General features: G+C 40.4%; 3 protein-coding genes, 1 long non-coding RNA gene and 2 pseudogenes across 6 annotated transcripts; 4 read left to right on the top strand and 2 right to left on the bottom strand.

Annotated features, from left to right (window-relative positions):
- Positions 1-145,332: 145,332 nt before the first annotated feature.
- LOC124507804 (uncharacterized) lies at positions 145,333-170,055 on the bottom strand. 2 transcript variants are annotated; one of them, XR_006961135.1, is made up of 3 exons: positions 169,362-170,055; positions 167,672-167,768; positions 145,333-145,377 (listed from the first exon to the last, which is right to left on the bottom strand). It is a non-coding gene; the product is annotated as an uncharacterized LOC124507804 (long non-coding RNA). The 2 variants fall into 2 exon arrangements; XR_006961128.1 differs by lacking the exon at positions 145,333-145,377 and adding an exon at positions 159,172-159,744.
- LOC124507794 (60S ribosomal protein L36a-like) lies at positions 158,045-158,357 on the top strand (annotated as a pseudogene).
- Positions 170,056-170,478: 423 nt separating the features above from the next.
- TARS1 (threonyl-tRNA synthetase 1) lies at positions 170,479-196,475 on the top strand. Its single transcript, XM_047093680.1, has 19 exons — positions 170,479-170,616; positions 175,851-175,931; positions 177,734-177,924; positions 180,999-181,122; positions 182,899-183,020; positions 183,528-183,645; positions 183,912-183,976; positions 184,061-184,139; positions 185,105-185,251; positions 186,369-186,467; positions 187,452-187,618; positions 188,528-188,690; positions 188,786-188,923; positions 189,846-189,923; positions 190,133-190,233; positions 190,328-190,432; positions 191,913-191,985; positions 194,863-194,977; positions 196,011-196,475. Exons 1-19 carry the CDS (start codon positions 170,560-170,562, stop codon positions 196,157-196,159), a joined length of 2,172 nt encoding a protein of 723 aa, XP_046949636.1. The 5' UTR covers positions 170,479-170,559; the 3' UTR covers positions 196,160-196,475.
- A 10,342-nt stretch (positions 196,476-206,817) lies between these two features.
- On the top strand, positions 206,818-207,871 carry LOC124510294 (L-lactate dehydrogenase A chain-like; annotated as a pseudogene).
- Positions 207,872-231,801: 23,930 nt separating this feature from the next.
- On the bottom strand, positions 231,802-557,581 carry ADAMTS12 (ADAM metallopeptidase with thrombospondin type 1 motif 12). Of its 2 annotated transcripts, XM_047074156.1 has the most exons (24): positions 557,455-557,581; positions 549,687-550,048; positions 435,396-435,546; positions 368,617-368,813; positions 367,655-367,738; positions 352,965-353,089; positions 348,772-348,921; positions 340,220-340,363; positions 339,720-339,864; positions 334,710-334,802; positions 333,141-333,286; positions 328,370-328,539; positions 316,227-316,360; positions 308,063-308,183; positions 297,457-297,701; positions 295,659-295,797; positions 288,556-288,682; positions 280,038-280,248; positions 268,275-269,399; positions 262,080-262,232; positions 250,985-251,161; positions 246,704-246,847; positions 239,716-239,869; positions 231,802-231,980 (listed from the first exon to the last, which is right to left on the bottom strand). In XM_047074156.1, exons 1-24 carry the CDS (start codon positions 557,579-557,581, stop codon positions 231,802-231,804), a joined length of 4,803 nt encoding a protein of 1,600 aa, XP_046930112.1. The 2 variants fall into 2 exon arrangements, with proteins under 2 accessions (XP_046930112.1, XP_046930123.1); XM_047074167.1 differs by lacking the exons at positions 308,063-308,183; positions 316,227-316,360.
- Positions 557,582-573,734: 16,153 nt separating this feature from the next.
- RXFP3 (relaxin family peptide receptor 3) lies at positions 573,735-575,138 on the top strand. The gene has a single exon (XM_047074145.1). The coding sequence runs from the start codon at positions 573,762-573,764 to the stop codon at positions 575,136-575,138; it is 1,377 nt and encodes a 458-aa protein (XP_046930101.1). The 5' UTR covers positions 573,735-573,761.
- The last annotated feature ends 1,578 nt before the right edge of the window (positions 575,139-576,716 follow it).

The raw sequence follows: 576,716 nt of genomic DNA, 5'->3' as shown, positions 1-576,716 counted from the left end.
GTATAATTAAACAATGTTGTTGCATTTCATGCAACTATTGTTAATTTCATGTAAGTATATAATAATTCCTAATAAGGTCTTTAGATTTTGAGAAAAAATAGTATCATTTTATACACAAGACATGATGCTTGGGGTACACAAGAAAGTAAACCACATAGATCTTCCCTCCAGGAGATTACAATTATGAAGATAAGAAGCTTAAACTACTGTATTTAACCTTAAAATTAAATTCAGCAAAATTAATCATACTCTGATGATATAGAAACCATTTCAACATTTTACAGTGTCCCATAGTATCAGGAACAACTGTTTTAAATGCAAAACAGAGAAGTAACCATCAATAGAAATTATTGGCTTATGAAAAAGTCAGAAAATTAAGAGGGTATCATTTGTATTGGTGAATATCCTAACAGGGAAATCAAGTCAAAGGAATTTTAACCGACTAGATCCCTTAGGCTTTGTAAAACTTTTTTTTTCTGGTGGTTGTGGTGGGGTGGTGGGAGTATGAAAACTATCTCCAAAAAACTGTTTAATAAAAATGCAAAATATATAAGGTTGCAAACTGTTTCCACATAAGTAGCATGTGTCTTAATGTTTCCATATTTCCCCACAAAATTCAGCACACACATGGAAAAACAATAACTACACAATAAAAGGCTTAGTCAGTTAAGCATTGGACTCTTAATTTCAGCTCAGGTCATGATCTCACGGTTCAAGGGATGGAGCTTCGTATTGAGCTCTGTGCTGACAGAGTGGAGCCTGCTAGGGATTCTGTTTCTCCCTCTCTTTCTGCCCCTTCCCCACTGGTGCTTGCTCGCGTGCACTCTCTCCCTCTTCCTCTCTGTAAAATAAACTTAAAAAAATAAGTGGCCAAAAACCAGTAGCTGAAAAAGATGATTAAAAACAAAGTGCTAAACTGGTTTTAATCAGAATTTATTGATTACATGCCCAACAAATGAATTCTTATTTTTAGGGAAAAATACATTTTCCACAGTATGGATGAATCACTTTCTACACTTCTTCCAGAAATAGTTGCTTTTGAAAAATACGTCTGAGAAATATCTATAATTTGCCAATATTATTACATCTCTGCCTCTATAATCCGAACAAACATGACAGGGACTGAAAATATAAATGATCTGCTTGTTGTAAATTACTATCAGCATTAGCCTAAACATTTAATAATAGCACAATCTTAGATTCACACAATGTTTTAATTTTTAAAGAGTATAGGCTTTACTTCACTCTTATTTTCAATACTACCTTATAAAATAGGGAAGATAGCATTATGCCCATTGTATTTTTCCTACTTGACTAGAGCACAAAGAGACTAAATAAAATCTCAAGGTATCAAGGTAATTTGAAAAAGCCTGGATTTCAGTCCTATATTTACTTTTGATTCTTCAAAGTCAAAACTCATTCTAATGCCACAATAACAACAAAATTAATGCCTCCGTCTCCCAGAAGTATATCTGTGCTGTGCTCAATGAATTATATAGACTCAACATAAATATAGGTAAGGTACAGGGTTGGATTGCCTTACCTATAACTGATGTAACTATCAAATAAAAATGGTAACATTTAGTTTGTGCCTAGAAACTCTTATTTTTTACTGATTTTATAGTTACATCAAAAATAGGTACATGACTTACAACAAAGAGAAAGCAGTATTTTCTTTACCTCATCCAACTTTTGAATACTGAGTGCTATCATAACACAATAACAAACAGGCTAATTCCAGAATTAGTGGTTGATGAGTAGCTGTGACAACAAAGAACCAAAGGATTTCTTATTCCTGATTCCCAGAAATAAGTTTTTAAAAGACTACATTTACTTCTGAGCATATAATACAACAAAGAGGTCACAACAGTTCATAACTGGCTCTGGGTATTTCTTTTTTTTTTAAGTTTATTTAAGTAATCTCTACATTCCCACCTGGGGCTCAAACCCATGATCCCAAGATCAAGAGTTGCACACTCTTCTGACTGAGCAGTCAGGCACCCCATGGCTCTAAATATTTCTTAATGAAAAAAATTAACAAGTTATTGTGAGCACTTTCACCCTATTAGGGTTTATGTAGCAGTGGGATTTTTTTAAGCAACTTTAATCTCCTTCCCCATATTCATTCCCAGGTCCTTCTCTCTACAACCACCCAGATTTAAATCACCTCTTCCACTTACTTCTTCTTTAACAATATTTTTAAAAATTCAAATTTAAGAATTCACATAATCCCCCAATATAAACATATTAAAATCTATCCATGAAATACACTACCAATCCTCTTTTAATTTCTGATAAAGTAAAAAATGGCACCCAACCAGGTGTTTCTTCACTCAGTACATTTATTAAAATAGTAAACTAAAGTTGAAAACTGTTGTTAGAGCCTTTTATACAAGTTATAACTTGATTTTCTAAGTTGTTAAACTGTTCAGAAGACTAATGACCAAAATTAAACAGTTGAGGTTAATCTGTGAATTACAGCAGATCTAGGAGCGGATGAGTGAGTGTGTAAGTAGCATATTTTGTAGTATTTACTCATTTCATTTATTCATTCAACAATATTACTGTTATTATAACTGAGCATCAACTATGTACCAAGTACCATACTTGGTGCTGGAGATACAATAGTAAACTAAATAGTCCATGATAAATTTTAAAAGTCTACTTTTGAAGCTAAGTTTCTCTTAGAAAACACAGCCAAGAGTGGATGCAACTCTTAACCAATAATCTTTCCTCATTGAAAACCACTCCATATGGAATCACAGACTCTCAGAACAAAGAGTTTAAAGATTATGTAGTACAAGGATTAATAATAGGATTTAACACCTAAAGCTGAAAATCAAGAAGCAAAAAGATGTCTGGAGCATTTAGATGATGATAGTTAAAACTTATTGAGGAGCTACTGTATGTCTTTAGTACATTCCAAAGAATCACACTATGTAAAACAAGCAGGAATTTGAATTTAGTAAATTTGTGTTGGGACCCACAAAGAGGCATTTTTAACAACCCTGTGGGATTGTGATATGAAGAGAACACACTTTGAGAAAGGCTACCATACCTGAATATCTCAAGAATAAGAATAGGGACATGGAGGTTTTTCCCAGTTTTACAAAGCCCCTTTGAAAAATAAAGGTCTGCTATAAACATTGGGGTACAAGTGCCCCTATACATCAGCACTCCTGTATCTCTGGGGTAAATTCCTAGCAGTGCTATTGCTGGGTCATAGGGTAGATCTATTTTTAATTTTTTGAGGAACTTCCATACTGTTTTCCACAGCGGCTGCACCAGGAGGGCACCTTTTGGGATGAGCACTGGGTGTTGTATGGAAACCAATTTGACAATAAATTTCATATTTAAAAAAGAAAAGAAAAGAAAAACAAAGGTCTGGAGTTCATTTGCATTTGGCAAAGTCTAACTTTCTATTTCTAAGAACCAAATGCTAGTAGGAAAGGTCTTTTTGGAGACTAAGTAGTTCTTAGACTCCAGCTATGTGAGATGTCTAAATGAATATGAAACACATGGAGTAAAACATGTGGGCATTTTAAGTGAGGAAAAGAGCACTTTGCAAAACTGGATGGGAGGTTTTAATGGAATTCAGAGCACTACAAGAAGTTTGACAAACCAAACCATGAAAGTCTTCCCTGTTTTTTAAAGGGCAGGTTTTCCCTCAAACCATATGGGTGTTATACTAAGAGAAGCAAGCATAAGTCAAGAACCTTAATTTGATAAGCTGGGGTTGGCCTCTCAAAAATGTTTGGATAGGCATATTTTTGTTTAATATACCTAGTATTCTTTTTTTTTTTAATTTTTTTTTTCAACGTTTATTTATTTTTGGGACAGAGAGAGAGACAGAGCATGAACGGGGGAGGGCCAGAGAGAGAGGGAGACACAGAATGGGAAACAGGCTCCAGGCTCTGAGCCATCAGCCCAGAGCCCGACGCGGGGCTCGAACTCACGGACCGCGAGATCGTGACCTGGCTGAAGTCGGACGCTTAACCGACTGCGCCACCCAGGCGCCCCCCTAGTATTCTTTTTAAGGTTCTAAAGAACAATCATGAAACTCAAAGAAGAGAAAGGTGTATATGCCAATCAGATGTGAAACCCTAACTAGTGTGTTGAGTTGTTTCTAGATGGTTCAGTGCCAAATAAATTACATATGTTGACCACCTATCACTGCTTTGCCTCAGTGCCCTCTACAAGCTTTATGTCTTAAAGTTCAAGAATTAAATCTAATTGCTCTTACCCAAAAAGTTCCCTAATGAACACACATTCTTCTTGCAACAGTAGATTCTCTGTAAAAATTAGAAATTGACTTCTAAATGAGGGTGACATGTAGGGAATGCTAACAAATGAGAAGCCCTCTGTTTTGCCATTCAATGTTTTTCAATTCTATCCAGAAAAAAAAAGAACAAATACGAATAACTGAGGGAAAAAAGGAGGCAACAGATATTCTGTTGGTGTGAAGAGACTGTTTTATCATTAGATTGTAACCTTCTCAAAAATAGAGATTATGACTTTTTATATTCCATAAACATCCTTAACAGTCTTTTAAATGAACTTCATTTTATGTAACTTATTTTTCCTAATGAATTCAGTATAAAAATTTACTTTTCAAAATGCACAAAAGGAACTCGCTAAGAGGAAGTTTTCTCTGCTTTCTAAAGGGGGGGGGGACACCAAAAAGTACTATCAATACTTCTCCAATTTTTCTGATTTGTAAATTTGCCTTAATATAGATCAGATTTCCTTAAAGCAGGGCATCCCACTATTGTTAATTAATGCACATTAAACACCATTTATTAATGTTAATAAATGTACTTTTTGAGACACAGATCAATTTCATTATCTTTATGGGCTATAAATTATAAATTAGCATCCCTCTTTTATAAAATCAGAAACCATGATTTTGGTCACACTTGAGAATCAGATAAATCTAGGTGCTTGAATCACATGGAATTCATTGCTCCTAAAAAAGATTCTCACTAGGTCACCATGGAGCTTAAACTGTCGTCAGTGGTTTCCTCTCATCCACAATATTAAGTGCAAGCTACTTTATATGAAATGAGATCCCAGAAGGATCTCTGTGTCTCCCTACTCTGCAGCCTCATCTCCCCTAACTTCCCTGTTTAACTTTAGCTCCCACACCACTGTCTCTTGACCTTGTGCCACTGCAACCTTGTTCTGCTTCTAAGGTACCCACTTTCCCCTTCTAGTACCATGACTCATCCTTGCCTGGCTAGTTCCAATCCATTTATCACCTCATTTGGGATGCATTTCCTAATCCTAAACCCTATCTAGCCCTACCAGCATGTACCAATGTTTTTGATATTGATATACTTACCAACTTATTTCACAATTAGCATCCATTTTTTTTTTAATTTTTTTTTTCAACGTTTATTTATTTTTGGGACAGAGAGAGACAGAGCATGAACTTTTTTTTTTTTTAATTTTTTTTTTTTCAGCATCCATTTTTTTTTTAAAGTATCTGCCCTACTGGGCTAGACTCCTTGAGGACAAGGGCAGTTATTATTTAAGGACTGAACGCTAAGTATTGAGCACAGTGCCTGGCAATGAGTTCTCACTAAACTTGTGAAGGAAGAAATGAATGAAGGAAGGAAGGGTGGGAGGAAGAAAAGAAAGCATAAGGAGAAAATAAAGGAGTGGAGAAGAAAAGAGAGAGAGGAGGGAGAAAGGAAGGAAGGCAGAAAGAGGGTATGAGGAGAAAGGGAAGAGTGAGGAGAAAGAATGAGGAAAGAAAAGAGAGAGGGATACAGTTCATAGCTTGGATCCTAATGATGAGTCTGTCTATATTGTGTTTAAGGTGAAGTACATTGACAAATTTGATCAAGGTATTCAGATAATTCATATTAAAATCAATAATTAATCAATTCACACCAGTTCACCTAAATGGTCCCATAAGCAACACATTCAGAATACTGAACTTCTTGACAAAAACCAATCAGCAGGACTCAAACAACCAAGCGAAACTAATATCCATCTGATTTGTTAATCTGAAAGTAAATAGCCTTGGTTGGTATGGAAATAAACTAGTTCCCATTGTAATTAGTTCCCATTAGTTCTCTTCTAATAAAAAGCAATAATTTATAGTCATATTTTAGATGCCCATCTAATCTGACCTCTTTATATTGCAGATAAGGTAAATGAAGTCCAAAGAAATGTCAGGATATCATCTAAATGGCAATAAATTCATAGAACAATAATAATACAAAGCTGTAAAGTTAGTTAAATCAAAAGATCTAACTATGAATCAGGAAATAATCACCAAGCTTAGTCACACTAACATTTTAACAATAATCTATGTAAAGGCAAAGAACGAGGCTTGTTTCACACAAAACCATAGTGGAATCAAAGAACCATTAAACTTCATTGTTGGAAAGAGCAAAGTTCAGATTTGCCAATTCCCTGTGAGAAGCTTAAATGGATCTGCTGCATCCTTACTAAATGCGGGAATAGAGATATGTAAAACCAAAATACAAGCATCAACTATCCTTTAAGAATCAATAGTACTTTTGTTTAGGAATTTGGGGGATAAATAATCACTGAACAACTGTTATCTTCAAGGCACTAAACTAGCTATTGCATGGGACACAAATATGAATAAAAAATAGAATTCATTCTTAATGACTTCTAATCTGATAGGAAACAATGTACACAGATACACATATCTGTAGCATATGGTAGAGAAATACATTCACCTACCCATGAGTCCACAATGGTGAAAAGAAACTGGGCTTGCACTTTGAATTCCAGCTCTTCAACTTACTAACTAGATGACCTAGATAATTTCAGGTTTTAAATTACTTAACTTGCATCTACATTTTTAGAAAATCAATGAAATAATAATGATATAAGTTAAAATATATGAGTCTAGTACAGAATGTAGATACCTAGTAATGATGACAATAATAACATCCAATAGTTATTAAGCACTTACATGCCAGGCATCTACATATTTTAACTCAGTTAATCTTCAAAACAACTCGATAACATAGGTACTATTATTACCTGTATTTTATATATGGGGAAATTGAGACACACAGCAGTTAAGTAATTTTCCCAAGGACATGCAGCTATGTGTTAAAACTGGAATTCAGATCCAGGCAGACTGGCTTCAGAGCCTATTCTCAAAAAAATGTTTGTTGAATGCATTCAAGATCCCTGTAATAAAGGAGCCACCCAACCTTTCATAAGGAAACAACCGTTCTTAGTATTCTTTTCAATTTAACATTGAGAACAAAGTGGGAAGACATGACCATCATCCAACCTAAAACCAGGGGTATTTCAGATACATTTCAGTCCAGTGAGATAAAGATACAAGACAACAAAGAAATACTGTTTATTTTAAATCTTTAAGATATTGTTTATTTTAAAAACTATTTCATAATAAACAAGTATGTCAAAGATTTCACAATTAAAGAGATAAATTTATCTCTGCCTGCCATATTCCTTTGACTTTTAATAAAGACAAAGATATCTGCTTCTCTTGGAGCAGTCTTTCAAGAAAGTATTGACAGTATGTATCGACCACAACAGAATTTTACTAACTGAAAGATCCAGTAACTTTATCTTAAATTTACATAATATATTCTTAGCTTCTCTGTTTTTCCACAAATGTGGAATGATTTATCTTTAACAGAAACTTGTGTACTGTTGATCAACAAAATGGGAAAAAAAAGAACAGTTTTGGTTTTTCAATCCCACTTTGGTGTCACAATTCCTCAAACCAACTTAATTGAATAATATTCACCAAAGTTTGCAAACTCATGTCAAAAAAAAAAAAGCACAGAGGAAGTATGCTGTGGTTCTGTAGAATCAAGAGTCCAAGCAAATGCTTCTTGAGTTATCTGATCATGTCATAGAGTCCCATTATTTTAGAGCTGAAATGAATTCTAAATATGACTCTGTCTTATAGTCCCCTGGTTTGGTGGTATATTGGAATCATCAGGGAATTTCATTTTTTAAGCTTTTGAGTTCTTGAAAATAAAAAATTCAAACCTACAGAAAAATTGAGAATAGTATACTCTTCACCTAGTTTTACCAGTTATTTAGTATTTTGCCAATTTTAACTTTCCCTTTCCTGCTTTTCCACATTCCTTTTTAAAAATTAATTTATTTAAATTCAAGTTAGTTAAGATACAGTGTAGTATTAGTTTCAGGAGTAGAACCCAGTGATTCATCAGTTACATATAACACCAGTGCTCATCATAACAAGTGCCCTCCTTAATGCCCATCACCCATTTAGTCCATCCTCCTGCCTCCCCTCCAGCAACTCTATTTGTTCTCTGTATTTGTCTCATGGTTTGCCTCCCTCTCTGTTTTTACCTTATTTTTCCTTTCCTTCCCTCATATTCATCTGTTGTGTTTCTTAAATTCCACATATGAGTGAAACCATATGATATTTGTGTTTCTCTGACTGACTTATTTTGCTTAGCATAATATACTCTATTCTTGTTTTTATTTATATTTTTATAGAATATGTCATTTGCAGAGTCGTTTTAGAGTAAATTGCAAATACCATGACCAGAGTGGACACTGTGGTCTGACACGTATAAGAGTTTGGCAATGAATAGCTTGCAACTGAGTCCCCTTCTGAAACTATCCTTGGCTAAAGAGACCCACCTTGACAAAGGTCATACACTCTTCCCTGGTACATCTTATACCCAATGACTGGCCGAAGCAATGATATAAACGTCTTCCCTGCTGGCCTCAAATTCAGGACAGCCCAATAAGGCCATCTCAGCTTCAGAGCGACTTGTCTCATCAGCTGAATTCTCTGTTACGGCAGCATTGCAGTGCCAGTCTCAACCTAATTCTACTTTCTCACTCTACACAAGTGGTGGCCTCTCATAAACTTTCTGGGAACTCAATCTGTGACAACTCTTAAATAATTCAGCATAATTAGATGAATTACAATATTCAATAACATTATATAAATCTAGTAAGTATAATAGTAAAAAAATGGAAAATTTAACAGTGATACCATATTATTATCAAAAAGTCCACACCATGGGGCACCTGGGTGGCTCAGTTACAAGTGTCCAACTCATGATTTCGGCTCAGGTCAAGATCTCACAGTTTGTGAGTTTAAGCCCCGCATCGGGCTGTACGCTGACAGTGAGGAGCCTGCTTAGGATTCTCTCCCTCTCCCTGTCTCTCTACCATCCCCCATTCTATCTCTCTCTCTCTTAAAATAAATAAACATTAGAAAAAAAGTCCATACCAAGTTTTACCATTTAACCCAGTGCTATCCTTTACAGTAATTTTATTTTTTCTAATTCGAGATTCAATCCAGAAGGATACATTCAATTTAGTTGTCATGCCAGTTTAGCCTCCTTTAATCCTAAATACTTTCTCAACTTTCTTTGCTTTTCCTGAGACTGATATATTTTAAGAGCAGTTCTTTTGCAGAATGTCCTGCAGTTTGGGTTGACTATTTCCATAGGATTAGCTTTAGTGTTTGTTCTTTATTATTCCTGAACTGGTAATATAACTGTTACTAATTCTGAAAATTATACAATTAATTTCAAAAAAATCTGAAAACTTCTATTGTCTTTAATCGAATTATATGGCGTCTGATAGGTGATCTTCTACTCCACAATAACTATTGATGTCTAAGCTATGTCAAAGGATCATAACATAATCCTTCTGAAAACATTTGAAGCAATAATTAGACATCCAAATTTAAGCTTATGCTATTAGTACAAAGCATCAACTGGGTGAGTAGTTATATTCTCTGCATGAGTAAGTCCACACATATAGATACAAAGACTATGTTACACCCAATTTCCTGTCTGAAGGATGGCAAATTTTCTTTGGCACTAATTATATGGTACATGCTGAATTCAGAAATGTTAAAGTATGAATATAGTAATATGCATTTTATGATTGAATCACATATGCTGAACATTGTCCCAAATACTGCATGCATCCTATTTAATCTTCACAGTAATTTTATGAGCTAGCTGTTAATAATATCCCTATTTTACTGATGAGGAAGTGGTTCAGAGAGGATAAGTAACTTTTCTAAAATCACAAAGTGGGCAAACAGCAGAGTCAGTATTCAAACACAAATATTCTGTTCATTTTCCATCACATTATGCCATTTATCTCCCCCAGTTTAGCCTTTTCCTACTACAAGCTTCATAATTCAGATTCCACAGCTCTCATTTAAAAATCTGTAGTGTAGTGTAACTACACTACAGTGTGTCTGTAAACAAATTCCTCAAGTACCAACTGGGGACCTGAAATTATGCTAAATATTTTGAAGAACAGAGGAAAAAAAAAACACCAGAAGCATACCAGCTTTTGAGATATGCAAAATCTTAAAAAAAACATTTACAAATCTGCAATGAAGAAAAAAAAGTCCACGATTTTAAAAAAAAAGCTCATGATTAAAGTACTAAATTATACATGGCTGTCCTACAGAAAATCAGAGAAGAAAACATGACTGTAAGCTAAAATAATTAGTGAAGACTATAAGCAAATTATCCCCCCCAAAATTTTCAGTAATATGCAGCCAGATATTTAATGACCTTGCTAATGAGAAAAAGTGATGATAAGCAAGAAACCAGAAGTTCTTGTGAAAGGAGAGAGGTCACTTAAACGAAAATTGTCACCTTAGGGATACTGGAGATATGGAGAAAAAAGAAAAATATTTAGACTTTGCTATGAGCTGAATTGTGTCCTCTCCACTCCCCAAACTTTGTATGTTGAAACTCTAAACCCAAAACCTCAGAATGTGACCATATTTCGAGACAGGGTCATTAACAGAGGTAATCAAGTTACTTAACATAAGGTCATTTGAAGGAGCCCTAATCCAATATTACCGTCTCATTGCAAGAAGAAATTCAGACACACACAGGGAAGACCTATGAAGAAAAGGAAGAAGACAGTCATCTACAAGCCAAGAAGACAGGCTGGACTGATATTTTCCTCACTGCCCTCATAAGGAAACAACACCTCCTATACCTTGATCTTAGATGTCTATTTTCCAGAACCATGAGACAAAAAAAATCTGTTGTTTTAGCCACCCAGTCTGTGGCACTTTGTGCCGAAAGCCCTAGGAAAACTACTACAGATTCCTCATCAAGTTGAGTTTTTGCTAACTAAATTTTGTATGTGAGGGTAGTATAAGCAATGCTAATATATTTACGAAATTTTTTCCCCAGGCAAGTTCAAACTAGAAAAAAATGTCTAATACACTGTCTGGTGAATAAGAAAATCTCCTGAATGAAATCAGAGCCTCTAATACTCAAAAGGGATAAAGTGAGTCATCACTATTGCCTATGAAAGAAAAATAATTTCTCTCATAAAACACATGTAAAAAATGACACCATGTGGATTAAAAGAGGAAAAACAAGTGTAAATAGACAAACTGAGTGTTTCCCCTGCACAAATTATAATAATTTTATAATTATAAGATTATAAATCTTTATTCTTATCTTTCTCTTGATTTTAGCATCTCAGCTAGAATTTTCATCATCACATATTATTTACTTTTTTTTCTTATGACTCATAAAATGATCCAGTTCTACAATTAAAAATAATCTTGCAGGACGAGGAAGATGGCAGCATAGGAAGATGCTGGGCTCACCACGTCCTGCTGACCACTTAGATTACACCCATGTCTGACTAAATAACTCAGAAAACCACCAGAAGACTAGCAAACAGGCTCTTTGGAGCCAAGCATAGACGAGAGGCCCACGGAAGAGGGGCCTCTCCCAAAGCTGACCACCAAAGGCAAAGCGAGCTGAGTCTGCCCCTCCCGCCCCTATGCACCTTACAGATCCACCCCAGCTAATACACCAGAACCCATCGAAGTAGCACCACAAGCCTGGCAGTGTGCAAGTAGCCCAGACAGGGGCCACACCACTCCACGGTGAGGCCAGATTCTGGGAGAGGGGAAGATAGGTACATACCAGTCTGACTGTGACCCCAACGGTGGGCTGGGGGCAGACATCAGATCTGACTGTGGCCCCACCCACCAACACAAGTAACTCCAGACAGTACAAACGAAGAGCCCTGAAGTTCCATGCCACTCCAGGGAGTATCCAAAATGATGAAATGGAAGAATTATCCTCAAAAGACACTCCAGGAAGTAGCGACAGCTAACGAACTGATCAAAAACGATTTAAGCAATGTAACAGAAAATGAATTTAAAATAATAGTCATAAAATGAATCGCTGGGCTTGAAAAAAGTATAGAGGACAGCAAGAATCTATTACTACAGAGATCAAGGGACTAAGAAACAGTCAGGAGGAGCTAAAAAATGCTATAAATGAGATGCAAAATGAAATGGAGGTGACCACAGCTCAGATTGAAGAGGCAGAGGAGAGAATAGGTGAATTAGAAGATAAAATTATGGAAAAAGGGGAAGCTGAGAAAAAGAGAGATAAAAAAATCAAGGAGTATGAGGGGAGAATTAGAGAATTCAGTGAAACAATTAAACCCAATAATATACATATAATTGGAATTCCATAGGAGAAAGAGAGAGGGAAAGGTACTGAAGGTGTACTTGAAGAAATCATAGCTGAGAACTTCCCTGAACTGGGGAAGAAAAAAGGCATTGAAATCCAAGAGGCACAGAGAACTCCCTTCAGAGGTAACTTGAATCGATCTTCTGCACGACATACATAATGAAACTGGCAAAATACAAGATAAAGAGAAAATTCTGAAAGCAGCTAGGGATAAACAGGCACTAACTTACAAAGGGAGACTGATAAGACTCATGACGGATCTATCTACTGAAACTTGGCACTCCAGAAAGGAATGGCAGGAAATCTTCAATGTGATGAACAGAAAAAAAAATGCAGCCAACAATCCTTTATCCAGCAAGTCTGTCATTCAGAATAGAAGGAGAGATAAAGGTCTTCCCAAACAAACAAAAACTGAAGGAATTCATCGCCACTAAACCAGCCCTACAAGAGATCCTAAGGGGGATTCTGTGAGTGAAATGTTGCAAGGACCACAAAGTACCAGAGACATCACTACAAGCATGAAACCTACAGCCATCACAGTGACTCTAAACCCATATCTTTCTATAATAACACTGGATGTAAATGGACTAAATGCCCCAACCAAAAGACATAGGGTATCAGAATGGATAAAAAAACAAGACCCATCTATTTGCTGTCTACAAGAAACTCATTTTAGACCTGAGGATACCTTCATGATTGAAAGTAAGGGGATGGAGAACTATCTATCATGCTACTGGAAGTCAAAAGAAAGCTGGAGTAGCCATGCTTATATCAGACAAACTAGACTTTAAATTAAAGGCTGTAACAAGAGATGAAGAAGGGCATTATATAATAATCACAGGGTCTATCCATCAGGAAGAGCTAACAATTATAAATGTCTATGCGCCGAATACCAGAGCCCCCAAATAGATAAAACAATTACTCACAAACATAAGCAACCTTGTTGATAAGAATGTGGTAATTGCAGGGGACTTTAACACTCCACTTACAGAAATGCACAGATCATCTAGACACATGGACAATAAGGAAACAAGGGCCCTGAATGTTACATTGGATCAGATGGACTTGACAGATATATTTAGAACTCTGCATCCCAAAGCAACAGAATATACTTTCTTCTCGAGTGCACATGGAGCATTCTCCAAGATAGATCACATGCTGGGTCACAAAACAGCCCTTCATAAGTATACAAGAATTGAGATCATACCATGCATACTTTCAGACCACAATGCTATGAAGCTTGAAATCAACCACAGGAAAAAGTCTGGAAAACCTCCAAAAGCATGGAGGTTAAAGAACACCCTACTAAAGAATGAGTGGGTCAACCAGGCAATTAGAGAAAATATTAAGAAATGTATGGAAACAAATGAAAATGAAAATACAACAATCCAAACGCTTTGGGATGCAGCGAAGGCAGTCCTGAGAGGAAAATACATTGCAATCCAGGCCTATCTCAAGAGACAAGAAAAATCCCAAACACAAAATCTAACAGCACACCTAAAGGAAATAGAAGCAGAACAGCAGACACACCCCAAACCCAGCAGAAGAAGAGAAATAATAAAGATCAGAGCAGAAAAAAACAATATAGAATCTAAAAAAACTGTAGAGCAGATCAATGAAACTAAGAGTTGGTTTTTTGAAAAAATAAACAAAATTGATAAACCTCTAGCTAGGCTTCTCAAAAAGAAAAGGGAGATGACCCAAACTGATACAATCATGAATGAAAATGGAATTATTGCAACCAATCCCTCAGAAATACAAGCAATACAAGGAATACAGAGAATACTATGAAAAATTATATGCCAACAAACTGGACAACCTGGAAGAAATGGACAAATTCCTAAACACCCACACTCTTCCAAAACTCAAACAGGAAGAAATAGAAGATTGAACAGACCCATAACCAGCGAAGAAATTGAATCGGTTATCACAAATCTCCCAACAAATAAGAGTCCAGGACCAGATGCCTTCCCTGGGGAATTCTATGAGACATTTAAAGCAGAAATAATACCTATCCTTCTCAAGCTAGTCCAAAAAATAGAAAGGGAAGGAAAACTTCCAGACTCATTCTATGAAGCCAGCATTACTTTGATTCCTAAACCAGAGACCCAGTAAAAAAAGACAACTACAGGCCAATATCCCTGATGAATACGGATCCAAAAATTCTCAATAAGATACTAGCAAATCGAATTCAACAGCATATAAAAAGAATTATTCATCATGATCAAGTGGGATTCATTCCTGGGCTGCAGGACTCGTTCAACATTCACAAATCAATCAACGTGATACATCACACTAATAAAAGAAAAGATAAGAACCAGATGATCCTGTCAATCGATGCAGAAAAGGCATTTGACAAAATTCAGCATCCTTTCTTAAAAAAAAAAAAACCCTCGAGAAAGTTGGGATAGAAGGAACATACTTAAACATCATAAAAGCCATGTATGAAAAGCCCTCAGCCAATATCATCCTCAGTGGGGAAAAACTGAGAGCTTTCTCCCTGAGATCAGGAACACGACAGGGATGTCCACTCTCACCACTGTTGTTGAACATGGTGTTGGACGTTCTAGCATCAGCAATCAGACAACAAAAGGAAATCAAAGGCATCAAAATTGGCAAAGATGAAGTCAAGTTTTCACTTTTTGCAGATGACATGATACTATACATGGAAAATCCGACAGACTCCACCAAAAGTCTCCTAGAACTGATACCTGAATTCAGCAAAGTCGCAGGATACAAAATCAATGTACAGAAATCAGTTGCATTCTTATACACTCATAATGAAGCAACAGAAAGACAAATAAAGAAACTGATCCCATTCATAATTGCACCAAGAAGCATAAAATACCTAGGAATAAACCTAACCAAAGATGTAAAAGATCTGTATGCTGAAAACTCTAGAAAGCTTATGAAGGGAATTGAAGAAGATATAAAGAAATGGAAAAACATTCCGTGCTCATGGGTTGGAAGAATAAATTTGTCAAAATGTCAGTACTACCCAAAGCTATCTACACATTCAATGCAATCCCAATCAAAATTGCACCAGTATTCTTCTCGATGCTAGAACAAGCAATCCTAAAATTTGTATGGAACCACAAAAGGCCCCGAATAGCCAAAGTAATTTTGAAGAAGAAGACCAAAGCAGGAGGCATCACAGTCCCAGACTTTAGCCTCTACTACAAAGCTGTAATCATCAAGACAGCATGGCATTGGCACAAAAACAGACACATAGACCAATGGAATAGAATAGAAACCCCAGAACTAGACCCACAAACGTATGGCCAACTACTCTTTGACAAAGCAGGAAAGAATATCCAATGGAAAAAAGACAGTCTCTTTAACAAATGGTTCTGGGAGAACTGGACAGCAACATGCAGAAGAATGAAACTAGACCACTTTTTCACACCACTCACAAAAATAAACTCAAAATGGATAAAGGACCTGAATGTGAGACAGGAAACCATCAAAACCCTAGAGGAGAAAGCAGGAAAAAAGCTCTCTGACCTCAGCTGCAGCAATTTCTTACTTGACACATCCCCAAAGGCAAGGGAATTAAAACCGAAAATGAACTATTGGGACCTCATGAAGATAAAAAGCTTCTGCACAGCAAAGGAAACAACCAACAAAACTAAAAGGCAACCAACGGAATGGGAAAAGATATTTGCAAATGACCTATCAGACAAAGGGCTAGTATCCAAAATCTATAAAGAGCTCACCAAACTCCACACCAGAAAACAAATAATCCAGTGAAGAAATGGGCAGAAAACATGAATAGACACTTCTCTAAAGAAGACATCCAGATGGCCAACAGGCACATGAAAAGATGCTCAACGTCGCTCCTCATCAGGGAAATACAAATCAAAACCACACTCAGATATCACCTCACGCCAGTCAGAGTGGCCAAAATGAACAAATCAGGAGACTACAGATGCTGGAGAGGATGTGGAGAAACGGGAACCCTCCTGCACTGTTGGTGGGAATGCAAACTGGTGCAGCCACTCTGGAAAACAGTGTGGAGGTTCCTCAGAAAATTAAAAATAGACCTACCCTATGACCCAGCAATAGCACTGCTAGGAATTTACCCAAGGGATACAGGAGTACTGATGCATAGGGGCACTTGTACCCCAATGTTTATAGCAGCACTCTCAACAATAGCCCAATTATGGAAAGAGCCTAAATGTCCATCAACTGATGAATGGATAAAGAAATGGTGGTTTATATACACAATGGAATACTACGTGGCAATGAGAAAGAATGAAATATGGTCTTTTGTAGCAACGTGGATGGAATTGGAGAGTGTTATGCTAAGTGAAATAAGTCATACAGAGAAAGAGAGATACCATATGTTTTCACTCTTATGTGGATCCTGAGAAAATTAACAGAAGTCCACGAGGGAGGTAAAGAAAAAAAAAAAAAGAGGGTTGAGAGGGAGAGAGCCAAAGCATAAGAGACTCTTAAAAACTGAGAACAAACTGAGGGTAGATGGGGGTTGGAAGGTAGGGGAGGGTGGGTGATGGGTATTGAGGAGGGCATCTTTTGGGATGAGCACTGGGTGTTGTATGGAAACCAATTTGACAATAAATTTCATATTAAAAAAATGAAAAAAAATAATCTTGTAACCCCCCCTTCACCTCTGACACACACTTCATTTGGATGAAAAAAGGGTTTAGCCCAACTGACAGTCTGTTATTTCAAGTAATATTTGATCAGATATTTTGTTAAAACATCAGCTCACCCAATCTCATGCCCCCTTGTCCATCCTCCATTGAGCTTTTATTTTAGAATAGAAATCTAAGAGTTCCTTTTTGAGGTCTAAATACCTACCATCAGTTCCCCCCCACCCCCACATACTGGCTGAAGCTCAAAGTCCTTAATCTGGCAGAATCTTCAAAGCCTAGACTCAGTTCTATATTTTTAGCCTATCTCTACTCCTCTACCACCCAACCACCATAAACTTTATTCGCTAAAAATATCTGGCTTTGTTCCATTCTCCAAGCATTGTTTCCATAGCACTGTATGCATGGCACTATCTTCGTACATTAAGTATACGATATGTAATATGTCTGGACTATGCCTCAGATTATAACCATCTTATGGTGAAAACTAGGTCGTTCACATTTTCTTTCAGTATTTCTAGTGGCAGTGGCACCAGGGCAGTAACAATCACCCATTTCTCACCTTCTCGGAGAGGCTTTCACTGAATTCTCTAGCCAAGATTGCAGTTCTCTCCCCACCCTATACTCTATCCCCTTGCCTTCCTTTATTTTTCTTCTTAGTACTTATCAACATCAGACATATACATATTTAATTGTTTGTTATTATCTATCTCTTCCCACTTGAAAGTAAATTCCAAAAACCCAGGACATTGGCCTATTCAGTACGTTATCACCAGTGCCTAGATATTTGGCACATTATATACCCACAATAAACATTTTTTAATAAGTAAACTCATTCAGCAAATATTTATAGATAGCTTACTAAGTGCTAGGAATCTAGCAGTTGAAAAAAATGAAAAGTTCTGCTCTCATGAAACTCAATACTCCAGAAGGGGAGGTGATAAAAAAATAAAATAAAGATCTTGTTTTACATAATTTCAGACAGTGATAGTAGGTATTCAATTGCTATTTTGCAACTGAATCAAACTTACACTGATTTTAAGCTTCATAAATGTCTTGTAGGAATCTCAAATTTGTGCTAGTATAGCTATACTTCATTAAAATGTAATATATGAATTAGTTTATATTTGTAAATACTAAAGTCAATAAAAGAATGAACCATTAAAAGAAAGTCATAATGTAGTATCCCTATAGTAATGAAAACTTATGTTTTCAAAGACAAAATTTTCAAACATATTAGATAAAACAAGAGAAGAAAAATGCTTACTACAAGCATAACACAAGTAAGAGGTGCTTTTCTAAAGCATATCACATCATAAACACTTGCTAGAAAGCAGTTTTGACTAAAACTTTTAACAGGATATTTATATAAAGGGAAAAAAATGGGAAAGAACTTTCATAATATGTACTCATTACTTAATAAGAATAATTGGTTTATGACAACTTGGCAAACCATTAATGCAAGTGATATTAAGGATTTGCATACTTCTTCCTATCTTAGAAAATCCACGCTTTCCTGTGGCACTTATTTGATACATAATATGCCAACCCTTTTACTTGTTATTGAATTGAAAATCTGGTCTTTTATACAACCAAAGGAGATTTCATTATATGTTTAGATTTTTAAAAAAAAGTCATAACTATAGTTGAAAGAATTCTCTAAAAGGGCCTATTCACTTGAAGAATTCCACTTCTGGTCATCCTGGTTCAGAGGTAAAGGGTAATGAAGAGCCACCCGCAGGCATGGCTTCTGGGAATGTTGATTAGTGAACTCAGATCTGGACTTCATTAATAAGGGGCTAGGTTTCCTAGAGAGCAGGGAGGGACTGTTATCAGGGACTACTAGGGACTAGAAAGTCAGAGTGTATCTTTAATGAAATATGAAAGGTAAAGAAATTGAAGTAAATCCAAAATCAAACTGTAAGCAGAGTAGCATTAACACTGAATTTGGATCATGTATAACTGAAATTCAGAACATCTATAAATACCATATTCCCAAAATTTTTGATGTTTCATATAATAATGTTGAGTTGATGTTATTTTTAGCATTCTAAAATGCCAGGACTTTTAAATTTTAATTTTTATTCCTACAGAAAAGGGGAAAGAAGAGATCCACGAAAAAATTGTTTTTAATAGGTACCACTAAATAATTAAAATTTGGCAGAGGGATATTATTTATACTATTTCCCTCAAATTGTGTCATGAGAAAATCACAGAAGTGGGAAAATAATTTTTTTAAGCAATTCAAGGCAATTAATCATTTGAAAAACCAAAAATCTATCTTGGCTCATGAAAAAACAAATCCCTATTGTTTCCAAATGTCTTCCAAATCAAAGATCTACTATTTTTTTCTATATGTGTACAAATAAATCTTTTAAATGCAAATTGATAAATATTTTGAAAATTTGAATGTAGTGCTTAGGATAGCATTTTGATATACCCATCATTTATCTCTTTTTCACCTCTCCCTACTTCCTTTCTGACAAATCAAAACTTCTCAAATTTCACTAGTTTCACATGGAAGCTAAAAGACCAAATTCAGGACTATATGTACAAAGAAGAGTCACCTAGGATAAGAAAGTGAAACACATGATTACTCTGCTCATCTTCCACATCTGGTTGCCTTCCATTATTTATTAATGTTATCTCCAGCACAAAAGAATTCCGATCCAATGTGCCATACTGGCTCAGTTGATGGTTTCGACACTCCCCATCACCACCACGAGCACCACAGAGGTCCAAAGATTCTCACCCCTTCCAACCACCATAACCAAAAGAAAGATTCACAAACAGGAAATGACAAAAGTTTCATATCCTCTTTTTTTCTAGTCCTTTCCAATATCTCCCACTGCCTCCACACACACACCCACACACTCATACATCCTTAGCTAGAATTACAGTTGTTGCTATTTTGATGGGAAGAAATAATTCAGGGCAGGAAATGAGAATTCTGTTAGATGATAAGAGCAGTCATCTCATCCCAGTATTTTAGACATTCTTTTTTTCATTTTCCTATCAATCATACTTCTTTATTCCTGGCATCTGTGTGTGCATGGTGGTAGGGGCAGGAGGAACAACTCTGTGTTTAACAACAGCAGCAACAACAACAACAACAACAACAACAACAACAAAAAGCCTAATACAAAAAGCAATGGAAAATCTATGGGAAATTCAAGAAGGAAACAGGACTGATGATCCAGAAACCTAGAGTTAGTTCAAACTGACACTTGGTAACTGGGGGCTTTATAGACTCAGTTAACAGAATTCATGTTTGTATTTGAAAATGAAGGATCTAGGAAATTTAACTTAAACTTACTAAACAACACACTTCAAAAGTAAAGACAAATTGGACTATTTCTGGGCTAGTACTATGGAGAATGATGTCTTAACATGGGTTTGTAGTGGAAAAACAAGACCTAACTAGACTATAAAAATTTGCTGACCTGACAAGATACTCTAATGAATAGATCACAGATATGTATAACCATGGTGGAAAAAAATTTTTGACCAAAAAGAATACTTATAGCAGGAAGCAGTGGATGGAATTTAATTTTGGAAAAGGGGAATTTATGATTCGGAAATCATTAGTCATTCAAAAAAATAGTTAACAAGCCCCTACCGCGTATTAGATACCAACCATTACACAAACCCTCATAAAGTCAGAAATCTTGTTCTTTTCTCAACCCATACTACTCTTTTCTTCCTCTGGGCTTTAACTGGTAATGACCGCCTTCTTTATACAATACTAAATCCTGACCAAGTCTACCTCAAATTCTACTTTCTCCCCAAAACATTTCTTGATAATTAGAAAGTACATCACCCCTTCTTTTTACCTACATATACGTAGTGTAATCAATCAATCTTGGGTCAGTCATTTCTTCATCAAGAAACTTGGCATTTTATTGGTTGTAGAAGCAAGGGCTAAGCATTCAATCCTAGTATAAATCCATAGAAAGGAAGATCTATTAGCAAATTCATATAACTTCCTATAATTGCATGTCAGCATTTCTCTAAGTAGTGGTTTATGCTTGCATTCCATATGTTATCATAGAAATATATTCCCTCATCAAGTTTCCTGGAAAGAAAGTAGTGTTTGTGAAATTAAAACAGTTTCATTTATGGGGGCACCCGTGTGGCTCAGTCAATTAAGTGTCCAACTCTTGATTTGGGCTCAGGTCATGATCTCACAGTTGGTCAGTTTGAGCCCTGCACTGTCAGTGAGGAGCCTCCTTGGAATTCTCTCTCCCTCTCTCTGCCCCTCACCTGCTCTCTCTCACTCTCTCTCAAATTAAATAAACTTATAAAAGTTATAGAATTAAAAAACAGTCTCATTTATTAATAGTCATGATATACTCTTATTTAAGAAGAAATTTATAAGGCAGTTTTTATTTTAATAAAATGAACAATAAGTGTTATGAAGGAAATGCCATTCAATTAGAGTATGTAACAAAGGAATCTGACCTAAATTTTATGGTCCAGGAAAATATGTCAAAAGTGGTTATGTACAATTACTTTTAGCAACTTGGGTTCTCTGCTCAAATCTTCAGAAAACTAGCATGTGTTACTGATAACTAAATATTCATTTCTCAAAATATATGAAAAATAGACAAAAGAAATATCTACAAGTAAACATGAGATTATTCCATATTCCAAAGGGATAATCACAATTTTCATGGTGCCAGACTCAGATTTGTTTTAAGAAAGTCTAAGCAAATTCTTATTTTTGTTTAGTTTCGGATCTCTTCCAGAATTTTTCTGAACCATAGCAGACTAACTGGCTTTAAGAAACCAAGGATAGGCCCATTGTTCCCATCATTTCAAAAGTTTCCTTGTACAGAGTGCTGAAAAGTTAATACCTCTAGAGAAAACTAATCAGAAGCACAGCTGTTCAATAGGAATGAAAAGTTATGGAAAGCAGAGACACAAGAATGACAGCAGCCAGAAAATTATAGATGATTTTCCAATAGAGCACTGCTTAAAAATGAGGCCAAGAACATTTGGTATAATGATCAAGTGAATGTCTCATGTCACTTATGACACTAGATCCCCATGATGATGTAACCACAGTGGTGAGGACTTAGGGATGGGTCTTAGAGGTACCAGCTTGTCACTGTGGAACTAAGTGTTGATAAAAAGTAGAGCTAGATGCTACTATGTTTGATATCTGTCATTTGTAAGGAACAAATGACAGGGATCCTGGAGGCTTAACTAAGAATAAAAATGTAACACTAAAACATGAATCTTTAAGCTGACAATATTTTCCATTTTCTTCTCCCCAGTCCAAAACAGAGGTCTGCAGCCTGCACAAAATCAGACATGATGGGGATGAGTCTTGGAGAAAGACCCCCTGGGACCATCTGGCCAAACACAGCTGCAAAAAAACAAGTCTCTCTGTCTGGAAAAAAAGCTGTGATGGACACAAAATTGGAAGGGCTTCCAAGAGAAATGGTGGATTCCTCACTAGGAACATTTGATACGGGCAAAGCACACAGCAGGGGCCTCTCCAACACAGGGAAGGGTATAACAGGCTTTTCCAGTGATGACTGATGCAGCTTGTCCTTTAGGACTGCTCTCCCACAGTACAGTGAGGAAGGTGAGCCATCAGAGTCATATAATTATTTCCATAGATGTATCTCCGTACAATTTTTTGGAAATTAGGATTTTCTGACACAAAATTGGCCCCATATAGTTCTTGTGAATGTCAACACAATTCAAAGGCTGGAAATTGAGGAGTAATCAGTATAAACCAATTCTGCTGCTTAAATTCAGCCCTGTCCTCAGTTAACATCAGGTCACCATCAAATGATCTCTAATTTCCTTTCCAGACCAACCATATAGTTTCCTTTTTTGTCAACTTCAAATAGAAGTAAAAAATGAAGACCACTGAAAAAAATGTCATCATCTCCCTAGCCAAGAGCAAGTGTTAGAAACAGGATACAGTCACTCCAAAGTCTTCACAGGAAGACCCAAGTGTCTACTCTTTATATTGGTACATCAACAAATGAAACCTGATAACAAAGACCATTTGCCAAGACAATGCATAATTTTCTTTGTCTAGGTTTGTTGGAGTGGAGAATATGGAGAGAGGAAAAAAAAAGAACACATGTGTGGGATAAGTTCTACACAAATGTATTTGAAAAGGATCTCTCTACTACATGCAAGAGAGAATTTTATTAGAGAGTAGGAGAACTGAAGTTCTAAGTTTAGATTCTGAGAGTGAAATTCTAATGCACAGTAACACTTGTAAAGGTAATAATAGACTGGAATGAACTAAAATGAGGATTGCAAAAGCAGAAAGTCCTAGCTAAGACTTTCATTCAAGAGAAGTTTAGAATACCTATATATAAATTCAATTAAAATCAAAACAATGATTGGCCATCTCTTTTAAGTATAAAATTACACTAAGAACTGCTGACAGTACAAAGTTAAGGAATACATAGTACATCTAAAAAAAAGTATAATTCTCAGAAAGAAAAATTGAACAATTTATCAGTTAAGATGGTCCGAATTACTCTTCACTTTAGTACAGCCTTGGCCAAAATGGCATATTGAAAAGACAGAACTTGGAGTTACCAGACCTGGATTCAAATCTAACTATATAATTTTTAAGTATAAATAGAGATGATATTTTGCCTTGCCTACAGAATGGGTTGAATGAGGGTGCATGAGAACTGTAAAGCTTACACAAGCTGTTGTTGACAACTATGTCGCAATCTAACTACCTTATCATTCCAACTCTAATATGCCACTCCTCATAATTCCATGCAACCGCCCTATCTCCCTACCCTTCCCTTTGCCTCCTTACTCTTGACTTTTCAGAACTCATACCATAGGTTACCGCCACTCAATAGTTCTTTCTGACCCCCAAACCACTCTCATAAAAAAAAATCTATTTTTATGTACTCTATGCCTGGTACATACCTTATTATACCACTAATTGTAATTCTGTGTTTACTTGTTCTTCTCACTTACTAGATTATGAACTCTAAGAGGGTAGGAACTATGTCTAAGGTATCTTTGAATCCCAGTAGTAGAATTTCCCTTCTAGTGGTGATGGATTTATTTTTTGTTGTCTAGTCTTCTTTATAACTAGTAGTGCACAGCCAGGTTAGGAATAAAGTTTGTGGGCATAAAAGGATGAAAAACCATCCTTCACAAGATTGACTCTTGGCTCTCTCAAGTCATTAGCAATGTGTGCTAATCTCACTACAATCTAAGAGAATATAAAAGAATGAGGGTCATTATGAACTCATCAAAAAATGATAATTACCTAAGAGATTTTGCCTTACTAATTAAAAAATCTCTCTCTTGGTTTTCTTAATGCTTAAGCAAAAAAAATTTGAGTATAGTTGTTATGCAATGTCACATTAGTTTCAGGCATCAACTCTGTGATTCAACATCTCTCTAAACATATATATATGCTCACCACAAATGCAACTACCATCTGTCACCATACAATGCTATTATAATATCATTGACTATATTCCCTCTGCTATATCTTTTTTCATTCTACAACTGGAAGCATGTATCTCCTACTCCCCTTCACCCATTTTATTCTTCCCCCAAAAAGTATCCAGAAGGTAGAAGACCACACTTTATTAACCACACTCATTCCTCTAAGAGTGAAAGCAGGGAGAAGCTAGGTATGGATGGGAAGAGACAGATCTGGAGAGGTGAATGGAAGCTGTCTAGCACATTTTTGACCCCTTATAAGCAGCATGTTAAAACCATTCATGTTTTCATGGTAGTAAAAATGAAGAGAACAATCTCCTTTACCAAATATTGAGAAAAATTAATATGGAAGTTATGCTTTATCTGTGTGGAGGTATTCATAATATATTTGTAATCTCAGAGACTTGTGTAAGATAACCCCCAAGTAAAATTAATCTAAATAAAGCAAGTTAGTGAAGATATATCTAATTTTATAAATATTTATAAATATTTTATAAATATATAACTGATTGAAAAAACAAATGATTTTGAATTATCTTTTTAATTATCTAAGTCACTAAATTCTGACATTAACATGAAGAATTCTTACATTACTATGAATAATTTCCAGAATAGATCCTATTTTTTTAAAAAACCCATTCTCATGCATTATATCCTAAGACATCAGAAGATAGAGAATCAAGCAATTAATTAAAGGTCCAAAGATTGGATTCTAAATCATACACCATTCCTATAGGAATGAGGCATGCCAATTAATGCTGCTTTTTCCATTTGCAAACACAAACCAGCTTCACAGAAAAAAATTTGAGACGAAATAAGAATCATTTGCTTATTGGAGGTACCGGAGGAAGATGGCAGCATAGGAGGATGCTGGGCTCACCGAGTCCTGCTGATCACTTAGATTCCACCTACGCCTGCCTAAAATAACCCAGAAAACCGCCAGAAGACTAGCAGAATGGAGTCTCCGGAGCCAAGCGCAGGCAAGAGGCCCACGGAAGAGGGTAGGAAGGGCGGCGAGGCGGTGTGCACTCCACGGACTGGCGGGAGGGAGCCGGGGTGGAGGGGCAGCCCGCTGGCCAAGCAGAGCCCCCGAGTCTGGCTGGAGGAAGCGGAGGGGCTGGACGGAGTGTGTTCTGACAGCAAGCAGGACTTAATATCTGGAAGGTTCTAAGTTAACAGCTCTGCTCAGAGAGTGGGAAGGCTGGAGGACAACGGAAGGGAGAGTTGTTGAGCCCCGGACGACAGAGCTAAGCTTGGCGGGGAACAAAGGCGCTCGCCAGCAACATCTCCCTCGCCCATCCCCCAGCCAAAATACCAAAGGGAACCAGTTTCTCCCAGGGAACTTGCTGGCACCGCGCAAACACCCAACGCTGTGCTTCTGCGGAGCCACCCTTCCGGCAGTGGGTCTGACTCCCTCCCGCTGCCACAGGGCCCCTCCTGAAGTAGATCACCTAAGGAGAAGCGAGCTAAGCCTGCCCCTCCTGCCCCCAAGCACCTTGCCTACCCACCCCAGCTAATACGCCAGATCCCCAGCATCACAAGCCTGGCAGTGTGCAAGTAGCCCAGACGGGCCACGCCACCCCACAGTGAATCCCGCCCCTAGGAGAGGGGAAGAGAAGGCACACACCAGTCTGACTGTGGCCCCATCGGTGGGCTGGGGGCAGACATCAGGTCTGACAGCAGCTCGCCCACCAACTCCAGTTATACACCACAGCACAGGGGAAAGGCAGTGCAGGTCCGCACCACTCCAGGGACTATCCAAAATGACCAAACGGAAGAATTTCCCTGAAAAGAATCTCCAGGAAATAACAACAGCCAATGAACTGATCAAAAAGGATTTAAATAATATAACAGAAAGTGAGTTTAGAATAATAGTCATAAAATTAATCACTGGGCTTGAAAACAGTATAGAGGACAGCAGAGAATCTCTTGCTACAGAGATCAAGGGACTAAGGAACAGTCAGGAGGAGCTGAAAAATGCTTTAAACAAAATGCAAAACAAAATGGAAATGACGACGGCTCAGATTGAAGAGGCAGAGGAGAGAATAGGTGAACTAGAAGATAAAGTTATGGAAAAAGAGGAAGCTGAGAAAAAGAGAGACAAAAAAATCCAGGAGTATGAGGGGAAAATTACAGAACTAAGTGATACACTAGAAAGAAATAATATATGCATAATTGGTATCCCAGAGGAGGAAGAGAGAGGGAAAGGTGCTGAAGGTGTACTTGAAGAAATAATAGCTGAGAACTTCCCTGAACTGGGGAAGGAAAAAGGCACTGAAATCCAAGAGGCACAGAGAACTCCCTTCAGACGTAACTTGAATCGATCTTCTGCACGACATATCATAGTGAAACTGGCAAAATACAAGGATAAAGAGAAAATTCTGAAAGCAGCAAGGGATAAACGTGCCCTAACATATAAAGGGAGACCTATAAGACTCGTGACTGATCTCTCTTTTGAAACTTGGCAGGCCAGAAAGGATTGGCACGAGATCTTCAATGTGCTGAACAGAAAAAATATGCAGCCGAGAATACTTTATCCAGCAAATCTGTCATTTAGAATAGAAGGAGAGATAAAGGTCTTCCCAAACAAACAAAAACTGAAGGAATTTGTCACCACTAAACCAGCCCTACAAGAGATCCTAAGGGGGACCCTGTGAGACAAAGTACCAGAGACATCACTACAAGCATAAAACATACAGACATCACAATGACTCTAAACCCGTATCTTTCTATAATAACACTGAATGTAAATGGACTAAATGCCCCAACCAAAAGACATAGGGTATCAGAATGGATAAAAAAACAAGACCCATCTATTTGCTGTCTGCAAGAAACTCATTTTAGATCTGAGGACACCTTTAGATTGAGAGTGAGGGGATGGAGAACTATTTATCATGCTACTGGAAGCCAAAAGAAATCTGGAGTAGCCATACTTATATCAGACAAACTAGACTTTAAATTAAAGGCTGTAACAAGAGATGAAGAAGGGCATTATATAATAATTACAGGGTCTATCCATCAGGAAGAGCTAACAATTATAAATGTCTATGCGCCGAATACCAGAGCCCCCAAATATATAAAACAATTACTCATAAACATAAGCAACCTTATTGATAAGAATGTGGTAATTGCAGGGGACTTTAACACTCCACTTACAGAAGTGGATAGATCATCTAGACACACGGTCAATAAAGAAACAAGGGCCCTGAATGACACATTGGATCAGATGGACTTGACAGATATATTTAGAACTCTGCATCCCAAAGCAACAGAATATACTTTCTTCTCGAGTGCACATGGAACATTCTCCAAGACAGATCATATACTGGGTCACAAAACAGCCCTTCATAAGTATACAAGAATTGAGATCATACCATGCATACTTTCAGACCACAACGCTACGAAGCTTGAAATCAACCACAGGAAAAAGTCTGGAAAACCTCCAAAAGCATGGAGGTTAAAGAACACCCTACTAACGAATGAGTAGGTCAACCAGGCAATTAGAGAAGAAATTTAAAAATATATGGAAACAAACGAAAATGAAAATACAACAATCCAAACACTTTGGGATTCAGCGAATGCAGTCCTGAGAGGAACATACATTGCAATCCAGGCCTATCTCAAGAGACAAGAAAAATCCCAAACACAAAATCTAACAGCACACCTAAAGGAAATAGAGGCAGAACAGCAAAGGCAGCCTAAACCCAGCAGAAGAAGAGAGCAGAAATAAACAATATAGAATGTAAAAAAACTGTAGAGCAGATCAACGAAACCAAGAGTTGGTTTTTTGAAAAAATAAACAAAATTGACAAACCTCTAGCCAGGCTTCTCAAAAAGAAAAGGGAGATGACCCAAACTGATACAATCATGAATGAAAATGGAATTATTACAACCAATACCTCAGAGATACAAACAATATTCAGGGAATACTATGAGAAATTATATGCCAACAAACTGGACAACCTGAAAGAAATGGACAAATTCCTAAACACCCACACTCTTCCAAAACTCAATCAGGAGGAAATAGAAAGCTTGAACAGACACATAACCAGCAAAGAAATTGAATCGGTTATCAAAAATCTCCCAACAAATAAGAGTCCAGGACCAGATGGCTTCCCAGGGGAGTTCTACCAGACGTTTAAAGCAGAGATAATACCTATCCTTCTCAAGCTTTTCCAAGAAATAGAAAGGGAAGGAAAACTTCCAGACTCATTCTATGAAGCCAGTATTACTTTGATTCCTAAACCAGACAGAGACCCAGTAAAAAAAGGGAACTACAGGCCAATATCCCTGATGAATATGGATGCAAAAATTCTCAATAAGATACTAGCAAATCGAATTCAACAGCATATAAAAAGAATTATTCACCATGATCAAGTGGGATTCATTCCTGGGCTGCAGGGCTGGTTCAACATTCGCAAATCAATCAACGTGATACATCACGTTAATAAAAGAAAAGATAAGAACCATATGATCCTGTCAATCGATGCAGAAAAGGCCTTGGACAAAATCCAGCACCCTTTCTTAATAAAAACCTTTGAGAAAGTCGGGATAGAAGGAACATACTTAAACATCATAAAAGCCATTTATGAAAAGCCCACAGCTAACATCATCCTCAATGGGGAAAAACTGAGAGCTTTCTCCCTGAGATCAGGAACGCGACAGGGATGCCCACTCTTACCGCTGTTGTTTAACATAGTGCTGGAAGTTCTAGCATCAGCAATCAGACAACAAAAGGAAATCAAAGGCATCAAAATTGGCAAAGATGAAGTCAAGCTTTCGCTTTTTGCAGATGACATGATATTATACATGGAAAATCCGATAGACTCCACCAAAAGTCGGCTAGAACTGATACATGAATTCAGCAAAGTCGCAGGATACAAAATCAATGTACAGAAATCAGTTGCATTCTTATACACTAACAATGAAGCAACAGAAAGACAAATAAAGAAACTGATCCCATTCACAATTGCACCAAGAAGCATAAAATACCTAGGAATAAACCTAACCAAAGATGTAAAAGATCTGTATGCTGAAAACTCTAGAAAGCTTATGAAGGGAATTGAAGAAGATATAAAGAAATGGAAAGACATTCCATGCTCATGGATTGGAAGAATAAATATTGTCAAAGTGTCAATACTACCCAAAGCTATCTACACATTCAATACAATCCCAATCAAAATTTCACCAGTATTCTTCTCGATGCTAGAACAAGCAATCCTGAAATTCATATGGAACCACAAAAGGCCCTGAATACCCAAAGTAATTTTGAAGAAGAAGACCAAAGCAGGAGGCATCACAGTCCCAGACTTTAGCCTCTACTACAAAGCTGTAATCATCAAGACAGCATGGCATTGGCACAAAAACAGACACACAGACCAATGGAATAGAATAGAAACCCCAGAACTAGACCCACAAACGTATGGCCAACTAATCTTTGACAAAGCAGGAAAGAATATCCAATGGAAAAAAGACAGTCTCTTTAACAAATGGTGCTGGGTGAACTGGACAGCAACATGCAGAAGAATGAAACTAGACCACTTTCTCACACCTTTCACAAAAATAAACTCAAAATGGATAAAGGACCTGAATGTGAGACAGGAAACCATCAAAACCCTAGAGGAGAAAGCAGGAAAAAAGCTCTCTGACCTCAGCTGTAGCAATTTCTTACTCGACACATCCCCAAAGGCAAGGGAATTAAAAGCAAAAATGAACTACTGGGACCTCATGAAGATAAAAAGCTTCTGCACAGCAAAGGAAACAACCAACAAAACTAAAAGGCAAACAACGGAATGGGAAAAGATATTTGCAAATGACCTATCAGACAAAGGGCTAGTATCCAAAATCTATAAAGAGCTCATCAAACTCCACACACGAAAAACAAATAACCCAGTGAAGAAATGGGCAGAAAACATGAATAGACACTTCTCTAAAGAAGACATCCGGATGGCCAACAGGCACATGAAAAGATGCTCAGCGTCGCTCCTCATCAGGGAAATACAAATCAAAACCACACTCAGATATCACCTCACGCCAGTCAGAGTGGCCAAAATGAACAAATCAGGAGACTATAGATGCTGGAGAGGATGTGGAGAAACAGGAACCCTCCTGCACTGTTGGTGGGAATGCAAACTGGTGCAGCCACTCTGGAAAACAGTGTGGAGGTTCCTCAGAAAATTAAAAATAGACCTACCCTATGACCCAGCAATAGCACTGTTAGGAATTTACCCAAGGGATACAGGAGTACTGATGCATAGGGGCACTTGTACCCCAATGTTTATAGCAGCACTCTCAACAATAGCCCAATTGTGGAAAGAGCCTAAATGTCCATCAACTGATGAATGGATAAAGAAATGGTGGTTTATATACACAATGGAGTACTACGTGGCAATGAGAAAGAATGAAATATGGCCCTTTGTAGCAACGTGGATGGAACTGGAGAGTGTGATGCTAAGTGAAATAAGCCATACAGAGAAAGACAGATACCATATGTTTTCACTCTTATGTGGATCCTGAGAAACTTAACAGAAACCCATGGGGGAGGGGAAGGAAAAAAAAAAAAAGAGGTTAGAGAGGGAGAGAGCCAAAGCATAAGAGACTCTTAAAAACTGAGAACAAACTGAGGGTTGATGGGGGGTGGGAGGGAGGGGAGGGTGGGGGATGGGTATTGAGGAGGGCACATTTTTGGGATTAGCACTGGGTATTGTATGGAAACCAATTTGACAATAAATTTCATATATTGAAAAATAAATAAAAAAAATAAATCGATGCACAGGCTTTCACTTAAAATATAGCATGGAAGATTAATGAAAATACACAGATTTACTGATTCTTCTCAAGGGTAATGAACCCAAGCCAAATTATATAATCATAAATGAAGATCCTGCTTTGCTGTGTGCTTTAGCTTAGCCCTAAAGAAACCCTTCATCTATTTATATTCGGTCTCCTCCTACCATTTTGTTTATTCAGACTTAACATGCAACAGTCTTTAGCCTGCTTATCACTACTACTGCTCACAACTCCTTTTTAAAAGCCAAGGTGATGTCAGAAACCCAAATTTCATCCATTCATTAATCTTTTGGCACAACATTCTCGGCGGTCAGTATCTGCTCACGGTCTTCAGTTTTATATGATATACAATATTTGTATCACGTGAATCTGATCTAAATAACCCAGTCTTGGGTGTTATTATATGTAAGTGATGAATCACTGAATTCTACTCCTGAAACCAAGATTGCACTGTATGTCAACTAACTAAGATTTAAATTTAAAAAAAAATACGTAAAAACAAATAACCCAGTCTTGGAAATCAATCTATTTGGCTTACAAAAATACTACTTATACATAATATACATTGGCTCAGCACACAGAAACTAATATTGCCCCTTACTTATCTTCCTCAGTTGCACAGAGCTGCCCATGGAAGAAAGAAATAAGGAGCATTATCTATGAAATATGTTTGAGGTAGTGACATTTTAGTCCAAAAGAACTGTGTGTTACTATTCTCTATCTTGCATTCTTTGTTACTTGAAGGTTTTAGGCTCTCCAGGAATTTTCTCTTAAAATTCAGTTGCTTGGACATAGGGGTAGGGGTTGGGGGTGTGTGGGTCATTGTAGCAACTCAAGAGTTGAAGAACTGAAGAATCTGGGAAAAGAAAACATATGCTAAAACAGGATGTGAGAAATCCCCAAAATCAACATTGCCTATCTCATATTCTTGCCACCTCATATCATTTATCCCTGCAAAATAATGCAAACCTTTTTGCTTTCAGCAAACACTATAGATTTCTAGTTTCAAAAAATAAGAAAAACATCTCCAAATGATAAAAGTTGAAGACATGTCTTATTTTCTCCTACTGACTTAGCAATTTTCTGAGACATCAATGAAAAGCCATTCTATTTGGCCATTTTTGGAGCTTTCCTCTAAACTGGGACAAGTAACAATAATTATGACAATGTGAATCGTGGCAGCTTGTGATCACCCTCCTCCTGATCCTGTTTATCAGGATGTTTCATTCAACTCCCACAGTTGGTCCGTTAATCCAGCGGTGTTCAAATGGCTTTACAGATAATTATATTCCTAAATTTTCAGTTTCCATACATTCTGTTTACTGAAGCTGATCTGTCTGAGAATATATATGTCTGTGGTATTCTTTTACAATCTCCTCTCTCTTTACAAAGGACAGACATAAGTCTTTACCTACCCAGAATCGTACTATGTCATGGTTCATGACCCACAAATGTCAAAACTTCTGGGATACAAAGAAACCTTTTCAAATATCTGCAGCAGTACTGAGAAAATGAATTATTCTAATGTCAGTATAACAAAACCTTTTGTAAATCAGGTAGTTTCAGATGCTTTGCTTTTAGCAAAATTGGAGGACTAAAATCAACTTGTCAGCTGATAGATCATTAAAATTAATCTCAATAAAAGTTCACCATGTGAATTTTGGCATTTACTACAAAAAAAATCAAAGAACTGAGTGAATATTTCTATAACATCACACTGAGTAATACTGCTATAACAAACTTCTTCCATTCTCATATACTTACTTGTATGAAAAAGACTTATCAGCATTTATGCTTTAAAAATAAAATAAAATTCATGCCAATCCTGTTCCATCCAAGCAAGAAACAGTACCCATAGATACATGAATTGAGTGGGAAAAGACATGCCTTATGTATGTCATTAGTAAGGTTATTTCTAATAAAATTTTGCTTTCTTTGTTAATAATTATCAAAAATTTTAATGTACTTATTTTGTTCTTATTAATCATGCACTGAAAATAATTGTAGTGATAATGCAATCCAGAATAATGTCTTTAAATACTTTGTGCCTTGGGGCGCCCGGGTGGTTCAGTCAGTTAAGCATCTGACTTTTAGTTTCGGCTTAGGTCCTGATCTCACGGTTTTGTGAGTTTGAACCCCATGACAGGCTCTGCACTGGCAGCATGGAGCCTGCCTGGGATTCTGTCTCCCCCTCTCCCTCTACTCCTCCCCAACTTGCATGTCTCTGTCTCTCTCAAAATAAATAAATAAACTTAAAAAAATTTTTAAAAAACTTTGTGCCTTATGGTCACAGGAAATTAATTTTTAGAACTTTCATGATAATGAATACATATCTTTTTTTAAAAGATATATAATAAGTAGTCAATAAACAACACTAAGTATAAAGCTATTTACATTACTACTTCTGAGAGAAAAATGGAAGTCACAGTTCTAGGAGAAAGAGATAAAATTTCCAACTATTAAGAGGAGCTTATTCACATATTTTTAAAACAGAGTATTGTGTTTTAGTAGATAACTACATTTATATGCCCTTGGACACATTTTAAAAAGTGATACAATAGTTTTATTTTTATATTTCAATGTGTATAATCCAATGGCAATTGCATTACTTGTAACCATTTCCTTATAATAAGAATTTTGGATGTCAATATAAAATGTGCAAGGAGATTTATAGTTTTTCAAAATTCTGTTAGAAGTAGAAGAGCAAAGCTGTTTGTTTGATACCACTGCATTTGCCAATAGTGAAGTAACTTCATGGCACATTGAGCAGATTGTAAGCAAGTTTGGAAAGCACAATTGCCTTGAAGACCCACGAGGCCCAACGGAACCAGCTGCTCTCTGCCATCCAGAACGCCCAGATATACTCAGAGGTCTCACTGGTAACTGAAAAATTATATGTGATTTCTCTTTCAAGTACTTAATTCACAGTTTCCTCTGTTATCAAAGGATGGACAGTATTTCACTAAATCTTACCTGAAGTTGCTTACTCATTTTAATTTTTAAGCAATATCGTCATCACTAACAATGTGTCATTTGGAGATGTGAGCACTAACAATGTGTCATTTGGAGATGTGAGCCCTTAGAGGGAACAGGACACTCTCCCAGGAATCCCTAGTTCCTGTGTAGCCACTACCAGCTGACTCAATTTGGGCAATTCTGGTAAACTCTGCAATCTCAGTCTTACAATATGTAAAAGGAAGAAAATATTTTCTTTTCTACTTCACTGGGTTTTTATAAGAAAAGATGTGCTACTTCTTGTTAGAATGCTATGATCTACATAAAACTGAAGTTATTTTCATTATTATTTGACCAAAAAATGATTACTGAGTATTTACTATGCCTCTAGCACTATGCTCAAATAAAAATATATGATCCAATTTCCATCCTTAAGGAGCTTCCAAATTAGTTGGAGGACATGGGAGTGAGACAGATGTTGTTACAGTAAGAATAAAATGACAGAAGATAAAAAGCAATACTGCTGGTTTGACATTCAACTTGCTCATTTTGTTACTCAATAAAAGAGAACATTCCCTGGCTACCACTGACCAAGCCACTGGAGAACACATCCCATGAACTTAAGAAGATGTTTTCTGCCTTTAAGCACAAATATGAAATGTAAGAAAAAGAGATGGCACTAGCTATATGCTCTATTATCATCTCAAGTTTCCCCAAATTAAAAAGACAAATATAAGGTAAAAGTTTTTTTCAGTTTATGCAAATATTTATATATTATTTCAAAGCTTTAGGCTTTTATAAGGAGAAAGTTAAATGAAAAAGTGACACTATTTACAGAAGGTAGTCCCTTAAAATTAAAAAAAATAAACACCATAAAATTTGCTACATTTATTGATTTAACACATATTTAATGAACAGTGGCAAATACAACAGAGCAAGTCTCTACCCTCATGGAGCTAATATTCTAGTGGGATAACAGAAACAAAAACAAGTAAACAAAAAATAAGGTATTTCCATTTAGAGAGTGACGTAGGGTGAGTGAGATACAAGGGTCTAGTTAAAGAGTTAACAAGTAAAGAGCCCCAATATCAACTTCAAAAGGCTTCAACCAGGAATATACTCAGTATATCCAAATCATTGAGACATATGGCTGAAGCATAAGGAGAGAACAGTGAGAAATGAGGTCATAGAAAAAGCTTAGGCCAGAGCAAGAAGACTTTCATATACTGAGATACAGAGATGGACTTTTATTATAAATGTATTAGGAAGCACGGAATGTTTTAAGCAAGAAAGTGATATTATTTGGCTTATGTTTTTAAAAGATCATTCTGGCATATTTGTTGATATGGAAATGGTGAGAATATTCTGAATGGTATGTCCTAAAAACACAATGCCTCAGCAAAGAGGTCATGAGGAAAGATGGGAGAGAGGATGGAACAAGGAATGAGACACCAAGAGAAATGGCTGAGACAGAATACAATGTCAGTCCATGGTGCCATTACAAAAAGGAGTTTCTCTATAGATTTTAGATACTAGCCCTTTGTCCGATAGGTCATTTGCAAATATCTTTTCCCATTCCGTTGGTTGCCTTTTAGTTTTGTTGGTTGTTTCCTTTGCTGTGCAGAAGCTTTTTATCTTCATAAGGTCCCAGTAATTCACTTTTGCTTTTAATTCCCTTGCCTTTGGGGATGTGTCGAGTAAGAGATTGCTACGGCTGAGGTCAGAGAGGTCTTTTCCTGCTTTCTCCTCTAAGGTTCTGATGGTTTCCTGTCTCACATTTAGGTCCTTTATCCATTTTGAGTTTATTTTTGTGAAAGGTGTGAGAAAGTGGTCTAGTTTCATTCTTCTGCATGTTGCTGTCCAGTTCTCCCAGCACCATTTGTTAAAGAGACTGTCTTTTTTCCATTGGATATTCTTTCCTGCTTTGTCAAAGAGTAGTTGGCCATACGTTTGTGGGTCTAGTTCTGGGGTTTCTATTCTATTCCATTGGTCTATGTGTCTGTTTTTGTGCCAATGCCAAGCTGTCTTGATGATTACAGCTTTGTAGTAGAGGCTAAAGTCTGGGACTGTGATGCCTCCTGCTTTGGTCTTCTTCTTCAAAATTACTTTGGCTATTCGGGGCCTTTTGTGGTTCCATACAAATTTTAGGATTGCTTGTTCTAGCATCGAGAAGAATACTGGTGAAATTTTGATTGGGATTGCATTGAATGTGTAGATAGCTTTGGGTAGTACTGACATTTTGACAGTATTTATTCTTCCAACCCATGAGCACGGGATGTTTTTCCATTTCTTTATATCTTCTTCAATTCCCTTCATAAGCTTTCTAGAGTTTTCAGCATACAGATCTTTTACATCTTTGGTTAGGTTTATTCCTAGGTATTTTATGCTTCTTGGTGCAATTATGAATGGGATCAATTTCTTTATTTGTCTTTCTGTTGCTTCATTATGAGTGTATAAGAATGCAACTGATTTCTGTACATTGATTTTGTATCCTGCGACTTTGCTAAATTCAGGTATCAGTTCTAGGAGACTTCTGGTGGAGTCTATCGGATTTTCCATGTATAATATCATGCCATCTGCAAAAAGCGAAAGCTTGACTTCATCTTTGCCAATTTTGATGCCTTTGATTTCCTTTTGTTGTCTGATTGCTGATGCTAGAACGTCCAACACCATGTTCAACAACAGTGGTGAGAGTGGACATCCCTGTCGTGTTCCTGATCTCAGGGAGAAAGCTCTCAGTTTTTCCCCACTGAGGATGATATTGGCTGAGGGCTTTTCATACATGGCTTTTATGATGTTTAAGTATGTTCCTTCTATCCCAACTTTCTCGAGGGTTTTTTTTTTTTTAAGAAAGGATGCTGAATTTTGTCAAATGCCTTTTCTGCATCGATTGACAGGATCATCTGGTTCTTATCTTTTCTTTTATTAGTGTGATGTATCACGTTGATTGATTTGTGAATGTTGAACGAGTCCTGCAGCCCAGGAATGAATCCCACTTGATCATGATGAATAATTCTTTTTATATGCTGTTGAATTCGATTTGCTAGTATCTTATTGAGAATTTTTGGATCCGTATTCATCAGGGATATTGGCCTGTAGTTGTCTTTTTTTACTGGGTCTCTGGTTTAGGAATCAAAGTAATGCTGGCTTCATAGAATGAGTCTGGAAGTTTTCCTTCCCTTTCTATTTTTTGGACTAGCTTGAGAAGGATAGGTATTATTTCTGCTTTAAATGTCTCATAGAATTCCCCAGGGAAGGCATCTGGTCCTGGACTCTTATTTGTTGGGAGATTTGTGATAACCGATTCAATTTCTTCGCTGGTTATGGGTCTGTTCAATCTTCTATTTCTTCCTGTTTGAGTTTTGGAAGAGTGTGGGTGTTTAGGAATTTGTCCATTTCTTCCAGGTTGTCCAGTTTGTTGGCATATAATTTTTCATAGTATTCTCTGTATTCCTTGTATTGCTTGTATTTCTGAGGGATTGGTTGCAATAATTCCATTTTCATTCATGATTGTATCAGTTTGGGTCATCTCCCTTTTCTTTTTGAGAAGCCTAGCTAGAGGTTTATCAATTTTGTTTATTTTTTCAAAAAACCAACTCTTAGTTTCATTGATCTGCTCTACAGTTTTTTTAGATTCTATATTGTTTTTTTCTGCTCTGATCTTTATTATTTCTCTTCTTCTGCTGGGTTTGGGGTGTGTCTGCTGTTCTGCTTCTATTTCCTTTAGGTGTGCTGTTAGATTTTGTGTTTGGGATTTTTCTTGTCTCTTGAGATAGGCCTGGATTGCAATGTATTTTCCTCTCAGGACTGCCTTCGCTGCATCCCAAAGCGTTTGGATTGTTGTATTTTCATTTTCATTTGTTTCCATACATTTCTTAATATTTTCTCTAATTGCCTGGTTGACCCACTCATTCTTTAGTAGGGTGTTCTTTAACCTCCATGCTTTTGGAGGTTTTCCAGACTTTTTCCTGTGGTTGATTTCAAGCTTCATAGCATTGTGGTCTGAAAGTATGCATGGTATGATCTCAATTCTTGTATACTTATGAAGGGCTGTTTTGTGACCCAGCATGTGATCTATCTTGGAGAATGCTCCATGTGCACTCGAGAAGAAAGTATATTCTGTTGCTTTGGGATGCAGAGTTCTAAATATATCTGTCAAGTCCATCTGATCCAATGTAACATTCAGGGCCCTTGTTTCCTTATTGTCCATGTGTCTAGATGATCTGTGCATTTCTGTAAGTGGAGTGTTAAAGTCCCCTGTAATTACCACATTCTTATCAATAAGGTTGCTTATGTTTGTGAGTAATTGTTTTATATATTTGGGGGCTCCGGTATTCGGTGCATAGACATTTATAATTGTTAGCTCTTCCTGATGGATAGACCCTGTGATTATTATATAATGCCCTTCTTCATCTCTTGTTACAGCCTTTAATTTAAAGTCTAGTTTGTCTGATATATGTATGGCTACTCCAGCTTTCTTTTGACTTCCAGTAGCATGATAGATAGTTCTCCATCCCCTCACTTTCAATCATGAAGGTGTCCTCAGGTCTAAAATGAGTTTCTTGTAGACAGCAAATAGATGGCTCTTGTTTTTTTTGTTTTGTTTTGTTTTGTTTTTATTTTTTTTTCAACGTTTATTTATTTTTGGGACAGAGAGAGACAGAGCATGAATGGGGGAGGGGCAGAGAGAGAGGGAGACACAGAATCGGAAACAGGCTCCAGGCTCTGAGCCATCAGCCCAGAGCCTGACGCGGGGCTCGAACTCCCGGACTGCGAAATCGTGACCTGGCTGAAGTCGGACGCTTAACCGACTGCGCCACCCAGGCACCCCGGCTCTTGTTTTTTTATCCATTCTGATACCCTATGTCTTTTGGTAGGGGCATTTAGTCCATTTACATCCAGTGTTATTATAGAAAGATATGGGTTTAGAGTCACTGTGATGTCTGTAGGTTTCATGCTTGTAGTGATGTCTCTGGTACTTTGTGGTCCTTGCAACATTTCACTCACAGAGTCCCCCTTAGGATCTCTTGTAGGGCTGGTTTAGTGCTGATGAATTCCTTCAGTTTTTGTTTGTTTGGGAAGACCTTTATCTCTCCTTCTATTCTGAATGACAGACTTGCTGGATAAAGGAATCTTGGCTGCATTTTTTTTTTTCTGTTCATCACATGGAAGATTACCTGCCATTCCTTTCTGGCCTGCCAAGTTTCAGTAGATAGATCCATCACGAGTCTTATCAGTCTCCCTTTATATGTTAGAGCATGTTTATCCTTAGCTGGTTTCAGAATTTTCTCTTTATCCTTGTATTTTGCCAGTTTCACTATATGTCGTGCAGAAGATCGATTCAAGTTACCTCTGAAGGGAGTTCTCTGTGCCTCTTGGATTTCAATGTCTTTTTCCATCCCCAGGTCAGGGAAATTCTCAGCTATGATTTCTTCAAGTACACCTTCAGCACCTTTCCCTCTCTCTTCCTCCTCTGGAATCCCAATTATGTGTATATTATTGGGTTTAATTGTTTCACTGAGTTCTCTAATTCTCCCCTCATACTCCTGGATTTTTTTATCTCTCTTTTTCTCAGCTTCCCCTTTTTCCATAATTTTATCTTCTAATTCACCTATTCTCTCCTCTGCCTCTTCAATCTGAGCTGTGGTCATCTCCATTTCATTTTGCAGCTCATTTATAGCATTTTTTAGCTCCTCCTGACTGTTTCTTAGTCCCTTGATCTCTGTAGTAATAGATTCTTGCTGTCCTCTATACTTTTTTCAAGCCCAGCGATTAATTTTATGACTATTATTTTAAATTCATTTTCTGTTACATTGCTTAAATCGTTTTTGATCAGTTCGTTAGCTGTCGCTACTTCCTGGAGTGTCTTTTGAGGAGAATTCTTCCATTTCATCATTTTGGATACTCCCTGGAGTGGCTCGGAACTGCAGGGCTCTTCCTCTGTACTGTCTGGAGTAACTTGTGTTGGTGGGTGGGGCCGCAGTCAGATCTGATGTCTGCCCCCAGCCTACCGCTGGGGCCACAGTCAGACTGGTGTGTACCTTATCTTCCCCTCTCCCAGAAGCAGGCCTCACTGTGGAGTGGTGTGGCCCCTGTCTGGGCTACTTGCACACTGCCAGGCTTGTGGTGCTGCTTCTATGGGATCTGGCGTATTAGCCGGGGTGGATCCGCAAGGTGCACAGGGGTGGGAGGGGCACCCTCAGCTCTCTTTGCCTTTGGTGGTCTGCTTTGGGAGGGGCCCTGCGGCACGGGGTGGGAGGCTTACCCATCAGTGGGATGGATCCACAGAAGCACAGCATTGGGTGCTTGTGCAGTGCAAGCCTCATGTAGGTCATTTTTATAAAAGCAAGGTAGCTAGCATGTATTTTTACTTTATATTTATTTATATACCTTTTTCTTTAATAAAAGGTAGAATACTATAGACATCTGTCTTTTTTTTCTTTTTTAAATTAACTGTATATCCTGAAAATTATTCCACAGTAGTATATAAAACTATTTTTCATTTCTTCTTATATTAGTTTGTATTCTATTGTGCAGATGCATTAGAGTTTAATGTCCTACACATAAAAATTCAGCTACTCAATAATAAACTTAATTACCATGGAGAACTTTTGGAACAATAAAATGGTAAATACTAAAAAAACAACAGTCATGTCCAAATCCTAATGATTAAAAACACTAAATGTAAGTGATCACATGACCTAACCTTACAACATAAGTTGGTACCAGAAACATCACTACTGAACAAGTACAAGCAACATGTTTAACTTTTCTCTATTACTGTACATGGACCTCTTAGAATGTTTCTAACCACCAAATATGCATATAGTAATGAAACACTTATCAAATCACCACACAAATTTGTGAGATAGTAATATGTATCTTTTTCAATGCATTCAGTAACAAGATCTAGCAGCAATCTAATAACTACAAATTCAAAGTAATCATGAATATAAAGCATGCTTCAAACTTTCTGTAAATCTTATAATGTGACATGAAAATATTTGCCAATCCTATTGGTGACGAAGTTGCTGGTATTGCCAATATTGCTGTGTTTATAGCTTACGTTTTTTAATTTTTTTTTCAACGTTTTTATTTATTTTTGGGACAGAGAGAGACAGAGCATGAACGGGGGAGGGGCAGAGAGAGAGGGAGACACAGAATCGGAAACAGGCTCCAGGCTCCGAGCCATCAGCCCAGAGCCTGACGCGGGGCTCAAACTCACGGACCGCGAGATCGTGACCTGGCTGAAGTCGGACGCTTAACCGACTGCGCCACCCAGGCGCCCCAATAGCTTACATTTTTAATTGAAGGAAATGTAAAATTTCAGTTAAAGGTTTAGTGAAAATAAAGACATAATTGTTCATCATTCAAGTTCACAGAGCCCTAATGTCAGGAAAGAGCAGTGAAAGGAAATACTACCTAGGTATTTTACTAATTTGCTATTTTAAGACAAGCAGGAAATTAATGTTTATTAAAGAACATCAATTATTTGTCAGGATGTACATATATATATATGAGAATTTATAGATAGATAGATATGGGCATTAAGTTCTGTTATATATATGTATATACATATATGTATGTGTATATGTATGTGTGTATATATAATAAAACTCAATCTCCACAAAACCCAATGAGTCTAACAGAAGTTTAGTAACTGGCCCATTATTAAGGACAGAATCAGAAATCAAGGTTTATATGATTTCCACTATATCACAAAGCCTTATATAGCAACATACTAGGAATGTTTGCAGTTTAAAAGAGAAAGTCTATAGGAAACTATTAGAAAGAAATAGAAAATAGAAAGAATTGCTTTAGTGGTAAAATTTCAGATATCAGAAATGATCCAGAAAGGATATTCTTTTGGCCTTTCTGAAAATCCTTCAGATCACTTTACTATTCTATACAGGTGGAAGATCTGCCTCACACACTATCTTTGATTATCTTCCATGAGAGTGTCTTCTCTATTGCCAACACCCTCGAAATATTTTATTAAAGGAATGAAATACCAATAGAACAATAAGGTAGTTTTGGAAGATATCTCTTAGTAATCACTGCCATGTTTTAGTCACATTAGGTTGTTCCTCACTACTATGTTAGAGTGAGGTTGTGTATCTAGAGCTCAGAGATCCCAAATGGTGAAACTTGAAGAGTTGGCATTCTATAAGATAGGACTGGATACACAGTGATTTCTGGAATGCAGCCATGTAATTAATCTCTCCCAACTACAGCTGATTCAGCACACACTCATACTCACAGCTCATGTGCCAGAAGTGAATGCCTGATATGAACACCTCACCTGAGATATCCAACTCGTGTAGTACTGAATGATACAGCAACAGCCTTATCAAGAAATATCCACATATCCTCTTTAGAGCTAGTTTAGTAAACTAATGCTGGTAATTCATTAGGTTATAAGTACCAAATTTTTTGAAAATCCCCAGTCTTCAATTTTTTTTTTAGCCCCTCCTGACTGTTTCTTAGCTTACAACACTATTTTGGCAGCTAAAGTGTTTGCATAATAGGTGTTTTGCAGACAGCTTCATTTCATATTTTAATTTTCTAAGTCCATGAAATGCTTAGCTTGAGAAAAATTTTTTCATCCCAGGCTGATTACATATATATCTAAATTGAACTATGGCCTGTTGACTTCAGCCTTTGCTTACAAAAACGAGAAAACTCTAGGGTAAAAAGCCAAGTTTTGTCCACTGGCCAAGTCAAAAAGAGTAGTCCCCAGAGCTAAAGTCATCACAGAAAAGTCTGCCTGCCAAACGCTTCACACTCTTTTCTTTGGCTGCTGCTCACAGATTGAGTTTGTTCCAGAACACATGGCCTGGTGTCAGCAACTCACCCTACCACTCATTAACCTGATGCACAAATCACCTCCTCTACTTCATTAGCATTACACTTCCTTGCCCCCTGCAGCAGATTGTTTGCAGGAATGGCTACAATTCCTCACATCTCATATGCCCTTTTGTAGCGTGACTTTGCCCCTCTTCCCATTAAGAGATGGAATCTATTTCCCTTCTGCTTGAATCTGGGCTGCTGCTGTGACCTGCTTTGACCAGCAGAATGCAGACGTAATACCATGTGACTTCAAGGATTAGGTCTTCAGAGGACATATAGCTTTCATATTTGTCTCTCTTGGAAATCTGAGACTACCATGTATTAAAATAGTCCAATCTCACCAAATGGAGGATGAGAGGCCATGTGGAATAGAACCAAGGGGCCCCAAAGTTAGCCTTGACTGCTACCATCAATTGCCAGAAATACTAGGGAGGATATCTTGGGCCTCTGGCCCAAATAAAGTCATCATATAAATGCAATCATGTGATTCCATTCAAGACAAACAAAAGAACCATCCAGATTGCCAATCCAGAGAATTTGAGAAATAATTAATAGTTGTGGTTTCAGGCTAGTAAGTGTTGCAGTGGTTTGTTACACAGCAATAACTGAAAAACTCTCTTTAGCAATCTTTCCTCAGCAACGGTCATCCACATCAATCGTTTGTTCAACAAGGAAGAAAATCTCAGTATTTTTTTAAGTTTATTTATTTTGAGAGAGAGAGAGAGAGGGGGGAAGAGAGAATCCCAAGTAGGCTTTGACTGTCAGCACACAAACCATGAGATCATGACCTGAGCCAAACCAAGAGTTGGACACTCAACCAACTGAGCCACCCAGGTGCCCCTCAGTCTTTATCAATACTTTTTTTTTGCACATAACAGTTGCTTTTCATGCCAAGTTATGGCCAATCCAAAGATAAGGGTATGGCCTATGTGATTAGGGAATTCCCCAAAGAGATAGCTGCAAATAAATAAATGACAGAAAACACTGAGTGTTTAAGAAATATACTATAGGTATTAAAGTAAAGAAGGCCTAGATTAGAATGGTATCTCCACCACATTTAAGGACTGCATTAATTACAACTGACAGAAGTTTCTTCCTGTACATACAAGTCAACTGTCTACCTAGGCTAACAAAATGGAGTTTTGTAGAGCTTGGGTGTGAGGACTACCAGCCTGTCATAGAAAGAGTCCTGAGTCCTATATATCCTAACAATTTTTTTCCCTTCTCTATTCTTGGTGGTTTGTCAGCTTCACAGCTCATGTTAAGAAAGAGATTATTTACAAGGTGCTATAGGCTATCTGTGAATCTCATAAATGGTAAACAAAATTTGGGGGCAGAAAGTATATTGTTTTAATCAGATTCTCAAACAAGTCTTTTGATACCTCCCTAAATCCTTCCAAAAAATAAGAAACAGTGATTTAGAGAGTAAAATGCCACTAAAAAACAAAGTGTTTTAAAAATAGCATCTATTTAAATGCTTCACTTGAAAAGTAGTAACTCGTTTATTTAGGGAAAATTCATTAAGTTTTGAAGGGATAAACCAATATGAAAGGCCACCTTTCACACAAATAACAAGCATACAAATTATGCAATCAGAACATCTGGAATCCGGAAGTTCTAATGTTAAAAACAAATTCTTCTGAGGACTTCCCTTCCAGGAAGGTTGAGTAGATGCACTTTTCCATATTCCTCTTATTAAATAATACAAAACCCTTGATATTATGTATAAAACAGACATAAGAAGACTAAATGGTTAAGAGAAGAAGGAAGATGAGCTGGGGACCTCCAGACCCAAGTAACAACATGGTGGTGGGTTCCCTACATTTTCTGTTTGCCTCATATATCCCAGACTTGGAGCTGAACAAGTCAGCAATCCAGAAACATCAATAAATAAAACAGACAAAAAACAGCCTGCTTTCTTTAGCCAAAAGTCCAGGAAAGGAATAGTGTAACAAGACAAAAAATGTTTAGAAAATAAACACCACAGAAAATGAGTACCACAGAGGAAATTGACCCAATCCCCACCCTCACCCCCACTAGGAGAGGGCAATTGAGGACCCTAGACTTCCACCATAACCAGGCTATAATAAGGCATCATAATACTCACCACCCATTTACTTATCAGAGAAGTAAATAGGAAACTGGGACATCTATCCCTGTGGGCAGTAATGAGCCACCCTCTCTTGCATACACAGCCATGGTATCAGCAGAGACCACATGGGGAGCATGGACTTCTATCCCTACCCAGCAGTAACATGATAACCTTTTTTCTTCCTACTACAGTGGTGTTAGAGGAACCCTAGAGGAAAGTAAGGACTTAATGCTACTCTCCAGGAGAAATGAAGCTACTCCTCCTCTCTGTGTTGTCAGTGATGGTCAGATAGAAAGCAGTAAGGAGTCTTCCCAGCCAGGAAGGTATCAGTGAAGACCTAGTGGACAGCTGGAACTTCTATCCCTGCCCAGTAGTAACAAGGAGTATTCTCCCTTGAGTACCAAGGGAGCCAAAGAACCTGGATGGACTTCTACCCCAGCCTGGCATTAAGGAGGTGGCACCTCTCCTTTGCTTAGTGTCAGAAAAAAACACCTTAGAGATTTAAATAAGATATAGAATCTCTTAACATAGCAAAATACCCAGGTTTCAACTGACAGTTATCATACCAAGAACCATAAAAATCTAAAACTGAGTAAACAAGTGCAATCAACAGATGTCAATATGAAGATCATAGAAATCTTAGAATTATATAACAAAGATTCGAAAACAGCCATAATAAAAAATGTTTGAACGAGCAATCACAAATACACTCAAAACAAAATAGAAAATCTTAACCAAGAGAAAGTCTTAGCAAAGAATAGAAGATATAAATAAGAACCAAATGGGAACTTTAGAATTGAAAAATACAATAACTGAAATAAAAAACTCAGTGGATAAGCTCAACAGCAGAATGGGCCAAAAAAAAAAAAAAATCAGTGAGCCAAAAGATAAAACAATAGAAATTACCTAATCTGAAGAAAAAAGATACACTGTAAAAAACTAACAGAGTTAAGGGACCTAAGGAATTATAACAAAAAATCTAACATTTATGTTTTAGAATCCTGGAAAGAGTGAAGAAAAAGAGTAGGGCTGGAAAAGTACTTGAAAAAATAATAGTTGACTGACAACTACCTAAATTTGGCAAAATACATTCAAGAAGGTGAAAATATTCCCAAACAGGATAAACCCAAGGAAATGCACACCAATTATGCATCGTAGCCAAACACTGAACCAACGAAAGGTCTTAAAAGCAGCAAAAAAAGATGCACCTTACCTATAAGGGAAAAGCAATTCAAATGATAGTAGATTACTAATCAAAAACCATGCAGACCAGAAGGAAATAAGCATACCATTTTTAAAGAGCTGGAAGAAAAGAACTGTCAACCCAAAATTCTATATCTAATGAAAAAATCCTTCAAAAATAAAGTAGAAATCAAGACATTTTCAGATGAAGATAAACCAACAGAATTTATCACCAGTAGATCTACTCTAAAAGTTTTTTAAACAGAAAAGAAATGATAAAAGAAGGAAACTTGTAACATCAAGAAAGAAGAAAGAACCCAGTAAGCAAAAACATGAATAAATACAACAGACTTTCCTTTTCAGTTTTCTAAATTCTGTTTGCTAGTTGAAGCAAAAAATATAATACTATCTGATGTGACTCAAAATGTATGTACAGGAAATATTTAGGACAATCATATTGTAAATGAGGGAGGGTAGTTATATTGTAAATAAAGGAGGTAAGGTTTCTATACTTCACTCAAATTGGTAAAATGATGGCACCAGTAGACTGTGATGACCAATGTATAATAATACCTAAATTATTTAAAAAGCTAAATGAAATGATACACTCAAACCATTATAGACTACAATAAAAAGGAACAAACTATTGATACTGGCAACAACCTGGTCATATCTCCAGAGAACTATGCTAAGTGAAAAAAAAAAAGCTGATCCCTAAATGTTATATATTGTATTATTCCATTAATATAACATTAGATATATAGAACAGAATTATAAAAATGGGGAAAAGATTAGTGTTTGCCAGAGGTTAAGGAGGGGTAAAGGACAGGTGGATAAAAGGATAACATCAGAAATCTTTGTGGTGATGGTAATTTTTGTTAATGTTTATTTATTTTTGAGAGAGAGCAGGAGTTGGGGAGGTACAGAGGGGGGTGGGGAGAGGATCCAAAGCAGGTTCAACACTGACAGCAGAGGTGCACAGGATCTCCCTGTATTATTTGCAACTATCACATGTGGATCTACAAATATTTCAGAATAAAAAGTTTAATTTTAAAAATTAAAAATTCCACAAAAGTAAACAAAAATAAATAGATAAATTCTTCTTGAAGAGTTACAATGGTCTTTTAGTTCACTTCTCTTTCTAAGCCAAAATCAGTATCACTGATGGAAATTTTGTGGAAAATTCTTGAGGTCCATATAAAAACAGGCATACTTGGCTAAAGTGAGAACAACACAGTAGTGAGCAAATTTTAAAAACTCAGACTAAATTCCATCTCTTCAACCCTCACTGAAATTTAAGAATACTAACCTATTAAAAAACAGATACTTAAAGTTACACTATGGAAAGCAGTTTAGAGCACTGTTTTGAGATTGCTAAGCAGGATTCTCCTTGCTTATGTGTTATCATCGTTTATGTCTGAAAAGAATAATAGTGACAGAATTCTACCAGATAAGCTACACCTATCATTCTAACTCTTAATTGCAAACCAGTTCTACCTCCATAGGGTAGACCCAAAGTCATCAGGTGAATCCCCACCCTTAAACTCAGCCACTGGACTTGACTGAGACCACTTGGACAGACCACTAGAATGGTCTGTTCATTTGTCCCAAATTTCTGTCCACTTTCCTGCCTCCCTGTCTTTTTATCACAATACTTCTCCTACCTGGAAAGCTTCCCATTCCTCCTCTCTACTCCACTGAGTTCTATTCTTTTAAGACCTACCTCCATTCTGAAGCCTACCTTAGAGATGTCTCTAAAATCTCTTTTCTTTCTGCTGTAAGTCATTTTTCACATATGTTATTTTCCAACATATGTTATTTTTGTTATTTATGGTTTTGTTTTTGGGGTTTTTGTTTATTTGTTTGTTTGTTTGTTTGTTTTGCCAAAGTCCTATATCCCTATTCAGATTTCAAGACACTCAAATGGTCTTTTATCTCTATAGATCTCTGAAAAAAGAAATATATATGTTTATGTTGATGATGGCAAAGATTTTAATATTATATCTTGTGTGGAAATAACTTGCTCTCCTTCTGGACTTCAATTCTTCAAAAACAAAATGAGGAAGGTGAATTAGACCAGGAGTTCTTAATCAGGGATATACATTAAACTCATCTGGAACTATATTTGAAAATACACATGTCTAAGCCCACCTGCCTCCCAGAGATTTGGGTTTAGTATAGCTGTGGTAGAGTCTTGGATTCTGAATTTTAATACTCACCCAAGTAGCTTCCTACTCCACTTGAGAACCACCATATTGGATGATATATACATATATATCTTCTAGGTATATTATGTTGACTCTGTGTTTTAATTAAAATGTATTTTTGTCCCAGTAGCTTTAAATTGGTAGTCTATCTCAGTTTTCCTGATTGTGTGTTTGACATAGGCATGAGAATCAGAATTATCTATAGGTATAAAACATATTAAACTCTCAACTGAAAAACACTGTAATTCAGTGAAGGAAAAGGCAGTATTGTGGTTAGTGTCCAGTTCTAGAGTTTCTTAGACCAGGGCTCAGATCTCAGATCTGCCACTTATTAGCTATATGACTTTGAAAAGTGACTTAAACCCTCTAAGCTTCTCTCTACATTTATTTTTTTTTCTTGTTTATTTTTGAGAGAGAAAGAGACAGCACAAGCTGGGGAGGGGCAGAGAGAGAGGGAGACACAGAATCTGAAGCATCACCAGGTTCTGAGCTGTCAGCAAAGAGCTCAATGTGGGACTTGAACTCACAGACCTCGAGATCATGACCTGAGCTGAAGTCGGACGCTTAATCCACTGGGCCATCCAGGCACCCCTCTACATTTATATAAAATGGGGACAATGCTAGTACCTACCTTACAGGGCTACTATGAGGACTAAGTTAATTAATACATGTTAGGCAATTTTGTTTAATGCCTGGAACACATTAAGCTCCCAATGCACTTTAACTGCAGCTGAATATAAATCTTGACAAACCCATTCACTTGCAGACATCCTATAACAATGGTTCCCAACTTATAGTGTGGGGGAAGTTCCAGAGAAACTGCATCTAAATCCCTAAATGCATTCAGTACTATCTTTTAATTGAATACGTAATATATTTTGTTCATACAATTACTTCTATTTTTCAAATATAAGTGTATGTTTTATGACTAATAAAATACAAACTCAAGTAAACGCTGTTACTGAATTTAGAGGTGTTTCTTGTCATGTATTTTCATAGTCAACACGTTATAAATACAACTATTATCATGCAAATTTCCTTCAATTTATTTTCTTCATTTTAAAGGTTTCAAACAGACCAGGAAACACTACTCACAGAATATCAAATTACTATCAGCATCATTTCCTAAAACTATCCACCATTCTGTCTCACAGTTCTAGGTAAAGTGACTTGTAGTCACAACATGATACACAAGGGGAAAAAAAGGTTTGCCAATAAAAGAAAAAATATAAACTGCTAAATATTTAATTTTTATTTTGAATGAGACAGATTTGAAGAAAGGAAAGAAAAAAATATGACTAATGCATAATGTGCCCTCCAATAAAACTGTTACAGTCTTTCAAGCAGATTTCTACAATTTTAGTGACTCTTTAGAATTTACAATTTGGTAACTAAACACCTGAAGAAAGAAAATCCAAAGAAATTAGCATTATGTTGGCCTATCACTACTTCCATGATTTTTGTGCAGGCATATCAGGAAGTAGATGAGGCTACATGCACAACTCTTTCCTGTGTAAATGAACAAAGGGAAAGTTGAGGAGGCACACAGCTCCCTTTTAAGTATGTTCTTCTGGCAACTTGCAAGTGGAAAAAAATTATAAATAATACATAAACTTAAAAGAAGATAAATTAACTTCCTTGGAAAAAAATGGCAAAATAAGCTGGAGTTCTATAAAATTGTTTTAGAAAACCAGTTTTTCTCCATTTTCTACTTAATTTTCACATTTTTTTTCAGTGAAATATTGTAAGACAGGCAAACTATCACTTAAGTCCATTTTTAAGAAATGAGGAACTTTAATTACAGAGACTTTGATTACACATGACTGTACAGTTGCACAAATGGTGATAAGGGATTTGTGCTAGTTTAAATATTCCATCCTGCTTATGGAATCTTATTTTATTTGTTTGTTTGTTTGGTTGGTTGGTTGGTAAATGCAAAGTGATCCTGCAAACTCTCATTTAGTTTTGATATCTAACGTAGACCATGTAAGTTTATTAAAACAAAACAAAGGATAGAAAAACAAAGGATGGGAGTCTGAAGACTATTTTTAAAGTAAACTTGAACAAATCACTTAACTTCCCCAGGTCTTATGTACTAGATTCTAAAATGCAGAATTTGGCTTGCTCAGGGATCGCTAAAATCGATGACTCAACAATCAACAAAGCATAGCTTGTAACTCTGCAGGTCTCTTCCCCTGGATCTGGAGATGAGATAAAGACAGATTCTTCCTAAATAAATCCAACCCTCCTCACATAACTGCACTGTCTCAGGCTAGGCCTGTCAGCATGTCACCTGGGGTACAAAGAAAGAACTCGGATGAAACGAAGGCAACTAAGACCCAAGGAATGATTATAATACAATTGATTCTGTCCTCTACAAAAGGATGGCTTTTGGTTTTCTCAAAGACTTCGGGTTGATCTATGATGAATCTCCTATGAAGAGATATGTAGTGTCTCAAAACAACAAAGCTACATTCCCTTTAATTTGTAAGCCATACATTTTGACAAGAGCCATCATGGAAGGAAAGAAGTATAGCACTTTCAGCACCAGCTGCAATTAAATTCAAATTAAAACAAATGTTAGAGGTGATAGTGCCATCTAGCTGTTAAAATAGGAAGACGTGATTTATTTTTATAAACTCCTGTAAGAAAGCCAATATCATGATCATTTTATGTAATCAGTGAAAGACATAATCTTTCTTTCTTATGTTGTATGGTATACAGTAAGGAAACAGGCACAGAAAGGGCAAATGGTTTCACCTAAAGTCAGTCAGCTAATCACTAGCAGAACTAGAATCAGAGCATGGTTCTTTTGATTCCTAGACTTTAGCTCTTTCCACAGCCTCACTGCTAATGAAAGAGAGGTCCCTAGGCTTCAAAGCAAGTCCCCTTTTACCAGGCACCTCTCCAACATCAAATAACTCATTAGTTACAAAAGTATTCTCCCTTTATTACACATTTGGGAAAATTGCCCACTCATCAACTCTCTGAGAACCTAATTCTATGAAGATTCTACAGAAAACAGGTCAGAGCAACTAAAATGAGTGATCAGACAGATCTTGTTTTCCACTTTTTGTTAATTTTTTTTAATGTTTATTTATTTTTAAGAGAGACAGAGACAGAGTGTAAGCAGGGGAGGGGCAGAGAGAGAGAGAGGGAGACACAGAATCTGCAGGCTCCAGGCTCTGATGCAGGGCTCGAACCAATGAGCCGTGAGACCATGACCTGGGCCAAACTCAGATACTTAACCGACTGAGCTACCCAGGCACCCCTTGATCTTGAAAATCCCTAGAATCAGGTTCCAAAATCACCAAAAATCTTTGCCTTGCCAAATTAGTATTGTAGAGTTCCCCTCTTTTGTTTTTTAAGTTTATTTATTTATTCTGAGAGAGAGAGGGTGAGCGGAGGAGGGGCAGAGAGAGAATCTCAAGCAGGCTCCGTGCTGTCAGTGCAGAGCCTGACACAGGGCTCCGTCCCACAAACCATGAGATCATGACCTGAGCCCAAATCAAGAGTCAGATGTTTAACCAACTGAGCCGCCCAGGCACCCCTCTTCTAACACTCAAGAAGGTCATTTGCACTAATGTAGGAGCATTCCTTTCCCTTTTTTTGCTAGTCACCCCAGCATTGTTGCCATGAAAGCCATTGGCAGGAGAAATGGAAGAAAATCTTGTTCACTGTCACAGCTCCTGACATCCTCGGCCAGCCTCACATCCATGGAAAAGCCATTCTCTTGGAACAGAGCAATAGTTTTAACAAAGTTCCCTAACAAACACCTGCATTCATATACATGTATCACTACTATTTTCCCTGAGGCCCAAACATATATATTTTTTTAAATACTAGAGCAATATTTGTTTTTTGTAACTATTCAAACAATATAGAAGTGTTTAAAAAATAAAATATTTTCTAGCTACCTTATCCAATCCCATTCTCTTGACAAAATCAATGTTAATAGTTTGGTGTATAGATTCTTTATGCTTTTTATGCTTGTATGAGTATATATAAAATATATATATTTATAGTGTTTTCTTTTTTATGCCCATGAAATTATACTGACCATTTTACTCTAAACCTTGCTTTTTCACATTTATCAACACATTCTAGATATCTTTCCATGTTGATACATATAGTTTTAACTCATTTATAATAATTAATAGCAAAGTAAGTCCATAATAGAGTTTTAATTTTTTTTATCTCAGTAAAATACATATAAAATTTACCATCTTAACCATTTTTAAGTATACAGTTTAGCGGTAAGAAATACATGCATAATGTGCAACCATTATGTCACCATCATCCATCTCTGTGACTCTTCATCTTGTAAAACTGAAACTATACCCCTTAAACAATAACTCCCCATTCCCTTCCAGCCTCTGGCAACCACAATTCTCCTTTCTGTCTCTATTGTTTTCACTACACTAAGTACTGTATGTTATAGAAGTGGAATCATATAAAATGTCTTTTTGTGACTTATTTCATTTACTATAACATCCTCAAGTTTCATCCATATTATAGCCTGTGTCTGAATTTCTTTACTTTTTTAAGACTGAATAATATTCACTTGTATGTATACATGATATTTGGCTTATTCATTCATCTATTGATGGACACAGGTTGTTTCCATGTTTTAGCTCCTGTGAATAGTGTTGCTTGAACATGGGTGTACAAATATCTCTTTGAGATCCTGATTTCACTCTCCAGGGTATACATCCAGAAGTGTAAATGCTGGATCATATGGTTATTCTATTTTTAACTTTTTGATAAACCTCCATACTGTTTTCTGCAGCAGATATACCATTTTATACTCCCACCAACAGTGCACAGGGTTTCAATTTCTCCATATCCTCACCAACATTTATTGTTCTCTGGGTTTTTGTTTGTTTTTGTTTTGTTTGTTTGTTTGTTTGGGGATAATAGCCATCTGAAAGGATAGGCAGTAGTATCTCATTATAGTTTTCACTTGCACTTTCCTAATGATTAGTGATGCTGGGCATCTTTCCATGTGCTATTGGCCATTTGTACATATTATTTGGGGAAATGTCCATTCAAGTTTTTTGGCCATTTTTGAATTGAGTTGCTCGTTCTGTTGTTGTTGAGTTTTAGGAGTTTTCCATATACTATGGATATTAATCACTCATCAAATACATGATTTATATTTTCTCCCATTCTAAAGAATGCCTTCTTATTTTGTTGAGAGTGTTTTTTGGTGCACAAAATTCTTAAAATTTTCAGGAAGCCCAATTTGTCTATCTTGTTTTTCTTATATTGCTGTGCCTTTATTGTCATACTCAAGAAATCCCTGCCAAGTCCAATGTCATACATCTTTTGTCCCATGCTTTATTTTAGGAGATTTATAGTTTTAGGCCTTATATTTAAGTCTTTAATCCATTGCAGGTTAATTTTTGTATATGTTAGATAAGTGTCCAACTTCATTGTTTTACATGTGGATATCCAGTTTTCCCAGCACCATTTGTTGAAAAGATTGTCCTTTCCCCCAGTGAATAGTCATGGCACCTTATCAAAAATCATTCAACCATATACACAAGGATTAATTTCTGAGCTATCTATTCCATCCCACTGGTCTATATGTCTATCTTTATGCCAGTCCCCCACTATTTTACTTACTGTAAGGTTTATAGTAAGTTTATAAATCAGGAGTGCTCCAGCTATGTTTTTTTTCAAGAGTTTTTGGACTATCTGGGGTTCCTTGAAATCCCATATGAATTTTAGGATAGGTTTTTCTTGTATGGAAACCAATCTCACAATAAATTTCATATTAAAAAAAAGGATAGGTTTTTCTATTTCTGCAAAAAAATGTCATTGGGATTTCGATAGGGATTGCATTGAATGTGTAGATCACTTTGGGTAGAATTGACATTTGAACAACATAAGTCTTTCAACCCATGAACATATGTGTTTCCATTTATTATGTCTTTAATTTATTTTAGCAATGTTTTATAAATTTCATTATATAAGACTTCCCCCTCCTTGGTTAATTCCTAAGTATTTTATTCTTCTTGATACTATTGTTAATGGAATTGTTTTTGTAATTTCCTTTTCAGATTATTAGTGTATAAAAATGCAGTTGATTATTGTGTGTCATACAATAAAGCTGTTTTTAACCATAATGGATTGATGATCAGCATTCATTTTGTTTCTAGGTTATTTTCTTTCTTTCCTGCTTTTTTTTTTTGGAATATCATAAAGAAAATTGCTAGAAACATCCCTGTATTCATCTATTTTTATGTTCTGTTGTTCTTATTTCTATAAAATAGATTCCTAAAAAGTGGTGTTTCAGTTACCAATTTTTACATAATAAACCACCCCAAAACTACTCATGGATTTAAAATTTGAGCAGGGCTCAGCAGAACAATTCAGCAGCTTCAGCTGGGGTAGCTCAAATGGGGATAAAGGACTCATTTCAAACAGCTATTAGTTGGCAAGTTCTTGCTGGATGTTAGCTGGGGGCTCAGATGGGACTATTAATCAAAGACTTTGATTCCTTTCTACCTGGACTCTCTGTGGACTGCTCAGGCTTCCTCACAGCATGGTGACTGGTTCTAAGAGCAAGTTTCCCACAGACAGGAAACAGGAACTGCTAATCTCTTAAGGCTTGGTTCTGGAAACTGTCAGTGTCCCTTCAACCATATTCTGTTGGTCAGTCAGTCATAGAGTCTACATCTAGATTCAAGGGAAGGGAACATAAACCTCACCTCTCAATGCAAGGAGGAGCAAAATATATGCAACAAACATTAATTTACAAGTAAGACTGCTAAGAGAAACAATATGTGCATTTTTAGTATGAATAAATACTGCTAGATTCTTTTCCAAAGGAGTTCATTCATGCATTCAGCAAATATTTGAGAGATATTACTTGGCAGGAACTATACTTGATATGGAATAAATAAGTGATCAAAGCAGGAAAGAAAACTATCCTCATAGAGCTCAATTTTAGTGGTAGATAGAGAATCAACCAATCAGTCAATCAACAGTATATCAGGTGGTGATAAATGCCATGAAAAAAATAAAGCAGAGAAAGGAACTAGGAAGTAACTGGAAAGAGAGGGTAAAATTTTATTTATTTATTTTTTTAATGCTTTTATTTATTTTTGAGAGAGAGAGACAGAACACAAGCCAGGGAGAGGCAGAAAGAGAGGGAGACACAGAATCTGAGGCAGGCTCCAGGCTCCACACTGTCAACACAGAGCCTGATGCAGGGCTCAAACTCACAAACTATGAGATCATGACCTGAGCTGAAGTTAGATGCTTAACCAACTGAGCCACCCAGGTGGAGGGGTGGGTGGGTGATGGGTATTGAGGAGGGCACCTGTTGGGATGAGCACTGGGTGTTGTATGGAAATCAATTTGACAATAAATTTCATATTTAAATAAATAAATAAATAAATAAATAAATAATAAAAATAAAACCCAGAATGAATGAATCAAGAAATAAAGAAAGAAAGAAAGAAAGAAAGAAAGAAAGAAAGCAAGCAAGCAAGCAAGCCTGGAGTATGCTGTCCAAAATGCTAGTGATAGGGAGGTGGAAGATAGGAAGGCAGCCCTGGACATGGTACATAAGAGCAGTAGATATCCTGGAGTAAGACATAGCAGAAGGTAGACAGAGACATAGAACTGAATAGGGCTAACAGGCCCAGCAAAGACAAACTTCATCTGCTTCCAAAATTTTTATTAGGATCAACCTTAATGGAAACTTTAACCTTGAAAGTTGAAAGTGACTGTTTTAATTAGTTTCATAATTCTGCAATAATTATTTTCCAAAGGAAGTATTCAGAACTCCCAGATGCTTTCTTTACTCATGTAAAAATCCTTTTCATCATGCTATGTTTAAAAATGTCTTTGGGTTTTATACAGCAAATCCTTTTTTGCTAAAGTCTATAACAGAAAATATTTACTTTGGAAAAAAGTCTACAATTAAATGTCTTGGGTCAAAAGCTTTTGTCTAGTAGAGTTCTTCTATATGAAATCCAATGAAATTATATTAGTGAGTTTCACAGTTTATCTGTAGCTTTCCATCAGGTTTGAGGAAAATAGCATTCACATCCTTTAACTGGTTTAATGATACTTTGTTGTTTGGTAATATTTGAACTTCTGACATCCTCAGATCCCTGATGTTGAAGTCCAATGCTTTGAACAAAATATCATTAATTCAACTCATGAAGAGACTTAAATGGCCTTTTTATCCTAAAGGGATATTACTGGTCATTTCCCCACCTCTGTCCTTAGTATGTTGTAAATCACAGCTTGCAGAAGACCTGCTGGCTAAATATCTTTTTTTTGTTTGTTTAATTATTTATTGTGAGAGAAACAGAGATATAGAGCAAAAGCACAGAGGTACGTGGGGAAGGGGCAGAGAGAGAGGGGGAGAATCCAAAGCAGACTCTGCACTGTCAGCACAGAGCCCAACATGGGGCTTGCACTCATGAAGGGAACCTTGAGATCATGACTTCAGTTGAAATCAAGAGTCAGACGCTTAACCAACTGAGTCACCAAGGTGCCCCTTGGGTAAATATCTTTAAATGGACTTTTCTGTCAGGCCTTTTTCAGGAACTTCTTTGAAAAATTTTGTAAATTAAAAGCTTAAGAACTCTCACACTGTCTTTATTAGTCATAAAGAAGTAAAAAAATGCATCAGATTTTCCTGAAGAGAAGTCCACTTCCTAGGAATATTATAGGCACTCACATAAGCAGAATTCACTCAACTAGACCTCCCAGGATCTTTCAATAAGATATTTTTATTCCAACTGACCTCTAAATGTGAGCCTATAAGCTCTAAAGCTGGGAAAAATATGTATTTGTAACCCCCATTCCCCACCCTGCAAGCATGTGCACACACATGCATTCACATATTTTTCTAGCAGAGCACTCTATACTTTGTTGAAAACTCAGTGATCATTGTCTTTGTCCTATTTACTGTCTTTTGTCAATAATCTGATTAAAGACTTAGAAGGCATATTTATATCTATGGATGACAAAGCTAAAAGAGTTTGATTATAGGATTTATATAAAATTTGGTGAACCATGAGCCAAACCTAATAAGGTAACATTAAATATGGCTGAATATAAAACCTATATTTACATCTAGAAAATCAACTGCAACTTCCAGTTTCCAGTTCTGTTTGTAAGGAGCTTGGAAGTTGCCATTTCATCCTAATAATAAGTAATAAGATGAACTAGCTGAAAAATCAACAACTCTTCTTGGATCCGTAGGAGAGAGGAGGAAAAAGAGCAAACCATTGTCCCCAGTAGTGGAGAGACTAACAGGAAAATTACAGGAAGCCATGGCACTCTGACGTTCCTACAATGGAAAAACAGTACCAGGGTGGGAAAATCTGAACTGTGATGAATTTCTGGGAGCTCAATGAAGACAACTCAGTTCTTATGAAAGAGGCATGTAGGTTTTAGTTAATTATGGACTTGCTCTACGAAACGATATGATGTGATTCAAAATGGTAAATAAATTCTTAGGCTTCATTAATAAAGAAGAATAGTATCCTGATCCAAGGAAGTAATTTTCCCATTTTTCCCTGATCAGAGCACATTTATAGCATTTTGTCTATTTTTGGTACCATATAAACAAGATGTTTAAAACCTACTCAGTTACTGAAACATATAGATCGGTGGTTCTCAAACTTTGTTGCACAATTAGAATCCCTTGCTTAGTTTTTAAAAATCCTGATGCTCAGGCTGCATCCTGCACCAAGTAATCCATTTCAAGGGGTGGACTGAGGCAACAATGTTTTTTCTAAAACTCCCCAGGTGATTCTAATGTAAAGTTTGAAAACAAGGACACTAGATATCACTCTCTTTTATCCACCAACCATCTCCCTTTCTCTTTCTTTCTCGGTCTTCCCTTCTGTCTTTCCTTCTGTTTTTCTATCTTTCTTTTCTTTCCTTCTTTTTCTTTTTTCTTTCTCACTCCTCGCCCTCCCTCCTTTTTCTTTGTTAAGTTCAGACCGCCCAAAGTTCTTCCTGAATTACTTATTAATAGCCTAAATAGGTTCCTAGATTCTAGGTTTACTTTAGTTTAACCTATTCTCCCTTTACCCAATGCCAGGGTGATCTGACTAAAAACCAGATGTAATCAAGTTGCTTCCCTGCTTAAAATACTTCAATAACTACCCACGGTGCTCAGTATAAAATTCAAACTCCATTAAATACATGAGATTCTTTGTGGTCTGGACTTGGTCTATAATCTATAGATCCTTCTCTAGTCTTCTTCTCTCCCAACACTACACCACATGCTGTTTTCATTCCTGCCATATTTCACCAGAATGTGTCACATTGTTTTTATATCTCTATGCTTTTGCTATTGTTCAATCCAAATATCTCTCTCCCTTCAAGTCCTAATTTAGATGACACTTTGAGAAGACAAAATGTCTTTGATGCATCTACTATACATTCTATACCATGTAGTATATACTTTTATTTAGTGCTAATGATGCTAAAACATCTTTTCCATTAAAGTCTAAACTTTTTGAGTTTAGTGTTTAATTCTTATCTTCCTGGGAAACTTCAACATACAATACCCAACACGTAATACCTCAAAAAACTTACATGGATTGAATGAATGAATGAATAATGATAGTCCCCAAAACCACATTGTATAAATTGATTATGGATGTTTGCTCTGTAAGAAAAAAAGCTTTGTGGGACATAGTAACCAATTTTAAATGTGTAAGGGAAAAAGTTGTTCCATTTGTTTATAGAAGACTCTAGAATAAGTGAGTAGAAGTTACAGAAAGCATATTTCTGTTAAATGTATGGTTAGATATTTTACAAATGGGATGATTCACTTTCAATAAAATGTTCACTTTCAATAAAACTGTTCAAGCAGAGTATGAATATATTTTTCCCCAAATGAAAGACAGAGTTTCTAAGATTTCTTCAATTCTAAGATTTTTTTTTATTTTTAAAATGAGCATTTGGCAAACAAATCATTGAAGATCTTTTAGTCAGAGAAACTACTGTCCAAGATGAATGAAGGCTAAAGTAGAAAAAAGTTGGTCATTAAAAAAAGCATCCTTTATTATATATCTAGCATTAAGATAAGGGCACTAAACATACTTAGAAATAAGTTCCACTGCTACTCCAAGCTGTTACTTAAGTTCCATAAATCTGGTAAAATTCTGAGAGCAAGTGGGTCAGAGAAAACAAATAACCAATATTTATACCAACCTCCTACTCTAAACCCTAAAAGCATTATGCATTGACAATGGCTAATTATGAGAATTAAAATATAAAATCAAATCATCTACATTCTAACTCTTTTACTCTCCAAGAATAGCCATCTCTTCCAATAAAAAAAAAAAAAAAACCAATAAATTACATTTAGAAAGAGCAACTCAATCACCCAAGCAGCTCCTGGCTGCCACCAAAATGATCAGAGGAAGCTATTATTAGAAACTTGGGAAAGGCATATTAGAAACCACAGCAAAGACCTTGAATATTTAAAAACTCAAATAGTTTCCATCTGGGTTAAAGCCATAACCAAATCTTCCCAAACACTGAAGACATGGGGAAAAAAGATAAATCAGATACAAGATTAGCAAGTAAGAAATACAGAAAAGAAAACCCTTAGAAAATGTTGATGTAGATACTGAGAAACTGAAAGTAGGGAGTAGAGAGGGCAGTTTTGTTAGAGAAAACTGCAGTTCACTTTTTCTGACCTATAAAGTTCTACACTTCGCATAAAAATTAAAGAACTTTCCTAGCAAATAAAGCAAGAACAATGCTTTGCTTCACCATAAATATCTGTATGGTGAGACAGACAGATAACACAAGATTTTAAAACAGCCAGGCCCTAAAAGAAATTTGTGCTTAGTTCCTCCCTAAAACTCAAAAAGGACATTTCAAATAAGCAAATTGTGAAAACATCCCCAAAGTACCATGGGACATTTGTCAGAGGCTTCTAGATGAGCCTGTATCTCTCCACATGGTGGCTTTACTCGCCTTCACTTATTTGGGCTTGTTATCAAGCCCCAGAAGCTCTCTTCTAGGAAAGCTTGTCCTCCAAAGGTGAAAACTGCCACTGAAAAGTGTAGCATTCTTGCACATTCACCAAAAAGTGCCTAGCATATAATCTGTTTTCAATAAAAGCTTGAAGAATGAATGAATGAAAAAAATCAACTGAAGTAAATGGATGTAATCAGGCCCCAGTGCCCTCTCCTTTTATGCACATTTAAAACTTCTAGATACAATTATTTTAGAATTCAAATTAGTATCCTCTAGCACAGAACAACTATAATACAATCCCTAGAATATCTCCATTAGCACATTCTTGAAAATTACCTTCTGAAATCATTCAAAATAGAAATTATTCCAATACAGAAATTCTACTATACCTTTAAAATTATTCCCGAATTTTATTTCTCATCCTCCTATAACTTAAGACGATGCTAGTGAACCTGTAAAATCTGCATGTGCCTGTTTTTTCAAGTTATTTGTCCTCTTGTAGACGTGATGAATTTTCACTAACCCATCTGAACATTTTCTCCAATCTGGACTTCTCTTGGGATCAATGGCAGTACTTTTTAATTTATCTGGCCCTTAATTAAGGCTGTAGTCATGGCCATGAATGTACTTTTCCTCTAACCGATATAACTGACCTTTACAGAGTGTCTAGTATTTTTAGTAAATGGACAAATAGATTCCCAAACTCAGTCCCTCCTATAGTTGCAGCATACCATTAGATAGAATAATTCTCCTTACATATCCTGAGTTTCCCTCTCCTATCCCAATCACATGTACACCTTAATAAACTTCCATCAAAACCAAGGCTACAAAAGAAGATGAGCAAGACAGAACACAAGAAATTCTTTTTAGGCTTCTAAGGGTGTTTTCCATTATCTTCACAGAGATTTCTTTTACAGCCTGGCTGCTTTAAAATCTTTTGCTATGGGGCTTGGAGAGTGTCTTAAAATACAAATATTTGTGGTGAAGGAAAACAAAGTCATACAGTTTTACTGTCAAAACTCCTCTCTGGACATCATAAGCTTATTTATTGCAAACAGAGTTCTCCCCAAGGTGAGCAAAGAGGCAAGGGCATGAGGTATATATCACTAAAATACCAAAGGATAAATAGCCCAGCTCTATATTATATTCACAGTCACTAGCATTGCTGCTCAGGGACACTTAATTCTCCACCAGCAGTTTGCTAATAATCTTCCTATCTTACCTTTTTCAAAGCTCTATAAGCCCCTAAACTACACTAGGATCCCACATTAGTTGAGGATAAGATAGAAATTATGAACAACAAACTACAAGTGAACTCCAGGGCAACAGCCCCTTTACTCCCTCTCTCTTTAGGACATTCTTTAACCACTGCCTTTGGCCACTGCCAAAGCCATTAAGTTAAACTTACACCATCCAGACAACCTTGTTCCCCAAGCAACCAGTCTGGACAATTGTGTCCTGTTCTGCCTCAGCAACCTCAGCTCCCAGCATAACTTGCTAACCATTAAACTGTTCCTCTTAATACCTCTTCAGGGGCCAAGTCCAGGCTGCAAGCAATGTAAAGCCAGTCTACTGGAAAGACTTGAATACAACAGAAGGAAAACTGACTCAAGGTCAAAAAAAAAAAAAAAAAAAAAAAAGAACAGAAGACAAAGGCTACAAAAGACAGTGATTACATTCGTATGTCATTTTTGTAGTTCTTTTCCGTCCTTGCTCTCAAAATTGTAAAAAATCGTATTTTAAAATGACTCCATGTCTCCCTTTATTCTTTCATTTAGAACCCTAATTCCACACATTCAGAAACCACAATATGGTGATGAAATGCAAGGTATGTAGAGTATATATGTGTATATATATTCCAAACACATTTGAAGAGATTCCAGAGGCAAATGACATACTACCTTGCACCATGTTTGTTAAGACAGAGAAATCTCTATGATGGAGTATGTCAATTAAGTATATTATTGACTTATCCTCAGTCACAGCTAAACACAAGTTGTAATATGCTGGGAAATATTAGAGTGTTTTCCTCTTAATAGAAAGATATGGATACAATCTTAATCAGCAATGGAAACGACTCTCCAAATATATAACTATGCTTAAAGAATAGTGAGGACTAAAAACCCCAGATACCTGACAGAAATATCTAGATTATTACCTGAATTCCTCATCCTATTCTTTCCTTTCATTCATTACTTTTTGCCTATCACCATTAAACCCTCTTCTAGGAAGCAATTATCATATGGTTCCAAGTTTATGCTATAAAGTTTTGAGATGTTTTCTCTTAGAGAATTTTGTTTTGTGGACCATGTGTTTATTCAGCACCCCACATCTGAGTTAGAATTGATTTAAAATTTTTTATTTTAAAAGAACTTGAGTAAGATGTTAATAATGAGGGAAACTGGGCAAGCAGTATATGAGAACTCACTGTATTATCTTTGCAACTTCTATGTAAGTTTAAAACTATTCCAAAATAAAAAGGATATTTGAGAGAAGGAGACCTCAGGCAAGCAGACATGGAATCAAATGCTGGTCCAGCATTTTACCAGGCTGTGACAAGAGGTAGATTACTTTTATTTTAACTATTTTTATCTTGTTTTGACATCAAGGAATAGCAGTCTCATAAAAGGAATTATTAAACATTGCCTTTTCTTTGTTATGAAACAATTTGCAATAACATATTTATTACAAGCATGTATTAATTAATAGTTTTTGAAATCCAAGGAAATATTATTACATAATAATGTAAAGTATACACAGTACTAAAGTATGGTATGAGAGTATATTTAGTGGTCTTGACTAATCTGTCCAGACCCTCATCAAAACCAGAGCAACAAGTACTGACAAATAATTTTATTGAAAAAAAAATCTTTGTATCCTAATAAACACTAGAATTAATATTTCTACTACCAAACTACTTATATTCCATCTACACAGACACAGCTACCCAACCTGCAAGCATGAGAACCTGATAGAAGGTAGATGTCCCCCCTTCTAGTGTTTAGTTAATACCACACTAATTCCCCAGCTAATTCCCCAGACCACGGTGGTAGCTCTCTAGTCTCCTTCCCTATTAAATACAGGGGTTGCATCAGATTATCTCTAAGGTCCCTGGATGCAACAACAACCTATGGCAATGCCTGTGTACCCTGGGCTCTCTCTGTCAGAGTCCAAGGTTTCCAGGACTCTTGGCTTCACCTATCTCATGTTCTCAGAGCTAGAGGTCATCTTAAGCAATCTCCTTTCGGGCCAGGATAACTCATCTCAGTGAGTGAAGCAAAGCAATAAAATCAGGCCACTATATGGAACAAAATTTTCTTATGTTGGGAAATAAGCAGTTTTGTCCACTAACTTATCTTAGCTTCTATTTGGGAAGACTATACTTTATGCCTGCTTATCCTTCAAATCTTAACTGGAACATCATTTTTTAAAAGAAGTATCCTCAGTCCTCCATGAGGAGGTTAAATCGCTCTTACATTTAAGTTTTCATGGTTTGGTACCTCTTCTACATAGTATTTATCAATCACAGTCACAATTTTACAATTGCAGAACTCTTCAATCATTCTTCCTGTAAGCTCTAAATTCTATGAAAACACATATTGTGCCTACTTTTTTACATTTTTTTAATGTTCATTTATTTTTGAGAGAGAGAGTGCGCACACACATGCATGTGAGCGGGGGAAGGGCAGAGAGAGAGGGAGACACAGAATCCAAGCAGGCTCTAGGCTCTCAGCTATCACCACAGAGCCCAACACGGGGCTCAAACTCACAGACTGTACTGGGAGATCATGATCTGAGCCAAACTCGGACACTTAACTGACTGCGCCACCCAGGCGCCCCTGTGCCTATCTTTTTTTAACCATCTTATTATCAGTTATAATTAAGTTTAAAATCTTAAAATCTTCAATCTTTAAAATAACGTTTAACTCATTCCACATTAAGAAAAATTTTATTGTTTTTCTCTCAAAGCAACAAACAAAAAAACAGAGCTAACAATGATGGAGTGACACTCATATACATCTTTATTGGAGCTTTATTGGAGTTAGAGAGGGATTACAAACTTGGGTTCAGGTTGCAGTTCCACCATTAACTAGCTTTATGGGTAAGTGTTGAAAACTGTAAGGCTTTAGAGTCAGATAGAACTAGTTTTAAATCCTGACTCTGACAAATTAGTTGGGGAACTTTGAACAAATCCCTCAACCTCTTTGAGACTCAGATTTCTTCTCTATAAGTGGGGCAAGTAAAAAGGGAACAGTTACAGTCATAGCAAGAAAGGAAAGAACATCCAAATGGGGGAAATAAGGAGAACTTAATGAAGGGATTATTAACAAAGGTGTGGACAAGGTAAAGGACGTGCATAAGCATTGGTGGAGCATTCCAGATCTACCAAAGCAGAGAGTCAGAACTTCCTCTTCCCTCCTCCCTCCTGACCCCAAATCAGCTGGAAGAAGGAAAAAGTTAGACATATAAGTAATGCTGTAGCTGTAGCAGAGGGCCTTCCAAAGAGCAACACAGCCATGACCAACATGCAGCCTGGCAAGTAAGGAGCAAGGAGGATAAAGACCACTCCCTCTCTCACCTACCACTCTCTGATCTCTGGCCTATCTGTCCCATTGGCAAAGGAGTCTAGTTAATGAAATACACAGAGGGAAGCATCTTAGTACGCAGAAGGCAAAAAAGAGCTCTGAAGAGCAGACTTAAAGGGCAAACAGAGAAGACCTAGCACAAGCCCCTGCCAATATTTCACAGAATTGAGGAGCCAATGAAATAAGATACTATGTATGAAGGTGTCCAGCACAATGTCAGCCACACAGAAAGCACTCAGCTAATGTGAATTCCCATTCCACCATAATTGAGCAGGGCCTTTATGTCACCAAAAGTAAACTTTAGAAGTTGTAATCACAGAGAACTCCATGGCTCCTTCAAACTCTAATTGCTACAACTAAGCCCCCATGCCTCTTACTTTTGTAAAATAGAACCCTCATTTCAGGCAACTTCTTCCATGGGCTAAACAGAAGTCCCCACTTGGCTGTTTAACAGTACTTGAGACACCATCCTGCAAAGGAGCCTTCTATAACCAACAGAAAGCTTTCCATTAGAAACCAAGAGTAGAAAATGAAGATTGTGGTAGATAGAAAGACAATTTAGCAAAGTCATCTCAGCTAAAATAAATTACTCATAAAATATTTTTCTTATTTCATCAAAGTCTGCTTCTCCCTTAGCAATATGCTTTTTGACTCTAATGCCTCAACATAAGCTGAGTAACACAATGACTGAACCACAATGATGCATCCTAATTGCATGGACATGTATCTAGAATACCATGATTGGATTTATCCGATTCAAGTAATTTGAGACCAGAAAATTAAAAGGGAAAGCAAGTCCAAATGTTCTTGGGTAGAATGGAGAGCAGAAGACACAAAGAGAAGAGAAGTAGGTCTTATCCTGAGCTTTGATCAGGAGAGATTTTACCCCAGTATAAACCAGTTTTTCCCTCCTCTGTATATTTGTAATTAGTTCTGAATCTGAAACTGTTTTGCATTGTCTCTTGAGACAGGATATTTGTTCTCACAGTTTACTGTGTCAAGCAAGCATACCCCCTTTGCAATTGCTGTTCCCTCTAGGGAATGCTCTCTTCAACAGCCCACCCTGACACTCCCCAAAATATCCACAAGTCTAGCTTCCTCAATTTTTTACGTGTCTGCTCAAACATCACCTTATCGGATAGGTCTTTCCCAACCACCTTATCCAAATAGCAGCTCCACCCTATCACTTTCTCTCTGACCTTAATTTTTCTTCACATTACTTATTGCCACAAAATATATTTTATTTGTCTGTCTCTACTTACTTAACTTCTATAAAATCAGGGACTGTGTCTGTTTTTTCCCAGAGCCTATAACTATCCCAGTAAATAATGAGTAATCAAAAAGTATTTGTTCTTGGCTGTAGATAGGCAAAGTGTATCAATGAAAAAGGATTCTGTGCTTTTGGTTGCAGTATACAAGATATGACTACAAGAAATGTGATTTATTTTAAACACATACACACAGTCACACACACCTACATCAAAACCTACACATACAAATGTGTATTGTCCTATTTAAGGTCTTCCACTTTGGTAGCTATACACATATTCTCATTAAGTTGCCATTACTTAAAATTTGTCAGAGTTCCATTTTATTACAGACATCAGGTCTTTTGAATAGTGTCAGTTTTAGCAAAACTTCATCCTCTAAAAGTGAATTTTATTTTCTTACATAATCCAAAATGACTCAAAGTAAGAGATGGCAAGTAAAGTGCATCAGCAGGTTGCATGATACTGACTGTGGACATTAAGGATTACATTAAACATTAAGGATGATTATGAAGTAATAAGAGCTCAATTTTTCAGAAGTTGGATCTGAGGACAATTACCTCATAAAAGGAGCTACAAACATTTTTATACAGTGGTCATATCATCAGAATCAGTGCACTATCCTTCAGAGTAACAACTCTGAGGGAAAATTGCCACTTCAATGCAAATATTCTAACTGAAATTTCAAAAATGATCTCATTGTCCCCTCCCTCATAGATGAGTCTCAGATTTTCTTCCCTAAAGAGTTAAATGGGAGTTTAAAATGAACAGTTTCCATGAATTTCACTCCTCTAGAACTCTTAGAAGACAATTGTAAAGTGCACATCCTTACACTGCGTTTTCAACTTATGGGACATTATTTTCCTTCTCTCTAGAAATGTAAAGTTGTGTCAGGGGACTCATGATTAGGTTGTGCAATGAGAACTATCAGTGGAAAGTAACTCCAATAAAATGATCTCTTGCATTTATAGATATTCACAATTTACACCAGAACTTGTAAAATGAACACACACACACACACACACACACACACACAAACCCACAAAAACGGTTCCTGACCCTGTGAGGTTTCTGGGAAGTATTAGCACTTGATATGAACCAAGCAAAACCGGGACATCCCAGCTAGTCACAAACACACACCATGTTTATCACAAAGCCAAGACAAAGCCTTAGATAGCCCAAAACTTGAAAAGTCCATAAGCTAATGATATCCAAAATTCTTGGCTTGGTTATTAAATACAGCATGGATATCCAAAGTTTCCAGCTAGTAGACCCATGAGATTAAGTGATCATTTGGTCTTTTTTCCTAAATCCTACTATCAAATATAAACAATTTATGGTATGTGTGGCCCCTACAGACATCAGGAAATGTTTTTTAAAAACAGCCCTTTTAATGGGGCGCCTGGGTGGCTCAGTTGGTTAAGCGTCCAACTCTTGATTTCGGCTCAGGTCATGATCTCATGGTTCCATTTGTGAATTCGAGCCCCGCATCTGGCTCTGCACTGACAGCCCGGAGCTTGCTTGGGACTCTCTGTCTCTCTCTCTCTGCCCCTCCCTCGCTCACATGCACTCGTGTGCGCTCTCTCTCTCTCTCAAAAATAAACATTAAAAAATAAATAAAAATTAAGAAAAATAAAAATAGGCCTTTTGGATTTGTGGTAAATCAAATAATGCCCCCCCCCCCAGAGATATCAGCCTTTAATCTGTGGAACCTGTAAATGCTACCTTATAAGGAAAAAGGTTTTTTATAGATGTAGGATCTTGAGATGAGGAGTTGTTTTAAATTTATTTATTTACTTTGAGAGAGAGAGAGAGAGACAGAGAGACAGAGAGCGCGCCAGGGAGGGGCAGAGAGAGAAAGAGTGAAAGAGAGAATCCCAAAGAGATTCTGAGTTGTCAACGCAGATGCGGGGCTTGAGCCCACAAACCCTGAGGTCATGACCGGAGCTGAAATCAAGAGTTGGACACTTAACCAATTGAGCTACCCAGGCACCCTTTGAGACGTAGAGTTTATCTTGGATATTCTGGTAAGTCCTAAATGCAATCACATGTATCATTATAAGAAACATCAAATGCATACACACAGACACACAGAAGAGAAGCAATGTGACCACAGAAGCAGACATGGGAGTGATACAGCCACAAGCCAACGAATGTCAGCAGCCACCAAAAGGTGGATAGGACAAAAAAGGAATTTTCTCCCAGAGCCTCTGGAGGGAGAATAGCCTCTGCCAACACCTTAATTTCAGCCCAGTGAAACTAATTTTGTACTTCTGGCCTCCAAAACTGCAAGAGAATAAATCTCTGTGCTAATTTTTTATAGAAGACCTGGGAAATAGCTTTATTTAGATAGAACTCACAAAGCATACAATTCATCCATAAAGTATACAAGTCAGTGGTTTTTAGATATTCACAGAATTACACAACCATCACCACAATCAATTTTAGAACACTGTCATCACCTCAAAAGAAACATATCCACTAGTCACTCACTATTTCTCCACAACAAACTGGGAATCAACAACTTTTCTTAGATCTATCACCAAATCAAGATCACAAACAAACCACTGCCTCCAAATTCTGAGAGGAGACAGGAAGATAGAGAGAATCATAACTTACTAAACCAAAAACCCAGGAGCAAAAACCTCCGTGGAAACCAGTACCAGGGTAGAAAAATCTAGAATATACTTGATGAATTACTAGAAACTCAGTGTGAACAAATTTGAGAGCTAAAATTTCCAGGGAGGGACAGTCTTGGGGAAAGTGGGGGCTCTTTCACTTTTGTGGGTATTCCTCCATGAGGTTTTCCCAGAGATGATTAGAGAAAAAATCCTTTCATGTTTACATCAGGGGGAGAAGAAAAGTATTCATTTTGAAACAAGCCCAAGCATTGTGTTCTTCTTAACAAAATAAACTATTTCACTAGAATGTAAGAGACCTGTAGGAAGGGAAATACCCAGCTCCAATACTCTGTAGCATTTGATGCGGAGGAAGGGAAATATATAATTACAGCCTCTTTCTTTAACAGGAGGTAAACAGTAGTGATTGAGCATGATTAGTGATCAGAAAGCCTAGGTTTGAATTCTGGCTCTGCCACTTACTCAATGAGTGATATTTAGTGAGGAGCTTAACCACTCTGTGTCTGTTTACTCCTCTATAAGAGGGTATTATACAACTGTTCTGAAGATTAAATAAAGTATTGAATATAATAAAATAATAATAATAAATGCAGTCTCTTCTAGTCTTCCTGTCCCACCTGAGTGTGTGTGTGTGTGTGTGTGTGTGTGTAGAAGCAGGGGGAGAAACACTTTTGAAGGTCACAGCTCAGGCCACAGGCTCACTAAAAACCTAAGACATAATCACAGAGCATTCTATAGAATGCTTCCCCTCCCACAATACCTTACCACCACATCAATAAGACCTATATACTGAAGTTACTTTTATCCCATATATTACATCCCACTTTCAACCAACTTACATGGCATACTAAAAGGCAAAAAACACAGGGCAAGCATAAGAACCACACTCAGATATACCAGGGATGTTAGAATTATCATCAAAGACTGGGAATTTAAAATAGCTATGGTTGGGGCGCCTGGGTGGCTCAGTCGGTTGAGCATCCGACTTCAGCTCAGGTCACGATCTCGCGGTCCGTGAGTTCGAGCCCCGTGTCGGGTTCTGGGCTGATGGCTCAGAGCCTGGAGCCTGCTTCTGATTCTGTGTCTCCCTCTCTCTCTGCCCCTCCCCCGTTCATGCTCTGTCTCTCTCTGTCTCAAAAATAAATAAACGTTAAAAAAATTAAAAATAATAAAAATAAAAAAATAATAAAATAATAAAATAGCTATGGTTAATAAGCTGAGGGATCAAGAAAATGAGTAGAGAGACCACAGACCTGGAGAAAACATTTGCAGAATATATATATGACAAAGGACTGATATACAAATTGTATAAAGAACTGTTACAATATGACCAAGTGAGATTTATCCCTGGGATGCAAGGTTGGTTTACATATGCAAATCAATCAATGTGATACACCACATTAACAAACTGAAAAATAAAAACTACATGATCATCTCAATAGAAGCAAAATAAGCATTTAACAAAATTCAACATCCATTCATGATAAGAAAATTCTCAACAAAATGGGTATAAAAGGAAATTTCCTCAACACAATAAAGGCCATTTGTGAAAATCCCACAGCTAAAATTATAATCAGTAGGAAAACAAAAGAAAGCTTTTCCTCTAAGATCCAATATAAGACAAGGATGTCCACTCTCACTACTTTTTTAATGTTTATTTTTTATTTTTTGAAAGGGAGAGACAGCATATGGTAATGGGGGCAGAGAGAGAGAGGGAGAGAGAGACCCCCAAGCAGGTTCCACACTGTCAGCATACAGCCCACTGTGGGGCTGGATCTCACAAACCATGAGATCATGACCTGAGCCAAAATTTAGAGTCAGAACCTTAACTGACTGAACCACCCAGGTGTCCCCACTCTCACCACTTTCATTCCACATAGTAGTGGAAGTACTAGTAAGAGCAGTCAGACAAGACATAGAAATAAAAGGCAGCTAAATTAAAAAGGAAACAGAAAAATTATTTCTGTTTACAGATGACATAATTTTATATGTAAAATTGCCTTAAGACTCCACCAAAAAACCTGTTAGAATAAATGAATTAAGTAACTTATGAAAATATTTTAACATCAAAATGTATTTTTATGTGCATGTATGCACACACACCACACAGTATAAAGGAAAAGATTGTTAAATTTGATTTTATTGGAAATGGTATAAAAACAGCATAATGTGGGAGAAGATAATTGCAACAGAGGGTTTTAGACTGCCCAATAGCTTGAGTAGGAACATCATGAAAGAAAAAAAATCCAAGCAATCGATAAATATATGTTAATGTGTTCAACCTGATGCCTAATCAGACAAATACAAGTCAAAACCAAAATGAGATTCCACTGTACTCTGAACCAATTAAGAAAATTTTGAGTCTAAAACCAGCATATGTTAAGTGAGGAAATGGAGGCAAATGGAAACTCTCACACTATACTGCTGAGAATACAAATTGGTACAACTACCCTGGGAAAACAAATGTATATTATCTACTAAAATTGAATATATACATATCCTGTGACCCAGCAATTCTACCCCTGGGTACATTCCCTAGAAAAACTCTTGCATATTTGCATTAAAATACATATATAAGAACATTAGTAGCAGTCTTATCCTTAACAGTCCAAAACTGGAAACAAGGTATCCATCAACAGTAGAATGAATAAATTTTAATATGTATCAACAATGCAATACTACACACAGCAATAAAGATGAATAAAAACTATATATAATAAGATGGTTGGCTCTTAAAAACAAAATACTAAGCAAAAGAAGCAAAGATGACAATAAGATAAAATATGAATCTATTTTTATGAAGTTCAAAAATGTGCAACACTAAAATTATTATTATTTAGCAATGTATACCATTCCAATAAACTTTTCAGACTACTTAGTTATAAGAAGATATCAAAGTTGGGGGGGGGTTTGTTTTGTTTTGTTTTACATTTTGCACACAAGGGAAAAGATACCTAGAGACTTATTCAAATATTTATTCTTTGTAGGTATATTTTGTAGAAAAAGAAAATGATTAGGTAGTCATCCTAGTCTAGACATATAAAGATGAGAGTCTTGTTAAAGGTAGTCGATTTTTTTTAAATAGAAAATCCATTTTTTAAAGTTTATTTACTTTTGAGAGAGAGAGAGAGTGGGAGAGGTGTAGAGAGAGAGAGAGAATCTCAAGCAGGCTCTGCACTGCCAGCATGGAGCCTGATGCAGGACCCCAACCCATGAACCGTGAGATCATGACCTGAGCTGAAATCAAGTGTCCAGCACTTAACCGACTGACTCACCCAGGTGCCCCATAAAGGTAGTAGATTTTTGACTGATAGTCAAATGAGAACCAAACTAATGGGTAATTAATTTCTGAAACAAACCTTAATCTCATTAAAGTCCATTAGAAAAGTGTTCAGGGGCTCTCTCAGAAACACTAATCTTTACCAAAAAATTTGTTATAAATTACATCACACAGAAAGGTTCTATTCCAGACCAGAGTTGGGAAATTTTTCTTTTATAGCACACAACATACAAAATTAAAAGAAAAGTAAAGAAATCATTGCCACAAAATGCAGGACAGCAGTTACCTCAAGCCAAGAGCAAGGGAGTGGTGCTTGAGAAGAGACACAAGACATCTAGAACACTGTTCATGTTCTCTTGTGTAACTGCAATTATGTGTATGGCTATTTTATTTTATTTTATTTTATTTTATTTTATTTTATTTTATTTGTTCATTAAATTGTTTTTCATTGAACTGTTATTCATTAAACCATTTGGGGTACTTTTCTAAATATGTATTATATATCTCAATTTCAAAGAAGGTGATAAAGGGTAGATGAAAATCTGAGTCACAGAGTGATTAAGTGATTTGTATATTTCACACTCACATGAAATATGTTACATGAATACCAAACTTTATATGATAGAGACTTAGCATAAAGCTGCCTTCTCTAATCTTCTAAAAAGCCTTCACATTCCTCCCCATTCCATAGTGATTGTTTTCGTCATCTGTTCTCACAGAACTCATTGTTTAGACATCTCACTGGCAATTAACTATGAAATGTCTCACAACCATTCCTATACTGTTATTTAGCCTTTCACACTATACGCTGTCTTCTAGTTTATGACTTGGGGCATAGTATCCTCTTAACATACATTTATTTATAAGAAGCAATACAGAGTCTAAGTGTGAATCCCATATTAGAACATGTTAAAGCAGTGTTCCAGTATTTATCATCATCATTTCTAAAACATTTTTCTTGAATTCAACTCTGAGTGCTGGAAATGAAGGTACAACCCTTCTTCCATCAGTCAGAAAGCTCTCCTACTCCTACAACCCCAAAGACTGGTGGCCACATGAAAGCACTTGTTATCCAATTATGTGACAGCTCCTCTACAGACTCATTAAGGACTTTGAGGCTTAAATATTGATGACCAACTTCTATGCAGGGGAAAAAAAACACAATATTTTGGAGTCTGATGTAGAGTGAGCACACAATTACTTTATTTGCACTATCCTTATGAGGGGTGGACTTAATTCTGATCATGAACTGTTTTCCAAATATGAATTTACTTTTCAGTTTCCACTGAAAGCACGAAGCTCAATCATTCTTTCAACAAATATTTAAGTATCTACTACATGCATGTCACCATGCCAAGACATAATGATATGACATCCTGAATGTTCTTTTCTCCCCCTGCCAAACATATTCTTATTTATTGATAGTCATTACCAAGGCATAAGTTAGCAAATAATCCTTTTCTTTGTAACATGATATTGCAAGCAAGGCATCAAGATATAATAGCTATGACATTTCAGGGTGAAGTGCCAGACCAAGATGCAAATTTTAAAAGGTGGAATTTAAAAAAAATGTTTATAAAACTTTGGAGTCCCTCACTTGCATCTAAGGAATAAAAGATGAGGGAAGAATAGAGCTTGGGGAGAAAGATTTCCTCAAAGGATACCCTCCCTCTTTTCTTCCATGAAAGGTATGTGGGAGAAGTCCTAGCTCCTAAAACAAAGTCTAATGAGAGGGGCTTCAATGATATTTATTACTCAGGGAGGATTTCTTAAGAAGATTTCTGTAGAGAAAATTCTTGGCATTATATGAATCCATCCCTTTCTAAGGGTAAAATGAATTCTGCCTTCTTGACTCCAGTCAAGAGAGATAGAGGACAAAGAGAGGACTCAGAAAATTTATCATCAATCTCTTTCTGTTAGAGAGGAACCTAGTGAACTGGTGTCTGACTCCTACCCGAAAATTCTGAAGAACAAGAGATACATAGGCTTGCAGTTTCATCAAAGGAAAAAGTTGCTGATGCATTTACTGTTTACTGAGGCAAAGATGATGAAGGGATTCCCATGAACTAGATATGGGACATACACAAATTACGAATCAGAAATGTAGGTCTGATGGAAAGAACTACCTGGAAGAAACTGAAAACCAACCCTCAGATTCCCAAGTAGTTTGTTAGTTCATCCCCCTGATTCTGTCCTTGCCCTTGTCAGTGCATTTTACCACGGAAGTCAGATCATGTCACCTTCTGCTCAAAATCCTCCAATGATTTCCATGTCACATGAAGTAGAAGCCCAAGCCCTCATTAGATCTCCAAGGTTCTATATAATCAGACTCCGTGGCCCATGCCCTTATTTTCTCCCCTTTCCTCAGGTCTCTGCAAAATAGGCCTTCTGCCTGGAATGTCTCCATGCATTGGAGACCTTACCTTCTTCACAAATCTTCCCTAAGACCCCCCATTTAAAATTTCAATGCTTCCCCTTCCTAATACTATTTCCCTTTCCCCATTTTACCTCTCATCACTGCCTAATTTACTATGGGTATGTTTATATATCTTATGTATAGATGTATATTTTTATATATGTATACTATGTATGCATATTATATATATATATGTTATGTCATGCATATATTATGCATAGATGTGTACATATATACTATACATATATGAAATAATACCTATAGTATAATTATATTTATGTGTGTGTGTATGTGTGTATGTGTAAAATTATGTCCCCACAAGAACCACAATTTCCATAAAGGTGGGTATTTTTGTCTGTTTTGTTCATTGTTATATATCACTGTTATGTACCAGGGCTTGAAACAGTACCTGGCACAAAACAGCTGCTTACTAAATATATGTTGACTGAATGAATGCATTAATAATTTGGGGGAATGAAAATATTTCCTAGATTGTTGTTCCAAGAAGAGGCCAAAAGGGAAAAAAGCAAAGCAAAACAAAACAAAACAGAAAATCCCAGAGGAGGAAGTCACCAAATCCACATTCAATTTGCTGGAAGCAGTAGGCTTGAGCTTTTGTTCCTTCCTCTTTCACATGCCCAGTGCATAGATTTCAGTCAGCAGTGGTTATGATCTGTGATTTTCCCCTCTTGGGATGGATGAGAACTCAAACAAGCCAGGAAATGTTTGCACAGACATGAAAGCAAAGGGAAAAATCTAGGGCATGAATCATGGGGGACTGCAATTTTCCTAATGTTAAATATGATAACTATCATGATTTCTAAGTAGAGTTGAGAATACATATTTTTCTTTTACTCCAAAAATTTCTAAAAATGTGTTCCTATCTTTAAAAATCCTGAGTCCAGAGTTCAAGTGTTAAAGGAGGCAAAGTTAAGAGGCGGCAGAGGAGCGAAGAGCAGGGAGACTAGCAACATTAAAGTGGCCTTCTTACCTCTCCTTCAGCATGACTTTCCCCACAGTTTCTTTAAAATAACCAAGAAAACCCCCAAAGTGTTAAGGAAAAAGAAGCAAAGAATATTAAAATTAGCTAAATAATATCTCAGATCCAAATAAACTGCTTAAAATATAAACACTCATGACCACTCATGCCAAACATGAACACACATGTGCACATGCTCACAAGCACACACACAATTATATTCTGAGGGCCCTTCATGCCAACAGGTCACAAGGAACCACAGCCTTCAACCTCTCAGACTCTCCCAAATGTCAAGGCCTACTTTACACAGGAATTCATTCAATCTATTATGGACCCCCATTTCAACCCATTTCTGCACAAATAGGACAGTAGAAATCAAAGTTACAAATGAATATGCTGGAGGTTTACCCAAAGCCAGAGGAAGTCACAACTATCATACAACAATTGTAGTGACAGTAGTAGTAGCAGTAGTAATAGTAATAACAAACAATAGGAAGAGGAGAGATAATAGCAATAATTATCCCTCTTGAGCATTAAATACAGATAAGTGGTTCTAATTCATCGTGTCACTTGAATCCTCACATTCCCTTAACGTAGATTATGGGACTCAAAATATTTATCTCATAAGAAATCATTGTCCAGTGTAGTTTTAAATCATGTGTTCTAACAATTTAGCAAATTAGAGGAATAAAAAATATATATAAAAAGAAATATTTTAATGCAATTACAATTTTTTTATTATTTTAATGAAGTAATACACCTTCCTTGTATATCAGTGAGAATAAGCTGTAAGAATATACAAAGACCTCACTGCAAATTGTTAGCAGTGAATTAGGAAAAAGGCTACAATGTCCTCAGACACATTTACCTACACAGTGTAGTCATCAATCAGTTCCTGATGAATGAATAAATGAGTGAACAAAAAACAAGTGAGTGAACAAACAAACCAAGCAACCAGCACTCCTCTTTGAATTCTTAGTTCCCTAAAAAAAACATAAGAGTCTTTATTCCTCTTGAGTAATTTCTCTTGCTGGATCTGTCTCTCTCCATATCCAGCAAACTCTCCAGTGTTTTCTGGATAGAAACAGACACTCCAGATTCCTCTGATGTTCAGAAATAGCCAGTCATCCCTTCCATTCTGTTCCCATTGCCACCAACCTCATTCAAATTCAAGTCCATATCACAAAGTCATCCACTTTCAGCCTACACTCCAATCCATCTTCCACATTACCCCAGATTAAGCTGCCTTTTATATCACTTTGCTTACATTATAACTCCTCAAATTGCTTTCAAATAGAGAGGAAACCTCTCTGTTCTGACATGCAAAACTTTCAACAATCTGACACCTACTCACATTTCCTCTTTTATCTCCTTCCACTTCTCAGCATATACTTTAAATCCGGGCACTCCTGACAGTCACAATTTCCCAAAACCTACTACACTTTCCTTCTGCTCATGTCTTTATTCATGCCATTCCTTTTACTCATAAATATCTTCACTCGGCTTCAGCTATGAAAATTTGATCCATTTTTCAGATTCTAGTTCTGATTTTCCTCCTTCAACATGTATTCCATGATTGACTTAGTCACAGAGACCCTCCATCCTGTTATCCTTAAAGAAAGATTCTGAGATCAAAAAGTACATCAATTTTGCATAACTGCAGAGTCAAATATTATGCAGTTCAATGTTTCACTAACTGTGCTTCAAAGTGTTTCATAATTCATAATTTGAAACCATAATTTGGTTTCAAAACTAAAACAAAAAAAACACGTTTCTGGTCACATAGCTTTTTAATGCCCCATCACCCATTTAGCCCATCCCTCCACCCACCTCCTCTCCAGCAACCCTCAGTTTGCTCTCTGCATTTAAGAGTCTCCCATGGTTTGCCTCCCTCTGTTCTTATCCATTCTTCCTTCTCTTCCCCTATGTTATCTGTTGTTTCTCAAATTCCACATATGAGTGAAATAATATACCTGTCTTTCTCTGACTGACCTATTTCGCTTAGTATAATACCCTTTAATTCCATCCACGTTGTTGAAATAGCAAGATTTCATTCTTTGTCATCACCGAGTAGTAAGTACTCCATTGTATATATATACCACATCTTCTTTATCCATTCATCAGTCAGTGGACATTTTGGGCTCTTTCCATAATCTGGCTATTGTCAATAGTGCTGATAGAAATCAGCAGCCCCTTCAAATCAGCATTTTTGTATCCTTTGGATAAATAACCTAGTAGTGCAATTGCTAGGTCATAGGCTAGTCCTATTTTTAATTTTTTGAGGAACATCTATACTGTTTTCCAAAGTGGCTGCACCAGTTTGCATTCCCACCAACAGTGCAAAGGGATTCCTCTTTCTCAACATCCTTGCCAACATTTGTTGTTTCCTAAGTTGTTAATTTTAGCCATTCTGACAGGTGCGAGGTAGTCTCTCACTGTGGTTTTGATTTGTATTTTCCTGATGATGAGTGATTTGAACATCTTTTCATGTGTCTGTTAGCCATCTGGATGTCTTCTTTGGAAAAGTGTCTATTCATGTGTTCTGCCCATTTCCTCACTGGATTTTTGTTTTTTTTCTGTCTTAAGTTTCATTAAGTTCTTTACAGATTTTGGATACTAAGCCTTTATCCAATATGTCATTTGCAAATATCTTCTCCCATTCTGTTGGTTGCCTTTTAGTTTTGTTGATTGTTTCCTTAGCTGTGCAGAAGCTTTTTATCTTGATGCAATCCCAATAGTTCATTTTTGCTTTTATTTCCCTTGCCTCCGGAGACATGTCAATTAAGAAGTTGCTGCGGCCAAAGTCAAAAAGATTGCTGCCTATTTTCTCCTGTGGGATTTTGATGGTATCCTGTCTCACAGCTAGGTCTTTCATCCATTTTGAACTTATTTTTGTGTATGGTGTAAGAAAGTGATATGGTTCATTCTTCTGCATGTCACTGTCCAGTTTTCCCTGAACATTTGCGGAAGAGACTCTTTTTTCCATTGGATACTCTTTCCTACTTTGTCAAAGATTAGTTGGCCAAATATTTGTGGGTCCATTTCTGGGTTCTCTATGCTATTCCATTGATCTATGTGTCTGTTTTGGTGCCAATACCATACTGTCTTAATGATTACAGCTTTGTAATACAGCTTAAAGTCCAGAATTATGATGCCTCCAACTTTGGTTTTCTTTGCTATATGGGATCTTTTGTGGTTCCATAAAATTTTAGGATTATTTGTTCTAGCTCTGTGAAGAATTCTGGTGTTATTTTGATAGGTATTGCATTGAATATGTAGATTGCTTTCGGTAGTATTGACATTTTAACAATATTTGTTCTTCCAGTCCATGAGCATGGAATGTTTTTCCATTTCTTTTGGAGATTCGCAGTGAATATTAGCATATCAAAGGCTCTGAGAATCCTGCAGTGATGAAATGTGATTAACTTGGTTTAACCCAGTATTTCCCATGTATATGTGACCAGATTCTCCAGATTTCACATATATCAATAAAATTTTCTTAGAATGTTAGTTTTCCATGGAACATAGTCTAGGAAAACATTGATCTAATACAACTTTCTCAAGGCAAGAGATGATGAAATTAAGCTCCAGAGAAGTGAAGTAACTGAAAAGACCACAAGTGAGTTTGTAGAAGAGTCAGTAGCACATCCCCAAGTCTCATCTTCCAAACAAACCAATGCTCCCTCACTATATTACTAGTATTAAATCATATTATAGCATGAAATTGTATGCTTAGGATTTTTATTTTGTACCTACTAAATGTCTTAGACATTGAAATCATTTCAGCAGTAATTTGCTTTGGGAGGAATATATTATAGGCACAAAATAAAGCCACATTTTAATCCAATAAATAATCTCTATACTCATACAAAAAGAAATTAATCAGGAAGCTGTATAGTCTCTACGGATTAGAATTCATATTACCAAGTTGAATTTATAGAAATCTAAAGTTCTGGGATACCCTATGGACAAGGTGGTTAAGAAAAATAAATTTAGTATATTATACAAGTAGGGACAAACAGAAAATAAATAAATATGTAAATCTCTTCCAGGATCCACTATACAGTATTTGTTCCCATATCAGAACAAATACAAAAACAAAAACAAAACAAAAACAAAAGCAAAAGCATATTTTTGTCTAAAGAGATCTCAGCTGGACCTATCATTTGTAGCAGGTACTATTGATTGCCTATTCAGTACCTTCCCCTTTCATTTTTCCTTCCTGATTTGGTCAGAGTGCAAGCCATGTATTCAGGAAAGGTGAGTTCTTCCCCCATTTCCAAAAGATAATCCATGATTTGTCTATGCCAATACTGATCATTCTCACTGCATTTGTCAGTGGATGAATAGTGAGAATATAACCAATATTTAAAGAAAGTATACTGGGGTTTCTGGAGAAGACTTTTGCCCCTGGGGTGGGTTAGGACCACTTCTCATACCTTCCTATATTCCTGTAATGAGGAAGTGATGTCTGGAACCACTGAAACCATCTTGACACCATAATGAATAAGCCTAAGAATAAAAGCTAGTATGGTGAGGTTGGCAGAACAGGAGGTTCTCAGGAAAGGCAGGTGTTCTCCCTTCACACAGTGCTTCCTGTTTTTTCTTCTCTCTTCCTTACAATCCTCCAAACCATGCACCCTGAATCAATCTCTCCCTACCTTCTTTCTGTGTCTGCCTTCACTTCTAGAAACCAATAGTTTTCCAAACGTCTTCATTGTCACCTCAATGCAAATGTTTAAACACAAATTTGCTACATATACCAACATCCACCACTTCTCCAACCTCTTAGGCTGGAGTTCTTTCCCCTCTTCCCGCATATCAGCGCCTTTTGGAAAGAGTATTTTAATGAAAGCGACAATGACAGATCTACAGTTTTACTGAAGGCCACCCTACTTCCATGAGACTCTTAGATCTCTTTTTATCACTGAATTGCTTAGCAGTACATTTATTAGTGTTCAAAAACTATTTTTTATTAATTTACAAAAAAGTAGGCTCAATTAATTTATTCCAAAGGAGAAAAAAAGGTCAGGAAAAGACAATAGATTACCTGAAATGAAGTGCCTAAATAAAATGATAGAAATAAGTTCTATTGATGCAAGGGTATTTCAACAACGATTTCAGAACTGACATGTTGATAATACGAAGACCTTAGTTACAACATCTCATATTTGTTTAGTGCTTCGTGAGTTACAAACAGCCTATATCTATTACCTCATCTGAGCATTCTCTATGTGATATATCACTTTTAGGTATAACAAGTTCGTACAATGATATTGGTACACAATTTGAGAGACACCATATGATCAGAGTTCACTCACAAACACATATTTCAATTAAGTGGATTTGAAGCTTTGAAAACAAAAAAAGGAAAAAAAATGAAAATGAAAAATAAATTCTCCAGAATGGAGTCTAATATATTAGGCAGGCCAGATGTAGGACACTATACTTACTTCTGCATGTTGTATTTTAAAAGGGACATTGTCAAAATAATGTATCCAGACAAAGGCAACCAAGATGATGTCTGGAAATTATCTTAAATGAAAAATGTAAGAACTGGAAATGTTTAGCCTATAAAAGAAAAAATTTCAGAAAAGACATCATAGACATCTTTAAATTCAAGGGCTATCAAGAAAAAAGTGGCAAGTTTCTTCCCCTCATGGTTCTCACAGTAGAACTAGTGTCAATGAGAAGAGGTTAAAAAGGCAAAGTGATCAACATAAGAACATAGAGGATTTTCTAACATCCATCTCTTCCACTGTTCTCCAATCTTCCAGGCTATTCAACACAAAGATGAAATCTTCTAAAATCTAAATTTGTCTAGTAATAGACTGGACTACCTGCGAATTAGAAACACCTGAAGAGTTTCTGATACCCTTCCTCAGGAATTATGTAAGAGAGATTCTTATATTGGCAGGATGAGCCAAATAACTAACTTCCATAAACCCTTCCAACTTAAAGACTCAAGGATTGCATGTTCTGATAGCAGCCCCACTCAATTTATTTGTGTAACCAACTTATCTTTCAAAGTAGTGAGGTAACGAAATATATAATTTGCAAAACATGTGGGTAAACAACTAAAATCTAACCTACAGGGATTGGCATTGATCAACCCTAGATGATCATCCCTAGAACCTAGAACAATACCAGGCACAGAGTAGGAGCTCAATAATACTTAAGATTTAATGAATAATGTAACTATATAAAAGTCAGGTAATTCTGACAGGTTTCCAAACATTTTCAACACAAGTTAGCTCTCTGAGCTTCAGCAACAACCTGATAAGGCAGGGTAGGCAGGTTAGTATGCCCATTTTATACATCTTATCTTATTGCCCTCCCCCAAGAATGCTCTTCAGTTAACATTATGTTTTTAGGTTTCATCAAAATTGTTAAAAGAAAAACCCATCACAAGAACATCTTGTGCAAAATCATGATTGAAACTATCACTGTCCATCATACCCGTCAAATAAGAAACAAAATTATAAATTCCTTCTGCAATTAATGACAAGAAAGTTTGCCTTGCCATACTGGTTTGTCTGTTCTGTCCTCCCTCCCTTCCTCCTTTCCTTTTTTTTTTTTTTTCCTTTTTTTCTTTTCTAAATAAGATAATGGGGACTCTATAAACAAACATGGTTCTTTTTCCTCAGAAGTTGCCAGAAAGTTCAGTCAACCTTGTGGCTCTAACTTTGACGTCCCAAATTCCTAACATAAATCTCTCCAACACTATAACAAATCAGGACATAGAAACTTTTTTGTTTTTAAAGCAATGGAATTTTTGGTTTGAAAATATTACTTGGAATTTTGATACATAAAACAGATAAAAGTACAGCTATTAAGAACAGAGCTTAGAGCCCTTCCAACTAAGCCTCCTTCAAAAACCCTCTACCTACAGGTGACCCTAGATCCCAATGGTCATCATTTGAAAACTACTGCTCTATAATATTTTAAATTATTTTAGCTGCCTTGTTTCATGCATTTTTATTATAAACCCCATGAAAATGTTTCAGTATTAGGCACATGAAAACTGTGTGTATTCCCATATATGCTTACACATGAGAAAATGGAAATGTTAGACATTAACAATAGGTAGCCAATGGGTGGAGCTGAGATTATAACCCAAAACTGACTTTAGACTTGAGCAATTCCTAGGTTTAAACCTCAGCTTTTCACTGTGTAAGGTTAAGAGTTATTTAATCCATCTTAGCTAAAATTTACACATATATAAAAATGGTTACAATAATATCTATCTTACAACCTTGTTTTGAGAATTAAATGAAATAAAGTGTGTAAATAACTCTACACAATACCTGACTACATAATAGGTACTTATTATTATCTTCATTATTTTTTGACTCCTATCCCTTTGGTCTGGTCAATATGTTATGCCAATAGGAATTTTTTTAAAAGGCTGGGGAGGGACAGGGTAGGAGATACTAAGTCTGGAACCTGGAAGCCACAGGGATAACATAGATTACTGGAAAGCAAGTGCAGGATAAGACTGACCAAGAGAAAGTTATTAGCCTAGTATTCATTAATAATGTTGAGGGAAAAGTGTAATTGTCAAATTTTGCTAACAAAAGAAACTAGGTCATCATAAAAGGCTGAAAATGAGGCAGACTTAGAGTAGTACTTAAAGATTTTGTCACCTACCCCATCACCATCAAACCCAATAGATAAGGGAAAGTTTTTACTTTCTTGAGCCTTGTTCTATCCCAGCCATTTTACTTTCAAGGAAACACATTAAATTGCTTGTATGTGAAGAATTAAAACTCAACAGAGCCATTGGGGAAAACATTGAAGAGCATTTGTTGGCCCAGCCCGGCAAAACTGTCCTCCAGATCCTCTATCAGACCCCTACAACAGGAAATCTTTTAAAGTAATGTTTTAGCTCTACCACTGACATATACCTATAAACTAATATGATGTTTGGCATGGAAGATTGTTTATTTGGATGTGCGAAAGTTCTGGCTGTTAACTTGGAGAGAAAAGTTATTACTCTACCTCCCTTCAGAGACCATCCAAACACTTGTCTGACAGGATGAATACCTATTACACACAAAAGTGGGGCTGAGCCAGACTTCCGCAAAACTAAATAGGTGAACTTCTAACACTTTCTTTCCACCTTTTTTGTCTGTGAGCCCCATCTACCCTCAGATGTCCCAGTACTAAATCCAGATATCTAGCTGAACTTTTTGCCAGGATTTTGCTATTATCTAATTGTCATCTGACACCCCTTTTCCCTTTCCTTTATCTTTTCAAGCAGGTTATAGCTGCTAAGTGTTCACAGGAACATTTAAATTTTAATTGGTATTTAAAGAATATTGTCGAAAGTCTTCAGAACTTAAAAGAATAAAACCCAACTGACAGAATTTGAGGTTCCATGGTGGGTCTGAGGGAAATGTTTATAAGGTCACACAAGTTAATCACCCCATTGGTGACCATCTACTACCCTTATATTCAAGGCTGACCTGGAAAGAAATAGCCATCCCCCTAGAGATACCTAGGAGAAGGAAATTATAATAGATAGATGACAGATAGATAGATAGATAGATAGACAGATGGATAGATACAGATATATAGATATATAGATATACATGTAATATATACTATATATTGATACTATAGATAGTAAATACTATGTGTGTTGTGTAAATACATAGTATATTTAGGGTGATGTATTTATTTACACATATACAGTATATATAGACATATATAGTACATACTATATATAATAGACAACATATATTGATAGCATATATAGTACACACACATAGAGTATATACCATATGTATACTATATACATATATATGATTGATAAATTAGAGTGTATATATATATATAAATTAATGCACCCCAAGCCTCCTAAGTTTTTTTTTCTTTTTTTCTTCAAAAAATATTTATGAAGCTTATTTTGCAGGTCACACAATCTTTTTTTTTTTTAATTTTTTTTCCAATGTTTATTTATTTTTGGGACAGAGAGAGACAGAGCATGAACGGGGGAGGGGCAGAGAGAGAGGGAGACACAGAATCGGAACCAGGCTCCAGGCTCTGAGCCATCAGCCCAGAGCCTGACGCGGGGCTCGAACTCACGGACCGCGAGATCGTGACCTGGCTGAAGTCGGACGCCCAACCGACTGCGCCACCCAGGCGCCCCTCACACAATCTTTACAAATGTTTCCATAATTGTATCTTGGCTGGCTGCAGAGTCACTCAGCATTATTAATTAAGAATGTTTTTGGACTAACAGCTCATTTCCAATAAGAATCTTCCACAGTAATGTAGTTAGGCAGCCAGGTGACCTCCAGAAAGCAGGTTCTTAAATTCCCATGAATATAGTTCATGAGGCTGAGCTGCCAGAAACAGCAAGTCACAGATTCCATGACCTCCATCCACCCTTTTCTTTATCCTGAAGAGTATAGGATACTTCACAAGGTACATACACAGGATAAATACCCAAGGGATGATTGCAACATTGACAAGTTCAAATCATTTAAATCCAGAAAAGGAGTTGCCTTGGTATAGAAAGATATGGGATCATACGGAGAATTGGGAAGAATTAAATTAAAAAAAACAGAATATGAAGAGGAAAGTAAACCAGGCATTTAGAAGACTGGGGGGGGGGGAGGTGGAATTCAAATACTTCATGTATAACTATTATAACAAGATGACAGAGGGTATTTTTTAAAAGCCTTAAAGTGGAGACACGCAGGCCAAAACATCTGTGGAATTGAAAAAAAAAAGAAAAAGAAAAGCCCTTATGATTGCCAACATCTCCATTCTGCTTCCCTCCCTGTTCAGCACCAGCAATGAGCAATACATTAAAAAGGTGTTTAGACTGTCAGTAAATGTGATTGATTTTTTTTCTATTCTGCTAAAAGCCTGCTACATGGTGGAACAAAAAGCAAATGCTTTCCTCATATCCAGGTCTGGGTGGAACTTTTACATTATTTTAACACCCATCAAGGGATAGCTTTGTCTCTCCATGGAGACAGGGAAAGCAATCCATGTCCACAAAAAGCTTTTTGGCCTTCCATTGTCCCCCTTTCCCTCCAGAACCCAATGGAATTTCACTCAAGACTAGAAAACCTCACAATGGAAAATTAATACAAATGGTCTATCTATTTACTGGACCAAAATGGGATGAAGAAACATGAAAGCCTGGATTATCTTAGAACTGAGCTCTGTAGGATGGGAACAAAGCTGGGTGGAACTAATCAGTTCAGAATAAATGGGGCTGTACTTAGTGTTCTATTTTTCCATCCATCAAACTGACAGTCAGAATCACCAAGATAGAAATGATCATTCATTACTGAACTAGGAAAAGAAAGGCAGACATTGGAGCCACATGCCAAAATTGAGGATCAGGTGTCTTTTAATTTAGTGTGGACTGCAGATGGTAAAGTGATTATTATTAACTAGTTATATAATTGCTTACTTAGGGTTAAAGGTCACACCTCCACCTGTAACTTTGCCAGGAACAGAATTGTCAGAAAATGCAATTTCTTATAGAAAAGACAAAAGAGCCAGATGTAATTATAAATAGTTTTATAATGTAAATTCTATACTCAGATTTTACACTATGCAACTCAGTATTATCCTGCAAATCCACTAAATAACTGATAAGTTTCTGAAGGACTTAAGTCCAATATAAAAGATCTGTAACTAAATCTAAGCAACATCTCTCAAGGGCTTTTAGAAACATCATAGTCATTATTTCCAGTTCACACGGTACAATTCATGGTTATGGTAATATTTTACTGTTTTTCTGAGTCCCTGTAAAGTCAAACTGCATGGGATAAAAAGTAAGGAAGGAGTTGTATTGGCTTGCTGTAATTCAATTTATTACTTTACTGTTAGAATGGAAATTGAATATAAGGAGGCTCTTACCTGGAGATTTTCTGGGGCAGGGAAAGTTTATGGTAGTGGTACCTTTTCTATGAATATTCTGTGTTTTTTGAGACTGAAGAACATCTGGAAAAAATGTGACTTATGGGAGGAAAAACTCTGCAAGGGATATGCATGCCCTATGATCTAAGTGATTATTACGATCTAGGTTTATTTCCAAGATGTATGACTAGAATTTGTTCTGTTAGAGGCTATTGTTGCTCTTCTCTATACTGTGTATTATATAGATAGAACTTGATCAAGACTCCTGCTACCTCAGTATTTTGGGGGGAGGAAGAAAAAAGAAAATTATTAACCATCAGGTCTGGAGCAGTTTAATAACTGAAGAAATAAAAAGTACCCAAAGGGTGAAGAAAAAAGTCTGTTCTATCTATTCTCCAATTAATAAGAAATAGATATTTTACTATCTATGTTGGCAAAAAAGGTAGAAGCCAAGATTATTACTGTTCATATTCTTGGAATAATTAAGTTTTTATTAATTTTAACCAGCCAACATAATAGTGTGTTCCCCATGCTGAACTTGGTAAGGCAGTACAACACTTTCTTCACCAAACCCAGGCCAAGGTAACTTTCTTCCTAACTTCTGTAATATCTACCATACTACAGCTGTCATTCGGCACATATCACCATCTCTGTCTGACTCACCTGTACAAAGAAAGCACAAGACACATCAGTGAGACTGCCACCTCCAAAGTTTCAGAAGGGAAAAGGAAAACACACGTTTCCTTTGCTCTTGAATGCCTGAAAATCTCAAGGGAAATGTTAAAAGCCTCACTCCCACTGGGATGCTGAGAGCAGAGCACAAGGCTACCGTGCTATGTCTAATTTTCCTCTTCCTGTCCAAATGCTCCTTCACCTCTGCCAATTCAATCGGTCTTTCATCCAGTCTGGAAATAGGCTGAGAATCCAGTTTATTCTGTTGGCATCTCCTGCTCAAATAGTCTCATTCTTGCTCCATATGGGACCTTTTTAAGTTGGAAGCTACAAATTTGGCATGTGCTGTTTATAACACTAAAGTAATAAATAACCAAGCTATAACTGCCAAATGGGGTACAACTGACCACTAAACGAGGAAGATGAAAACAGCTCATTAAGTAAACTTCACATTTTATCACACCACAGATAATTGTATATTGACTGTCAACTTCAATGCCTTGAACACGGTAAAAGCCCAAGAAAGGCCTGTGATTTATAATTAATGAAACTATTTTAGACATATTTTATTTTAAAGTTCATACTAGAGAGTTGTGATATCAATCTTTCCCAACAAAATACTGCTAACATCAGCAGTACATGGAAAGTTTCCACAGCAAGGGAAGCTGTCTTTTAAAGACTTGTATTTTATTTAAACAGTGTGTATATACCCCAGTTTGACTTTTATGATAACCAGAAATATCAGTAGCCCAAAGTAGATATTCTATTGAGCAACCTAGCTTAGTATATTCTGTTTCCAAGTGAATCTCCATGTATCCATCTCTGTATGCAGAAACAATCAAGCCTCCTAAGGTCTGAAGGGGAAATTCTCTCCCTCTATCAGTGCCGCATCAAGACAAGCAATCTTTTGGTACCTTTAGCATATCTGTTTCCAATGCTCTAACCCCACATTCTTATTCCCCATAATCTAACAGAGACAGTGCATAACTATTTGATCGGTTCTTCATATAGGCAGAAGAATACTCACTGGCCGCCAAAAGATACAAATCAGCTTGTCCTTTATAAATATAAAAATGATTGAAACCAACAGTGCTTTTATGGCTAGCCAAAGAAAAATACCTGTCAAAGAGAAATCTATTTCTATAGAACCTGGGTCAACTTTCTAAGTCTAAATGCATCTCAGTAATATAAAATTCTTTTCTACATCCATAGAAATTGATATTCATTACTCACCAAAAGCCAATAGATAACATGTGGTAAATGCATGAAAGAAACCAATGATTTCTTGCCAACCACATGGTAGACACTCATAAATACTTTTTTATTAGTGGATTGTTATACTTTAAGCATTTCCTCCATGAAGTGATATATGCTAAGGATTATTTTTTTTTCTTTTAAGTTATATAAGACCCATGAACCAGAAAATTTTGGTACACCCTAAAGATGTTTGCAGAGAGGAAAAATTTTTTTCTGTTATTTACAAACATTTTCTGATTTAATCATAAGCAGCATGGTTTGAGGCTCAGAACCAGTATGAAGCATCCAAATTTATTATGCTTTATCATCTTGGGTGATTATTTTGTTCTCACAGGCCCTTCTTGTAGCCTACAGACAAGAAGAACTAACAAACTAACTAACTAAATAAATAAATAAATGTGTACCAATCTTTGTTATTTTTATCTTTAATTAGACCCAAAAATATGCATAACAAATGAAGGATTTTTATGGGAAAAAAACCACCAATATTCTGAGTGACTTAGAATGATAAACAGAACACATTGCTTCATTTTCTAGACAGAAAACAATGTCTCTCACATATGCATAACTACTTGCCAGAGACGTATGAAGATGCTATTGTATTTAATAAAATAATAAAATAGTTGCTAAAGAGCTTTACTACAGTCATAATAACTGTTTTCCACTATGGATTTTTTTTAAATAACAAAGAGTAAAAGTGTATGTGTGTATGCATGTGTCCAGCGGGGAATTCAAAAAATGGTCCTCGCACTCAAAAAGATTCAAATCATTGCTATGTGATTTGTGGCATAACTTCTTTGGGCACAACTTCTGTTGTGTACAATGATACCATGTATGGTGTCAACTATCTGCATCATGATTAACAACTAGCACATGAATAAGACAGTCAACAGAATATGAAAAAGCTTCAACCTGAGCAAATATCAAAACATACATTTACATTCATAAGAGTGCTGCTCTCTTTTTAGTATTGCATGAATTGTAAGATGCTAGAATAGAATAGTAAAGGAGAGTGACACAATCTCTTCCACTCGACATTTTAAGAGATTTAATAAGAGAAGAAATGAGAGGCTAGGTTAGGCGGAGCACTGGACGGTCATGCCTGGTGATTTTAAATGTGCTAAAGGGTGTTTTAAAGTCACCAACAAAGGTCAATGAAAACACATTGATCATTCCTTATTCTTAATGGACTATTAGTTTCATACTGAATTCAGAAACTTTATTAAACTGTATCCGAATTTCAAGTAAGGATTTTAATGAGATTTCTGGGGGAAAAAAATGAAGTGTTATGTTCACTCGAGTAGTTCCAGAATGCAGAAAATATTGGCAAAGCAATTTTAAGGGCTTCTTGCCACTGAGTATTCAAAGGAAGAAGAGCCATCAGAGACGTTCTGAAGAGAGGGTTCAATTTTGATGAAGTAAAATTTATTTCAGGGACACCAAATTCTCATGGGGAAGAGTCTGTAGTAGTTAAAAAGCAGTAACAAAACAAAATGAAAAATGGATTCTCCTTATGCACTCCTTATACCTTGTGCACATAGAAAGATCTACAAATGCTGGCATGTGGAAAAGGTATTAGACCCAGAAGAAAATGCCCCAGGTTTTCCTATTTGAATCCATATCTTTCACTCCATCAATCCTTTCTCATTTACAAAGGCCCCAGAAAAGCCCATCATTCAGCATGTACTATAGTTAATACTACCCTCCAAACTCAGTCTCTTACTCTTATTATAGTGAGGTCTGAGCCCAGCCCTCTGTGGTTAGAGACAGAAGCCATCATGTTAAAAAAATAGATTAGTATCCACTGGTTAATTTTCATTCCTGTAGTAACTAGGAACTGTCTTTTGCTGTAAACTAGGCGTGTTATTATATACACATAAAAAGCATTCTTAGCCCCAACTTAATACTGTGATCAGTTTTAAGGGAACAGAACTTAAAATGCATATAGCTAAACAATATGTACAATAAGGCTGAGAAAAAAATTAAGTACATAATCAACAATCTTCCATTGGTCCATTTATCCCTACATGAAGATCAAAAAACACAAGTTTTATAGTTCTTTGCCATATGTCTTTTGTAGACAGACTCTTGCAGCTATAATCCTTGCCATTATTTTGACTTCATCACTTAACAGTGTCTGGCATGTTGAATGAGTGAATATTTTCATCCATCTGCTTGAACTGAATTCAAGCCCTGTCCTAAAGATAAACTTGAAAACTATATGAATGATATCCACTACTTATTACCATGTATTTTTAGTGAAAAGCCAGTCACCATCAAATCAACCTTTGCACCATATTGCTTCTTTCCTAGATTTCTCATCTAATATACATTATAACATGATAGTGTTTGCATCTTGAAACAGGAAGAATAATATCTTTTTCAACTACCCAGTCTCCATCATAAGCAAAATTGGGGAAAAACAAAAATGAGTTGCCTTTGTAACTTTTATTTTGACATTTCTTTGATGTGAAATTGGGAATGAATATCCTCAGCCACCCAGGAAGTGAATATCAAGTTTGTTATTGAACTAAGGAGTGTTCCATGGTTTTCTTATGTCTATGACAGGGCCCTGCTGCAGTTAAACTTCTGCTAATGTACATTAACCAATGGTTTAACTGTCTGGTTGCTTGCATCATAACCAAGGTTTATTATTTTTGGCCTTAGTTAAAAAGAAGGAAAAAGCCTTAGAACGTATAATCTGGGAAGGTTCATGTTATTTGAAGATTGGAGGCCAGGATACAAGAGTAACTTGATTATGAAAATAAAGTTTAAACAAATGAATTTATGCACATGTGAACCCAAAAAGTGGGAAAAAGTACAGAATAAACATGCACTCATTATAAAATGCCTGTGCATGTGACAGTGAGCAGCAGGGAGAGGGAGTGGTGGAAATGCTAAAAGTACATGTTGCTACTAAAGTAAATAGTGTTTATGACCCTATTCATAAGCCTTTAAAGACAGTTGTTAGCACTGGGCACCAAGTCAGGACCTGGCAGTAGAATAACTCTAACAGTCAATAAAAAACACAGTGAGAACAGGATATTAATTTATGCCTCCTGAGGATTACTGTATTCACAAATGATCATTTCAGCACAGCAATTTTTGGCCACCTTTCAGGAATGAAAGCACCATGAGACTAGTCTGAAACAGGAATAAAGGCAATATGCCACCTTGCAGGTAACAAACATGGAGCCCTTTCTTGGGAAAGCAAAAGGACCCTGAAAAAAACAGATTTTTCTAAGAGTGTACAAAAGCAGTGTGAAAATGGAAGAGGAACTACAAGTTTTAGGGTGTCACATAAAATACATAAACCAAACAGGCCCAAAAGAACAAAATGGATGAGAAAATTTTACTCACTCATAAATCAGAAAAATCATAAACTCTTTCCTGTCTTCTTTAGAGTCCCTGGAGGTGAAAGGGAGGTCAAGAACCACAAATTTTTACATTTCCTTGCAGTGTATTTACTTCTGTGTGGATTCTACCAGGTATAATCCTAAGAACTCATAAAACCCAGGGCTAGTTACTGAAAAGGTAAAAATAGCAAACGTTTCTGATACCATTTGGGATTGCAAAACACAGAACTGCTACTACCTAATGTCTTTGAAAGTTAACAGCAGATCACCTGCAAGCATCACCTAAGCCCTAAAATGAGAGATTGCCCAGTCCACTGATGAGCACAAACTAAATTCCACCTCCTTCCCAACACTGGGCTGAGCACCATGAGAACTAGAGAAGCAACTACATGCACTTTGTGGTCTCTGTCCTCAAACAGCTCTACAGTAGCTGGAAATATACAATTAACACATGCAAAATAATTGGTTACAAAGCAAAATAGTGAATGATTAAGTCTCAGAAGAACTGGTGCAGAAGAAGGATATGAAATTCCACAGGAAGCTGATTATGGCCTGGGACTAGGGAAAATTTTGTTGAAGTAAAGATAAAAATAATAGCTACAACTTATTAAGCATTTATTAGATGCCAGGCCCTATTTTGAGCACCACATTTGTATTATTTCATTTAATCCTCACAGCACTCACAAGGACAGTTATCCTATTCTGTACATGAAGAAACTGAGATACATAGAGGTTACATACTGAATTGTCACAAATCATTTAAGTTGAGTCTGTTTTGGAATATCCTCTATTCATCTATTTGTCTATGCTTGTGCCAGTGTCACACTAATGTAATTATTATAACTTTGTTCAAGTTTATATACCTAAAAAACATAAAAACCAGGATCCAGAAAAAGATAGGCTCTAGAATCTCCTCTCTGAATCAGTTTATTATTTGGAATTTGAGGAAAGGAAGAATATGAAAAGATAAAGAAAAAAAGAGAAGGTCTTATAAGCAGATACTGTTTCTGTCAAGAAATCCTAGGATTGATCAGCCCTGCCTCCGTCTCTTCTATAGCTATCACTTGTAACTTTTGACCAATTTCTTCCTACTTTGGCCATCTGAGGAATACAAAATTGTCAGTTTTAGCACTAATTTTAGTTTTCAGAATTTTTTTAGCTGCTAATAAGCACAAAATCAGGTTTAAAAAACAAAAAACAAAACAAAACAATACAAAAAACCTTTCCTGGGTCCTCTTTCCTTTTGTCTTATTTAGACCCTGAAGGGAAAGACCAAGAATGTTAAGATCCCTTTGAATCCACAAAAGGAAGACTACTCCTCTTACACAAAAGTTCCTTAAAATCCTTCTAAGGGCTTTGAACTTTCGGGATTGAGGTGTGATTGGTGGATCAGGTGGGAATATAGCTATAGCACTGGGCCTAGTGGAATACATTTTCAGTTTCTTAGGTCACCCTTTGCATTTGCAATCCCTGTTCCTTGCAGCTATGCTCTGAATTAGCATTGAGGCCAGCAGAAGAGCAAAGATTTGAGATGAAGATCAGAGGAAGCAGAACTGGAGGGGGGAAAAGAGGAAGATCCATGCCCTTTTCTCTTGTAGTTATCAAGTCCTGACACTTGCAGTCCTAACCTAGACAACTGAAGTTACGGTAAACATAACGAATATCTGAATAAGGAGGAAGAGCCTGGCAAATAACATATTCATTACAGTGGATAGCAAAGAGAAGGGAAAAAAGGAAAGATGACCATGGGGAGCAATGGACAGAATAAAACCACAAAAAATAATACATATATTTAACAAAAATTGCAAATATGAGAAAGTTAATGACCACAAAGGCAGCCAACAAACTAAAGTGGACAATTCACACCCAAAGAGGTAGAGTTACTTGAAAATAAATATACGTTTTTTCAAAAGAATAAATAAAATGTTTCTGGTTAAACATAGTGAATTAAACACATAATTTTAGCTTTCCTCCATCTCTTTAAAAAGAATTCCTCTAAAAAAATTCTTCTAAAAAATAAAAATTTCATTTTTTAAAAAGATATAAACCCACAAGAATAAGAAAAAAAGAAGAGGAGAGCACAGCAAACGATCCACATTAAGATTTTTGGAAGCTGGAAAACAGATAAAGCATGAACACTGAAAACATACTGAATGAGGCAGGAAGCTAACCACCCACAAGTGGTAGGCTGGGAGTGGGGGTAATAATGAAGCAGAGTCACACCATGGAGCCCCAGAGAGAATCAGGAACTGGATGCACCATGTGTATCTAAACATGGGAAAGTAGTGGTAAAGGAATCAATAACATATATATATATGATATATATTACATAATATATATCATATATATAACATAATATATATCATATATATATTATACAATACATATTTATATCTTTATATAATATATATATATATTTACAGAAAGAAAGAGAAAGGAAGAAAGAAAGAAAGAAAGAAAGAAAGAAAGAAAGAAAGAAAGAAAGAAAGAAAGAAAAAGAAAGAAAGAAAAAGATAGGTTGATATGGAGCTGGAAAGCTAGGAGACAGTCTCTACTTCCACACAGAAGTCTGAAGACTGATTTTATAAGCAGATTGAAACTGAAAAACTTTAGTATAGACTCAGAGACATCCAGCATACATAAAGGCAGCAGTTCCATACTGAAAATAGGTTAAGTAAAAAACTACTATTCCCAGGTTCTTGCTTAAACCATTAAAAACTAGGTTATACTTCTAGGGCAGGAAATTAGACAATTCTTCTTTGGAATAACAAACCACTCCAAAGGAAATGCCTAAGTTCCTCTTAATATTAATAATCAAAGAAAAAGTATTTGCAAAAAATGACCAGCCTCTTTCTTGCCTGGTAATTCTATAATGAAGCACATTTTGACAAGCCCACTCCATATCTATGGAAACTTTTAGTGTCTTTCAGTAAAATATCAATGAACAGCCAAATATCATGTGACACTGAATAAAATTTATCAAATGAAACACCAACAAAAACAAATGGGAAAAAAAAGAAATACAGTAAAACCTTAGTTTGCATGCATAATTCATTCCAGAAACATGCTTGTATTCCAAAGCACTTGTATATCAAAGCGAATTTCCCCATAAGAAATAATGGAAACTGAGATGATTCGTTGCACAACCCAGAAATATTCATATAAAAATGATTATAATACTGTAATATAATACAAAATAATAAAGAAAATACATAATATAAAGAAAACTAAACAAATGAACCTGCACTTACCTTTGAAAACCTTTGTGGCTGGAGTGAGGAAGACAAGAGAGGAGGGTTTTTGTGTAGGATGACTTTCACTATCACTAACAGGATCACTGCTATGTATTGGCTCAATGGAATCTTCTTCTGCATGGGGGCCATTGTATATGTTCACAGGGATGCTGACTACCTTACAGTATTAATAAACTCTTGTCATATACTGTATTTAATGTAACTGGCAATAAGGCAGCAAAGGAAAGCGTTTATATCTACAGGCAGCCTGACCTAGAATGAAGCAAAGCATTCCTAAGTTCACTCTTATATGGAAAAGCAAAGGATTGTTCATAGGTGCTTTGAAGTGACAAAAAATACACTAGTGCCAGTTGTGGGCACCTTTCAACAGTCTGAAAAATCACTGATTTCTGCCAAATACCACAGTCTGAGACTCAGCATCCAAGCATGGGAAACAATCACACCCAATCTTGCAGAACAGAGAGAGAGAGAAGAACCATTGGCTCAGTTGTGATCATGCGATGTTCAGCATCAAGCACTACTCATATTTCAAGACATCACTCATTTATCAAGGTAAAATTTATTAGAAATGTTCGCTCGTCTTGCAGAACACTCTCAGAACAAGTTACTCGCAATCCAAGGTTTTACTGTATATGAAAAACAGACAATATAGAGGGCAGGAGACTTAAAAAAATATTCTATGGTTAACTTCCTCAGATATATAAGAAAAAATATTGCATATATGAAATAAGAATAAAATGTTGTAACAAGAAACTTTCAGAGAATTTTTTAAAAGACCTCTTTCAAACATCATAGAAACAGGATTTTAGAAGGGTTAGAAGATAAAGTTAGGAACTCTCCCCCCAAAAAGAAGAAAAATACAAATTTTATCTAAGGGATCAGACCAGATGGTCCAGAAAAAAAGAGAACAAAGAGAGTGGAGATAAGGTGGTTGTCAAAGAAATAATATAAGAAACTTTCTCAAAAGGACATTAGTTTTCACATGGAATGAACCCACTTTGTATACAACACAATGACTAAAAATAGGTTCATAGAAAATATATCAAACTTGGTCTCTGAGTACTATGGATTAAGAAAAGTACTAAAAGCTTGGGAAGAGAAAAACAGATATCATATTTAAAAAATCAGAAATAATAATGGTTTCCAACATCCTACTTCAAGACTAAAAACTTGAAAAACTTAAGTTAGTACTTCAAACTAAGAGGGAAATTATTTCAAATCTAGAATTCTACATCTGAATGTAAGCCTAGAATTTATTTCCAGACATATATTTTTTTCAAAAATTTTACTTTGCACCTGCCCTCTGAGGCTACTGGGTTATGTAATTCAGCAAAACAAAAAAGGAAACAAACAAACAAAAAAGGAATACATGGGATCCAGGAAGTAAGAAAATCAACACAGAAGTCCTGGGAAGACAGTTTGTGTAACAATGCTAGAGGGCAATTAAATCCAGATTGGAACAGGTGGATCTAGGAGGAATATCTCTAAGAAATACAGATTCTTGATCTGTTACTAAGTATCTGAATTACTAAGAGTTCAGGAATAAACTTGGATAATGATGAATTCAGTGAGGAATTCAAGACAAGAAGGTAAAAAAATAACACTCCCCTCCCCCCCCAAAAAAAGCATGTATGGAGAAAACAAAAAAATTTTAAATGAAGGAAACATACACACTACATGATTCAGGAATGAATAATCTTTATATACTCTTAGTAAACACTAAATTTTGTGTTATTGAAAGGAATAGGAAAGCGGAACCCTCACCTTTTTCATGTTCCATAGAAGAGAGACTACAAAGAATATGTAAAATTAAGAGAGAGCAATATAAACATGTTATTTAGAAACACAGAAGTAAATAATAGAAACATCTAGAATATTGGAAAATAGTTGCGACTAGGAAAAAGGAACCAGAAGTGGAGAGGGGTGTAATAGATGGCTACTGATCTTTATGATAAGCCTTATAGAATTATTTCACTTTTAAAATTATTCATTTGATCCATTATTTCATATGTGTTTGATAAAAATTAATTTAAAATATAAAAACAAAGGCAAGATTAGCATTCATGAAACAGGACAGAGAATTAGGGACAAATAGATTACACAAAATGTAATCATGAAATAAAAAGTCAATATATGGGTGAATTAGTAGACTAAGTATAACTGCAAAGAGATTTAGGGTATAGAAAAATAAAATAAAGAAATTTCCCAGGATGCAGCACCGAGATTTGAAGAAGGAAAAAGGTGAAAGTGAATATATATGAAGGGTAGAAGGAAAAGTTCCAACATACATCCAAAAGGAGTTCCAGTAATATAAAAAATAGAGAATGGAAGAGAAGCAGGACATCAACAGCACCAAGAGAGTTTATAACTACAAACTGCAGACCTACTGTATCAGAAAATCCATTGTTGGAACCAAAGCATCTACATCATTCTACAGTTTTACAGATAATTCTAGTGAGCAATAAAGATTAAGAAATACTGCTTGAAATCATGTTGAACAATCCACCTAATTAATTCCCCCTGGACCTTAATTAGTGAAAGAACACTGGACTAGGAGTTAAGAATATCAGATTGGAATCCCACCCTGGACCACAAATGAGCCATATGACCTTGAACAAGTCCCTGTTAATCTTCTGGGAACTTTAGTTTACTCACAGTAAAGTGTAGGAACCAACACACCTCCAATCTCACAAGCTTGGGATGATTAAATACTCACATGTAATGACACAGGCAATGGGTTAAATGTTTAATGCACAGTCTTCTTGAAACTTCACAACAGTTTTATGACATAGAACTATATTATCAGCCTCATTTTATAAATGAAGTAGAGAGGCCTAATGCTTTCAAGAACTTGCATGTGAAAGTTACTAGTATTAAGTTACCTGAATTTATTTCTCCAGTAATTCACTCTTGTATATTAGTGCCTATACAGAGTAAGGAATTTAATTATCTTAATAATTTCCTCCATTCTAGAAAATTACAGTAACCCTGTTACAAAAATTAGTTCAGTAAGCTCACATTTTCTAAGGAAAATTATTATTAGCCTGAAGAAATCAATCTGCAAAAAATGTGAATCTCTCCTAAAAAAAAAAAAATCTTGGAAACATGCCCTCGTCCTCACTTTCATACCAGTTAGTTAAAGGGGTGCTGCTCAACAAGTGGAGAGGCCAAGTGCAAAAATGCCCTTTGAGGACTGTTCAAAGAGGGGAAAAAACCTGAACCTTTATGGAAATGTTTGCTCAGTTTGGTAATAAAATGTCTGTAACACTAGAGTGTTTGCCAACATAACTCTCCTCACACAATGACTGTGTGAGCAGTTTTTTAACTGAGTTACAATCAAACTGGCACCAGGGAAGAGCAATAACCATAAACTGAATTCTCAACAATATGTTTTCGGGCAAAGAGCTACATGACTATTTCCAGATTTGATTGCTATGATTCATAAATTCCAAAGGCCTCATGCTTCTCCATATCACAATGTAGTTAGGCTTCACTAGTCCCTGTGAAGAGAGATAGAGAATTAATTGCTTACAAACCTTAGCAATAAAGCCATCAGTTTGGACCCAGTAAGAAATAAAGACAAGCTGGCAACTAAGCAGAACAGGTAAGAAAGCAGAACAGGTTGGATGCAAGCCTGCCATCTATGTGCAGAAATACGCCTGTATGAAGTCATTTTTGTGGCAGAGCATTGCAAAACAGAACATGCATACAGTATGATTATTCACATTTTTACCTAATGCAGGACTTATAAAGCTAACTGCTTCCAATGGACTCCACACTATAACAATTCTTTTCATCAACGCCAAGGGTAAAACGAGCCAATAAAAAGCACAAATTTCAATGCTGGCAAACATCATTGTTTCTAAAGTTTGTCTCCTTCAGAAGTTTAGGTGAGCTTTCTCTGAATTTTCTGTAGCTTAATGGAAAGGTCAAGTTAGTGGAATTATCTGAGACTCATTCTAGGTAACTGTCAAAGAAAAACTAAACAGTTTTCAAATGTGAGGAGAAACTTAAGAGGGGGCACGTACACATAAGTACGTCTATGGCCCACAGATCTGAAGTGTGCATGGAACAAGAGGTGCAGTTGTTCAGACAAGTTGGACAGTTAGATGCTATTTAATGGGTTTTACCAGTAATGACAGCTGCAGAGGTCATTGAAAAACCTTACTCTAGAACATTTTGAGTGGGAGGAAAATAAATGAATGGAGGATTATTAAAATCAATGATATTCTTGACTTGACCCTGAAACCTGAACTAACTCAAGAGAAACAGTGAAAAGAAGCTGGAACTAAGAATCTAAAAGCACCATCTTAGGCTTAGTAAAACAAAAGCCAAAGAAAGGATTAATAACAATGTAGCCTCCATGTTCTGGGTGAATACTCTGTGCCAAGGGCATTGAGAAGTTCTTTCTGGGCATTTTTAGCTTATTTAACTTAATCCTACCCACAACATTATTAATTCCATTTTACAGAGGCACCTATTTAGGCTCAGAGAGATGAACTAAATTGCCAAGGTCACAAGGCTTGTAAGGGAGGAGCTAGGATATGAACATAGATCAGTGTGACTCCAACATATGTCATTTAATGATCCCTGAGAGTGGGGCGCCTGGGTGGCTCAGTCGGTTAAGCGGCCAACTTCGGCTCAGGTCATGATCTTGCAGTCTGTGAGCTCGAGCCCCGCGTCGGGCTCTGTGCTGACCGCTCAGAGCCTGGAGCCTGTTTCAGATTCTGTGTCTCCCTCTCTCTCTGATCCCCCCCCCCCGTTCATGCTCTGTCTCTCTCTGTCTCAAAAATAAATAAACGTTAAAAAATTTTTTTTTTTAAAAATGATCCCTGAGAGTTTCAAAAATTCATTATTTCATTTACCAACTTTTTTCAAAGATCAATTCTCATTCTAAAAAGTTCCAAATAAGATTCAGATAGCCATCCAATTGCATGAAACAAATATGGACAATACAAGAATAAATTCAATCAGAGACAACATGGGATCATATTCTGTAACAAAACATGCTCAGTTAGCCTCTCTCACCAAGAAAGGAATGGCACCCTCCAGTCTGTGCTATTGTTGAACAGTTCAAATTACTACTAAATTCTCAAGACTGAGTTGAAACCCTCCCTTCAGTTTCCATTCATAGATACCACTGGACTCTTCTGTCATACATAGAAATAAGCTGAATCCCTTCTCCACATTCTTAGAGACAGCTATCATGTTACTTCTCTATCTTCTCTTTAGGTAAAACAGCCTCAATTTCTTCAATCATCCCTCATAATATCAGACGCTTAATGACCCTTGACCCTCCTGTTTTCATCTAAACTCATTTTTCTTTTTTTTTTAATTTTTTAACGTTTATTTATTTTTGAGACAGAGAGACAGCATGACTGGGGGAGGGGCAGAGAGAGAGGGAGACACAGAATCGGAAGCCATCAGCCCAGAGCCCAACGCGGGGCTCGAACTCACAGACCGCGAGATCGTGACCTGAGCTGAGCTCAGTCGGACGCTTAACCGACTGAGCCACCTAGGCACCCCTAAACTCATTTTTCTTTATGAGTATCATTCCAAGTATGGTACCAAATCTGAACAGATACCTCTGGAATGGTTTAACAGGAAGTATAGTGGAACAACTATGGACCAATTTTGCTATGGATGTTATTACTCTAACCTGAAATCACTGTAGCTTTTTGGCTGTCATATAACACTACTGGCTCATTCATATTGAGCCTTCAGTTCTTCTTGCACACACCCTCATTCTAGGCAAGCAAATTTGAGGTTCTAAATATAAAATCCTGTAGTTATCTCAATGGATTTTTTTTCCTTATAAAACTTCATTAAATCCTAAACTGTCAGGATTTGAGTTATTCTAAGCCAAAGAGTGATACAGATGCTAGACCCTACAGAGTTGTTTTTCCCCCACTACCATTTTGACCAGCAGTATTCTAAATGATAGGTACTTTGTCAACCTAGGTCCCAGAGTAAGGACAACAATGTTGTCAAAGCCCTCTGGTGACCCATGGTGGACACGCAGTGGGAGCAAGAAATATTCCTTTGTTATTTAAACCATTCAGATTTTGGAGTGGCTTGTTACTACAATCTGGTCCAGCCTGGTGAATAAAAGAGTTTTGCAACATAGCATCTGACTACCTAGGTACCAGATGGTAGTTCCAGCAGCCTATCTCTGATTATCATTCAAAAAGCTAAAAGACAAAGATTTCCTTGCTTACTCAATGTTACCAGGAAAGAGCTCTTCAGAATTCTTCCCCATCTGTGAAATTCACCATTACCACCACTGTATGTATACATACACACACACACACACACACACACACACACACACACACACACACATTTTCTCAGGTTCTTTTTTTTCCATTCAAAAACAAAATTCTGCCAAGGAGACCAGTTACAAAGTCCAAAGACTCCTTCATTCTAGGACTGGTACACTGATTCCCAAGATGGAGGCATGCAATTCTTGTCCAAAGGACCACAGATACAGCATCATGCAGATATCCAGATATTCAGCTTAGTTGTATGTGCCATGTCCTTTTGTTTTCAAAATGCCATCAGCACACTACAAAGAATCCTGTGTTGTTTTCTTTGGTGGGTGGTTAGGGTAAGATTATGTCATTGGAAAAGGGAGGAAAAAGTTAAAATAAAAATTATAGATGGAATTTCCAATATGTGACAAGAGGAATATGACCTTCAATAAAATAGCCAGTCTGGGAAGATACTGGAATAGTAATTTATTATTTATCTCAGGAACCACAGATGTACTACTTCAGCTCATATTAATCGATTCTGTACTCATACAGATTCGATTGCACAGATTGTACCCTGTACAACCAGTGATTGTATGACATAGTATGTAACTTAATAACTACTCACTGTTTTCTCAGAATCTCTTTTTTTATTTTCCTAATTAGATTGTAAATAAATAACGAAAATATCCTAAATTTCATTTAACCCAACTACATTTCCCAGCCATACTGAGTCCATATAGACTGTTCTTATGCCAGTACCATACTGTTTTTGATGACTATAGCTTTATAGTATTTCTCAAAATCAGGAAATGTGATGCCTTCTGCTTTGTTCTCCTTTCTCAAGATTTCTTTGGGTATTTGGAGTCTTTTGTAGTTCCATATAAATTTTAGGAATGTTTTTTCTATGTCTGTAAAAAAAAATGCCATGAGAATCATGATAGGGATTGCATTAAATCCACAGATGGCTTTTGGTAGTAATCACATTTTAACAATATTAATTCTTCCAATCCATGGAATATGTGATAGTTTTCCATTTATTTTGTCCTCTTTCTTTTCTTTCATCAATGTCTTATAGCTTTCAAAGCAAAGTTTTTCATCTCCTTTGCAAATTTTATTCCCAAGTACTTTATGTTTTTGATGTTACTATAAATGGGATTTCTTTTTCATAAAATTCATTGTTAGTGTATAGAAACATGACTGACTTTCACATGTTAATTCTGTATCCCACAACTTTACTGACTTCAGTGATTAGATCTAACAGTTTTTGGTTGAGTCTTTAGGATTTTCTGTATATAAAATCATGTCATCTGCAAATAGAGACAATTTTACTTCTTCCCAAATCTTTTTTGTTTTGTTTTTAGTAAGCTCTATGCCCAATGTGGGGCTTGAACTCACAACCCAAAGGTCAAGAGTCACATGCTCTACCAAATGAGCCAGCCAGGCACCCTTTCCTATCTAATTCTGATATTTTATTTCTCTTTCTTGCCTAATTGCTCTAGCTAGGATCTCCAAGTTAACTATCTTGAATAGGAGAAGGGAGAATGGGTACCTTTGTCTTCTTCTTGATCTTAGAGGAAAAGCATTCAACCTTTCAACACTGATTATAATGTTAGCTGTGTTCATCATATATGGCCTTTTATCATGTTGAGATATGTTCCTTTCATGTGTAATTTGTTAAGAGTTCTTATCATGAATGGATGTTGAATATTGTCAAATGCTTTTTCTGCATCTATTGAGAGGATCATATGTTTCTTTTCTTTCATTCTATTAATGTGATATAAATTCTATTAATTTCCATATGTTGAACCATCGTTGTATTCCAGGGATGAATCCCACTTGATCATGATGCTTTTTAATGTGTTTGATCACAATCCTTTTCATGTGCTGCTAAATTTGGTTTGCTAGTATTTTACTGAGAATTTTTGCAACTATATTTATCAGCAATATTGGCCTATAGTGTTCTTTTCTAATAGTGTCCTTTTCTGGTTTTCATTTCAGGATAATGCTGGCCTCACAAAATGAGTTTGGAAGTGTTCTTTAAATGTTTGGTGAAATTTAGCGGTGAAGCCATCTGGTCCTGAGCTTTTCTTCATTGAGAGATTTTTTATTATTGACTCAATCTTCTTACTAATAATTGGTCTCTTCAGATTTTCTATTTCTTTTTGATTCAGTTTTGGTGAGTTGTATGTTTCTAGAATTTTTCCATTTCTTCTAGGTTCTCCAGTTTGTTGGCATATAGTTGTTTATAGTAGCCTCTTATGATCCTTTGAATTTTTGTGTGATATCAGTTGTAATGTCTCTTTTTTCATTTATAATTTTATAGATTTGAGTCCTTTCTCTTTCTTCCTTGGTTAGTCTAGCCAAGCTTTTGTCAGTTTTTTTGTTTTTTGTTTTTTGTTTTTTTTTTATCTTTTCAAAGAATCAACTCGTAGTTTGGTTAATCTTTTCTAATGTTTTTCTGTTCTCTGTTTCATTTATATTTGCTCTAATCTTTATTATCTTCTTTCTTCTAACTTTGGGCTCAGTTCTTCTTTTTCTAGTTCCTTTAGGTGTAGAGTTAGATTGTTTATGTGTGATCTTCCTTGCTTCTAAACATAAGCATTTATTGCTATGATCTTCCCTCTTAGACCTGCTTTTGCTGCATCCCACAAGTTCTGGTATGTTATGTTTTTATTTTCATTTGTCTCAAAAAAACTTTTGGTATTCCCCCTTTAATTTGTTCTTTGATCCACTGATTGTTCAGAAAAGTTTTATATAATTTCCATGTGTTCATGAATTTTCCAGGTTTCCTCTTATTTTTTCCTGGCTTCATGCTGTTATAGTCAGAAAAGATACTTGGTATGATTCCAATCTTCTTGAATTTATTAAGACTTTTTTGAGCTTAAAACATGGTCCATCCTAGAAAACGTTCCCTGTGCAGTTGAGAATAATGTGTATCCTGCTGTGGTTGAATAGAATGTTCTGTGTCTGTTAGGTCCATTTTGTCTACACTGTTGTTCAAATACTGTTTCCTTACTGATCCTCTCTCTGGATGATCTATCCGTTGTTGACAATAGAGTATTAAAGCCCCCAACTATTATTATATTACCATTTATTTCTCCTTTTATCTCTGTTAGTTTTTATTTTATATATTTATGTGATCCAACGCTGGGTGCATAAATATCTACAACTGTTATATCTTCTTAATTTCTGACTCCTTTATCATTATATAATGACCTTCTTTGTCTCTTTTTACCAATTTTAGTTTAAAGTCTGGTTTGTCTGATAGAAGTATAACTACCCTTGCTTTTTTTTTTTTTTTTTTTTTGGTTACCTTTTGCTTGAAATGTTTTTTTCTATCTCTTCACTCAGTCTCTGTGTGTCTTTAAGGCTTAAGTGAGTCTCTAGTAAGCAGTATATTGCTGGATCTTGTTTTTATTTTTTAATCCATTGCACCATTCAATGTATTTTAACTGGAGAATTTTACCCATTTTTGTTTAAAAAATTATTGCTAGGTAAGAACTTCCTATTATCATTTTGTACGTTGTTTCCTAGTTGTTTTGTAGATCTACTATTCCTTGTTTATCTTGCTATCTTTTTTGGTGTGTTGATGTCTTTTGATATCAATATGCTTTGACTTCTTTATCATGTTCTTTTGTGTAATTACTACAGGATTTTCCTTTGTGGTAACCATAAAGCTTATATAAAATATCTTAAACTTGTAACACCTTATTTTAAACTGATAAGAGTGTCAATAGAATTTATAAACTTTATACTTTTACTTCTCACATTTTAGGTTATTATGTTACAATATCCATATTTTTATATTGTCTAACTAACAACAGGTTATTATAGTTATGGTTATTTTTACTGTATTCATTTTTTAATTTTTAAACTAGAGTTTTAAATGAATTATTCACTACTACTACAATATTGCAGACTCTAACTATGACTATATATTTACCATTACCTATGAGATTTACACTGTATTTCTGTTTTTATGATGTTAGTGTTCTTTTATTTTCACCAAAAAACTCACTTTAGCATTTCTTATAAGGCAGGTCTGATAGTAATGAACTCCCTCAATTTTTGTTTGTTCAGGACTTTGTACCTTGTTCACTTCTGAAGAATAGTTTCATTGGATATAGAATTCTTGGCTGACAATTATTCTTTCTTTCAATATTTTGAAAATGTCATCCCATTCTTTCCTGGCCTAAAAAGTTTCTGTTGAGAAATCTGTCTATAGTCTTATGAGAGGTTTCCATGTATGTAATGTCTCTTTTCTTTTACTGCTCTTGAAATTCTTTGTCTTTGACTTTTGACAATTTAATTATAATGTGTCTTGGTGTAGCCCTATTCAAGTTCAACCTATTTGGAGTCCTTTGGGCCTCATGGATCTAGATATCTATTTCTCTCCCTAGGTTCAGGAAGTTTTCAGCCATTATTGCTTTAAATATACTTTATGTCACATTCTCTTTCTCTTATCTTTCTGGAATTCCCATAATGCAAGTATCATTTTTTCATTGCCTTATTGCTGTCAGCTTTCTTCACTCTTGCTCATTCTTTTTTCTTTTTGCTCCTCTGGATACTTTCCAATGTCCTATCCTTCAAATCACTCATTCTTCTGCATGGTCAAGTCCACTTTTGAAACTCTCTATTGAATTCTTCAGGTGGGTAACTGTATTTTTCAACTCTAGGATTTCATTTTTGTTTTTGATGGCTGCTATTTCCTTGTCAAACTTGTCATTTCATTCATGCATTGTTTTGCTAATCTCATTTTGTTGTCCACTTGTAGTTCACCAAACTTCCTAAGAAGTTCATTCTGAATTCTTTGTCTGACAGTTCACAGATCTCCATTTCTTTACAGTTATTGCAGCTTTACTAGATTTCTTTGATGTGTCATATATACGTGACTTTTCATGATCCTTGGTTCCTTCCATTGGCATCTGCACATTTGAGTAATCAGACTCTACCAGATGTTACTGGTTTGCTTTGGCAGAGACAGTTCTTCATCAGTCACTTTAGTTTGGGTTTCTGGTCATATTTACTTTTAATGTACTTAGATAGGTGAAGCATGCTTTTATGGTCCACTTTTGGGTGAAACAACTGTTCAAGCTCTGAGGATAGGGACAAGGGATACGCCATGGGCTGAGAACAGTTGAATAAAACTGCTGGCTTGGACCCCAACCAAAGTGCAGCTGTAGGATGGGTTCCACACTTGCCTAGATTCTCTTGTCAGGATTACCAGATGATAGAGACTGGCTACAATATTCAGTAGTGGATGGGGCCATGAATTAACTTCCCTGCCCTGGGAGAGCTGCAGGATGGGACCCAGAGCCTGTATAGCTTGTTGTTTTGGAATCTGAACCAAGCCAAAGTGTGAGTTAAATTTCCTACTCTAGTGAGGCCACTGGTTTTGCTCTACAGATGGGAAAGCCATGGACTATGCTGCCTATTCAAGTGCCACTGCATGTAGGGTTGTTGAATAGGCTTTGCAGTTTTCCTGCTGTGGTTAGGTTCCCTGGTCAGATAGATAGGCTGTATTCAGTGATGAGTAGAGCTACAAATTAGATTCCCTGCCTGGGTACAGTGGGAGAAGCAGCTCTACGGCTGGTAAAATCCTTAGTTGTCTTATCTCAAAGTGATCCAGACACCAAGTTCCCTGACTGAATAGGACCAGTGGCTTTGTTCTGCAAACTACTGACTTTGTCTGACCACCTCTTGGCTCAAGTGTTGCTGGGCCACACAGCTTCCAGGAGTTGTCTACAGTCCTTCTAATGAGATGGGGCCAGAAGATGTTTCTCTTCACAGCAGGTGGGTCTATGTGTCAGCAACTTTGCCTGGGTGGGAGGTGGAAGAGCTACTCCAGGCTACTCTCAATTTTCAAAACAGGTTCTCCAGTTGCTAGTAGCTGGAGCCTTTGCTATGAATTAATCCCCCTGCCTATGTATAGTACAAGAACACTACATGCCTGATAGTGGCTTTGTTCTAGGGATGACCAACTCTGCCTGCCCACCTGTCAGCTGGAGTGCCAATGAGCCACACTGCTTCCAGAAATTGTTGCCAGTCCTTCTGATCAGATGGGGCAGAAGACACTCCACAGCAGTTGGGGCTGTGATTCAGCTCCTTCCCTGGGCACAGGCAAACCAAGCTCTAGGGCAGGCAAAACTCACTTGAGGATCAGAATCAGGCAGATTTGAACCCTGCTGACTTCCTTGGTCATGAAGCACCCCTGACTTGATTCTGCAGATGAACAAAACCACAGTTTGGGATTACTACTTGGGCACTGCAGGGATGAACTTGGTCTGCTAAGATTCATGTGCTGGTTGTTATAACCTCCCCCACTCTCCATCACAGTCAGATTCCCAGTGGTTGAGTCCTGAAGATTCCCATGCACTCCCCATGGTGAGAGATCAGAGTAGGGGCTCCTATAAAGAAACTCACAATGCTGACAGGTGGAGTGGTTGTCCCCTTTGGGTTCTCTTTTCCCACTGGAGGAACGAGATGCTCAGCAGAGACCACTCTGTATGGTACTGCGCTGGCCTAGAAGAGAAGCAATGTAGTCAACATGTAGCTATTTCTCTTACTCCCTAATGCAATCTGCTACAATCTGTCATGGTCTCTGTAGTGCAGGAGGTGCTTCAGCCTTACTCTCATGTTCTAGGATTCTCTTAGTGGTGTCTTGTTCTTCAACAGTGGCTAGTTGTTCTTGTGAGGGGTGCAAAGTCAAGAACAACCTATGTCACCAACTTGGTAACATCACTCTGACCAAAATCCAAACTTTTTTTTAAATCTTTATTTATTATTTTTTAATTCCAGTATAATTAATATACAGTGCTATATTAGTTTCAAGTATATAGTACAGTGATTCAATAATTCTATGCATTGCTCACTGCTCATCACAGTAAGTGTTCTCTTAATCCCCTACAACAATTTCACCCATTCGCCCATCCCCCCTGGCAAACACCAGTTTGTTTTCTATATTTAAGAGTCTGTGTTGTTTATCTCTTTTTTTTCTTTGTTCATTTCTTTTGTTTCTTAAATTCTATATTTGATCTATACCATATATAGATCCATCCATGTTGTTGCAAATGGCAAGACTCATTCTGTTCTATGGATGAGTAATATTCCATCACATATATATTTCACCAGACAGTCTTTATCCATTCATCTATGCATAGACACTTGGGTTGCTTCCATAGCTATCTGGCTATTGTGAATAGTGCTGCAATAAACACAGGGGTGCATATATCTTTTCAAATTAATGTTTTTATTTTCTTTGGGTAAATAATAGTGGAATTTACTGGAGCATGTGGTAATTCTATTTTTATTTTTTTGAGGAACCTCATTACTGTTTTCATAGTGGATACACCAGTTTGCATTCCCACCAACAGTACATGAGGGTTCCTTTTTCTCCACGTCTTTGCCAAACACTTGTTCTTTCTTGTTGATTCTAGCCATTATGAGAGATACAAGGTGATATCTCACTGTGGTTTTGATTTGCATTTCCCTGGTGATTGGTGATGTTGAGTATCTCTCCATGTGTCTGTTGGCCATCTGTATGTCTTCTTTGGAAAAATGTCCTGCTCATAGCTTCTGTCCATTTTTTAATTGTATTTCTTTTTTTTGGTGTTGTTTGTGTAAGTTCTTTACATATTTTGGATATTAACCCCTTAACATATGTATCATTTGCAAATATTTTTTCTCATTCAGTGGGCTGTCTTCTTGTTTTGTTGATGGTTTCCTTAACTGTGAAAAAGCTTTTTATTTTGATGTAATCCCAATAGCAAAACCCAAACTTTTAAAATAAGCAATTAGAGTTGGGCACCTGAGTGGCTCAGTCGGTTAAGTGTCCGACTTCAGCTCAGGTCACGATCTCACAGTCTGTGAGTTTGAGCCCCGCGTCGGGCTCTGTGCTGACAGCTCAGAGCCTGGAGCCATCTTCAGATTCTGTGTCTCCCTCTCTCTCTCTGCCCCTCCCCTGCTCATGCTCTGTCTCTGTCTGAAAAATAAATAAAAGCATTAAAAAAAATTTAAAAAAAAGCAATTAGAGTATTACAATTTATTTGAAAAAAAAGAGACCAAGAGTGTATCTTTGAATATTCGGCCCCTCTAAAAAATTTTAAATAACTTTATATATTAAGAAAGAACAGATTACCAGGGTAATCAGATTACTAGAATAATCATATTACTTAAGAAAGAACAGATTACTACAGTAACAAATGATAATAAGAAGTAAAAACTTGGCAAAATTACTAGCTAGAAATCAAACTGCCCATATTATTTCTTAGTTTACACCAGTGATTCTTAATGTTTTATGGGATTCAGATTTACTAAGGAATCTGATACACACTATGAACCAACCTCTACCCTCAGGAAAATACACACACTCATACAAACTTTTACAGGGATTTTACATAGAATAGTAACACTGAGTTGTGAGCAATATTAAAACAAATAAACCAATTAGATCTAGAAGTCTATCACTAATTGGATGAAGTCTGCAACTTAAAATATGATGCCTTATGGGAACAATTTAATAAAATGGCACTTAGAAACCCAAGATAGGCCACTATATCAGTAAGTTATATGAGTAAAATATGTATTTTTTTTTAAATAATAGAAAACAATCCCTTCTAAGTGGAATCAATTGATAACTACCTGTTGGGTATCTACTGCATATGCAACTGGGGTCGGCATATCAGGTATACAAAAAAATAGAAGACTTGGTCATTACTCTTTAGATAGGGATTGCTGACTATCCCCCAATATCTTTTCTTTCTTTCTACCTAAGTGAAGTACCCTCCATTTCTGCCTGGTCTTAAGGCACTCATAATAAAGACTATGTTTCCCAACCTCCCTTGAAGCCAAGTTCCAAGGTTTGGCTAGTTGGGTATAAGCAAGTGAACTAAATTACTTTTGAGAAATGTCCTTAAAGGGAAGGAGCTTTCCCCTTCCTTTTCCTACTTCCTTTCTGTTGCTGCAATGTGGACATCACAGATAGCTTTTGCCTTCATCTTGGACTACATAATAACCACAAAAATAGAAGACTCACTTGGCAGAGAAGCACAATAGAAGGATCCTAGGCATCTAAAATCATGGAAAATCATGCCAGACCCACATTCAATTTACACACGAGAGAGAAATAAACTTTTTGTTTGTTTGTTTAAGCAACTATTATTTTGGGTTTTTGATCACTTGCACTCAAACCCAATCTTCCCTCAAAAAGCTTATAATGCTATTGAGTATGAAAATTAACCTACGTAGGGCGCCTGGGTGGCTCAGTTGGTTGGGCGACCGACTTCGGCTCAGGTCACGATCTCACGGTCCGTGAGTTCGAGCCCCGGGTCGGGCTCTGGGCTGACGGCTTGGAGCCTGCTTCGGATTCTGTGTCTCCCTCTCTCTCTCCCCTCCCCCATTCATGCTCTGTCTCTCTCTGTCTCAAAAATAAATAAACGTAAAAAAAAAAATTAAAAAAAAAAAGAAAATTAACCTATGTGAAACTATGAACAGAACTGCACAGGTCAGTGTCCAATTAAAAACCAGTTGAGTTCTAGTTGGATAAAGTTTTAAGCTTGAAATGGGATGATTTTCCCATAAGACTAATTTAATAAAATGATGTTTAAGAGTCTCAACATAATCCACAAAAAGCACTAGCACAATGTGGTTAAAAAACTGCTTAAAAATTTTTAAACAATAAAATAAGTAAATAAATAATATATTTGAGCTTACAGAATCTATAGAAGAGTGTTTAAAGAGGAACAACACAGGACTTCCCAGTAAACTACAATATTAAACTTGGGAGAAAAATAGTGAAATAAGAACTATAAAATTCATCATTAATGCTGGTGCATTTGGAATCACATAACAAGCTTTTAAAAATACTGACTCATGGATCCCACCCCAGACTAGATCAGAACCTCAGGGATAGGGGTAGAGGGCCTAGTATCAATAGTTTACAAAGCTCCTAATAATTCTAATGGACAGTGATAGCTCAGAATCACTGCTAGGGAAAATTAAAAGGGCTGGGACATATCTAAGTGGTATAGCTAGGTGCCTTCAAGGGCTTCAGCAAGTGATTCTACTAGTTTCTTAACATTTTGCCTGGGGTTTCATTGAAAAATAACTTGCTTTTAGGTATTTTGTTATTTTGGAATTGTTTGTTTGTTTGACCCAGCTATTATCACATTTCACCTCTTACTCAAAATTAAGTTCATTTTGAGTTTATAAATGGACTAAACACTCTCTATTTTCAATCTGAATATAACAAAATTTCTACAACGGCTAAACCTAAATATCCCTTTTAATCAATCTGTTTCTTAACCTAGTTCTAGTTCCTGCGTCTTGCAGGGTTTCTAGCTCTGACTCTTTCCATGTTTCTCTCTCTACTGACTTCATATTCTCCCTTCCTTCAAAATCCAGGAGAGGTAAGATACTTCCCCTCACCCCTCCATTGTCCAGGCTCATGGGAAAGGTAAATCCCTGAGGCTGGGGTAGCCATGAACAGACCAAAGGCAAAGACTGAGACCAGAGATCAGAACAGCATCATCAACCAGCATTCGTGAGAACACAGTGTAGGTCTCTAGACATACAGGAAGGAAGAAAATCCCTTTATATAATATATACTACTAAGAAAGATACTGCTAAAAAATATTTTTGAGTCAATTAGACAAATTCAAATATTGACTGGGTGTCAAATGTTAAAAGGAATTATCATTAATTTTGTTACATTGATGGCATTGTAATTATAAGAAAAAATCCTTATCACTTGGACATACTTAATGAACTATTTACATATGTAATTACATGATGTCTGGGGATATGCTTCAAAATACTCTGGCCAAAATTAAATAGGAGCAAGAAAGATGGGTGAAACAAGAATGACAAATGTTGATCATTGTTGAAGTTGGGTAATGGAGCCCATTATACTATTTTCACTATCTTTTATGTTTGAAATGTTTGAAATTTCCCTTAATAAGAAAATTAGCTTTCAAATATGGTTCCAATTGTAGCATTCATGGGGAAAATAATAAAAAAGAGACTATGTAGAAAATGTTAGAAATGGCTCTCTAGGTCATTTAGCACAGAGAATGTGTCAATCAGGAAATTAAAGGAGACAGAGATAAGCGGTATGGAATGGTGAGAGATTTCATCAAGGAGGTGAAACTGGAACCAGAACTTAAGAAATACAATTTAACACAATTGAAAACAAGATAGGTAGCCTATTGATTAGGAGAGAGATTTTCTTTAATAAAGATAGGAATGATACCAACCCCCAGATCAAGATGTAGAAGACTAAAATTAGTTAATTTTTATGGACATTATTAATAAAGGCATTAACAATAATAATAACAACTAGCAGCAATTGAGTGTTTACTACTTGCCAGGTAGTATGCAAAGCACTTTATATATATTTCTCATTTAAGCCTCACAGCACTCCTAAGACATGTAGGCTATTATTCGCACCGAACCCCTACTCTTTTAATATTTTATGAAACTGAGCTCAGAGAGGTAAACAACAGTCTGCCCAAAGTCGTATGCTAGTAAGTCAGAGCTGGGACTTTAATTCAGGTCTGCTCGAATCCAAACCCAGGTCCTTAATCATCTTGTTATTCTATTCCCTTATGTCACTGTAAATTCCTCTGTATATAAGGAACCATAAAGGATATTTGGGAATGTATTCCCAGAATTAGTGATTCCCTATTGTTGCCTGGGGTTTTTAATATAGAAATGTAGAGAATCCCTCAGGGAAAGGGTTACAACAAGGCAAGTACACCTTACAAGAACAGAAGTACTGTACCTCAGCCAAGGGCTCACCTAAGAGGGAAAAAAGAATAAAAAGAATCATACATCTCTTACAGATCCAGAGGTGATTAAAAACAAAACAAAACAAAACAAAAAACAAAAGGACCAGCTAGAGAAAAATTAAGAAGTGTAGGTTCTTTAATTTAAGTAATTTAAGTGTGACAGAGGAGGTCACATCCTCCACTGTTGGGATCAATTTCTACCCCAATAGCAATCCATCTATCCTTCCAATTGTAGGTTCCCAGATTGTTCTGTGCTCTTCTCCATGAAATGTTTCTCTCAGGCAACAAACTCCTATCTAGATTTACCTATTATGATGGAATAGGATAACTGTCTAGTCTCCCCCAGGTATTTATGTTTTAAGCCTCCACCACCCCTAGCGGCAATCAAAACACTCTCCAACCTTCCTTGAGTTGTCAGGGGGAGGCATGTGTACTGGAAAGCTAAGAAACTTAGCTTGACAGATTCCTCACGTTATGGTGTTAGGAACTGGGTACACTTGAATAAAAAGCACCATCTGGGAGCTGGAGGACCTGGGCTTGTATTTCCCACTTCTGCTACTAGATTATCTTAAGTCACTTCACCTCTCTGGGCTTCAGATTCCTTATTTGTAATGGGGTTGGGGGGAGCTATAATAAAAAGTTTCATAACTTATTTCTAGCTGCAGAATCTTTTCATCAAATGATCTTTCAGGGAAACTACCAATGTGTAATAGACAAAATGTGAAACTATTTTGAGTGGGGGTCAAAGGGACCCCTTCCCATGCCCCATTGTAATAGATCCTATTAAGGGGGTTCTCGTTTTAAACATTCCATGATTACAAGTAAACTCCTTGCAGCCGGAGGAGGAGGCAGGGTCCCTCTGGGCAGCTGCACCAGAGAATCCTCTGGCCTCCAGATGGTTGCCCTCCTTTATCAGTGAGCCTCTTCCTAAAGCAAATAAGCAAAGAAAAAAATCCCACAGAAACAGAGTCCGACGTGAGGACTCAGGGAGCCAACAGAATACTCAACTCCATCCAGGCAAACTAAAACACATTCCAAGGAAGAGATAAGGTTTATGAAAAGGAAACTAACACAATCACTTAAAAGAATTTAAGCATTAAACTACTCAGGCCAGGCTGCCAGGCCACAGGGAGGATACAAAACTTCCAAGGTCGGCTGTGAAAAAAAAGACTTCACAGAGACCCATGCCTTGATTTTCCTCTTTTGTTTCTCATTGCCCTGGGGTCAACTTCTTTCAGGTCCCTATGTGTGGGAAGTAGCAGTACATTGTACACAGCATACATTTCTTCTGGCACTGAGTCCTACAGGAACTCAGCTTTTTGGGAAAAGGGGTTATAGAAAGAGTGACTACAGATTAAAAAATCTGGATTTTTACATATATCAGAACAAAGTAACCAACTCAATAAGGTCACCTGATGAAAAACACAACACCCTGCTTTTGAATTTTAAACAACAGATTTCCGATAAATATGAATTTCAGATAAAAAACATTTTTTAGTATAAGTATACCCCAAATATTACATACTTAAAATAAAAACATTGTTATTTACCTAAAATTCAAATTTTGCTGAGCATCCCGTATTTTTATTTGCTAAATCTGGCAACCCTAACCCTCAAAATGAAAACATATTCCAGCTATATTTCCAATATGCAAATAATTTTTTTTTAAACTCCTCCTTGGAAATGGCCTTTACAAGATGAGGTACATTCCTTCCCCAGGCCTCTATGGAATTAAAACTTCAGCCTTGGAGACTGGATTAGATTTCTGAAAACTACCAAATGTTATTTATAAAGTCTGATGAATGAGAACAATCAATCAAGGTGACTCTATTAGGGGCCAAAGCATGAGGTGTGGTTTTACGTTAATGAAACTAGTTGTCTTATGACACCCACTATCCTTACTCTCTACTGCCTACAGAGTAAATTCTCAGTTTTGTAAAACTGCAGTCAAGGTATCCAGCCAAATCTACCTCTCCAGCCTCTGTTTTCACCTTCTGGGGCCACACAAGCTACTTGTTGATGGAAACTTTCATACTACTTCCCATGTTATTGCCTCTGTCAAGAAAGCCCTTTCTGGCCCTACCTACCCGATTGACACACATGTCTTTAAAGACTTAATTGAAATGTCAATTTTCTAAAAGCTACCTTAAATCTTTTCTGAAATATGTGAAAGGAAAGATGACTGGATGGATGGATAGATAGATGAACTAATAAAACTTCTTTATAAAATATTCTTGTCTCTATTCTCAACTTCCAAGCAGTGGTTAAAAACATGGGCTTTGGAGTTAGGCAGACCCCAAAACCAAATCCCAATTCTGTTATTGAGTAGATAAGTGACTTGGGGCAAGAAGTTTAACATCAATGAATTGTAATCTTCTTACTTGTAAAACGAGGATAATATAGTTATCCCAAAAAAGGGTTGTGGGGATAATTAAATAAAATATAGTACAAAAAGTACTTAGCATAGTGCCTAACTCAGAATAAACATTTGATTAATTGTAGCTATTATCTTATTAGTATCACTCTTTTCTTCGCATCTTTCAGTACTTCCTATCATAGAATTCAAACCACTTGACTGCATTTAACTATTTACAGAGTTCTTAGACAAGGATCACTTCTTACTTTTTTTTTTTTTAAATCATCAACTCCTACATGGTGTAGAAGAATAAAACACTGAAAAAGGAGGAATCTAAAATTTACTGTATCTAACTATATAAATATGTACAAGGCACTGTGCAGGACATTTTCAATATACTACTTAACCTCGGTACAATACTTACAAAGTAGATAAAATTATATTTAAGAGATGAGGAAACTGAATCCTAAAAGCCCAGTGATTTACTCAGGATGCAGAGGTAGGTAAGAACATGAGTAGCATTTGCCTGCAGGCCTATCTTACAATAGGCCTGGGAACACCACCCCACACCACAAAGATCAGTCTCTGGACTTTCCGTTTCCAGCTCTTCCCAAGATCAGAATGAGTAAAGTGTGTGGAAAGTAGTGGAAAGTTTTTGCTTAGTGGTGAGTAAACTAGGGATTGTGATAAGGAGCAGGAGGAAGTACAAGGGGAGAGACTAGTCAGGCAATTATAGCATGACATGGGGAAGGCTATCTTGTGCCAATTATCTCAATTTCCTTTTTCTTCCTTCAAAACTGTTTCACATATGATTTAATAAGTCTTTAACTCATTATTTTTCAGTTAATATCTAAGAACATCAACTATAAGTAAATCCTCCTTTAAAAGAAATCAAACATTATAGATAACAAAGTCCTCTTGCCCACCTATCTAACCCAGGTCCCCTCCCTACTTCCTCCAATGTAAGCAATACTGGATTAGGTATGTTCTCTTTCAGGCATTTAAAATGCATTTATATACAGAAATATGTAGCCATATAAAATACATGCTATTTCATGCATGTTTAGTTAATGAATAAATTATTTTTACTGTATACACAAACAAAAAAACAAAACCCTAATTTACCCAACTTCTACTCTAGGTAGGCATTCTCTAACTTCCAAATGGGACTTCCTAGATTTCAGAATCCACCAAAGAGAATGACTTCCAAAAAGATATTTTACCAAGGGATACAAAAAGGAAGCACCTTTTCAAAAATTTATTTTGAAATCAAGATTGTGTACTTTCTCCAAAGCAGTTTTGAAATCATTATTTCAGAGATGTCTGATAAAGAGATGGAGCCAATTTATTATTTAGTATTGGTATGATCTACTGAAAACTGGATTCTAAGAGAGACATTGTAAAAGAAAGCCAAAATAAAGACTAATACCAGAATCAAGAACTGACCACATTTTCTTTAAGTGAAATTCAAGCCAAACTTTTGCAAAATATTTAAAGTACCTTTGTGGATGGAGCCCCATGGAACATTGTTTGAAAACACTTGATTTACTATTCTCTAGGCCTTTCCTAAGACTTTATTCCTATGAGTAATAAGGTGTGTGCCTATCAAATCCAGACTCTGAAGAAGAAGGACTTGGTTCTTTGGATGCCTACTCCAAATATAAGAAATCATAGATCCATGAGACTCAGTCAGGTTGGAGCCAGTTCTGACCTTAAAGAGTCCCTGCCTGCAATGAAAACAACCCCATGTTGTTGTTTCCCCTTCCTGTACCAAAAAAAAAAAAAAAGTATACATAGACATATCTTTAAGTGTCAACTTCCTCACTGAGACCATACCCCTGTTATAATGGAAGGGTTTTGCTGAGAGCTATTAATAGTAATTTCCTTCAGTAGTGATATACTCTCTATTTCTGGTAAGAGCAAGGAAATCCAACCAGCTTCTTCCTAGCAACATTATACTACTTATATAAGAAAGTGACTTACAGAAGCAGGATGGTCATTTATAAGGTAAGAGGGTGGGGTGAGGGGCCTGGGAAATGGGAATAAGCAGGGGTGATTTTACTTTATTCTCCTGAAACTATCACCTCATTTCTATACATGAGGAAAAAAAATTAGAAACGTATCTCCATGGTCTCCCCCTCCTTCAGGAAAAAAACAAAAACAAAAAAACACCTAAAGCTCCCCTCTTTAAAGCAGGGAGGATTTTAGATTAAAAGAGACTTAAAAGACATAACCAAATACAATGACTGGACCTGTTTTCGGCTCTAAATGGAAAAACAACAAAAAGGAAATGATAAGACAATCAGAGAAATCTGAATATGGAGTTGGTATTAAATAATAAATAATCAGGAATTATTATGAATTTTGTTAGGTGTAACAAGGCATTGTAGTTGGCTCAAAATCTGTTTTGTTTTTTTTTTTTTTTAAGATGCATCCTGGAGTATTTAGGGGTGAAATGCCATGCTGTCTACTTGTGAGGGTATGTTTGAAAATTTTCATGATAGTTTCAAAGAGAGGTAAAAATAAGAGTACGGCATAATATTGATGGTTGTTGAAACTAGGTGATGAGTTCATGGAGGTTTGCTGAACTCCTTATTTTTGTGTATGTTTAGAAACTTCCATAATAAAAAGTTTATTTTGAAACTTGTGAAATGTGACCCATTCCTTTACCTAACCACACACCCATGCTTTTCCTTTTTCCCACCCAACCATTATATTGATTTATCACTCCAATGACTGGAAACAATTTAGTGGTTAAGTTGAAGACTCTAGAACTACACTGTCTAGGTCACTGCTTGGGTCCTAGCATTGCCCACTTGACCTTATGAGAGTTAACTAACCTCCACATCTCCTCATCTGTAAAATGGAGATGATAAATTTGCCTTTTGGACTGTTATGAAGATAAATGGGTTAATAAATGTATTTAGAATAGTGGCTGGTACAGGTGCCTGGGTGGCACAGTCAGTTATGTGTCTGACTTCAGCTCAGGTCATGATCTTGTGCTCTTTGAGCTCAAGCCCCATGTCAGGCTCTGTGCTGACAGCTCAGAGCCTGGAGCCTACTTCAGATTCTGTGTCTGCCTCTCTCTCTCTCTCTGCCCCTCCCTCACTCACACTCTGTCTCTCTCTCTTAAAAATAAATAAACATTAAAAAATTTTTAAAAAATAGAATACTGGCTGGGATATAATAAGCACTCAGTAAATCTTAGTGTCATTATCATTATTAGTTAAGTAACTTCTGAAAGTAGGAAGGTACTCTACAACATCATCTCGTCTAATTCTTTGTTTAATAAAAGAAAAACTTAGGGTCAAAATGTTTTTAAAAAAGAAAAAAATACTTGCCTAAGGACACAAAGCTGGATAAAGGCAAAGCAGATTAGAATTCAGCTTTCCTGGAATCCAGGTCAACATTATTTATACTTTATTTACTTTAACACATATTCAATATCGAACTGAATCAGTATCTATCATGCTCTCTGCTTAGTACTAAGTAAAAGATTAGATCTTTTCTTTTAAGTAATACACCATCTAGCTACAAAATAGTAATAATACTAGCTTTTGTACAGTGACTTTCACTTTTCAAAGTGCTTCTAATAAGTTCAAGGGCAGGAAAACAAATCTCTAGTAACAGAAGTCAGAATAGTGGTTAGAGTCTGGATGAGAGGGATTCATTGGAAGAGGATATAAAACGGACATGTAAGAAGTTTCTGGGATGACAGAAATATACTATATCTCGATTAGAATGCTGGTTACACAGATATATACATTTTTAAAACTCACCAAATTGTATACTTAGGACATATGCACTTCACTGTATGTAAATAATTTTTACCTTAAATTTTATTTTTTCATAAATGTTTTTAATGTTCATTTATTTTTGAGACAGAGCATGAGCAGGGGAGGGAAGAAAGAGAGGGAGACACAGAATCCGAAACAGGTTCCAGGCTCTGAGCTGTCAGCACAGAGCCCGACACGGGGCTCAAACCCACAAACCATGGGATCACCTGAGCTGAAGTCAGATGCTTAACTGACTAAGCCAGCCAGGCACCCCTACCTTAAATTAAAAAAAAAAAAAAATCCCTGTACATACATGTATTTTCCTGGTTTCTCAGCACTGTTAACTACAGCAAATAGATATTTCTTGAAAGTTGAGAAAACTGGAAGTTTTAAAAGGGCATGATCAAAGATAGACAGCAAAGCTAAACCTGGAAGTAGATCTCAATTCCTTGCCCAATATGTCTTCAAACTCCAGAGTGAACTCGGACAACATAAGGTATTAATATACGTGGGAAAACAGAAGCGGGGATAGAAGAATTGCTAGTCTTGTTTGGAGAAAATATAGAGAAAACAGAAATATGGAGAAGACAGAGATCAACACAGGACAGATGCAGTAGTAGGGAAGGCTTTGGGTAAAATAGGGCTTATTTAAGTGTGTCGCTAATGCTCTGGTGGCATCTGCCCCTCTCTGTCAGAATGTCTCAGGCTACTGGTGAGCAGGAATCATATTGCAGGCAGTGGATTCCAGGCATAAAAACTATCACCTCAACTTGTCCTGTAGGCCCTCTAATTCTCCTGTTTCATTCCCCTGCTCCTTTCCAATGAGCTCCCAGGACGCTGATCAATCCCTCTAGGGATAACCTCTGAGCCAGATGCCTTTACTTTTCCTAATGGCAAAAGTCTTAAGACCAAGAGTGGTAGAACAAAGCCCGAGGCATTCTGTGGGATACAGTGAATGTTTAGTGGTTAATATAAAAGTCCATTGTCCTTTATTCTTCCCTCCAGATTTTATCAACGTGGAAAATAATGCCCTTCACGAAACGGCAAAGTAAAGTACAATGTGGTCTTTAATCTGTCCTTCAGTGTTTATATGTGAGCCATTTGGCACCAAGTAAGCAAACAGGGGTTCACTTAAGTGGGGGAAAAGTTGTCACTGTCACACAATGCATCTGAGCTAAGTGGTGTGATGTCACTACTGTCTTAAGGTAGAACTGCCCACTAAGGAGTTCTAAACTGCTCCTGCTATTATTGGCTTCTGTGGTTTAACTGCACACAGCTGAAAGACTCAGTAGTTGACTGATGTATATGATCCTCCTGATCTACAATGCACTAGTCTTTAGAACTGGAAGGTTCCTTAAAGATCCTAGGATGTGGGTGGGAGGTGGGGTGGGGAAGGGGCAAAGGTGAGGAGTGGTCCAGTTACATGGCAGAGCTGCAGGGCTTGTGACCTGAATCTTTCTTGTGGATTTTAACTTGCAATTGATATTTGATTATTCCCTGGCCTTCTTAGTTTCTAATTTCTCCATCCCTGATGGTCTTGCTTGCCTAATGACAACAAGAGTTCTGAGGGAGAGACTTTATCATAGTGCAAGGCTCTAGCAGGTAATAACTACATATCTTTCTCACAGGAGTTACCATTTCATGAGCACCTACCATGTGCCAGGCACTGGATTTTTAAAATGACCCTATGACATGAGCACTATAATCCTCACTCTACAAACAAGAACACCAAACTACCAAAGTTTGTAGTGGCAAAGCAATAACTTGATCTTATGTTTAACTAAGAATCCCATGTACTTTTCACTTATTCACAGTTATCATGGAATGTCCATGATAAGAAAATTTCTGTAGCCTCAATTACCTATGAAACTCTAACTTTATTAATTCCTATCTGTTATATTAAATTAAAACTTTTCAAGCTACCCTTTAGTGTCATCTTAGCAAAATATGGAATTGTCCCAAGGACCAATGGCTGGATATTTTTTATTTGTCCTGCCAGATCCATTTTCCACTCAGCTTTGTGCCCTGGGAAGTGGCCTTTAAGGACTATCATTTAGTTCCCTACCCTCTGGCTTTCAGTTAGGTTTACCCACTGGAAGGCACTAGATGGAGGTTCAGGGAGAAAAGAGAATGATAATCATGTTCTCCTTCTTCTTTTAATTCTAACATCAATGGACACTAGAGAGGTCCTTCAAATTGGCTGGGTTTATCTACAATATCCACCATTCCTACCCTGTGGCTCTCTTCTAGAACCACACCTATTCTCTTTGGGATGAAACTTCTCCCTTCACTTGCCCATTCAGGTTTAGGGGTACCAACCCCACTGTTGCGAGCCCCAGGATGCTTTATCATCCTTTGTTACTTTCCCTTAAGCCTATTTCACCTGTATAAACAGTTCCTAAATTAAACTTTCCTCAATTGTTCCATGTGAGGATCTCATGTATTTCCTGCAGGTTTTCAAACTGATACAACCTGAGCTCTAGAATTTACTTGATGCTTTAGATCACTGAACAAATACAAGATGCCTTTACATTTATACATTCATTCCACAACTATTTATTGGGCACCTATTGTGTACTAGACAATGGGTTTACAATGGTAACAAATGTGACCACTGGTCTCCTACATAAAATATGGTACACAGGTTAAACAGATAATCACACAAACTAGTAGAACACTATAACTGTGCCATGTGCCATGGCACAGTGAGGGCTAATGAGAGGAGTCAATCTAATAGGGAGATCAATAAAGGCTTGCATAAAAAAATAAAACTTGAGCCAGAGACAAATAGGTGTTATTGGGCATAGAAGGAAAGAATGATCATTGCAGGCAGAAGCTGATGGCTGACAAAGGCTGGTGTGGCTGAAACAGACAAAGCAGAAGATGTTTGAAGAAAGATAAAGCTGAACAGGCTTTGTTGAAAGCCATATTGAAAAACTGCCTTTATCTTCTAGTTACAGTGTGAAAATTGGGTTGGAAGGTCAGAGTGGTTTGAGCACAGGCCAGGTAAACAAGGTGAGAAGGAATCTAAATGGTGATAGGAAAAATGGAGAAAACAGATTGATCTTATATATAGATTCAAAGAAAGATTTGCTCCCTGCTGGGAGATTTCAGTGCCTGGTTCCTTACATACATTAATACAACTGTCTTAGGTCAATGACTTCTCAATAAATGGAAAAACTCTGCCTTCTCATTGTGGGATAGGGGTAAAGAAAGATTATTCTAGGTCTAAGAAAGAGGATGAAACTCAGTAACGCAGTTATATACACAGGCTCAGGACATAAAAACTGTCCCCATATTGACTTCCTGTCTTGACCTCCAACAACCCTTACTGCCTAGAAATTCCTTAAGAAGGAGAGACTGAGTTTTAGAGAGAACTGCAAAACCCAGAGATCAGAGTTTTCCTCTTGGCTCTACCACTTACTGTGTTGACTATGCAATTAGTTAATTTCTCTGATCTTCACATTCTTCTTCTGTAAAATGAGAATGATAAATATTTCATAGGATTGTCATGAGGATTAAATTAGATAATGTATGTGTATACATATGCTGTTTGCTAATTCAAGTAACAGAAAACTTATTTAAAAGGACTTAAAGAAAAATTTAATATTGGGAAGTCTTATGACAGATTTCAAGGTGTATTGACTCAGCAGTGTAATTAATTTCTTTTTAACCTTCTCTTCAGTCACCCTTGATGTGTTGTTGACTCTCAAACTGGCTTTCCTTGTGATCATAAGTTAGAAGTATCACATTTAAAGAGGGAAACATCTAAACTGGAAATGAATATCTTTTTCACTATTTCCTACAAGAATGTGAGAAGCCTTTACCAAACAACAATAGACTTATAGCTCATTAACTAGAACTTAAAGTAAAATACACAAGGGCAGGAATTTTTGTCTGTTTTGCTTACTGATGTCTCCTCAACATTCAAAATAGTGGTTAGGCCTCAATAACCATTTGTGGTCTGAATGGACCACATGCCTAACTCTATTCCAACCACTAGTAAGCAAAGTGGGATTACCATGTATTGGCACTTTTCTGTAAAAGGTAAAATAGTAACAATTTTAGGGTTTGTGGGCCACATACAACCTCAGTAGCATATTCTTCTTTTTTCAACCCTATAAAAATATTTAAAATATTCTTAGCTCTTCCAAAAACAAGCCTAGGAATGGATGGCCCATGGGCCATAGTTTGCTGCCCCATGGCTTAGACTAACCATGTGGAGTGAAATGGAGGGACAAATACCATGACCAGTAGAATATGTACAGCACTCAGCAGCATCCTCCACGTATAAAAAGCACTCAATAAATATCTGCAACTGTCATTGATGATGTACTACTTTTCTTGTTCTTATTTTTCTAGGATATTAGACTCCAGAAACCTCTGTTCTATGATAAACCTGCCATAGGTTATTGACTGCCTCTGACTCTGGACTGAAGCAGCATCTGGGATAGGAACCTTGTGAGCCAGTGCATAGAAAGACATACCATACAAAAATAAGTAAATATAGAGAAAACAATAAGCTCAGGGTCAAAAACCTAGATTCACAAAATTAGCAGAGGATGTGAGAAGTGTATTATAGTGGAGGAAATGAGCTCTATTCTCAACTATTAGGAAATTCAAAGTTAAAAATTTTAAATAAGTTCCTTTATGTCTCAGAATCTTGAATAGGCTAATAGGCAACAAATCCCACCAAGGTAAAAACCTATGTGATATTTTCAATACAACAGAATTCTCTTTCCAGAGACCATTGCTATGATATTTTAAAAAACACTGCCCTTAAGGTTTACAGCTGGTATGTCATCTTCATTGTTTTATATTATCTGATCTTCAAGAGCAGCCCACTGAAGTTGGGAAGAGCATGACTATTGTCCCCACTCATTAATCATATTAAAAATATTTAACAATGAATATAGCTTGGGACCAACCATAGCCCTGTAATGAAGTGGGTCCTTAATGCCTCCTGCTGAGCCCCACACTGATGTTTTTATTACTAAAAGAGGAGATAGGTGGGGATCTTAAAGGAGGGGCCAGTTAGAGTAGCTATTCACCAAACAGTACAGAAGGATTTCAATATTTTAATATTCAGTATGGCTATACCAGTGTGTACCAGATAACTATAAGCCCTACCTACTTTTGCCAAACATGAAAGAAAGAAAGAAAGAAAGAAAGAAAAAAAGAAAGAAAGAAAGAAAGAGAGAGGGGAGGGGAGGGGAGGAGAGGAAGTGGCTTTTCCAGGACTATAAACCAATAAATGGATTCAAACTTAGTCTTCAAGAGTCCAAATCTTCTACTGTTTTTCTCTTTGTTACCCATTCTCTTTACTTATATGTTCTTTTTCACATCCTGTGGATCATCCTAGTCAATGACTCAGATCAGGGAAAAGAATATCATATTTGGAGACAGAAGACATGTTCAAGTCCTACCTCTGCTATTTATTAATTGTGAGACCTTGGGCAATTCACCTGATCCTACAAGACTGAGTTTCTTCACTGAGGAAATCACAGTAATTATGTCTGCATAGCTAGTGGAAGAAAAGCTCTGTAAAATATTAAGTGTTGTTCAGATGTCAGCCATTCACATTTTGCACAAATTGGCAGTTTTCATCTTAAAAACCTGGATGTTGGAATTGATATTCTTTTTCCAGATAGAAAACTCAGACTTCTGAGAGATTAAATTACTTGCCCAAGGTCACACAACTAGTGATGATAGAGCCAGGAATGACTTCAAAGCTCTTGACTTCTAATTCATGGCTCTTTGCTGGGGAGCCTCCAAATTCACATCACAGGCTGCCTACAAAGATGGAAATGTGAATGATCCTAACTTACAGTCACAGCACTGTTGGCAGGCCTTTGTCATCAGCTCCTTCCAAGTCTGCAGGAAGAAGGCCTGCTTCTGGCCCAGCATACATCTTCTGTAGTTCAGGGTATGCCTAGCCAACTGCTAAGTCACTCCAGCAGCTGTGGAACTAGAATAGCAAAACATGATGTTAATAACATTTCCGCTACAGATACACAAGCAGAAGAGAGCATGGTTGGGGACAGTGCCTACCCCAGAGGGTCTGCCTTTCAAGCCCTCATCTGCCAAAGGCCAAAGGGGTCGTGATTCACCTTATGACAACTGAGAAGGAAGAGTTATTCTCAGCCCAGGAAGATTCAGCCTAGGTTGCTTCAAGAAGACAACCCTCACTGAAAAGCAACAGAAAGTCAAATGATATAGATATTTCGCAATTCCAGAATTCTAGGTAAACTGAGTAAAGCAATGTGGTTTTGTGAAATCTGGCTTCGGAGTCAGATAATTTTTGGATTCAGAAACCAAGCCTTCCACTTACTAGAGCTGGTAATCATTTGCACTGCCTCCCAAATTTCTCACTCTGTCTTCCAGGCATATGATAGGACTACATACACTTCCTAGCTTGCCTATGGTTAGGTGGAGTCATATGACGAATCCCGGCAAATGTTTTGTGAGAAGAAGGGATGTATGTCACTTCTAGGCCAAGCTTTTATGGCTGGTATGACACTCTGTAGAGATGCCTTTTCCTGTGGTATAGCAAGAGTTGTGATGGTTGCGGCTCTGCTGCATCAATGACCCCACTACATTGAGCAGGGCCCTCCTGCTGACTCACTGTGAACATGTGACAGAAACAAAAAATAAACCTTTGTTTATTTTAAGTCACTGAGATGTGTAGGTTGTTTACCACTACAGCATAACCTAGCCTATCCAAATTGATGCATGAGCTATGATTTTTAGTATATTACTTAGTTTCTCTGAGCATGAGTTTCTGATGTTTAAAATAAGGATGCACATCTTTTCAGGATTATGAGGATTACCGATCGTTTATGTAAAGCACTTCACAGCTTTTAGCACAGATTTGGTCCCCAAGCAATGTTATCTATTACCATTATAAAACCGTGAGGGAGAAAAGCAGGTGGAAGCAGGATATCCTTAAGCAAACACACAGTTCATAGACTCCACTCAGCGAGACACCTGGACACAGAGCTTTGGCGGCCAGGTCAGCCAGCTAGAAGGAGGCCCCTGAATGCCTCCAGTCACTTGTTCATTCCTTCATTCTAGAAACATACAATGAATACCTACTATGTGACAGACACTATTTAGGCACTGGAAATATAAGAGAAACAAAGTCCCAGCTCTCATAGTCTTTACCTATAGCACCTAATGCATTTAAATAAATGGCTGTTTTTCAGATTTCCTAATTATACCTTCAGAGAAAACAAAGAGCCTGGAATTTGATCCTTTACATTTTAGCGATTTTTTTAATTCCTTGGAAATATTTTTGCATATATTTACTGCACTTTTACAAATAGGCAAGGAAGTTATTATCGTATATTTTCCCCGGTGCAGAAATTAAGGAGGGGAAAAATAATTATCTTGTTTTTATTAGCATCAGTGGCAGTGCCAGATCTAGAATCTGTACTCTCAGGTTCCTTGTTCAGGGTCTTTTTTTTTTTTTTTTTTTTTTAATCTCAGGCTGACAAAAAAACTTGAATCACCATCCTGCCCAGGGGTACTCCTGGATAACACCTATATGAAAGTACTGTAGGTGAAATATAAGAATGGAATTGTTCTGTGATTATAGTAATAATAAACCAACACAAATAGGATACTAAACATAAGTGTCCTATACCAAATTCTGCCTAGTAATGGATCAGATCTCAGAAAGTTCTACTTCACAACTCCATGTGTGGAAAGAGACCTAAATATACATCTAATGTAGGCGATTTTACCACTGTGGTGCGGTATGTAATAAGAAAAGGCCAAACGGTATCTGACCTCCTGGTGTCTATTGTTGGAGTAAACGTCCTAGAAAGCTAGGCCACACCTAGTTCCTCACCAATAGCTCAGTATTTTACTCTAAGCCCACGCCTTGAAAATCCAGCATGTCGGGGCGCCTGGGTGGTTCAGTCGGTTGGGCGGCCGACTTCGGCTCAGGTCATGATCTCGCGGTCCGTGAGTTCGAGCCCTGCTAGGGCTCTGTGCTGACAGCTCAGAGCCTGGAGCCTGTTTCAGATTCTGTGTCTCCCTCTCTCTCTGACCCTCCCCCATTCATGTTCTGTCTCTCTGTGTCTCAAAAATGAAAAAAGTTAAAAAAAAAAAAAATCCAGCATGTCAAAGATCAATTCAAATGTCATCTCTTTTATGAAACCTTCCTTTATCGCCTTATCGAAAATGATGTTCTACCATCCTTTGTTTGTATATTAATCTGGCTCTTACTGTACCCTCATGTAATATTCAGATGGCAGTGAAACAGCCAGACTGAGCAGCTGTTTCACATGGGAAAATGACGGAAAATAAAATAAGAAATATAGATTGAGGCAAATTATGGAGGCCTCTGATACCAGACTAAAAAGTTAGACTTCCCTCTATAGGCAAAAGTAGCTTCTGGGAAACTTGGGAGTATTTACAAAATATAAATAAAATCATATGATCACTCATTTACTAAAAGAAAGGGAGAACGTGGAATAGAAATCAGGGTTTAGATAATGTGAAATTAGAGATAATCTAAACAGGTACTTTTGTTTTGGGGATATTTTTATGTTTGTATTTGACTAGTTAGATTTGTTTCAAATCTGATAAACAAGCTGCAACTGAACACCTGAAATCAAGACTTAGGAAACTGTCTCTGCAGTGCCATAATCTGTGAAACCTTGCAGGAACTCTCCCAGGTCACTACTTTCGTGGAAAATAGCCCCTACTTTCCCAGCAGATCAGAGAACTCTGAGATATGAATACTCTTTCCCAAAGTTAAGAAGTTGAATTAACCAAATATCGATTGGCTTTCGAGAGCGAGTTCGTATTTACACGGATGTCATCATAATCACCAAGGGTCCCTGGGCTTCTTCGGTTGGCAAACCCATTCATGGCAACCAACTAACACCTTCCACCTTTTCCTAAGTAGTGTGTGAAATTCTGAGGTGTTCTCACTTCTATGTGTAAGACACACAGACTGCTCTGCGTTAGTTGAGCCATGAGTGTTCGGAAGGGCCTTTCAGCATCTCCCAAGTGAAAAAAAAAAAAAAAAAAGACGCCTTTCCACTAGCACTGACTCCAACTCACCCACGGGGCATGGCTGGAACCCCTTCATGTCCCATCTCACTGGAAGCCTGTCCTGACAGCAGCTGTTGCTCCAAACCAATTCGCTGTCACTAACCTGGACCAAATCTCTGCGGAGCCGCCCCTTTCAGTCGAACGGCCGCCATTTTGTTTACCCCGCGCTTTTTCCAAGAGCCACTCGTGTCCCGCCCATCCCAGCCGACGCCTCTCTGTCTTCCAGTCCTCCAGCGCCCCTCTATGGTACGTCCACTGTACTACATATAGTAGTACAATTTCCCCTGCTTCACTGCTCCCCATTTCTCCCCACTTCTCCCCACCTACTCCTGGCTACCCACTGTAAGGAGAGCACCAGCCTTAACCAAACTGCATTTTGCACGCTACCTGTAATAGTAGTCTTCAAATTTTTTGGATTATTTACTTCCAAAGTTTGAAAGTTAAGTACCCATTCACACATTTTTAACTTCTGTCCTTTAAAATTTCTCATCATAGGGGCGCCTGGGTGGCGCAGTCAGTTAAGCGTCCGACTTCAGCCAGGTCACGATCTCGCGGTCCGTGAGTTCGAGCCCCGCGTCAGGCTCTGGGCTGATGGCTCGGAGCCTGGAGCCTGTTTCCGATTCTGTGTCTCCCTCTCTCTGACCCTTCCCCGTTCATGCTCTGTCTCTCTCTGTCCCAAAATAAATTAAAAAAAAAAAAAAAGTTGAAAAAAAATAAAATTTCTCATCATAAATTTAAATCATTGCAAAGGGTGATATTTCCAGTGTATTGTAAATAGTAACATATAAAAACAAAACTCTCTTTATACATCTGTCCAATGAAATCTAAATACCACAATGATTTGATATCCATCCACTTGAAAGTAGGTAAATGAGCACTGCTTTTAACATATATTTCACACTGTTACTTTTTAGTCACTAAAGAGAATGCCCTCATAGAATTTGTTCAAAGAAATGTATCTCCGGGCGCCTGGGTGGCTCAGTCGGTTATGCGTTTGACTTCCCCTCAGGTCATGACCTAGCGGTCCAGGGGTTCGAGCCCCACTTCAGGCTCTGTGCTCACAGCTCAGAGCCTGGAGCCTGCTTCGGATTCTGTCTCTCTCTCTCTCTGTCTCTCTCTGCCCCTCCCCCACTCCTCTCTCTCTCTCTCTCTCTCTCTCTCTGTCTCTCAGAGTAAATAAACATTTAAAAAAGAAAGAAAAAAAAAAGAAATACATCGCCATGCTTTGTTGATCACCCTATCATAGTTCTCTAGGACAAAAGTATACATGTTATTCAAATATGTATTTATATTTTTAATTTCCTATTTCCATAATACTCTTATGTTTATAATTTCTTCTAGATTGAATTACACATTAAGATTATTAGTAGCACAAAACTGTTCCAAACATCATAAATATATTACAAAATTTGATAATTATTGAATAAAAAAGTAAAATTTTACTAGACATATATCTTGTAATAATATATAAACACAATATATACTACATATCATATAACATATGTATTTGTTACAAAATATATATTCCATATTTTACAAAATATCTCATGGGAAATGTAGGGCTCCGTTGCAATAGGAAGGCCATCAGAGCAATGACAGTCTTTTACAAGATGCAGAGGCATTGGCAACTTCCTTGCTTTCCACAAAGACTCTTCAGTGCATATGGGAGAAATCCTTCAGCCAAGGATTTGAAAACCTCACAAATTGAGCCTACATTTCTCTTTCTAGATTTTTTTCATTGCACCTTCCTTTACCAAATGCTCTCTTTTTCTGCCAACACATATTTTTCCCATTTCTGTTTTTTGCTTTATTTGAGAACCTCTCCCCAGGCAACACAGTATTCCGACTCAGTAAGATTCAGAAATGGTGGGAGGTATGCGTCTCTTCTGTCAAGTGGTAGAAAGGTGATTATGAAAGGAAAATGGGGAAAGAGACCTAGAATGACGTCTAATTCAGGCTGATCAATTATAGGAAAAAGTAAATGTAGAGCTTGAGGATCTAGAAACATATTCCCTAAATCTCTCTCAACCCACTCTACCCCTCTAGGAGTTTCTGTGCACACTAGGGGTACAAGTGATCCAGTTTGTTGATAGCTGGTCTAAATAGAGGGTAGATATTTGGATTTCAAATGGCTCAACTGACAGGCATTTCCTGAATAACAAAGTACAAATAAACAGGCAGAAAAGAGAAATAAGCACTTTTTGAGACCAGGCTTTGAGTCAGGCACTGGGCTAGGTACTTTCACATATGCTGATTTCAGCCCTTACATTAACTCCAATATGAACTTCTTCCATAACACTGATGTACCAATACTATCACATGCTTTTAATTTTTTAATTCAAATCAAATTTTGCTTAACCCACCTGAGATAACTAAAAATCAGCCGCCACTTAATTTCCTCTTTCCTGTCCACAGCTATGTCTGATTTCCAAACAAAGCTCTGGGTGGTGATGGCCTTGGCAGAGGGGAATGCCTAATATACAAAGAAACGTAATTCCTTTAGGAACCAGGGAGCACAAAACTCCTGAATACAGGACATGTGGAATGTGCCAGAGAACAGGAACATTACCTTTTGAACTTCCCATCTTTCTATAACATTAAAACCAAACAAGATGACACTGAACACCTGAGTAAAACTTCTAGTGGCATAGTTACTATTATCCACATTTTAGAAGTGAGGTGAGGAAACTGAAATTCAAGGAGTTGAAGCAATTTCCCTAAGGCAGACGGCCAAGAAGGGCTATTGATTCGGAATGGCTTTGCTCCAGTTTTAACTATTTCACTAGTGAGATATGGAAATGTTCACTTCTTCCCCCCGATTCCTCTGCGGCTGTCACACATGAGTTTGGAAGGTAAGGCAGGTCTTCTCAAGTGGGTATGTGTGAGTATTCCTACAAGTGGAACACTGGAGCGTTGGTGGGATTTACTGCTCAAAGATAAGATATAAATGAAATGCGTGTGTGCCAAGGGCCCTCTGCTTTTCTTGCTTCCTCCATTGCCATCTGTGCTTTGGGAGAAAAGTCGCTTGATCCTACTGGGGTCATTCGATTGGAAAACTTAAAGTCAAGTGACATATTTTATTGGGCATTTCTCATGGGCAGTCCCTTCTGCCAGCCTACGGGGAATTGCTGGGAGAGTCTGGTGTGCCATGCTTCCGCCCAACAGAGGATGTGGAAGAGAGGCAGTCCAAAGTGGACATATAGATGACGCAGCCAAGAAGAAATTGAGGTATCCATTTCTTTAAACCCCAAATCTAGTCATTTCTGATTCTGTCAGCATTCATACATTACAAACAACACAGTGAACTGGTGCTAGGCACCCAGACCCTTCATAGTCTAGCTCTGGGGTGTTCTTTGATCAGTCTCTCCCTCTTTGAACCCCTAAGGAAAGATCACTTGCCTTTCTACCCTCCACCTGAGCTTAGGGTGGATTCCCTAAACAGGTTCAGTGTTGAGCCAATACCTGACTATCTTCTAATCAGCCCCCTCGCCATGGTCAAACGGAAATCTACAGCCACAGAATTCAATCATTTTTAAGATTTAAGACTTTCAATACATAACCCCTGAGAGATCTCATCAGTGACTTCCTATTATCTCGATTCAAATGTATTTTTAAACTATTTCTATCTGCTTGATGCAATAGGGTATATAAAAATAAAATGCTCGCAGTAAAGTTGGGGATCTAAAATGTATAAGAGGAAACTACTTAGTTTCTTAGTAGCAGAGACAGAATTTTCACTCTGTTTATAATCCTGGAAACTGGCCTCCTGTGTGGTACTCTGAAAGTGCTAACAAGTATGAACTGAACTGAATCGAAGTAAATCTAAGTAAGTGAAAAATAAGAGTATAGTTAAGTAACAAGATGAATGGTACCAGGAAGTAAGAGACAGGCTGAGGACCAAGTCAGGTAAGGCTTCAGGGAAGAGGTGAACCTGGCTTTGAGGCACTGGCAGGTATTTTCACGAGGAGGGTATTTTATATAAAGCAAGAAGTAGAAATGAGAAAAAATGAGTGTTGGCAGAAAAAGAAAGCATTTGGTAAAGGAAATTCTAATTAAAAAAATCTAGAAATGGACGTTTAGGCTCTGTCCGGGAAGTTTTCAAATCCCTGGGTAAGAAGTTTGGTCTTTCTCCAATACGTACTGAAGGGAAAGCAGGGATATGTACTTGTAGAAAGCAGGGAGGTGGCCACTGCCTCTGCACCTTGTAAAAGACTGTCATTGCTGTGATGGCCTTCCTACTGCAACCTCAGCCCTCCATTTCCTATGAGGCATTTGGTAAAATATATAATAAGACAACTCTGTCACTAAGGCTAGGAGGCAGATAGGTATGTGTTTGTGTGTGTGTCTTTACCTGGGAGGGAAGCTTCAGAGTTACTGCAAAAATATCAGAAAATCCATAAGCACAAACTACACTTTCTGTAAAATACATAAAAAATAGCTCACATATACAAGTGCCAGTATTTTCAAAATGTATGTTGATACAGATATTGTTGGGATTAGTAATAATATAGATACTGTTGGGAGAGAGAATGGATTACTGCTACCCTCATCACCCTGACTTCAGGGGGCCTTACTGGTTTTGGCTCAAATGGCATAACATTGCCAAGATCAATTTTAAGCATTTAAATAAAATTTTGCTGAAGTCCTCACATTACAAAAAGGAAGTAGAGTAAATGAAGCAAGATAATCTGTCTTCTAGAATATCTTCAGCTGTGTCTTCCAAAATATCTTCTATGGGAAGACTGCTTACTATGAACCCTCTGCCTCAAGATAGAAGTAAGAATCTTTCCTTACCGCTCAGTAAGGCCCTTGAACCCATCTCAAAGTCCAGACTCACAAAGATGTAGACTTGAAAGAAGCTGATGTTCCCTCCCCAAAACTGGGAGAATCAACGTTCCATCAGAAGAATGTTCTCTTCCATAAATGAGGTACTCAGAAATCCATCCCCCTTTAGAAGGGATCCCATTACCTAGTCATGATAGAGTGGTCTTAACAAAACAACCGTGTCAGAACCCAATACGGTAGTTCATACACCTGTCCAAGATGTATGAACAGGCAGAGGACATTGGGGAGATGAGCTCACAGAATAAAGACAAAACAATGCTCACGGAGCCTTTATCCATTATGTCTTCTACCTGCAATGCTAGGTCCCCTCTCTCCTAACTATTTCCATTGTCCCAATTCCAACTAATTCTTCAAAGCCATCCCATTTGACCTCTTCTCTGAAGTTTTCTCTGATCACCATCCCATTTCAAATCCTGTAGGCATTTGTCTACAGAGTAATCACACAGAGAAGGGGGAAATATAACTTTGACTTTCAGAATCCCAGATATGCCATTCATCATTAGCGGAATCGTGCTCAAGTTGCTTCATACATCTGAGCCTCAGTTTCCTTATCTAAAAATAGAGATGGTAATAGCACCTACTTTGAATAATGATGAAGTAGTCTATAAAAACACTTAGTACTGCCTGGCATATGGTAGGTGTTCAAGAAATGTTATATGATATTATTATTATTATTATTAAAGTAATTATTTTGCAGTATGTGATAATACTACTATGATACCTGCCACGTAGTAGTGAAATATTATTTTATTATTATTTATTAGCAATCACTTTATATTCCATAGTTTTTACTTTTCCTATAAGGATTCTTAATTCACACTAAGAGATCCTTTTGAGATGAGTCATTTACCCATCTTATACCCCTAGTGAGATTCTAAGTTCTTGAGGACACATTGTTCCCAAACATCTTATCTGTGGAGGGTAGAGAAATTTGAGGTATTTACAGTTTTAGTGTTACTCACTCTCCGGTCAGAAACTGCTAACCTCTCTACTAATGACAGAAATTCTACCCTTGAATGCAAGTCCAGCAGTGTTGCTCTGCAAGCTAACTGCACTCAGGGTTGGGGTTGGGGGCGGGGAGACATGGTCTCTTTTACCCTTAGCAATCAGGAAGAATTAAATCAGATCTCCAGCATTCTCCAGGCAGGCCAGACAGACAGCCTGGTGAGGGTGTCCTTAAGTGATGACTGGGAAAACAAGATCTCCTTTCTGCAGCACTAGTAAACATGGCAAACACCAGACAGCCTGGATGCCTATGTCCTGGGCAGAATTTGATTTAGGATTTCTTTTTTCCCAGTGAGTCATAGTTGTCATGGTCCTAACACCTGTCACCAGAAAAAAGGCAAAATCAGTGTAATCACCAGAGCAGTTGCCTCAGGAATACATTCGTCTAGTAATTTGGTTGGAGGAAGTTCAAGAATGCAAGTACTGAGTTGATTTCAAATGTGAAGAGATCAGAGCTGGCCTCAGTGCTGAGCTTTCTGAATTTAAGAGAGAAAGGAAAGGAGAGAGACGTTATTACTAACAACAGCAGGAAATCAAGTTATTGAAGACTCATTTAGTAATAGGTAAAATCATCTCTGATACTAGTATTTCTAGTCTGCATGAAACAATGAAAAAAAAATTATTGGATTCCCCAACTGAGCAATTAGTGATGGGGTTGGCCAGATAAAAAGATGAAAATTGATGGCCAAAAGAATAATTGTCTGGGATTACACCCACCTTTTAAAATAAAGCCAGATGAAGGGAGCCTGGGTGGCTCAGTCTGTTGAGCATCTGACTCTTGATTTCAGCTCAGGTCATGATACCAGGGTCGTGGGATCGAGTTCTGCATCAGGCTCTATGCTGAGCATGGAGCCTGCTTAAAATTTTCTCTCTCTTTCCCTCTGCCCCTCTCCCCCCTCGTGTGCTCTCTCTCTAAAATAAGACAATAATAATAATAAATAAAATAAAATAAAATAAAGCCAGATGAAAAGATGAAGAAGTAGGGAAAGGGTCTTTAGGTGGTCGGGTGGAGCTTACAGTTGACAGCATACTGCTGGTAATATTATTTTCTTATTGTCCATGTTATTAAATTCCTTAAAGTTCCTAAAGGCCATCTAGATGAAATTAAAACCACAAACCAATGGAGTCATCTTGTTCCTAAACCACCAACTTTGAAGTTCCTGTTGCTGATGTTCCAATTTTTAAAAATTATTTTAGCAAATCAAACTATAATAGAATGATTCCAGTTTTGATGTTGAATCTTTAACAATTTCTAAGCCTTACCTCTCTTGTTTACCCTTTTACCCCACAGCTGAACAAGCCATAAGGCCCACATATTTTTTTCCCTTGGCACCAGCAGAATATTCAAAGCACGCAAATAATGGCCAGAGGTAATACTTATCCTGGCCCCATCCCTTGATCCCAAGGTCACTTGTCTCTCCTGTCACTCAAGCCATTCCAGATGGCTTAAGTATCTGCCCTATTCTCCCTCAAGGAGAAAAAGAAATAAAAGGCATACAGATTGGAAAGAAAACATAAAACTGTCTTTATTTGAATAAAGCATGACTAAAGAAAATCCTAAGGAATCTACCTAAAAGAAACTAGAACTAATATGTGAATTTAGCAAGTTTGCAGTTTATGAGGTCAATATTTTTTTTAAGTTTTATTTTTATTTATTTTTAGAGAGAGGGAGCACACGTGTGTAAGCGGGGGAGGGACAGAGAGAGGGAGAGAGAGAATCCCACAAACCATGGGCTCCATCTCACAAATCGTGCTATCATGACCCAAGCCTAAATCAAGAGTTGGATGCTCAAAGGACTGAGCCAGTCAGGCACTCCTATGAGATCAATATTTTAAAAATCAATTGTGTTCTATCAACCAGCAACAATTGTAAGTGGAATTTTTTTAAGTTTATTTATTTATTTTGAGAGAGACAGAGACAGTGCAAGCAGGGAAGGGACAGAGAGAGAAGGAGACAGAGAATCTCAAGCAGGCTCTGCACCCACCAGAATGAAGGAGCCCAACACGGGGCTCGAATCCACAAAACCATGAGATCATGACCTGAGCCGAAACCAAGAGTCAGATGCATCACCAACTGAGTCACCCAGACGGCCCGTAAATGGAAATTCTTAAAATTATCATTTATAATAACATCAAACCATAAAATTCTTAGATATAAACAACAAAATATATGCATCATCTATACACAGAAAACTATAAAACATTGCTGAAAAAATTTAAAAGACATAAATAAATTGAGAGAGAGATATACTATGGCCATGGATCAGAATACTCAATATTGTTAAGATGGCAATTCTAAGTTAATTTATAGATTCAATAAAATTCCCATAAAAAAATCCAAGAAGATACCTTTTAGAAACTGACAAACTGATCCACAAATTTATATAGAAATACAAAAGAAGTAAAGTAGCCAAAATAATTTTGGAAAAAAAGGATAAAGTTAATCTGAGGACTTACTATAATGCTACAGTAAACAAGAGAGAATGGTATTGGCATAAAGTTAAACATACTGATCAAAGTAACAGAATTAAAATTTCACAAAGAGACCTTCATACATATAGTCAATTGATTTTCAACAAATGTTCCAAGGCAATTCAGTGAAGGAAAGGAAATCTTTTTAACAAAAGATGCTGAAATAACTGAATATCCATATGCAAAAAAGGAAACTCTTTACATTCTCCAATATACAAAAATTAACTTGAAATGGATTATGGACCCAAACATAGTTTTAATAAAAGCTACTATAAAATTTCCGGAAGAAATCATAAGAGAATATCTTAGTGACCTTTTGTTAAGCAAAGTTTTTAAAATTGATTACAAAAAGCATAAAATATTTAAAAATAGAAAAAATTGGATTTCATTAAAATTGAAAACATTTGTCCTTCCAAAGAAAGGCCCTTCTGTTAAGAAAATGAAAAGGGAAGCCACAAACAATTATTGGAGCAGATATTTGCAGAACCTGTATCTAATGAAGACTCTTACCCAAATTATATTTTTAAACTGGTTACAATTCATTAAGAAGAAAATGACAAAAATAAAGGAACAAAGATTTTTCAGATATTTTACCAAAGTACATACATGAATGGCAAAAACTGCTCAACCTCATTAGTCATCAGGGAAATGCAATTAAAACCATAATTGAATATACCACTCATACTCTAGGACCCTAGAACTTCTAAAATCAAAAAGACTGACAATACCCAAGGATTGGCAAGAATGTAGGACAACTGAAATGTTCATAAATTCGGATTTCTTGCAAAGTTAAGCATACATGTGACCCAGCAACTAAGATTCTAAATATTTATATGTCTTCATGAAGATATATGCTTTCATGAAGATGTGTGCTCATATATTCAGAGCAGCTTTACTCATTATAGCTGAAAATTGGGAGATTGAAAAAACAAATATTCACCAAATGGTAAATGGAATAAATATTTTGGGATGCACTCATAGAATATTGCTCAACAAAAAAAAAAAAAAAGAAAAGGACTACCAATAAACACACAGCATGTATGAATCTCTAAAGCATTATGCTAAGTAACAGAAGTCAGACCAAAATAAATAAATAAAATAAGCCAGTAGTTAATGAAGGAATGGGGAGAAGGGATGAACTGCAAATGGCAAAAGGAAACTTTTTGAAGTGATACAAAAGTTCTAGATCATGGTTATAATGGTTGTTACACAACGGCAGATATCTGTCAGATTTCATCTAATTGTGCATTTCATCCAATGAATTCTATTCTAAAAATCTGTTCTAAGGAGAAATCTTTGATATGTAGAAAAATTAGCAAAATGATATTTATTTCACTTTTTTTTTTTTTATAATTTTTTTTCAACGTTTATTTATTTTTGGGACAGAGAGATACAGAGCATGAACGGGGGAGGGGCAGAGAGAGAGGGAGACACAGAATCGGAAACAGGCTCCAGGCTCCGAGCCATCAGCCCAGAGCCTGACGCGGGGCTCGAACTCACGGAGCGCGAGATCGTGACCTGGCTGAAGTCGGACGCTTAACCGACTGCGCCACCCAGGCGCCCCTATTTCACTTTTTAAAATAAGGGAATAATGTCCAATTATGAATAGTTTCCAATTGCAAGAAATTGATTAAATAAATCATGTATATCTATAACATGGATTGTTATGAAGTTACTTAAAAATTATGGTGTTGGAGATATTTAATGACACAAAGATATAGGGTTATTTTTAGGTAGATAGGGTAGTATACCTATAGTCAACTTTATTATCCATTTATGTGATTGTTTCATGTATGTATGAGCATGTGAATATGTATATATACATATATTTAGATCTCTCTATATATATGTTAGAAGGTTATGCACTACCACACTAACTAGTTGTTTCATCATTTTACTTATATTTATTTTCTAAGTGTCTGTTAATACACATGCATTTCTCTTGAAGTAAGAGAAAAAAACAAAAGTTACTATTTTAAATATATATATCCTGCTTTTAAGTCTAGATAGACCTGCTTTATGGTCTAGATAGAAAAAGAGACACGTAAATAGCATAAGACACGATAGAATGAAATAAGCACCCATGGAAGGTGAGGGAGAATTGATTGGGTCAAGTATAGTCTCATACCAACACTGGAACCACTGCACACTCTCCAGTATATAGACCATGACCATGTTCTATCTGAAACAATGAGCCCAATTTCTTTACTCACAATCATTTTCTCTCAGGGGATCCATGATCCCTAACTGCCACTTTATCTCCTATCCCCATGCATCAGACAGATGTATTGATATTTGAACTTCAGTTGTGGATTACATTCAATTTTCCTTCCACAACAACTCAAAGATGCACCTGGACACCTGCTGTAGTATCCTTGAACTGCAGGTCAAGGACAATTTCCAAAGATCCTCTGGAAATTCCATAATAGAACACAACCTGCTAAGGGGAAAGAGCTCCTCTAAAAGGCATGGTATCCCCAGTGCCTGGCACACAGAAGAGGCTTAGTAATATTTGCTAATTGTTTATTGAATATATTGAGAATAAAAGCATGAGCTCAAGATTGTTTTGGCTGGTTATTACCCTGACTTATCTAGGAGGACTTCCTGAAAGAGCTGGAATTCTCTTGTTTAAAGCACTGTCTACGCACTGTCTCCACCCTTGTTGTGCTCTTATATTTGGACTAATTCCAAGACAGAAAGGTTTTCTTCTAGTCATTAGGATGCTTTCCATCTCACCAGGTGGGCTATTAATAGACTAAACCGATTTCCAATGTTTTCTACCAAACTTCCCTAGTACTCTTGAGAAGGGCCGAGCAAGTCAAGCAATGAACAGTTTGGTCCAAATTCCCCCAAAACGTTCTCAATATTGCATTCACTAAAACCCCGAACATATTCCTACCTGGCAGTTTTGTACAGTATTTTTCAAACTCTGTGGGTTTTCAACAAAACTGAATACTGTTGCAAATCTGTTTGTGTTCCATTCCATTCAAACCCAACTTTTCCAGAACCATCTAGTGTTTCTAGTTAGAAGCCTGCAAAATCTTGTGTCTAAGGAAAGGATAGCAGGGAATCCCAATTTACACTTGAACAAACTAAGAATTTAAAACCCAAGTGTGAGTAGTGACTGTAGTATAATAAAATCCAAATTATAGATTTTAATTTACGGTGCAGGAAAACAAATGCAGACCTAGGAGTGAGATATTGAATCCAAAATCTGCCTTTATGGCCTGATTAAGACAGCTCACAAGCTTTCTGAGAAACCTCAGTATCCTCCTTTATTGTCTAGGGGAGCTGGTTTCTTTTATTTGGGCCACAAGGTCCTTCCAACTCTGGCATTCTATGATTTTATAATGTTCCCATACAGATGTCTAGAGGAGGCAGTCATTTGGCAAGATGCTTCCCTAGTCCCTGCCTTGTCTCATTGCTTGTCAGTGTGTGCAACAACAATAAATAACCCATTTGTTGCAAGAAAAGTACATGTTGGATCAAGCTGACATGTCTACTCTGCCTTCTGGAGAGGACAGGGGATGCTTTGATGTTATCAGAATGAGATCCACATTTTGACCTAGAGACCCCTCAATTCCAAGTGGCCTTTATTGACAAACATATGAAACAATTACTTACAATTAAAGAAGCACTGTGTACCTCTTTCAAAAGTGCGACAGTATTTTATTTTTAAAAGAAAAACAAAGTAGGGGCGCCTGGGTGGCTCAGTCAGTTGAGCAACTGACTTCAGCTCAAGTCATGATCTCACGGTTTGTGAGTTCAAGCCCCACATCAGACTCTGTGCTGACAGCTCAGAGCCTGGAGCCTACTACTGATTCTGTGTCTCTCTCTCTCTCTGCCCCTCCCCCAGTCATGCTCTGTCTCTCTCTGTCTCAGAAATAAACACTAAAAAAAAAAAGAAAGAAAAACAAAGTATAATCCCTAAGATTAAATCCCTGATCTGGAAATGGAAAAATGGGGTGGAGTGGGGGGCTAGAACCTTCTCTTTATATACTGTTCCTGTTCAGTGGCAGGTAAGGAACAGGGGAAGTGATGTAGCAGTCTGCATGTTAATAGAAAACTAAACCAGATTTCTGGTTTACAGTGAAGACATGAAACAGATATGTATAATCCTACATAGCACCCAAAAGTCTTGAGGCCTTTCTCTGCTCAACTCTGGTCTCTAGATCAACCCTTCCCTTGGGCTGAGACTATAGTGGCCCACGGGATCGGTAATGTACAAAATGCAGCACAATTCCTGTCACATGAGAATTGTTACTTCCTTTCCCCTTCCCCAAATGTGCTGTAAGATAGCCAAAGGCCTGCCTTCTTCCACATTCACTCAGTTCTTTCAAAGTAGAATGACATTTTCTGGAATGTGTCTTAAGGAATTCTAATCCTGACAAATAAATAAAGTGACACGTGTACTAATAAGTTTGAGATGTCCTGCATAATCTTCTCTTGAGGTTCACTTACAATATTAAAGGCTCTAAGGAGTTCCACACACAAATAAACGGTGCTATTTATCTATTTACTTATTTAAATTCAAGTTAATTAACATACAGTGTACTATTGGTTTCAAAAGTAGAACCCAGTGATTCATCACTTGCATACAACACCCAGTGCTCATCCCAACAAGTGCCCCCTATAATGAATGCCTATTACCCTTTTAGCCTACCCCCCCACCCACTTCTCAGCAATTCTCAGTTTATTCTCTGTATTCAAGAGTCTCTTATGGTTTGCCTCTCTCTCTGTTTTTATCTTATTTTTCCTTCCCTTCCCCTATGTTCATCAGTTGTGTTTCTTAAATTCCACGTATGAGTGAAATCATATATTTGTCTTTCCCTGACTTATTTCACTTCACATAATACACTCAAGTTCCATCCACTTTTTTGCAAATGGCAAGATTTCATTCTTTTTGATCGCTGAGTAATATTCCATTATATAGATATACCACATCTTCTCTATCCATTCATCAGCCAATGGACATTTGGGCTCTTTCCATAATTTGGCTATTGTTTATAGCACTGCTAAACATCAGGGTGCACGTGCCCTTTCAAATGAGCATTTTTGTATCCTTTGGATAAACAGCTAGTAGTGCAATTGCTGGGTCATAGGGTAGTTCTATTTTTAATTTTTTAAGGAACCTCCATACTGTTTTCCAGAGTAGCTACACCAGTTTGTATTCCCACAAATGGTGCTTTTGTTATTGGCCAGGAACTGCAAAGACTACTGAGCACTTTCTCTGTACAGATTGTCCATATTTCCTGATTCCAAACTTCCTGACTTATCCTGCCCCCCCGAAAAAAAACTCCCACTAGTGGGAAACAATATCCCCTCCTATGAACTAGATCTTTATTTGCATCTGTCTTATAAACTTTTTGTTTTTTATATTATAGATATATAGAGATATGTCTTACCTGTCCTGATTGACCGTACACTGGCTAGAGAAAAGATTCCTCATTCTTGCATCTTTATCTACCATAGAAGACCTTGTACATGTGGTCACTTTATACATAATTGGTTGAATGGATCAATCAGTCTGGGAACTAGCATCTTTGAAATGTTTGCACCTTCAATTGGCAAATAATGCAACCTACATAAATTTGCAAATAGTTTTAAAAAATGCTACACCCAAAGATAAAGTTGGAAGGATGAAAATATTAACATTTGAGGTATAGCACCAAATGTCTCTCTTTCTGTCTTCACTAATTCAGTTACAGAAAAACTGGATATCATTACTCTTTGACCTTGAGATCTTGCAATGTGCTTCGTAGTCATGCAATTTAGGTGCCATAAACTGACTCCAGGGAGAAATGTTGATTTCAGTGAGTTCACTATAAAAAGAAGATATTATTTGTGAATAGCATTATGTAGGCTCAATATTTGGAGAATTATTGTGTTAAAGGTTTGATGCCACATCTTATTTGTTAGAATGGTGATTGTTCTAGTTAATTTTATACTTTAATAATTTAAAAATTACCAAATGAGAGGTCCACATAAATGGTCAACTTTGAAACAATTGTAGTTTCACAAATGTACCCAATATTAAAATCAGACTGACAGAATTAGGTAAGTCTTGGGAGGGATGTGAGTGTTGATCTCTAGGGAACAAATATGCAAATATGAATAAGATATAATCTCTGTCCCTAATAGGTATGCCATATAGCAGAGTTTCTCAACCTTGGCACTAATGACATATGGGACCAAAGAATTCTTTGTTGTAAGAGGCTGTCCTGTACATTGTAGAATGTGTGTTGGCATCTCTTGCCTCTTCCCACTAAATGCCAGCAGCCCTTCTTCAACTTTGAGAATAAAAAATATCTAGTCATTGCTATGTATCTCTAGACAGATAAAGCTGCCCCAGTGGATAACTTTTGCCATGCAGGAAGACATACTTAAAATTGTATAGGGTTTCAGAGTCATCTTCTGACCACCAATTCTCATTTTACAATCCTATCAGATACAGGAAGTAAAGGAAACCTTGGGGCTAATTGTAGACCACATCCAAAACACAACAATAAATGTTTGATATTAGTTCCCCTATTTATATTAGAATAAAAATTAAAATAGTTGCACTTTCCGGGGGTTTGAAATCTACTTATAATTCATTTACTGAGTTCACCTTTGCATACAGTAGCCAGCTAAGCATATTAAAGATAGAAGGGTCTGATATGGTTCTATGTGCAATTAAAATCTATTTGAACAACAGAAGTAATAGAATTGAACTAAAGGCATCTTAGAGATGATCTACCTACCCCTCTGGTTTTTTTAATGAGAAAACTAAGATCCAGAAAAGTCAGAAAGGTGATATGACTTAAGGACATCTACCTAGTAAATGAACTTGGGCTAAAGCATAAATGTCTTGACTCCAAGTCAATAACTTGGACCAATACCAAATATTAGCTAACTGATAAATAGTGTAAGACAGATTACAAAATCTGGAGGTGATCAGAGTGAAGGAAGCTGGAATAGTCAGAGTAGGCAACTAAGAAAAGGAACTCAAGGCAGGCCTTAAAGATCACAGGTGGCTTCAAGAAAGGGACTGAAAGGGCTGTGGTAACTTTCCCATGGCCTTGGTGCCAAGTCAGGAATGACATGAGAGGAGACAGGCAGGAAAGCATCTGATATGAGCCAGGAACTGAGTTCATGTAGGGAAAGAATAAAAATAAGACTTGGGATAGTTTTCAAAATCACTCTGAGGAGTCCCAGATTACCTTCTTTTCTGGATATTGTCCCTACTTTTGTTTTTCAATCTGCAACTGCAAAATACCCTCCTGGCTCAGGGCCTTTCAGAGCAGCTTTGCTAAAGGTGAAAGGTATCCCCAAGCTCTCAGGCACCCTTGGAGCTGCCAGTCCCAAAAGCCATAATCTTTATGATTCAATTTATGAATTCAAAAAATCCCCACACACAAAAGTGTTAGGAATAAAAACAATCATTGTGTTACTAAAACTGAAAATTTCATCACTTCTTTCCATTTAGTATTTGATCTTGAATATTAAAATGGACTTGATTCCTTGTCTTGCACAAGCTACATTTTCCCTGCATATCAAGAAATGAGTCTAGCATCAGTGAATGAATTAATGGATCATAAGAAAAATGAATCTGATTATATAATTCAAAAAATTGAATTAAATAAATAAATAAACTCAATATATGAAAATTTCATCAAAACCTAAAAAAGATCCATTGACAAGACATTTTCAGGAAAGAGCTGAGGGAAGTCAGCTCACTAATATTGTGAGCTTCTTAGAATGATTGCCTGGAAAAAAGAGAGAAAGAGAGAAGCCGTATCTTATCCTATCAGTCTATTAAGAATGGAGGTGATCCGTCCAAGGTATGTATGTGCATACATATGTGTAGAGAGAGAATGAAATTGTGGGATGGAAGACAGGCATTGATTCTAGAAGGAAAAAAATGAAGAAGGTAGATGATCTATTTGAGGTTAAAAAAATGCAGAGAGGCAAGTACAAATCTAATACATTACTTAGTACCACTATCACAGAGTGATAGTCAAGGTGGAAATTAAGATAGTATTGTCCTCTCCCACTTCCTCAGGCATTTCTCAGGCAAAACACATCCCTAAGGCATTGAGGTGATTTGCCAACTGTTCAAGCCTTCTAAACAGATTTGCTGAGTACCAACTGTGTAATTTCTTTTCTCTCTTATGACCGAATTTCTCTGGAATCAAAATGTTGGGAGAGAAGAGAAGTAGGACACCAAACTGGATGAGACATGATGGCATCTGTGTCAGATATCATCCCCAACCCTATTTCTGAGTCCAGTGAAGAGGGGACAGCAGGTAGAACCCAAAGGAAATGTTTTCAAAGGGACTCCATGAGACGTGGGGACCTGCTCAGTGAGGCATTGATGTTTTAGGTGACAAAGTGCAGTGGAGAGCTAGGAAGCAGAGCCTTCTCCACACCTCTGTGTGAAGCATCCCTTCAGTACAGTGAAAAAATTAGGAAAAGCATGAGAAGACAACACTTAACAGACAGCACTTACTTAGAAAGAGTGCCAGCAGTCGGGACACTGTTAGAGCATATCCTTCAAGAAGTCCTTTCATGTATTGAACACCTCCATAAAAGTTTATTGAATAGATCTCTGTGTCAGCCATTCTTCTAGATTTTGAGGATTCCACAGTGAGCAGGAAGCAAGGGCAGAAGACAATGAGAGAAATAAAACAGCACATGAGAAACTATTGATGAGTTCATATGGGACACCCCCCAGAGACTCCCAAAAGTAATTGGCGTAAAGTGGAGCTAGAAGGCTGTAGTTGGAGGCTGGAACTATGCAGATGAGGACATAATCCAGTTAAATTTCCGTTAATATTCTTACTGCACCCAACTGATATATGCATACTGGTGTACATATGCATGTATAAGGACTGGAAGAAAATACACCAAAAGTGGTAACAGTGGTTATTATGGGAAATAGGATTATGAATATTTTTATATAATTTCATATGATATTATCTATTTCCAAATGTTATAGGGTGAATATATATTATTATTATAAACAGAAAAATATTTTTATTAGGGAGGAAGTGGTATTAATCTTAATGCATCTTTCACTTGTTTCAGCAAAGTAAGTTTTACCAGAAATGAAAAAAAAAGTGTGTAATTATCCCTCTCTATGAATAATAATAAAAATCAGCCCTATAACTTCCTAGAAGATCAATTCTACATCAATACGTAGATAATTGAACACTCCAGACAATTTAAGAATTCAAATATTACATCTTTGTCCTGGTATCTCTATAAAGAGATGAAGTGGTTTACATGTGTTCTATATCCTGTTATTATTAATATGTACTTTCTACTTCATTTGTAAGAAGTTCTCCTTGAAACATTAGTCTTCAAAAGTTTAATGTTATCTCTAATGAAACAATGCACCTTAACGTTATACACACTAATTGCTTCTCCTAGAGAACCATAATTCAACCTAGTATCTGATTCAGTTGGTATTCCTTTGTTGGACAAAAAAAAGCAATGAGAAATTTTATCCAGTTTTTCCCCCTTCAGATCTAATTACAATTAAAAAAATGGAAGATTAATTTTTCTAAAAACAATGCACTTTATGCCAACACAAGCAACAAGAAATGAGTAAGATACAGAGATATGTAGCAAGCCTGGAAAAGCCAGGCTTCAGTGAGACATAAAAATGAGGGTTCATCATCGGGACCTCAAAATGTGGAAATTCCTCGCAGTGAGAGACTCTGGAAAGAGAAGTGATGGCACTGCTATACAGTGTTGTCCCCAAATGGGTCCCTAATTAGTGCCTGATGATGATGTGAGTGGCAACTATGCACCTTGCATCTCTACTCCCAGAAAATAAACTATAAATACTGGTTCGGTTGAATCAGACCTTCAACAGAATTCATCAAGAAGACCTTCAAAGAATTTCCAAAGAGGCTTACTGTCCACAAAACATTCATAATTCTAATCAATCCAAACACCAGGGCAAGCTCATGAGGCTTCGGCAGCCAGAATGGCTCCATCATAAAGGATGCCCCAGGCATCCCAGCAAGGACACATACGTGCATGGGTATGTATGTGTACTTTGTCTTAGAAGTCCAGACCTTAGGGTCTGTTTGTGCCCTTCCAGCCCTGATTGGTTAAGAGGTAACCTTTGAAAAGAAGAAGTTCACCCTGCTTAGGTCAGGTTCATTGGGAATCTTTGATACATCACAGACCTTTCTTTAAGCCTATGTTCCCTTTCAGAGGCCCTCTGATAAGATCTCCTGGGAAATCTAAAAGGAGAGTTGTGAAGGGCATCACAGATCACAGCCAATCTATAGAAACATTTGACAGCTGATTCCTTCTATCACACTGAAAATGTGGGAACTCTCCAGTCAATACTCTACTGTTTTCTTATTCAGTCCCCGCCTGCCCTGGGAGCCAGGCAGAGCCAGTTGGAAAACATGAGATGTTGGGGGAGCTCTCCCCTGCCTGATGGAGATAAACCAAGTTGGATTCTCAATATACCTCTAAGCCTTGCCAAATGAGCTGTTCTGCCTGAGTAACAATCCAACAACCTTATTGTAAAAATGCATATACTTTTCCACATTACAAATGCCATACAGTTAAAAATGCAAGTCTTTCAATGGTTGTGAAATCACAGAAGAGGATGGGAATGACATTCATGTTGAGTTACAATTCATCTCTATGGTACTTGCCAAGGCTTTCTCATTGTTTCCATTTTTTTTTTCTCTTACAGGATAAAAGAAAATATGCTTTGAGTTTTTCCCACTTAAAAAGAGAAATGCAGAACTAAGTAGATAGTACATCTTAATAGTTCTTCTCTTGCTTTCAAGGGAGAAAAACAAGTGAAAAAATTATTAAATACATGCATAGAGAAGGAGAATCCTTCCCCTTGAAGCTAAAATGTGGGTGAAACAAGAATAGTTGCATATCAGAAAAAAAATTATTTTGACCCACATTACTGAGCAAAATTCCAAGAATCATCTGGAAAATATGTTCTGAGGCAAATTAATCTGATGCTATTTTGCGGCACTCATCAGTTGGAGTTATTAAGATTTGGATCATATTCCCTAGTCTACACTGCTGGGGCTCAGCAGTTCCCTTGTGGAAGATCTCTCAGGTAAGAAGGCAAGTCTCTCTAAAAGAAAAGAGTGAGGACGAGGCACGTGGACTTGATGCCAAAATTTAGCTCTGCTATTTACTAGCACTGTGTCCTTGGGGAAGTGAATTAACCTCTCTGAGCTTTGGCTTCTTCATCCAAAATCTGATGACAATAATAGTATCTACCTCATTAGGTGTACTACTATAAGTAAAGTAGTTAATACCTTTCTGGCACAGAAGTATACAAGCATGCATTAAACCAGGAGTCAGCAAACTATGGCCTGCAGGCCACCAATTTTTGTAAATAAAGTTGGATCAGAGCACAGCTATACCTATTCATTTACATAGTGCCAATGGCTGCTTTTGAGACAGAGACCATGTGGTTTGTAAAGCTGATAATAGTTGCTATCAGGCCCTTTCCAGAAAAAAAAAAAGTCAATCCCTGCAAAACTATAAAAAACAACTATTATTATGATAGCTTGCTTTTTTTTTATATAGAAAGAAACTGACTTTCAGAGAAATGTAGCAACTTAGTGAAACTTACCCAGCAAGGTAGTGATGGCTTCTCATCCCCTTTCCCATCCCATATTCCTTACCCTGCTTGTAGAATATTGAATGAAGTCATTTTTTCAGGAAGCATATTTAGTGTAGGGTCACATAATACATCTGCTATTTTATCAACGGATTGGCTTTCAATTTAAATTTAACTTACTGAAACCAACTATTATTATTCACAGCTTTGAAGGTGATTAAAAGTCATACATAGCCTAGTTCATCCCAAGAACCCTGGGCACGATATTCTGGACACAAATTTGGCTCAGATGTCTCCACTATGCTTATTATCTCTCTCTGTGCTCAGTCTGCTTTGAAGTCAGTAAGAGCAGAAAATATACCCAGCAGGGGAGTGTGCCCAACCAGAGCCCTAATCTCTGAAAGTAAGTTCAACAAAAGCCTTAGGGTCACCCAAGTTATCACTGAGCCAGTGGATTAAAAACTGAGAAGTACAGACAAATTGGCAGCTAAAAATTAAAGTTTTCCAGAAAGACAGTTCAACTGAAAAAGCATTTTACTTCCACAACATCCTGGCTCACTTACTGATAAGCTATAATGAGACATTTTTATAAAGTGAATTTGATGTGCATCTCTGTTCTGTTCACTTCTACCCCCAGAAGTCCCTTGCTATTAACGTAAAAAGTAGAATTTGAACTAAAACTTTAAAAAGGGAAAAATCCACAAGTAACTTGAAAGAAAAGGCAACTGAAACAGGATTTCTGTGGGTTCATCTCAAAGGTTGAAGAAAGCATGAGAACACACACAAATGGTTCCTCTCGGGCCCTTATGTTGTCTGCCCTTCCACGGTGTAAACTTTACAAAACTTTGTTAAAAACAAGCGTTTTTAAAAAAATTTTTTTCAATGTTTATTTTTGAGAGAGAGACAGAGTGTGAGTGGGGGAGGAACAGAGAGAGAGACAGACACAGAATCCAAAGCAGGCTCCAGGCTCTGAGCCATCAGCACAGAGCCTGATGCGGGGCTTGAACTCACGAGCCACAAGATAATGAACTGAGCCGAAGTCGGAGGCCTACCGTCTGAGCCACCCAGGCGCCCCCCAAAAAACAAGGATGTTTTTAAAAATAGAATTATTTTCTCACCCAGATGTTGACTTGGTTTATTTGTAGAGATAAAATGTCCTTCTCTGATCTAAAAATGAACTTCTAAAGTATACTCAAAGTCATACAGAAGGAGAGATGTACTGAATTCAAAAATTGTGTCTGGGGTGCCTGGGTGGCTCAGTCGGTTAAGCGTCCTACTTCCGCTCAGGTCATGATCTTGCTGTCCGTGAGTTCGAGCCCCGCATCGGGCTCTGTGCTGACAGCTCAGAGTCTGTTTTGGATTCTGTGTCTCCCTCTCTCTCTGACCCTCCCCCGTTCAAGCTCTGTCTCTCTCCATCTCAAAAATAAATAAACGTTAAAAAAAATGTTAAAAAAATTGTGCTTTATGGTTTGGAGTTGATGAAAAATAGCATCTAGATTTGAACAATTGGAGGGTTTTGGTGTTATTTACATTCTTTAACTTTTTACTCAATTTAAGATAACTTATTTTCTTCTTTCCTAAATGGTTCTGGGATTGAGAGCAATTGTCAGACTTCAGGCAGAATTTTATAGCCAAGGGACAAAAGCCTGATAAAGTTTATAATGGGAATGCTGATACCACCTTAACACAATAATATGACTGGCAGCACTATAATGTAATCAAAATATGCAAGAAATGCATTTTTTTCCAGTATTAGACAAGAGAATATGAAATTGCCACATTGAAATAGAGCACATTTTCTGGTTATTTATTGGATTCTGACATCATAACACCTTTGCACAATACAGGGTGACTTGAGGAAATATAAAAACTCAATCAGCACATGCATGAGAGATCTGGACATAAGTGATGGCCAACTTGTCTTGCTTCCTCATTGAAACCAGCTGGAATCTTCCTACAACAAGCAACTTTCATTTTTTAAGTATAAGTTCATCAAGAGGATTAAAAAGAGGAAGGAAAATATTGAAGCCTGACCACATAAAGTAGGGAAAACAGCAGAGCACCCCACTTGTCCAACCTAAGGCAGATACAAAATAAAACAAAATGGCCTAAATGCAGGTCCTGATGTGGTGTTCCTTCATGATGGAATTGAACAGGAAAAAAATGAGGATACAAGAGCGTGTCACCATTCTCCTATCCCAGGATAGGATAGAATGGTGATAGGAGAGTGTCACCATTCTCCTATCCCAGGCAGAATCTCTATGATCGCTTTCTATCTTTTGGAAAGTAGATCGGTCCTGCTGCTTCACCACTGACAGAGAAGTTAGCCCATGGTCTTCTTTTCTGTTTCTTCTGTCTTTTAAATTTTGTACTCCTCAATTTTCTTAGCTTTTCTTGGGAGCGTATATGCATTCACTTCTCCTTAGTGTCATCATCTTGATAGCTTACAATTACATAGCATTTTCCACTTTCTACACTCTTTCAAACATCCCACAGCCCCCTATGTAGTAGTATTATTCCCAGTTTACTCAGGAAATGAAGCCAGTATTAACAGACTCACTATTTATATGCATGATCCATTTCCACCCCCATCCTGAGAAAAGGATTTATTGTGATTTCACATTTATAAGCATTACATAAATGACTTTCCCATGTAAGTAAAACTTCTTCCTTTGGACACCAAACACAAAAATCATTCAAAATGGATTAGAGACCTAAATGTGAAACCTGAAACCACAAAACTCCTAGAAGAAAACGTAGGCCATAACTTTGGCATTGGCCATAGCATCACTTTTCTAGATATGTTTCCTCAGGCAAGACAAGCAAAAGCAAAAATAAACTATTGGAACTACATCAAAATAAAAGGCTTTTGTACAGCAAAGGAAACAGTCAATAAGAGGAAAAGATAACCTATTGAAATGGAGAAGATATTTGCAAATGATACATCTAATAAGAGGTTAATATCCAAAGCATATAAAGAACTTATACAACTCAACACACACACACAAAAACCAAATAACACAATTAAAAATGGGCAGAGGACTTAAATAGACATTTTTCCAAAGAAGACATTTAGATGGTCAACAGACACATGAAAAGACACTCAACATCACTCATCATCAGGGAAATACAAATCAAAATCAAAATGAGATATCACCTTAAACTGTCAGAATGGCTAGTAATCAAAAAAAAAAAAAAACAAAACAAGACATAACAATGTTGGCATGGGTGTAGAGAAAAGAGAACCCTCATGTACTGTTGGTGGGAATGTAAACTGGTGCAGCCACTGTGGAAAACACTATGGACATTCTTCAAAAAATTAAAAATAGAAATATAAGATCTAGTAATTTCACTACTAGGTATTACCACCCCCATAAAAAAAAAACTAAAACACTAATTTGAAAAAATATATACACCCTATGTTCATTGCAACATTATTTACAACAGCTAAGATATGGAAGCAACATAAGTGTCCATTGTTGAATAGACAAAGAAGATGTGATACACACACACACACACACACACACACACACACACACACTGGAATATTACTCAGCCATAAAAAATAAGATCTTGTCATTTATAACAACATGGATGAACCCAGAGGGTGTTATGCTAAGTGAAATAAGTCTGGAGAGAAAGACAAACCTATATGGTTTCACTTATATGTAGAATTTAAAAGACAAAACAAAGTAGAAACAGACCCATAATACAGAGAACAAACTGATGGTTGCCAGAGGGGAGGAAGATGGGGGAATGGGCAAAATGGGTGAAGGAGAGTGGGGGACACAGGTTTCCAGTTATGGGATGAATAAGTCATGGAAATAAAAGGCACAGCATGGGGAATACAATCAGTGGTATTGTAATAGTATTGTATGGTGACAGATGGCAGCTTCACTTATGGTGAGCATAGCATAACCTATAGAGTCTTCCAATCACTGTTTGTACACCTGAAACTAATATAACAGGTGTCAACTATACTTCAACTTAAAAAAAAAAGCTTATATGTCACAAAGGATAGCAATGTAATTTAACCTTTTCTTTTTTATTTTTTTAACTTTTTAAAAAATGTTTAATGTTTTATTTTTACATATATATATTTGAGACACAGAGAGAGAGAGAACACAAGCAGGGGAGGGGCAGAGAGAGGAAGACAGAATCTGAAGCAGGCTCCAGGCTTTGAGCTGTCAGCACAGAGCCCAATGTGGGGCTCAAACTCATGAGCAGTGAGATCATGACCTGAGCCTGTCAGACGCTTAACCAACTGAGCCACCCAGTTGCCCCTAATTTAACCTTTTCTTGAAGCCACAAGGTTGTCATCATAAAGATCTTGTCATTTTACAAAGATGTATAATATAGTTTTGATTTTTTTTTTGAGTCTAGCATTTTTTTCCCCTTATTATAATCAGGCTATCTGCTGTGGCTTCTTATTTTAATAGGCCTGCCTCTTATAGTTCCGTTTCTGTTTCAAATCCTGCAGACTCATCTAAACCAAGAATTAGATTATGGTTCATTATGAATCATGTTCATTAAGAATTGCATGTTAGATAAGGTTCAAAGGATGATATACAAATTAATGTTAATGGGTTTGATGCAGAGACCTTAAAGCGATTTCACTTTTCAAAGAAAGCCCTTTTCAACTTACTTTCTATTCAGGGCCATGTTAAGAAAGGAAAACCTCAGGTTGCTAAAGTCTAAACTTCAGATAAGCCAGGTGGTTGTGAATTTTGATTTCCATTTTCATTCACAGCTACCCAATTTCTTACATTCTCCTGTGAATTATTTTCAAACAAGACAAAGTAGTAATCTCTGAGTAATGTTACTTTTTTGTTCCAGTGTTATTGGTATAATTTTAAGTCATAGAAATTTGTATAATCTAGCCCCCAAATTGCTCTTATTAATAGTTCAGGAAGAAAAAGAAACAAAAACCATTATCAAAGTTGATAATTGATGTAAAACATCATTTCCAAGCATTGTTCAGTTTAAAGAGAGGAAAGTCCCCTGGACTAGAAGTCAAGAAATTGACTAAGTCATTTTATCTATCTAGTCCAAATAGTCTGTTTTTGTTTTTAATTAACTGACATGATTGAACAAAAATGATTTTTAAGGTCCCACTCAGCTCTCAGATATCCTGGCATTTAAAATAAGATCTGAATAGCACAAAATCGATGAGAGAGCGACATCTAGTGGCTTCTTAGTTTATACACACCCGGACTAACAATTCCAATGAATTACTGATTACTACAGTAATCACTGATTACTACAATCTCATACATTAAAATATTTAGAATTTTGCAACCTAGATGAATCTAGACAATCATCTAGTTCAAACCTCTCACTTTACACTCATGACAACTGAGAACCAAAGTGGCCATATCCTTGCTTAAAGACACACAGCTAAAGGTTACCCAAAGTCTACTGACTCTAAATCTGGTGTGTTTGTGTTTTACAATTTTATGTTCCCCACAAAAGCCAACAAAGGCAAGAAACAATACCATAAAAGACCAAGGAGATTTTATTCCTTTGTGCAAGATCATTATCTGTTGATGGTTATCATACTGTTTTGTAATGTTTGTTTACATATTTAACTGACCCCATTCATTAGTCATGAGTTTCATGAGGCTAGGGACCCAGTTCTCACTCATTTTTGCAGCCCCAGCACCTAGAGTTATACTGAACCTATCATTCAGGCTCAAATCTATTATCTTTCATCTATCTACCTAACTATCACTCAAGGTTTAATAACATACCATCAATACATTATTTTTAAATTCATTGAGGAGTGTGTAATTTTATAAAATAAGAAGGTAACTGTATTTTACATGTGGCCAAAAACAAGACAAATTTACTGAACTATTTTTTCCCAACTCTCTTTTGGAAAACTACCTGTCTCTATTCCATATCACTCAGATGGGGCTGACCGAGTCTTTCTCAGCCCCAGAAGTTCATGACCTAGGGCTGGCCAGTATCACTTTGTCTTCTCCCTAGCCAAAGTGACTGGTTTGGGGACTTTTCTGCTGAAGCCACTGGGAAAGATGCCTCCTCTTTGTCTGGAATCTTGAGCTATACATGTTTAAAGATGACACAGACTTGGAATAGTCAGTGGCCATTCTTCCTGCCACATGGAAAAAGCTCCCCTAAAAAGAGAGAGCAGATGAAGGAAAACAGAGATAGAGACAGTGGCCTGGCATTTTCAAATACCCTGAATCTGGCCATGCATTTTCTTTTTGCTTAAACTATCTTAAATGGGCTTCTGTCCCTTGAAAATAAGTGCTGATAACACTAAAATATGTGGCTCAAAAAGCAATTGAGGACAAGTCTTTAAAATTTAGTTCCCAACTGTTTCCATGTAAAACAAGGCAACAGTATCACTTGATGTGAATAGAAAGCCATATCCTAGATATGAAATATGAATTATCTCTTCCTCTTTCTCCAAATGCCTGTAGAATGCATTACCTGATTCCATAATTGAATATTTATTGATAGCCTCTATGTTGAGATATTTTATTTCTTTAAGCATATTGTGAGCTTCCCAAAGGTACAAATCACAGAATAGCTTAGAACAAAGCAGGGCCCCTGGGTGGCTCAGTTGGTTAAGTGTCCTACTTCAGCTCAGGTCATGATCTCATGGTTCATGGGCTCAAGCCCTGCATTGGGCTCTGTGCTGACAGCTCAGAGCCTGAAGCCTGCTTGGGATTCTGTGTTTCCCTCTCTCTCTCTCTGCCCCTCCCCCACTTTTGCACACACGCACACCCTCTCTCTCAAAAATAAACTTTAAAACATTTTTTAAAAGATGATTCTTTTTTTTTAATGTTTATTTTTGATGGGCGGCGGGGGGGTCAGAGAGAGGGAGACACAGATTCTGAAGCAGGCTCCAGGCTCCAAGCTGTCAGCACAGAGCCTGATGTAGGACTTGAACTCATGGACCAGGAGATCACTACCTGAGCCAAAGTCAGACACTCAACCGAGCTACCCAGATGCCCCTAATTTTTTTTTTTTTAAAAGAACAAAGCAAGCACTTAGTGAATATTTCTTAATGTGTATAAGGTCTAAATTGTGTATAACTATTTAGTTATATATAACATCCTCAGAAAATATTTTATGAGAATTATTTCAAATGAAGAAAAAAGAATTTCCTAATTAAATAAAACTTGCAATAGGGAGAGACTTATTATATAATTTGCAGAATTGCCTCCTAAGTGGTTCATCTCATGTGGCTGTGGCTGCTAGTTTCCCACTAAAATCTGTTCTTCCTAACAGAAATTAAGCCAGGTACGTGACTATCCAGGTAGAGACTGAATTCCCCAGCCTCCCTAGAAGCTATGTAGCTAAGATTGGACCAATGGGACATGAATAGAAGTGATTATATGCCACTTCTGGGTCTGGACGTTCCAAAATTTAGCTTGAGAAATTTCATTATCTTTTTTCCTTTTTTTGTACATTGAAATACAGAAGTGCCAGTAACCCATACAGATGAGAACAATGCTCTAGGCCAGGAGTCAGTAAACTATAGTCCACAGACCAGCCACCTGTTTTGTTTTGTTTTTTTTTTTGTAAATAAAATATTGGAACACTGCTAGTCCATTTGTTTACATAGTGTCTATAGCTGCTTCTGCACTACAGTGACAGAGTTGAGTAGTTGCAATAAATACTGTATTGGCTTGCAAACCTACAATATATACTATCTGGCTCTTTCAGAAAAAGTTGCCAGACATAGGGAGTCACTATGGCTAGGGGAAAGCATAAATGTTCCACCATGGTCTATTTGGTTCTAGAAAGGTTATACCACCAGAGGGCTCCACTTTAATTGACCCTGCAAGCTGAGAAGAACTGAGCCAACTATATAGGTCCTCAAACTAGCTCAGTGGCTCAGATTGAAATCCCAGTATCAACCCTGCTAAGGCAGTTCTTGAGAAGATGAATTAGGATTATCCAAAAATTCAATGGGAAGGTGTAATAGTTAATTTTGTGTGCCAACTTGCTAGGCCATGTGGTGCCCAGACATCAGTAAAACATTTTAGGGGTTGTGTCTGTGAGCACGTTTCTAAGTAAGAAAAACATTTCAATGAGTAGACTGAGTAAAGCAGATTACTCTCCCTAATGTGTGTGGGCCTCATCTAATCAATTGAAGGCCTGAACAGAACAAAAAGGTTGAGTTAGAGGGAACTCCTCTTGCCTGATTTATTTGAGCTAGAACATCGGTCTTTTCCTGCCTTCAGACTCCAACTGAAATATCAGCTCCTCTTGGGTCAGAAGATCTCCTTCTGGCTTTCAGACTAGAACTTACACCACTACTTTCCTAGATTTCCAGCTTGCTGACTGCAGATGTTGGGACTCAACCTCCATAATTACGTAAGCCAATTCCTGATATTTTGATAACAAATCAATCTCTCTCTCTCTCCCCACACACACACACACACACACACACACACACACACACACACACACATCCTATTAGTTCTGTTTCTCTGGAGAACCTTAATACAGAGGATATTTCAAAGACATATATGTTAATCACCCATATATTCCTATACAAAACAGAAAATATGTTTTCATTCATAATCGCAAGTCGTCATAATTGCATCACTAGGTAATAAACATTAAGGGAAAACATGGATATGTGCAGATTGTGTGTGTGTGTGTGTGTGTGTGTGTGTGTGCAGATTTGTTTGAAATAAAAATGCGATGGTGGTGTCATTCAGTTAGAAAACCAGAATAGCTTAGAACAGGTGGTCCTTTACCAATTAGCACTCAAAGTCTACATTTTCAAAAGCATTTCCAGATTATTACCTTAATACACAATTTTCCTTTAGATTTGATCATGTCCAAAGACATGCACAGGTGGAAGTTCATCCTTTCAGACCAGTGTTCTCAGTTGGGTGTGATTTTGCCCCCACAAGACATTTGGCAATGTCTGGAGACACTTTTGGTTGTCATAACCAGGAGAAGGATGTTACTGGCATCTTGTGTGTTGCTGCCAGGGATACAGCTAAGCATCCTACAATGCATAGAACAGCCCCCTCCCCAACAAAGATTTATTTTGGCTCAAAATGTCAATAGTGCCGAGGTTGAGAAAAACCCTGCTTTAGACAAAAGATTGTGCTATCTGAGTGAGATAACATATCAAAGTCAAACAGTCATTTATTTAGTGAAAATGAATTCAGAACCTTTCCTGGAAGCTGGTTTTCATGGAGAAAAGTGCGTAGAAGAATGTGAGGTTCCTGAGTACCTTCAGGGAATGGCAGAGGTACCCCACAAAGAAATGAGAAGGGAGAAACACCAAAGACAAATTACACACATTTACAAATTTACAACTCACTTTAGAGGAAAGCGTGCCCTTTGGAGAGGAGGTCCAGAACTTCCAAAAAGCTATTCAAATTCAAATTCCTAGGAGGCAAGGAGCCTATGATTTCTTGTGTGCATCAGACTTGAGCTTTAGTTTCTAGAAGAACTCAATTGGTTCTTCTCTGACAAAATTAAGCAGAAAACTATGAGTGAAAAGGAAAGAATCAATGCCTGAGCTGTGTCTCTAGACTAGTGTCTCTAAGCCCTGGGTGTCAGACACCAGGCATTGAACCCACCCTCCTACCCCAAGAGGGCACTGTGGTAACTACTGTTTAAAACCTAGCTTAACTTGCTCTTTCTTTCTGTGCAGATAGCCTTCTCGCAGCCATGGTGAATGTTGCTAAAACCCACTGGACTTTCTGCAAGAAGTGTGGCAAGCACCAAAGTGACACAGTACGAGAAAGGCAAAGATTTTCTTTATGCTGAGGGAAAGAGGAGTTATGACAGGAAGCAGAGTGGCTATGGAGGGCAAACTAAGCCTGCTTTCCAGAAAAAGGCTAAAACTACAAAGAAGATTATGCTGAAGCTTGAATGTGTTGAGCCCAACTACAGACCTAAGAGAATGCTGGCTATTAAGAGATGCAAGCATTTTGAGCTGGAAGGAGATAAGAAGAGAACGGGCCAAGTGATACAGTTCTAAGCTTCATATTTGTTACATTATGAAGACAATAAAATATTGAGGTTATGTTCATTTCAAAAAAATAAAATAAAATAAAACCTGGCTTAACTTAAGTCAGCTTAAGTTAATTCCTAGCTGGAATTCACAAACTGGGTAATTTTGAAGAAACTTTAATGAAAGGACTATTTCCAAAGATATGAGCATGATATAGGGAAAGCTCAGGAGATAGTGCACTACTTTGTACTAATAATACCACCTTTACTCCTGAAGGGGTGTTTGGAGGGAGCATTTCTCTAACCACTGGATTCAGAGAGCTGCTTAGGAAGGACAGCCTAATGAGGGCTATGACATTCAATCAAGGGATGCAGCCAGGCCATGAAGACCCTAAAAGAAAGCAACTGAGAAATAAATATATTCGTTTCACTCCCTTTGCTTCTTCTTTTTTAAAATTTTTAAAAATGTTTATTTATTTTTGAAGGAGACAGAGCATGAGTGAAAGAGGGGTAGAAAGAGAGGGAGACACAAGAATCTGAAGCAGGCTCCAGGCTCTGAGCTGTCAGCACAGAGCCCAATGCAGGGCTTGAGCCCATGAAGGGTAAGATCATGACCTGAACCAAAGTTGGATGCTTAAGTGACTGAGCCACCCAAGTGCCCCAGCCCCCTCGCTCCTACTGATCACCTTCTGGTGCTTCTCATTGACAAAATCCAATGGGCACTGAGAAAGCAAGAGGATCATTTGATGAAGGTCAGTGTCTGAATCCATTCAGGCTGCTATAAGAGAATACCATAGAGTAGGTAGGCGCCTTATAAACAACAGAAATTTATTTCTCATAGTTGGAGGCTGAGAAGTCCAAGATCAAGGCACCAGAAGATTTGATGTGTAGTGAGAGCTGCTTCCTGGTTCATAGATGGCTGTCTTCATGCTTTATTCTCACATGGTGGAAGGGGTAAGAGAGCTCTCTACAGTCTATTTTATAAGGGTATTGTCTAATTTGCTCATATTGCCCCCATAAAATGCCATGGACTGGGTGGCATATAAACATAGAAATTAACTTCTCACAGTTCCGGAGGCTGGGAAATCCAAGATCAAGGCACCAGCAGATGTGATGTCTGGTAAGAGCCATTTCCTGGTTCATAGATGGCTGTCTGCATGCTGTGTCATGGCGGAAGGGGTGAGAGAGTTCTTTGCAATCCTTTCTATGAGGACAACGATTCCACTCACGAGGCCTCCACTCTCAAGACATAATCACCACCCAAAGGTCTCACTTCCTAATACCATCATATTGGTGGTTAGGATTGCCACATATGAACTGTTGGGGAGACACAAACATTCATTCTATAATAGTCAGTCTCCAAGTCAGACCCAGGGGAAGAGTAGGAAGTAGATCTTGAGGAATGCATTCTTGTCCTTAATTCAAATGAAAACTTTGTGTCACCAATACATAGCAACCATTTTATTCTGATTGATACCCATTGATTCACGTTCTCACCTGAAAACTAAATGTTAGCCAGCATCATTATTCTTCATATTATAAGGAAGGGTGGAAACAATGAGAAAAAGAAAGTTAAATAATATCTAGCACAGCTGCTACAATCCCTACTTCTATAGCTGCTCACCAGCCTAAAGCTGGTAATCATGGCTGTCTTCTTCCCCCACTTACTTCAAAGTCCCTTTACCCTCTGATAGCATCTCAGCTGGATTCTTTAATTGGTAGGGATATCCAAATAATTTATTTCCATGGTATATAAGCCTTTGCTGACCTTGTCTTTATTGGACTGCCACAGTTTTACATTGAACAGGACTATTTGTCATGGCAGTATTATGAGGTACTCTAGTGATTCTCTGGGTCCTAAACATAATCTTCCCCATACCCACTATAGAGTGGAAACCCAATTTCCCATTAATTAACAGGATTAGGCATCCTGGCTAGTACAGGGAGGTGTGGAGAAGGTAAGGAAGTAAAGCTAGATCCCAAATAAGGAAGACCACTTCCTTCTGCCTCCACTCCATACCACTACAATCCACTCTCTATGGGACAGAGTGACAATCCTAAAACAAATCTGATAGGCCCATTCCTTCTTACTGTTCTTCATTGCTCCTGGTAAAAAGTCTGAACTCTTTACATATTGGCCATTATCTCTAAATTCTGCCTTTCTGTCCAGGACTTTCTTTTACCACTACCCCATTTCTATGTGGGCCCTTATAGACACACAATTTTAAACATCTTTCAGTTTTGTTTTGTTGTTTTCCATGTGCTGAGATTACTCTTCACTTGCAAGATTGTCATTCAGCAAAGAAAAATTACAATTGTGATCTAAGTCCATATATATATATATAAAGAAAACAGGTAACATAACCTATTTGTCCTTGAAAACCTTTCTGGAACAATTAACCAATAAATATATGGTAAACACATGCTATGTATTCAACCCTTGGTAAAGGTGCAACGACTAATACAGTGACATAAAACAACATTTCTGTCTTCAGTTAGCTTTATAAATAATATGGAGACAATATTCTTAAACATTAAAATAAAAACTAAAAATGATAAAAGATACAAACACTAAGATCAAAATGAAACAGAAGTGCCTTCATATGCTTTCATATGATCATCTATTGTTGCCAGGAAATAACTTAATGTTGGGGTAATGGAGTTTGTGAGAGGAAGAAACACAAATTTCGGAGACAAATAGACCTGTGGTCCATTCCTAGCCCTGATTTTACTAACTGAATAATGAACAAACCACTTAACTCTCCTAAATCTGTTTCCTCCATGATGAAGTACTACGCAGAATAATTAAGAGGATTAAATGAATTGCTCAAAAGTAGTTGCTGTTATTAAGATGAGATTTCTACCTTGAACACATATATTTAAGTGAAAGACATCTAGACTGGAACCCGTTAAAAAGAAAAACACAGGCCCAAGATGGAGTCACTTATGCTACACCAAATCCCCAAACCAGGGCTTAATACTTAATCTAATTGCAGTTTCAACCTCCTTCAGAAATGTAGTTTTAACAGAACAATCAGGAATTTTCTGGTCAGCCCCAATGAGGTCATCTGCCAGGCAGGCCCCTTCCATCCCCCAAAGGATGATGAGGTAATCTGATGATAAGACCCCCAGGCCCCCCACCCCACAGACTCCCACCCCTGCTCTCAGGGAAAGTAACGTTGGTTGAAACATTTCTTTTTGCTAATGACTTCTTGTCCCACCATTCTTCCCATAAAACCTTTTCCATTTTGTTCTACTCCTCTGGAAGCTCCCCTCTACTTGCTAGATGGGATGATGCCAGATTCATGAATAGCTTAATAAAACCTATTAAATCTTCAAATTTACTCAGTTGGATTTTTGTTAACACCCTTGATATGTAAATGACTATCCAGCAGATAGAGGGCTCCTGACTGGTGAGAAGAATCCCATCTCTATCTATCTTGGAGGGAGAAAGGTCTCTGGAAAGAAAGTGGCTTCTGGCACCTTATGAGTAATGGGACGCACACTGGTCCTATAGGCCTGCTTAGAAAAAGGGTGAGGTGAGATACTGAAAATGTGCCTCTCAACTGCCATGAGGCATATTTAGGTCTTCAATATTTGCTCGATTTCAAGAGAACTGTGTACCAATATGTGCTCTAGAAATACACGGTAACTATGAGTTTGCTAAAGTCTTATGCTAGGCTTTGAGAGATGGCAATGGTTAGATGGATCTTTAATGGTAAGTACATGACCAAGTGAGCATAGGCCAGGACACAGAAAAACAATATGTCAGTTTTCCTGGGCTACCTCTATTTCACTGAAAGTTAAAGGGCAGAGAAGAAACATAAACTGGAAAGCGATTAGGATCCAAGCTGTGAAGATGTTTTAATGCTAGGATAAAGATGACCATTGCTCCAGGCAATGAAAGACCATTGTAAGGTTCCCAGCAGAGAAGAGATAGGACAAAAGTGAAGATTAATTCAGAGGGATATATCAGTATAGTTCCTAATGAACCTAGAATAAGTCTGAGAGGGTAATTAGCTAGAACATTCATTTCCCCAAACATAATTCACTTGTAGAGCCTTTTAGAGTTTGCAAAGTACTTTTCATACATCTACTTTCATTTAACTATCCCAACAAGTTCCAGAATCATGTGTTATTCTTATCCTTATTTTATAGATGAAAAACACATACATCACACAGGGTCCCACCAGAGAACAGATGGCAAACTTGAATTAGAGTAATTTAAAGTATTTATTTACAGCAGGTTATAAAAGGATAGTCGAGGTGTAGAGAACCTGGGGCCAGTAATAGTGGGAAATCTGTAATCACTCCTAGGCCAGGAAGGGTGAAAAAAAGCCAGCTGTACTGGAACCTACAAGCAAACAGTTGTGTAGAAAGAAGTGCCCTGACATGAGCAGTGACCTTTAGCAGTAAAACATCAGCTGGCCAAGTCAACCTCCTCTCATGGAAGTGCTGGTGGAATAAATACCATGGTTTTGTTCTCTGCCCTCCATCTCCTGTTGAGGGTCCCATAAATTGGAGGCAACAAGAAACTAATGACCCATAAGTCTATGGATAAAGGACAAACCTTTTCCCCTTCAACAGCTTCTCTAGTCTCTCCCCCATATGAAAAGTTTATGTCCCTAACACAAAAGACATATGAAATCCCCTAAGACTGTATGGCATCATGGAGCAATGTTGGTTCAATAATATTCCCTCATGATACCTAAATGTTAGCTACCCCTGGTATTCTTCATATGTGAAAGAAGGAAAAGTCAAGTGAAGAGGGAAAAAAGAAAGAAGTGATGTAAAACATAATTGCTACAATCCATACTTCTTCCTGATCATAAAAGCTAAGTTGGTAATCATAGCATCAGAACCAGCTTCATAGGTGTATTTCCTGTGTGGCCAAATGGAGCCCTGAATTCAGAAGGGCTCTCTGAATTAGTTAATACTCTCCTATTGATATACTGAAGTTCTTGATAATATTTGAGCAAGGGGCCCCACATTTTTATTTTGCCCTGGGTTCTACAAATTATGTAGCCAATCCAGCATAGCTTCCTTTTTATAGCATCTATTCAAGTTAACTTAGCCTTTGTTGAAATTTGGCTAGACAGGATTCTTTACCACTAGGTAAAAGTAGATGACCCAAACCTTCCTTCCTTGCCTTTATTGAGTTTTCCAGTGAGTAAAACATTAGGTAAGGAAGTACTATAAAATGGCTCGTCAATATTCTGGATTCCTGACAAAATCCTCCTTTATGTAGCAGAAACCTATTTGCCCTCTACTAATCAGGATCAGTCATTCTGACCTGAACAGCAATCTTTAATTCTTCCTGTAGGTACAGCAGCCTATGGAGCCCCCAAAGGCCAGGAGGCAGTCCCAACCAACTCATCTGAATCATGACTGTACCCTCTTAGGGACTAGGACCTTCAAAATGATCCAGCCCACAGGTATAAGAATGAGAAGCAAAAATTCTTCAGATGAGTTATTAAGGGCTAACAATGAGAAGCATCTCTCCTTTGTCCTTCAACTTATGAATTCTGGGCATGGAGTTAAAGGCCCTATATACTGGCAAAAATTTAGGGCATATACCCAATGGTATACTGGTAAATGTTTAACAACCAGCTCCCTGGGAAAACAATAAGCCCTGATTTGTAGGATTTGCCAGTTCTGAGGTATAAATATTCCCACTATGGCTAATTTCAAGCTACTAATGTCTGAATGCTGAGTTAGGAACAGATATGCAGTATATATAGTATTTTACCACACTGATAAAACAGACAAAAATGAGCTCAAGAACATAGACAATATTTAATGTAGTAAAATAATTAGGAAGTGGTAAGTTTTTAATATGTTATCTTTTAAAATATATTTAATTGTAAGTTTATATAACTATAAATTATAAACATATGTGTGTATGTAGCCAAAATGTAAAATTATTTTAAAATAAAATTTCTAAACTTTTTATTTTGAAATAACTTTATAATCACATAAGAGTTGCAAAGACAGTACAGAGTTCCCATATGCCCTTCACCCAGCTCCCTCTAATATTATCATCCTACGTGCCTGTGGTACATTTATGAAAGCTAAGATATTGACACTAGTGCAATATACAAAATAAATTCCAGACTTTATTTGAATTTCATCAGTCTTTTTCACTAATTTTTTTTTTCCGGTACCAGAATCCAATTCAGGATACCACACTGCACTTAATATAATTTAATTTTTAACCATGGCTATGCTTAACAACTGAAAATTCCTGAATAGTCTTGCAGTTGTTTATATTATAACCAGAAGCTGATTATTTGCAGTCGTTGTAATTGGCATTTCACTGGAGCAAGCCAGGCACCTATCCTTATAAGCAGGTTGTATGGGCCTCCAAGAATGTCTGTGTCAGTTTTTCCTTGCACTAAACACTAGGCTGGGGTACTCTGTTAGGTATTGTAAAAAAAAAAAACCAACAAAAAACCAAAAACCAATATTTGTTCTTTCACAGTGTTTTTCAGCCAATGTGCAGAATGATGAAGTACAAAGGCAGCTAAGATACGCATGGGCTATGGAGTAGTGCTGTGTGGTAGTTACTAGTTCTAGTTTTAGTACTATATCTAGGTATCCAGAGCTAGATCAACTGCACCAAATTCCATGCCTGCTTGCATGGTTTTGGAACTATATTTAAAGGCAAAGGGGGAAGCCTGAGGAAACTAACTTTTTTTTACTTTTCTGGTTTGTTCAGAAGTTTGATAAGTCACATGGCTTTAAGTAGGTTCTTGAGAGTTAAGAAAATTAAAAAAAAAATTGGTAGGTGTTATTGACAACAACAAAAAAAGAACACAGGCCTTTATTATAGAGAGAATATGATCTTCTGCGGGATGAAGTAGAGAAAACATTCAATTAAAGTATTACAAGTCCATGGGGCGCCTGGGTGGCGCAGTCGGTTAAGCGTCCGACTTCAGCCAGGTCACGATCTCACGGTCCGTGAGTTCGAGCCCCGCGTCGGGCTCTGTGCTGACGGCTCAGAGCCTGGAGCCTGTTTCCGATTCTGTGTCTCCCTCTCTCTCTGCCCCTCCCCCGTTCATGCTCTGTCTCTCTCTGTCCCAAAAATAAATAAACGTTGAAAAAAAAAAAATAAAGTATTACAAGTCCAAAGGTAAAGAAAGTAATTAAATTTTTAAAAAGATATGTATATGAATTCTCAGTCTCAGGAAGCAGGTATCTTAGGAGATCCAGGAGAAACTAGGGTAGCTTGGAAAATATGCTTGTTTTACTTATTAAAAATGAGCACTAGACAACTGAAAGCAAAATAAAAGAAGAAAGCCTGATTATGCTGGAGGAAGCCGAGGTTCCCTTAAAAATTATTATATCAGAGGAAAGAGAGGAAAATTCTTATATCTTTAAGAAAAGAATAAATACATATAAAATGGAGTAACTTCAAAATGTAGTACAGAAAGATATTCTCCAAAAAGGTAGGAGAGAGGCACCTGAGTGGCTCAGTCGGTTAAGCGTCTGACTACGACTCAGCTCATGATCTCGTGGTTTGTGAGTTTGAGCTCTGCATCGGGCTCTGTGCTGACAGCTCGGAGCCTGTAGCCTGATTTGTATTCTGTGTCTCCTCCTCTCTCTGCCCCTCCCATGCTCATGCTCTCTCTCTGTCTCTCAATAATGAATGAACATTAAAAAAAATTTTTTTAGGGGCGCCTGGGTGGCTCAGTTGGTTAGGCGTCCAACTTCAGCTCAGGTCATGAACTCACGGTTCATGGGTTTGAGCCCCACGTTGGGCTCTGTGCTGACAGCTCAGAGCCTGGAGCCTGCTTCGGATTCTGTGTCTCCCTCTCTCTCTGCCCCCTCCCCCACTCATGATCTGTTTCTCTCTGTCTCAAAAATAAACATAAAAGAAATTAAAAAAATTTTTTAAAAAGGTAGGAGAAAGCGGGGGGGGAGGGGTTCAATGTTATTAGATTAGAACAATAACTGAGATCCACTGAAATCAAATCTAACAGAGGATGGAAAGCAAGGTCTCTAAACAAACTAGAATAACTCACTTATAAGAAACAAGGATTCAAATACCATAGAGAGTACCCTCTTCAAGGTATAGTTAGGCTATTTTGGAACTATCTACCAAAGATTGACAGTGTCATTGGAAGTGCCCTAAGAACATTTGGATAGATTTGACAGGGAAACCAGAAACATTGGTGCAAAGTACTCCAAGAATTAGTGGGTGAGTTTCAAGTTGACAGTTATTATACCTGTGCCCAGAATGAACATCATCTTCTAAAATTGCATCAGCATTATCTTCTGTGCTATTATCTATACAGATGTATTTTGTATGGTATGAACGTGCGTGATCATTGGTGTCATTTCTAATGGAATTCACAATTTTAATCATATTTTTTAGATTAATTGTAAGGAAATTAAAAGGAAAAAAATCCACATCAGTAGGGACCACATATCTGATAGCTCTAAAGATCTTACACTAAAACATAAGCCAAGATTTATTTGGAAAGCACTGTCACTCCAAGTGTGATTGATGGGTAATTTTTACTGTAATAATGAACACTTTATAAGTGTAGTGTCACATTTTCCAAAGTGCATTCATGAAACAACGATTTCTGTTACATACTGTTAGAAGTTCAACATCCCTGCCTCCTCTCCTCACAAAATAACTCCCACAAAAACTTAAGTGAAATAGCACCAAAATTTATTTATAGTGAAGATATTGCCAAATGAATCACAAACACATTTTGCCTTAGAGATATTACTCATAGCACCTGTCATGCTCAGCATCCCCTTCTAAAGGTGCCTACACTCCATACTGAAGAAAGTATCTGGTCCCTGCACCATGATGGCTATACCATATGACTAGTCCCTCAGCCACTGCTGAGGAGACTACGGGAAGCACCTGACTTTAAGGAACAACCAATCAACCCATAAGCTGGCCTGTAACTTATGATAATGTGGCTTGGTAATTAGCCTCTCTGGTTCTCCTCCTTGGGAATTTGAACCATGATATATAAAGTAAATTGGTCAGCTGGTAAAAGGAGGAGGAGCAAGAGACAAGATTAACACATTCATGCTAATAGTGGAGTACTAGAGCTCAAAGTCACAACTTCTTGTTACTAGAGAGGACCTTGGATTTTGATTAACCATCAAACTACAGTCCCTGCAGTCTCACATGAGGCCCAATTGTTCAGTTTTCCCTGCAACCCTTGTGGCCTGGCTACATAGAGGAGATTCCTGTTCCTTTTCTACTTCATGTAGTTTTAGAATAAATTCCCCATTTGTCAAAATCACCAAGTGACTATTTCTTGCAACAAAAAGAGCACCTCTCCCCGTTCTTCATGTGATCATATTTATACTTACCTGGCCACATCCCAGCTGAGTGTTTTTCTGAGATATACTATCACCAAAGCAGAACTTGCCAGGCATATCTTCCATTGTTGCACACTCTTTGTACTTCCTTTTTAAAAAATGTTTTTACATGGATGAATAAAAAATTATTAGATAACTTTGAATCTTCTTTAATTCATATTTTTAAAAAGTTGATTATGTGCAATCTTCTGTTATTTGTAGCACTATTTGTTACAATTCATAAATAATTTTGTTTCACTTCTCAAGGTAGAGCTGTTGAGAGTCACTGTCCTAAAAAGTACCCAGGTTAGAGGGCTTAGCTTACAACACCGGATGTCAATCAACAGTTTTCTTCTTAGTAAATAGATAAAAGTTGAAAAACAACATGTTGTGCTCTAAATCTGGGATTGTTGGAAGCTCCCATTATCTTTGCTTAGCCCCTAAACGCACATATGATGGGGGGAAAATCTCTTCCTAACACCAGAGGGCACTGTGCCATTGGACTATCTCCCTGAGAGGTTCCCACACTGGGAGCTAATTTTTACAGCTTCTCCTACATTCCTGTAGCACATTCAATCTTTCAGAAAAGCCTTCTGCTCTTTCCTTTTTACCATCCTTTCACCAGGACTGTTCTGAGGTTGAATGAGAATAGGGGATTAAAAGAAGCTGCTAGAGGCCAAGTTGCACAGCAGTAAGAGGAATTTGCAATTGTTAGTCTATACTATTCTACCTCTAGCAAATTCAGTAATCTCCCAACCTTCTGGTCCTTGTTACCCTTACTTAAAATTAGGATACAATTCAGACAAATATATATAATGAGCATACCTAAATTGTTTTAGACTGGAAAGTAAAATCTTGTTAATTCTCATTCTAATTTAAAAATAAATCAGATTGGTCTGCTTAAACCTATTAAAGTTCTATATAACTCCTGGAACTTCTTTTTTTTTTAACTTTTTTTTTTTTGTAACCTTTTATTCACTTTTGAGAGAAAGGGCATGAGTGGGGGAGGGGCAGAGAGAGAGACACAGAATCTGAAGCAAGCTCCAGGGTCTGAGCTGCCATCACAGAGCTTGATGTGGGGCTCCAACTCACAAACCATGAGATCATGGCCTGAGCCCAAGTCAGATGCTTAACCAACTGAGCCACCCAGGCACCCCACTCCTAGACCTTCTTAAGGAGAATACCCACCAAGTACTACCAATAATCTACTCTTATTATAAACTTCCTAGAGCTAGTTAGTTTAGGGAGTTTGGCCTCTTTCTTTCACAATACAAATTAAGAGGTAATTTTTCAAATAAGGTTTGTCTCAACACTTATTAATGCCCTTAACATTTATTGATAAACTGTGTGCCAGGCTTACATCTGCTAGATGCTAGCAAAAAAATACACAAGTTGTGCTTCCTGAAGTTTTCAATCTAGGAGACAATAAAAATAATTTTTTAATTGTGAAATTGAACTGATAGGTGCTACTGAGAGCTACATGAAACTACCAGCAAATGTAACATAGAGACTTGCTCCATCCAGTTAAGGGTGGTCAAGAAATAGTTCCTCTAAGTAAATGATTGAGATCTGACAAATAAGTAGGGTCTCAACAGGTAAAGGGTGTGGGGGGAGGGGTAGACAGGGACGGAGGATGGGGAGAATAATCTCCGCACGTACAAAAAAAAAAAAAATTGTGGGAGAACTAAGGGTTAAAGCTTACTGTAACTCCAGTTCAGTGTATAGTGAAGGGGCGAGAAAGTTGGGCAATCCGAGGACTTCAAAGCCGTAACTATATTTATTCTAAGAGTAACTGAAAAACCACATAAAGAGTTTTGAGCAGAATGTTGCCATGATCACATTTGTATTTGAAGACTATCCTGGCGCCACGTGAAAAACAAAATGCGGGGTTAGAAAGCTGTTTTTCTTTGTGGAAGGAAGACTCTCTAGGGCAGATTGTCGAGGATTAACGTTTAGAAAATATAATCCACACAACAAGGTGATGAAATACATAAACTATGAATGAGCTCAGTGCACTTCTGATTTCAATTTAGTAACTGTTTTAAATTGGCTGGTAAAATAAATAAAAATAAGCCCGTTCGATTCCAAACACTGGGGCTTATGCGCCAGATCCGTGGAGTCAGGGTGTTTATTTCCTTAAGTAAAGGTTTCATTGTATTTTCATGGGCCCAAGGAAATGCTCTCGGACGCATTACAGATTGGCGGAAGTAATGTATTAAGGAATGTCCAAAGAAAGGCGCCGGTCCTTGGATCATTAAGGCTTGGGTCTTGCTACCATGAGGAGAGCACCATTCACCGCTACAAACAGAGACAGATCCCTGGGACGGCCTCAGAATTCGGCAGTCACGCGAAGTCAGGCAGAGAAGAAGCCTTAGGAAGCCTGGACTCTATTCCGGAATTCGTCCCAGTGACAGGGACAGTATTCAAGTCGCTGCAGACTTCCCGGAGGCTCAGGCCAAGCCCCTCCCACCCGCTACGGTGGCTGAGAAGGCCCTTGACTAATAGGCCAAGTCTGCGTACGTGAAAGCGCAAGTACTTTGAAGACTTCTTGGCTCAGGGAGGGGTTAAATCCAGAGCCCGCAGAGAGTACGGGTTCAGCTCCGGCGGATCCCTCTTGCAGACCGCCGCAGCTTGGTTTCCTAATGGGCTGTCACCCAACAAGTTTCCCCATTGGTTTAGAGGCGAGGGCCCGCCTTCCCCCGTTGTCGATTGGCTGCCCATTCTCCCAGAGGATTGGGAGGCGGGGCATGGGCGCTTACAGATTGCATCAGCTGGTCCTTTCCGGGCCACGTGGCGCAAGCGCAGTGTTCTCGGAGCCTCAGCCCGTCTCTGACCGGCCTCGGTTCTCCTCTCCTCCAGGCCGTCACTGTTGGGTTCCGTCTTCCTTTCGTGGTCTGTAGATGTCGGAGGAGAAGGACAGAAGCCCTTCAGGGAATATGGGAGGCGAGGAGAAGCCGGTGAGCGAACTGAGTGGGACCCGGAGGCTGCTTGGTGTCCACGGTGTCCGACCAGGCGGGAAGGAGGAAGCAGCCCCTGCCGTGTGGGGGCGGCGAGACCCGAGGGGGACGATGGAGCTCCTGGTTGAGTCAGAGCCTCTTTGGGGAACAGATCGTACATTCATAAAGTAGGGTAGGGCCTTGCAGGTCATTTCTGGGTCCATCCTCTTTTTGCAGATGAAGAAACTGAGACCCTGAGTGAGTGCCTAGCTTAGAGCCAGACATCTAATTAGAAGCCTAGAGAGAATTAGAATCTAGGACTCGGGGCTCCCAGAGTAACGTTTTTGACTCACGTTAGGCGGGAAGAGCATTTGAGAACCTCATTTAATCCTAAAACTCTGTAGGGCTAAGAGCTTCGGTTTAAGGAAGGGAAAAACCGAGTCTCCGAAATGTGTCCCACCTGACTCAAGTTTGGGTGATTTATAATAAGTGATGGAAGCTGTATGACCCCAGCTGACAAACCATAGCGAGGTTATACCCTTGCCCTACCTCCTGCTGTAGGCCTTCGATGTCATCCATTGCTTAGGAATAACTTCCAGGTCACTTTCACATCACCAGGTCAAGCTTTTTTATGGCCAACAAATGTCAGGTATTTATTCTGCCAGGCACTGCTGGGAGATGCAGCTAGGAAGGTGAAAAGGATCCAGTGCCTGTCACTAAAAGCTTCAAAGCCTGGTGTGTGAGGCAGGAAAACAGTCATTGTGCAGTGTGATCAACCCTCTGGGATTATAGAGAGAAAGAGCCTAACTCTGTTTAGGAAGGAAGGGCTTGTTTGAGTTCAGTTTGGAAGAATGAGTCTAAGTTCACCAGGTAAGCCTGGCAGGGCAGTGCTTTCCAGGTAAAGGTAGCAAGGGCAGTGAAAAGGCACACCGAGAAGTATCTGTAAGGTTTTTTGCAAGGGATAAGCCTGAAGGGGGACCTACAGCTCTTAGAGTAGTTTTAAAAATCACTGTGGCATTGGGATGGAAGGTGTGTTGGAAAGAGGTCGGGCCACAAGCAGGAGGCCATTGCAGTAGTCCAAGTGAGAAGTGGTGATGTCGTAAGCTAAAGCAGCCTCAGCCCTAACTCTCTGATAGGATAAATCTTCCTATCTCTGATAGGAAAACTGTAAAAGTCACAGTTTTCTCATCAGTAAAATGAAGATGTCCTCTAAGTTCAGGATAGAATGGGAAAAATGCATTCTAAACTATATGAATTAAATTTAGGTGATAAATGCTGCCAATCCATAGAGTTTTCTCCATCTATATTTTTTCACTAAAAAATTATATCTTTATTGTTTTGTAACTTGTTTACTTTTTTTGCTTAATAGTCTATAGTCAGCAACTTTCCATGTCCACAAATACTATGCTATGGCATTCTTAATATTATTATTCTTCATATTATTCTTCCCTTCCATAATAATAATAGTAACTATACAATACCTAATTTTTATTGAATGCTGACTGTGGGTCTGATACTATATTATGCATTAACTCAACTATTTCAATCCTTATAATAACTATGAACTGGGTTTTCTTATTGTCTTCATTATCAGATGAGGAAACAGGCAAAGAACACTAAGTACCTTGCTAAACCCAATATTCTGTAGCCAATGCTCATAACTCTAGTGCTGTCCTGCCTCCCATCACCTGCCGGGGTATGAGTCAGGGACAGATACTCCATCAAACTATTGGACTCCCAGGACATACCTAGCCCAGCTGTCCCAGTCTCTGGGATGGAATTTAATTAAACTACACTCTGTAGATGCTTTTCCTTCAACTCCTATATATCTCTGAGGAAAATAATTCTGTAGCTTCCCTTCAAAGTCCTTGTTCTAACTTTTAGGTTGAGATTTTAGATTGATTATATGTAAATATGCGATACATAAACTCACATATTTTTGTTCTGTTTTCGTTAGAAATAGAGAACAGTTGGGGCGCCTGGGTGGCTCAGTCAGTTGAGTGTCCGACTTCAGCTTAGGTCATGATCTCACGGTCCTTGAGTTTGAGCCCCACATCGGGCTCTGTGCTGACAGCTCAGAGCCGGGAGCCTGCTTTGGATTCTGTGTCTCCCTCCCTCTCTCTCTCTCTGCCCCTCCTCTGCTCAAGCCTTGCTTCTCTCGGTCTCTTTCTCTCTCTCTCTCTCTCTCTCTCTCTCCCAAAAATAAACAAACAAAAATTAAAAAAAGAAATAGAGAACAGTTGCCCAACATCTTCCTAATTGTAGTAGAGATGGAATGGACTTCAGAGTTCTAGAGAAACCTGTTTTAATGTCCTGGCTCTGCTACTTATTAGCTGTATACAAATGGGCAAAATAATTTATATTCCTTGGGCCAATATTCTCATTTGTAAAAAGAGAGGTATTTAGAACATGGAAAACTTTTGTGTTAATTCTCTCCCTCTTTTCCGCGACTCCTATTTGTTTGGCAAATACCCATATGACCAAGACCAAAAACATATAATCAGCTAAGTAGAAGTGTCTCATTCTTCATTTTAAACCTGCACAGAAGATCTGTAATTAACTTTTATTCCTCTTCTTACCAGAAATACTGATTAGTTACATCATTTCTATAGTATAGCAAAGGCATACAGAGTCTTGTAACCCTGTTGGTTAGTACTTTATTGATTAGAATAGACTTAAGGTATGTTCATTATTTATCTCTTGACTATAAATTAACCTTAAAACTTTATGAAATCCAGAATCCCAGAGTGGGGGAAATTTTAGCTCAGCCTGAATTTAGAAGTCGTCGTTTTTAAATTTAGTTTATTTTTTAAATTACACAAGTAATACATTTTATAAGATTCAGAAGAATCACCAAAAATGTCCAACTGTTAAATGAATGAACAATGGAATATTATTTGGCAGTGAAAAAAAGAATGAAGTACTGATGTGTAATGTGAATGATCTTGAAATCATGCTAAGTGAAAGAAACCAGTCACAAAAAACAATATATTGTATGCTTAGGTTTATATGAAGTGCCCAGGATAGGTAGATATATAGAGACAAAGTAGATCTCTTTGTCTACAAAAGTGGTTGCCAAGTAATGGGGAGAAGGGAAAATGGAGTGACCACTAATGAGTACAGGGTTTCCTTTTGGGGTGATGAAAATGTTTTAAAATTCATTGTAGTGATAGTTAAGTGAATACATTAAAACCATTGAATTGTATACTTTAGATAAATTGTATGCTATAGGAAAATATCTCAATAAAATTGTTAGAAAAAAATCAAAGACCACAAATGTATACAAGACTGTAATAAAGTCTCCCCTTCATATTCTCAGTTCTACCCTCAAACTTCTGAAAAGACTGCTGATGTCACTTCCCTCCTTAGAGTTGACCACTGTCAACACCTGCATGGGTGTCTTTGCTGTTACTTAATGTGTGAACCTAGAAAAAGCATCTAGCCTTTTCCAATTTAATCTTACCTGTTGAATGGGAATGATAATAATAGCAATCTCACAGGGTTGCTGAGAACTAGATGTGATTGTGGAGATACTTAGTAAATCGCAAAACTTTGTGTAGTGCAATTTGCTTTAGGGTGTTTCTGTGTGAGCAATCACAGTGAAGTAATTCATTTCTGTGAAGATACCCTTCACAGTATCCCATAATGCATTTCAGAGTTTCCTGACATTGTGGACTGGATAATTCTTTGTTTGGGGAGGCTGACCTGTGCATTATGGGATGTTTAATAACATCCCTGGTCTCCACCCACTATATGCCAATTGCACCTCCCAGTTGTGAAAACCAAAAATGTCAGTCGACATTGCCAGGGGTCTGCTAGAGAGCAAAATTGCTTCTGGCTGACAACCACCAGTATAAACCAACTCTACATTGGTTATTTTTACACAGGACTTACTACTTTAAAACTTTCTATGCCTTCATGTACTTCTAATCAAAGTCCACATTCCTTATGGTAACCCCATAACTTTTAGTGCATGCTTCTGTCTGAGCCCTAGTTTGTCTTAACTGGCGTGATTTCCTAAAACAATGTTGTTGTTAAGTTTATTTTATTTATTTATTTATTTTGAAAGAGAACACACAGGAGCAGGTGCGTGACAGAAAGGAAGGGAGAGAGAATCCCATGTGGGGTTTAAACTCGTGAACCCTGAAATCATGACCTGAGCTGAAATCAAGAGTCAGATGCTTAACCTATTGAGCCACCCAGGTGCCCCCTAAAACAATCTGTTTTAGTCAGCCTGGTTTTCTCATTCTCTCTCTCTCTTTCTCTCATTTTTTCTTATTCTCTCTCTCTTTCTCTCTCTCTCTATATTTCCAACAATTTATTTCCTCCATTCTCAAAATACAGCCTATTGAAATCTTCTTCATCCTTTAAAGTCAGTTGTCCTAACTTATTTGACATCTAATACAGCTGTAGTGCTACAGCTGTATTCTTTCTTCCCCTGGAAATTTCTCACATGTGTGTACCTCACTTTCCCTAAAGAGATTAAGTTTGCACAATGTGGACTGGATAATTCTTTATTTGGGGAGGCTGACCTGGGCATTACGGGATATTTAATAACATCCCTCATCTTCAGGATTTGGGTCTTATGTTTGCTTTTTTCCTAGGGTTAAAATCCTATGAGTACAGTGTCTTGGTAGTACTTGTGGGATGGATGGATATATTGCATTAGACTTTTTTTTTTCTGCAAATCCTGTTACTGCATGCTTATACTAAAATTGCATGCTTTTTTTGTGGCTATATATTGAGTATATGTTCAGGCAAACCTGAAGCGAGAGTCACAGGAACAAGCAAAACAAACGAAATTTGAGGAGTTGAACATTATCAAGTAACTCCTCTCTCTTTTTAAGGCTTTGTCCTGGGGCGCCTGGGTGGCTCAGTCACATCCGATTTCGGCTCAGATCATGATCTCCCAGTTTATGAGTTCGAGCCTTGCATCGGGCTCTATGCTGACAGCCTGTTTAGGATTCTGTGTCTCCCTCTCTCTCTGCACTTCCCCTGCTCACACTCTGTCTCTTTCTCTCTCTCTCTCTCAAGAATAAATAAACATTAAAAAAAAAAAAAGATTTGTCCTTGTTGCCAGTTGTTATTTTGTCTTTGATAGTGGTGAAATTTTTTAGTCTTTCAAAGTCAGATTTCCTGCTCTTTTTTTTTAAATACATGCTAAAATAATATCCTCAAAACTTTTCTGGGTGCAGCATGGAGTGGTGTCAAACTAGATCAAAATATAAAATCTTATTTCTTATTTGCTTGTATAGATAGGTGCCGGGGAGGAACAGCGAAAGGAAGGAGGCAAGAAGAAGAACAAAGAAGGATCTGGAGATGGAGGTCGAGCAGAGGTAAATGTTTTAGAGCTCTGTTATCAAAGATTGAAAGGTGGTAGGAGCTCAGACTTATATTTTGTAAGATTCTAATGCTTTACATGAGGTTGTGAGATGGCACAAGTGTGAGATGGCACACTCAGGAAGAAAATTAGGAAAGTCTGAGAGGGGAAAAAGATTTGAAGCTATTTGTAATTGAAAAAGGAAAACAGCATTGAAGTACGATTGCAAGATAATCTGTGGGGTTAGATTACGAAAATCAGACAGAAAAGTTGGAAAGAAGGGGCCTCATAATTACTCAGTTGTCAGAGTGGATGCCAGCAGTCTGATCATTTCATTCAGTGAGATGTTAGAGATTTGATGTTTGAGTTTACACTGAATGCAGCAGAAACCAAAGAAGCCCCAGTTCCTTGACCCTTCACATTATTTCCATGAGGACTTGTCACTAGGGTTTGGTTATAAGCCAGAGAGATCTTGAGACTTCTCCATTGTAAAGAAAACGCTTACAGTTCCCCCAGCTCACACTAAAAAGAGGAGGCATTTCAAAAGTCATCCCAGAATCAACTCAGTTTCTGGGTGTTCTACTTTAGGAGGCAGTTAAACTTGTCTTCCTACTTTATGAGTTAAACTGCTGTGAACTCTGCTTCATTTTTTTGCTTTAGTCATTGCAATCATTTTATTAGAGACTCCTTAGAAAGCTACCAGAATACAGAAGCACAAAGGAACAGGCCTTTGAGAAGTATACTGTAGCACAGTAAACTGTAAACTGGCTTTAAAGAGCTGCTTTTATTAATGCTGTGTTGCTAAATTTATAGCGATTTCATTTATGTAAGGGTCAGTTTGTAGGTGATCGAGAACTTCTCAGTGTTGCTTAGAGCCCTATCTAACCATTTCTCTTACATTTTGTCCCTTATATCCCACTGTTACTGTGGAAGAAATTGTTGTGAATTTTAAAAATTTGCAAAGAAGTAGAAAAACGTGTATGTTTCCTCATTTGTTTTTCATACTTTGAATACAGTAGCACATGGTATTCCGTCACACCTTGGGAATTAGTCTGCAGATAGGAAACAAAAGGTACAATTAAAGGACTCTTCTGAATAAAGTATTTTAAGTACAGAATGTGATTATATATATTTTCAATGATCTGTCTGGAAAAAAGTTCACAGTGAGATGTCCAGGACCTTTCCTCCTCCTCTGTGCTCCCATCATTTATGTACTTGTCTTATCTCCCTTCTAAGGGCAACATGCAGGTTTTATTCTTCTCTTTGAATCCAGCAAGTATTTTCGTTGAATGGGAGCCTTTACGTTAAATCAATTTATAGTTGGTTAGTTAAGAATTGTTAAGTGGACATATAGTCTGACCAGCTGCACAGACCATTCCTAAACAAGATTGAAACAAAATGGAAAAGCCAGCTACTTTTTATTTCTAGTATTGTTTAGAGCTGTACTTGTAAGGTCATTTAGTTAGAAGAGACCTTAAGAGAATATCTTAAAAAGGAAAAAAAAAATCACCTTATGCAAATAGCAAATGGTAATAATTATCCATTTAAGATATTGACAGCCCACATGTCTGTTGTTATTTATACTTTTCTATTTTTAAAAAAATTCTTACAATAAAAATTATAAGAAGACAGCATTTAGTTCATTTTTTTACTTTAATTTCCAGCAGGATAAGTGAGTGCTTGGTGATTTGGACAGTCCATTTACCATATTGAATAGTAATCATAATTTTTGTATTGTCTATTTTTATTATTCCCTTTTTCTAAAAAGGAAAGCAAGTATTTACTGATCATTTATTTCCTCATTTGTTGTCTTAACAGTTGAATCCTTGGCCTGAATATATTAACACACGTCTTGAGATGTATAATAAACTAAAGGCAGAACATGATTCCATTCTGGCAGAAAAGGCAGAAAAAGATAGCAAGCCAATTAAAGTCACTCTTCCTGATGGTAAACAGGTCAAAGCAGAATCCTGGAAAACTACACCATATCAAATTGCCTGTGGAATTAGGTATAAACTACACCTGTCTTGACCTTCTGTTGTTTGTAACTAAACTTTTTTTATCTTGTCAAGTTTTATCCTTATAATGTTTTTATGTTATTGTGTTTTTAATGTTTATATTATTTGGGATTTTTAAAAATCAAAATGATGTGGAGTTTTATGCTCAAGACTTAATTTCTGAGAGTAGACAGTGTTTCACCTGTTTTGACTTAATTGTCTGTTTTGAAGTTAAAAACGAAGATAGAACATCTGACATTGAGAAGTTAAACTAATAAAAGACATGTGGGGGCGCCTGGGTGGCGCAGTCGGTTAAGCGTCCGACTTCAGCCAGGTCACGATCTCGCGGTCCATGAGTTCGAGCCCCGCGTCAGGCTCTGGGCTGATGGCTCAGAGCCTGGAGCCTGTTTCCGATTCTGTGTCTCCCTCTCTCTCTGCCCCTCCCCCGTTCATGCTCTGTCTCTCTCTGTCCCAAAAATAAATAAACGTTGAAAAAAAAAAAAAAGACATGTGAAAATAATGCATAGACTATGTTTGATGTTAAAAACTTTTATTGGGTTGGGAAGAAATAACTGAGAGTTAGATATATATACTTTGTAACAGAATCAAGCTTTCTTTTTCTGATATGATGGGATCAATAGTTGGTCAATTTATACGAAATGATAAAGACAGGAAAGCATAAATTGATGCATGTGTATAATAGCAGGTATTGTACAAACCTGCTTTGTATAGCCCAAGAGCTAAGAATGGTTCATAAGCGGCTTGAAAAAAAATAAGAAAACTAAGAAGAATATGTGACAGAGACCATGTGTGGCCCAGTCTGAAATATTTATATAGCCATTTACAGAAAAAGTTTGCCAATTTCTGTCTTAAACATTTTAATTTAAAACATGTAAATGCATATTTATTCACTCTATCCTTTACCCTATATTTAAGTATGTAATTATTTCTATTTATTTTTACTGTTTCATTATATGTTGAGTTGAACCACATGCAGTCACCATGTAATTGTCAAACATGGTTGATTATCATCAATTTCATATTGTTGAACCTAAGGCCCAAAAGAACAAATACATAAAGAGGTTTGGGAACCAACCTAGCTGATTACTGGTAAGCCCACTATGCAGCTGGTGGCCTATGAGCAGTTGATCTATGAGCCATGAGTCTTTATTGTGCCATGGACACTGATTAGTACTTTTTACAAAGAAAATGGAGTGTTTCCATTAATTTGACCATTGCTTCTACCTAAACTACTTCTAGCTTATTCCAAAGGAAAGTAAGAAAGAAAATTATAATATCAAGCAGATTTCCATGTGAAATCATAAATAAGTGGGTGTACTCCTAAATACCCATTCAACCTTTCATTTTAGAGATAATTTTCAAGGGCATTTTGATTAAGATATTCCTCCATTGTTTCACACTGAGATTGTAGCCGTGTTGGTATTAAAATTCAAGCTCCTGGGACACCTGGGTGGCTCAGTCGGTTGAGCTTCTGACTGTGCTGACAGCTCAGACCCTGGAGCCTGCTTCGGATTCTGTGTCCCTCTCACTCTGGTCTTCCCCCACTCATGCTGTCTCTCTCAAGAATAAATAAAACATTAAAAAAATTTCTTTAAAATAAAATTCAAGCTCTTATTAGTTCAGGAACCTATTCTTTACATTCTACAGTGTCGTCCTCCAGATTACATTGTAATTTGTCAAATAACCAATTAAGAAAATTTTTTTTTTGAGAACTGCAAAAGTTTACATAAAGCGTTGATGAGCTTTAGGGCTAGAGTTAAGTCACTGATCTGCAAGTGAGGGTGTTTATGGCATTTTTACAAAAGTCCAGGATAAATTCTTGCTATTGTGTGAAAAATTATAGCATGGGTAACAGTTGAAAGGTTTGGATGATCAGTTGTGAATACAAAAAAAAAAAAAAAATGCACGCTCTATTTGCTTTAGAAGGTTTTTCTTTGAAGTTTTGTTTTAAATCTGAAAGTTTAGATTACTGTATCCCTTTGGAAAACTGAAATGATCTAATATGGTCTCTGCATATCTACATTTTCAAAGTAACTCTGCTTTAGTATCTTAAGACACCATTTTGGACCCTAAAATAAAAGCCATTTTCCCCCAAAGAATACAAAGAGTATTAGTTGCCTTTGATCAATTCTTTAATCTTCTGAAAACTATTTTACACCAATATGATAAAATATATTTCTCTCTGCCAAACCCATGTATGTCTCTGAAACTTTATATGATCTCAGAAGGAAAGAAAACATTGGATGTAATTTGTGGGAAATTCAGTGAATTTGAAAGTTGCATTAGGAATTTATGGTTATCCTTCTGTTAGTTCTTCTGAACCTTCAGCCCCTCATTTTTTTATCCTCAAAGCCTGTCCAGACTGTCTGACCTTTGCTGCTTTCCAGTCCTCAGAATTCCTGTGGCTCTTACACTTGGTGTGGTCTCATAGTGTGGTCTTAACCACTTGGTGATCCTTTATGTTGTGTACTCTGTGGTGTGTGTCTAGCTGACTTTTTAAATCCATATTATAAAAAAGTTTTATTGAATAGTCCTTTATTTTGCCTATATGCTTGTCATAAATCATACCATCTTTGGCATTACAGAATTTATTCTGAGGTTAACATTACCTCACAGAGAGAAGATCTATCACAGATATCAAGTACGAGGAAAAGCAGAGGATTACTCAGTAGCCCCTCTTTTTCTTTTTTGGAGTCTAAATAGCTTGGCTTTGTGTAAAATTCATTTGGAGAAATTAAAAGATTAGTCAAACCACTGAAAATTGTTTGTTTATCACAGTCGTCGTATCTGCTTAAATAAGAGGCATTAAATGTGAAATAATAGTGTTCTGGATTTTCAGGATCCTCTAGTTACACTTGGGTACATTTTGGAGGGGTTTGTTGCTTTTTCCATTTTAATTCAGAAAGCTATGATACATAAACTATAATATAAATAATACATGTGTTATTATAGAATATATGTAATGTTTATTTTCGTGTTATTCTCAGATTAAGTGTTGTGCTACAGAAGATTCTTTTTTATATTCTTTTGTTTATATATATATACATGTGTGTATATTTTTTAAGTCAAGGCCTGGCTGACAACACCATTATTGCTAAAGTGAATCAAGTTGTTTGGGACCTAGACCGTCCTCTGGAGGAAGATTGTACCTTGGAGCTTCTCAAATTTGACGATGAGGAAGCTCAGGCAGTAAGTTTTTATTCAGTAGTCACTGAATTTCAGGATCAAGGTTCCCGTTTCCGGTCTCTTCCTGCTCGCACTGTCAGTGGGTTTAGAGCTTATTGGTCTCATTGTCATATTTGAAATCTTCATTTTGTCTTTGATTTAGGGAGCATTGTGAAAGAGTTTGCTTTATAAATTTAAGAAGTGAACTTGAATGAATTTATCTTCATTACTAGATACTTCAGTGGGAAATATGTTCTGGGATTTTTATTAAATTTTTATTAAAAATTGGTAAAGCAAGTAAAAATTGGTTCTACTCTATCAGTCAGTACTTAAGCAAGATGTATAGATTTTACAAATAAAATTGAACATTTCCTTAAACTACTCCCCTATTGGACAATTAATTTCCATATTTTCCTCATCTTAAAATGCAGATTTGCTGAAGCACTATAAAAATCAACCTGCATTTGATGTCATGGTTTTCTTATTTCTCCTTGATGGCATACCATATAAAGGGAAATAAAATATTTTGTTTTATTATGATAGTTTACTTATGTATATGTATTAATGCTTTTCAGATGTATTCTGAATTCCTTACGTTTTTTATGAAAATCATTTTTGGGGGTGCCTGGGTGGCTTAGTCAGTTAAGTGCCTGACTTCGGCCCAGGTCATGGTCTCGCAGTTCATGGGTTCAAACCCTATATCAGGATCCATGCTGGCAGGGTAAAGCATGCTTGGGATTCTCTATCTCTCCCTCTCTCTCTGCCTTTCCCCACTTATGTTTTCTGTCTCTCTCAAAATAAATAAATAAAGTTAATTTAAAAAAATCATTTTGGTACCTTACAAATAAATCTTGAAAGTATAGCTTTGGGTATATTCTGACTCATCTGACCACCTTAAAAGCCAAGTATAGATGACCCTTGAACATGGGTTTGAACTGCATGGGTTTACTAATATATGGATTGTTTTTCTATAAATAAATATCTGTGAGTATTTTTTGATGAAATAAATGTATTTTCCATATGATTTTCTTAATATTTTTTTCTAGCTTTATTGTAAGAAGACAGTGTATGATATATATACCATACAAAATATGTGTTAATTGACTGTTTATGTTATTAGTAAAGCTTCTGGTTGGGCTGGTCAGGCAGCTTCAGGCTGTTAGTAGTTATGTTTTTGGAGAGTCATGAATTGTACTAAGATTTTTGACTATACTGAAGGCCAACATCTCTAACCCCTGCATTGTTCAAGGGTTAGCTGTACTGCCATCTGTTTTCAGCATCCATATATTTGTCCTTGTGTTTTATAGTTGTGTTGTGGGGACAAGTTCTAGCACCTTAGTTTTTTGAAGCCAATAAAGAAAAAGAAAGTGTAATTTTTAAGTGGTGTTCCACGACTCAATGAAGGTCACAGGATAGGACATAGGTTGTGGGATATGGGCACATTGACTCAAAAGATTCTGAGCAATTATGGTCAATAAGACAGTGACATTGTGATTGGCAGTTGTTTTCAGGTAACAGAATCCATCCGATTTAAATTAATGATGCTAATTTGAATTTAATTAGTTTGAAAATGACTAAGCCAGATGATTCCTAAGGTACAAATGCAACTTAGTAATTAGAATCCTTTTAAATTATTTTGGCTCTGCATAGAATCATACCACTGTTTATACATTTATAAGTTTAGATTTTTTTATGTCTTGGGTTTATTTTTAGTAAATTTTAAATATCTTTTTCAAGACAGCTATATTTACAACATATATGCTCAGACTCCAACCATCCCATTTTTCTTTGTATTTTCAGGTATATTGGCATTCAAGCGCTCACATAATGGGTGAAGCCATGGAAAGAGTCTATGGTGGATGTTTATGTTATGGTCCACCAATAGAAAATGGATTCTATTATGACATGTACCTTGAAGAAGGGTGAGTTATTGAGCTGAATAAAGAAAAATAAATTCTGAATTACTAAGGGTCCATACTTTATTTTTAAAGAGTTCTCAAGAAAGAAGGAATGATATCAAGCTTATTGCTTAATAGTCAACAGGTATTTCCACTATGAAAACTTGAAGTCGTGTAGTAACTTTTGAGGTGGTAGTAATTTATGAAAGCTCTGTTATAGACAGAAGTATAGCCCTAAACTATGTTGGGAAATAAAATAAGCGGGTCATAGAAGTGGAGGGAGGGTGCAGTAGTGGGCATAGTCTCCATGATGATCAAGATAGAAGCCACTGAAAATATAAAATATAAAAATGATAATGATACCTAGTTTAAGATTCTAGTATATGGTGCAAGGGTCTATTTTTTTATATTAAAAACTCTTTATATTTTTATATTTAAAACTCTTCACTTTTTTTAAAGAAACATTCCTCCAACCTATTATGTGAGTAGAATAAAGTGGAATGAGATTAATTACGCTTCCTTTTCCTTCAGGGGTGTGTCCAGCAATGATTTCTCTTCTTTGGAGGCTTTGTGTAAGAAAATCATTAAAGAAAAGCAAGCTTTTGAAAGACTGGAAGTTAAGAAAGAAACTTTACTAGAAATGTTTAAGGTAAATTGAGATGTAAAGTATGGCCTCCACTTTTATATCACTTATTATTGTTACTTTAAGTTGTCACACAGGGGTTTAGTGTACTAAGTTGAAGCCGGTTCTGTTCTTGATAAAAATGTAACAATATTTGTAAAACATGAAGTATTGACATATTTATTTTCCTATAATGCTTCAGTAAGATGTATTCAAGTTATGTTTTAGCTGTAGTGTTCAGAGGTAAAAATTAAAGGAGGGTTTTTAAAAAAAATAATTTTTCCTATTTATAGTACAACAAGTTCAAATGCCGGATATTGAATGAAAAAGTGAATACTCCAACTACCACAGTCTATAGGTGAGACTATCAAGTGTCATTAAGTGTAACTGGTGTATATGTCATTTTAAGTCTTTGTTAAAATTCCTTTCATTTTATCTCTAGGTGTGGTCCCTTGATAGATCTCTGCCGGGGTCCTCACGTCAGACACACTGGCAAAATTAAGACTTTGAAAATACACAAAGTAAGCAATGTAACCTTAAAGACTCTATATAAATGTACTTATCTACTGTAGGTATATGTTTAAACTTCTATTGGTTTCTCTTTCTACCTATTTTTCTGTTGCATGTTTAAGGGTGGGTTTTTTTTTCTCTTGCTATCTACTTTTTAGCTGAAAGTCTCCAACAGTGACTGACTCACCATTCATCAGCAGAGCACGTGGGGATGGGGGGCTTTCGGGGCTTTACAAAAATCACACAGTCATGCTTCTAGAGTTTTAAAGCTCACTGTTAATGTGTGCTTTTGTCCTTCGTTTGTTTAATAATTACTTTATTTGCACTTTTTTTTTTTTTAATTTTTTTTTTCAACGTTTACTTATTTTTGGGACAGAGAGAGACAGAGCATGAACGGGGGAGGGGCAGAGAGAGAGGGAGACACAGAATCAGAAACAGGCTCCAGGCTCTGAGCCATCAGCCCAGAGCCCGACGCGGGGCTCGAACTCCTGGACCGCGAGATCGTGACCTGGCTGAAGTCGGACGCCCAACCGACTGCGCCACCCAGGCGCCCCTATTTGCACTTTTTAACCAAACTAGTCCTGACAGTTTTTACCAATTGGTAAATATTTTATGGGTGATTATTCAAATGCACTTTAAATATCATAAGAATAATTGAGTCATTTCAAGATATTTTTTGTTGGTTTTCCATTTTTGTTTAATCATATTATGGGAGATGTCCTTGCGTTTCATTCATGGAGTTGTGGTTTGAGTGGGTAATTGAGAGGGAGTTATTTTTGAGGGAATTAAACAGCCAGCTTTGTACTCAGAGCAACTGTGAGATGTTTGCTAAGTGTGCACTTTTTATACCACTTTTTTGTCATAAGGACTATTATGAATTTGACTCCTAGGCGACTATGAGAAATAACATCTAACTCAAAATAAGCGAGATATTAACAGGTTTGAGTATTGTTTCATGATTTATCTTTGCTTTCAGAATTCCTCCACATACTGGGAAGGCAAAGCAGATATGGAGACTCTCCAGAGAATCTATGGCATTTCATTCCCGGATCCTAAAATGTTGAAAGAATGGGAGAAGTTCCAAGAGGAAGCTAAAAACCGAGATCATAGGAAAATTGGAAGGGTATGTTAAAAAAGAATAATGTTGCTAGACTGAATTTTCTTTATTTTCATTTGAAACTTCGCTGTATTAAGAATTTCCTTTGGAAAAGATGTTGTGGTTATTTTCAGTAGTTTTTATACTGTGTCCTATATAATCCATAAATTACTTCCTGATTATCTTACTGTTATCTTACTTATCGTTTACTATCCACATTATCTTTCTAGGGTGTGCTCGGTACTACACAAATACTCATTTTAAATACTCCTTTTATTGAGAACAAATGCTGACGACCTACAGTTTTCTGTAAAAGGCAGTACAGCAATGTTTTATACAGCTGGGAGATGGAAAGTTTCCTGGTCTCACTGACTTACTTTAAAGATGTGGAAACTGATTTCCCCTAAAGTGAATCTTCTTGTTGCCCAAGGTGACATAGCAAGTCACTGGTGGGTACCACAGTGTCATTTCCTTTATTATTCCTCGACCCGACTGTTCTCTGGACTGGAAGTTATATTTGGTTAAAATATTCCTTTCTAAAATTGTGTTCACTCTGTGCCATCCACTACTCTGCTCCCTTGAGGGCCTGAAAAAAATTCCAGTGGTAAGGAAGCACCAACAGTTGGGGGGCTGGGGGTGGCCTCTCCAAGGATCCTGGGCATTTTCGGGAGGAGAGGCAAGAAGGTAGGAGGGTTTGCTTCTTTCACCAAACCCGGGGACAGCCACCTTTGTCTACATCTCCTCTTTCATTATCACTGTCCTCTTTCTAGTCTTCTTCTTGCCACTCCTACTTTAAAAAAGAAAAAGAAACAATAGTCACATCTTGGAGCTTTGAGGAATTAAAACTATGAGAACTCCCACTGGATAATAAAGAGAACTAAGACCCCTGCTCCATGTCATTCTTGGGTAAACTTGACTGGATTTAGGAATAGAACATGCGGAGAATGTACTTGTGCTAAGTTGTAAATCAGCAGCAATTCTATCCTCCTGAGTATACCAGAAATGTTGACATGTTTTCTTTGATTCGGGAATGGCACACATTAAAATGCCAGATACCACGGTTGTAATCTGAACTCAGGAGCCCAGAAGTTTATGTTGATGTTACATGCGTGTATAAACATTCTTTTGCTTTTCTTTTACTCAGGACCAAGAACTGTATTTCTTTCATGAACTCAGCCCTGGAAGTTGCTTTTTCCTGCCAAAAGGAGCATACATTTATAATACACTTATTGAATTCATCAGGGTAAACCATATTCATTATTTTCTTCTGTAAATTTAGGATATAAGTTGATTTAATTAAATAAGGTCTGCTAAAAAGAAAGATAATCTTGTATTTGAGAAGAAATATTTAAAAGAATAAAATTGCAAGTCCGAGTTTTCATGAAATGTTTTAAAACGTTCCTTTTTCCTCGTATGTGATTTTGTCCATGTACATTGGTATGTACACAACAGAGAGGCTGGTGAGCTTGAGGTGGGACCTGAAGCCCTTTACCTGGGAGCTCGATATGCTCTTTGACCATTTGTTTGTGTTTTCCTCCAAAAAACAAGTTAATCTTTACACTGCTTTTTTATTCTTTATAAAATAAGAAGTCTTTTCAAGCATAGGTTTATAGAGAATAATACCACCAACATCTGCATACTCACCACCTAATTTACCACATATGTACATTGGTACATATTTGCTTCAGATTGTTTTATTACAGTAAACTAATACAGAGTAAAGCAAAAAGCTCCCTTTTGGGACCCTTTCTGATCCGTTTCCCTCCTTGCATAGAAGAGATCAGTATTTGAAGTTAGCATGGATCCCTGTTATTTAATACGTGCCCCATATACATGTACCCTAAATTCTGTGTCTGTCTGTAGTTCAAATTGACATATGCAAAGTCTCATTGTGTCTCGGTCGGCATTAGGATTTTTTAAATCCAGTTTAGTTTCACTTGTTACTTACTATTCTCTATACCTGTCACACTGTGCCCATTCCTTTCTTGGTGGGCACTGATGTAAGTTCTAATTTTCTCATATTACAAATCATTGTTTTGATAGGCCTCCTTATGAACGTGTGCAGGAGTTTCTTCTTCGGTATATACCTCAAAGTGGAATTTCTAGATTACAGCATGTGTGCATCTTGGACTTCACTAGATAGTATAAAATTGCTCTTTATATTTTACTCCCACCAGAAGTATAAACTTCTGTTTTCTTCATGTGTATTGCATTTGTTTTCTAACAGAGTGAGTATCGGAAACGAGGATTTCAGGAAGTGGTCACCCCAAACATCTACAACAGCCGACTCTGGGTGACCTCGGGCCACTGGCAGCACTATAGTGAGAACATGTTCTCCTTTGAGGTGGAGAAGGAGCTGTTTGCTCTGAAACCCATGAACTGCCCAGGACACTGGTATTGAGCAGCTTTGACTTTCTAGCAAAGATTTTCCCATGATACAATGTGTCTTGGATTGCTCTCCCTCCTTCAAAGGAATTTTTGTTTAAAGCAAATTATGGAATCAGAAGAATATTTAAATACAACCATTCTGTGATATTATAATATTCTCCATGCCCAGTTAGATGCTCAGATATGTAGACATCCAAGAATGGCACTGGGGTAATAGCAGTGAACAGGCAGAATATAAAAGAGAGATTGAATGTAGACATAGCAGATTCTCTAGATTTTTTTTTCTTTCTTAAACATGTTCTGTTAAAATCTACTGCTAACGAACTGAGAAATCTTCCTTGCTTTGCAACTGTTTTCACTTTCTAGCCTTGAAAGTTGGGTAGAGTGATCAGGGGAAGAGTAGGTAGCTCGGTGCCTACAGGTCCTGGCAGCAAGGCCTCAAGGGTGAGGGGAGAGTGGAATCTCCATAAGGGAACTGGGTTGTAAGTCAGGGAGCCGACTGGGTTTCTTCTTAGTTCTCCCAGATTCTCTAACGTTGCTGAAGTACCTTTAGACTGAAGCAGTTTTGGGAGTGACAGGAAAGTACAGTCTTTAGTTTCCAGTATGTTAAATGATTTGTATGGAGCTAAGATTTTTTTTTTTTTTTAATGATCATTAAAGGCAGTCCTCAAATGAATGGAAATATTGAGTACACGGATTTGACTCCAGACTCTTGGGAATAAATTTTTATTCTCTCTCTTGGTTGTGGATGGTCATACTATAATTTATTTGCTGTTTTATTGATGCTTACATTGTGGTATGAAGTCCAGAATTTAAGAAATGTTGCCTGTTTGGACAGCCTTTCATATTTTAGAAAAGCAGTTTTATTCTTGTGAAAGTAAATATCAGTGGGTTTTAATTTTCTGTTCTCTTTAGCCTCATGTTTGATCATCGGCCAAGATCCTGGCGAGAGTTGCCTCTCCGGGTAGCCGATTTTGGGGTACTTCATAGGAATGAGTTGTCAGGAGCACTCACGGGACTCACGAGGGTACGAAGATTCCAACAGGATGATGCCCACATATTCTGTGCCATAGAGCAGGTATTCTGAGACTCTGGGATGAAATATTCTGAAAGAATTGTGAAGAAAGTCAAGGAAAAATTACCAATGTCTATTTTGTTTTTGTTTCTTTTAAGATTGAGGATGAAATAAAAGGTTGTTTGGATTTTCTGCGTACAGTATATAGCATATTTGGATTCTCTTTTAAACTGAACCTGTCTACTCGCCCAGAAAAGTTCCTTGGAGATATTGAAGTATGGAATCAAGCTGAGAAAGTAAGTGTGTTTTTCAGCATGCTTGAATGCTATTTGACTGAAATGAACTTGTTCCAAGAAACCCAAGCCTCTTTATTTTTTTTTTTAAATTTTTTTTTTCAACGTTTATTTATTTTTTTTGGGACAGAGAGAGACAGAGCATGAACGGGGGAGGGGCAGAGAGAGAGGGAGACACAGAATCGGAAACAGGCTCCAGGCTCTGAGCCATCAGCCCAGAGCCCGACGCGGGGCTCGAACTCAAGGACCGCAAGATCGTGACCTGGCTGAAGTCGGACGCTTAACCGACTGCGCCACCCAGGCGCCCCAACCCAAGCCTCTTTAAATGGATAAAAAGCAAAAGAGAAAATTAAAATGGTTCATAGGTTGAGTAAACTAGGTTTTTTTAATGTATGATTTTATATTAGAAATGGTTGAATTTTTTTTTCAGTCATTGAGCTATAACTTGTAAAAGGAAATGGGAGGAAGTTAGTCAAAAGATAAAAACTTCCAGTTATAAGATAAACTGGTACTAGGAATATAACATACATTGTGATGACTGTAGCTACTAACACTGTTGTATGATATACAGGAAGGTTGTTAAGAGAGTAAATCCTAGAGTTCTCATCACAAGGAGAACATTTTTTTCTTTTCTCTTTTTATTGTATCTGTATGAGATGATGGATGTTCACTAAATCGAATATGGTAATCATTTTACAGCCTATGTAAATCAAACCATTGTGCTATGCTTCTGAAACTTATACAGTGATGTATGTCAGTATTTCTCAGAAAAGAGGAAATTTGTGTATTTTAGGTGGACCAAATTCTAACGCAGAGAATAGGAGGGATTCATGAAAGTAATTACAGTATTTTTAGTCTCAAATTAGGCTGGAAGAAGGGAAGTTGCGGATGAACAAAAATAAAAATGATTTTGCTTTGTCCTTAGCAACTTGAAAACAGTCTGAATGAATTTGGTGAAAAGTGGGAGTTAAATCCTGGAGATGGAGCTTTTTATGGTCCAAAGGTCAGTATGAAAGTCTATTTGAGTAATGTGATGTTTATTTTGGAGTGAAGAAGAGATTACTTTAAAATAAGTTAAGAAAGAAAGAAAGGAGGGATGGAAAAACAAAGAAAAAGAAAAGAAAAAGAGAGAAAGCCAGCCAGCCTTGTTACAACTACTGTTCAGCTTTAATGTAGACAGCATCTTAAAATAACCCAGTCTCTACTTCTTAGATTGATATACAGATTAAAGATGCAATTGGTCGGTACCACCAGTGTGCAACAATCCAGTTGGATTTTCAGTTGCCCATCAGATTTAATCTCACATTTGTAAGGTGGGTTTCTGGTGTCTGCTCTGAATATTCATTTTTAGGGGACTATAAAGGAATATATATATATATAAAGTAAAACATTTTTTTTTCTACCTAGCCATGATGGTGATGATAAGAAAAGGCCGGTGATTGTCCATAGAGCCATCTTGGGGTCAGTGGAAAGAATGATTGCTATTCTCACTGAAAACTATGGCGGCAAATGGTAATTTTTGTCCTTGTTTTTGTTTGGAGAATGTAAATTGACTAAGAAATGTCTACTGTCCAGTTTAGTTGCACAGTGGAAGAGAAGAATGATTCTGATTGGTGACTTCTAATTGATGACAGGTGTACAATAAGGAATCACAACCTAAGCCCAAATTTTTAGCTTTAAGAAATATATTTTTGGGGCGCCTGGGTGGCGCAGTCGGTTAAGCGTCCGACTTCAGCCAGGTCACGATCTCGCGGTCCTTGAGTTAGAGCCCCGCGTCGGGCTCTGGGCTGATGGCTCAGAGCCTGGAGCCTGCTTCCGATTCTGTGTCTCCCTCTCTCTCTGCCCCTCCCCCGTTCATGCTCTGTCTCTCTCTGTCCCAAAAATAAACGTTGAAAAAAAAAAATTAAAAAAAAAAAAAAAAAAAAAGAAATATATTTTTTAATTTTGTTAATGTTTATTTATTTTTGAGAGAGAGAGAAAGACAGCATGAGCAGGGAAGGGGCAGACAGAGAGAGAGAGGGAGTCACAGAATCCAAAGCAGACTGCAGGCTCTGAGCTGTCAGCACAGAGCCTGACACAGGGCTTGAACTGACAAACCATGAGAACATGACCTGAGCTGAAGTCAGACGCTTAACCGACTGAGCCACCCAGACCCCCCCTTTAAGAATAATAATCATCATTATTTTTATTTCACAACTTGATTTGTTTGAATGTTATATAATACTTTCTAATTAGGAGTTATACACTGAGAAGCACATTTGTTGTTTTGATTGCTTTTCTTTCTTTTTTTTTTTTCCAATATATGAAATTTATTGTCAAATTGGTTTCCATTTGATTGCCTTTCAAGTAACTTTGGGGATTAATATGGTTTTGATGTTTTTGTCTGAGTGAACAAGAGTAGGCTTTGGGCTTACACTGTGTGCTGATGATAATAAGCATGTATTTTGACGTCCTTGAGAAGCCAGTTGTTTTTTAATTGGAAGTACCGACTCCAAACTGATCAACACTTTTTGTCTTGTTTCTGTGAGGTTATGCTTTTGCTGGCAAGATCTGAGCGCATGCCTTCCGTTTTGTTTTTAAGCAATTTTCTCTGTTGGCCTGCAGTTTGTGAAGGCAGTTGAAAGCGGCACAAGGTTGTCAAGCCCCCGTTCTGTAGAGTCTGCTATATTAATTGTACTGATGCAAAACTTTTGTAAAATGTAAACCCTACGTACATACAATATGTTTGTCCCTGCTCTCAATGCGCTTTGCAATCTGTGTAGCAAATCAAACTTTAGTTATGGATTTTCCTGATTTAAGGTTACTTTTCTGCTCCTGAATCTCTTCCCTTTAGTCTTTATTGGATATTACGGGGGAAGGGGTAGGGGTAGTTTTTTTTAAGTGGCCCTTACATAATTCAGGAAAAGATCTTGAAAAATAGACTAAGAGATATGCCATCCTTGTTTATGAAAGGGCCCCAATCCACATTAAATATTTTTAATTTCTTCTAAAGGCCCTTCTGGCTGTCTCCTCGCCAAGTAATGGTAGTTCCAGTGGGACCGACATGTGATGAATATGCCCAAAAGGTAATCCTTAAATATGACTTTCCTTTAATTTCCTGTCATTCAGCTATATATCCTTGGTAAACCAACCTGCTTGTGGTATAGAGATATGTTACTATTTTCAATCTGTGATAAACCTGAATAGATTATATTACCTCTTTAATACTTTCCTACATGGTTTCATGATCAGAAGATGTAATTTGAATAGTGTCTATATATTCTTGTTTATTTTAGTGTTTAGAATTAGGAAATAGTAAATGCCTCAGGATGATGTGTAAATTCAAATGCATAATGTATTTTAAGCTGCTCTTTGACTCAGAGAGTAATTTTGCTTCACTTTTTTTTTTTGTTAAAGTTTATTTATGTTGAGAGAGAGCATGCATGCATGCGTGCAAGTGGGAGACGGGCAGAGAGAAGGGGAGAGGGAGAATCCCAAGGAGATTCTGCACTGACAGTGCAGAGCCCGATGTGGAGCTCGAACTCAGTAACCCTGAGATCCTGACTTCAGCTGAAATCAAGAGTCAGATGCTTAACCAGCTGAGCCACCCAGGTGCCCCGGTTTTTAATGCACATTTCTTCAATTATTTATATATATATTTTTAGGTTAATGGCATGCCCGACCAATGTTTTGCCCTACCCACCAAAAAAACTACCTTACTAACAGATATGTAAATATCCATTCATATTTCATACCTTAAAAACAATTTGTTCTGTTATAGGGACAATTTTATACTAAGGAATTTCAAATCAGTAAAAGTTGTGTTATAAATAAGCATTGTTTCATAATTGCAAGCTAAAAGTAGTAAATTGGCTAGTTAATACAGACAGATCTGAATATCAGCAAACAATATTGTAATATCAAAGCCATCATGTTTCCAGATCATCAGAATAAATTGCACTCAGGTCTTAACTGCCTTTAAAAAAATAAATGAACATTAGGCCAGCTAAAAAGCAAATCATTCAGACATACTATATTTCTATTACTGCACATAGTAGTTTTAAGTACAAGTGATGAAAATCAGTTATGTTCCATGGTTAGTTGGTTGTACTTTATCTTATTTGTATTGTGAAAGCTCACATGGTAGGAGAAAGGTCTGTAATTAAATAACTCATTTCTCAACTGGAGACAAGACTAACTTACTCTGTTCCATCAGTGGTGGTGGGAAGCACTTAGAATTATACCGGGGTGGGGTTTTTGGTTGTATAGAGTTGACAGGGGTTGGGAAGCACTACTACTGATACTTAATGACTGGAGACCAGAGGTGCTAAACAGTCTGAGATTACCAGGCCACCTCCCCAGTTATAGAATAGCCCAACTCACGTACACGCAAGGGCCCATGTTAAGAAACTAAAACACCGGTGCTTTGGGGTACCTGGGTGGGTCAGTTGGTTGAGCATCCGATTCTTGATCTCAGCTCAAGTCTTAATCCTAGGGTCATGAGTTCAAACCCTACAAAAAAACTGAAACACTGGTGCTTTATTCTTTAAAACATGTTACAGTCAAAAGTGTAGTCTTCTTCTGACACTCTAATAAACTGTGTAAGAACCCTTCAGAAATTTGCTTACTTATGCAATCCCAGCAGATTCATTGATTAATGATCACTTACACATAACAGCCTATTAGTGAAATATAAATGGTTTATTCAGATCTTTTTGTCATATTAGTGGTAATGGGTAGTCAGGTAGATGGGAATTTTAATCTAGTTTAATTTAACTTAAAATTAATAAAATGTAATGTTGCTTTTTTGGAAAGGAAAAATACTGAAAACATTATTTAATATGCAAAAACTTAGGACAGTAAAGTGGAACTAGTATTTTTGAGGGAGATAAAAAGGCACAGAATGATAATCTGTAATGTAGCTTGCTAGATTCCTGGAAGTTTACTTCAAGAAATCTCAATTTGATCTTTGCCTCTGACTTCATTATTTAATAAACTTTCTTTTAATCAAAAAGGAAATCACTGTTTAGAAAAAAAATTACTTTTTAATATTTCTCAAACTTGGTATTATATTTAAATTATTCTTACAGAGTTCTGTTTACTTAGGTCATATACATAGAGATGTTAAAGAAATAATTAGTGTTAAAAGAATTTTATGTAATGGTTTGTATTCTCTAATAACATAAAAGAAGTTTATTAAGATGCTCTTAGCCTATTGTTTGTGCGTATCAACATTTTATTTTAAAATGTTGCATACACAGATGGCAGCAGTGGCTGGATTCCTGTTACCAACTTGCTGCCTTTTTGAGGGATCAGAAATATTACATTCTCTATTAGACTGGACATCCATCATTGTATATTAATATGGAGACTGATTAATAATTTGTTTCCTGACAACTATTTAGGAAACTTAAGATATGTTTGCAAAAGGATTTGTTTTCTTTTGTAATGCGTTTTAACAGAGCTGATTAAATTTAGCTGATTGCCTGAATTCTGATTTTTAAGGATTTTCTAAAACATTTACCTCTCAAGAGCAAAATACGACATTTTAATTTTTAAAAATGCAGTCTCAGGGCGCCTGGGTGGCTCAGTCGGTTGAGCGTCCAACTTCGGCTCAGGTCATGATCTCGCTGTCCGTGGGTTCGAGCCCCGCGTCGGGCTCTGTGCTGACAGCTCAGAGCCTGGAGCCTGTTTCGGATTCTGTGTCTCCCTCTCTCTCTGACCGTCCCCTGTTCATGCTCTCTCTCTCGCTCTCTCTCTCTCTGTCTCAAAAATAAATAAAATGTTAAAAAAATTTTAAGAAAAAATGCAGTCTCAAGTCATAAATTAGCAATATGTGCTTCAGTATATCTATTAGCATTCTTTTTTAATATCTGTATGATTATCCAAATCATGTTAAACCATTTAAGATCAAAATACAGTTCTTACTTTAGATCTAAAGAATTCTGTATCTTTTTAAATAGGTACGGCAACAGTTCCATGATGCTAAATTCATGGTGGACATTGATCTGGATCCGGGCTGTACGTTAAATAAGAAGATCAGAAATGCACAGTTGGCACAATATAACTTCATCCTAGGTAAGAAAGGGACTTACCAAAGAAAATCTGCCAAACTATAGGAGAACACTGAAATCTTGAGACTCAGCCTTAAGAGAATTGTGGTCATCAGTTTAGTTCCCTCCAATCTAGACTCTTAAACTATTAAGTTTGCTCAGTTATTATAACAAAGGGAAATTTGGGTGTGAAAAGGAATAATCTTTAAAGGTTTGTTTAAAACTCTTCTTTTTTCTCCTATTCCTTCATATAGTAAGTTTTTTTGTTAAGTTGGCTGGTTTAAGTGAATATAGTGGTTTGAAGCATTGTAAAGTGATATATTTTTTTAAATGAAAAGATTTTTAAATTGGTCGTCTAACTGTACATGGTCACCTGAACGTTTTATTTTATTTATTAGTCTATTTAAATAGACTTTATTTTTTAGAGCACTTTAACAGCTGTCCCATATACCTCTTGCCCAAAGCGGACACAGCCTCCCCCACTACCAGCATCCTGCACCAGACTGGTATCTTTTTTACAAAGGCCACAGTTTACATCAGTGTTCACTGTTGGTTTTGTACATTCTGTGGGTTCGGACAAATATATAATGACATGTAGCTACCATTGTGGTATCATAGTGAGTTGTTTCACTGCCCCGCAAATCCTCTGTGCTCTACATACAAAACACTCTCTCTCTCTCCTAACCATAGGCAACCTCTGATTTTTTTTTTTTTTTTTTACACCTTTTCCATAGTTTTGCCTTTTCCAGAATCTCATATGGTTGGAATCATACTATACATAGTCATTTTAGATTGGCTTCTTTCAGAAAGTAATATGCATTTAAGTAAGTATGCATTCCTTGCTTTAAAGCAAGTAATATGCATTTAGATTCGCTTCTTTCAGCAAGTAATATGCATTAAGTAATATGTATTGTGTATCTTTTCATGACTTGATAGCTCATTTGAACATTTTAATGAGTCAAAAGCTACATGGGGGCTTTTAGGTCATAGGATCATTTCTGTTCGAATGTTCAATAAAAACTCTTCCATCTGACAAAGCTTTGTGTCTTTTGTTTTAGTTATTGGTGAAAAAGAGAAAGCCAGTGGCACTGTTAATATCCGCACAAGAGATAATAAGGTACATGGAGAGCGTACAATTTCCGAGACCATCGAGCGGCTGCAGCAGCTCAAGCAGTCGCGCAGCAAGCAGGCAGAAGAAGAATTCTAATGAAGAGCTTTTCCCGGATTGTCTAGCGGGACAGATGAACAGAGTTTCTGTAACATTAATTTTACACTCTAGAAAACATCGATTCATACTGAATTTGGAATAGTTTAGCAGAGTCTGCATAGGTGACTGCAGGGTCAACCTATTTTGTGACCCTGACAGGTGTTAGACGATGGGTATTTGGAGGAGGTAATTAAAGGAGACAATGTCAAAATGATTTTATTTGTTAAATGAACACTGGAGTACTGGAAATAAAACACGAGGAATGCTTTAATGTAATGTGGGAGGATGTTTTTATAAATTTAATGCACTCGAAAAATAAAAATTTTCAAATTTGGTTAAAAGAAAGACTAGAAATGGATTATGTTGTAAAAATAAAAACTTTAATTCACCTAAGTTTCAACACTTGTCCTTCGCGTACGTATATGCTTACCTGGAACAAATTGTGTGATTCAGTATTTATCTTTAATGTTTTCTAATATGATATCAGTTGGGAGTGTCCACTGTTCATAAACCGGGTGATGGGCTAGGTTCCTGCTTCTCGGGCAGAGGATGGCATCTTTTGGAATGTCACTTCTTTTTGGATGGAAACAATTAAAACCAACCCTGGCTCTAATATAAGTAGATTTGCACAAAATTTTAAGATGAAGATGAGTCTTTAAAGGAAGACATGTGGCCGGCAGGCTGCTCAGGGCCATAGCATCCCTGGTTATGCAAATCCCCTATCCTCTCATAAAGGATAATTTTTTAATTTGCTACCAGTGAATGGTGATTGGGAGAGACCCACAAAATAAGATATTCCTTATGTGGGTATACAGTATATTAATTCCTCTTAACACAGTCATCTTAAAAAGGCAACAGCCTGTTCGTTCTCTAATAACCCCAACAGCTTGTGTAATAGAGTCACTTTGAAACAAAACCACTTTGCATGGATCATATCCTCACTTTAATAAAGGAGATAAGACCTTTAATCATAGGGATTTTTTTTGGAAATTTTATAATTAAGTCTTCTGTATAAATGTCTTAAGACTTAGCCTTTGACAGGCTTTTAATGAACTTTTGTATGTGTCTTGAGAAAAACTAATTATATATTTGAACCAGAACTCTGCATTCCTAAGTCATGACACCAAAATTTGATTCATTGGATTTTTACTTCTTTACAATTCATTGTATCTTAATTTGATTTTTCTTCAGTTTGAAAAAATCCATATTATGGAATCATTTTAAATGGCTTCCTTAATACATTATCCAAAAACCAACTATAGTTTAGCTAGATTTTTTTTCAGTACTTATTTTACATAAAGCAACAAATGGGTTATGTATTACTAATCTTGAAGAGTTTAAAGAAGCTTTATAAACTTTTCAGAACTTAAGATATACAAGTATGTATTAATAAAGACATAGGTTGGCAGGACCAGGAATTGGAGAATCCTCTTTTTAATGTTTACTTATTTTTGAGAAAGTGCAAGCAGAGGAGGGGCAGAGAGAGAGGGCAACACAGAATTTGAAGCAAGCTCCAGGCTCAGAACTGTCAGCACAGAGCCCGATGCAGGGCTCAAACTACGACCATGAGATCATAACCCGAGCTGAATTTGGACACAACCAACTGAGCCACCCAGGCGCTCCAAAGGATCCTCTTTGTAACTGACAGCTTATTCCTAGGTTCCGGGTGGAAACAATAGGGCACAACCCTTTAAGAGCTTGTAGAACTGGGCTTATCCCATCAAAGCTCTTAAAGTCTGTAGTTCCTTTTGTTTTGTTCTTTCCTGGAGTGCAGAGACTGTTCTATTCACTGTTACCCATCTGTTCTGGTCTGGTATTTGAAGAATTGAAATAGCTGAGTTGCTAAGCTTTTATCAAGCATCTAGTCTATTTAGAGTTAGATGATCTTGGTAATCAAATATGCAGGAACAATTTTAGAACAGTGACAGCACAGTTGCAACTACCATGTAACTAACTCTGTAAAGACCAATTTTGTGAAGTAAACTAGGTACCCCAAACAAAATAGGTACCAAAATGTGTTAAAATTGGGGCACCTATACTCCTTAAGTCAGGAATCCTGAGGAGGCAGGTTAGGGAGGCAGAGGCAAGTGGAAAGGGCCAAGGAACTAGAGTGGCCGACTGAGTTCACATACACTGATGACTCGTGTGCCCGATGAGTCCCTTTGCCTCACTTCCCCCTTGTTACAGAAAGGGACCCCCGCATCTCACTTCAGGCCTTGCACCATGACAGATAGACTAGCACTTGTCAAGACTGCTGGCCTGTAAGTCTCCGGGACGTGGCATAAAATAAAGACTCATTCTGTAGCCCTGTGCTGGGTTCTGAGATACTGCACCTCACAAGCCCCCCACTGGTGCTGGGAAGTACACTTAGAGGAGAAAGCTCCCACTTCCCATTCTGAACAGTCTTACTCAATTCTACCTTAAAAAAGAAAAAGAAAAAAGGCAAACAAATAAAAGGCTTATAAGGAAACCAGCCTCTTGTCCCTTTGACCCTTGCCTGTTGCCATGCCCCCAGGTAGCCACTCTTAGCCCCTGTTCCTGTCTGTAAGGACTGCTGCTCTCTCATTGTTCATCACTTTTAGAACCCTTTTATTGATTTCCTATTTCAAAAGATGAGGATTTTAGTTCATATTCCTTCATTTTCTCCCTCCACCCTTCTCATACCTCAACTTTTTGTGAAATCCATTATTAGGTGTTACTATGTTCATAAATACTATTTATTGCTCTAATAGACCAAATAGTCTTCTATGATTACATTTTTCTTCTTGTACAATTATTTTGATTGTTTTATTGGAGTTTTATCTCTTTTAAAATATTTTCTTTGAGTATCCAACCAGCTCTGTTTTGTTCTTTCACTACTGTTTTCCCAAAAGCCAAAAATTTTTTCAGCTTTATTGAGATATTATTGACTTTTAATATATGTAACTTTGAGGAGTACAATGTCGTGATTTGATACACATATATAGTGCAAAATGATTATCACAGTAAGGTTAGTTTACACCTTCATCCATCCCCTCACGTAATTACCATCTAAAAGCCAAATGTGACAGACAATTCACAGGTTCCATTTATCTTCTGAGACAAATCCCTTCTAGAATCCTGTCTCCTGCTCCAATCTGGGCTCATGGCAGCCCTTCCTGTGTCAGCTCCCACCTGTCCACCATGTTTGGTCTTCTTTCCTGGATTCCATGTCTTCTTTTATCTGGGTTAACAACTGTTAACCTGTTAGTGAACAGGATTTTCCAGTTGCTTTTCAAAGAAGAATGCATAGGATTCTTGATTGAAAATAATCTTATTTTTCTCTCAGAACTGGGAAGACCTTGATCCCATTTTCTTCTGCCTTCTAGTGTTTCCATGAGGAATCCATTCCTAGTCCCATTTCTTTGTATGTCACCTGTCATTTTCTCTGAAATGTTTTAGTCTTTATTTTTAGCCTTATTCTGAAATTTCATGGTAGTGAGTGGCCTTTTCATTCTGGAGATTTGTATCCTTCAGTTCTGGGAAATGCTTTTTTCTGTTTTCTTTGATGGTTTTCTCCCCTATTTTCTGTTTTAAATGGACCATCTATTATTTTATTATTTAGTTGTTGCGGTTTTTTTTTCCAAGAGTTCTTTCTTGTTCTTATGTTATTCCTTATATTAAGGCATCCTATTCTTGTTCCTTGGATTCAGTTTCTTATCATAGGGTATTTGTTTAGCACACTGTATTATCTCTACTTTCTTCTAAGTTTATATGTTATATTTTGGTCTCTGTCATATTGGAATCATGCCTAACTACCAGAGATCCTACTGAAGAGTGAAGCACTAAATATATCAGAAGTATGTGCATGTGTGTGTGCATGTGTGTGTGTGTGTGTGTGTGTGTGTGTGTGTGTGTATGTGTGTACAGGAGGTGGTTATAGGCTGGAAGATTCTACTGAATTAATTTGGTGGACAAATTATTTTCTCATTCTGTTCTGTTCTTAGTGGAACTTCTATTATTTAGATGATCGGCTTTCTAAGAGTTCTTTCTTCTTAACTTTATTTTCCTATTCATTCTACTGATTTTTTAAAAAATATTTCAAATGTCACTTTTTAAGTTGTTAAGTTCTACCTTCTTCTTATCCTATTTCCTTATATTGTAGTATCCTGTAGAGGGCATTAAGTTTCTTCAGAGAACTTTCTTCCAATCTTCTTGCAAGGTAAGCCTTGTCTTTTTGGTGTTGCATTTGGGAAGGGGGCTGGGAAGAAATAGTCTTCTCAGCCAGTATGCAGACTTTCACTTACTCCCTTGTGTTCAGAACAGTTCAGAGTTATCAGGAATCGAGGTTGAGACTTCATCATAGTCCTCCCCTGACTCTGCTGTCCCTGCAGTTTCTCTGGTTCTCTAAGGAATAAACCCAACAGTCTTCTGGGCAGGATGGAACAGTCATCTGACTGCATAAGTGAAGATGTAAACAGCAGTCCAACCACTCTCTATGCACTTTCAAACAATGCCTTTATATTTAGTCTGCTTTCTTCCCTTGTATCTGATGCCTCTAATTCCTGAAACTTCTGGGTTCAAATAGCCTTGCTACTCCTACGCTTTTCAAGTACTTAAATTTGACCTTCCTTTTCCCTGCTGCATCATTTTCCAATGTCCCATTTAGCCTCCATCTTCAGATGTTGGGTTTAGGTTTCAGATGTCTCCTCCTAGGTCAGACTGCTAATTTCCTGTCCAACTTCATACTTCTGAACTCAGATTTTGTGGAAGTCAGTGTGCCCTCCTTAAGATGCTCAGCTTTCCAGAGTTTTGTTTTGTTTTGTTTTTCACTAGGAATACTCATGAGATAGATCTGGTCCCCGCGATAAGAATGGAAGTCCTGGGTGGGTGTTCTTGAGAGCTTACTAAAGAGGACAATATTTTGCCCTTTCCTGCCCTTCTCATAAGTTCCTTCTTTCCTCTTTCTTCTTGAAAGGCAAAATGGCAGCTATCTTGCACGGACAAGGTGACTATGAGAATGAAAACCACATGTTCATAGTGAAGAACAGAATGATAGAAGGAGCTCAGCTCATTGGTGACATGGTGGATCTGGTGATATGTGTGTTTAATCAAATAGACATTGCATTAAATTACTGTGGTCACATTTCTGGTTCATTATAGCCAAAGTAATCTCCAACACATACACTTCCTTTCGTCAAAGACGGACACGTGTTTCAATCTTCGTTTCAAGGTCATTATTTGAGTTAACAGGATTGAAAATCCTCCGTCATTTCTTTTTTTTTTTCAATATATGAAGTTTATTGTCAAATTGGTTTCTATACAACACCCAGTGCTCATCCCAAAAGGTGCCTTCCTCAATACCCATCACCCACACTCCCCTCCCTCCCACCCCCCCATCAACCCTCAGTTTGTTCTCTGTTTTTAAGAGTCTCTTATGCTTTGGCTTACTCCCACTCTAACCTCTTTTTTTGTTTCCTTCCCCTCCCCCATGGGTTTCTCTTAAGTTTCTCAGGATTCACATAAGAGTGAAAACATATGGTATCCGTCTTTCTCTATATGGCTTATTTCACTTAGCATCACACTCCCAGTTCCATCCATGTTGCTACAAAGGGCCATATTTCATTCTTTCTCATTGCCACGTAGTACTCCATTGTGTATGTAAACCACAATTTCTTTATCCATTCGTCAGTTGATGGACATTTAGGCTCTTTCCATAATTGGGCTATTGTTGAGAGTGCTGCTATAAACATTGGGGTACAAGTGCCCCTATGCATCAGTACTCCTGAATCCCTTGGGTAAATTCCTAGCAGTGCTATTGCTGGGTCATAGGGTAGGTCTATTTTTAATTTTTTGAGGAACCTCCACACTGTTTTCCAGAGTGGCTGCACCAATTTGCCTTCCCACCAACAGTGCAAGAGGGTTCCTATTTCTCCACATCCTCTCCAGCATCTATAGTCTCCTGATTTGTTCATTTTGGCCACTCTGACTGGTGTGAATTCTCCGTCATTTCTATCTGCTTTAGGATCTCACAAGAGTCTAGTCTTCCAATTCCTTTTTTAACCCTCTGTCCCAGGCTGCCTTTTGCTTTTTTTCTCACCAAGGCTTGACTTCCATGGCTGATCAGTCGAATTTCTTTTTCACTACACTCTCAACTCTCAAGCATCCTTATTCACTTCGCCCGTTGGACAAATACTTAACGTTTCTCCATTCCTACAGCCAAAAGACTGAGCACTGTTAGAAAAAACTATAGAAGTGTAAGAACTGGTGTTTCTTCCAGTTCATGATCTCCAACTCAGATGCACAATCATTTATCCTCATGAGTAGTTTCTTTATTCAAGCCATCCATAACTGTCACTACTTTCTTCAAATCTGCTACATCTCTCTACATCATCTACATCTCATCTACATCAGACTAAATCTATCTAACAGACTGTGGAAATCATATGACTTTATGTTTTCAAATGTCACTTCACACTTCATCTACTGTCCTCACTCTCAGGAGGCTACTAGCTCTCTTCCTACTTCATGAAATCTGGAAACCTATATCAGTGCTTCCCTCCTTCTCTCCAGTGAATGAGGTCTTCTTCCTCTTATTTTGAGGCCAACCATTCTATTGGAGATCTTGATCCCGCGGGAGAAAGTATGGTATAGAGGCAAAGGTGTGAGCTTTGGAGCCAGTTGGTTAATATCCTAATTCTGTCACTTACCAGTTAGGCAAATTTGTTTAATTACTCTGAGCTTCTTTTCTTATCTATAAAATGTAGATGATGCCTCTTTCATGAAATTGTTATAAGGAGTCAGTAAGTTTTATATGTAGTATAAGAAAAGTAATGTTATTCTCATTTCCTCCAGTACTTTGCTGCAACAACTCTCCCTGGAGGAATTCATGTGTTCAAGGCGAAAAGCCATTGGGATCCAACTATGGAACTGGGGCTTCATTAGGCAGTGATCAAGGAGGACAAGCTCCCTGTCCTCATGGAGTTTACAGTCCAGCAGGAGAGGAAGAAATCAAGTACTTACAGTCCTGATGTATAGTGCGGCAGAGGAAGCATCGGGATGAGGGAAACAGGAATAATCTGCAGAGTCATGGAAGGCAGATCAAGAATGAAGGCCTGAATGAAATCAGGGGCTGTGGAGAATAAGAGGAAGGAATTGACAGAAGAGTTATCAAGAATGAAGAGACTGGGCTTGGGAGGAGGATGGGGAGAAAAGTAGCGGGGAATACGAGGTAGGGGTTCTGCAGAATTGAGGGCGGAATGACTGAAGGATGGAATGGACGTTGAGTGAGTGAGAGGTGGTGTTGTCCCAGGAGGGAGAGATCATTATATATAGATTTACAATGGCCTGCTTGAAGTGATGTTTATTTGTTGACTTTGAAACTATAAAGTCATGTGCTTTCTCTAGGCTCTTACAATATTCAATCTGGGAGAGACTTAGGTAAAGCAGTTTCTTCATGGCATGACTTCTCAGAGTGCATTATAAATCTCCAGTGACGCCAGAACTCCTTTTATCAAAGGGGACTCTCCTCTGGCTACTAGAGTAAGGAATTCAATTCTCTCTGGGAAAGCCCCATCTAGGAGTCCGGGTAGTTATGAAAAATGAAGGCTATTTTAATTCCAGGCAGCAGAGGGCAACGTTGGCCTCCTATCCAGATTGATAGGTGCTTCAGACAAGGTTAAAGTTAAAATCCCATTAAAATGACCTTAGGGCCAGTTTGAACTTTAAAGGAAGATTCTTCTGTTTCCTCCATGGTTACATCCCAAGTTCATCTCCATTATTGCTGAAAATTAGCCTTGAGAATTGTTGAAATGAGGTGTCCATCGAGGTGCCAAAACAAACTCAGGTGGAGATACCTTTCTGAGTTGCCTGCTTACCGGGGAAGGGTAATGGAATCAAACAGCATTCTCTGATTGTTTACATCTTAAAACGGGACCTTGCACTGGTCATTCTCAGATGTTCCTTATTATAACCATATAAGGTTATGTTTCATATTTGTAAATATTTATTATTATAAGTTAAATGCAAGCTCATTTAGAAAAACTAGAAAACACATGGGGTGCCTGGGCAGCTCAGTCCGTTAAGTGTCCACTTCACTTTAGCTCAGGTCATGATCTCACAGTTTGTGGGTTCCAGCGCCGCATCTGACTCTGTGCTCACAGCTCAAAGCCTGGAGCCTGCTTCAGATTCTGTCTCCCTCTTTCTCTGCCCCTCCCCTACTTGTGCGCTCTCTCTCTTTTGCACCCTCACTCTCTCTCTCTCAAAATTAAATAAACTTAAAAAAAATAAAAAAAGAAAAACTGCAAAATACAAATAAGGAATAAAAGACTCATAATTTCATAGCGTGGATGGTTACTATTATACTTTCTTGTATATCCATCCACACGATTAGACTTATAGATAGGGATTATATGTTACCAGTTTAATTACCTGATTTTCACTTTCGATTTATATCCCAAACATCATTTTGATGTCTACAGAATGGACCGATAAATAACTGTAACATGTTAATTTGATCAAATTCCTATACTTTATCATTTAGCTTTCTAGATCTCTAAAATTATGTACAGGGATTTTGAACCAACTTGTAATGCAGTCTTCTAATCTATTTTTTAAAAGATTTCTTTTTTTTTTCATTACTTCCCTATTCATAGATATTCTACTTTTGTGATGGTTATGTTTCTCTCCATACCTTTCTCCAAATTCATACAGTAATGTACAACCATCTATGCACTTACATACATTTTTTTAGATAAATAAAAAATAGCATTATAGGATACACATCCTGCCATCCTGCTTTTCTTGACTAACAGTGTACAGTGGCTACACCTCCAGTTTGACGGGTATAGATCCATTTTATCCTTTAAAAAAAACTATACACAATTCCATTATATGTCTTTCCTACAGCTTTATCAGAGATTCTCTTACTGATGGAAACTTCAAGTTGTTGTTTTTTATTTGTCTGTTTTTGTTTTTTTGCCACACAAACTATGCTGCAAATGTCTTTTACATACACTTCTATATAAAGGCCCTCTTATTTCTGTAGAGTAGTTTCTCAGAAGTGGGGTTGCAAGGTCAGAGGATCTGTGTGTTTTTGTGTTGTAAGCTCTGTTTAGATCGCCTAAAATCTAAGAGATCCTTGTTCCACATAATCACTTACCTAACAAAGAAAGACAACTTTGCCAATGTGAAGGGCAAAAAGTGCTAACTCATTATTCAATGATTTTGTTTCTCCTAGAACTAGAATATAAAATTAACCCGTTGAATGACAGAGATGCGTGCATTACCTCCAATCTGAAGACAAGAGATGGCAGAGCCATGGGTGTGCCTGGGGTTTGATGAAGTGTCAAATGAATTTGCTGCCAGGCAGGGCAGCAGTGGATTGTGCTGTGCACCGTGTCTGTCCCCACCTGGCTGTGACTCCAGAGTCATGCTTTCCATCCTGCTGCCCTGCACTGGTGTGCACGGTTGCACAGGCAGCTTCGCCTCACGGGAGCTCCTTCCTCGTGTCCAAACTTGGAAAAGGAGCAGCGCAGACAAAGAGGCCCAGCTGATGCTCAACTGTGGCCAGACAATATGAAATGACACAAAAGTTTATCATACATGGAGTTCCTGTTATAATAACTAACCGGAAGGGAACACTCTTTTTCTATGGCGTTATTCCCTAAAGAGGATCAGGAAGCCCTGTTGCTAAGAGACCTTGCAGGGAGATTTTAACGTGCTCATTTTAGTTAAATGAGGGCATCAGTGACTGGGGATTAGCTACATAGGGATGGAAGTAGAGAGGGGGAGATATGAGGATATAAGGGCTTTAGGGTTTGGGAAACAATACCCCTTTCTACCTCTCCTAGGTGTTGAACCAACTGAGAGAAACAGAAAGAGAGAAAAAGAGAGAGACAAAGTCTAGCAGCTGGAGAGTCCATTGTTACCTTTATCACTGATAAACTGTTCAGAGCACAGCCACATATCTGTCATGGCAGTGGGCTGGCTGTCCCTTCTCTACAGAAGTAGAAGTAAATTCCTCCATCCAGTCCAGGCAGAGCTGCAAAACCCTCTCCTGATAAAATGTGAGGCAGAGCATTTTCTGGACTCGTTGGTTCACAGTTGGTTAACTAGTTAGTTAACAGGAGGTGGCTCTTCCTCCTACCCACCCACCAGATTACTCCCTGCCTCCCCCTTAGAGAAGGGAAATGAAGATAGGTGAAGAGAGGAAGCAAGGGATTGATTCTAAATAGGAGGAGGGAATTAACATTCTATCAACAGTTGTTGTTTAGACTCTCTTATTCAGAAATGCTCCAGCCACTCAGAATGCCCAGGTAAGTAATAGAATGCCCAGGGTGGGTGTTTAGGCTCCAAAGTCAAAGCTTCAGACTGGATCTCTTCTCTGAAATGTATATGGGACTCTGAATTTTTTTTCTGTAGCCACTGTTTTCGAAAGTACCTCTTGTTTGGAACCCCACCTGCTCATAACTGACTGCATAGACCCATGGGCTTTGTTTATGTGATCTGGAATGAATAGCTTCAATACACCAGCAATTTTCAGCAACTGCTCATACTTTAACAGAAGAAACAGCGCTTCTGTTCTAAAATTTCCATCTGGGGAGGGGAGCCACTGCTGCCAAGTCCGGACCCAACACCATACGCCTTGGATGCCCACCCGCTGATGTGCATTCCTGATTCCTCTTGGCTCTAAATCCAATATGGCAACTCTCAAGGATCAGCTGATTCAGAAACTTCTTAAGGAAGATCATAACCCCCAGAATAAGATTACTGTTGTTGGGGTTCATGCTGTTGGCACGGCTTGTGCCATCAGTATCTTAATGAAGGACTTGGCAGGTTGAACTTGCTCTTGTTGATGTCATGGAAGACAAACTGAAGGGAGAGATGATGGATCTCCAGCATGGCAACCTATTCCCTAGAACACCAAAAATTGTCTCCGGCAAAGACTATCATGTGACTGCAAACTCCAAGCTGGTTATTATCACAGCTGGGGCACGTCAGCAAGAGGGAGAAAGCCATTTTAATTTGGTCCAGCATAATGTGAACATCTTTAAGTTCATCATTTCTAATATGGGTTGTAAAATAGAACCTAAACTGCAAGTTGCTTATTGTTTCCAATCCAGTGGATATCTTGACCTATGAGGCTTGGAAGATAAGTGGCTTTCCCAAAAACCATGTTATTGGAAGTGGTTGCAATCTGGATTCAGTCTGGTTCCGTTACCTAATGGGGGAAAGGCTGGGACTTCACCCATTAAGCTGTCATGGGTGCATCTTGGGGAGCATGGAGACTCTAGTGTGCCTGTATGGAATGGAATAAATGTTGCTGGTGCCTTCCTGAAGAATCTGTACCCTGACTTAGGCACAGATGCAGATAAGGAACAGTGGAAAGAGGTTCACAAACAGGTGGCTGACAGTGCCTATGAAGTGATCAAACTGAAAGCCTATACTTCCTGGGCCATTGGACTGTCTGTGGAAGATTTGGCAGAAAGTATAATGAAGAATCTTTGGTGAGTGCCTCCAATTTCCACCATGATTAACGGTCTCTATGGAATAAAAGATGATGTCTTCCTTAGTGTTCCTTGCATCTTGGGACAGAATGGAATCTCACATGTTGTGACGGCGACTCTGACTCCTGAGGAAGAGGCCCGTTTGAGGAAGAGTACAGATACACTTTGGGGGATCCAAAAAGAGCCGCAGTTTTCAACTTTTCTGATGTTGTACTACTTCACTGTCCAGACTACAACCGGATTTTAGTTGGAGGTTGTGTATATTACCCTTCTTACCCGATCTGTTACTCAAGTAGTAATATTAAAATAGCCTAGGAAAAACCTGTTTCCTAAAGTTACAAATAAGCATGGTTCACAAAACCCTGAAGCTACATCCTGATGCTGGATGAGACCCTTCTTGTCCTAAGTTGGTTAATGTAAACTAGCTCTACCACCTCAGAGGCACCACTGCCAACGCTGTGTATGCTGCTGTTGCTTTTCAAACCAGATGTGTATTTACTGTGTGTTATATTACTTCTGGTTCCTTCACCCAACATGCCCAGTCCACCTTTTTTTTTTTCTCCAGTCAATCACATCCTGGGATCCAATGTATAAATCAGTATTGTGTCTATAGTGCATAACTGTTCTAAAGGATCTAAAGGATCTTATTATGTGTACTATGTATGTCAGAATATAGTGTACATTGCCTTATAATGTAAACAGAAACATCTACATATAAACAATGCAACCAACAACGTATCTAAGTGTCATACCAACCAAATAAACTACCAAATAAACTTGAAACAGTGAAAAATAAAATAAACTAAAAATCTCCATCTGGGATCATCCTGGGCGATGTGTAAGCTGGACGTGGGAAGGGGTGGCCGCAGGAGCGGGAAGCTGAGGATCTGGGTTCCAAAATCCAGCTCTGCCCCAACTAAGAGTGCTTGCATCCATCCTCCCTGTGGGCTTCAGTTCCATTTCCTGCACAGGATGAGGGGCTTGAATATGGTGGCAACCTTTCCACCTTAACAGGGGTTCATTTTATTTTCAAGTTTATTTTTTTAGCTGAGATAGAGAGAAAGAGGAGGAGAGAGAGAGCATGAGTGCACACGAAAGCAGGGGGAGGGGCAGAGAGATAGGAGAGAGGGAGAACCCCAAACAGGCTCTCAACTGTTAGTACAGAGCCAGATATGAACTCAGGAACCGTGAGATCATGACCCGAGTCGAAGTTGGACACTTAGCCAACTGAGCCACACAGGTGACCATAAACACAGGTTCATTTTAAATATATAAAGGGAGCACTCTTTACTAATGATATGCCTATGTTTGTTTGTTTTTTAATTACAAAAAAAAAACTTTTTTAGGGGCTTCTGGATGGCTCAGTTGGTTAAACGACTGACTTCGGCTCAGGTCATGATCTCACAGTTCATGAGTTCAAGCCCCACATTGGGCTCTGCACTGACAGTGTAGAGCCTGCTTGGGATCCTCTGTCCACACTCTCTGTACCTCCCCATCATGCTCTTTCTCTGTCTCTCTCTCTTCTGTCTGTCTAAAAATAAAGGGGCAGAGAGAATCCCAAGCAAGCTCCATGCTGTCAGTGCAAAGCCTGACTTGGGGTTCAAACTCGCAACCTGAGCCAAAATCAAGAGCAGGGAGCTTAACCAACTAAGCTCACCCAGTGATATGCCTATGTTTAAAAACAAAAACAAGAACAAAAAACCTGGGCAAAGTGGATGTGATGACATATCAGATAAAGAATAAATGTTTGTAGATTACAGGATAGACAATTACTATTCTCCATCAGGATTCTTAGTAGAAAACCACAGAATTCCCTCTAGCTAGGTCAAGTGGAGAGGAGTTTATTAAAAGGATACTAAGCGGTTCACAGAGCCTGCTCTGGGGAGGGAGTCTACCCTCACATCTCCTTAAAGGTTACCTTGTAAAGCTGGGCATCCCTCCCCCACAATCCTCCGGCCTCTCTTCGGCAGTTGGATTCTCTTGGTGCTACCTTCTTCCTGTGAAAATCTTGCTCTTTGTGCTTTAGCTTCGGGGGAGAGGGGTGGCTAGTGGAAGGCTTCCACCTTGAGGACGTAGCAGAGGGGAGAGGGGAAATTGTCCAGTGGTCATAGGAACAGAATTCAAAAAGTATTGAGTGACAAAAAACACAGCAAATGTGTATGCCCACTGTTGCTATATTGTCCCACAGGAGACAGAAGACTGAAGACTGGAATTTTATGCATCACAAAGCATTTGATTTTCATGTCTGCCCACACATCAAAGAACCAGAGAACCATCCTATATTAACTTGGCATCACAGTTCTTGTAATAAGGACTTAAAAAAAATTTCAGTTCTGGCAATGGAAATCATTACTTGTTCATGGCTCTGAAAAAGGACACGTTATGTTAAATTAGCCATTGACATTAATTCAGTGTGCAGTTAAATGGAAAAGTTGAATTATGCTGTCTTCAAGAGGGTTTTTTGTGGGGAGGGGAAGTGGTCAAGTAAAGAAGTTAGCCAAAGAAGTTGTAGCTGGGATATATCTAGTGCCTTAACTTCAAGATAGGAGAGAACTAATTCTAGGTATGCTCGGACCTGAATTAGAAAGACCACAAAACCCCACACAGCATCATTTGGCTAAGTCTTCTTTCTCTCCCTCCTTTGATCCCTCCCTTCCTTTCCTGAAAAACTCAGCCCAAATATTACTTCATGGGATTGAGCAAAATAAGCATCTATCGCAGGGGGTGAGGGGCAGAATTAAGGCTGGGTGTCAGAGCCTAAATGGGGTGAGGGATGAGGTTTGTGGGTGTTATGCCCAGAATTCGTGATCCCCAAAGACCACTAGGGAGCCGAGTCCGATGCAAAAGCAAAGAGCCTTTATTCGAGCTAGCTCGAGCTCAATCCCCTACCTGCACTGATGCAGCGGTGAGATACCAGGGAAAGAGAGCGAGCTAGCTCGAGCTCAATCCCCTACCTGCACTGATGCAGCGGTGAGATACCAGGGAAAGAGAGCGAGTTTCAAAAGGACAAAGGTTTTATTGGGGCCTGGGGGCAGTTGGTGAGGTAATGGCTATGGCCTCAGCCGATTGGCTGGGGAAGGGTCCCGGGGAAGGGTCCGAGTCCGGTTAGGCAGGTGAGGGGGGGTTTACTCAAGGGGAGGAGGTGTGGTCAAGGTGAAGGACACAGAACAAGATGGAGTCAGCGGGCGTAGGCCCGCCCTTTCATGGGGTAATGGGGAGGTTCGTGGGGTCTGGAGTCGACGACCAAGAAAAAATTCTTGAAGACATCTTTGGTGCAAAAAGGTGATTTTATTAAAGCACGGGGACAGGGCCCATGGGCAGAAAGAGCTGCCCTGGGACCGTGAAGAGACACTGGTTAATATACTTGGGAGGTGGGGGAGGTAAAGTCAAGGGTAAGTTTCCAATGGGATTTTCATATACTAAAGAAGACTCACAGAATACTGGAGGCCTAGCTATTGTCAAGCCAAGGTTTTTTTTTTCCCCTCTAGCAAAGCATTAATAATACTAAGAAGGTAGGGAGTTCCTGGAGAGACATTTTGCTCTGCCTGCCTTGAGTATCTGCCAATGGGCTGCAAATTATAAGGAAATTTAATTTTATCTCCCATTTCCTTCTGCCTTTGTTTCCCACATGAAGGAAATACCTGTGTGGGTGAGTGACAGGGCTGAGGCAGAGGCCCAACAACCCTGGGTGAAGATGGCATCCAGTAGGGGTGATGATGGTGGCTCAGAGCAGGAGGTCTGAACACATGTGAAGTAAAGAGGCGTCTGTGAAGGTGGGGGTGGGTGACGGGAGATAATCTAAGAAGTAAATCCATGGAGGATGGTGGGAGCCAGGTTTCTCACAGTCCAAGAAGTGAGAAAACTCACATAAGCCCTGTGATATTCATTTGGAATTGGAGATATCAGTGTGGATTCATGATTTTCAGTAAATATAGACAGAATAATGAATATAGATATAAAAGTTTATGTATACACACATACACAGACGCCACCTTAAACATATGATCAAAATAACATTACTAGTGAGGGGACACTTTGAAATCGTGTGCCACTTGATGAGATTTACCGAGAAGAACATGGCATCACTTCTGTGATACTCCTGTCCCAAACAATGACCTGAATCTAATCATGGAAAGTATGAGACAAATCCAAACTCAGAGATGTTCTACAAAACAACTGGCCTGTAATCCCCAAACATGTCAAGGCCATAAAAGTCAAGGGAGGACTGAGGAACTGTTCTAGACGGAAGGAGAATAGGACAACTAAATGCCATGTGTGATTCTGGGTTTTATCCTTTTTCTATAAAGGATATTATTGGAATTGTGAAACTTGAATGGTGTCTTTGGATGGGAGGCTGGATATGTATCAGTGTTGATTTCTTGACTTTGATGGTTGTTTTGCAGTAGGAGAATGTCCTTATTTATAGGAAATAAGTATTCAGGGAGGATGGGGCAATGGGTTGAGGGGGAAAAGTTCTTTGTACTATTCCTGAGAGTTTTCTGTAAGTTTAATATTTTTAAAAAATCTATTAAAAGATTTAGGTATTTCCTTCAAAATGCTTTCGGGATTTAAGAAATTACTAACTTTTTAAAAAACTAAGTTACATACTGAAAATTCAGTTCAATGAATTTTGACGAACATATACAGTAATGTAATCACTACAAACAGCATTTGGAACGTTCAGTGTGGAAAAAAAAAAAGGAAGCCTTAACTGTGGATGTTTCTTACTTTTAAAAGTGTTCAGGAATTAGTTGGGTTTTTAGAGATGCTTTTATTTTACAGGTGTAAATATTAAACCTGTTCTTACACTTCTCTTTCAAATATTTAGATATCAACAGGTGATATGAAGCGATGTTTGACTTTAAAAAAAAGGTTTAAAATCTTATAAACAAGCGAAGAGACGCGAAATAAGATCTTTCACTGAAGAAAGTGCTTACATTTCCTCTTTGCCTCCCCCAAAAGGTAGAATTAAGCCAATGTGCTTCTGCCAGGAAAAGCCTCATTAGTCCCAAGAAGAAGGCCCGCCCACCTGCCCCACTGCCTGCGCTGCTCTCATGTTTCCCAGCCCGTGAAATACACCTACGTGCTCCGCGGTGGGAGACTGCACTTAACTTCCCTCGCGCTCAAGTTTGGCTGATGGGCTGTGAAGCGCCGGCTCACATTTGCTCTCATGAGACTGGGGTGCTGTGTGCTGGGGCTCAGATCTCACAGGGCCTTGGAGGGAAGGGGTCAGGAATGGATCACTGATCACAGGGGTCAGAGATCTCTTAATTCATTCTCTAGCTTTCCCCTGAGGTCCTTGAAGCAGGACAGAAAAATTCAAGTCTTGTCACAACTCAGAGGTGCAGGGAAAAGGAGATTTGCTCTACAGCAGTCTCTCGTGGGATACTAGGTGAAAATCAATTACAGCTCCACTCCAATTTGAAGCTTACTTCTTGTAAGTGGGGTTCAGCTTCTGTTAAGAAGATACGGTCCCTCAAAGAGCATCTCTTCCTTCACCCCTTTCCCTAAGATTGTGTCTGATATCGAAGGATAAGAGCTGACTTGTCCTTGTGGCTTTGGGGAGAAGTTGGGGTCCCCAGGGACCTCTAGAGATCTGGTGCTGCCCAGTGGATCTGGTTTCTGGATACTTCTTTTCCACCAAGTTACTATGTACCTTGCTGGTCCCCTGTGCCAACATCTGGATGGGTAGTACTCAGGGTTGTTACTATTCCTTGGGCAATGCACCCAGAGGTGCTTTCTGGGTAATCTGATTTCAACTCAGCTACTGCCGGCACCAACGTCAACTTGCTGACAGGCTCCCATTTGGCTCCTGTTTTTTGTCCTGCAGGAGTTTCTCCCAGTTGAGACAAGACTTGGCAATTTCCCTTAGGCAGACAGGCAGATAATTCCAGGTCCTGTGGACCTAGGACGCTGGGCAAAATGGTGAACCTCTCTCTGCCTGAGATTCTTCATGTATAAAATGACAATAATGATACGTAATGTTAATTGAACACTTACTCTTTGGCACTTTTTAATGTGCTGTACACTGAAGGGTACCAGATAATTTCAGGAGAGCTTCAGTGCTCCTCAAACTCTCTGTGACAAGTGATTACTTTTTTCTTTAATTCCCAGTTTTTCACAAGCTAGTGTTTTTGCAAGATACATAAAAAGGAATGAATGGAAAATTACATAAGAAAAAGGACAAAAACTTGTACTACTTGCACTATTGGAAGGGTATGTATAATTAATATAGAGAATTATTATTATACTAATAATTTGTTATTTCACAATTAAAAGTTCACAAATATTATGAGTGAAATAGCAACTCTTACATTAAGGTTCTTTATGCATATCTTGAATAAATACATATACATCAATATTTAAAGTTTGTAACGTGACAAATGAGCTTTCTTTTTGCTTTTTAAACTCACTGATCCAATGAGATTTGCTTGACAAGTTTCAAAATAAGTTCTGCCATACGTCATATTGATCTAGTTGCAGACTGGGACCAAGCAATTTGTGGACTGTATCGGTCCATAAAATACACTTAGAACGACCTTTTCCTACATGTTTCTACATGTATGAACAGATTTCATTCTCACAATAACTCTATAAGGACAGTATTATTATTATACAACTAGTGAAGGCAACTAGTAAGTGTCAGAGTTTTGGGACCCAGGTTCTGAGACTCCAAGGCCATAGCATGTTGTAGAGGGAAGGAGAGATGTGCCAGGTAGGTTTTCCTCATCTTGTAGACCCAGAGTGGAGTGAGCTAATGATCAGTAGGCTGTGGAAAGGGCATGGGATGGAATTAAAGTGAGCTGGAGGAGTCTGTGTCATCTAGGAATGGGTAAAATGGATGAAAAGGCTAAAATCAAATGACTTTAATGAAACATAAATAACAGGTAGGCGTAAAACTAACGAACTAATGGTGGGGTCCCAGCCTCTAGTCCTGGGGTTGAGGGGAGGCCTGAGAATCAACAGGCCCCTGTTGTTCAGTGTTGACTATACCCTTTAACCAGAAGATACAGAGTAAAGTGTGCAAAGTATTGCCTTTTATTCTGTGAACCAAACGGATGATATGGACAGTTGATTGTAACTAGCAGAACAATGGGGCTAATTAACCACATATAGTTGAAAGAGATGCTTGACCCAGTTCTTCACCAAGAAGTGACATCAGCACTTTGTCAAGAAGTGCTGCCAATGTCATTTAGAAGGGGGGCTTGGCTCCTAATAAGTATTTCTAGAACTTTCTAGAAATTTCCTCTTTTACTGTAGTGTTGTAATGAAAAGAGGATAAAATTTTCCTAACATTTTATTTTACTCTTGTGACTTAAATAAGACCTTAAGGGTTTGGAAACATCTTCTCTATGATAAAGCAGATAAATAGGTGAAAGGGTGTATTTACTGAATTGTCTTATCAAAAAGAGTCTGATTTAGAAACAGGTGATGCTATTCAAGCTATTCCTGCCAAATGTAGGGAGGTGAAGGAAACCAAGATGAGGGTAAGACGTGTGTGTGTGTGTGTGTGTGTGTGTGTGTGTGTTTCCCCACTTTGGCTGGCAGCTCTCTGGCTTCCTCACAAATATGCTCTCTGACCCAGCCTGGCTCCATAAAGAGGTAGAGGTGACTGTGGGGTAGCAGTATCTCAGTTACAGTAGACTCTCAAGGTATTAGGCATAGACTTGGTGAGGATACGGTTTGAGAATTGGGCTACAGGTATCCACAAGTGTAGCTTACAAGTGGGCTGTAGCCACTTGTATAGCCTACAAGAGGGCTATAATTTCTCCTTTGTTTCCTGGATAGGTCTTTCTCCAAGACCTAGTATCAGGCCATTTTAGGCCTGGAGTTCCTTTGGTCCAGTCCTTGTTCTCAACTACAGATAAAAAAAAAGAATACAACTGTTTAGCCTACAACACAGTGTCATCATATTATTCACTCGGCTGAAACCCTTTGATGATCCCCTTCTATCCTTAGGCCAGAGTAAAGACTCCTCCACAAGGTGGCAAGGCCCTTTGTAATGTTACCCTTTACAGTCGGCATAGTGATGTCCCCCCCAAAGCTTCCCATGTCCTATTCCCTAGAATTTGTGGATGGGTTAGTTTCATGGCAAAGGGGAATTAACATTGCAGAGGGAACTAAGGTCGCTAATCAGCTCACACTAAAACAGGGAGAGCGTCCTGGATTATGCTGGTGGGTCCAGTGTAATCACAAGGCTCATCGAAAGTCAAAGAAGGAGATGAAAGAACAGCCAGGGGGATGCCATGTGAGGAGAACTTGACCAGCCGGTGCTGGCTTTGAAGACGGGATAGGAACCATGAGTGAAGGAATGCTGGAAGCTTCCAGAAGCTGGAAGAGAGGCAAGGAAGAAAATTCCCTGATGTAGCTCCACAGGGGTCCAGCTCTGCCAACACCTTGATTTTAACCCTATGAGGCCTGTACTGGACGTCTAACCTACAGAATTACACAATAATAAACATGTGTTGTTTTAAGCCATCATGTTTGTGGCAGTTTGTTGGAGGACTTAAGCTCAGCTTCCAGCAGGAAAGCCAGCAACATCGTTCTTTTTCCTCCCTCTTCTTGTGTCACTCTGTCCTGTTTCAGCGCTCTCGAGCACAGTCACATGAGAGAGACACCCTATAGCATGTTCTCCCTAGTACTAGTTGGGAGAGTTATCATGAGAATTATTCAAGATTATGAATGTAAGATGATTCCTTCCGGAATGCCTCAGTTACACGCAGCAGATGCTGTAGCAAAGGGCAGTTCTCTCCATTTAGAATTACTGGCTATCCTGTATCGCCCTTTGGAGTTACAAGCCCTGGGTGTGGGTCCTGGTTTGAAATGCCTCAAATAGACTGACTGTAGAACCAGGGGTAAATATCAAATATGTGTTCATGTTTTGTTTTTGTTATTTACACAACAGATATACACAGGGCAGAGGAACCTTTGGATCTGAGGATGTGTGAGAGCAGGCTGAGGACATGGAATCACAGCCTAGACCCAAGGAAACCAGGCAGATCGTGGCTTGTCCTGCCTGAAGATGGCCACCACAAAGCCCCTAAGGCAAGTGCGCAGGGGTGCTGGGCAGAGCGCATTTCCCAGATAACTGTGTTCTCCCCTTCCTCTGCCTGGGACATGTGGTTTGGGAAGGTGTTCAGGACTGCCTGCAGATTTTGAGCTGGAAAAGGGAGGCATGGGGGAGGGGAAACTTCCTGACCTGGGGAGCTTGGCCAGGTCATTCTCCATCAGGGACTTGGGTTCAGTCCTGGGTCTGGGCCACGTTCTCAGGAGGCAGGGCCAGCTCAGGGATGATTCATCAGTCACAAGCTTCTCAGTCACAAGGAGAGAGGGCCATCCGACGCTGGATAGAAACCCAGACTGGGCTGAAGATGTAGCTTGTTTGATAACCTTTATGCATTGAAACATTTGGGATGTGGACCCTCAATTGTACTGTTACTCCAGGCCTCACAGGGGGGCAAGGCTAAAGCAAGCATCTCTTGGAGCCCAGAATGGGCAGGATAGGGTGGGTACTAACATTTGCCTGGTGGAAAAACCTTGGGCAGCTTTAGAGAAAGCCTGCACGTGTTCCCCTCAGTTGCCGGGGCTGCTGCAGGCTGGGTCTGATCCGGACAGGAGGCTTCAGGTTAGTCTGAAGATCAGGAGGAAAGTCCAGTCCCCTCCGAGATGGCCCGGCTGTGCCCTTGGTCTCCCGCCAAGGTGGGTGAATAGGGCAGGATATGGTCTCTGTGGTTCAGCCTCTTGTGCACTCCACTCCTCATCTCCCCTCCTGGACGCCCACAGACTCACACACTGCTCCATCCTCGCCGGAGACAGGCTGCTTTCATGTCACAGAGCGTGACCTGTGTCTTTTCACCTCTGCCTCCCTCCTCTTCTCCAGCCTTCTATTTGCTGCCTCCTCCCCCCCCACCCCGCCCCGCCCCAGTTCTTGACCACACAGCCCTCCTAGAAATCAACGAACAAAAGAAAAGATGATTTCCACAAATTGTTAAGCTCTCACTAGCTGGCAGGCACCATGCCAGACGCTGCAATTCTCAGAACATATTGCCTCTATCACTCCCTTGCTTAGTGAGATCAGAAAGAGCAGAAGTTTAGATGCCACAGTGAGTGGTCAGCTGGCTACTTACACTGGACCTCAAAAGGTAGCATTTTGAGGGGATGGCTCAATCCTAATCTGAGTTCTGACCTTCCAGCTTTAGAAACTGAATTTTATCTGATTTAGGGGAATTGACTTATATTAACCAAGCTCACAGGAAATTGATGGATAAACTAGAATGTCAATTTATTATATTTCCAGGGGTACTTTATCAGTTAATGGTGATAGTTGTATCAGGTGGTGAATGACTTTCTATTTTGGAAAGTGGTGGGAAAGCACATGCAAACTTTTATCTTATGCTCTGTGAAGAGCCACCGACTTTTTTCTCCATGTTTTTCCCTGGAACAGATCAATGGTGTCAGTTGAGCCTCAGCTGACTTTCACACGTTGGCGTAACTAGACAAGATTTCCAGTTCCAACTCTTACTGCTTTGATTAGGGGAATGACAGCAAACTTTGTCAGTGTTCCATGAACTCACACCAAAAATTAGATACCAGTGAGCCTTTCTCCAATTAAAAGTAAGTGAAAGTAGGAAAATTTTAGAAATTTTTTTTCCAACACTTTTTCCTTGAGACATTGGTGACCACTATTCCTTCTTTGCAAGGAAAGGTTGGCAGAAGCCAAGACAAATGAATATGGAGCAAATACAGATGATCCTTCTGCTTCACTCAGACATGTGTGTATGTGTAATTGGTATAACATATGTTGCAGAGTATGCATTGAATTGATTAACATTCCTAAGACTGTTAAATAAATATAAGTAGACTTAGGGTAGTTTGGCTAAATCACAGTTCAAATGTTGGAATGAAATATTAATATCTCATGATATTCCTCTAAGAGTCACCACTGCCAATGTCTTGTCTCCGATATTCCACACCCGATATTCCAAAGCCCGAGGCGACTTCTACAGGTGGCAATTTCCATTCATCTGGCAATCTTACTAGTGGTGGGAACAAAGTTTATTAGTCCTGCTGTGCAACCTCTTCCTTATTCCACCCCAAACCAATGGCCTGCTGGAGGCAATTTGTGTTTTGTTCTTGCCTTTCAGCTTGCCTTCAGTCCTGACCCTCTGAGGATGGTCCTGTCATCGACAAGCCCATTCCTGGGTTTTATGTTGCCAGTTGAGGAGAGTGGTTAGCTAGACTCTGGCCTGGAGAAGTTGGACAAGTAGGGGAGGATTGGGACTTCCTGACAACTGTGGGAAGAATTAGGGTTGGACAAAATTAGCCTCTAAATGTGGGACAACTAGAAGGGAGAAGAAAAAATGGAAAGAAATATAGATGTAGGGTTGGAATTGCATTCCTTCATGTTTTTTGGGAGAAGCTAGCAAAGTTTGGAAATACTTTCCACTCGCTTTTTGGTTGTGGGACCATATTTCTTTCAGTGAGTCATTGTACTTAGACTGGGCTACTCAGATGACTTCTCCCTGTGGGTGATTTTTCTAAACTCTGATGGCTGGTTATTCTGATTCCCTATACACTAACGATTCTGCTTTGTGGAATCTTTTGCTTTATTCCCTTTTGCTGTATTTTGATTTTTAATTTTTTTTAGATGCTTAGTTTAGCTCTCTGCTGGATGGCAAACTCCTTTAAGGTGGAGACTTAATACTTCTTTGAATTGATCATAAGTTAAAGCACAGTGCTCGTTGCCTAATGGGCAGTCAATAATTAAAATCCTTAATGAACAAGTGAATGCTGCAATTATGCTGACACTAGGTTTCTACTTTCTTACCTGTACAGCCTTTAATGTCAGGAGGACTCCTCTTATTCACTAAAGACCCTGGACAAGATCATGCCAAATAGACACGGCCCAGAGGCATATCTGCTAAGTAACCTGCCAAGGAGCCCCAGAAGATCCTTGTTTACTTGGCAAGAGTGGGTATTTTTTCTACCTTGGACCTCAGAGGTCATGCATGATAGCCTAGCAATGCATCTTTGGGGAAGCTGGCCTGTGGAATTGTGAAAATGTATTAGGAATACTAGGGTACAAATGAGTTGTCAGCGAGATTTCAGCTTGGTAAGTATCTTGAAAAAAAAATTCCTACAATGGAGCTCACAGCTGCACCACCTCCCCTTCTGATCTCCCTGCTCCCAGTAATCTGACAATTAATTTTAATTGACAATTTAATTTTAATATGACAATTTTAATTTAAAAGTAACCCTCTTGCTCCCAGGTTGTAATTCCCTAAGGAAGAAGGAGAGAAGAAATGTTTGTCAGCCTGCATCTTCCTTCCTTAGCTTCTGAGGTTCAGATGCCCATTCAGATGGCTTCAGATGCCCATGTGCCCGAACACAAGTGAAGGAGAGCTTTCTTAATATCCTACTCTTTGGTGGATCATAGAGTCAATAAAGGGCAATTGTTACGTACCAGCAATACATAACAAATTCATTTCCCAACCCATGAGGGTCAAGGAGAGCTAATTTAATCTCATGCTTCATTAGTTATCCGTTGTCTGAAATCAAAAACAGATGCAAGGACAGTCAGCCGAAAACAAATTGCCATTTTGTGTGGCTATAGTTTTAAGCTGGTCCCCTGAGGGTCCACCCATTGGAATCCATTAACAATTATTTCCGTCGAGTTGGAGAAAGGTGTTCCTGTTTATTAGCTGATTGGCACCACCACTACCACTCTAATTTCTCCTCACAAGGGGATTTCTTTCCTGTTGAGAATCGGTGATTTTAAATGGGCAACACCAGCTTTGCGTGTTGGCCAGGGAGGTTTGTGCAACTTTTCTCTTCATGAAGATAGCCACCAGGGGGCAGCCCACGCATGGCTAAGCCCAGGTTTGTGCCAGAGGCAGTAAGGATGACCTGGGACCATGGATGTGCAAGTCCGAGATGAGGCAACACTGGGAGAGGTTTGGGAGAGAAAATCAATTAGGAGACCAGGGAAATTACCCTTGCCCTGGAGAGCTCTAGAATCAGTCTCCAGAGATGCATCATGAAGAGGCTGTGTGGGAGCGGAGAAGCAAGCTCATTAGGCTGGCCGCCTGGGACATGAGAGAATGGAGGACACCCAAGGCTGGCCTTACTGTCCCCAAATACCTCCTCATTATGGGATAATAATGTCTCATTCCCTGGATTCCAGAGAGTTGCTGTTCTTGTTCCTGCCAATATTGATTGTCTCCAAGTGTAATATTTTGGGTCTGGGGGCTATAAGTATGCCCGAGTGCCATAGTAGCCAGACCTGTCATGTTTGGATGCTGGTGGCCTCACAGTTTACTGCACTGGGCCATGCATATACGACCATCTTTCTGTGTTTCATTCATGCTGTTCTAATGCTTCCCCTGACAGATAAGGATCAGGCCAAAGTGACCTAATAAGGAAGCAGAATCCAATGATGAAGTGTGAGGCATTAACTTTGTGATCAGGAGACTCTCAAGGGGCTCAGAGATCAGGCACATCTGGGGACCTAGAGGTCAGAATCTAGGGAGTGTCCTGAGAAACAGGCATTACTGACCAGCAGGAAAAATGGTGTTTTATATTGAGCCACTTGTACTCAGCCCTGTGACACCAAGCCACCATCCTGGGTTCTGCCCCAGCCAAGGCCAAACTGTGAGAGCAGATAGATCTTTGCAGAAGAATGGAATAGGCACTGGAGGTTCAAATGGGAAATGTGGAACACTAGATTTGGTAAGGAAGCAGCACATTCAAAGTGATGGACACCATCCACCATCTTTCTTTTCTATGGTAATGTCAGGTGCCACCCTTGTGATCATTTTCAGCCTTGTTTCATCTCCCAATATTCACCAGTTATCTTTGTTTGGGTTCCCCCAGAACCTGAGACAAGGACTTGGATGAGAATAGCTTATATGGAGGGTGGTCTCAGGAAACAGAAGTGAGGGAGCTGGGAAGGTGGAAAAGTGAACTTCAGGGTGTGCTATAGAAGTTGCTGCTAAAAAGGAAAAAAAAAATGCTGGTTAAAAAAAAAGAGGTTGCTGCTGTGGGCAACAATGCTAGCCCCTCCTGCGAAGCATGGAGGGTCCTCCGGATTTTTCCTGAACATTTATCCACGATGTCCACCCCCATTGGTTGAGAGTTGCCCCCAGCAGTCTTAGCTCCTCTGCCTTTCAGAGCTGCATGTACGTGAGTGCTCTGGAGCAGAAAGCAACCAGATGTACAGCATGTGCTTGAAGCAAGATGACTCTAGGCTCATACAGAAAGAAAAGAAGGCTTTGGAAATGTGACATGGACAGCAGGGGTGTCTGCTGTATCAATCAATCAAGGTTAGATTGGAGCACTGGTTCTCAAAGTATGATTTCCAAGACTAGCTGCTGGAAACTTATTAGAAATGCAGATTCTTGGTCCTGAATCAGAAATTCTGGGCTCAGAGCCCAACAATATTTCATATGGCCCTTTCTAGTCAATTCCCGCTTTTGCCCAACCCCTAGAGGCAACTATTACTCTGATTTTTTCCACTGTATATTGGTTGGGCTTGTTTTCAAATTTTATTTTAAGAAAGAATTATATAGTATGTCGTCTTTTGGGTACAGCTTCTCATACTCAGCGTATGTCTTGAGGCCTTGCATATTGTTGCATATATCTATAGTTTTTCCTTTTTATTGTTGAGAAGTGTTTCATGATATATCACAGCTTATCATTTCTGCTGTTGACAGACACCGGGATAGCTTCCAGTGTTTTGGCTATTTTGAATAAAGTTGTATCAGCATTCTTGTGCAAGCTTTTAGGACCGGTAGTGTAGTTCTTGCAGATTAATGACAATGGAATACCACATGAATGCTTTACCTTGACTCTCATGGTCATGGAATGCCATGACCTGTGGAGGTCATTCTAACCCAATGTTCTCTCAGACTTCAGAATGCCCATCACAGCCTTCTCGCACCTAGAAGCACCAGACGGCACTTCAGCACTATACTCAAAGGCCATTTTAGCCAGTGAAATCAACAAAAAGCACTAAACTGCAAACAAACAAACATGGCACTAAATAGACCACGAAAAGAACATTTGTTTACTATACGAGAGCTGAAACAAGAAGGCAGAGCATCGCCTTGTTCAACTTTAGCTGAGACCATGCGTGCAGGTGGCATGTATCCGTGACAGCATTGCTACTATTGACTTTGGAGTTGTGACTCCAAAATAGCAAATTCTCAAACGCAGAATCTGCGAATGGTGAAGTTCTATTGTACAGGGAACTTGGGACTTGGTGCGTGAGGTGGTTTCAGAGCAAAGCCCCAGTTATTTGGCACCTGCTCCATTGAGAGGTGGGATTATGTCCTCTGCCCTTGAATGTAGGAAGAGACCTCACTGTTGTGAGCTCAGCTCCAGTTTGTGCAGTAGTGATGGTGTTTTCAAGGGAGAGTGAGAGACGGGGAGAAGGAGTGAGTGGGGTCTTGAGCAGAGTAATAAAGTGAAAAATTACTAAAATGGGGTTAGTCAATGTCAATGTCATTAGGTCATCTCTCTCAAAGTGAGGTTTCTATCCTCCCACAGAGACTGAAAAACAGGCACCCTTCCATTCCTGATGATTGTATTTCAAAGGAATGGCTTTCAGTCCCAGAGAAAGACACTCCTAGGTTGCAGGAGATACACACATGTCTCAAATGGATGGAGAAAGGATTTATAAGTTTTTAATAAATACTCTAAGAAAAGGGAAGTCAGGGGCCTATCTTCAAATGTTGGCTGGAACAAATGCTAAATTCTTTCCACACATTTAAGCTTTTCCAGACAGAAACTCAACTGGGGTGGGATGAGAGGTGAGGGTAGGGTGGGTTGTCCCAGGGACAAGGCCTTAAGCTGCTAGAATCCAGGCTAACATTTGGTCCATTTGGTCAAGTCCCTAAATGTAGAGCTTTGGACAGAGTCATTCATGCAAAGTTTTTGCAGTTCTCAACATCATGGAGCAGAGACGAATTATCTCTCTGTGAGCCTGAGTGCTGAGTCTCTGACCCACAGAATCTGTGAGCACAATAAAATGATGGTTGTTCTTACACCACTAAATTTGGGGGAAGTTTGGGATGCGGCAATCATAACTAGAAGATTGCAGCTGGTCCCCTCTGGCAGGAGCGGCCCCCAGCCTCCTGCCCCTGACCAGGGTAAACAAACCAGCTGGATGAAGTACCCTGGATGGATTGCTCATCCCATCCTCAGAGTCATGGTCTCAGCAGTTGGCTGCCATGGGTTGAAACTGGAAGAGTACTGCTGTTTTCCTTGGCATCCTGCCCATGACTGCTTCCAGGATAGTGCAGGGTGATGGGGTGAAGGGTGGAGTGGAAAAAGGAAGTCAGCTGCCACCAAAGCTTTTTTGACTGCCAGGAAAATTGGATTAGCAAATAAAGAGCCTTGTGGGTGGGATTGCAGTGAGGAACTGTGTCGCACTGGAGGGACAGAGGGGAATGTCCAGGGGGATTTTGACAGTGGCCAGATTGTAAGGAATCATCATGTCACAGAATATCAGAGCAGATCTGACTTCAAAGAGCACTGAATTCAGCCTTAAACATTTCCACAAAGAACGCTGAGGCAGGAGAGAGAGGCCCAGGGGGGCTGACTGAAGTAGCCCCCACAATTGAGGAAATGCCCTTGAAGTTTCTTATTTTATTTTAAAGACTTATATTTCATACTATCCAATATATGTTTTACTTTATTTAATAAAATTCATGTATTTTTTTTGAGTGAGAGAGAGGGGCAGAGAGGGAGAGAGAATCCCAAGCAGGCTCCATGCTGTCTGCACAGCAGGGCTCGATCCCATGAACCACGAGATCATGACCTGAGCTGAAATTAAGAGTCTGATGCTTAACTGACTGAGTCACCCAGGCACCTGATACCTATTTTATTTAAAAAAAAAATGCTTCTCTTCTCCCAACTTTGCATCAAATTGATAATTCAGAAGCTGCATCATGTTTTCCCTGTGGTTTTTTAAAATTATTTTGAGAGAAAGAGAGAGCATGCGAGTAGGAGGAGGGGCAGAGAGAGAGAGGGAGAGAGAGAATCCAAGCAGGCTCCATGCTCTCAGTTCGAAGCCCTACATGGGGCTCAATCTTCTGGACCTTGAGAACACAACCTGAGCTGAAATGAAAAATTGACGCTTAACTGAACCATCCAGGCACCCCTTTCCTGTGGCTTTAACAGCCCTCACACACCCAGACTTGTTTCACAAGTAGAGCTGTCCAGGTAACTGTTTGTTGCACTTGACCAGGTATCCTTTCCATGTCAGGCATGGTGTTGAGAACTGGGGTGTTAATGATAAATGCAAAAATGACTATTGCCATAAGGGAGCTGATCACACATCAGGAGACAGAAATGTAGGTGAATGCCGAAGACTTGCCCAAAGTCCACAACTTGGTGGTGGCGGAACAGACAGCATCCAGTTCTTCTGCTCCCAGTTTCGTATGTTTGGTCCCCACCACACTGCCTCTCTTTCAAACACTGGGAAGACCTCAGAAAGAGGATGAGTATCAGACATTAGTAAAGTGGAAACACTGGGCTCCTTAGCTTCAGCCCCTGGATCCTGCATGAAAGGGTGTTTCATGGGGCACATCATGTTCCCAAATACTGCTACTGAAAATTGCTGGAATGTTTCAAGTCGCTGTAATTAATTGTTGATTACTAGTTAAGATGGTTAGTTTAGCTCTCTGTGTTGGTTCTGAATGGATTATCAAGCTCAACTTCCAGAATAATCTTTCATCTCTCAGCTGCTAAAAGACTTTCATGTGTCTTCCCAGATCCTTCACTTGGCATCAACACATTTTTGTTGAACACACACTGTGTGCTAGACAGTGAGCTAGGTTCCAGGAATAGAAATAACAAAAAATATTTTCCCTCCCCTTTTATGTTGGTAAAAGAATTGTAAGTAGATCCTAGTTAGCCTGGAATTAAGAATATAGTTAGTGATGGTTAAGAGTTTTTCCCTGGATCTGTTCCAACCTGCTCTGAGGGATTTCCAGACCCTGCAAATTCCTCTCTGATAGTTTGGGAGCAACAAGAGAATGTCTCCGGTGGACTAATTCTCTTAATGACTTTCTCCCACAGCTTATTATTTTCCTGTCCTGCCACAACACAGCTGGCTATGGGGATGTTTCCTAGTTGTCATAGCAGCCAAAGAGGATGCTGTGCAGGGATGGTGCCAGAGGCACCACCGTAGATGGCATTTGGGCAGAGGACCCCACCCCCCACCCCCGGCTGGCTGATGTCTGATGTCCAGCTCCAGGCAGACTGTGCTGCTTCTTTGGGAATCCTTTGATATTATGCTGGTGCCAGGCACCATATGCAGAAGGTGCAGCACTGTCACTGAGGACCTCTAGTCCTGGCAACATCCCACAAAGCTGGTGATGGAGTTGTGCCAGGCTCTTCCACTAAAAAGAAGGGGCCTGGGGTTGTCCAGTGAAGGTGTGGGCAATGCTTGGTTGGGGAGTGGGCGCAGAAGGCAGGATCACTCTCATTAACTTCTGGTCTTGTTTTTCTACTCTTCCTGACAAGTCTTTTCCTTATGATCTTTAAAAAAATATCTTCATGCCCGGGTGGCTCAGTTAAGTGTCCGAATTTGGCTCAGGTCATGATCTTGAGGTCTGTGAGTTCAAGCCCTGTGTGTCAGGCTCTGTGTTGACAGCTCAGAGCCTGGAGCCTGCTTTGGATTCTGTGTCTCCCTCTCTCTCTTCCCCTCCCCAGTTGTGCTCTGTCTTTCTCTCTTAAAAATAAACAGATGTTAAAATAATTTTTTAATTAAAAAAATCTATCTTCAATTAGGATTTCTAGAAAAGGTACCATTTTTACATAATACCTTCTCTGTTCCCCCACCCCCACATCTCTTCCCTTCATGCTCTTTTACCTCTCTCCCATAGAAACAAGAGGACTCAGTGTTGGTAGTGTTGGGATATGCTTCTGGACCTTTATGACACCCTTGTCAAGAGCTCCTCCCAGTACAGGACAGAATGCTGCCATTGGTGAACATTTAAAGGCCATGGATACTTTTATTAACAGGTTAATGGGTTGAGAGATCCACCTCTCTCTTTCTGTCCCTCTCTAGCCCCCATCCTTCTTGAGCCTGAAACCTGGAGATGTAGAGAAGAATAGGAAAACTCTTTTCCATCTGCATCTATGGTATGCTCTCTAAACCAGCCTTACCCTTAGTAAAGGTGTTAATTTGATCTGGCTGATTACATCTGTTCTGTTTGGGTAGAAACCTCAGTTGGAGGAGGTTATTCCAAGTCCCTAAGATATCATTTTTCTATTTTATTTGCTTTTAGTTTATTGCCCCCAGCTCTAAGATCAAACACCTGAACCCCCAGGGGCTGATTCAAGACTCTTTTGGAGCTATACTCACAATCCTTTGTCCCCTCCATTAAGGTGCTTTTTCAAGCTAATGTGCTTTGAATCCTGATAATTTTTTTTCTTCTTTGAAGGCTTTCTGACTCACCTCATTGGTCCTCTTATGAGTTCCAAATTTTAGGGTGGGCTCAGTTTTACTCAACCCAGAAATGCTGCTACTCACTCCAGGGTGATATTGTTGTAGTACAGCTTTTCAACTTCAAAACTATTCACACTTTGAACCAGACAAATCTTTATTCGTTGGGGGGCTGTCATGTAGAATGTTTAGCAGCATCCTTGGCCTCTACTCACTAGATTCTTATAGCACTTCCTCCCCTCCCAATGTTTCCAGTCATTGTCAAATGTCTCCTAGGGACAAAATCATCCCTGATTAAGAACTAGTGTTCCAGAGGGGAGCCTGGGTGGCTCAATCAGTTAAGCATCCAATTTTGGCTCGTCATGATCTCACAGTTCATGAGTTTGAGCCCAGCATCAGGCTCTCTGCTGTCAACAAGGATCCTCTGTCCCCCTCTCTCTGTGCCTCCCCCACTCATGCTTGTGTACTCCCATGCACTCTCTCTCTCTCTCATGGTGAAGGAGGAACAGAAAAGTGCCTCAGTCTTTCTGGCAGGGTTAGTGTAGGCTTCTTTGGTGAAATAGCATTTGAGCTGTGTTTTGTAGGATAAGAGTTACCCAGTGATTACAGAAAGAAGAGTTTTTAAGGTACAAACAAGGAGGTGTTCATGGCCCTCTGTGATGTCTTCTTGACCAAAAATGATTCCTACTGCTCCTATGCATGCCCTCAAACATCCTAGGCCTACAGATGCTTGGCTCTTGCCAGCCTCATTTTTACTCATTCCATTTGAATAAATTCCATGTCCCTATGTCCAAATTCTACTTTTGCTGGTTACACTTGCTATGCTAGGTACCATTTTGGAAGAAGGACTGGATTTCCAGAGCAAGATCCTCTAGAGGTGGGTTAGTTTCTCTTAAATGTTATGTCAACATGCTAGATAGATTGAGGGAATAGGTTATGCTGTGAACTGCATACACAGTCCTGCATACACTGAACCTGGTACTGAGGAGAATTTTAGGCATCACTTTGGATCATCATATGGTGGATTGTGTCAGCTGCATCAACATTCACAAGGGACCTATGTTCTACATCACCGGGGAGGTGACTCATCTGATGACATAATGATCTAGGGGTGGAGTAGGAAGAAATCTGCAAAGGAGTGTGGGAGGAAGAAGTTGACAGCATCCTCCTCCAGTTGTTAAATTCCAGGGCAATACTGGTGGGTGGTGGGAGTCTCATGGCAGGAGTAAATGTATCACATGGAAACATTGAGTTTAGCGATTTTATTAATGCTACACGATAGCAGGCTATGATTACACTCTGGCTTTAAATACTGAGGTACCCACCAAGGTACCCCTAAAGGAGGCTGGGCCTGGCAAAACAGCGTAGCATAGCGATGCAGGGAGAGCACATGGGTTGGGCCATATACATCATACAACCACTGTGGAGGACAGTCATGGGTAGAACTGTGCTTTGCCAATGATTTTTTTAATGACATAACTTAAAATAATGTTAACACTAACAATATTTGAATTTTCAATACAACAAAATAGGAGTAGCATCAAATATGTTGGCTAAGTTGTAGCACCAGGCAGTTCACGTCATGTGGTCTCTCCCCTGAGAGTGAATCACTGTGCACCGAGCAGCAAATACACTGTCCCAGGACTTCATCTTAAAGTCAGAGGGAGAAGAGCTAAGATTGGCAGTCTCTGGGGTAGCAGGGTGTAGATTTTAGAATTTGAAGGATTTCAGCCAATTGATTGGGAAATTATAGTCTGAAACAGCATAAATCTCTCACATTGGTTTCAGAAACTTGATGAAGTAAACATTCATTAAATATCTGAAAGCACCACATTGGGATGACTGCACCAGGAAAACCCATTGTAAAACAAGTCATTTCCATGAAGAGGCAATTGTTTGTATCCACAAAATTATTTCTTTTTTTGAAAAGTCTTCGCTGGTCTCTTGGAATATTTTCTCTTGGTGTGTTAAACTATGTTTCAATGTTCGAGAATTCATTTCACCCACAACTTTCCAGAGAACAGTGAACTCTATCACTATGAAAGACAATGGAAATAAACCAAACTGGGTTTGAGAACCTCACTGTATTTAAGCACCAGACCCTGTGGTGGCCCCTCTGGCTCATGGCAGATGTGTATACAGCATGTCTTGCCACATTTCTCACTTGCCTGTTCAAGGTGGGAAGAAAGGAGGACGTGCACTAAATAAATCAACAATGCTGTTTGATGTTGTCCCCTGTGAACATCCAAGGAATGGTGAAGGTACCATCTAGGTTCTCGTCTTTAGAGCCTTCCTATTAAGTCTGAGGCCTCTTTATGACTGCAAGCAGGGGGCCTGTCAAAACCCTGATGATCCAAAGATGAGTGTCAAGGTAACAACTGTGTCAGATGACTCTATCCTGGAGTACAGACTGACAGATGCCACACAACTATCTCACGACACAGCCTCCATACAGGCAGTGAACGTCTGTGATACATGATTAGGGGCTCATTTCCTACCTTTACGAAACTGGAGAAAGCCCTAGAATGGAATATCTGGCCAGACCCTCCCCACATGTCTATCATCTTCTCTGCCATGTGGGTCATAAATAACATGGTCCATTTCGTGTATTGAGAAATCTGGCCTAGTTGAGTTTGCTGAGGTCAGTAGGAATCCAGGTTTGTTCCTGAGTTCTGGAAGACTGGTCATACCCAGGTCTCTGATGGCATGCATAAACTGATGCTAGATAGTACAGTACCGGGTGAAGTTAAATCAACCTAGCTTGCTAAATTTGGCCCCCTGAAAGCCCACACTACACTTCGGGGATGGTCTCTGCAAACGGCCTCATTAGAAAAAATCAGGTTCTCCTCCACTCCTGTCACTAACCATTTAAGCCTCTTGTCTCTAAAACATATTTCACCAATGATTGTCATCTACCAGCAGTGTTTGCATTCAAAGAGAGAGAACACAAGACCATTATTATTGAGAAATAACCTCCCTGGCTTTAGGTAAATGTTTCTGCTTTCCTCCTGTTTCTGCTCCTTCTTAAATTTCATCCCAACCCCAGTGTTCTATTTTCCACAGGAATTTATCAGAATAATAGACCTTAATGGTTTGAAAGAAAATGAAAAAGCACATAATATAAACATTTTAAGCTTCTAGTATCCAAGCAATAGAACTGGCATTGGCCAGCAACACCATCACACATTCAATAGGTGTATATGGACTCGCCCACCTGTACATCTATCTGTATGTTTATATTAGTTCTGCCACCATCTAGATATTAGCACCATTATTCAATAGCACCATTCTGCTGAATGGATAGGTAATCCACCAGAGCTATGGGACACTACACTACCTGTGCATGAGTCTGGAATGTGCTACCCATTACCTGAAGTCCACATCCCTGCTTCCCGCTCTGTCAAGAACTGGTTCTGAGGGCTTCTTCCCTTTGAGGCCCTCCCTACCCACCCACCCACCCAGGAAACTTGCCTTGTATTTGAGACCACAGCCTCCTGATTGGTGGTGAGAACATCCAGAATAAGCATTCCAGCATTCATTTCACTTTTTGGGTCTCTCCTGACTGTTCCATCCTGGGAAACAGACCTTAAAACTAACTACTGGGTGTACTGGGTGTACTTAACCTCACTTTTGAGTTTTTTTTTTTTTTTCAAGACTAGAGGTGCGTTCCAAGTTCTTGTACTTAATACAGTTTACCTGGTTCTTTGAAATATTTTAATCTTGAGCACCATTTTCTGTCCTGGGGGTAGGCAGGTGTGTGTGGCAGCCACAGACCTGGCTAGAGTAGCTGTTGTGTGTAAACCCCCAGCAGTGGAAACACAGCTGGACCTGAACTGATGACTCAGGCAGGGAATGTGCTAGAGAGGAAACGTCAGACAGGAAGACTCATCTACTCTTCTGCAAAGGAAACGTATTTGCCAGGAAAGGGGGAAGAATAAAGATCCATGTTTCTTTTCTTATACTAGCAAGAATTTGATTTCTGCTCGTTTGCTTTTTAAGAGTTTTCATAGAAATTATCCTTGAGTCAGAAATGTCTTCTGTATAATTAAGCTAAATCTTTTACCTTTACAAATCTTATAGTTTCTGCCCATTTTCTCTTCTTCTTATATCTCCAGGCATGCAAGGGAGTCTAAACAGCCCAGATATGGAGTCTACAGTGATGTAGACGGAGTGATATAGCCAGCACTTTCTCTCCCTGACTCCGGTGAGTACTGGCTGAACAAAGTGGTCCTCTGCCTGGGTGAAGTAAAGGAATGTTCCTGAAAGCTCTCTCCCATGACGTATTCAACAACAGCTTCCTCAAGCAGGAAGGAAAAAAGGATGGTTTCACCCAAGTAAATTAACAAGATTATTTGTTACCTGGATACATCTGGTTCTGTTTCTTGATACTCCTGAGGTAGTCTGGGAAAATCCTGGTGTCTTTGTTTTATTTTTAAGGAGGGGAAAGACATCATGTCACTGACTTAGCTAATCTGGCACCTTTCCTGGGAGGCAATCCCAGGAGATGCCTGACTCTCCTGGATATCTCACCTGCCTGTCAGGGAACAGCAAGCTATCACAGTCCCACGCCTTTTGCAAGGATGTTTTGTGGCTAAAAAACACAGTGGATTTTGTTTTGAGCCAAAGTTGGGCCTGAAAAACCTCAGTGCAGTGGTCCCTGGGTCTAGAAAGTATACCATCAGCAGGTTGCTGCAGTTTGTGGTGGAGGGTGGCTTCCTTCTGGACTAGACCGCTTTGGGGTTTTTGAGCGACTGTGGCTTTCTTGGCCTTTGGGTGTGGACGATGTGTGTCTGGGGACATGAAAGGCAGCACTGAGCCCTCACAGTGGGCACAGAACATTTCTTCATGGTTTTTAGTGTTTGGCAGAAACTGGCTGATAACTTGTCCTTGGTGCAAAGTAAATCTGTGGAAGGAGAGAAAAATAAGAAAAAACAAAGATTATCCTTTGTAAGTGAATGAACACAACTTCTATTAATGGAAGATGTTATGCATCTACCAAGAAAGGTTTCATAATAATTCATAAGAGTTGACATCCACAGAACACTGATTATGTATCCAGACACTCTGCAAAGTATTTGTGTTAAACTGAACTATCAGTCACAATTCTTCACTCCTGCGTAGCGGTGTCATATACATTCCCACCCTTGCCATGGCTGCCTGGTGGGTGTGAATACTTCTCCATTGCTTAACTTTGGGTTTAGTCCTATGACTTGCTTTGGACAATGTGACCTAAGTGCGCATGATCCTTGCAGGGCTTTGGGGGGTGCAGGAGGAGGAGCCTGCCCTGATGAGCTTCTGCTGTCACCGTGAGAAGGACATGGTTCATGCATCTAGTGGACCAAGGAGGATGAAAGACACATGGAACAAACCTAGACCGGACCTACAGCTTGCAGCCAAGACCAGCCAACCACAAGCTAGATCAGCTGACCCTCAGCTGATCTGTAGATGCTGAGCAAAATACACATGATTGTAGTCCCCAAGTTTAGAGATGTTTTGCTCTGCAGTATTGTTCTGCAACAGTTGAATGCAATGTTTCACATGCATTGCCTCATTTAATCATCCCAGCAGTACTATCGGGTAAAAATGACTCTTTCCATTACACAAATGAAGATGGTAAAGCCTACAGGAGTTAAAAACCTGCACAATGTTCCCTGGCTAGTAAGTGGCACAGCCAGATCTAAACAGAGACAGTTTTGACCCCAGAGCTTATGCTCTTATCAATCATATTACTCAGAGCACCAAGCAATCACCCAGCTAGCCAACTAACCAATGTGTTCTGAGCATAGCTCAGCACAGCAAAGGATACAGGTATATAGAATGTGGTCGCTGCCCTCCAGAAATGTACCCGGTAGATGAAGCCATAAGACATACACAAATAATTCCCCTGGATTCTAATCCTTGTTCTACTCTAACAGCTCTAGGTAATTAAGTTTCTCAAATTTTTTTTTCCTTTGGCCCTGCTCTCCTCATCCATGAAGCAGGGAATTTCTCAGCGACCATCAACACCACACACATTCTAGGAGCAATATTCAGACTGGACTGGTCCATGTAGTCCTGGGCTGGAAGAAATTCAGTGAGGCCCCAAATAGCAGATTTTTCTTCTACAAAGTGAAATTGTTTCAAACTTTGCGTGGGTGCCTCTCAGAGCTCTGGCTGCTTTTCCTTCTTCTTTCCAGAAGAGATTTGAATCATCTTGAAGAAAAACATTTTCACAAAGAGGCTGTTGTCCTTTGTAAATAGGACTGTCAGTAGAAATAAAAATTGAGGTAACATCGTCTTTACCCAAAATCTGTGACAGTATGTTTTCCTCTTTATACTGTCTTTCACCTTCAGGTCATGAAGGCAAAAAATGCTTTGTATCTCCTCATAACTCATCATTCCCTTGAATGCACCTTGTGTTTTTTTTCTTCTTGTGAAGAAATAAATGTCTTCTATTCGCTGTCAGAATCCTATTTTGTTTGCAAGTTTTAACAGCACTTGGGAATAGGCAACACACAATGTGCCTAGATCCCCCCAAAATCTTCACTGTTGATTCTTTTCTTCTTCAGGCCCCTTCCCTAAGCCTATTATAAAATTCCACAGGAAACTTTCTTAGGTGCGTTCACGTTTCAGGAAAGGCACACATTTCAGCCAGGGATTCCTACTGTGGAATAGGAATTGGAGGTCCTCATCTCCCTCGTCTCTGCTAGAGCGGCCAGTATTCTCCTTGAGGGCTGGCCCTCCATCATGTGGACAGCTGTTCAGAATGAGACAAAGATTCCTCTCTAGGCTGCTGGCTTTGGAACAGGGCCAGCATGGAAGCCTGGGTGTCACAGGTCTGCTCCAATTTCTCAGTCAGTATCTCCTGAAGCCCTTGTGGACGGTGGATGGAAGAGGTGCATCTGGTGTAGCTCTCGGCCCCACGTTCTCCCTGCCATGGAAATGTGAGCACTGAGGTCACCTCGGGAAAGGAAGAAGACAGAGGAAGTGCGAAGGCTCAGCTTGCATCCCCTTTCTCCACAAAGCCTCTTTTGGCCATGCTGCCCCACGTGGATCCCTTCTGTCTCAGTCTCCGAACTTGTATTACTATTGCAATATTTGCTCCAACATGCTACTACATTCCATCTTGAACTCTTCTATAGTGATGTGAGTCTTTTTTGTGAGGGCTAAAGTGTGACCTCTCAAGCATGTCTACCATTATAGAACAGGCTTCCTAGAGGCTCCCAAATCCCTTAACCTATTGTGGGCTGAATTGCATCCTCCGAAGTTTTAGTGTCTCCCAAAGTTGGAGTCCTAACCATTGGTACGTGTGAATGTGACTTTGTGTGGAAATATTTCTTTGACGATGTAATAATGACATATATGAAGATGAGGTCACATCAGAATAGGGTAGACCCTTAATGACTGGTGTCCTTAGAAGAAGAGGAGACAGGTACGCATAGTGAAGAGAAAACCACATGAAGACACTGACATCAGAGGGAAATTGGCCATGTGATGATGGGGGCAGAGATTGAAGTTATGCAGCTACAAGCCAAGGAAAGCCAGGGATTGCCAGCAACCACCAGAAGCTTAGACAGAGAGCATGGCCCTGTTAAGACTTTGATTTTGAACATCTGGCCTCCAGGACTGTGAGAATACATTTCTGTTGTTTTAAGCTATTTAGCTCCTGGTAGTCTTTTATGGTAGCCCTAGGAAAGTAATACACCCCCCCCCATGACAATAATAATAACAGAAATACAATTTATTAAGCACTTACCAGATTACCAGACAATATACTTCACATATACTGCCTTATTTGAGGCACGTAGAAATTTACTTGTAGGTATAGCTATTCTTCTTTTAAAAACAGAAGGTTCCAGAGAGGCTTGGTAACTAGCCCAACATTGCATAGCTGGTATGTAGATGGTGGCTGGAATTTGAATGTTGTTTCATTGCTTCTAAAACTCGGACACCGAGGGAATGAATCTCTTGTACTGGTGATAGGGGAGGAGGAGGGCACATGGACAGATCTTCCTTGAAAAGAACATCCTCATTTGCTTACACGGGGCCCCCTATTGTCAGGTTAGGTCACCTATGTGACTGACAGAGGCTCAACCATGCCTGGTGTTCTTGCCTGATCTTGGGAACCATGAGATCACAAAGTCTGCTTTTCAATGGTCTTCAGAACACTGGGAGCATGCTGGATCCTGGGGTGCTCCTGTTTGAGAGTGGGGAACTTGAAAGACGAGTGGAGGATAGAGGTGGCCTATATTGGGAGTGTGTTCCAGGCCTGTGTTTAGCAGCTCATTTAGATAATGACCATGAGCCCAACATCATGGCACGGCTTAACTGCACAGTTCTCTTTATTATAATAAAACAATGAAGGCTTGTTGTATTCATCAGCAAACTGGATCCTGGCCGAAGCACACACAATGCTTATAATTAGGGGCGACTTGGAGAGGAGATCTCAATTTGCCTCTGCCTGTTCAACAGAAACCACGCTTGGAAATTTAAAGGGACACGTATAAGCTTGTTTCTTTGTTGTCAGCTGTGTCTAGGTTGAAAGGATAATATTTTTCCCATAGAAGAAAGTTTAAAAACGATTTCAGTATTGCTGACAAATTCAGTTTCTGTCAGAGTTTGGGTTCCTTGAGGCCAGGGGCTGTATTGTACTCATTTCTGTCCCCTCAGTTTTTAGCATTTGTCTGAGACATATGTTGTGATCAGTAATATTTGCTGAATAAATGAAAACACAAAATTCTATTCATCTGGAAGAATATTCTTGAGTAGAAAGTTTGCTGATTCAAATGTTCATTTGTAGCAACTCTGGGTCCAAGTACTGTCTTCATTACTTTCCTTATTCTTTTTCTTGCCTTCTCTACCCCTCATTCCCTCATTAAAAAACAACAACCCAGGAATGGTGCACATAAGAGCTTTGCTTTTGTTTTATAATCATTATGAATATAATGCCTAGAATATACTTGATAATACATATTTCTGGATAAATTTTTAAAAATTTGTTAAATCTTTAAATTAAATTTTTTTAATCTTCTAGATACTTAGAAAGGGTTTAATAGTCTCTACTATGGAAATGGTAGTTCTGATTTAGAATTTAAATCATTAACAATTTTGATGGCATCTAAAGGAAGTAAAATGGCCTGGAGGAAAGCAAACCTTATGTGGAATTCATACCTGATTCTACAGGATGGACACAGGGTGTATGTTTATTGTGATGGCTGGCTGACTGACAAGAATCCAGGCACCGAATGACTTATTTTCAAAGCATTTTAGAAGGCTCAGGGGTCAGGGTTGGTGGTAGATTCTTTAAATCAAGGAATTTCTTGAAGCTGCTCTTCATGTTGTTTCTGTATGAGTAAGCATGGCTCTGCCTTCAGGAGAAGCTAGTAATTATCTTTTGTTGCCCTGATAATTGTTGAGGTGAGTGGAATTCATTGCTATTTGCATCCACTGACACCCAACTATTAGTCACCATCTTCTCAGTGTGAGATTTCAAGATAGAAATACCATGTATGCATTTCACCTAGTTTTGATTATTGAAGATGGCGCTGTCCAGTGATAAGACAGTTAAAGACTATCTACATAGAGTTTAAAAATAACAGCCCACAACACTGAGCATGGTCAATCAAGCCTTTTTGCTGCTTCAATTATGTAAAAATCAACACAATACAGACAGATACTATATCGCCTTAACGTTTGAAAAACACGGTACCATAGAAGGTGATGAGATGACACAAAGGGAAGAGGGTCTCAGATTGGCTCCTTGATCTAGAACAGGGTGCTTCTCAAACTTTAATGTACATCCAAATCACCTGGGGATCTTGTTTAAGTGCAGATTCTGATTTAAATGCAGTAGATCTGAGGTGAGGCCTGAGAGAGACCCTGCATTTCTAACAAGCTCCCAGGTGATGCTGAGGCAGCCAGTCCAGGGACCAATAACACCTCTGAAAATGAGCATTAGGTAGTAGCTTCTTTCGGAGTTTCAAGTAAAGTCAATGATAGCCACCCCCAAATGCAAGTTAGTCAGAAAGAAGTTGCACATGACAATCACATCTAAAGCATTTTCTCCCTCAGTGTATTACATTCAGAATTTCCAGCTCAGATCTCCCTCTTGGCTCTGCATCTGTGTAGAAAACCAATCACAGGACACTCCTACCCAAATGATTCATAGTCACCTCAACAAACATGTCCTAAACAGAACTCATTTCCTTTCCTCATTCTCAAACCCACTCCTGGGGGGGCCTGTCTCAGTGAATGGCAGCCTCCTCTACTCAGCTGCCCAGGTTGGAAATCTGGGCTTATCTTCCCTGTTATTCCCCCAGAAACAGAGACTTGCCAAATCTTCCTGTCAAGTAGTTCCTGAATCCACTTACTTCTCCCTACCTGCACACCACCCTAGTTCATGCCACATACATCTATGGCTTGGGGGACAGCTGCAGTCTCCTGAATGGTCTTATCTATCTTCCACATGGCAGCTGGCATGACTTTCTCATCTCCATGTCCCTGCTTGGAATACTTCAATGCTCCTTCTGCTCTAGGATAAAGTCCACACTCATCCGCATGCATCGCAAGCTCCAGCTTTGCTTTCTACAGTTCCTAACTTCCCATGACCTTCATACTTGAGTTAGACTCCTGTGCCATGACATTGTATTCTTCCTGGTTACTGCAGAAACAGAAAGCCCCTCAGGAACCTCTTGCGTGACCTGTCTACACATCGTTCACTTCCTCTACAGGTCTTCCCTGCTCTCCCCAGTTCCCAGTCCATGCCCTTTCCAAGAACTCCTGCAACATTCTTACCTCCCTTATCAGGGTCACTGGGTTGCAGCTTTGTTCCTTGTTTGACATTATGTTTAGCATGGAGTCAGTCAGGGCCCAACAAATATTTGCTGAATACGTGCATGATTTGTAAACACGCAACCTCTAAGGAAAATCTCAGGGTATGAATTCTAATGGCAGTCTCCATTGAATGCCAGTCCCCTCAGTACTTGGAAGGAGGCAAGGAACAGATGAACAGAACAGAGGCTCCACTACCACTAATCTCTAACAATCTTTAGAAAAATACCACCACTGTGTCTGACCCACATGCTGGTTTTTCACTTAGCTAATGACGTCTAATAGTCAGTTCTATAAATAGGGACAGAGTAAATTCAGTCTGACCATCTAAATCGCAATTTCAGGACTACATCTACAGGAGGTACCCTCCGCTTTGTAATGGATGTAAGTAGACTATCAAAAAATCCTCTCTTTGCCTGAAAATCTCCTCCCTAGGTTTTTAACTTAATTTTAAAATCTCACATATTAATGAAGCCCCAAATACCAATGAAACGGACATTAGAGTACATGCTTATGCTTGAACCCATTCATTCATAAATGGATAGAAGAAAGCATAGTCTATTGAAATGAAGTAAGTTGCCCAAGGGAGGTAACTGAACTGGTTTGTTGATGGAATTTTTTCTCTTTTTAAAGGCACTTAATACCTGCTGTTTAAAATCTTCACAACAACTTCAGAAAGCTTGTATTATTATTTTCTTTATATCCAAACGGAAACAGACTCAGAGTGTTAAATAATTTGCCAAGGTCACAGATAGAAAGAGGCTGCTACTGGATGCAAACCCATTGCTGTCTGATTCCAAAGCTGGGTTCTTTTCACCCCCGAGGAAGTGACGCATGTGAGGAGAAGACCTGGCTTGGTGCTCTGGCTCTGAAGTCAGCCCACCGGGTCTTCATGAACGGGCCACTTAACCTTTCCAGGCTGCAGCTCAATGGACTTAAATGACGAAGGTGACCATACGTTATTCAGATCGGGATGCTTTCGGAAAGTGGAAGTTGAATGTAGCAGGTAACAGTGATCTTCTTCTGTTCAGGTATCCCTCCTTATGTTTTTTGGTCCATTTTCATGTGTCACTCCAACCCCCTACCCTGCTAAGTCCCAGCATCCCTGTTCTGTAGCCTCTAATACCCAGTGATTCTTGCTCTTTTGGAGGACTGCCCACAGACCCTCCTGGAGTTGCTTTGTCTCTCCACGTAGAGAGCTTTTAAGACCTGCGAATTCACTTTCCCCAGTGTAGCCGTTGGCCAATGTGAAGAGTGTGGGAGTGTGAAAGTCCAGCTCACAGGCCTCAGGAACAGACAGATCTGACACATAGCTTACACCCTAGAGCTTCCCTGTGGGACCAGTCTGAAACAGCAGCCTGGCTGTGCTTTTGCCCTCTTTTGTCTTGCTTCTCCTATTCCCTTAATGGTTTCCCTCGGGAGCACTTCCTAAATGAATCCCTTGCACACAAATTTGTACCTCAGAGCTGTTTCTGTGGAACCTGACCTAAGCCAGTGGTGCTGGATTGATAGAGACAGTCGTTCACCACTTGACTGGTTTCCTGAGAAAGGCTGGAGCATCTCTCAGAAATTTCTGAAAAAACAGAAGTGATTCTCATCTGTGTGGGATGACATCAGTGTGAACGTGCTTTGAGACGGGGAAATGAAAGAGATAATCCCTCAAGGATCACCAGATCAACAGACAGCTTGCTCTGAGTGGAGCTGGCTGGCCTCTTCAGCATTAAGATTCTTCGCTCAATAAAGGGGACTAAAATTATCCACAGTCGATTCATACAGGACACCTTATTGATGAAATGTTCTCTCCCCCCTGGGCAAAGGCGTTCACCCACCAGCACTCTTCTTGCAGGCCTGCAGGCTGCACTTCTGGACTTCTGGAGGTCTGGCTGCGTGATCACACACGCATCGGTCTTCAGTTGTGTTGTCTTCTGAGGAGACACAATGCACAGTCCTCTTCTGAAAGCCCCCTCCACAGGAAGCAGTGCACTGAAAAAGAGGGGTGCACAGAGAGTCACGGTTCTTCCCTGGGACCACCAGGGGGACTCTAGCAGAGCACCTCTAGCCCCACCATACTCAAGGAGGGGACAGTCTCGATTATCAGAAATCGTTCTGAAGGAGTCAGAGAATAAGGCACTGCAAATTTGGAGATGTGAATTTAGGCAGAGTCTATACTACTGACTGTGTGGATTGAATTTAACTTAATTGACTGTTGGGTTCTCTGAGGAATGTGGACAAAGTTTGAAATATAAGCAAAATAGAAAAAGATTTCATTTCTAAGCCCTGGTGCCTCAGAAATCCAGTTTCTCTGAACTAGATTTGACTTGGGGCTGGGAATCAGACATGAAGAAAGAGAAGTAGGAGAGGAAACCATGAAAGAATGGAGAGAGAATCTGGAATGGGTCCAGCTGGACCATGTATGGCCTCAAGCCACTCACAAGATTTTATCGCAGTGTCATCCAGTGGCTGCCTGGAAGCAGAAAAAATTTTTTATTTTGTCTATATATTATGAAAATATATAATATAAATGTATGTAATATATTAAAATATAATATATAAATATTTATATTATATATATTAATATATATATAAAATATATACTATAATATAATATATTATACACACACACACACATACACAACATAAAATTCATGATTTTAACCATTTTTAAGTATATAATCCAGTGCCCTGAGTGTATTCTCATGGTTGTGCAATCATCACTTCTATCCATCTCTAGAACTTTTTTGTATTTCCAAATTGAAACTCTGTACTCATTAAATAAGAGTTCCCCATCTTCCACCCCCACCACTAGCCCCTGGCAACCACCAATCTATTTTTCATCTTTATGAATTTGACTATTGTATGTACCTCATATAAGTAGAGTTGTCCCTGGATTACTTCAGTTAGCATAATGTCTTCAAGTTTCCTCTGCAATATAGCATGTACCAGAATTTCTTTTAAGGTGGAATAATATTCCACTGTATGTATATACCACATTTTGTTTATCCATTCATCTGTGGATGGACACTTGGGTGCTTCCGCATTTTGGCTATTGTGGACCACAGATACTCTAATGACTAACATTCCACTTCAACATTTTCTTTCTTATATAATTAAACTTCCCAGAGGGCAGAAACCAGAAATAACTACTGAGCTGATCTTGAGTAAATAAAAGTGTGCAACAGAAGACAACAGGAAGAACAAGGGCAGTTAATCAAGCCAGAATTTGATCAAGAGTCCTGGACCAAGATTCTGGAGATGGGCTTTTCCACTCACTGCATATTGTTCTGGATCAAACACTCAACCACTCTCTTTCTTCCCCTGTAAAATAAAGTTGTTACATAAAGAACAAATGACTTCCTTTCCTACTTTCTGCTCCTAAGGGTCTGATGGAACAAGGCTGGGCTGGTGCAGGGTGCTGAAGTCCTGCTGGCCCTCTTGTCCAGGGCAGATAAAGATGGAAGAACTAATTCCAAGCCAAGCACAAAAATGAGCAGAGAGGTCACTGTCCATGCATTAATTAGTCAATTAAAATGACTTGTGATAAAGAAGATGCATGAATTTGTGTTGGTACTTAATTGGAGGATTAAGCAGGAAACATGTTTAGTGATTTGGGTTTTGTTAATTGTGGTAATGCGGTCAGTTTGGGGTTTTAGAGAGAAGGTATACCTCTTTTAATGCTGAGTTCCACTTCTTTGGAACCAGTGACAATAAGGAATCTTTGTGTAGAATTGAGAACCCCAAAATAAGGATGCGGCTTAGCTCCCAGCTAAGGCTACTGAGTAACTGATTGACCATACCCTAAGGTGAACTGCACCCTAGTCTCATTCAGTCCCGGATGCCCTATCCAATCAGAGCCCAAGGGTTCTCTTCAGATTAAGCTGGCCTGTTTCGAAATGTTGACTCCCAGGGCTTAGCAGATGATCAGCAAAGACTCACTCTGTGTGAAGCTATAAAACTCTGTTGTTGCTACCACTCAACCAACATAGATGGATTGGAGAAATATGAAAAGGAGGAACCGTTAGATGTTTCAAAACTAATGCAAGCATCTTCACTGAATAGTTTTCTTACACTTACTACTAATATATGGTAGGCACAGTTCTAAGTGCACAGGAATATCCTCGAGTTCAGTCCTGGTAGCAACCATGTAAAGTAAGATTATTATTATTTTTTTTTTGGCTTTTGCTAACATAGAAACAGGTCCACCTCTCTTCTGACTTTCCTTTCTCTTACAGAATTTAATGGGCATGGAGACTCATGTTCTTCAGATTTGGAAATTTTTCTTGTATTAATTCTTTGATTGCCTCATTTCTATTCCATCTCTATTCTCTCTTTCTGAAATCCTATTTCAGTTTCATACCTCCCGGTCTGATCCTCTAATTTTCTCATCTTTTATTTATTTTTTATTGCATTTTCTTTTTGTATTTTCATGACAGATTTCTTCACATTATTTCCCCAACCCTTCTACTTACTTTTTTGCCTTTCTATTATAAAAATACTTAAGATCTCTTTATATTCTCTGAGTATTCCTTTTATATAGCTGCAATAGGAAGCTAGGTCATGGGTGTAGTCTCCTATTTCTCTGAAGAAATTAATTATAGTGTTTTGGGGGGGAAGTTTGATGTTCTTTTCAAGGTCTCTGTTCCTTGGAGTTTCTTTTGTTCCGTTTGTTATTTTGTCCTTGGTGTAATAGATTTTCTTAAATGTCCAGTAATCCTAGCCTATCTACTTAAGATGAGATAACTATGAGCTGACTGGAAGTTCCATGGATGGCAGTTATTGTGAAGTGGTTTTATATAAGGTGATCAGGAGGAGATCTATTATATGAATTTTTTTTTCTCTTGAGGCCAACCCGGTCCCTTGCCTTTGTGGAGCTCTGTTAGGGAAAGGAGGACACAATTTACTGAGTGTATTTTCACGTAACCATTGGTGAGATGAGCTCTTTTGTTCCCACCAACTGTGACTGATTCCAAGGTCTCTCTTGGTTTACTTCTCCAGCAAGAAGACCTCCAGGCTATGGTCAGGAAGTAGGAAAGCTCTAAAGATCCAACTGTCTCTCTTACAAACTTTCAACCAACTCTCCATTTTCCCCCACCTTCACTGCTGCCTCAGAAGCTGCCTGGAAAATTTCTGTGCTATAGACAGTTTTTAGCTTTCTCTGGCATGCAAAGTCAACTATATGTTTGCCTATCTGGTTCTAGCTTCCAAAATTTTATTGATTCCTTCTCTGATATTGTCTTCTATCCTCTGGTCTTTGTGGATTTGAGGTGTTTTTAATTTTTTTCTCTTCTATTTAATGCAGTTTGGGGAAGAGAGGCAAATGTGTATGTTCAGTTCATCCACACGTGTTCCCTGGGCTCCGTAATTCGTGTTTTTCACTTGATAATAGATCTCAGAGGTCAAGAGTAATTCCAAAGCCTGGCTTGGTAGGTGTTAGCCACCTTTCAAGCCCCCTATTCTTTGATATGCTCAATTGATGAATTTTTGACAAATGGCTCTTCCAAGGAAACTTTAACTCATGTCCACCTCCAAAATGCAGTAACCTCTAACTCTCTTTAAAGAAGCTTTGAGGGGCACCTGGGTGGCTCAGTCGGTTAAGTGTCCGACTTCGCCTCCAGTCATGATCTCACGGTTCGTGAGTTCAAGCCCCACGTCAGGCTCTGTGCTGACAGCTCAGAGCCTGGAGCCTGTTTCAGATTCTGTGTCTCCCTCTCTCTCTGACCCTCCCCCGTTCATGCTCTGTTTCTGTCTCAAAAATAAAAATAAACATTAAAAATTTTTTTTAAAAAATAAAGAAACTTTGAATTTCTGTTGTTAGGAATTTTTACAACTCAGAAATATAGGTCTACCTCATTCTTAAAAGGGCTGTACTCTAATAAATTAATAGACTGATCAGTTCTTCTATCAAAGGATATTAGGTTATTTTTAGGAATTGCTGTTACAAACAACATGGAAATGAACATCTTTATCATCATCTAGGATTACGTTTGATGGAATATTTGTGGGCTAAATTACTACAGGTAGAACTGCTGTGTCAGTCTATGTAGTTTAAATTTCTCGTTGATTTTAATACTTTCCGTTCTAACTCCAGACACATTATTATAAAAAAATGTGCTGGAAATTTGACTGAAGAATAACAATCACACAGAACCTCACAATTTACAGTTTAGCTTTCTCTGGCATGCTAAGTCAACTGTAAGTCTGCCTATCTGCTTCTAGCAGATACTACCTGAGTGCCAAAATGAGAAGCAGACCATATTATAGGTAAATGGAGGGGGGAGGTGTTTTTGACAATTTTCTTTCCTCACTTAGTTCCCTAAGAACAGGATATGCTTCACACATCATTATTATAATATTTACTGGGCTATCATTATCTTTCTTGCCAAAAAGAAACTGTTGAGCTAAATAATAAGGTACAAGAGCCTCAGGGAATTGACAGACTTAATTCATCCGTAGGGGTGCCTGGGTGGCTCAGTCAGTTGAGCATCTGACTCTTGGTTTTGGCTCAGGTCATAATCTCATGGTCCATGGGTTTGAGCACCACATTGGGCTCTGTGCTGACAGCATGGAGACTGCTTGGGATTCTCTGTTTCCCTCTCTGCCCCTTCCCAGCTTGTGCGCTCTCTGTTTCTCAAAAATAAATAAATAAATAAATAAATAAATAAATAAATAAATAGGTATTTTAAAAAAATGTTCATCTGTAGTTGTTAATCTTCTATGGGATTTTGTGTTCCTGAATGGGGCCAAAGTTATAACATTTTCATAAATAGTTCACATGGTATGAATTATTTTCTTCTAATGGTCACATTTGATTTGATTAGTGATGCTTATATTGTTATATAGGGTTCCAGGGTATTTTTGAAGAGCTTAATCCTGAAACACATATTTATTTGTTGGGTAAAGTCTTTTCAGGTTTTGAAATCAAAGATGGATGAAGAAAATTGGTTTTGGAATAACTGAATTTCTAGTGAACAGGAAATAAAGTCATTTTCCAAGGGAGATGCCAAATGTAAAGTGATTAAATTATATTTACATGAAAAAAAGTAAAATTACATGTGACATTTTCTGCTGTTCACATGGCCCATGGGGACAGGGTGAAAGTCAGCTACTGGCCCTGGCACACAGTTCAGCAGGTTGCAAAAACAAAAGCTTGTCCTGACACCAGTATCTTCTTTGGCAATTCATTATGAATCAGTATTAGATGCCAATGAAGATAGGGAATCGATAGAAAATATGATGTGCCCTGTCTACCTACTAAAGTGGTTGACATCGTTCTTCTTTGTCTACTGGAAATTTTTTAAGCTATGAATATAATAAAATATGCATTTTTAATTTTTTGCAGGCTAAGTGATTAATGGACAATGTTCCTTTAGCAATAATAAATCATCTTGTTCTTCCTGTATTTCAGCAGGTATTATCCAGAGACCAGCACAATCTTGAGTTGGATGTACCAGTAGAAGCCTTTTTCAAGAGTACTTGCCAGAGTGTGAATTGATTATAGCTATGCAGGAGCAACTATACAGCAATGAACAGTGAGAATCACTAAGGATATAGCAGCTTAAAAATATCTGGGGGCATTACGTTTGTCAAAATACTGCATTGGCCTGTGTTATAACTATCAAAATATGCTTAAACAAGAACAAGTTTTACATTACAAAATATTAACAGTTGAGGGATTTGTCTATCAGATCCTCTTGGCCCCCCTTGTTCCCCAGCTGTTGGCCATTGATCTGCCCCAGCTGAGATGGTAACTAACTTCATGAAAGCATAGTCTATTGGCCTGCACCTCCTATGCCCATGCTGTGTGCCTCTCACCTCTTGATTCTGGGCTTTTCTGGCTGAGACATGCGACATGGTGGGGCCTGCCCAATGCCCACACATGAATAGCCCAAGACAACAGGGGATATTAGCCATCTGAAAGAAGACTTTTTACTCAATCCTAAGAGATAGGAACCAGTAAATCATCTTCTCCCTTCTTGCCCCTGGACAAACTACCCTAAGAGAGTTCATATAGCTAGCTTTTTGAAGGTCTTCTTTTGAGAGCAAACAACCAGTTGTTCCTGACACCACGCAACAGTCAGTTAGGACAAGTGGTCAGTCTGGTAATGCACCACCTCATATTTGATCCATTCTTTCCCTGTCTCCTTCCTCTTTCCTATCACCCCTGATTTTCTGGTATTGTATTTCCTAATAAAGTGTTAGCTTTGGTCTTAGGACTCTGTTTTCTAGAGAATTCAGGATATGACAAATCAAAGTGCTGGGAGAATCTGTCTGTGGGAGGATTTTCTTTGTTTTCAGGGTCACTGATACAGTTATTTTTATAACAAACAAACTTTGTGACAATAATAAATCTTTCTCTCATTTACAGTTTGTTTGTTTGTCTCTCCATCAAACAGACTGGCCATCTGGCAAACTGATCTGTGAATTGACAAGATCTGAAACTCAGGAAATCAGGCTAAGCCTCCAGCTTCAGGGCATTAACAACTCCTGTTTGCTTCAGGAAGAGCCACAGGATCCAAGGTATTGTGACCCAAAACTGCTTTTCTTTGGACTTTGTGCCTCTGAGATCATGTTGGTATTTGATCTGCTTTCTATTGAATGCATTTGAAGTTTTCTCTTCAAGACAGTAAACACTGACCACATGTCAGCAAGGATCAACTTTCAGCAGATTTAGAGGAATTAATGGCAGAAGAGTACTGGAACTAAATCAATGGATTTGCTGAACATTTTCCATGAATCTATATTACCTTGTAAATCAAAAGAAAAGAAACACTGTTTTTTAAAAGACTAAAATAAATTGAAGAGACTATAACCGGCTCTTACCAGGTCCCAGTTCCCAGTGGCCCAGTGACAACAAGGATGGCTGTTGCAGGGTGCGGTGGATGTGGGCCTTTTCGTCCAGTCACAGAGACCTCCTAGACAAATCACTCCTCTCTCCTGAACTCCACCTCCACAGGACCTGGAACACTGATATATCACAGGGACGAGGTTAGGTAAAGATCGCATGGTGACATTTTCAGTGATAAGAGAAGACCTTTTTATTATCATTTGTGTTGCGTACAGGATTGTTAAGAATATTAGTATATATATTGGAATCCGCAACATATATGCCAGGTTCCTCACAGTGACCAAATGGCAGTGGTGAAACAAAACTTAGAGAAAGGAGATTGAAAAAGGACATTCTAAGGATATGAGGAAGAGAAAAAAAAAATCAGAAGATGCCAAATAGTTCGATGGAAAATAGTATGCCAAACAGAAGGGATATTGGTTAAAAACCTAAATGAGAGGTCATGGCAGAATGGACATAATGTTATTTGCATTTTGCCTTCTGGCACAAGTATCTATAAACCAAAATGTAAAATGTAGATGTTTTTCTTGTGACTAGTTCTGACAGCCCAAACAGGGACACATTTGCAATACGATTATGTTAATCTCCTCTTACGATGGGATTCAGTCTTCCTTACCCACTACATAGAACTTTAGAACTAAATATGTCCATATACAGAATAGGGAAATTGATGGGTTTGCCCAGGGGTCTGATGCATTGGCTGTCATGCTCACAAGATAAATTTGAGACGACAGGCTGGATTCCTAAAGGGATACAACTCTAAAATGTGTCAGGTTTTTGTCACTAGTATAATTTTATAAGATCTATTGTCTCATTTTCATAAGGTTTCTAGGAAATTACATAATCCACCAAGAATCTTTGAAAAGTACTTTGAGGGGCACCTGGATGGCTCAGTCAGTTAAGCGTCCAACTCTTGGTTTCAATTCAGGTCATGATCTTGTGGTTCATGATTTCAAGCCCTGTGTCAGGCTCTGCACTGACAGTGCAAAGCCTGCTTGGGATTCTCTCTCTCCCTTTCTCTCTCTGCTCCTACCTCACTTCTGCATGAGCTCTCTCTCTCAAAATAAAGAAATAAACCTTTAAAAAAAGTACTTTGAGGGATGCCTGGATGGCTCGGTCAGTGAAACATCTGACTCTTGATTTCGGCTCAGGTCCTGATCTCATGGTTTGGTTGGTGAGATGGAGCCCCACATCAGGCTCTGCACTGAGAGCATGGAGCTTGCTTGGGATTCTCTCTCTGCCCCTCCCCTGCTCTCTCACTCTCCCTCTCTTTCTCTCAAAAATAAATAAACATGAAAAAAAATTTTTTTAAAGAACCTTGAAAAATCTTTATTGTATGGTAACAACAACAACAAAATAATTATGGTTGCCAACATTATATCAGGCATGACATATGTGGTGGTACCATAGGAAACAGGGTAATTACATATAATTAACCCTTTCTGTTCAATAAAAGAACTAAGCTATTGATTTCATGGTATTCCAACTTTGAGAGTCAACATGGATTTTTCCCATTTATTCTATCTCTTTTTAATCCTATCTGAGGAGAGAAGGGAGGGATTCCCCCATTGGAGATCATTCTACCTACACGTGTACATACAGATTCAGGGCCATCTGGCCAAGTAATATCTAGGAAAGGAGGTGAAGAAAGTGTAAACCAGTGATTCTCCAAGTGTGGTCTCCAGACCAGCAACTTCAGCATCTTCTAGATACTTGTTAGAAATGAAGAATTCAGGCTCCCCCCCCCCCCCCGCCCCAGGCCTCCAAACTAGACACTCTGGGAATGGGGTCCAGCCATCTGTGTATTAAGAAACCCCCAGGTGATTCTGAAGTGAGCTAAAGTTTGAGAACCTCTGGTGTAGGGACATTCCCACAGCTGAAATGCCTCTTCCATGCAGGCAGTATGGGCTGGCTGACATACCAAAGGGGCCCACAATCTCATGATGGCAGTCTGCTAGAGAGTGTGTATAGACAAGGCAGCATCATGCATCAGGGAAAGCACCTAAGGATGCTCAGACCCTCAAAAGCTCAAGAGAAATATTTTTGCATTTCCATGTCCTCTGCTTCCTCAGAGGGAAGTCTTCCAACTGTGTGGTTTACTCAGAACAGAATACTACTTTAGAAAGGAGGGTCTGGGGAGACCTTCAGGGAACAGTGCCTGATTAGGGCTCCCAGAAGCTACTGAGGAAGCATAAAGAATACATCTTTTTCATAACCAGAAAGCAGATCTGATTGCTCATCTTTAAAAACCTGCCATTGCCGTTTCTCTGACAAGGCGATCTAGGCTCCTCTGCAAATTCCTGGATTCTGAAAGCTGTATAATGATTTTGAAGGCTCATTATACATGGAAGTCTTAGAGGCCTCAGTCCAGAGCATGGGAGTAGCAGGCACTTTATATGCCCCAGAGCTGAGCAGGTAAGGAGGAGAAAGAGGGGACAGTGGTGGCTGCTGCCCTCCCCCCCTCCCCAAACACCAGGTATTGGCCCAGAGCCTCAGGAATAAGTATGGCTGCTTGACATTGTAGGCAGTAAGTAGCTGTAGGGGGCTCAGTCTTCTGTAAGCTTTGACTCTAACTCTGTGTTCTACAGTTGTAATTCACTACCTTCCTTTCCAGGGCACGTGGAAGGTTTGGTTTCCTCCAAAATAGTTATTGATTCACTCTTCCTCCTTAGTTTACTCTTTGTTCAGTGCTTATTGAATTAATGTCTATGGTAGAAAGCACACTGGCACTGGAGTCTACCTTATGCTTAAACAAATACTCCCCCATTTATTTTCTAGTTGTGTGACCTCATGTAAGTTTCTTAACCTCCAAGTCTCAATTTCTTCATCTATAAAATGGAATTAATAAAGCCTACCATTCAGATCGTTGTGAAAATTAAACCAAGTATTGGGAATGCAAACTGGAGTAGCCACTCTAGAAAACAGTGTGGAGGTTCCTCAAAAAATTAAAAATAGACCCACCCTATGACCCAGCAATAGCACTGCTAGGAATTTACCCAAGGGATACAGGAGTGCTGATGCATAGGGGCACTTGTACCCCAGTGTTTATAGCAGCACTCTCAACAATAGCCAAATTATGGAAAGAGCCTAAATGTCCATCAACTGACGAATGGATAAAGAAATTGTGGTTTATTTACACAATGAAATACTACGTGGCAATGAGAAAGAATGAAATATGGCCTTTTGTAGCAACGTGGATGGAACTGGAGAGTGTTATGCTAAGTGAAATAAGTCATACAGAGAAAGACAGATATCATGTTTTCACTCTTATGTGGATCCTGAGAAACTTAACAGAAGACCATGCGGGAGGGGAAGGAAAAAAAAAAGTTACAGAGGGAGGGAGCCAAACCATAAGAGACTCTTAAAAAGTGAGAACAAACTGAGGATTGATGGGAGTGGGAGGGAGGGGAAAGTGGGTGATGGGCATTGAGAAGGGCACCTGTTGGGATGAGCACTGAGTGTTGTATAGAAAACAATTTGACAATAAATTTCATATTAAAAAAAAAAAAGAAAATTAAACGAAGTATGGTAGGTAAAATGCTTAGCCCATAGACACACTCAGAATATGCTGGGTTCCTTTTTTCTCTTCTTTCTACCATGCATGGGTATGGTTGGGAGTTTTTTGTTTGTTTGTTTTGTTTTGTTTTGTTTTGTTAGCTGTTGAGGTATTTGCATATTGGCGAATAAGATTATTATACCTCACCAAAGAACAGTCACTTTGTTTTCATGTGATGAAGTAGGACAAAGACCCAGTAGAGCCTGGGCCCTCACAAAACAGAGGACATGCAGACAGGCACAAGCACACTTCCTTTTATTTGTGTAAACAATGATCTGGGCATTCAACTGACAGGTGGAACTCTAAAATAAACTGTGTGTGGGAAGGACCTGACCAATACCCCCCGTTCAATTGCAGAGGCTTAGGAGAGATGCATGTGAGGCTCTGCCCTAAATGACTTTCATCAGAGTGGTCCATGTACATTTCCCCAACATGAATCCCCACTCCCCAGTATGTCCACTGGGAGACTGAGTTGTAATAAAACACTAAATCATCACATTTGAAACCACCAATTGTTGTGGCCTGTTGACCTGTTGTTGTTGTTGACCTGTTCAGCCTTCTCCACACAGCATTAGGCCACTGAATGGAGGCCAGTCATTGCCACAACGCACGCGTGGTCTTCCCTGACTTCTAGTCTCACGTGGTAACACAGGGATTCACATTTTCCTGGTTGTGTGGATGATGTCTCTGGAGGCCATACCTGGCTCCAGGGCTCCACCTGCCACTCCTCACAGGGCTCCATGTTACAGCTCATGCTCAGCGGGGGAGGAATGCCGGCCAGGAACTGGCAGTGAAATGGCCTCAGGCTCCGGTGGTCCCGGCTGTCCACACATTGAATCTCCCGGATCTGGAAGCCCCCGCTGCAGTTTCTGGAGCACTGCATGGAGAGGGAGAGAAAAGGGGATACTTGAGTCCCTGTGTCAGGCTTTGGATCCTCCAAATCCCAGGGAGTTTCTCAGAGAGCCGTGAAGTTCCAGGGTTCCAGCCATGAAGAAGGATTAAGTCTAGCTCAAGTGTACTGTTCCCCTCACAGGCCCTCTAGAAGGAATCATTCACACAGCTCCCGAAGATGGGGTTCCCCATGTCCAAAAACACAGGCATGGCAATGTGAGGACCAGGTGGCGAGTTCAGTTCTGTCACTCACTTATTGTGAGATGTTGGGCAAGTCACAGAAAAATTCTGAGCCTCAGGTGTCATATCGATAAACTGGGACAATACCTGTCATCTCACAGCACTGTCGTGAAGGTCACAGACACTGGGGTTAGGTGCCTGCTGGTGCAGTGTGTGCCCCAGTAGGCGGCCATTCCCTCTGGTGTGCATTCATCCGGGGTGAAGGGGAACTCTCGGCCAACCCACACCCATCCGCCCGCCCTCAGAATCCTGCTAAAAACCTGTTTTCTCCACGACTCTGAAGGCAAGATGGGTTATGCTTTGTCAGATGAAGGGCTGACATGAGGGAAGTAACTGGAATACCTACTCAGTGGTTTGACTCCCAGAAGTGAGCAAACCCTGGGTTTGTCCCTACCACCCTCCTTCCTCCTGTAGCTAACATCACCTGCCTTTGTCACTGAGAGTTTGCTCAGCACAGGCCCCCTGAAGGCCATTACAAGGCTCTCCTCACTGCCCCCCTCCCCCGTGCCCACACCTTGTGTAGCAGCCCTGGCATCCTGCTCAGTCTCAGGTCACTGCAGGCTGCTGACTCCTTAAAATCATGATCAACACTGATGCGCCAGCATCCCCCAAACCAGGGTTTACACAGCCGATTCTGAAGTAGACCTACTCTCTGACCTCTTGGATTTTGGAAGCTATTCCATCCTCCACCTAGATTTTACTTGATCATAACTTGAGCTTCCAAGACTTGGTCTCCAATCTCTTTAGAATGCTAGTGCCAGCTGAATCCCTTCCGTTCATCTTGCCCCCATCTCCTAGTCTCTCCTGATCCTGTCCTTGCCTGGCCTGTCTTGTCACCCTCCACTGTCAGGTAGGGACTGGAGGTAGGAAGGAAGGGAACAGACCCCTGTGCTCCTCAGCCTTTTGCCTCCAACCTCTCTGTGGGTTAACAGTACATCCCCGTGGTCTTTATGTCCTGAATGTTCCTCCCTCTACTCTTTACATTGCGCGCTACTGCTCTTCTTTTAGACCTCATCTTAGATGTCATCTCCTCAGAGAGGCCCTCCTGGAATGCCTTTATCCGAAGGAGGCTCTCTTTCTTGTAATTTCTCTCAGCTCCTTGTCCATTTCTATCACAAGAACTTGAAATGTGGAACAATTTTTATTCATTCTGTGTGTCCTTTCTCTTACACTCTCACTGCCATGAAATCAGACCCCTATCTGCCCTGGTTCCCACTGTGTCCCAAGCATCTAGCATGGTGCCAGGCACAGAGGGTCTGTACAGATTTGTTGAGTGCATATATGAATTCCGAGGGGGTTTCCAAGTGGGCTAAGGAGACCCTGGTCACTGCAGTGATGAAGAGCACCTTTAATCTCCCCATCCTCCCATCTAGTATCTCATTAGCTTGGCTAAACTTGGCTGAGAAAATGCACCAGCAAGAAAGTGTGTGCATTGCTGTAAAGTATCTGGCCCCTCTCTACACAGTGAAAAATGGTGCTCTTTCTGACCATGGTGGAATAGTCATAACTACAGGGTTTGGGATTGTGAAAGAAAATTCCTCAAACTTTCAGTAGAGGTACACCCCAAAGACAGTTCCCCCTTCTTCCTCCACCTGCAGATTGTGCTAAGTCACCTGACTTCGAACCTTGGGCTGTAACAAGGAAAGATGCTGGCCCATGCGACAAGGGACAGACTGAGGCTCTAATGCCACCATAAATTGAGTGTCCAACTTCTTAGAGATAAACAATGCTTGCCAGACAGCACCCCTCCCCAAAGAAAAACAAGCCATAACCTCACTTTCCTGCCATGTAGTGAGTACACAAAGGAAAAAATAACTGTCAATTTGAAATCAGCCACAGAGCAAATGAGGGAGCCTGCTAATAATTTCCACACAAAGAGGTCATTTGTCTGACAAAACAGATTTCTGGGAAATAGCACATGGTGAAGTAACAGGATTCTTTATTAGGACAAGGGAGTTTTATAAGACATTAATTATAAAATTGGATTTTATTTTCCTATTTTTCATTTGTTGCTGCAATCTATTATTCCTAATTTAATTTTCAAGCTAGCATTACCCCTTTTGTTAGAGTATTCACATTCAATGGGAAATAAACTTTATTAATATGCTGAAGTAAATAATAAGGGAAGACACTCACTAAATCTCTGACTTTTCGGTTCCATTTTCAAAACAGCCTCTGATTCAGTTAGCAAGAGAGAAGTGGCAGGATATTAAATCACTCCACTTCTAATGCTGTTTTGCCTTATATGCTGATTGCCAATTATTATATTAATTTTTTTACAGCCTTAGAGGAGGGTAATTTGTATTAATGTTTCCTCACCTGGAACCTGTGGACTAGACTGAGGACCGGAGTCAGACTAATGAGAACAGAAAGCCTGGCCAACACCTTATTGTGACCAAACAGGCCTGACTGTTTTCTAGTTATGGCAGCAATTTAACTAGTGTGATCTGCCGACCAGATAGAATGAAAAATACCCTTAGCTTATAAGAGCCACTGGCAGAGATATGAAATGAAAGCACAATTCTGTGATTCTCCCTTGTGGTGTTTTTGATTTGTGGAGTCATCCTGATACCCTTTACATGTTGGACTCATACAGAGTGCTCAGTCGAGTATAGAGGAATTAGCGAGCATAGCATTGGGAGAGCAGTAGGTTGCACTCAGGTGTGACCCCGAGAGCAAATAGCCACCTGAGTTCACATGGATTAATCACTTCTCTTCTCTCAGCCTCTGTTTCTCCATCAGTATGGAAAGGAAAATAAACTAGATGATTAAACCATCCCAACATTCTAGAGGGGTATACGTGTACGGGATCGCTGCATTTGTATTCTGTTTTGATTTCAGAATACTTTCTTGCTTTCCGAGTTGAACCAAATACTAAATTTGGACACAGTTTTTTCTCCTGTTCCTTTACTTATGCTGAACAGATTCACAAGACCCTTAAGATTAAATAATTCATTCCAAAAATTCTAAGTTGAACAGCATGAAAATTCATCCTTCTATCTCTTTCCCCCCTCTCACCCCAACTTTTCTTCCTCTCAGTTATTGGGCACATCTATGTTTCAGGCTCTGTATTTCTAGCAGGTGGGAAGAGTTACATAAATGAGTAGAAGGAATAATGATTATATTTATATATAAAGATTACCTCATAAGTTGTTCATGATCTAGTGAGGGCACAATGGAGGATATGGTCAGTTTCACCTAAAGAGGTCAGGAAAGGACTAAATAAAGGAGCCAAGTTTTGAGCTGAAGCATATAGGATATGTAGATGCTCGCTCAGCCAGCAAAATAGGGTGGGGGGCATTCAAGGTGGAAAGAATGGCATGTATGGAGGCACAGTGCTATGAAACAACGAAGCTTGTTTGGGAAAAGTGCATTAATCAGAATGCTAGGGTAAAGAGTGGGAGTGGACAGAGAGAGAGACGGGCAGGGGCCATCATGGAGAACCTTGTGGTCTGGACATCAATCCTCAACTAGAGTGGTCTTGGGTTCATGTTTTCTGTGGTCCTAAATGCTTCTATTTCTTTGCCATTCCTTTATTTTCTTTTTAGGGGACCCTTAATATAAAATATTCCGGGATGTCAAGAGAAGGTGACAGTTCAGACATATAACATATTATACCAAGAATAAAATAAATGCAGTGATTTTCAGTATATGATGACCTTCCTGCTACTCAACTTTTGCTTTCTGGGGACAAAAAATCCCTTAAAACATGCAATTCCATGTTTTCTTGTTTGCATATCGGAGTTTAATATATGTTACTGGGAATATTTTATATATCAAAGTTGGGGATGGTCTGTATTTAGCAAAAAAAGGAGCTCTTCCCCTATTAAATTCATTTCTAAAAATTCAGATGTAAAAAAAAATGTAGAACCGTCATTGACAATCTATAAGATCTAATAAACACAAAGGCAAGAAGTACAATAAGACAAAAAGACTAGCAATATACATGAAACACAAGACCATAAAGAAAGGCTGACACTTTCTCTTATTTTTCAGCAAGTCAAGTACCGCTAAAATAAAATTGCAACGCTCCCTAGGTGGGAAGACAGAACATTCCAAGAAAAAATGTAAAACTGTTTCTGATTCATTTCAGAAATAATATCTGTTAGACTTAACCATGAAAAGGGAAGTGCTTGTTCTCAGAAAGCAAATAAAAGGGATGTCAAATCACCAGTTTACAAAACTTCAGAAGATGCAACCATCAAGATGTTCCATCGGGCGGTGAATGGAGCTGTGGATGATGCATCACTCTAGGTGTCAAATGCACCTGAAGGTTTTTCAAGCCCCTTTTGTCACTTCTGCATTTCTTGCATCGCACACTTTTTTTCCTCATACAAATTTTAATGCTCTGAAATTGGCATGTTTCTTACAACTGACGTACATATTTATTGTGTAGTGTTCTCTTTCTTTATGAAAAGCTGTCATAAAATTGATGCATCCCCCAGTGGATGTTTCTTAAAACTGGGAGCATTTGGTAACAGCTGTGTGATCAAATGTTAGTGATTTAAGCTCTGAGCTTTTGTTGCCTGAGTGGGAATTATAAAGAAGGTCCTGTGCTGGATGAAAATGGAACTGATTATCTAATGCTTTTGTGTAATGTCAGGCACATAGTAGTATTTGGCGAGTGTTAGTGCCCAAGGTAGGTCAAGTTCTTCAAAGTTCATGGACACCAAACACCTTGTCCGCTTAGTACTAAGGAGTGGACACCTGCTCGAGCCAGTCATTCTGTTGACAGAACTTTCTCCACTGTCACCTGTCCACAGGCCTTGCACCCCAAGTCCAGGAAGTGAGAGGTTAGTAAGCACCTAAGAACCAGTCCTAACTTTTATCTTGAGCTCAGAGTCTGCCCAGGGTTTCATCTAAACAGTCTTTTAAGGGGGCACCTGGGTGGCTCAGTTGGTTGAGGGTCTGACTTTGGCTCAGGTCATGATCTTGCAGTTCATGGCTTCGAGGCCCACGTCAGGCTCTGTGCTGACAGCTCATAGCCTGGAGCCTGCTTCGGATTCTGTGTCTCCCTCTCTCTCTGCCCCTCCCCCAGCTCACACTCTGTCCCTCTCTCTCTCTCTCAACAATAAAAATAAACATTAAAAAGAATAAAAAAATAAAATAAACCAGTCTTTTACCATTTACAAAGCTGTTTCACTAACATTCTCTTTTTTTTGATCCTTGCAACAACTCTATGAGGTAAGTAGAGGCAATATCATCCATGTTATTTCTCAGAGATGAGAGAAAGAACGTCCCGAGGGTGAATGGCCAGCGTCGTCAGTGTCATATGCTCATCATGCCAGAGCAGGGTTGCCAATCCAGATGTGTCTGATCCACTGCCCAGCCCTGCTTCTAGGATTCAGTTCTACAGAACTGTCTTCCCAAGGATGCCTCTGGGACAGACCTGAGGACCACAAGCTTGAATTTGCTTCAGGCAGATCACTACATGAAGCGGAAGCACACCATTCTGAAAAGCTACTTCTAGACATGGTAGAGGGAGAGTCTGAACGTATAGTCTTATTCTACTGTCACACACATGGGGACATGTCCACAGCAGTGGTTTCAGGCTGCTTCAAGGGGCCACACGGTGCAATAAAACAACCACAAGTCAGACAGCCATCACAAAGGTAGGGATTTGTTGGTGAGTAACCCCGAGGCATCAGGTGTGATACTTGTAGGCTCAGAGCAGGCTGCAGCAGACCTGAAGCCCTTTGAGATTTGAAATGTCTCTGGATTGGAGGTGGGGATTGGGGGGATAATTCAGAATTTCAAGATAAAATTAGAATTCTTCCCTCTGAGAAAGGATCTGTGAAAAGGCAAACCATCAATATAGCAGAATCAAACGCTCTGGATATTTAAAGGCAAAACAAAGGGCCTACTTTCCTACTCCAGGTTTTATTTATTTTTTTATTATTAATCTAGTTATTTAAATTCAAGTTAGTTAATATACAGTGTAGTACTGGTTTCAGGAGTAGAACCCAGTGATTCATCACTTCCATAGAACATCCAGTGCTCATCCCAAGTGCCCTCCTTAATGCCCATCACCCATTTAGCCTATCCCCCCACCTACTTCCCCTCCAGCAACCCTGAGTTTGTCCTCTGTATTTAAGAGTCTCTTATGGTTTGCCTCACCCTGTTTTTCTTATTTTTCCTTCCCTTCCCCTATGTTCATCGGTTGTGTTTCTTAAATTCCACACGAGTGAAATGTATGATATTTGTCTTTCTCTGCCTGACTTATTTCACTTAGCATAATACATTCTAGGTCCATCTACACTGTTACAAATGGCAGATTTTATTCTTTTTGATGGACGAATAGTATTCCAGTGTGTGTGTGTGCGTGTGTGTGTGTGTGTGTGTGTGTGTGTGTGTGCACCACATCTTCTTTATCCATTCATCAGTTGATGAACATTTGGGCTTATTCCATAATTTGGCTATTGTTGATAGTGCTGCTGTAAACATTGGGATGCATGTACCACTTAGAACAAGGCTTTTTATATCCTTTGGATAAATACCTAACAGTGCAATTGCTGGGTTGTAGGGTAGTTCTATTTTTAATTTTTTGAGGAACCTTTATACTGTTTTCTAGAGTGGCTGCATCAGTTTGCATTCCCACCAGCAGTGTAAGAGGTTCCTCTTTCTCTGCATCCTTGCCAACATCTGTTTTTGCCTGAGTTGTTAATGTTAGCCATTCTGACAGGTGTGAGGTGGTATCTCATTGCGGTTTTGATTTGTATTTCCCTGATTCTGAGTAATGTTGAACATCTTTTCATGTGTCTGTTAGCCACCTGGATGTCTTCTTTGGAGAAGTGTCTATTCATGTCTTCTGTCATATTTCTTTACTTGATTGTTTGGTTTTTGGGTGTTGAATTTGATAAGTTCTTTAAAGATTTTAGATACTAAGCCTTTATCAGATATGTCATTTGCAAATATCTTCTCCCATTCCAACTGTTGCCTGTTAGTTTTGCTGATTGTTTCCTTTGCTGTGCAGGAGATTTTTCTCTTGATGAGGTCCCACTAGTTCATTTTTGTTTTATTTTCCTTGCCTCTGGAGACATGTCTAGTAAGAAGTTGCTGCAGCCAAGGTCTAAGAAGTTGTTGCCTGTTTTCTCTTGTAGGATTTTGATGGTTTCCTGTCTCACATTTAGGTCTTTCATCCATTTTGAATTTATTTTTGTGTGTGGTGTAAGAAAGTGGTCCAGTTTCATTCTTCTGCATGTCGCTGTCCAGTTTTCCAAGCACCATTTGCTAGAGAGACTGTCTTTCTTCCATTGGATAGTCTTTCTTGTTTTGTTGAAAATTGGTAGGACATACATTGGTGGGTCCATTTCTGGATTCTCTTTTCTGCTCCTTTGATCTATGTGTCTGTTTTTGTGCCAGTACCATATTGTCTTGATGATTACAGCTTTGTAATACAGATTAAAGCCTGGATTTGTGATGCTTCCAGATCTGTTTCTCTTTTTCAACATCGCTTTGGCTATTTGGGGTCTTTACTGGTTCCATGCAAATTTTAGGATTGTTTGTTCCAGCTCTGTGAAGAATGTGGTGTTATTTTGATAAGGATTGCATTGAATGTGTAGATTGCTTTGGGTAGTATTGACATTTTAACAATATTTGTTCTTCCAACTCATAAGCATGGAATGTTTTTCCATTTCTTTGTGTCTTCAAATTCTTTCATAAGCTTTCTATAGTTCTTAGCATACAGATCTTTTACCTCTTTGGTTAGCTTTATTCCTAGGTATCTTATGGTTCTGGTGCAATTGTAAATGGGATTGATTCCTGGATTTCTCTTTCTGTTGCTTCATTACTGGTGTATAGAAATGCAACCAATTTATGTACATTGATTTTATATCCTATGACTTTGCTGAATTCATGTATCAGTTCTAGAAGTTTTTTGGTCGAGTCTTTTGGGTTTTCCATGTAAAGTATCATGTCACCTGTGAAGAGTGAAAGTTTGACTTCTTTGTCAATTTGGATGTTTTTTATTTCTTTTTGTTGTCTAAATGCTGAGGCTAGGACTTCCAGTACTATGTTGGACAACAGTGGTGAGAGTGGACATCCACGTTGTGTTCCTGACCTTGGGGGGAAAGCTCTCAGTTTTTCCTTACTGAGGATGATATTAGCTGTGGGCCTTTCCTATATGGCTTTTATGATGTTGAGGTATGTTCTGTGTATCCCTACTATTTTCTTGAGGGTTTTTATCAAGAAAGCACACTGTATTTTTGTCAAATGCTTTTTCTGCATCTACTGAAAGGATCATATGATTCTTATCTTTTCTTTTTTTAATGTGGTGTATCACATTGATTGATTTGTGAATATTGAACAAGACCTGAAGCCCAGGAATAAATTCCACTTGATTATGGCGAACAATTCTTTTAATGCACTGTTGAATTTGATTTGCTAGCATCTTGTTGAGAATTTTTGCACCCAGTTTCATCAGGGATGTTGGCCTGTGATTCTCCTTTTTAGTGGGGTCTTTGTCTGGTTTTAGAATGCTGACTCCATAGAATGAGATTGGGAGCTTTCCTATCATTTCAATTTTTTTTGGAACAGTTTGAGAAGAACAGGTATTAACTCTTCTTTAAATGTCTAGGGGCGCCTGGGTGGCTCAGTCAGTTGGGCGTCCAACTTCGGCTCAGGTCATGATCTCGCGGTCTGTGAGTTCGAGCCCCGCATCGGGCTCTGTGCTGACAGCTCAGAGCCTGGAGCCTGTTTCAGATTCTGTGTCTCCCTCTCTCTCTGACCTTCCCCCATTCATGCTCTGTCTCTCTCTGTCTCAAAAATGAATAAATGTTAAAAAAATTAAAAAAAAATAAATGGCTGGTAGAATTCCCATGGGAAGCCATCTGGCCCAGGACTTTTATTTGCTGGGAGATTTTTGATAACTGACTCAATATCTTTGCTGTTTATGGGCCTGCTCAAAATTTCTATTTCTTTCTGTTTGAGTTTTGGTAGTGTGTGAGTGTCTAAGAATTTGTCCATTTTTTCCAGGTTGTCCAGTCTGTTGGCATATAATTTTTCATAGTATTCTCTAATAATTGTTTGTATTTCTGTGGTGTTGGTTGTGATCTTTCCTCTTTCATTTGTGATTTTATCTGTTTGGGTCCTCTCTCTTTTCTTTTTGTTAAGTCTAGCTAGGGGTTTATCAATTTTGTTTATTCTTTCAAAAAGCAGCTTTTAATTTCATTGATTTCTTCTGCTGTTTTTGTGTGTTTGTTTGTTTCCATATTCTTTTTTCTGCTCTACTCTTTATTATTTCTCTTCTTCTGCTGGCTTTGGGCTTTATTTGCTTCTCCTTTTATCACTACTTTAGGTGTAAGATTAGGTTGTGTATTTGGGACCTTTCTTACCTCTTGAGATGGGCCTGCATTGCAATGCATTTTCCTCTTAGGACTGCTTTTGCTGAATCCCACAGGGATACTGTCATGTTTTCATTTTCATTTGCTTTCATGTATTTTTAAATTTCTTCTTTAATTTCCTGGTTAATCCATTAATTCTTTTTTTTTAAGTTTATTTATTTTGAGAGAGTTGGCATGAGCAGGGGAGTGGCAGAGAGAGAGGGAGAGAGAGAGAGAGAGAGAGAGAGAGAGAGAGAGAGAGAGAATCCCAAGCAAGCTCTGTGCTGACAGCGGGTCTCATGAAATTGCGAGATAATGACCTGAGCTGAAACCAAGAGTTGGGCACTTAACTGACTGAGCCACCCAGGTACCCCAATCCATTCATTCTTTAGTAGGGTGTTCTTTAACCTCCATGTATTTTAGGACTTTCCAAATTTTTTCTTGTGATTGATTTCAAGTTACACAGTGAAACTCATACCCAAACTTCTGGGTAGTTTTTCTTTTCCCTTCTGTGTCTCAGCTGTCAAGGGAAACTGGCTCCCCAGAGTGAAGATGGGGCCTAAAGAGCATCATAGTGGGGTGGTGTGCTTGGCAAACAGAGGGTACACACACGGCTTACACCTCTGCACCTCCTCCTGCCAATCAGCTATCAACCCCACAACTGTGCAGTGTCATATAGCCTGGGTCTATCCCCCAGGGGCTGGCTCAGCCCCAGGCTAGGTTAGGCCTGGTTAGTGCCCAAAAGCACCAAGGCTAACAAATCCAAAAACCTGACACAGTGTCTCACAAGGGACCATGCAGACAACACAGCAAAATGAGTAACCATAGCCAGATTAGCAGAGGACAGCAAAACCACCTTGCAAAAAGATAGTACAGGAAGTACACTTTGAGAGACCAATGTTTTCCTTGTGTCTAGCCTTCTTGTCATTTGGGTCTGGAAGATTGAAAAGCACATTTGCTTTGTGAGCGGCTGCTGCGTCATGACTTAATTATACATGTGATGATGTATCATTGTAATTATAATGGTAAATTTAAGTAACTCAGAAATAATGTTGCATGCTGGACAAGCAATTAATTACACAAATTTAACTTCTTATGCCAGTTTATCTGGGGAGAGCAAAGACAGGCAGCTAAAAACATGTGGTTTAATAAAAACTCTGTACTGGTTCTAAGACTATTGTGTAACTTCGAGTAGGCCTATGGGGATGTCTTTGATTACTCATCCATTTTAGCAAAGAGGGCAGAGGGAGGTAGCAAGAGAGGAAGGGAGGAGAGACACTTACTTCAGCAAATGCTTAGATAAGGCTGTCCCCCTCCAGAACACCGCGGAGCCCGATCAATTACCTTGCTCCAGTTCCCCACTTTCCAGCTGGCGCAGGGACGAAGGTGGCATCTCTTGGCAGGGTCAGGCCTCTGAAGGGCAGCACAGTCGGAATCCCTCTGGGTGCTGCATTCCACGCTTCTCCAGTAGGCCCCCAGCCCACAGGTGGTGGAGCACTGTGTGGGGAGGGGGACAGAGAAGACAGAAGCTGAGGGCCACTTTCTCAGATGTATCTCACAACACTCTGAAGTCCAGTTCTCCACCTTGGATGCTCACCTAAATTCACAGAGCTTTTTAAAAAATATCATTGCTGGGGTCCCGCCCTAGACAAATTAATCTGAATTTCCCTGGGTAGGGTCTAGGCATTGGAGTAAAAAGAAATGTCCCAAGTGATTCTAATAAATAGCCAGTGATGAGAATCCCGGATTAGCAGGTGGATTAGCAAGTGGATTAGCAAGCCAACGCAAGTGGAAATTTGCTTCTCTTTAAAAATTATCCTGGCATGAATGTCTGGGGGCTGTAGGCAAACTGCCCGCCACATTTCATACCAATGCTGCCGTTCATAGGGGATGTCAGATCCATACATCTGCCTAACACCGCAATGACATTATCTCACTTCCTCTCCCAGACAAACCTGTGGTTACACTGGTATTATGACAGTGTAGAAAAAAACCCGTGAGGCTTGGAGAGCTGGCTTGACAAGGAAGTAAAGCCTGGGGCTTTCTGCCATACACTGTCTGCTAGAGCAGTTCCTCTCGAACTTTAGTGTCCACAGGCATCACCTGGGACCTTGCTAAATGCAGATTCTGAGTTACTAGGTCTGGGGTGGAGCCGGAGGATGAGAGATCATGTGAAATAGAACGGGGTCACCAGCTGAGGCCACCTCAGATTCTGCATGTCTGCCCAGCTCCCAGGTGATGCCAATGCTGTGAGTCCTCAGACCACGCTTGGGGGTTAGAAAGATGTTACAACTTAGTGCTTTTCACCACTTGCCCTATACGGGTACATACAGCCCATTCCTCACGTGATGTTTTAATTTATTTGTAATTCTTAAATACCTCAGGTATAGCAAGGGATCGCCTTGAAAACTACAGAAGCTTTCTTCTCCATAAGTTCTTTTATTCCATGTGCTTATTAATTCTTTCACACAGTTGATTTTTCTTGCATCCCTTCTCCCCTACCCACCTTCAGAAGGAGGAGCTCTCCAGACACATGTAAAACACAGCTCTGGGCTAATTAAAAAAAAACAAAAAACAAAGGATGGAGGTTCCATCTATGACATTTTTGAAGGCTTCTTTTGATGAGTTACAAATAAAAACCAGCCTTACATTTTTCTCTCGCTGCAATTTCATCTTCCACATAATTTCGTGTGTCACTTTTTGCAAGTTCTTGTGTTATACACATATATAACAACAGAGATTCTAGATGGATAACTTTACTATAGCATCATAGAAAGGAAGAGTAGAAATTAGCCTAGGCCATCATTTTTCCAGCTGGCCCATTTATGGAGGTAATCTCTCCTCCTGCTTAAAGTTCTTTAGGATGTGGTTCGTACCTAAGTTCCTAGCCCTTTCTCCTCTGTACTACATTATGTATATGCGTAATAGAGGTAATAACAGCCGAAGTGCACTGACCACTGTCATAGGCTGATTGCACTAGTGGCCCACATTGGACACACCATGCTCTCTGCAATGGGAATTTGCAGATCTTTTGTCAAGCGGTGGGATATACTTGCCCAGCTCTTGAATCAAGACTGTTCTTGTGAGTTTCTTTGGCCATTAAAATGCAGTGGATGATGTGCCACTTCTCAAGAGGACTCGCTAGTTTCAATTCTCTTTCTTGACCCCCTCTCTCTGCCATGAGAACAAAACGGGGCCAGATGCTGGAGGATGAGAGATCATGTGAAATAGAATGGGGTCACCCAGCTGAGGCCACCCCCGACCAGCTGGCCTGTAGCTGCCCCCACAGCCGATGCACGGCAAGCCAAGCAAGCTGAGGTCCGCTAAGCTCAGTCCCAATCAACAGAATCTCTCAGCTGACCCACAGACTCGACGAAACCCTGAGGTTTTGTGGTGGTTTGTCATATAGTATTATTATAGCAATAGGAAATTGCTACAACTACATAACAGGTATCTTTCCTACATTTTCTTTAACCTTCTGAGATTCAGGGTACAATTATAGTTCTGCAACTGGCTAATTGTGTGGTCTTTTGCAACTTCCTAACTCCCTAGACTGTAAAACTGGTGATAACATTAGGACCACAGAAATTTGTGCACATGGTCAGGACTCTACAAATGTTACCTATTGAATACAACACAGCTGCAAGGTCAGCATATGAGTCTCACTTTCCAGATATCTGGGGCCCAGAGATAGAAGCAACATTCAAGGCCACATAGTGTGTTGTTAATTTCATGTTATGACATAGAGAAAATATATTCGCCCCAATCCAGGAAAGGACCTAGTCAACTAAATTCCCAGGCTAATGATAACCCGGTAAATCTCAAATGATGTCTATGATTCTTTGTACTGTATTTATGTGGCAACTAAATTCATGTTGTCTCTGGGGCTCTGAATTTAGTCCTAATAGATTCAGATCCCATGAGCAGACATTTAATTCTTTTTGAACACTTTTTTTCTTTTTATTCTTTTTTTAAAAAGTTTATTTATTTTGAGAGAGAGAGAGAGAGAATGCACAGAAGGGGCAGAGGGAGAGGGAAGAGAGGGAGAGAGAAAGAGAGAGAATCCCAAGCAGGATCCGCACTATCTGTGCAGAACCCCATGTGGGGTTCGATCTCATAAACTGTGAGGTCATGACCTGAGTCAAAATCAAGAGTTAAATGCTTAACTGACTGAGTCACCCAGGCATCCCAATTTTTTTTTTTCTTGTTTTGACAGTTTCTATTGAGGCAGCAGACAACAGTGCAAAGGTAATGCTGACAGGGGCAAATGCATGGGACACAGTACAAGAGACATGGAATGCCACCAGTTGTCATTAGTACGAGTTCCAAACTTGGAATGGGCGATGAGACAAGAAAAAACCCTGGGGAGGTTGAAGGACAACTTCACTTTGTCCTGGAAACCTTCATCCTCATTACAGTTAGTGACCCTGTGGCAACCAAGGTACCAGGTCAAGGAGGAGGTTTCCGGATGCTCAGAACTGGAACTAACCAGGAGGGCTGGATCAGCATCACGTGACAACTGCTGTGAATGGCTGTGGAAAATCAGACTGTTGCTTCCATTTACACAACTGCACAGCTTACACTTAGCTGAGTGACCCAGGGGATCTGACTGGATGATGGGGCAATTCAATGAGAGGTGATTTTCTGACGAAATAGGAGCCATACCCTCGTACACTGCATAGCACCTAGGTTTTCTGTTTTGCAAACAGGTATCAGAGCAAACACTTACTGGGTGCTTCCTATGTGCCCCATACTCTTCTGAGTACCTTACACATTGTTAGTCCTTTCATCCCCTCACAATCTCTGATTCAGGCATTGACACTGCCCTCATCACACATGAAGAAACTGATGCAGGGTGAGGACATATATAGTTAGCGGCTGAGCCAAGATTCCAACCCAGAAAGTCTGGTTTCAAGTTTTATGTGCATTTATAGTGTTAAACCCATTTTTATATCAATTCCTTAATTTTTGAAATCACAATTAGAGGAACACGTTGTATACAACGGGAAGTGTGAAGAGCCCTTCCACACAGGACAGAAAAGTGGGAGGAAACGGTGAGAACAATTTTCAGTCAAACAATAAGGAACTTTAGAAATTACTTCCAATCTTAATGATCAGGAAAGACTTTATGGCAGCTCATAGCTTGGTCCTGAAGAACAGGGGAGATTCTAAAAGGAAAATGAGGAGGGGAAGGAAATTCCAGGCAGAGGGAACAGTGTAAAAAAAAGGCATTAGACTGAGAGGAGCAGGAGGCTTAGGGAAAACTGAGCAGTTTAGATCTGCTGAAGCTTAAGATGATGAAACAGAGTGAAGCCAGTGTGGTTTGAAAGCTTGGTTATGTAATGTTGTAAAGGCTGTTGGAAGTCCGAGTGGATTTATCTGATCTGATATGTAATGAAGAGACATTAAAGATTTGTGAGCGGGAGTTTGGAATGATTAGTAAATTCCTTCAGAAGACTAAGTTGGCAGTCTTAATGTCTCTTGTGATTCGTGGAATGCGTTACAGTGGCGGGGGGGGGGTTGCTGGAGGCACACAGATCAGATAGGAGGCAAGAACAGTAACTGAGGGTCCTCCTCTTTTCACTGTTGGGGCACTAACTGGCATTTTGCAGTGGACATTTCTTCTTTATAAGAGACTTCCCTGAATGTCGCAGGGCTTTTATCATCTTTGGCTCTCAATGTTGAATGCTGGTAGTAGCCCCTCCCCCATCACTGTAGCAAACACAAGCATCCCCATCTTTTCCCAGTGCTTCCCACCATTAGATTGGAAACCACTGGCCCTAAACTAACAGGAAATAAACAGGATATGATAGAAATGATAAGGTGACACTGACTTGTAAAACCGTTAAGGTTTTTATAGGGGGCTTGGGGAAGATTGGTATCAATGGGGTTTCTAAGCTGCAGTCATTGAGAGGTTGTCCTAAAAAAGCTTCAGAAATGGACAGAATAAAAAAAAAATCAGAGGATAGTGGGAAAACCAAAGTTTTCATTGTGACTCCTGATCCTCTCTGACAATTCTCTGTATTAAACATTTTGTCTCAAAAGATGTGTAAAGAGAGCAGGCACCAAACCCTATCACAAAGGGAATTTCTGCCAAATGTTGAACTCTGTTCTCCTAATATCCTTTGCAGCCCTGACAAACTGCCATCTGGACCAATTCCTTTTCTCCAGTCAAACCGCCTAGAATTAATAGCTCTCAATAGCTTCACCATGGTTGCCAATTCTTGGCAATCTATGATGTATTCAATAAGGCAGTTTATTTCTGTCAAAGTCAACTGATGACATTTGAGATAAATCAAGTGTGTCTTGATTTACTATAATCAAAATGTACCAATTGGCTTCTAGCCTCCACAGTCACCAGAGCCAGTATGTACTTTTATTTTGATTTAGTTTACAGGTAATTCACAGTTAATGCCCATTTTACAAACTGGATAGAGTGGAATTAGAAGGTACATTATCCAGCTGACAGTTGTGTCCCTCGACAAGTCACATGACTGCTACAAATTTTATTTCTCTATTTGCAAATTGGCATAATGAGACCTCACCTACTCCTCGGGACTGTCAAAAGGAGAAAATAAGAGGCTATATGTGAAAGTGGTTTGGAAACCAACATGCTTTATAAATTATATGCACTGTTGTTATATTAGCTACAAATACTTCATTTCTCTTTAGCTAGGAGAGGAGTCATGAATTGTCATAAAAATGCTGACTGATGTAAGCATGTGACCATTTTGCCACAAAGTTCTCTTTTGAGTTGTCAAATTATTTTAACAAGTTCATATACTGTGCATTCAAAATTCAAATGGGTGAAAATGATTTTGATGTTTCAAAGGATATTAATTAGTTCTAGAAATGGAAAAACAAATATCTAGCCAAATTTCTGAAGCTTGAAAACAGAGGCCAACATTCTGTCGTCGTGTTTATTTTCTTCTTCCTCCACTTTCTAATTCTTTTAATGAGTCAAAACGATTTTTTCATGCAAGCATGCAAACAGAACAAGAAGAAAAGAAAATCATCGATAACACTGAACTAGAGAATGCTTTTAAGGAATTTTATCTTCAATTTCCACTCCAATTAGGATTACCTGACAGATTTTAACTAGAATCCCAAGATCAGCTGTCTCTAACGAAATGCAAACTCTGGCCTCTTCAGCCGCCCCTCCACACCAGCTGCTGAGGTTTGTAGCTAGAGAGGGTGTTACAGGTGATCTACACCTGTAGACAAAGGTGTCTACTGTTTGTAGACAAAGAGCGGAGTCCAAAACATGGACTGAGTTCTCCACCATCACACAGCTGAATCGCCCAGCCCTCCTGACTATACACTTTATCTCACTACATTTGTCCTCCCTCCCTGGAGATTTTCTTCCCCTCAATTTAGGAGGTAGGGAGGACAGGAGGGAGGTGAGCACCTGGACCTGTTTCACGTTTCTTCCACATCGGGCTATATTTTACACAAGTCCATTTGAAATCTACACAAGAACGCAACACCCCTACTACTTCCATGGAGACACAGGCATGGGGTAAGAAATGGAACTCCTACCTCACTCCAGTTTCCAACAACCCAGTATGCAGGGCTGCTGCTCGTGGACACCTGCTTGTAATTGGAAGCATTTAGCAAAAACCCCTCAGCTATCAGACTTTTTGCATCTTCCTCAGTCAGGACTGGTCCAGAACTCTGCGTCAGATTCACGTTGCTTGGGAGTTCTGGGGGGTCATGGTTTATGGAACGTTCTGAGGGTCCTGGCTGGTGGTCTCCTCCCAGAGGGAATGGAGTGTTTGCTGGCTTTTCAGTGAACATCCCCTCAGCTCCAGGTGCACCATTTTTGAGAGTAGCAGGCCTTTGGCTGGGTAGCAGTCCTTCCATGACCGTGCTGAAGGGTGGCCACATGGACGGCCCCCTGAAATAAGGTGTTGGTGGGGGTCCAAGGGGCATTTCTGTGCTTTGCACCACTGAAGCATCATTTCCAGGTACTCTGATTTTGGTCCACGTTATGGAGTTGTTTTCATTTTTGTCCTTAGCTTGTTCAATGTCTTCCCCTGAGCCACTGTGAATCTCCATTTCTGGCTCTTTGGTCAAGGTATCATAAAATGGAGTCACCTGCCAAGTCACAGGGCTGCTGGAAGATGGCAAATCAGAACCACTCATTGTCGTGGTTAAAAAGTCTCCCTCTGAGGTAGGACCAGTGTCTGAATTGGGAACATTCTCTTCATTTGGCTGGACACTCAAAGGCCAGGAAGTGATGATGGGCTGGGAAGTACTTCCAGTGGAAATGACATAATTGGAGCCCAGTTCAGTTTGGTTTGAACTGTTCTGCCACCATTTCCCATCCAGGTCTCCTTCTTTGGGATCTGGGGTAGGACCGGGGCTGCTGATGGCCAGGGCACTTGTACTCACAGACTGGGGCACTGTGGGTGTGCTCAGTGTTTTGGGACTGGACGTGGTTGGAGGGATGGGCTTTAAGGGGTCCTGCCCAGATGTTGGTGGCTTTCTCCCACTGGAAATTGTGCCTTTGTTGGGCTTCAGAACTCTTCGGCTAGATGGGCATTGCTGGAGGCCACAAAGAGCCCGGCTATTGGGTTTCCTTGTTGCGTCACAAGGTTCATCATGGTTCTTGGCGCATGTGACACTGCGAATCCGCACTCCACCACCACAGGAAACAGAACACTGGAGAGAGAGACAGCTGTTACTTTAGTGGGATAGACACACTGGTTCTCATACTCAGGTCTGCAACAAGTGAGAACGGGCCCAATGGAAACTGCACTGTGCAGCTTAAACTTGTTTTCTTCTATCTTTACATTTGATTTCTGTGCTCCTCTAGTTTTCCATGGAAATATGTATCTCCTGGAGACCAGATGGGGCTCAGGACCAATCATTACCCTTCGCAAACTGAAAATACAAACCATGACCTAGTAAAATGGAAGTCTCCCTGGGCTTTGAACATGGGGCACTGAATTCACAAACAGTGCAATGATTTATACAAGTCACCTATTCTTTTTAAGAGATACTAATATAATCTTTCCTAGGGTTGCAGTGCTGTTAAATTAATGTAAAATGTTTACATATTTTCTGGAATCTATTAAGTTACTTATAATGAACCTTCCCCTTAATGTTTAGAAAATGCCAGGTATAACTAACATTACCTCACCCGGGCACCACAGGCTCCATTCCCACTTGCCTATGCCAGGTAGAATCAGATTAAAAGCTAGACAACTATCATACTCACACATGTACACAGATCCAGGACGTATTCTGAAATTTAAAGGTGGGTAGTTAATCAAAGGTAGAGAGAGATACCCTTTCCAAAGAGTGAGTCCTGTAGCATGGTGTTGGTGTGAGGGACCATGGCAAGTGCCCTTCTCCGATGTTCGCCCCACATTCTGTAGCTCGTGCCAAAGCACAGGCAGAGTGCCTTTGGGGGATTCCTAACAGGGTCGTCTTTCCTCAGGATTCATGGTAAAGAATATTTATTTCCTCAGTCCCAGCAGCTGCAAACCACATGTAGTTGCTACATAACACTAAATTTCTAGATGTTTTGAAAAATCTATACTTTTACCAGGCTCCATTTTTAGCCTTTTCTTTCTAATTTAAAGTCAGCTACCAAATATATGGCCCCTGAATGTGAACCATCCAGGGGTATTCACTGGCTGTTTCACATCTGTCTGTCTTATATTCCCAACCTCAAAGCAGGTTTTTTTGAGGATGGGGTTCACATAATGACTGGCAGATTTCCAAATGTTCACAGCCATTGTTTTGTGCGATGCTCGTGACAGCACTGTGAGATTTACAAGGCAGGAATTATGATTCCACCTTCCACAAGAGAGGAACCTGAGACTCAGCGACCTGCTCGAAAGGCTGCAAGTCAGTGGCAGAGTAAGAATCAGATTTATTTCGCATCCTCCAAGAAATCTAGTGCAACACACTGGACAGGTAGCCATCAACTGATTTCACTTATTGACTTGACTACAGATGCTTGATTTCTGAAAAGTTACCCAAAGGCAGTTTTTTATTCAGAACTCAACTCCAGGATAGTTCGTGGGACACAGTGATCACTTAATACACATTTTTTTTTGTTCTTTTAAAGTTTATTTATTTATTTATTCATTTATTTTTGAGGCGGGGGGAGACAGAGAGAGAGAGAGAGAGAGAGAGAGAGAGAGAGAGAATCCCAAGCAGTCTCCGCACCATCAGCACAGAGCCTGATGTGGGGCTCCAACTCATGAACCACGAGGACGTGACCTGAGCCAAACCAAGAGTCAGATGCTTTATTGACCAAGCCACCCAGGTGCCCCAATATACACTTATTAAGTGACAATTGTACCTGGAAAAAAATCAGGAATGGGAAAATTCTTCAGTGAGCTTATGCATTTTTTAGCTTAAGTTTTTTGCCTTCTCAAATCCTATTTTCAATTCCTTCTGTGTACGAAAATAATGTTGATGTATAAAACTCCCTCATTATTTTGTCACAGTCAAGCATAATCACTCACTGATGTCTGACAGTTCTGTGAAATCAGCTCCTTTGAAAAGCAGGAGACACTTATAAGCACTGGAGACAGTGCAGCCCACAGTGTGTTCAACTGCAGGTTGGGGGTTATCTCACTTTGGAGACTGCAAAGGGCAGGCTGCAGGTAGTTCTTTTCCTAGTTTGCTGTAATGTTTCTGCCTTCTCGTGTGCAAAAATATTTTATGCTCCGTCCAGTTCATCCTCCTGACTTGCTCTCTGCTTGTTACGTTCTAATCCGAACCCCCTGAGTTTTCAAATCTCCTCTTTGGAAAAATTATCAGTCCAATCAAATACCCTTCATGTATATCTGAACGCATTTGTGCACCGGCTGCCTCAGGCAGGCTAGGTTCTGGGAGCTGAGTCACAAAAGGGGCCCTGGCTAAGGCCACCTGCCCTCAAGCAGCAGGTGTCTCTCCCTTTGGGTATTTCTTTCCAAGAAATGTCAGAGTAGACATTTCTCTTCTTTCTCTTCATTCCATTTTTTGTTTGTTTTGACTTGAAATGCTTATAATGTCCACAGGGGAGTTAGACTTTACGACTTTATAAGCATTAAAAAAATCCAAAAGTATATAGATATGTGCCCTCCACCCCTACTTGACCTATGAAGCAAAAGAGCTCATAAAACCTGTAAGAAGCAATGTGAACTCCCCAATCTGCCATTATTAATTAACCCCACACATGACAGAGCAACTAAACCTTACCTTTCTCCTCTGGAAATCGAGAGAAATTAATACTCACCTTTCAAGGGGGCTGTGAGGATTACATGAGACAACAGTCTTAACACAGTGCACAATATATAGAAGACAATTGGCAATTAGAAGCTATTTTTATCACTGTTATAATAATGATGCTGAAAATAATAATAGTGATAACAGCAAAGGGCTTGGGGGTCTCTGATTTCTACTATCCTTCTGGAGCACAGGGACACACACCTGTCTGTGGAAAGTATGAGGAGAGCAGCTGTCTGGGTGAAGTCGTTGTAGGCACATGCCTAGAAGATACTGTGGATACCCATACATCCCACTGGTTTATTGCTGGATTTTTTAAGACTGAGATCCCCTAGGGCTAACAGATGTGTATAATATATATGTATATATAAAATATATGTATATGTATATACATATATACACACATATAGAGAGAATTACAAATTACAAGTATTAAGCAACCTTTTTTACTGAGCAAATTTGCTCAACCTAAAAGAATAAAACAGGGCTAAATAATAGCTATCTAACTAGCTGTTTAGTTAACATACGTTAGATTTTCAGCTGTTATTATAAAAAAAATTTTTTTAACATTTATTAATTTACTTTGAGAGAGAAAGAGAGAGCAAGCATGTGTGCAGGGGAGAGCCAGAGAGAGAATCCCAAGCAGGCTCTGTGTGGGACTCAGACTCGCGAATGTGAGATCACGACCTGAGCTGAAATCAAAAGTTGGACACTTAACCGACTGAGCCACCCAGGCACTTCAGATTTTGAGCTTTTAAAAGTGAAGAGTATTCTAGAACAGAAATTCCAAAGTGGCAGCATAAAGACTAAATTTGGCCCACACACATTATTTCTTTGGCCTCCTCAATCTTAAAACAAACAAGCAAACAGACAAAATACAAAAACTGAATTAGTAGCCAACATTTAAAAATCAGTAGATTTCATGGGGCGCCTGGGTGGCTCAGTCAGTTAAGCCTCCGACTTTGGCTCAGGTCATGATCTCACAGTTTGTGGGTTCGAGTCCCGCGTCGGGCTCTATGCTGACAGCTCAGAGCCTGGAGCCAGCTTCATATTCTGTGTCTCCTTCTCTCTCTGCCCCTCCCCTACTCACGCTCTGCCTCTCCCACCCCTCTCTCCCTCTCTCTCAAAAAAAAATAAGCAGATAAAAAAAATTTTTTAATTAGCAGATTTCACATTAAAATTACAGATTTTTAGCTTCTCTCAAAAAAGCGGATGATCTGCAACTATTGGCCTCATTCCCAAATGGCAACTCAAAACTTCATGAATGGAGACCTGGGTCTGGGAGGAGTTTATATGTTTTCCAGCACACCTACCCTTTCCTCCCCATCTGCTTTCCTTACCCAGTAGACACGGAAGCTTCCAAGTAACGGATGGATGCCACTCTTTAGCCCTGGGGCGTATTGTGCCCAGCAGGACAGTGTTAACTCTCTGCCAAGTATATTGGGGCTAAAAACAAAGTTGCCTTTTTCTCCTCCTCAGACCAGAACAAGCAGCACTGTTTTGTGTTCAGCCCCATGCTTCTTCCGGTACATCTTGTAACTGTGTTTATCTCCTTAGGAGCTGTCAAGCCCTTTGGATGAGATAAATACAGGACACAATGCCACACTTAGAGCTCATCTCAACCGGTAGTTTGGGAACTCTCAAAACCAGTATCTGCTATGGTTATTTTATGCCCTTACCTTGCAATTTTGAACTCCGTACCGGGCAAGCAGCTTGTCAATCTGTTAATGTCCTCCCTGGGTGTCAATCTTGCTCTTACTTGCCATTACTTCAAGATTAAGGCCTCTGGGGAGCCCACTGAGAACAAGGTCTGCTGCTAAATGAGTCAAGCCACCCACCTGAGTGGCACTGTGGAGGAGGGGAGCTCACAAATGGCTCAGAATTATAGTGCTGAGAGTTTATTCAAAAACACAGTTGGGGCTTATCACAGAGTTAGGGCTAAAGGGCTGAGTAGAGAAACAGCTAATGCTTTGCCATAAAAACATTAATTGTATAGTCTCAGGAATTTATAAATGAATGGTTGGATCTCATGCTAAAACCAGCTTTGAAAGTAAGCTGAAACACTTAGGTAGCTGTTATGGGTTGAACTGTGTCCCCTCAAAAAGATATACTGGAGTCCTAACCCCTGCCTAACCCCTCCCGCTCCACCACAGAGAGCTTATTTGGAGGTGGGGCCTTTGCAGAGGCAGTCAAGTACAAATGAGGACACAAGGTGGGTCCTAATCCAGTATGACCACTGTCCTTATAAAAAGGGAAATTCTGATGTAGAGACACATACATCAGGACCACGCCATTGAAAGCAGAGATCAGGGTGTTAACATCTATAAGGAAACCAGAGGCCACCAGAAGCTAGAAGGCATGGAACAGAGTCTCCCTCACAGCCCTTAGAGGGAACCAACACTGCCAAGACCTTGGACTTCTGGCCTCCAGAGCTGTGAGACAATAAATGTTGTTAAACAACCAAGTTTAACATGTCATGGCAGACATGAAAAGAAAGAAATATGAGATGAAATATGAAAAGAAATATGAGACGTGATGAAGAGAATGAACATGGTCCCGAACTAGTTTTCCGTGAGCAGTTATGTCAAACAAGGATTCCTGTATGTGTCCTCCAGGAAACCTGGCAAAGCACAGGCCGCTGACATCTGAGAAGAACTGAGATGTTGGCATGAACAGACATCCTGGGCCAAAAGAGAAGGTGGTCGAGCCCCCGTAGAAGCACCTTGGACCTTAACTCGACTGGGGACTACCACAGGTAAGTGCCTCAGAAGCGTCTCCTAGCTTCCCTGTTCCGTCTTCCTTCAGTCTGAGGGCATTTTTTTTTAATTTTTTTTTTAATGTTTATTTATTTTTGAGACAGAGAGAGACAGAGCATGAACGGGGGAGGGTCAGAGAGAGAGGGAGACACAGAATCTGAAACAGGCTCCAGGCTCCGAGCTGTCAGCACAGAGCCCGACGCGGGGCTCGAACTCATGGACCGCGAGATCATGACCTGAGCCGAAGTCGGATGCCTAACCGACTGAGCCACCCAGGTGCCTCTAATTTTAGCATTCTTGATAGATATGTAGTGATATCTCCTTGTAGTGCTATCTCATTAAGTTTCATCTCCCCAACAGGTAACGTTGGACATCTTTTCATGTGCTTTTTTGATATCCGTATGTCTTCATCAGTGAAATGTTTGTTTCTGTCTTTTGCTCATTAAAAAAAAAAAATTAATGTTTTTGACAGAGAAACAGAGCACAAGTTGGGGGAGGGGCAGAGGGAGAAGAGATACAGAATCTGAAGCAGGCTCCAGGCTCCAAGCTGTCAGCACAGAGCCCGACGCGGGGCTCGAACTCATGGACCGCAAGATCATGACCTGAGCCGAAGTCTGATGCTTAACCGACTGAGCCACCCAGGCGCCCCTGAGGGCATTTCTGTGAGTCTTCACACAAGAGTGTTCTTGGCTTCCTGCTCAGCAGGAGACCTGCTGCCAGTGTGTGCTGCAGGGTCTTCTGTCTCAAGAGCCAGGAGACCTGGTTTGTGAAAATCGCCATTTCGTCTACCTGGTCACTCGGACACGCCAACACCCACAAGAGCAGCTTTGACTTAACAGATCCTCAGTCAGCTGGTTAATTGATGGTTGTGTTCATTTGTTTGTGTGCTTTTTGTCAGGCACAGAAAGGGCGTGTCTGCTTTTGGAGGCTCTGCACCACACCCCATCAAATATATTAAAGGAACATCTCTAATCTCAAGGGAAATACAATCTTTTTCTCTAAAAACCCTCTGACAGGGGCGCCTGGGTGGCTCAGTCGGTTAAGTATCCAACTCTTGGTTTCAGCTCAGGTCATGATTTCACAGCTTCGTGATTTGAAGAGAGTCATGGGATTCTCTCCCTCTCCCTATGTCCCTCCCCCACTCTCACTGTCTTTGTCTCTTTCAAAATAAATAAATAACCTTAAAAAATAAAAATAAAAACCATCTGAAAGGCTTTTTATTCTTTTGCTCTGAAAGTATTTGGGGAGGGCAACTCATTTAATTTAAGAGTGCCCTGATTTCTCAGCAATCATTATGCATAGTTTGTGATTCCAGCAAAGTGACAAGAGCTGATCTAGAAATTGTTTCCAAACATAATACATTTTTTATGAACACCGTCATACTGTTATATTTTGCAGACGTTTGAGATGCATATGGCAGAGTGTTCACAGTACAAGTTCTGCTGCCTTCATTCAAGTTCTGGTTGCCTTGCTTATAGGCTGTGTGACCTTGGAGAAGTCTCTATGTCTCTATGTCTGTTTCTTCACCTGTACGATGGAGCTAATAAGGCTGTTACGAGGTATTGTGTTAATACCTATAAAAGTGTTTAATACATATGCTAAAAGCCCAACAAGTATCTGTCATTAATATGTAATTAAATATTGATTTCTGATTTTGCACTGTCCTTTGTTTTTATGGAAAGCATACAATAACCTTTTCTTTCAGGTCTCAAACATTTTTGTAGACCCTGACCCAAGCCCTCTGCTTACAGTGTTCCATGCATAAAATGGCCCTGAGCTTGGGGCGTGGGTTTAGAGGAAAAGGCAGGGGGGTACAGATTGTCAGGGAATCTGGGTGCCACGGACTGACCATGGCTTTCAAAATCAGACTAGAATAGAAGACAGACACTTGTGTTCTTGCTTGAGAATGAAGTTACCATTTAGCGAACACTTACTATTGGTCAGGCACCATGCAAAGGGCTTCCATGGATTATCTTCAAGCCTTAAATTAACCCTCTCTTTATAAATGAGAAAAGGCTGAGGGTGCTCTAACACTAGCTCAGGGCCATATAATTAGGGATCACCAAGGGCTTGAAAACCTAGGAAAATTAGTATCCCACTAAACTGCCAGGAGTAACGGGGGGAATTAATGAACAACATCAACCTCATGAAGTTATCTTAAGTGTTAAATGAGATAGACTCGATAGTGTGAAAAGCACTTAACAAATGATAGATGACCTTATTATTTCCATCTGTTTACTCTGCTAAGAAATGCCTATTATGTTACAGGCACTGTTCTAGTAAGAAGTTTGGAACTATTAACTCATTTAATCCCCATAACTTCCCTTGAGTCTAAGTACCGCTGTTATCCCCATTTCATGGATGGAGAAAACACACTACAGAAAACTAAAGGTAATCACACAGAGATTCAAGTCACACATCTAGTTAGTAGCAGAGCCAGGATTGGAGCCCAAGGCCCCAAGCTCTAGAGACTGTGCATGCCCTTCACCACTAGACTGGCTTTCTCTCACAAGGCCTGTCACTGAAGTGATAGACCTAATAAAAATGGGGGCCACAGAAACTCTGATGCTTTACGACAAACCAAGACCCCTTTCTTTACCCTGCATGCCCAGAAAATAGGTTGGGTAAAAACAGAATAAGATTCTTGGTGAAATCTGAGATCAGGGTAGGAGTCAGTGTTCAGGGCATGAGCTTAGAGAGGGAGGGGCTGGTCATAGGGGCGGAATGCTCCCCTCCCCTTCCCCTTGCCAGCTGTCGCTAGGTCCTCCTTCTGATCCCTGCTGGGTCAGGGATGAGTGTGCTGGGACACAGCTGAGCCCACCCTCTCTCATTGCTTGGGTTGGCAGAAGTGCCTTGACAGGGAAGGGAAGTCAGCCCAGGGAGGACGACCCTGCTCCTGCAGAGTCCAGGAGCTTCACAGTTCTTAGATCTTTGGCCCAGTTACCTCCTAGCTTCCAACTCATACAGGGTGACCCAAACAGCCCAGTTCAGACCAAATGAACTGTGCTGGAGCACTGCCCTGCATCAATTTATGTCCGTCTCAAGACAAGATCCAGACCATAAATACTACAGTAGCAAGAAGACAGCACTGTATCATTTCTCTTATAAATGTATCTGGGCTTAGTTAGAACATCAAAGACAAAGACATTTCATCGTATTCTGGCAAAGCTCATTACAGGGCTGAAGTGTGCAGGCATTAGTAAGAGAGCCGAGGGAAGAAAAGAAGACCCACTGGATGGATATTTTGATGCTGATTTAGCTAAAAGCACCTCTCATGACAACATCCCCTAACTGGAAGGCAGGGTCTCAGCCTTTCTGCTCAACTCTATCAAGAGGAAGCTAGAGACTGAACTCTGTGTCTGCTGGCAATACACTATGCAATGGCCTGTATTTGCAACAACAGACATGAGTACTTGTCACGTCGTGCCAACTTTTTGGTCCCCTGTTCCCCAGCTAAGGCACATCATTTTGTTCCCCACAAATAGGAGCATAATATGAAGAACTCCTCAGCCAAATATATAATTGTAGTCCTTTAAAACAAGCATGAAGGATCTGGCAATTAGTAAATTCTACATGACAGGAAATATTGACTGCTTCAGATGATGCAGCCAAAACATTCCTGGTAAACAGATTTAATGGGCCAGTCACAATACCTCGTTCAGCCTTATTTGGACAACACTGTAATTTACAGCAATCCAGGCTGGCTGTGGACTAATGCTGATATGTGCACACATTAATAGTACTCTATTAGTTTGCAGGTACGTTTTCTTTGCATGGATCTCTTCATATTCCTTTCTTCTTTTCTTTCTTTCTTCTTTTTTTTCTTTTTTGGGCCCTATCTCTCCCATTTGGTAGGAAGTTCTTACAACATAGGGACTGCACTCGCCATTTTCCTTTTGTTTTCACTTCAATGCCCAAGACAGTATTCTGCACAGAATTAGAAGCTAAATAAACCTGAACTGTGACCATGAGGTAATGAAATAAAGTTCTGGAACTAAGGTTATCAGAGTGGCTCTATTCAAATGATTGTTTTTTGCTTTCAAAGGGTCAGCTTCAGAGATGGAACCTTTGCTTATACAAATTTTCAAATTCTTCTTTAGATACTATTTCATAGTACCTTTATGAGTACAGATAGTACTTGCTGCATTCTCCAAAATCCAGTATTTTTCGTTTCTCTGAAGGTGAGTCCTAAGAGGAGTTCCTATGATATTCTGGTCAACAGTAGCATTATTGTGGAAAGCATGGGCCTTCTAAGGAAACTCATCTGTCCTTAAAGTCTGGACTGTTGGTTTAAAAAATCATATATTTTTTGTCATTCCTTAGATCATTGAACGGAAACATGTATAGGGAAGCAGAGCAAGGCCCCTGGAGACTCCAGGACCCTTGGAGAACAAAAAGTCTCTACTTCGACGACAGACTGTAGGAGCATGAGTTGTGACACTACCAGGTTCCAGGTGACCTAAAGGCAAATGAAGCTTGGGAGTTCTTCTTAACCTTCTAGCCCACTGATTTCTAACTGCACTCAGAGAATTAGATCAGATTAATTTGGGGAAATGAAACAACACTTATTTGAATTTATATGGCTAATAACAGTAGATGTGCCAACTCTTGGTCAGGTCTGGCCTTGACCGATGCTGAATAGACGGATGATGTGAGGGGCTTTTTCAAGTGTCAAGTATACTGCCTATCATCCTACCATTTGAGTAGCACATCTCCGGTTTTAGTTAACTACAATAGTTCCAGTGAAACATAAATGTAAGCGTTTAACAAACCAGCTCTTGGGGTGGGTGGGAGAGCCCTGATTTGCTACCAGTGGTTTGACGACAGGAGAATAGCAAAAATCCTGATAATGTACAAATTAGCTGTTGCGAGAGGCACCTGGGTGGCTCAGTCGGTTAAGTGTCCGACTTCGGCTCAGGTCATGATCTCGCAGTTTGTGAGTTCGAGCCCCGCGTCGGGCTCTGTGCTGACAGCTCAGAGCCTGGAGCCTGCTTCGGATTCTGTGTCTCCCTCTCTCTCTCTGCCCCTCCGCAGCTCATGCTCTGTCTCTCTGTCTCTCAAAAATGAATAGACTTAAAAAAATTAAAAAATAATTAGCTGTTGTGAGCCTGTGTAAGTGGGATTCAGCTCATCCCTGACTGGTATCTGATCATTGGATAAGTGAGAAGACCCAGTAAGAATGAAAAATAAGCAAGATAGGATACGAGGCAGTGGGAAATGCAGGAAACAGGCCAGAGGTGATAGACACTGGCGACTCTGCAATTTTCTCTAGGGTCACTTTAGATTGGTTAATGGGTGGGGAATGGATGAAGCTTACCTCACTCCAGTTGCCTACTGTCCAGTCTGATGGACACAAGATGTCTCTGTTGCAGGAAATGAGGGTCTTGGGCTTCAGCAGGTGCTGGCAGTCTTTAGCTGGAAGAGCCTGCTCATCAGAGCCCATGGTCTGGACGCACAGCACCGTTCGCTTCTTCTCTCCGTGGGGCCCACATGTTGCTGAGCATGCTTCCCACTCCCCGGCCCACCACCTGCAGACACACACAGACATGTGAGAGAAGATCACCAAAAGTATACGTGTACAGCCAGCCACTGGAAACAGAAACCATGTGCAGAAGCACAGGTTACAGAGCTGGGTGGTCCTCACTGATACTCCAGCCTCCTAGAGTAGGCAGGGCCATGGCTGGCTTGTGCAACCACGCCTCAAGTCCAGTCGAGCATACAGCATAAGTAGATGCTAAATAAGAATGTCTCTGAATGAAAAACAATATGCCCTCTCTCTTTTCAGTCAAGAAAACTGAGGTCTAGGGGCACCTGGGTCACTCAGTGGGTTAAGCGTCTGACATTGGCTGAGGTCATGATCTCATGGTTCGTGAGTTCAAGCCCTGCATCAGGTTCTGTGCTGACAGCTCAGAGCCTGGAGCCTACTTCGGATTCTGTGTCTCCTTTTCTCTCTGCCCCTCTTCCACTTGCCCTCTGTCTCTCTCTCTCTCTTAAAAATAAATAAACATTAAAGAAAAATAAAACTAAGGTCTAGTTTCCTATTGTACAACTTCAAGCAAGTTTGAGCCTTACTTTCCTCATCTATGAAAGGAGTATAACAATACTGACTTTATACGAGTGTTGTAGATTAAACAAAATATCAATTTATATATAGTGTATAGTACACAGCCTAACACATAAGAACTCGATTATTTGTTGTTATTTTAAGTTTATTTATTTTGAGAGAGAGAGAGAGAGAGAGAGAGAGAGAGAGAGAAGGAGAGGGGCAGAAAGAGAGGGGCAGAAAGCAGGCTCTGTGCTGTGGGATGTGAGGCTCTATCCCATGAACTGTGAGATCATGACCTGAGTCGAAATCAAGAGCTGGACACTCAACTAGTGAGTAAAAGAATCCAATAGAATCTAGGTTCCCTGGTTCCTAATTGAATATTTTTCTACTCTAATGTGAAGCAGGTACTGAAACAATTACTAATTTTCAATTATTTAGGAGATGATCAATTGGGGGCATTGCCTTCCTCTTTCCTATCTCCTGCAGTCTACCTACTACTAGTTTCACTGGTCCCTTTGATCAGAAAGCAGTAGAAAAAGAAGAAACTTAAGATAATGTCTTATTTGTTAGCTATTCTTGACCACTTTAAGAACTAAAAGTGTTTGCTAATGAATACTCTGGATTCTCCGTGGAAAACAAGGATGTGAGCTCTTTCTCTACCTCTTATCATGGATGATTTATTCAAGATTCTAGGAGGTAGAACCCATGGAAACACAGAAAGAGCTTTTTAAGAAAAAGTTATTTATTTATTTATTTATTTATTTATTTATTTATTTATGTTTTGACAGAGAGAGAGACCACAAGCGGGGAGGGCCAGAGAGACAGGGAGAGGGAGAATCCCAAGCAGGCTCCCCACTGTCAGCACAGAGCCCCATTTGGGGCTCAAACTCACAAACTGTGAGATCATCACCAGAGCCACAATCAAGAGTCGGATGCCTGACTGACTGAGCCAGCCAGGCGCTCCTATAAATAGCTTTTGAAAGTGGTAGGAAACTCTCTTTTTTTCCCCTTCTCCATCATTGTGTAACTCTTCCAGGCCCAGGGCTCAGGAGCCAGTGTCAAGTTGTTTTCTGTTGTCCATTTCACTTTTTGGATGTCTGCCATAATGTCACCTTCCTAGGAGATGTATAATAGAATACTGTTTTTATATTTATAGGCAATCTGTGACAGAAGGCTGTTGAGATGTTCTGAGGGATTGGTCAGAAGAAAAATGTAATGCAAAAAACTCAGCAAGACAAAAGCCCAACCCATTTATTTACCCCGAAAAGACAACCTCTGTGGTTTAGTCAGCACAGAGTTAACAACAGCCTAACCCGATTTGGTCTGTTTTTGCCAGTGATCTTTATCCTACCAGAACGCTGCTGGCATTTCCCACACAACTGGAGAACCGATTATGCACTGTCTCCTACTGTTCTTTAGTCCCCCTACATGAGTCACTCTACTGTCCCGGTTACAACATAAAAGTCCTATGGACTGGGGCTTTAATAGCGATTCTCACTGTAACAACACAGTGGAAGCCTTTTTTTTTTTATTTTTCAATATATGAAATTTATTGTCAAATTGGTTTCTATACAACACCCAGTGCTCATCCCAAAAGGTGCCCTCCTCAATACGCATCACCCACCCTCCCCTCCCTCCCACCCCCCATCAACCTTCAGTTTGTTCTCAGTTTTTAAGAGTCTCTTATGCTTTGGCTCTCTCCCACTCTAACCTCTTTTTTTTTTTTTCCTTCCCCTCCCCCATGGGTTTCTGTTAAGTTTCTCAGGATCCACATAAGAGTGAAAACATATGGTATCTGTCTTTCTCTGTATGGCTTATTTCACTTAGCATCACACTCTCCAGTTCCATCCACGTTGCTACAAAGGGCCAGATTTCGTTCTTTCTCATTGCCACTTAGTACTCCATTGTGTATATAAACCACAATTTCTTTATCCAGTCATCAGTTGATGGACATTTAGGCTCTTTCCACAATTTGGCTATTGTTGAGAGTGCTGCTATAAACATTGGGGTACAAGTGCCCCTATGCATCAGTACTCCTGTATCCCTTGGGTAAATTCCTAGCAGTGCTATTGCTGGGTAATAGGGTAGGTCTATTTTTAATTTTCTGAGGAACCTGCACACTGTTTTCCAGAGTGTAAAAACCGAAAGACGCTACCAAATGACAATGATTTAAAAAGACTTGTTAAATTCCTTATGCTTCCCTCTTAACAATAATCTTCAAATTGTTTGGAGGCAATTGCAGGAAATTCTGTTTCCTATATGACAGCACAAGTTGGGGGATAGAACGGGCTGTCTTGCTCCCTTGAAGTGCTCTGATGTGGACTGGCAGAGTGGAGCCCTGGAACTGATCACCAGCTCACTGAGAAAACCTGGGCCCCGGAAGATGCTGCACAGTGGCTGTCTGGCACCAGCTCCTGCCTGCGGCCACGGCATCTCCTTTCTAACTACCGGGGCTTCATTGCTGATGGTAGGAGAGGGGGCTGTGGAATTGGTCCATTTCAAAATTTCTCTCCAAATCAACAAGCTGCATCCGTGCACTCAGCTTAAGAAGCCTTCCGGGGGAACCAGGTATCATTTACCTTGTTCTAGCAATGCTGCTTTTAGAACTAAGAGATGAAGAGATGTCAACTACAAAGCCCCAAGCAAGGCAAGAATCACAGGGACAGTGGCCAGGAGGCGGGACTATGGGCAAGGGGTCCAGATGCCTGGCTGCTGGTCTCGCCCTGACAAAGGCTTGCCTTGCCAATGAATATGCATCTCATAGAGCCTGCCTGGCTGCAAGCTTCCTCAGGAAGTGACAGATTTGTGCCATTCCAAAAACTCCTTTGCCACACATTCCAAGAAGCCCCAATCACAGGGTTTTCCAAGCTTTGGAGCGTCTATAACTCGGTTGGGGCATCTCTGCTCTTCTGCTTGCGTCACCTGCATTAGTTTCCCATAGCTGCTGTGACAAATTACCACGAACTTGGTGGCTCAAAACAACAAAAACCTGTTTGTTTGTTTGTTTTTTACTTTTTAAAAAATTTTACTTATTTTACCTTATTTTTAGTTTTTTTTTAATGTTTTTATTTATTTTTGAGAGAGAGAGCATGAGTGGGAGAGAGGCAGAGAGGGAGACAGAGGATCCGAAGCAGGCTCCAGGCTCCAGGCTGACAGCAGAGAGCCCGATGTGGGGCTGGAACTCATGAACTGTGTGTGAGATCATGACCTGAGCTGAAGTCGGATGCTCAAACAACTGAGCCACCCAGGCACCCCAAAAAACCTGGTTTCTAATAGTTCTAGAAGCCAAATCTGGTCTCTTGTAGTTATAAAATCAGTGTTACTGGGATGAAATGAAGGCATTAGCAGCACCATGCTCCCTCCAGAGGCTCTATGGAAGAGCAGTTCTTTGCCTCTTTGGGTTTGTGGTGGCTGCTGGCATTGCCTGGCTTGTGGACCATCCCTCCAGTCTTTAAGGTTACTGTCTCCAAATCTGTCCCTGTTCCATCTTCATATCACCTTCTGTGTGTGTGTGTGTGTGTGTGTGTATGTGTGTGTGTGTGTGTGTGTGTGTGTGTGTGTGTGAAATTCCCCTCTGCCTCTCTCCTATAAGGACACTTGTAATGACATTTAGGGTCCAAATGGATAACTGATGATAGTATCCCCATTTCAAGCCCCTTCACTTAATAATGTCTGCAAAGACCCTTGCTCCAAATGAGGTAACATTTGCAGGCTCCAGGGATCAGGATGTCCTTTCAGCCTATCACAAGACCGCACTAAGGGTCAGCTTCAAGCTCACAGAGCTCAGCTTGTATCACATAAGAATTCCTTTATCAAGGCCCCTTCTCCATGTCCATGGGCTGAAGGGTCAGCTCATCTCCTCCTCAAGAGTCCTTCAGCCTCCCGACTCTTGCCCCAACATCCTTCTCCCTCTAGCACTGGTAGCATCTTGTTGTAAAGTTATCTCCAACTAGAAATTCTGAGAGTTGAAGTGTAGAGGTGGGTAAGGTAACCACCTTTATGGAAAGCAAATTCTGAAAAGAGTGAGGCCAAGTCTTTAGCTACAGGTAAATAAGATGTCCGGAACAGAGGGGCGCCTGGTGGCTCAGTCAGTTAAGTGTCCGACTTTGGCTCAGGTCATGAGCTTGCAGTTCATGAGTTCGAGCCCTGCATCAGGCTCTGTGCGGACCGCTCGGAGCCTGGAGCCTGTATTCGATTCTGTGTCTCCCTCTCTCTCTGCCCCTCCCCTGTTCATGCTCTCTCTCTCTCTCTCTCTCTCTCTCAAAAACAAATCAACATTAAAAAAATTAAACCTTTCTTTAAGAGACAAAACAGATGAACATAAGGGAAGGGAAACAAAAATAATATAAAATCATGGAGGGGGACAAATCAGAAGAGACTTATAAATATGGAGAACAAACTGAGGGTTACGGGAGGGATTGTGGGAGGGGGGATGGGCTAAATGGGTAAGGGGCACTAAGGAATCTACTCCTGAAATCATTGTTGCACTATATGCTAACTAATTTGGATGTGAATTAAAAAGAATAAAAAATAAAACAAGAAGATATCCGGAACAGATTGATGTATGTTTTAAAACACAGAGTTGATACCAGAATCTTCTTTGACTGTGTTGCTTTTCTGTACATAGCCTGTGTCCCCAGCTCTATCTTGGCCTCAGCAGGTGACTGTCTGCATGAAGATCCCTTGGAACCCACCACACCTAGCAGCACGCCTGCTTTGCTTTAGACACAGCCTGGATAGGGGAGAGGTGCACACCTCTTTGGGGGATGTAATGGAGACCACAGGCTTATACGGGTTCAAACCTCTGCTGTCTACTAATTAGCTGCATGATCCTAAGTGAGGTAAGGAACAGTTCTTCCTCTATAGGCATGATCATAATTATTTTCCTCAGTAGTCGAGAACAATAAAGAGAATATATGAGGTATCTCTAAAACATCATCAAAAGTGAAGTAGGTACTTAAAAATTCCACTGTTTTCTTCTACTCTGCTCTCACATTACTTCTGTTTCTTCTTCTTCTTCTTCTTCTTCTTCTTCTTCTTCTTCTTCTCCTTCTCCTTCTCCTTCTCCTTCTTCTTGAATGTTTACTTACTTCTGAGAGACAGAGCATGAGTGAGGGAGGGGCAGAGAGAGAGAGGGAAACACAGAAACCGAAGCAGGCTCCAGGCTCCGAGCTGTCAGCACAGAGCTTAACACGGGCCTTGAACCCACGAACCGTAAGATCATGACCTCAGCCGAAGTCACTTAGCTGACTGAGCCACCAGGTGCCCCAAGTTACTTCTGTTTCAACAAATGTGTGGGTTTTCCATACCAAGCAATTCTGGCCCTAACTGTTGGGGTTGGTGCAGACTGGGCAGGTTAGGGGCTGGGCCACCCAGCACGGCCACTATTGCCTTCCCTTCAGGTGCAGGTTGTCACCTGTGCTTCTTACCAGCTGGCCATGAACCACGGGTTCCCACAATCCCAGCCAAGGGTTGGATACTTTGCTGGAGTGGCTCACAGAACTCAAGAAAACATTTTGCTTACTAGATTACTGGATTATTATAAAAGGATACAACTCAGGGACAGCCAGATGGAAGAGATTCATGGGGCAAGGTGCAGGGGAAAGGTGGAAGAGGTTCTATTCCCGCCTTAGGGCACACCACCCTCCCAGCACCTCCATGTATTCAGCTGCCAGGAAGCTCTCCATACTCCTCCAGTTAGGGTTTTTTTGTTCGTTTGTTTGTTTTTAATTTTTTTTAATGTTTATTTATTTTTGAGAGAGGGTGTCACAATGTAAGTGGGTGAGGGGCAGGAAGAGAAGACAACACACAATCTGAAACAGGTTCCAGCCTCTGAGCTGTCAGCACAGAATCCAACTTGGGGCTCAAACCCAGGAACTGTGAGATCATGACCTGAGCCAAAGTCAGGTGCTTAACCAACTGAACCACCTGGGCGCCCCCAGAGCTTTTAGTTTTAAAATCATGATGACTATTGGATTTTATCAGAGGCATTTTTTTTATCATATACCAAATATATATCCTTTATTGTATCACAATATCTCAGTGCTCAATAAATGGTAACTCTTACATGGCTATAATCACCACAGTATCTCTTATGGGAAGTAACAGGAGCTTAACAACTATTCATTGGCAATCGTAAGGCCGAGGGAGACTATGTAACACAATAAAAATGAGAACCTAAACCCCAGGGACAAAATTAGAGCCAGGAAATAACCATCTATCGTTTTAAGAGGATATCTAACCCACCAGAGCAAGTGGCTTTGAAAAGCAAGGACAGAACCCCGGGCACGCAGGCACATGTATCATGGCTGCTGTCTAATGAGCGCAACAGGAATTTACTGGTACAGGGTCATCAACTTTGCAGGGGACTGGGGGTGAGGAAGCACGTGAGCCGTGGGCTAGTGGGCTAGTGACCAGAGCTGTGGGCTAGTGACCAGCCCCCAGACATGACCTTTTCTTTCCTGGCTCACACTTCCCTGAGAAGAAATTATAGAAAGTACAGCTGCAGACAAAACCTAGTGCTGGCCAGAGCTGCAGCCAGGTGAGGTGACCAAGGCGAGGTGACCAAGGCGAGGTGAGGCAGTGCCTCTGTCCTGTTGCCGCATGGCAGGATCTGGCTCCCGGCCTCACAGCCCGCTCCTTCTCCACCAGAGCCCACAGAGCTGGACAGAGAATAAACCCGCTGACTCTGGCCTCTGGGGCCAGCCTGTCTGCCCCCACTAGAGACAGATATTGCTTGCCTTCACTGACTTGCCTAGACTCTTCTTTTTACACAGTTCTTCAACATTTATCACATTCTTCTAGCTCTTCTTTAGAGTTCGGTTCATCACCTATTTGATTTATGATACCAATGAGTCCCCTCCTGTTTGACTAAACTTAGTGTGTCTTCTTAGGATTGGAATGAATGCCTGATGAGATTGGCAACCTAAATATACCCCTGTTTGTAGTCACTAGAAAATGAAGACACTCTCCAGAATTCATTCTTTCCTTCTTCCTTCACTTCCTTTCTTCTCTGTCCCTCCCCTCTCTCTTCCTCTCTCCATTCTCCTCCTCCTTGGCTCCCGACCCGCTCACCCCCCACCTTTAACATAAGCCCCTACATTACAGCCACCTTCTGGGACTCCAATATCTAGAACCAATATGGTGAGCAGGAAATGAATACCTCTATAATGCTGCTTCTCAACCAAGGGTGCTTTTGCCCTTGACAAGACACTTAGCAATGTTTGGAGATGTTTTTGGTCATGACAACCTGGAGGAAGGGGGGAGGTTGCTACTAAAATCTAAGCAGGTACAGGCCAGGGGTGTCACTACACATCATAGGGTGTGCAGGACAGCCCTGAAACAAAGAGTTATCTGGCCCCAAATGTCAACGGTGCTGAGATTAAGAGAGCCTGCTCTGAAGACCACCCTTCCAGGCAGCCGTTAAGTGCAGGTGGGTCCAGTGATCTGAAGTTGAAGGCTACTGTTGCACCGGTCCAGTGCTCTTAGAAAAGCCACACCTGTTATCTGAAGAACTTTGGGGGATCCATAGAACATTCTCTTCAACAATGCTCTGAGACTTAGTCTTACCAAATAAAAAAACACAGAACACATTTTTGTAAGAAATACTGCTCTATGGGGAGAAGATGTCCTCACTCACAGGTTGCCACAGGCTCCAACAGCATAGCCACAGACACCTGTAAAGGTTTTTCTGTATTTATTCTAATGACAAAGCTTCCCAACCTCCTTTATCACTGAGCATTAGATTACTGTTAAATCAGACACACAGAGCTCTTTTATCAGTAGTTACCTGGGTGGACAGTCCTTTTCATAGCACTTCTTCTGTCTCCCATTGGGCTGTGTTTCTGGGTCACAAAAGGTAGCTTTCACCATCCCGTGGTCCTTCTTCACACAACGGGCAGTCTGGCGGCGGATACCTGGGGGCAGGGCAGAAAGGTTCACACGTGTTAAATCCCGAGCCCACATACCTAGTGTCAGGGAGGCCCCTGGTCATGTCAAGTGACCACGCTTATCACTGATGGGAAAGTTGTCCATAAGGTGTCTGGCTTTCAAAGTATGGATAGGGAACGGAGTCTCTACTTCACTCATGCTACAGCTCACAGTGGGTGGAAGAGATCTTGCTTGAGAAGGACTACAGATAATATAGGTAGATTAACACACAATCTCATATACAGATTATAATGTAACTGTGGAGACAAGACCAATACATATATTCCAAATAAAAAAAAGTGAGACTTAAATAACGAAAGCAGATATTATCGCCAGGTATTATAACACAGTTGTTATTAGCTTAATAAAGGAACAAAGCGGGTAGGGATGTTTATATTATTAGTAAACTCTGAAAGACAGGAATAAAATTCAAAAGAATGTTGTAAAGTTTGAGGGGTCATGTTTCTAAAGTAGAAGCTTTGAGAACAGGGACTAATAATACTGCTGCCTTCGGAGACCAGGTCGGTAATGAGAGTAAGAAAAGCACACGGGGGGGTGGCACGTTCTGTAGGCAGACCAAGAACACCTGTAGGCTGGGTTTAGCTTTAGATAAATAATAATAGTGAACACATGTAGCACCTGCCTTGTCTCAGGTGCTGTTCAGAACAGTATGTGTTTGTGTACAAATAAACAAATATATATGTACATATACAAATATATAATATGTAAAATGTATTACTTATTATTTATTTTGGTAGACAGAAACCCAAACCTCACAACAATCCAGTGAGGTCAACACTACCATTATTTGTATGTGAAAGATGAAATGGAGGCACAGTGAAGTCCCACAGGCTGACAGAGGAAAGGGACCACAGCTTTTGCTAAGACATCATTACGAAGAGAAGTGAGGGGAGTGGCCAGCATGTCACAGATTGAGAGGTGGAGGGATAGTGAGAAGGGAGTCATCATGTCTCTTGAGAGGGCTAACACTTCAATGCTGGATGTGAAATACTGGGGTAGAAGACTCAAGACTGCGACCCCCCCGCCCCCCCCCCCCCACCAGGGGACAGAGCCATCAGTGTGCACACAGGTTGGTGCCCTGAACTCTCAGGGCATCCAGGCCTTGAGTGGGCTTGCTGGTGTACAGAATTCTTGAATCGGAAAGGCCACAAGTACACTGATAAGCTGGTCACCTCCTCACGTTAGCACATGTAGGGACTTCCCCACAGACACACAGCAGGCAGGACCCAAACTGGAGCTCGTTCTCCTGCCATCTGCCACCTCACACTGCTTCACACGCCCCGTTCCAGCATAATCTCCCAGGCTGGCTTTCATACTCAGATGTCAGTGATCACATCTCATCATTTAAAAATGTCAGAGGAGTTGTCATACAGTAAGTGAATCCTTTTAAATGAATCAACAGTATTTTGTTGTTAACTAAAACAGTATTTTTTTTCTTTTGAAGAAGATAAGTAACCTTTCAAACACTCAGGCTTTCTCAGCTGATAAGACTGTCTTATTCTTCTTTTGTCCTAGAAATAAAACACTGTCAAAAGCTGGAAGCAACATTACAAAAGGAACTTCTGTGGCACAAGGAACGAGTCATTGTTTGGAAAGACACAAACACCTGTAGAGAAGTCTTGGACAATGTGAGTGGATAGAGACTGAAATGGTGGATGCCAGAAACACTAACATGTACCTGCAGTTATAGAGCAGAAAAAAGAAAAGCTTAGATGCTTAGAAGTTTCATTGAAACTTTGGGTGGTTTGGCAAATTCTTAACATCACAACTAAAAGGAAACCATCAGGTGACCCTCAGAGGTTGGAAACATCCTCCCAAAATGCTTGTTTCTGTGCAGGAATAGCAAAAATTGCTCCGTGCTCCTGACTCCAGCAGTAGCAGAAGGACACAAAACATAACATAAAATCCCTATTGCCTGGTTGGTCTGGTGGATCAGCGTGGTGATGAACGTAGACTGGCCGGGCAGATACTGTGGGGTGCGTAGGGCAAAATTAATAATGATGTGTCAGAGTTCCTCCATTGAAATTAATGGTGTATGTATCACTATATGTCACTTGTCGTTTATCTTATAAATACTATGTGTTTATGCATACGATGAACTATATAAGCCTCGTTCCACAGTATATGCTTAAATCCATCTCAACGTTTCTGTTATTTTTATGGTCCTAAATATTAAAAAAGTCTTCCAGATATTGTTAGAGACCAGTATCTTCACTCGGTTGACCCTACCTGACAATTACAGTGGACGAAGTCAGATGGATTAGTACCAAGACGAATGCAATTTTAAAAGGGTCAAAGAAGTATCTGATTCTGATTTTCCAAAGAAGTGAATTGTCATCTAGATATCAGCCTATAGTCACACATCAGGGTCAGAGTGGAATGTGTGTCCCTATTTGTAATACTCATGCTTTATCAAGGATATGTGGACATATCTTAAATGTACATGGTTATTTTGAGCTTTAGTGCTATTAAGGAAAGGTGTTCATTATGGCACTACAAAAAGGTTTATAACTGACTGCAGAATAGTGTAATGTAGAAATAATTGTATATTCACACAGTGGGACGGTATGCAGACCTTCAGGTGAATGTACAAAGAGCTACTTTCATTAGTGTGGACTTATCTCAGAAGCATAATACTGAGTAAAACAAGATAGAGAACTATACACAGAGTATGACACTGTTTATAAGCTTAAATGCCCAAGAAACAATGTTTTTTAATGTGGATGAGTATTCACATGTATAATAAGAGTATTTAACAACATGCATGATAATAAATACTGGTTACATGACCCTGGTTAACTCTGGGGAAAAAGGAAAGGGAGAGGAGTCAGGGAGTGCTTATCATGTGCATTTGTGCAATTTCTTTTCTTTAAAAATGAAGATTGAAATAAGCATGAGTAATGGTAAAATCTGAGAAAACTGAGTGTCTGGCATGCAAGAGTTTGCTGTTACATTCTCCATTTTGCTAGGAGATTTATAATGCTTCCCAGTGAAAAAGTGTAAAGCTAAAATAATACAATAATAATAAAAACAAAACAAAACAAGACAAATAAAATAAAATAAAATAAAATAAAATAAAACAAAATGATTGCTACTACCTGTTTGCAAACTCTTTTACTATGGGAATCAATTTGGTAATAAGTTTCTTAACATTGCCATAATATTTATGCTCCTTTTTTTTAATGTTTATTTATTTATTTTTGAGAGAGAGAGACAGACAGAGTGTGAGTCAGGAAGGGGCAGACAGAGAGGGAGACACAGAATCAATCCAAAGCAGGCTCCAGGCTCTGAGCTGTCAGCACAGAGCCCGACATGGGGCTCGAACTCACGAACCGTGAGATCATGACCTGAGGCGAAGTTGGATGCTCAACCAAGTGAGCCACCCAGAAGCCCCAATATTTATGCTCTATGAACCCAGAAGTTCCATCTACAAATTAACACTAATGAAATCATCAGAATATGATGATCAATAAGGAATTGGCTAAAAGACATTTTGCTTTGTCTTCCCAGTGAAACATAATGTATCCAAAAAATGACAGCTACGAAGATTGAGTAAGACCTGGAAAGGTACCCATGTTAATGGCATTAAGTGAAAGCATGTGTATACGTACATAAACACATCCATATGCACACAACTATATACATCTATAACTAGAAAAAAGCATATTGAAAGGCAAAAAAGGGGCGCCTGGGTGGCTCAGTCACTTGGGTGTCCAACTTTGGCTCAGGTCATGATCTTGCGGTTTGTGAGTTTGAGCCCCGCCTCGCGCTCTGTGCTGACAGCTCAGAGCCTGGAGCCTGCTTCGGAGTCTGTGTCTCCCTCTCCTCCATCCCTCCCCTGCTCATGTTCTGTCTCTGTCTGTCAATAATAAATAAACGTTAAGAAAACTTACCAAAAAAAAGAAAGGCAAAAAAAGAAAAGTAGAAAAATGCATTGTGTCAGGGTGGTGACTTTTTCTATTTCTAATTTTTCATTAATATTTTTAACCTACTTTTATAGTATAGAACGTTTTAGCTCAAAGCAACTAAAAATACACAGTTGACCGATTCAGTGTTTCAGGCGGTCTTCCATCTTTACATTTAGCAATGTGTGTCCTACGGGAATATTGGCATTTCACCCTCTGTGTCTGACAGCATGAGAGTAGATACGTTGCCTTTCTTCTCTGCCAGAACAAGAGCTCACTGTTGCTCAAATAGGTAGTGTGACTGAGATTCAGGTGAGCACATGGACACTGGCAGCTTCCTCAAAGTTCCTGTTAAGGTTTAATAACCAGAATGACATTTGCCCAAGCAGGCCGAGGTGTTGCTGAAGGATCAGGCTGTATTGGAACCAAGTGCCTGATGCACATTTGGTAAGGGAATCTCATTTCCTAGCCAAGAGGATGCATCTCATCTTTACGAACACAGCACAAATCAGTCATTTATCTTGTATTCCTGTGCTCTGAAATATTGCATGTGTAATAATGCAAAGAATTCATCCCATGTTGAAACAGAAAAGAGGGGCGGGTGGGTGCTCTCCTGTTTTGTGGAGGGGCCTCTGCCCAGCCTGGACTGGCTGAGCTTTCACTCCTTGGTGTCCGGGGACAATGGATTTCAGCTTAAAGCTTAAACCTGTACTTCACCTAAAGAAGAGAAAAATGGGGATGAGAACTCGAAAAAGTATTAGTATCTATAGTCCCCATGACCTCATTTTCCTCACAACTGCTCCTCAAGGAAATCTTTTTCACCAACTTATTTTTTGTTTATGTTGCTTTTGCTTCTAGGCAAGCCCAGCCCCCTGGGCAGTGGGGCAGGACATCTGGAAATGCCAGGGGTAGCACTGGGGATAGCAGTATGACACCAACCCCACTTACGGCTGTGCCACAAATCACAGCTTTGACCGACTGGATTTCCAGAGGACTAGGATTTTCAAAACAGCACATATTTTGAAATGAACATGATCCCTACGATTTCTAAAAGTTAACCCTTGGTTTCTGTACTGAAGGAGGGGAAGAGAGAAGTTGGAAATACAAGAATCGTCGATTAGGTTGACAATGCGTGACTCAATGTCCATTGCTGGACCCCTTTCCAGGACTGCTTCCTGGGGCAGGGGGCACAGGTACAGGGAGGAGCGAGTGAAGGAATGGTGACGAGACAGAGTATATAAGAGAGAGGCCCACAGAGTAGGTGACTGTGTTCTTCTGGCCATTCACTCCTTCACTTCCATTCTCTTGGCTACCTCGCTGAATTTGGCACTTCCCCTTATTGCTGCCCTAGTTTTAAAGGCAGTAGTTACAAGCTAAAGGCAGGAAGTTCCAGAACAGACTTGGACATGATCCAAAAAAGAGAGGCAGAGGCCTCATACGGGACTATTAAAGCCCCCCAAATGAGTGAAGGGTCCCAAGTACCTGACATACCCTTCCCCGCCCCCTCGCCCCAGACCTTAGAGAAGTTCACCCAGCCTTCAGCCAAGAGAGTGGATGCCCTACAAATGTCCGTGCACTTGTTTACAGTTTCCAGCTTGTACTCAGAGGACTAAGGCCAACCGATGAAATGAAAGGTGAGCAGAAATGATCTGTGTCACCACCAGGCCGTGGCCCTTAATAAGAGCCAGTCTGCCTCTTCCATTTCTGTTTGCTGTGGGGCATGCTGGAAGCCACACATGTCAGATGTCTTAGTTGCAGGATGAAGCTGGGCCACCCAATCTGCATCAGACTTACAATGGGTTAGAAATAAACCTTCCCTGTGTTGAAGTCCTGAGATTTTGATTTCTTATGGTGGCAGAACTTATTCCGTCCTGATACACTTGACAGCAAGGGATCTCTCCAATGCTCAATTTTATGAGAGGAAACCACTCTCCTAGTAGATAGGAAAACGTGGTAAATTGGAGACAGAAAAAAGAACACTAGGTTGGAATCAGGAGAGCCTGTTATGGTTTGGATTTGCCCATCATTTACAGTATGCCTCTGAGCCGGGTGTTCGACTTTTGTTGCTGTTGTTGTTTAAATGTTCATTTATTTATTTTGAGAGAGAGAGAGAGAGTACAGTGGGGGAAGGGCAGAGGGAGAGGGAGAGAGAGAATCCCAAGCAAGCTCCATGCTCAGTGTGGTGCCCGATTTGGGGCTCGATCTCATAAGTCATGAGATCATGACCTGAGCCAAAATCAAGACTAGAACCCTTAACTGACTGAGCCACCCAGGCGCCCCGCAGGGTGTTTGACTTTTGTGAACTTCAGGTCCTCAACCAGGCTTTTAAGCCTTTCTGTTTTGCTTTTTAAAATACATGTAATACTGGGGCACCCAACTCTTGATTTCGGCTCAGGTCATGATCTCACGGTTCGTGGGATGGAGCCCCACATTGGGCTCTGAGCTAACAGTGTGGAGCCTGCTTGGGATTCTCTCCCTCTCCCTCTCTCTCTGACCCTCTCCAGGTTGTGCACGCATTCATTCTCTCTCTCAAATATCAATAAATAAACATTAAAAAAGCAAAACACATGTAATACTGTATTGTACGCCTGAAAGTTGCCAAAAGAGCAGATATTAAATGTTCTCACCACATACACAAAAAGGTAACTTTGTGGAGTGATGGATATGTTGGCTGACCTTATTGTGGTAAACGTTTCACAATATGTACGTGTATCAAATCATCCGGTACGATGTAAATTTACACAATGTTATGATGTGTCACTTTTATCTCAATAATTCTGAAAACAAAACAAAATAAGACATGTAACCTTTTTTTCAAACAAACTCTTTCATGAACAACAGTATAGAAAGCTGATACAAGAAAAACTGCCTCTCTCTTTAGACCATGGCCAGCATATTCACTCTCAGAGAGGCCTCGGGCCATGTTTGTGGAACCCTGCAGACCTATAGGTACAGAGTATGAACCACTGGCTCAGACTGCCTCCGTGGCCCAATGTGAAGCTGACACGGATGCAGAGACACAGCAGCTGTCTCTCACCTGTCCCACATGTTACGCTGCACTCTGTCCAGTGGCCATACTGCCAGAAGTACACCAGTTTTTCCACGTCATTGTCAAGGCCGTCTTTCCGGATTGTATACTCATATTTGATGCCAGGGTTAGTCACCTGGAACAGAAGCTAAAAGGCAATAGAGGGTTGACATCACTGTCGTGACTTTATATTACAAAACACAGTGCTATAATAACAAACGCTACAGAATGTCCATCATCTTAAAGTAATTATGAAGACATGCATTGGAGCAAACGCCAATAAATGAATATATCTCCACCTCTACTTCCACCTACACATCTATCTATATCTATATCTATATCTATATCTATATCTATATCTACCTACATCTATACCTTTATCTATCTCTATCTAATCTCCATTTGATTATTTCTTGGCTGAATTCCCATGGAGATTTAATCTTATGGAAATTTCTCTGAGGGAATGGGGATAGTGTCTTTTCCAACAATAGACTGGTAGGTCACCTTGCACCCTTGTGTACTTAATAACTTTGTGATTACAGGTAAGTTACTTAATATCTTTGTGCCTTAGTTTCCCCTATTTACAAAGTGAGGATAATAATAGCATGACTAATAGGGATGTTGTGAGAGTCGAATAAGTAAATAAATGTAACATAACTGGATATGAGTAGAATATAGGGCGTTGGGTAGGCTCAGTCAGGACAGCATGCAACTCTTGATCTCAGGTTGTAAGTTCAAGACCCACGTTGGGTGTACAGATTAAAAATAAAATCTTAAAAAAAAGATATGAATAGAATAGTGCCTCATATGTAGTTAGCATTCAATAAACATTAATTTTTATTATTGTTGTTGCTGTTGCCTTATGATGCTATTCTCTAGCTCTCAGGTGAGTTAATTCCTTTAAAGCATATAGTTCTGCAATAAAAATGGTCATGGGCTTTAGGCAAGGCATACCATTCTTGGGACCCCCCCCCCCACTTCCCTCTCCTGCAGGTACTCTACTTACCACATATTTAAAATTGGTGGATTGGTTGCTCCATGGGATTGGGGTTCCCGTATGTAAATCCTTTGCCATGTAGGCAGGTAAGATTTCAGGTCTCAAGACATTCATGAATCATAGCTGTCAAGCCTTGACCTCCAGCTTTTATGAGTGCTCTGATCTCTGGCTCTGCAATTACCTCCTAACTTCTGAATATGATTATATCTGACTTTCTCTTGGGCCATCTGTAATCCCCAACTTGCCTTGTCTCTACTGATATAATCCACTCCTTTTCTATAGTTCCTTGCCAACACGAAAGACAATTTACTTATTCAACTCTCACAACACCCACTTGTGCCTTCAAGGAGACATACTACATTCTAACTCCATTCTCCCCCAAGAGTTTCACAAAGTCAAACATCTTGTCTGAGGACAAGCACATGATAACATATGAAAAAACCATGTCAGTCCATCACCATTGCTGGAAAGCTACTTGGAAATTCATGCCACACTGACATAGATTGACAGCATCTTTTTTTATACCTGAGAAACACCTGCAAATAAACAGCTTAGGTCAACCATAGTGGAAACTGAACTCAAAACTCCCGTTAGAGGATTTTAGGGACCCCATCATTTCATTATGGGGACTTCAGAAATTTCTAGGCAATAAAGGATTAACAGCACAAGTAACATCTTGCTTCCCTCCCTGCTCCTTGCTAAAAATTTTAAGTATTTTTAATTAACGTCCCCTAGCAAATACCTTGGAAAAGAACATCATAAATGTCTTAACTAATGTACATATCATCAGCGCCTTCCCCTCTGCATTACCTGGATCCACACTGACTCATTGGTAGGACCTGTGGCCATCAGTTTCTCCAGGTCTCCTTTCCTGTCATATTGGAAGATGGTCCCTGCCAGCTTGTAGTTTCCATTCCACTGGATAATAAATCCTCCATTGAGGTAATATTTTTTGGGGTCTTCACTCCTGATGGCCAAAAAGTTTCCAGCTCCTTCAACCTCCATTACCCTTATGTCCCTTGCTCCTTTTGGAATCAGTCCAATGTCAACATAACCTAAGGAGAGAAGATACAATAACGGAACAGGCACAGTAGCTTAGCTGAATACAATCTGCTTCCGATCCATCATTCATCTCCATGACTTAGTGCCCTTGCCTTCCTTTTGGGTGGTCATTGGGATTAGTAGATACACTAGTCATGGGGAATTTTAAAGAGCTTGGCCAGGAGTAGAATTTCCAGGGGCTCTATGACTCAGTACATACACAGTTTTATGAGAAGAGGTGAAATAAATGCAGATTGGACTATGAAGTATTTGTGGTTGACCCAGCATTGACATTTCTGTAATTTTAAGTTGATAGTTCAAATATTTACAGGCCCTAACTAGCTTCCCATCAGCATTTCTGCTCCCCCATTTGTTGCTGCTATCAGATTAATCTTTTTCAACATTACATTGGATACATCCTTCTGCTTATTCATCCTCATTGCCTCCAAGTTAAAGACAGACTCTTAGAAGTAATCTAATCATAGCTTAAATTCATTAATAGAATCCCAGGAGAAATCATGGATTGATTTGCCACCTGGTGCTCTTGAATACAACTTGTGATGAGAAACTCAGCTCTGAGTACAGCTTTTTATATTGCTGGACAATTCTATTCATTAGAAAGGGGTTTTTTTTTCTTATTTTTTTTTTGTTATGCTGAAATATGAACTTATGTTCTACTCTCATGTGCTCTACTCCGACCTGAAAGAGCACAGAAGGCATTCATTTAAAGATGATGATCAATTCTAGCTACAGTCTTATCCTTGTATACTGGTAGTCATGGCAGGGGACATACTGGGGAGAAAAGGAATTAACACATAATGGTTTCCCCTCTTTGGCAGACTCCATGCTAAGCACTTTATGCATTTATCCTGTTTGTGTTTCTTAAGAACCATCAGTGGGATAGAACGGAAAGAACATGAACTTTGGGGATGGCATGCAAACGTCTTGAGTCCTAGCTTCTGCATCACCATGAATGTGTTTTATCACTTTCATGCACTTATTTAACTTCCTTGAATGTCATCTGCACAATAAAGGGGATTGAATAGATGATGTCTGACATTGTTGGTGGCTCTGATATTCATTTTTCTCTTTTCTAAGTGAAACATTCTTGTTCCTTTAACCTTTCTTTCCATGCAAAATTTGGTCTTAAGACCCTGATCATCCTGGCCATTTTCCACTGGACATGCGCTAGGTTTTTTGACCCCAAGGAAACCTGCATCTCTGTCACCTGAAAGTACCTTGACTGCTCCCCCTCCATCAATGCTGAAGTAGCAGGGGGTCTTGGGAGCTAAAATCCTAGGAAGCCAGCAGGAACAATTTGCTTAGACGCTCAGGCCACAACCTCAGCCCCATTTTTCAAACTGACAGCTACTATCCAGCAAGACCAAAATGCAGGTCTTGTAGCACCTTATTAAATTCCGTTTGACCCTCACAATACTTGCCTGAAACAGCTGATTAAAACTACAAATTTACAAGTAGCTCTAGGAACGTATATATCACATGTAAGTGAGGCTATTGCAATTTTCTGATATGCCTTTGGAGTGTTGCATCCCACAGCCACTTTCTGACTTGGGATGTTGCCTGCCTTCTCAGAGCAGAACTCATGCAGAAAGCTCAACTGCCATTACATAGCAGGACAATCACCTTCTCTCCTTTGTTTACAACAAACAGCAAAACAATCCCCCCCCCCCAAAAAAAAACAATGGGAACTAGATGAAAAAAAAATCCCGGAGTTTGCTTTTTTATCTTCCACTTAAGAAAAAAATTCCAAATTTAGAAATATTTGTCATCCAGATTCTGCAAACTTCAAAGGGGAGGTACATCAGATTTAAAATAAAAGCTTCCAGTGAATCTAAGTGCTGCTTCTAAACAGTCTACAGGCAGTTCACAGAAGATGTAAACTGAGATCGATTTAGCCATGAGCAAAAGTAATGCACATTTCTACGATGTATTTTGCAAAAGAATATCTGGGGGAAGGCCAAAGGATAAAAATATGGTAACTTGGAGTTAGAAAGAACCACAATATCTCCACCAGACTCCTTTGCACATGACAAAAAAGCCCATACTTGAGAAGAATATAAAATGAAAAGTAAAATGTTCAATTTCCCGTCACCCCCAGTCCTATGTCTCAAGGACAATTACAGTGAATAAGTTTCCTGGATTCTCTTCCAAAATCTTTCTTTGCATGTATAAGCACATATACACATAATTTTTTAAACAAGTGGGATCATACTATGTGAACTATTCCAACCACTGCTTTTTAAATTTAATATACCTTACATATCTTTCCATATTTTTTGAGCATTTCAACAACTGCAAAAATGACGTAAACCCATTTGTTTAACCAATCTGCTACTAATGGACATTTAAATGGAAATGAATGGCTATAAACCTTTCTGTTTATCAAATGAGAAACCCGGGTTCCCACACAAAGAAGAAATCTATCCACATCACACACCTAGGTAGAAAGTACATACACCTATACCCAGGGTTTGCTAACCAATTCTTAATATATTGTTTTTAATAAGAAAATGTGGTTGGTAGAAAGAGAATATTCCTGAGTATCTTATCCTCAAGGGTCTTCTTTACAGAAATAAGAATCATATTAAAAAGTAAGGGTGGAAAGTTATTGAGACATTTATTCTGTATCAAAGGAAGGCTTTCAGGGTTGATAAGACTTTTTCCAAAGTGCTAAGAATGGTGAGTACATACATTCAGAAAGTCACTTTCTCCCACCCTCCCTAGTAAACATCAGTCATTTGCACCAGTATTGGGGTAATACCGAGAAAATGGGGAAAGTAGGAAAATGTAATCTTGACCTCAGAGAAGGAGTCTCTGGGCCCATGGAGATCACCTGGAGAAGCCAGCCTATCACTGAGTCCTGAGTCCCTTGAGCTGAAAGAATACTTGGGGCCTTTGAGGATGGGGCAGAAGACCGGCCCCGCTTCTGAAACCGTCATTAGAAGAGATAACAATGGATTATTGGTGCTAAAGTGCACCTTATCCAACTGTTCTTTGCAATTCACAAAACAGAATTTACCCAGTAGCATATTTTTAATAAAAATGTGCTCATAATGAGGTCAGACTATTATCTGACCTCTTTTTATCTACAATTTATCTACAACTGACAATTTATCTACAACTACCAGCTCATCTTTTTTTTTTTTTCTTAAGATTTATGCTGTCAGTTTGCAGCAAGCAAGACAATCCTCAGTGCAGGCCCAAATCTCCTGGTGTAATGTAAGGAGGCTCTGGGAAAGGCCAGTCCATCTCCTGAGGCCTGCCTTGACAGCAATGACACATCAGGGTCAGGTACAGGTATCAACCTGCACTTGACCTGCTCCCACATGAGAAGGAGGAAGAACTACCCATAAATATGCCCGGAAGATCTTCTGAAAAGCCCAACTGCCTTGGTCCAGGTTGAGAGTTTTAGCTTCAATTATTTCAAAAAGAGGGTTATAAGGGTACCAGGACCTTGGAAAACACCACGAGCAACCACAACCATCTTGTGAGAAGCCAGGGGAAAGGAAACATAGAAGAGAGACCAGACATTGACGGGGGCTTCCTGACCCTAAATGCTTCTGGGAAAGGATGGCAGCCCTGAGCCCTCTTGATACAAAAACTGTCAAGTAGAGGGTCCCTTCACTCTCCTTCCCTTCTCATTCCTTCCAGCCTGGGATCTCCTGGAAAACATGATCTAGGATAGTCTCCAAGTAAGGTGATATTCTGGTTTCAAGAAAGCCACATCCCCTCTTTTTATTATGCCCTACCCTCTGCCTCAGGTTTCTAAGAAAATGTTCTCATGCTGTCCATGTGGACTCATCTTCTAGCACTGGGCTACCTACCCTGTCCCAGGCAATTGTGTATGTTGTTGGCAAACCAGTCTATGACACTGACCCCTTCATGTCATTCCCTCACCTAAAATCATAGAATGGACCTTATTTCTCTTAAGCCAACAGCAAACAAACCGAACCTTGCAGAATTGGCATAGGAGCAGCTTTGAGTCATGAAGCCATGCCATTTGTTCCTAAAATTGCCTCTTCCTTCTCACTGCCCAGACTTGAATCGAACTTGCACACATACTGCTGTCACAGCTCCCTAACCTGTGTTGTGAGGTGTTGTTGATGGGCTCCATTCACTCATGTACTTCCTCAGCGACAGAAACTAAGTGGTCCCAAGAAAAAGTCCAGAATATGCCTCACTATGGGATTAAGACAGCAATCTTAACATAACTTGAAACTGGTGTCAATTCTTCACTCCAGGTGAATTTAATACAACCAAAAAGATCAGTGGCAGACACGGGAGCTACCGCTGGAAGAACTGAGCACATAAACACACAGGATCGGGAAATGGATGGGTATCATGTGGTCAGGTTCAGGAATAATTCCAGATCCAGGCAGTTGCTCCGCATACTCCATTCCAGGAATTTCCTAAAGGTGTGGACGCTGGCAGCAAGTGTTTCTAGAAGAAACTTTCTGTGTCTTTCCTCTGCTTTCTAGACTGCAGATTTTTTTTCAACATGCTTAATTGCGAAAATGAAATTGTGATGAATCTCAGAGGAACCCTAATTAATTTAAATATTATGCCAAGAGAGTTACAATAACTCTAGTATGTGCATCAAACCCACTAAACAGATATGCAAATATATTTGGTATATATTTAACAATATTTAAATAATATTTAATAAGGTGAATTTTGTATGGAAACTGTTCTAGTCAATAAAAAGATTGTAAGGTTTTTTTTTTTTTAATTTACAGGGGTTTGCTTTGTTTGTTTTTGAGAGACAGAGAGAGAGAGAGAGAGAGAGAGAGAACAAGTGTGCATGTGTGCTGGGGAGGAACAGAGAGAGAGGGAGAGAGAATCTTAATCAGGCTCCACACTGAGCACAGAGCCCAATGCTGTGCTTGATATCATGACTGTGAGATCATGACCTGAGCTGAAATCAAGAGTCAGGTGCTTAACCAACGGAGCCACCCAAGTGGCCCATAAAAATATCTTAAAATTGAAGTCTGAAAACATTCCGATTCTGATTAAATAAGGGGAGTAGGAATCAAGGCTGGTGCTTTGGGCACTGAGTTAAATGACACAATTTCCTGTATGAGAGTTCCAGGGCACTCAGAGAATGTGGTCTCTTGTTCCCAGCAATAGATGAAAGCAGCCAGTGTGAGCAAGACCAGGAGCTGGTTTAGTGGTCACTGAGTCTGGCAATGATCAACTCTAGAGAAGCCAAGCAAGGCCAGAGGAATCCAGAGTGGTGGTTTTAGGAAGTCAATGAATTAGTCCAAGACGTTAAAACTGTCAGGTTTTAACATTTAAGACCAAGGTAGGTGAGTAATACAGAATCAAGGAAATTAGGCAGCAGTGGGGAAAAAAAAACACCCCGAAGCTGAGGAACTAGATGACAAAAGGTCAGGGTTCGAGGCCAAAGAAATTGGGCTATGAGAGTTTGGGATGGAAGTCAGGGCTCTGGGTAACAAGCCCAGGGTGCCCTTACAAGAACAGAGCTTAATGTTCTATCAGCTTCCTTTCAAACCAGGCTCCTCATTTAAGTTGTGCCTAAGGGCCAACTGGCAGAGTGGGGCCCAGGCCTGTTACCCATTAGGGTAAGGGAGAGAAGCTGACAGGAAGAGAGTCATTGTCTTTTTCTTTCTTCTACCTACCCCATGCCAAGTACACAACAGGTACTTGATTAATGTTTCTCAAGTCATAGAGTGAATGAATAAATGAACGAGCGGATGATATCTGTACATAGCTCACTGTATTCTGGACCTAAGTTCTTTAACTTCAGACAGGTCTACTCATAGTAACCATGGCACTATAGCAACGTGCCAATTCTTTTTTCTTTCTCCAAGAGAGGAAATGGAAGCTATTATGGAGGGTCTACAAGAAAGTGGGCCTAATGTTCCTCAAGTGTGACACTAATTAAAAGGCATGACATGATGCTGCCATCTGGCACACAGCATCAAATCTACTAAATGAGGTCCTCTCCACAAAGAGAGACAAGGACTTAGCTTTTGGGATAGCCCAAGAAAGCCATGAATAAAGACATCTTTTCTTGGAGACTCTGCCCAGCTTCAACACTTAGATTTCAATAAACATAGGATCAGCCTTAGGGCTAAGAGCAGGGGGAAGACAAAAAATACCAGACAGGGTTGAAAAGGGCCTCAGAAATGGAGGCCCAAAGGGGTGACTTCCCCATGGTCAATGGTAATCTGGATCAGCACCTGGTCTCTTGCCTCTCAGCCTATTTCAATTCCACATCATCCATCATCGTCTTTCTTTCCTTCATAAAAAAGGACAGGGCTAATATTTCATATCTCCATAGTCAAAGGCAGCAGCAGCCAGAGAGGAGGAGAAGATGGGTCCGTTCATGATGAGCATCTCTAATGCAGACCTTCTCCACTTCGTTTTAAACCTACTCTGTTAAAAGAAATCAATGAGCCAAAGTAAAGCAAAAAGGGAGGAGAACACAGACAGACACATGGATCAGTTAGGCCATGCAAAGTTTGAAAGATTTCTGAATTCTTCTAGGTGACTGACTACATATTCGCATCACTTTTTAGTCACAGAGATGATCTTGCCTCAAGTGCTAGTTGTACCTGTTGCCCGAGTTCATCGTTTTTCTAGTGTTGTCTGATAGTTGCTTACTTCTCTCAGAAAGGAGACGCTGGGCTTTCTCTCAAGATCATGGTTGTGACAAGAGCCTGTAACAAGGCTCTGGAGATTTGATGCCTAAGTGTAAAGCCATTTCCAACCACAGCTCCCATGTAACTGACTGCAGATATATACTTGCTCTGGGAATAATCCTCCACAAGGGCTCACCACGTGTCACAAATTCTTGAAGGCAAATGGGATGCCTTCCTGACCAGAGAGATGAAGTTACAATGGGAATGCCCCAAGCCAATCACTGCCAGCCACCAAAGTTCTCCACAGTTCTGGGTGGAGAGACAAGGAGAAAAGAATACTTCAGGATATTCATAAGAAGGGAAGGATTCCGAGATTTATGTCTGTGGGCCAGAATCAGAAAGTGACAAAAACCCAATATTACAATAGTGGTTTACAATATTACGAATGCAATATTGTACCAAGTCACATTAAAAAAAAAAAAAAAAAGAGCTACAGCTAAACCAAAAAGGCCCATAGGCAGGGTATCATGGAGGGAAAATATCTGATTCAGATATTCCATCAGCATAACTGTTAATGATGTGGTCTCCTTTATTGTCAAAGGAATATGGAACCACCTTAAGAAAAGCATTTTTCATTCAAATTTATATAAGCGCTTACTGAATACCTTCTATAGATAGAAATTATGTTTGTTGACGTGGGGTTGGGCAGGGTGGTGATAGAGCCTAAAAGATGATTCATCCCTCAGTTTATAACTGCACTAGAAAGAAAGAATACAACAGAAGCAGAAGTAAGGCAGCAATACAAGACAGCATGTAAGTAAGCAGAGAAAACAACTAACTATACCTTGGTTGTCTTCAAAAAGAGGTTGTTAAATTCCCTCTTTCGACTTTGGCCCTTGGATGAATCAATCTGCCCAATGCAATCTAACTCCATTTCACAGAGTTTTGCATCACTTTGTGGTTTCATTCCCAAGGTGGGGTAGCGGCAGCCAGGGTCTTTATGATGTATCTAGCTTTATTAGGCACACAGCAAAGGTGGGACTTGCCGGATGCCTGGTGGGTATAAGGAACACAGACCACCACCCAGCTGGGTGTCGACAGAGTCCAGAGTGAGATCTGGCTGGATTTGCCTACTGTGCTGGGGGTAGCAGTGCCAGAGGGCTTGGAAGCCCTGTCAGGATATGTACAATCTAAAGTGGACAGGGGCTCCTGGGTGGCTCGGTCAGCTAAGTGTCTGACTTTGGCTCACGTCATGATCTCACGGTTCGTGAGTTCGAGTCCCACGTCGGTCTCTGTGCTGACAGCTCGGAGACTGGAGTCTGCTTCAGATTCTGTGTCTCCCTCTCTCTGTTCTTCCCCCGCTCGTACTCTGTCTCTCTCTCTCTCTCAAAAATAAATAAGACATTAAAAAAAACAAAGTGGACACACCTCCCTGGGTGACAAGAGCCATCAGAAGTCCTCGGGGAAGCAAATGAGAGAAGGAGAAATGAAAACCAAAGTCACAAGGGATGCCAAATGCTCAGTGGTAGGCACATGGCCAGTGGTATCAAGGTCTCTAAGGCAGGTGTGGGGGTGGCAGGAAGCCTCAAGATGCTTCTGATCCTTTCTCCTAAGAAACCAGAGTAGAGATGATAAAAACCCAGAACTAAAGCTTGATTTCCTAAGGGCTTACTTAAAAGGTTAAGTGGTGGAGATTCAAGAATGAAAGCTCTGCTTATCAAAGGAGTTACCATACTGTTAAGAGCACAGCATATCTGAAGCCAAAGATATGAGCCTATATAGGCAAAGAAATAATACTGAGGTTAAGTGTTGAAACATGATTTGAAGGGTTATTTTATAATCCAAGTAAATAAGGTCACATCTAAATACTGGAAAATACTTACATAACAGCTTTACAAGATTGAATAAATATTACCTATCATAGGATGCTTGATCATAAGCCTAAGACCTACTGGGTTATTATTCACATTCTTAATAAGTAATGCAGAGGATACATTTCATGCATAATAAAGCCATCAAACAGACATAAAATATAATCCTTCAATGATAATTCTAAAGGGCAAGACAAGCATTTCACTTTACAATTTAACCTTATTAATTCAATAGTCAAAGATCAAAAAAAATAGGTGTAGAAATTAAACACATTTGGGTCATCCACTGTTATGTGTACTAAGGACCAATAAAGTATTTAGTCAATGCACCTGATACTTGAGGGCATACTCAGTTACTTCATCCTGGGTGGTGAACATGTCTAAAAGGGACGCATTGCTTTTTTGGGCCCCAGGAAAAGGGTGACCCACTACATCTGGGAGTCCCTGTCATTTCCCACCCTGGGTGTCATTCCCAGGGTGCCTTTCTCTTCTCAGGACCTACCTGGGTAGTGCACACTGGACTCCCTACTCCCAGCACCCAGATTTCTTTGGAATCCAGAGAATTAACAACATAACTGTCCCCTCCCCAAAGTAGCCTTGAGCGGTGACCAGTGGGAGCTGGCATACATTGTCTCAGCTCCCTTACCCCTTGGGTGGGAAAACTCTCATATACAATTTTTTTTTTAATCTTTATTTAGTTTTGAGGGAGAGGGAGAGACAGAGCGTGAACAGGGGAGGGGCAGAGAGAGAGAGGGAGACACAGAATCTGAAGCAGGATTCAGGCTTTGAGCTGTCAACACAGAGCCCTAAGTGGGGCTCAAACTCAGAGACAGTGAGACCGTGACCTGAGCTGAAGTCAGACGCCCAACTGACTGAACCACCCAGGCGCCCCATCTCATATACGATTCTATACTGGGTCCTACGTAATGGTCACTGGCTTACTGACACACCCTTTCTTGACTCTCCTCCTTTCCCCGTTCTATTTCCTGAATGCCCTACTGGCATTTTCCAGGATCCTCCGACCCTCAAATAAACTGTTTGTATCAAATTCTTATCTTAGTGTATTTCTGTGGGAGCCTGAGCTATGATACTCTGAGTTATCTTCATCATCTCTGGGCCTAACTTAGACCTTCCCAAGACCCCTTCAGCTATATACAAATCACTGATGGTGCCATGGGACCCGCTTAACTGAAAACAAATATGCAGGTCCCATAGCTGACTTGGGGTGAGGGTAAGCTCTTCATTCCCAAGGATTATTAGCAGCCCAGAGCTGCGCAAAGAAGAAACCTTGTGAAAGGTCATCATGGGAAAGGAACAGCAGGGTGTAGGTAAGGAGGGGACATCAGGTAGCAGCAAGCACCTGGAGAGCCATAGGGCACCAGTGGGTAGGAACCCTTCCAGGGAGAAATGGGGAAGAAGAGCAAGCTGAAGTGACTTTGCCTTGCCTCTCCTTTGGCCCTGAAGGTACACTCCGAGACTTCCACCATTAAGCCCACTGCTGGGCTTCTCTGCTCTCTCTCTTAGAGCCTGCCTGTGTCTGCACCCTTCCCAGCATCTTCTGATCTCTCTCTCTCCCCCGGTTCAAGGTCTGTTCCTAAGCCATTGGCCTTCAGTCCTGGATGCTGTCACAGGGATCATACTCATTCCTGTTCCTGGGGACAACCCCTAGGTCACTTTAGATCCCTGTGTGCTGGAAGGCTTCCTGTAATTGCCTAGCCATCAACTCCTTTCCTAAAACTGTCAAGGAGCCCTTATCCCTTTGTAGTGAAGGCTATATCCATGTTGAGTTCTTTGAAAGCTACAATCTGCTTTAAAACATAGTGATCAATCTTGCCCTCTATTCTCAGTCCCCTGCCACTTCAATTATTTGTTTGTTACCAGATCCTTCTTTCTGTTTAAACATCTTCTTCACAGTCTGGCAGGCAGAGCCATCCCCAAGGCACACACCGCAGCGATCCTCCGTGGCATTGGAGCCGATCTCATAGTCACAGCCGACCATCTGTGGGAAAGAGAGGCTGAGGGTGACTGACATAGACGGGGAATGCCACACCTGCCTTGGACATCTGACTTCTCCTTTCCCCCTTTGCTCTTGATGAGATTGGGGCTGGGGACAGATGCAAGAACAACAGTTCCTTTTCCTGGTGGAAGCCACAGGGGCATCCAAAGCATCCACTGATGGTAAAGGATGGTTAGAGGGGAAAGAGGTACCCACTGATTTCCCTGAGTCTCCAATTTCCCCTGAGTCACAGGCAGAATTGACACAGTTCCAAAAATTCAACATTGAAAATGTCTTGGAATCAGAGTTGATGGAGTAGTTAAATCCCCTCCCTATGTACAAACCTCATTCCCCTTCCTCTCTAATGAGAGTTTCCAGGGATGATCTAATTATTCCACCTATAATGTTCAGTCCCTTTACATTCCTCACTGAGGTTATCTCTGCTTCCTGTCTGAGCACAGCAGGCGAACCAGCAGCCATGGAGGATGATCTGGCTCAATGCTGAGACTCCTTGAGTCCCACGAGGGATGAAATCAGTGCCTGCTGACCATCATCAGATTCTTTTGAGCCTCCTATCACCCCAGCCCCCAATGCACTTAACACATTGCCATATCCCAGCCATTGAGAGCTTTCTCCTGTGAGCTGAGACTGAATTTACCCGTGTGCTCTGGACCTGATCCCTTCCTAGTGTTCTGCCTGCCGGCCCTTCTCAGTCACCTTCTTTCCCTCTCCATGGATCCTTCTCCTCAGCCCATCATTATGGCCCACTCTTTCCCATCCTAAAATCCCCACACTGGAAAAGGCGTGTTCATCATGTATCATCAGATACCAAAACATCATGACACTTAGATAGAAAGTGTCTAAGTTGAAGGTCTTTGTTGTTTGCTCTCTGGTAAAAGAGAGAGGGGAAACGGTACCATATTCTACTAGTCAGATTGTTCTCTGTTTGTGAAGAATTGTGCATAGGTAGTTTTTTTCTTCCTCAAAGACAATTCCCTTTCTTGTTTTATTTATTTTTTTAAGTGTTTATTTTAATTCCAGCGAGGTAACATACAGCGTTAAATTAGTTTCAGGTGTACAATATAGTGATTCAGCACTTCCATACATCTGCTGGTGCTCATCACATTTCCTGTCATTTCTGAAGCCATCTCAAATCGACTAAAGGGATGAACAGTTTGGGTTTTTAAATATAACCCTCCCTCCACCAGCTGAACAGAGGATTAATGGCCAGTGAGAGAAAATAACTCCATTCCTCAAACTAACTGTCTCTTCAGGTCCAAGGACTGTGCTACCTGACCCGTTGGGAAAAAACAAAGTGCTAAGAGATTAAAAAAATTAATCATGCCAATCAGAGTGGGGAAAAAAAGGAATTTTATGGATGTATACTCAGTGGTCATGAATAAAATGTCAACCTTTCACAAGCGATATAGGTGCCTCAAGCTGGAGGGTCCTCTAATAAGCTGACTTTTACAAATAATACGCCCAGAGACTTTCATTCCTTCACTGATTAGGGAAGAGCCAGGGAAACTTACTCTGAGACAAAGTAATTTTAAAGTGTTCTTTTTAAATCTCTGCCAAACAGGGATAGATAAGAATGAGAAGAATAAAGGAAAGAAAACCAGAAAAAAAACACTTGAGCCCATCTTTCCTCTCCAGCAATATTTGCCTGCATACTTGGGAGCAGAGGTGGGGGTGGGAGATGGGAGACCCAGCAAGTCAAGTGTCTCACAGAACATGTCCCATAGAATATCCAATGCATTCTTGTAGAGTCTTCACCCCAAATACTTCGCCCATCAGCTGCACGCAGCATAATCAACACTGAATAAGTGTGTAACAGAAAGCCTAGGAGGGCATAAGTCAGGCTTCCTTGCTCCACATAAAACACAGGGGATCTCAGGGGAAAATAAACAGACTTCACTGTGATTTTTCATGCCATGTGCTCTGGCAAAAGGGCCCACAACAATATTGTCTTTCTGTCTTCAGGAGAATCAGTGGTGGCTCTCCTGCTGCTAACAAATGTGGACAATGACTCCAGCAAGACTCTCCTCTAATGTGACTCCTAGCATGCCAGACAGCCCCTCCAATGGGCAACATTTTTGAAAAAAAAAAAAAATTGATTTCCCATAATTCCTTTCTTTAAAAAACAGCTTTTGGGGCACTTGGGTGGCTCAGTTAGTTAAGCATCCAACTTTGTCTTGGGTCATGATCTCACGGTTTGTGGGTCCCATCCCCTGTGTTGGGCTCTGTGCGGACAGCTCAGAGCCTGGAGCCTGCTTCAGATTCTGTCTTCCTCTCTCTCTGTGCCTCTCTTTCTCTCTTTCTCTCTTTCTCTCTCTCTCAAAAATAAATAAACATTAAAAAACAATTAAAAAACAGTTTCGGGGTGCCTGGGTGGCTCAATTAGTTCAGTGAACGACTCTCGATTTTGGCTCAGGTCATGATCTCACAGTTCCTGGAATTGAGCCCTGCATTGGGCTCTGTGCTGACAGTGCAGAACCTGCTCGAAATTCTCTCTCTCCCTCTCTCTCTGCCCCTCCCCTGCTCATGCTGTCTCACACTCTCTCTCTTTCTCAAAATAAATGAATTAATTAATTAAATAAATAAACAGCTTTATTGAGGTATAGCAGATACATAAAATACTGCACATCTTTAATGTAAACAACTTGGTAAGTTTGGACTTACACAAACACCGCTGAAACTATCCCTATAATCAAGGTAACAGGCATATCCGTCCCCTCCAAAAGTTTCTTTATGACTCTTTCTGTGCATGTGTGGTAAGAAAACTTGGCCAGTGAGAGGGTCTATCACCTCAACAGATTTTTAAGTGCACAATATAGCATGTCAACCATAGGCATCACTTATACAGCAGATGTCTAGGACTTTGCATCTTGCATAACTGAAACTTCATACCCATTGAATAGCAACTCTCCATGGTTCCTTCCCCTCAGCCCTTGGCAATCCCTGTTTTATTCTCAGCTTCTATGAGTCTACTTTAGATTCCCACAGTGGAATCATGTGGCATTTGTCCTGTGACTGGTTTGTTTCATTGAGCATCATGTCCTCCAGGCACATGTTGTCACATGTGCAGGTTTCACTTTTTTTTGGAAAGCTGAATAATGTTCCAAAGTATGTATACAACATGGGATAGACCACATTTTCTTTGTCCACTCATCTGTTGATGGACATTTGCGTTGTTTCCATATCTTAGCTGTTGTAAATAATGCTGAGTACATGTGAGTACAGGTATTTCTTCAATATCTTGATTGCAATTCTTTTGGATACACACCCAGAAATCCCATTTCTGGGTCATATGATACTTCTAGTTTTAATTTTTTGAGAAAACCTCCTCTACACTATTTTCTGTAATGGCTGCATGGTTGTACAATCCCACCAACAGTATACAAGGGTCCCAATTTCTTCACATCCTTATCAATGCTTATCTTTTGTTTTTTTTTTATATTAGCCATCCTAACAAGTGTGAGGTGATATCTTATTGTGGGTTTGATTTGTATTTATCTGATGTTTAATGATGTTGAGCACCTTTTCATATACCTGTTGGCCATTTATATATCTTCTCTGTAGAAATATCTATTCAAGTCCTTCACTCATTTCTTAAATTGGTGTATTTGATTTTCTGCTATTGAGTTGTAGGGATTTCTTACACATTTTAGATATTAACCCCTTATTATATGTATGGTTTGCAAATATTTTCTTCCATTCTGTAGGTTGCCTTTTTTTAATGTGTATTTATTTTTTAAAGAGAGATAGGCAGAGTGGGAGAGGGAGAGGAAGTTGGACATTTAACCCACTGAGCCACCCAGGCGCCCCTATAGGTTGCCTTTTTTATTCTGATTATTACGTCCTTTCTGTGCAGAAGCATATCATCAATTCTTAACCCCATCGTTTGGGCTGAGGAGCGTACTATCTTGAATGTTATTTAGAGAAATCAGGTTCCAGTCTTTCACCCACATCTCCAGCCCTATTAGGGAATAAATAATATGTATTCTTAGCAATTCTTATATTTTGCTTACGGTTAACACTGTTTTACTTTGTAAATTCTCAAGTGACTGGGAACTGAAATACCAATTTCAATTACCTAATCCACCTGGAATGTCATCACTGCTTTCTACAGCCCTGTGGCAAAGGTAGAGATTGAAAGTATGTCTGGTTCTAAGATGAGACTCATTCCCAGCCTGTGAAACTTTAAGTGTAATGACAGGGCAGATTTAGGCTTAACTGAAAAGAACAGGTAAACGATACTGTCATTTGATAAAAGGGACAGTAGCAATAATGCTGTCCTCATCATAATTTTTGAGGGTTAGGATCTGGCATTCTGGAGGGAGATCTGGCCCGGAGAAACTGATACGGGGATGTTCAGCAAATCACTGAAACGGCCAAAATGGCCTTAAGAGAGAGCAAAGAAAGTTCAGGACACTTACTGAGAGAAATGAGAGAGGGAGATCACTGAGGACAGGTAGAAAGACTGTCAGGTAAGATGGAAGACTCAGTTGGGATTGAAGACCACTGACTTTAAGGCACAAGGTCACAAAGTTGAATGTTTATTTTAAGAAGTGTTCAGTAGTCTGAGGGCTCTTGGGTGGTTCAGTTGGTTAAATGTCCGACTCTTGATTTCAACTCAGATCATGATCTCGTGGTTCATGAGTTTGAGAGCTCCACACTTGGGATCTTCTTTCCTTCTCTCTCTGACCCCCTGCCACGTTCTCTCCCTCTCTCTCTCAAAATAAATAAATAAACTTAACAAAAAGAAGTGTGCAGTAGTCTGATCATAAGAGCAAAGCAGGGTTGAATAGATCCAAGGTCCAGGGTGAAAGGTGATGAAAACCTAAGAGGAGAAGTCTCAGGACTTCTGATGTGATAGATCAGGAGACCTGGGCTGCTTAGGAAGGAAGTTAACCCAGAGCTATACTGACTGGGAGAGAGGAGAGAGAAGAAACTGAAGTTCAAGAACTGGTTCCCAGGAGAAACGGGTGAGAACTGAAGACTAGCAGACTGCCCTAAGATAGTAGGTGAAGCTGCACAGCCAGGCAAGCTGGGGGCAAGCATGGGACCATCTGCCCCTATGTTTAAAAGCTTATTCCCTGTCATGCCTGTGATTAAAGATGGGAGATACTCTGAAAGTTTAAATTCATATCTTTGATAAACAAGTTGAAAAGTTTACTGTAAGCTTTTTAAAAATGGGGAAGGGGCTGGGGTGCCCAGGTGCTTCAGTTGGTTAAGAGTGCCACTCTTGATTTTGACTCAGGTCATAAGCTCACAGTTCACGGGATTGAGCCCTGGTTCAGGCTCTGTGCTGATAGCACGGAGCCTGCTTGGGATTCTGTCTCCCTTTCTCTGCTCCTTCCCCGCTCATGCTCTCAATCTCTCTCTCAAAAAAAATTAATAAAAACTTTAAAAACAATGGGGAAGAGACATAGATAGTTACTCCTAGAACAAACTCAGTCCTGATCAAGACTAATTCCCTTAACAAGAGAATCTGCAAATCTAACAGGCCAAAATGCTGGCAAATATTATAACTGCAAAATAGACAGCCGAATATATGAATATAAGCAAACATTTTCATATTCACAAAGAAGATAGATTATTATACCCTGCATATATTTTTTTTCTGATGGTGTATCTTTTTATTTCAATATATGTTCAATTCCCTTTGAAAAAACTGTACTAATTAAATAAGAAGACTAACAGAGCTGAAAATAACCACAACCTGGATCCTTGGAAGGTAAATTGTTTTCAGGCTATTAAGGTAAATTTGATTTGACATAATCTTTCAGCTTAAAAACTTGTTCAGTGTGGTCAAGAGAGAAAGTGGGTAATTATAGCTTCTAAAAAAGCCCTGATTTCCAAAAAGAGTAAGTCAAGCTGAGAGACTCCAGCTTATTCTATTAAGTTGATTTAATTGGTGTCAAGAGAGGCACCCAAGACCCCTTATGTTTTGTTCAAAACACCTGTGTTTTCCCATGCTGTGCTAAAGATATTGTCTCTCTGCTTGCAAACATGTTTAGGTCTAACAGATAATTTTAGTATCACATTCATTCTTGGTGATTAAAGTTCTCAGCCCTAGCTCCATGTGGCAATTACCTGGGAAGTTTTTAAAATGTCAATGCCCAGGCCCTGAATCCCAGAGGTTCTGAATCATTAGGTTTGAGATAGAGTCCAGACATCACTAGTTTTTGGTTTTTTTTTTTCCACATTTATTTTATTTTTGGGACAGAGAGAGACAGAGCATGAACGGGGGAGGGGCAGAGAGAGAGGGAGACACAGAATCAGAAACAGGCTCCAGGCTCTGAGCCATCAGCCCAGAGCCTGACACGGGGCTCGAACTCACAGACCGCGAGATCGTGACCTGGCTGAAGTCGGACGCTTAACTGACTGCGCCACACAGGCGCCCCAGACATCACTAGTTTTTAAAGGGTCTTCAGATGACTCTAATAGGCAGCCAAGACTGAGAACCACTGCTTTGGACTGTGATGGGGCTGTTTTGGCCCGAATTAGCTAGACAAACCTTTCCCCACCGTGGAGAATAGATCTAACCCAAATAAATATTGATTACTTTTGGCTCTTTGTAGCTACAGTGATACTTCCTAATGAGTGTGAAGAAGAATTTCACGTGAGCTCCTTCTAATGTAGAGTATGACTGTGACTTCCTTTCAGCTCATTCATTCCTGGGAATCATCATGTTGCCTCTTATGCTTTGGTCCCTACTGGAATAAGTCAATAGGCAACTTGAAGGTAATAAATGTATCTTCCCAGGGTCCTGAACATTCATGGGCAAGGGCTTTCCATGGCAGCAACTCAGTCCAGTGGGGAAAAAAATTATGATAAACATTGGCAAAAACAAATAAAATGCATTAAGAGTTTATTGTGTGTCAGGGGCTCTGTTAGGCGCTTAAAATATATGTCTTTATTCTTCTTGACACCAACGAGGAGGATACATTAACATCCCAATTTTAAGAAAAAGAAACTGAGTCTCAGCAAAATGTATAGAGTTATATAGCCGGTAAACAATGGTATTAAGTTCATATTCTGGAGCCTGAGAACTAAGCATTATGCTTTGCGAAGAGTTAATTAGAACTTTATAACTTTTCTTTCACTGATTAAAAACACCTTTTCTTTAAACTGAGATTTATATCTGGGTGTTGGATCACAAAACTTGTTCATCAGTTCTTTGCAAACCAGACCGCGAGCACTGGAAAGGAATTCTTCAATGGTTGCACAGATAAAAGCATTGACGAATCAGGTCTCAGTAATTTACAAAAAGGTGGAGTTGAAAACGGAGTCAGTGTGGAAAAGTTAAACAGAAATCAGAAAACTTGGCTTCAAACTACCTGTCATGCCATTTCTCTTCCTGAGAAGACCATGTTGGCAATCAATGTAAAAACACTTTGTGCAAAACACTATACAAACCATTGTTAATTTCAGCTTTTTTCTCAAGTTTAAGTACTCTGCTGGCAAGTAACCAATGAATAATTTAAAAAAATTTTTTTTGATGTTTGTTTCTGAGAGAGAGAGAGAGAGAGAGAGAGAGAGTACAAGCAGGGGAGGGGGAGAGAGAGAGGGAGACAGAATCTGAAGCAGGCTCCAGGCTCTGAGCTGTCAGCACAGAGCCTGATGCGGGGTTCAAACCCATGAACCTCAAGATCATGACCTGGATCGAAGTCAGCCGCTTAACTGACTAAGCCACCCAAGCACCACCAAATGAATGATTTAATACCAGTCAAATAATCAGGGTTGCCTTTCCTAATAATTCTTCCTTGAATTTGGTTCTTCTTCGGTTTGGCCTTACTCTATGCCTAAAATAATATCACAGAGCACATCAACAAGGCAAGTAAGAAAGACCACAGCAGGAGGGAAAGTTTTCAATTTCAGATTGTTGACCCTGATGAACAAGTCTTATCTCATAGACCATATATAAAAGCCAGACCACGTGCAATTATCATGAAAGCAAAAGCTTAGAACATCTGACTTCCTAAGTTAATAAAAATCATGATTTTATAAAGTTGTAGATGAAGGAAACATACCCAATACCTTACATATGCCATTAATACAGACATTTCTGCTGTTGCCGCCTTCAAAGCAAGGGGTACCATCAATGACAGCATCCAGCATTTTCTCGGAAAACTGGCCATCTATGGGTCGGCAGTAGAGCTCACAAGGATGTGCTGGAGTGAAAAAGAAACAAATCCTTGCAAGTTAGCATTTTTAGCTCAGCACCCTTCCTACAGGATTCTTTTGTACATACAATGCCCCCAAGTGTTGTTCATCTGGAAATTCCCATCTTTCACCTTTCTGTGATGCATGCTGAAATGTAGGCTTTTTTCTTTATCCAGTTAAAGGGTTTTACAACAAATTAAATTGGGAAGATTTTAACCCTTCGTTACAAATGATGAGATCTTTTTCAATCCAACACTGAACTGGGCTTGTAAAAATAAGATGCAGTGCTTCTGGGGTTAACCTAGAAGAGAAATATTAGCAACCAGTGCTGTATGACTCCAGACAAGCATGACACCTGCCCACTACTTGCTGCGAAGTAAGTGGACCTCTAGGGAAGAGGGAGTCCCCTCCTAGTGGGCCAACTCCATACTTAACACTACTGCCACAATCATGACCCCACCCCCAACAAATCTCTTTCTTTATTCTCCTCAAATTCGAGAAGTCCTTGGACACAGATTTACAGACACAGAGAAACAGAAAGTCTGATTTTTTTCTTTTATGCTGAAGCTGAAGCCTATAATGGTTTACCATAATGGTCTATCTCATCATGCTGGGTCCTACAATGAACGCATTCTAGGGTTGAATTTTCTACTCCCTTGTGAATGCGGATAGGGTGATTTCCAGCACAGGAATGGTTCTAAAGATTTACTTAATAAAATATGTACCTATACACAGGTAACTACAGTTATCAGAAAGATAGATAACTTTTAAAATATAAATTGCCTTAAGATTTTTAATAGGTAATACATGTATAAGAAGAATTCAAATAGCAATTTTCTTTTGAATATTACATCTTGTTTTTTTTTTTTTTCAAATGAAAAACTTGAGAATTTCTTTTTCAGAAAGGTCTTTCCAGGGGGTAACCCCTTTTGGAGCTGTTTATTGGGGGAAATCCTTGAATTTCCTCATTTAAGACCAGCTTAGGGCTCAATGAGACCACCCACAGGCCATGGACCCAACCCATGTTGGATGGGCGGCAAATGCAAAGCCAGAGTGCTCAACCCTAGGCATGGCTTCTTGAGGATGCAATGATCCATTTGGTAAATAAATAAAAGTATAACTAAGAGCAGAAACTCAAACACTGAAACCCTGGGCAAACTTTAGACAGAGGTCAAAAGCATCTATTTAAAGCTTAAAGGAAAAGGGTAAAAGTAGATAAAGAACAACTAACTCATTTTATACAACGAGCAGTGGATAGGTGGTCTGAGAAAATGAACAAAGTCCAAATGAGTTGGAGAGATCACAGCACAAAGTGCCAATGGAAAAGGGCCAGAAAACTCCCGGGACCAGGTAAGACATGGGATTATTGTAAACTTCATTCCTGGCAGTGTGATTAGCTCTGTCACTGCCTGAACTGAGCCAGCAGTATTTACAGGGAGCCTGCTGGGCAAGCTCTGCCCTCCTAGAGACAGAAACATCCATCCAGGTGTGCTGAGTCGAGGGAGTCATTTCATGAAACACAGGGCTATTAAGTACTTGACAAGTTAAGTAGAAGGATGGAGGCAGGGAAACACTTTTAAATAAGACTTTGATTTGAGCTTTAGAATTCGGATATGAGATTTTGTACTTGGACACATAAAGCAAAAATAGAAAGCAGCCCTGAAGAGCTCTGGAGCTTTTCTATAGGAGTTACCTGTTTCAGCCTGCAGGGAAGGCCTGGGACCAGAGAGGGGCCTACGGCACAAAATTTAAGAAGACACTCACTGCCAGGAGTTGCATAAATGGGTCCTCCTAGCAAGTACATCTCCATCCAGTGGCAGATGTTGAATGAATTCCAGAATGCTAAAGTTCCAATGTTTGCCTTCATTTTACTCTCCCTGGACTTGTGCTATTTGACCCCTTCCCCAGGGGAAAACACTACTAGGGCCTTTCACTACTCTTATTTATATAGTGAGGTAAGAGGAATTTTGCTTAATAAAATAATAGCCAATATATCACTTGCACACTATTTCCCAGATCTGGTTGTTCTTCATAGTGGTTATCTATCTCATTTTAACAACCACAATCACCCTATGGTGTTAGTTCTTTTATTGCCACCATTTCATAGATGAGGCATAGAAAGATTAAGTTTCCCAAGACCTCACAGCTTGAGTGGCAGAGCTAACCCTGGTGGTTTAGCTTAGAGCCCACTTTACTAGCCTCTAACCTACAGACACAGAATTTTCTTGAACAAAAGACAAATGTCTTTGATAAGCTCTCTAAAGAATCCGCTCTTCATGTTATTAGGCAATGCATTTATTTACAGATCATATCTGAGGTGCCAACTTGGTAGAATTCCAATGGGGCTCCATTTTAATATCTTCTCACAGGGCTTAAATATAGTGAGAATCATCAGACTCTGGAGCCATTTATTTCTACAGAGAGTATATGTAAAAGTTTTAGCTCATGAAAGTCCAATATTTCCTTGAGAAAGTTACTTAAGCTTTCTGTGACTCCGTTTCTTCATCCCAAAAAATGGGGGTAATAATATCTACCTTGCAATGTAACTGTGAGGGTTAAGACAGAGATTGTATGTTGAGCGCTCAGCATGGTGCTTGATATACAGTAAGTGCTTAACAAATGGCAGTTATTATTGTTGTTTTCACCTCCTTATCATGAACTCGATAAATTCTAAAGGTCCTTGCAGCTGCCCCACCACACTCTGCTATCTACCATGATAGCAGCCAAAAGACACATATTTTGTAATGCTGATTCAACTCTCATTCAGACAAATCTTTCCTGAAATAGCCTCTTCTCCTTAGATTATTCTGTTATGCCACTTCTAATCAATGCTGCACTAAATTCACACTTTGTTTCACTATATTCTAAACACTTTCTGTCTTGTTGCTGTAGCATAAAAAATTCTAGATCCTGCTAGGTCAGTAAGTGGCTCCATGATCTCCCTTTACTGCCACTGTGGACCTGGTTCCAAGATGTTCCACTCATACAATAACTACTGAGGTCCTCACAGCTCTACACTTCCAAGACTATGGATTTTATAAGCTCCTCAACCTAACTGCCATACCCTCAAGGGCACTTCAGTCATTTGTGCATTGACCAGCTACTGCTGGCCAGCTAGCAGCTAGATCCACAGGGATTCAGTTCTCAGCCCTGACTCTCACATCTTGCCCAAGTCCTTCTTGGTCTCTAGTCTGCACAGAGGGGATTGGCAGAGAATAATATTAAAATCTCCAATGAGGTATTTGGCATCGAGTTGTTATTTAAATGTGGCAGTTATTATCATTAACCTTTCCTAGTGAATACTAGCAGGACATTATACCTAGAAAAGGCTCTTAACCCATGTTTACTAATTAACAAACATGATAAAGGTCAACACTGTTAGGGAGAAAATTTTGGACCAAGTGGCAAAGAGATCATCTCAATCCTGACAGATAATCAACTCAGTCATAAAAATGAACCTTGACCTTAGTGATAGAAGTCAAGGATGCGGGGGCGCCTGGGTGGCTCAGGTGGTCAAGCGTCTGACTTTGGCTCAAGTCATGATGTTGCAGTTCACTAGTTCAATCCCTGCATCTGGCTCCACACTGACAGTAGAGAGCCTACTTGGAATTCTCTCTCCCTCGCTCTCTGCCCCTCCCCTGCTTGTGCTCTCTCTAAATAAATAAATAAATAAACTTAAAAAAAAGTCAAGGATATTCATTGAAATAATGAAAGTTTTATCCAGAAATAAAAGGACAAATCAATTTAGTTGTATTTACATAATGTTGTTTAGTATATTCACAGACTCACTGTGCAGTACTGTGACAAATGAGGTAAGCTGTGATGCCATGACGTTCTGCTAATGAATAAAAAAAGCTGCAGAATTGGCAAAGTATGATTTCATTTGTGTGCAAACTAAAACCAGCTGTTAACAATGGTTGCCTCTAAGGAGTAAGTTAAGCATGATGGGATGAGAATTTATTTTTATTTCATTCTATTATGCACATTTGCATTTTTTTTAAAGAAGCATACGTTCCTTTCAAAAATAATGTCTTGGCTCTCAGACAGCAACACTGGAAAGGTCTCTTTTCTTCTGTGATAATAACACATCTCCATGGAGAGAGGCCCTCATTTCCAGACTTCACTTTGCTTGTGCAGTATGGGATTACTACGTCCTTCAAGGTTAGACAGGCTAGCTGACGTATACTTCATGTAAGAAACACAAATTTCTCCTGAATCTAAGCACAGTGGTCTCTGGTGTCTTAGGAATAATCTAATAAATAATCTTTGGGCAACAACAATAATAGCTTACAGACCCACCTGTCCCGACTCCCCAAACTTGCATACCTATGACCGAGAGGGGTGCCTAAGGCCTGAAAGAGCCCTGTACTTGAAAGCAGCCTTTGGGAATTGAAGGTTCAAGGCTATTTCAGCATTTTAGAAGACTGAACCCCACTTCCCTGTCTTCTCCGCTGGCCTTTGTTTTTCATGGCACTCTGGGCATGTCATTAGGTGATCTATGATAGGGCTCTGCAGAAGGAGACAGGGGTAGCAATAGACACTCTTAGTTCTCAATGGTCATCATGAGTCTCAGGAGTCTGTCCCAGACATCAGCCTCAATGATTCTGTAACATCCACAGAGTATTTTCACTGTCTCATGTTTATTCATCTGTCCTGACACATCCCTTTGTCTGGATCATAGATTTTTTTTTCTCTACCTTTCAAGAGCTTTCAAATCTATTTATAATTCAGCTAAGTGAAACCTCTCAGACTCATTTACTGGTGAACTCTCACCCTTACACTGATTAATCCTCTCAAAGGAAGCTTAGGTAGCTGAATGAACTTATTGAATCAAAGGTTGCATTTTCAATTCTGGTGAAACAGGATGGCTCAACATTTTTGGATAATGATGTTAAAGAGTGGTCATTAGAAGTGAAAGACGAAACTTGGTACGAAGGATAAAAAATATTTCTTAGGTCAAGGAAAACTTTTGACGCATTTCACGTTCGTAAGTAGAGTGCTACTGGAGTTTCACCATTTAAAAAAGTCCAGTTTCTAAAGTCCATTTGCAGGCAGGGCCCCATGGGTATGAACCCCATGCAGTTGGCCAGGGCTTCAGACGTGGTCGAATGATCTGTGTCGCTGTCTTAAGGCTTTTAATTTTATATTTGAACTTGTGTTTTCTAAGTAACGTCTGATGAGACTATGAAATGTGTTATACCAGCAGAAGATGCATGTTATACACACACCTGCTGTTTCTTTCCAGATTTTAAGAAATACCAAACCTGAAGCAAAAGGCATAACTTAAAATGTTTTATTGTTGTAACAAGAAATATTTAACTTAAGACAGAAACTCAGTTTAATCAGCTGAGCTGAGCCTTTAGATCAGCTTGGAGGAAATAACAAAAATATATGAAAAGTCCTGACCAAAAGCTCAACCGAAACTCAAATAATTACCAGGACTCTGTAACTTTGGCTAGTCTAAACTTGTATAGTCTTTTACCTTCTGATAGGGTAATATTACAATCCCTAAATATATCAAAATATATATTAATTAAACATAAGAAGGTATTAAAATTAATATATTCTACAATAACCATGGAGGTATAAAAAGCAAAAACAGAGCTTTTTTTTTTTTTTTAATAAATTAAACCTAGGGGGCGCCTCTGTGGCTCAGTTGGTTGAATGTCTGATCTTGGTTTTGGCTCAGGTCATAATCTCACGGTTTGTGAGTTCGAGCCCCACGTTGGACTCTACACTGACAGTGTAGAGACTGCTTGGGATTCTCTCTCTCCCTCTGTCTGCTCCTCCCCCGTTGTTGCTTTCTCTCTCCCTCTCTCTCTCTCAAAATAAATAAATAAACTTTAAAAAATTAAAATAACTAAACCTATTTCACTGATATCTTAGACTTTCTATTTACTATAAATTTTTGTGTTATGTTATCTTTTGATTATGATGTTTAAGAATTGTGATACTACATTTGGAATTACAATTTAATTTATTTGAGAAATATAGTAATTTTGTGATAATGCTTAAATGTTGAGAAAAAATTGGTTTTCAAAGATTCAAGACAGATTAGTTGAACAAACCTAGCATTCATCATAATGCAAATAATTTTGGGGGCTCATCTACCCCCAACCAGAATTCCTGGGCCATGAAATCATCTGTTTTTTAAAATAGAAACATCATCCTAGGTAAAATTCAAAACCCAATGCATTTGGGGCGCCTGGGTGGCGCAGTCGGTTGGGCGTCCGACTTCAGCCAGATCACGATCTCGTGGTCCGTGAGTTCGAGCCCCGCGTCAGGTGCTGGGCTGATGGCTCAGAGCCTGGAGCCTGTTTCCGATTCTGTGTCTCCCTCTCTCTCTGCCCCTCCCCCGTTCATGCTCTGTCTCTCTGTGTCCCAAAAAAATAAACGTTGAAAAAAAAATTAAAAAAAAAAAAAAAAACAACCAATGCATTGTTGTTAAGGACACAGGCTAATCACAGTCTCTGTTTTACTGGTTAATATTTAGGCTGCGGAGTCGGGCCTGGGCTAACTCCTCCTGGCTCTACTGTATAGTCTGAGTTTGGGCAAGTCAATTCTCTACATCTACTAGCATGTCCGTAAAAATTGGGTCAAAACCTTAAATTTCCTCACAGGATTTTCTTATGAAGATAAAATCAGGAAAATGCACATACCATACTGAGTGAAGTGCCTGGCACAGAGCAAACACTGACATAAATTTAATATAAGCCGTTCTCATTGTCAGTTAGGAATTCGTTTCATCGCAAAGAGCAGAAAAATGTTGCTTCCTTGTCTTAAATAGACAGGAGTTTATTTCTCCCACGTGACAGGAAATTCAGAGGCAGTGATGAGTGAGCTTGGGAAGCTCAGGGCAAAATACAGGCTGGCACACACCCCCTTTCCCAGGTGGAATATGTGTGATATTCCTCGGACACTCCTGGCTGCCCAAGAGCAAAGGGAAGGGGTTTAAGTGCTTGCCATGGTGATGTGGGAAACTAACACAAATGAAAAATTAAATTTCCTTACTGCCTACAGCCCATTGACAAGTCTTTGAGACCAGCAGAGTGACTTCCCTCTAGGAGCTCAGCTACCTTGATGATGACACTTTGCTGGGGGCAAAAGAGAATCTTAGCTTAACATTATCCCAACCTCGAGGATCCTGTAAGTCTACTTCCTTTATCTCAATTGCTCCAAGATATATGCTGACAATCAGACTCCAAGCTTAGGCTGTGCCCCCCGCCATATACATCTGAAGGGTCTCATGACTGAGGTTTTATTAAACAGTAATAAGTGGTGTTTCCCTAGCAACAACTGGCCCCTCAAAGTCCTGGAAACCTTGCTTCCAAAATACCTTAGAGTCTTACTCTATCCTTGACCCCCTTCCAACCTGAGGGTCTATAATGAGTTACCTGTCACAACCCCAGTGCAGCTCTTCCTGCCCACAGGTCCTGTCCCAGTGCTTTAATAAAATCACCTATTTGCACCAGATGTCTTCAAGAATTCTTTCTTGGCCACCGGCTCTGGACCCCACCATCACCCCAAAACTTCATCAGTAGGAGTATAAATCTCTCCTCCTTCCAGTCTTCCTGCTCAGCCATCTCAGCAGGGGCATTAGCTTTCTGGCTGCAGTGTGATCTGCTGTACCCCAGACAGCAGGAGGGGGAAGGGTGCATGGCAGAAAGGTAAGGGGGTGAGGGCCAGCGGGGTCAGTGCCTATTAAAAGCCCTCCGAGAAGCCTTAGCCAAGTGGGGACTCCATCTTTATCTCTTTGGTCTGGATTGGGTTTCCTGGGCATATGGGTTCCTGAGTCTTTCCCTTTTCCCTCTTCTACTGTAGAGGAAAGTGAGGGTGAAGAGGGTTGTGATTGGCTTTGAGGTGTCTGCAAACATCATCCTTATTAGTCCATCATTTCCTCTCTTGAAGCCATAGGAATCCCTAACTAGTCAAAACAAGGGCTTCTGGCTAAACGATCTCCCAGTTGCTCCCCACACTTATATTCTCTTTAAAGATTGTTTCTCTCGAAATCCCAAGTATTCCTGTAATAAGCTCTGTGCACACCACCCAGGCCCCCCAGGTACTGGGACTCATCCCTCCAGCTCATGGGAGCACTGCCAGCACTAGCCCTGAGAGCTTCCTTACCAAGGACACTCACTCCTTCCCAGGGTGGACCACACGCAGGGACCAGTCCCCGTGGGGCATAAAGGTTTGGCTCTCCCACTTCAACCTGGAAACCCAGAAAGTCTGTTCCAGCCACAGAGCACCCTGCGGGGTAGGATAAGGCCTCTGCTGAGCCTGCACTGTAGCTCAGCTCCCCCTGCACACTCCCTCTTCCTTCCCTCTTCCCCCTCTTCTTCCACAGCGGCTGAACCTCCTGTATGCTACTCCTGTCTCAGAGTCTGCTTCCGAGGGAATCCTAACTGCAGCAACTCCTGAAAGGTATTCCTGAAGGATCCTATTCCATGAGGAGCAGATGTGGTTCAACTTCACGTCAGACCCTCCACATTTGCTGGGAACCTCACTGGCTTCAAGCATTAATAAGGCTTAAATATCTAGAAGCAACAACTGAAAAATGAGCCTAAATGAATTTGGGCTAAATTAGGTAGTCTGAGAAAGATGAAGACCTAAAAAGAGAGAGAGATTCCAGGAAAGTGATGACATCAAGATCAGGCCCTGGTCATTTCCTAATAGAAGATGCAGGATATAAACACATTTCTATTAACATAGGCCAATGAAGTCCCTGGAAATCTATACAAATTAGTTTAGGTCTATCTATCTATCTAACATCTATCATCTATCTATCTATCATCTATCATCTACCTATCTATCTATCATCTATCTATCTGTCTATCTATCTATTATCTATCTATCTATCTATCTATCTATCTATCTATCTATCTATCTATCAGCTTCTTAGACTTATGCTTCAATTCCAGCTCCATTATATAAAATCCTGTAACCTTAAACAAGTCATTGTCTCCTCCGAGACTAAGCTTCTTTACCTGTAAGGGTGGGGAGGGGATAAGTGAGACAATACAGAGTCTCATGCTGATATAAATACTGGCTCAGAAAATGCAGTTGATCGTGGCAGCTCTTCATACCGGTGCCTACATGAAAGTGATCAAACGGAGTTTGGATAATTTTTTTTTTTGTGAGGAATGTTGGTTAAGAGAATGTCTATATTGGAAAGGAAGTTGATCTAGATTAGCAGTTTTCAAATCTTTTAAGCAGAAGAATTAATTTTCTTTTTCCAAACAAGATCTTGCAAATAAAACAGATAAAGTCAGGATTTTATTAAGCACAAATTTTGTAAGTTCAAGTATATAGCATTTAAAAATAAGTCAGTGGGATCTAAAGAAATTATTAAGATAAACAGAAAATTTTGAAATCAAGCTTATGGATGGCAGTTACAGACTTACACTGGCTGCAGCATCTAATTATTTTCTGTGAGTTTTTTGGTTGCACAGTATTGAAAAATCTTGACTCATACAGACAAACAATTACAAATGAGAACAGGTTAAAGAAACTCAACCTACAATCCCAGGATATTTTTCAATTAAATTATGTTCATGAGAGACTTTTATTTTAAGGTGTGCAGAAAGCCAAATTAATTTGACTGTGTAACTTAGAGCATTGGTGGCCTTTCATATGTTAAAACTTAATATATAATAATTTTGAGTGTAAGCATTGCTCTTTATGGCACTTTTAAATGCCAGTTTAACATTTTTTTTTTGAAAAATGAAAGTAGAGTCAAGCATTTTGGGAAGCCCTGGGATTCCAAGCAGCAGAGTACGAAAACTACAAGATTTGATGGAGTTTCTACGATTATTCCAAATATTTAAATCTATGACTCTTCTGTCATTGGCTAGTTAGTGCATCTCCTGAAGGTCACTTACCAAGACACTTAACACCGCCCACTGTGTGGGCTGAATACTCTGCTGTGTATTTACTTTATCCAATGGTAACTTCTAATGGTAAGTCTGGGAGGGGGAAGTGCTCAATGCCTGGCCTGGAATAAATGCTCCATACCTAGCTGTTGACATGAACAACCAAGTATACTTCTCTCTACTAGGGGTGCCCATCAACTAAGCAAATAAAAACTCTGTAGGTTAGAGTTTAATAAGGGAAGTAAATCAGTGTGTTGATCAAGGTAGTAGCTACTCGGGTGAGCAGCTAAGTCATTATGCTTAAATAATGGCACAGGAGCCTGCAAGAAAACCACCAGGATGGAGAAGGAGGCTGATAGCCCAGGTATATAGTGTTGACACTCAGCTTAATTCCCTCAGATCAGCCTCAACATCAGTGACAGATGTAAACTAACCACTCCAAAGTGGGTGAAATTTATGTCTGCTTTCATGATTCATTTATTTAGTACCCATTGCTCTGCTATGTAATATGGAGGCATACGACAAATGCTTTTTAAATAAATGAAAAGCCAAGCCAAACCAAATATTTTTATTCTAAGCCCAGCTACTCAAGCTGTCAGAGTTCAGCACACACAGTCCCCACCCTGCATCAGGCAGGGGGTGGACCCTGTCACAACCCTGGGATAGTTATGCTATCTTAGTTCTGGAAGGTTGCTCATTTGGGGTCTATAATACTACTGTCCTAAATAGTTCCAACATAATAGAGAATGTCAAAAATATAAATATAGATGGTACTAATTGGAAGTATCTTTCATCATTAGCTTCTTGTGTCTGTGCGTGTGTGCGTGTGTATGTGTATGTGTGTGTGTGTGTGTGTGTGTGTGTGTGTGTGTACATGAGTACACACATGAGTTTGGCTGGATTCAAATGCCAGGAACAGGAAGCTGAATTGCACTAGTAACCAAATGACTCATCCCCCTAGAGCAATGAATGATGCTCAACAATGTGGGGGCAAGGAGAAGACATTGCTCGTGACAACCTTCAGGGTAGTTTGGGGACCCAATACGGGCAAAGCACCGCTGAGTCTTTCCTTCAAAAGCAATTGACTATATTATTTTTTTAACAGTCCACATATGTAATTTTCATTCACTGGCTGACATCTATGATTCCTCTTGTGTTTTCAGAAACTTAAAAAAATCATGAAATTTTGGGATGAGCACTGGGTGTTGTATGGAAACCAATTTGACAATAAACTTCATATATTGAAAAAAAAATAAAATGAAAAAATTTTTGGTTAGTTATTTTTTACTCCCTGACTCAAATCTCCTTAGCTCAGGAAAATCTTTTCTCTTTCATTCTCTACTTGAACAATAACACACTGCACAGATATTTTTTGATGCCAATCTATAGCTAATGGTTAATGATTCTTCTTCATTTTCAGGAGAGAAGGTGTAACTGGTGCTGATACAGGGGTAGCATTGCCAAAGTTGTCCAATTCTGCAGTTCAGTTATGTCACCATGCCCTGATGAGCATCCTTTAATTACTTCATTTTATTTTGTACCCTTCTTATACTGTCTTGTACTTTAAAAAAAAAAAGTTTATTTCTGGCCCAGAGCTGGCTCTCACTTATTTCTGATGAAGGCATTCTTATCATCCTGTTTTTCCTTGTGTTTTTCTCCTGTCAAATGGAATTATTGATTCTATTTTAAATGTCTTCCCTTTTTCTTCTTCCAGTAGTAAGACCTCTCATGCTTAAGAGTCCTCAACACTTCCTTAGAAGTCTTCCCTGAAATTAGTCCAAACTTACAATGACCTTTTCTGAATTTCTGCCAAAATTGTAGTCAGTTCACACTCTCATCAATGAGCACTTTCATCAGTAATCAAGTACTTTCATTGATTGCTTAGCTGCACCATGTTTTGAAGGGAGCCACTATGTTTGATAAGCTTCTCTTTTATCTCCCCCAGAGCTCAGCACAGAGTTGGATATATTCAGCTTTCAACATTTGCTGATCAACCTAAGCAGGCCGTGTTTCCATTTTCGGAAGTATAAAACTCCTCATGGTACAATTCTCTCTTTGTTGAACTTTGCAGGGCATCCCAGACATTCTGTGGTCTCTCTTGTGGTGGCTGCGGCCCTAGATCTGGAATGTATTGTCACAGCTCCTTACCTGGATTAAAAACTGGAAACCAGTGGTAGAATTCATTCTTGTAGGGAACGGTGTCAAACTCACTGCATTGCATCTGCCGAAATGTTGGTGCATCTGGGCGACAGGGGTGGACGTTGCACAAGCGATAGCGTTTTCTTTCTCCGGTGCAGTACTTCCCTCCAAACTTTGGTCTATGAATGAAACAGACAAATGGTTTTTTTAGTTTCCTTAAAGGCTAGCATTTTTCCTTAAACATCCCCTGGCATCTGGTCATGGCTGTTCTTTGCCAAACCATGTCCTGTTCTACCCTTACAACTCACCTTTTATGTCAATTCTTCCAATTTCACACATTTTTTGGTTGTTGTTGTTGCCCATGACCATGGAGTCCAGGTCTATAGTTGCCTAATTTGAAATACTGTGTGTATCTTTTTGACTTATATATCCTCCTGGCCTTCAAAACTCAAAATATATACTGAGAAGGGATACATCATATTCCCTCCAAAATCTGCTCCTTCCCTACTTCCTACTTAGCAAGTTTCAAGTGGTCAGATTTCAGAAGCCTCCATCCTTTGCCTTCCTTTGACCCCACTGTCCATCAGCCGCCCAATCATCAGCCATGTCTTTGTACTTGCTTCCTTCCCTTCGTTTCCACAGTCACCAAACTAATCTAATCTTTAGCTCTATTCCTGTCTCCCCTCCACCCATCTTTTCCTTCACTCAATCTACTGTACACACATCTGGTTAATTTTTAGATTAATGTAATTATTTTAGTTTCTTGTTTCAACCCTTTTCACGGCACCCAATGACAACAGAATCAAGTCCAGCCTCTTCAGCTTAGCACTCAAAGCCCTCATGATCCTGACTTAATTCACCCTAACAACTACTTCTCACCCTCCCCTTCATTTGCATACTGTTCCAGTGAGGCAGGCTGACTTATTTTATGTTTCTTTTCTGTGCCTCTGGATAGACTTCCCCTCTGGTAAGTCTCTGAATGTCTACATGCTACCTATGCTTTCAGGACCGAATAATGCTATGTCTCCATCATGAATTCTTCTTGGATTTCTGCCAGAAGTAGTCTCTTTCTCCTTTTCAGTGACACTTGATTGAACCTACTATCTACTTCCAGCACTTATCATTCCAAAACATAGCTCACTAATGATCCAATCCAAGTTCTATGTCATGTATGGTCTCTAAGTCATACTTTGAGTACAGAAGCCTCTTAAACATTCAATGAATGAATAAGTTAATCTTATTTTAGAATAGTGCCTGGGTGGCTCAGTTGGTTAAGTGTCCAACTCGATTTCAGCCCAGGTCATCATCTCACGATTTGTGGGTTCAAGCCCCGCATCGGGCTCTACACTGACAGTGCAGAACCTGCTTAGGATTCTCTCTCTGTTCCTCTCCTATTAACTCTCTCTCTCTCTCTCTCTCTCAAAAGTAAATAGAAACATTAAAAAATTAAAAAAAATAATCCTTCTCAATCTTTTATTTCCTTTGCAATACACTTAGGGCAATAACAACCTTCCCATCAGGATCAATTATTTACTCAAAAACGGAGGAAGAAATATAAAAAAAGCTGCTGTCATAGAAGAGGAGGAACTCTCTGTCCTTTAAGAAAGCTCCAGACAGTCTATGTATGCCTGCTTATCTCCACCTCACTGCATCTGAGATTAGGTATTGTGTCTGCTATTGCAGTGCAGCATAATGGGGTTAAATAGCCTGGAGTTTGAATTCTGCTTTACTTTGTATTTTAGTTAGATTATTTTGAACAAGTTACCTTAGCTTGTGTGTGTGTGTGTGTGTGTGTGTGTGTGTGTGTGTGAAATAAGCATGATAGTTCTTAACTCACATGATGGGAACACTGAGATAATGCACATATTTAGTAGAGTAGCTAACACAGGGTAAGAGCTCAGTAAATGACAGCATTTCTGGATTATTGTGAATAATAATCAACAAGTATTTATACAATACCATGTGCTCAACATCATTTTCAGGAAGAAGAGAGTACAAAAAAAGGGCAACCGATGCCCTGTGTCTCCTAGAAGCTTATAATCTTGCTGAGGAGAAAAAAAATATCATCTATATAATAAATGAGATAAAATTTAAGAGCAATTATGTATCCCTGACTGTAAATACAACGAGTTTAAAGAAGGGCGAGAACAGTGGAAATAAGACTGACTGGAAACAATTCATGGAAGAATTGTCTTGGAGAATGTTCTTAAAGAATGCATGGAAGTGGCTTCTCAGAGCAATGGCAGAAAGCATGCCAAGTGAGCAGCCTAGATGAAATCACATTCTAAAGGCACAGGAAAGTAGGACATCTACCTAAAGTGCCCAACTGATAGTGGGAGAGCCAAGATTTAAACCCTCATCTGCCTTAATCCACAGCCTGAGCCCTCATCCACTGTGTTATATTGCCTGACCATGCAATCTAGGGGGACAGAAACCTCAAGCCTTGGCATCTGGTTCATTTCTGGTTGCAGTTGTACTTCTCATGAAGTTCTTCTTGAAGAACCATGAGGTTTTCTATACTTCCTTCCCCTCCTTTCTTAATGTGGTTTGGGTAGACTTCTGTTCCTTGAACATAAAAGAGCTTTGACCAAGGCAGTTCATAATCACTGACTCCATGTTGAAGGTTCTAAGAATTGCCCATGATATTAGATCGGTTTTCTATTCATGATGATGGAGTGATACTCTATGACTTAGCACCTCTCCAGTTCGTACCATCCAACAAACATCACTAAAAGCCTTTTACAAACCCAGCTGTCTTCTCACTAGATATCTGACCAACATCAAGGATCCAGTCTCAATGTCCACTAGTCATGCTCTGACCTGAATCTGTGACCATGTTTCCATTGTCATTGTTTTCAATAAACCTCAGCAAACCAGCTACTGAGATCAAACATGGTCACTCACCTGAGGAGACTCTATGACAAATTATGGTCTCTAAGATGCCATTTTCACCATTAAGCCAAGTTAGAGATTCATCCTATAGTCCCTCAACAAAGATGTCCCTTTCTGACAACCACAGATCACCAACCATCCAACCAAGAGGCTACAGATGAGTGGTTGCTGAATACAGAGCACTGAAAATAGGTCCCAGAGCAAATTGCCTGCATTTCCTCATCTCTACAATGGAAATCACAATGAAGATTTTCTGTAAAAATAAAGTACTCCATTCCTGGTTTTGATTTTTTGAAGTCACAGAAATTTGCATTTAAACAAAAGCAACTTCAGGGTACCTGGATGACTCAGTCAGTTGAGAGTCCGACTCTTGATTTTGGCTCAGGTCAGGATCTCATGGTTTGTGAGTTTGAGACCCATATTGGGCTCCTCACTGACCATGTACAGCCTGTTTGGGATTCTCTTTCTCTCCCTCTCTCTCTGTCCTTCCCACACACTCTCTCTTAAAATAAATAAATAAACTTAAAAATTTTAAATAAAAGCAACTTTTATCAAAGAGTAAGATTTAAGAAAAATTTTATCCAAATTCCTCAAATATATACTTTTATGTGTGGTAAACGATAAAGATATCATAATAACTACTATAATATATACCATTTACTGACAGTTTAATGTAGCAGGTATTGCATTAATGTCTTTATTTATATTAACTTAATCCTTAGGAGAAATTTGTTACATATACTTATTAAATTTATGCATATATACATACAGTAATATAATTATTAATAAAAAAGGAGAAGTAATATTTGGAACTGAGATAATGAGGACACTGTAATCACATTTATAATTAGTCTTTTAAAAAGTGTGACTCTTACCCTTCAATACAGAATGAAATTCTAGGCAAAAGAAGCTTAATATATTTTTTACTTACCAGAGGCATCATATGTACACTTCTTAAAAATTTTACTTGGGGGGCGCCTGGGTGACTCAGTTGGTTAAGCGTCCGACTTTGACTCGGGTCATGATCTAACAGTTTGTGAGTTTGAGCCCCATGTCGGGCCCTGTGCTGACAGCTCAGAGCCTGGAACCTGCTTCGGATTCTGTGTCTCCCTCTCTCTCTGCCCCACCCCCACTCGCACTCTGTCTCTGTCTCTCAAAAATGAATAAACATTAAAAAAAATTAAAAAAAAAATTACTTGGGAACTAGTATACCAAGAAATAATGAAGTTAAGAATGTAATATATGTTTGGAAAACAAGGGAATTTAAATGTAATTCATATATAGTATCATTATACAAATTTAAAATTTGAAAGGGTTAAGCACTTTAATTAAAAAATTGAAAGATGCTTTGTGAAATAACTTCTGTGGAGCCTTTAACAGGCTAATATGGAAGTCTATGGTTATAAAATCCTTATCTAAAACATTAAAAATAATTATCTTAAAAAATGTACTATTTTATTAGTTACTTAAGGGAAGAAAATTATTTTTATAAAATTATGCATTCATTATGATTGGAAAAAAGCTACAATATTATTAGCAAAATTGAGTATAAGTAATCTCTCAGTGATAGAGTGATGTTATCTAGAAGGATTTAATTGCATAATCTCCTAGGACCTTTCACATAGATGATACTTTTGAAAATGTGCTTATTTCTCCAAATGATGGAATCAGCTTACTTATCCAAGTGCTAGTAAGAATCCAGTGTCTCACCAAAATAAAACAAAACAGAACCAGTTTTCTTCCACCCTCTAAGAATCTTCTGGTTCCCTTTTGTCTTTAGGAACCCATTTTATTTCCCTTAAGAGTCTTGGGGGTCACTGACATCGTGCTATCCAAGATTGGTCTCGGCACTCCCGGAAGGAAGGGAAATATTTTTGGTTAGACTTACTCAGGGTTGTTGCAGAGCCTCTCTGCACTCTGGGCTCCGGCCCCACAGGTCCTAGAACAGTGGGACCAGGGTGACCAGCGGCCCCAGCCTCCAGCAATGCTGTCTGGTTTCTTCCCCACTGTGATACATTTGCCAGCCATACACCACTAAAAAGGGAAGAGACAGGACAGGCATACATCACAAAGGTTCCCATTGCGAGCTGAGCCAAGAACCCCAGAAGTTGAAACCCAATTCTCCCTGAGCAAACAGGTTTCCAGTGGTCACACATCATATGGAGAACAAAGAGCTCACAAAAAATTTCCCCAAGAATCTTGAGTTTTTGAATCAGAGAATGTCAGTAATTGAATGGAACTTTATGGTGTCCTATTGTAGCTAGCCAATGCTACTCAATGTTCCTCAAAGTGCATGCCAGAATGTTAAGTCCACACACCTCCTCCTTCACTGAGAAAGTCTTGTTATGAAAAGCAGCTCAGTACGCTTAGTAACACAGTTGCTTTGTAATGTAATTGATTGACCTTCTGCTGCAAGTCCCTTATCTTGTTACAGACCATAAACAAACATTTTGCAGACTGACACTGTGGTTAACACTTCTCCATGTCCTCTATGGGTATTTAGTGTTCACAGCAGAGAACGCATACTCTTGCAAAAATCCACTCATTGTCAAAAACAAAAACAAAGACACTAGTTGAAGTGCTTTCTAATATCAAGAACAATTTTTGCTTTCCTGTAACTCGATTATTTCCAGTTCTAGCATTTCAAGTGCCTCAGAAAAAATTCCGTCCTCTCTCTTCAAGGCAATCCTTCAACAACTATCAGTTTAGGAAGGTGAACATACAAAAAAGAAACAAAAGAAAATGCGATTTGGTTGTTAGATGATTTGGGCATATTTTATCTGCTGCCCCCTTTTCCTCATTATTTCTGGTCACTGTGTGTTGTGACCAAGTTCTATAATTTCAGTGATGGGTCTGATGCCACTCAAGCTGCATAAAGATACCCAGTAAATACCTAAATCTTGGGCTCACAACAAACACAACTGATTTTGGTGAGCAGCACATATTACCCTGTTCTCAAGCAGTCTGGAAGATTTCTAGCATCTGAATTCTTGGGTGTCTGGCTTTCCTGCTTAGTTAAATGGGAAGAACTCCAAGAAATGCAGTCAAATGAGATGATGAAAATGAAGAAAACCAGTGGCCCAAATCCAGCATCTTTGGAAGGAAGAAGCTACTGGCTTGCCTTCTCAATTTTTAACATGGCGGGGGGGGGGGTGGATTCCAAATGAAGGCTGATCATAAGCTCAGCAGATGTTATTGACCACAAATTCCACCGAAGTTCATCAGGGAAATTTGGGATGGATGTTTTGCAAGTGAAGTGTAGAACTGGGTCTCAGCCCTCTCTCCTCCACCGTCTCCAGTGAAGGCTCAAAAGACATCATGGAAATAAGATCTTTTCCTCTGGCTAGTCTGACTGTGTGACCTCCATTCACCCAGACAGCTGCTCTCCAGGGCCCTCTCCCTACTCCTCCCAAGAACCTACCACCCTCCCACCTTCCTTCCTCAGCCTGCCAATCACCTTCTTCTCACCACATCGTGTCCCATCTGCAGCAGCGTCCAGCTTAGAGCGACAAAAGCCTTTCACTGAGCACCACAGAGTCTGGCAGACATTCTGGAAAACAAATGTGAAACTGTACTTTTTGCATTTTCAAAACTTGCACAAAAGCATTCCTGCAATGATGGTGAACTATACACTCACGTCACCCACAAACTTAAAATAATGCTTCTGTTGTTAGTGAGGAAGAGTGATAAAAGGTGATCATTCGAGAACTCTCAATTCAAACTTAATTTGGATTTTGTCGTCATTCACAAACACTGGTACGGTCTACTAAGTGATAAGAAAACAGGAGATAAAACACATTTCCTAAGAGTTGAGACTAATTTCTGTAGGGGTGACACAGTCTCACTGACCTCAGGCAGAGTAACTGGTGACATTGGCCATGAAAGGCCAGCGCAAACCATGAATGAAGGAATCTGATTACAAACAGCTGGTGGTTATAACTTGAGCCTGCTCACTGAAAGCAATGGAAACTATTCCACCTACAAACCTAAGCTTATTTACTTATTACTCAGAGTAGCCAGCTTGTTTTATCCTCCAGGGAGTGAAATGAGTCTCCTCCTGGAGGAGGAAAAAGGGAAGGTTGACAAGATTCTTACATGCCATCAGAAATGGCTCCACTGCTCCTATCCAACTTTTAGCCTTTCTTCTATACACTGGTCATCCATAATTCCATCTAGTTAATTTTGCTCTAGAGTCACTGTGTTTTAAAATAAGATTTCAAGTATTTTTTTTTTAACAATTTTAGAACATTCTCAATCGTTCTCTCTCTAAACTTTGCCTTTCCTTAATTACCACTATTCTCTCCTTCTGGAACTCTTAATTGTCAGTGATGAGCCTTCCCATTCTGTCCTTCGTGTCTCAACTTCACTTTTATATTTTTTAACTCTCAATTTTCTTATATATGAAAGCTGAGAAAGTCTGGATTTCTATCAGGAAAAGACTAGCCTCTCCATCACACAGCTCTGAAAATACTTAAGTGACATGGGAAGTAGTTTTTTCAGCTCTAATTTCCAAATCTGCTGTTTAACCCAAACACGGAATTTAAAATCAATGATCATATTTTTCATTTCTAGCAGTTGTAATTATTTTTCATGTCTACCTTACAATTATCTTATAGTGTATTTTTCCTTTTCTCATATGTAGTTCTTCTTTTACGTATTAATTTTATTATCCTTACCTGAAATACTTATCCATAGTTCTTGAGGGTTTATGATCTCTCCCCCACTTAGCTATAGATGGTTTTAAATTTTGAATTAGAAGCTGGTGAATTCATCTAATCAGAAGCTTTATCTATTGGATTTTTGTTCATCTTTAGCTGAGCATTGGTTTCTCCAGGGCAGGTTTTTAATCTTTGTTTCTACCAGGCATCCCATAGTTTTTTGAGATCAGAAATATGTTTATCTTATATTTTTTTGGCATGGGGGTTCTCCAGCCACACAAGAGTATACATTTGAACTCTGAATCCGTATGAGGCTGGCCTATGGTAAAGTATTTTCTAGTGAGATGGTTATCCACCAGCATCACTCCCCCCTCAAAACGCAAGCTGAGATAAGAGAAGCTTCTCTGCCATCTACCTTTGCTGGCGGTGGTTTCTTCTAGCCCCCTGTCTCATTGAGGCATAGCTCCTCCAGGCCCCCAGCTTCAGGAGGGGTCTCAGTTCCAGCTCCCTGCTCTGCTCCATGTGAAGACGTCATCATCTGTTGCCACTGGATGTTAAAATCAAGGCCCTTTGATTTTTCTCTGCATCAGCTTCAATGTGCTTATCATTCCCTTTTAGTTTTTTCTTCCTGAGGATTTTTTTTAAAGCTTTCTTATAAGTTCATTACGCATTCATAAAGAATGATGTGCTGGGTAAAGAGTACCCAAGAACTCCCTGTACTATTTTTCTAACTTTTTTTGAGTTGCAAGCTTTCAAGATAAAAAAAAAAAAAGTTATAATAAAAGAGGATGAAGCTGTATTCTCTGGTATTTTAGGTGTTTTTTTGTTTTTTTTTTTTTAATTTAAAAGGATTAGGTTATCTTGGCTGCAATATGCAGGGATCTGAAGTCTTCATTCATTTATCTCAAGATTTCATTCTATTATCCATTTATCTATGTCCTAGGCCCTGCTAAAAGTGAGGAATAAAAGCTCCCTCAGAGAGCTTACATAAAGTAGGGGAGGGTACAGACAACTAGAAAGCAGCTACAGGGGTGCCTGGGTGGCTCAGTTGGTTAAGCGCCTGACTTTGGCTCAGGTCATGATCTCATGGTTCCTGTGTTTGAACCCCATGTGGAGCTCTAAGCTGACAGCTCAGAGCTGAGAGTTGCTTCTGATTCACTGTCTCCCTCGCTCTCTGCCCTTCCCCCATTCACACTCTGTCTCTCTAAAATAAATAAACATTAAAAAAATTTTCTTTAAGCAACTATAATATAGTCTAACAAAGTCTTTGTTCAAGAAAATACAGAATAAAATGTGAAATGATATTTAAGCTGATACCTAAAGGATGAATAGGAGGGGTGGTGCACAGGAACCAGAGCCTGCAAAGCTCTGGAGGTTGTAGAGAATGCACAGCACTTTCAGGGAATGAGATTGTTTGGTATATGAATAAACACAGACTATAAAACAGTAACTGACCAGAGATAGCCAGAGTGGTCTGTTTCTAGTAAACCGCAGGATACCCTGAAAACTCCTTACCTTTGTAAAACATATAAAGTTGTGGATAAAATATTTTAAATATTTTAAATGCGTTCCTGAGTTGGCAAGAAAGTAAGAGATATCCTCAGAGGCTAAACATGTAGCAGAAATGTTGGGCATCTAGAGATACAAACCTGGTCACTTAGATTATAATTTTAATGGTCACCTGAGTACTGGTGACAATGACCTGGGCCTGTGTAGCATGGGAAGTTGGACTGGAGACCTCAGAAAGACCATAACCCCAAAGGACTAGCCCTTGTGTGAAAGGATGGACTAAAAGAAACCTGGGGACACAGCCGAAAAATCTGTTTTGACCCTAACTCTAGAAGAAATAGTAAATGTTACCCCTGAGATTTTGTAACCATGACCCATGTAGTTGCATAACATCCAACCGATAATTTATTTTAACTAATCCAAAATCCTCTCTGGAAGAATATGAGCCTTAAGGAATAACCTGATAAGAAGTTTCACAACCAAGAACTCACAATAAAACAAAAATCAAGAAAAGGAAATAATCTATAATAAGCAAGACATAGAAGAAATCCCAAATAGGAAAAATAGACCCACATAGACTCTGGACATTGGAATTATCCAACATAAACTGCAAAACAAATGTCTCAAATATGATTAAAAAACAAAAGATCATATTGAAAGCCTGAATTAGAAACAAGAAACCATAGCAGTTAGAGAAAACTTAGAAAAATAACCAACAGACTGCCACAAGTAAAAAAAAAAATACCATCAATGAAATTAAAATTTCAATACAAAGGTTAAAAAGAGAAGTAGATGTGTCTGAAGAGAGAACTAGTGAGTCAAAAGAAAAAGAAATCACACAAACTGCAGAGACAAAAAATATGAAGGCAGGATCCCAAGATATGGAAGATTAGTGATTAAGACCAACATACATGCAACTGGAATTCTAGGTTAGAGAATGGAGAATCAAAACAATATTGTAAGAGGTAAGGCCAAAGAACAAGAGATAGGATGAATCCTGAGGCCCCTTTGAAGCCATTTTAGAGAATTTAAACTTTATTGTAGGAAATGGCGAGACTGAAATATTTTATTGAGAGGAACACAATCCAATTTCCATTTATAAAGGTCATTTTGGCTGTATTTGGGAAGATGGATTAGAGTTGAGGGAGGTAGTTCAACTCCAGGAAAGGAGACCCATCAAAGACCTACTTCAGCCACCTAGGAATAGATGGATTTTTTTAGAGATATTTAGGAAGTAGAATTGGCATAACTTGGTAACCATTTAGGAGTGAGGCATGAGGGATTTCTGTCCCAACTTTCCCTTCTCTATTGAGTCTTGCCCATTCTGTTTAAGCACAGTTATTTACTTCCTCTTCAAAGGTCTTTTTACATGTCTCTTTTTGTGTTATCTCATTGTATTGAAATTGTTCTGTCTGCTTCCTCCACCAGAGCACAAGCTCCTTAAGGTGAGAGAGAATTTATTCCATTAATTTTTGAGGGCTTATTTTTTACCTTTTATTCACTAACAGCACAGAATCTGGGGACAGTTGAATGTGTCTTGCCTTGTCCATGTCTATGTGTTAACACTGGTACCTTCACACGACAAGGGATGCACTCAGAGAATAGGCAAGGTTCAGATCACAAAGGAATGCCACACATAGGAGGTGGGGCTTTATCCCATGGTCAATGAACCCTAACAGTGGAGCAGAGCCATGGTTAGTTCCGTGTTTTTTTGAAATAACCTGAGCAACAATTTGAATGAAGGAGAGACTGGGTAGGAGGTAATTACAGTCGCAAGGAGAGAAGATGAGAGACTGAATCAAAACAGTACAGTGGGAATGAAGACGACAGGACAAAGCCACAAACTCTTTAGGAGGTTAAATGTCAGGGCTTGATTTACTAGATGGATAATAAAAATAAAGGAGATGAATGAATTGGGATGAAACTAATTCCTACTTGGCATCTGGGGTTTCTCTACACAAGATGGGAAATTCAGGAAAGGGAGCAACTTTAGGTTGCTACAGTCTGCAGGTGTAGAATCGCCATGATTCCTGAAAATCACTACAAAATTTTCTTCACCACCACCCGCTTGCACAGGATTGCTATCTCCATAGAATACCAAGGAGGCTGGGTCAAGGAATGTAAATGACCCCCAACTTCACACCTTCTGCCTTACAAACACTTTGCCATGAACAGAAGGTTTCCATTTCTGTGTCTGGCTCTTCAGATTACCAAATAGTTCCCTGGCCCTTCCTTCAGCATGCTAGAGCCCTTAAACTCCGTGCATAGCCACCAGATGCACCAAGATACCCAACACTTACTTCTACTTCCTGGCAGAAGGTGGCATTGGGGCCATACTGCAGCTGGCATTGATGATGAACATCATAGATCACTCCAGGAGCAATGACCTTGGACTTCAAGCCTTTCTTCTGGGGCATGTCATCGAGACAGAACCCCCAGCCTCGACTAAAATGAAAACAAGAACAGTAGTAAATCATCAGAGGGATTTCCATGATCACTTATAAGTCCTAGTTGTGTCGGCCAGTTTCCAGGGACTTAACACACACTCAGATCATAAAGAGCCACCGTGAGCAAAAGCAAGCAAGGGGATAGGATGTTCACCTGGCTGTGGCTGGAAGGCAGGACCCACCCACATTTCAGGGTCAGAAAGCAGAAGTGAAATCCACCCCTTCTGATGCCACCTGATACTTTGACCTGTGAGAGGCACTGAGACTTTTCCAGGGCCCAGGCAAAAAACTCAGACTGACTTCCAGTTTAAGGAGACCCAAGTGCAGCTGTCCTGAAAGGCACTGTCACTTACTCCAGGAAGCGGGTGATATACTCCTTGCTGCACTTGGACCACGTCAGTGGGGTGGGATTGTACTGGAGCTGGCGGGACATGATGTATGGGTGCCTGCCCACGGGCTCACAGTCATTTTCCTTCCCGTCATGCTGGATGCCAAAGCTGCAGGAGGGCACAAAGCACAAGAACATTAAGGAGGCTGGCATGAAATAGAAAACCACAGTTTCTCCAAGGTGAAAATAACCCACCGAGAGCCACTTTTGTACAGAATGCATGTGTTTACCAAGTGGGACTGTGAAGGTGGAGAGGGATATTTTGAGCACGTCTTGGCCTCAAATATGCAACCATGGGAACCATGCAGCCAATTCCAAAACTTCTCTTTGGCTAGAAGCTCCCAGTTTGGCTTTCTAGGAGTCTGGAGTCAGGAGGGTAAACCCTGCCTTAAGCAATCTTCTTCCTCCTGCTTTAGTAACCACAGCTCAAAATCCCCAAACCTTCATTCTCCCTTTTCATCATCATTTGAGGAAGAGCATGAAAGGGTAAGCCTATGGGAGACTTTGTCAAAGACCACAAGCTGTGAGTGACTGGATTTCTTTCGAGTCTTGTCATGGGAGTTCTCCAGTATCTGAGACATCAGGGAGACCTCACAGCCCAGTGATTAGAGCAGGGTTTTTGAAGACGGATGATCTGGACTCGCATTCCAGTTCTGTCACTTCGTGATCTGGGAGTTACTGAAACGGGTTCAGCTTCAGTTTCCTCTCCTGGAAAGTGCAGAGGTCTTCACTGTGCTAGGGTCAGATCTGAATGGATGAGTCTAAAAACCACTTGGCAAGTGCCTGGCATATAATAAGGGCTCTGTGAATGACAGGAATCCCTTATTGTTGCTTTTACCCTTGTCTAGCTTATTTCCCTTTTCTAGATGAGGAAGCTCAGAGTTTGAGACTTTTCGAAAGTCCCACAGCTAGTTAGTGGCAAGAGTAGGTCTTCTGCAGCTCGCCCTGCTGTTGCAGTGTTCTTACCCAGGCCTCGCTCAGCCTGCTCCCTGGTCCTCCCACTGCCAGGGCTGACCAGGTAAAGCAGCCCTGAATGACCCAGAAGAGCTTGTCCGGCATGGCAGGGGTGCCTGGGATGGAAGCAGACTCAGAAGTCTGTTTGTAAGTTGAGTCCTCAGGATCAGCCCAAGACGCCATCAGAGGTCCCCACAAGAACTCTCTCCACTGGGATCTGCTTACAACAGGCATACTTGCAACCCAGAGATGTTGGCTCAACTCTCCAAATCTGAACAGGGGAAAGTAGGACCTTTTACTCGGTGAGTGAAATTCAGCCCATCTGACAGGGAAGCTCATATGCAACTTTACTAAAATCTCCTGATCAACATTAGTGACTCTTACAGAAAATAGTCTCTGGGGGCTTTAGAGATTTCTTGTATTTTGCTTAATGCATTATGATGTTATCAACTTACTTACAGACTCCGATCACATTCCACATGAATACAAAATTCACAAAGGACTCAGAGAATTAATCTGCAAAACTCTTATCACCCAGCCACAAAGAATGCGATTCAATGAAAGCTTTCTTCCCAAGCAGGTCTTCCCTATGCTGTTGCAAATCCATTCTTATCTAGCTCATGAAGTACTCCACAAGTTCACCTGCGGAATAATTAGTAAGAACCCTAAATTGCAAGCATGGTTCAAAAATATGCATGAATCATGGTTTTTCCAGCACTGGATATTCTAATAGAAGAAGACATATTGCTGGATCTTATACACAGGGGCGATTCACATCTACACTCAAAATATATCAGTTCCCCTGAAGCTCATTTTGTTCCATCTAAAGTTTCTAATGCATTAGGATTTCCCCCCTCCAGCTTCATCACCCCTCTCTTCCCCCATCTCATGAGCTAAAAGCAGTGCTACTGAAAATGTCCCTCTGGACTGTGTCTACTAGGTCTAAATGGGTGGAATGCTCCTGCCACATGGGAACAGTGGGTCAATGAGAAGTGAAGGCCAAAGAAAGCACATGGGGTCATAGGGATGGAAGGTTTGCATCCAGGAAGTTACTTTCTAGAAGATGGGATGGACACTGAAGAGCAATTTGGAGTACAGAGCCGTCTACAGGCTCAAACAACTTCCTGGGCTGTTGGATTGGCCTGCTTTACCTCATGCTTCAGTTTCAACCCCTGTTACATGAGTTTGCCAAATTACAGATGTGAAATAGCAATTAATTAATAACCTGGGTTTCGGGGTATCCTTTGATGGAAAAGATCCATTCTTTGCCTTTTATTATTCATTTTTTAAGTATAGTTAACATAATGTGACATTAGTTTCAAGTATATAACGTAGTCATTTGACAAGTTTATACTTACGCTGTGTTCACAAGTGTAGCTATACCGTCAGCTGTCCTGATACAACGCTATTACAATATCATTGATTCTATTACTTATGTGCTGCCTTTCATTCCTGTGATTTATTATTCATTTTATGGTGGAGAAGCAATAGCAGAGAACAAAAACCTCAAAAATATGATTGTGAGCTTTTAAAACCCATTTAGGGAATACCAATTTCACATATTTAACATGCAAAGGTCTGTAATGAAATATATCATGATCTGGAAGCGGGGGAGATATACTGGGTGAATGTTGCCTTTTAAGTGTTCATCTATATTGTTATATTTTCATTACTTAAGAGTGAAGGATGCTAGGTCTCAAATAAGTTTTTAAATTTCCTCTGAGGATTGTACCTTCATTGTTGGGCACTTACATAAGGAGTCTGATAAAGGTGGTGAGAGACTTCAGGTATAAATGGCTGATATAATCCAGGGTCTTCAGGAATGGATTTTCAAAAAGTTTTCTCTCAAAATAAAAGTGAAATTATTCACATAAGGCCATAGCACAAGTTAGTTAACTTTACTTTCTATTTTGCATCACACATAATCAGTAATGAAACAAACATGTTTCCAAGAAACAATGGGGTATCTTTGTTATTAATCTTTGAGTGTCTTTTTGGGATACTGGTTTATCAGTTTTGTTTGTTCATTCTTGGATTGCTGCAGCCATTTCATTAATCTGCCCAGTGTTTCTCAGTTTGGTCCACAATTAGGACTATATAGCTAAAGAAAGAACTAAATACCCCAGAAGTATCTTTTACTATGAGCAAAAGTTTCTTAGGAAGCCCTTAAAGTCTTCTTTCATTTGGTTTTGTTTTGCTCAAGTATTTTTCTATCACTCAAACTCAAGCTTATGTGTTCCTTCAACTTTCTCTTTTTTATCAGTGACTCTAAACTTTTTTGGGGGGGGCATTTAAAAGATGCTGTTTTAATACAAATCAAAAGCACAATGAGATATCATTTAACTCTGGTCAGAATGTCTAGAATCAAAAAGATAAGATTCTCACCACTGGTAAGAATGTAGAGAAAAAGGAACCCTTATGCACTGTTGGTGGGAATGTAAATTGGTACAGCCACTGTGGAAAACAGTATGGAAGTTCATCAAACAATTAAAAAGAGAAATACCATGTGATCCAGTAATTCCACTACTAGGTATTTATCCAAAGAAATTGAAAACTCTAATTCAAAAAGATACATACTTCTATGTTCACTACAGCATTATTTACAATAGCCAGGATATGGAAGCAACCTAAGTGTCCATCGATAGATGAAGGGTTGAAGAAGATGTGGTGTGTGTGTGTATATGTATATGTACACACAATGGAATATTAGTCATTAAAGGATGAAATCTTGCCATTTGCAACAACATGGATGGACCTCGAGGGTATTATGCTAAGTGAAATAAGTCAGACTGAAAAAGAAAAATACCATATGATCTCATTCATATGTGGAATCTAAAACACAAATGAATAAACAAACAAACAAACAAACAAAAAGCAGAATCAGACGTGTAAATACAGAGAACAAACTGGTGGTTGCCAGAGGGCAGGAGTATGGAGGGTGAGCGATACACGTAAAAATGGGTGAAGGGGAGTGGCGCATACAGGCTTCCAGTTATGGAATTAATTAAGTCATGGGAATAAAAGGCACAACACAGGGAATACAGTCAATGATACCGTAACAGGGTTGTATGTTGACAGATATACTACACTTGTGGTGAGCATAGCATAACCTATAGAGCAGCTGAATCACTATGTTGTACACCTGAAACTAATGTAACATTGTGTGTCAACTATACCCAAATAAAAAAGATTAAATAAAAAAAAAGTCTTTATTTAGGTTATCTGTATATGTCCTGATGCCTTTTTTTTTTAATTAAACTTTTTATTTTGAGATTATTGCAGGTTCAGTTGCAGTTTTAAGAAATAAACAAAGTGGTCCCCTGTATCCATCACTCACTTTCCCCCAATGGTAACACATTGCAAAACTATAATCCAGTAGCACAGTTGGGGTATTGATGTTGATACTGTCCAGACACGGAATATTATCATCACCACAAGGATCCCTCATGTTGTAGTTATAGCCACACCCACTTCCTTCCCTCTCCCATTCCATCCTTAAACCCTGGCAGCCATATATACGTTCTCCATTTCTACAATTTTGACATTTCAATCACATACAGCATGTAACCTTTTGGAACTGGCTTTTTTTTCACAGAGCATAACTGTTTGAAGATTCATCAGGTCACTGTATGTATCAATGAAACAGTGAAAAAAACATGTTTCCAAGAAACAATGGGGTATCTTTCATTTTATTGCTAACTAGTATTCCATAATATGTGTCCATCCCAGTTTATGTAACCATTCACCCTGTTGGGTTGACACCACCCCTGGATTGTTTCTAGTTTGGGGCTATTAAGATTAAGCTTCTATAAACATTCACGTAAAGGTTTTTGTGTGAACGTAAATCTTCCTTTCTCCAGGACAAATCTCAGGAGTACGACTGCTGGATCATACGGTAGTTGTCGGTTTACAGCTTAAAAAACCGACAAACTATTCTCTGCAGTGCCTGGACCATTTTACTTTCTCACCAGCAATGTCTGAATGATCCGATCCCTCTGCAACCTTGCCAGCATTTGGGGTCACCACTATTTTTTTAGTCATTCTGATTGTTGTGTGACATCTCATTGCGATTTCAATTTGCATTTCCCTGGTAGCTAATGATGTTGAATATAGTTTCAAGTGCTTATCTGCCATTTGTATGTCTTTTCTGGTGGAATTTCTCCTTTTTGCCCATTTTTTAATTGTACTGTTTGGGTTTTTTTACTATTGAGGTTTTTGTTTTGTTTACATTTATTTATTGATTTTGAGAAACAGCAAGAGTATGAGCAGGGGAGGGGCAGAGAGAGAGGGAGAGAGAATCCCAAGCAGGGGATTCAAACTCAGGAACTGTGGGATCATGACCTGAACTGAAATCAAGAGTTGGATCCTCAACCGACTGAGGCACCCAGGCGCCCTACTATTTGAGTTTTGACAGTTGCTTATATATTTTAGATGCTTAGTTCTACTGGATATATGGAGTATTCATTTCCTAGGTAGGTCATAAAAATTATTGTGAGCTTAGTGGCTTAAAATAACATAAACTTATTCTCTCACAGTCCTGGAGGACGGAAGTCTGAAATCAAGGTGTCAGCAGCACTCCGAACCCTTCAAAGTCTCCAGGGGAGAATTTCTCCTTGCCCCTTCCAGCTTCTGGTGGCTGCAGGCTTCCTGATTTGTAGCAGTACGACTCTAACTTCTGCCTCCATCTTTTACATGGTCTTCTCTTTGATCTGTGTCCAAATCCCCCTCTCCAGTCATTGGGTTTAGGGCCCAACCTAAATCTAGGGTGATTTAGTTTCAAAATTATTAACTAATAACATCTGCAAAGATCCTATTTCCAAAACAGGTTACATTCTGAAGTTCATAGAAGCCTTGAATTTGTGAAGGGGAACACTATTTAAGCCACTACCTAGGGCTTGCAAACATTTTCTCTTGGGCTGTGGCTTGTATTTTCATCCTCTTAAAAGAGTCAAAAGTTTTAATTTTGATGAGTCCAAGTTTTAAATGTTTCCTTTTATCGATTCTGCATTTGATGCCAAGTTTAGAAACTCTTTGCCTAGCCCTAGATACTTAAAATTTCCTATTTATGTCCTAAAAGTTTTTTAGTTTTACATTTTACATTTAAGTTTGTGTTCTACTTCAAGATCATTTTTGCATATGGTGTGAGACTTAAGTAGAGACTCTTTTTATATATTAAAAACCAACACGGGGCTTGATCTCACAACCCTGGGATCATGACCTGAGCTGAAACCAAGAGTCAGACACTCAACTGACTGAGCCACCCAGGCACCCCACACACAATCTTGATTACTGCAGCTGTATAATAAATTTTGAAATCTTGTAGCCTGATTCTTCTCATTTTATTATTCTTTTTCAAATCGTTTTGAAAACTTATTCTAGTTCCTCTGCCTTTCCATATACATTTTAGATTAATTTTTTTATATCTCAAAAAGAATCGTGATGAGGGGTGCCTGGGTGGCTCAGTCGGTTAAGCGGCCGACTTCAGCTCAGGTCATGAGCTCGCGGTCCGTGAGTTCGAGCCCCGCGTCGGGCTCTGTGCTGACAGCTCAGAGCCTGGAGCCTGTTTCAGATTCTGTGTCTCCCTCTCTCTGACCCTCCCCCATTCATGCTCTGTCTCTCTCTGTCTCAAAAATGAATAAACGTTAAAAAAAAATTAAAAAAAAAGAATCGTGATGAAATTCTCATAGAAATATCATTAAACCTATATATTTATTTCAGAAGAATTTCATCTTTACTATGTTGAGTCTTCCAATTCATGACCATAATAGGTTTCTCCATCTATTAGGAGATCTCTATTTCTTTCCGCAGTGTTGTGTAGTTTTCAGCATATGAGTCCTGTACATGTTTTGTAAGATTTAAATGTTTATAATAATTTTATACAAATATTTCATACTTCTGAGTGATTGTGAAAGGTACCGCATTTTTAATTTCAGTGTTCACTCGTTCATTGTCTGTATATAAAAATGTGAGTGATTCTGTATGTTTATGTGGTATCCTGTGAGCTTATTCTAGTTTGTGTGTTTGCATAGATTCTTTGGGGTTTTGTACATATACAATTATATTATCTGCAAATAGAGCTAGTTTTATATCTTCCTAATCTGTATGGTTTTTTTCTTGTCTTCGTGCACTGGCTAAAACCATACTCCTTTTTCTTTCTGTTCCTCAGACTTCGGCATTTACTTTGTCTTGTCTTCAAGTTCACTGGTTCTTATTTTGTCTGCTTATATCTGCCAATGAATCCCTCCAGTTAATTCTTTTATTAGAGTGATTGCACTTTTTAGCTCCAAAATTTCATCTTGGTTTCTTATTAGATCTTCTATATCTTTATTGATATTGTTATTTTGTTCACATATCATTTCCTTTATCTTCTCCACATCTTCTTTAGTTCTTTGAGCATCTTTAAGGCAGTTGTTTCAAAATCTTTGTCTAACAAATCTGCCCTCAGGAACAGTTTCTGTTGATTTATTTTTTTTCCTTTGAGATCATACTTTCCTGGTTCTTTGTACGTTTTATGATTTTTTGCGTAGAAAAATGGACATTTGAATCTGTTAATGTGGTAATCTGGAAATCAGATTCTTCCTCTTCTGTAGGGTTTGCTGTTTTTATTATTGTTGTTGTTGTTGTTATTATTACTATTATTATTATTATTGTAGGCTGTGTCTGTGTCAAGGATCAACCTGAGGTAAAAATTTAAGGTCTTCGCAGGTCTTTTCAGAGTCTTTATCTGGGCACGTGTGATCACTTTCTAATTTTCCCCATGTATGTAATTATTTTTGAAAGTCCTATTCTTTATTGTCTAGCTCTCAAAAGGGAAAAAGGAGAAATACAAAGAGGGAGAGAAAATGGTGCTGGCCTCTTAAACCCTCTGGCAGTCACTCCGGTTTAAGGGGAGCTTGCAACAATGTGGAGAGGTGCAACAACAATGGCTGCCCCAACTTTGTCTTCACCTCTGTGATCAGAAGCAGCCATCAGCAACCAGAGCACAACTTGCGCCTCCTGTTAACTGACGTTCGCTTAATGGTCTTCTCCATCATATAGCAGTTTTAAATTTCTGCTTTATTCAATGTGTTCCTTCAATACATATAAGTAAAATGGGGTTAACAATGGTATCTATTTCATAAGGTTATCAAAAGGAACCAACAACACAACTCAAGATGGAAGACATAAAGGGTGCAAAAATGTTAATGTTTGTGACTTGTCAGTGATATTAATACCTCAGCATTTTATAAAAACTAAACAAGGATTGTTACTCCTGAATTAATCAAGTAAGTTAAAGCTTATGTCCTTGTCTGTGTTCAACCCTTTCTAATTCAGAAAAATTGTAGTAGCCTCTTTGATTCTGTGGTGTAGTAGCTACAAGTGGTCAGGGAAGAAGAGACACTGAAATCTTTGAAGTGTGTGATTATCCCCACTTTACAGATGAGGAAGCAGAGGTTTAGGAGGGTGAGTCTCAAGACACAGTGTAACCTGACTCCTAATGCCCCATTTAGGGTGCTTGCCCTTCCCTCTACTGACATGGTGCATGAACATGGCAAGGGGATCTCAGTTTCCTTGGCCCTTTACCTGTGTCCGAGCTCATGGGCAATTGTGAAAGCCAGAGGGAGTCCAGAGTCTTCATTGATGTTACAGCTCCGGTGAGGCTGGCACATTCCTGACAGGTGGGACAGACCCAAAGTCTCACAGGGGCGATTGACACTAGCACAGATGTCTTTTCTGAAAGCAGAGAATAGAGATGTATAGGCTCCCAAAGAAACATCTGAAAAAATCCTCCTGGAAAAAATCTGGGTATTAGTTCACATTCAATATGGTCTGGAAAGCATGGTTAAATTATTTTTAAAACTCCATAGGGAGCAATTCACAATTCATAAGATTATTACGATTTCACCTCTAATTATTGACTCTCAGTAACACCTAAAAATGTGGGAAAATATGACCATTTTTAACGTTTATTTATTTATTTTTCAGAGAGAGAGAGCGAGAAAGCTCAAGCAAGCATGAGCAGGGGAAGGGCAGAGAGAGAGAGAGGGAGACAGAGAGAATCCCAAGTAGGTTCCATGCTATCAGCTTGAAGCCTGACATGGGGGTCAATCTCAAGAACCACAAGATCATGACCTGAGCAGAAATCAAGTTGGATGCTTACCTGAGCCATTCAGTCACTCCATGACAAAGGTTTTATTTTGAGTTACTTTTGCCCTTAATCTCAGGATGCCAAATTATATTGTTTAGCCAAAAAGAGAAGGATTTGATTGAAAATTGAAGATTATTTGAACTTTTAAATAAAGGATAACCAACAGTGGCTGAGCATTCTCACATATGAAACCCCTTTTGGTCTTTCTGGGGTCTGTGCTCAAAATGCATCTGAGAACTTTTGCTTATTCATGAAAAAGGCAATTGATCTCATCAATCCATCTAGAGATCAAATCAGTTGGCTCTCCAGCCCCACTACCCTAACTATATGGGACATTGGAGGGAATGCACATACAAATAAAGACTCTTAGGACCTCAAAAAATACTGGTTATGGTTTTTAAATGTAAAAATATGCTTCCATACCTTTGTGGGGATTATTTCAGTCATTGACAAGAGTTAACTTGGTTTGGTCTGGTTTTCTTCAATTCAGGAAGAGCTCTTTGCCAAGAATAACTAGCATAAATGCCAAGAAGGTTCTGAGCTTGTTAGCTGCAGACCTTCAACTCATCAGGTTTGTGTGGGTACCATTTCTGGCAACTAATGATCTGTTTGATGTTTCCACTGGGCCATGGAAAAGATCCAGGCTCTGAAAACCCCTGCGAGTCCTCCGTTCTCCAGGAGGCAATGGCTGGGACAAGGGGATAGGAGAGAGTGGCAGCCCATGTCACGGCATGCCAACTGACATGATCCCCACTCTAACGGCAATAGTTTTTGGGTAGATTTGTGTTGGAGAGCTAGATTGGATCAGACAGCCCAATCATTCTAAATAATTTCTGTGTCTGTGGGAGGACCAACCAACCAACGTTTCCACCCCTGCTGCAAAATGTACTTGTTACTATTTCATTTTTTTAAAAGTCTAGACCTGCTTGGAGCTGCTGGGAAAAGATTGGTGTCTACTGCTAATTCACCTGCTTTCTCATTCAGATGGGGCAGGTGTTAGGTCCATTACATAATTGTTTACTAACTGCCTACTAAGTATCTAGCACTAAAGAGGAAAAAGGGGAGGGGGTAATAAAAGAATTATAGAAACATGAGTCTTGCAGCCAAGGAGCTTCTGCTCCCCAAAGCAGATTAGCTCTACCCTCACCATGCACTGGACATTGTATAAGAGAAAACATGCCTTGGTATGCAGTTACTAGCCTTGCTTCATGCGGTATGTTTAAGCCAAATCCACCTTCTACTGAATGCAACTCTGCAGAGAACCCTGTTGAATGGATCTCAGCACAGTCATCCATAGGCAAGTCACATACCTCCCTCTCTGGTCCTGCCTGTTTTTCAAACCAGAGGTTCCTAACAGGGGTTGATTTTGCTCCCCACCCACTCTTAGAGACAGTTTGGGTTGTCACAACTTGTAGGAGGGTCTACTGGCATCTCATGGATACAGGCAAGAGATGCTGTTAAATATACCTCAGCACACAGACAGCCCTGCACAACAAAAGAATTACCCAACTCAAGATGCTGAGGGTAAGAAATCCTGCTTTAGCATTTGAAATACTCTCCACTCTTCAGGAGTTGGTGAGGTTCATCATATACTGAAACCAGGCCCTTATTTAAAGGAGAAAAATTGTCATAATAAGAAAAAAAAATATCATAATAAGAGAACAGATCCTTCATATTCTTATGGGTAATAGTTAAGAGTACAACTATTAGGGTCAAACTACCTGGATTTAAGTCTCAGCTGTACTTGTTAATGGAAATGAGATTTGAGGCAAGTGACATAACCACGCCTCAGTTTCCCCATCTATAAAATGGGAATAATTGATGGTAGTTCAACTACCAGACTTGTGTAGATTAAATGGAATAATGATTGTTCTAATAGATGTAGCACAGTGCTACATCAGACACTCCACAAACGCCAGCTATCATTAATTCACTCATTTCCTCATGTGAATGAGAGAAGAAATGATATCTGCTTTCAGGGCAAGGAAAGAGAGGAAGCTGACACAGTTTCTAACAGTGGTCCTGAATCCAGGGTTCTTCCCTACAGCTAGGTCCTGCCTGGACTGAAGTCTTCCCCTGGCTTCTTGCCCAGGTCCTCAGTGTTCCCTGCCTGTGTGTTGCTCCCCCACCCCCTGCCCCCCACCCCGGCCAGGGCCCCAGTGCTTACGTTCCACACCCACACTAACCTACCTCCCAGCAGAGCTACCGATGTCACAGACCCTAATATGAATCTAATGTAATAGGTTTATTCCACAAACTTCTTTTGAAAACTGTTTGCATTCAACTGAAGTTTTGATACTTTCATTCAAAAGAATGACTGACAGTTGGAGTGAAAGTTGGTTACCATCCTTTGCGGGCACCCCATGCATCGGGATACTAAAGGGACCAGTGACAGGCCAAAATGTTCAGGGGCAGCCTGCCCTCCCTGGGGAGAACACACGCACGTGCACACACACACACACACACACACAGGGCCTTCCAGTGCATGAGTTCTCTGTGGCTGACAAGCCAGGCCGAGCAGACTCTTCTATTTACACATCCCTGGATTTCCTGATGTCTCTGAATCTGCACAGGAGTTCCCCATGAGAATTTAACTCCCCCGTTAATGAAAGACTTCATTTAAAATAATGTCTGGGGGTGCCTGGGTGGCTCAGTTGTTGGTTAAGTGTCTGGCTCTTGATTTCAGCTGAGGTTATGATCTCATGGTTCATGGGTTTGAGCCCCGTGTCGGGCTCTGTGCTGATGGTATGCAGCCTGCTTCGGATTCTCTCTCCCTTTCTCTCTGTCCCTCCTTCTCCCTCTCTCTCTCTCTCTCTCTCTCTCTCTCTCTCTCTCTCTCTCTCCTCTCTCTCAAAATTAAAATAAAATAAGATAAAATAAAATAAGATAAAATAAAATAATGTCTGATGCTTGGCAGGTGTTCAATAAGTATTTATTGAATCAGTGAGCAAACAGATCCTCCAAGAGCCTGGGTTGATCAGAAAAGTTCATTAGCCTTTCACAGCTATGAGTCTTGGAAGGTTGATGGTTTTTATTAGCACCACAGGGTCTGTCTGTCATCAGAACAAAATAGTATCTTCATGAGAATAAAGGGAGAAAAGTGTAAGCAAACTGCTCTGTGTATTCAGGGAAGGGCCGGCCGCCCATATTCTGTCCTCACCATCAGTCAGGGATGGGTTACAAGGAGGACTGATTTCTGTAGAGAAGGTTGCATGTTTCTAAACTGGAGTAAAAATTTTAAGAAGAAAATAAAGGATTGGAAAGCCCAGGCTTGAAAGTTACAGGAGTCTTTAACAAGGATCTGTAAACAATCTTCCTGAGCTTATAGAGCTGCATGAAAAAGCCAATTTTAAAGATGAAATCATCATTGGGATATGAAAAAGTCCTGCATTTTGCCAACAGATTTTTGCCAACAGTTTATTAACACGGAGAGTTTTGTCACACACGTTTAATAATTGCCCCCTCACTGGTATGGACGTCAGGAGTTGTCTAGACCGTAGATGCTGCCTTTAAAAATGATCAAAAGCACCAAAGAGTAGGAGACTCTCAGGTTTGAATAGGGGACAACTCTTTCACCTGCCAGCCCCCCTGCTTCGCAGCCCCTGGCTTCCTGTAGTCCCTGGGGTACCTGGTGAGGAGGACGGCCACGTCATGATGGGCAGGGTTAAGGTCACTCTTGGGATTGATGCTCTTCTGCCACTTACAGAAGCTGGACAGTGTCTTCTCTGCATGGTGAACTATTTTCAATCCTTGCTAGAGAAAGAAGAGGAAGAGATTGGCATGGGTGAGTTTACTGTGCTCAGGGCTCATCACAGAAGCTCTCAGAAGCAACCAAGTGTGACAAGCTCTGGGTGGGCACCTCAGATATCTGTTAGGCAGGAATCTGGCAGAGGCCAACTTACTCCCGGCTCTAAATACCATCACCCTCATGACTTTTATCAAAAGAATCTGAAGGGCAGAAGTGCAGGAAAGAAATTATCACTGGAACAAGTAGCCCTTGAAGAAAAATTAAAACTGTATTAGCCAAGACCAAGAGCTGTTTGAAGTCACATCTCTAGCAGCACTCTGCTTCCTAAGCCACTACGATTCCAAAGAGGCATTTTTACTTCTAATGCAACAACAGAAAATGATTTTCAACAAAAAGCTTCTTCCTTGCATGAGAACTCCTACAACCTGGGTTTCCATTTTGGTCTCACATCTGCAGATGAAGGGCAGAGGATGACATAATCTCTCTAGGCTTCTAACCAGTTGGAATCATTAGCTGTCTGACAACAATTAGGTTGCTGCATTGGATGCCCCCAGCCTGCAATTTCAAGGGCTGCTGAATAATCTATTTGGGCCATTGTTACGACCCAGGATGGGAAGAGAGGGCTTGTTCCAAATTAACTGGCTGAACACTTGTCAAATGGAGGGGGACAGATAATCATCTTTATTTGAATTTCTAAAGGAGATGTTCCTTTTCCCTTGCCCCATTTCTTTGGGGTCTCTATATCAAGCTGGCCCTCCTCCAGGGTGGATTCTACCTGGAGAATGACTACTTCCATTGATCTACTCTAACCTGAGTCTATCACTCTGGCTTCAGTCCAAGAAGTTCAAGACAATCTCTACATCAAACTATGAACTTGCTTCTCCACTACTCTGCATTTTGCTAAGGCCACACCCAAAGCAAACAAGGCCTGAGAGGCTTCAGTTGCCTGTTAAAGGCACTTCCAGGTGCCCATCCACCCTCTCCACACACACACATGCTAATTAACCACCACAGACCACCTGCCTTTCATGAAAACGCTCATCATCAGACAGGAAAACCCATGGAATTGCTTAGCATTATGAATTTAAATAGAAGAAACAGACTTCTTAATTTACTAATCCTCACTGTTCTGTCATCCAGCAGAATCATGTATGGTGGAAAGGGAGGAGGAATTATGGGGGCCTAGCTGGGTACAGGGGTCAGCCTCCTATTCATCTAGTCAACCCTACCTAGTCAACCCTACCAGAACCAAGGCTTACACCCACCATAGGGAATTGGCAAGGGGGCATAAAGCAGAAATGGAAGGAAAGAGAATGGAAGGCACGAGAAAGAAAAGAGAAGTAAATAAAAAGGGAGAGAGGAAGGAAAGAAAAGAGAGGAAATATTTCTTGATCATTATGTGATCTGTGTGCCAGATACTTTCACATATATTCTTTCATTTCATTTTATTGCATCTTCTCGGCATTATTTCTAAAGAAAGCATTGTTATTTTCATTTACAAGAGGGAATTGAACCTCAGAGAAGTGAAAAACGAGCTGAAGGTGATTTGAGTCAGATACTGAATCAAAGACCCCAAGAACGAGGGCTCCTGGGTGAAGCATGGTTCCAGTGGGTGGCCAGCCTCATTAGAAGACAGCTCCTTCACACAGGAAGGTAGATTATCAAACAAAGCATCAACTACAATTTGATTGCCTTGAGGTCTGTTTTCAACCCTTCATTTCTTTGTTTGGTTATGGGCTTTTATTGTTTTGTGTGTGGGAGGAGGTCTCTGAGAGAATGCTCATTAATTAAAAAAAAAAGACCATTTAGAATTATTCCAAAGGAAAAGAACTACTTAGGCATAAGTCTAACAAAACATATGCAAGATCTGTGTCCTGAAAATCAAAACATGCTGATCAAAGAGCAGAGGCTCAATGTAAATTTCACACTTTATACAAATACTGACTCAGATGGATCACAGACTGAAATGTAAAATGTAAAACTATACAACTTTTCGAAAAAAAATCATAGGAGAACATTTGGAGACCTGGGGCTAGGCAAGGAGTTCATAGATTTGACACTAAGGACATCATACATAAAAGGGAAAACTGAAAAACTGGACTTCACTAAAATTAAAACCTTTTGCTGTGAGAGATAGCTTTGAAGGGAATGAAAACATGAACTACAGATTGGAAGGAAATCTTTATTAGACAAAGGACTTGTACAAAGAATACATGAAGATCTCTCAAAACTCAACAATAAAAAATAACGACAGAAAACAAACAAACATGAAATCTCATTTCACTGCAGAGGATGTACAGATGACAAAAAAGCACATGAAAAGATGTTCAACCTCATTTGCCATCAGAGAATTGTTACCTAAAACCACAATGAGATGTTACTACAGGCCTCTCAGAACAGATACAATTAAAGACAGTGGCAGCGCCCAATCAATGGGGAGGATGTGGGGAAGTTGGCCACAGGTAACACTACTGGTAAGAGGGCAAGATGCTACAGCCACTACAGAAAACAGGTGGATAGTTTCTTTAAAACAAACAAACAAACATGCAACCACCCCCTGACCCAGCAATTGCATCCCTGGACATTTATTCCAGAGAAATGGAAGACTTGTGTTCACACAAGATCCTGTAGGAGAATGTTTGTAGAACTTCATTCATACTAGCAAAAAACTGGAACAACCCAAATATCCCTCAATGAGTGAATGGTTAAACAAACTGGTAAATACCGTGGAATGCTACCCAGCACTGAAATAGAACAAACACTTGAATGCACACAATTTGGATGTATTCTTGAGGGAAATACCTTGAATGAAAAAAATCCAATCTCAAGAGGTTATGTCCTCTGTGATTACATTTATATATTTTTATTACGTATATTGCAATATATTTATATTACAAATGACACAATTATAGAGATAGAGAACAAGCTAGTGCTTTCCAGGGGTTAGGTTGGTAGGTGGAAGGCAGGTCCAAAAGCATGGCACGAGTTGTCCTTGTAATGAAACTATTCTGTATTGTGGCAGTAGTCACATAAATTTACATGTGTTAAAACTGCATAGACGTAAATGCACACATACACACACACTTACACACACAAATCAGTTCTTATAAAACTGATGAAATATGAATAAGGTAAGGGTTTGTATTCATTTCTTAGTTATGATATTATACTAGAGTTATGCAAGATGTTATCACTTGGAGAAGGTGAGTGAAGGATATAAAGGATTTCTCTGTGCTATTTCTTCCAACTGCATGTGACTCTATAATTATTTCAAAACAAAAATATTTTAAAAATATCTTAAAAATGATAACCGGTCTGAATAAAGGCTTGAGGGTTGCAACAGAAAATCTTACAATGCACTTTTCAGTATGATTCTATGTGGGTTACTTACTAGTTAGTCATATGTGCAATCCCATAGCTTTGAATCAAAGGGAAGCTGTACTCTTTGAGATGGGTTACGGTGGGTAGGAAGAGCCCACACACTCACACACCCACACCCGACACACTTCACGCACCTACGCAAAGGTTTAATTAAGTTCCCTGTTTAAGTAGCCATGAATATAAGAACTTATTAGGGTTAAGATGACCACACAGACAGAAGCAGAGGGAGGCCATCTCAGAATATTCTTCGGCTCACAAAATCCCCGGTGGGGGCACACAGCTCAGGGTGGGATACCACCAGATTGGAAAAGCTCAATTTTTGCTTCATTATTGCCCTTTTATATGTTGGTTGGACTCACCACTTTGGAAGACTTACATACTAATCCGTGAATCTCTGTTTAAGGAAAAGTGAATGTTTACAAACCTCTACTCTCCCCGAGCCAAATTCAGTGTCAGCAAGGACACATCTTCATCGTGGGGAAAGCAGAGTCATTTTCCAGATGTTGAAGCATAAACTCTGCTTCCAGTTTTCCCATAAATTACTAAGAGCTCATTTCCCTGAAGGGCCTTAGGTATTAAGCATCCAATCCTCTCGCTTCAACAGTGAGGAAACGCAGGCCAGAGAGGGGCAGTACTTTAGCCAAGTCACACAGCAGGTGTTGGCAGAGCTGGGCTTCGTCCCAGGTTTGCGGCTCCTAGTCCAGGACTAGTGATTTCCAAACTGTTGAAGACTTCTCTAAGTCTAGAAACTTCTGTAAGTTTAGACTTCAAAAAGTCTAAACTTTTTGCTTGAACAATAGGAAAGATTAAACGATTAGCCCAGTGGAGGATTTTTGCTTATTTCTTCTCCCCCAGGTCACACTGGGGAGGAGACAAACACAGGAAGAGATGCTCTACTTCTGAGACCCCCAGCTCTCCATCCTCCTCCTGCTCTCTGACCACTTCTCAGGCTCCTCCTAGGTTCTTCTGTCCTTCTTTTGGCTCACTGCTCATTTCACTCTCAATCACAGTCAGATTTTGGGACATCACCTATATGCTGCTGACTCTTGAATCTGCATCTCATTCCAAACCTCTCTTAGAGTGCAAACTCATGCACCCAAATCTCTTGATGGACACCCTCTGGATGGCACCACTCAGCCATCCCTGAAATCCTCCCCCAACAATCTTAACCTGCTATTCTTCCTGCTTCCTCGAAGTTGAACCGCCATCAACTTAGTGGTCTAATCTTAGAAACACTGGTGTCCACCTGTTGGTCTCCTCTCCCTCCATATCCTGCTTCCCCATCTGTCCTCAGGTGCTGTTAAATCTACCTCCCCTCCATTTTTATTCCCAACTGCCCTAGCTGAAACTCTGATCATTTCATGCCTGAGTTTCTGTTTGCATCATTTCTGAACTGTTCTCCCTCTTTCTTCTTCGTTCTTAAATCCATCCTCTGTTGTTGCCAGGCTGATCGAGTCAAAACCAGAGTCTGCCCATATCATGACCCATGGCTCAAGACTCTTCAAAGCCTGACCTCTAGGAAGTTCTCCCTTCACCTGCATGCAACCTCACAGTTTATGCTCTGGCAACATTCAGACTACTGATATTACCTCCAACCCCCCTTCCCCCCCACCCCCCAACACCAAATGCCACACACCATGGTCTATTTACCTTGCTGTTTTCAAGCTTTTCCTCTACCTAGAATGCCCTTCTCTCCTTTCTTACCCCTTCAACCTATTTAACATCCATTCATTCTTTAAGACTCAATTTGAGCATTTCCAGGAAGTCTTCCCTGACCTCACTCTGGATTAGGGTCCTGCCAGTTTATCTTGCACATACCTGGCTCACAGCACTTGCTGCCCTAGGTTAAAATGATCAAATTGTGTGCCTGTTTTCCTCCTTAGCTTTTTCAGAATAAGGTCTGAGGCGTATTCCCCTACTTATCTTAGGCACTGCACATAGCCTGGCACATGGCAGGTGTACAGACTAAACTGAGGCTGTGCACCACCCCGCAAGGAATGGAGAAAAGGTGAAGAATACATCCACTGAGCCAGACAGAAGTGCAGCTCACATGGGTAAGAGGTTTTGTGGTGGGTCAGTAAAGAGGAAAGATCTCCTGTGGATTAGAGAAGCAAAACATAAGGGGTCAGAAGTGTAAGAATAGAGCAAAAACCATCTGTAATAATAATTTTGGTGCCTTGAGGTAGGAACTGCTGGGAGGCAGTTCTACATGGATCGTTCATGTTTCTTCACATCATCTGAGCAAAAGCATGGACAGCTTTTATAGCTCCCCAAGGATGTCGTGTGGAAATAGACTAGAGTACAGAGAGAATGTCCCCCTCCAGGGAAGAGGACAGATTTATTTGCTGTCTAGAATAAAAAGGATAATGACTCCCTCTGGGGCACAAGCTGACAGGTTTGCTCACAACCTCCTTTAAAGGACTGTGATAAAACCCACTGTGTGCACAGCATCCACCCAGGCTGCCCCTTTCACCCCCTTGAAGGGACAACGAGGGGCTGCTGCAAACATGAAGCTCCTGCCTCATGCTGTGCTGTGAGTAATAAAGTCCTCTATCTCTGACCCAGAAGTCTCACATCTTCTCCCAGCATCGCATCCAGGAAAGCATGGCAGGATAACTAGTGAGCTCGCAAGGAGAATAAAATCTAAGACCCTTCACAGTTCTCGACAAAAATGAGGAGAATGGACAAAAGGTGACTATGGAGTCATGAGAACTATGTTGAGGTTGAACCATCTACACACATGGGTCAGCGTGGTTGTTGAGATTTGCTAGCTGTGGGACTACTGGCAGAGGGAGTGGAGGAGAGGAAAAGGAGCTGAAAAGTAGATGTCAACAATGTGTTCTCACATCCCAACATTCCTACAAAGTGATTCTGGGATAACCTGAGGGTTAGTCACCGATGAGAAAATAAAATGTTAGGAACTAAAGTCTTCCCCCAAAATTCTGCTTGCTTTCTCCCTACTACTTTTGTCATTTTTTTTTTTTTTTACAGACAAAGCAAGTGCATAATTAACTAAGTTGCTGATCATTTGCTGATCATTTGTGGATCATTGCAAGCTGGTACCTTGTCCCTGTGTAGAACTTCCATCTACAATATGTGATATTTAACACAAGTTCAGTAACGGTGTCGTCAGGATCCCTTACGACTTTTCTACTAAATGTCATGACTCTTCCAGGAGGTTTTAAGTGAGCACAACTTTTCTGCACTCCCTCAGCCTCTTACTCTCCAAGTCTCATAAGACTTACTCTCCAAGTCTCATTAGTCCAGGAAACACTTGTTGCATTTAGTTTCTTGAATGCACTTGATCACAGGAGCCCCAAGAAGCATAATTAACTATGCCTCAAAACCATGAGCACCAAACATGCCCAAGACGCAGAAGAATTTTGGGGAGGTCATACTGGCTCACTGAATATGGGGAGACTTGAGCATGTTCCATAAAGCATCCTTGTAATTATGTGAGCTTGTCAACACAGACCCCCATCCATGCTAATTTTACCCCCAGTTTCCTCTGTAAACAAAAATAGATTTCCCTTTTTGTTCTTTCACTGTTTTTTCTTCTCACCGTAGTTTCTCAAATGGGTCCAACTTCCTCTTTCTTACTCGTTTGAGTACTCAACCCTATCAGGGAGAAGACCTCAAGGAAATCTGCAACAGCTCACAGAAACAGCCCCAAGTGGGAGACAGGAAATGAACCTGCAAAATGTGGCTTTTGCTATAAATTGTTCTCTCTTGGTAAGCTCTCTGTATAATGAAAAAAAAAAAATCTTGTATGGATTTCCTTGGAATTCCTAGTAACAGCTTGTGAGTCAAAGCACAACCTGGATTATGTTCTGCCAGCCAGGCTTAGGTTCCTAAGAAAACAGATACTGGACAGAGAAAAGAAAATAGTACAAAGTTTTACATGAAAACTAAGGAATAATTCACCTATCAGACAAAAAGTCTTGATTAAAAAAGAAGTGATGAGTCTATAAATTCTTTGCCAATATTTTTGACATTTATCCCAAAAGAGCTGTGATTATATAGTGTAATACAGACCTAGAAATCTCCCTGGGGACAGGGGAAGTCACCAGCCTGAATTCCCAAAGCTAACAGGTCTTTAACTCTAGAGTGTCGTAAAAGGAAACCCAACATTAAATCACTTGGAGACCAAGAGGGAAATTCATTCTCTGTGAAAACAGTCACCGTCTTCCTGTCTGTCAGCCCTCCCACCGCTCTTTCAAGCCAGCCTGACACCCTCAGGCGCCACCCCCCGGTGGCACAGTGACTGAGACCCATCTGGCCTCATCCCAGCTCACTCTCATCCCTCTTTTTTCTCTATCATCCTGTTCTTAAAAGGAGTCCCAGCTTATGACCCTAATCTTGTCCTTCAGATTTTCTATTTTCCTTCAACAACTCTGCATGGTTTCCTCATCTGTGAAATGAGCATAACAGCAACATACAGGGTTGTGGTTGGGCCTACGTGATGATGATGACAGGAAGAAGAATCACACCAACAGTAACATTTACTGAGTGGTTTCTACAAGCCAGATGCTATGCTAACTAATGCAGGAATTAACATGCCTGATTCTCACAGCAATCCTAGGAAGTAGATATTATTATCCCCATTTTACAGAATGAAGAAATGGAGGCACAGACGTGTCAAATAACCTACCAAAGATCATACAGCTGGAAAGGGGAGGGACTGATGATAAATCTGATTCTCTCCTTGATGTCAACTGCTCACAAGTGTTGGAGGGAGGGGACTAATCCTATCCCTAACCCTTGGCCCAAAAGGGGAACAGGGAGGCCATCCAATGAATTGGTCTAAAGTGGAAAGGGCTTGAGGCCAGGTCTGTGTCCAAGTCCTTAAGGGAGAATAAAAAGTTCAAAGGATAGGATTAGGGTCATAAAATGACAATGAGAGCTTGGTTCAGGGCTACAGGAAAGCAGAATAGGAATGAGAGCACATGGGCTCATATCTGAAGCTACTATGATTTCATGGCCCACAATGTCTCAGTATGCCTGATATGTCCTTCCAGCATATTTTTTTGAGCACTTCAGTTTCCACTGGTCTGAAATATGACCACCTAGTCTTTGAGGAAGCCACCAGTTGCTCCAAATTTAATACTGTCTCAGATCATTCTAGTTTACTCTCAAAACGTGATGAAAATCCATAGTTGTTTTTAGGTAGCAGTGAATGACAAACAAAAACTGCACTTTACACATCAACTATAGTGTCTTTTGAACCTACCACAGAAAATGAAGGCCCAAAATGGTGTTAGCTGTCAGATGTGATTAGAATAAGAAAGATGAGAGTTGTAGAAAGTCACTATGGAAGAGGCCTACCTCAGAGACCCTGCCTCAGTATTCCCTGATGTGGGAAACAAAGGCAGAGGAAAATGGCAGATAAAATTAAATTTCCTTATAACCTGCAGCCCATTGACAAATACTTGAGGCTGGCAGAGTAAAACTTTTCTCCAGGGAACTCCCTCCTATCTTAATGTTAATGTTTTGCTAGAGGGAAAACAACCTTAGCTTGACAATAGCTAGGCCTCCAGGATCCTGGGAGTCTTCTTTAGCATACGAAAATCTCACTGGAAACTTCCCCTGGACTTTACCTCCCCCAACTCCCAAATATATAAGCAGTCTCTCCACAGGGTCTGGGGCAGCTCTTCCTGCCCATGGGTCCTGTCCCCGGGCTTTAATAAAAGCATGTTTTTGCACCAAAGATGTCTTCAAGAATTCTTTCTTGGCCATCAGCTCCAGACCCCACGAAACCCACTATCACCCCAAAACCTCATCATTCTCCACCTCATATCACTTTCCATAGAGCCCTAGAACTATCTCTCTAATGACTTTCTTTCCATTTCATCTCTTAGTTTGAAACCATCCAGAAGCTCCCACAGAATTTGATCCAAATCCCTTTTATGGGCTCTATCCCTTACCAGGCTTGTCATAACAGCGGCTGACCCTCATCTTTGTCCTGGCTGCTGATTTCATGTGCTCACTCTTTCCCTTATCTATTATGTACCAATAGGGCTAGATGGTGAGCAACACCGGACCCAGCCTCCGCCTTTAAGTCTTACATACTAATGAAGGGAAGTGCATCATTCAGATGTAAAATTACAACTGTGATATGTGCTGTAAAGAAGAAATACATAGCATTGTGAAAGTGTATAATAGAATCTTACTGGGCATGGAGGTCAGGGAAGGCTTCCTCAGTGAACTGACTCTTGAGCTGATATCTGAAGGATTAAGGTGTCAACTAAGTGAAGACAGGAAGGAAGACAGTCCAGGCAACAAGACCAGTGGCAGGAGAACCATGAGGGGAAGACTACTGCTCTATCCCAAAAGTAAAGGGGGCATAGTAAGAGATGAGAGAGGGAATCATAGAAGCGTTGTATGGCTTTAAACCAGGGGTGGAGGCGGGGTGGAGAATGGGGGTGGGGGGGGGGCGGGAGGGGGAGTGGGTATGATTGGATTACCATTTTTCTTAATGTTTATTTATTTTTGAGAGAGAGACAGCATGAGCAGGGGAGGGGCAGAGAGAGAGGGAGACACAGAATCTGAAGCAGGTTCCAGGCTCTGAGCTGGCAGCACAGAGCTTGAAGCGGGGCTCAAACTCATGAACCGTGAGATCATGACCTGAGCCCGAGTCAGACACTTAATGGACTGAGCCACCCAGGCACCCCAGATTACCATTTTGACATCATCCTGGCGGCAATGAGAAAATGAGATCAAAAGGAATCCAAGTCGACCAAAGTAAACACAACTGTAGTCCAGGAAAAAGATAACTGTTTTTTTGAATTAAAGTGATAGAAATGGAAAGAATCAGATAAAATTGGCCGCCCCTAATGATGGACTGGATATGAGGGGTGGGACTAGGTGACATGGTTGTCCTCTGGATCTCTGGCTTCCACACCTGGAAGGGCGATGATGTCAGCACAGAAACAGGCAACAAACCTGTTGCATGGAAGTGAGCAGGTTGTGACTGGCTCTCCTCTCTCTCTCCTGTCCCCCGCACAGTCCTGCTTTTTTCACAGCAAGGTTATTGAGGCTCCCATTTCAGGGTTCATTATCAGTGTTAACAATGATGAGTCCTCATATGTAAAGTGCTAGTTTAAGTGTTCAAGCTACTAACCACGCAGTTCCCTCTACCTGGAATGTCCTTCCTCACTGGTTAACTCCTTCTCCTCCTCTACAACCCAGCTTAGCCTCCCCTATCTGGGGTGCTCTTTTACTCTTTCTTATATTCATGGCAATCTCAATTTGAAAATTTCTTATTTTGTGCTTTTGTGCATTAGACTCTAAGCCTCTGAGAATCAGAAAATGAGACTCATATTTGTATTTGTATCTTTAGAGGCCAACATAGCTTTTGACATACAGCTAATATACCACAACTCTCTTCTGATTCACAGATGGAGAAAAACAGGGTATGGAACAGTGATGTCACTTCACCTTTGCAGAGTTACCTACTGGATGAATGCACAGTAAGACGAGAACTCAGGTCTTCCTGCTCAGAGGAGTCCCCTCCCAATAGCTCACATGCCTCTGGCTGCTTCCCTGATGTCAGGTAAGGCTGGAATCATTGTTTGTTGTGGTTGGGGCTGCTCATTAGTCAAAGATTTGAAGAATAGCTTGAGCCACTATCTGGGAATCACAAAAATGAGAATTGCACATTGCAACTCTTCAATGAGCCAGCAATTCTACTGTCAAATTATGAACCTTGTACTACTTGGAGATTCTATAAAAGCCTGAATGAGGAAGATACTTGGCAAGCAAAAGGAAGAAAGCCATGGATTTTTTTGTAGCAAATCATTTGTGTCTCTGCTCTTGCAAAATGAGGACAGGAAGAAGAAAAATAATGTAATTGTGATGGAGTCAGAGAGCAGCCAATCAAATTCTTTCAAAGGGTTCTGTAAGGGTTGCTTTTAGGTAACCAACTTCAAACAATGAAACCATGAGTAAGGTAGAAGGGCCCACAGCGACCTCCAATTCCCTAGCTGAATACAAACAGGCCCATTAGGCAACCCACCTCAAAATATCCATAAGCCCTGGATGACCAATGGGTCATTGGTAACCCATTGGTTACTTACCCCAGGACACAGATCCAAAAAAAGGAAAATTACATACGTTCCCATACCTCCTTACTTTCTCCCTTAACTATAGCCCCCACCCCCCCACCCCACCACTGCCTCATGGCACAGAGTCTCTCCTTTGCTGTCCTGCCCACTGCTCCCTTGCAGTGTATTCAATAAACTTCTATCTCCTTTGTTCTGCCTTGTGAATTCTTTCGCTGCCTGCACCTCCGGCCTCCAGACTATGGGGTCACCCCACATCCAATCGGGAGACCTCCACAGACTCCAAGTGGCATTGTTTCCCAGGGACAGAGAGATGTGGAGCTGTAAGGGCCTGATCCATGGAAGCCACAATTTGAAGTCTGACTAGCACTAACACTGGCACTGCTGAGGGGAAAGGTTTTCCCTTTCACATTCAGAAGAACCTTCTTCTTTCTCTCTTTTTTTGTCTGAAAACCCTAAACTTCTACATATTCTGCAGCTAAGCATGCATATAGGCCAGACCATTACACAATAGTGAAATTTTGTCTTCCAAAGTATCAAAGCATAATTTTTACAAAGTTAAAAATGTAATTCTCATACAAATATATAGTAAGCATGATAGGAATGTATTTAACTCATTAATAAGAAGATAGACAAGATGTCCATGTTATTGAAACCGGTCTGGATCACCCGGCAGAAGAACCTAGCGGCACTTGGAGATCTTGGAAGGAAGGAGATTTATTTTACACCGGTGGGCCCAGAGGAGATCATTCTTCAGAGATCTGAGCCCAGAGCATCAACAGAGGGGACAATTTATAGTCTGTGACTTCTGTATCCCTCATTAGTAGTAATTTGGCACCTGTGGCAAGCAGGGTAGGAAGGAAATCTCAGAAGGGGTGTCTTCTGACAAGGACTGGAATTCCCTTATCAGTCCTGTCGTCCATCTTATAACAGATTTTTTCCCCTAACATCCAAGCTAGTTCAAAGGCAGATATAGGAAAGTGATGTCACTATAGTTGGTGAAACTATAAAGAAAGAATGCTGGAATACGATTGCTAAATTAGATACAAAATCAGTTAATGTTCCAGAGACCCATAAAACCACAACTTTCAGAGTTCTCTTCTCTGCTGGACACAAATTATCCTCATCTCTACCAGGCAAGAACCATTTGTACCCTGTCAGTTAATACTGAACTTTACTGTCTGGGTCCTAATCAATAGTAAATAATAATCAAGGTTACATTCTCATAGAATCAGATAGGTCATGTTAGAGTTGAAAGGATACATTGCTTTTGTTTTGCTTGGTTTCTAATCAATGGATGAATTTTCATAACAAAATGTTCACAGGAAGGAAAATAATACATCCATCAATATTCTGAGATACCCAAAGTATGCTTGAGTGATTAGGAAAGTGGGGGATGGTAGCGGAGAGAGAAAGGAAAATGGATCCAGGCTCCAGATACTATTGTTTTTTAAATCTTCTGATTGTGAAGGCCAGAAAACCATAAATCTTGCCTTGAGCATTTTGATCTCAGGTCTCTTGCTGAGGGAGAGTTGAATGATCCCATTCTTCACATATTCAGCTGCTGGGTAAGGTCTATAGATTGCAAAGACATTCCATCAAGTTGGTTGGTTCATTAACTCACTAAGTTTCACTTCATTCATTTGTTTGTTAGGTGCTGGGATATAGCTAATAATAAAGAAGGGATTCACATTCTGATGGTGGCTAAGATAAACAAGAAAAGAGTAAACAAAGACACAGAATATTAATGAATTGAGAGAGCAGTATCAATAAAGGAGTAAACTTCATTCTGTGATGGAGAAGACCAAGCAAGGTTGAGTAGGTTGGCCACTGAGACTTCTCTGGAGAGAGGCAGCAAGTAAACAGAGGTCTGACAGGTAAGAAGTTCCAGCCATCAGTACGGCGAAGGAAGGGGTATTTCAGGCATTGGGTAACATAAGCACACAAGCCATGAGGCTAAAGAGGGCCTTGTGTGTTCCAGAACCTATCTGAAGTCCAGGGTGTTCAAGGGTGGGAAACAAGGCAGAGAGTGACATACGGAAAGACGAGTGGATGGAGTCATGATGATCATGAAAATCTCTGCAGGACATGACAGAAATTTTTTATTTTGTTCTAAAAACAACAGAAAGTTATTTAACAGTTCTGTGCAGTGGAGCAATGCAAATTTGCATTTAAGATTATCATTCTAACTGCTACATAGAGAATGGATTATGGAGGGCAAGTCTTAAAATAGGAAGACCACTTGGGAGTTCACTGCAATAAGAACCAATAAGACCTAAAGCAACATAATGACTGTAGAAATGATGAACAGTGGGTGACTTTGAGGTGTATTTTGAAGGTAGCCTTGTGGGCCTTGCTGTTGAATGTAGAAGAGAAGAAAAGCAGGATTCAAGACTCCTAGGCTTATGCTATGGTGCAGTAGCAAAATTTACTCAAATGGGTAACACAGAGGGTTGGAGAATGGGGTCAGGGGGAGGCAGAACTGAGACGATCGGGGCAGAGAGGAATCAAGAATTCCACTGCGGACTTACTAAGTTTGCCAGGACTATGGCCCATCCAGGGTGAGATGCCAAGGAGGCAACTGAATGTGAGTCTGGAGCTCAAGTAAAAGGTCTCAGTTTGAAGTATCAATTGAGAGTCTCAGCATGTAGAAGACATGTAAATCTCTGAGAATAGATGACATTTCCAAGGGTAAATGTGCAGAGAGACAAGACAGTCCAGAGTTGAGGGACAAGAATTAATTATGCAAGAGGAAAATAAACAGTATAAAGGGTTCAACATTTCCATGTTGCTCCCAACTTTTATTGAAACCATGCAACCATTTCATGATTTAGTCTCTTTCACTGTGGAACACTCTTAGTCACTGCTGCAAACCTGATTTGTGTGTTACTAGATGAAATGACCATCAGATGAGTCCAATGACATATACCTCAGAAACATTCTCCATCTCCCACTCGACAGCACCAAATTCCCAAGAAAATAATACAGAAATATTGTTTTCTTTCTTACTGGGCTTCTAAACACCCTTCGGTGTCCCGTTTCTCGTCTCTCAAGAGCTCTCCTGAAAAAAGAGGTAGGGAGGGTAAGGGTAAGGATGCAGGACAGTAGAGTGGAGAAGCTATTCCTTACCTCTTCTTCTTCAAGTAGAATGAGCCGAACCACAACAATGTGAATTGCATTGCCAATACTTGGGTTATGGAACAACCCAGTGACCTAGAGTCAGAAATGGAAAACCATTAGCTCACATGCATAGATAAATACCAGAGTGTGTGTGTGTGTGGGGGGGGAATAGCACTGTGATGCACTTGAAATAAATGTTATTTTATAGCTTAGGAATTTTGGGGGGGGGGAGTGCAACAAAGAGTGAGAAATGCCCCCTGGCCCAATCCATACTATGATACTTAACAGCAACCTTTCCAAGGTGACTGACTAGCTGTGTGCTTGAGGGACTGATGCCTTTCTTCCCTTTGACCCTTTCCCTGATCCATAGTCTTTCTCTCTTGTATTATCAGTTCATTAGTCAAATACCTTCTCCCGTCTCCATAAGACTAGCACTCTCTCTAACACTCTCTCTGGGAAGGCAGAAACACCAAGGATACAAAAGGGAAGTCTGGAATTAGGGGGGTCATTAACTTTATTCCAATTCTAATTCTAACTACCTTGAGGAAAGCATGTTCTAATTCTTTGCCTCAGTTTACTTATCTGTGCGCTAACAAAAATTGATGAGATAAAGTCACACTAAAAGGATTGAGTCACTTGACCAATACCCAGTAGAAAATATGTGACAAATCCCAAATTTCCCTAGGATACACACCTTTAAGAGACAGAATAATTAGCCCTGAATTTCCATCCTTCCTCACTTAGGCAGGGAATAGATTCATATATCTATATCTATCTATATGTATATAGATAGATATATATATCTATATGTATATATCTATCTATCTATATATGTATATATGTATATATAGATAGATATAGATACAGATATATGGAAAGAACAAAAAAGGTATCTCTTATTTTTGGAGGGTAGAGCATATCTAATGACACTGTTCGCCAGCTGCCTCTCCCCACTCCAGGGTCTGACATACCATGTTCATGATGGTGAGGATATAGGACTCCACATTGTCACTCCCATGATACTCAATCATCTTCGTGTCAGCCACCACCAGTGTCTCCACCCATCGCTCTTTACTGATGGAACGCCGAGACAGGCCTCTCCTAGGCCAGTGGTTCCTCTCCCACTTTTCTCGCTGTTGCTCTAGTGTCTGGGAGGTGGCAAGACTGTCTAAACATGAAGGAGAAGACAGTGGGCTAACTCTATGTATTCTCATATACTACTCACTTCTGCTTGTCAAGATGCAAGGCCATAAGTTTAACTTCTGTTTAACATTGTAGGAATGCAAGGTTCTTATATACATGACTGAAATGGAAGAAGAGATCAATTTAAATGATTATGACCAAGATAACTGGAATTTGCATCTTTTTCTTAAAGTTTATTTATTTTGAGAGAAAGAGAGACATCAGCAAGGGAGGAGCAGAGAGAGAGGGACAGAGGATCAGAAGGGGGCTCTGTACTGACAGCAGAGAGCCCAACGTGGGGCTAAGACTCACAAATTGCCAAGATCATGACCTCAGCCAAAGTTGGATGCTTAAATGATTGAGCCACCCAGGTACCCCTGAAACTTGCATCTTATAGAGAGGTTCAAAGGTACTTCTCTGAAATAATTATTACCTATTTCATTAAATAGACTCCTCACTATTAAAAAGATGTTATAATAAAAAATAAGAACTTTTTCTTCTTCTCTTCCTGCTCTAAATATTTCAGTGCCTACTATGTGCAAGGCAGTGTCCTGGGTTTTAAAACACCAAGTTGTTTACCCTCATGAAGGTTTGAGGGACGTGTTTCTATCTTTGTTTGCAATGTGGGAATTAACGTTCAAAATGACTGGTTCAATAATTTCCCCGAAGTCACATAGTCTATAAAGTCTGGAAGATCCAGGGTTTTCTATGCCCTAAAATCATGTACGTTTCATATACACCACACTGTCTCCCACAGAGTAAACATGCATACAACAGGAGAACATGAAAGCTGGAAAAGCTGTATATACTTCAAGAAGGTATAAAGATAGAGTTGATTACCCTGGTTTGCTATGTAGCCCTTCTGGGTTCCTCAGTTTCACTATCTGTGTGAAGTTAGAACATATCCAGTAATATTCACCAAAAAAAATGTGACATAATTGTAGATCCAAATAATTTCAAATTCACTTCTTGTCAGCTTTACTTGAAAATAATAAAGCTGTACTAGGTATAGCACTTTTGGAAAATAACCCAGGATTGTGTTAGCCTTGAAGGGAAGTCTTGTGAAGATTTGCGAACAAGGAGATGGTTGACCTCTCATCTGCCTGTGGTAGAACAAGTTTCTATTTTCCTTCTCCACCTACTTTGCAGGGATAAGTATGTCTTCCCTAAGAAACCTCTAGAGATGTTATCAATGGGTTCTGACTCTGCATCCTTACCTACCCCCCTGTCTGTCACCCTCTTTTTGAGGATGGGAACATTTCAAACTATGTTTCCAAATCTCTCTGTACAAGCCAAGGAGCAAGCCATACTCCAGTCCACGTGGGATCTGTGTTCTAGAAGGGGCATTAGCAGACCAGGCCAAGTAGAGGAATCCTATCAGTCCAGTTAGGTGTGATCTCCTTCTCTCAATCCCTCTTGTCCTTGCCATGTGGGGTGGGGAATCTCCTCCAAGCTGCAAGGATGACCAGTGCTCTCCATGACCTTATATATCTGGGCGAGCAGCTATAAGCATCTTCACCCAGTGCCCTAACAAAGCCTGTAGTCCTTGGTGCCCCCTCCTCACTTGGTCCTGTAGGCTCATCACCCACCCCCTCAGTGGGGGTCCTCTTGCAGAGGCTTCCGCTGGCACGAAGTGTGCATTGTGCAGCCCAGTCATTAAAGCAGGACCCCTTGCTCCAGGCTGTGGCTATGGACACCCCTCCTCTCAGGCCGCAGGTACCTAAGGTTAGGACCTGGCAGGAGGCTGCCACCCATAAGACGCTGGTAGGATAAAGGTGATTTCTCTGCTTCTCCCAGTCCTTGCTTTTCTTGTGTCTCTGCCTTTACTCCCCCTCCTCCACCTTTTATCTCCTCAGTGTTGAGCAAAAGAGTTTAAAGGGGGAAAAAAAGATAACCTTTAAAGCCCATGAAGTTATTTTCAATTTTTCCAGCAAATAGTCTGGTGAGTTCTCAGTAAACGGGCATGTAGGAAGAAACGTGGAAATGAGAGATGCAGGCTGGTAAAGACGTGTATCGATTTAACGTTTTCAACAAGACCTACACTGAGCACTTGCTAAAGGCCAGATCCTGCGCTAATGAAAATGTCTTCAGGTTTCACGTATTCCCCAAGGAGAGAGATATCTGTACTCATAAACAGTGCCAGAAGCTTTGCAGAAGTGGTAGTGGTGGGATTCCACCTGGACCCTGACAGGACCAAGCTGGGAGAGGGTCGTATACACCCAGGCCGACTCTGTCCTCATGAAGTCATCCCAGACTTAACAGAAAAATTGCTTCTGCTCAAGAATTTCAGACTGTACAAGAAGCCAGCCGTACCCACTTCTCTTCATGGCCTGGTGACAAAGCCAGACAGTTCTGTAGTGGCAGGTGAGGTGCCAACAATTCTGGGAGGCTCCTGACCTTGCCACCCTCCCCCCCCCCCCCACACACACACATACTTAGTCAGCTCAGGATGCCATAACAAAATACCAGGGCTTGAAGGACAGAAATGTATCTTCTTCCAGTCCCGGAAACTGGAAGTCCAAGATCAGGATGCCGGCAAGGACAGGCTCTGGTGAGAGCTCTCTTTCTGGCTTGCAGATGGCTACCTTCCCACTATCTGCTGACATGGTTTTTCCTCAGTGTGTGCGTGTGGACAGATTTTTTTCTCACCCTCTTCTTATCAGGCCACCAATCGTGTTGAACTAGGACCTCACCCTTATGACTCCATTTAACCTTAGTAACCTCCTAAAAGCCCTGTGTCTGAATACAGTCACACCGGGTGGGGGGTGGGGGATTAGGGCTCCAACATGGGAAATTTGGGAGGACACAATTCCGTCCATACCCCACACATACTTTGTTCAGAGGTCTCTCTTTTGGGCAGGCCTCTAACTGAGAACTTCCACAGTGCTGTAGCTTCCTGCTCCTCGAGGGGCTGTCCAATGTTTTTCTTCTGACAAAATTCTTTAATAAAACTTATAAAAATGAATATTTAAGAATTCTCTTACCTCTCATTGTTTTCCTTTTCCACCCCCAAAGAAAATACAAAATTATCAACACCCACACACATATACCCTCCAAATTATGGTGACATTCTCTACACAGGACCTACATTAGAGTTTAAATTGGTGAAAAAATCAAGAAAATTCCAAGAAGTGATTGCAGGGATGATTTTTTTTTTCTTCAAAAAACAGCTGACAGAAAGTAAAGCAATTTAAGTGAAATTATTTTCCAAGGTTGTCAGAGGTTCTTGAAGTTCACATTTCAACTACAAGAAGAGAAGCTCGCATCAGAGCCTGGCCTTGCTGGCTTTGTAAAGGGCCAGAAGGGCATCTCCTCTCGCTTTATGACCAGTGCCTAATACCACGCCTGGCAAACAGTGGTGCTCAATAAATGTTTGATGTATGGGTGAAGGAAAAACTGAAGATGATCAGAAACAACTTATGAATCACAAATACTGAAGAATTGCAAGAGTTGTCTACTTTTGCCTATTGGATGGCTTGTGTCAATTAAAGAATGTTCCACACTGAGACTGTGAAGTGTCTGTCTGAAGGGGAGAAATCTAGCCAAGTGGGCAGTTTTGGGAAGGACAATATCTAGTCCTGACCCAGGACTGACTTTCCCAAACCAGAAGCCAAGGAAACGCAGGTATCTGTATTGTCTGATGAGGGGTGCAGGACACCCTGTGCACTAACAGAACAGAGGGCCTAGAGATCTCTGGGGAATACAAATAACTGACTTCTTTTTCCCTTCCCCAAACCCCAAGTGCTTTAGGCAGCTCTTCACAAAGCTCTGTCTCATTTAGAGCTTTCTTGGGTAGCAGAGCCCATCTGTCAGACTCAGGGTCGCCAGGACATCTGCAGGTAGGTTGAACCATGGCTTGAGCAAGTTGCATGGAGAAGACTCAAGTTTTCCCAGGGGGCAAGGAAAGTGAACACAGAGAGTGGAAGACTCAGAAAATTATAAAGTTTCTTGGACTCTAAGGGATGTTTTTTTTAGCATGCCAGGAGCTTCTAACATGGGCAATAAAGCCACGTCTTCCACTGAAGGACTTGCTCAAGGCTCTTTCTCCTATCCTGACCCAGCTCTTCCCTCACCTCAATTCTCTTCTGCTGCCCTATGCACAGATTTTTCGTAGAGAAGGAGGATTTCTCCCTGGCATGAAGGATTACCTACCACAGACTGGAAACTGGATGTTAACTGCACCAACTGACAGATTTGAGGCCCAGCTTCCCCCAAGAAGATCCTCTCAAGTTAATCTTCTCCAGGCCACACCCTATAGCTTCTAGATGCCCATCTTCCTGCCATCAGCACCAGTGAGGTTCCTGAAGCACAACGACTCAGCAACAACACAGACACGGACAGCCACCTCTGATGAAATGCCTAACAAGAGCCTGGTCTGTGATAAACACTTTTTTATTTGATAATGTACTAGTTAGTTCTCAATAACCATATGAGATAAGTCTTATTATTGCTATTTTAAAATAAGAAACATGAGATTCAGAGAAGTTATAAAATTTGTTCAAAGTCATATGGCTAATAAGCAGCAGACCAGCATTTTAGATGAGTCAGTATGAATCTCATTCAGATTGGTGCTGTGGGGATAGCGGTAGTGTTCCTGGGAAACCCCTGCCTGGAAACTGCAATGTGTGGAGTAGAAAGGGTTAGCTCAAAACAATCATCTTAGCAGAAAAGCTGGATCAGGCACCAGCTGGCCCCAAGCTCCAAGTCCCTACGAGTCCCAAGCAACGCTTGAAGGAAATTTGTCTGGGAGAAGCTCAATAGGTAATACGTGATCTTTTGAAACTGGCTTTCGGGAGACAATGTCTCAGTTCTCTTGTATAATCCAGACACATGTTACTTAGAGAAGATGTCTTGGATCCAGAGTTGGTGGTTAGAGAAATGACACCGGGGAAAAAAGAGGAACATCTTAAGTCTGATAAGACCTAGAAAGCTTTGGTTCAGGCCCACCATTGACAATTGTTTCACTCCCCATCCCTATGACCTTGGCCAAAACCACTTCTCCATTGAGCCACTTGTAAGCCCCGTGACCTTGGGCAGGTGTTCTCATCACCACCCCTACCCCACAGCCATGTAATGAGGAAATTGAACTGAACTCCTACGTTAAAAATGTATTTTATGGGTACCTGTCTGGCTCAATCCATTGAGCATGCAACTCTTGATCTTGGGGTTGTGAGTTTAAGCTCCACGTTGGGTGTAGAAAGATTACTTAAAAAATAAAAAAATAAAAATGTATTTTAGTAATGAAACCCTTTCTTCAAACCAAAATTATGCAAAAAGCAAGGAAAAGAAACAATCCCAAAGCAGATGTGGCAGATGGTACAGAGAGGGACTCCACATGGCAGAGCTTTAAACCACCAGAAGACACCATATCTAAGGGTCTTTTCAGCCCTGGTGTTGTTTCAGTTGAACAAACACACCTTCCACTGCCCACACAACTGAGCATTTTGCTGCTATCACACATTTGCAACCAGATCCCCTTCTTGGCAGAACACTGCTGCCTTTTCCAACAGAGCTGAACATCAGTATTGGAGCTCATATCCATTAGCAACAATAGTTGAGCTGCCAAAGGTGTCCATCTCTCTGGGCCAGCTTCGGGTAGATTTGAAATGTCCCAGCCAGGGAGCTCATTTTCATTAAAAAGAAGTATATCTTACTCACTGTGAACCAAAACTATTTTTGTCCTTAGGTAAGAGACTTCTCAAAACTGGCCACTGTTAAAGTGAAGACATATGTCTTTAGAGATAAACAAGTGAAGAAACATGAGTCTAAGTGTTAGTTAGTAACTAGTAGATGTCAAAAGCAAGTATTTCCCAGGGTTAGGGCTGTGGACCAAAGTATCAGTATGTGAAAAAATGAAAAATTATATAAGCTCCCCACAGGCTGACTGGTCCTGGCTGATAACACCCTCACTTCATTGAGAACATGTCAAAAAGGAGGGAGAAAATGAGAAATCATTTTTGAGATGAGAAATCTCCCAAAATGATAACACAATTAAATCAAGTACAGGTAAAAGGGAAGCTTTTAAATCTCTCCTGAGAGCCAATATCAGAATCAGAATTTATAAAACAATATGATCCATTATTATCTTACTTTAAATTGTCAATTTCGTTCATTGCTAACACACGATGACAAGCAATTCCACTGAATTGAGATCTAATTCCATACACTTTCTTTCCCTTCCTCATCTTCTGGCAAAAATGTGCTGATGAATTTCTCATAATGAAGACAAATGTGGAAGAGGCAGATAGGGGCAGAAGGAAGACCAAAAAACTCCCAAACTTAAGTAATCAACCAAGTAGGATAATGAGTCCCAGCAAGCTGAAACACTGATAGAACTCTAATGACACACTTTCCTTAGCTTAGTAACTGAGGGACTTCCACACTTCCTCCAAGGCACTGTGAAAGGCTTCTTATACATAGCCTCTACATCCTCAGTGGTGAGCTCTCCATTTCTGAAGGTGTTCAGAAAGAGTTTATTCCTGCACAGTTACATTTTCATGTATAATGTAGAATCCATCAGCTTATAAATAACTAGCTATACGGTAATACAAGCAGGGAATTTAGTACACTGTTTCCCAAGCTTTCTTGACCTTGGGACTTGTTGCTTTCAGAGCTCTCATTAATACGTAGTGTTCCATGGCACATCACTTAGGAAATACAGCTTTTAAGTATTACTGGCTCAGGAAGGAAATCAGATTAAATGACTGCTAAAGCTTTTTCAGATTATAAGGACCTGTCATTCTAAGGTGATCTGTATGGAAATGAAGGGGAAAAACATGTCTTTTCCAGGAGCTACAGAGTGGCAATGGAAACCTAGGGTACCTGTGTCTTCAAGTACCTTATGCTTTCTTCCTAGGGTTCTCCTTGGTCTTAATGAAGGTTTATATCTTGATGGATCAGAAAGACCTATTACTTAAGTAGAAAGACTGAGAAAATGGGAGAGGCAGGAGAGGAGCCTCTTGAAGAATGGAGCTCTTTCATCTGTGGGGAGATGGGTGATGGACCAGTATGGGGCATCTTACCAATTACCTAGGGCTGATCCGAAGCTTCAGCAAGACCTTCCAAGAAAAGTCTCACTCTGAAACTCCAGGTCTACCTATTCTGGCAGTACTTTGAAAGATTATCAAATGCTACAAACATAGTACATGTTCATTAAATATGATGCCAACGGCTTAACAGGATTTTCTTAATGCTCACAGGGACTTCTAGCCAACTGCTGTCACAAGAAGGAAAAATGAATCAGTCCTATCCAGATGGATCTAGGACATTCTAAGGTGGTGGGCCACCTAAGGTGGAGACCCTCTTAGCTCAGTGTCCCTTTCTCATCTGCCTAGGTTCCTGTCCAGTTGTTTATATCAAATCCCCAAAACTATCATACAAAATACTGAACATGCATAAGGCAATTTGTGCCTGCCTTCATGATGACTGTGTCAGGCCACCAGTTGTCCCAATATTTGCTTTTCCTCTTTGATTTTTTGCTGGGCACATGCCCTCCTAGAATACAATAATGCAGCATCCCTTGCAACTAAATTCTGACCAGTGGGACCGAAGGGAAAGCACCACGTCTACCTTACAGAACTTAAAAGGAAGACCCAGGAACTTCTTTTCTACTTCTTCCTTCCTGGCCCTGAGTGTGGATGGACAAGAAAGTGGAAGCCAGACATCACAGAAGATAGAACAAGAGAGAAGACAGGCAACAGAAAGAGTCTGAGTTCCTGATGATGGTGCACTGCACCAACCTTGCACATTTTATCTCCAAATTTCACTTATGTGAGAGAGAAATAAAAGTTTACTTTTCAACTAGAATGGAAGAGGGCTGTTTTGTCTGTTTTGTTCACTCTTCTGTCTAGACTAGTTCTTTGCACGCAATAGCAATATCTCAAATAAATACATCTTCTTTGGGGTTTTCTGTCACACATAAACATATAATCCTGAAGGATATGATGACTTAACCACCCTCTCCATGTCTGTAAGTGCTATCTCTTCTTATCCATAACCCTGAGGGGGTGGGTTGCTTTCCTCTCCAAGTGGTAGCATTTGATCCGTCTCCTCAGATGGGTAAGTTGGTTGAGTGTAAATAAACAGAGGGTTCGCTTTTAATACCTCCACTGTATAAATAGCAGGAATGACTGACCACCCCAAATGGCTTCCAGAAATAGCATGATCAGAAATGGCTTCCAGAAATAGCACGATCAGACTCGTGTCCTGGGGAAAACAATGCCATGAGTCCCCTGTACGGTCTTCTTTACAGATCTGAATGTGCCAAGGTTTCGTGGAAAGAGAAAGAAAACACTATTCATGCTTGGGAACCTCAATTCTTACGTGCTTTTAAATGAAGCAAGAAAATTCTTGGTGACACCTACTGGGTTGACTATTAGTATTCTCCCCAGTCATCAAAGGCTGATCGTGTCTGTTAGAAAGAAACCTAACAGTAAGCTACTTTTGCTGCTGCTATCTTCCTAGTCCACACATAACTGCTTGGTATTTCAAGTCACCAACTTGACTCCAGGGCATAAATAGATCTAAGCTCTTCTGTACCCCCAGAGTCCCTCAGAAAATGGATATCCTGAGTAATAAATATTAACTTGGCAAGACAGCAAGTAGTCAAGCTGCAAGTTAAGATCAAAGAAACCTTTGAGGACACCAATCAGAGAGCTATCTCCAGAGACCAGAGAAGCCATCTGCCCTATCTTTGAGCCGACACCAAAAGAACAATGCCACCCTGATGAGACCATTTTTTAAAAAGGTGAAAGAGACCATATTTACATATGGTCATACTGACATATATATATACGGGTATATTCTACACATACATATATAATGGGTGTGTTTACATACTCTACTTAATGCTTAATTTCACACCAATACAACTTCTTCTATGCCCATTTATTATAAGTACGATATTTATTCATATAAGTTTCTCTTCTTCTCCTAGCATATATGGCCCTCCTCTACCCAGAAACTAGACCAAAATAGGTGCATTTCTTTACAGTTCTTCTCTGGGATATTTTTTGTTGGTTGATTGGTTTGGTTTGATTTCTAATACACCCCTTCACTGAGAATGACACTTTTTCCCAAATTTCAGCTTTATTTAGGTGCCTCCTTCTGGCTGTCCACTTTCTATGGGCTCAGAAATTTGTCCCCGGTTGCTCACAAACGGATTCTTAAAATCCAGGGTATAGAGCTCCAGGAAACTACCATCTTTGTCTCTAGCATTTGGTTAACCTCTGCTGTCTGCACTCCCGTCTTTCTCCCCCGTCCCCCCTCCTCCTCCTCCTTCTTCTTCTTCTTCTTCTTCTTCTTCTTCTTCTTCTTCTTCTTCTAACCTCTGAAAGCTTTGTTCATGTTCATGTCCACTCTACTATCTGTATTTAAAGAAAAGAGATTTTTTAAAGCTCTTTGTCCAGAATTCTAAAGTTCCCCATACTGTAGGGGAAGGATTTCCCCTAAGGATTTAGGGGCTAAGGATTTCTTGTCTATCATATTTTGTGTTCTTTTTCATGGTGAAATTCAGCCCCACTATATTTATGAATATAGTGTATTGAGTTTACAAAAATGTTTTTGTAAAGTAGGAAATGCTATAGGGTGTGGAGTTTCCCAATGTGTTATAAGAATCTGGTTTCCTGAATAGTCTAAAGGCACTGGAGGCACTGAATGTATCATCTTTTATTAGGCTTCAGTGACACATACACTTGACACAAGAAACAAATTACAGTCTTAGGGGACATTATATCTGCTGCAATCATGGATCACTTTACTCTTGTGACAACTGCCAAAAAGATAGATTGCAGTTTGCTTTTTTTCTAGTAAAGGTCTGGATGATATTATTATTGTTATGAACCAAAGGCAGGATTTTATCTATTCTCAAATGTAGCAAATAAATGGATTGTCTTAGCTCAAAGCTCTGTGTTTATCTTCTGCGTGGGTCATCCTGCTGGCGTGGACAGCATCTCCCTGAGGGGGAAGGCTTTCTTCACAAGGGAGAACTGGACTAGTGCCTCAGTCACTGCATAACTCAGCACTCAACATTGAGCCTTGTGTCTTCTAAAATGCAGTAAGTGTCTGCTGAGTGAGTATATGGATTCATTTGCTTAATATTTATTTGTGGAGCTGGGATGTTATATAGAGTATTAAACAAAACAAAAAAAGTGTTCACCTTTTAGTGAACCTAATCTGAATTTCATTATTCATTCATTCCAACTTCTATACTTTGCTCAACATATTTACTCACTTCCAACCCCCAGTCCCCAAAGTAGAGTGCTAACAACAAATCACGCATCAAAATCAGGCAAATTTTGTTTCCTGAAGGAAATGCTATTCTGAACGAAGGTGCCCTCTTGCTTCGAAGGGACCAGGGAAACTACAAAGTAATGAGGCACCCATTTCAGCTCTCAAATTTCTTGGAAGCTATGACAGAAAGTGGAATTTGGCGTAATTTTTTTTTCTTTAATCCACTTTATTGTAATAGTTTTCTATGTTATTTTTATAGTTAGAAAAATAAACTTTAAAAAATGTGAAGACCCTTGGGGCACCTGGGTGGCTCAGTCAGTTGAGCGTCCGACTTCAACTCAGGTCATGATCTTGCAGTCTGTGAGTTCCAGCCCTGTGTTGGGCTCTGTGCTGACAGCTCAGAGCCTGGAGCCTGCTTCGGATTCTGCGTCTCCCTCTCTCTCTGCCCCTCCCCCGCTCCTGCTCTGTCTCTCTCTCTGTCAAAAATAAACATTAAAAAAAATTTTTTTTAAATGTGAAGGTGCTTTACATTGATTTTCTTCACATTTATAATTTAATAGCAGCATTTTTTCTGAATTCTTTATCCAATTCTCTTGTTAATGTTTGCCCTTTTAACTAACCAGAAGCTATTCTCCCCAATCATTTAAAATGCCTCTCTAGCAACAGCAATCACACAGTAACCTATGTAATTATTGAGAAATATAAATCTACCCAATTTGTCTATTCATTCATTTTCTGGTTCTCCAAAGAAAGGAAAATTGACTAGGGTGGGGGAAGATGCAAACTTAAGGAGGAAAAAAAAAAAAGGAATTATTCCCTCTAAGTTAGCAGCCATTCTTCTATGAAGGCATGTGATGGCAAAGAGCTTTGAAAATGGGAGCCAGTATTTCGTTAAGGAACTAGAGACACATGAGGTAAACAGGAAGACATTGAACTTAGCCAGATAAACACACTTCTGGGGCACTGGAAAGAACATTATGGTCCAGGGAAGCCCAGAACAATCCATAGGCCACCAGCCACATGTGGCGCCACAGCATTTGAAATGTGCTGTTCATGTAAAACACACCCTGGATTTCAAAGAGTTAGTATAAAAAGAGAGAAAGAAAGAAAGAAAGAAAGAAAGAAAGAAAGAAAGAAAGAAAGAAAGAAAGAGAAAGAAAGAGAGAGAGAGAGAGAGAGAGAGAAAGAAAGAAAGAAAGAAAGAAAAAATATAAACTATCACATTAACAATTAACATTATATGTTGAAATGATATACTGGATATTGTGGGCTAAGAAAATTATTAAAATAAACTTCGCCTGTTTCTTTTTATGTTTTTTTCTTCTTGGCTTCTACAAAATTGAGCACGACATATGTGATGTGCATTAGATTTTTATTGCATAGAACTTCTTTAGAGCTCAAGACCCTTGGTTATTAATCCAGGGTCTCCTAATTATTTGTCTCAAGTTTACCTCACAGAACTGCTTTATAGAAGGAGTACATTATAACGTGGGGGGAACATCAAGTATGATACCCTCCACATACTGGAGTCATAATAAGTGTTATTTTGTTTTCCTCTATCTTATCTGCAACTCAAGATATAATATTCGTGATAGGTCAAAACCTCATTCCTCTTGTTTTCCATTAAATTTATTTAGTTTCACTGATTGGGGAGAGCCATGACTTTAACCAGCCTGGCTGCCTCATCCCTGTCCTCGCCTTATGAGACATCTTTGTTCCTCATGCACTAGAGCACAATGACAAGGAAGCAGCATTAGGAAGCAAGTGACTTTACTTATTCTTTTTTTCCGTGCTTTTTTTAGGAGAGGGAGAGAGATCAGATAGTTCTGACACTTAGATTTATTCTAAAAAATGACTTCCTGTCCATTAACAGATGAACAGATAAACAAAATGCAGTGTATACATACAATGGAATGTTATTCAGCATTCTGACACCTGCTACAGCATAAAGGAGACTTGAGGACTTTACGCTAAATGAAATAAACAGTCATCAGAGGACAAATACTGCAGGAAGCCCCGTACAGGAGGCACCTAGAGTAGTCAAATTCATACAGATAGATAACTGAATGGTGGTTGCCAAGGGCTCCCAGCGGAGGGAAAGTGTGAGGACCTATTGTCTGATTGGTATACAGTGTCAGTTTGGAAAGATGAAAATGGTTCTGGAGATGGATGGATAGTGGTGATGGTTGCCCAACAATGGGATGGTATAGTTTATTTTATATAGATTTTACCATAATTAAAAAACGAAGTAAAAAAAAAAGGTAACCTCCGTGGTAGATGGTGGATGTTCAAGTGAACACCGTTCCACCCAACCTCCTGCACTTTCTATGGCCACATCAACAAGTCCCAGAGTGACCTTTAGGTCCCTAAGGAGACTTCAGCAACAATCACTGTTTCACAATCACTAAAGTGTGCTTACTAAGGCATTAACATTTCAACAAGTACAGCTGTCAAAGTAAGACTTTTCTAAATAAACTTTAACATTTTAATTAGCCAGAAATTCCATTTTCCAATACAAATGAGGTTTGGCAATAATGTTAAGTTAAAAGTTTTCCCTGAAACTTTCCAGGACTCTTGACTGCAGCCTGGCTGGTCCCACCTTCCGTGATTTTTTCCCCTTGTCCTAGAGCTACAATCCACCCATCACTGCAAGACAAGCTGGTTTTGGCTGAACCTTTATGCCTCTGCCCACTTCTGCCCTCTTGAGGCTATTAAGAGATTTCTAGGCAGCTCTTTTTGGCTTAATATTGTCAACCCGAGATGTGTCCTCTGTAGATGGGCTTGCTTTGTTGGACTATGTTTCAAGCATACAACTTTTCCTCTCTAATCTTCCACCTAACTCCTTGTTTACACAAGAAGGGGACTCTGTCATACCTCTTTCCACATACACTCCTCTCTGAGATGTTGCTTTGGGTCCCCCAGCTTTAGAGATAGAAAATCTGGAATTTTCTCTTCTCAAAAATAGGGTAGTAAAATTCAATTTGTATACAGATCTTCCTTGACTTACAGTGGGGTTATGTCCCAATGAACCCATCATAAGTTGAAAATATCATTAAGTTGAAAATACATTTAATACACCTTACTGAACATCATAGCTTAACCTAGCCTACCTTAAACATGCTCAGAATACTTCAACGAGCCTACAGTAAGGCCAAATCATCTAACACAACCTATTTTATAATAAAGCATTGACTATCTCATGTAATTTATTGAACGGTACTGAACGTGAAAACAGCATGGTTGTATGGGTATAGAAGGTTGTAGGTGTGTTTAGGCTGTTACCCCTAGTGATGGCGTGGCTGACTGCGAGTTGTGGCTCCCTGAGCTTCACTTAGGGGTGACAAAAATGTTCTAAAGTTGACTATGGTAATGGTAGAACCACTCTGTGAATATACTAAAAGCCATTGGATTGTACACTTTAAATAAGTGAATTATATTTATTTGAATTATGTCTCAACAAAGCTGTCATTTTTTAAAAAGCCTATGTGAAGAAGATGAAAAAACAAGTTGCAGACTGGAAGAAAATATTTGTAAACCACATATCCAACAAAAGACTGGTATAAAAAAATACATAAGGAATTCTCAAAACTCGATAGTAACCAAAAAATCAAATTAAAAATGAGCAAAAGTACTCTCAACAATAGCCAAATTGTGGAAAGAGCCTAAATGTCCATCAACTGATGAATGGATAAAGAAATTGTGGTTTATATACACAATGGAGTACTACATGGCAATGAGAAAGAGTGAAATATGGCCCTTTGTAGCAACATGGATGGAACTGGAGAGTGTTATGCTAAGTGAAATAAGCCATACAGAGAAAGACAGATACCATATGGTTTCACTCTTATGTGGATCCTGAGAAACTTAACAGAAACCCATGGAGGAGGGGAAGGAAAAAAAAAGGGGGTTAGAGTGGAAGAGAGCCAAACCATAAGAGACTCTTAAAAACTGAGAACAAACTGAGGGTTGATGGGGGGTGGGAGGGGAGGGTGGGTGATGGGTATTGAGGAAGGCACCTTTTGGGATGAGCACTGGGTGTTGTATGGAAACCAATTTGACAATAAACTTCATATATTGAAAAAAAAAAAAGAATGACTAAAAATGAGCAAAAGAGTGGAGCCTGGGTCGCTCAGTCAGTTAACTATCCAACTTCGGCTCAGGTCATGATCTCATGGATGGTTCATGGATTCCAGCCCCGCGTCGGGCTCGGTGCTGACAGCTCGGAGCCTGGAGCCTGCTTAGGATTCTGTGTCTCTTCTGCCTCTGCCCCTCCCCCAACTTGTGCTCTGTTTCTCTCTCAAAAACATTAAATTTTTTTTTTAATGAGCAAAAGACACAAACAGACATTTCACTGATAAAGACATACGGATATCAAAAAAGCACATGAAAAGATGTCCAACATTACCTATTGGGGAGATGAAACTTAATGAGATAGCACTACAAGGAGATATCACTACATATCTATCAAGAATGCTAAAATTAGGGGCACCTGGGTGGCTCAGTCGATTAGGCATCCGACTTCGGCTCAGGTCATGATCTCGCGGTCCATGAGTTCGAGCCCCGTGTCGGGCTCTGTGCTGACAGCTCAGAGCCTGGAGCCTGTTTCAGATTCTGTGTCTCCCTCTCTCTCTCTGACCCTCCCCCGTTCATGCTCTGTCTCCCTCTGTCTCAAAAATAAACAAACAGTTAGAAAAAAAAAGAATGCTAAAATTAAAGGGACACCTGGGTGGCTCTGTCGGTTAAGCATCCAAATCTTGATCTGAGCTCAGGTCTCCATCTCAGGGTTGTGAGCTCAGGGTCCGCATTAGGCTCTTCTCTGGGCATGAAGCCTACTTGATTTAAAAAAAGAATGCTAAAATTAAAAATAGTGACAGTATCACTATTTGGATGCGGAGCAAGTAGATCACTTATGCACAACTGGTGGGGATATAAGATAGTATAGCCAGTCTAGAAAAACACTTTGGCAGTTTCTTATAAAACTACATGTGCAATTACTATGTGACATAGAACTGTACTCTTGGGCATTTACCCTAGAGAAATGGGAACTTATGTTAACCCAAAACCAGTACACAATGTGTAGAGCAACTTTTCTTTTAAAAAAAAATTTAATGTTTTATTTTTGAGAGAAAGAGAGACAGAGCATAAGCAGGGGAGGGGGCAGAGAGAGTGAGAGGGAAGCAGGCTCCAGGCTCCAAGCTGTCAGCACAGAGCCTGACGAGCAGCTTGAACCTACGAACTGAAAGATCATGACCTGCGAAGTCAGATGCTCAACCGACTGAGCCAACCAGGAGCCCCTAGAGCAACTTTATTTCTAACAGCCAATAACTAGACACCATCCAGCTGTTCTTCCATATGTGAAAGTTTAAATAAATTATGGTTACACACATATCCTGGAATACCACTCAGCACTGAATGTCTAGGGAATTACGCTGAGTGAAAAAAATCAATCCCAAAAGGTTACATACTGTATCATTCCACGTACAGAACATTTCAAAACGAAAAAAAAATCAGAAAATTTTAGAACTGCTTGCGGTTTGCCAGAGGTTAGGAATGAGGGATGGGGAGCATGGTGGTGAGGGAGGCGGTGTGGTTATGAAAGAGCAACATGAGAGATTCTTGTGGGGAAAGAACTATTCAGTATCCCAACAGTGTTGGTAGATGCATGAAACCACACACGTAGTAAAACTGTGTAGAACTAATATCACACATAAACACAAATACATAAGTACACGAGTACAAGAAAGTTGGGAGAATCTGAATAAGATCACTGGGTTATGTCCATGTCAATATCCTGATCATGATATTGTACTATTCTTTTGTAAGATATTACCCTGGGGGTAAACTGGGATCTCGTCCTATTGTATCTTACAACTGTATGTGAAGCTACAATTATCTCAGTAAAAACTTCATTAAAATAAAATAAATTCTTTGTCTGAACTCATACAGTAGTAGCAAAAGCAAAAACTAATCTTCAATCTCCCAATTCCTAGTCCAGAGTCAGTGACTCGCCTCTACACCTCTGGCTCAGACAGCCCTTCTGAGCTCCTGATCTGTGTTTCCTGCTTGAGTGGACTTAGCACCAGGAAGAGCAACCTCTGAGGAATGGAGGTAGGGTAGGGAAAGGGAAAGTGTCTAACAACAGCATGCATGATATAATCCCAGGAATGGGAATTAGAGATATGTGCATAAATAAATAAAAACACATAAGATAAAGTTAATCAAATACAGTTAGTCTGGGGCGCCCAGGTGGCTCAGTCATTTGAGCATCCGACTCTTGATTTCAGCTCAGGTCAATCCCAGGATCATGGGATGGAGCTCTGCGTCAGGCTCCAGGCTGAGCAAGGAGTCTGCTTAAGATTCTCTATCTCTCTCCCCCTGTCCCTCTCCCCTGCTTGCACATTCCCTCTCTCTCTAAAAAAATTTTTAGGGGCACCTGGGTGGCTCAGTCTGTTAAGCATCCAACTTCGGCTCAGGTGATGATCTCCCAGTTCGTGGGGTCAAGCACTGCATTGGGCTCTGTGCTGACAGCTCAGAGCCTGGAGCCTGCTTCAGATATTGTGTTTCTCTCTCTCTGCCCCTCCCCCAGTTGCTCTCTCTCTCTCTCAAAAATAAATGAAACATTAAAAGTTTTTTTTTAATTTTTTAAAAATGCAATTAGCCTATAAAAAGACTTAGCTAGGTTGTTAGCTTTTGGGGAATTTCTCCAGATTTTGCTTCCCAACATCCAACTCACCCTTAGCACCCTCATCTTCTGGTGTTCCTGGAGAGGCAAGACTGTTGCTGTCTTCCAAAATCTGTTCTTCCTTCCTTCCTTCCTTACTAGCTGGGTCTGTGGCTGCCTGGCTACTCCTTTTATTAAGTGTGACCCAGATACCACCTTATACCTGTCAGAATAGCTAACATTAACAACTCAGGCAACAACTGATGTTGGTGAGGATGCAGAGAAAGAGGATCTCTTTTGTGTTGTTGGTGGGAATGCAAGCTGGTACAGCCACTCTGGAAAACAGTATGGAAGTTCCTCAAAAAACTAAAAATAGAACTACCCTATGACCCAGCAATTGAACTACTAGGCATTTATCCAAGGGATACAGGTGTGCGGTTTCGAAGGTACCCATGCACCCCCATGTTTATAGCAGCACTAGCAACAATAGCCAAAGTATGGAAAGAGCCCAAATGTCCATCAATGGATGAATGGATAAAGAAGATGTGGTATATATACACAATGGAGTATTACTCGGCAATCAAAAAGAATGAAATCTTGCCATTCGCAACTACGTGGATGGAACTGGAGGGTATTGTGCTAAGTGAAATTAGTCAGTCAGGGAAAGACAAATATCATATAACTTCACTCATATGAGGACTTTAAGAGACAAAACAGATGAACATAAGGGAAGAGAAGCAAAAATAATATAAAAACAGAGAGGGGGGACAAAAGAGAAGAGACTCTTAAGTATAGAGAATAAGCAGAGGGTTGCTGGAGGGGTTGTGTGAGGGGGGTGGGCTAAATGGGTAAGGGGCATTAAAGAATCTACTCCTGAAATCATAGTTTCACTATATGCTAACTAATTTGGATGTAAATTTTAAAAAATAACAAATAAAATTATAAATAAATAAAATAAACGTTAAAAAATTAAAAAAAAAAAGTATGACCCAATGAGCTCTATCTGCATGCATTGTGGACCATACAGACCATCGTCTATTTCTTTCTTTTGAGCTTTCTTTGAAACTCAAAAGGGAATAGCATTGACAACCGCCCCACCTGTCCCAGCACATCCCCTAGGAGCAGATCTGGGTCAGTAAGAAGTTATCCAAATGTGGACGTCTAGAATTACTAAGAAGCTCTCCTCGTATTTTATATGTTTAAAATATAAAGTAAGATAAAACAAAATTAAGAAGGTCATCCAGGCCATGGCAAAGGTGCTCTGTGATTGCCATACAAAGTGGGAGCAAGCCCCAAGACTTGACCTTCCAAATAACCACTCTCAGAGTCGGCAGTCAGGGCAGGGACTCTAGTGTTCCAAATCCTTTACCAACTGGAGACTTAATTCGTGGGGATAAAATTTGAAGATACACACCACCTAACCACGGGTACAATACCTTCTGTCTGAATCCATTTGAAATGAACGTGGAAAATCTCCCAAAGCCACAAAGCCCCCAAATCCCTATCATTTTTCTTTTTCGAGTTTCCTGTCAATGTCAACTTAAAGGATAGTGACAGCCACCAATGACAACATTTCAAGGATTTTTGTAGTGCATGCAATGGATCAAATGGATTTTCTGGGCATTCACAGATGGCTAAAAACAGATTAAAGTCTCCCATAACCTATCCCACAGAAAAAGTGTTATTAACGCTATGCTAAATGACTTTGTTCATAGAACCTTCATGAGCACAAAGTTCAACCTGATACATAACTAGGACTGCATTCTCCCCGTCTGCACTCCAAATAATAAAGACATTGATAGTAATTATAGTAATTATTTACAGTAATTATTTATAGTAATTATAAACAGCAACTTCCAGCATTTGTTCTAGAATCAGCCCTGCTTCATACAGGATACTCTATTTTGCTACAGTATAGCATGGCATTGATGATGATCATGAGTCTATGAAGATCAATATATGCCTTCTCAATCATCACAGAAATCCTTGTGCCCATCTGAGTCCCCCTATTGAATCATCTTCTGCGTTTTTAAATGCTGAGGATACACGGTGGCACAGATAAGAGTGTAAGTCAAACAGACGGTGCAGTTTGCCTGAACGCTTCATCAGCTAGCGTTCTGTACAAAATAGAGCTTCATGTGAACTTACCAACACAAAAGCAGTGCTAGAAGTGCCTGTGAGTGGTGAATGGCACTGAGTCTATTTTTCACCTCAGTCCCCTCAAACCTTCCTAGGTGAGAGTTGTTTGCTTTTACGAACCCACTATGCATTTCTATTGAGATCACAGAGTTTCCCTAGTTGCTTTTCATGGTACTGTTGCGATTTGGAGGGGCTGGTGGTTTTGATGTTGGTTCAGTGGAATCAATGAGCTGAAACCTGCAGTTTTGCAATGATGTTGGCAAATGACTTAAGTTTTCTATCTGTAAAGAAGGCTAACAGCACGATCTACTTCAGGGCTATGTCCAGCACAGAGCCTGATATCTAATAGATGATAGAGACGAAATTGGTAACTCCTCCTTCCCTGAATTCAAGAACTTCGCTCCTTTTGAAACTACCCAATATCTCTTTTCTCCTGCCTATGTAATTTTCCAGCCCATCCCCTTATGCTCTCAGAACTCCATCCCCACCAGCCTCACTCTGATTCTCGAATACATCCTGCTCTGTCTCACCTTAGGGTCTCTACATTTATATGGTGTTTGTTCTACCTCACACTCTCTTTCTTTCCTTCTTCATCTCACTGACTCCAGTCTTTCTTCAGCTCTCAGCTCAAACGTCTCTCCTCATGGGCCCTTACCCAACTTCCCTAACTGAAATAACCCCCACACCCCCAGAAAGGTGCTCACGTGCCACAAGTTACTCCCTTTTCAAGCACTTAACACACTTGTAATTTTACATTTATTTGAGTGTTTTTACATTAATGTCAATCTCCACCATTAGACTATAGGTGCTCTGAAAGCAAAAACTACATTTGAAGGCAAGGACTGCACATTTTTTTTTGGGGGGGGGGCTTTTTTAACTTTTCATGTTTTGCATCAAAACATCTGCAAAAATAGTATTGAGAGGTACTGTATACGCTTCACCCAGCTTCCCCATATGTTAATATCTTATCTGATTATAATATAACTGTCAAAGCCAGGAAATTAATACCGTTACCTAATCCACAGACACTATAAAATTTGGCAAGGTCCAGTGGATGTTCTTCATCTATTGTAGGCTCCGATACAGAATCCCACGTTACACCGAGCTGCCATGTTTCCTTAGTGTCCTCCAATCTCACAGAGCAATTCAGGTCTGTCTTTCATGATGGTGGCACTTTCAGACAGACCCAGCCAGTTATTCTGGTTTCTTCAGGAGTAAATCAGAGTATGTTTTTTTGGCAAAAATATCACAGACATGACACCATGCCTTTCCAGTGCATCATATCATATCAAGAGATACATGATATCCATATATCTCATTATTGATGATGCTAACTTCTATCACTCGATTAGGACGTTATCTGCCAGTTTTCTCTACTGTAAAGTTACTATTCGTCCTTTCACCACTATTTTTTCTATTATTTATTTATAACAGTAAGGGCTTATGAATATTTGTTTTGTTCTATAGATTCATTATATAACTTAATATTATCATCATTTGTTTTATTGTTTAAATTGTCCCAGCTTTGGGCATTTATTGTTTAAATTGTCCCAGCTTTGGGGTTCCTTCAAGTTGGCTCTGCGTACTTCTAATATGTCCAACATTTTAAATGGTTTCTTGAGCACCCTAAACACTCCCAGTTCATCTTGTATTTTCTCTGCCCTAGAGATAGAATCAATCACTTTATCAACAAACCCAGGTTCCTTTTATTGGAGAATGGTATTAGAAACCACGATCTGGGTGCTAGGTGTACTTGTTCTCACTGGAATGTCACATGCTTTCCCGGCAGACAGAGCTGGGAAATAAATGTATGCACACATATGTATACACATATTTATACCAACATCTGTATCTATGTGCCTATTAATCAATCTAACCATCCACCTATCTGTCTATCTCTTAAAAACCATGAATTCATACTAATGCCTCTGGGTATCCAACATCAAAGAATTTACCTTAGCCTTCTTTCTTTTTCTTTATAGCTTCCTTTTCAGGTTTCTTCATTGAGAAATCTGGTTCTTATTATCCACAATAAACTTACTAATTTCTCAGTCTCCCCAAGAATGTAGTTTCAGAACTGCTAACTTGTAACGCTGTGAAAAACAAGTTTACTAACTAGAGTATAGTATTTCTCTATTTTTTTTTTTTTTGGTCGTTAGCCTTAAAATGGTCAAAACACTGTTTTCTTGTATTAGGTTAGTTCTTTTCTTCCGCACCCATGTCACTGTAGTTCTGGTGTTCATTTATAATACAGTTAAGTTCATTTGCCACTGTTTGTATTGTATTTTGATTCCCCCCACATCCCAGTTGATTACAGTTCTTTATTTTTTTGAAAATGTAAAATATAATCATGGCTTTAAAAGTCAGACTATACAAAATGGCATTCCCAGAGGAGAAAGTAAAAGGGCCTTCAGGGTCACATCACCAACAGCGTAGACAGGATGAGATCAAAATTTGGGGCCATAAAGGGAATCAATCTACCATAAAAATAATATATAAAAATAAACGAAACAAATATTGTTTGAAAAAAATGTAATAAAAAGAGCAATCCATACAAACCATTCATCCTGTATTCTAACCCTAACCATATGACACTAGAAAAGTCTCTTAAACTCTCTGAGGCTAATTCTTCATCTCTGAAATGGGAATAAAATTGTGTGCTTGTCACTTCCCAGGGTTATTGTAGTACTGCAAAGATATAACAGGTATGACCATTCTGCCATCCTATGAAAAATTCTGTGTACATATTAGGAATTAGTAACTAATATTACTTCAGAATTCTTCTTAAAGATTTGCATTTTAAAAAACCATGAAATTTCTGGAGGCTCACGCAGCCTGCTAAATCACCGGTCAGATCAAGCTTCTGCTTCTTCACTCAGGTCTACACCCCAACCATCATCATAAAGAGAACCAGAGAATTTGCACATAGAAATTATCTTGATTCTAGTTTCTGTTATTGGAGCATATAGCCAAGGAGCTGAACCCATCTGTTGGATCCCACCACAAAACATTCCAGGGGCTCACCACCTCCCTTTTCCAACCCAACTGCTAAGTCTCCCTCCTCCCTTTGATATAAACATTTATTAAGCATCTACTATGAGCTAATCGCTGTACTAGATGTTGAGAAACAGCAGTGTGCAATAATGACATGGTCCCTGGCCTCGTGGAGCTTGGAATTGAATAGTGAAGAATCACCACAAACAAGTGAAGACAGTGAACTGTCTTCCAAAGCCAGAGGTTGTGATGTACCAGGAAAGACATAGATAGACTGCTGGGATAAGTGAGGCAGGGGAAGAGTGTATTCCAGCTAGACTGATAAGGAAAATACACCTCAAGGGAGGGACATCTAAGCTGAGATTCAGATGGTGAGGAGCCCATGTGCAGACACAGAGAAAGAATATTCCAGACAAAAAACAGCCAGTGTGAATTCCCATGACAAGAGCAAGTCTAGAGGGGTACTAGAAACTATCAGAAATATTGATTGGGACACAGTCTGACTTGTCCTACTCAAATTATTCCCAGCATTCTGAACCTTGCCCCACTTCTACACTCACCCCACCCTCCCCATCCAAATTAACATGGAACTTTCCAAGGCACATGGTCACCGATCTCAGCTGGGGGTGACAACCATTGGTAACCTGGCCCCATGGTTAGATATCATACAATTTTTACAGCTGACTTACTGTTTTGCTTTCTTTTCAATTATTATTTTGAAACACACATGACATGCTTTGGATCCACAAGCGGCTCAGGAAATTCTAAATTAAAGCCCTTGCGGGGCTGCAGCTGGTGTGGCCAGGCCTCCAGGATCTGGGGTCCATGCTACACAAACAGATTTTGGCGCCCTTCTGAACACACTGCATGGTCCAAGCACCACTCCCCATCACTGCGCTCTGAAAGAGGAATATTTCAACAGACACACAAGCAACATCTTGCCACAGAAGCAAAATGTGAAACGAATGCCACAAGTGAACATCACCATCGCCTCCCTCACTGCTTTTGAGTCTCCTCTCTGAAAATGTCTACAGAGTGAGAATTGCAGTATTAGTATCTTTTCAATTACTACTTAAATACAGAGGATACAAAGAGCCCTGGAGAGACTGAGGGCCCTGAGGACACCAGCAGAACAGAGATGAGTATCTGGATCTTCATTTTGAGCACAGAATGAAGTCTATGTGCGATGAACTTCAAAACCAAAGTAGCACCACTTCTTAGTAACTCCCGAGGGACTGTAATTTACTTTTCTCTGCCTTAGTTTCCTCATCTGTAAACTGAGAACATATGGGAATATATCTGATGCATTAAAGGAGTTGACGCATAAAACACCTATTACCGTAGCTGACACACTGTAAAAAAAATGTAATAAATGTTAACTATTACTATTAGTGATTGATTCTATTAAATAAAAACTGGCTGGAAAACCTAGAGTCACTGTCAAATAATAGCAAAGGTAGCCTCAGGGCTGTGGATGATAAGAGCAGGTCTCAGCATATCCCCCAAATGCTGAGAGAAACCCAGAGAGTTAAGCTTGCAAATTCTCTTCAAAGGTAGGCTTCAAATATAGACAAGGGCAAACGGGGATGGAAAGGAACTGCATAGAGAAGGGAAAGCAGGTTGTGAAAACAAAGTTGCGAAATCCTCATCTTTGTTTTGGATTTGCTTCCTGGTGGGGGGGGTGGGGGGTGAGTTTGCAGGACTAAGCTACATGGAGTCAGTTGGGTGTGAATGCGAGTGAAGTTACCACAGGCTTTAGGGGTTCCAGAGGTGGAGAAGAGAGTGAATGAGGCTTGATAAGGTAAAGGACAGAGACGGGGCCAAGTCTAAGATCAGTGAAGTGCAGGAGAAGCTATGATAATTCACATAATAAACTGGCAGAGATGAACCAGTTTGGCCTCTCAACTCAAACCCTATTCCTCTTGAGCCTACTGAGGGTCCCTCTTGTACAAAGAGATGGGTCCAGATGAGATAAGCCAATATAATGTCCTCCTGCTGGACACTAGGGTTTCGGCTCACTCAACCCAACATCTGGCCTTGGGGCTGCAGAGTTTCCTGGGGACCACTGGCTGGATCCTGGCCTGGACCCAACAGCAATTCAGGTCATGGCAGAACATAGGGATCTGGCTAGACTTCATGTAGCCTGGCCTTATTTTAAAGTACCTTTGGGATCGGGGCGCCTGGGTGGCTCAGTCGGTTAAGCGTCCGACTTCGGCTCAGGTCATGATCTCACTGCTTGTGAGTTCGAGCCCCACGTCAGGCTCTGTGCTGACAGCTTACAGCCTGGAGCCTTTTCAGATTCTGTGTCTTTCTCTCTCTCTCTGCCCATCCCCCGCTCACACTCTGTCTCTGTCTCTCAAAAATAAATAAACATTAAAAAATAATAATAATAATAAAATAATAAAACACCTTTGGGATCTTGATTTTAAACAAATGCTAGTCAAATACCCCAAATTCCACACTGGATTTGTAAATGTGGAAGGCCTGTAATCTGGGGTCTTAACGCTCTGAATTGATGTTTCTGAAATTAAGGAGATGCTTCCCACTCAGTTCCTAGAGTTTCATTCATAGTGTGTGATGCAACAAAGGGAAAAATCAGTATTATCAAAAGGGCCAATCAGGGAGCTATAAACTCCTCAGCACATAACTGTTTTATCAAGATGGATTGTATATGGATGTGTCCAGTCAGCAGCAACAGTGACTGCTATTAGCTCACTGCTGAGGAAATCAAATTCTAGGGAAGCCAAACAAAACAAAGTAAACAGAAACCACCAACATACAAAATAATGTCCTTATTAGTTCTTACAAAGAGCTTTTTGAAAGCACAGACTTGAAGCTAGAACATCTTTTTCTTATTAATTTTAAAGCACTTTTGATCTTCAAAACTACAAAAGGGCATCCGAAACTGGAAGTTGAAAATGGACCCAGTAGGGGACTTTGATCTATAAATATATGTATAAATTATATAGTTCCGTTGGTTGGTTTGAATATGTATCTGTGTTTGTATCTCCACTTGTGACCCCGTTATGGAGCTGAAGCTGCAAGTTCCTGGTATGTGTAAATGTAAAATAGATGTATGCAGCTATAGTCGGGGGTCTTATTGTATTCACGGACTTTGCTTACATGTTATGGTGCTCCTCTATAACAGATGGCTCTTAAACATTACCTCCCAGTTGTCACTCTGAAATAGAAATTAGTTACTTGACTTAAAAGTTATAAATGAGTGGCTGAGATACACTGAGAACAACAGTGTCAAACAAGTATGTGTATAAAAATTGTGTGTGTGCGTGTGTGTGTGTGTGTGTGCGCGCGCAAAGTCATGGGATGTGTTTTAGTTTGTCCACGAAAAAAGAAAGTATCTCAGTGTTACAGTAAACTACCTGGCTATGCTAGAATGTGAGAAAAAAAAAAAGATCAACAAAAGCCAAAACCTGAATGGGAATAGGATGTAGTGGGTTCAATGAAAAGAGAATTTTATTTGCCTTAGTTTATGAACCTGCACATTTAAGGCTGAAAAGAAGAAATCTGTTAAATGCTGACAGAGCTGGCTGTATTTTCATTACCAAAAATACTGAGGCATTCTCTACTTTCAAATATTACATTAATGCAAAATTAGAGTGTGATTTTCTTTCCATGAAAATGATAAATTGGCCTTGGAGTATTCAGTCTGCTCTTAACAATAGGTTGTTCTTTATCTTCTGTGTCATTTGTCCAGAGAGCAAGGTCTTGCTTCTCCCCAGAATACTTTTTGTGTTGTGTGCTGACTTTGTATGTCGTTGATTAAAAAATAAAGAAGAACAGGGACACCTGGGTGGCTCAGTCAGTTGGGCATCTGACTCTTGATTTTGGCCCAGGTCATGTACTTACAGTTTGTGAGTTCGAACCCTGCATCAGGCTCTGTGCTGACATGTGGAGCCTGTGTGGGATTCTCTCTCTCCCTCTCTCTCTGCCCCTCCCCTGCTCACACACATGCACTGTTTCTCTCTCAAAATAAATGAAAACATCAAAAAAATTTAAATAAGAACAGAGAGCTGAGTGGGTGGAAGTTCCTTATATTATTCTTGACATATTTATTTCTGAATATTGGATTACCACTCTGGTAAACAGGTGATGAAGCAAAGCCATTTATTGTTGTTCGGCACTTAAGCTTCAGTTTGAATAAGTACCGGCTCTTCTTTGATAGCTCTGTTTAATATCACCTTTTCAAACTACAATCCTAAATTCAGAAAGAAAAATAAAAGGTATTTCCAAAGTATTTTTGAGAGTCAAATCATCTTTGGTATTTACTATATCACAAAAATGCCCACAACCCACTTTTTCACTTTGACCCCAATGCCATATAACCCTCTGTTGGCAAGATAGTTATTTGCATAAGATTCATTAAAAATCTGTCATTTTCTGGGGCACCTGGGTGGTTCAGTCAGTTAAGCATTCAACTTTGGCTCAGGTCATGATGTCACGGTCTGTGGGTTTGAGCCCTGTGCCAGGTCTGTGCTGATGGTTCGGAGCCTGGAACCGGTTTCGGATTCTGTGTCTTCCTCTGTCTGTCTCTCTGTCTCTCTCTTAAAAAGAAATAAAAACTTTTTTAAAATCTGTATTTTTCTTTTACACAAACATAATTGAGCACATTAATTGATTACTAAGCTTGGGCCACACCTGGAGTGTCATACCTGAGTTAAATCTCATTTCATCTTGGTATGACAAGCCCTCTTTAAGCAACAAAGTTTGGGCTTCATATGCGGAACTAGTATCTACAAAACCATCCTTGGAAAATGGCGTGTATCTGTTCTGGGGCTTACAGGGTTCCAGGCTTAACAGGCAGTAAGGAGGATCACTATCCGCAGTCTTGAAAGTTTAGCAACTTGGGAGCATCTTGAGAACAGAAGATTTCATATGCAGTTGTAGGCACTATGGGTGAGGCCTGGGAAGAAATGAATTTCTTAATTTTGTTTCTCTAGCTTTGGAATAAATTTGCTTATAAGAAGGATTAAAACAAACACTTGGGGTGGTGATCCTTGGAATAACAGAAGTTACTGAGATGCAATCCCAGACTGTTTTTACAAACTTCCCAGACCAAAGCTATTTGTTTCTCTGGCTTCTGTAGCTGCCTAGCTTCTCGTGGCTGTAGATTTGTTGGCCATACAAGAACAATGGTTTGTGTTGTGTATACTGGTCCTCTGCAAATGAAGCAGGCAGAGGACACAAACCACAATGAGACCAGCCTTTTCTTGTGATCAAAATAATCTTAGGAGACTGTTTAAGACCACACAAGGGACTAGTAACAAAACTTGGAAGGAAGGCAAAAAGATAACTGGCTAATCTTTGTTTTCATGCAGGAAGTTGTCTAACAAGCCCACCCAAAGTTCATCTGACTCTCCAGGCTCAGGGATGCAACTTTGTTTGACTTACAATTTACCACTGATAAGGACCTAGGCATTTTACAACCCTGTAAAGATAGATGTTACTTTGTAGAACACTTACAAACTACAAATGCTCTCTGTCCAGTAGATAAGATAACCCAAAGGTTATAGTTTTACTGGCCTATGGAGGAAATGAACTAGTTATGTATCTAAATTAGCAATGTTATTGCAGTTTCTTCTTTTTTTTAAAAAAATTTTTCAACGTTTTTATTTATTTTTGGGACAGAGAGAGACAGAGCATGAACGGGGGAGGGGCAGAGAGAGAGGGAGACACAGAATCGGAAACAGGCTCCAGGCTCCGAGCCATCAGCCCAGAGCCTGACGCGGGGCTCGAACTCACGGACCGCGAGATCGTGACCTGGCTGAAGTCGGACGCTTAACCGACTGCGCCACCCAGGCGCCCCGCAGTTTCTTCTTAACGGAAGTGTTCCTTTTGTTTTCCCTTTATTGCCTGCATACAGGTTAGTTTTTCATGTCATGTCATGACATCAGCTTTGTCTTCTACTGATCCCCTCATTACTGTGGCAATTAAAACCTAGCACATAGTCGCCAGAATTTTCATCAGAACTATGCTTTTTTTAGTAATTGAAAATTGTATTTTGATATGAGCCAGGAAACACGGTTGGGCCACAAACAAAATAAATTTAAAATAACTTTAATAATTTACTTGTAAGGATGAATCATCACCACAATCATCAATCTCTTAAACTCTATCCCTCTAAAATTTCCCCAAAATCTCCTCTCACAACCCAAGCCCACAGGCTTCAGATTCTCCTCCACTTTCACTGTCCTCCTGCTTCTCCACTATAAATGCCCCAAAACACTAGTCTAGAAGGACTAAGCCCTATTCAGAATACAGGAGAGTCACTGAGCTTGCCAAACAGAATCCTTGTATTTTTGGTTTAGGGACAGGAACGTCTAGGGATATGCACACCATTTCAATTTTGGTTCTACCACAGACTTAAAAAAAATATATATGGGTTTAGAGGCTGGCAAGTCAGGTGTAAGTAGAAAGTGATTAAGAGGGAAACTATGCATTCTTTGGCTTTGTTGTGTGGTGTCACAGAAGAGAGGTGTTGTTAACCAGGGAAGAGTACTCTCTGCCCCGGCATCAGGGGGTTTGCATGGCTTCTATTTCTTTGCTGAAGGTTCATCAGAAGGTTCATCCCATGAAGGGAAAGAAAGAAGCACTCATGTTATTAGCCACAGTGTCCAGCCAACGGGTGAAAAACTGAGGCTCTTGCAGGCAATATTTTTAAATAGATAAGATAAAATGTGCACCCTTCTCTTGCTAAAAGGTACCATTTTGCCTATTTTTTTTTCAGACAGAAAAGCTCTGTCTTTTCAAGTAAACTGCCCTGTGTACATGCCAATTTCAGCTAGTTTTATGAAGGCAACTCAGAGCAGACTCTTCATCTTCTTGTCCAGTGGAATAGGTAAGTGCATTGAAGAAAAGGAACAATGAACTAATAATGGTCCTGAACTAATAATAATAGCCTGGCACCAGGTCCTATTAGGAGTGCTTTGCAGATGTGAAGTAATCTACATGATAACTCTGTGACATACATACAACTATTACCCCCATTTTAGAGATGACATAGTTCCTTACCAGATGTCACAGAGGTAGTAAGTGGCAGAGCAGGAATTTAAACACAGGCAAATTTGGCTCTTAACCCTTGCATTGTCTCATAAATACTCTCCTCCCTCACTGACCACCCTGTACCAAGGAAAAGACCTTGGTCGCCGTGAATAACGTAATAGTTCTAATCTTAATATGTTCCTCATTGTACAGGCATTCTTCAACCTACCCAATTTGTCTATTTGATAAGTCATTATGAAATTAAAAGTATACATAAGCCAAAATCCACAAATGAGAGCTTAACAGTTCTTCCATTCTACTCGGGTTTTCATTCTTAGGTAGGAAGGTAGATGGGTTGAGGAGGTAGATGGAGGAGAGAGATGAGTAAGCTGTGAAAATGTGCAAGATAGGGGCCATAAAAAGGAAACAGATCGATGCTAAGGAAATGCAAAGTGGAGCTGTAAAAGGAGGCTCTAAAGGGAAACCAAGAGGGATTTGTTTTTGTGGCAGGTTTTAAATGAGATGAAGAGAAAAACAGACACTCTTGGATGGTCTGGACTGAGTGAAAAGTGATGTAACCTCTGTGGACCACAATTTGGTAGTATCACTAACATTTTCAAATATCTTACCCTTTGACCTAGTGATTCCATTTCCAGAAACTTAGCTACAAAATAGCTGCACATGTGATTCGCTTGCTCCTCGGACCAGAGAGTGTTAAGACAGGTGGCACAGCCTTCTGACAAGTATCGAGTATTTACAGTGGTTTCATAGCACTAGTAACTTCTAAGAGTCTGAAGGGGGTTCCCCATGCAAAGCGACATCTACAATCCCTTCACACCAAATACCTTACCCATAAAACAAATGCTCCTCAACTCCTAGCCACTGGCTTTCATCATCTCACTGGAGATGGAACTCACTGGAACTTAAGTTAACTTATGAGTAGTGGGCAGCAATTTTGCTAGTTCTCTTAAAAGCAGAGAAGTTACTATGCAAGATGGATGTTATTTTTTTAAGTCTTTTGTCCAAAACCCAATAAAAAGAAAAAAACTACTGAACAATTATTGAAAGATAGAAGCTAAAGAGAAGTATTTGGGGAGTGGGGGAGGAAAAGAAAAGTCAAAGCACTCATTTTTATCTAATTTAAATTTTAAAACGTTCCTGCTGGTGTATTTATATGGTTTTACAAAAAAAAAATTGTATAATGTTATCCATCTGTATCCACAACCTCAAATCCAAAATCTTTATTAAAAAATTTTGCCAAACATTCCGCAAGAAAATACAGTACTTGTAAAAACATCCAAACAAATATCCACAATGGAAGTTGTCCAGAGATTTCTAAAATTGTGAGCAACTCTCATCCAATTGGATAGTGACATTAAAATAAATTCTTCAGTGAGAATAAAAGAGATTTCTGGCATAAACATATCAAGCTTCTTAAATAGGCTCTTGATGCTCCCCTCACCCTTCAAAATGTGATTGCCAATCCCAGAAAGTAGCTTTATGTTCCAATTCCAGTCTGAGTATTTTTCCCAGATTCAGGAGTAGGCATTCCCAGTCCTTCCGCCCTTCTTGCCATAAATGGGTCATGGAGATTCAGTCTTTCGACAGCAACCATGAACAGAAAGATGCTCAGCAGAATTCTTAACGGTCTAAGGAAAACCAGAACCAAGGATATGATTTGTGTTTCCATCACTAGGAAACGACTTGACGGCTCAAGGAAACATCTCATGAGTCAGACTGAGGGCAGCTGAGGTGAGCAGGAACAAAAGAATGCTACTTACAAAAAGAACGCTAAATTGCCTATTTGAAGTAAAATTGCACGTTCCCTGTTACATGTGCTTATTCCGTGTGCAGTCATCCTGGCCCTAGAATCTAGGGAAACAAAAGGTGAATGGAGAGCAAATGGTACCCCCCCTTACAACCATTTTATAAAACTGACCGTATCAACTGAAGTTGAACATGTGCATACTGTATGACCCAGAAATCCCAAGCTGTGTATCCCAAACACACACACACACACACACACACACACACACACACACACACCCATAATGTTCACAATACCATTCACTTGATGGACTTCTCTACAGCAAAAAATAATCTCCAACCACAGAAAATATTATGGCTAAATCTCACCAATGTCAAGTTGAGGGAGAAAAGTCAGGTTCAAAAGACCATATACTGAGTTATTGCACTTTATGAAATACCAAAAAAGCAAAAGCAATCTATTCTGGTAGAAGTCAGGGTAGAACAAAGGCACGGGAAGGTGTCTAGAGGGCTGGTCATGTTCTGTTCGTGATCTGGGTGTTAGTTACATGGGTGTGTTCAGTTTCTGAAAACTACAAACTGTGCACCTATACTTGATAACTTTTTTAAGTTGAATGGATGAAACAGTTAAAAAAAAATATCCAATTAATTGGAATAGTGTTCAGATCAGGAGACTGGGTGGAACATGACAGGCAACCTTGCCTTTTCTTTTCTAGAAAGTTTCAACATGGCTGGAGCAAAAGATTCCATGACCTCCCAGTACGGAAGGGGTTCCTTTTCTCTAAACCTGGATTTCTACCTGCAAAATGTTAAGTGTCGGTAATTTAAAGCCTTCAAGACTGGTAGTGAAAGAGAAGTGGCCAGGACAGAAGATGTTGCTGAGATAGCAAAGCAAACACTCAACCCAGCCATTCGTGTCAATGCCAGAGTAAATATTTTAATCCCACGTCCTGAGTTGGATTTATCTCAGCTTTCCTGGGTCTATTCCACGGCCTCCCCCTTCACCACCTGCATCTTCCTTTGTTTGTTTTCAAGCAGAACCTTTGAGAGGGAAACTCAGCATCTCAGCCAACCATCTCACTGAATTAGACTGCCCTTCTTGTAATAGTCCTCTGAGCCTCCAAAGGCCCAGGCCCAGTGCTGTGGTGTCTGCTCACAGCGATCTAAGGCTGGGATTTCTCTACACAAACAAGCAGCAGCGTGAGTATATGAAGGCTTCTTTTCATTCTGATGGCAGTGTGACAAGATTTCCCCCTCATCCTGGCTTCAATAAAACTTTCCCTTACAACTTGAGATTAAAGCATTCCTTTGGTCATAATATTCCCCATGCAAGAGTATAAAAGAGCAATCTGACCGACGCTGCAACATTTCCCATCAAACTCAGGAGATATGCTTTTATATCTGAACCTAATGAAATGCTCTTATCACCAAAGTAGCAATATGGTCCACCATAAATATTTGCTATTAGAATATAGCAAAGTAGGGGGCACCTGGGTGGCTCAGTCGGTTAAGCATCTGACTCTTGATTTCGGCTCAGGTCATGATCTCACGGTTCATAAAATCGAACCCTGCATCAGGCTCTGCACTGGGCACAGACCCTGCTTGAGATTCTCTCTCTCTCTCTCTCTCTCTCTCTCTCTCTCTCTCTCAAAAAAAAAAAAAAAAGAATATAGCAAAGCAGGGTATAGATAATCACACTGGACAAAAGAAAAGAAAAGAAAACAAAACAAAACAAAAACACTGCCACTACTGACCCTGTATAGTGTATTTGTGTGCTTAGTAACAATAATAATGATGGCTAGCAGTTACACCATTCTTATGACTGTTCCAAGTGTTTTACATTTATTAACAAATAGTAATGCTCAGAAATGCTGGAGGAGGTAGAAACTTCTGCTATCCCCATTTCACAGATGAAGAATGAGTGAGGCCCAGAGATTAAGTAATCTCAGAGTCGGGTAGGTGTGGAGCTGGATTTGAATGTAAGCAGCCCCCCTGTCTCCCCTAAGAAGGCTGAATCTTCCTGGTTTTTTTCTTAGGCCAAATATCAAACTAAGTTTGATTCCTGTAAGTGCCTTTTTGCTCTGCAGATATGAGGACTAGCTGGGAGGACAGAAAGAGTATCGAGGGAGAACTACTCCACGAACAAGCCAGGGGGTAGAGAGGAATTCATTAGGAGTGATTTAGAAGCAGGTGAGTCAAAGGCAGGTGACCGAAGCATCACTAAGAACAATAGTCCAGGCAGTGACCACCAAGGTCTGACTGAACTCGAATAGCCAACTGGTCTAGACTGGGGCAGGGCAGGGTTGTGAGCAGAGGGGAAGTTCCCAACAGGCAGCTGCAGGAGCAAGAGGGGAAGGATAGCAGAACACAGAAGCCAGAGAGAAGCCAGGGACAGCATACTCATAATCTCCAGTTTGTATATAGGCTTTGGAAGGTTATCTCCATTCATCCTTATATTCGCTGTCTATAAATTACTCTCTTATTCTCCCTTTTGTACAAAAGGAAGAGACACAATCCCATCTCCTCTGGTTGCTAACATTTTATCTGTCCTTGTGATCCTATGTTCTCACTAAGATCTTACCAGTCTTCCTTTCAACCTCCTACACTTGAACTTCCTGTCTACCTGTTCCTGCCTCTCTGCCTCCAAAGAGCATAGGGCTGTCCTACCTCACAGCAACTTGGCATTGTCAACCTGGCACTGTCCTCATCATCTGACACATCTCTCTCTTTTCCTAACAGGAGAGGAAGACCAAGAGTGCTAATCTTAAATCACAGCTGGATTCAAGGGCTGCCCACATCAGTTACAACCTAGGTGACACTGGCCAAGTTGCTTATCATCATTGCTCTTGAATTTTCTCCTCTAGAAACTGGGAGATAAAGACAGCACAGGACAGAGCATGTGTGTACCCTCAAATCCTCGGCCAGGCAGAGGTACTCAGTGCTCACCGAATATTTCATGTGCTTTCCTACGTTCCCAGCCTCCCTTGCGGTAAGGTTGGGCCAACAGCCTGTGCACAGAGGGGACATGTATTTTCAGCTGCTGTCAGAGCCAGTGTGCCACCTCTTTCCCTCTCTCTCCCTCCACAGCACTTTGGAGACCTCATGTTTCAGGTGATAATGATGGAAGATGCAGGAAAGCTGCCTGACCCCTTCTGATGTCACTTAAGAGAGAAGATACATTTACTGGGTACACTAGTAATTTCACTGGTGACTTGTGGCTGGGCTCGGTGCTATTCTCCTGACCGCCCCAGGGGCATGCAAAGGGTGGTGCTGAAGTGAGTCATGCACTTGACCCTGAACGTCTTCTCTGCTATAAACCGGTGTGACTGTTGGCAACTGCATCACCTCTCTGGACTTCAGTATTCTTTTCTAAATGCAGATTTTTAAAATATAGTTCTGGATTTTTAACCCTTTTCAAAACATAAAGCCCTTGCTACAGTGCAATCTGATCTAGAGACCCAAAGTAGAAAATAGAAAACTGTAGGACGCCTGGGTGATTCAGCTGGATAAGTGTCTGACTTTGGCTCAGGTCATGATCTTATGGTTTGTGGGTTCAAGCCCTGCATCCGGGTCTGTGCTGACATCTCAGAGCCTGGAGCCTGCTTCTGATTCTGTGTCTCCCTCTCTCTCTCTCTCTGCCCCTCCCCAGCTTGTGCTCTGTCCCTCTGTCTCTCTCAAAAATAAACATTAAAAAAAATTTTTTTTAGGGGCGCCTGGGTGGCGCAGTCGGTTAAGCGTCCGACTTCAGCCAGGTCACGATCTCGCGGTCCGTGAGTTCGAGCCCCGCGTCGGGCTCTGGGCTGATGGCTCGGAGCCTGGAGCCTGTTTCCGATTCTGTGTCTCCCTCTCTCTCTGCCCCTCCCCCGTTCATGCTCTGTCTCTCTCTGTCCCAAAAATAAATAAACGTTGAAAAAAAAATTTTTTTTTAAATAAAAAAAAAGGAAATAGAAAAATGTAAAGACGCCCTAAGTTGACTGAGAGGAGAGGAGAAGGGGACACGGACCCCACATAGTTCACTGCTCCTTTGATCCCTGAGAACTGAGGCCAACATAATTCCCTTGATTTCTTTATACTAAATGATACTGGAAACAGATATACTTTTTTGTTCTTATTAAAACAATTCTGAGACCAAGCAAGAACATGCTGGCTGCATGTTCCGGACATTCCTTTTCCTGGAGGATAACTAAGGCTACATGACTCTCCTAAACAGCATGGCTATCAACTCACAGCTTGCTTATCAAGGTCCACTTCAAGAAGCTCATCTTGTTGGGGCACCTGGGTGGCTCGTCAGTTAAACGTCCGACTTAGGCTCAGGTCATGATCTCACAGTTCGTGAGTTCGAGTGCCGCATCAGGTTCTGTGGTGACAGTTTGGAGCCTGGAGCCTGCTTCAGATTCTGTGTCTCCCTCTCTCTCTGCCCCTCCCCCACTCATGCTCTGTCTGTCTCTCTCTCTCAAAAATAAATAAACATTTAACAATTTTTTTTTTAAAAAAGAAGCCCATCTTGTTGTGCCCACCAATCCAAAGCTGTTATGTCATAAGACCTGACCACTCCCAGCCATTTCTTCCCCCCTTACAAGACCTGCCTTGACATCACCAGCCCTAGGCCTGAAAATCCTCTCAATGACCTGTCCTGACTTCCCCGCTATGGGACCCTGCTGAGCCCTCCCCTACTGCAGCATGACTAACCAAGCTAGCTAAGTGAGCAAGGTGCTTATGGTCAGCTTTGAGGGGTGGACAATCGGCACCGCTGAAACAGCCCTCGCTATGGTTTGGCAGAAACGCTAATTTTTAAAGACCATTGAGTTAAATGATCTTTAAAGTCCTACTAGCTTTAGCATTCTGCTTTCAGTTCCAATCCTGATCTCCTCCCAGTGCATTCTCCAGTGCATTCTCCAGGGTCATCTGGCTCTCTAGACACAGCTTCTCTTGCTCTGATTATATAAGACCAAACATTAAGAGAAGGCATTTGCCACAAGAGCCCGCCCTTCCTTCCCTGTCTTATCCTCTCATCCAGCCCTAAAGAGTGAGATTTTTCGTTACCCAGAACTCTCCCCACCTTTATAATAGCAAACTCTGTTGTCATTCCAGAGCTCAAAACTCTGAAATACTTAAAGCTCTCGTGTGTATAAGCTTGCCAAGCTAGAGGAGGGAGGATGGGGGGCTCAGAAGAAGCATCTGAGAGTAGACCACATGGACCAAAACACAGAATCAGGAGCTGGGCACCTTTTAGAACCCCAAGGAAACAGGAACGGGAGATTCAACTGGGAATGACCTTGCCAGGTAGGTCAGTGAGGAGGCCTCTACCTTGTGAAGTTTGCAATCATAGCTATAACTCAGCTTGAAGACGCCTTGGGAATGTCTCAAAGTATACTCACTCCCAGCACCAGCAGTGGCAGTGTCCCCTGGGAACTTGTTAGAAATGCAAATTCTGGGGCCCCACTCAAGACCTACCGAATCAGAAACTCAAGATAGGCACCCAGAAATCTGTGTTTTATCAACAAGGGATTCTGGTGTGCAATCAAATTCGAGAACCACTGCTATCTTAGAAAACACATCCCGAACTCCTTCATTTAGAGCTGAGGAAACAAAATAGAAGCCTAGAGAGGCTGAGTCCCTTGGTCCAGATCACACAGCTTCGAAGTGCCAGGGCCAGGCCAATAAGCCAGGTCTTCTGTGTCCTGATCTAGGTCATCTTCTACTACTCAGCCGGAGCAATAACACCAGACAGACTCAGTGTACACAGTAGTCACCAAAAAAGTCTATAAGCAAGGGGCTTAAGGCAGCAATGTGGTCACAAGAAAGAGTGTCCAGGGGAGTAATGTGGAAACTCCTTCACTGGGAAAGTGCATTGATTTCCCTCACACTACCTGCTTGTGTGAGGAAGTCTGGGCAGAGGATTGCAGATGTGGGCTCCTAAAGAAATTCAGTGGCTGAGCTCCAAGTCTCTGTGAGGTGACCACCTAGAAGTCATCAATTTGTCTTCAGTACTGTACTAAAAACTTATCCTTACACTTTTTTGGCACTCTCTACTTTGCACTCTGAAGCCACATGAATTCACCCTTTGGAAGGGTCCAGAAATCTGTTTGTCAAGATGGTACCTTCATGACTTGATCCTCACCTCCTGGCTCCAGGGGAAGGTCCTGGCTCTAACCAAGTCAGCTGGCCACCCCCTAGCAGAGGCTCCCACAGAGATTCCTCTCTTCTCTCACCTCCCCTGGAAGGGCAAGTTCCTGCCTGGCCTGCTGGAGGAAAAGGGCTATGAAACAAGGAAGCAAGACAGAGTTGGGTTGGGGGCCATGAATCAAGGTTTCCCTGGTCCTGTATATCTGGGTCGAGGTCAGGTCCAGCCTGGGGTCTGGCCTGGGAAGACAGGCACACATATGCGTCCCTGCATTGCCAAATGATTTCTCAGTTAATCCAAGAGCAGCTATTCAGGCTTGTGCTTCTGTTCTTTCTCCTTGGAGCCATTTCACAGTTTTGCATCCATTCTCCAGAGGAGAAAGTTAAGAGCAGTTTCCTGACTATAAGCATCTCTGCTTTGAAGAGAGCACAAACCCAAAGCAAATCAAACATTTGCTTTACAGATCGTCCTGAGGTCTGTTTCCTGGGCATTTCCATTTTCCAGATATTCCAAGGCCTTGGATTATTATAGATACTTGACTGATAGTCCAGGGTTTATTTCAAGGGGCTCCTGGCTCTCACTCCAGATTCCTTCCCTTATTGTCCCTCTGGCCACAGTAGCCTTCTTTCAATTCTTCAAACAAGCCAAGCTGTCTGTGCTCAAGGCCTTCATTCATTCTGTTCCCAGAACACACGTTTACCTGGATTCTGAGCGGATGACCCCTTCTCCACCTAAAATAGGCCATCCTATTATTCCCTTAGTCCTCTGTTGCTTTATGCTGCTAATTCCATTTCTGGTATGTACTAGTTTGCATTTATTTTTGTTTATTTTTCATATTTATCTGTTTCTTTATCAGTCTTCCCGTGAAACAGTGGGCTCCCTGCGGGCCTGCTGCCTGCTCTGTTCACACTCTAGCCTCAGCATCTAGAATGCAGGCCCTCAATCAATACACATCTGTGCACTGAGTGAAAGCTCTGAGATTGCAACCCTTTATTTTCTAAAGAACAAATAAATTTAACAAAAATGGCCCAAACACCGGGCGTGTCCGTGAAATGCTCAGGTGGCAGCTAAATGAGTCATGGACACCCTGCCCCCCTCCCAGGGCAGCCCTGAGCCCCAGCCTCCTCCCCCAGAAGGAGGCCCCATCTCTCTGTATGCCCCTGGACTCCCTGGGGCTGGAGGAAGTTACTGCACTTGGGATGTTTACTGAAATAATACATTTCAGCTGAAAATCCCCAGGCTAAAGAGAAGGGAGAGGGGAGGAGCAGAGCCAGGGCACTGACTGGGAAAAAGAGCCCATGAGGAAAGCCTGGGGGCAGAGCCATTCTTCCCAGGAACTGCCTGCTGCAGGACAAGACACTCGCTCACGCTCCAGGTCCTTGGTGGCCCAATCAGCCACAGGCTGCGAGGTGAGAAGAGTGAGTCCCCAGTGCCCACAACCTCCAGCTCTTCCGCTGTCCCTCCACAGAGCTGTGACCATTAGACTCGCAAGCCTTCTGCCTGGTGGCCCTCATATCCTCTCATACAGAGTCTGATTGCCAGCACTTGGTGGGATCAGCCATCCCTGGACCCTCTCTGCCCAAGCCATTTGCTCTTTAAACCTTACTGCTTCTTGCTGAGGGTAGAGCAGTGCCCACGCTAGCAGGGTTTCAGACCATCACAGGCTCTTTCACAAACCCCAGGCTGGCAAAGGCCACCTAACTTGCGGAGAGCTCGGACATCGTGGAATAGAAGAAAGGCCAATTAGAACAGGGATCAAGAGAAAGCATTTCTAGAATTAAATGACTATCCAAGAATGTCAGGTATGGCTAAACAAGTCATTTAACCTCTCAGTTGTGAGGATCTCACTCATAAAGTATCCCATTACAAAGTAATATGCATCACATGTATGTGTGTGCATGTGGTTGCATATACATGGACATGCACGTGTGTGTACATACATGTATATGTGCATATATGTATGGGTGCATAGGAAAACTGATGCACGTGACATAAGACATGTTAATATTAGCTCTGTGTGTTGAAGAGTATACCGATATTTTATATTCTTTATACTCGTATGAAGTTTCCGCATGTTGTATTACGCAGACATAACTTACACAATCAGAAAAAGTTTAATAGGAAAATAATTTCCAGCCCACCGAGTGCATGGGTAGATATGAGATCCAATGGGATCATGCTCTAAAGTACTCTGAAGAATCAGAGGCACTGCCCAAATGAACATCTGGGATTGTGGCAACTGGCAGGTCGGACAGATCCTGCTTGTTAGCCAGTGGCCTAATCTCCCCAAAATTCCCTCTAAATGAAAGGAAGCAATCCTGGCAGTTGTGAGATCCTTAACACCTAGTTTCAACCTTGATTCCAAAACCAGACAGAGACCCCACTAAAAAGGAGAACTACAGACCAATTTCCCTGATGAACATGGATGCAAAAATCCTCAACAAGATATGAGCTAACCGGCTCCAACAATACATTAAAAAAATTATTCAATACGACCAAGTGGAATTTATACCTGGGATGCAGGGCTGGTTCAATATCCACAAAATAATTAACGTGATTCATCACATCAATAAAAGAAAGGACAAGAACCGTATGATCCTCTCAATAGATGCAGAGAAAGCATTTGACAAAATACAGCATCTTTTCTTGATAAAAACCCTCAAGAAAGTAGGAAAAGAAGGATCATACCTTGAGATCATAAAAGTCATATATGAACAACCCAATGCTAATATCATCCTCAATGGGGAAAAACTGAGAGCTTTTCCCCTAAGGTCAGCAACAAGACCGGGCTGTCCACTCTCGCCACTGTTATTCAATATAGTATTGGAAGTCTTAGCCTCTGCAATCAGACAACACAAAGAAATAAAAGGCATCTAAATCGGCCAGGAGGAGGTCAAACTTTCACTCTTCACAGATGACATGATACTCTATATGGAAAACTCAAAAGATTCCACCAAAAAACTGCTAGAATTGATCCATGAATTCAGCAAAGTTGCAGGATATAAAATCAATGCACAGAAATCGGTTGCATTCCTATATACCGACAATGAAGCGACAGAAAGAGAAATCAAGGAATCAATCCCATTTACAGTTGCACAAAAAGACCCATAAAATACCAGGAATAAATCTGACCAAAGAGGTGAAAAATCTATACACTGAAAACTATAGAAAGCTTATGAAAGAAATTGAAGAAAATACAACACCTAGTTTCAGACAGTAGAGCAAGAAGGTTCTCTGTGTGTGTATGTGTGTTTTATAAATCACTAGTACAGAATGTGTAGATTTTCTGTTTTTTTTTATTTTTTTTCAACGTTTATTTATTTTTGGGACAGAGAGAGACAGAGCATGAACGGGGGAGGGGCAGAGAGAGAGGGAGACACAGAATCGGAAACAGGCTCCAGGCTCCGAGCCATCAGCCCAGAGCCTGACGCGGGGCTCGAACTCCCGGACCGCGAGATCGTGACCTGGCTGAAGTCGGCCACTTAACCGACTGCGCCACCCAGGCACCCCATAGAATGTGTAGATTTTCAAATAGCACTTATTAAATACTCAACATTTTAAAAATATACAATAATTTAGGGGATGACTATGGGCAAATGTACAATTCTGAACTCCAAGCAAAAGTCAAAGAGTAGAAGTCTCCTTTCCTGCACCCTGGTACTCTTAGCAATGTCCTTTACCACCTACACAGGGTTAGGAAAAAAAACCCTCCTAGCACAGCGTCAGTGTGAATCTTTCTAGGTGAAATGGGATTAGAGACAGTTTATACCAATAGTTGCAAAAACAGCCTATCAGTGACATTGTACTAATAGTGCATAAGGCCACAAGATGGCGATATTATGCTAGTAAAGTCTGTTAGAGGGGTGGGTGTGTGCGCGCGCGCTAATGTCTGTCTGGTAAGAGTTAATCTTTTTTGGAAGGGGAGGGTGGACAGAAAGGTAGGAGGTAGGAATGACCACAGAACCTGTCTTTTTCCTCCATCTCCTTCCCTATGTCTCCTGCTCTTGCATTTGCTTCTGTATGTGGTTAAAACAGTTTAAGTGCACCTTTTAGCTTTTTGCATAAAATTTTGATGTTATCTTAATCTCTAAGGGGCTGAATTAAAAATCAATAATTTTATTATTTTTCACTAAGAGGAAAACACACAACAATCAGTCAATGGTCTTCCAGAGGCCAATTGACGCCACTGACGTACAGGAAGCAAGGGTCAAAAGACAGAAAGGTCCCTCTTCCACCTCATTATACAGAGGGGTTTTTTTCAGTGGGAGCCTCTGCTTCATATAGTGTTTTCCACATTGGTATAAGATCGTTAACTCCATTGATGTGTTTTAACAAATTCCCAAAAGTGGCCATGAAAGATAGGCAATTCTTTGCATGGTCCTTTAACTTTGCACATTTAGGATAAGCTAATTATTTTCCTGAAGCTCGAGCAGTGGAGGCCCCCTGCCCTAGCACGGACGGTGGAAGGGTGGAGCATAATGGTAAACAGCTCGGGAGCCAGGCACATCTGGGTCGAACCCTGGCTCCAGCTCTACCTTTACTACTTGGAAGAGCTCTGACCTGCCTTCGTTTTCTCACCCGTAAACTGGGATAGTAAAAATGCTCTCATTGTGAGAATGAGATCCATGATATTTGCAGAATATTTCACTCAGTCTCATACATACAATAAATGGCAATTTATTTTTTAATCACTGTTATTATGAGTTATAAATTCGTTTCCCCTCTGCTTGTTATCTTTCTTTCCTCTACAGTACAGTGTGTCTTGAAACAACGAGAGCTCCTGCTGGCTGATCATGCAGTCCCAATCTTCACCCAGATGTGCTGACAAATCCAGAATTGGGGCTAGCTAGAAAGGCAGCACCAGTGATTGGAATAAGATGTTCTGTCCCAGCAGAGGCTGTCCAGTGGAAAGACGCCAGAAGTCTATAGATGGCTCGTGACTCTGACTGAGGAATGTGAAGACTGTATCTGATTTAGGAGCAAGACTGAATTATTCCAAATGCAGAAGATTTATAGGATACATGGGAGTTTAAAACTACTCATCCTCATTGTCAATATCAGACAACGTTCTTCAGTAGAGATGTCAAAAGGTAAAATCGTATGTTTTAACTCTGACCCACACTGGTAGTGGCTAAAGCTGCATCTGCATTGAGAAATACTCTGGGGCTGCCTCCCGGCAGAGCCTGAGAGAGTGCTGTGATAGATTAGTGATGTCTGCCCAGACATCAGGAGGCAGAAGTAGCAATACATATACTCACCATCTCCCTTCTCCTTCAAAATCTATTTGTGAGTCACAAAGGAAGTACGAGAAAAAAAAAAAAACAGCTGAATATTGACCTGATACTAGGATGGGAAAATACTTTGTAAGCATAAAAGGAATGAAAGAAATTGCAAAGAAAACCAAACATCGCAACAAAAATGTAAAATATAGAAGCATCAAAAAATATTAAAAATAAAAAGAGCAGGAAATTTTTTTTCACAACAGGACAAAGGCATTACAAATTTATTTATGAAGCTTTTTATGAATTATTAGGAAAAATACTAATGATCCAAGAGAAAAATGACAAATTTCACAAAGAGATGTCTTCTTAAGGAAGAATTTTAAATGACTCAAAAGCTTAGGTTACCAATGTGCACACTCATATTCAAAGAAATAATACAAGAACTCATGAGATCACATTATGTACATATAATCAGAGAAGAGAGTAATATATTCAAAGCTGGTAAGAATATAAGTGGAAACTTTTATATGTTGCTTTTAGAAATATAAATTGCTTTTTAGAAAATACTTCTAGTAATTCACTGATAGGATTCTAATCTAATATTTTTGAATGTGGGCAAAATTTGCAGCATAAGAATAATAATCACACAGAGTTATATTATAACAGAAATCTTTTTAAAATAGAAATGTACAGGGGCGCCTGGGTGGCGCAGTCGGTTAAGCGTCCGACTTCAGCCAGGTCACGATCTCGCGGTCCGTGAGTTCGAGCCCCGCGTCAGGCTCTGGGCTGATGGCTCAGAGCCTGGAGCCTGTTTCCGATTCTGTGTCTCCCTCTCTCTCTGCCCCTCCCCCGTTCATGCTCTGTCTCTCTCTGTCCCAAAAATAAAAAACGTTGAAAAAAAATAAAAATAAAAATAGAAATGTACAAATAAAACTTGATCTATGCAACAGTAGTTCCAAGAAATCCTTAAAATTGTTTTGAAATAGTTTTAATAACTTGAAAAAGATTTACTTCTTCATTGATATTATCTTCTTCATTTATATTTTTCTATATTTTCTGAGTAAATAATAATATATATTCATTATTTCTTTTATTTGGAAAAAATTTTAATCTAATTTGATTAAAACTGTCACGTGAAGTTTTTTTTCAAGCAAACTAACTGTCAACAATAGTCCTGGAACATGGTGGGCCAGAAGGCAAGTTCTATACTCACACAGACCTTTGTCACTTTTAATAATGTGAGTGTGGGTAAGTCACTTAAGCTCTCTATGCCTCGATTTTCTTGCCTGTGAAATGGGCATAATAATAGTACCTATTCATAAGACAGCTGTGAGTCTTTAGTAAGAGATACTCTCAAGTGGTCAGCATTACACCCGGCCCATAGGAGGTACCTGATCCTAATCGCTAGCTGGTCTGAGGGGAAGAGGTGAGCACCAGCCAGTGAAAGGGGCTATGGCATCCCTGCTTCCTTACATTCCAAAAAAATGTCGATATGATCATGCTTTGTACAAGGCCAGGCAGCTTTGTGGTTGGCCCAAAGAACCAGTGTGGGCTGGAGTTTCCTGAGAATCATCATCGACACCATCTCCTAAGCCATCATTCCACAATGCGGCCAAGGAGACTCAGTGAAACACAGCTGCTACCAGCCCCCACAACAGAGGCCAGCACTTACTGAGCCCTTCATTCTCCCCGATTCATACAGAAATATAGCCAAGCAAGAACCACATGCATTTTACAGATGAAGACAGTGAGGCTCAGAGAACTTCAGAAACTCATCTGAGGTCACAGCACTGCTCCATGTCAAGATTCACACCAGCCTGGAACACACACACACACACACACACACACACACACACACACACAGGCACACTCAGCTCTTAGCGTCAGGATACCTCTAGAGGATGGCTGAGCAGTCAGAGAGAGCATGGCACCGAGCAGTGGCCAAGCCATCAGAGAGAATGGAGAGGCCCTGGTCCTCTTGTTCCTGTCCCCCCCTCCCGCCCCCGCCACTAACCAAGGGGCATGTTCCCTGAGTCTCCTGCAAGCTCCTGGAGACCAAGTCCCTCTGTCTCTCTAGTGAGTGGCCATCTCTGTCACTCCTGGTGCTCTGGAACGAAAGCTGCACCCTTAGACAAAGTGGGACTTCTGAGGCTCTGCCTGAATTGCTCAAAGTGCTTCCAGGTCAGAAGGGAGAACACAACCTTGCAGAGCTGGTCCTGAGGAAGGACAGAGACACAAAGCCTTGTGGAGAGACAGCAACATCGGCAGAAAACCGCAGCTACCAGAAGAACTTATAGCTTCTCTTGACCTCAACCAACTAGAGACATTGTCACCATCTATTTTTGAATAACAATTACAAATTTTAAAAATTATAACAACAGCAGCTAACGTGTATCACACGTTCAGTTTAACGTACAAAAACATGTGTAGCTTTTTGCATTCCTTACAACAACCCTATCCCCTGAGAGTGATTTTTATGAGCCCAATTTCCAGAGAGCGATTCACCAGTAAAGTATGTATGCTCATGTTCAGGGTGGGTGAGGAAGTGGGGCGCTCACTGCTCTGAAGGATGAAAACACCCAGGGGCCTGACAAGGCAGGGGAAGAAGACTGGAAGGGCACTGCTCTGGAAGAAACATCAGCCAGGTACCCAGTCAGGCCTGGAGAGATGCCCCGGGCTGGCTGGGGGATGACTCGTGGGCTACCTTGACAGGGTTTGGAGCTCTTAGCCCCCAATTTCCAGACCAGCATGTCTGATTTCCATAAGGACATTCCTGCTATAAGATATCTTGATGATTCCTGCTATAAGATATCCTTGATGATCAGATGTCTGTTGGGTTCTCTTGACTTTTAATTGACCTGAGACCTAATAAAGTGTTTTTTAATAACAATAATAAATTTGAAATAACAACGGCTGACATGCATTCAGCATTTAATACATTGTACGTGTTTTAGCTCTTTTAATGACCTCAATAAAACCCTTACTGATGAAAAACCCAAGGCACAGACGGGTTAAGTAGTTTGCCCCAGGTCTTCTTTTTGTAAAAGATAAATGAATGAACTAATGATGAATGGCTGCACCAATAGTCTAGATCAGTGGTTCCCAAAGCTTTAGCCAGAATCAGAATTGTCTGGAGGGCCAGTTAAGACACAGATACTCCCAGAGTTTCTGAGGATTTGAATTTCTAACCAGTTCCTGGGTGATGCTGATGCTGTTGGGTCCAGGGACCACACTTTGAGAACCAAGGGTCTAAACGAGGGAGTCAGCAATTATTATGAAGGACCAGAACAGTAAATGTCGCATGTTTTGTGGATCAAAGGCAAAATCAAGGATATTATATAGGTACTCATAGAACCATTTTAAATGTAACCATTTAAAAATATAGAATCCATTCTCAGCTCCCAGGCCACAAAACAGATGGCCTTGTGGTCTAGACTCTAGACTAATTTCTGGTCTTGGTCCCTACATTCCCACCACCCTACACCTGTTTCTGTTTTGCTTGAGGTCCCGGCTGCCTAATGGCCGAGTCATAAAAGAACACTTCAGCTTCAAGCTGCGGAGAGTCTGAGCAATGTCCAGTATAGGCCACAAAGCGGCAGTAATTGTGGTAACAAGGCCATGAAGGAAAAAAAAAAACTCTGCAGCTGGCCCCAAACCTTGGACACTCATGGGCATCCTGGTCACCATGGATTTGGAATGTCCCACATGGATGTCTGCAAACTGATCATTTGTTTGATTTTTCCAGGGCCCGATACCATTTAAAGTTCTGTGTTTAGTGTTGTTTTCTTTGGGAGTAGAGGATTCTTATGGCTTTTTGAAAATAGTAATGATGATAATAGACGTCCAAATCAGTGCCATCTGCTTTAAAAGTATGCAGCTCTTTACATAGTGTGGAGAACTCCAAAGTGGAAGATCTTGTATCAAGGTTATTCTGTATGTATCAGAATCCATCAGAGGGTTTCATGTTCTGAATTTTTGTGTTCAGGGGCTTTCAATTTTTCAAACATCCGCTTTTTTCCTAGTGATTAAAAACAGGGGAAGAAACCACAAGCCTCCTGCAAAGAACAACCCCTCCATCTGCCCCCAGGATGGTCACAAAATGAGTGGTGTGAAGGAGACATTCCAATAACGATGCTCGACCACTGCCGGGTTTTCCAACGATGACCCTGTGGTCCTTGCACAACTACCAGAGATGGACTCATCCAGTTATAGAACACATGACTCAGAGCCTGTCTCTATGCTGGATCCACTGGGAATAACAAGATAAGCATCACTGCTTCTCATGCCATGCCTGGAGAGTTCTGCAAAATGCATAAATCCAGTGTCAAAGGTCTCCAGTGGGGCCTACATAGGCTGGAGGCACCTTCCCCACAGTTCAGTCTGCAGGAAGGTTTGGATGGCACAGAACTAAAGAGCTGACACCACAACCAGCTGCCAATGTGTGCCACTCTACTGACAAAAAAAAAAGATAAATATAGGGGAAAGGAAGAAAAAATAAAATAAGATAAAAACAGAGAGGGAAACAAACCATAAGAGGCTCTTCACTATAGAGAACAAGATGAGGGTTGCAGAAGGGAGGTGCGTGGGGGCATGGGCATTAAGGAGGGCATTTGTTGGGATGAGCATTGGGTGTTATATGGCAGTGATGAATCACTGCATCCACTCCTGAAATCAATACTACATTATATGTTAACTAACTTGAACTTAAATAAAGTAAATAAGCCAATAAAAATAAAATTAAAAAAAATGAGATTGAGGGAACGACTGGGAAAGAGTGTATTAATCACTGCATTTGAGCACCCACACTCTGCTGCTATTAGTCAGAATCCCGCAGATCTTGTCCCTGGTGTTTTGCAATCTTTCACACATGGGCACCTGATGCTGGCAAGGGGAGAGCTGTAGCAGAAAGATCCCGGTACCATCAGAGGAACAGGGCTCTTGGAGACTGTCTCGCAAGGTGGTGACTGACAGATGCTGGCCATTCTTCTTCCACGATTAAGGTCCGTGATCCCTTCTTCAAAACCCTTGGAGGGACGCCTGGGTAGCTCAGTTGGTTGAGCGTCCGACTTCAGCTCGGGTTATGATCTCATGGGTTCGAGCCCCACATCAGGCTTTGCACTGATAACTCAGAGCCTGCTTTAGATTCTCTGTCTCCCTCTCTCTCTGCCCCTCCCCCACTTGCATTTTCTCTCTCTCTCTCTCTCTCTCTCTTTTAAGTCATTTAAAAAAACAAAGACTTAAACCCTTTGGGGCCAGATATCCTGGAACTCAAAATTTTTGCAATTATAAAAGTAACTTGGAAGGTAGAATGGTGGTTAGTTGGGGAGAGAGAGGAGGGAGTTGTATAATGGGTGTAGAGTTTCCCTTCTGCAAGATGAAAAGTTGTGGAGCTTGATTGCACAACAATGTGAATGTACATAACACTACTGACTTGTACACTTAAAGAGGGTTAAGATGGTAAATTTTATGTTCCACATATTTTGCCACTCTTTTTTAAAAAAGTAACTTGGGCCATATATTCTATATGGGTCAATATTCTGTATTACTGAACGTCCCTACAGGGTCTAGGATAGTAAGTACCCTAACGTCAAACACGTGGACAGCCTCCATGACAAACTGTACACCTACTCCCACTAAGATAAACAAAAATTATAAGCAGACTCATATCAATTCGGTTGCATTTTGCCGTCAAATGAGGTTGCTAAACACTAAAATAAATAACTTTTGGTTTTTAGAGTTCTCTGGAATTTGGACTTGCAGCTCAGGAACTGTGAGCCTGCCTGCAGCTCTCACTGATCCCACCCTACCCCATCTTGGTATGAAATTCTCGTTATTCACAGTTTACAGATGAGAAAATAGAAATAAGAAGTAACAGGAGTAGGAAAATGGTCACCGGCCCAACGGCCAGCCAGCAATGGAATCCTAAAGAAGTCCCCTGAAATGTGAAGAAAGAGTCCCAGAGAGCTCTTCCCAGTATGGGTTTTAGTGGAAGGTGTGTGAGGGGAGCCATTTGGGGGTTTTGATAATGGCCTCTCCCCCTGGGAAGGCCATGACTGCTCTCACCATGCCATGATTTATGTCATCCTCTGAGCCAGAACCATGAGCAGGATAAACCACAGTTCTGTCTCCAGGGACTGTCCTTTGATCTTTTGTTACCAAAGTACAGAATATCCCCAACCAGTGGACTTTGTCCCCCCTTCCCCTCAACACTAATAGTGTGCTTTCAATTGGGACTGTTCCCCAGAAACAGAAGGTGTGCAAATGAAAAGGGTCTTTGACTCTCTCAACCGGGCACATCTCCTGCATATCCCCTAGAGAAACAAGACCAAAAGGGATCCGAAACTTGACAGAACTAGCAAGATAAAAGCTTTGGCTCTCCTCTCTCATGGCTGAGGTCGGCTGCCCTGTCCTTTGGTGAGGGGTGGTTCTTAGCTACGGATGTATCCATCTGTCTTCCTACCAGACCCGCATTCACAACTGCCTGTCTTCTGCACACCCACATCAGCACCCTGGGTTAGCCACTGTCAGATGCCACGCCATGGCGCTGAACTGGCCGGGGAAGGACAGAGCCACCCTCAGTACCACAGCACTTGCTGGTCCCACCAGGAGAAAGGTCTGGAGTTCCAGAGGAGCTGGTGGGAAGGGCTGACTCCCAGCTAAATGCTTCCTGAGGAGATGGAGTGAGGGAGAGGTGGCCTCCTAGAAAATGAAGCCCCCTTCTGTGAAGATTCACTGGCAGAGATGCCCTCAGAAATGTGGCTGTGGTGCTGGTCACTGGCACTATTCTTAGCACAACCTCTCAGCAAGGAGAAGCCTTTTTCTGAGGGGCCTGGACTCTCCCTCAGTTAAATTAAACAAAGAACTCCTGTGTTGACTGAGAAAATACATTAGGCTTTCAACATGGTATCGTTGATGAGAATGGAAAGAACTTCCATAAAATCCTGAGTCATGACAGCTGAGCAAGATGTCTGCCTCCTGGAGCCACCAAGGTGCAATATGTGCGTTTAAACACATATACGTAAACACACGCCTACAGGTACCACGTAAGCACACACCACACATAAACATGCGCCCACACCACACACATAAACACGTGTACACATGATACATACGCACACACACCACACGTACACACACCACATAAACACGTACCCACTCAGGTGAAACTCAGCTAACACATGAGGTCCTGAGTCTAGAATAACAATCCCACTGTATTTGACACACTCAAATACATGTGGAGCCCTTTTAATTAAGCACCACATTTCAAGAGAAATTGTGTGTGTGAGGGAGAGACAGAGAGAGAGAAAGAGAGAGAGAGAGAAGGAACCTGGATAAATAGGTTCTCTAATCTTACTGCAATCTTACTCAACCTTACTTGTATTCTCACCTCTCTCCAAGATGTTAGGGATCTTGAGTCCGAATGCAGTTTCTGGATTGAAAGGGCCACTTCTTCCCTCTGATGCTCCAACTCCTACTGATGGATCAGATGCATCCACTAACTCGGGGCCCTGAGATTCTGCTGCCTCTGCTTCAGAGCCCCTGAGATGGCAGCTCCAGCTGGCGCTTCTGAGTCAGCAGCCTGAGCTCCCGAGTTTTAGGTGTGGCAGTTGGGGACGGGGCAAGTGTGCAAAGGAGGCAGAAGGCCCAGAAGGGGAAAGCACTGGGCAGCCGTGCCCTGGGGATCCTGGAAGGATGGGTCAAGATCCTTGCCTTTTATGTGTGAGATGCCAGTGTATGCAAACCCACTTGACAGATTTTAAACCACACTGGTATGAGTAAAGAATGTCAATACTGCGTTGCTTCTAGACGCTGCAGAATAAAAACAGAAACAGACTCACAACATATGAGAGTAGAAAGAATCCACAAAGATCTTCCTTCATCTTACTGATGAGGAAATGGAGGCCATGGTTCCTATACTGTGTCCCAATTAGAGAATGACGGAGGGGGGCACAGAATGTGGCTTTCCCGATTTCCACACCATCCCTCTCTAAACTCTAGTGTGAACAAAAAATGTGAAACCCATTTATTTATATATGAGCAAAACTAAAAACAATGATTAATAATAATTACTTTCCATCAATGGTTAATTCTACCACAATCCCAGTCATCTCGTTAATATGTGTCAGATACACTTTAATTTTTTGCCAGCAAAGTGAATGAAATCTAAACCCAGGGCCATGATTCTCAGAATGCAACACAAAATGAAAACACAGGGCCCTGGGCATGGGGCAGAGAGGTCAATCTTTCCTTTATGGCCTGTGACCCCAGCCCACCCAGGTGGGTGACCCCATGGAATTGCAAACACCACACATTTGGGAGCATAAATATGTTTAGTACCTGAAGGGAAGTGGATAAGCAGTCCCCTCCAGGTCACCTAGCAAATGCCAGCTTAGGGTGGAGGGGACTGCTGCCATCCCTCATCCCAAGACGCTGTAGGACACACACTCAATCCTGAACCTCATGTGTGTGCGCAGGCTTCCACTGGTGGCGGAAGACAGCCACAGAAGCAGGCCTTCCCACACTGCTGTGCCCTGGTCACTGCCCAGACAGGGCCACAGAGGTAGCAGAGTCATAGTGGAGAGTAAAGGGAGGTGGCAAGAGGCAAGAACACGTAAGAGCTGAGGCTCCAGGCCCACAGCACACGCTCCACTGTCTGATCAGACTTCACTTACAAAGCACGAAGTCAAAGGTAAAATCATTAAGAATATAATGCAAAGCAAATTAAGTCAGTCAGTGAGAGAAAAATGATTTCACTTCACTCGTATGCGGAATTTAAGAAACTAAACAAATGAACGGTAAGGGAAGGAAAAATAAGATAAAAACAGACAGGGAGGCAAACCATAAGAGACTCTTAAATACAGAGAACAAACCAAGGGCTGCTGGAGGAGAGGTGGATGGTGTCGTGGGCTAAATGGGGGATGGGCATTAAGGAGGGCACCTGTTGAGATGAGCACTGGGTGTTACATGGAAGTGATGAATCACTGGATTCTACTCCTGAAACCAATACTACACTGTATGCTAACTAACTTGAATTTAAATAAATAAATTAGAAAAAAAAAATAATTTCAAGATGGCTACCACAGAGCACTGCTCTTCTGAGTATGGCCCTGTGTGGCTGTACCAGTTACACACTTTAAAGCCAGTCCTGACTAAACTTCATTTTGTGTGTACAGTCTTCTGTTATTCATGCAGCATAACCAACTGCTCATAGCTTGAAAGAACTAGAGGATCACTGTGCAGGTAGGCTAACAAATAACTGCTGTATCAATCTGCTAGGGCCGCCATAACAAAGTACCGCAGGCTGAGTAACTTATGCAACAGAAATTTATTTCCTCACAATTCTGAAGGCAAGAAGTCCAAGATCAAAGTGTCAGCAGCCTGCTTTCTTTCTGAGGCATTTTTCATTGGCTTGGAGATGGTTGTCTTCCCCTTGTGTCTTCACATGGTCTCCCCTGTGTGTGTCTGTGTCCAAATTTCCTCTTTTTCTAAGAACACCAGGCATATTGGATCAGGGCTCACTTTAATGACCGTATTTTAATTTAATTGCCTTTTTAAAGAGGCTATCTCCAAATATAGTCACATTCCGAGGTACCAAGGTAGGAACTTCAATGTAGGGAATTTGAGGGGACACAGTATAATCCCTGACAGGCACCATTCCTCAAATGCTAGATGTTCTGTAGAAATGATCTTGGGTAAAATGGCTCCCTAAGAATTTATATCCAGTTTATGGCTTCTCTCAGATAGACTTTCCCCAACCCTTATGATCATATTGGGTTCCTCTTCTATACACTCACAGCATTTGTCACAATGCTCATATGTACTATTTTTATAATTTTTGTTAAATTCTTCTCCTACAATCTTGTAAGTCCATGAGGGCAGAGTCCAATTTGGCATGTTCAGAGCTGTTTAAGTTAGTATCTGGCCCACAGAAAGCATCAAATTAATATTTCCTGAAGGAAGGAAGGTCAACCAATGACACACAACCTAATGTAAATCAAACTCTGGAACTTCCTAATCTTTGGCTTATTGGCCCAGAAAGCACCCTAGGGATCCACTTCTCTGCCTTTAGAGGAGATTTGGAGCATAAAATGTATTCACAATTTCCTAAAATATTTTATTTCAAGTCTAACAAGTAAACTTCCTTCCCCACAGAGAAACAATTTCGTGGTTATTTATGAGACTTCCAGCTGCTGCACAGAAAACCAGGATTATGTGGGGGTGTGAATGCTTGTTTTCCCAAACACCAACATTAATCAAGCTGTGGGACAAATACGTGGTTAACATGAACTGCTGTCCAGTGACTCAGAGCACCCCTGGAATGCTTGGACCCCCACCCTTGGTAAGATCAGTGTCTGCTGACACCTGCAGGACCCCGCTGCAAGGACATATCATTCACTCGCTTAATGGACAAATATTTATCCAGAAACAACTATTAGGCATCAGATACTAGGCTTGACATTTAGGACACAAGTATCCTTGGTACTTGGGATACAAAGATGAGCCTAGTGGTGGAAACAGAATACAAGTTCAACGGGATAATCACTAATGAAGCTACGATTCATTTATTTATTTTTTTTTAATTTTTTTTTCAACGTTTTTATTTATTTTTGGGACAGAGAGAGACAGAGCATGAACGGGGGAGGGGCAGAGAGAGAGGGAGACACAGAATCGGAAACAGGCTCCAGGCTCTGAGCCATCAGCCCAGAGCCTGACGCGGGGCTCGAACTCACGGACCGCGAGATCGTGACCTGGCTGAAGTCGGACGCTTAACCGACTGCGCCACCCAGGCGCCCCTACGATTCATTTATTGATTTACTCATTCACTCAACATTTTCTAGATGCTCACTATGGCAGGCTCTGTCCCGGGCAGTGGGGATTCAGCAGAGAACAAAAGTGAGGAAGTGTTTGCCCTCACAGAGCCTACATTCTAGTTGGGGGAAGACAGACAATTAACTGATACATAGATAAAGAACATCAGGTGATGACAAGTGCTGTGAAAAGACAGAAAGCAGGATAAATGGTTTACAAAGTGACAGAAGAACAGCTATCTTTGACAGTGATCGAAGAAGGCTTCTCTGATTGGGTGAATCCGAGCAGAGACCTGGGAAGCGGAAGAGAAGAAGCCATGAAGAAATGGGGGTGGGGGGTGGGGGGGCATCCAGCATGAGGAAACAGTGAACGCAAGAGCTCTGAAGTGAGCCCATCTGAAGGAACATCTAGGAGACAGGGAAAGAGAAGGAGATGGGGAGGCAGGAAGGTAGAAGGCTACACTTCAAAATGCAGAGTGAGCTCAGGAAAGGGACACATCAGTCCTCCTAGGGCTGAGTATGTAGGGGAAGGGGACCTCACAAGGAGGCAACTTTTGAAACGAGTCTGAAAGGAGGCCAGAAATTTGCCTCACAGACTGGCTGAGAACTGTCCTCCCAAACTCTCTACAGGAAGCCGAAAATCCATGTGTCCTTGGCTCAGAGGCCAGTACTCGGGGCACTAGTGACTGACTCGGCCCTCTCATCTCCAAGATACTCGCTCTTCTTTACCTCTGCCTAGGGAGCACACCTCTCCTGCCTGCTTTAGGCTCTCTCAGACCTCCATCGCCACATTCCTGCCTGGGTCAGTATCCTCCTCACCACTGAATCCCCAGTTCCTAGAACACAGTAGGAGCTTGTTGAGTAAATGAATGTCATTTGCTTTCTCTTATGCATCCATCCATCTATTCATTCATCCATCCTCTTCTTTTTTCTAAAATAAAAATTTGAAGTATTCACTTTCAGCTACAACTTCAGGCCAAGAGTCCCAACTGCTGCCATATTGTCTCATGCACACTCCTTTCAGAAACCAGGCATCAGAGTATATGCTAACTTTCTTCAGGAAATTGTGGGTATTCTCAGAGGTTAAACTGGTTCCATAGGGGAATATAAGTATTTAATAAGCCGCCAAATTCATCATAGATGGTCAGTAAGCTCAAAACTTACGATTTCATTGTTTCTGAGTTCCTATCCTGTAGGGAACTCTGTCAGATCGTGGACACACGCCTGTGAATAAGCAGATGTGATTCTTGTCCTCGCTGAGTTTACAGTATAGACTACAAAGGACACAGACAGATACTCATCATCTTATAAAGCCTAAAATAGGTGAGGTAGCTGGTGTTAAAGTCATAGGAGAGGCATCTAACGCAGATTGAGACAAGAAAGTCTTCTGAAGGAAGCCATGCATGAGTCCTAAAGATGAACAGAAGTACCTCAGTAAAGCTTTTGGGGAAAACAAGTTTCAGGCAGAAGGAACCTAAGCACAAGGGCTAGAGGCAATGAAAAGCAAGGGTTATTTGAGTAATAAAAACTAGTTCAGAATGTCACAGGCTATATCTGCAGTGATAAGAGACAAAACAGGAGGAAGAGGCAGGAGTTGCACAGAAAAGGCACTCCTGACACAGACTAAAGAGCCGGGTCTTTACACTGCAGGCAGACGTTGACAGGCTTTCAGCATGAGAGAGAGATGACCTGATTTATACTTTAGAAATAACTTCTCTGGGGTGCCTGGCTGGCTCAGTTGGTTAAGCGTCCCACTTCAACTCAGGTCATGATCTCATGGTTTGGGAGTTCAAGCCCCATATTGGGCTCTGTGCTGTTGGTGCAGAGTCTGCTTTGGATTCTCTGTTTCTGTCTCTCTCAAATAAAGAAAATAAAACATTAAAAAAGAATATTTCCTCTAACTTCTAATAGGAGAGTTCAAGGGCAGAGAGACTAGTCAGGAGGCTCTGCTATTATGCCGGTGAAGTTATGATGCTGTAGCACAGTAATGCACCGGGGAAAGGCAGACAATTTAGGAATCTATTTAGGAGGTGGAAATGATAGGACTTGGCCATGTGGGTTGACTGAAGACACGAATGAAAGAAGAAAAACCACACCAGGAGTGTGTTTGCCACACAGGGCTCTGAAGCTGGAGGTCAAGTCATTCATTTTTTTAGGGATGCCATCAATATGCTGTTAGGGCCATTGATGGCTCCAATGATGAACAGACCAGAGCAGGATGAAAGGATCAGACAGCTTTCTCAGGTCTCTGCAGGCAGCAGAGGGAAGCCAGAATGTTGGTCAGGATAGGATAAGCCACCTCTCGACCCCACCAAAGGTATGTGGAAGCACAGGAAGGGCCAAGGGCAAAGCCGGGATGTACCTTGTACATTTCTCTAAAGAGTTTTGGGAAGTGCAATAGAGCTTAACAGCTAACATCTCAAATAGCATGTCTTCAGGACTGAGACTTTGTGCCCTACAACAGATTCATCTTTTGGTTGAAACTGATTCTCTGCTCATATTGATCCAAATCCCCTTCCCGGCCTCAGATGCACTCCCCAGACTTCTGTGCCCTTCCAAATTTTACCTGTACTTCAGTGCTGTCCTGGCCACTCTGACAGCACATGTTTGGCACACAGCATCCTGAAGGAGGTAAAATGAGCAGTTTCCTGTTTGGAAAGTGGGAACCTATGGCCCTGAAATGATGACAGAACAAGGCCAAGAACCATCACACAGTGAAGAAATACAAGGCAGGGTTATGTGGTGAGGTCTGGTTAATGACTAAAGGCTTTTGACTGGATAAGTGAGCACCTCAGAGCTACAAAACTACCCCAGTGCTGAGGCAACTGTGCTTTGAGTTCCCGTCATCTTGGATTTTACTAAGCAAACAAAGCTAGCCATATTACCAATCAATCTTTCCTCACATTTATATATTAATGTATTTCCCTCAATTCTCCCCAATGGTCTGCCCATCCCTCTCATTGGTACAAGCTTGAAACATTTTACCAATCTTCCCACCAGCTCTGAAAGCAGATAATCAAAAGCAATATGCCATCTCACTAAAAAAAAGGTACAGAAAGACACTTCAAGTGTTAACTACCTCATAGCAAAGTAAGGTATGGATCACTATGGAGTGGCTCTAATCATAAGGCAATCAGGTAATCAGGAAATTCAAGACAAGTCTCAGGCAGGTTGTACCAAGAAAGTTTGTTATTGGCCAAAACAAACAAACAAACAAACAAACAAACAAACAAAACTTGTGTACTTTAGACTCAATATGGAGTATGGCAATGATTTAGAATCGAGTAACTGGGCTTCTGTAAAATCAGAACTATAAATAACCCCCTCAATCATACCACATCAATTAGTGATCTGATATGCTAATTACTCTTTTTGTTTAGCCATTTTATTTAATTTACCTTTGTAATTTACATCCAAGTTAGTTAGCCTATAGTACAACATTGATTTCAGGAGTAGATTCCTTACTGCCCCTTACCCATTTAGCCCATCCCCCCTCCCACAACCCCTCTGGTAACCCTCTGTTTGTTCTCCATGTTTAGGAGTCTCCTATGTTTTGTCCACCTCCCTGTTTTTATATTATTTTTGCTTCCCTTCCCTTATGTTCATCTGTTCCGTGTCTTAAAGTCCTCATATGAGTGAAGTCATATGTTATTTCTCTTTCTCTGACTAATTTCATTTAGCATAATACCCTCTAGTTCCATCCATGTAGTTGCAAATGGCAAGATTTCATTCTTTTTGATTGCCAAGTAATATTCCATTGTATATATATATACCACATTTTCTTTATCCATTCATCCATCAAAGGACATTTGGGCTCTTTCCATACTTTGGCTATTGTAGATAGTGCTGCTATAAACATGGGGGTGCATGTATCCCTTTGAAAGAGCACACCTGTATCCCTCAGATAGATACCTAGTAGAGCAATTGCTGGGAATAGGATAGTTCTATTTTTAATTTTTTGAGGAATCTCCATACTGTTTTTCAGAGTGGTTGCATCAGTTTGCATTCCCACCAACAATGCAAAAGAGATCCTCTCTCTCCACATCCTCGCCAACATCTGTTGTTGCTTGAGTTGTTAATGTTAGCTATTCTGACAGGCGTGAGGTGGTATCTCATTGTGATTTTGATTTGTATTTCCCTGATGCTGAGTGATGTGGAGCATTTTTTCATGTATCAGTTGGCCATCTGGATGTCTTCTTTGGAGAAGTGTCTATTCATGTCTTTTGCCCATTTCTTCACTGGATTATTTGTTTTTTGGGTGTTGAGTTTGAGAAGTTCTTTACAGATTTTGGATACTAACCCTTTATCTGATATGTCGTTTGCAAATATCTTTTCCTATTCCATCAGTTGCCTTTTAGTTTTGCTGATTGTTTCCTTTGCTGTGCAGAAGTTTTTTATTTTGATGAGGTCCCAATAGTTCATTTTTGCTTTGTTTCTCTTGCCTCCTGAGACGTGTTGAGTAAGAAGTTGCTGTGGCCAAGGTCAAAGAGGTTTTTTCCTGCTTTCTCCTCAAGGATTTTGATGGCTTGCTGTCTTACATTTAGGTCTTTCATCCATTTTGAGTTTATTTTTGTGTTGTGGTGTAAGAAAGTGGTCCAGATTCATTTTTCTGCATGTCGCTGTCCAGTTTTCCCAGCACCACTTGCTGAAGAGGCTATCTTTATTCCATTGCATATTCTTTCCTGCTTTGTCAAAGATTGGTTGGCCATATGTTTGTGGGTCCAATTCTGGGTTCTCTATCCTGTTCCACTGATCTGAGTGTCTGTTTGTGCCAGTACCATACTTTCTTGATGATTACAGCTTTGTAATACAGCTTGAAGTCTGGGATTGTGATGAAGTCTGGGATTTGGTTTTCTTTTTCAAGGTTGCTTTGGCTATTCTGGGTCTTTTCTGGTTCCATACAAATTTTAAGATTGTTTGTTCTAGCTCTGTGAAGAATGCTGGTGTTTATTTTGATAGGGATTGCATTGAATATGTAGATTGCTTTGGGTAGTATTGACATTTTAACAATATTTGTTCTTCCTATCCAGGAGCATGAAATATTTTTCCATTTTGTTGTGTATTCTTCAATTTCTTTCATAAGCTCTCTATAGTTTTCAGTATATAGATTTTTCACCTCTTTGGTTAGATTTATCCCTAGGTATTTTAGGGTTTTTGGTGCAATTGTAAATGGGATCGATACCTCGATTTCTCTTTCTGTGCTTCATTGTTGGTGTATAGGAATGCAACCGATTTTTGTGCATTGATTTTATATCCTGCAACTTTGCTGAATTCATGGATCAATTCTAGCAGTTTTTGGCAGAATTTTTTGGGTTTTCCATATAGAGTATCATGTCATCTGCGAAGTGTGAAAGTTTGACCTCCTCCTGGCTGATTTGGATGACTTTTTTTTCTTTGTGTTGTCTGATGGCTAAGGCTAAGACTTCCAATATTAGGTTGAACAACAGTGGTGAGAGTGGACATCCCTGTCTTTTCCTGACCTTTGGGGGAAAACTCAGTTTTTCCCCATTGAGGATAAAAGAACAGCAAATAAAACCCAAAACCAACAGAAGACAGGAAATAATAAAGATTAAAGCAGAAATCAATGCTATCGAAACCAAAAACACAGTAAAACAGATCAATGAAACCAGAAGCTGGTTCTTTGAAAGAATTAACAAAAGTGATAAACCACTAGCCAGTTTTATCAAAAAGAAAAAGGAAAGGACCCAAATAAAATCAAGAATTAAAGAGGAGAGATCACAACCAACATAGCAGAAATAAAAACAATAATAAGAGAATATTATGAGCAATTGTATGCCAATAAAATGGGCAATCTGGAAGAAATGGACAAATTCCTATAAACATATAAACTACCAAAACTGAAACGGAAGAAATAGAAAATTTGAACAGACACATAACGACTAAAGAAATTGAATTAATAATCAGACATCTCCCAAAAAACAAGAGTCCAGGGCCAGATGGCTTTCCAGGGGAATACTACCAAACATTTAAGGAAGAGTTAACACCTCTTCTCCTGAAGCTGTTCCAAAAAATAGAAATGGAAGGAAAACTTCCAAACTCTTTCCATGAAGCCAGCATTACCTTGATTCCAAAACCAGACAAAGACGCCACTAAAAAGGAGAACTACAGACCAATTTTCCTGATGACCGTGGATGCAAAAATCCTCAACAAGGTTTTAGCCAACCAGATCCAACAATACATTAAAAAAATACTCACCATAACCAAGTGGAATTTATACTTGGGATGCAGGACTGGTTCAATATCCACAAAACAATCAATGTGATTCATCACATCAATAAAAGAAAGGACAAGAACCATATGATCCTCTCAATAGATGCAGAGAAAGCATTTGACAAAATACAGCATCCTTTCTTGATAAAAACCCTCAAGAAAGTAGAGATAGGAGGGTCATACCTCGAGATCATAAAAGCCATTATTAAAGAACCTATGCTAATTATTCTAATGAGATTTTTGTTAATGTTATAACATTTATAATATTTGTTAGTATTTAATAATGTCTGTGCATACCATTTAAAAGGCAACTCAAAAAAAAAAAAAAACAAAGAACACCTTGGTGGCTCAGTTGGTTAAGCGTCTGACTTTGGTTCAGGTCATTATCTCACGGTTCTTGAGTTCGAGTCCTGCATCAGGCTCTGTGCTGACAGTTCAGAGCCTGAATCCTGCCTCAGGTTCTGTGTGTGTCTCTCTCTCGGCCCCTCCCTCGCTCTCTCTCTCTCTCTCTCTCTCTCAAAAATAAATAAACATTAAAAATAATAATGATAATTAAAAAAATAAAAGGCAACTCAAAAATTTCCAAATGACCTCAATAAGAAATCTACTCAAGACTGATTTCTTGCAATATGGTAGACCAGATACCCTAAAAAACTCTCCCAGTGTTAAGTCCCCTAATTAGCATTAAAAAAGAGGGAAGAAATCCTCAGAGGCCAAAAATAGAAAAAAGAAAAACAAATACAAGTAAGTAGAAATTCAGAGAGAAAAACGAAAGATGCACTGTGATTATCTTTTTTTATGTGTCAATTTGGCTAGGCTGCAGTCCCCAGTATTCAAACATTACTCTGGACGTTGCTGTGAGAGGTGTTTCATAGGTGTAAATTAAAGTCCATTAATAAAGTCAAAGTAAAGAGAATTATTCTTGATAATCTGTAGGTCTGATTTAATCAGCTGAAAGATCCTAAGAGCAGAGCTGAGACTTCCCAGAAGAAATTCTGCCTTGGACAGCTGCTTCAGCCTAAGCCTGAGACTTGCAGCCTGCCCTTCCTCACGGTCTGCCCATGGATTTTGGATTTGCCTTGCCAGCCCCCGCTATTGTGGTAACCACTTTCTTGCAATAAATCTCCTAATGTATATTTCTTACTGGTTCTGCTTCTCTGGCTGAACTCTGATTGATGCACACAGCCAGCTGGGGCATCTGCTGCTCCCTACTTTTGCTCTGGGGAACAATGGTAAGTTTAAAAGTCAGATTAGAGGGATGCCTGGATGGCTCAGTTGGTTAAGTGTCTGACTCTTGATTTCCGCTCAGGTCTTGATCTCCCGGTTCATGAGATAGAGCCTGCCATTGGGCTCTGTGCTGACACCATGAAGCCTGCTCTCTCTCTCTCTCTCTCCCTCTCCTCTCTCTCTGGTCCCCACCCCCCCCCCCCTGCCGTGCCTCTCTCTCTGTCCCCACCCCCATGCATGCACTTGAGCCCTCTCTCTCCCTCTCTTTTAAAATACACATTTTTTTAAAAAAAAAGTCAGATTAGAGAATAAATGAAAAACTGAACCAGAAAACAAAGAAACTAGTAAGCAAACTTAAACTTGGTTCTCCAGGCTTGAACTCTGGGACAGGAGAGAAAACTATTTATGGAGAATCTATAGCCACAAGCCATAGATTTGGGGTCCAACTTCATAACAAGTATGTTTGTTAAGTTCAACACTAAGCATAGAGAAATGCCACTTCATATCCACCAGACCAGCCAAATATAAAAGTGAGAATAGCAAGTATTGGACAGAACATGGAACAGTGGGAGCTCTCATTTACCATGCTTGAATATCAACTTTGGAAAACAAGTTTGCATCATTTGGTAAAGTCAGATGTATATAGACTATGAGATATTCATTCCACTATCTTTGATAAGGACTTGAATCCTAAGAAACATGTATAAGAACAGTCTTGTTTTTAAATTTTTATTTATTTAAATTCAAATTAGTTAACATACAGTGTACTATTGGCTCTGGAGTAGAACTCAGAGATTCATCACTTCGGTATGACACCCAGTGCTCATCCCTACAAGTGCCCTCCTTAATTCCCATCACACATTTAGCTCATTGCTCCGCCCTCCCCCTCCACCCTGCAGCAACCCTGTTTGTTCTCTATATTTAAGAGTCTCTTATGGTTTGCCTCCTTCTCTGTTTTTATCTTATTTTTCCTTCCCTTCTCCTATGTTCATCTGTTGTGGTTCTTAAATTCCACCTATGAGTGAAATCATATGATATTTGTCTTTCTCTGACTTATTTTGCTTAGCATAATACACTCTAGTTCCATCCACGTTGTTGCAAATGGCAAGATTTCATTCTTTTTGATGACAAATAGTATTCCATTGTATATATATACCACATTGTAGGGATTGACTTAGTCACAGAGACCCTCCATCCTGTTATCCTTAAAGAAAGCTTCTGAGATCAAAAAGCACATGAGTTTTGCACAACTGCAGAGTCAAATGTTATCCAGTTCAATGTAAGTATATACCACATCTTCTTTACCCATTCATCAGTTGATGGTCATTTGGGCTCTTTCCATAATTCGGCTATTGTTGATAGTGCTGCTATAAACATTAGGGTGCATGTGCCCCCTTTGAATCAGTATTTTCGTATCCCTTGGGTAAATCCCTAGAAATGCAATTGCTGGGTCATAGGGTAGTTCTCTTTTTAATTTTTTAAGGAACCTCCATACTGTTTTCCAGAGTGGCTGCTCCAGGTTGCATTCCCACCAACAGCGCAAAAGGGTTCCCCTTTCTTCATATCCTCGCCGTATCCTCTTGTTTCCTGAGTTGTTAATTTTAGCCATCCTGACAGGTGTGAGGTGGTACCTCGTTGTGGTTTTGACTTTTATTTCCCTGATGATGAGTGATATTGAGCATCTTTTTAAATATCTATTAGCCAACTGGATGTCTTCTTTGGAAAATTGTCTATTCATGTCTTTTGCCATTTTTTCACTAGATTATTTGTTTGCGTTTTGAGTTTGGTAAGTTCTTTATAGATTTTGGATACTAACCCTGTATACAACAGATCATTTTCAAATATATTCTCCCATTTCATTGGTTGCCTTTTAGTTTTGTTGATTGTTTCCTTTGCTGTGCAGAAGCTTTTTACATTGATGAGGTCCCAGTAGTTCATTTTTGCTTTTATTTCCCTTGCCTGCAGAGACATGTCTAGTAAGAAGTTGCTGCAGCCAAGGTCAAAGAAGTTGCTGCCTATTTTCTCCTGTAGGATTTTGATGGTTTCTTATTTCACATTTAGGTCTTTCATCCATTTTGAGTTTATTTTTGTGTATGGTGTAAGAAAGTGGTCCAGTGTCATTCTTCTGCATGTCACTGTCCAGTTTTCTCTTCATTTGCTGAAAAGACTGTCTTTTTTCCATTGGATACTCTTTCCTGCTTTGTTGAAGGTTAGTTGGCCTATATAATTGTCCCCAGCTGGGAGCAGTTCAGATCTACACACAGGAGACAGGATCAGGTGGAACATTCACATAATGAAATGCAGTGATAGGGAAAATGAATGATTTATAGCTACATGTCCTAGCAAAAATATAATGTACAGTGACAAAAATCCCAATTCATGCACTGAGGTCCCATTTTCCTTCATGGTCTTACCAGATATTATAAAAATAAAACTAGGACCAGATCCCGACTTACCCATGTCTCACATCCAGCCTGTCAGCTCTGAAGACCAAGAATTATATCCTATTCACATATGAACCCACAGAACCTAGGGGAGCACCAGACATAAAGAATGTACTCAGGGCACCTGGGTGGCTCAGTCAGTTAAGCGTCCAACCTCAGCTCAGGTCACACCGACAGTACAGAGGCTGCTTGGGATTCTCTCTCTCCCTCTCTCTCTGCCCCTCCTCAGTTCATGCTCATGCGCTCTCTCAAAATAAATAAACATTTAAGAAAGAATATATTCAATATATAGATGTTGAATGAATAAATTTTGAACACAAAAATGCATGCCAGGAACCAGACCCTATGTTCCTAACCTAGAATACCTAATGCATCAAATCCCAAACTCTGACCTTACCTGCCTAGACCTCGTCCCGCCATTGATAACCCTGTAGCTGTTAGCATCAGACCTATCTGACTAGTGTTAATTCTCCCCTTCCCCAGTCTCCTAAAACCATAGTTCCCCCAGATATCCATCTAAAACCCACTCAAGTCCCAGTGTGATATGTTCTTGACAAAAAACTTCAGATAAAGGAACTTGTCATTGTCAGTAAAATGAACTTTTAGACCATATTGATAAGGAACCCATTGTGAAATTCCTGAACACCTTTCTACATGGGAAATAAACATAAGTAAAGGGACACATTTTAGAGGAAAATAACTGATACATTTTCTCTCTTGAACTACCAGAGCATTTTTAAAGTACATCTTTTTTTTCACTACCAAGGGTGTTTCTGCCTTGAACATTACAAAGGCAGAACATGTTACACAAGTAAAGGTGATCTTTCTTGATATAATCACAGTAATTCAACCTCGAAACACCAACTGACCTAAGTATGAAGTGTACCTTAATGTTGGCTAATGACATGGCCACTGTCAGTTAATTCCATCATCTCGGCAGGGTAATGTGACATAAGAACACCACAATTACCTTGTTTAGAAAGACCAAGTACATTTAAATAAAGCAAGATTTTTAAAACCCAAATGTCATATATATTTTAAGAATATTCACAAGCACATTAGATTATTCTTGAATCTCTAGCTGTCATTTAGGCATTAAATCATATTGTTGTCTTAGGAAGGGAGATGTTCACAGAACAACTGACACCTTCTGAACTTCTAGAAAATACACATTTCTCTTTTCTTTCTATCAGTGTTATGCAGACAAGAGGCTAGTATACTCTAGTCTCATCTATCTGGCTATGAGTCACTACTTCATTCCAATGATTCACTAAATTTCTAGTTTGCACCACCTACTACGTTACATACTGTTTGGGAAGGGAATTCCTACTCCAATGGGGCTTTCAAGACTGTTGATAAAACAAGATTTATATATTCAAAGAAGACATAAGAATAAACATGAGGGAGTATATAGCCCAAGGTGTAATAGAACCTTGACTTCTAAGCCTGGCTAACTTCAGAACACCTACTGCTTTGATGGCTTTGAATGTTCACTCCCTTCACCAGAGCACCTGGGTGGCTCAGTTGGTTAAGCATCTGACTTCGGCTCAGGTCATGATCTCATAGTTTGTGAGTTTGAGCCCCACGCCGGGCTCTGTGCTGACAGCTCAGAGCCTGAAGCCTGCTTTGGATTCTGTGTCTCCTTCTCTCACTGTTCCTCCCCTGCCTGTGCTCCCTCAGAAATAAGTAAGTATTAAAAAAGCTTTTTTAAAATAGAAAGTTCACTCCCTTGTCTGAATCGCATTGCATCTTTGGTGAAAAAAAGGAGCTGCATTAGGCATTCTGAAAGGTCCTTCCAAAAGAGCTGTTCCGTTCTGACAGTGGGAGGTTTTAAGCAAGTTTAAGAGAATATCTTTTAGAAGATATGTGTGGAGAAATTCACAATACAAATATTTCTCCAAGTAGCATTAATCAGAGCAGTTTCCAAAGTAATGGTAAGCCTTAGGGTTGGTGGGGAAACACAATAACGAAATGATATGACAAGTGCCATAGCTGAGGTATTGTGCGTGACCTAACAGGGACATGACATTTGTAAACCCCTCTTTTCCTATCTATCCTTTCTGCCTTTATGACTAAATATGTGCCATTCTCAACTCATTATTAATGAACTCTACCTCAACAGAGAGGTGTTCAAGGCAGGTGGATGAGGATTAGCCTAACTCACTTCACAGAGCAACTGTAGCTACAGAAGTGATTCTCCAGGCAAGTTCACTCACTGCCCTAATCACTCTCTCTGCCATAGTGATGACCCAGTGATCTAAAAAATAGTAAATCACACATACAAAGTGTTATCCCATCATCCAGTGTGTAATAGGAATTGGGAAAGTCTTCAAGTGATTAGATCAGAGCCCTAAAATTTCACACTGAGACTAAGTTATCTGAATTAGTAATTTAATCAATCAGATCATCCAGAAGAAGTATCTTCTCCCAGTTCTTGCTCGAAGGAGATTTAGACAGTAAGTTTTCCAATTAAGGACAAAGTTGGAATGGCTTCCTAAAGTTAAAGAATTTAAGCAGCTGTCCATTTTCGTGTAAAAACACATTATAGACTCAAAATTTCTTATTGTTTACATACTCTGCTCTGCTAAGATTACAGAAGAAACTCCCAGGAAAGTTACCATCTATCCCAGGGTCTGGGTGAAGTCTGTAGAGAAATTACTTGTGCCCTCGTTCTTTCCTTCTCTTGCCTGCAAAGCTCAAGTTCTGAGTCCTCTCAAACCATGATCAGAATCCACCAGTGCTAATTCCTTCACTATCGATTTTCTCATTGAGGTCCATGGTTTCCAAATCCTTAAGACATATAAATAATATTAATGATTCCTTTTGTTAACTGGCCCCCGGCCCATAATTTTTTTCCTCTGAAGAAAGGAGAAACTATGCAATATTTAAGAAAACGTTCCCATTTCCAGGGGCGCTTTATGCATAGATTATTATCTTCTACAAATCAAAGAGAATGTGGGAATTGCAAGTAAATAACTTGGTCAGTTTACCTCTGAAAACTACCTGAAACTGTTTAGCACAAGGCAGAGAGGACCAGTTCAGGTCACTCCAGGGTCCAAAGGTCAGAAAACATGTCAGTGAACTACAAACAAAAGGCAGCCAAAAGAAGCTTAGCTCAGTTCATCATCTGATGAATATCTGTTGATGTATCTTTCAGTTTATCTTCACACATCATTATCAGCATCATCAAACATTTAAATCTGCCTTCCAAAGGCAGATATGACAAGCAGTTTGGTAATATTCCACACTATAACTTTGTTAAGAGTAGAAATCATTGTCTTTAATTTAAACTATCTTCCTCTAGAGGATTCAAAAAGTTTAAAAATAAAAACAGGGGCACCTGGGTGGCTCAGTCAATTAAGGGTCCAACTCTTGATCTCAGCTCAAGTGTTGATTTCAGGGTCATGAGTTCAAGCCCCAACCTGGGCTCCACCCTGGGCGTGAAGCCTACTTAGAAAAAAAAAAAATTCACCATTGTGCATATCATGTAAGTATCATTGATTAATGTGGCAAGGATGTAGAAGATGCTTTCTCCCCTTCCCATTAAGAATATGAAGAGACTATGGAGAAGTGAAATGATTCTACAGGGGCACATACTTTGTGGCAACAGAAGAGTGGGGAGGAGATAAAAGATTTGAGTAAGAATAAGTCATGATGTAATAAAACAATAATAGAACCAAGACAAACTCCTCAATGCAGTAAGGAAATTTAAGTCACAATACCCTTTAATCCGCAGGTTGGTTCCTTCTGCTCTGGAGCTCTCTGACTCTGCCTCCTGTAAATGATGTGTGGGTGGTACTCTCCCTCAGTCAGTGGATGCTTTTTGACAGGCTCAATGAAGAAGTCTCCATGCGGTAGATGGAAAAACCCAGTCTGTAAATACACATAATGCAAAGGCCTATTTGAATCAATTCTGTATCTGTGTAAAGACAATTAGTAAAGTGAAAATTACATAGATCACAATGATCCCTAAAATTCATAAAACCAGTGCTTTTATAGTCTGCCATCTGATGTCCCAGAAAAGCTACACATAAATAAGTTCATGAGATGTCATAGCTTATAGTCATAGTTATTCAATGTTTTGGGGTCATGGATCCCTTTGAGACTCCAATGAAAAAAGTATACCATACACATGTAACCAAAATGTGGCACACAATTATGCAAGTTCATCCCCCTGCCCCTAAAACCCATTGCTGGGTATCTAGGAATCTTAAGTTAAGCACCTATGCTTCTCAGTTGCCCTGTTATGGAGTTGGTACCTATACTCCATACTCCACTGAAAATTGTTTGGAACGTTTACCTGTATGTGGGTAGCCCAGCCTCATGTTCGTATGGCTGCTTGACTTGAAATGATGCCATTCTGCTCTCAAGGAAACAAAGAACAGAATGCTGAGTCCATGATCTGAGACTGAGTTTCCTGGAGTCTACAGTGCAAAGTCCTCTGTCAGTTTCCAGGGGAAAGGGGCCACTCTCATTTCACAGTTATGGGAATCAGCAATATGCTGGAGAACGCCCATCAATGAGTAACTTCCTGGAGGTCAGGTCTAGAAGTGGTATATGCCTCAACTCTCTTTTCTCTTTAGGAAGTTTTCTCGGTCCCCATTTGAGATGTTTAGAAAACTCCTTTGCCAATGATCTCCTAGGATGGACTTAAATCTAAGGATCTGAGTTTTATATAAATGAAAAAAAGAGCTTGCCCTAGAAGACCTACCTAAGGCATCATACTGAAGTGACCAGGAGCTCAGACTCTGGAATTTTAGTGGGTTCAATCCCAGCTCCTCCATATATTAGCATCGTGACCTTGGGCAAATGACTTGCTCAGTTTCAGCCTTCTCAAGTGAAAAGTGGGAATAATCAAATGTCGTTATGAAGACCAAATGAGTTAATGTATGCAAAGCTCTTAGAAGAGAGCCTGGCTCATAGTCTTATTGAACATTAAGCGTTTCCATATTTTATGTCATCTCATTGTATAGAATCAATATAGCCATTTAGTCAATAATAAGCTTGCAAAAGTAAACCTGGAAACACTGGAGGCTTAGGGAAACAGTGAAAGCTTCCAAGTTCAAGCCCCTCACTATACCTCAGCAAGCCAGGGCTGCCCTGCTCTGCAGACAAGTCTGAAGACTCTCTGAGCAGCCTCCACAGTCAACAGGCAAGAGGCGCTCCATGAAAGGAGGCTACTGTCTATGGCCAGTCTCTAACTTGGGTGTCTTTCCAAAATATTTGCTTCATTAGACCAGTAATATAACCAGATCTTAACATAAATGTCACAACTGGCTTCCTGTTTTGATTACTGACGTTAAAATATCTTTAATAACAAGGGGAATAGGAAAAATGGCACACTTTACTGGCAGTCATAAGAACAGCTGTGTGGCTTTGAATAGGTCACCCAGCCGGTAAAACAGAGATAATGTCTACTACCTCACAGGGCTGTTAGATGAACCAAATCAGCTAAGGCTTATAAAAGTGCCAATGCAAAGTGCTTTACAAATGCAGGGTGGTAGGGGCGCCTGGGTGGTGCAGTCGGTTAAGTGGCCGACTTCAGCCAGGTCAGGATCTCGCGGTCCGGGAGTTCGAGCCCCACGTCAGGCTCTGGGCTGATGGCTCGGAGCCTGGAGCCTGTTTCCGATTCTGTGTCTCCCTCTCTCTCTGCCCCTCCCCCGTTCATGCTCTCTCTCTGTCCCAAAAATAAATAAAAAACGTTGACAAATGCAGGGTGATAATGTTTTAACTACCACTAAATCAGCGGTTACATGTGACTTCAAATTTCTGACCTTTCTTAGGAGACATGACTTTTTTCTCAGAATCTTTCTCTGAGGCCCATGGGATTGAGAGAACTAACAAGGTCCAGATTGTAATAAAATAGCTGTAAACAGACTCGTGCAGTGCTGAGATTTGGTTCCATTTCGACACTGAGACAGAGAACAGGGACATGAGGAGAATGTGAGCCCGTTGTTGATAAAGCTCATTTGTTCCACAGAAATAAGAACTCAAGGGGGGTGCCTGGGTGGCTCAGTTGGTTGAGCGTGTGACTTTGGCTCAGGTCATGATCTCACAGCTCGTGAGTTTGAGCCCCACGTCGGGCTCTGTGCTGACAGCTCAGAGCTTGGAGCCTGCTTCCGATTCTGTGTCTCCCTCTCTCTCTGCCCCTAACCCACTTGCATTCTGTCTCTGTCTCTCTCAAAAATAAATAAACATTTTAAAAAATTTAAAAAAAAGAAAGAAAGAAGAACTCAAGGACCCCCCCAGGGAAAGCTGATGCGGGGTCCCTTTGTGCAACTGCTATCAATACTGATGTCCTTGAAGAGAAAAAATTCACCAACAAGAAGGATTCATTGGTATTTCTTTAGCCTCACATTTGGACTCAGGTAGTACAGAAGAAACAAATGGGGCTCCAGTTGAGAATATATAACTGTTTACGAGTAACATGAATGAGAATGCACGCAAGCCAAACAAGCGTTTTCCCAAAGCACTTTTATCTGCATTCCTCCACGAGGCCAGCCTTGCCAGCTTGCACCCGGAAATCACCTGTTCAGTCTAAATATTCCTCAGAAGCTGGATGGTGACCTGAGAGAGCTGGCTGACTCACCAGCTGGAGGGGAAGAAGGACACCTGCTCACATGCATGGACCCCATGTGTGTGTCACACAGAAGAAGAGGGGATGAAGAGACATCCACTGGTTTGGAGGAGAGTGTGGTGGAAAGATTCCTAGCTGAGCTCTGCACCTCTCTCTCCACCAACACATAAACATAAATCTGTATACAACTGGTATCCAGGTGGCTACAGTTTGTTGGTCTCTTCCCACCTAACTGGAGCCAGGTCATGCTGGAAGAACTCATCTATGGTTTGCTTTCCAGATGAAATACTGGCTCCATGCTTTCCTGAAGCTGAATGCCCAAGAGAATCGCCTTCTATTACCAGTTCTGGATCTGAGCCAAAAAAGTCACTTTTCATTCCAATCTGCTCTGTAACCTGCTCACCTTTCTTAGATCCTTGAAGGAGAATGGGAATAGACTCAAAAGAAGTATGTAACTCACTGGGGAATTGTACTCTGTTCCCAGAAGAACCAAGGCAGAATGAACCCCAGACATAAGCTCAAAGAAGACAAATTGGCCCTTTCTCTCCATTGTTATCTACTCTTCCCCCTCGGCATCCAGTAGTCTCAGCAAACTGCTAACTCCCTTTTGGAAACAAGCTCATGTCCTTGTTTTAACTAAGTTATAAATATCTGTGAATGCTTCCAGAGGCTATCTTCTAAGAATTGTTTTAAATAAACTTTAATTTGAAGATTTATAAACATATGGAAAGATATACAAATCATAACTGTAAAGTCCCATAAATCTTTCACAGATGCAACACCTAAATAGAGAAACAGAACATTCCCAGCAGCTGAGAAACTCCCTGTTCCCTTCCTAGTCAATACCATTCCCCAAGGGTAACCATTATTCTGATTTCTAACACTAATAAATTAATGTTAAGCCTATCCTTAATTCTTCACAGGAAGCATTACTTGACACAAAAGAAAAAAGTGTCCACTAATTGGTTTCAACTGTTAGAGACTGAACAAAGGAAAAGATTTTAAGGCAGGTGGATGTCTTAAAGCCTATTAAATCAGACTCTTCATATTGCTTTATGCTTGTCAGGCAAACTCAGCTGGTGGTGATGAGACAAGGGGCTGAGCCACCTTGGCGTGAGTCAGCTGTCATTGAACCTCTACTACTCTCTGCTAAGGAAAGGTAGGGAAGGACCTTCACAGAATCTTTGGATCCAATTTACTTTCCCTAGTCTCAGACTGAATAGTTGTCTACAACCTCTTCTCCACCCATCAAAAGTGTTAGTCGTCTTGATGTAATTGACACCATACTTTAGTTACTGCAATGATTTGGGCCTAGTGGGAAACGGGCAGTGTCTCACAAGGAATTTGTGAATGGAGTGTTCTAGAATCACACAGCCTAGACACCCTGAAGAGTCACCTAACCTGTGCTGGCATGCTTTCCAGTTTTGCCACGGGTAAAACCCTGCAGACTGAAGAGTAACAACAATGGTATTGCAGACGACATAGGAGAGAACTGCCAAATCAGTTCCATCCCTCAGGACGCTGTGTAGCACAGCGGAAGCGGGTGCTATTCACATAGGAAAAAGCTGTGAATGTACCCCCCTGGAGCTGTGCAATGGAACAATGCTGCCAAAACTCAGCATCCTGTCCTGGAAAGAAATTCCTTTTCATTTGAAAATTTCAGAAGTTACCAGATCAACTTTTTCTTCCCATGGTGACAAAGACAACATGAGCAACATAATGGTTTGGGATAAAGAGGCACCCAAGATATTCGGGTATAGTGCATGAATCACTGGAAAAGATACCACCTGTCCCCCATTATAATACAGAGGAAAAGGATAAAAATGCATCCCCGAAATCATCCTTATAGATTATAAATCTATATCTGTATCACTGGGCCATCCCTGTGCTAAGAGCTCTAAGAGGGGTAGTGACTCCTGCCCTCAAGGCTTATAATGCAGCCATGAAGACAAGACTTGATATAGAGCACCCTCTAGAAAGGTGTGTATTGGTGAGGGGTACCTCCCTAGGTGCTAGAGATTCCAGTGCTGGGATTCAGGGAAGATGAAGCCCAGTGAGGGCGAGTGCTTTTAATGTTTATTCATTTTTTGACAGAGACAGCATGCTAGCAGGGGAGGGGCAGAGAGAGAGGGCGAGACAGAACCCAAAGCAGGCTCCAGGCTCTGAGCTGTCAGCACAGAGCATGACGCGGGGCTCGAACTCACAAACTGTGAGACCATGACCTGAGCTGAAGTCAACCGCTTAACCTACTGAGCCACCCAGGTGCCCCTCGAGGGCGAGTGCTTTTAAGAGGGCAAAAATAGAAGACTGCACTTCTAGTCTACAAAACACTTGGCAGAGCCCTAAAGCCATGACAGAACTATTAACATTTTTGTTGCTGGTCTGCAAGAGGCAGAGCGTTTTATCATTTAATATGTAACCAGGACCCTAAGTGAGAAGTCAAGAGATGACAGAAGCCACAAAATATAGATGTAAGACCACTGAGAAGATTCCTACAGGAATATCCCACCCTCTGCTGTGATCCCAAGAGTTCCCTGACACGCCTCCATGGAGCCAAAGGGGAGAGCGACTGGTAATAACATAGACTCATGAAGATTGTGCATATTAGTCTTGGCAGCACTAGTAATTCATGTGGTTTGAGGAGATAAAACTCAAGCCAGGAAGACATTCCCTGATGCATCCAACCTGGTAATTACCATATGTCAGGCAGATATTATAACAGTACAGATCTGGTCCCTATCTCCTGGAACTGTTGCCAAAGAGAGCTTCCTGTGATGTGGAGATGTTTTATATCTGCACTGTCCAATTTGATAGCCATAAGCCTCATTTAACTTTTTTTAAAATTAAAAAAAATTTTTAATGTTTTATTTATTTTTGAGAGAGACAGAGACAGAATGCAAGTGGGTTAGGGGCAGAGAGAGAGGGAGACACAGTATCAGAAGCAGGCTCCAGGCTCTGAGCTATCAGCACAGAGCCCAACATGGGGCTCGAACCCATGAGCTGTGAGATCATGACCTGAGCCAAAGTCAGATGCTCAACCAACTGAGCCACCCAGGCCTCCCTTTTTCAAAATATTTTATTTGAGTAGAGTTGACAGGTGTACAACATAGTGAGTCAGTAAGTCTATACATTATGCTATGCTCACTACAAGTGTAGTCACCATCTGTCACCATACAACGCTGTCACAGTATCATTGACTACATTATCTATGCTATACTTTTTATTTCCATGACTTGTTCATTTCATAACTGGAAGCTTATAGCTCCCACTCCCCTTCACCCATTTTTCCCATCCTCCCATCCCCCATACTCTCTGGCAACCATCAGTTCTGTCCTCTGTATTCAAAGGTCTGATTTTACTTTTTGTTTGTTTGTTGATTCATTTGTTTTGTTTTTAGTTTCTACATATGACTGAAATCATATAGTATTCGTCTTTTTCATATAACTTATTTCACTTAGCATAATATCTTCTAAGGTCTCTCCAAGTTGTCACAAATAGCAAGATCTCATTTTTTATGGCTGTGTAATATTATTCTGTGTGTGTGTATGTGTGTGTGTGTGTGTGTGTGTATGTGTGTGTGTACATCTTCTTTGTCCATTCATCTATCAATAGACATTCAGGTTGCTTGCATATCTTGGCTATTGTAAATAATGCTGTAATGAACAGAGGAGTGCATGTATCTTTTCAAAATAGTATTTTCATTTTATTCAGGTAAATACCCGGTAGTGGAATTATTGAATCATAGAACAAAGCTGGAAGTACCACAATTCCAGATTTTAAGATACACCATAAAGATGTATTAATCAAAACAGTATGGTACTGGAATAAAAACGGACACCCAAATCAATCTTAGAAATAAACACTTGCTTATATGGTTAATTAATGTATGACAAAGAAGGCAAGAATCTACGGTGGGGAAGGCCAGTCTCTTCAATAAATGGTGCTGGGAAAGCTGGACAGGAACATGCAAAAGAATGAAACCAGACCACTTTTTTACACCGTACACAAAAATAAACTCAAAATGGATTAAACACCTCATTGTGAGACCTAAAACATAAAATCCTAGAAGAGAACACAAGGAGTAATTCCTTTGACATTGGCCATAGCAACATTTTTCTAGATAGGTGTCCTCACACAAGGAAAACAAAAGCAAAGGAAAACTATTGGGACTACATCAAAATAAAAAGCTTCTGCACAGTGAAGGGAAGCCACCAACAAAACAAAAAGGCAACCTACTTAGTAGGAGAAGATAGTTTCAAAAGATATGTCGGATAAGGATAAACAAACACATAGAGAACTTCTACAACTCAACACCAAAAAAATATGATTAAAAAAATGGGGAGAGGACCTGAGTACACATTTTCCCAAAGAAGACATCCAGATGGCCAACAGACACATGAAAAGATGTTCAACATGACTAATTATCAGGGAAATGCAAATCAAAACCACAATGAGATATCACCTTCAACCTGTCAGAATAGCTACTATCAAAAAGATAAGAAATAGCAAGTGGCAGTGAGGATGTGAAGAAAAAAGAACACTTGTGCACTATTGGTAGGAATGCAAATGGGTGCAGTCACTGGGGAAAACAGTATGGAAGCTCCCCCAAAAATTAAAAATAAAAATACCATATGATCCAATTTTATTTAACTTTAATTATTATCTTGAATTAGAACAGCCACAGGTGGTTAATAGCTACCATATTGGACCCGTATTTCTAGAGCCTGGCTGACTAACAAAGGAGATCCACAGCATATGGATCATACAGTGATGAGGGCTGTAATCAAGGCAAATATGAAGACCTACTTTAAAAGAAAAACAGACAAGGGGCGCCTGGGTGGCTCAGTCGGTTGAGCATCCGACTTCGGCTCAGGTCATGATCTTGAGGTCTGTGAGTTCAAGCCCCGCGTTGGGCTCTGTGCTGACAGCTGGGAGCCTGGAGCCTGTTTCGGATTCTGTGCCTCCCTCTCTCTCTGACCCTCCCCTGTTTGTACTCTGTCTCTCTCTGTCTCAAAAATAAATAAAAACATTAAAAAAAATTAAAAGAAAAACAAACAAATGTGACATTTCACTATAACAGTTTGTTTTTCGAGATCAAGTCAATCAGGAGTCAGCTTGAAAACACCAATGTACTGCACACAGACTTCGGAGAATTGAGAGAGAGAGAAGTAAGTATTAAAAAATGCAACATTTGCCAAAATTAAAATGAATCATCAGGAGCAAATTTGGCAGGAGAAGGACTGTGAGAGGGGGCTGCCATTGTCCTGAGACCAGAATGGAAGGGGCGTGGATGTCCCAGCAGGAGCCTGGGACTGGAGTCGTGATCCTATAGAATTGGAAGCCAGGCTCCACTTATAGAAGGAGTTGTTCCTCTGGGAGCTCTGGAATGTCAACCTACATGTCCTCACACGTCTCCCATGCCCTTCAGAGAAGCCTGCCACAACCCTAACATACAAAAGACCAATCCCACTCACTGGCTGGCAATTTGGAGTCTAAATAGTAGGAAAAAAAATCCCTTCACTTAAAAAAAGTTAATGAAATGGATTCCAAAACAAATATAAGAGGAAAAATCCATTACAGGGTTTAATGGAAATAGCATGAGCTGTGTGATCTTGGTCAAATTAGTCAATACAGGGAGCCCCAGTTTTCTCATCTGTAAAGTGGGGCAAAATCTACCTTAATTTGCAGGGTTGTATCTATCAGAGTTGTCGTATGTAAAGTTCCCAGCAGAAGGCTTTACCATATTTACTGGTACTCAATAAATGCACTGTAGCTGTCATAGCATCATCCACAGTAAGCATAATAATACAAAGTGGTGAGGAAAGAAAGTCTCTCAAGTCTACCTGCTTGGTTCGTCTCTTAGCTGCAAGTAACTTAACTTCTCTCTGGGCCTCAGTTTGCTCATCTGAAAAATATGCATAGTGAGAGTAACTTGTTAACTTATTAAAACTTATTGTGTATATTAAATGAGTCAGTATAAAGCACCTGAATGAATGTTAGCACATAAGTGCCTAATAACAGTTAGTATGATAGCCTATGGAACATTTCCCACAGATGCCTGATGTGATGGTTAATTTTATGTCTTGACTGGACATGGAATGCCTTGATTAAATATTATTCCTGCATGTGTCTGTGAGGGTGTTTTCATATGACATTAGCATTTTAATCAGTGGGACCCAGTAAAGTAAAATGCCCTCCCCATTATGGGGTGGCCATCATCCAACCCCTTGAGAGTCAGATCTTCTCTGGCCCTCAGACAGGAACTTATACACCATCAGTTCCCTTGCTTCTCAGGCCTCAGACTCACACTAAATTATGCAATGGTTTGCTTGGTTTTCTAGCTTGCAGATCGTGGGAGTTTGCAGCTTCCATAATTGTGCAAGCCAATTCTTGACGATAAATCTCCTATATGTACGTATGTATATATTACACTAACTAGGGAAGAATCAGTGGTGATGGGGTGTACACGGAGTTATCTGGAAAAAATCTGAAAGGAGACAGAATTAATAGATTTCACTTTCTTCCTTTGCTGACAGTCTGAGAGCTAGAAGTGATGGTGGAGGCCTTCTAATCAAACCTGTGACACATCACAGGTTTGTCAGCCTGGAAAGTCGATTCTCGGGCAGAATCAAGGTTAATTCCCAAAATGGGATTTCTCCAAATGAATTAAGGCTGAAATCTTCAATACAATTAATTTCAAGTCTCTAGGTCAACCATGGATGCCAAGTCCTGGCCTCTTTTCTCCCTGAAAATAGTATCTACAGCACAGGTTTTCTGCCAAACTTTGGAGACAAGGCTGAGTGAACAGTCAACTCCAGCACTAACAAGCAGTGGAGCTTTGCACAAGTAATTTGGTCTCTCTGAGACCTCAGTTTCCTCATCTGCAAAATGGTGATGACAACATGTTCTTTGCTGAGGAGACTTAGTAAGAACTGAACAAGGTAATACGTGAAAATCACCACAAACAGTGCCTGGCCTTCAGTAAATGTGGCTGTCTCTCATGGATTTCCTCAAGGTGATGGTATTGGGACTCTTCTCTGTGACTAAGTCACTTCTTCATCTTGCAGCATGGTGAACACAGTGGTTGACTTTGAAACTACTCAGTTTTTGGTTCCAGAAGAAAACCTTCTGCTCACGTAAGGGGAGAAAGGCTGTCTCCCAATTCGTGTTCTCGCCGGATAGTACTGGGACCTAAGTACTTTTATTCCATTATAATTTCCAAGAGTTGTTCACATAGATTCCCTGACTGTTGTTCTTACGGAAGAAAGGTTAAGTCTCTGACAGAAGAAGAGCCATTCATCCCGCTAAAGTGGATCTTTAGAAATAAAACTGCAATCACCAAACAGAACAAGACACCAGATGACCTACTGATTTCCAATTTTAGTGTGCAAAGGAATCATGGAAAGCTTATTAAAAATGCATATGCCAAGGAGTCTTGACCAGAGATTCTCATCGGTACGTCTAATATGAACCCAGGAATCTGCATTTTAGCTAGCACCCTGGGATTTTCGGTACAAATAATCCATGTATCACACTTTGGGAAACATGACACTATTCCATTAGATGGTGCTTGATTATTTTTCTCTTCTTCCACCGTCAAACCAGTATAACACTAAGGTTATGGAGAAGTAGTAGCAATGACCCCAATTAAACACTGAGTTCATCTCAATTAAAAGAAGTTTCAGCTGTAACAATTGTTGATTGCAGTTTGTGGAAAATGTTCCCCTGAATCTGAGGTTCACAGAGAATGCCCATAACATCTTGGCAGATCAGGGTGATAAAAAAGGTCAAAAAAATTTAAAACATTCTAGGAAGTAGATTCTCTAATTGAATAAATGTTCTTGGATTTGAAATGTGGGATCATTTCACATTAAGAAGATGGGCTGTCTGGAAGAAGCTTCCTGACAGAAATGCTGAAGAACCCTACCAAACCTATTATTCTCGAAAATTAAAAAAGGAATTCATTACATCTCAAACCATACATCCCTAGATAAGCTAAGACAACCAAGGAGCACCAGCTAAGACACACTGTAGCAACCAAAACTCATCAGAACTCTCCCACACTGCCTTCAGGGACAGGGCGGGAGCCTCATGGATGATAGTGACTTACAAAATGGTCTCAGTCCTGAGCAAAAAGAAAGATATCAGAGACTTAAGGTCATTTGGGACTACTTCTCCTTCTCTCAATAATCTTCAATCAGATAAATATTCTGTTTCTCAGAATTTCTCTACAGCTTTGCCTCTGGGTGTGAGGAGGGGCGGCTCTAAGCAGCCATCCATATTTGTCATCACCAGAAAATGAGGAGCCCGACTAAAAAGAAGTGGGGGGGAAACTGCCAGCATATTGGAGGCCCAGGAAACATGTTATTAGGGAGAACAACAGGGGAGAACCAGCTTCGCAGCAGTGGAAGCACTCTCTCCCATGGAGACCAGAAAACCGTGATGGCAGATTTAGCCAAGATACAGCATTATTTTGTCATGATGTCCCAGCAGGTCACCCTTCTCAGTCCAGAAACCATCCTCCACGGGAAAGATACAAAGCCCTTCCTGGGCCGTGGAGAACACGGCCCTGGTTCTGCTTCTCCCACCACGATGGGCAACAATCCCTGCCTGGGAAGTGCTCCGACTCCTGGAGGAAAAAGCAAAGCAGCCAGCCAGGACTGTTGCCATGGCCACCAAAGTGATTTGGGTCTAACACGTACCATTCCAGGGATGTTTAACAGTGGCTTAGAGACAAAGGTGGACGTCTTCTCTGATGAACTAGTGATGGGAATAGGCAAACCATGAGGGAATGTGATAGATGTTAACTTCACTAAGCACCACAGCAGAAGAAGGGTTAAAACAGGAAGAGGAAGGAGGTCTAGTGTGAGGCGTTTATATCCTCATTACATCTCTAAAATGAAAAGATAAAAAAAAAAAAAAAAGATTTGCTTTCCCAAGGGCTCTTTCATTAAAGAATAAGTCCACACTCACTGTCTCTGCTTTCTAAACTCCCCTGAAGTCACAGATGTAGCAGAATAAACTTTAGTTATTCGTAATCCCCCACTGCCCTGTAACAACAGGTCAAAAAGTAACTAACGTTTTTAGCCAAGGACACACAAATTCTTCTTTCTCAGTAGAGCAGAATTTTACATCCTTGAAGACAACATTAAAGTGGTAGGGGGAAGGGGAATACCAGCTCAGAAAAATCCTAAATGACTGTGCTTCAGAAAGAAGGGAGTAAGGGCACCTGGGTGGCTCAGTCAGTTAAGCGGCCTACTCTTGATTTTGGCTCAGGTCATGATCTCAAGGTTCATGGGTTCGAGCCCCGTGTCAGGCTCCACGCTGACAGTGTGAAGTCTGCTTGGGTTTCTCTTTTTCCGTCTCTCTCTGCCCCTCCCCAACTTGTGTGCTTGCATACTCTGTCTCTCTCTCTCTCAAAATAAATAAACAAGAAAGAAAGAAAGAAAGAAAGAAAGAAAGAAAGAAAGAAAGAAGTAGTTGAGAGTCCTGGAAATAATCCAGGTATAGAAAGCAGCCCCTGGAGGGGCGCCTGGGTGGCTCAGTCGGTTGAATGTCCGACTTCGGCTCAGGTCATGATCTCTCAGTCTGTGAGTTCGAGCCCCGCGTCGGGCTCTGTGCTGACAGCTCAGAGCCTGGAGCCTACTTCGGATTCGTGTCTCCCTCTCTCTCTCTGCCCCTCCCCTGCGCGCTCTCTCTCTCTCTCTCTCTGTCAAAAATAAATAAACATTAAAAGAAAGCAGCCCCTGGAGATGGAGGGGCTGGAAGGGAAAGGATCCGCAGAAGATCCAGGATGGAATCATTTCTTCATATGAGAAATGGGGAATGCCTACTTGATAAAGAATAAAGGAACCATTATGAAGAAGCACCTATTACAACAGCTGGCACATAGCATTAATTCAGAAATAAGAGTGGCTTTCTCTAAAATCAGAGAATCTTATCCTAAGACACTTCAAGGATTCAATTTTTCAGCTGATACTGGAACTATGTCCTCAACTCCACTCATCCACACCACAAATGTTCTTCTGCCAAGGAGAGATAAGTTCCTAAGGTATCCACTTTGGCTAAATTATTTTAACTATTAGAAATCCTTTCCCTTTGTGGTGTTAGAAAATCTGTGTCCCTATAACTCCCACTCATCATCTTAGTTCTGCCTCCTGGAGTCATACAGGAATATGTCTATATCTTCTATACATAGTATCTATGTAAATATATTGGATACCATTTGTCAGGTGCCACTAGGACGTCTCTTTTCAGGGTACATATTTCCATTTCCTTCAACCCTTTTTTACTTCCTGTTGTGCCAATCCATCTGGTAAACCTCCCTGCAACCATACTATAGCTTGTCAATATTTCTTTTAAAATTACACAAGAATTGGGCATGGAGAGTCCAGCAGTTCAATGCCATCATCTCTGGAGAAATAAAATAGTGGGAAAGGTATATTTTTTTCCTTCACAATCATCAAATTCTTCAGGGAAGAAATTAGTAAGGCAAAAATTTGGTCTAATACAGGACTTACTTCTCTTACTAGGGCTTAACAAAAAGATCTATTTTCTCTGTGGTATTACATGGGGTCCAGGAAATGAGCTCTAGAATTGAGCAAAATACATCGTGACACCACTGACGATAGAATGTCTCAGTGCTCGCTGACGTTTAATGATTTTTTTTTCTTCAACAGGCCCTAAGCTGACCAGACATCTTTTTCATTAGAGTTTGATTTCCCTGCCATTCTGCCCATTCCTTCAGCATCCGAGTGGAGAAGGCCCGTAAACAGTTAATGGCGGTGCTGTCCGGGGTATGAAGACACCACACCAAAACCAGCCCTCTGCAAACAGTTCCAATATGTCTGCAAAATGACAGGCAGTGCCTGGATATTACATTTCAGGGGAAAGGTTGATTTCGAGAGTACATAGCAATGATTTTTCCCTCAATGTTTTATTTCAAAGAATTTCCAAAGTACAGAGAATTCAAGGATTAGTATAATAAACACCCATATGCCACCACCTAGATTCAACAAATATTAGTGTTCTTCCTCCTCTGAAATGGACATGCTGCATTATTTGAAGATAACTTGCAGAGACTGTGGGAATCCAGCATTAAATACTTCAGTACGCTTGTCCAAAGAAGCAGACATTCTCTTATTCAATCACAGTTCCATTACCTCACCTAAGAAAATTCGTAACAATTCCGCAACATAACCAAATTTTCATTCCATTTCCAAATTTCCCAGTGTCCCCAAAATGTCTTTTAGAGCTATTCACTGTTCGTTTGTAATCTAGAGTCTAAGAAAGTTTACTACAATGCATTTCGTTGTTATATAAGTTATTTTTTTAATACTTCATATTACCCCAAGCACATACCTTTAAAAAGTAGAATATTTATTAAAAGCCTGTTACGAAAAACAAGAATCTTCTGCTCTACTGCACCCAATCCCCAGAGGTAATGACTTTTGGCTTTTTTAACTTTATTCTTCTGGAAGCTATCGCTGTATTTCTAAATAACATGCTGTGTTGTTTTTTTTTTAATCAGTTTTAGACATTTTCTGAAGTACTGTGCCTGCCATAATAGATGACTCTTACACAATTCCTCTGCCATTCTCCCAATATCATTATTTCCATCAAACTAATACATACAACTCTATTTACATTATTAAACCAACATCAAGACAAACCTGGTCCTCAGCCAGTATGTACTGATACAACTTGCCAGCCAGTACTATTCTACCGGGTTGGTCTCTATGCCACAGAGGTACTAGTAGTTTCTTTCTTGTACAGCTTTTGTTTTTCTTGGAACTCTTATCTTTTCTTATTGCATCACCTCCTTTGTTACTACAGTTCATCTTTTTAAAATCTCCAGCATACCAGGCATTATTATATGGAATTCCCTTTTTTTTTTTAAATTTTTTTAATGTTTTATTTAGTTTTGACTGAGAGAGAGAGAGACAGAGCATGAGCGGGGGAGGGGCAGAGAGAGAGGGAGGCACAGAATCTGAAGCAGGCTCCAGGCTCTGAGCTGTCAGCACAGAGCCTGATGTGGGGCTCAAACTCACAGACCACGAGATCATGCCCTGAGCCGAAGTCGGACGCTCAACCGACTGAGCCACCCAGGCGCCCCCTCCTTTTTTTTAAAGTTTATTTATTTATTTTGAGAGAGAGAGAGAGAGAGAGAGAGACTGCACATGTGAGTGAAAGAGCAGACCTAGGCCGGCTGACTAGTGACTATGTCCCCGACATGGCCGCAGAAAGAAGTTCCTGCTCAAACCTCAGAACACGCCTCCTCCCCTTAAGTAACTTACCGATTGATGCATTCTTCCGAAGTCTGAGGTGGGAGGAAGGGGAGTGCGAGAGGAGTGAAAAGTGTGAGTAGAAGAGGGAGGGCTTCTCTCAGGTAGGGGCCAGAGGCAGGAGCCTTCAACCCTGTCCAGGCTTAGAATGACCCGGGAGCATTTTACCCCTCCCCAAACCAATTAAATCAGAGTCTCTGGGGATGGTGTTTGGTGCTAGGTATTTATATAGCACAGCAAGGCTGACAGCCAATGGTTAATAGGTGACCAGTGAGAAACGTTCTGTATACACTGAGGCCAAACATGTTAGAGATCCTCAGACACAGTGGTTCTTAAACTTCAGGTGCATCAGAATCTCTTGGAAGACTTGTTCAAACACAGATTGCTGAGCCCCACCCCCGGAGTTTCTGATTCAGTAGGTCTGTGACCACCAGGCCCAACATTTGCATTTTTAACAAGTTCCAGGTGACACTGATAATTGCTGATCTGGCACCACACTTTGGCAGCCAATCGGCTGAGGCCACGACCCTTCCCCAGCCAATCAGCTAAGGCCATGATCCCTATAAAACCTTTGTGCTTTTGGAACTCCCCCTCTCTCTCCCCCCTCCCCCCTCCCCCCTCCCCCCTCCCCCCTCCCCCTCCCCCTCCCCCTCCCCCTCCCCCTCCCCCTCTCCCTCTCCCTCCCGTTCTCACTGCTGCGTGGATGCAGGTAGGAGATTGAGCTCGAGCTAGCTCAAATAAAGGCTCTTTGCTTTTGCATCAGACTCAGCCCCCTGGTGGTCTTTGGGATCACGAATTCTGGGCATAACAGTGAGCAGGGGGTGGGAGCAGAGAGTGAGAGACAGAATCCCAAGGAGGCTCTGTGCTATCAGCTCAAAGCCCTACTCAGGGCTTAATCTCACCAACCGTGAGATCATGACCTGAGCCAAAATAGTCAAACGCTTAACTGACTGAGCCACCCAGGCATCCCTGGGGCTCTCCTTTTTCTTGGAAGGCTTCCCTGGAACTCTTCATTTCCTGTGGCTCCCAGGCCAGCCCCCAGCCATCATCCAGGGACTCTGTGTAGGGCACCTCCAAGTGAGATCCACTGATTTCAAGGCTCTCATATTGGCATGTCTGCTTTATCCAGCATCCATTTTTTAAATTGAGAAATCTAATCTTTCCTGACTCTCCATCCTTTTGGAAGAACCTCCACCTCTCTCCCCAGAAGGTTCAGGAATCTTCTCTTTACCCACCCTACTTGGAAATTTCACAATGAAGTGCCTTTGAGGGAGCCTTCTAACACCCATTGTACTCGACACTCAATGTACCTTTCATTCTGGACACTGTGTCTTTCAGTCCTTCAGTTATGAAAAATACTCTTGGATGTTAGACCCCCTGGATTTCTCTTCTATATCCTGACCGTTTATCTCATATTTTCCAAGCATCTTATCTACTTTTTGAGAGAGTCTCTTGGCTTCATCTTGCACTATTTCTATTGGTTACTTTCTAAATTCAATCTTTTTTCCCCGCCCAGAGAGCTCTTTTTTTGGCCTCTAGTTTTCCTTTTCACAGGACCTTTTTCTTGTTCTATGGATACAATCTAGTCTAGAATATTTCCACGCACACTAGCTAAATGTTTTGAGGTTTACTTTTTTTGTTTGTTGCATTCCTTTCTGCTTCCTGCATTATCTGATTTCTCCAAAGTCAATTTTTCCTGTTTATTTACTTTGCTCTACCTCTTTTATGCATAACATTTTCCTAAAATGTCTTGACATCCTTGCTTCCCCATCCATATCTCTGAGGGGTGCTGAAAAGCTGGTGATATGCTCTATGTAAGCATGGAGGAATTCTCATTTTTATGCACATGTTTATTCATTTTTGACAGAGAGAGAGCACGGGGGGTGGGGGAAGGGGTAGAGAGAGAGAGTAATAGAGGATCCAAAGAGAAGTCTGCACTGACAGCACTGAGCCCGATGAGGGGCTCAAACTCACAAACCGTGAGATCATGACCTGAGCTCAACTGACTGAGCCACTCAGGCACCCCAATAAAGGTCTTTTTTTTTCTGGACCATTAAGTTCCTGCAGAGAAAAAAGATCTAGTCTACTGCTTAGGGGATAGACACCTGGAAGTGTATAATCCTGCTGGAGATTGTGGAAGCACACGGCCATTCTGTTTTCAGTTCCAGCCTCCAGCCTGCCCTCTGTCACATCTAGAATCTCCAAGTCCCAAACCTCTCTGGGTGCTCCTGTGTCAAATCAACTTTCTTTCTGTCTATAGCCCACCAGTGTGCACACTCTGAGGTGGAGCTCACATGGCCGTGAAACCTTGGTGATTTCTCGTCCCACTTCATCTTCTAGAATGTTGTCAAAATGTCATATACTAAGATGACTCCTTTATTCCCTTACTGTTAGGAAGGAGACTTATTTGTTCCACCTGTCATCTTTGAAAATGTGTTGATGGTTTTAGAAACAATTGAAAATAAAAATAATTAGATTAATTAAACATATTTCTAACAGGTTTAAATACACAATGAATTAAACCTTCTCACTGACACCAAAGAGATTATAACATTAAATTCAACCTTTTTAAAACTTAGAAAAATAAGTCTACTTCTTTTTTAATTCACAATTTAAAACTGTTTATGCCCCAAATAGTTCATAATAGAGAAATAATGAAGGGCACAAAACACAAAAAATCCCTACTAATAGAATAATTATACTCCAAAACATCACAACATCCTTGTCAAAATCTAAATAGCACAAATAATTTACTCAATTCTGGAAAGTATTTGGCGAGTCCTACAGAACTTTCTGAAGCATCTGAATGACAGCTGAAGGTTACCCACCATTCGTGATCTTTTCAGGGACCTCAACCCTGAGGAGGGAAATGTTCTTGGATAGGAGTTGGGCCTGATGCAAATGCCAACCTGTTTGTCACTGAATACATGACCCCTGAAGTTACTAATGAAGAGTAATTGTTAAGCAAAGTACAGAGGTATCGAGAATTTGTGACCACAGCAAAGATACCAAGATGAGGGTTTATACACAACACATATGTATACATATATGTTTGACGTATATTCCTTTTATAAACAATTATTTTTAAAAACTTGCCAGTGGTTATCTCTATGTGACCCATTTATTTTAAAAGATTAAAGTACAAACTACTTCTCCTGTCAAGAATCATTATAGACATTTCTGTAAATATTCTTTCCTCCAGGAGGTGGAACTTAACCTCTGAACTTAACCCTACCCTTTAGTGTCAGCTTTGTTCAGTAACTTGGTCCCACACAGCGGGGTACTGAAAACAGAGAGAACAAATGACTTTACAATGGAGAAGCATGGCAGACGCTACTTCAGCCAGGTGATCGAGGTTAGCATCATTAGTGGTAAGTCACGTCAACATCACGTGCCCTTGGTATGATGACATGACAAGGGCACTTTACTTCTGTTGTGTTCTTCCCCAAGCCTCATAACCCAAGTCTAACCATGAGAAAAACATTAGACAAACCCAAACTGAGAGACGCTCTCCAAAATACCTGACCACTATTCTTGTCAAGTCCTCAAAAACAAGGGAAGCCTAGGAATGTCATAGCCCAGAGGAGACTAAGGACATGTGATAACTAGATGCAAAGTGATGTCGTGGGTGGGATCTTGGAACGGAAGACTGACACTATGGAAAACTAGTGGACCCTAAAAAAAGTGTGTAGTTCAGTTAACAGTAATGTGCCAATGTGGGTCCCTGAGCTGTGACAATAATACTACAGTTACCAGATGCTAATAATGAGGGAAACTGGGTGCCAGGTATATGTACACAACTGTAGGTGCTACCTTTGCAACTTGCCTGTAAATCTAAAATTGCTCTAAAAAAAAGAGTCTACTTAAAAAATTACAAATCATTCTTTTTTATATCAGTATTAAAATTGATAGAAGCTTAACCTCAATCGAAATCTGAGAATTGAAATTAAAAATCTTCCACAGTAAAACTGTGCAATGATTCTGTCCATGGAGCCACATCCTAATATGGTCAGAGGAAATCTCACACGCCTCCAGGGACGTGAGGGAGGACTGCTTCTCCCTTTGGAGACAATCTGCATCAAAAGCCTCAGAAAAGCACATTTGTGACCCCAAAACTCCACTTACAAAATTATTTCCAAAAGAACTGATCCAAATAAAGGAAAACAGTTTGTGCACAAAGACATCTATCAGAGCGGTATTCCCAATGATGAATAATAGGAAGCGATCTATATGACCAACCACAGAGGACTGGAAAGGAAACGGGGTAACATTTGCACAACAGGATGTTATACAGCAAATAAAAAATGTGCTATGTTTCTAATGATATCAAAAATGTTCATTGTAAGAGATTAAATAAAGGATAAGAAATTATATGTTCAGTATGATTCCAATTATTTAGAAATATAGAGAAAATAAAAAATATATGCATATATATTGTTAACCATAGTCACTTCTGAACCTGTTGCTGGACAAGGGTTACTTTCTCTTTTATACTTTTGTTGAAAATTCTGAATTTGCCACATTGAGTACACATTTCTTTTATAACAAAAATAAAGTTATCCTCAAAATATTTCCTAGTGCTTTTCTTTGTGAGATTACACATAATTTTTATTTTCCTCTCCGTGCCTTTTTGAATTATTTGAAGCTCTGTATTAGCATGTGATACCTTTAAAACCAGACAGAATGTATAAAATGTTTCATTATGCTTTGGTAATTCAATGCCTTGAGTGGTAACTCATGTTTTAGCTAGGCAAATAATTTTAATAGTATCATTAAAAATGATCTACACAGATCAAGCGTGATGTATGGAGGCTATTTATTTAGGAAGCATGATTTTAATTGAAGTGCTTTTAATATTAAAAAAAATTTTTTAATGTCTATTCATTTTTGAGAGACAGAAAGAGACAATGCAAGTGGGGGAGGGGCAGAGAGAGAGGGGGAAACAATCCAAAGTAGGCTCCAGATTCTGAGCTGTCAGCCCAGAGCCTGACGAAGGGCTTGAACTCACAGACTACAAGATCACGACCTGAAAAAGTCAGACGCTTAACCAACTGAGCCACCCAGGGACCCAGGAAGTGCCTTTAGAATATGTTCTTTTCCTGATATCCTGTCACCAGTCTGTCCAATCACATCACTAATCAGGGTCCATAGAAAAGCAGCTGGGAGCAGGGCAGGGGGGCACTCAGGTTGTAGAACACTGACAGGAGAGAAACGATAAATACACGGGATTAGAAGAGAAAGGGAAAAGAATAACAGAAAAAGCGGAAAAGGGAAAAGGAGGAAGGATGGAACAGGAGCAAGGAACAGGCAGGAAGGAAGAGCAAAATCATGTACTTAGTAGGAAGCTGGAAATGATATGAAAAAACTCACTAAAGGGTAACCGTACAGGGTGAGAGATGTTCTTAATCGGTAGATAAACTAGCAGGGTTCGATCAGCACCGATCGATTTTGCTAAAAAAAGGTTTAGAAGCTGTAAGAAAGTGTTCTGAGAGGCAACCATTCATGCCAAGTCAGTGGCAGACAAGAGTGCTGTGCATATCGACACACAGGCGTCTCCCCGTTGTCCACATGCACTGTGTGTTTATTCATACTCCAGGCCTCTCTGCCACCTTCACTTCCTCTTCTTGGTCATTCATTGTTTACTTCATGGCAGAAGAGGGAGAAGGGCAGACAAGTTTTTGAAAAGCATATCTCCAAAGCCTGGGGTGTGGGGGTGGTTTGAATACAACTCCAGTTACAGGAAAAGAACACCATTAAGCTTTTGGAAGCTTTAGGGTTATCAAAGCCCTTCTGAACCAGAAAGAAAGGAAAATTCTTATTGACCAAGTATTCTATGGATGTTTGCCTTGCCAAGTACTAGTTTTGAATCGTATTTTTTTTTTAATTTTTTTTTCAATGTTTTTATTTATTTTTGGGACAGAGAGAGACAGAGCATGAACGGGGGAGGGGCAGAGAGAGAGGGAGACACAGAATCGGAAACAGGCTCCAGGCTCTGAGCCATCAGCCCAGAGCCTGATGCGGGGCTCGAACTCACGGACCGCGAGATCGTGACCTGGCTGAAGTCGGACGCCTAACCGACTGCGCCACCCAGGCGCCCCGAATCGTATTTAAATGATGTAAGTTAAAACCGTACTTTGCCAGCTTTATAAACTTAGGTAAATGAAAATGCAATATGTACTTATCAGACAGAATACATTCATCTTTGTTTTATAGGGTCTATGGTTTAATATTATTATCCTAACTAATTTAAAACATTTTTAAATGTCTGTACCTTTTATTTTATATAGCATACTGTGGGTTTTATCTATAATTGATTTGGTTCATATGTTGCTTCTGGGAAAATAGGATCCCACTCACTACAGTGTTCAGGAACATTTAGCGTCATGATAGACTACCCAAATTGTTATATACTAAAATGCATACTGTTAAAAGGAGACAACTAGAAAACAAGATAATATATGTGTGGTAGGCAAAATAAGGCCTCCCAAAGATACCCATGTCCTAATTCCCAGAAATTGTAACTAAGTTAGATAACATGGCAAAGAGAAATGAAGAATGCCAACAGACTTAAGGTTATTAATCAGAGATGGGAGATTAGCCTGGATTATACAGGGGGCGGGGGGGCTGATGTAATCCAAAGGATTATTATAAATGGAAGAAGGAGCTAGCAATAACTAGGGAGATGGCAGTGTGAAAAAGACTTGGCTCAACGTTGCTGGCTTTGGAGATGGAGAAATAAGGACATAAGCTATGAAAGGGACTTCTAGAAGCTAGAGAAAGCATGGAAATAGTTTAACCTCAAAGTTGCAGAGAAGGGATGCCACCCCACTGTTGGCTCACCAAGATCCATGTCAAACTACTGACCTCCACAACTATTAGATCATAAATCTGTGTTGTTTTAAATGACACGGCTTGTTGCAATTTGTTAAAGCAGCAATAGGAAACTCACACAACGTGGTTACACACATCGAGTGCAAAAGGAGAGAGTGCCAGCTCTAAATAAAAGAATATTACCTAAATTTAGATGGAAGTTAGTATCCAGCCCTCAGGTGGATGGAAAGGGCTAATTTTGCTCCCTGGGAATTTTAGCTATTTGGTCCAGACTAAAGAGTTTGAAAGAACTTAAAAAGAGGCCATTGTATTCACCTTAAACCAATTACAGTGGTGTGGGTTCATTTCAGCCCCTGGAGTTTCTGCCAAATCAGTGCAAAGAAAATGTCAAGTTTGTTAGGGTCAAAATACAGTTCTCTTTCTATTGAGAAGAAAAAATAGAAACAGAAGGCACTGAGATATTTAGTTGTCTTTCTAGAAATCTTAACATATGATTTGGGACTCTGAGGCAAAATACAAGAGGTGAAATGGAATAATGTAAGGCTACAAGGAGATACAGAGTCTTACCCTGGTATGTGACCACATGCAGTCACTGAATCTCTTGGATCTAAGGTTTTTCAGATGAAAAATGAAAATTCTAATACTTGCCCTGACTTCTTCCCATGGGTATAGTGAAAAGCAAATAAAACTATAGACATGAATCTGCAAAGGACATTTGCACATCCCTCTATCATTTTCAGCTGAATAATCACAAAGACTTACTTTACTGCAAATCACAATTATACTTTCCTAATAGTTTTCTTTCAAATTAACACATGCCTGGGATGGTGGGTGGTTGTTTTTTTTTAATAATGTGACAGTCTCATCTATGGAAAGCATGAGCTCATGGTTTTAAACACATTTTCATTCCAAAGTTTCCAAAAAGACCTTCCCAGAACAGTCTGTTTGACCTCAAGGGCATTGAGGAGGAAACAGTCTTGTGCACTGGGACCTGGCTGTTGCCGACAATGAACTGAGTTTAGGAAAATCTGAAATCTGTGGGGAACAAGAGATCCCATTTGGATCAAGTTTCAACCTTCCTAGAGTCTCCTGGGAAACTGTGGGGACATTGCTGAATCCTTTCTCACTATTTGTAACTTGTACTCTGTTATAGGTTCCTTGGAGGAAGGGAAGTCTTGAACTGCCTGTGATTCAACTTCTCCCAGGACACATTAGGAACTCCAAATAAGTCCAGCTCTCATTGATTTTATGTTCCCAGCTTTATCTGGGGGTTCATGGCAATATAAAAATGTCTTAAAAAGTGTTTCTCAAATCTAACTGAAATATGCATTCAGAAAAACTCAGGGGTCTAAGCAGAGTCCACTTTGCATTAGGTCTCGGGGCATAACTGAAATCATGTGATTTCAGGGTCTCTGCCTTCAATTTCTGCCCTCATTCCTTTCCTCAGACAGTTCTCCTCCTTTCTTCCTTTCCACATACACTTCTCATGTCAGCTTCTAGAAAGTCCTTCCTTGACCATGCAAACAAAAATGAGTGGGTCTCTGTCTAAATGAGCAGGTCTCCATCCTTTCCTGGGAGCATATCCTAATAAATCACAAGAAAACAAGACGAGAGCCTCCATGATTAAGTGAAGAGGCATTCACCAAGACACCAAGTCCCGTTCTGCATGATATTTTCCTCTTTTTTACTTTCATGTATATTCTAAATCTTCTGAAGTGATTCGTTTTTATTACTAAAATTTTAAACTGAAAAACAAATATCCATCCAGCAAAAAATAGATACATAGGGGGTTTCTGGTTTCCCATTACACATGTAAGGAGCTAGGAAGTCACCATTCTATCCTAATAAGCAAAAACTTCAACAGACTGAAAAATCAACAACTCCTCTTGGATCCATAAAAGAGGGGAGGATACAGGGGAAGATACCCCCAGGCCTGGAGAGACAGACTGGTGAATATAGGAAGTAGCAGCTTACCGAAACAGAGACTCACGTGGAAAACACCATGGGGATGAGAACCAGTAAAATCCAAACTAATTTTGACACACTGCTGGAGGCTCAGCATGGATACAACTCTGAGAGCTAACTCCAATGGGACTCATTTATAAGGGACCCCTACAAAACTGAGATTTACCTCAAAAAACTGGGCCAAATCCCCACAATAAATATTGGGGAAAAAATCCCCTCATTCTTCTGGCCAGAGTATTTTGAAATACTTTAGAACCCTATGTTCTTCACAAAACTGTCTTCAGAAGAAACTAGTTAGCCAAAGCCTAATCTGCTAGGGAATTATCAGAATCTGACTTACCTTGGGGAAAGGAAATACCGAACTCTAAATAGCTCTAGCCTTCCATATGGGAGAAAGGAAATATTGAACTCCAGTCTACTCAAGCCATCTTTTCCCATCTAAAGGGGAGAAAAAAACTGAGAAATAGCTCTGAAGTTCACAGTCCAGAGGCCAGGCTCACTAAAACACTGAGACCTAATCATAAGACTACAGAACACCTTCCCTTCCCCTGAACCTCACCACCACATTACTAAAGGCCCATTTATGGCAGTTCCTTTTATGTAGTATATCATGTCTACTTATCAAGAAAATATTATCCCCCAAAATGGTAACTATGTGAGAAGATAGATATGTTAATTATTAGCTTGATTATATGGAAATATCATGTATAAACATATACAATTTTTCTTTAAAAAAACTACAAGACATACAAAAAGCAAAAAAAACAATTTGAAGAGACAGAGCAAACATCAGAACCAGACATGGCAGGGATGTTGAAATTATCAAACCAGGAATTTAGAACAAATATGATTAATGTGCTAAGAGCTCTAATAGAAATGTAGACAGCATGCAATAACAGATGGGAAATGTAAGCAAAGAGATGTAAATCCTAAGAAAGAACCAAAAAAAACAAAATACTAGAGACCAAACCACTATGACAGCAATAAAGAATGCCTTTAATAGGCTTATTAGCAGATTGGTCATGACTGAGAAAAGACTCTTTGAGCTTGAGAATATACCAATAGAAAACTCTAAAATTTAAAATCAAAGAGAACAAAGACTAAAAAAAAAAAGGAACAGATTATCCAAGGACTGTTGGGGCAACCATAAAAGGTGTAGCTTACCCATTATGGAAATACCAGAAGGAGAATAAAGAAAGAAAGGAACAGAAGAAATATTTGAAATGAAAATGACTGAGAATTTTCCCCCAATTAATGCCAGAAACCAAAACACAGATCCAGGAAGCTCTGATAACACCATGCTGGATAAATGCCAAAAATACTACACCTCAGCATACCAAAGAAAAAAAAACTTGATAAAAAATATCTATAAAAACCATACAACTAATATCATACTTAATAGTGAGAAACTTGAAGCTGTCCCACTAAGATCAAGTACAAGGCAAGTATGTCCTATCTTACCACTACTTTTCAACATTGTACTGGAAGTTCTAACTAATGCAAAAAGTCCAAACAAAACAAAAAAAAAAAAAAAAGGAAGGAAGGGAGAGAGGAAGAAGTAAAAGGTACACAGATTGAGATGGAAGATTTGTTTACAGATAACATAATTTTTGCAATTTTTTGTTTTTGTTTACAGATCACATAATTTTTGTTTACAGATAACATAATTTATTTACAGATAACATAATTATCTACATAGAAAATAAAAAAGAGTAGGGGCGCCTGGGTGGCGCAGTCGGTTGAGCGTCCGACTTCAGCCAGGTCACGATCTCGCGGTCCGTGAGTTCAAGCCCCGCGTCAGGCTCTGGGCTGATGGCTCAGAGCCTGGAGCCTGTTTCCGATTCTGTGTCTCCCTCTCTCTCTGCCCCTCCCCCGTTCATGCTCTGTCTCTCTCTGTCCCAAAAGTAAATAAACGTTGAAAAAAAAAATTAAAAAAAAAAAAAAAAAAGAAAATAAAAAAGAGTCAATACTACCACCCAAAGCAATCTACATATTCAATGCAATCCCTATCAAAATAACACCAGCATCTTCACAGAGCTAGAAGAAACAATCCTAAAATTTGTATGGAACCAGAAAAGACCCTGAATAGCCAAAGCAATCTTGAAAAAGAAAACCAAAGCAGGAGGCATCACAATCCCGCACTTCAAGCTATACTACAAAGCGGTAATCATCAAGACAGTATGGTAATGGCACAAAAACAGACACTCAGATCAATGGAACAGAATAGAGAACATAGAAATGGACCCACAAACGTATGGCCAACTAATCTTTGACAAAGCAGGAAAGAATATCCAATGGAATAAAGACAGTCTCTTCAGCAAGTGGTGCTGGGAAAACTGGACAGCGACATGCAGAAGAATGAACCTGGACCACTTTCTTACACCATACACAAAAATAAGCTCAAATGGATGAAAGACCTAAATGTAAGACAGGAAGCCACCAAAATCCTCAAAGAGAAAGCAGGTAAAAACCTCTTTGATCTTGGCCACAGCAACTTCTTACTCAACACGTCTCCAGAGGCAAGGGAAACAAAAGCAAAAATGAACTATGGGGACCTCATCAAAATAAAAAACTTCTGCACAGCAAAACTAAAAGGCAACCGACAGAATGAGAGAAGATATTTACAAACGACATAACATATAAAGGGTTAGTATCCAATATCTATAAAGAACTCCTCAAACTCAACACCCAAAAAGTAAATAATCCAGTGAAGAAATGGGCAAAAGACATGAATAGATACTTCTCCAAAGAAGACATCCAGATGGCCGACACATAAAAAAATGCTCCACATTACTCAGCATCAGGGAAATACAAATCAAAATCACAATGAGATACCACCTTACACCTGTCAGAATGGCTAACATTAACAACTCAGGCAACAACAGATGTTGGCAAGGATGCAGAGCAAGAGGATCTCTTCTGCACTGCTGCTGGGAACGCAAGCTGGTGCAGCCGCTCTGGAAAACAGTATGGAAGTTCCTCAAAAAACTAAAAATAGAACTACCCTACAACCCAGCAATTGCACTACTAGGTATTTATCCATGGGATACAGGTATGCTATTTTGAAGGGACACATGCACCCCCATGTTTATAGCAACACTATCTACAATAGCCAAAGTATGGAAAGAGTCCAAATGTCCATCAATGGATGAATGGATAAAGAAGATGTGATATATATATACACACACATATATATATATGTATATGTATACATATATATATGTGTGTGTGTGTGTATATATATATATATATATATACACACACACACACACAATGGAGTATTACTCAGCAATCAAAAAGAATGAAATCTTGCCATTTGCAACTATGTGGATGGAACTGAGGGTACTATGCTAAGCAAAATTAGTCAGAGAAAGACAAATATCATATGACTTCACTCATATGAGGACTTTAAGACACAACAGATGAACATAAGGGAAGGGAAGCAAAAATAATGTAAGAACAGGGAGGGGAACAAAACATAAGAGACTCTTAAATATGGAGGGTAACTGGAGGGGTTGTGGGAGGGGGGATGCGCTAAATGGGTAAGAGACATTAAAGAATCTATTCCTGAAATCATTGTTGTACTATATGCTAACTAATTTGAATGTAAGTTTTAAAAAATAAAAAATAAAATTAAAAAAATACAAAAGAAGCATCATCAACAACAACAACAAAACCCCTGGAACTAATAAGAATTTATAGCAAATTTGTAGGACACAAGTTAATACACAGAAGTCAATTCCTTTCTTATATACCAGCAATGAACAAATAAAATTTAAAATTAAAAACACAATATCATTTAAATTAGTACCCCCAAAATAAAATACTTGGGTATAAATCTAACAAAATAAGCAAAAAGTCTATAGAGGGAAAAACTCTGATGAAGAAAATCAAAGAAGTAAATAATTGAAGAGATGATCCAAGTTCATGGATAGGAAGACTCAATGTTGTCAAGATATCCGTTCTTCCCAACTTGGCCTATATATTCAATGCAATCCCAATCAAAATCCCAGAAAATTATTTTGTGGATATTAACAAACTAATTCTAAAGTTTATATGGGAAGGCAAAAAAAAAAAAAAAATAACCAACACAATACTGGAGAACAGAGTTGGAGGACTGACACTACCCAACTTCAAGATTTATTATTAAACAGCTGCAACAACCAGACTTCCACATGCAGAAAGGAAAAAAAGGAATCTAGACACAGACATTATACCCTTCACAAAAATTAACTCAAAATGCATTACAGACCTATATGTACAACACAAAACTATTCAATTCCTAGAAGATAACATAGAAGAAAACCTAGATCATCTTGGGTCTGGCAATGACCTTAAGATACAATACAAAGTCATGATCCAGGAAACAAATAATTGATAAGCTGCCCTTCATTAAAATTAAAAATTCATGCTCTGTAAAATACAACATCAAGACAGTGAGAAGACAAGCCACAGACTGGGACAAAATATTCACAAGATACACATCTGATAAAAGATTGTTATTCAAAATATAACAAGAATTCTCAAACTCAACAATAAGAAAACAAACAATCCAATTTAAAAATGGGCCAAAGACCTTAAAAGACATCTCACCAAAAGAGATACACAGATGGCAACTAAAAATATGAAGAGATGCATCACATCATATGTTATTAGGGAAATACATATTAAAACAACAAAAAGTTATCTCTGCACACCTATTAAAATGGCCCAAGTCTGGAACATTGACAACATCAAATGTTGATGAGGATGTAGATCAACAGGAACTCTCATTCATTGCTGGTGCAAATGCAAAATGGTACAGCCACATTGGAAGACAGATTGAGTTCTTACAAAACTAAACATACTCTCACCATACAATCCAGCAATCGAGCTCCTTGGTGTTTACTCAAAGGAGTTGAAAACTTATATCTACACAAAAACTTACACTCATAGCAGCTTTATTCATAATTGCCAACCCTTGGAAGCAAACAAGATGTCTCTCAGTAGGTGAATAAATGAATTAAATGTGGTACATCCAGACAAAGGAGTATTATTCTGCATTAAAAAGAAATGAGCTATCAAACCATGAAAAGACACGGAGAAACTTAAATTCACAATACTAAGTGAAAGAAGCCAATCTGAAAAGGCTACATACTGTATGATTCCAACTATTTGGCATTCTGGAAAAGGCAAAACTATGCAGACAGTAATAAAATCAGTTGATGCCAGAAACTGGGGGCGGGGGGGGGGCGGGGGGGGGGCGGGGGGGGAGGACAAATAGGCAGAGCACAGAGGATTTTTAGGGCAGTGAAAATATTCTGTATAATGATATATTAATGAATACATGTCCAAACCCATAGGATATACAACACCAAGAATGAACTCTAATATAACTATGGACTTTGAGTGAGTATGATGTGTCAATATAGGTTCATCAATTGTAACAAATGTACCATTCTAGCAGGGAGTGTTGATAACAGGAGAGGCCATGTATATGTAGGGGCAGGGAGTATATGGAAAATCTCTGCACCTTTATCTTAATTATGATGTGAACCCAAATATTCCCTTAAAAAAGTAAAATCTTAAAAAATAAAGTTTGTTTAATAGTACAGAGTTTGGGGTGCCTGGATGGCTCAGTTGGTTAGGCATCCAACTGTTGATCTCAACTCTAGTCTTGATCTCAGGGTTATGAGTTCAAGTTCTGCACTGGGCTCCACACTGGGAGTAGAGCCTACTTAAAAAAAAGAAAGAAAAAAGTAGAGAGTTTCAATTTTTGCAAGATGAGAGGAGTTCTGGGGATGGATGTATCCCATTCTTAATGTACATATATTTAATTGCACAGAACTGTAAATGTAGAAATGGTTAAGATAGTAAATTCTGTATTATGTCTATTTTACCACAATATAAACAAAAATTGCCAAAAAAAGAAGAAAATATATATCCACGGTCCTTAAAATGATAACATTGCCAAGGAAAATTATGTTGCAGACTAGATACCTTTTGAGGTCTCTTTCAATAAGTAAATTCTGTGTAATTTTAATTTTAGATTCTCAGGAGCCATTTCCTTGTACAAAGCTAGTATAATCCACCTAGACCAGAGATGGCAAAAAACATGGTCCACAGGCTGCCGCCTGCCTCACCTACATGGCCCTATACTGTGTTCAGCAGACACTACTATTCATTTCTGGCACACTCTCCACATCTTCTATGCCCCTTACAGATCCTCTCAGCAAGCTAGCCAGGCATCCTCTACCAATTAATAAAACTTGACATTCTGAAAGGAAACTTATACACCATTGTGATCTAGACAGAACCCCTCCTAAGATGTTCTATTATTCATTTAGAAAACACGGGAGATCAGAACATGGCAGAATTAAAAATATATATGTTTCAGGAAAAGAAATGGAGACAGGTCCCATTTGTGGCTTCATGCATACATAATAAAGTATATACATGAATGAAAATTGAGTCGTCTTCTCCAGGATTCTTGGAAAGAAGCCACTAGACTATTGCTTCATCCCTTTGCACAGAGTTCTGTCTTAAAAGACAGGCCTGTTTGACTCTTTTTTTTTTTAAGTTTATTTATTTATTTTGAGAGACACAGAGATAGATCGAGCAGGGGAGGGGCAGAGAGAGAGAATGCGGGGCTCAAACTCACCAACCATGAGATCGTGACCTGAGTCCAAATCAAGACTTGGATGCTTAACTGGTGCCCCAGGTCTGCTTTACTCTTAAGAGCTGAGCTGGTACATACTGGATAAGTTTTCATTAGATTCAATTTATTTTGAGCACCTACTATTTGAAGTGCATTAAGACAAGCACCACCACATGTGATGTACATATGAATAAGGCTTGTATTTTGCCTTCCAGATACAGGCATGAACAAGTCTAATACAAAGTGGGCAGTGAGAAGCAACAGATACCACGCTGGGGAAGTATAAAGAGAAAGACATTAATTCCATCTGGGAGGATTTCATAAAGGAGGTATTTGTGATCTGGGCCTTCAAGAATGAATAGTACTTTACATTGTGAAGTATAAACTTTTAGGCAAGTGAAAACACTGCACAAAGCCCAGATACAAAAGGTACAAGGGATATCCAGAATTCCAGAAAAAATGTGAGCTGTTCTTGATTGATTGAATCTTCCGTTCCAATTCTTCTTTGTTCTTTTAAGAAAAACAGGTGTCACTCATCTTTTTGTTCAGTTATATTTCAGGTTCCAGGGCCTGTCTCTTCTTGAATTTGGGCTCAACACAGTATCTCTTTGGCCAGCTTCTCAATAACCGGTCTACTTGATACTAAGATAGTCATGTTCTTGATATTTTGGTTGGAACTTGGTAATAGCAGGCAGAGAAGTTTTCACAGCTTTAAGAACCATGCCCCTCTAGTTTTTCTTCTTCTTATTAGAGAGCTTAAAGAGACCCCTGGCTGCTTGATGGGTGAACTATATTCTCTACAAAATGAAAGCCTGCTCTCAAACGGTTGATGGCCTGGCATCATGTGTGTCACCCACAGAGCCTATGTCATAGCTTGTCATAGCTACACCAGTGTGGCCATCAGTACGATACACTAGGGTCTGGTTTTCTATGTAAATTCTTAGTCATTGGACTCAGAATTACCCCCAACTCCCTGTCTTTGCATGGACTTAACTATATGCATAATACTGGGTAGAAGAAAGATCCTGTGTATCAGTTTTCTTTGTCTACCCTACACCTTGTATCCTGCTCAACCCCAACCCCAGGCCTTGATGATGTTGAATGCCTTCTTCTCAGGAGCCCAGCACAGGGCCACACACATCGAGCTACTAAAAAAAGAGCTTTTTTAAGGATATTGATGATGGCTGATTTTTCCTGAAGACACACAATCCTTTATTGTGAAAAGGGGAAAGGGGACTGAGCTGGCCCTTTATCAAGAGAAACACTGTTTAACTTCACACTAACCTGGTCGGAGATCACAACTTTCATTCACCCAATCAAGAAGCATGCACTAGGGGTTTCCTGTGTGGCAGCTTCTCCTTCAAAGCCTTGAAAATACAACAGTGAACAAACTAGATCCTCCTGCCCTTGTGGAGTTTACACTCCAGTGAGGAACACAGAGAAATAATAGGCAACTAAAGCATATTGTAATAAAAGTCCTGATAAGGAAAGTATAGGATTCTGTAAGAGTACATGAGAACCTTGGAATTCCAGAAAAGACTCTCCAGAGGAACTGACATTTAAGCTAATTTGGCACCAAATACATTTTGGGATTGCTTGTATGGAAGTGAACTATGCCAGTTTTTTCCTAAGCGTGGTTGTACACATTACGAAAAACTATCAAAATGTTTGGAATAATGCAAAAGGACGGTAGCATTTCCTTTTGACTTCATACTAACACACCAACAAGCCCACTAAAAGGCCAACTCTCTAGAAGAATGTGTTCTTACTTGAGTTACAATTTACTTTTTTTTAAAGATTTCTTTAAGTGATCTCTACTCCTAAACTCATGACCCTGAGATCAAGAGTCACATGCTCTTCTGACTGAACCAGCCACATGCCAGTGTTACTATTTACCTTTGATAAGAGTCCAGACCCTGTGAAGTTAGGGTTAATTTGTACAAGACTGAAAAGCTGAAAATGATTTTGCCCAGCAGAAATGCAAATGGCTACTGCCCAGTACGGAACATAACCCTGAAGGTTAGTTTTTATTGCCTCATATAACATTAAACCATTTTGTGTCGGACCTGGCACTCATATCCCAGCGCTCTCACTTATTAATTGTTCCTTGTGTTCTTCTTATACTAGAGTTACTGTGCTGCCGGTTCCCTCTTTAATGAATTAAGCTTGCGTGCGCGCGCACGTGTGTGTGTGTGTGTGTGTGTGTGTGTGTGTGTGTGTATGAAAATCGTGTTTTCAACTTTTGGAAAATGATACCATGACACTGAAACACACCAAGGGGAGGAAAGAGAGGCATGCTGTAAAAATTCAGATTCTGAGTCTCCACCTGAAACCTACTGCATCAGAATCGCTGGGTGACAGGGCCTGAGAATCCTGCCTCTTCTACTCTGCTGCTGAAAGTCAGTGTGATGGTGTTTGGGAACCGCTGGAGGAAAAGCGCCAAGAATGTCCCCATGCGCAGAGAAAGCACTGTTGGCACATCAATGGAACCTCTTCTCTTTATCTCAGGGCTTTGGGCCCCAGGAAATATGAACCCCTATTGAGGATGAATAATTAAAACTATTTACACTATAAATTGAAATCATTCATACTTTGGGGTTGTGGAGGGACAGGGCAGCAAATGGAGGAATATGAGAGAATAGGATTTCTGAGGTGGATAAAGGGCCTGAGGAGAGACTCAGGGTGGGGGTGGGAGTGAGGAGGCCATTGAGCATCAACAAAAACAATGACATGACCACCGTCACTGTTTTGCTTGCAGCCACGGACAGAGCATGACTTCTTTTGAACATATATACTGCTCATCGCCAAAAGCATGCAAGGTTATTTCTAAAAAGAACCCACACATACAAGATAAAGGTAGAAATGAAATCCATGAAGAAGGGTAAAATTCAAGTACCTTTACCACGAAGACTGAAATTGAGCGTGACTACAATTAATAAATTTGCCTTGAGCTTTCCTGTTGGCCAGTTATAAAGGAGATCATATGATTTACAGGATTCTTGTTCTCTGTAAGAAGAAAGTGCACCAAATTTTAAGTGACGGAAGATGCCTTCTGATACTGGCAATCTGACACACCCATGCAGAGCACAGTGAGATGCTTACGAGATATGGGCTCAATAGTGTGTTGATAGACAAAAAGCACAAGTGATCATCATGTGGCTGCTTTCTTTCTTCCACCTCTCAATAAAAACTGAGGTTGTCCCATGAAGGTAAGGTTTTGACAGGAATTGGAAGACCTGAAGGAGAGTAAGCTACGGTGATCCCACAGACGGACAAGAAAAGAAAACAGGACTGGGGAGTTTCCTATGTAAAGAAAGATCTTCTAAAAAAAAAAGAGTCTGAATTTTCATTTATGCCACCAAATACTAATTCTTCAACGGTATTCAGGACTTCATCAGGCTAATATACTCAAAATGTTTTCTAGGGGCAGCTGGGTGGCTCAGTCCGTTGAGTACCTGACTCATGATTTCGGCTCAGGTCATTATCCCAGAGTCCTGCACTGAGGGTGGAGCCTGCTTAAAATTCTCTCTCTCTCTCCCTCTGCTCACCCCTCCCTTTAGAATAAGTAAAATAAAATAAAATAAAATAAAATAAAATTAAATTAAATTAAATTAAATTAAATTAAATTAAAATGTTTTCTAAATCACACTGCTTCAAAAGGTGACAGCTAACTTCCTCCCTCTGGGTCAGGCACCTTTTGCTGCCCAGCTGACTTCTTTATTTTTGTAACTCCTTCTTGAGCTGCGTATAATAAATATAAAAGTGGTCTTTCCCCTTCTCACTGTCAGCAACATGTCAGGAGTTACTGGAAGTCATGCAGCAGGAGTAATATCATCAGAGAATCTCAGTGGTAGGACAGCAGAAGTTTCCAAAGGTAAAACTTGAAGTTTCAAGGTAAAAACTGACAAACACCTTCTCTTTCCTTCTTTTTTACTCTCACCAAGAATACTGTAGCGGCAGGGGCGCCTGGGTGGCTCAGTCTGTTACCCATCTGACTTTGGCTCAGGTCATGATCTCCCGGTTCGTGGGTTCGAGCCCTGCATTGGGCTCTGTGCTGACAGCTCAGAGCCTGCAGCCTGCTTCAGATTCTGTGTCTCCCTCTCTCTCTTCCCCTCCCCTGCTCTCTCTCTCTCTCTCAAAAATAAATAAACATTAAGAATACTGTGGCAGATGTATCATACTTGTTGCCATAATGCATTAGGAATCTCAAGTGTTTCCTGAGATTAAATCGACAGCACAGCCATAGCCACAGACCTGGGTTCTTGGGACATTTAGCCTCTCAGACTGTATGCTGTAAGGTTACAAGATGGAGAATCTCAATTCATATATACAACAAATAAAATTTTTTGAAAACCTGAATCAGTAGTTAAAAATTTCCCACAAAGAAAAGTTTAGGTCCAATGTCTTCACTGGTAAATTCTACCAAGTATTTAAGGAAGAAATAATACCAATCCTATATAAACTCTTTCAGAAAGTAGAATAGAAGGTAAAACTTTCCAACTTTTTCTGAAATCAGTATTACTAGGACATTAAAGTTAACAAAAACTTCAAGAAGACATCACAAGAAAACTAAAGAATAATATTCCTCATTAACATAACTGTCAAAATGTTCAAAAAATTCTTAAAAAACTGAATTTGGCAATATATGAAAAGGTGTATACACCATGACCAAGTGGGATTTATTCCATGAATGTAAGGTCCATTTAATTTCCAAATATCAATTATTATAAAATATCATGTTAATAAAATAAAGGACAAAAATTACATGACCATCTCAATAGATGTAGAAAAAGTCCTTGACAAAAATCAGTCACCCATACATAACAAAAACTCTCAATAAACTAGATATATAAGGCATATTCCTTGACATGATAAAAAGAATGTTTAAAAAAATCCCTACAGCTAGATTCATAGTTAATGATAAAAAACAGAATGTTTTCTCCCTAAGACTGAGAACAAGAAAACATGTCCCCTCTCATTAGTTTCATTCAATACTGTACCAGTGGTTCTAGCCTGTGTAATAAGATAAGAAAAAAAATTAAAGTCATACAGATTGGAAAAAATTAAAATTGTCTTCCTCTGAAAACATAAACCTGTATTTAGAAAATCCTAAAAAAAACTTCAAAAAACTTACTACTCATAACACATAAATTTAGCAAGATTTCAAGACACAAGGTCAATATAGAAAAATTAACTGTATGTCTATACTAGAAACAAAAAACCCAAAAAATAGAATGAAGGAAACAATTCTATTCTCAGTAGCAACAGAAAGAATAGAATAATTACAAGTCAATTTTTAAGTACACATGCAGGATTTATACCCTGAAAGCTATAAAATTTCACTGAGATTATTTAAAGAATTTCTAAAAGAGCTCACCAAACTCCACACCTGAAAAACAAATAATCCAGTAAAGAAATGGGCAGAAAACATGAATAGACACTTCTCTAAAGAAGACATCCAGATGGCCAACAGGCACATGAAAAGATGCTCAACATCGCTCCTCATCAGGGAAATACAAATCAAAACCACACTCAGATATCACCTCACGCCAGTCAGAGTGGCCAAAATGAACAAATCAGGAGACTATAGATGCTGGAGAGGATGTGGAGAAACGGGAACCCTCTTGCACTGTTGGTGGGAATGCAAACTGGTGCAGCCACTCTGGAAAACAGTGTGGAGGTTTCTCAAAAAATTAAAAATCGACCTACCCTATGACCCAGAAGTAGCACTGCTAGGAATTTACCCAAGGGATACAGGAGTGCTGACGCATAGGGGCAGTTGTACCCCAATGTTTATAGCGGCACTCTCAACAATAGCCAAATTGTGGAAAAAGCCTAAATGTCCATCAACTGATGAATGGATAAAGAAATTGTGGTTTATATACACAATGGAGTACTACATGGCAATGAAAAAGAATGAAATATGGTCCTTTGTAGCAACGTGGATGGAACTGGAGAGTGTGATGCTAAGTGAAATAAGCCATATAGAGAAAGACAGATACCATATGTTTTCACTCTTATGTGGATCCTGAGAAACTTAACAGAAACCCATGGGGGAGGGGAAGGAAAAAAAAAAGAGGTTAGAGTGGGATAGCCAAAGCATAAGAGACTCTTAAAAACTGAGAACAAACTGAGGGTTGATGGGGGGGTGGGAGGGAGGGGAGGGTGGGTGATGGGCATTGAAGAGGGCATCTTTTGGGATGAGCACTGGGTGTTGTATGGAAACCAATTTGACAATAAATTTAATACATTAAAAAAATAAAATAAAATTTAAAAAATAAAGAATTTCTAAATAGTTGAAGAGACATACCATGTTCAAGGACTGAAGACACAGTTTTGAGAAATTCTCTCCAAACTGACCTATAAGTTCAATACAATCCTTGTCAAATTTTGGATTTTTTTTGTAGAAAATAATCAGATGATCCTAAAATTTATATTGAAATGAAAAATACCAAGAATAGCCAAAATAACTTTTATAAAGAAGAACAAAGTTAAAAAGTCACTACCTCATTTCAAAACTTATTGTAAGGCTATCATAATCAAGACAGTGTGGTACTGTTGTAAGGACAAATACACACATCAATGGATGAGAATAGAGAGGTCAGGAATTAACCCTTACTCTTAGGTCAATTAATTTTTAATGAAGTAGCCAAGGCAATTTAATGGGGACAGGGCAGGGAAAATGGGAAAGGAGATAGAGCTGAGACAACTGGATATCCACATGGAAAAGAATGAAGATGGTACTTACACCATATACAATTAACTCAAAATGGATCACGAGCCTAAATGCAAGAGCTAAAACTATATGTGAAGAAAATCATCGTGGGGCGCCTGGGTGGCTCAGGTCATGATCTCGCGGTCCGTGAGTTCGAGCCCTGCATCAGGCTCTGTGCTGACAGCTCAGAGCCTGGAGCCTGCTTCAGATTCTGTGTCTCCCTCTCTCTCTGGCCCTCCTCCCATTCATGCTCTGTCTCTCTCTGTCTCAAAAATAAATAAAAGCTAAAAGAAAAAAAAAAAAAGAAAAAGAAAATCATCGTAACCTTGGATAAGGCAACAATTTTTCTTACATATGATACCAAAAGCACAATACATAAGAGAAAAAATTGATAGACTGAACTTCATCGAAATTAAAATTTTTCTCTTTAAAAGATCTCTTTTAGAAAAAGAAAAAAACATGACACAGAAAGGGAGAAAATATTTATAAAACATCTATCTGATAAAAGAGTTGTGTTCAGTATGTTCTTACAACTCAATGAGAAGACAAACCAATTACAAAGCAGACCAAAGATTTGAACAGACACTTTAATAAAGATATGACTTGTCGCTAAGCTTACAAAAAGATGTTCAACACCATTAATTATTAGGGGAATGCAAATTAAAACCATAATTATATATCAGTATATATATCACTATGTCCCCATTTGAATGTTTATAATCTAAAAGACTAGCAATGCCAAGTGTTGGCTAAGATTTGGAGAAACTGAAACCCTCACATATTGCTGGTGGGAAGGTAAAAAAGTACAATTATTTTAGAAAACAGTTTGGCAGTCTTTCAAAAGACTAAACATATACTTTTTATATAACCAAACAATTCCACTCCCAGGTATCTATTCAAGAGGAATGAAAGCATACAGCCACACAGGACTTGCATGCAGTATTCACAGCAGCAGTATTTAAAGTAGCCTAGAGCTGAAAGCCAAAGCTGGAAATAATCCAAATGTCCACCAGCTGGTGAATGGATGAACAAACTATGATATATCAGTACAATGGAATATTGTTCAGCAATGAAGAGTGAGCAACTTATATATGCAACAACATGGATGAACCTCAAAAATACTATGCTAAGTGCAAGAAGCCAGACATGAAAGACATCTTGCATGATTCCAATACATGATATTTCTTTAAAATATCTTTAAAATGTCTTGAGACACAAAGAGCAGTGTTTGCCTGGGGATGGGCTGGAAAAGCTGCCCCATTCTTGTCCCCCTCCACATTCCAGTCCCTGGGGGACCCTCAGGCATGACTGCTCCTAGGAATACTGACATCATTGTGTGGGGTTACAGAGACCCCCCCCCATATAAAAGGAAGTGACTTTTCTCCCAGATATTTACAGAGGGGCAGGGAAGCAGGACAGGAAACAGAGCTGTTTTCTCCTGACTCTTTCACACGAATTAAACAGACACCGAGTGCCTATCATGTGCGAGGGAGTGTTTCAATACCAAACAACAGAAGACAAACATAACACAGTCCCTGACACCAAGGGGCTCCCAGCTTCACACAACAGGAGGGAAAAGGCAACTCTTCATCAACTTCGATCAAGATGATCTCATAAGGATGCCAATTAATTCCAGAACAGATGGGCACCCTTTCCCTGCCTTGATCACCAGCTAATGATTGTGGAGCACATCCAGACCCTTTTGCTGCAATCTGTTCTGGAAAAGACACCTGCCCATGAGTGACTCCTTCTGAACAGCCACAGTGACTCCCATCATTTAACAGACTTCACAGACCTCGGAATAATGTACCTCCAGCTGAAGCAAACGAGCAACTCTGGGAGAAGTCTGGCGCTCTCTCTCTCTCTCTCTCTCTCTCTCTCCAATAAATAAGTACATATCCAAGGTAATAAATATATTAAATATAATCATGATTCACTGGAATGGTATGAAAATGTACCAAGAAGGGAGGAAGAGGGTGGGAAAGAGGGGGAGGAAAGGAGGAAGGAAGGGAGGGAAGGGAGGAAGAAGGAAGGAAAAGTAGGACCATAAAATATACCAGGTAGAGGTACACACACACACAAAAGTTTTGATAGTTGATAGCTTATGGGATTTTATTTTCCAGGGCATCCAGGTGAGTTGGTGGGGAAAGAAATGGGCATGTAGGAGAAAAGCCGGAAGCAGGTGCACCAGGCAGCTATTTTGAATTTCTCCCAGTTGTGAGAGAATTCCTGCATTACAACCTTAAAGAAAGAGAAGGTCTATTTAAGAGGAGCAAGTGTTTTATAGGCAAACTGTATCCAAGAAAGCCCCACTTAACATTTGCAGAACACTCCACAGTTTCCAAAGCAGCTCTGTGCACGTTCTCTTTCGCCCCTGCAGGAACTCCGCTAGACAGGCAGGGCAGGGACACCTGCTGGTGCAGCAACTCCGTTTCCTCCAAATCCCCCATTTCTACAGCACTCTGCAGGACGTGCTTCACTCCCAGGAGCCTGGGAAGTCCTGTCTCTCAAAGAATGAAATCCCAGTTCACTGAAAATGTGATTCAGGGCACAAAAAATCACACACACACACACACACACACACACACACACACACACACTAAAGATCACAGGGATCCTGTAAAAGGAAGCATGGTCTTGCTCTGTAAGTAAACAATCAAGATCTATGGGAATATAGGAGGTTTAATAGGTTGTGGACATGGTGTGAGTTCCCTGCAGGTCAGAAAGGCCACACATGCTGAGCAAGGGGACAGCCTGACAGCTTCCGTGTCTTGGGTACAGAGCCTTGGATCCCCAGAGAACCAGATGCTGCTGTCATGAAATGTGGACACCAATGCCCCTGTTAACCTAACAGCAGCCGGTCCTCCCCACACATTCTGTCCCCCAGGCTGAGACCAGGCCACAGCCCAGGGGAGGTGAGGGACAGAATAGCCTCTGTCACCCAGGGCCCCTGCCTACTATGCAGCACGCTTTGGTCATCTCTCCTTTATTCTATCAGAAAAAGCCAAGGGAGGTTTCTGTGGCTGCCCCTACTGGCCCCTCTCGCAGGAAAGCAGAAACTCATCACCAGGTCCACTGAGGGGGGAGACTGCTGGGGGCTAAGGGCGGCACATTACCCGCATTCCCAGCGGGTCTGCAAAGAAATGATGAACGTGTTAGCAACAAGGCTCCTGACATCCTGTCGCTGGCATTGCAGAACTGTGCTTTGCTTTCCTTTATTTTGAAATTACTTGGTGTTCGTGACAAACTGGCCGACTCAGGAAAGAAGTCCATTCTCCCACGGTGCTCTTAAGCTGGCACTGGGTGCAGGAACACTGTGCTGGCTTTGCTGCCTCCTCCCTCTGTCTGGCCACCTCAGTCTGCCCTCGTGTCTCCTCCTCTCCAGCAGACAGTAGGTCCATGCTGGTTGCTGCAGGGTTTTCAAACAATCTCAGCACCAGGCCATGTCATACCCAAACTACACTATGAATCTTTTTCAGTTATGGACATTTTCAAGCATAAGCATTGTGCCTTTAGCACACCTAACAAGGGTAAAACACAATTTGTCGATTTTTGAGAAAATGGCAATTTTCTCAAAAAAAAGCCTCTTTACAGTTCATGTATTCAAATACAGTGCAAAGAAGTTCCACACTTGGCATGTGGTTGTTTTGTCTCTCACTTCTGTTTCATCCTAGATCAGGCCCACCCACTCTTCCCCCCTGCCGTTGGCTGTGTGCAGAAACCAGGTCTATGGTCCTGTAGAATGTCCCACATACTGGGTGTGTCTATTTGCTTCCCTGTGGTTTTCTTTAACCCTGGCCTCCTGTAAGCTGGCAAATCCAGCTAAAAACTTGACTAGATTCAAGTGTGGTGTGTGTGTGTGTGTGTGTGTGTGTGCATACATACGTGTATACACATACATATGCATGCGGATCAAATCAAGCTTCTAGCTCCATATACATGCATACATATGCATATTGATATATATACATATCTATGAATAAGGAGTAGCTATCAGTTACCTTTATAAAATACACACACACACACACACACACACACACACACACACACGTACCTGCATATGAAAGAATTATTCCTATAAACAGGAATACTTCAAAGGCCGTGCTGTGTTCTTCCTGCTGTATCATACATGAACCTGACATCTGGTTCTCCCACATGTAGAGATACTAACATATATCAGGGGATCTCCTGGTGATTACGATCTCTCCATTGTAAAGTGTGGGGTCAGGCTCTCATGATAAAAGCAAACATGCCCAGGGGCGCCTGGGTGGCGCAGTCGGTTAAGCGTCCGACTTCAGCCAGGTCACGATCTCGCGGTCCGTGAGTTCGAGCCCCGCGTCGGGCTCTGGGCTGATGGCTCAGAGCCTGGAGCCTGTTTCCGATTCTGTGTCTCCCTCTCTCTCTGCCCCTCCCCCGTTCATGCTCTGTCTCTCTCTGTCCCAAAAATAAATAAAAAAAAGTTGAAAAAAAAAATTAAAAAAAAAAAAAAAAGCAAACATGCCCAGATTTGAAAGCATTTCGGGAGATGGAGGCCGATGCCTCCGGCGTAAGCTCCGTCCCTGGTCCCACCTAGTCATAGCTTCTCATGTGCACAGCAGCACAACTGGCACATGGACTCTGGAATTCTGCAAAAATTACCTTTCTACATAAGCTACTGGCTTGATCCCACAGGAGTGATGGATAGTTTTAAAATTTTGAACTATGCAAAGAAGAGGGCCTGGGCCGCATAGAGTACTGAAAAGTTTGAGATCCTAAACCTGATCCTGATGTCCGCCATTCAATTTATCATTGTATACATGATATTTTCAAACTGGGCCCTTTTCGAAATGAATCTCAAAGTCTGGTACTATTAGCAAGACAGTACCAGCAATAATTATTTATTGCATGATCTTGGCTCTAATATAGAGAAGCAGATAGAAGCTTGACTTCTTACACTGGTGGAGAGAGAAGACACCTATAAAAACTGACCAAGACCAGGGCGCTTGGGCGGCTCAGTCAGTTAAGTGTCTGACATCGGCTCAGGTCATGATCTTGTGGTTCATGGGTTCGAGCCCTGTGTCCAGCTCTGTGCTGACAGCTCAGAGCCTGGAGCCTGCTTTGGATTCCGTGTCTCCCTCTCTCTCTGCCCCTCCCCCACTTGTTCTCTGTCTCTCTCATTCTCAAAAATAAATATTCAAAAGAATAATAACAAAACTGACAAAGACCGATTATGGAGTGCTACATTATTAGGCATCAATAATGTTCATATGGAGGCACCTGGGTGGCTCAGTCGGTTAAGCGCCTGACTTCAGCTCAGGTCATGATCTCACGGTTCACGGGTTCAAGCCCCACACTGGACTCTATGCTAACAGCACGGAGCCTGCTTCGGATCTTCTGTCTCCCTCTCTCTCTCTGCCTCTCCGCTGCTCATGCTCTCTCTCTATCTCTCTCTCTCAAAAATAAATTTAAAACCTTTTTTAAAATAATGTTCATATGGGACAAAATCAGCAATGCAGGACTCCTGGCAGGCAGGGGAGGGGGTGAAACCCAGAAGAAGCCTTGAAGGAAGAATAGAATTTTAAGAGTGGGAAAGGGGAATATGAAACAACAGAAACAATTGGATTGAAGGCAGACAAGAATAAATATCTGGGCTACGGGCGCCTGGGTGGCGCAGTCGGTTAAGCGTCCGACTTCAGCCAGGTCACGATCTCGCGGTCCGTGAGTTCGAGCCCCGCGTCGGGCTCTGTGCTGACAGCTCAGAGCCTGGAGCCTGTTTCAGATTCTGTGTCTCCCTCTCTCTCTGCCCCTCCCCTGTTCATGCTCTGTCTCTCTGTGTCTCAAAAATAAATAAACGTTAAAAAAAAATATCTGGGCTTGACTGGAGGAGAAGAGGCAGTCAGAGGAGTGGAAGGAAGTGTGGGAACAGACTAATACGAAATCAGCCGCAGTTGTCTTCAATAAACTCGATACGCATGATCAGGGGGAAAAGTTGACCAGTGTATCAGAGAATCCTTCACAGTGATTCTCCAGCTCAGTGTACAATGCATTTGCCTTCCCTCTCAGCACACTTCTCACTTGAGGAGCCACGACTCATGCGAGGAATAGGAGCAGAACAGTAGAACACAGCGCATAAACAAGGGTCCGGATGTATCGCAGACTTGGGAAGTTTGAAGAAAGGACAGATAAGTGTTTTCAGAAGAGTCAGAGAAGAATTCCTGTAAGAGAGGAGACTCGGCATTCTCCTTTGAGCATCCTCATTATTCAAAACGTAAAACTGAGGGCACTCAAGCAAGCGAGATGGTGTTGGCTGGGTGAGGGAGGGAAAGCCTGGAGAGACGCTTGCTTCTTTGGATCCATCCTGGTGCAAGGGCAGACGCTCACCTTGCCGCACTGCCTTTCCTCTTTTAGTGCAGCCACTCAGTTAAGTCAATCAAATACGTAAGGTCCTCTGACACTGGAGACAGTGGTGCTGGTAGGAGCAGCCGACAGCCTCGCTGGCACCCTTCCTATGCTCCGTTTTCCTTCGGACCTGCCGGTGTGGGCGGCACATCAGTAGCAGAAGGAGCAGTGGCCACACAGATGTGAGCGTGTTTCAGCAGTCTTTGGTCTGGCAGGCATCTGAGGTACACACACACCTGAGCATCTTCCTCAGAGTCTGCAAAGGGCCAGTGGGAGAAACAGCAGACTCCAGAGCTTGAGGGAAGAGCAGGGAGGCAGGGCACTTCCCCACTCTATGAATCACGTCATGAGCTGTCACCTGTAAGAAATTCAGCTCCAAAGGTAACCTCATTGGCAGCCTGAAAGATTCTTAAAAGGACAACTCTCTGATGATGTCCTTTCCCTCCCAGAGACACCATTATGTACATTTTTTTTTAGTAATTGCAAGTTTGAAATGTTTGAGAAAGACACTTGAAAAGTGTAGTATTTTCAAGCAGCTGGTCATAATAACAGACTTTCATGTACAGCAAAGTCTGGGTTTTATTTGGAAACTCTAAATGCACAGGAGAGGAAAGCTGGGAAAAATTCTCTATATTTCTGGCCCTAAAGTCAGCACCATATGCACAAACTCCTAAAGCTCCTTGCTGATATCTCCAGTGTGGAGGCAGGAGAGCTGGGAGCTGGGGGGAGAGGGGTCCAGCGGGGATGTGCAATGTTCCTCTTCCTCAAGAGCAGTGAGGACCACTTCAGCCCAAATATGGAGGGCTCTAAAACTTGCCACTGTTTCCCCCACCGATTGAAATCAAGGCTGAAGAGAATGAAGGAACCAAGTGTCTTAGGCCAACTGCCTCAAAGGCAATTAAATGCTGGAGTAGGCAGAGGAATAACCACAACAAAGCCCAGGAAAACCATCTAGAAATTCCACTTGGAGAACCACACTCGAGACTACAGTCCTGCTGATATTTCCATTGGGACAAACAGAATCTTTCTGGGAACATGGAGAACTTCCAGGCCCCACAACTTATTCTCCATTGTTGGTACAAGAGAAAAACTTACCCAAGTGCCCAGAGATACATGTACAGTGATGTTGCATACAGCATTATTTGTAGCATTTAAGCATCTCATCAATAGGCTGTGGCAGGTACCTACAGTGGATATGCTACAAAGTGGCTGCACAGAATATGCCATTAAGGCAAAGCTTCCACATCCGTCTTATTCACTCTTGCACCCAGCACAGGGCCTGGCGAATAGCAGACACTGGATTCGTGAATCCGTGAATGGAATCAACACACTACTGTGCAAACTTTAGAAGAGACAAGACTTTTTTATATACTGACATGGAAAGATGTCAAGGTATATTGCTGCATGAAAAATACCAAATTATTGAATGGTATGGCTCCATTTTCATTGTTAGTGATACATATACATTTATTTCTTTATATAGTTTTCATCTTAACATTACGGGTATTCACATAGGTATGCAGAATTTATATAGACCTGTGGTACCTATAAATGTGTTGCCTGCTGATATCCAGTATCCCTCTCTTTATAGACACAAGGAAAGCTGAACTTCCTGGCCCCCTGGCTGTTGGGTGAGGCCACAGGTCTGGTTATGGCCAAGGAGTCGTGGGCACAGGTGACATATGTCACTTCCAGGCCACAGTGCTTACGTACTACCGTGTGCCTCGGAGCACTCTTCCTCTCCCAAGTTTTTTTGAAAGTATGTTGAAATCAAGCCTCTGGCAACTTGAATCCTGGGATGACTATGAAGAGAAGATCCCCTAGTCCCATTTAATATGGAAATGAGAAATTAACTTTTCTTGTACTCAGCTGGGCTTGGAGTTGTTTGTTACCCCAGCATAACCTAACCTATTTCTGACAACTACAACACACACACACACATTCATATATATATGTGTGTATATATACACACATGGACACACTTGGCTAAATATGCATGTATACATATACATGTGTGTGTATTTACAAATACACACATGCAAATATCAACATGCATACATCTACAAAAACAAATGATGGTCAGATAAGATGAGATGAAAGTGAGATTAGGGAGAAGGCTTTCAGTATTTATTTTATGTAATTCTCTATTTTAAAAATTAAGTTTTACGCTAAACACGATCGCTTTTGTAATTACTAATTTTGATCACTACCTGTGCTTGACTTGTCTGTGTGTAAGGCCAAATCAGCCAAAAGGCGATCTCAAGCTGTAGATATCGTTCAGTTTCTGATGCCTTCGTCTCCTGGCATCAGGTGACAGTACAATCCCTGGGAATCATTTAACTGGGTGCGTTAAAATGGGAGGAAGCTTTCTCAATGGACCAATCTAGGCAAAAGTGAGACCTGAGAAGCCTGTCTTTCCTTCAGTCAGCTGTCTCTTCTGTGTCCTTCCTCTTCCCCTCTGTTCCCTCTTTTCTTCCCAGCCTACAATCCCTACTTCCAAGGTACCCAAATATTCTATGCTTCTTCTCCAGCCCCTCCAGCTCCAGCCCCTGATCTTCCATCAGCACCTTCCTCTATGCCATTGATTCTCAATCTTGACTGTTCTTGGGAGTCACCTGGAGAGCCTTAAAACATCCTGGTGTCCAAGCTGCAACCCAACCAGATAAATCCAAATTCCTGGTGGTGGGACAGAGAGGCACTGGTAGCTTCCATAGCTTCCCAAGCACCCGTAACATGTAACCAAGTTGAGAACTGGCTTATAGAAAGGAGCAAAACTGGTAACAGCATTAGCAGTTTTGTGACCCCTCAAGTAGGAAGCAAGCATATCTGAACAGGGATCAAAATGGTAGGTTAAAAGACTGGACCTCAAAGGGATAACACAAAATGGAGCTCCCCCCCCCCACCAAAGTCTCCAGAAACCAAACCTTGTCTCTCCCATCTCTCTTTGAAGAATGGGAAAAGGGAAAATGGGAAGAACTTCAAGGTCAATTATTATGTCCCTATATCTGTCTGACCATGAAGAGACATCCCAATGAGCCAAACTCTGCATTCTACAAACTGGAATCCTTTTGATTGTACATCATTAAGCCTGTCAGTTCCAACTTTGTAATTGCTAATACCCTGAGTGCTACTTACCATTTCGATTCCATGACAAAGCCGCAGTGCAAGGAGCAATTTCAAAAGTCCACCCACAGCCCAATCTCATTTCCCTCACTTCATCATTTTCCTTCAAAGGTCAAAACTAGAGAGTGGGCAGAATGGGTGAGGCAGCTTAAAAGGTACAAACTTCCAGTTGCAAAATCAGTAAGTCCTAGGGATGTAATGTACAGCACAGTAACTAACTATATAGTTAGTGACAACACATTGCATATTTGAAAGTTTCTAAAAGAGGAGATCTTAAAAGCCCTCCTCACAAGAAAAATAATTTTTGTCACTAAGTGCAGTGACAGATGTTAACTGGACTTATTGTGATCATCACACAGTAATATACAAATATCAAATCGTTATATTGTACACCTGAAGCTAATATAATATGTCAATTATGCCTCAATAAAAACAAATAAGTAAAAAAATAAATAAATGAACATCAAAATTACATGATTTCAAATCAGAGCTGTGGGTTTAAGTGCCTTTGGGAATGGAAGACTAGATGGTGGATGAACTCTGACAACTGATGACAAGAGATTCCTTCAAGGCAACTTCCTTCTTTCCAGCTGTTATAGGATCAAATCATGTCCAAAACGAAAGGCAGAATATTCATTCACAGAAGGCAGGATTGAAAAGAATCTGAGAAGCCTTCTATAAAGGAATCTCCAAATTCAGACATGAGAAGGTAACCTGACAACAAGAGTGTAAACAAGCAATCATTTAGCTTATATTATATCAACAAATTTAAATACTTAGCCTCCCACAGTCCCAGTACCGGTTGCTAGACAAGGAGAACTTAGCCTTCACTTTTATACTCTAACAATGGTCAAGGGTCTATAATCTTGCTGGCCAACCCTGTTGAGGAGGGCTCCTGCCCTACAAAACTCAAAGCAAAGGCATTTATGTTGTAATCTATTTAAATGCTATCACCTGGAAATTCACCTGCCTGTTAGGTGAAATTCACCTCACACCTGTGAAGATAACTATTATCAAGAAGACAAGAGATAATAAGTTTTGCAGAGAATATGGAGAAAAGAGAACACTTGTGCACTGTTACTAGGAACGTAAATTGGTGCAGCCACTATGGAAAACAGTATGGATAGTCCTTGAAACATTAAAAACAGAAATAGCATATGATCCAGCAATCACATTTCTGGTTATGATCCAGAGAAAATGAAGTCATTATCTCAAAGACGTATCTGTACCCCTACATTCAATGCAGCATTATTCACAATTGCCTAGGTACAGAGATGATCTAACTCTCCACTGATGGACAAATATAAAAGAAAATGTGTGTGTGTGTGTGTGTGTGTGTGTGTGTGTGTACCCACACACAATGGAATATTATCCAGTTTTAAAAAAAAAGGAAATCTTGACATTTGACATTTGCAATGACATAGATGAACCTGAGAGACATTATGCTACATGAAATAAGCCAGACTAAAAAAAAATCCTCATGATATCACTTTTATGTGAAATCTAAATAACAAAGAGTCAAACTTAGACAGTAGAGAGTAGTTGGCAGGGGCTGGGAGATGAGAAAAACAGAAGTTGGTAAAAGAGCACAAGCTTTCCATTAGATGAATAACGTCTGAAGATCTCATGTATAATATGGTTACCATAGCTGATAACAACATTGTTTTGTATGATTGAAATTTGCTAAGAGAATAGAACTTAAATGTTCTCACTCTTCAAAAAAAGTAAATATGTGAGGTAACGGATGTGTTAATTAACTCGATGGGGGGAATCCTTTCACAATGTGTACATATGTCAAATCATCTGATAGTACACTTTGAATGGTTACAGTTTTTTCAATTATATCTCAAAAAAGCTGAAAAAAGAAAGCTATCTCCTAGAGCTATAGGCAATAGAGATTAGTAAACACCGGGATTAAAAGTTGTAACAGCATATATAACTGCTAACACTTTGATAAGCCTTCCAACTTAAAACTCCCCCATAATCAGTGTGGAATAGAATCTCACAGGAGAAAGATTCCGGGACCCAGAGGAACACAGCATCACTGACCCCCAGATGACCATGGCTGAGCACAGAAGCCAAAGTGAACCCACTCATAATGCCACAAGGTACTGATGATGGTGGGGATGGGGTCCCCACAAAAGCAATTCAGCATATTCTCAACCATTTAGACTCAGTGTGCATTTTTTCTAAAATGGGAATAATAACATCTGCTTTATTGATTTGCCACCATTCATCAGGCACTTTCATTCTCCAGCTATTTTGCTTAAACGCTAACTGAATCACTTCTTTGGCCATCCGTGAATCTCATCATCCATAAGATGGGGTTAATACCCCACTGGGTAGGTTGTCAAGGGGATTAAATAGAAAACTATGTTGTATACCCCCTAGTTCACTGCTGTCAAATGGTAGATGTTCAGTTAATACATCTCCTGCCTCTTTCTCTCTTTGCTGCTTGAAATGACTGAGTGGACACCTAAAAGCAAGATTGAGGGGACACCTGGCTGATTCAGTAGGTTAAGTGTCTAACTCTTGATTTGGGCTCAGGTCATGACGTCACAGTTGTGAGATCAAGCCCCGTGTTGGGCTCTGTGCTGAGCATGGAGCCTGCTTGGGACTCTCTCTCCCTCTCTTTCTGCTCCTCACCCACTCACTCTTGTACTCTTTCTCTCTCAAAATAAATAAATAAATATTAAAAAAAAAATAAAAGCAAAATTATGGATACTAATCAAGGGGGTCATGCCAGAGTCAACTGCCCTGGGTCCAAACAAAAGACCAGGAAGGCATCTCACTTCTGAGGGTGTCCCTTCTACATGCTGTATGCACCATCTTCCCCTCAAACCAGGTAAATGGGAACTGAGGCAAGGTCCCTAAATGAAGGAGCAGAAGAGAGCAGAAGTCCAGAATATGTTTTGGGGCTAAAGGGATCAGTGACCAAGATTCTTAAAAATGTCCTTGGCACCAGGATTATGACGTCCTATAGGGACCCAAACAACACTAGCTGTGCCAACCAGGCACTGGAACCAAGAGAGATACCAATATGATATAGTTTTTGGTAAATTTAGAGACACACAAGGACTGTTCTAGTCTTCACTCATTCCGTAATCTTACACTCATATGTGCATATACATGCTGCACTATGGTGAATGGCTCAGTCAGTCAGTACATAAAATAATTATGGAGGCATTAAGTTCAAGGCACTGTACTAGCATCGCAGGATTGGGTGAAGGGAGAAGGTGAGGGTAAAGAGGAAACTTCACACAATCCCTGCCCTGAGAGCCAGTCTAATGACACAGATGAGACAAAAGATATGAGGGGAAAAGTCCAAAAAACAAAAGACCCAGGACTGGAAACTTGATCTGAGAGGAACATCCAGAAAGAGTCATTAGAGATACAGGGGTTTGCCAAAGAGCTCAATACTGTACAAACTTTGGCCATGACCCACTGGATTCTCTAGCAAAGCTGTTGTGAGTTTTGAGCATATCCCTGAGCATTTGACTATTTGTTTCTACTACAATTCTCACAGTCTGAAGGTGTTCCCTACAAGCAATCAATCAGAGTGGTTTTACATTAACTAGCTTTTTACCTTTTAAGGTCTCTTATAGTCAGTGCAAAAGTATTTTTAAATACTGGATCACACTGGTTTGCACCAGACTAAGGACTGTTGAGGATATAAACTAAGAAGCAATCTCAATCTTTTCCCACAAGAAGCTTATGTTGAATGGTGTGTTACAGTCCCCTTGTACTTGCTTGTGAGGACCATTTGCTAAACATTCAGGATTATGAGAGCTGGTTGTTAAACCAAGGTGTGATTCCTTGAATAATGGTTCTCCAAAAGGCATCATGTCTTAATTCCCATTGCATGTGAATGTTAATTTATATGACAAAAAAAGACTTTGCAGATGTGATTAAGGATCTTGAAATGGGGGGATTATCCAGATGGGCCTTAGGAGGTAATGTGACTCCCCAGGGAGAGAATGGAGGGGTGTGGCTACCAGCCAGCAATGCCAGCAGCCACCAGAAGCTAGAAGAAGCAAGGAACGGATTCTCCCCTAGAGCCTCCAGAGGGAGCCTGGTCCTGCTGACACCCTGCTTTCACACCAGTAGAACTGATTTAGGACGGCTAGCCTCCAGAACTGTGAAAAAATAAATTTTTGTTGATTTAAATTTGTGGCAATTTGTTACAGCACCCATAGGAAACCAAAATGAGTGGGTAGTTTGAAATCATCCATGGTGGAATACTTATACCACAGAAATTGGCAATGCTACAAAACAGGGCTTTTGGTTTCAGAGAGCTGGTGTATACTTTCATCATAACTGGGTAGTGCAGCCTGAGAGAAACAACTAGAGAATGTCATTTCATGGTATGACATGACGTGATGTCCTGTGCAGTGATGCAATACACTGGAGAGTGCACTTAACTGTGGCCAGGGCTCCTCATTCTGATTCGTCCCCTGATAGATTCCATGTGACCTTACACAGATCTCTGCTTTTCTCTGTGGTTTCCTTCCTGAAAATATAAGAGCCTCAAAACAATAAAGGCCTCGTTCAGTCTAGAAACATTTACTCAGCGCCTACTATGTAGCAGAAGCAGTGCTGAAGGTACAAAATGAGAAGACATGATGCCTGTCATTGAGGAGGAAACACTCATTGTTGACATCAGATAGCTAAGTGGCCAAAAAATACCAATGTTAGATAAAGGTCAAAGGTGACTGTTGAGATGTTCCCAATCTCCATGATTTTCACTCTTTCTGATCCCAGTGGCAGATGACTGAGTTATTTCGTCAACGGGAAGTAGAGCTCACTGCAGGAGATGTTTTCCCAGATTAATCAAAGAGCTTTCTCTGAAAGGGGCTGAGCTGGAAAGTTTGCTCTTCGTTGAACACATGCCCAAATCACTATCTCCCAGCAAAGCTTCACTGGACTAAGTAAAGAACTGGATTCTAACCACAGGCAGGTAGCATCCGTCAAACAAAAGGACACCACCCACGGTGTCACCATGGGGATGGTGCTCATCACCAAAGATGCCTCTGCTCCCACCGATACTATGGTAACAACAACATGCAAACCACAGCTCCAATGGCCACCTGGGGCCCTATTCTCTCCATCTTTTCCAAGTACTTCTCATAACTGTCCTCACCGAGTGCCCTGCTTAAAGTTTTGAGAAGATTTTGGACAACTTCCTCTGGTGGTATCTGAATATAACATCCAGGTGTAGCTTACAGAAAATAATCTAGCCTCTCCTTTTTAAGACACCACATCTCTAAGTCTTTCTCTGCCTTTCCTCCACCCCATGACTGTAAACCTCTTGAATAGTCTTCCAATAGCCAGGCAGTGTAAATATCCCATGACTTGTCTTTTATGGGAGAGGTAATATATTTGCTATTATTAGACAGTTTACACCAGACACATTTACTCCTCCAAGGGTGGTACCTAGTTGGAGCAATCTTTTGGCTATTCCTTCATTTAAGAACAGCTTATTGAAGCACTCTATATGCCAGACATTGATTGAACTAGGTGTTAGAGGTCCAAAGACTGTTAAAAAGCAACTCCTGCCCTGAGAAGGAGACCTACCCACAATCAGCAAGTGTCACTGGGGTCATAAGCTAAAGATATCCAGGGTACAGTAGGGGCCGATGGAGGTGGTGGTCGGTCACTCTGGGGGCCATAAACGATCAGGCGTACAGATTCTGGGAAGATGGAGGCACTGATGGTATTGTTTTTGAATCTGTCCAAAATTCCCCCATGAAAAGAGATGAACAGAGTAGGATAACCGAACAAAAAACCTACGGACAAAACTACCACAAACCCCACGTGCTGGGGACAGACAACTGACAGTATCAGAAACATTACCAGGAACAGGACATAAAATAAACCCTGTCAGTGAGAAGCTTCCAATTAGAGAGACGGACAGTGGAGAACACTATATGCAAACTAAAGCGTGAAGTGCTATAACCGGGGAAAGGCCAACGGGTAATTGGTGTTGAGGCAAAACTGAGGGCCCCACCAATTCACTCTTAGTGCACTGAAGTTTGTGAGGCACTGGTATGAACCATTCCAGTTTGAGTACCCTTCCTTGGGATACAATCACCAAACAACACTGAGAAATACCCACAGCCCCATGCACGTTCTCTAGTGGTGGTCCAGAGTGCAAAGGTCTCTGTGGTTCATGAGAGGTCAGGTGGGGAAGGATGCAGAAGAAAAAGACAGGAGCCCATCTGTGTCACCTACTGGCGGTTGATCCTTTACCAAATGTCTTTAACCTCCTGAAGTCTTAATTGCTCATTAAAAATGGAGACAGATACAACAGGTAGTTCACAGGGCCATTGTAGAGGCTGAATGGGTAATTGTGTGCATAAGTCTTTGGAAACTAAAAACTGCTCCCAAATATCCATTATTTTCATTCAGAGCCTGCAGCAGATTGGGCTTTTCAAACATATTCTCTCCCTCCCCACACAAGGAATACAGCTCTCTGCCCCATGACTTTGGGCTTGTCCACATGACTTCTTTTAGTGAAAGGGGTGTTTGCAGACCTAGTACAGCCGAATGTGTGAACTAGGCTTGAGCTGTGGTGCTCACCTCGTGCACCTCTGCCATTGCTCTGGGAAAAGTTTCCACCAATAGCGGCTGGCCTCAGAAGGATTATACCTGGAGCAGACCTGAGGTCAAACCTGCATGGGGAGCCAAGGCCAGCCCACTCCACGCTGACCTGCGGATGTATGGGCAAGAATCAATGACTGTTAAGCCACTGAGTTTTTACTTCCCTCCTTAGACTAAGAGATCCTGAGAAAGTGACCGCACTCTAGAAGCCATTCAATAAAACGCAATTCAGGAGTGAAAGGAAGAATGTTTTGTCCAAAAGGAGGTATTGGCCTAAGGCAGTTGAGTAGGTTGATGAAGTATTAGAACCACTGGGAAACTGCAAACGACACCCACCTGACCTGCTCAGCATCCTCACTCTCCCCAGTTTTTGAGATTCACCAGCCTGGGCGGGGGGCAGATGTTGAACTCCAGTGAGTCATAGAAAGATTACCATGGGCTACAGAATACAGAAATACTTGGAAGCCAGTGGGAACTGGCAAAGATGAAGTTCCTATCCATTACATGTACTTTTCCCTCCACAAACAATATTTGACTGGTGCCAGTGTAGTCATGAGAGGAACATTATGACGGCTATAATTTACTGTAAAATACTACAGTCTAGTCAGTATGATTTTATATATGCACTAAAGTTTAAATTCTTGTTATTAATTTGTAATGTTTATTTTTGAGAGAGAGAGGGAGAGAGAGAGAGAGAGTTCACTAGGGAGGGGCAGAGAGAGAGGGAAACACAGAATCTGAAGCAGGCTCCAGGCTCTGAGCTGTCAGCATGGAGCCTGGCGTGGGACTCAAACTCATGAACCGTGAGGTCATGATCTGGGCTGAAGTCAGACACTTAACTGAGCCACCCAGGTGCCCCTAAAGTTTAAATTCTAAGATTGATGAAGCTAACAATATGCTGGACGCACAGCCCAATGGTGGTCAGCTAGCATTAAAATAAAAAGAGGCACAGTCCCCACATGGTTCCCACAAATCTACTATGTAGGTCGACATCAACAGTCTACACCTTGCTAATTAGGATAGTGCATATAAAAACATTTTGATGAAAGTAGCGTCTTGCTAATTACCATAATGAGTACTGAAATGTACTCTCACTGAAGAAATTGAAGATGTTCAAGTTATATAAACCAATAAGACAACTGAGCATCCCTCTCCATTCTTGTATGAACAAGGTATAAGAATCCAGCAAGGCTAAAAACCTATACAGGGCATGTAAGCCTTAACCCTCAATCAGACCCACATCCAATCCCTGACTGCACAGCATCCTGCCTAGGAAAGTGGCTATGTGTGCCTCAAATGAGCTGTTCCGTATTGGGTGGCGGTGGGTAGGGGGCGGGGGGAAGTGCACCTAAGAGGAGAGACAGGAGGGTTTCATCAAGTTCACAGAATGATCTGTGCAGTGCTCTGTGCCTGCTGTGTGTTTTTTTTTAATTTTTTTAAATTTATTTTTGAGACAGAGAGAGACAGAGCATGAGCAGGGAAGGGGCATAGAGAGAGGGAGACACAGAATCCAAAGCAGGCTCCAGGCTTTGAGCTGTCAGCACAGAGCCCGACGCAGAGCTCGAACCCACGAACTGTGAGATCATGACCTAAGCCAAAGTCAGACACTTAACTGACTGACCCATCCAGGCGCCCCTGTGCCTGCCTTATTAATGAATGCTTGTTTAATAAATGTCTGTATGTGTGACAGAAAAAAAAGAGATTATGATGTCTATGTCATAAAAGAGAAAAAGCCTTTTCTAATTTGGTAAAAATAACTTTAAAAAATATAAATTACATAAAACTTAAAAATAAATTAGATAGAATCATGCTTAGTTAGAATTCATTGCAGCCTAAGGGGAAAATATATACAATTGTCTAATATTAGATGCTAGCAAACCTCAGCTTTCTCATCTGTGACACAGAGATCATATAGACCTTAAAGAAGTGCTGTATCAAATGGGATAATGCATTATAACAATTACAGAGTGCCGAGTCCTTACAGGAAATCTTGAACATTGGAAGAAACACTGCATTTTCAGAAGATGTTAGTTCCCTCTCTCACCTCACCTCCCATATACAGAAGTTACTGAAGAACCTAGAAATGTGTTCGGTATACACACAGGGATGTACTTAATGAAGCACAACCTCTTAAGAATGGAAAAACCATTTCTGATGACGGCCTAGCTGAGCACCTTCTGAATGCTGGTCTACAACGTGGATGATGCTGGTCCGCTATGGCTGAAAGTAGTTACAACTTTTTAATAACCTTCCATGGAAAAGTAAAAACATCAACAACCTCAGGCCAACCTTTTACTTTTTAAAAAACTATTCACTGGAATCCAAGTCAAGGAGTTCCAGGTCAGGTCCAGTGAAGGAGCTGCTGCTAAAACTCCAATTCTCTGTGGTTCCTATCGAGAGGACATTTCAGACTCTATTTGAGTTCCAACGTGCAGAAAACATTACTGAGGCAAAAGCCCTGAGGAACTTTTCACCTTGTGACCATTGTTTTTTTTTCTTCAGCTAAGACAGAAGAAGAGATGACTTATTGTATACATCTTACATTCAGCCACAAATGAAAACAGAATTAGTCCCAAAAGGCACAGGTCTAGGGCGAAGGTCTAAAAGGGACTGTTTTGGCATGAGCAAGGTGTATCTCTCAAAGGTGGTGGTTGCAATCAAATGGTGATGGATATTCTAGATCCATTGAATCAAGTTCTAGAAAGTAGGCATGTAGTCCAGCAATTTGTACCAGCGTCCCTGGCTTTCTTTATTTCTGCTCCTGTGGCTTCTGCAGGTACATGAGCTAGCAGTTTACTTGGACCTCTGCCTCATCTTTCTTCTTTTGCACTTCAGCCTGTGCATTTGCTGCTTCCTCCACTTGTCTCTCATGGTGCAGAGGTTTCCAAGAAGATAGAACTAAGGCTGGGAGAGCCTTGTGACCATTTTTTAAAGAAACTTAGTTTTTAGTATAGATTCTAGATTCTAGATCCTCTAAATGTGTTAGTGCCTACAGAACTTAGGGGGAAAGGTCTACAGTTCTTTTAAGAAAATGAATATTCTCTTGTTAGAGATTTCCAATGTATCCTATATATTTCAAACATATTCCACAGGAAGAAGCACCATCTGGATAATCTTGGACAAGATAATCTTGGACTTGGTGCTTCCCTTTATACAATGGAAACTGACAGGCTGTTGACTGGTCCATACCGTGGAAAGCATACTGCCTGGAGTCTGGTAACCAGGATGCTGGTCCAGCCTCACCCCTGAATTCAATTATGTCATTTAAAATTATGTGACCTTGGGGACACCTGGGTGGCTCAGTCAGTTGAGCATCTGACTCTTGATTTCAGCTCAGGTCATGATCCCAGGGTCGTGGGATTGAACCCCATGCTTAGCATGGAGGCTGCTTCAGATTCTCTCTCTTTCCCTCTGCCCCTCCCCCACTCATGTTCTCTCTCTCTCTAAAATAAATTAAAAAATAAAGAAATACATAAAATGATGTGACCTTAGCAAATGCTCAAGTCCCAAGTCTCAATATGCAATAAAAGAAGAAGCTGATTGAGATTGTGCCTAATATTCTTTCCACCACAAATACAACATAAGAATAAATTGGTACAAATAGCTACATCCCATTTTTGGCCTATTCAACCCGGATAAATATGACTGATGATGATTCTCTTTGAATACCACAGAATTTTCTATTTGCCCATGCTCTGTTATGTACGCCCTGATCTTTCAATGGATACAAGTGATTTACTGTCTATTTTTTAAGTGGTTCCATATTAATTAATTAATTATGTCATCATTTTTGTAACTGCATGTGATTTAAATCCAGAGAAGCAAGAATCAAGCCAATGGAAGCTGACAATGATGACAATAATCAAATCAAAAACGCAATAGCAGATTTTTATTCAATGCTTATTTTGTTCCAGTCTTTCAAATAAGAATTTCACATCTATAAATACTCTTTTTTTTCATTTTTTTTAAACCTTTATTTATTTTTGAGAGAGATACATAGTGTGAGCAGGGGAGGAGCAGAGAGAGAGGGAAACACAGAATCCAAAGCAGGCTCCGGGCTCTGAGCTGTCAGCACAGAGCCCAACACGGGGCTCGAACTCACGAACTGTGAGATCATGACCTGAGCCAAGGTCGGTCGCTCAACCGACTGAGCCACCCAGACACCCCAAGAATTTCACATCTATAATTTTGTTTCATCCTCACAGGTACCCAGTGATAAAGGTTCTCCCATTATCTCCATGTTATAAACGAGAAAAACAAGGATTACAGAAATTCAGGCTATTTAATTAGGGTCACACAGCTAGTAAGGGATGGAGCTAGAACATGAAGCTAAATGTGTCTGGTTCTGGAGTCAAGCTATGGTTCATCTCTGATGTAGTCTGGGTTTTAGATGTTTCCTTAATGAACAAACATGTAAATGTTCACAGATTGGTCATCTGTTTCTGAACGTTGTTTCCTTATGTGCAAAATGACTGTTTCCAGTAGAGACAGACAAAAAGAAACAAGTGCAAAGGCCCAAAGGCAGAGGGAATGTGGAGCCCTGGAGGAGATAAAAGTCCAATATTGTTGAAAGAGAAAGAGAAAGGAGAAAAGAGACGACACAAAGGAGCCAGAGGAAAAAGAGCCATGGGAGCTAGGGGAAGAAGTTCAGACTTTATCCTGAGGCCATGGAAAGCATTAATGGGTTTTAAACAAGGGAAAGACACTAGCAGATGTACGTTTTTCAAAACATCACAGAGGCAATCAGGTGGAAAGCACAGGCAAGGGTTAGAGCACCAGCAGGGAGCAACCTGGAATCTGCAGTCACCGTGTGGCCGGCTGGACCCGAGCACAACAGGGAGGGAAGATGTGACAGCGAGAGGAACATGAAGGGCAGAACCAACAGGATGTGCAGACGCACTGGCTACAGGAGATAACAGAGGAAAAGGTCAGGAGCATGTATGGCATTCTGGCTCGTGCCACCCAGTGATATTGGTGCCATTTAGTGAGACAGGGACACTGGCAGAGAAACGGTTAGAAAGGAAAATAAATATGGTTTGGGACAAGCTGAGCTTTATGACATCCACGTGGAGGTCATCGGTAAGCCCTTGGAGCTCAGGACAGAGATTTGAGGCCAAAAGTAGAAATGCCCAAGTTGTTTCAGGCAGGTAAAAATGGGGGAAGATGAGGCAGACAGCACGGCATGATGATGAAATAAAACATTTGGAATTAGGCTCTGAGGAAGAGCAAACCCAGTGAGAAGGAGACAGAGTAAGTGATATGAGTAATTAAGAGGCAAATTACAGAAGTGTGAAGTTACTAGACTGGCAGTGAGGAGAGCACAGGTGAGGGCATCACGTGCTGTTGGGAGTGCAGGCAAGATAAGCACTGCATTGTGTCCACTGAATCCAACAGTCTAGAAGGCACTGGGGACCTTGATAAAAACAGTTTTGACAAGGAGGCAGGTGTGGAAGGCAGAGGGCAGCGGGTTGATGGGGGACTGGTGTTGGGAAGAGGGTAGCAGACATCTCTGTTCACTCAGAAAGTTTCACTTCGAAAGAGGGAGGAGAGGTGAGATAGAGGAGGGTTTTTTCCATTGGTGATTCGGGCTTGTTTACACGCCCAGGACCATGGGGACAAAGCTAGCCACACAGAGCAAAGTGAAGTGCAGGCCAGAAAGGTGACAGCTGATTCTACACTGTTCCCAAGGAGGCGAGGATGATAGGATCCAGGGCTTAAGAGGAGAAGCAGGAACTCTTAGACAGGAGGCAGGGCTCCTTTTCTGGCATCACCAGAAGGAATGTACGTCTTTACATACACGAGTGTGATTTTCTGCAATGGTTGTGGAAACCACCAAAAAGCAAAGCTTAGGAAAAGTTATTTCCATTTGCAGAGATGTTTTAGCCACAGGGAGTCTGTCAGCAGTGGTTCTCAAATTTGACTAAGCTGTGGACTCCCTGAGGAGCTTTTAATAATCCTGACCTCAGGCTACATCCCTTACCAATTAAATCAGGATCTCCAAGGTGGAACACAAGCATCGGTGATTAGGAAACAATAACCCAAGAGAACCCTAATTGCAGTCAAATTGAGAACCAGGTATCTAGAGATATTATATAACTTAACATCTACCATTAAGGATTAACTACATATGGTTGGAACCAAAGAGAAGTTTAGAGAGCCTTCAGTTTTAAAGCACAGCAATAAATTTATAAAGGAGAAAGAAGAGGAAATATTCCAGCGCACTGCACATACAAAAGGCAGGCATCATTCTGATAAACTTTGTTTACTGCCTAGATTCATATTAATGAACTGGGTCAAGATAAATGTATTTCTTATTGTGGGTCAGAGTCAAAAAAGTTGGAAAACCAGTGACCTAAATCAACTCCTTTCACAGATGAGAAAACTGAGGTTTAGACAGATTAAAAGTCTTCCTTATTTTATTTATTTTTATTTTTTTAATGTTTGTTTATTTTTGAGAGAGAGAGAGAGACAGACCACGGGAGGAGCAGAGAGAGAGAGAGGAAGACAGAAATCCAAAGCAGGCTCCGCACTGTCAGCGCAAAGCCTGATGTGGGGCTGGAACCCACAAATCGTGAGACCATGATCTGAGCCGGGGTCCCTAACCAACGGAGCCACCCAGGCACCCCTAAAAGTCTTCTTTAAAGTCACACACACACACGCAGTCATTTCCAGACTAGAACCTAGTTTTCCCGACAACTACTTCCAGAGCACCAGTGATCGGTTTCCTGCGTGTGCTGGTTTCCCTTCTCAGCCCTTCACTGTAGATTCCCGAGGGTAAGGATCGTATCTTCAATTCTTTAGGATTACTGACGACAGCGGCCAATTTATTTCATTCCCATCTTACCCTTCTTTCCTAGGGTTCAATTTCCTTCTTACTGACATAATTTTATAGCAAGCTTTTCTTAGTCTTTGAAAATGGTTTTGTTTTGATCTCACTGTGAATGATAATTTAGCTCAGGAATTCACAAACTGTGACTGTAGGAGAACTCCGGCTTCCACTTGGGATGGGATGAGGAGCTATTGTGCAGGGCTTTAAGCAGAAAGTGACATAAGCAGACTTCTTTTCTTTTATCTTTTTTTTTTTAACAGACTTATTTTCAAAGGACCACTATGACTGCCACGTAGGGGAGCTTCTTTTAGAAACAAGGAGGCAGGTTAAAGGTTTTTCTTCAATAAGCCTTGTAAGAGATTACACAAGGGTGTAGGCATGAGGTGTTACCAAGGTATTGGCGCTGAAATTAGTGAGAAAAAAACTGAAGTCAGGATATTCCAACTATCAGCAGTCTTCTTAAAAAGTAGAACCATGTAGAGCCAACAGGATTCCCAGTGGTTTGTATATGAAAACTTAGAGAGAGGGATCAGGAATGACCAAGCTTTTGGGGATGAGCCACCAAAAGAATGAACTAGCCACCAACTGATGAGTAAGGCTGTGGGTAGAGTAAGTTTAAGGAGTGAAGAGGGGGAAGATCCAGACTTCAGTCTTGGGTGTATTGAGATTTCTGGTAGACAGTCAAGTAGAGATACTGAATGATCAATTCATGAACACAAGTCTAAAGTCTGAGGGAGAGAAATGTGGGCCTGAGACCCACAATGTGGGGGTCATTGGCACCCATCAGTCTATATTGTGACTGGGTGAGACCAGCAAGGGAATGAGCAGAGATAGAGGGGGGAAAGTTGGCTAAGAGGTGAGCCTTGGAACACACTTACTTTTAGAGGTCAAGAGGGTACCAGCAAATGAAACTAAGAAGGAGTGACCAATGATTGAGAAAGGAATCCAGAAAAGTCTGGTGTCTGGTAATTCTGTGAATCCAGTATATCAGAAAGGAGAACAGGATAATTTATGTCAAATGCTGCTGATAGGTTCAGTAAGATTAAAACTGAGAACTGACTTCTAAATTCATCACAGTGAAGGTCATATGAGAAATGGGTCATTACAAACCCCACCCCACAAAAGAAGAAACAGGGTCATGATTAGTGCAATGTAGGAGCCAGGACTCCAGCGAGGGCTTCTCGGCTCTCCATCTCTCACCCAGTATAATCATCCTAAGTGAGAACTCAAGGTCAAATCTTGATCTGACTCCACAGTCAAACTCAGTTGAGATGACTGAGGACTCTGTAGCCTTTAAAACATTTTAGGCCTGGCACCGGGGGGAGTACATAAGAAGTAGAAGACAGGGGCGCCTGGGTGGCGCAGTCGGTTAAGCGTCCGACTTCAGCCAGGTCACGATCTCGCGGTCTGGGAGTTCGAGCCCCGCGTCAGGCTCTGGGCTGATGCCTCGGAGCCTGGAGCCTGTTTCCGATTCTGTGTCTCCCTCTCTCTCTGCCCCTCCCCCGTTCATGCTCTGTCTCTCTCTGTCCCAAAAATAAATAAACGTTGAAAAAAAAAATTAAAAAAAAAAAAAAAGAAGTAGAAGACATTTCCATCCTTAAGAAGATGAGTTTAAGTGGGAAAATCAGGTTAGAAGCACTGAAGAGTGTGACGTACCGGAAACTGTGAAATTACGGGGTGCTAAGAGTGCTCGGAGTAGAAGCACAACCACGATCCTCATAATGCAAATCTCTCTTCCCTGAAAACTCTACCCAAGCATTCTGCATTTTCATGTCTAGAGAATGATACTGGATAAATAGAACACTCATCTGGTAACAGAAAAAAATGCTTTAAAATAGGTCTGTAAAGATAAAAATCCAATGTCCCTTAAATAGGATCTGTGTGGTGGATTCCTCTTACCCTTTCATTCCCCTAAAAATTCCATGTGCCTATAACCAAATATTGAGCATGTTTTAATCAGGCAGTAACTGCTACTTTCCGTTTTCTCTTCAGCTTCCAGGATGATGAAAACCAAATGTTCCAATCACAGTAAATTCACTAGAAAAAAATTTTTGGCTCATTACATCCTCCCGCCCCCACATATGCTATTTCTCTTTATGTTTATGCTATTGGCCCTATTAAGTTGTGACCTATATCTTATCTATTTAGAAGAGACGTTGAAGAATTAGACCTGATTCTCATGTGAATCCCATGGAATATCTAAGAGCCCTGAGAGGTCTGTGGGCATCAGCAGGACAGAGGGTATAATATCACAATCCAAAACTTTGCCCTGAACTAGGGATCTAGTCACTAAAGTAACTGCCTTCCTCCTGCTCCACTTTTGGCCTCTGAACACAGAATAAAGCCAGGACTGTCCTTACTTGACTCCACAACAGCCCTTGGGGACAGTTATCTCCTAGCCAGGCTCTGTCATTTTTATGTCCACACACTCACCACCCCTGTCTTGCTTCATAACTAAATTAAGTCCCAGTCACGCCCTCTGCTCTCTGGCCTACCTCGTCCCTGAGCTCTCTCCAGTGCCTCCTCTGCCATTTAGCTACAGCCTAGGGGGTGATGTGTGATGGCAGAAAGAACAGTGGCCCTGATGTCAACTCCAAGACTTGGCCCTGACACTTTCCAGCACCCTGACCTTGTTCTCTAAGCCTTAGTAGCCTCATCTGTTAACAAGAACAAAAGGTTAAGGGCTAACAGTACCCGTTCTTTCAACTCACAGGGTAAAACCAAAAGCAATAATGGGACAGAAAATCACTCTGCAACCAGGAAGATCAGAACCAGAGCTTCCCAAACTTTAAGTTGCTTTAAGATTCCCCAGGGGGTTTGTATAAAGGGAAAGACAAATAAAAGATATATAATAAATAAGGAAAACATATAGTTTGTTAGAAAGCAGTAAGCACAAAAGTGAAATTCAAAGCATGGCAGAGAAGTGCAGAGGGTGATTTTAAATAGGAAGGTCAGGGGTGCCGGAGTGGCTCAGTCGGTTGAGGGTCCAACTCTTGATTTCAGCTCAGGTCATGATCTCATGGTTCGTGGGATCAAGCCCTGTGTCTGGCTCTGTGCTGACAGTGTGGAGCCTGCTTGGGATTCTCTCTCTCCCCCTCTCTCTGTTACTCTCCCAATCTCTCCCTCACTCTTGATCTCTCTCTCTCTCTCTCTCTCTCTCTCTCTTAAATAAATAAATAAATAAATAAATAAATACATAAACAAACAAACATTTAAATAGGGAGGTCAGAGTAAGTCCCATTGAGAAAGAGAGGTCTGAGAAAAGAGTTAAAAGAGGTGATGAACATGTAGCTATAGCAAGGGAGTGATCAGAAAAGGCAAAGACTCAATGGGGAGGGGTATGTGTGCAGCTGTGTTCAAGGAACAGCAAGGGGACCAGAGTGGCTGGACAGGAAAGCATGCAAGAAAAGCAGAGAGGACTTGAGACCGTACCCTGCAGACCCTTCAGCTGCGTTAAGGACTGTAGCTTTTACTCTGAATGAGGAGCGGTGCTAAGAACAGCCTGCAACAAGGATGAAGGTGGAAGGCAACAGACCAGTTAGGAGGCTATGGCAATAACCCAGGGGAGCAAACAAGGTGGACTGAGACGGTTCTAGCAGAGGAGAAGGAGAGTGGGTAGAAACTAGACCTTTGCTGAAGGTAGAGCCAACCAGATCTGCAGATAACCTGGAATGTGAAAGGGAGAGTGAAGCCAGGGATGACTCAAAGGGCAGAGAAGCTGCTGGGTCAGGTGGGAAGACTGAGTAGCACAGGTTCTGGGAGCAGGATGAAAAGTTCAGTTTTAGACAAGTTAGTTTCTTTAGCTCAAGTGAACATACAGAAAAACGCACACAACTTAGGTGGACAGCTCAGTGAATTTACACACAAAGGACATACCTAGGGTAACCACTAACAAGGTCAAAAGATGGAATATTTTTGCCAACAGAGAAACCTTCTTCGTACCCCTCTTAGTCACCACTCATCCCAAATGTAATAACCGATTCTGACATCCATTCACCACAGATTCGTTTTGCCTGTTTTTGAACTCCATATAAATGGAGTCAATATGAGCTCTTGTGTCTATTTTTTTCATTCAGTATTAACCTGAGAGAAGCATCCACCCTGATAAGCATAGCAATGGCTCATATTGTTTTCACTGTTGTGTACTTTTTAAAAATACTTTAACGTTTATTTATTTAGAGAGAGAGAGACAGAGAGACAGAAGGAAAGGGAGACACAGAATCCAAAGCAGGATCCAGGCTCCGAGATATCAGCACAGAGCCCAACACAGAGCTTAACTCATGAACCACGAGATCACAACCTGAGCTGACATGGGACGCTTAACTGGCTGAGCCACCCAGGTGCCTCTTCATTGTTGTGTATTATTCCATTGTTTGAATACATTACATCCATTCACTGTTGACAGATATTGTTTCTAGTTTGGGGCTATTACTGATGCTGCTACTGCAAACATTCTTGCACATACCTTCTGCTGCATATATATATATATATATATATATATATATATATATGCATTTCTCTTGGGTACGTATCCATATGTCCATACATATACTGCCTCCTGCCACACGGAACCTAGTCACCATGTCACAAGGCAGCCCAGGAAGCCACATGGGAAGATTCACATGGAGGAGAATGAGGCCCCAAGCCAAGAGCCCAGCTGAACTCCCAGGTGACATCCAGCACCAACTTTCAGGCCATGTGGGTGGTCTTCAGACCATGCTAAACAGATTTCTGAAGTTGTGTATTAATTTATGTTCCCACCAGCAATATTTAAGAGCTCATATTGCTCTACATCCTCACCAGTGGCTGTACTGTCGAATGTGTTTGTTTTTCACTTTAATCCTGGTTGATGTGCAGTGATATCTTGCAATTTCAACTTGCATTTCTCTGATAATGAATGCGATTGACATATCTTCATGCCTGTTGGTAATCTGAAAAGCGCTTTTTTGTAAACTACTTGTTCAAGTCTTTTGCCAATTTTTAAAAATCAGATTATTGTAGTGGATTAAAGATGGCAAAAGCTCATTATAACCATCCCCTGAACACAATGTAAGATGCAATACATTTCTCTACCCCCTTGAATCTGGGCTGGGCCATTGACTACTTAGATCAATAGACTACCACGGAAGCAATGTAGAACCAGTTGTGGGCTCAGCCTTGAAGACAGACAGCTACTGTGTCCTCTCACTTGGAACTTGGCCTCCATGCTCTAGGAAGCCCAACAAGCCATTTGGGAAGGCCCACATGGAGAAGAATTAAAGTCTCTGGCAGCCAGCCCAGCTGAATTCCCAGGTGACAGCCAGCACCAACTTGCTGGGCAGTGAATGATCTATTTTGCAAATGGATCCTCCGGCACCACTCAACCCATTTTGCCTGATACCATGTCGAGCAGAGACACCCTGTCACCACTGAGCCCTTCCCAAAGTGAAAAAATTGTGAGTAAATAAATTATTTTTTAAGTCACTAATCCTTAGGTATTTGTTATGCTGCAATCAATAAGTAAAGCATCCTTCTGTCTTATCAATTTTTAGGAAACTCATACAATGTATACAAGCCTTTTCTTGCATGTATGTTCTGCAAATACCTTTTTCTAATCTGTCGCTTGCTCTTTCCTTTTTTTAATGGTGTCTTTCAATGAACATAAGTTTTTAATTATAATGAAGTCCAGGGGCGCCTGGCTGGCTCAGTTGGTAGACCCTGCAACTCTTAACCCGGGGTTGTAGATTTGAGCCTTAGGTTGGGGGTAGAATTAAAAATAAAATCTTAAAAACCAGGAAAGTAAAAATAAATAATAATGAAGTCAAATTTTTCAATCTTTCTCTTTATCTTAGTACTTTTAGAGTTTTATTAAAGATACCATTCCTTAAGCCCAACATTGTGAATATAGTCTCCTGTGTTCTCTCTGATGGTTTTACCCTTCAAATTGAAATCTGAAGTTCATCTGGAACTGATTTTGGTTAAGGAGTGAAATGTGGGTTGGGATTCACTTTTCCCATATATATGCCACTTTACCAACACAAACTCCTACAAGGGCCATCCTTTCCCTGCCCTGTAATAGCACCTTTGTCCTAAATCAAGAGACTGCATGTGTGGAAGTCTGTTTCTGGACTCTCTCTTCTGTTGCATTTCACAAGTTAAATTTAAGTTTTCGATCAGATCTCCAAGTGGAGAGATGAATTATGCAATGAGACACATGAATGTGAAATTCAAGGGAGAGATTCAAGATGGCAATATAAAATAGGTGATTACATGTGTGTAGGTTTTATTTAAAGAAATGAAACTAGGTGAAATCACCAAGGGATTGTAAGTGTAGGTGGAGTAGAGGTGGGGTCCAAGCACTAAGTCCCAAGACTCTCCAACATTAAATGGCTGGGAAGAAAATCAGCAAAGGAAAACCAGCAAAATGGAGAGGAAGTATACAAAAAACAAAATAAAGAAAGTTCTTCCAGGAGAACAAAACAATCAACTGTGTCAATGATGCTGATAACTAAAGCAAGAAGTGAGAAACTACTACGGCTTTATCAATGTGGAGATCACGTGACCTTGACCAGAAAAAGTGACATGACACCCCTTGAAAGAAGGTGTGGCAGAGGCAAACCCCCTGGAAGAATTTAGGAAAGAATGGGAAGAGGGTAATTAGAAACAGTGAGTTTTGTTTTAAATATTTTTTGTAAATAGAAGTTTTGTTGTCAATAGGAACAGAGAAGTGGGCTGCTAACTGAAGGTGTTGGGCTCATCAAGAGAGGTTTTTGTTTGTTATTCCTCAATATGGGATAAATAAAGCAAGATGGTATGAGGAAGGGGAAATTAATGATGCAGGAAAGATAATTTACCGCCACATAGCAGAATCAATGACTTTTGGGGACTTGCATCTCTACTTGTGGCCTCAAGGTGCTGGGGGGAGATTAGCACAGAGGTAAGGGAAGTTTTTGGAAGATCTTGCGAACAAGCTTGGGTGGGACATTAAAGATGAAGGTCTTGCACAATGAGGGAGGCAGACATCCTGGGGTCCTACCAAATGGAGGAGAGGAGAAGGCATGGTCCTGAAAGGTAGGAAAGATAAGTTTTACCCAGATCCATAAATGTTTCTACGACAAGTCCTAAATCTAATCTCCTCTGAGTATCCAGAAATGATTCATCTAAAGTTCTTATGATATTACTGAAGACCCGTCTTTCTTCTCTTTCCTCTTATAGCTGCTTTGTGCCAGTACCCATCACTTTATACACCAACATGACATAGACAAATATCCAGTACCCTCTCATAGATCCTCCTTATCTCAGTATGCAAACTAATCACCAACTTGCCATCCTGTAAGTAATAAGTAATGTGATACGCTAGAAAAACCATGAACACCGGGGACTGAGTTCTAGTCTGGTTCTATTACATGTACCTTTGAACAAGTCAATGGACCTCCCTGGGTTTCAGTATCCGTAAGTGAAAAGCAGACTGTGAACTGCCTCTAGGGCCTACTCCTGTCTGCTAATTCTGTTTTCCTCATCTTCAGGATTACAATATTCCACATGCCTCCAGGGACATATTATCTCTTGTATCCTATCAAAAATGACTATGAAACGCTTATTTGCTTAGTGTTGTACTAAGTGCTGAAGTTACAATAAGCAAGTAGATCATAGGCTAGTGGAAGGATTCCAGTAAGAATACAAAACCAACTGAAATGCTAGCCTGAGGGAAATACAGGGTTTCCTGGGTAAAGCTGAGGAAATGGATAGCAGATGAGGAATGAGTGAACAGGATTATTCTGGATCAGCTTTACCTTAGTGCCTACTGGTACGTCCTTGCCTCAGATACCTTTAACTCTGTTGGCCTCTGTCAGTACTGAAACCTTTGCACACATAACACTCTAATTCCCAAGTCTTTCAGATGGGAGGTAAAGTGTCTGAACAATATAAACCATTTTTCTTCTCAGTAAGTGTCTGTGTGGTTTTCAGTGCTCCCTTCTTGTGGTTCTGGAGTCCAGAATGAGAAACAAACAGTCACGAAGTCTATGAGCTGATCACAGTGTGTGCTTTGTTAGCCAACTCAAACTGAGCTCTTAAAAAATACTAGACTTCTGCAGAAAGCATCTGCTTGGACGACAAAGGAAGGATACAATTCTGCCATTTCAAAAAGGTGATAGGAACATAAATTCATACTGCCACAAAAGAAAATAGTACAGAGGTTGCTCAAAAATTAAAAATAGAACTAGCATATGATCCAGCAACTCCACATCTGGGTATTTATCTGAAGGAGACAAAAACTACTCTCAAAAGGACACTTGCACCCCCAAGTTCACGAAAGCATTATTTATAAGTCACGATATGGAAACAACCTAAGTAGCCATTGACAGATGAATCGAGAAAGAAGTTGTGTGTGTGTGTGTGTGTGTGTGTGTGTGTGTGTGTGTGTAGTAGAATATTAGCCATAAATAAAGAAGGAAATCCTGTCATTTGTGACAACATGGATGGACTTTGAGGGAATTACGTTACGTAAAGTAAGTTAACAGAAGAAGACAAATACTGTATAATCTCACTTACATAGGTAATATTAAAAAAAAAAAAACAAGTCATAGATACAAAGGACAGATTGGTAGTTGCCAGAGGTGGAGGTGTAGGGAGTAGGCAAAAAGGGTGAAGATGGTCAGAAAGTACAAACTTAAAAAAGAAAAAGAAAAAAAGGCTAGACATACAGCAAGTTCAAAACATGTCGGACTCAGAAGGCACTACAAAGTACAATGTTGAATAAATAAATAAATAACCCCAATCTGAAACTACAGGTGCTAACCAGGCCGTGTCTTACAGGAGGCACTAACTTGGACTTCATTGGAAACTGCCCTGCACCAGAATCAGAATAATCAGGCTTGGCTGTTCAGTCATTCATCCTGCAATCTATCATTTAGTGAATCCAGAAAGACTGATGATCCCACACGGTGGGATTCTGCTCACCCTATCAGTCCCCCTCTCCAAGCCCTGAGTACTCAAACTGGAGTTCTCGCTTTCCCCATTGAACCCCCGAGTAGGAGTCCTTTAAACTTACATGATCCAAAATAGCAAACATTGCAAAAGCAGAATAATTCAACAAGCATCCACATACTCCTCACTCGCTTTCAATGATTACAATCCATTAGTAATCAACTAAATCTTTACCAATTAAATCTAATTTAATCCGCATAGCCCACCTACTTCCCCACTCCATGCCTTGGATTATTCTCTAACAAATCCCAGACATCAGTTAATTTCATCAGTAAATATTTTGTATACATCTTTAAAAAAAAACAATATTATCATGCTTTAAAAAATGAATCATAATTCTTTAATTTTATCAAATATTCAGTGTTTACATATCCCTGATTGTCTCATTCTCTTTTTCAACATGACTTTTTCCCATCCTTGTTTTTTTCTAATTTAATATTGTATCATGAGAAACCATTCCATAGTATTATATATATTTTAGACAGCCATTTACTATAATAAAGCAGGAGGCTTTCCCATGTGAGAATAAAGCTTCATTAGCCAGACTCTTTGTCCATAGATGCTCCTCTCAGAAAAATCAGAGGCACAAAGCCTTCCCCCACTAAGCAGCCAGGGGCCATCCCACAAAAGAGTCATCGGTAATGTCCTTCCTATTCTTGACCTGGATGGGAAAGGCAGAAGGGCAGAAAACAGAAAAGAAAGAGAGGCCAGACAGAGAAGCCCTCAGGACTCCTATAAAGCTAAAAGTTTACCCCCTGGAAAGGGAAAAAGGAGGTTTTACCATTCTCTGGCTGCCATTTTGTATTTGAAATTATCTAGTGTAATTTCACAAATCCTTTCTGTTGGTAGACTACATATGCAGGCCGCTCAAGATGCTGTTGGGCATATGGGCTGACGTTTACTTAGGCATCTCTGCCACTCACTATGACCCTGGGGAAATCACTTAATTTTTCCAGGTCTCAGTTGTATTATCTGTAAATTTTGAGACTAGGGTATATAATCTCAAGTGTTCTGTTAAACTCTAACATTGTTTTCTTTTTTAAAACATTGAAATAAAAAAAATGAAATCACCAGTTATTTGTGATATTTAGAGTATAAAAAAAAATATCTGGGCTTTGCTCCTTGCAGCTGGCACTTTGCTCTTTGAAACCAAAAGCATATTTAAATGAAACACACAGCAGGGGCGCCTGGGTGGCTCAGTCGGTTGGGCGGCCGACTTCGGCTCAGGTCATGATCTCGCGGTCCCGGTCCGTGGGTTCGAGCCTTGCGTCGGCCTCTGTGCTGACAGTTCAGAGCCTGGAGCCTGTTTCAAATTCTGTGTCTCCCTCTCTCTGACCCTTCCCCGTTTATGCTCTGTCTCTCTCTGTCTCAAAAATAAATAAACGTTAAAAAAAAATTAAATGAAACACACAGCAGACTGCTAACAACAATCCAGCCATTACCAGATCGGAATATTGAAGGAACCCCATGGATTGTTTGCTTCTAAGAAAGCTTTATGTGTGGCATGTCCAGGATCTCCTAGAGAAAGACTTTATACAAAGCTTTAAAAATGTGTTGTTTAGTAGATCATGTGTGGCATCTGCACAAAATGTTAAGATAAATACAAAACAGTTAATGGGCTGAGGATATGATTCTGTAGCCAGTAGAACTGAGGCCAGTTTCAGCTAAGAGAGGAAATTTCTGTTTGATTATGGGGTTGGGTTTTTAATTACTAAATGATAAATTTGTATTTCTAAAGTACAAATACAGTTTGGAACATAGACATTAGGAAAATATTACCAGGTGATTATTAACACCAGTAACAACCAGTGATGACAATCTTATAGCTTTACTAGTATCTATTAATCTTTATAATTTAAAATTGTGATTCATGTTCTTTTCACATTTAACAGTATTACGAATTCTCTTCTTTGTCATCAAGTAATATTCGTCCAAAATATTGCAAATGGCTACATACCTTTCCATTTTACAAAGGTACTCCATTTGAGCATTTCCCTATTGGGCATTTGGTTTGTTTCCAACTTATGTTTTTTGTTATGATGGCCAATGCTTCTGTAAATATCCTGCTAGCTGAATTTTAGAGGGTATACTGGAAATGAAATTCTAGAAATGGAATCTTTAGGTCATAAATCATGCAAATTTTTGTTTTGATCTGTATCAACACACTGCCCTCTGAACACACTGTGCCACAATCCATCCCAACCAGGAGTATGGGAGTGTGCCCTCTCCCTTACTACAGTCAGTACCCATTAACTTTCAAGTAACTGAAAGCTGATGAGCAATAAATACATTTTACTGAAATTTTTAAATGAAGTAAGAGGGGCATTAGGTGGCACACTGGGTTAAGAATCTGACTCTTGAGGGGCGCCTGGGTGGCTCAGTTGGTTAAGCTTAAGCGTCTGACTTCGGCTTGGGTCATGATCTTGTGGTTCGTGACTTCGAGTCCCACATCGGGCTCTATGCTGACATGTCAGAGCCTGGAGCCTGCTTCGGATCTGTGTCTCCCTCTTTCTGCCCCTCCCCTGCTCATGTTCTGTCTCTCTCTCTCAAACATAAGCAAACATTAGGGGCGCCTGGGTGGCTCAGTCGGTTAAGCATCCGACTTCAGCTCAGGTCAGGATCTCGCGGTCCGTGAGTTCGAGCCCCGCGTCGGGCTCTGGGCTGATGGCTCAGAGCCTGGAGCCTGCTTCCGATTCTGTGTCTCCCTCTCTCTCTGCCCCTCCCCTGTTCACGCTCTCTCTCTGTCCCAAAAATAAATTAACGTTAAAAAAATTTTTTTTTAATAAAATAAACAAACATTAAATTAAAAAAAAAAAGAATCTGACTCTTGATCTCAACTCAGGTCATGATCTCACCGCTCATGAGTTCGAGCCCCAAACTGGGCTCTGTGCTGATAGTGCAGAGCCTGCTTGGGGTTCTGTCTTCTTCTCTTTGCCCATCCCTTGTTTGTGTGATCTCTCTCTCTCAAAATAAAATTAAAAATTTTTTGAAAGAAAGAAAGACCCATTCCTGCAGCTCAGCTACCGTAAGCCATATTTTTATCAAATCCATCAAATTTTGGAATTTTTCTTTTTCTAGCTCTTAACTTGTTCCGCAGATCCTGATAACCCACCTTCACTCCTTCAACCCCTTTCCTGAAGATTCAATAAAATAATAGATCTCTGCCAACCAAGTCATCAATTACTATATTCGGGTTCTTCATTTATAATTGCTGAATTTTAGATTTGCTAAAACTGTTTGCTCTATCTAGACTGAAATAGTAAAACTTGCTATTCCAAGTGTATCTGATCAAGATTTAGGAGTCCTCAAGTCATGTTACATTTTGTTTTTACAAATCTCTCTCCATAATATTGCTTATGACAAATAACTATTATATTTTCCTCCATCTCTGATCCCCTCTGTATTCTTGGAATCTACCCTTATCATCATGGAATATCCCACTTCCACAATTACAGACCACTATTACAGCCTTTCATGGCATGCCTTAAACCTTGATTACTTTCATTTTAATGCCTGGAAAATAAAAAGCCATGTGAGGCTCCATATGGTCTCTAACCCTGCTCTCCAAGCAGGCAAACCTCTTCCTGGGGCATCCAACTGTCTCCCTGAACAGCCAGAACATTGAAGCACTGCTCTGGGAGGCAGATTTGAGTCTCAGATTTGGTTGTGTGATCAGACTTACTTTTTCTTTGGGCCTCAGTTTCCCTCATCTGAACATGAGGGAATTGGATTATATTCTCTGTAAGACCTCTTTCATCTCTATGGTCTTCTCCAAAAGTTCGTAAGTTCCCAATGAAAATAGAATTTATAGTCATCACTAATTTTTAAATGTCACTGCACCGCAATTAAATTCAATCAAGAAAAATACAAAGCCCTCCTTCGGACTGCCCATGACATTTGTACTATCTATTCTAGCACATCATTATATTCAATTGTGAGCCTTCCTCCCCAAGTAGCAAGCACAATTCCCTTCAGGGGCCAAACTGGTAATATAAGGAAGTGAAGCATGCTAGCTTTTATTCTTTCAAAATTGGCACATGCTTTATTCTCAGACACATGAAAAGTCTTCACTTTCACAAATTATGCTTTCTCCAATTTTCCTGATATATTTAACACCACGGTCTATCTTTTGTTTTCCTCTTTTTTTTAATATAGTTATTCATGAGAGAAAGAGTGTCACTCAACAATTATAAAACAAAGGTCCAAATACAATGATGAATAATGACTGCCCCAACCCAGCCTTAGTGTCAGATGAAATACAGGAAGTGGTGGGGGCTGCAGTGAACTTGATAGGACTCACCTATCCAGGTGAGAGGAAGACGACACCCCCAATGTCTCTGGCCCCACTGGCATGCAGGCCTAATGTTGTAAGATCTTCTTGTTTTTTGAGGAATGGGATCTTCACATTTTTAGTTAGAAACCCCTGACATTTTACCTGCCAGCTTTGGTTTATTTACAGTATTATGCAAAACAAATAAAATATGTCTTTTTGCAGTCAGTTTTAGATCTACCCTGTTGAAAATAATGAGAAGGAACCACCTGATAAGACAAAGGTCTAGTTTTGGAATCAAAAAGTGAGGGTGAATGGGGGCAGGAAGGAAGAAGAATGAAGAAAAGCAACCTCCAAGGTTTGAAATTATTAAAGATTCCAAAGCATATCATGGTCATGAGCCAACTCACCAACTGAAGACGGTCCTTCCTTCTCAATAATAACAGATAACAATAACAAGAATGAAGATATATTCAGAACTCCACTCCAGATTCTGGGTTAGGGCTTCATATGGTTCATTTCATTTAAACCTTAAGATCTCACTGCTCCAAGTGTCTCACCCAGGACTCAAAGCCAAGACCATGCTCTTAACCTCTGGGCTCTACCCTATGAAGCCACTGGTCTGAGGAAGGGAGCAAAGTTGAACTGGTCACTTGTAGCAGCCTCATGGAAGTGCTATGGGGCTTCCTTGGAGGAAGTCTCCCTTCTACTACACAAGACCATTTGTCAGTTCATCTTAGCAGAGAAGGCTGCCCCCAAGTTGACATTTTGGCAAGTTTCAATGGGGCAATTTAGTGAATAGAAAAATAAAAAATGAATAATAATAATAATATAAACATGCCTGAAAAAGTCGATTCCCCCACTCTAAGTTACTCAGTGTTCATCCAGAGCGGAGGCAGAGCGGGAAAGGGCCCTGCTCATTGCCTAAGAAGAGGAGCTAGTTAGCAAGCATTTGTTAAACTGAGCAAGGTGGCGTAGACTCAAGTGGCTTGAATGCCACGGCGGCCTCCATGAGCAAACCAAAATAGCCTGTAAGCACTTCGAGGTTACGAAATCAAAACCTAAGGACAACCAAACAGCCAACTGGGCTTTAAGCTGTAACCAATCAAATATTTTCCTTTCTTTGCTTCTGCACCTTACCCTGATTCCTGTCAGCCTGGTGCTGTTAACCACTTCTGTTTTGGCACTGCTTGATTTCAATAAATTTTGCTCAAACTCTTCCATAATTTTAATATGCCTCAGTTTACCTTTTAACACTCTGAAGAATGGTTGTCTAGGGACTGGCCATCAGTTCAGGAGTACAAATGAGGAAGAAAGGCTCCATGATGGTATTTGTAGCTGTACCTGCCTTCCTGTTCACCAATCCCATTTCCTCTTTCTGGACACACAAGACAACCTCACTTCCCGGCATCCCTTGCTCAATAAAGTTATGCAGTCACAGCTAGGACGACACTTCCTGACCTAGCCCCTAAAATCTCCTAGGAGAAAGTCAGTTAACATCTTGACAGCTTTCAATAGCTGGGGTGAGTGAGGGACTCCAACACTACAGAGCCACACAATGAAGGAGCTTAAATTCCTGAGTCACCACTGGAACGGGAGCCATTTCTTAGAGGAGAGCCATCCAGAAGAGATGCTGGCCCAGACCTGGCTATGATGTGAATTAGAAACAAAATTTATTATGGTTGGCCTCTAATATTTGGGGATTCTGTGCTAAAATAGCTAACAAGCATATCCTAATAGAGTTCCCAGAAAAACTAGGGTAGTTTCCTCTATGCTTAACCAAGGGTCCACTTTGCACAACCAAGGCTGCCTTTCAAATCATCAGAGAGCTTACTCTTAAGGAAGTCCCCAGAGATGACCCCCCACAAAATCTGTTGAAAATCTCCTTAGCTGTGGGAAAAGTCAAGTCACCTATTACAATTCCAGAGATGACCCCACGAAATCTGTTGAAAATCTTAGCTGTGGGAAAAGTCAAGTCACCCATTACAATTCCAGAGAAGCCCTCTTGGCCTTATGTAATGACAGAGAGTACCTTAAAAAGAACCAGCTGGTGGCCGGGAGTCTAGTGATACTTATGGATGCACTTCCTCATGGAGGGAAACTGAACTGGACAAACCATTTCACTGGACAGGAGTTTTAACCAGTGGCCAAACTTTCAGCTGACAAACACGGCAAAGAATGTGGGAGAGGCTCCGGCCATGAGAAACATTTACACATCCGGATCTGTGTTTCAAATGCCACACAAAACCAAAAGGAGTAGTTGTTTTTTTAAAGCATTCAAGTCTCTTAACTCCATAGTCGTATCAAACTGTTTGATCAATATATAGTGCTTTAAAATTTTTATGTGATCACAACTGTTTTGTTTTTGCAAAGAAAGATCAGATGATTCCCAGTGGATAATTCTAAAATGTACAGGTTCTGCTAAGCAAATTACGACTGAGGTAGAAGCAGTAAGTGATTACATGAAGACTCTTCGGAAGTGGGAAAGAAAGCTAGACCAAAATGAAAGCAATCCTTCCCCGTGAGTCTTCCCTTGCCTCTTCCATGGAGAAATCGCAGGCAACGTTCTGTCATGCAGGTCCTGGATGACGTAACCTGAAGAGTGAGTCCAAACTATAATCAGGCCTAGAGTACATGGCTGAGCCAGGTCCCTGCTGCAAACTGGGTTTAGAAAACACCACAGTGGAACATATTCTTCCCTTGCCACAGCTGAACAAGTTGGACAAATCATTCGACTCACTCCTCTAACTGCAGATTGGCTGGGGGGGGGGGGGTATTAAAAAAAGCTGCCTCTTAAAAAGAAGGAAGATGAAAATACATGGTATTTTCACCTGTATATTCCTAGATTATTTGTTGGTGATAAGAGTTAGAGACATTTCTACGGGAAGTCAAGAGATAAATTGGTTTTTCTACTTCTTCTCTTCTAAAAGTTTATATTCAATTTATGCCTCTTGATGAGATCCCACGATAGTGTACTCAGAAAGAAAAAAAAAAGAATTTTTTTTCATGAGCCATGGATCTGAAACTTTTTTTTTAATGGCCATCTACTCAGTGGGTACAGAAGATTCACAGCTCACCTAAGTCATCTATTTTTTCTTTAATTTTAATGGAAAGACAGTGCTACAGTCCTAGCAATTCTGGAGAAGATGACACACAAAGGTTTGAGCAACAGACCTTTGCTTCTCGATATATACATCCATAGCCATGCACATATAAATACATATATAATTTACAGTCTGTTCGAAAACATATGTCAACTACAAAGAACTGATGGTGACCAGATGGGAAGTAATGGGGGGGGTGGATTACACAGGTGATGGGGCTGAAGGCATGCACTTTTTGCAATGAGCACCCGGTGACGTACGAAAGTGCTGAATCACCACGCTGCACACCTAAAACTAATGTTACACTGCGCGTTAACCAGCTGGAATTTAAAGACAAACTTAAAAAAGTATTTCTGGCGACGATGTGTACCACTACACGTTACCTGGTTAACTGTATCACAAATGACAAATTAAATTAATAATAGTAAGTGTAATGTGTGACTAAAAAGCAAGAACAGTAGTGAATAAAAACAAACAGCCAAGTACCACTCTGGTGGTGAACTGGTAAGAAGCTTCTGCCCAAACCCCGCAGAACCGCAGCCACCCCTGTGTTTAGACAGCAGCGGGCTCCCTGCCAGACATTACAGGGCAACTGGGCTTATTAGCAAAACACCAAATTAGAGTCCATAATAAGCTCCAGTAATGCACCAATTTCAGTTTATGAATAATAAAATGTAATAACCCTTAACAACTCACATAATTAATTGCTGTTAAATACCTCTTAGTCATCCACAAAATTAAGGTCTATGGAACTGTGTACACATCATTCCCCTCATAAAGACCTGGCCCCTTTCTCAACCCATTAGGAGGCCATACAATCCGCATACGTCATTCTGCCCACAACTGCCGGCATGTCAACGTTTAGCTACTGTTTTACGCTTAGGCTTTTGCGTTGTGGCTTACAAAAATTAACTTGTGAATTGTTAGGAGCTGTGAAACAGCGGAGAACGGTTAAAAACGAACACTAGATTCTGGCACCGGGTACTGAGAACACTTGGTTTCAAGGAAAAGTCACCCCGACATATAAACATATAAAATAGTTTAAAAAAAGAACTGCTTGATTGAAGACATGGTGGCGGGCCTGGAAAAACACTACATGACACACACATAACTATGAAGGCATTCCTTAAAACCTGCGGAAAGCAACTGGAAACAGGAAGTCCAAAGTCTGAGTGCTAGAGGACTTTTTCTTTGATTCTCACATGCATTATTATTCTCATCTATTATTCTAGAAAGGCACAAAAGTAATTAATAGCAATAGCTGTTAGGCACCTAAACCCCTGATATCCCTCCTAGAATAAATGAAGATAAACAGATGGTTTCCCAAGTCACTCTGGCTGCATAAAGTCTTTTCCTCACCTCATATTTTTACTCTGTGCATTTTCCAAAGGGACTACTTTGCAGAAAAACGAATAGGCAGATGTTATGCTTGCTTGATAACTCTTGAGAGTGGACTCAGGAGGAAACCTTGACATCTCAGGCAGAATCTTTCTTCTACACTGTCAGGAGAATGCATTTCTTTTTTTTTCCGTTTTTTTTTTTTTTTTTTTTGAGAGAAAGTGTGGGGGAGGGGGCAGAGAGAGGGAGAGAGAGAGAGAAAGAGAGAGAGAGAGAGAGAGAGAGAGAGAATCTCAAGCAGACTCCACACTCAGCAGACAGCCCAAATCAGGGCTCCAATCCCATGACCACAAGATCAGGACCTGAGCTGATGTCAAGAGTTGGATGCTTAACCAATTGAGCCATCCAAGCACCTCAAGAGGCTGAATTTCTGATGCCAAGGCAGGCAAGCACTAGCCAAAGATAATGCAGACCAAGGCTGGGCACCAGAATACTAGGAAAAGAGCCCCAAGCTAGAAGGACCTGGAAAATGTAAATGAAAATCTACTCTTCAAAGCCATTAATGAACAACATCAACCCCATCTTGGGGGAATGCACCTGCCATACTTGGCAAGCTGTTGGGAACAGATGGGACAGCCTGACAAAATCGAATCACTCATAAGAACATGTGTTTTTGTGGGGTTTGGAACACTGACTTCAGCTAGATAAGCCTAAGGTGGCTTCCTGCATAGCAAGAATGCACACAGCTCATTATATTCAAGGCAAGATCGGGTTCTTCCTGGTGCATTCTATGATATTTACTCCCAGAGCAAGTCAAGATTTAAGGTGCAGATGAGGTCTTTGCAGGCTAGGAATACTAGATGAAGAAACTATGAACAAAGAAACACGAAAGCCTTTTCTGGAGGTCAAAGACTCTAATAGGAATATCTGATCCCCAGGTCAGTGTGATAGGCACACTTCCAACATGGTCCCAGTCCCTGTTATAATCACAGCTTCTCCCAGTTATTCAATGGAATGCTAATCTAGGTGCTGCTGTGAAACAGTGTAATTGAGGTTATTTATGATAATTAAGGTTATCAGAGTGGCCATGATCTAATCACGTGAGCCCTTTAAAAGCAGAGTGCCCTCTGTCTCGTCACTGGAAAGGAAATCAGAGATTAGAAGCATGAGCATGCTGGCTTGAAGATGGAGGGAGCACATAGGAAGGAATGCAGGTAGCTTCTAAAATCTAGCAGTGTCCCTGGCTTACAACCTGCAAGAGAACAGGGACTTCAGTCCTGCAACCACAGGAAACTCCGCTTAGAGGCAGACTTTTCCCCAGAGCCGCCAGACAAAAACTCAGGCAACCTAGCACCTTGATTTCAGCCATGTACTACCCTCGGCAGGGAACCCAGGCACACCCAGGCTGCACCAGATTTCTCACCTGCAGAACTGTGAGCTCAGGAATAGGTGTTGTTGAAAGTAGCAAAGTTTGTGGCAATTTGTTTTAGCAACAGAAAACTAATGCCTCAGCAAATTTCCTTCTATCCTCATTCTTTTCTCATTCCCTTTCACCCACAGTCAAACTGCTATTGGGGACTAACACATATCCTTGAATATGTATGTGTCTCAGAAAAATATACATTCTTGTGTGTCTATATTCTAATTTACTTCAATAGTATTGTGCCAGGCATACCACGCTATTTTGGGTTTATGTGTTTTGGGGTTTTTTTGGTTTTTGTTTTACTTAGATCTACCCTGTTAGGATCTATCCATTTGCTGTATGTATATCTAAGATTCCCTTCTAATTGCTGCAAAGTATTCCATAGTGTGTACCCAGTAATTTTTATTAATGCATTTTTCTAAGTTGGTCTTCACTTCCTGCCTCTAAAACCTGCACTGTGATAAGCATCTCTCCTAGAAGTTTCCTCATGACCCTAAGAATCCCTCCAGAGTGTACACCCATGAATTGGATGGATAGGTCACAGAATATATGCAAACTTAATTTATCCATGTGCTACCAGATCATTCTCTTGAAATAGTCCCAACTAGGCTACTCCCCCAACAGTGAATGGGACCGTGTTTTCTAGCTCTTCCAAGATGTGACATTACCAACTTCCTAATCTTTTTCAGTCTCCTGCATAGAAGGCATTAGGTGTTAACTAGTTATTTTGACTTGCATTTCTCTGAATCAATGATTCTGAATGTTGCTTCATGTATTTATTACCCCTTTGGATTTCCCCCTTTGTGAACTGCTAGCTCATGTACTCTGCCAATTTTTCTACTATTTCCCATCTTCTAGATTTGATTTGTTCTACATATTGACTTCTAGAAAGTCCTCCTATCTTTTGGATACCAGACTCTTCTGGTATCACCCAATGTGGTATCTTCCTGTTAACACAGGAATCCTTAATTTTATAACTTCATTCATCAATGTTTTGCTTTACAATTTGTGCTTTACTGGAATCTTTATTAAAAAGTTCTTCTCACCATTAACCCACTAAAATGTTATCCAGTATTATCTTCACTTGACTTCATATTTTTACCTTTCACATTTCAGTCCTTAATCCACCTAGGGCCCAGATTTGTAGGAGACTGTAGTTTTACCTTTCTCCATATTGTGAGCCAGTTTTCTTAACACCATCTGCTCAACAATCGACACTGCATAGAGGTAAGATGAGAAATGTGGATGTGGACTGGGCTGGGAAGCCAAAGTGATCCCACCATTCTCTGTAGGAGGGCATTAGGTAGTCACTCAAGATGTTGGTGGTGGGAAGAAGTCAGGGGAAGGATCTGTCTCAGTAGATACTGTTCTAAACGTCCTCTTCAGCCCATGTATTTTAATTACTAACCTCTGATTTATCTCCTTTCCACTTGGGAGGGTGGTAGAGAAAGGGTCATGCTGACAAATACCATGTAAGCCCTGATTACATTAGCAGCTGGAATTAACCACCCTGCTCTGGATATGTTCCATTCCAACACATGGCCATCCCCTCTTAAAATCTTTTTCATCACAAAATTGATAAGGCCCAAAGAAATAAACAAACAGTCCAGTTTGTTAGGCCAATGATGGGAGAAGAAGCCACTAAAAGCACCACACTCTGAGTTCTGCCTCCCTAAGCTGGCACCCCCTGAATGTAACACGAGGGAAGACTCTTAGGCTTGCGAAAGACTTGGTCTCAGACATCAGGCACCCTGACCTACCTTGTTAGCAAGACCTTCATCAGATCTGATCTTTCGTTGTATACTTTAAACTCACTGCTCTTCTTAAAGGTTGGAGGGAAAGTTTTCCATTCCTCTTCTCTTCTCTTTCAGCCAGGGCCTTTCTTCCCCACCTCTCCAAAGTAGCCCACAACTAACTTTCTGCTATATTCATTCCCCTCAACTTCTCATTCAGTTTGGAAGTTCAGAAGTCATTTCCCAGGAACTGCATGGAAGGAGGATCTGACCTTTGGCCTATAGAATGCCCCTGCCTTCTTTAACTCCCATGAGCCTTAATAATTAATTCCTCCTGGGGCCTCTCTGTTTTCTTGAACTCATTCCCTGGAAACAATTCCCCTATACAGCTGTGAACAGTTCACTGAACTAAGCAACTATGGTCAGTAAGTACAAAGCCTCTCTTAGTAAGGGCCCTTTCCAGTCCCTCTCTAATGTCAACCAGCTTTCCTCAATTCTCAAAGAATTCAGTCTCCCTTTACTAAGGAATCCATTTGGCACCAGGGATGGAAAGTCCATACGCCCACAGGGACAGCCAATAGCTTCAAGGCTCCTCAATGGCATTCAGAAAGCCCTCCCCATTACCTTCTCCACTAGCTTGCAAATCTGACTCAGTACAATATTAGTATCTCGAATTCTGACATGAAGGAAGGTAGGTAAGACATCCCAGAATGGAAGAAGGCTGGGGTCACTGAATATAAATCAAAATCAAAACGAAGACAAGGCAGCCGTTTCTGGCCACCCCGTGGGAATGGGACTTTGATGGATTAGAGGAGAAGAAAGGGTGTAACAAGTTTGGGGTGAACACCAAGGTTCTATGAGCAAGACAGACCAGAGTGAAATGGCCCAACCAAGGCTCGTGAGAGTCACAGTGCTTGGAGGGCAGAGGGAGGGAGTTACACAAAAGAGTGGGTAGAGGGGCGCCTGGGTGGCGCAGTCGGTTAAGCGTCCGACTTCAGCCAGGTCACGATCTCGCGGTCCGGGAGTTCGAGCCCCGCGTCGGGCTCTGGGCTGATGGCTCAGAGCCTGGAGCCTGTTTCCGATTCTGTGTCTCCCTCTCTCTCTGCCCCTCCCCCGTTCATGCTCTGTCTCTCTCTGTCCCAAAAATAAATAAACGTTGAAAAAAAAAAAATTAAAAAAAAAAAGAGTGGGTAGAAAAGGGGCTAGGACAACTGGAGAAAAATGTGATCTATTTCACAATTTAGCATAAGGTCAAACCCAACTACATAATTATAATCATACTGTTGGTACTTGCTGACTTGATGCCTCTGATTCCTGATTTAAGTCCATTTTCAAAATGATTTCCATTGTGTCTATGCTACAGACTATTACCTTATGAAGTATATCCATACATACATACACACACACACACATACACACACACACACACACACACACACACACACAACTCAGATAGGACACACCCAGTAGCAGAGTGAGAGGAAACTAATTGTAGTCATAGGAAAAGAACAGATAACATTTACTACGTTACAGTCACTCTGTTAGCACACAACATATGAACTCACGGAGTCCTGTAAAGTAGCTGTTATTTATATCCCCATATATTGAGGCATAGAGTAATTGAATATCTTGTCCAAGATCATACAAGGAGAAGGGGACAGAACTGGGATTCCAATTCATGCATTCTGGCCCCAGAATCCATCACTAAAACCACTCCGCCACCCTGTCTCCTAAATAATGGTAACTTATCTGCCCAACAAAAGTAAATAGTGACCTTAAGTCGAGCTTTCCTATGAATGATTCCCCCCTAATTAGCCCAAACAGTAGTACAGCAGCTAAAAGCAAATATTTTGCTTTGACACTGCATTTTAAATGACTAATTGGAAGAGGCACATCACTGGTCCCAATATAAGGGCCCTGGTTCTGCCTTCTGGTTGGTCGTCAGCCTAGATAAGTTCTCACTCTTCAAACCACATGGGAGACAGCACTCTGAAGCCAAGAGCTTGCCTCCATCCCATTTACTATGCTGCTTAATTAATAATGGAACAACAGATGCAAATTAAGCTGGCCCTTTCATTATCTCCTTTTTATTCTGGCTACTTTTCACAATTACTATCTCACCTGCCTTCCTAGGAAACAAAATATATTGCCGTGACAAATGATTAACTCCCCAAGATTAAAAGTCCAGGTGACAGAGACAGTAATGACAGCCTTGCCCCACAGCTAAGGCCACTGCAGGGCCTCTCAGGTATCCCCTGACACCCAGGGTGAGTCCTTCCAGGAATGATAAAACAAGAGGTGCTCCCCATTAAGAGACAGGGGTTCACAGGATCCCTGAAGGGTAGCTGGTAGCAAGCATAGTTCTTTCCCTTCTGAAGAACGTAGCACTTTCCAAGGTTTCAGATTCACAGTTCAGGTGATCACAAAGACTGCCTTTTGTGACTTTTGCTGAAATTATCTGGAAAGGTTCAAACAAAAGAAGGAGGAACAGTGTCTGCAGTCTGCTTTCTAAAGGTAAAATCTTGGATTCTATGGGTTGAAGTAATTAAATAGTAAATGAGACCTCTATTCATTTGTGAGTGGTGTGCCCCTGACTCACTGTGGAGCTTCAACAAAATCTAGAAACTTACCATCCCTCAGTTTCCTCATTTGCACAATATGACAGGATCCTACCTAACCATGCGCTTTGCAAAGAGAGTGACCCACTAACGTACATTTTGCGATGCAAGAAAAATAAACCTTTTGGTATGGGCACTGTGCACCTATTTAAAATTATATTATTCATTCATCAGTCCATAAACACTCGGATGGTGAATAAAGAAGATATGATATATATATACAAATACGCACATATACATATACACATACATACATACATACATACACACAATGGAATATTACTCAGCCATCAAAAAGAATGAAATCTTGCCATTTGCAATTGCATGGATGGAGCTAGAGTGTATTATACTAAGCAAAATAAGTCAGTCAGAGAAAGACAAAATGCCATATGATTTCAGTCATATGTGGAATTTAAAAAATAAAACAGATGAGCATAGGGGAAGGGGGAAAAAAAGGAGAGAGGAAAGCAAACCATAAGAGACCTTAACTATAGAGAACAAACTGAGGGTTGCTGGAGGGGAGGTGGGGGGGATGGGCTAAATGGGTGATGGGCATTAAGGAGGGCACTTGGGATAAGCACTGGGTGCTATAAGCGATGAATCACTAAATTGTACACCTGAAACCAAGTTTACCATATATATTAACTAATTAGAATTTAAATAAAAACTTGAAAGAAAAAAAGAAAAGAGAAGAAAAAAGAAAAGAAAAGAAAATAGGAAAGCCAAAAATAATCAGTGTAGTTGGAATCTTTTCAAACACAAAATATAACCTTTTCTTGCTTAAATGAAGTTCCATTCAACTGCTGTGCAGGCAAATGCGTTAGACACTAAAAGCCCTACAACACACATAACATGTACAGTTTCTATCACTGGTCATGACACTGGCTCAGAAAGAAAATTTCCACTGAGCACTGGAGGGGTGCTCGTGTATTCCTTTGGTATAGTTTGATTTGGGGACAATGACACATTTGAAATGAAGATGTACAAAAGAGCTGGATTCCCCCTCCTTTAAATAGAAGCCCTCACTTTGCCTCCATTTTTATCAACATAAATATAAGGCTCCTCCTTCTGTCTCTCACACACGCACCAGAGACAACCACAGAAGACAGACACCAAACGGAAAAATTGGCCTGACATCAAAAAGTGAAAAGAAGTACAAACTTCCAGTTATACAAGGAAATACAGAAGTCCTAGGTACAACTAGGAATCTATAGTTAATAATACTGTATTGTAGGGGCGCCTGGGTGGCTCAGTCGGTTAAGCGTCCAAATTTCGGCTCAGGTGATGATGATCTCATGGTTCATAGGTTTGAGCCCTGTGTTGGGCTCTATGCTGACAGCTCAGAGTCTGGAGCCTGCTTCGGATTCTGTGTGTCTCTCTCTGCCCCTCCCCTGCTCGCTTTCTGTCTCTCTCTCTCCAAAATAAATACAACACTAAAAAAATTAAAAAACTAATAATAATACTGTATTGTGTATTTGGAAGTCGCTGATAGATCTTAAGAGTTCTCATCACAAGAAAAAAAAAGAAAAATTGGTGTCTATGTGTGGTGATGGATGTTAACTAGATTTCTTGTGGTGATCATTTTGCAATATATACAAATATCAAATCATTATGCTTTATACCTGAAAGTAATGTAATGTTATATGTAAACTGTATCTCAATTTTTTTTAAGATAAAAAAAGGGCCATTTTCTTTTTTCTATCTTTTGGTGAACCTTTTCATCTTCCTTTTTTAAAAATTTAATCAATAGAGTCCTCTTATTTTTTTTACTAATAATTTTTTTCATTTTATTTTCATTTTTTTTCATCATGATAAATGTACTCTTTAATCCCCATCGCCTATTTCCCCAATCCTCCTGCCCCCCTCCCCTCTGGTAACCATAAGTTTGTCCTCTATAGTTAAGAGTCTGTTTCTTGGTGTGTGTGTGTGTGTGTGTGTGTGTGTGTGTATGTGTCTTTTTTTTCCTTTGTTCATTCATTTTGTTTCCCAAATTCCACATATGAGTTAAATCATATGGTATCAGATGTTCTGCTTAGCATAATGCTTCCTAGCTCCCTCCATGTCGTTGCAAATGACAAGACTTTGTTCTTTTTGATGGCTGAGTAATATTCCACTGTGTATATATTCCACCTCTTCTTTATCTACTCATCAGTCAATAGATACCTGGGCCACTCCCATAGTTTGGTTATTATAAATGGACCCCTCTTATTAGGACAGATTCTAGGAATCTCTGGCTTCTCTCTAAACCTAGATCTCTCAGGAGCACAACAGCTATGAATAAAAGTAAAAGATGTGAGTCACTACCCTCATAATTTTACAAAAGCACACACAAGTTAGCATGAGATGATGAGCATGAATAGCTAGATGGGGGCATGATGAGGAGAAGAGAAAAGAAAATTTCTATTCACAAAATCTTTGTTCCAGTAAGTTCCAAGTACGCCTCAGGCCACAAAGCAGCACTTGCTTTTCTTAGTCTGTAAGCTGCTACACAAATTGGCTTCCTTGGACTTCAGCTTAATATAGGTGGTGGGACGAGGGATGAATTTCATTTTTCTATTTGTAATTTTTGTGAATGTTTCAAATATTCTACAATAAGATGTGTTACTTTTATATTTAGAAAAATAATAAAGGTTATTTTTAAAACAAGTTCTTAGCATTCTTAAGAAAAACAGAAAGGCTTTCCTGCAAAGCTGCATACTTCACAGCGAGCTAACTGCCAGGTATGTGTCAGGGAATGACTTACTTCTCACTCAGGAACCCTTGACCGTCTACAAACTTTTGGCTTACATTCCAGGAGGCCGGGGCCCTGCCCTTCTCCATAAAACTTCACTGGAGGAGTCAGAAGGGAGAAGCCCATCTGCCAAAGTCAGATCAACCCCTGTTAACTACCCCTTCACACACAAAGATTTCACCCAAGTTCCCTGGGCAGATAGGAATTTAGGACAAATGTCACCAGTTCCCTGGAAGATTAGGACACTCTGTTCCGACTGTGCATACACTCATGCTACTGTTAGCCAAGAACAGCAGCTTGCTTGAAATGCTTGCTTGAACATACATAGTTAGGTCACAAGTAAAAGGCTAAAGTCTTACTGATTCACAGGAAGCCTGGCAATTCCAACTCCCCTAACATCCATGGGAGCAGTGAAGTCCCAAGTGGCCCCTGGGAGGAGGGGGGCAACCAAGAAAAACGCAGAGAAATCATCTGCCCTGTGACAACACCTGCCGCAGAACTAGCAATGGAACACAAGTACCAGCCACCGTCTCTTCAGCACATTCCATAACCCGTGAGTGGCGTTAAGCGCCTCTCAAATGCTGTCCCTTTAATTCTCAGGACGACCTATGAAGTCTGCTGTGTTTCTCTCAAATGAGGAGACAAAGACAAGTTATTTGTCCAAGGCTGCAGTTTGTAACTGGCTGAGCCAGGACTGGAGCCCAAGCCTGTCTCCAGAGCCCCCAGTCACAAGGACTCAGCACCATAAACTCCACACAGGCAGGGTCACGTCTAGTCTACCATATCCCCAGTGGCGTCTACAATAAGGATCCACTGAATAAGGAAAGACGACCACACAGCCAGCCCCCCAAATTAGGTGCATTCACAGAGAACCACTATTGCCAGGTAAGGCCTCGTCAAGCATTACCCTCAGTCCTTACGCTAACTTCGCAAAACCAATACTACTTACTTACTTACTTACTTACTTAAATCCAAGTTAGTTAACATACAGTGTAGGATTGGTTTCAGGAGTAGAACCCAGCGATTCATCGGTTACATGTAACACCCAGCGCTCATCGCAACAAGTGCCCTCCTTAATGCCCATCATCCACTTTGCCCATCCCTGCCCCTCCCCACCTCCCCTCCAGCAACCCTCGGTTTGTTCTCTGTATTTAAGAATCTCTTGGGGCGCCTGGGTGGCGCAGTCGGTTAAGCGTCCGACTTCAGCCAGGTCACGATCTCGTGGTCCGTGAGTTCGAGCCCCGCGTCGGGCTCTGGGCTGATGGCTCAGAGCCTGGAGCCTGTTTCCGATTCTGTGTCTCCCTCTCTCTCTGCCCCTCCCCCGTTCATGCTCTGTCTCTCTCTGTCCCAAAAATAAATAAACGTTGAAAAAAAAATTAAAAAAAAAAAAAAAAGAATCTCTTACGGTTTGCCTCCCTCTCTGCAAAACTGGTACTATTATCCCCATTTTAGAGTTGTGATAGCTGGGTCTTAAAGAAATCAGATTATGTACAACATTGTCAGGATTAGAAAATACAGAGCAATGTAAGATTTTCCCTGCCTGCAAAGAATTTATCATCAAATTAAGCGTGGCATCCATCCATTATCCATCTATCTCGGCAGTTTATGCAGAGACCCAAATGAGAGACACGTGCGGCAGAAGCTCAGTACAAGCATAAACATTCCCGGTTTTGTTTATGTGTTCTTGAGGTCTACACCCTCAGTACATTTAAATTATCACAAAGCACTCTCCCAAATGCGAAAACCAAATGAATGTGAACGCAGAATCCTGAAACCATGCCGCTATGCCTGCTGTGGTCTGTTTGGGTCAGGGGAGAAGGGTGTTCACCAGCTGCAAGAAGACTTCGCTGGCCTACAGGAGCGGGCGGGGCCAATCTGGACCAGCTTGAAAGCAGCCAGGCAGCCCCTCCACCCCTAGAAAATGTCCCTCTTCTACACCCTGACATTCTCCAATGGGTGATTCACTCTCTGTGTTGGTGCCAGCCCTCTCCAAAAATCCTCTTTAATATGCAAATACCCAGACAGGAGTGGCACAGTACATTTCTAGGAGGAGAAGATAAAAGCCAGTTGGACAACACAGGAGGCTAAAAACAACTCCATTCAACAACCTTTACTTAATACTCACTAGATATTAAGGATAGAACAGGCAATAAGAGTGAACAAGACAAGGAATCCCCTGCTCTTGGGCAAACTTCCATTCTGCGGGAGGAAGATAATGTGGGTCTAAGGCAACCACAAAAAAAGCACAAATTACAGAAAGCGCTGGGGAGAGGGGCGCCTGGGTGGCTCAGCTGGCTGAGCATCTGACTCTTGATTTCAGCTCAGGTCATGATCTCGAAGTTCGTGAGACTGAGCCTCATGTCAGGCTCTGTGCTGACAGTGCAGAGCCTGCTTGGGATTCTCTCTCTTTCTCTCTCTGTCTCTCAAAATAAATAAATAAACTTTAAAAAAAAAAAAGGAAGCACTGGGAAAGAGAAAAATGCGGAAACTTTGGAACGGAAGATAATAAAGTGGGCAGACACTGATTTGGAGAGGTTGGCTGACTCTCAGAGGCTGTGAAAAGTTAGCAAAGAACTGAAGGAACAGAAGGAGCCACATGCAGGTAAAGAATGTTCTGGCCAAAGACAACAGCACTTGCACGGGTGGGAAAGAGCTTGAGGCATCCAAAAACATCAAAAGCAGGCAAGGGTAGCTATGTCTTGAGGACCACAAGTACACTGGGAAGACCAGAGCCTACAGAGAGAGGCCACGCCCAGCCTCTCCAACAGTGTGGGTTTTAGCCCAAGAGCTGGATGGGCCTATGTGCTCCAGACCAGACCCAACTTATGTTCTTAAACAGTGACTCTAACTGTTCTGTGTAAAATGAATCATATAGCAGCAAGAAAAACAGGAATGAGACCACGTAAGAGATGGGGGACCTGAACTACAGTGGGCATGGAGCAAAGACAAGGACTTGATCCTACTTTGGAGATAGAATCAACACGACTGTGGATAGACCTAGATGTGGTGGTGAGCACAAGGAGGGAAGATGACATTCTCTGGAATTAGGACAAACATGTATTATAAGAAAGTCATCAGAAGAGCTCTGCTCAAGACACCCACATGAACAAACAAATTTCTCTGATGATGGTCCAAGTCGGGTCCACCAGGAAATTCTTGAAAAGTATCCATTTCTTGTAGAAACCTGACCCTGTATGGTAGGGAATGCCTTTGTTTCCAGCTGAATGGGATGCCTGCCTTAGGTAGAGCTCTTCTGTTACCTTTCCAGCATCTGCTGTGGCTTTCCTGCTTGGTACTTCTTGGAGAGTACGATTATTCTGTGTAAGAAAGCTTGAAAGAATGTGTGGAATATGATAATAATGCAACCCAGGAGACAGGTCAATGGCAGTGAATATCTGGATTCAGTAACAGCGTTACTCAGTAAACACTTCCTACAATGAGAACACTGCTGAGAATTAATTATTGAAGAAACCTCACTTGTAACTTTTTACCAGGGAAACAGATTTCCTATTGAGGACAGCCTGCCTTTCGGAAAACTTACTTTCAAGAAATTTAGGAGCACCTGGGTGGCTCAGTCAGTTGGGCATCCGATTTCGGCTCAGGTCATGATCTCACAGCTCGTGATTTTGAGCCCCACATCAGGCTCTGTGCTGACAGCTCAGAGCCTGAAGCCTGCTTTCTTTGGATGCTGTGTCTCCCTCTCTCTCTGCCCCTCCCAGGCTCACGTTCTGTCTCTCTCTCTCAAAAATAAACAAACATTTAAAAAAAATTTTCAAAAGAAAACTTACTTTTAAGAAATTTACAAGTTGTATACAAGACAGAGTACGATATGCAAACTATAATTTACTATGAATATTAAAACGTCACAGTAAAATTAGATCAGTATTTGTGGTTAAGCTTAATGTCCCTCCCATTTTTTTAAAGTAAGAACCATCGTCAGGAAACACACTGCATTTTAATTAATCTCTATAACATTACCACAGAAAAACTTCCATAGAAATTCCCCCAATGCCTCATGTGGACTCACATGGGTGTCTAGACTTCCAGGATGAGCAAGACTATACAAATTTAGAAAATATAAAGCAACAGGGTCATCTTTCAAAGTTTAAAGAACTAAGGATGTTCCATCAAAAGAACCATGTCAAAAAAAAAAAAAAAAGAAGAAGAACCATGTCAATTACAGTTTCTTAGATCCCCAACAGCCAAACTCATTGGAGTCAAAGTACATAAAAGAAAAGCTTAAAAATTGAAAATGATAGTATTTAAAAAAAGAAAGAAAGAAAATGATAGTATTAGAGGAGAAGGCGAGAAAAGAAAAGGGAAGCTAAATGCAGACCAAGAGAATTATAGGACATAAAAGTATTGGAGAGACAGGAGTAGGAGGGGTGAGGCAAGACGCAGAAAGAAAGAGCATGGGAAAGATGGAGAGAGAAAAGGATGGGGGAGGGGATGAAAAGCCAGAGTGTAGGAAGGAGAAAGCAGCAAGAGCTCACCACAGAATAAGGTTAGTCATTTCCTAAGAGAAAATGTGTCCCTAAGCTAGACAATTAACTAAAACACTTGGAACTGATAGTTACAGTAACTTCCTCTTCTGACTGAAAAACAACTGGTCTCAGAATGTCCCAACTCTAAACTAATCTGAAGGGCTCTTTCAACTCTGAGTACAACCTCCCTGGATGGCAGGTCGCTCATCTATAAAGTGAAGCTCCTAAAACAGGCCTTTTCAAACTCGACTCTTCTGTGACTTTTCTTAAAATGTTTTTAATATTTTATTTATTTTTCAGAGAGAGAGAGAGACACACACACAGATTACATGTGGGGGAGGGGCAGAGAGGGGGACACAGAATCCGAAGCAGGCTCCAGGCTCTGAGCTGTCAGCACAGAGCCCGATGTGGGGCTCGAACTCATGAACTGTGACATCATGACCTGAGCCGAAGTCGGGTGCAGAACCGACTGAGCCACCCAGGCACCCCGACTGTTCTATGATTTATTTATTTTTTTATTTTTTTTTTAATTTTTTTTACATTTACTTATTTTTGATAGAGAGAGACAGAGCACAAGTTGGGGAGGGGCAGAGAGAGAAGGAGACACAGAATCCGAAGCAGGCTTCAGGCTCTGAAGCTGTCAGCACAGAGTCCAATGTGAGGCTCAAACTCACGAACTGCGAGATCACGACCCAAGCGGAAATCGGACACTTAACCGACTGACCCACCAAGGTCAGACCCTCTTCTGTGATTTTTTTAAAGGGCAGAACAATGCTGAAACTAAGACCACAGAACAGGAAGTAAGCTTCTTCAATTTCTTCTCCACTTGGCCCTTTAGAAAGTCACTTAACTTTGTGTGCCTCAGTTTCCTTGCCTATGAATGGGAAGAGATGATACCTATCTTGTAGGGTTCTAGTAAAGATTAAGTCAGAACAGAGCCTGGGAATATAAGTGTGAGCTATTTATTAGCCAAGATCTTTTATCCCAAATTTGAAGTGTCCTTTATAGGCTAATCCATATGGAAGGTTCGTGGACTAACCACAAATTACGTCACAATTTTGCTGCATGCTACTCAGACATTCTACAATTACACTAGTTGATATGTGCTCTTCCCAAGTCTACACATAATTCAGTCACACTGAGGCAAGGTGCTTTCCTTTCTTTAGAGGATCCCAAGTCACTTCCTTTCCCAGCCTGATGTGTGGTCAGCCCCCTCCACGCTCCAACCCTGGGAGAGAACAAGAGAATGGAGGTCTGTAGTCCATGCCGAGGGAAGGAGGCTGAATAAGGGGGGAGGGGGGGTGCTTGTGGTTCCCACTAAGGTCAAGCTTCTTATCTTTTTACTTCTTTGACCATCTATCTGGCCACTGCAAAACTCCTTCTGTGCTCCCTATCTCTACCATCTTGCTCACTCTAAAAGGTTATATGGAGTTCTTTACTGAAACACAAGCAATGAAAACATAATAACTTAGCCCTGCTTCCCTGCTTTTGTCCATCCTATCATTTATGGTTCACTATAAATAATCTACAGTATTTAGCTTGGTAGTTTCACGAAACAGAAAGAAGAAAATTCTCCTGTGTTTTCATTACTAGCTAAGGGGTAAAAGACACTGCAAAATGGAGATAGCTTTGGAGTTAAAGAGTTCAAAGCTATTTCCTAAATGTATTTTGATGAAAAGATGAATTTTTCTAAGCAAACCCCTAATTCCCCATTCACTGACATCCCTTGACAAGGCCTAAGTGGGCTCCACTTGTAGAAAGATGCCAAACCTCAATGAAGGAATAAATGCCCTAGAAGGATGTTTGCTTACTTGTTTTTTCTCTAAGGCTTTACAAAAGCAACATGATCCAGGTCCAGCACTCAAAAGATTAGCATGACCTATTTTATTCGTGTCATTTCTTCATCTCCTTCTTTCTAGGAGCTTAAGTAAAAACAATAGTGCTTGGGCTCCAGGGCCCCACTGTCTTGCCTTCAAATCCTTCTCCCCCTCACTAGCTGTGAACTAGGCAGACTTCTTACTCCCTTCCTTGCCTCAGTTTCTTCATCCCACCCTTAAAATGACCATGGTTAATATGGCATTTTAAGAGCTCAGGACCAGGAACCCAACATGACAGCCTGGGTTTAACCATGGTTCAGTTGCTTACCAGATGCAGAAACTTGAGCAACTTACTTAACTTCCCTGTGCCTCTGTTTCTTCTTCTGAAGAGTGCAGGTCATAACAGTACCATGGAATTAAAAAGTAAAGCACCTATTACAGGGTCTGGCACTCACAAGTGAAAGTTCGATTTAGTAATAACCGTGGTGGCAGTACCAGTACCAGCTCCCTTCCCAAGGCCCCAAGAGTGCAGCAGGCTTAACAGCCCTAGTCCTCCGTCACTTGAGACCCTGGACCTTCAAGGCAACCAGCAGGGGTAGGAATGATCTTCAGCTTGCAGACTCAGCCTCTGTTCAGTTTCTGATCTAGCCAGTGTATCAGCCTCAGGCTCCCAGCTACCAAAGCCCAAGGTCTAATGCAGAGGTTCATGAGGCTAGAACCTTCCACGTCTGCTAAGCTGAGCTTCCTCCATACCCAGACCTGTCCTGTGCACCCGGTCTTTGTGGCTGACCTTCAGCACAGTCTCTTGGCTCATCCACCAAGCTCTTGATTTTCACCCTGAACTCCAGAGTACTCAGTCAGGGGATGATAGCCACAGCCCTTACCGGTTTTGTCCAGGGTTCAGAGGCTCCAAACACCGCTAGAGCTGCCTTCACTTCCTACGCCCCAACCTCGCGCTTCTCTGCATCTCCAGCCACCTTCACTTCCATCCTCCTTGTATCAGCAAAAGGGATCCAGTCCCAAGCCCATATTCCGAAAACCCTCTGCCTGCTCCTGGACATCCTGGAGCCCAAGCTTCACCCCGTGATCACTCGGCTGTATAAAGCCTATGAGGAGCACCTGCCAGCCAGCCAACCAACCAGCCTCGTGGGCACCATGCTGGCCTGCGGCCCAACCCACAGCCAGAAGCGCGCTCGCCCCCACCGGCAGTGTATCTACGGGGCTGGAGCTGAACACGGAGGAGGTGTAACACTTTCCTAAGCTGCCCACCCGCCAACCCCTCACCTACCAGCCCAAGCAGCTCATTGCCCTGGAGATCCAAGTGGAGGAGACGTGGTGGGGAGAGGCCTTGGCCAGGGCTGGGGACGACCCCCAGCTGGACACGTGTTTTTCCCCCCCGGGGGTCGAGGATCCGCTGGGGAGCGCTGGGTAGCAAGGGGCCCAGCCACCGGCTTGGCGCCTGGCGAGGCCACCAGCAGTGGCTAGAGCGCCTTCTGAAGAGAGCGGCCCGGAGGAGCAGCCCGAGAGGGATTGCTTCCATCTCGTGGTGTCAGCAAAGCAGCGGCCGCAAGCGCAGAGGACGCGGACCTTGGGACGGACGCGGCCAAGCAGTTGCACTGACACTCCTGTGGGCAGCAGCAACGTCTGGCTCGGCTTCAAGGACGGGCCTCCAACAACGCGGAGCGCAGCCTGTCATCAGGGACCTGCGGTAGCTGGAACCCATGCCAAACACCCCGAAACCGCGCCGAACGCCTGGATGCCCCGGTTCCACACCGGATGCCCCCATCCACGCCACACACCACACATCCCGGAACCACGCCAGATGCCTCTCAGCCACACCAAACATCCTAGAACCACCCCAGAACCACGCTGCAAGGCCCGGAACATACCAGATGCCCCCGGTGTCCGTGTAGAGTCAATTCCGAATGTAGTCAATTCTTTTTGAAGAAAAGAAAAATTACAGGTCAATGAATAAGTAAAAACACTACAATAAATAAGTATGAGCTGACTTTTTCTTTTTGGAAGTTGGGGGAGAGATGGGAAGAGCCATGAGGAACCAGAGGTTAACCCTACAGAGAAAGTATCCACAGGGGACGACCCTGAGTCACATCAGATGCCTGGCATCCACGCCCGATGCCCTGGAGCTGTAACCTCTTTTTAAAACTGGGATCATGGGGCGCGTGGGTGGCGCAGTCGGTTAAGCTTCCGACTTCAGCCAGGTCACGATCTCAGGGTCCGTGAGTTCGAGCCCCGCGTCAGGCTCTGGGCTGATGGCTCAGAGCCTGGAGCCTGTTTCTGATTCTGTGTCTCCCTCTCTCTCTGCCCCTCGCCCGTTCATGCTCTGTCTCTCTCTGTCCCAAAAATAAATAAACGTTGAAAAAAAAATTTTTATTTTTTTAAATAAATAAAAAAAAATAAAACTGGGATCGTGTTCTGACGGAGCCAAAGAATGGAACCCCAGAACAAGGTTAAGGGCAGCACAGGCACCAAGTTTATTAGGGAGAGAATGAAAAGAAAAAGACTGCCGCTACCTGGAGGGGCGCCTTAAGGAGGAGCCCCCTAAGGCGTCTGAGAAGGAAGCCTCTAGCCCTTACAGTGGTGGGACCTTTTGAGGGGGAGTAAGTAACTGTGCAGCTGCTGAACCACGATATGGTCCGGGTAGGTTGTTCCAGGGAGTGGGTGTTTAAGAAGGTCCAGTACTTTCTGCTCCCTTTTTCACAAGGGGCCTCTTATCCCTGCCTGCCCAAGGTCAGTCTGTCTCCTGTCTCAGAGCCACACTAGAAGTCCCAGAACCAGGCCAGAAGCTGTGGGATCCATGCCGAACACCCCCAGACTCACGGAGTGCACTCTGGGGTTCATGCCCGAGGCCCCAGATACACACCAAGACCCCTGATCCACATCCAGTACTCCACATCTGCACCAGACAGCCCGGGGCTCACACTGAACCCTATGGCCTTGCTTTCTCTCCGCGAAAAAATGTACAAAAGTACAGACACCCTTGAAAAATATTTATCAAAGTCACACCTTAAAAAAAGTCCTATGCAAGGCAAAGTCTTCTCACTGTGCCCTGGGACTGGGACACTCTTACTTACTTCCTCCTGACCCTTGTTTGAACAACTATCCTTTCTCTGTAGGGTGAACCTCTGCTTCCCCATGGCTCCTCTCATCTCTCCCCCAACTTCCAAAAAGAAAAGTCAGCTCATACTTATGTACTATAGTGTTTTTACTTATTCACTGACATGTAATTTTGCTTTTCTTCAAAAAGAATTGACTACATTTGGAACTTTTTTCTATCTCCGTACTTTTCAGCATAGTACACTGTGGTTTCTGCCCACCCCACACCACTGTTCTTTGTGCTTGCCGTGACATTGCAGACCCTGACACATCTTCATGTTTCTCTTCTACCCTCCCCTTTCTGACTCCATGATCTTGAGCACCTGTATACCTGAATAAACGGTGTTAACAACACCCATGCATCAGATAAGACTCTGCTTAACTACGTCTCATCAATGTCTTCTCAATCCCCAGAATACAATGATTATGATTTTACTTTGTTGGGATATCTATGTATAGAAGTCCAAGAGGTAATTGGAAATGTTCACCTGTGACTTAACAAGAGAGAAAAAAATATTTGGTAATCCTATGTGCAGAAGTGAAATGTGTTCTCCTGGTGCTTGTCAATCATGCCTGTGTTCCTTTTACTGATTCCCATTCTGTCTTTCCAATGCTCACATGAATTTAAAAGATGCTTTACTTAGAGATACATTTCAAATTATACAGCTGACTCGGGGCGCCTGGGTGGCTCAGTCGGTTGGGTGTCCAACTTCGGCTCAGGTCATGATCTCACAGTTCGTGAGTTCGAGCCCCGCGTCGGGCTCTGTGCTGACAGCTTAGAGCCTGGAGCCTGTTTCAGATTCTGTGTCTCCCTCTCTCTGACCCTCCCCCGTTCATGCTCTGTCTCTCTCTGTCTCAAAAATAAATAAACGTTAAAAAAAATTATACAGCTGACTCAATGGTAAAATAGCATGTGCTTTGGGGATGACTTCACTGTAAGTAAACTTACAGAGTCGCACCTATACAAAGGGAGGCTTAACAAAAGTATAAGTCACAGTCTCATAAAAGCTTTTTAGAGCAAAAGAAATTTAAAACAGGAGTTGTCCACACTGCAACTCTTAAACAGACCTTTTCACACCGAAACTAGCATAAAGTTTACATAATATCCACAATGTTCCATAAAGAACTATTGATAAAACTCCATGGGCTGCTGGAAAAACACAGGGAAATAGGAAGCAGGCATGGTGCCAACCACTGGGGCAGTCTCTGCAGCAAAGCCCAGCTAACAGTTAGTGCAGAGGCCCTGCAGATAACACATCCAAGGACAGAAGACTCCAGGAAACCAGTAAAGTGGGCATTACATCAAGAACTAGGGTAGCAGGTGTGAACACAAAGGCAGGAAGCAAAGGCAAGGACAGCAACCAAAGGCAGAGCCAAACCTGGTGGGCACGGAACAATTACCAAGGTAGAGCTGAGGATCTGTCACCAACGCAGCATGGAATCACAGAATATCTGAATTGGAAGGGCACTGGGTGATCACGCAGACAAACATTGTCAAATTATAAGCAAAATGACCTTCCCTCTCCCTATTCTTCCCATCTTGAACAGTTCAGTTCGAAAGCCCTTAAGTAGGTCAGAGTGCAGTAGGCATCTGTATGAGATTGGAGTAGTGATGTCGGGGTTCAGGGAGCATTTAGGTGGAACAGAGCAGAGCATCAGTGCCTGAGTAGAGGAAAGGGATATCTGCATAGGGAGAAAGTGTGATGCAGGATACCAGAGCCCAGAACGAAAACAAGGCAAAGGCAAAAAGGGGAAGTGATGCAGTGCTGGGTTTTTCAGTGCTAGTTTCTGGGCTCTGACAACCCCACAGGGCACCACCCTCGCTAGAGAATAAAAGCCCCATAGCCTGGCATGAGGGGCAGAATCTAAGCAGGATAAGGACAGCAGCCACATGAGGCAACTGGGGGAAACCAGCACGGAACACAGAAGCCCAACTGACGTGAGAAGGGCATCCAGACAAGAAAGATGGTTGTAGCAACGATAGCAATGGGGTATTGGTTACAAACAAGGGGAGTGATCAGATGAGAAAATATGCTAAGAATAATGGGAACCAGTTTTGTCATTGTCAGAGAAGATATTTTTACAAACTTGAAAAGACAGAAAACCAGAATGAATCCGTGGTGTTGGACTGGAATTGAATGTATTGGTGTAAATTCGTAATTTTCTATACAGATAGACTAATAACTATAGATGTAATTTGTGTTTTGATTTAGGGTCTGGAATAGCAACACCTAATAGCAACAAACTATCTATCATCTAATACCAGCAGTGAGGCACAATGACAGCACTCTTATATTGCAGATGCTTATTAATGATAGCAATCAGATGCTGGTTATTTGCACTTCTCCACGTAAGCACTTGCTGTGGAATATTACCAAGGTGGACATTAACAAAATGCACAGAGGACCTATGGGGAGCAGACAAGGAGTCATTTATTGTGCTTAAGTGTCAACACTAACTCCCTGAAGCAAGCTAGAGTCACAGGAGGGCTTAGAATGCAGATCTTCTGGCTCCGCGCTCAGAGCTTAGTCCTACTATGCCACCAGGGTACAGCTCTGGTCTGGGAATTCTAATTTACATTCCCAACTTCTGTTCTCCACACAGACACCGAAATTTTTAAAGTCTACACTAAAAATTTCTGTCCTATTTAACATTGAATAATAACCTATATTGTTATATATAATAATCTATTATCTAAGGGCACCTGGGTGGCTCAGTCGGTTGAGCATCTGACTTTGGCTCAGGTCATGATCTCTTGGTTAGTTGGGTTAGAGCTCCGCATCAGGCTCTGTGCTAACAGCTTGGAGCCTGGAACCTGCTTCAGATTCTGTGTCTCCCCCTCTCTCTGCCCCTCCCCAACTCACGCTCTGTCTGTCTCTGTCTCTCTCTCTCTCTCTCTCTCAAAAATAAATAAGCATTAAAAAAATTTTTAGTAATAATCCATTAACTAGATTAATAACAATCTACATTTAATTCAGTCTCAGAAAGGACAAATACAAATGGCCAACAGGTAAATGAAAAGATATTCAACATCACTAGTCATCAGGAAACGCAAATCGAAACGACACTGAGATATCACTTCATACCTGTTAGGAAGCTATTATTTAAAAAATTAAAAGCTAACAATTGTTGGGGAGGATGTGGAGAATTTGGAACCCTTATACACTGTTAGAAGGAATTTAAAATAGTGCAGCTGCTTTGGAAAACAATATGGAGTTTCCTTAAAAAAATTAAGAATAGAACTACCATATCATTCAGCAATCCCACTTCTGGGTATACATTCAAGAGAATTGAAATTAGGATCTCAAAGAGATACCTGCACTCCCATGTTCATTGCAACATTAGTCACAAAAGCCAAAACATGGAAATAATCCAATGTTCATCAATAGATGAATGGATAAAGAAAATGTGGTATACACATGCCAGGGAACATTATTCAACCTTAAAAAAGAAGGAAATTCTCCTATTTATGACAACATGGATGGGGCTGGAAGACATTATGTTCAGTGAAACAATTCAGTCACACAAGAACAAATGCTGCACGGTTCCTCTTCTAAGAGGCATCTAGAATAGTCCAGGGGGTAGAAGTGGACCATAGAGTGGTGGTTATCAGAGGATGGGGGAGAAAGATACGGGCAACTGTTCAATGGGTGTAAAGTTACAGTGATACAAGAGGAGTAAGTTCCAGAGATCTGATGTGCACATAGTGCCTGTAGTTAACAGTAAGGTGTCATATAGTTAAAAATTGAAGAGGATAAGTCTCATGTCAAATGTTCTTACCACAAGAAAGAAAGAAAGAAAGAAAGAAAGAAAGAAAGAAAGAAAGAAAAGGGAAGAAAGAAAGAAGAAAAGAAAAGGAAAAGGAAGAAAGAAAAATGGGCACAAGGAAACTTTTGGAGGTGACAGATATGTTTATGACCTGGATTGTCGTAATGGTAACATGAGTATATACATATCTCCAAACTCACCAAACTGTACACATTAATTATGTGCAGGATTTTTTTTTTGTATACCAATTATATCTCAATAACCCCGAGGGGGAAAAAAAAGAAAATTCTGACACATGGTATAACATGGTTGAACCCTGAAGATATTATGCTAATTGAAATAAGCCAGTCACAAAAGAACAAGTACCACACGATTCCACTTATACGAGGTACGTAGAGTAGTCACATTTAATAAGACATAGAGTGAAATGGGGGTTGCCAGGAGCTGAGGGCAAGAAGCGAATGGGGACTTACTGTTTAATTGGGACAGAATTTGGGAAGCTGGAAAAGTTCTGGTGATAATGGTTGCACAAGAATGTCAATGTACTTAATGCCACTGAACTTCACACTTTAAAATGGTTAGTTTTTGCTATGTATATGTCACCACATACAAAAATATCCATAATAATACCGTTGAAGCCTAGGCAGAGGAGTTTTCTGAAAAGGTGAGTTGGGAGTCTAGAGACAGACATAAGTTGCATCTTTAAAATGTTGCAGCATGTAAATGGATTACCTGCTTTAAAAAACATTATAAATGGAGGGGGAAATCTGGAGTCCTCTCCTATGGTGATTTGTGCTCTAGATTATTTTTTCTTCCCCTGGATCAGTAATAAAAGGTGAACATGGGGAGAGAAAGAGTGAAAACTTTAAATGGCCAAGAATTTTTCTACCTTAGTAGAAAAATGTGATTAAGAAAAAAGAAATAATTGAAATGTTAACTTATTTCATCCAAAACACTAAATGGTGAATAATAAAGTATATGTTAATTCTCGGGCACTGCAGATAAATGTGAATATATAAAACTATTTACTTGAACATTGGAGGAGATATTTTCTGGAGGACTGAACCCTCTAGTTATTCTGCAATTGCAGTAGTAACATTAATAATAATTATGTAGCAATAATAATTAATTAATTAATAATAACAATAATAAGAGCTACATATACATAGTTTCTTGAACATATACTCTGTGCAAAAAAGTGTTACACACTCAATATTTTATTTAGTCCTCACAGCCAACCAATAAAAACAGTATTATAAGGTAAGTCGCTATTTACAATCTAAGAGAAAATCTGCCCAAAGTTACAGAGCTTATGACCAAAGTCTATCTAATTCAAGAGCCCACCAGGCTGTAAACACTACATGCCTCTCATCAAGATGACCCCGGGAAATTTCCAGGGAAGATTATCACAAGAAAGGCTCTGACATCAGCATTCTCCTTCTGCCAGAATACCTCAGTACCCACCGCCTGCACAACTTGGGCTAGAACAGTCTTTCTCACTGTCACACTTTTGATTTTTCATTTTTCAGATTCAATTTTCAAAAGAGAGGTTTTTACCTAGCCATGACTCATCATCATCATCATCATCATCCCATCTTTGCACACATTGCCATATGACGGCACGTGCCTTGGCCACAGATCAGTCACAGTGTCAGAGTGCCTGAGTTTGATGAGACAGTAGAAACTGCTCACCCTTCATTTCACAGGTGAGGAAGCTGGGACCACAGGTGTGAAGGAACTTGGGGCTCCTTCGAGCCAGGGGCAGTCAGACATAAAGCACAGGTCTCTCAACTCCAGGCCCAGCACTTTTGATTAATAAAAGCCTAAATCTCAGGGGACTGGCCTAGAGATTAGAGTAAAAAGGAAGAAAAGCCTCCTTATCAAACTTGTATCTCTCTATTAAAACAGTTTAATGTAAATAGCATTAACTAGTAAAAGAACAAATCCTTTCCAGAGAAAGGATGTAAAGCATTTATCAGTGGATCTCAAATCCTTTCCTGGTCATTTGCCATGGTCATTACTGCCTTCACAACCTTCCAGAGAGAAAAGAATACTCACTGAAGGGAGACTGGATGCTTGCCTCCCATCCGTCACCCAAACTCAGATGTGCTGTCTGCTCCGATGCAATTTCAAATGAATGAGGGTCAAGGATGTTTTGACACCTTTAACTATAATTATAACTGTGATTTCAGCCATTTCTTCTGCAACATAGCTTCATATAAAAACCCCTTTCTGTGGACTTATTCTGTATTAGCTAACCCCCTCCCCCACTCCTAACGCGGGCGGACACACACACACACACACACACACACACACTGCTCCTGCCCCTGCAGTAAACTCTCTCTTATCTGGAAGTTCTGCTGTGAGCAGCCTATTCCCACTATTCTTTCTCTATCAAGCTGCACAGAGATTGGAAAGGAGATAAGACATATATTTTTTAAAGTTTATTTATTTATTTATTTGTAAATAAATAAATATACCCAACATGGGGTTCAAACCCAACATGGGGTTCAAACTCATGACCCCAATACCAAGAATTGCATGTTCTTCTGACTGAGCCAGCCAGGTGACCCAAGATAAGACATATAATTTAATATATGCTATATATGAGATAGAATTTCATGTACTTTAATTAAATTAATATATATACTATGTATTATATATGAGAGCTTTAACTTATGTAAATTATATAAGTTAACTGAAAAGTAATATGTAACATAATATAAAATATGGATTATAGGGGCGCCTGGGTGGCTCAGTTGGTTAAGCCTCCAGCTTCAGTTCAGGACATGATCACATGGTTCGTGAGTTCAAGCCCCACTTCGGGCTCTGTGCTGACAGCTCAGAGCCTGGAGCTGCTTCAGATTCTGTGTCTCCCTCTCTCTGTGCCTTTCCCCGCTCATGCTCTGTCTCTCTCTCTCTCTCAAAAATAAACATTAAAATTTTTTTTAAATATGTATTCTAAAATATATAAAATATAAAATTAAATAAGTTAAATATATCTGCTTTGTAAGTTAAATAACTTGTACATTATATAAGCCTCATTTTAGCTAACAACTGAACTTTTTGTGTTTCTGCTGCACATATGCTAAAAAACAAAAAAATAGTAAAAGTAACCAAAATGCAGCAAAAGCAAGAAAAAGAAAGGACAGCCAAAGAGAAAGCCCAGAAAATCCACCGCCACAGAGGGGGGAATCAGTCATCAGAGATAAGCTGAGAATGTTGGGGGATTAGAAAGAGAAAAATGCAGCTGCAACTTAAAAAAGAACAAAACAAAACAACAGAAAACAAGACTTGCAGGAAGAAGGGGGGGCTGCTTGGAAGAAAGATGCGATATCTGATGACCCAGTCAGAGACTGTGGAAGCTGTGCATTTTTAAACTGTGTGACTCATTCTCTAGGGCCAAAGCAGAAACCAAGTGAGGAAAAAATTTCCAGAGAAAAATCTGTCCGCAAACAGGGTGGCGGTGGTGAGGGGAGGGTGGACTGGTGACGAGGGGAATCAATGACACCAAATGGGACCGTTCAGTATGGCACACTGTACAACTCCGACAAATCTGTTTCTCAGAATAGCTTATTGCCTCCCAGGCAGTTTCGCTGAGGAGCCCTGAAGGAATGTGTAAGTGGGAATGAGACTGAATTAGAGACAGTGGGTCTGGTATAGGACACGCTGGGGTATGAAAGTCACTTCTTTTTTTTCGTTCATTTATTTTGAGAAAGAGAGCAAGCACAAGCAAATGGGGGAGGGGCAGAGAGAGAGGAGACAGAGAATCCCAAGCAGGCTCTGAGCTGCTAGCATACAGCCCCACTCGAGCCTCGAACTCATGAACTGTGAGGCCATGACCTGAGCTGAAACCAAGAGACAGAGGCTTAACCAACCGAACCGATCAGGTGCCCCTGAAAGTCTTTTTCTTTCAATGAATACTTCAAATGTCTCAAGGAGGGAAATAAACAAATACAACAACATACACTATTGGGAAATCTCAGAAGATCATATTTTTGTAACGTGTGTGTTTAGACGAAGATTTTCCGTGTTTGACTATTTTGAAAAGTCTTAAAAGCAAAAAACCAAGTGTAATCACTGAAGAAGGGGAACAGGACAACTGTGGTGTTACCAGATGGTTTGTGGGGAGTAGAAAGAGAAGCATATGCACAGCTTCTCTAAAACCCCAGTGTATTTAGTCAAAGATATAGAACTTAATGGAAGTAAGTGGTCTGGACCAGGAGTGGAGGCCGGGGCTCCTGTCCCTGTTGACTGTGGGGTGCACTGACATAAGTGGTCCTCTCTGCATGGATAGTGTCCTCCCAGGGCTGAGAGGAAAGCCCCATCTTTGCTTTGCCATTGCCCTTTTATTCCTAGACTTTCCTGAACATCCTGGAAAACTCCACACTCACAGTCTCTTAAGGGAATATTTATAAACATTAAGGTTTCCTCGTTCTTAACCCAAACTTAGCATCAACCAGGCTCCATCCCCTTGGGAGTGGAAATGAAAGTCTAAATGTATTGGTTGTTATTGTCCCTCCTAGCCTTTGGGGGGCCCAGAAAGCCTCTTCTCAACAGCTTAGATGAAGACACCAAAACAAAAGATTACTGCTTAGCATACTCACCAGAGATGAGATCAAATAACCTGAGAACGACTGGAAGCTGTCCTGGTAAGAGCTGTTCATGTCAAGGACAAGGGTTCTAATAGAGCTAAATGCTGTGGAAGTCAGAAGAGCAGCAAAGGATGATGGAGAGTATATCTGGCCACCATCACCTGCCTCATTTGGCTCCCAGGTCTCATGTATCTTTTCGGTCTTTTTTTGAATTGCATTTTCTAAGATTCCTCTTCCACCCTTCTATCCATCAACATTGATTAGAACAACAGCATCCCCCCCCCCCCGCTACTGTTTCTAAGCTTCACTAGATATTTGGGCCAACAATTTGCAGGAAGGATGCAATATGTAAAAGGCTGAACTCAAACAGAACTAGTATCTCTGGGTTTGGTGAGTCAATGCCTGTCAACTTTTAATGCACATACAAATTACCTGGGGCTCTTATTAAAATGTAGGTCTGATTCAGCAAGTCAGGTGTAGGCTCTGAGAATCTGCATTACTAACAAGTTCCCGGGTGATGCACATTCTGACGGTCCATGGGCCACACATTTAGTAGCAAGGACCCAATCCACTCAACTAACAGACCCAAAAAGGCAAAGGATCTCAACTAACATCACATCGTTAGTTAGTATTGAACTAGGACTTGAGCCCAGCTCCTCTGACTCCCAAATCCAGTGGGACTGCTCTGTATGAAAAACATGCCAAGTCTCCACAGACCTGCTATGGCTCTCTAACACAGACCATCCGGCCAAAAATAAATTAGTTATGTCACACTGAAAAACCATCTCCAACAAGCAAGTAAAACGTTTTTCAGTTACAAAACCTAAAACCCAGGCCTCCTATTTTCTCATTTTTCAAAGATCTTATTAATATCTGTTAGTCAATGGAGATGTTTTTGAAAGGAACTAGAGCTTTCTGAAAGCTAATATTTAAGCTTCCTGGACCTGTGACTCGTACGCGATCAAAAAAGAAGAGAAATATTAATCTATGAACATCAAGTGGGAAACTCCGGACACCCAATCTTCAATGTCTGTAATGAAAACAGAAATGAGGCTCAAAATAAAGACTTCAGAGAAAAGATATACAGGAGAAGGGAGTGACATCTGTATCTGTATTTGTGTGGACCCATAAGTCAAGTAATTAATCCAATAACAAACAGAGCTCTGGCCTCTTATCTCCCATAAGATGAGGGTCACTCCTTCTCCTGACCTATACCTGGCCCACAGAAAAGGTCCCTAATTCAAGATCCAGCAAAGAAAGAAAACAATGCTGCTTCTTGAAGTATACGTTCTTCAGTTCTCTCTCTCATTTCCAATCCATCATGCTGGGAACTCACAAGATGAACCTGCCAAATTGAAAAGGAAGTGGAAAGATGCAAAAAGAGGAGGGGAGAAAATAACGCTCATGTTTATAAGCCTGTAACACAAAGCACCGATAGGGACAAATCTCCCGCCAGCCAGTTCCAAAGTCTCACTTCTGAGTAATCATGGGTCTGACCAGGCAACCCCAAACGTCAGGGGTCACAAGGAATTCCTCAGCCTGGGAGCAGAGTTAGGGGATACACAGAGCATTACTTTCCCTCCCTCCTGGCGAGGAGCACCAAAACCTGACACACAGGCATCCCACAACTCAAACGACTGTTTTCGGCAAAGGAGCCACAAAGTTCCAGATCAGAAAGCAAGGCCAGAAGCCACTCTGGGAGATTTCCCACAGAGTTCTGCCAGTGGATTTCATTCGTCAGCTACATCACCCTGGGCTGCAGCCGGAGTTCAAAAACAAGAGGGCAGAGATGGTTATGTTATTTGCTTGTGTGGGAAAGGAACTGGCAGAACTTTCCATCTAGGCCAAGAACTGAACTGCCTTTGAGGGAGTAATGTGGAGTGAAGTGCACCCCTCTCTCAATGGAGGCACCATCATAGAGCATAGAGTTTTAAATGCCACTGATCTCATTTACAGCATTCACACAGCAAAACACGAGAACACTTAATTCTAGGATTTGGGGAAATTAGAATCTAACAACGTTTACAAAGTTAAAATGATGTAACAGCCTATCCCAGCAAAAACTGGCATCTTTCTAGTAGAAGCTGGAAGACAATTCCAAAGCTTCCTACTGTCCTACATCCTAAGATTCAATGTCTTTTTGGAGCATACCTTCTGTTTGTTTGGATGACAAAAATTAAAATTCACTTCACCTCAGTGTAAAGATAGCTAAACAAGGAAACAGAAGGATGCCTTCAGAATTGCTATTGGGCATATGTTTCAACAGAAGCGTTTCACTATAATTTGTGCATTTGTATGGGAGAAATTGTTTTTCTCTAGACAGCCTGATAAGATCTGAGCATTTATGTTAACTCTCTCTTCTTGAAAAGGCCTCCTCCCTTGTCTTGCAGCTCAAGCAGTTGTTCACTGCAGATCAGAAACAAAGAGCCCAATAGTTTCAGGAATTAGACACAGACTGTTCTTCACCTTGAACTGAAGGAGAGATTGGGAAAAAGCACTGGCCGAGACTTGCGATACCTCAATGGAAAAGGATCTGTTATTAATGCACATAAACTCCCCACCTCTCCAACCTGTTGCAAGAAACCGAGTACCTTAGGCTTTGGGAAACATGCTGGTGATGGATGACTGTGTCCCCATGTGACTGTCATCCGGGAGCCACAGAGCCAGGCCAAATCCTGTGGGGAAGGGGCTCCGTGACTATTGCAGTAGCACACATGTATGCAAATTGCAAGAAGGTGTGCAAGAGAGACAGATGAAATTTTAAAAGGTGTCCCTTTCAGACAGATGAATTTTAAACGGCACCCATCTAGGTAGACAAATTACAAAAAGATGCTCCACTTTGGGCAAAGGGTTTATAACAAACCCTCTTTTCATCTTGAAACTGGGATTTGGTTCAGTTGGCAGATCCTGATCTGGATTTCAGGCCTCCACCCTCCCCTTGATAGGGCACTTTTGTGGGGTTTACTAGGTACAAACTACCCTGTGGGGCCCAGCTGCTTTAGATTGGGGTTGCCCATGAAGCAAGTAGCTATTCCTTGCAGGAAACACCTGAGAAGAAGCACGAGAAACAAAGATGAGACTCAGCCTGGGGTGGGGAAATTTTCCTCCTTTCTCAGAGGCTTCATGATTGGGCCCAGGACTCAGTAAAGAATTCTGTTTCAGTGCACCCTTTTGCAAGGAGATTGCTGGTGGGGTGATCTTTGCTACGTATCAAAAGGCCAAGTGCTTGGTTAGAGACCCTTTTGAAACTCAGCCTACACTCAGCACAGCCAAGGTGAAGAGAAGTTTTAAGTTGTTATTTGTACCATACCTTCCTTCCCTTTATATGCAAACTTTCCAAAAAGTCTTACTGATAATTACAGTTTGGAATCTGATGTGCTTTACGGAACTAAGAAAAGGCCCGACCCAGGCTCAGAAGAGAATAGCAAAGTTGATAACAGTGTCCTCTTCCCAAAGTCAACATGATAGTGGCAGTCACAATGCTTTTAGGGTGATGAACCCAAGAGGGCCATAGAGCAGAGCAACATCACACTGCCACAATGAGCCAGTGCCCTGGGAACCCACTAGAAGTGATTTAGGGACCATTTAAGCAGACTGTACCATAGAAGTCAATAGGTGGTGTTCAAGTCATTGTTTGGGTAATTGAGGAAATATAATCTCATTGTGAAGCCACAGCCTGGGGGAGGTCTACAAAAACTTGGGGCAGTAAAAGGCTAAATGCTGAAACAAACACATCCATCCATTCAGCCAGTATTCACTGAAGGTTTACTATCTAACATAGCTAAACATGTGTGAACAAGACAGGGTGAGGAAAAGAAAAGTTAAGCAAAAAATAAAAGAAAACATCAGGTATCATAGGTTCTTTTTAAAAATAAAATGGGCAATGTGGTAGAACACTGGAGGTTTCTACTTTAGATTCAGTGGTCAGGGAAGATCATCAGCTGGGATCTAAACGACGAGAAGGAGCAGCTAGGTAGAAATCTGAGGGAAGAGTGTTCTAGGCAGAGGGAACATGAATGCAAAGGCGATGAGGCCAGAGTGTGCTTGGTACATTTGAAAGACAGAAAGGTCAGTGTGGCTGGAGGGCAAGGTGATGGGGCAGGAGGCCAGGGAGGTAGACAGTGACCAGGCCAGAGGGATATTGGAAGGTAAGACAAGACATTCGGATTTTATTCTGCTACGATGGGAAATAAGTAGAGATTTTAAGCAGTAGAGTGCACTGCTCTAGAAATGTGTTTAGAAGTCCAATCTGGCCACTACGTGAGAAATGGCTTGCAGAGAATTGAGAGGAAGTGGAGGAACCACTTGGGAGGTCAATTCAGTGGTGACTAGAACTGGGGCAGAGTTTCTCAACCTCGAAACTATTGACATTTTGTATCATACAATCCTTTGTCGGGGAGGGTCATTCTGTGGTTTGTAGAAAGTTTCCAACATCACTGGTCTTTACTTACCAGAAGCCCGAAGTAGTCATCCCTTCCCCAATTGTGACAGCCAAAAATATCTCCAGACATTGCCAAATGTCCCCTATAGGACAAAACTACCCCTGTTGACAATGTGGAAGTGATAAGAGGGGTAGATTCTGCACATAGTTTGAAAGAAGAGCTGACAGGATTTGCTGATAAGAATAAATACAGAGTAGGAGAGAAAGAGATGAGTCAACCATAGGATGAGTCCATGGGTTTTGGCTGAACAACTGAACAAATAAAGTTGACACATACAACAATGGGGAAAATGGCAGGAGGAGGGAATCAAGAGTATTGCTATGAACATGTCATATTTGAGATTCCTATTTGGCATACATGTGGAAATGGCAAATACAGTTGGAGTTGCAAGGAAATATCAGAGTTAGATACATAAATTTAGTAGTTATTCACATACATGTACAGAGATAGAGCTAGATGAGATAGATAGATAGATAGATAGATAGATAGATAGATAGATAGATAGATACAATAGATAATTATACAAATAGATGATTAGATAGATGATAATGATAGATAATGAATGAACAGAAGGACAGATGGTCAGATAAACTGACAGAGGAGTAGACAGCATTTGGGACTGGTCAGGATCACCTAATAGAGGATGAAATTAGAGAGGAGGGAGCTACAGACAAAGCCCTGGGACACTCTAGTAGTTAAAGATATGGAAAGAAGCAAAGGATGTTGAGACAGAACTCTCAGGGTGGTAGGTAGGAGTAAAACCATAATAATGCGGTACCACTTACGCCAAGAGAAAAAAATACATAAAAATAGAAATTGTGTCAAACGGTGCTGAAACATAAGTACAGTGAAAACAGAGAGGCACCCACTGGCAACACAAAGTTCACTGATGACCTGACTAGAGCAGTTTTAATGAGTTGCCCCAACAAGGTAGGTGAAGAGATTCAGTTACTCTTACTAAGCCAACAAGAGAACTGGATACTTTTCAAAAGTACTTAGAGCTGTTATCTACAACAGCATGAAATAGGCAGGGCTGACTAACATAATTATCCATGTTTTTGTGTAGGAATAGTTTGCAAGGGGGTTAAGGCAGTCACTGAAATGAAGGTTCTTGCTACAACTTTTGAGACAGGTTGGACACTTAAAAACCTATAAACAGTGTTTAGACACTAGAATTCTTCAAACTGAAAAGAAATCATAGATCATACTAATGAGGCATAGAAACTTAGGTCACAGCACAGAAGACTCTTCTCCAAACGTGCTCTGAATCAATAAGCAGAATCTCACCCGTGAATAAAATGTGGTCATCCCGCCAGGCACCATCTTTCAGCAGTGGGGGAGACAGTGAGGCTCAGCACAGAAGAAACTATCATTCTATCTGATTTAGAATCAAAAAACTCTCCAAACCAGAATACTTCAAGAATAAATATGAGTAAACAAACAAAGGGAACAGATTTGCAAAAACAGTTTCACTAATTTTTCCCCAAATAAATTCTCTGACCCAGAAAAGTAAATTAAAAAAATACAAAGCAATTATTACAGTTCGTTTAACAGCCTCATTCTCTATTCACGCTAACTACCCTATAGGTGGGATAAGCCCGCTGGTCCATAAGGACAGCCCAACTAATGGGTGATACATTCGAGGACAATGTCTGGGAGATTTCCTGGTGAGAAATGCCATCAGAGTGAGATTTAGAATTCCTTCTAAGGAGCTATAGAATTCTCACCTTGGGAAGGAGAGAAAACCAAGCATCATGGACCTTTTACTCCAACCAGTCAACCTGGATAGGTCTCATGGGAAGAAGTGGAAGAAACTTATCCTGTTCATCGACTGGACTAACTGTAACAAATGTCAATTCTACGAGTTTATATATAAGTTTATATAATTCCTACCAAAATCTCAGCACATTTTTGTGGTCAGACTATTCTAAAATTTATATGGAAAGGCAAAGAAACTAGAATTACAAACACAATTTTGGGAAAAAATAAAATGTTAGGAATCAGTCTACTAGATTTCCAGACTACTTATACAGCTATAGCAATAAAGATTCTACTGATGGAATAGAACACAAAACTCAGACTCACAAAAATATCTCCAAATGAATTTCACAAACGTAGAAACAATTCAAAGGAGGGAAGTTAGCCTTTTTAAAACAAATGGTGCTGGAGCAGTTAGACACTCATAGGCCACAAGAAAAGAAGAGAGAGAATGAACCTCTACCTAAGTCTCACATCTTATACAAAAATTTACTCAGAATGGATTATGACTTAAATACAAAATGTACACATAAGGAGGGGAGAGAGGCAGGAAGGAAATGGGTACGGCTGTAAAAGGACAACATGAGTAACTGTTTGTGATAGAAATGTTGGGCATCTTGACTATATCAATGTCAAACTGCTGCCTATGATACTGTGCAGTAATTCTGTAAGATGCTACCATTGGGAGGGACTGAGTCAAGGGTACATGGGATCTCTCAGTATTCGTTCTTACACCTGCATATGAATCCACAACAATCTCAAAATAAAAAGTTTAACTAAAAAAAAAAAAAAACTAAGAATACCTCTTTGAAAATTGTAATCCATCGTTGAGCTCAGATCAAGAAAGGAAATCTCAAGGTGCCAAAAGGGAAAAGGAAAGAGAGTTGAGGGGGAGTTGAAGCTGAGTGGCCCCTAAGAAAGAGAGCTATTTGGATTCGGGTCAGGATCTAATTCTCCAGTAGGGGTGGGAATTGAGGTTAGGGTTTAGGATAGAGCCAAAAACCATATTCACTTTAATAAAGCCTGAGCTGAGAAATACTGTCCCTGACTGTGAACAAAAATTTAAAATATTTATTAAAATAAAAACATTACAAATATTTACTGACTCAGGTATCTGGGAGCCTAGACTGAGCCCTCGGTGGAGGTGGGGTACCCATGAAGAATCTGAACCCCAGTCCCATATCATACACAAATGTGCAGGATAACATTTTGCAGAAAATCTCAGCTGAAATACTAACAACAAAGTAGCCTGGAGCAAATCCGATAGGGTCCCTGGCAATAGCAAATCCAAAACCACCCCACTGGAATTCTCACAGGTAATGACTCCCACTGAGGATCAATTCTAAGTCTAATTGATTAAACAACACAGTCTCTCCATCAAAAAACTTAGAATGGAACAAATCAACTAAACTGTTCAAAAAAAAAAATTCTGTAACTTTAAGGTCATAAAGACTTCAGAGGAGAGAGAGGGTGGTGAGAATGTTAAAGATGACCAAGGAGGGGCTGCTGGGCAGGACATGGGCTGACTGTCTGAGAGCAGCTCCCAAGAGGATGGGGACCAGAGGTGTGTGGAAGGTATTAAATGGAGGGAGGCCATCCCACACCCTGTCATGAGTGACCTTTCTTCAGTCTTCAGTCCGCAACCATCTGAGCCTGCTCCAAGGGACACTAAATTGACCTTAAATTTTAGGCAACTCTAAGAGAACACAGCCTCCAGCATTACGATGGCTATATCTAAAGCAAAGAATATGCCAGCCCTGAGCCAGAGGAAGGAAAAGCTCATGTCTTGTTCTACATGACAGCGTTTTCTTCCTCAGAAAGCTTTCCCAAATGCCACCTCTGTCCTTAGGAATGGTGAGGGGCTTAAAAGCCAATATACATCCTAAGCCTGCCATCCTGTGAATTTGAGTGTGGGGTCCTGTTTTGGTGAAAAGGAAAATAAATATCCCAGAGGTCAGATCCCAGACAAGTGATCAGGGGAAACCAGACACAAGGCCAACCACTATCCTTTTGATGAGAAGCACTGACGATGATGGCACACGAGCAAATGAACTTGAAGCCAGCCAGTTCGTATGTTCACAGAAAGGAAAAAAACTCATTTGGATTTTACGGCTTATTTTATAACTATCATTAACTGTTCAATTCTGTGTGAAAGGCTCAAAACTAATCCCAGTAGATTGGTTCTTCTGACAAAATCATTTAGTGATTTGAATCTACAGTTTCCATCATCCTGGCTACCACATTAGTCCATTAGTTAATATTTGCTTCTTTGTGCTCCTGTACTTAGAATGAATCTGGAATCTGAATCTGAAAATGCCCATATGGTACTTTGCTCTGCTCCCTGGGGCCATTTGAAATTGAAAAGCTCCCAGCATTCTGTTTCCAAGCCTGACATAATGCTAACCAGTGTGCAATCTCCCTTAGAAAGCACAAGAGGAAAAGAGGGGGCAATTGAGAGCAGCGGTTCTCAGCCCTGGCTGCATGTTAGAATTACTTGGGAAGAGCTGCCACTTTAGAGTAATATTGACTAATGTTGCTAATTAATACCTGCTCACACTAATTCATTGGCTGTCAACATTTACCACACATTAGAATTTTCTTGGGAGCTTTAAAAAAATACTGATGTCTGTGCTTCACCCTCAGACCAGGTAAATCAGAACATCTGGGAAGAGGGGTGGGGAACGGGTACTTTTTAAAAGCTCCTGGGTTGATCCTAATGTTTGATCAGGGCCAGTGCTTCTTAAACTTTACTGAGCATCAGAATCTCCTGAAAAGCTTATTAAACCAAGGATTTTAAATACGCAGGCAACAGAGACAGAAAGTAGATTAGTGGTTCCCCAAAACTAGGGGAGATGAGGGGATTGGGGGGTGCCTGGTAAGGGGTAGAAGGACTCAGGCTCAAAATAACTGCCCAATAAAGTTATTCAACTTCTCCAAGCTTCATCATCTAGAAAAATAACAAAGATGGGGGGGGCAGAAGAGGACAATGTACATAAACCACCTCATAAACGACACATTCCAGTACCTGGCATGTTGGAAACATAAAAAAAAAAAAATGATAATGACAGCCAACATCCATTGACTGTATTATTTACCAAGCGTTCTTCTAAGTTTTATATATATATATATTCATTTCATTCTCACAATATTGTACTATAGGGGCCAGTAAATTTTTCCTGTAAAAGTCAGACAGCAATTTTTGGGCCTCGTGGGCCATACAGTCCTCATCCCAACTACTGAGCTCTGCTGTTGTAGTTTGAAAGCAGCCATACACACTATAAACACATGAGCTTACCTGTGTTCCCATAAAACTTTATTTATAAAAAACAAGAGGCAGCCAGATTTGGTCTGTGGGCCATACTTTGCCAACCCTTTTTCTATGAGTTGGGTACTGTCATTATCTCCACTTTACAAACGAGCAAACAAAGGCACAAAGGGATAAACGGACTGCCTAACTTTCCACACCGAATCTGATTACGAAGTACACATAGTCAGCCATTATGCCATAGCAGCTACTCACCACTGGTAAGCCTCTCAGTCCAAATTCAGGTTTTCCTAACTCCAAAGGGCCGGCCAGCCAGTCAGTCACAATACCCTCCGAGCCGCCACAGAGACTGAAGACCCACCTCCAATCCTCCCCTCCTCCCATGCTGTTCCCGGTTGAAGGTTGAACCCTCCCTGCTCTGAACCCTCAGTGCCTTGACTCTCCATACCTCCCAGATCGATCCACTTTTTATGTGATTTTCTGCATTTCTCCCCAGCCCATTTGGCAGCCTGGACCACGCTCATCACAAGTGTTCAATGTGCATGTGCTGAATGTGTCTGTGAACCCACTGGTGCTGGACATGCAGGACGAGACTATAGGGGCCTGGGGACAGAGAAGGGAGGTAGGTGATAGACCCGGGCACTCACCAGTCCCTGGCAGGCACTGAGTGCTGCAACCCCGATTCTGATGCCCTGTTGCAGAACTGTGCCCCTGAGATGGCAGGGGGGTGCCGAGGAAGCCACCATCTTAACACGGGAAAGATTTCCGTATCTCCTCTCCACGATATAGCTTTTGGAAAGAAATCCCTGATTGACTGACAAGTTGAAGAACAGGTCCTTCTCCTCGTGGGAAATTCTATAGTACACCCGATCCTCTGGGCCATCCAAATCTCTCTTCCTCCTGTCGCTGGTGATGGGATGGCGCAGGCCATGTGATAGAAAATGCCCACTGGCATCTACGCGGACAGGAGCCACCACGTGATATTCTGGCAGGGCCTTGACAAAATGCGCTGAAAGAAAAGGACACAAAAAATAAAACCGAGGGAATTCCCTGATGAGTCTGTGGCAAGGTGAATGCTCTGCTATTTGGAACTTAGACCTCAGCTCGCGGATTGCAAAGTACCACTGCTGACTTGAAGTTTACAGATTGTGTCTACCACGCATGTACTGTCAACAGTAAATTCCCTGAACAACTCAAATTGACTCGGGACCCCTCCTTGACGACACGTGGCAGTCTGCACCAACACAAAGGCACAGCTCTGGACGGCAGATGCTTTGCGGGAGACAGATTAAAATGAGAATTAATGCCTGAGTACTGTTAGGAAAGGGGCAAGGTCAGTATAAGGAATATTTCATATTTCGAGGCTTGAGTTCATTAGTACAAATCACAGAGCTTGGCTGTTTATTACAAAGAGCTTAAACGCCTCAGGAACTTCCCATTAACTCAGGTTAGAGGGAAAATGAAAAAACAGCTAACCCACCATACACACTCTGACAAACTTCACACCCGTTGCAGCCTAAGTGTTCTGCCACGTAGCAAAGGCTGCTTAAAGAAACTTGGATGTTTATTTTTATTTTTACAAAACACACAAAATAAAAGGGTAAGATGAACCCTGCCACTTTAAAAAATGCTAGACGGAAACACTCGTCTCTGCCACACACAGGGACATAGGCCTTTTGACTAGTTTGTGTTTAAAGTCCCCGCCCCCTCCTCTTCATTCTGATGTTTGAGAATAACAAGGAGTCTCTCTAGCAGGGGCTAATCATCACTCGGGATTACAGGCTACTTCCAGCAAACCAGTAGCCACTTCGTAAAATAACTAATCTTCTGCTTTAGAGGGAAAAAAAAGAAAGAAAAGAAAAGAAAAGGAGCAAGGGAGGAAGAGAGAGAGAAACAAATGCCACTTGCCACCTCCTAGATGGATTTCTTGCACTTTCAAGCTTGCGTTGCTTTGTTCGTATTACCGCCCCAGCTACAGTGTCTTTTGCACTTTCTACCAATACTCTGTGCATTCCCATGTATGTTTTAAGTCTCAACTCCAGTTCCCCCTCTTCTTTCACTTAAAGTCCCTGGTTGAAGTTCTTTCTCCCTCCTTTGCACCCTCACCCAAGGCCTTACTTCCTGTAGCTCCCAGAATGGTCTCATTTTACAAGGCCTTTTGTTCATCGCACTTTATTCCCAAAGCCTTTGGAGCCTAGAACTTGCACGTGGCAGCCTGGCTTGTAACGTGTTGCTGTAACAGGGAGTATGTTTGTGGCTGGTTCATTATAAGAACTGGGCTTCATGGAATACATTTATAAAACAGCCTCCCCCCACCCCACCCCACCCCACCCCACCCTCCCCCTGCCAGACAACTGCCTTCAAACACACTTTGTGAAATTGTTCACTTCTGCCTTGGATGAAATATGGGCAGAGCACAGAGTTTTCACTCTTAGGTACTAATAAACAGTCTCAATGTTTAGGTGTAAAAAATCCAGACCCATTGCTTCTAATTGCAGCACTTAGGAGCAATAGATCACATAGCAATATGGAAAAATCTTTAAAAACAATGTTCACTGAAAAATAAGAAACAATACAAGTGAATGCAGAGCCATCTACATCCATGGAAAATACATGCACACAAAAACAATAATACAAAGTCTGCCAGAACATATGCAAAAAAATACATATGGAACCCATTAAAATGGTTTTCCATGAGGAGGAATGGGAGTGGGGACAAAAATGCATAAAAAAATAAAACCAGAAAGGGATTTTGCACAAAATGGTGACGCTAGAGTACCATGACCTAGGAGTCAAATTGACTCAGTCCTCTGTACTGCCTACTCCCCAAGGAATATCTGGACATCTTTAATATCAGAGTTTCACTGCCCTTCCAAGTTCAGACCTTAGGAGAGGAAAGGCCAGGTTAGGTGGGGCAAGGGTGGATGTGGTTGACTTCCACAGTATTATTCTCAGTTACTCTTCTCTTCTACTCATGGCAACACCTCTGGCTACCCCAGGATGAGCAGTGGACGGAAGTTAAGGGCCAAAAAAGTCTTATTTAATGGTGTATAGCCATCATCTTGCAATGGGACCAGCAGTCCCATTGCACTGGTCACTGCCCAGATGCTGACTCTTCTCAGGAGAAGTTCCGTGTCCCTTATAAGACCTGTCTCTGAACATACATCTCAAAGAACTCACCATGATTTTTGAAAGTATAAAATGAAAGATAAAGCTTGCCTAAGCTCTAGCAACTATTGTTCAAGGAATAAAGAAGCAAACAAATTTAGAGCCTTTGACCTAGTTGCTTTTGATCTAATGGATTTTTAGGAGAGCCAACATAAGCTGGCTATATAATAATGTAATGATAATAACCACAGTAACCATTTCATGACCACCTGCTATGATCCAAGTACCACAGGTCTCTTATTCAGTACTCACACAACCTGTGATTCACAGATTCAGTGAATTCCCTTTTATAGATGAAGAAACTGAGCCTACGAGAGGGCACAGAGTCAATATGCAACATTATCCATATTGAAATCTCACGGTTCTTATTTCAAAGCCACGTTCTTAGCCACTTCCCTTCGCGTACATAAGCAGTGCACTTGGCAGAGAGTATGACCTAGTAGAAGTGATACTACCACCACCCTCTGCCCCTCCCTTCCCCAGGGATGATGATCTGACAAGAAAAGAACAGCTTGACTTCTTTAAGATGCCTCAATTTGCACAGCAATAAATGGAGATAATAACTGCCTATTTATCAGGTACAGTAATAAGAGATAAGACGAGTTTGCCTCTTCATTTGACTGCAAACCAAGTAGCGAAGCCATGGCAGCCCATAAGTGTGGGCAGAAATAAGAGGCCACGTACATAAGGGGTGTGACTTATGTGGTGGCCCAACTGCACTTGCCTCACCTACACAAGGGTGTAATAACAGTATCTACCTACCTTCTAGGGTGGTTTTGAGGATCCAGTGGATTAATATATGTAATGGATTTAGAAGAGTGCTCGACAAATAGCACTCAATAGCTACTATTAGTATTAAAGATAGAAACTTAGCCACCAAGGATCACCATGGCCATAAATAGATGTAACCTCCAAGCAGAGACAGGGGAGAATCCCATGCTCACCTTGGCTTCCTCTCGCGGTAGGTACTCAGTTTGGAAGATGAGATAGCTACGACCTTGGCCAATAGAAAGCCCGGCTCAGAGGAGATATGACAGGAATGGAGAAATAAGATGTCAGGAAATAATAAGAGCTCCTCATTTTTACCATTTCTATGGTTAAGCACAGCATTTAGAGTATATCAACTTGGTCTTGTCTAATCTTTACAGTTCTCTGGGACAGGTATTATTAAGCATCCCTCATCTAGCCTTCATTCCCTCCACTGTAAAAAGACAGTGAAGAGGGGGGCGCCTGGGTGGCTCAGTCGGTTAAGCGGCCGACTTCGGCTCAGGTCATGATTTCGCGGTCCATGAGTTTGAGTCCTGCGTTGGGCTCTGTGCTGACAGCTCAGAGCCTGGAGCCTGCTTCAGATTCTGTGTCTCCCTCTCTCTGACCCTCCCCCGTTCGTGCTCAGTCTCTCTCTGTCTCAAAAATAAATAAACGTTTAAAAAAATTAAAAAAAAAAGACAATGAAGAAGGGTGAGGATTCATTCTGGGGCAATCTGACCCCAGAGCCCACCCTTCTAACCTCTGCCTTTGCTGCTTCTCAAGCATCTACCACTGAGACCAGATGTCAAGGTGGGTCGTCAACAGGGCTGGGGGGAGGGGCGGGGACTGAGACTCACTGTAATCACATTACCATCTGCAGGTTTATGGAAATACATTATAAGCCCTAAATACTTGGATTTGCCTTATTGAAAATTAGACTTGAAACCCTTGGTCACAAACATGGATGATACTTCATGAGAAATCTGAGTGAGCCTGTTGGCACAAGTGCTTTTGAAAATACACAACACCAAGCAATCTTTCACCCTCTGCTTAGAAAGAAAGGAAAGAGGTGAGAGAATATTTACCTGCCAGATTTTATAGCTTAGGTTAAATCTATACTTACCCTTTACTTTGATTATTTCCATCTTAGAGAACAATAAATTTCTAAAACTCTTAATAAAAAGCGCAATGAAATTCTGTAATAGTTCATTTTCATAATTCTCTTCCACGGGTTGTTGTAACCTTTCAAATATACTTTTATCATAGAAAACTCTATGTGTCAAAATGTGGAGAACAGTGTTGATCCCCTCAAAGTTGTAAAGTACAACACACAAGGTTGGATTTTCTCACGAACCCTACGACAACTAACCTCCAGACCATAATTGCTTATGATAATTAACACAAAATATTAAAACTGTGAAGTCTCTTCTTTCATTAAGAGAATATATGAGGGGCGCCTGGGTGGCGCTGAAGTGTCAGTTAAGCCTGCGACTTCGGCTCAGGTCATGATCTCACAGCTTGTGGGTTCGAGCCCGGCGTCGGGCTCTGTACTGACAGCTTGCTCAGAGCCTGGACCTTGCTTTAGATTCTGTGTCTCCTTCTCTCTCTGCCCCTCCCCCGCTCGTGCTCTGTCTCTCAAAAATAAATAAAATTAAAATAACTAAAATTAAATTCTAATTAAAACAAATTTAAAGAGAATATATGAAATAATTTCCTTCCTTATTTTTTCAAAGAGCATAGATACATGACGAGAACATTTGTCTTGAAGTACACTTGAAACATTTGTCTTGAAACACTCCTTGTGTTCTTGCAAAACCCATGCAGCAGAAAGCATATCTCCACCACGGGATAAAGTGCCTGCCCTGTTGATTTCAGAGTCGCCAGGAGCAAAAGAGACCACAGAAGCAGCTAGTGACTTGCAGACTGTACAAGGGATAAGGACCCCAAGGGGCTGTCACTGGCTGTAGAAGAGAGGCAGTATGCTGTGTACAAGAGCAGTATTTCCCATTGTTCTGATACTTAGTTGGGAACCAAGACATCTTGTGGAAGGCACTGCACGTGTATCTATATCACAAGTGAGCGATGTGGAAAGAATACTGGGCAGAGTTTGTCAAATCTGCCATTTTTGGTCCCAAGAAAGATTGGATTTGCCTCCATGCTCCTTCCCAGGGCTAAAATCCTGCCTCTGCCCAACCCTTAGAACTAGAAAGAACGTTAATGATTATATGGGACTAGAATGTTTCCAACTGTGGGATGTTGTGTAATTCCTTTCACCCCTCTGGTGACGTGGCATTTAATAGGTGCTGACAGACTCATCTCCTAGCCCCTCCCCCTCTTCATCTGTAAAAAGAAGGATGGGAGACATGATATATGAAGTGATTTGCCAGTTTAAAGGTTCTGAACTTGGGTGCGATTCAAAAATGTTGTCAGAGTAGAAATGGAAACTGGGAGTTTGGCTCATTGTGAAATGGCAGGCTGGTCATTTGGGGCAAAAACCAGGTCATCCTATTACCAAGAAACCTTAGAATTTTCTCATCCCTTCCCTCTACCTCTCTCCTTCTCTACACCCCCCCCTCCCACCTCAGTTTTTCTCCCTCTCTCCACTCAGTTTTAAATAAAGCCTGCTCAGAAATTTCTGTTGTACCAAATGCAGATTACTTGTAAATCCACTGGTGAGTTGATTAAAAACAAATATGCTGGAGAAAAGTCTTTTAAAAACAAATTGCTTTTAAAACCTAAATATCTGCACATCGCTAATAAACTCAGGGCACTTCACAGCTATTTTTCAATATCAAATACCCTCAGCACCTAATCCCAATGGTAACCAAGGAAAACAACCACCTCTCACCTTCCAGACAGGAGAGAGCAAAGCCCAGTAGTGTCTGCTCTATACTAAGCTGAATTCGCTTACAAAGTAGATCTGGAGCAAGGGGAGCTGCAAACCAACCCAGGAGAATGTGTGTCTTTGAACCAAATCATCTCCAAATGCCCTGGGAAGTGCTCACAGGCTTTGTTTGTGCTGCCAGAAGAGAGACTTTTCACAAAGGGGCTGTTTTTCAAAGAAAAACAAACGCTGCTATTTTAAACTTGGGGGTGGGAGATTGTATCTGGACCGTTTACACAAGCAAGTGCTGGCTGATTGACATCTAACCCCGGTGGTGTTTGGGCTCCAGCTTCCAAGGAAAGCAAAGGGACTTGTTTCTGATGGCTCTTGAAGTCACAGCAGATGAGCTCTCAGCAGTATTAGAACTTTGCAACGTAGGCAGAACCCTGTGTGGAAATCCTCAACAAAGACAAGCTCGTGATGTCTGCCACCCAAGTGGTCTTGGGGATTAAGGGGGTCAGAATGCTAGGGAAGCTTCTCAAGACTGGAGCACAGTCAGCAAACACAGGACTTACCGGATGTTAAAGCAGTGCTGTGTGTGTGTGTGTGTGTGTGTATGTGTCTGTGTGTGTCTGTGTATGTGTGTGTTGTCCCTATTATTGCTGAGAGGCCAGCCACTGAAGCCAGGCTACCTGGGTTCAAAACCTCACTCCACCGTGAGCTGGGCCAATAAACTCACCAAATTTCCTCATCTTTAAAACAGAGGCAGTAACAACAGTCCCTGAACCCCAGAAGGCTGTTGTCAGTGGTTGCTGGGCTGACACATACAGGGTGCCTTAGCAGTCTTGGTGCAGGGAACTTTCTCCAGCCACTCAGGCCTTGATGGAGCTCTGTTTCTCCTAGACGGCCCAAGGAACTCCCTACCAAATGGGAAAGTGTCTCTGACCCTTCCAAGTCCAATAAAAAAGCAGAGGAAACAGTGTCGCTCTGCTCAAGGTGTTAGGCTTAAATAACACCAAACTGTCATCACACCCTCTTCTAGTGTTTTCTATAGCATTATGAGTTTCATGACATTCAGGAGATGCAGCCAGCTGTGATCAAGAAGGCAGGACAGAGAAAGGTGAGCCCCTAAGGTGGTAAATTCTCCCCCAAAAGAACAGTTATTTTTAAAACACAGGCCTTAATCTTTCCAGGAAACCAAAACACAGCCAAACTCACTCAGCAGGGGGCCGGAATCACATTTCCCCTCCCCTGTCCAGAGTTGAAACTAACTGAAAATACTGCAATGACTGCCAGTGGCGATTGGAACTCAAATAAAAAAAAAAAAAATCATTTTCCGTGTTCAGAATTTGAAAAATAGAGGATTGAAACACTGCAGCATTGAAAGAGAAGACAAAAGGGGGGCGTTACCAGCTATCACTTGGGTCTTTCCTGCCTCAGCGTTGGTGTGAAAGAGATCCGGGATACTCGCCTTTCAGTAAGAATTAAGGAATCACCACCTTCAACAATGAATTCCGAGACACCCTATGTCACTGAGCTCCCAGCCTAGATTTCCTTACGACTCAGCCAAACGGCTTTGCAGAGTTCAGCCAGTGGGGGAGGGGATGGGGAAGCAACCAACTTTCCACGCGTCTCACCACCACGGTTTTCAAAGGAGATAAAGAAAAGCCACTAACCTTGCCTCCTGTCCGGGAAGTGCACCGGGCCTGGCTGAGCTTGTGTCCCATAGCAAAGGGCCCCAAAGTTAAGGAGGTGAGCTACAACGGAGAGGTTTGCAAGCCAGCTCCTCTGGGCACATGGCATGATTCAGTTGTTGGGGAGAAGAAAAGTCGACGAGGTTTAGCTCTCAGCTCAAGAAATCAAGTCCTCGCCCGTGGCCGAGCAGGAAGATGCAGGGGTGCATGGTCCAGGAGTGGGACGGAGCGGCTGCGAAGCTACCCACGATCTCCTTTGGCTTTTTTAAGCAGAAAGGGGCTAGTTACCTTGATCCCCCTTCCCTCCTGAAAGGGGAGCGATTCGACTGGCAGCGCCCGCTTTCCGCGGGGCGTGGAACGGGTCAGGGCGGAGGGGGCAGCCCACCCAAGATCCCCACCCCTCCGCCTTCCGCGCTCGGCCTCGCAGCCAACTCCGCGCATCTTCCTCGGGCCTCCCACCCCCGCGCTCCTCCGGCCCCGCCCAGAGCCCTGCGGCGCGGGCCAAATAGGGGGAGACCCGGGAGAGCCGCCCTGGGCGGGACTGCGAGTGAGAGGCCCCCCAGGCCGGCCCTCCCTGGGTGAAATACGGGCCGAGAGTGCTGGGCGCCGAGCTGGGGCACGGGGGACCCCACTCCCTCACCCTCCCCAGCTCAGTGCTGCCCCCTTGGCTGTCCTTCTCGGCTCCGTTTCCCAACTTTTCCTGACCTGGCTCTACCAAGACCCCTCGCTCAGCCAGACGTCTCTGGGATTCCCTTCCAAGGCAAGCTAAGACTTCCATTTTTAAAAGTAATGGGCAATTTCTCTCTTTGCCAAGTCACGCAGAGGGAAATGGCCTGAGCTAAGCTTCTAGTTCGACGCTTGACAAGTCCCTTCTTCGCCACAAAGACGTGACGAGACCAGATAATTACGAGCCACGCTGGGTCCGCAGGTCTCTGGTGCTCTTCTACTTTTATAACCCCACCTTTCCTAGCCCACCTCCACTCACCCGTAAGGATAGTGGAGGAAATAAGCAAGCCGGAGACCATGTGAAGGTAGCGCTCCAGTTTACCTGCACAGGCTGCCCACGGAGGGGACATCCATTCAGAGACTCAAGCTTTACATTACTGAGACAATGCTGCAAACCAGGGAGCTTGCCAGGCATCCTGAGAATTTACTGGAATAATCCAGCCAAGATTTCACACCTCTGGGCTGAAACAGGCCTCCTTACTCCATTCAGGAGGAATTCGGCTACATACTGGTTCTCCATGGCTTCCAGCCAACCATATGTGTTCCTTGAGAGGCTGGGGAAACCGACTCATTCAACCTCTCGCAGGCCTGGGCAGGAACGTCAAAGCGGTGATCTAAGTGCAAGGTGGTCCTCACAGGTTTGTGGTGGGCACGGATCCTTCAGACTGGATACATATGCACCACGATATTGAATTAGTTTCTTATTATTCACGTTACAAATTCCCATAAACTTGGTGAGTTAAAACAGCACAAATTTAATATCATACAGTTGGAGGTCAGAAGTCTGAGGTAGGTCTTATTGGCTTAAAATCAAGCACAGCTGCCTTCCTTTCTGGAGGCAGAGAAGAGTCATTTTCTTGCCTTTTTTATCTTCTAAGACCACATCTGCCAGCTCCTTGCCCTCTTCCCCCATTTTCAAAGTCAGCACTGGCCTTTGAATCTCTTATAGGGCATCATCCTGACACTATCTCTTTTCCTTCCCTTTTCCATTTATAAGGACCCTTGTAATTACAATTTGGGCCCACCACCAAAACTTCGTATTCTGTCAGCCCTTCCAAACCTTTGTACCCAGTACCTTGGGTCTTCAGCCTAGTAAGGACTGCGTATCTCCTGACCTCTCCATCTTTGGTTGTCCCATAATCTTTAAACATCTCTCTGCCATTACCTCCTTTTCTGCCTATCCACAGCCTATGAGTCATCTCCTTAAATCATCTCTCACCAGTGCCTTCAACACCTCTTCCTCATCAAACTCTAACCTTGTTTTACCCTAACTGCCGATTTTCCCTGCTTTTTATTTCCAGGTGCTGTTGAGACTCACCTAACTGCACCAGTGGTGCAACTATCAATTCATGTCTCTAAATTCAGCACGTTTTCAACATGGCTCAGCACTATTCTAAGTTCCTCCTCCTTTTTCCAGAATTTACAAAATACCCCCAAAGCCTGGTGTTTCCTCTGGGTAGAGGGAAAAGTTAATCCCACTCACCTTTTCCTCTACTCATTGGAAAAAGGTAACAAATGTTCTTGGTGACAAAGGGTGGTAGCAATAAAAAAAAAGCCAACTACATTTCCTGATATGCCCACTATAAACACCAGACCTGTGAATCACTGCAGTCTCCAAAATATCCCCGAGCCAGCTGATGCAAATATACTACCACTGAAAAAAAGACTTTAAAAACATGAAAATCCAAGTGCTGAATAACAGCGATGAACAGAAACAATAAAATAGACTACACACTGACTATACATCAAGCACTCTGCTAAACACTGTGTATCTGTATTACTTTATTTAATCTTTACAAAAACCTATTAGGCAGGTACTATTACTATCCTTCATTTATAGTTGAGAAAACACTGAAAGGCTATACAACTTGCCTAGGATCACATCAGTACAAAGAGAAAAACCAGGATAAAGTAGTGAGGTTCAGAAAAAAAGAAAAGATTCAGTCAAGCCACCCAACAGAATCAAATACAAATCCGTCTTACTAAAGACCCCTTGTGATGCTGTCATTCACAAAGAGTGGAAGGACTAAGAACACTGATATACAGACAATCTACAGACATCACCATAGCATCTCAGGTAGTGGTTTAGTTCTTTACGGCGAAGTATTTTCTGTACAAAAATGCAAATTGTGACAAAAGATATGAGATGCTTCACAAAAAGCTCCCTCTGTTTCATGAGCAAAGAAGGCTTTGGAAGTTCATACTCTCCAACTAAGCCTATAGTAGCACAAGGGATAGCTGACATTCAGGGACTGTTAGTCCCTGCATTTTTCAGAGCTGTCATTAACACTAGAAAGGCAAAAGAAACTGACTTCGACCAAAATCAAAACCAAAACCCAAACAACCCGGACTTTGCCCCAAGAATCACAAATGGGCATGTCATAAAAATAGACTTTCCATCCGTTAATCCTGCCTGAGTACCACAACCACTACCTCGTAGTAAAAATCAGTGTATCACGCTTTATAGTTGGCAAGCTGCTGTTCCTAAGTCAACCCAAAGGATGGAGAGAAGAGTCTCCCTCTGAGGTTTTCAAGAGTAGTCAGATCTTACCTCTACTTGCAAGTGGAAACAAAACATTGTCTTCAAAAGTCATACATTTCAATATTGTTGTCACATATACTACTTTCTTTACTTTTTTTAAAGTTTTTATTTAAATTCCAGTTAGTTAACATACAGTGCAATATTAGTTTCAGATGTACAATATAGTGATTCCACACCTTCGTACATCACCCGGTGCACATCACAAGTGCATTCCTTAATCCCCATCACTCATTTCACCTATTCTCCCACCCACCTTCCCTCTGGTAACCATCAATTCGTTCTTTATAGTTAGGAAAGAGTGTGTTTCTTGGCTTGCCTCTCTCTCTCTCTTTCTTTTTTTCTCCTTTGCTCATTTGTTTTGTTTCTTAAATTCCACATATGAGTGAAATCACATGGTATTTGTCTTTCTCTGACTGACTTATTTCAGTTAACATAATACTCTCTAGTTCCATCCATGTCATTACAAATGATAAGATTCATTCTTTTTTGTGGTTGAGTAATATTCCATTGTATGTGTATGTGTGTGTGTGCATGTGTGTGTGTATATATATATATACATATATATACACACACATATACATATACATATACATATACATATACATACCACATCTTCTTTATCCATTCATCAGTTGTTGGACACTTGGGTTATTTCCATAATTTGGCTACTGTAGATAATGCCGGTATAAACATTGGGGCGCATACATCCCTTTGAATTAGTATTTTTGTGTCCTTGGGTAAGTATCTAGTAATGCCATTGCTGGGTCATAGGGTAATTTTGTACTATTTTCTTTTAAACCTTTCTCCAGTCTTAAAAGAATATGGAGCTAAGTATTTGTAACTCTTAGAAGTGTAAGTTCACTTTTATTCTTCCACCCAGTTGTATCCAATATGTAGGTGGATGGGTAATCAACACTGCTTACTCCATACACTCGACCCCCAGAGAGTTTGCCTTCCTGGCTCAATCTGAAGATTCTGGAATCTATGCATTGTAGATTTTGTAAAGTTACCTGGATTTGTATCAAGTGGGTTCCATTTTGGGCCATTCTTCTAATGTAATTAATCAACTTAATTAAATAAACAATGTCATGGCAATGCCCCTTTGAAAGCCATGGCTGAGAAGGCTATGGATCCCTGATTAATGAAATATACTATTGGCTGAAAGAAAACAGCATATTTCAGAAAAAAATGTGCAGCACTTAAATCAAAATGTTGCAGTAAACTGAAACTAATTTCAGTTTGTAGATCATCTTAAGCCTAATCAAAATGAAATATAACAAGATTTTACTGGGTTAATGGAGGGAGATTCATATGGGAGGTCTGCCAGAGGGACTCCAAGTTGTGTGAGGGGGTCAGGGAGCAGCCTATTACAAAGGTGTCAGAGCCTCAGCAATGTAAAATCGTTATCCATGTAAGACGGCTGCCCACTGCATGGTATCAGAACCTGAGCAGAGTGAGGAGGGCATCCACCTGAGAGGGAATGTCCCAGAAGGGTGCTGAAATACTGGCAGGGTAAGAAAGGGTGGGGTGATGGTGGAAACTGATGGTGGTGACTGGAAATCTGTTACATACAGAGAAATTCATTAAACAAGTAAACACAGCAAGGATAATGGGAGTCAAGTTTCTCACTGCCGGTGAAGAGAATTACAAATATGAAAAGAGAGAGAGAGGGAGAGAGAGAGAGAGAGAAGTAGAATAAACTCTATGTTGGACTACAACTGAAGGTAATTGGTATGAACCCAAAGTTGCTGATGACTGTATAGATGCATACAGAAATAAAGATATAAATAGGCCTAAGAACTAGGACTCCTTAGAGAAATGACTGAATTTAGAACTAGGGCTTGAGAGATAGAAGATAAGCCAGAAGCATTTTATTGCTAAAAAACAAAAACAAAAACTCAAAGAAAGATGAGAGCTTGTCAAAAGGAGAGAGGAGTTAACACAAAAGGAGAGAGGAAGTTTAAGCAAAAACATATAATAGTAATAAATCTTACAATAAGATAAGAATCAATGAATCCATATTGATACAAATAGATAAATGATAGATAAACGATGAAGAACGGGAACTTTATACAACTTTATACAATTTTAAATTATCTCCTCCCAAATATTTATTACATATAAAGGCAAAAAGAGTACTTTAGAGTGAACAAGGCTTGCAAATATCCCTTTAATCAAGTAAACAAAGAAAACAAAATCAGTAGTGTGGATAATCGAAACCATGTGCTACCTGATAGACTCCAATAAGAACACCATCACTCTGTGAAATATCTGCCAAAGACACATAGTCTGACTCTAATCATGGGAACACATCAGACAACCTAAGTTGAGGCACCTCAGCTCACTCAATAACTGCTGGTGGTTTTTTTTTAATCTGCAAAAGGCTAAGAAAGTCAAAGGAAAACTAAAAACCTGTCCCAGATTGAAGGAGACCCAAGAGATATGACAACTAAATGCAACACTTAATTCTAAATAAGGTCCTTTTGTCACAAAAGACACTGTTGGAATAATTAGTGAAGCTTGAAAGGAGACAAAGAATGTAGTGTTAGTATTGTATCACTTAATTTCCCAGTTGTGACGGTGTGACTTATGTAGAACACTGGCCTTGTTTGTTAGAGATACACATGAAAGTGGAGGTGAGGGGCATCTAGTTGACAATTTACTCTCAAATGATTCAGAACATAAAATGTTCTCTTTAACTCCACTTCCAACTTTCATAAGTTTGTGGTTGTTTCTAAATAAAAAAACATAAACTTAACAATTTGTTTTTATTCTGTAAAATAATTTAACACTTGATGAAGAAAGATGCTATCAGATTGGAAATTAGAGAAGCCTAATAATGAGAAGCGAGTAGACAACTGAGTGCCCGTGCATGGTGGTCTCTGAGTAACCATGTTGGCAACTTCAGAGGTTACCATTATCAGATTGGTCCTGTGTTAGTCCACATGGGCACCAGTCCCTTTCTGTCATTCTGCCTTAAAAATTAAATCTGAATTAAAGAATGGTGTGCCCATTGTTCCCAAGAAAAGGAAGAAATTAGGGATGGGATGTATCAGGGAATATTTGAGCACTACTGTGTTAGCAAAAAGAGAATACTCCGTGTGTTCATTCAACAAATATTTGTTGACTGCTTCTGTGTCTAGGCATTGGGGGTATAACAACAAATAAAATAGTCAGAGAATCTTTCCTCATGTTTTCATATGCCCTGGCTTGAGCCAGGGGGAAAGAGAACAAACAAGTAAATATATGTAAGACAGTGGTAAGAGCGGTGGGAACAAAAACAGGCTAAGGAGGACTGAAGTATTGAGAGGAGTAGGTTCCTCTTTTATATAAGAGGGTCAAGTGGCCTCCACTAAGATAATTTTAAGGAAGGAATTAAGAATCTGGACAAAATAAGTATCTGGAAGAAGAGCATTCCAGTCCAAGGAGACAGTAATAGGAAAGACCCTATTGGGGAAAGACCTTATTGGGAATAAATAAGAATATGCTTAAAGAGCTCAAGAAGAAGCAAAATGTTTGTCAAGTGTGTGGGCAAGGGGAGAGTGGTGATGGAGAGGGGGAGGGAAGGTCACAAGGCCCTTAGAGACCACAGGGAAGACTTTGGATTTTACCCTGAGCAAGTAAAGAAGCCATGGTGGGTGGGGAGTTGAATACAGGATACAGAACTGACACGAAATGACTTAGGATTTATAGGGTGTCCTGGGCTGCTATAGAGAGGGAAAGGGAGGAGCACAGAGAGCAGTTAGGAAGCCACTGAATTAACTCAGGTATCAGATAATGATGGGTTACATCATGTGGTAGCAAAAGACATGGTGAAAATCTATCAGATTCTGGATTTATTTTGCAAGTAGACACAAGACTTTCTAATAAATTGGATGTGTGGTGTAAGGAAAAAAAAGAACTCAAGGAGCATTTCAAGGTTTAGAGTTGCCAATAATTGAGATGGGGAAGATGGAAGATAGAATAGAATTGGTGGGGGTGGGGAAAATCAAAAGTTCAGTTTGAAACATGTTAAGATATCTCTTAGATATCTGAAAGGAAAAGGCAAATAGGCTAATGGATATACAAGTCTTGAGTTCAGAGAGAGGTTCAGGATGACGTTATGCATTCAGAAGTCATCATAGGTATTTGGATGATATTGACAGCCTTGAATGGAATGAAAGTATCTATTATGAGAATGTAGCAGAGAAGAAAACAAATGTGAAGCTTGTACTCCGGGTATTGTAGACTAAATATCTGTGTCTTCCCCCCAGACACACACACACACACACACACACACACACACACACCATATGTTGAAATCCTAAACCCCAATGTGATGGCATAGGAAGGTGGGGTCTTTGGGAGGTGATTAGTCCATGAGAGTGGAAGCCTCATGAATGGGATTTGTGCCCTTATAAGAGGCTCCAGAGAGCTAGCTCACCCCTTCCACCATGTGAAGACACAGCATGAAAATAGCTGTCTGTGAAGCAGAAAGCAGGCTCTCACCAGACACTGACTCTGCCAGTGCCTTGATCTTGGACTTCCCATCCTCCAAAATTGTAAGAAATGAATTTCTGTTGTTTACAAGCCACCCAGTCTATGGTATTTTTGTCATATCAGTCAAAACAGGCTAAGACATTGAGAGTGCTCCAATATTTAGAGTTCCACGAAATAAAGAAAAATCAGCACAGGAAACCGAAGACTAGGCAACAAAATGAGAATGGAGAGTGTGGTATTTGCAAAATCAAGTGAAAAACATTTTCAAGGAGGCATTGTTATTCATTAGTTCAAACTGAGGTAAGGACAAGAGAAGAGTCCAGGCTTTGCATACTCAGCTGCACAGAAGAAAGAAATGGAAGAGAAAGACCAACGATAGAGTTTGGTTAACAAACAATAATTCCATCCACTAATAAACGCAGCTCAACCAAGGTCTTTGGAATCTGACCAGATCAGAACTTCTTTCATGGAAAGTGGTGTCAGGAAGGTATGAAAATACCAAGGAATGTTCACAGTCCTAGTTTCCTGCACTTTTAGTATTCTCCTAACCCACGGAGCTCAACACAAGCCCATGAATAGCCTGGGCTGGCATTCTTCTCAGAGAAGCAGGAGAGCAGCTGAGTGTCAGGGCTTCTGCCAGGCTCCTGTCAGGGCCACAGCCCCGATATTCATCACTGCTTTCTGGTATCCTCCTGGGGTCATTGAGAGCAGATCAGCCATGCCCCAAAGAAACTTCGAAGTGAGATTTTGCTCAGGTGGCAATAAGGATATACCATAATAATACCCTTTCTTTTGCTTCATTGAGGTACAATTGACATACAATAAACTGCATATGTTTAAAGTGTACAATTTTATGCATTTGCATGGATATACACACCTGTGACACCATCACCACAATAAGTTTTGACATATATGTGTGTGTGCACATGTGCGTGTGTGCTAGTGTGTGTGTGTGTCAAACTAGAAGATTCCCCCGTCCCTTTGCAGTCCCCTCCTCCTGTCCCTACTTGTATGACCTCCCCCCAACTCTCCTGCTGTCTCTGGAGACTGATTAGCAATTTCTTGAATTACACATAAAGGGATTCATACAGTATGAACTAATTTTTGTCTGCCTTCTTTAACTCAGCGTAATTATTTGGGTATTTTGTGTCCCAGTACTCTTCTCCTTTTTATTTCTGCATAGAGTCCCATTGTATGGATCTACCACCGTGGGTCCATCCATTTACCTTGTCACTAACTTATCTGCTGACCATTGGAAAAGCGATGGAGATAAAACTGGGTAACCGACACCCAGCCTAAGCTCAGGCAGATGCATGCATACCACCAACTCCTGTTAAAGATCTTTCCTTGAAACTTATGAAGCAAGGCCCCTAAGTCCTCCAACAATTTCATTTCAACAACTCGTCTATGCTTCTCCTCATGATAAAGTGGCTCTTAAGGATATACACGAAAATAACAAAAAACCAGCTTTGAAGTTAACCCTGGATAAAGATAAAGCTTCTCTTCATGGTTTTGCACTTTTATTTTTTTTTTCATGGTTTTGCACTTTTAACATAGCTTGCCCACACTGCCAGACAGAGATGTAGGTTATCTCTACAGCCACAAGATGAATATCTGCGGCACTTTGAATCTTCAGAGCATAGAAAGCCAGACTCTGTGCTCTCAGAGACCCTTTCACGAAGCCCAGGGGACAGCTGGCCAGGTGCTAAATGCCTCTGCGAGCACCTTTGTCAACCTTGGCCACACTCTCCAAATGTTGCCTGCCAAGATTGCCTCCTTGGCAACAAGAAGTCCTCCTCTGTTGCTTCCTAGCCCCTCTGAGTATAGCAGATAACACCGACTCACACTATTAGTTGATTGTTTGCTGTCCTATTAAATCTACACCAAGTCTCCTGAGAGGCCTCCAAGAGCAAAGGGCTCTATTGATTCAGCCACTGCTTCCTGCAGTAAAGCAGTGGCTGTGGTCAGATTAAGGTGTTATGATTCATCTTTTGAAGGTGAGAGGACTGATATGTATATGGATAAAATTATGGAGTCTTTGAAACCCAGTGTGAGAAAATGGAGTACACAGGGTATGTTTATTGAATGCATGGGTTCGTATGTAAGGCAGAGAGAACCCTGTGAAAGACTCAGAAAAAGAACTGATGTTATCAACGTTGAGTTAGAAAGCAGGCAGCCAACCTGAATTTCATGCAGTGAGAGTCAAGTTAATGAATCTCATGATTCCTTATAATTGACTTTCCACTTGATTATAAACTGTGGGCACAAGGGCTATGTTTTATTTATTACTGCATTTCCCTCAAAGATAAAAAGGATGAATAAATATTTGATGTGAGGGTGGATGGCTGGGAGACTTAGTGGGGAATGTTCTGGGAATAACCTGCTTTGAGACCCATGGACACACCTCTCTGGGAAACAGATTCTGGTTTTAGTATTAGACTACTCATTCCTCTCTTTGCCCTCAGAAATAAATATTCTCCTTTGTGAATATTCTGAAAGCCCCCTGAGCAACCCCACCTTGGGCTTCTCTGCTCTTCTTTTGGGACCTCCTCCACCCACCTCTGTATGAGCCAACAACTAGAAGGTTAATCCCTGATATAGCAGAGGCTGTCTGCATATTTCTGCTCTTATCTTTACTATTCCCATACTTCTTCTTTCTTTGGAATGAAAGTGTTTATCGTCCTCTAGTATTTTGAGTTTGAAGCTAGATGTTTAACCTTTCTTTTTAAAAATATGCACTTACAGCTATAAATTTCCATCTAAGCACTGTTTTGATTACATCCCACAGAATTTGATGCCATATTTTACTATGATTTATTTTAAACTATTTTATACTTTCTTTTATAACATTTTATATTTTAGTTCATCTTTAATCAGGGTTGTTTAAAATATGTGACCTAATTGTGAAACATTTGAGGACTTATAGTAATCATTCTTTTGTTGATTTCTAGTTTAATTCCACTGTGCTTAAAATACATGATCTGTATGATTTCAATCCTTTGAAATGTGTTGAAACTTGAATTTGACCCAGCATGTGGTCTATTTTGGTGAATGTTCTATGTGTATTTGAAGGAAGTGTGTGTTTTCTGGTTGTTGAGAATAGAGTGTAGAACTTACCCTTAGGATGTGCCTCTTTGGGGGTTTGGACTGAAAGCCTGGACTGCTTACTTAATATTCCCTTCCATTTTACTAGGCTTTAACTTCAATCTTTATTGTCCCAGCACTGTGTCACTGTTGAGATATCTACTCGGTTGAGTAGGTCTTCAACTCCTGTTTCCTGCTGGGTGTTGTGACAACGTGCCCTATTGTGGTAGTCAGCTTTCAAGATAGTCCCAATGATCTCTGCCGCCTAGTAATCATATTCCTGTATAACTCCCCTCTCCCTGAGTGTGGACTGGACTTATTGACTGGCCTCTAAAGAAGGTGATGTGGCAGAAGTGATAGGAGTGCCACTTCTTTTACTAGATTATAAAAACACCATATAGATTTCATGCCGATTCCTCTCCCTGCCCACCCCCCCTCATTACCCTGCCAGAACCCAGCTGCTATATTGTGAAGCATCTCACAGAGTGAAAGATCAAGGTCTGCCAACAACCTTGTGAATGAACTTAAAGGCAAATTCCCCTCTCTACTGCTAAATTAATTAAATAAGACCACAACCCCAGCTGATAGGTTGATTGCAACCTCATGCTAGACCTTGAGCCAATGACACTATGCTGCGCCTGGGTTCCTGAACTACACAGACTGTTATTTTAAGCCATAAAGTTTTAACATAAATTATTATTCAGCAAGAGATACCTAACACAGAGAGAAATTGAAAAATAGAAAGGAGTAGGTGGATTCAGGAATTTGGGGGTTTTGTTTTTGTTTTTGTTCTTGAGAACATGCTACCAAGACCTGCTACATTGAGTTCAATTAAGTGTAAGGGAAAATGAGAGGTAAAGAATTACTCTTGGGTTTTTTTTAATTTTTTTAATGTTTTTATTTTTATTTTTGAGACACAGAGAGACAGAGCATGAGCAGGGGAGGGGCAGAGAGACAGGGAGACACAGAATCTGAAGCAGGCTCCAGGCTCCGAGCTGTCAGCACAGAGCCTGATGCAGGGCTCGAACTCACGGACTGTGAGATCATGACCTGAACTGCAGTCGGACACTTAACCGACTGAGCCACCCAGGTGCCCCTACTCTTGGGTTTTTAGTTTGAATGGTTATGTGAATAGTAATGCCATTTACTAAGATTGAAAAATCTGAAGGAAATCGGCAACCATGTTGAAGCATCAAGTAACAGTTGGATATGCAACTCTAGAGTTCTGGGGATAAAAGGCTGGAAATCAGATCTGGGATGATAGTAGTATTAACCTCAGTTGTGAGTATTAGGTGAGATAATGCAGATAAAAACCTTTGCACAGCGGACACAGTTGTTACCTGTAGTGGGTATAATTGTGTCCCCTAAAAAGATATGTTCAGGTCCTAGTTCCCGGTACCTGTGAATGTGACCCTGTTTGGAAATGTAAATATATAACTTTTGCAGATTAGGATGAAGTCATATAGGATTAGAGTAGACACTGATTCAGTGACTGGTGTCCTTATATAGAGAGAAGACAGAGACACAAAGATACACACAGAAAAGAGAAATACCATCTGAAGACAAAGACAGAGATAACAATGATACTGTTACAGACCAAGGAATCAACATAGACTCACCAGAAGTTAGGAGAGAGGCATGGTATGTTTTCTCCCTCAGAACATCCAAGGAACCAACTCTGACAACACCCTGATTTCTGACTTCTAGTGTTGAGGATTTTGAGATAATAAATTTTTGTTCTTTTAAACCACCCATTTTGTGATAATTTGTTACAACAACCCTAGGAAAATAATAGTTTCCAAATAAATGTGAAATATGAATGGCTATCATTGCTTTTATTATTATTATTATTATTATTGTACCATTGTTGTTTTTGTTGTTTTATATCCAAACACCTAACACATTGCTTTGTGCATATTAGGAATTCAATTCATAATTTTGGTACAATAAAATTCTGTGCTATCTGCAGACTGAAAACAAATAATTCAGAGTGAAGATTATCTGCACATATTCCAAAGGAATCTTGAAAGAATAGATTCTTTTCTATTTTATCTGAAAACCCACTTTTCTTTGTAGAATCCCAGAATCAAGAAGTTCAGATTATATATCTTCTCTCTAACCTGACTCCTGTAATTTCCTGTCTTCTCATTTAGATCCAGCTCAAGTGCTTCTGTCTTGCTACAGTCTGCCCAGAACAAACTATCCATGTGATACCAGGCTCCCTCAAACTCACATCCTAGCCTTTACTAACTTGTTTGTCATATATTACATTATTTAGATTATGACCTTGTATAATTAAACGATACTTGACCACCACTGATATGTTTCTCTCCTTGAATTTTTTAGATGATGTCTGAGAAAAATGTGGCCCATAATTTTAGGATAATGGGTCTAAAATATCTTTAGTTAGTGTTGGAAAAGAACTTCTTTGAAAAGGGATTTTTGCTTCCATAACACAGGCTTAGTTAAGTGATACTATAAATTGCTGTACATGATCTCTGGTTCATTTTCAGAGAGCAGATTCAGAAATGAATATTCTAGCCTTAGAAGCATTCTGGCTGAATTCTTGGAGAGTCGCACTTGGGACAGCCTCTCCCGAGGGCTCAGTCTGAGATGTGCTGTCTGACATACCACAGGAGCACATGACCCTCTCAGTCCCACAATGAAGAAAATGTCATTATTGGACCCAAATGTGATTTTAAGGAAACTTGCCAAGACCTCTTTCTCTTCCTTTGTTTCCAATATTTAGGGTGTGATAAACCACCACTGGACATTCATTACTTTTGGGGACTTAATATTTTTTTACCTGGAAAGTTAGAAAAAAAAAGTCCAGATATTCCCAAACTTAGAAAAAAATTAGTATCATCTGGAAGAATGCATTTAAGTTGTAGAGTCTTGGGGCACCTGGGTGGCTCAGTCAGTTAAGCGTCCAACTCTTGATTTCAGCTCAAGTCATGATCTCACAGTTCATGAATTCAAGCCCCACATTGGGCTCTGTGCTGACATCTCAGACCCTGCTTGGGATTTGGTCTCCGTCTCTCTCTCTCTGTCCCTCCCCCACTTGCTCCCTATCTCTGTCTCAAAATAAATGAAAATAAACTTAAGCAAATGTACAGTCTTGGATCCTTTTCCAAATCCACTGAGAATCAGAATCTCTGGGCCAGCATAGGGCTGGGAGGAGAGTTGCAACTTATATTTTTAGCAAGCTCCCCACCTGACTCTGATGCCACCTACTTAGCATCTATCCTCAGAATATTTAAAAACTGTAATTCCTTCCATATACAGGTGTGAAAAACAAGGCAAAGGATTGTCAGAGTATGCCATAGGCTTCCTCATTTTTCAATAGCACCTTGAAATATTTTTTTAACTTCTTTTTTTAAATAAAGGAGAGAGAAAATTTTGATGGAGAAGAATTAGTAAAACATGAAGTGAAAAGTGAGCTTAAAGATGAGGATACTAAAACAGAGATAAGAGGTGTCCACAGAGGCAACTTGTAGATTGGGAGCAATAATCAGAGCTGGGCTGAACTTCTCCAGATTAGAGCTGTTCAAGGTGGTTGGTTTTGATTTGTTTTTTACTAAAGCCCTGACGCCCTCTAGCCGGCAACTGGAGAAGTCCAGAGTGTATAGGGAAGCATGTTCTCTGCTTGGAACTGGGTTCTTGCTTTGGAATCCAGATTGTTTCAGTTTCCCTTCATATGGTTTGGGTACCACGTTTCTTTTTTAACTATTTTACTATCTCTGCTGCTTTAAAGCCACATCCTCTTGATCTCTGTAAGTAAAGTCGTGAGCTCCACAGAAGAGAGGACAATTATGCTTAACATATTTTTGTCTCAGTTTAGGCGGGGACAGTGCAGAAAACATTTCAAATTTCTTAATTTCACCCTAAGAAGTATAATTTACATTGAGCAGTTGAGCTGGCATTTAAATAAACTGCGATTTGAGAAGTAATTCAAATGGTTTACACTGGTTCCCCTTGCCCAAAGTAACTTAGAAGATTCCTTAACATTTACTTCCATTGGTCTGAAAAACACCTGCTAAAGAGTTTTGATTATAATCGTAGTGAAAGTAAGGGGCTGGTGGTCCAAAAACAGCCTCATAGAATCCCCTATTCCAACTGCATCAAGGTAAAGAGAATGCATGTGAGTAAGCAATTTGTGAAAGAGCTTTGGGCTGAGAGCTGGACGGGAGGTATCTAGTGTCTGTGAAGTCAGCTCCCCAATTGTATACTCTCTGCCTAACTTCAGTTCTTAGTACATACCAAAGGCAGAGGGCAACACTTGAACCTATAGTTCTATATGAAGAAGCTTTGAAAATCGTGACAATCACAGACACCAAGTAAAGTGGTTAGATAATTAAAGAAGGGGACGTGGAATTTGTGTTTATCCAGTAAAAGCCCATCATCTGACTTGGGGTCTGGGCATGAAAAGAGGCCACTACCGTTGCTTTAAAAAATAAAAATGGGTAGGAGATCTTGAATTTTTAGAACCATCTTTCATCGAATGGTATCATTTCAAAGATAAAGTGAGAGTAAAGAAGAAAGAAAAAAATTCTAATACCTGCAGTTATGTTTGGGAATAAACAAGAAGGGAGAGCAAATCAAAGCCGACTTTCTCCAGAAACATAGGAAAATAAAGGGTTACAACCATCTTCTTCTGAAACTTTGAAGAGGAGAAGGAGAATCTTCTGGTGGGCTCTCCCTGCCGCCCACCGCTTCCTCCTTCCCGAAGCGGGCGTGGCGAAGTTCAGCACCTCGGAAAGCGCCCCCTCAACTCGCGCGGGGGTTTACGCATGCTCCCTGGGAGCCCGCAGCCTAGGTTTTGCGGGTGCGAGTAGAACTCCGGTGACAGCGGCTGGCAACTCACTGGGAGCTGACAACAGCGGAGAGGTGGAGGCGCAAGGCTGGGAGGATGACTTCGAAAGACCTCCGGAGAGTCAGAGCGAGATAGATGGAACTCCCCTCTCTTTTTCCTCTCAAAGGGCAGAAACCTCGTCCGAGCTGCAGCAGCAAAGGAAACCGACAAAGGTATTTGAAAGAGAAGGAGCGGGCCCCCAATAGAGGTCCTGAGGGGCAGGGTGGGTATAGCCTAGTGCCCAACAAACGCAGTGCGGGAACGTCTGGATCGTACAGCAAGGATCGTCCGAGCTCAGCCAGAGAACCCTTGGACGCCCACCGCTCGCCTTCGGAGCTGCGCTGCTCGGTTCTAGAACTCCGCTCCAGAACAGACGCGGAGACCAACTCTCGCGCCCCAACGCCGCCGCGGGCCAGAGAAGCTTTTGGCACCCAGTGCCCAAGAGCCACGTGCAACTGCTTCCTTGAAAGCTCCCACGAACGCCCTGCGCCCTCGCGGGGACAGAACCCCCAGCGCGTTGGACTCGCTTAGGTCTTGAAGTCCTCCTGGAACATGACCTAGAGGCCCCTGTGCTTGCAGGTAGTCGCTGCAGCCACGACAGTCACCATGAAGAAGGCGGCTGGCGGAGACGAGCTCGCAGAACTCTTCAGTATGATCCCGTACCTTCTGCAGGCGGCCAACACCAGCGGCAACGCGTCGCTGCAGCTTCAGGACTTGTGGTGGGATCTGGGGCTAGAGCTGCCTGACGGCGCGGCGCCGGGGCATCCCCCGGGCACCGGCGGGACAGAAAGTGCAGACACCGAGGCCCGGGTGCGGGTCCTCATCAGCGTGGTGTACTGGGTGGTTTGCGCGTTGGGCCTGACCGGCAACCTGCTGGTGCTCTACCTGATGAAGAGTAAGCAGGGATGGCGCAAGTCCTCCATCAACCTCTTCGTCACCAACCTGGCGCTGACAGACTTTCAATTCGTACTCACCCTGCCCTTCTGGGCGGTGGAAAACGCTCTGGACTTCAAATGGCCCTTCGGCAAGGCCATGTGTAAGATCGTATCCATAGTGACGTCCATGAACATGTACGCCAGCGTCTTCTTCCTCACCTCCATGAGCGTGGCGCGCTACCACTCGGTGGCCTCGGCTCTTAAGAGCCACAGGACCCGAAGGCACGGCCGGTGCGACTGCTGCGGCAAAAGCCTGGGGGGCAGCTGCTGCTTCTCAGCCAAAGCACTGTGCGTATTGATCTGGGCCTCCGCCGCGCTGGCCTCGTTGCCCAATGCCATCTTCTCCACCACTATCAAGGTGATGGGCGAGGAGCTGTGCCTGGTGCGCTTCCCAGACAAGTTGCTGGGCGGCGACAGACAGTTCTGGCTGGGCCTCTACCACTTGCAGAAGGTGCTGCTAGGCTTCGTGCTGCCCTTGTGTATCATCAGCCTGTGCTATCTGCTGCTGGTGCGCTTCATCTCCGATCGCCGAGTGGCAGGGACCGAAGGAGGGGCCTCGGCTGCCCGGGGCAGCCTGGCCGCAGCCAGCGCCCGGAGACGGTCCAAAGTCACCAAATCAGTGACCATCGTGGTCCTATCATTCTTCCTGTGTTGGCTGCCCAACCAGGCGCTCACCACCTGGAGCATCCTCATCAAGTTCAACGCGGTGCCCTTCAGCCAAGAGTATTTCCTATGCCAGGTATACGCGTTCCCGGTGAGCGTGTGCCTGGCTCATTCCAACAGCTGTCTCAACCCCATCCTCTACTGCCTCGTGCGCCGCGAGTTCCGCAAAGCGCTCAAGAGTCTGCTGTGGCGCATCGCGTCGCCCTCTCTCACCAGCATGCGCCCTTTCACCGCCACCACCAAGCCAGAGCCCGAAGATCAGGGGCTGCAAGCCCTGGCACCTCTCCACCCGACCGCGGAGCCAGACCTGGTCTACTACCCGCCTGGCGTGGTGGTCTACAGTGGGGGGCGCTACGATCTGCTGCCCAGCAGCTCCGCCTACTGACTCAGCCCAGGGTGCGCAGTCACCGCAAAGTGGCCTTCCCCGGGTGGGGAAAGAGGAGAGCGGATTAGGAGATGCTGGGCGCCCGCCGGATCGAGAGGTAGGAGGGACGAGGATAGGGAGGGGCGCAAGGGAGCCGCCACTGCGAAGACGAGGGGGCTGTCTCCGGGGAGGGAAGGCTTCCAGACAGGGTGGAGAGAGGAAGCTGGCAAAGGGGCCCGGGTCAGCATCGCAGAGCCAAGCCACCAGCCCGCGTCCCCCTTCTCTCCCCCCACACCACTTCCTCTCCTTAGGCTGTCAACACTGGGCAGGGTAGGGGCGCCCAGAAGCGGAGAAAGGACTCAGGAATGTAAAGAAATTGGGGCGCGAGGAAGTGGGGCTCAGCCAAGTGGTGCGCAGGCAATTGAGCGCATTTATTCCAGCGACTTTTATGGAGCTCTTGAAAGGGTCCTAGCGGCGCGTCCAACTGGGGGAGCCTCCCACAAAAACCTTTCCTTCGCGCCTTGGCAGGCGAGACCGCCGCAGCGCCGTCTGACTTGCGGCGTGGCTGCGCAGAGAGCCCGGTTTGGGAATAAGAAACTTTTTCGGAGTTGGAAGAAAGTAGCGACGGTCTTGATCCGCATTCAAGAGAAATGCACCGCGAGAGAGGCATCTCCCGTGAGGCCATTGTATCATTTACCATCGCGGACAGGGGGAGTGGGTACGCGGGAGCCGGGCCGCGACTCTGTTCTCAGCTGTCACCTGAGACAAAACACTTGCCCGCAAACGCCGCGAGCGATTCGCTGGGGAGTGGCGTCCCTGAGGGAGGGAGCAGATGCATTGTGATTAGAGGGACTGAACTGAGACCTTTTCAGGCTCTCGCCTCTGAAGGAAAAGGGGAGCTCACGTGCTCCCTTAGTAACCGAGCAGGAAGAGAGGGCGCCAGGTGCTGGAAGCCTGGACTTCCCAGCTCCCCGGGGAGCGGCGTGGGTACTGGAAACGCTGTGTGCTCCTTTCTGCGCGCGGCAGGTGAGCTGTGCCCTGGAGCAACTTGAAAAGGTCTGAGTAGACACGCTACTGGGCGTGGGGACTTTTCTGTAGCCTCTCCTCCTTCACTCTTTGGAACTCCGGGTGCCCGTTTGATAGAGGCTCTACCAGCCTGTAGAAGGGTCGGCTTCTGTAGGCTCAGGACAGAAAACTAAAAGATGCTGTAGAAATGGGGGAGCGGGGGGGGGGGGGGGGTAAGGGAGACTTCTGGAAACCAAACTCCTAGAACCAGATTTCAACAGGAGGCGTGGGGTGGGAAAGGGAATGGAAGACTCGAGTAAAATCTATCCCAAAGGGAAGAGAGTACAGAGAGCCTATTCTGAGGGGATCATCACAATTTTTGCTGAGGGGTTCTCTCTTTCTCATAATATTGAGAAGACAAGGTGGGGAGTAAGACTTTCCACAGGATACTGTGGGACTTCAAATGGCTCTTTGGCCAAGTTCCATTCGTTCTAAGGAATGCTCTGCATGGTGAGCGTGAATTACAAATTCTTCCTTAACCACCAGGCAGTCTATGGGACCATCTCTGAAGAATGACACATTTCTTAAGACAAT

This window comes from Lynx rufus, unplaced genomic scaffold, assembly GCF_022079265.1.
Source record: "Lynx rufus isolate CCGP_SWC_20201006 ecotype Redwood Valley unplaced genomic scaffold, mLynRuf1.p SCAF_1, whole genome shotgun sequence".
Taxonomy (NCBI): Eukaryota; Metazoa; Chordata; class Mammalia; order Carnivora; family Felidae; genus Lynx; species Lynx rufus.
The sequence above is the reverse complement of the archived record's forward strand: the minus strand, read 5'-3'. Positions and strand labels throughout refer to the sequence as shown.

Bases quoted from the DNA above. Each gene is read 5' to 3' on its own strand.
- TARS1 (XM_047093680.1), top strand. From the start codon at position 170,560: ATGTCGGAGGAGAAGGACAGAAGCCCTTCAGGGAATATGGGAGGCGAG. The intron at 186,468-187,451 runs GTAAACCATATT...GTTTTCTAACAG, and splicing joins CACTTATTGAATTCATCAGG to AGTGAGTATCGGAAACGAGG. The intron at 190,234-190,327 runs GTGGGTTTCTGG...TTTTCTACCTAG, and splicing joins TTTAATCTCACATTTGTAAG to CCATGATGGTGATGATAAGA.
- ADAMTS12 (XM_047074156.1), bottom strand. From the start codon at position 557,581: ATGCCATGTGCCCAGAGGAGCTGGCTTGCAAACCTCTCCGTTGTAGCT. The intron at 334,803-339,719 runs GTAAGTGTTGGG...TTTGTTTTCCAG, and splicing joins CCTTCTGCCAGGAAGTAGAA to AATGTCTGCCAGACTCTGTG. The intron at 308,184-316,226 runs GTATTGGGTATG...TCTTTCCCACAG, and splicing joins GTATTAATGGCATATGTAAG to ATGGTCGGCTGTGACTATGA.
- RXFP3 (XM_047074145.1), top strand. From the start codon at position 573,762: ATGAAGAAGGCGGCTGGCGGAGACGAGCTCGCAGAACTCTTCAGTATG.